Source organism: Rhinolophus sinicus, linkage group LG12 (assembly GCF_036562045.2).
Source record: "Rhinolophus sinicus isolate RSC01 linkage group LG12, ASM3656204v1, whole genome shotgun sequence".
Taxonomy (NCBI): Eukaryota; Metazoa; Chordata; class Mammalia; order Chiroptera; family Rhinolophidae; genus Rhinolophus; species Rhinolophus sinicus.
In genome coordinates, this window is record NC_133761.1 from 9130316 (window position 1) to 9707031 (window position 576716).

Sequence of the window (576716 nt, forward strand, 5' to 3'; positions counted from 1 at the left end):
TGCTGCTGTGGAGATGGGACCGCCCTCAGTTTGGGCATTTCTGAAGTTAGGCAACTCAAAAGTCCTGAGTATAGGGAGAAAAAGGTCTTTTCTGAAGTGGGAGGTTCTTCCTGCTGTCGCTCCCCCGGGGAACAAGGCATGTCTCTTAGAAATTAAGCTTTAAAAAGAGAGATCCTTTCCTGGGTCTTTTGTCCGCTAGAGAGCTCCTCAAAAGTATAAGAAACCTGCAACCATTGAGAGTGAAGTCGTCAAGGAAGGACGATGGCAGGGTGTCCTCAAAGCTGAATTCTGGGTCATTTTCTTTGTGCCCTGAGAAAGCTGCAAAATCCTTTCTACTTCTGATCTGCTCCAGGGAGCTGACAGTCAATGGTAGTAATAACTACCATCTATGGGGCCAGACGCTTCGTGACCATTTTCTCCAACCTGACCCTCTAGGGAGCGTCCTGCATTGCAGGCAGGAAGAGCTACCATTCCTGAGCGTTATGCTAAGCCACACGCACTCCTCAGGCCTCTGCTGAGATTCTCATTTAATCCTCACAACAACCTTTAGAAGTAACAGTATCGCCTCCGCTGTACCTTTGAGGAAACGGATGATGAGGGGCAAGTAGCTTTGCCAAGGTCACACAGCTTGGTGGTGGTGGGGATGGGATTCAGATTCAGGTAGTCGAGCCTGAGAAGCTCTAACTATTAAGCTCTCCTGCCCAATGTCAGACACACAAGAAGGTGTGTCCATATTCAGGTCCAAGTGTTAAAATCAGGAAGCAGAATAACACTGGAGGCCAGCCTGTTGGTGGCAGAAAGATGAAAACGAAAGTCACCTGCCCGGAAGGGAAAGTCTCATCTCCCAGGGACAGATGGATGCAGGTGCCATGGCTTTGCCCTTCGCCACCCTGCCGCCCCCAAGACTCTCCATCCAGTGTTAATGAGGTGACCTGCTCTCCATTTTATTAAGAGAGGCTGCGTGCTTTAGTAACATGAGAAGAAGCCTCGCGTTCCTGTGAGATGGATGTTCGCTGACCCAGAAATAGTGCGAGGTGCTCCCAAGCGCCATGGCAACTGCATCAAGAGGCTGTAAATGATGGACCACGGCAGACATGTGAACAGGTGCTTCAGAACAGAGAGGGCTCTTGACTCTGTTGGGAAGAGAAGGCCGTGCCAAGCAAAGCCCACGGACACCGACATCTGTGTCACAGGCTGGCAGGCATCACGCCCACCATGCTTTCAGGCGCTCAGTCTCCTGAGACTTGATGCCAGTGAGCTACAGGTGGGATGTGCCTGGCCTTACTGTTGGGAAAGCTAAGACATCCAAGGCAGGAATCTCGAAGGGGACCGTCTGAGAGCACAGACAGACATGCCATGTAGACACCCTCAGCCATTTCTCTCTCCCTGTCTATCAGAGCAGTGACAATAGGCCACATGGCTGAAGGGACGCCAAGGAGCCTCAACCCCGGACTGAGGCTGCCTTCAAACCCAACACAACAGTGTTTCCCCCTCAGTTTCCGTGTTGCCTCTTCTAAAAGCTCCTTCAGCGGGATACAAACATGCAAACATACACACACATCTGCTACTCATGCACTCACACACACACGCACGGGCTCTCCTGAAGCAAATATTATTTTAAAATATTTGAGGGCAGTGACCTGCGGGTCTATTGAACTTGAATTACTGGAGCAGCAATTTTCCTTTCAAGCCAAGATCAGATCTGAGTCAATACTGAAGGGCCTGGGTGCTGTGTCACTGAGGAAGAATTCCACGTGGACTGTGTCAAATTGAGCCCAGCACGCAACTGATGCACCATCATGCTTGCTAAGAGCGTGTAGCCGCCTGCCTCCAGCCGCTCGGATGCCCATCTAGAACGGTGTCAGGAGCTAAAGGCAGAAAAAGAGGCAGTGCCATTCGGCTACATTGGCCCATCAGTAGGACTTCCTCCAATAAGAGAAAAGGAAGCAGGGAAGCTGCGGCTGAGCTGCCTGGGGCTCTTAGGGGTCTTGCACCCAGGACTCCCTTACGCAGGATAAACAGAGCTGAAGTTGCCTAACTTCCCAGCCTGATCTAATTAGTAAACACCTTCAAAGGGATCAGGCTGACTTTGGAGACAAAGTCGGCCACATGCGGCAAAGGTGGGCAAATAAATATTTAAAGGGCACATCTGTGTAGGTGGAGCGGGGAGGGAAACACAGATTAGAAGCAGATATGAGTTAACTTTGGGAGCTCTGTTGTGTAACTGGCCTTGTTCTTGCCCCTCCACCGGCCACATGTGCCCCTCCTCCAGCGTCCTGTGGGACCTGGCTCACTAGATACTCAGTAACCCAGTCTCCAGAAAGAACTATTCCAAGACATGGACTCCGCCTGACTGGAGTCCTGCCCATTCGCTGGCACGGTGGTTTGGGCTGTCAGAAGTGAACGAGATCTTTTTCAGGGTCTAGAACAGAACCGCACTGTCCGGCAAACCCTTATTACCACGCAAGTGATGGCAAAAGCGGTTGCTGTTGTTTTAATTCAGTGAGGATATCCTAATGGACCGATGCTCGAAAGATGGCATTTCAGGCGACACTAGCAGTTGTCAGCAGGACGCCTGCAGAAGACTGGCCCTTTCTACAGTATTTCCTGGCTCTCATGCTTTACAGTGACTTGAGGCCACTTTTCACATAGCTCCCCACCACACTGCGCTGGAACAGCCACTGACAAGACCTTCCGGGTCACACAAAGGCTTTGAAAAAGCCTAAGTACCTGGTGCACAGATGAGCTATAACCAGCTCCACCGCCACTATTAACCCTCTGGGAGGACCAGGGACAGAAGCATCGTCACCACTGGATTTACACCTAGGAGCCACACTTGCAACTGAAGTTCCGTTCTCTGGAGTGGATCAGATGGGTAGCAAGATAAGCCTCTTATTGCACGTGATTGCACATGTCCGAGGCGAGATGGGGGGTCGAGGGGGTACCATTCATGGGTGCAACTGCTACCTGCCAGGCATGACGTTGGGTGCTGTCCACAGACTAGCTCCCTCAATCCTCACAGCAAATCTGCAAACTTAGGTATTACTGTCCTCATTTCAGAGAGGAAGCTGAGGCTTAACTGTATCCGGTAGGGCCACATACATCCTAATCTGTTTCATTTTGTGTTTGCTGTTTATCGGTTTGGTTTGGGTTTTTCTGATGGACCATATATACGATCCTTCATCCAGCAAAAACTGTAAAACACCTGAAGGCAAGAACCTTGTCTGTCTTCTGCTGTATTCACAAAGCACAGCTCGGTACTGGACCCATATTCATTCATTCATTCACTCAAAACATACATATCAGACATTAGGGGCACAGCAGTAAGACCAAACAGGCACTTGTTAACAAGAAGCTTACATTTTAGCTGAGAGACAATCAATCAAAAGAAGCATGCCAATAAAAGAGGGAGGGGGGGAAATGGGAGAGGGAGGGAGGGGGGAAGGGAAGAAGACAATTATTAAGAAGCCATGAATATAATGCAGAAAACTGGAATTGGAAGATGTGACAGAGAGGCAGAATAGCTCCAACGACTAGGCACTCAGGACAGGATTCTCAAGGAGGTGAGGTTTAAGCTGAGATCTGAATGACAAGGGGGAAGCCATAGAATATCAAGGAGAAGCAATTGCAGCCAAGGAGATTGCAAGAGCCCAGAAGTGGGAATGAGCTTTAAGGGTTCAAAGAACTGAGAAAAGGCCATTGCGGCTTAAACAGGTCAGTGAATGAGAAAGAGTTACACAAGTAGATGTCACCAGGTGAGTAGGAGCCAAGGGACAGGTTTTGTAAGCCAGAGTCAGACTCATTCATCAAATATTTGTCGAATGAATAAATGCACAGGGCTTGGAGCACTCTGGGAAGTAAGTACCAACTGACCTTCAGGAGTTTATAGCTGCGTCAGAACAACGAAAGAAATCCACACCCATTCATTCAAGAGATATTTACTGAGGGCCTAGAGCAGACCAGGTAGGCCAGGTACGAGGGCAGAAAGAAGGGGTGCCAGGGTGAATGAGCCCCGCTCCCTACCTTCAACCACTCACAGTTTCAAGAAGAGACAAGACCACAGTATGGAGCAGCGAGTTGTTTGATTTGAGGAAACGCTATGTGTGAGCACACGGAAAACATCTACTGCAGCCTGAAAAAAGAGTCAAGGAAAAAGTTAAGACAGCATGGGAATTAAGATAAAAAGTCAAGGAGAAAATGAAGACAGCCAAGATGAAGAGTTCAGAGATGAGCTGGTCCCTAGAGGCTGGAAATGTCAGGGAAACTATCCACACAGAAAACTGGACTTGAGCTGGAGCTTCAGGGATGAATAGAACTTGGAGGTAAGCGGGAGGGGCTCCAGGCTGAAAAACAGATGTGCACAGGTTTGAACCAACAGTCAACACCTAACGGAGGCACTGAAAGCTCTTTGCAGCGTCTCTGCCTTCCAGCCAACACCGCCTCTGCACACATGCTTACCCTTCCACGCTCGTCCTCTCTCTGTGCTGAGACACAACTGAAATTATCTGCTAACCATTCCCCAACTGCCTCGCATCTTAGTCACTCTGAAATGCAAGTCAGACCCCCATTCTAAATAAGACCACCACATGCAGTTTCCTGATGGTCGACTATCCCACAGATAAGGAACTCCTCATGTCCACCTGAGTTTCACTTTGGGACAGTTCTTTTCCTTGGCAGAGATCCCTCCTTAAACGCATCGTCTGCTGCCTTGATGAAGCTGTTCTTGATCCTATTTTAATTTCAGAACTATTTTGGTCACACATGGCTGGGGAGAAATCAGTGTCAAAACCCCAGGAGCATATAACAATAAGCATTAATTTCCCTCTCTTGAATACAGGGCTGGCTGGAAAGGCTCTGTTGCATGCCGCAGGGCGGGGTGGGGCAGGGAGAACTGCTCCAGGGGTCTCTCATCCTCCTCCGGGACCAGTGGGCCACCTGGGACGTGCTGTTATTATGGCGATGGCACGAATTCAGGAGAACGAGTCTGCTGCGGGCACTCCGTAACTTCTGCCTACGTTTCGTGGGCCAAATCGTCACATGCATACGTCCAAGCTCCACGTCAAAGAGAGTATTCAAGAAGAATGTATGCTCTGCCCACCATATGGCCATGGCACGAATAGATGCAATCGGATAAAAACTGCAGTCAAGTATTCAATCCACCACAGAAGTTACAAAGAATTCATCTCACTTCTCAGAAGGTAGAGCTCGGGTTCCTACATAACGTCCTTACTCCCCTTAACTTCTTACCCACCAGGTTTTCAGAACCTTCGCCTCACCCTGACCTGAACATTCTAGTTTGTTCACATTTCTAGCTACTTTGGGCAATCAGATGTGGTCATGGCACTGTCTCCCAGCGTGGACTTGCCAGGGTAGCACAGGGGGTATATCTGTTACAATATGATGCCTAGTAAAACACTTCAAAAGGCAGCTCATGATTCTGTGGAGCAGACATGCACTTCTTCTGGTGTGGGTTGGGTGAGGCTGAACGGATCTGGGTCCGCTCCTGTCTGCAATCAGCTGGCAGACCGGCTAGAGGCTGCTTAGCCTAGGATGGCCTCTCTCCACACTGTCTAGCCAGGACGTATTCACATGTCTGCATCAGGGGTCCACGAGTTTAAGAATGAAGGCTGCCTACTTGAGGAATCGGTTCAAAATGGCACAACATCCCTTCGGCCACATTCTATTGGCCAAAGCAAATCACGGGGCCAACCCAAAATCAAGAAGCAGGGAAACAGACTCTACTTACTGTGTTTCTCCAAAAAGAAGACCGGGTCTTATATTAATTTTTGCTCCAAAAGATGCATTAGGGCTTATGTTCAGGGGATGTCATCCTGAAAAATCATGCTAGAGCTTATTTTCCGGTTAGGTCTTATTTTCGAGAAAACACGGTAATATGGGAAAAGCTGCAAAGTACTTTGCCCATTTTTGCATCTCCCCTTATAGGGGTCTCTCTACCATATGTCCATGGAAGCATAGAACGTAGCCAGGCTCACCTTGGGTCCTGGCCTGTGCTACACTGTTGATTTAGACGTCAATTAACAACCTCAGACTTTGAGCCATGAACTGCTGTCAAGTAAAGTTACGTTACATTTGTATTTATGCTGTTGATCTGAACCAAAGTATAATCCTTTGTGTTCCATTTCCTCTTCATTGTTTCGGCCAGCTTGGATCCTTCCAGATCATTTCTTGTTATAATCTTTTGTGAACCCTTTTAAAGAAGTTGCCAAATTCTGAACATGCTCATGTGCTTCCTCACCATATCTGGTGTGAGCGACCAGTTGTTGTCAAGTTGGTTCTAACAACAGTTCAAGGAGAGAGACGGTCACATTTTCTAATATTGCTGTATGTTCTATGGCAGCCCCCACAGTGCTGGGTGTACAGCTGGTCCCCGGTTGTCGCATGAAGTCACCCCAAAACGAATCAATATTCAATGCAACACAATTAAAATAAGGTAAGTCAGTGTGTCCTCCATTCTTCTTTCAGTAAAATTCTTTTTTTTTTTTTAAAGATGAAATATTACATGAAAACCAGATAAACACGGGACTACTTTAGCTGGAAGATGGAACATTCCTGAAGCTTTTCCTATTCAATGCCAATCCGAATCTCCCCTCAGGTATCTGAGGCCTCCTTGGAGGCCATGGGATAAAATCCGAAAACCTCTGAATGAAGCCAACATCTTTCAAATGTTGATAAATGTGATCCTCGATAATCAAGGCATTTCACACGGTGACCCAGAGTGCGTGCACACACATAGACGACTAAAATAACTGTTTCTCAACACTACTTCCCCCTAAGTGCAAAGCACTCTATGCTTTCCATTCGTTTCATTTTTGAAATGTTGGTCATGAACTACAAAATTAATTTTACAACCCTCTAAACTGGTCACGCCCCACAGTTAGAAAGCAATGGATTAGATGACCTCTTGAATAAGTCTTTCAATGTGGAAACTATTGGCCCATGGTTTAGTAGCTTCCACACTCTTAATTTCCATTGCTTATTCTCAGGAATGAGGAGAGGCTGGTGATGAGTATCACCAACAAGAATGGAATTTAAGTTTCTAGATAAGCCGTAACGATGCTCCCCAGAGGAATGGAGACCACGCGACCTCGTGGACACTAACACAATCAGTAGATAGGACTTATGAGACGAGTTTTCCAGAGTCAGATTTCCTAAACTAAAATCCCAGTTGTGCCAATTATAGCCTGAGTTACCTGGGCTTACGAATACGTCTATAACTCAATAATTACCTCCTCTGGTATTTAGGTCTAATGTTGGTACCTACCCTGCAGGATTGTTAATAACATTAAATAAGATGGTATATAATGGACTTAGCACAGCCAGGAACACAGTGTCAGAGTTCCTAAAAATAATCAGGCAGTAGACGGCTTATTTTTTTCCAAAAGAGTGGGTTCAATGACAAGGGATGGATGGCTCTCTCTCCTTCCCCCCAACCCCATTTTAATTGAGGAGTCTGAATTTCAATTCTTTCCTGCTCCTTAGCCACTCTGGTCCTAAGAGTGGTCATGGGTGACTCACACACTCTGAGCTCTAGATCCTCAGCTGTGAAATGGGAATGACAAAGCCTGATGGAGTCAGAGCTGCTATCAGGATAATTGAAGTCATGCCTGGAAAACACCCCGCACAGTGCCTGCTGCATAGCAAGTGCTCAGTAAGAGACAGATGGGGAGAGGGAGAGGGGGAGGAAGAGGGGCAGGGGAGGGAGGGAGGGGAGACAGAGGGGAGGGGGAGGAAAAGGAAGAGGGAAGGAGAGACAGACAGGGGAGAAGGAGAGGGGAGGGAGAGGGGGAGGGGAGAGAGGGGAAGAGGGAGAGAGGGAGAGGGGGAGAGGGAGAGGGGGAAAGATAATATCTAGAAAAATAATCAAAGTGCTTTGATAGCAATTGTTCATATTTTGAAAACGAATGAAGAACATTCAAGTTCTGTAAGAAACAGCCAAGCACAGCCAAATCCCACTGGTTTATCTTAGTTGTGATTTAGAGCCCTACCAAGACGTTCCAGCCACATGAAATCACAAAACGCATCACTCTTTGATGTGTGTATGTGCACATGTGTTTGTATCGCATCGGCTTGGCTCCGCAAACACAACTGTTTCTGGGTGCCATGAAATGTGCTAGGGTTACTTGATAATCGAGGCACGTCTCTGTCATCCAGGAACCTATAATTACTCAATATCCCAGCCTCAGCCCGCTTTTTATTGAGCACTTGCTACGTAGCAGGTGTTTTTACACTGAGCCAGGAGCTTCACAGACACTGCTCTGCCTGAACCTCAGAGCAACGCGATCACACAGATTTTGTTACCCCCATTTCCCAGCTGAGAATCCTGAGCCACGTAAGCATTAAGAGGAGAACAACAATGTGAACCCAGGTCTGACTATTAAAGCCTAAATCCTCTGCGACTTCCCAACCCTCCTCCCAGGGATTAATAGAAGTAGAGAAAGAGCAACAGACAGAACATAAACTGTGACCGGCATGGCACCCCTACGTGTATATTTTAACCCTAAGGGCAGGGTTAAGAATAGGGTAGGGTTTAGAAGTGAAGACCATGGGCTTTAGACTTTGCCAGACCTGCCAGGCCTCCAATTCTTGCTCAACCACTTAATAATTCTAAAGTTCAAAGGAGAGAACCAGATGGATATAAAACACAAAGTTTTGTAAATGCGCACACACACACACCACACACACACATCATACACACGCACACGCGCACGCGCGCGCACACACACACCCCACACGCGCACACACACACACCACATACACACGCGCACACACACACACACACACACACACTCCACCATTGTTTCAGGGCTTACAGGTACTTTCGAGAACATCCAATTCAATCTCCTGACTTTGCAGTTGAGAAAGCCAACACAGGGTGGTGGGGACACCAAAGGTTTCCTGCCTGAGGTCCCCCGGGAAGGTGACAGTCACCATTAGAACTGGGGCGTCAGACCTCCCAGGCCAGTGCTCTTTCCAGAGCCCCACGCCAGCCCACTTCTCTCTACAAATGTGCCTGAGTTTTGAAATAGCTGGTTACTCCTCAAATCAAAGGAAATGTCTGGCCCCGATAAAGCAGATTTTTGCAGAAGACAGTCCATCTCATTCTGAGATTTTCCTCCATCTGCTCATTACAGAGGCCACAAGAAGGGCAGGGGAATGCTCTCATGACGTGACTGCTGGGTCTCCACACCCAAGAATGCAGGAAGGTTTAAATAAATCAGGCTGCAGGCAGGAATTCAGACAGGCTCCCCCACAGATTCTGTGCTTTTTTTTCCCTAGTGGATGCCATCAGCTGTCCTGTTGCTAAGAGACCAGAATGGGTGGGAAAGGCCAATAGGCGTATTTTTCAAACTTATCTGCAAACCGAGTTGTGCCTGTGCACCCTCCAGGGGTTCAGTTTTCTTAAGAACAGGATATTACAACTGGGCCGATGGAGAGAGTGAGAGTACATTTTTTCGAGAAATGGACCGGGCTTTTCCTGGACATTCAGTGTCATCCAGCAGAGTCCTCGGCGCTGCCAGTTACCGGTCTGATGCAATGTTTGGGAAAGAGCCCCCGAGTACACATGACTCAACAAAATATTCTGATTTGCATTCCTATCTCTTGGGAAGTTGCACTTATCAGCCCCAAGTCCCATGGAGTCGGTGAGAGTACTGGGCTGCATTTGTCATCGGAGAATTAAAAACAAATTAAAAAAACAAGCAGGGGTTGTGGGGAGGTGAGTATTTGAATCACTCTGGGACTTTCCTTTTCGGTTGCATTCCAATCAGACAGATCTAAACCTGGCAGGGTCATTCCATTGCTCAACGTCAAAAACATTCGCCTGGAATGCCGGACATGTGAACTTGGACACCCCCTGCAGCTTCTCTGTGTGGCCAGCCTGCCGCATCTACTATGAACACACCCATCATGAGAGCAGAGGCAGAGCCCGAGGCTGGCGTTAGTGGGGTGGTGAGACATTTCACATCGAGGCCGGCCGGGGCACCAAAGGTGAGCGCTGAACAGCACTCTTCCCCCCAAGGTCTTTGTACCCTCTGATGAGCTGAGCAGAGATGGAAAATGAACCTTGGGAACAAACTGATGGATTCTTTTGCCCTTAGAAGAAAGAATGTGAATTAACTTCCTCCTTCTCTGGGTTTGTATTTGGCAATTTGAGGCAGGAAAAAAAAGGAGAAAAAAAAAACTGCTACAATCCCTTATTCCAAAGAACTCTAAGAGTGATGTAGATGGACATCTAATTCCCTCTTCTGGCCCCTGCCCAGAGACCCTTCCCACCTTCTTTTGCATAGTCAAGGTAGCAATCCTTGCCACACTAGTATAAATGAGAACATAACTCAGCGTACCCAAAAAGCCCATTTAGACCTTGCAGTATGTTCCAGAACTTGGTGCCCTAGCCAGCAAAGAACTAATGGTGGGCAGACCATTTGGGGTAACCATATACAAATCATGCCACCCCTGTCCACCTCTAGAACCAGTATAGAGAAAGGAAGGCAGCACAGAAGATATACCATCTACAGCAGAGGAAAAAGGAATCAAGTGCAGGATGCCAGGTGCAAGAATTGGGATTAGAGGTTCTAGAAGATAAAAACACCCAACCTACATCAGATGCCTCCTGGAAACAGCAGATAGTAAGAACTTAATGGCTTTGTCTTACATCATTTTCACAACAGCCAGTGAGGTCCCTACAACCCTTTTCAGATTTACCCATCTGTGGGACACACTAGTTGCAACAGCCTTACAAGTCCTTGCTCCACGAAAGGTACAACTTACTGCTGAAAGAGTTATGATTCTTCATTCAGGCCAGCTATCACCGATGATGCAATCTTTCACACAGGACAGCAATGAGCTGAAATAATCCCAAATGACTGCTGCCCTTCCTCGTTCACTGCCCACTTGGCTTTTCAGGTCTGTGTACCAAAAAGAGAGACGCAAGTGAAAGGGCTGTTCAAAGAAGATTCTAGAATGAGGTTAAGGGTGTCTTTTTGGAAGACCAAAGTGGGCAAGAGCTCATACAACCAAGGTGAGTGAGACCAAAGCAGGGTGTTCAGAACTGAGCTTATTGCCCCTTTAACCCCTGGAGCTGGGGAGGAGGAGGTAGATGTAAGAGGGGTGAAGAGAGAGGACAGCAAAAACACTGCCTGCAGGGCACAGCCCATTATTGTTGTGATGACGAGCTGGCTGTGTGACTCGGGCCTTTTATTTATGAAGGCATCAGAATGTCGTATCCTGGACACCAGCCATGCTCTTTCCCCTTCACAGTCTGACAGCCTTGTGTAACCTCACGGAAGTCATTCTCCCTTGTGGGCCAACAGGGCTGAGCAAAGTGAGGGCGTTCAAAGACGTGGTTATGGCTTGTACAGCGTCATTCGTAAGTTACCTGGCACAAGACAGGGTTGGATCCTACTGGCATACTGTCCATAGATAAAACAATGACTTGCACTGATATCTAGATTTGTATTTTGAGAAAAGTAGGAAAAGTGTGTGTCACATTCTCCCTCGCATGGGCTAGAACGTAAAGAACCATGTCGTCCGCACAGGAGAGGCCCCCTCCATAGAAAGATGCTTTGTCATAGCTTGAGGATGGTGGTGCTCACGGCCGAGTTACACTTTGATACTGTTTACCAGCCCTTTAGGAGAATTGCCCAAAGAAAACTGTCAGCATTATATTCCTAGCACCCAGCACAGTGCAAAGCATGTAGTAGTTGTTGAATAAATCTCTGTTGAGTAAATCAGTACCTCAGTGGAACTCAACTTTGACAGAGGGAGAGATTTCTCTACTGAGTATTTGGGATTTTGTCCATACAGGACAACTTGAGCCAGTCAACCGGCCCTGGCCGTGACTTTCATCCCCTCCTCCTATATTTGTGATGTTGACCAATGCAGCTTCCCTTCCATCAAACGCCCTTGCCCACACCTGCCTGGCAAACTCCTATTCCTCGCTTGAAACCCTTCTCAAATACCTACTCCGGTCAAAGCCTGTCTCTGATGCATCGCTAAGGACAAGTGGCCACTTCCTCTTTTGTGTCCACACCAATACATGGCCCACAGCTCAATGCCCGGCAAATAGTATCACCTGAATATATTGTGATTAATGAGCAAATATAAAATAAAAATCCACATAGCTTTTGTCGTTACCCCCAAAATTCCAAGAGCATTTGAACTGACCCCAGTAACATTCTACAAAACTAAGGAGCCAAAACAAATATTGATGCCAATATCACCCCTTAAATATTAACAATTTTAATGTGCAAGGCCCACCATCATCTTGGAAGAACTTCCACCCACTCTCCAAAAATAAAGCGGAAGCAACTGCCTTCCTCCTTTGGAGACAGCATATGTTTTAAAATAAGTTGGTCATCTTCACAAGTACCTTTGACTCATGCAATTTGTCATCCAGACACATATTTCCGCCTGGGCCAGTCCCATTTCCTCTTGGAAGGGGAAGGATCATTCTAGCCCACAGGACCGAGATTTCAGGAGGCAGATCTGGTGCTGGGTAATACCCTACAAAGCAGAAGCTCACAGACTCACGTTAGAAGCTTCAGCGTCGCAGAAAAGCTAGAATGTCAACAGGCTTCCCAACCACGTCCCAGCTCAGTAGATCTAGACTCATTCACAGCACCCAGGGCAGAAAAGCTGTGCAGAAACCATTAAGATAGCAGAACCCACTCTTCTCCTCTGTTTAGCGAGTGTTTTATTTTCCTCGTGAAAGTTATGCGGACATTCAAGTAAAAGAGCGTATGTAGCATTGGTGAAAAAGTTTGTATGTCTGATGACACATGTTTCAAATCCCTAGTAAAATGTCTAGAAAGGCACCCAGGGAACGTTTCACTGGTTATCCCTGGAGAAGTAATGAGACAGGAGAGCTATTAAAAGGAATTTTTACTATTTTCTCTAGATGCTCCTGGATAGTTTGATTTTGTTCACCACAAACACATACCATTACGGAATTTAAAAATAATAATAAATTTGTCAAAATGAGGATACAACATGGGTTGGGGCCACTGTGACCTCTGTGGCAGCACCAAGCACCGTCACTGTGTGATTTCCCCCTCCAGCCCCCAGGTACACAGTCTCTTGTCCGTCAGTGTATTCACAGAATCACTCAGGAGGGAAGGGAGGGCACCCGGGAAGAGACGTTGTAACTACAACTGGTCCCAGCACTGGGTTGCGCCTTTCATTTGCATGACCTCATTTCTATCCTCCTAAAACCTCCACGAAATAAGTACTACTAGCTGCGTTCTGAGGACGACAAAAATGAAGTCCACAGAATTTAGTAAAGCACTCAGGGCCACACAGGGGGTGAGTGACAAAGCAAAAATTTAAACTCAAATGTGCCAGACATCCACGCTCCAGCTCCTGAAGCTGTGTGTGGTACTCAGTCCCAATGACCTCTTTCCTTCAGCCAAGGATGAGGAAAGGAACACCCTCCACCACGTAGGACAAGGGTCCTCAGTCTCTCTGAGCCTCAGTTTCCTCATCTGTAGAATGGAGACCATGATGGAGAACATGCAAGTCAACTGCTTAGCAGAGGGCCTGGCACTCAGCAAGCTCTCCACAAAACCAAAGCCGGGCTCATCATTTTCCCGACAATACTAAGAGGAGGCACTGGCCAGCGACATCCTCACGGGTGCAGTCCTGGTATCACCACTTCCCCATTCTTACATCAGGAGAAGTCTGCTCTTTCCAGATGGGCTGAAAAGGAAAATGCAAAACCTCATGCATTTACTACCCCTGGGGCTCCGTGGTGTGAAGTAGGTGTGAGCAGCCACTTCTCTTAATTAATAATACACCAAATTACCAGGCTTATTCTCGGACTTCCTCATAGGCGATGGTACGATTTGAATGCTCAGGTTTCTTGTCCACCTGTCTGCTCCATAATAAGTTTACTCAAGTTCAAAAAAAGAGAGAAAGATAAAGATAAAGCTCAATGAGGGGATAGAAGAGAGAAGATACAACCAGTATGAAAATGTCTGGGGGTTTTAGTCAAAGTGGGTCCAGAATGAGTCAGCAGGGAGATGTGGGTGACAGGAGGATAGATTCGGACTTTGCAACACTGAAAAGTCTGAAGTGCCAAGAATGGGGAAGGTAACCCCACCACACACACTTTATGGAGGACAAGGGCCAGCTCCTCAGTCTCTCTGAGCCTCAGTTTCCACATCTGTAGAATGGAGACCATGATGGAGAACATGCAAGTCAACTGCTTAGCAGAGGGCCTGGCACACAGCAAGCTCTCCACAAAACCAAAGCCAGGCTCATCATTTTCTCAACAATACTAAGAGGAGGCACTATTGATCTATTTATTTTACAAATTATGAAACTAAAGTGACAAAGCCCTCAGATGGCAGAAAATAGACCTAACACCAGGTCTGCCTGATTCTGGAGTCCATTTTCATAACCACTAAGCTATACTTCCTCCCCCAATAGAAAATTTAGAACAAAATGAAAATCCCCATCATCTCATGACCCAGAGATAAACACTTTTACCTTTTTAATACTTTCAGATTTTCTTCTATACACAAATGAATACTAGGGTTCAAAATTGGAGCCATACATTACCTTCTATTTTACAACCTGCTTTTGTATTTGCCAATCCACCATGACTATCTTTTCAGGTCAATAAACATTTATTCCTCTAAGTCATTCTTCATGGCTACGTAGTATCTGTTCATATGGACTGTGGACATACTGTAATCTATTCAACCAGTCCCCTCATGGAATAGTTCAATGGTACCTTCAGTTTTTCACAAGTATAGTCAATGCTGCAGGACCCATCCTTGTTGCTAAGTCTTTCGTCTTAGCTCTTTCCTGCTAAGAAAGTGCAGAACTACTGAGACTGGCTCTAGGCTAGCGACTGGGTGGATAATGAGACTTTAAGCTTCATGCCCTGAGAAAAATGTGGGGGAACTGACAGGAATAATCCTATCTAGAGAAGTGAGACTCCAGAGGCAGCACGGGGATGCACCAGCTGCCTTCAGTGGCTGGTGAGGTGCCTGGGGCACAGTGGCCGGACTTTCTCCAACGGTCCTGAGCAAGCAGGACCACAGGGCAGCAGACTCGTGCTGAACGTGCACAAGCACTTTCCCACAGACTAAACTGTCAAAGGATGTATTAATTAACCTGCCTCGAGAAATGGTCAGTTCTCCACGATATAAGAAGCTCAGGTGTATGCTGACCTCCTCCATTCTTCAGGGAGGTTATAGTAGAAAGCAATTAGTCCTAATTTTAGGATTGATTGCCTGAATTTTTTTAATTAAATTTACTGAAGGTGACATTGGTTAGTACAATTATACAGGTTTCAAGTGTACAATTCTATAATACATCACCTATATATTGCATTGTGTGTTCACCACCCAGAGTCAGTTCTCCTTCTATCACCATATATTTGAACCCCTTTTCCCTCATCTACCACCCCCCCCTTACCCTCTGGTAACCACTAAACTGTTATCTGTGTCTATGAGTTTTCATTTGTCTTGTTCCTTTGTTGCTTTCAGTTTTACATCCCATATATGAGTAAAGTCATACATTTCTCGACTTTTTTCTGTCTGACTTATTTCGCTTAGCACGATAATCTCAAGATCCATCCATGTTGCCACAAATGGCAGTGTTTCATCCTTCCTTATGACTGAGTAATATTGCGCGGGATATATGTACCCATCTTCTTTACCCAATCACCTATCAAAGGACACCCTGATTGTTTCCATGTCTTGGCCACCGTGAATAATGCTGCAATGAACATAGGGGTAACATGTATCATTGTGGATATTTTCATATTTTGGGGATAGATACCCAGAAGAGGGATTTCTGAGTCATATGGTAGTTCTATTTTTAATTTTTTGAGGAGCCTCCATACTTTTTTCCATAGTGGCTGCACCAGTTTACATTCCCACCAGGAGTGTATAAGGGTTCCTTTCCTCCACAACCTCTCCAACACTTGTTATTACTTGTCATGTTGAAACAGCCATTCTAACAGGTGTGAGGTGGTATCTCATTGTGGTTTTGATTTGCATTTCCCTAATAGCTAGTGAAGTTGAACATTTTTTCATATATTGGTTTGCCGTTTGTATGGCTTCTTGGGAGAAGTGTCTGTTCAGGTCCTCTGCCCATTTTTGAACTGGATTGTTTGGTTTTTTTGTTGTTGTTGAGTTGTATGAGTTCTTTATCTACTTTGAATGTTAGCTGCCTATCGGAGGTGTTGTTTGCAAATACCTTCTCCCATTCGGTTAGGATTGCCTGAATTTTTAAAATCTAAACTCTCATCTCTGACTTGCAATTAAAGTTGGGGACCTCCTAAAAACCAGGCATTTGACAAACACCACCTTATTTAATTCACAGGACACTCTAATAAGTAAGGAACTGGGGTGATAAACTAACTTACCTAAACACAGCTAGTTAAGTCCTAGGAATTCAAGCCTTGATTTTTCTGATACGAAAATTCTTTCAGTCAGGTAGAGTAACTAAAAGCATGGATTTTAGGGGAAAACAGGCTTGGGCTCAAGAATATTCCTTCACTTACTGGCTGAGTGGCCTTGGGCAAATGATTCAACCTTTTTGACCCATGGGTCTCTCATCTATTACAGGAAATAATAATCGCACTCATTTATGAGTGTGCTTGTGAAGACTGAAGGAGTTGGCAAGCAAAATGCTCAGCACAGTGCCCAGCACCGATTTATTGAGTGCCTAAACTCCATAAATGCTGGGCAACTGCTGAAAGAAAGGTCTAGAAGGAAAATATGAAGGTTTGCAGATTTGGTTGGTAATGTATTCATTCTTCTCTAACCTGAGTCCATCTGTGTTTATCCATGAAGAACTTTTGAGTACCCCAGCTCCCAGAGATGAAGTCTAGAATACTGACTGGTGGGGGTACCTGGCCGAATGGGACTTCCAGCTTCCTGGAGGAGGCAGCCCCTAACACGTGAAGAGGGTGGTTTCCCCTACTATAGGGGAAAAGGAAGACGTTATGGGGGCACACTGTAGGGGACCCCACTGTGTCAAGGGGCGTGAGGGTAAGCTTCATACACAGGTGATATCTGAGCCTTGCAGAAAGAGGAGGTGGTCTCCCAGAGCAAGGTCCTGGGCAAGGGGTCATGAGAAGGCTGGAAGCCTCAGCAGGAGCCCATGTATGTCCCATTAGACTTTACTTGGAGAGCGATGGGGACCCACAGTTCAGGGCTTAAGCCAAGAAGTAACATGAAGAGACTGGCACCCAGAGAGCTCCTTTGCATACATGAATGCATTAAGAGGAGCAAGCCTGGAGGCAGAAGCTTTGGGAGAGAATGGTAGCTGCAGGGAGAGTAACAATGGGACACAGAAAGTGGGAGAAGACCCTGAGGAGCTATGTCTGCCACGTGCCCACCTTGGAAATCAACCGCACGGCACCTGGATGAACAGGGTGACCTTTCAGGATTCTGTGCAGAGCTTAACACGGTAGCTTCCATAGGACATGAAAACACCAAACCAAGAAAGATTTTGGTGTCAGACTCCTTTATCGGACTCTGGTTCCACCTGCTTATATCAGAGCAACTCAGAAGACTCGCCCCATGGACAGAGCAGATTTTTCCAATTTCTGGCCCAGAAAGTACAGCCTCAGCCTCACGTCAGCACCAGGGAGGGAGAGGGAAGGAGAGCTGGGAGAATCAGGAAAACCAGTTCTTAATACTAATAGCTGGCCTCTGTGTAATACCAGCTTCTGGTTTACAGAGCACTTTCACAGACATTATCTCATTTGACTCTCACAGTAAATGGGGAGTTGGAAGGAGGAGGGATACGGGGCAATTAGTATTAGCCCCACTCTTCCAAATACTAACGCTTGTGGCTCAGAGAGTTTAAGTGATTTGCTCAAGATTACAAACCAGTGAGCAGTGGAGCTGGGGATGCCAGTTTTATGACTCTTACCTCAGTGACTCGGCTCCTTCCTTTAGAGTGGTTTTTGGGGCATGAGAGTGGTTCTTTCTGCCTATGGAGAAGGATGACTGCCGTGTTTCCCCCAAAATAAGACCTAGCTGGACAATCAACTCTAATGCGTCTTTTGGAGCAAAAATTAATATGACCTGGTATTATATTATATTATATTATATTATATTATATTATATTATATTATATTATACAAGACCTGGTCTTATAGTAAAATAAGACTGGGTCTTATATTAATTTTTGCTCTAAAAGACACATTAGAGTTGATTGTCCGGCTAGGTCTTATTTTCAGGGAAACACGGTAACGTGTGTGTGCCATTGACTCCAAACAACAGAGGAGGGTCCCTGAGCGGATGGGGCATAAGGCAGGACAATTCTGAATGCTGTGGGCAGTGGACAGTGATAAAAAAAAAAAGAAGAACATACGCTCAGCGTGCATGCCCAAGCTGCGGGTGGGCTGGATGTACAAGAGGCAGGACAATGCTAGGCTTGTCTGTGCCCAACGGGACAGTGTTAGGATGAGAAAGAGTGAGAAGGGACTCCACACAAGAGTTGGGACGGCTGGATGGATGAGTCCTTCAGCAGAGTCTGAAAGCCCAACTAGGTATCAGGAAGCAAAAGCGAATTCCACAAACAGAGCCTCCAACCCTGAGTAGGTGCATTCAGGTAAAGGGTCCTTGCTCTGTTGCCTGTTCCTGTCACCGAAGAGTTGACGCGAAGACTTGAGACTGTTTTGGGACGACTCAGTGAAATCCACAAAGCAGAAACCAGCTCACGTGGCCCTGCCAGCCCTGGGGGCTGGCAGCTGACCAGGAAGCTGTGAAAGGTTCCTGTTTTGGGAGCAGTTGAGCTGCGTCCCTCCCACCCCAGAGAAACACAGAAAGGAATTTTTCGAGGATGATCCACAACAGCCAACCAGGAAGGAAGGAGGAAATGGTTTCCCAGGATTCTGCTAGAGACGCACTTGAAAGTGGCCCTGTCATCTACATCCTGAGGTGGGGGAATCAGGACACGTGAACCTCACACCACAGGCATCCTTGGCACTTCCTGCATACCCACTGTACCCCAAAATTCCATGCAAAGCCCTTTATGCTTAAACCCATTCAATGCCTACAATAACCCTGCATTATGTTGAGGAAACTGAAACTCAGAGTGAATAAGCAATCTGCTCAAAGTCACATCTCAGTGAACTGCAGAAGTCGGATTTGTTGGGAGGTCTGGAAGCTCAGAACCCATGTTCTTTCCACTCTCCACAAAGCCTTGTGAGTTTGTGTGCTTGAAATAGCATGGCAGGGAGAGGAAAGGCAGAGGGCATGCGGCTGGGTGGAAAGTGTGTCTTAAGCTACCACGCTGACTCATTCCCCTTAATAAGCATCTAATGACAGCTGAAGTGTCTGCCTGGGGGGAGTGGGGCTTATAGAACTGCAAAGGGGGATCCACACTGGTAGTGAGTGAGGCGTGAATCAGCATGGTGACTTCCAGGTTAAAGGGGCCCAGATGAAGAGGAACAGTCCGTGATTTCTGACAAGTCTGGGACCCAGACGGACTGAGTCTTGGTTCCTGCTTTCATTTCCAGCCTTATTTCAAACTGCTCTCTAAGATGCAACCTACTGTAGCCAAGCCTTCTTTCAGGTCACCGATATTGTAAGGACCTCCACTGGCCTTGGGTCTTTGCTCCTGAAGTGGTCTCCACTGAAAATGGTCTTGCTGTCTTCTCTGCCCTTCTGACTCTGACTCGTAATTCAAAACCAAACCCAAGTCCCTCTCTTTCCACAAGATCTGTCTGACCTACCATGCTTCCCCGAAAATAAGACCTAGCTGGACAATCAGCTCTAATGCATCTTTTGGAGCAAAAATTAATATAAGACCTGGTATTATATTATATTACATTATACTTTATATTATATTATATGATATATTATTATAGTATATGAGACCTGGCCTTATTTTACTATAAGTAAGACCAGGTCTCATATCATATCATATCATATCATACCATATCATAACTTTTGCTCCAAATTTTGCTCCAAAAGATGCATTAGAGGTGATTGTCCAGCTAAGTCTTATTTTCAGGGAAACACAGTAGTCTGTTCACTCATGGATGCATTGACTCATTCACTTAGACAACATTTGTTAAGAATCTGCAAGTCCTGGGCACTGGGAGACACAGGGTAGCCCCCGTTGCCTAGTAGGAAAGGGAAATGCACTGCAATCGAGTGTAATACGAATAACATACGAGCTTGGAGGATGCTCCCATGTTACAGAAATGCTCAACTTTTCTTGGCTATGGAGGGGTCAGGACAGTTTCCAGAAGGAGGCAGCATCCTAGACGTGTTCTGAATAATGGGTGAGATAAATGAAAAGCACGTACTAGGAGTCAAGAGACCTGGGTTCCAGCCTACACTCTGCCGCTGTCTGTGCTGACCTGGAGCAAGTCATCTCACCTCTTTGGACCTCAGGAGGGGGTCAGACTGGCTCGGGAGCCAACGTCTCTCTCGCCAGAGCTCTGATTTCCATAGTGAAGAACTGCCTACTGATTGTTCATCTTGCATCTCCAAACATCTGTTGCCTTGCATGTAAAATGGAGACACTAATAACCAAACCTTGGCACTCTAGAAGATGCAACAGGAGAATGTCTGGGAAAGGGCTTTGGAAATGCCAATATGCTGAGCTCTGTGGAGCCACTGCATGGCTGGAGGTCAGTTCTCCACTGGACGTGGGCCAAGGAGGCACAGGACCTGGGTTCTAGCTTGGAGGAGCCCTGTCACTGGCCTTGCATTCTGTCTTGAGAAAGTTTCCAGGCCCCAGCACCGGGAGGAGGAACTCCGAGCCTGGCAGACAGACCCACTAGAGGAGGGGAAGCTGGGTGTGTAGCAGAACAATGCGGGTAGAGCTCACATCTATGATAGGATGCAGCCATCCCACACCTAGGTATTTTCACAAGAGGCATAGAAGCATATGTCCACCAAAGATTTCTACTAGAATATTCATAGCAGCTCGGTCTAACATAACCAAAAACTGCAAACAACGCAGACCTCCAACAACAGGTAAATGGATGTACACACCATGACACCATGGAAGACCACACAGCAATAAAAAGGAATGAATGATAAGTACAGGCTACAACATGGATGAATCTCAAAATAATTACGCTGGTGGAAAGAGTATCTAATGATGGACTCCACTGGTATGAAAGCCTAGGTGGTGAAAATTTCTGTTCAGCAGCAGAAAGCAGATCACTGACCGTCTGAGGGACAGGCTGGAGTGGGAGCCCACAGGGAGGGGCTGGAGGAAATCTTCTGGAATGACTGCCACGTTCATGATCTCGACTGTGGTAATGTTTACACGGAGGCCTACATACATCAAACTGCACGCTTTAAATGTATGCAGCCTATTGTATGTCTATTATAGATGGGTAAAGCTGCTTTGTTTCGTTTTTTTTTTTTTTTCCAGGAAAGAAAAGCCTGGCATCGGGGACATAGGTATGTAGATGTCAACAATAATGAAAGCGTCTCAGTTTTGCATGACCTGAGCTCTGAAAGGACACATTTGCCCTACGACTATAATCTCAGGAAAAGCCACATTTATGCATCTGCTGGGACTCCCCCCGAGAGGACTGGTGTAGAAGAAAAGAATACTGAACAAGAAAGAAAGAAAAACACCTGGCCCTCCTTTCACACGCTGTGTGTTCACATGAAAATGCCCCACAAGTGGAGGGGCTGGGAGCCACGCTCTAATTTTGGGAGGCAGTGGGACAGACCATAAGTGTCTGTGAGCCAGACACATCCAGTGGGTTTTGCTACCATGACACAGAAGAGCGTGCATAGCCTGTGTGTGGAGTGATGAAGGGCCAGACCCTGAATCCCCTCCCGCGTGACCGCATCCAGATCAAACACCAGCATCACCGGGACCCCAGGAGCTGCCTCCCTCTCCCTGCCCATCCCCGGATCCACCAAACAGACCTCAGCTTGACGTCTCCTTCCTCCCCTCAGGAGCTGTGTGACTTCCAGCTCGTTGTCTCCTCTGTAAAGTGAAGCTAACAATGTCAATTGAACAGGTTTTACTTCTTAAAGGAGAAAATGAAGTAACATGTCTAAATCACTTCACACAAGGCCTGACATGTCAGAGGAGTTTCCTGCATGGGAGTTCCCTTCCCAAGAAGAAGCTTGGAAGGGCCAGACCTCAAGGGGCAGGGGAGACAGAGTGGGGGCCGCATCTGCGGCCTGCCCGAGAGAGTCACTTAGCCTTCCCCTTCCTGGGCCTCTGTCTCCTGGTGGGTACAATGAAGGCCCTGCACACGCCGGACTCAGCACTAGCCCCCCGCCCCCACCCCAGGGCACCTTGCCCAGGTACAAAGATGAATCAGCTGTGGCCTCTGCTCAGAATCCAAAGCCCCTCGGTTCTGGTCAGCGGGGAGTGGGAACCCAGCTTCCATGCAATCACGTAGATACGTGTGATTGCACAGATGGGGAAACTGGGGCCACCTTCACTGGGCTGTGCACCCCCATCAACTTCCCAAGTAAGAATCACTGCAAGTCAGGCCCCAGAAATGCGTGTGTGTTGCTAATGCAAAAGGTGTGTAGAGGACATGTGGACACCACTAGGGAAGGAGTTGGGATGAAAGTCGTGCTGAGCCCAGGACGTACATTGCAAGTTAATCAGTACTTATTAAAACAAATCTCTAAGAGCGATCTGCTTCCTTTTCATTCACCTCTTCCCCTGTGATGTGCCAAACGCACACTCTCGTTAATTGAGAATGTCTAGTGAGGTGAGCTCCAATCGAGCAACTCGTTTCTTCTTTCAAATAAGGGTCTGAGTTCTCAGTCCCTGCTGAACATGGGCTCTCGGGCAGGATTTGCCTGGTTTAGAGCAGCCCCTGACCATGAAGCCACAAGCCAGTCCCACAGCCCCTCTGAACAAACAGCCTCCCAGCACCAAGAACAAACTATTTTGTCAACCAGCAGTCTTCTAGTACTGGTGAGTCCCTGCGCCTCCTGTCACAGTGGTAACGGTAAGTGACACACATCACTGAGAACGTCTGTAACAGCCTTCCCCAAGAAGGGACCTCTGCATCCAATTTCCAGCCCTGATTTGTACACAATAAAGAAGAATAAGAAGAGGAATAGCAATAGCCAGCATTTCCAGGCACTGACCATATGCCCACACGCCACTGGGCTTTTGCATGTTATTTTATTGAATCCCTGGTACGGACTGAATTATTGGTCCCAATGTTTTTGTCCTTCTTTTGCTTTTCTTCATGCCCTTTGTCATGTGACTTTATAGTGCTCCCTCGAGGGAGAGTATATTTTCCCACCACTTTCACCTGAGACGAACCTAGATGACGTCAGCCAACCCGCAGATATCTGAGCAAGAAAATGTGGTTGTGATTTGGAGTCCCTAAATAGTGAGATGGTTTGTTACACAGCAACCACTGACCAATTCAGTCCCCAAGAATGGAGGTTGGCAAACTGAGGCCCAGGCCTGCACCTGTTTTTGTAATTAAGTGCTACTGAAACCCACTTGTTTCTGAATGGTCTATGGCTGCTTTCTCAAACTTTAGCTTGCTTCAGAATCACCGGGGGGGCTTATTAAAACACAGATTCCTGGGTCCCAGCCCCAGGGTTCAGATGGTGCACATCGGATGGGGTTCAAAAATTGCATTTCTAACAAACTACCAGGTAAATGCCAAGGCTGCTGCTCCAGGTACCACACTCTGAGAACCACGACCGGAGAACAGTGGTTCTCAACTCTGGCTGTACCTTAGCATCGCCTGGTGAAATTGAAAAAAAAAAACTTTTCCCAAAAGCACCTCAAGGATTCTGATTTCATTGGCCTAGTACCCCTCCCGGGTTCAGATCCTTTGTCAGTTTGGGTTATTGTAACAGACACATCACAGACTGGGGGACTTAAAAGCAATAGAAATGTAGTTTTCATAATTCTGGGGGCTGGGAATCATGGCTCCAGCAGATTCAGTGTCTGGTGAGGATGCACTTCTCAGAGGGCATATTTTTGCTATAAACTCACATGGTGGAAGGACAGCTTTTTGAGGGCACTAGTCCCACTCATGAGGGCTCCACCCTCATGACGTCATTACCTCCTAAAGGCCCCACCATGTCATACCATCACATTGGGGGTTAGGTTTCCACGTGTGAATGTGTGGGGGACACAAACATTCAGTCCATAGCAATCATAATTGTTCAAAGCTCTTGGGTAGTTCTAGTTTATAGCCTGGATGCAGAATACTGCTCAAGAACAACCCTTTTCATCACAGACCATTTCAGCATTTATTGAGCAGCTACTATGAACAAGGAACTGTCCTGTAAACAGCTGTGAAGACACAGTAATGAACTTGAAAGACCTCCTAGTTTGGGGAGAAGACACACAAGTAAATAACCAAAAGTAAGCCGAGCACATGCTAGAGGCAAGCAGCGGATGAGGCAGAAATCCTGGAAAGGAGCCGTATGTCAAAGCAGGAAGACCAAATGTAGTAGGACGTAATCTGGGGGAGGTGACAACTGAAGCAAATTCTAAACAGGGAAATTTAATACACATTTAACCAACGAGGAATCTGGGCTCGAGGTTTTAAGCAACCTGGATGGCAGGACAGTTCCAGGATCCAGACCCAGAGCCGAGGGACTTGGAACACTTCCCTCCCACCCAGCTGCCATTTCCTAAAACTTCTGACGCTAAGCATGAGGGATCGGTGGGGGATTCTGGGCCAGCCTACAATCTCATCTCAAATGCAAATTGAATGATATCTGAAAAACAGCCCCATAAAACCCTCACTGCTAAAAGGATGCTGGATATAGCAGAATCTTGGCGGTTTGATTCACAAGCACATCAGTACCTGCAGGTGTCCCAGGGCCATCCATACAATGGCGGTCATCAAAATAGTCAAGCTATGTCAGAGTTCCCACTTATCTGAGTATCCTGTTGTACATCACAGAGAGAGAGCAGACCACCAGGCACCATTTGCCTGTCTTCAGAAGTGCACACCACCACCTAACACAGCATCCCTGACTCCTATCAGACCTGAATCCTATCAAGTGCCTAGGTACCATTTACAGGACATACAGTAAGCCACAGGGATGCAACCTGAAAACTCCAAACAACTCAGTTTCTTCAGTAAATAAATTGTGAGGAAAAGGGAGTGTCAGGGGCTGAAATGTGCCTCCCAAAATTTTCTATTAAAATAATAACCCCCGTTCCTTCAGAATATGACCACATTTGGAGAGAGGGTCTATAAAAGGGTAATAAAGTTAAAATGAGATCCTTGATGTGGGCCCAACTCCAATACGACTGGTGTCCTTATAAGAAGAGTTTAGGACACAGCTGTACAGAGGGAAGACGATGTGGAGACACAGGGAGAAGACGACCATCTACAAGCCCAGGAGAGAGGCCTCAGAAGAAACCAACCCTGCCAACACCTTGATCTGGGACTTCCAGCCTCCAGAATTGTGAGAAAATAAATTTCTGGTGTTTACACTCCCCAGTATGTGGTACTTTGCTATGGCAGCTCTAGCAAACTAATGTGGGACGAGGGAAACCCAAGGTTAAAAGAAACCTAAGCAACATTATCAGCCAACTACAATGGATGGATCTCATTTAAATAATGATTAAAAAAGAAAGAAAGAAAACCACACACACGTATTTGTTGAGCACATAGTAGGTTCTCAATGAATCCCTAAATACATTCATTCATATTTATCCTTTATCTCCAGAGCTGGTGCTATTGGCATTTTTCAAAACACGTTTTATAGAACTGAAATCAGCCTCCAATGATTTCCACCAACTGGTCCTTCGTCTCAATGTCTAGCATCAGCCAGACAACATCTTACCTGTCTTCCATATTGAACCCTTTGCATGAGGGGAGCTGTGCTGTCCCATATATGTCCTCTCTTTCCTGCCCTAAACACCTGTCCCCACAACACGGCCTCCGCATCCTTCCTCGTCGTGCTCAAAATGGTGACTTCTCTGACCACCCTTGCTACTCACAGCTCTCCCCAGGCTCTGCATTCTTTCTCCCTTCACCTTGCGTCACTCCGTTTCTCTAACAGCACATGTGACACATTTACATGCATCTTCCCCAACGGCCTGTGTCCATCCACTGAACTGTGGGGTCTCTGAGAGGAAGGGGTGCTTCACTCTCTGCTGCATCCCCAGCACGTAAGACAGAGCCTGTCGCACGGCTCCTCAATCGATAGTTTCTGAATGGATGGATGGATGAATGAATGAATGAATGAATGACAGCTCTTATTAAAGTGGCACATTCTGGTTCCTGTGACAATTACCTTTCCTTATTTCACCGCTTCTGTTTCAAAGGACACAGCATGGAGCCTAGAAGCAGAGTGAGCTGTCAGCTGGCCAGCCAGGCTCTTTGACACCCCCTCCCCCAAGACCGCCCAGGCTGCAGTTGGACAGCCTGCAGCTCCTTTGCGGCCATCTGCGGACCACCAGGCCCAAGGCAGCTGGGCCAGGAGACAGCAGGAGTCCTTGGGGACACATGCTTCAGGCGGACTTGCACCACCAGGGCACATGTGACTTTCTCCTGGCCAGATTGCTTCTTTGCATCTGCCTGTGTGTACTTTGGCTCGCAAAGCCCCTGTTTACAAATCTGGGTCTAGGAAGGACAGGGATTCCAACAACACTTGATTCACAGAAGCCGGCCAGTGCCTCTGGTTCTCGTTTTTTCCACAGAAGAAGGCAGTGCGAAGAAACAGGAAGTCATCGATTAGGCTCTGTAGCCACAAACACCCAGGGCATATCCAGCTGTTGTCTTCATTTACCATCCTTGTGAATCACGAAACCTCTATGAGCCTCAATGTCTCCATTTTTTTTAAAGGAAGATAATACAAAGTCATTATCAGAATGAGCACCAATAGATAGAGCGAGTTGCACGGGGAAGTCCCTCAAAAATCTGATATTATTAATTACATTTTCAAGTTATGCCCCAGTATTTCCCATTTCAGGAGAATTAGGGAGTTGTCAACCTAGGATGTTACCCATATCTCCATCACTTCTAGCTGGGTGAACCTGACCAAACTATTTTTCTTCTGTGTGGCTCGGTTTGCTCATCTGCCAAATGGGGATGGCAACAGGAGTTGTGCCGCAAACACTAGTGATTGATTATTTTAACCCTCTCCATACCCCCTTCCCCACTGCCACCTCCCAGATGGAAGCTGGGAAGCCAAATCTCAGACTTCCCAGCCCTCTGTGCAGTTGTGGGGGGCGAGGGGTGACTCATTCTGGCCCAAGAGATACAAGCAGAGCTCTGCCGGTAAGTGCTGACAGAGCCTGAGGATTAAATTGTAATACTTTGTGAAATGCTTAGGGAAAGGCCTAGCAAATTGTACATAAATGCTTGTGGAATAAAGGTAGACTGTGCATGAGTCAGAATTCAGTAACAGGGAGGAGATGAGCAATGGGGTGGTGGGAGAGGGCTTCAGGGTGGGGGATGGCACAGGGAGAGGTTAGGATCTGGGGAGGTGGGTGGTGAGGGTGGAGGCAGGAGGCGGGCTTTGGCCAGAGAGAGAAGAAATGTGTTCAGGCAGCCCTGAGAGCTGGGCCTGGACACCTGCGCCCCAGGCGGCTTCAAGACCATCTCAGAAGAAGCCCATCCATGGTGGGAAGCCAACTAAAAGGCCAGAACCAGGGACCCACCATCATCATCAGACTCATGAATCGGTCCCCACATCACCTGGTTTATAGAGCATTCCAGTCGTCATAAGTGTGAACAGTGTCTTTCATCTCAGACCTCCTTGCAGCCTGCAGGCCAGACAGGGCAAAGCGTGCGGGAAGCCCCAGGACACAGGGCTGCAAACAGCAAGGTCCCCTGGGGTGCCTGGTGGTGCAAGAGTAACCACAGCCCTGCTCAGGGGAAAGAGCGAACAGCCACGCCTGAAACCCCCTCGTGCACCGTGTCCCCAGCTGGAGAGCTGCAATGCGGTATCCAGGCCCTCCAAGGGCATAGAGGTCATGGGCAGCAAGTGGTGAGAGGAAAACTCCCGGTGAAGGGACCTGCTCTGGCCAGACACTCCTCACCTCCTGAGTCTGGGGGGTTGCTTCCCACCCGCCCACGGGGCAGAACTACTGATACGGGGGAGAAGTCAGGGAACATACCGGAATATCCCCCCTATACAAAGTGGCTCTTAGGTACCCCACGGAAATGACCAGTTGTGTGCGGAGAGTGTGTCTGTAGACTGCCTCTGAGCAAGGGTGGTGCTCGCCCAGCACGGAGATTTCTCGAATATGTAAAAGGTTGCATTATGCTGGGCACTCGGGAGCCCTTTTGCAAACATGTTTTAAATGCCTTCAGTGTCCAGTTTCTTACGGGCTTCACTTGGAACACAACTACGGGAGTGTGCTTTCCAAAATGCAAATCGGAGCGTGTCCCTTTCCTGCTCAGAACCTTTGAGGATGAAACTGAAACTTGGCCGGGCACAGGGGCCCACTGTGCCACCTTGTTCCCATTTCCCTTTGTGTCCTGAACATTCCTAAATGAATTTATGTTCCCCAGACACACAGTGACACTCATCTCAGCTGGCCTCTGTACATAATTTCATCCATTCAATGATTTATGTGCTCATTCGTTGAGCAAACATTTATTAAGCACGTACTCCTGCCTCTGTGTCAGCTGCTAAGATACAATGGTCAACAGGAGCAACCTCACGTTCTCCAAGATCATAGCATGGAATGCGGAGTTCCCATACCTGGCAGCAGGCAGACTCACCCAGGGGGCTACTTAAAAGACCAGAGGTTTGGACTTTATTCCAGTAACCCAGGATGGGAAGAAAGGGAAAGAAATTAGCAAGCAAAACCACTACAAAAGGAAGGGGAGCTGAACTCAAATTTCTCCTGTTTAACCTTCCTGGCAATCAATAGGATGGATGGGAAAAAGCTGGGCTTTGGAGCCAAAACAGCTGGTTCAGAACTCAAGCATCCATGTACTCTGGCTTGCTGGGGTCTTCCACATTTACATCTGTTGGCTGGCGAAATACCCACGAGTCCCCCTTTTCACTCTCAAAAGCACCCGGGTCTGGCTGATAAATTACACGGCCACCTTACTCTAAATTCAGCTTTACCTTTTCCTACCAGGGGGAACTTGGGGATATGGCCGAAACTCCTGGAGCCTCGGTTTTATGGCCTGTATCACAGAGGGCACAGTACCTGTGTTCGAAGGTGGAAGGAGTCAAGGGGATCTCGCTGCCAAGGGCCTCAGAGAGTTGGTGCCTAATTCACAGAAGCTGTTCAAACAGTAGTCTTTGCCTTGTAGGAAGTACCCGTCATTTGCTCTGTATTGTTCCCTGACAAATGAAACGGTACCTTACTGATAAGAACACATTCGGATGAAAACACAGCATATGTGTTTGCGGAGAGGATGCACCTCAGTCAGCAAGACAGCACGTCGGTGGCCGCTGGCCAGATGGCAACCTCTCCTGAGGAGGTTTACAACATTTAAACATCAGCTCCACCTTCCAGAAAGCAGGGCTTTGCTACCCTCCTCGCTGGTAGAAGTTTCTCATAAAGTTGGGGCAAATGCCTCCAGTGGGCCCAGATGGAGGGAGCAGTACAGGACGCTGATGCCCAGGGCCGGGCAGAGGACAGAGACTGACACATTATCTGTCGGGGTGACCAAACACTAAGCCACAGTCATGACTCACCACCTGGTGAGAAGGGCAGTGATTCTCTCAGTGATTCACGAGTGCCCACTGGGAAGCCCCCTTTTTAGGTCCTTTTTCTGAGCACTGCAAATAGCATCTGAGGCCAGAGAGGACCTGGAAGAGAGGGAGGCAGGCAGATCTGCCAACTGGATGGACGGTGGCCTGACTAAGCAGCTGTGAGACACAGGCAGAGAGAGGAGGCCATGCCCCCCTCCACGAAGTGGAAACTTACAGACAGCCAGATAAAGAATTTTAATAAAAGCCTCACCTAATGGTGAACATTCTTAATATTTCAGAGATTCATAAGGATTAAGGATCTCACCAAGGTCAAAAGAAACGCCAGAGCTTTACAGAAATCAGAAATCTCTTTGGCTGAGGTTGCATGAATTAATAGCCACGTGAACGTACGTTTCAAGATCTGCGAGGTAGCCATCCAAAGATAAAGGGGATCAAACTAGAGAAGGTATCTGTGGAGTCTAGAACCAAAGGAACACCAAGATGGGTGTTACCCAGCCCTGTTTTAGAAAGTCCCACTCTGAGGCTGGCAGAGGTCCCCGTCTCTGAAATGATTCTGAGTTCTCCGGTACGGTCATTTACCGAAAGAGTCGTAGGCAAAATGATTCCAGTAGACACACAGAAATAAAAGTATCTTAATAGTTATGTGTTCATTCCTACCCCTGTACATGAAACCTGTAATATCGCATGTATTTGTCTTTGACGCAATTCACTAACATTATGCAAACGCCTTTCTTCCGTCAGACGTGCCACGCCTCAGAGCCCATGCGAGTCTCTCTGCCAGCCTTCATCTGCCCAGCTCCTCTCTCCAACCTGCTGCCTAGTTCTTTCAGGCACCTTCCAGGATCTTGTCCATCTCTTGGTTCCCTTGTTCGTCCCAGGTCCCTACCCTCCAGAACATAAGCTCCACGAGAGCAGGGACTCATCTGTCTCATTCTTGCCCTGTCCCCAGCATCTTGCCCATTGCTCAGCACACAGTAGATGCTTAATAAAATACTGGTTGACCGAAGACCTGTTAAAATGAAATATGGCCTTAATAACAACATTCTTGCATAGGAGAGAAAGTGTGAGTTGTGGCTAGAACATGGTGACTTCTGTGTCCCCTGGATGGGGCCACGGAGGCTGTAATATGTGGTGATAATGGTACCACTCTCCCCTCCGACTGAGCCACAGACCTGGGAGTTAGGCAGGGATGAACTAATTGCCTCATGATGGTAAATACGGATAAGAGCACATGGCTGAGAACTGCGTCCAGAATAGGCTTCCTGTTCCTTCCTCCCTGATGAGCTCAGCCACCCAGTCGCAGCTATAAAACTTCAGGTCTTCCTTCCCCCTCCCTACTTCCCTCTCCTCCCTGCCTCTGCTCGGCCACTGTTGCTCTGACTCAGAGCAAGGCCTACCCTAGTGGGCTGATCTTATGGCCAAGAGAACACATGTGATGCTGAAGACACAGAAGCAAGAAATAGCCTGGCAGTACCAGCCAGGGGCTCCTCCCAGCCTCACCCTTCTTTCACAGAGAGGAACAAGCTGGAGTAGAAGCCTCCACCCCGGTTCTCCTGAGGCTGCAGAAGCTCCTGTGTGGAAGGGGCTCGTGCAGGAACGGCTGGAACAGTGAATGGTTCTCCCTAAGAGAACGTCCCCAAGTCATGGTCACGCACGTGAAAAGGGAAGGCAAGAACCGCTGTGAACAACCTGAGCTTCTGGAGGTCACAGGTTACGTCTTTCGCTGTTACTTGGACACCACTGGCCCCACCAGCTCTCTCTGTGCCTGTCTAACAGCCGTGGTCAGTACGTGTGTGCGTAACGATGCATGCTGAAAGAATGGAAGACTATATAGATGAGTATACGCATAGTGATTGAGTAAATCATACATTATACATCAGCGTCTTATGAATCAGGTTATTATGAGTCTAATCTTAAACCTCGATCATCTTAGCATATATTTATTTATTTAAAAATTGATCTTACAAATACCTAAGGTTGAGAACCAGAACTTGGGCAGCAGTGACTGCCCCCCGCCCCGCAACTCGGGCCTCATTCACACATCTTGTAAGTAGGCAACAAACCCCAGTATATCAGCAATAGCTGTGATCTTATCATCCTCAGGAATCACATATAATTTCTTATCTTATGAGGTCTGACAATTAAGTTTGTGAACTTGTTGCAAAGATGTTGCTAACCTTTTTTTGATATCAGAGGGATTATTCATTATGAATTTGTACCAAATGGACAAACAGTTAACCAAGTTTACTAGTTGGAAGTGCTGAAAAGGCTGTGTGAAAAAGTTAGATGATCTGAACTTTTCACCAACAATTCATGGCTCTTGCATCAAGACAATGCACCAACTCACATGGCACCATCTGTGAGGGAGTTTTTAGCCAGTAAACAAATAACTGTATTGGAACAGCCTCCCTACTCACCTGATCTGGCCCCCAATGACTTCTTTCTTTACCCGAAGATAAAGGAACTATTGAAAGGAAGACATTTTGATGACATTCAGGACATCAAGGGTAATACGATGACAGCTCTGATGGCCATTCCAGAAAAAGTTCCAAAATTGCTCCGAAGGGTGGACTAGGCGCTCATGTTGGTGCGTAGCCTCCCAAGGGGAGTGCTTCGAAGGTGATCATAGTGATATTCAACAATGAGGTATGCAGCACTTTTTCTAGGATGAGTTCACTAACTTAACTGTCAGCCTGGTATGTTATGCATAGTTGCATGTGTACTGCATAACTTGTACAGTATTTACATATACGTACATATACAGTGATAAATAACTGGATTCAGTACAATGGTTTCCTTTGAAATCCCATGTATTTTTATTTTATATATTTCAGGAGGGGTCACGGGCTTCACCAGTCTGCCAAGGTGCTACATGCCACCCAGAGGTTAAGAGTTCCTGCCTCAGACTCTGTATTGGAGAAGACATGGGTTCTGAAAGGGGCATTAGAGAGTAGCGTCCATCTGAAGCCACATCCTCCTGACCTTGGAGGTAGTGAAGGAAGGGAATGAAGAGAGCCAGGGAGTGGGGTCTTGTTCCGCTGATAAGGTGTCACCAGTTGGAGCAGCAAAAGGCACCGAAGGCAGAAGAGAGCATGGAGAACCCACATGATAACTTTGAGCACAAAGTCGCAAGGGTGACAGAGCAAAGGGCAGACAGAGAAGCCAGGAATGGAGCCCAGAATGTCAGACCTTGGGAGAGGAAAGAAAGCCGTCCTGGCTGTGCAATGCAGGGGTCCCCAAGGAAATAAATCAAATACCTGCTAAGGGGCAGTGCTGGGCCTGGGAAGCAGATATGAGTTAGGCTCAGTCTGTGTCGAGTGGTTCATGGTCTAAAGAGGGAGCCAGGTAAAGACAGGCATTGACGTTAGAAAGCCCTAATTCAAATATCAACTTCTCTTCCCACCAGTTTGGTGGCTCTCCAAGTCCTGCTTTTACATTCATGTCGCTGGTCTATGGAACATAAAATAAGTTGACATATTCGAAAAACCCCACACAAAGCTTGACATGTCACAGGAACTTCTACCTTGCTTCCTACTCTCCTACAGCTTCTGGGCTTGTGGCCTCAAAGCCCCGAGGGATTATGTGGAATCTAACCCGTGTGAGAGCTGGGACAGACTTCTGAAGACGGAACCCTCTCCAAACAGGCTTTCTTTCTCACTACCAGACAATATTAAGCCCCATGACATGTCCCTGGAGCTCTCGGAGGCAGGGACCATGTGTAAGCAGAGGACAGCTGCTGCCTCAAAGTAGGGGCTGGTCGGCACATGTTTGATAAATGATTAAGATGCCCAATGAGAAATCCTAGAAAACCCTCCAAAATTGAGTCCCACGGTGTTCTCCAAGGTCACCTTGACCAGGTTCTTGGAGGACTTGCACGAGTGGAAGAGAATGGGTGATGACGAAGAAAGAAGATACGGGCGGATGCACAGCAGCCTTAGAACAGTGGTCAGCTCTGGGGAAGGAGTGTGACGTGATGGGGAGGGCCACAGCGGGACTGTCAATGGCCTCTGCCAAGTTTCACTTAAAAAAACAAATCTATCAGAAGTCATTGTGGCAAATATCAATGTGTGTTCAGTTGGAGTGGTAGGCACAAAGGTGGTTGTTCTATTCCCCACGCGTCTTGCTGTGTCAGAAACATTTCATGGTAAGAGGAAGGAGAGGCATTTCAGATGGGAGGAATGGTGTGGGTGAGGGCAGAGAGGTGGGGAGATTTGTGACAAGGACAGAACAGGGAAGCCCTAAGGTGGAGGGCTTCTTCCTCAGACACTACAGACATATAGGATGTCCCCACTAAAGGGGCAGAGAGCAAGTTGGGAGCTGTCCTTGGTCCTGAACCAAAACCACACCCTTGGACACGGCTGTTTCTGGTCACTGTAGAACCCTGGGGCGGGGGGGGGGGAGGTCTCTGCCCAATTCCCCCAGTGCTCACATATTTCTTTGGAATTCTGTAACTTAATATTTTTGAGTTCACTTTTACCCAGCTGATGCAAAAAAAGAAGGCTAAGAACAGAACCTGGGTATTTCTCAGCCGAACGATAGTATTTACTATTTATCAAGTTCCTATGTGCACCAGGCGCTGTAATAGTAGTTTTCATACATTGCCTCATATTGTTATAATAATCCCCATTTTATAGATGAAGAAATAGATACAGGACGATGCAGGTTACAGAGCTCATAAAAGGGCAAAGTGGAGGTTAAAGCAGGTCACAGAAGTACACAGCCCAGGAATTAACTGATCACTCCCTAAAACGTGCAGATAAGGCCTTCACTCAGCGGGAAGTACCTCTGTGACGTCAGTGTCTCCATCCTTTCTAGATTCTTTCCATCAACAAAAGCAGGATTGTGGATTCAAAACAAACGAACAATTTAGGTGGAAGCACCCCTTCATTTACCAAGTGCTGGCAGCTGTCCCTGTTTGTTAGCGATGAGAACGGTGACAGCGAGGACAGTCGCGCTTCTGCAGACATCAACAACAGGAACCGGATTCTACTTCCATCTCTCATGGAGGTAAGGCAAGGGAAGAAAAGGTGGAACAGCCCAAGATGCAGTGGGACAGACCTGGATATGCAGACCCCCATTTCACATGTCTCAGCAACATGACTGGGGGAGTCATTTCTTAGCATCCCTGTCAGTTTTCTCAGCTGAGACGTGGTTATGTCATTCATGCTGTTTCCCAGAGTAGTGACCAGAGATGATGCATGACAAGGTCGCCCCGGATAACGGTGACTCTGACAATGACGGTGACAGCGCTTACTGCCTGCCTGCCTGCTGCCTCGTGCCCGGTCCTCTGTTAGGCACCTTATGTACATCAGCTCCCATCCCCAGAAGGGCCCTAGGAACTTCCTATTTTTATTTCCATTCCAAAGATGAGAAAAATGAGGCTCTGTGACCCCTTAATAACTGTCAGCTAAATCAGATCCAGTGGGACTCATCCCCAGTCAGATGGCCTTTGAGAGGCTGGATGACAGGGCTGGTAGACAGGAGGTGGACCCACTCTTTAGTTTTTCCAGAGTCTAGGAAGGTATTCCCATGAGCAGTTCCCACTGAGCTGGAGCCTGGGGAGAGAACACCTCCTAAGCCAACACGTATTAACCGAAATGCCGAATTCCAAATATAGTGAATCGAATCGGTTCCCCTGATGCTCCGAAGGAAGCTGCAGTCACTGGCTCTCCCCATGTGCCCTTCCCTCAGTCTCTGGATTTAAGGAAAGGCTGCTCTCCAGGCAGGGGTAATGCAGGGCTGAGGAGCTGGGCTCCCTCTTCCCTGCTTAGCCAGCAGAGGAAGGGATGGGAGCGAATTGTGCCAAAGGTCACAGTGTTCCAAGTCAGCGTGTTCCAGCCTGGAAGTCAGAGGGCTACCAGTGTCCAGGCAAGAAGAAAAATGCTGCAGGCTGCTCCCCCTGCCAGGCCTCCAACGTGCTCCAGCTGGGCTCGGCCTCCATGGCAGCTACACACTGCAGCGAGGGCCACGCTCACTGAGGCCCCCTTTCCAGCCCCAGCAGCGCCCTAAGGAACACACGACTGCAGAGCTGGCCAAGCCATGAAGCACACAACAGCCTCACAGGTGTGCACATGCCTCTCGGGGAGAATAGCATTTCTACATTGTCCAGCCTGCTCTTCCTTCTCCCATTTGACTTATAACTTCTCTTTAACGTGTTCCATCCTGGACTCCCCAAAAAGGTTTACTGTGCACCCACTAGATACCTAAAACATCCTTCTTCCTGTCCTTGTAGAATTGATAGAGGGAAGGAGACATTAAACAATACGTGAAGGGATTAATATAGAATGAACAGTTGTGATGGGGGCTAAGAAGGAAAGCGAGCAAGGTGCTATGGGGGAGAAGAACCATAGTGCAACCTGCCAATGGGAAGTCCAGGAAGGGCTCTTCAAGCAGGGGGCGCTGAAGTTGAAAACTGAAGACAGCAGGAGGCAGCCTTGTGAGGCCATCCTGAGGGGGCAGAGTTGGTCTAGGTCACAGCACGTGCAAAGGTCCTGAGGCAGGAGAAAAAGTGGAATGTTGGAGAAGGTGATGTACTATAGCATCATGGGTCAATGTGAACCCAAGAGTAAGCTGAAGAACATACCTACATTCTCTATACCTGTTTTCTCACACCTGCTCGGGTAAGGATTCAAAGAGGCTGTGCCTTTGAGATGATGAGTCTGGGCAGATTAGAAGATGAAGAACCAGAAGGAAAAGCCTCCAGTTGGGAGGTATTTCAGCAGATGACCACGGCCTCCCAACAGGAGGGATAGAACAATCACTCACACGCACAGCTCTCTAACTTAAAGGGGCATCTTTCTCTCTGTGTCCTCAGCTGGTCCTTCTCAGCGCTCTTCACACGAGTCCTGAGGCAAGTTTGTCTCCAGGCAGGAGGAAAAGTTAGAGAAGGAGAGGAGTCCAAGTCTCCGCCTCTTATCTCCTCCCTGCCACTGGCTGAACTGGTCACACGAGGGGGTCTTGACACAGAACGGTCACCACCCACATGCTCAGTGCTTCCTCGTGTCCCTGAGTCCAGCCACCCAGAGCAGGCCAGCCAGCTCAGGATGGGTCACGACCGCCTGCAAAATGAGGATACTGGTGGTGTCTCCTGCCTGAAGTGGCTTTCTGAAACAAGTGAAAATGTGTATGCAAAGTGACCAACACAGTGCCTGGCACGTGGTGAGGGCATCAAGAGTGTGAGATGTGAACACTGGTGATAATTGGTAGTTAACACGTTCCTGACGATAGCAGATAACCACCCCGACTGTCTCTTCTTCCCTTGCCCGCTGCCAGGGCCGCCCCTGACAGTGCCCAAGGGCATCGGCTAGCTCAGTGCCCATTTTCAGCTTTTGCTGATGCCACTTCGGCACATTCCCTCACCAAAGAATACCACGTACCCAAGGACTTAGTCTATTTTTCTTTTTGAAGAAAGAAAACAAATGCAAGTGCCAAAGCACAGACCTCCTCAAAACAAGACAGGGCCCCAGACAACACCATGGCCCTGGCTTTGAGGAATTGGGAGGAGGGGTAACCTCTTGGCGGAAGATTATAATGGCACATCTCATCCCCCAGTTGTGAGTCAAGGTCTTTCGTCCCCTGGCTTAGCACAAAGGGTGAAGTGCTTCCCTTTTGAGATGCTCCTGCTTCAAACACCACCAGCCTCTGTCCCTGCTCCCCTGGCTGCCTCACCCTCCTTCTGTTACAGGAGCCATTCCCCGTGAACTCTTTGATCTCTGAGTACATGATCCAGGCCACAAGGTGGCCACCATCTGTGCAGCTTTCTGATAACCTCTCATTTCCCCCAAGCCAAGCCAAGCCCACCTTGGTTAGTTCACATTTGTAGTCAACGAGCTTCTTGAGTGTTCATTACATGCCCAGTATACACGTAATGCTAGACATTCCGCACCAGACCTGCTGAGGGAGATACAGTCTGTTTTCTGTGTGGACTCCAGACTATAAATAGATTTCAATATAGTGTGTTAAATGCAGTGAGAAAAGACAAAAGAGAGAACCGTGGACCCAGCAGAACAGAAGCGGGGGCTTAGCCCTACGCACAGTTTCAGCCTTCAAGCTGGAGTAGGGGATACCTGATCTACTCAAGAAACAAAATGTCTAGTTTTCATCTCGTCCATCTTACCCATGGTTCTATAAGTGAATGTTTCATCCTCTAACTCCCAGACTCTAAGCTCCACAAAGGCAGCAACCAGGCCTGCGATTACACGGTGCCTGGCACACAGTAGGCACACAATCAACATTCATCACGTTGCATAAAACATCTTTTGATGACCTAATATTGTGATGACCCCATGGGAGAGGACAGTGATACAGCTTAAGACAGAGATGCAAGAAGAAGCAATTAACAGTAGAAGTTGGCAAATGCAAATACTAAATGAACAATGCAGATTATTTGGTAGAATGGCAAGTCCTGTTCAATGAAATTCAATCCAACAAATATTGTCTTCTATGTGAAAGGGACATTCTATGAACAAGAGAAGATGCAATAATACATCAGAAAAAGGAAGCCCTGTGTTCAATATATTAACCTAGAGGACGGAACACAATGCACAAAATAAAGACCGACAAATTAGAGGCTATAAACGTCCAAGGGGTGGGGCATCAGAAGAGATTTTAGAAGGTGTTTAGCATGCAACTGGAGTAAAGCACTTCTTCCGCGTGGGGTCAGATGAAGTGGAGGGAAGGGATCACTCCAGGAGAGAGAACATCAGAAGGCATGGGAAGGAAGATGGGACATGGTGGTGTTTGTTCGGAAAGTCATCTAAAGTCGGGCTCGGGAGCAGAAAGAGCCTGGCCTCCAGCACTCGGTGACCCAACTGCTCTTCCAGGAACGTCCTGCAGCCACCCCATGGGAGCCTCACGACCCCACACCTCGATGGCTGTGCAGAGGCTCTGAGCCCCGTCTCGTTCAGCAGGGAAGTGGCACAAAGCTGTGTCTTAGGAACATGTAAGGCACCTGTGCAGTGGACATAGGCTGCTTCTGTCTGCCTAATACCCCTGCTTCCTTAGGGGAACTTCCCCTCTTCTGTTCCCAATGGTCCCAGTAGACTCCAATCAGCGTAGCCCACCCCAATCCAAGAGTGGATACAAGGAGCCCCACTACAAAAACCAACCCCCCTGCAGTAATGACTGGCCGGGGTAGGCATGTGACTCAAGGGGAAATCATTCAGAATTTATCCAGCATTGATACACAGACACTGGGAAAGAGAGAACCCTTTGCAGCTAATGTTGCTAAACTGTGAGGAAATGGATTGGAAACATTTGTGGCCATTTTCTGTGGCCTGAAGCCAACACACAGGGGAAACCAAGCTGAACGATGGAGAGAGGCTTGGTAACATGCTTTAACAGATGGCTGAGTTTTTCAACTTGGATGGCTGAAAGAATGATGGACCTCCCAGGAGAAATGCAATAATAAGGAAAACGAGCTGATTTTCAGAGAGAGATGGTATCACCCCAAATCACCAAATCTTAGAGTCAAAAGACATCATGAAGGGATTTGGTCCAACCACTCACCTGATGTTGAACTGTGTTTCCCGTTTTCCCCATAGTAAGTTTCATTCTACTGGTGGTTTCAGTCAGTCAACGAAGATTGATTAAGCATTTGATAAATTTGGTGAATAAGGCATTAAGGACCCTCTTTTGGGGGAGCTTCTCAGGTAGTTGTGAGAAAAGAAAACAAATGCATATATATCTATATCTATATCTATATCTATATCTATATCTATATACAGTCAGGTTTTAAATGCTGGCTATTATGAAAAAATGAAACAGGGTCTCATGATGACTTCGGGGTATGCTGTGTTAGATTAGGGGGCCAGGAAAGGGCTATTAAAAGAGGTCACGTAAGCAGAGATGTGAATGGTAAGAGAAAGTAAGTTACGCAGCCATCTAGTCAAAAAGAGAAAGGGCAGAAGTCGGCGAGGTCGGGCAGTGCCTGATAAGGCCACAGACATCCAAAAGTAGACGTGTGTAGAGGTGGGAGAGTGAGGCCGAGATGGCGGGGAGGATGTGGCAGTCACTGAACAGACCACCTATGGCTTTGCGATCCATGGTAACCACGATGGAACAGCACTAGAGAGTTTTAGGTGGGGGAGTCCCGTGCAACGAACACCTAGCAGAGCATCTGACCCAGATTCCATAAAGTGAAGTGGAAGTTGACTTGAAAGCAGAGAACGCCGGATACGTGGATAGGAAAGTAAAAAGGAGCTCCAGCCAGAGGAGCCACACAGAGCCCGAGCAGCCATGGAAATGCACCCGCGATGTTCGGAAGAGAGTGAGCAGAGAAACACAGGTGGTCGCGGCGGAATTGCAGGTAATTCCCCAGTGGGCCAGGAACCTGAAAAGGCAGGGTGGATTCCTCCTTTGGTGCGTTTGGATGTCAGGCGAGGGGAACGACCCTCCTCTGGTGGGCGCTGGGCAGCCACTAAACGTTTTTTCAGAAGGGAGGGGGACTTCACTCTCTGCCTCAGCAGGTCATAATTGCATCCTCGCGGAGAAGAGGGATGAAGTAGGAACAAGCATGAGCTGCATTTCAGACAGTCCTGGTTGAAACCTGGGCTCCAACCCAGGCTCTGCTCCTACCGCATAATTTTGGGCAACCATGCCAAACGGGGGAGACCAAGGAAGAAAATGAGAAATGATCGGGAGGGTCCTCACTCCCACAAAGTGTCCTAGAGCAGGGCTTGGCAAACTATTGTATCTAATTTCACTGGAACACAGACACACTGTCCACTGACACACTGTCTTGCACACAGTGGCAAGGCTGAGTAAATGCAACGCAGACCACGCGACTGGCAAAGTCGAAACTAATTACTACCTATCTGGTTCTCTACAGGACAAGTTTGCTGCCCCCTCTTCTAGAGTCTTCTGGAATAAAACCTGATGTCACAGGATGGCGAATCAGCAGGAGGAGAGAAAAAATACAAACAGCTTAACCCACACATAACTTCAGAAGGAGGGAAAGCTAATGGGATTGGCAATTTTCCCTAGGCTTAGGGGAAAAAAATCATTTTCTCCTGACAAACAGCCAATGGATAGTTTTACTGTGAGATAAACAGGCCTGAGACAGAAATGCAGATGAGAGAAATGGGTAAACTGAAGAGACGAAAAAAGCCATGGAGACAGGTGAAGAAACAGGTGAAGAGAAATAAAGACAGAAACAGGCAGGAGGAAGGAATTAAGACAAACAACATTTGATGGGAGATTTAAATTTATATATAAAATATATTTGTATATGTGTGTGTATACACACGTGTATATGTGTATGTGATATCTATCTATCCATCCATCCATCCATCTATTCATCCACCCATCCATCTATCCATCCGTCCGTCAGTCCGTCCATCCATCCATCCGTCCGTCCATGCTGGTAGTCCTCTCTGGGTTTTTGACAGTGTTGGGAGAAATTGTCTGCAACACAAAGAAAACGTCTTCGGTGGAAATGCCAGAATGTCATTTCTTCCTTCCAAACTGTCGGCGCTAGATAATCAGGATGTATTGACCCAAGGGGTAACCATGTTGACAGAGATGGAGACAAGGTTAATTACAAGGTCTCAACAGCACAGGTTGCTAAACGTACAGGTAAATAAGAACATGTTTCTTGAACGCTTTTATCAGAAATTTCCGCTACAGGTTTATGAGACTTCCTTCCCAGGCTGTCTGTTTCTGAGCTTATAAAAATGCTTTTAGGGGCTGTCTTACTGATTGCAAATATCACAAATGGAAGTAATGAGTTTTTGAAGCCCTGTCCCCACCCAACCCCCCCCCAAAAAAAAAAAAAAAAAACCCCACAAAGTTATTTCAGGATTTTAGAACCAGGAAGAGGGGCCTATTATCCTGGGGAAGAAAACTCCAGCCGGCCTCAGGAAAAGTCACAACCTCTTTTCAGAGGGCACACCCTCACCCCAGACCACAATCTGATGACTCAACAGCATTAAGCCTTCATAGAGCTAGAAGAGAGGGAGAAAGGGAAAGATGGAGAAATGAGCCGGTCCTTCTGTTCCATGCACTGCTTTGCTCTGGAATGATGCACAGTGCCCGATACGACGGAGGCAAACCAGGATGTGAACCCCAGACCTGACGCGGGGCAGCTGGCTGATCGTGGACAGGAAGTTGCCGACACCCTCGTGGCCTACCTTGCACTTGGGGAACTGTAAATAGTTTTCGATGGTTGGAGCAGGCACCACTTTGGGGGGGGGGGGACATCGCAGGAGACAGTGGGGATGATGAAGAAAATACGTGATAGCATTAACAATAACTATCATTTACTGAGTGTGCCATTTGTGCTCCAAACTCCTTTAAATGCCTTCAAGTATAAACTCAGTTTGTTCTCATGACAACCTTCAGAAGTGAGTTATGACTTATCGTCAGCTGCAGTAGACAACTGCGACTCAGAAAGGTGAAGGTGTAAAGCCACGATTTGAATTCAGCAAGCCCAATTGCAGGGTCTACACTCTGACCCACTAGGCGCTGTTGCCTCACAATGGGTCTGGAAGGATAGCAGGAGCCAGAGCACTGTATTAATTCCCTACGGCCGTGGTAACAAATGACCACAAGCTGGGTGTCTTAAAACAACAAAAGTCTACTCTATCCCAGTCTGGAGGCCAGAAGTCTGAAATCAAGGGGTGGGCAGGGCCATGTTCCCTTTGAAGGCTCTGGCAGAGGAGTCTTCTTTGCCTCTTCCAAACGCTGGTGGCTCCAGACAATCCTTCACTTCCTTGGCTTGGAGGTGCATGACTCCAAACTCTGCTTCCATCTTCACATCACCTTCTATTCTGTGTCTCTGTGTGTCCTCACCTCTTCTCATAAGGACACCAGCCACTCCAGTCGGACACCAGCCAACTCAATCCTCAACTAATTACATGTGTGAAGACCCTATTTCAACATAAAGGCACATTCTGAGGTTCCAGGTGGACAGGGATTTTAAGGGGACACTATTCGATTCAGTATAATCACGAAGCCCATGAATTCTAACTTTATCTTATAGGGGCTGAAGAGATGATTCATTACAGTATGTTTCAGTCAGGGCACCTTGGGTTGTAAGTGAAAGAAATTCAGCTGAAACTGCTTTATGAACTCAGGTAACTAAAAAGTTCAGGTATCAATAATCTCAGGTATATGTGCTTCCCGGTGCCCAAATTAATGCCTTATCTCAGCATCTCTCAAGTCTAATTTCTCGTGTAGGTTTCCCTGAAGCAGATTCTTCTCAAGAGATGTCAAGAGGTGGCCTCCACAGCTCCAGGAATAGAATTAAAAGGACAAATGACCAGATCCACACTGCTTTTATTTTTATCTGCACTTATTGGTAGTGGGAAATTCATAAGGATTGTATCAGATCTTCTCATCAATCCCAAATGAATAAGAACTTTTTCCCCTAAATGTCTAACAAGAAAAATCTCAGAAATGAATCTCAGTGGACCAACTTGGAGCGCATCACATCCTTTAATCACGATAGCTGGAGGGGGAGGTGCTCTAATGAGCCTGGATACACGCCCAGCCCACTGGACCGTCATTCACGTGGATGAATCAGGGATGGTTCCCCGAAGAGAAATTGGAAATGTCAGACCAGAGAGAGGCTGGGTACAGGGCAGGCAAACACAATATGTACCAATCATAGATTCAAAAGAGGTGATGGGACTGAATAAACTTGGGTTTTCAAAAGAAAGCATCGGGTGCTCTCCATTACATTCAGTCTTCCATCTCTAAATCAGTGTTTTACAAAGCAAATGGGATCTGGACTTCTGTAGTGCAACGGTCAGAAGCACTTTACTCAGCATTGAATTATTCCCTGTTCCCTCAGGTTCATCCACATGTAAGACTGACTTCTCCTTGCAGGCAAGGAGTACGATGACTGCCATATTGTCTGTCTCCTCCAGCTCTACTGCACAGAGCCCCAACCTCAAGAGCTTATATTTTACTTGAGGGCATAGCCTCTATGACTTACATAGGGGACTAAGAGGAATGACATGAGACCAAAGTCCAAAGAATGGACTCAGCTTAGCAAGATGTCTGAAACAGACGAACACTTCACCCCACCTTGCACGTCTTAAATGTATTATTTTCCCAGAGTCACATCTAATTAGGAGCGATGGAACAGGAATGGAGTGGTCATATGAATCCTCCTGCCGATGACCATTATCTAACTGAATTAAAAAAAGAAACAAAAAACTATTTAAAGACCCTGGAAAGCATCCAAAAGCGGAAGCCAGAAGAGAGTTTAATCTTGAAAAAAAAAAAAAAACGACAAAAAAACACACACAACTATTAGGGAGAAGAATTGGGAATGTGTGGCTTCCTGACCTGAGGGTGTTCCACAACCCCCATGGCTCAGGTGGAAACCCAGTGCCTTTCTGGCCCAAGGTACCAGAGATCAAGGTACACTGGTAGGCAAGCAGGTGACAATTTAAAGAGGAATCCTGACAATGAGGAAACCACAGAAGTAGTGAGATACAAATGCTGAGTATAAATTCTTCCCAAATCCCTTGCTGACAGCTCAATTACGCATGCACAGGAGAGGTACAGAGACGCAGCAGAAAGCATGCAGGGAGCAGAAGAAGGAAGTTTGCTCTTTCAAGACACAGCTACAATGGGTACGGTCTGGGAACTTTGTTTTGTTGTGTTTTGTTCTGTTTTAACTGAGTTTATTCTCACTTTGGAACAGCTTGGGTAGCAGAAACCAAAGTCCTATGGCTTGAAATATCAGGAAACAGAACACGAAGTTGGCAGACGAACTAGAAATTAGGGGGAAAACCAGAGAAGAAAAGAAAACTACTGAAAGTGTGAGTCCCATCACTGCCCAAATTCTTGGCAAATAAACAAGTTATGCAGGCACCTGGGGAGCCCCCATGGAACCAGGCTGAAAGAAGCAGCAGTGGATTTACAATAGCCAGGACTTGGAAACAACTGAAATGCCCATCAGTAGATGACTGGATTAAGAAACTATGGCACATTTATACAATGGAGTATTACTCGGCCATAAAGAAGAATTAAATTTATCATTTGCAACGATATGGATGGACCTAGAGAACATTATGCTAAGTGAAATAAGTCAGTCAGAGAAAAACAAATATCATATGATCTCACTATATGTGGAATCTAAAGAATTGAATGAGCAAAGTAAACAGAAATAGTCTCAGAAATATAGAGGAAAAACTGATGGTTGCTAGAAGGAAGGGGGGTGGGGATGAGGGAGAAGGGGACGGGATTAGACAGCATAAATCAGTAACCACAATATTGCCAAGGGGATATGAAAGACAGTTCGGGAAATATAATCAATAATGTTGTAAAGATTTTGTAGGGTGTCAGATGAACACATGTCTTATAAGGGAGACCACTTCATGGACGGTGTAGGGGCCTGACCACTGCACTGTACACCTGAAGCTGAAGCTGAATAATACTGTATGTCAACTATAATTTAATATATATAGTAATGGGATATGGAGTATAGAATAGGGAAAAGCGTCAATGGAATTGTAATACATATATATATATATAATGTCAGAGGGGCAATAGATTGGGGGAGGGGGGTTATCACTTTGAGAGGGGTGAAATGTCTAACTATTGCATTGTTTTGTACACTGGAAACTAATACTACAAAAAAAAAAAAAAATGAAAGAAAGGAAAAAGAAGCAGTAGTGGTAAGCCATAAAAAGAGAACAAAAATATCAGGTACTACATACCTTTGAATCCAGGCAGGTTAACTGATTACTACAAAAGAATAAAATCCAACAATCCTCAGAAGAACACAATATAAGATTACTATAATGTATTTATCTACAATGTCCAGTTTTCAACCAAAAATTACTACACAAGCAAGGAAAGAAAAAAGAGGAACACATACTCAGAAAAAAAGTCAAGGCAATGGAAAATGACATTGCATGGCAAAGGGTATTGTCATTATCAGACAAAAGTTTCAAAATACAGTATCAAAGATTGATCAAATAAGTAACGAAGGAAATAATCAGCAAATATGTAACAGAAAGACAGATCAATAGAAACTATCCAATTCAAACAACAAAGATTAAAAATATTGAGGAAAACAAATAGAAGCTCAGAGATCTGTGAGACAATATTAAGCAAGATCCAATATTTGTGTAATTAGAATCCAAGAAGTACAGAGACAGAAGGGGGCAGAAAAGTTATTTGAATAAATAATGGTCCCAAATTTCCCCAATGGGCGTAAAACATTAATTTAAAGATCTCAAAAGCTTAACAAACACTTAGCAAAATAAGCACAAAGAAAAATACTCCTGAATACATCGTAATAGAACTTCTGAAAGCCAGAGACAAAGTTAAAATCATGGAAGTAGCCAGAGAAAACAACACACTCCATGTAGGAGACTAACAATAAAATTAAAAGCTGATATCGCATCAGAAACTATGGATGCCAGAGACACTGGAATATATTCAAAGTGCAACTAAAAGAAAAAAAAAACTATCAATCAAGAATCGTGTATCCTATTATTGTCCTTCAAAAATGAAGGTGGACTAAAGACATTTCTGGATAAACCTGAAGTAATTTAATATTAATTCAAAGATGTGTATTATAATCTCTAGAAAAATCACTACAAAAATTCAGACATATAGGTAGAAAAAATGAAGGAATTAAAACACTACAGAATGCTTGATAAACAAATATGGTGGCAGGAAAGGAAGAAAACAACAGCAACAACAAAAAACAGGTAAGACAAATAACTAAGAGCAAAATGGCTGACCCAAATACAACCTCACCAATAATTACATTAACTATAAATGTACAAAACCCTTTGTCAAACTAAATAAAAATCCAAGAGCCAACTATATGTCACCTATAAAAGACATACTTCAAAATAAAGACTCAAACAGATTAAAGGTAAAAGAATAAAAGATACCATACAAATAATCAGCATAAGAGGGCTAGAGTGTCTATATTAATAACACAGCACATTTCTAGAGATATTGAAAGACACTGTATAATAATAAAGAGGTCAATAATGAGGGGGAGAGAGAGAGAAAACAATAATAAATGTATATGCCCCTAATATGAGAATGTCAAAGTATGTGAAGCAAAAAATGACAGAGCTAAAGGGAGCAATGGGCAAATCAATACTCAGAACTGACATTAACACATCTCTCTCAGTAACGGATCGATATGAAAGATCTGAACAACAGTACCAGCCATCTTAACCTAATTGACCTTTACAGAAGACTACACTCAACAGTATCCGAGGTCATGTTCTTTTCAAGTTTACATGGAACATACACCAAACTAAATGGGAAGCTGGCCCATACAACAAATGTAAACCAGATTCAAGAGTATAAAAATATATGTGAAATTTCAAACTATCTAGAATAACCAAAGCAATTTGTCAAATGAATCAACTTGAAGAATTTACATTGCCTGATTTCAAGCTTACTATAAAGCTACGAAAGGACACTGGGATTGGCATCAATCAAATAGACAGACCAATGGAACAGAACAGAGAGTCCAGAAATAAACCCATACATACAGTCAACTGATTTTTGACAAAGATGCCAAGGCAATTCAATGGGAAAGGAAAGACATACGACAAACGACGCTGAAACAATTGGATATATTTATAGAAACATGTGAACATTGATTCTTAGCTCAGGCAGACACAAAAACTAAATCAAAATGGACCGTAAACCTAAATGTAAGACCCAAGTTATGAAATTTCTACTAGACAAAATCAGAGAAGAATCTTGGTGACTATGAAGTAGGGAAAAAAAAAATTAGGACACAAAAACACAAACCATCAAAAAAAAAAAAAAAAGATTACTGATAACTTTGAAAAAAATGCAAATTGGTGAGGAATGATAAAATGGGGAGACTGCAGGTGCAGAGACAGGAAATATATAGGTAATCTCTGTATCTTCCGCTCAATTTTGCTGAGAACCTAAAACTGCTCTAAAAAATAAAGTCTATTTAAAAAAAAGGAACAGACTACCGCGACAACATATGGATACATCTCAGAATCATTTTGCCAAATGAAAGAAGTCAGACACAAGGGAGGGCATATTGTATGATTCCATTTATATAAAATTCTAGAAAATGTAAAAGTGATCTATGGAGACGGACAGCTGATCAGTTGTTACCTGGGGCTGTGGGGCAGGGCGGGGGGAGCAACAGACAGACCATAAGAGGACACTGGGACGCTGGGAGGCGGGGCAGTGATGGAAATGTTCATTATCTTGAGGTGGCCGTGGCTTCTAGGTGTACATTTCTGTCAAAACTCATTGACTTGTACAACTTCAACAGGCACAATTTACTCTTCATAAATAACACGTCAAATAGTTTATTTTTTTTTAAATTTACTGGCAGAGGGTTCTGGTGTAGACCACGCCTTGTTGGTGTCCCTTTACTGCCACGGATTCTCTACTTTCTGAAACAGGGCCTGTGTCCCATGTGTGACGTCCAGAAGCTGAAGCTGAGCCTTCCTTTGCTTTCACATTGACTTCACACATTGTCTACCCTCTTCCTTTCTCAGTTTCAGTTGAATGGGTGGATGCATCGGTACAGACCTGATTTCTATCATTTTCCTTATTCTTATCTTCTTTTCCCCTTTCAGGCCTTTATGACAGTGTTTTCTGGAAGAAATATGGTGAAGGACAACTCTTTTCTTGTTGGTTTTGAGGAGAAGATTCCTGTAGCTGATGTACACAGCTCACTAATGGTGGGAGGGTAAGGAGGGGAGGGAGTCGGCCTTCTCCACATAAACTCAGATCTCTATTGGGATGCAATTAGCCTCAGGAATATTTGACCCAATGGCTCACAGCTGAAGGATGGCTTTGTAGGTAGTGGCCACAGTTTTCGGGGGTGGGGGAACAATGTGGATTTGGGAGTCAAAAAGACCTAACTTTGAAAGCTTAGGTCAGCCTTTTGCCTGCTATGTAACACCAGTTGAGTTAGTTCAAGTCTCTAATCCTCTGTTTCCTCATCTGTCATATGGGGGTTATAATATGCAGGATATCTTGCCATCCTGTCCTGAAGTAGCATATGTGAAGCATATATATTTTACTAACTTTTTTACTAATATATTTCATCTCTCCCATCAGAACATAAATCCCAGAAACGTGGTGACTTTACAACTGAGACCAATGGCCAAAGTATGATAGGTATTCACTAAATATTGGTTGGAAACAGACATGCGTAACTAAATAAATGAATGAACTGCCAGCAGAGAGCCTGGCATCGTGTAGGGGCTCTATGAATGCTATTTCTCTGCCCTGTTTTCCTCTCCTCCCACATTCAAGCATACGCATTTGCCAGTTACTGTGAGAGTAAGTTTGCAGCTCTGGACCCATTCTCATCCCAGTCAAAATAATATGATTATTCAGCTGAGATAGGAAATGACCAATAGCCACAACTAATGACACAGTCCCTGGCCAGGGAGACAAAAGAACAGCTTCTGTGCAGAGTAAGCAGAGAGAAGCCACAGGAATGTGAGACGGGAACATTTTTTAATGATTATTTTAAATGAAATATACAGCTTGCCTTCCAGTTAGTCTTTGATAACTCTGACACAGACCTTACACCCGCCACTGCGATTTAGTCAGCCTGAATTCTCCCGGCTTCCACGCCCATTTCTTAGGAGAAAGAGAAAGCTCATACTCAACAAACAGGAGGATTCGAGCTCCTCATCTTCAGGGGTCACAGATCTCTTCCGGGACTTGATGAATGGTATGAGTCCTCTGCCCAGAAAACAAATACACATACACACAACGTTCTGCACACACCTATAGGGGTTGGAAGGATCCCATCAATTAGATCCATGGACCATGTGTTCTGAGCAAAGTGCTCCATTTCACAGGTGAACATACCAGGGTGCAGAGACAAAACAGCATCTAGCCCAAGGTCACAAAGTAAGATTACGTATAAGAAACAGCGGCAAACTGACCTCATATCTGCTAATATCAAGTTCAATGTTATCTTCACTGCTTAATTGTTTTGATTTTTTTCATAAGCAGCCGAACTATGTGTAGTCATGTCTGACGAGTAAGGTGTGTGACTCAGCTAGTGACTGTCTATCGTGGTGGGAAAAAAGTAGGAGTAGAAAATAAGGACATTAGGGCTGGTGCCTAAGACGAATGAGCATTTAATTCTTGACCCTCCTCTTAGCTGTGTGATGTGAAAGCATTGCCCAACATTATGTAACAGGTCACTGTTTCCTTTGACTGGAAACCGGAAATTAAGAGCACCTCCCTCCCAGGGCTGTTTCCAAGTTTAAATAAGATAACGCTTGTGACGCATCAGTTGTATCAGTCATGTAGTAATAATACATTTTATCATTGTCAAGCAGTCTCCAAAATGGAAATACAATATATTTTGGGTAATGACAATATCATTGGGATAAACGGCCCAATTAGCAGTGACAACTACCCAGTTCCCAGGTCCCTGATAATGTCTCTCCAGAATTTAGGAGACAGGCCAACCTGTGACAGCACGTCTCATAATACTCAATGGAAAGTGAATGCTTCCAGCAGGATAGGCTACCTTATTCTCCTATAACAAATAATTCTCCAAATTTCCAAGGCTTACAACAACGAAGATTTCTTTTTTGTTCACACAAAATTTCCCATCATCGATTCCATCTTGCCTCCAGTCCAGGACCCGGCTACCGAGCAGACCATCTAGAACACTGCCTGGCATCAGGTCAGAGGATATGACAAACCACACGCTGTCTTCTGCCTGGTAGTGAGATGCAGCTCTTCTACTCACATGCCATTGGTCAGAGCAAGCCACAGTGTCAATCCTAGGGAAATACAGTCCTACCCGCGAGAGATGCAGTGAGCGAGTGTAAGCAGTAATGCAATCTACCTTGGTAGATGGGAGCTGCTCTTTACAGGATGGACGGTCCTAAGTAATGGAATGGACGGTCCTAAGTAATGGAATGGGACTACGGAGCTGAAATACTCGAGTCTAATCAAGAGGACCAATTGAGAAGAGTCCTCAGCTGACATAGACCAAAAGCCAAGACCAAATCAAAATGATCCCCACTTGGCAAATCTGAAAGAGTTTAGTGGAAAAACCACGGTCTGGATGAGGGCAGGAAAAGAGGGCGAGGGGAGAAACAGAAAACATGAATGTCACCCATCACTGCTTAGAAGGAAAAGAATTCTGATCATTTGGCAAGAGCATCCTGGTGTACTTGGCAAGCATGTTTTTGCCATGGGGACAATCTGTAAAATGGGGTCATGATAATATATACTTCTTAAGAGTGCACATGGGAACCAATAAATACACTAATGATTAGGCTGTGCTTAGCCCAGGCCCTGGTCCATATTAGGTGATTAAATGCTACCTTATATAGCTATAAATATAGGTACAGATACAGAGACAGACACAGATATAGACAGATGTCTCACCCTGTCCATGGTCCAGAGCCTGCAAGGCTGTGAACCTCAGACCCCAAGTGGACCTGGCGCTGTCCTCCGATGTGATGTTGCATGGCCTAGAGCTCTCACATGTGTATCCTCACGTGTGTATTGTGCCTTAACTAACGTTTGCAAAGTACATTCACATCCATTGTTTCCCATTTAATCCCTGCAGGTCCGTAAAGTACACAATCCCACAGCTGGTCAGTAGCAGAGCCAAATTCCCACGCTTACTTCACCTGAAACTTTTAGGCTCCAATGAAATCCTGCCTGAAGCAGCGTTCTGGCACCTTCTTTGATCTCTCCCTCTCTTTCTTACCCTCTCTGCAATAGTTACTTCAAAGGGGCGATATCTGAAAACTAATGATACTCAGCTACTCTACTTTCCATTCAGGATGTGTGTCTCCCTCTCAACTCTCCAGCATGTCTGATCCAGGACAGGACTGGCTTTGGACGGTTTTTGTCCCTGTCCTGGACTCCATATGCCCTCGTACAGAAAGCTGAGCCTACTTCTCATTGTAACAAGGTTGCACTAATTAGCTGCCTTTGATTTTGCATATGGAGAGAGAATGCAAATGAATGCAAAGCAGTATGCAAATTAACAACATCCCGGCTCTCCAAAAGAACAAGCCTGAAACACTGATGTCATGACAATGTATATTAATAGTCCATCTCACTAAGCCATGTTAGTTTTTCAAAAGGGGCAGGCATCCAGGGTTTTCTTTGCTCTGGAATAATAGTGACTTTATATTGAATTCCATGTTTATAATCCTTGACAAGAAGTGTACTGGCCACAGCGCTATGTTCTCTATTAAAGATTCTTGTCAGCAATGGGGTTTGTTGAAAAGAGGCACTGGCTTGGAAGTTGAGCCATATAGAATGTGGCTCAAGGTCCTGCTCTTTGCCTGGACAAGCAACTTAACCTAGTCTCAGTCTGCCCAGCTGTAAAATGGGGTTAACCAACCTACTACCTACGGAACTCTTCATGAAGACTACATGAAATAATGTTCAAAGTCACCTGACACACAATAGGTGCTCAGTAATTGTTCATTCCGTTCTCCACATTCCTTCCTTCCTGCTTTGGGAGACTAAATTGGCAAACAGAAGCGATAAAGGGGACTCATCTCCTAATCCCTGTTTGCCTGGCCTGGCTTGTCATTCCATGTAATGCATCTTTCTAATACAAAACTCTGCCACAGCTCAGTCATTTTGAATAAAGAACTAAGAGTCTCCCAAAAATGAGTAGACGACTCTGTCCTGCTCCCCAAAATACCACCCACTGAAAAACAGGAGCTATTTTTACAAAGCCTCTTCTATCATCCACCCTTCCCCAACCTGGTGAACTCCCCCACTTTCCAGCTTCAGTCCAAGCATCACTGTATCCTGGAATCCTTTCATGGGGCCCCTGAGAGATGAGGGGCTCTCCTTTGAGCTTCCAGACAGCCTGCGGCCCCCTCCACAGCTGCACTGTTACTGCAGCTTGGCTCTCTTCCTCCCTAAATAGACTGGACGTTTCTGGTGGACAGGGGCTATTTCTGAATCATCTTTGTGTCCTAAGCCCACACACAGCACGGGCCGTGGCACAGGGAGGGGTGAGAGGGAGGGAGGGCGGGAGGGAGGGAAGATGTATCATCACATATTTATTTACCAGGAGCCAAGCACACACATACTCGTAACTCGTACACAGGTACCCACAACAAAACTCTGATTAAAATCTGACTTAAATTCTGGAAATCCATGAACACCTGAACTGGGGTCCCTGGCACCAAGCCCCTTCTCAGAGCAGAACGTGCACTCAGGCAGAGACCTCGCTCCCAGGTGGGTAGCGTCAGGCACCAAGGGGTTTCTGTGTGAGGAACCACGTATCCCAGGCCGGCCTCACCCTCTCAGAGGTGAACATATGAACATTCTGATCATGATAAGGACTCACAGTCTATAACTGGAGCTTTCAGCCGGATGCAAAATAAATAAATAGGTGGCTCTTGTTCAAACTGCCTGCGCGCACCCATGGAGAGGGAGAGCGACTGCGCGTGCGCAGTCACATGCACACGAAAGCACGCTCACGTGTGCACACAGACCCCCCCTTCACACTATAGAAATACACACTTAGAGGCAGACACTTGAAACTACTCACGGGCAGCTCCGAGATCAGCTTCATCTTCCTCTTCCAAACACCCAGCGCTGCGCTTGACGAATACTGGTCTTTCTGAAACTCCACAGATGGACATTATAAAGGCAGGCCCACGATGCGCTACCTGTGACACCTGCCCAAGCCCACGGCAGGGCCTCGGCGCTCTTCGGGGCTCTTAGGGCGCCACTCCGAGGAGCCTCCCATCCGCCGTCAGGGTCAGGGGCTTGTTCATAACTAAAGTTCAGGGCGAAAAGGCCTAAGTGTCAGCTGAGTGACCCCGGGGACTTACGCGGAGGAATCTGTCTGCACCTGATCGCTCCCCAGCATTTTCTTACTATCACTGTTGGTCACGCAGATACGTGAATACGCACAGACGTGGCCTCGCAGACACGTGGCTTCGGAACCGGAGCCGGGACCAGGCCACAGCTGCCAGGTTGTCCACTGCCCAGGTTTGCGCCACTACTCTGAGCCCTTTGCAAAGCAAGCTCTTAGAAGACAGAGCAAGTTCAAAGCTGCAGGGTAAAGCTTCTCAGCCCCCAGAGGGGCATGAGGGAAGGGCAAGGATTGTCCCTCCTGATATGTGTAATCAAAGGCTATCAGTTTTGCCCCGCTGCTGGTGGAAAGCGCCATGGGAGGAGAAGAGGGCAGAAGAAACTGAGTCAACGAAGGAGAAAGAGAAAGGAAAGGGAGAGATAGAAAGAAAGGAGGGAAGGGAGGGTGCGCAAGTGGGCAATCTAGCGTAGAGGAAGGCTGGGTTGTCCGTGGAAACAAAAGTGCCTGTTCGTCTTAAGATGCCACTAAAAAGGAAAATTGTAATTCACTTTCCACCCGGGAGGCAGGGATGATTGCCCTGGCTTTGACAGCGGAATTCGAAAAACACTCCTGTCAGTCTTCCGAGGTCCTGTGGCTCCCACCTGTGCCAGATGCTGTGGGGTCTATTAAAAAAAGGCAGGCCTCACACACCCTATTTTATCTGAAACATTCCTTTTAGCCAAATAATATTCAGGGATCATTTAATCTCATTCTCCATCCTCAATATCAGAGAAAAGAAGGGAGTGAAGGAGAGAGGGAGGGAGGGACTACTACACAGAGATTTGGGCAAAACTGACAACAGCCCCGTGATACCAGGTCTTGCATCCAGGCAAAGGTGCTAGAGGTGGACTTAAGTCTGCAACTCAGGAGCCCTTGTGCCAAGCAAGGGAGCCTGGGAAAGCTACTCCAACTCTGACCCTCCTATCTGGGAAAGAGAGGTAATTTATCCCATGCTTTCATGGGGTGGTTGCAAAGGCTTCACTTATATATGACTTCTGTGAAAGCAGTTGGCAGAGGATCAGGTGCCCAGCAAGCCTGTAGAACTCTGTTCTTTCCTCCCCCACTTCTGGTGCCATTGTGACATAATAATTACCTCAAAACTTACTGGCTTAAAACAACAAGCGTTTATTATCTCACAGTTTCTGTGGGTCAGGAATTTGGGAGAGGCTTCTCTGGGTGCCTTCACACCTGGGCCTCTCCATAAAGCTGCTTGAGTGTCCTCGAAACATGGCACCTGGCTTCCCCAGAGCGAGCGATCCAAGAGAAGGCAAGGAACAAACCATTAAGTTATTTATGCCCTGTCCTGGGCGGTCACATATCGTCACTTCCTCCATATTCTATTTGTTACAAGTAAGTCCAGCCCACACTCAAGGGGGAAAAAAAATGTTTCCACTTTTTGAAGTGGCAAAGATCAAAAAAGTTGTGGACATATTTGAAAACCACCACAGTGGCTCCAAGTAATGGTTTTGGAAAGCTGTGGACCACTGTGGCAGGGCTCCATGCCCACCTGCTCCTACCTGCCTAACTCAAGAGACCACCAGGATATGGCTAGAACCTGCCAGGGCCTTGACGAATAGGAATATTTACTTAAGCAATATTTGTCATGAGCCAACATCAATGTTTATCCCTTTAAAACTTTATAATAACATCCTTTGCATTTGTAAAAACATTTCATTTTTTTAATGGTCCTTATAATTCATTTGATTGCCCCTGAAACCGTGTGAGGGAGATCCAAGGGGTATTATTATCCCCTTTTAACAGATGAGGAAACTGAGGCACGTGAAACCTGGAATGTCTGCAGTAATAACAGCTCGTATTTATTTAACATCTCATATGTACAGAACTGCATTAATTTATTGAAGCTCTGGCAGGAAAGGTCCAGAGGCAGCTGCTGCTCAAGATGCATTCTTTTGGCTTGCAACACAATGTCATGAAATGATTTTTTAATTCGAAAACTTTTATGCAGGGCGCATGCACACCACATCTCCACAGTCGCTCTGCCCCACGTCGTCCCCAGGCCCACTTACCTGACCTGTGAAGGCACTTGTATTCAGGGCCCTGGATTGTATGTAACAAGTTACCAGATCTTCAAACGCTCCTGTGAGATGAGCTCTAGCTGATGGGAAATTGAGGCCCAAAGAGGCTAAATGTCTTGCCATAGGTCACACAGCCGCTAAGCGGCAGCAGCGGGAATCCAATGCAGGCTTGATTCCAAACCCCACGCTATCTGCATGGAGCGTGGAGAAGAGGCCCCAGAATGGTGCCATCCTGACCCCTCCCCCGGGGTTCTGAGCCCCACCCCTGTCACAGAGCATCTCCTGAAATCCCCAGGGCACAGGCACCTAGTTGCCTGTCACCCCCTGCACTCCTGCAGTGGCCACATTCCAAGAGGAAAACAGTCACACAATTCTGAAAATCAGTCTCCTGGGTATCTCGTCCAAACACCCAACGGTTAACGTTTATTGAGCACTTACTGTGTGCCACGCCTGGAGCTAAGCTGATTCGCTGCATTTCCTCATTTGGTCCTTACAACACACAGCAGGCAGGGCACCCTTATTATTTCCGTTTTTCTGATAAGGGAGCTGGTGCTACTTGTGGGTGAGTAGTTGGAGCTGGTCTCAGCTGGGAAGTCTTTCTGCTCAAAGTGGTGTTGGCTGTACATTTGTAGCCAACTGGTGGTCAGCTCAGGGCTGGCTGGGCCTGGCTGGCCTCACTCACGTGGCTGGTGGTTGGTTCTGGCTGGTGGTTGGCTCTTTCCTTCCAGTAAGCTTCTTTACATTTCAGAAGCATTCCAAAAGAGTGAAGGCAGAAACGGGAAGGCCTCCGCAACTCACTCCAAATCATTTCTGCCACAATCTGTTCATCAACACAAATCACAAAGCCAGCCCAGGAGAAAAGGGATGGAAAAATAGATTCAACCTCTGGATGGAAGGGGTAGCCAAGGGGGATGACACAACGGGATGGCACGGTTTTGTGGCCATGAAACCATCTACCACACCTGCCACCACTGTAAATAGTTTCTTCTCTTCAGAATTCCAAGTGTGCCTTCTGTTTCTCACAGGGAACCTCACTGGCACAATACATGATGCTATTTATGACATCATACTACACCTAGCCTTCCTCAGACTGCTTTTTATGCTTACCGCTATGTTTCTGATTCGTCTATAATTACCACATGTAGCTCCACTTCATTTCTTTTCACTTCTACATAACACTCTTTGTATAAGTTTAGTTTGTCCAGTCTCCTGTGGAGGGACATTTAGCCTAGCACTTTATGCTATTATTATACAAATACTATATTTCTCTTTTGCACATGAGAGTTCTCTAGGGAGTATAATTAGGAGAAAAGTTGCTGTAGTGTAATCCTGCCAAATTATTCTCTAAAGTCAATATGGTCTTTAATAGAACAAATAGAATTTGAGAGCTGAGCAGAGTTGAAAAACTGGGTTCACCTTACACTGTGCAATTAGCTGTGTTTGGAAAACCCGTAGTGCTGTCTGGATGGAATGAACCACCCACCCGAGAGAAGAATCCTGTCAATGGTGTTCCCAGGAGATGGTCAAACAATCCTTGCTTGAACTCTTGAAAATACACAGGGGAAGCTTGTCTTAACTGTGATTCCCTCTGCAGAGCAAGCATCATTTTAGAAAAATAATCCTTTCCCCTTGTAGTGCAGCTGAAGCCCAGGGTGTGTGGCCAAAGGAAGGAAGAAGAGATGATGAAAGTGGTCGCGTGGGCTGAGGTAGATCACAGAGGGACCACTCTGCCCTGGCAAGGAGCAGGCACGTCATCCTGAAGGTGGTGAGGGGGCACCGAAGGAAAGTGGGCAGGAAAGAAGCAGGGTCAGATTTGGTTTTTAATAGGTCATTCTATCTACAGTGTCCAAAATGGAGGCAGAGGGACCAAAGAGGAAACAGTAATCCCAAACAGGGGTGATACTGCCCAAATGAAGAGATCTTAAGGATGGAGAAAGGAATTTGCTCCAGAGGTTGAGGCTGGAATCTGGCATAAAACTGCCATATGACCATTGATGGATGAATGGATAAAGAAGATGTGGTACATATACACAATGGAATACTCCTCAACCATAATAAAAGGTGGAATATGGCCATTTGTGACGACATGGATGGATCTTGAGGGTATTATGCTAAGTGAAATAGGTCAGATGGAAAAAGACAAATACCGCATGATTTCACTCATATGCGGAACCTAGAACAAAAAAGTAACAAATGAGCTAATAAAACAAAACAAAAACTCATAGACACAGACAACAGAATGGTGGCTACCAGAGGGGAAGGGAGTGGGGGAGGGCAAATTGGGTATAGGGGTCAAAATATATGGTAACAGAAGGAAACTAGACTTTTGGTGGTGAGCACGCAATAAAGTACACAGATACTGAATTATAATTATGTACACCTGAAATTTAATGTTATTAACCAATGTTACCTCAATAAGTTTAATAATAAAAAAGTGCCGGATGGTACTTACTTACCCTGCTAACCTTGACCATTTGTTCTTTGATCTGAAAAACAAGGATAATAATAGCACCCATTTCATAGGGTTGGTATGCAGATAAAATGAGATCTTAAAGACCTCGGTGTCTGACTCAGTGTGTGTCCTCAATAAATGTTAGCTGTTCTTATTGTTAAAGAACTACTCAGAAGACTTAGTGACTACAGTAAAGTAGACTAAATTGCTGTAACTGAGAGATCCCAAAATGCACTATGGTTAACACACAACAGAATTTTATTTCTTATTCCCATGACAGTCCAAGGTGAGTGTCTCTGAATAGCACACAGCTCTCCCTACATGGTGACTTAGGGCCCCACGTGGCTACATTGTCACCTGAAACTTCCTTGCTCTCTTTATCCAGCCTGAGGAAGGGAATGAGGCATATCCATTTCTTAAAAGGCACTGGCACAACACTCCTGTTCACACTCTGTTGGTGAGAACTGGCCACATGGCCACACCTAGCTGCACAGGAAGCTAGAAAAAGCACCCAATGGCTGAAAAGCCACTTACCTTTCTCTCAGGCTTTCTCAACCTGTATTAATGTTGGGATTGCAGGCTGGATAAGTCTTTGTTGTGCGGTCTGTCCTGTGGTACATGGTATGTTTGGTAGCACCTTAGGATTCTACCTACTAGATGCTAGCTACACACACACACACACATCTTGACAACCAAAAATGTCTCCAGATATTGCCAAATAGCTTCTGGCGGGGGGGGGGGGGGGATTGTCCCTGGTTGAGAACCACTGCTCTACAAAGGAAAGGGGATTATGGGGGCAGCTGACCACCTATGTAGGAGAGAGGAAATTCAGGTTAATAGCTAAGCTCCATTCCTAGTCTCCACGAGAATGGGAGCTCCCTGAAGGCAAGGGTCTTGTTTTTTTCTTGTGTTTTTTTTCACTGCAGAACTTCCACCCCTCCCAGCTACCCTGTGCCTAGAGCAGCAGCTGACACTAGAAGGCATTCTAGGTGTCATTCAAGCATACTTTGAGTGCTTTCCATGAAGCAAGCACTGTGCTTATAAAGGCTGACCTGACCTCTCTCCTCGTGTCAGGAAATAGTAGTAGTAATAATAATAATAATAATAAAAATAATAATAATAAACAGGCCAGATCCACTGGAAGAAGGAAATCCCATGGTACCTTTCCCCCCACCTCTGGGGGTGCTGAGAACCTAGTATCTAAAGGAGAGACGTTCTTGCTCAGGCTGCTGCCCCACTGCTGATGAGTCCAGCTTCCAGAAGGCCTCCAGAAGCCTGAGCGCTGCAGAGCCCCCTGCCATGCCTGACTCAAGCCACTGCATCCTCTGAAGAAAGACCTGATTATGCCGGAGGCAGCCACCTGCAATTTCTCCTCCACTATGTCAAGCGCCGTGGGGTTCTAATTCTCCCCTTTGCTTCACAGCCTCCCGTCCTTTCTTTTAAGTACCACCCTCCTCCTGGCTCTGACATCTCTGTCACCATCACGGGCCAGGAGATGCAGTCACATTATGGTTGCTATGGATTAATCTAACAGCTATATTGATTTCTTGGTTACATCTATCCCAAAAGAGCCACAGAGAATCGGCCCCAAAGGGTCTGGAAAGATAAAAGAAGAGAAACATAAGTGGACATTCTTTTTCCTTCCAGGAAATAATAACTACAAACAAATTAGTGCTCGAGCCCATGTTCAGAAGCATCTAGTACAGAAGACCATGAAATACAAGCACCGTGGTCTAGGCCTGTAACGTGCGATGCAGAGGAAACCAAATGCCAAAATGGCCTGTAAAAGAACCTGGAAGTAGAAACAACGCAGAGCCATGGAAGGTCAGACAGATTATATATGCAACGAAAAGACTTACCAGCTATGTGAAATTAAAATCTCGGAGCCACAATTTCCTCACCTGTAACATGGAACTAACAATATCTACCTTGCAAGATTATTGTGAAGAATGCATGAGACAACAGGTGTGAAACTACCAAGTAAAGTCTCTGCCACATATTAAAATCTCAATTCATATGAGTTTTGCTTCACAAGGGGAAAGGAAAGTGGACACCCAGAAAATGTGCATGGTGTGAGGCATGACGATTGATAAGAAATCAAAATGGGGATAACATCAAAACAACCGCCTATAAACAGTATTAGAAACAAAAGAAACAAATGTCTATAAAATCATATGCTGTCCCTCCATGACAGAAACAGGCAGTAGCCCATGTGTCCCTCTAACGAGGCCACATGGGAGGGAAGCCAGACTGGGCCCCTCCAAACCCCAATATCTGTACCACCTTCTGCAGGAAGCTCATCACCAGCACAAAGCGTTCTATCCTGCCCCCGGGGAAAGCAAACCTCCCATCCTGCCACCCCCGAGAGGCCACCAAGCGGAGTCATTGCAGAAGGTGAGATAGAAAGGGGGCATGTTAAGTTCTAGAGCCACCTTGCAAAGCAACACCAAACCTCAGCTGCTGAAGAAATCAAACTCACAAAAGAAGGGCCTGAAGGAGTGTTTGGGCCAAATGTTCCCATACACACCATTCGACTAGTGGGGCAATCATTTTGACCCCAAATCTTCATCTGTAAGATGCTAGACCATGAGAAAGAACCCCCTTCCCCTTCTTCCTTCTTTCCTTCCTTCCTTCCTTCCTTCCTTCCTCCCTCCCTTCCTCCCTCCCTCCCTCCCTTCCTTCCTTCCTCCGTTCCTTTCTCCCTACCTTCCTCCTTCCCTCCCTCTCTTCCTCCTTTCCTCTCTCTGTCTCCCTCCCTCCTTGATTTCCAGGCACTGACAATCATTTTGACCCCCAGGATTCCAGGAAACCCTGAGACATAGTCTGAAGTGGGTCAGCAAACATGGCAGTTGAGAAATTCTTGATAATTCTAGGCGTGGTCCAAGGAACACAGGTGTAAATGTCATCCTCTTGCACTTTTCAGAGGAGAGTCCCACCGGTCATTTTAAACTTCGTCAAGCAGGACAAGGGAAACTCTTCTGGGTCAAAAGAAGGCAAAACCCAGATACGCTCATTAAAACTGGCCCCTCCCCCAATCAGAACCTTTAGGTGATATGAATCCATAGTGATTTGGTTTCGTGCAAGAGAAACAGAGTGCTGGGTGAATACCTACAATGCACTAGGCAGTGGGGCCAGATTCAGAGATAAGCAACATTCACGTATTAATTCAACAAAATTTATTAAGCTCGTACTAGGTGCCAGCTATGAAATTAGGAACTGGATTCAGAGCAGTCAACTCAGTGGGGAAAAGGGCATTTTTTCTGCTCTCAAGTTCACAGAGATACAGAAAAATAAACAGACCTTCAAAACGGGTGGTAAATCCAATGGGAATAGCCACAGAGGGGACTGAGACGGGTCTACAGGACGGGTCTACAGGACGAGTCGTTGGGAGTTCAGCAAAAACTCTCTTAAATGAATGACTGACTAGGTATGAATGAATGAACTGGTGAGAGATAGGGACCTCGGAGCAGAAGGAACATCAAGTATAAAAGCAAAGGCACATGCAAGACCATCAAAAGTGTCAACAAATAAGTAACTTGGTGTGGCTGCTGCATACAAAGGTAGGAAGGTAATAACCAGAGCAACGATAACAGAAAGATGGTTGCCATTTCTTGAGTGTCTTTCCATGTGCTTACCACTGTTGCAAGAGCTTTTGGTGCATTATTTCATCGAATATGCACATTATTAGTCCCACTGTACAGATGGGCAAATTGAGGTAAAGAGAAGCTAAAAATTTGCCCAAAGTAACCCAGCCCATAGGTGGCAGAGCTGGGATTCAAACCAATGCTAGAGTCTTTACTCTTCATCTCTGGGTCTCGGGGAGGGCTCGGCATTTCACAGGACGACTTCTGGACTCAGTCTTGCAGGTAATGAAGAGGCCAGCAAAGGCCTCTTAAACCTCTCACATTCTACAAGGAGAGGCAGGCATGGGCAGAGGCCTTCAGCGTCTACGCAGGCCACGGCACGTGTCCTGTGAGCCACAGGTATAGACAAAGAGGCACGTCTATGCCTCTGCTCCCAAGTGAGGGCCAGTTGAACGATGACCGATTGACGATGGCTTCATGGCACTGGTATCATTCAAGTTGAGTCTGGAGGAAAGAGAGGGAATTCAGGCAGATGTCACAGTATAGCAAGGCCTGACATTTGGAAACTGCAGGTGTATGACGCAGCTGCATTTGAAGCTGCGTTTGGAGCAGCCTGGAGCAGTGGGGCAGGAGTGGCTGGAACAGCAGGTTTTGCACTTGGAGCTCCTCTGTGGCCTTGAGTCCAGGGTTCGGCATTGAAGGAGAAGTAACTAGAGGGCTCCTCAAACATTGGAGAGGGCGGCCCTGCATTGCTAAAGATGGTGGAAGTAAAACTCGTGCAAGAAACCCCTGCATATACACTGGGAGCTTTTAAAGTGCTTGGCAGCTGACAAGCTGTGCACCTGGGCCTCTAAGTGGGTGAAGGCTGCTGGCAAAAATAAAGGGGGCTGATGGATCTAAGAAATGTCTCTTTCCTCTACTCTTTTTTCAGTTTTTAAGGGGGGAAAAAAAAAAGTCCCATGACACTGGTTGATGTAAGAAAGCCCACTTAAAGCACCTGAACCAGAGAAAAGGCCAGAGATGAAGTGGGAAAGCACCTGAGATTAAGTGCTAGCCTGTCCCTGACCAGCTGTGTGCTCACCATACCATCGCCTCCTTCTGGGGAAGACTACATTTCCCATGCTCCCTTGCAGTTAATTTGAGGCCATGTGACTGTGATTTGACCAATAGAGTGTGAGCAAGGGAAAGCCACTTCCAGGGCTACTGTGTGGCCTTCACCTTTTGAGCCTCAGTTATCCCCTCTGTCAAATAAGGGTGAACACCTCTCCTTGGTGGGTTCATGTGAGGGTGAAATGATACTACGTCACGGGATGTGTGTACACACAGTCTAGCTCAGTAGCCCACATACACGGTCAATGTACAATCCAGAGCCAGATGCCATGGGAGAGCCAGAGAAATGGAAGGTGGGACTGCTGCCTTCTGTGGGAGGTTGCCGCTGAGACGGCCCCAGTGATCCTGCCCCCCAGTATCCAAGCCCTTGCACAATCCTCTCCAGTGTGTGGGATGGACTGAATGACTCACGTCTAATGAACAGAATATGCTAGAGCCATTCTCTCTTTAAGCTTCCAGGGAGACTCTTTTGCCTCTCGCAGCTTCTGGTGGCTCCAGACATTCCTTGATTTGTGGCTGCGTCAGTCCAGCCTCTGCCTCTGTCTTCACACGGCCTTCTCCTCTTCTCTCTGTCTTCTCCACCCCTGTCTCTCGTAAGGACACTTGTCATTGGATTTAAGGCCACCCAGGTAATCCAGGATGATCTCATCTCAAGATCCTTAACTTAATTACATCTGGGAAAAAAAAAAAAAAAGTTTTTTTTTCCAAATGAGCTCACATTCACAGGTTCAGGGGTGTGGACATATTTTGGGGGGGCGGAGGTGGGGGAGGGCACCATTCAACCCATGACACTACCAAGAGACAGGCACAGGTCTTGTTCAGCATTAAATTCCCCTGACCATGGCACCTAAAGTAGTGACTGAGACTAAGCAGGAATCTGACACAAGTCTGTTGAACCCAAAGGCAGCAGAGCATAGGATTTAAGTGACTGGCTTTAGAATTAGCTAACCCTCTATTTATTCCTCAACCACTTACAAATGATGTGACGTTAGGCAAATTGCTTAAATTCTCTGAACTTGCGCTTCCTCCTGTGGGCATTTTAATGGCACCCATCTCGTGGGGTTATTACAAGCATTTAGCTAGTAAATGCAAAGCACTAATAGGGACGCAGAGTGCAGACAGCGCCTGGCATATAGGGAGTGGTCAGTGAGGGCTTGCTCTTCTGACGAGCATGTTGACAAATGGAGTTGCTGTGGTTCCACCCTCACAAAACCTCCCAGCCTTTTGCCCGGTCTGCCATGGGGGTCCCTTCCTGCTCAGAGTCCCTGAGTGCCCAGAAGCTCTTCTTTGAGACTGCTGTGGACAAATATCCCAGCCGTGCCCTCCCATTGCAGGCCCCTTTCCTTTCCCACTGCCTGGCTCGCCTCCTTCAACGATGCCTCCCAGAGCAAGGCTGGCAGTGAGCTCGCCTGGGCCCCTCATTGTTATTCCTGGCAGGAGGTTATCCTGTCAGCATCCTTGGAGGCCCATAAAAATACCTGCAGTTTGTCTTTCATCAGAGCAGCTCGAAGCCCCGTGGCATCCTCTAAGAAGACGGTGAGCTCCCAACTGTGTTCTGGGAGCGGCTACTTCCCAGGATGGTCTGGTATGTGTGAGGCAGAGGGAGCGAGTGTGAACTGAAATAACCCAGCCCGGGCACTGGCTTGAGAACCACGCCCCTCCAAGCCGCCAAAGAGAAACAAGTCTTCGTGTGTGGAGAGAGTCTCCTTGGGATTTTCTAGATGTCAGTGCTCTGAGTCACACACAAGTGGGTCTGCATTTCCACTTTGCTACTGAGTAGCTGTGTGACTTTGGGCATTTCACTTAACCTCTCTGTGCTTCAGTTTCTGCCTCTCTAAAACAAAGCAGATGTATTATACTAAGAGCCACTTTGCCAGGTTCCTGGGAGGACTGAAAGGGACAGTGTGGGCACAGGCTAAAAGAAAATATCGGCAGCACATGTAACTGACAAAGGACTTGTATCTAGAGTATGTTAAACACTCCTGCAACTCAGTCATAAGACAAACACATCCCCTCCCCAGTGCAGAAAAGACTTAAACTTAAGACACTTCACAAAAGAAGACACGGACAGTAAGTCTAAGAAAAGGTGATCAATGTTATTAGTCATGGGGGAAATGCAAATTGTAACAATGAGACACCCTTTCACCTCTACCAGAATGGCCAAAATGAACAAGACTGCTAATGCCAAGTGTTGGTGAGGTTGTGGAGCCATTGAAACTCTCATACACTCATGGTGGGAGTGCAAAACTGACATAACCACTTGGAAAAAAACAGGGTGGCTTTATCAAGTTAAAAATACACTTAGCATATGACCCAACAATTCCACTCCTAGGTATTTCCCCAAGATATATGTCTATAAAAAGGCTTGTACGTGAAAGCTCAGAGCAGACTTATTCGTAGTCACCAAAAGTTCAAAACAACCCAAACGGCCATCGGTAGATAAAAGAATAAACAGAGTTCGGTATATCTAGACAACGGAATATTGGACAGCAATACAAAGGAACACCTACTGGTATACCTGGATGCATACCGTAAACACTACGCAGAGTGAAAGAAACCAGACATAAAACAGCAAAACTTCCATTCTTAAGTTCTAGAACGAACAAACAATTCTGTGATGACAGAAACGAGAGCAGGAGCCACCTCCATGTGAGGGTGGGGTAAGAGAACGCATGGAAAGAAGCCCAGGGAATTCTCTGGGGTGGTACACGTGTCCTATGTCCCTGTCTTAGGGTGATGGGTACGTAAGGGCACACATTTGTCAAAAGTCACCAAACTCTATACTGGACACCTTTGCATTTTGCTGTATGGGAATTACATCGGCACAGAAAACACTGAAAAGGGATCGTGTACATAGAGCACTCAGCACGTGGGCCAAGCTCCTAGGCAGAAGGCAGACAACGTCCACTGCTATTAGGAAATGGGAAAAACAAGTCAAAGCATGGAAATAATCCAACTGCAGGTTGGGAGTTTAAAGGGATCCTTGAGACTCTGAACCTAATTTGTCAGGTCCCTCTCTGAGATGGGGAAAACCCACCAAAAGGAAGCCTCAGCTGAGTCTTTTGTGCTCTGGCCCCAACCTTTTCTACTCTTTCCTGTAAACAGCAAAACAAAAAAGGTGTGTTTAGCTGGATGGAGATGCTATTCCTAGGAGAGGGTAACTTTGGGGAGCTATTGTTCAGAACAGGCTTACTAAATAATAAGGATGCACGGATATCTCCAGGGGTCCACAGTGTAAGCTGCTACATCCGGGGGTTTTAAAGATACCCAAGGCAGCTGTGGACATGAAACTGGCCTGGCTGCTTCGGCTGAGGGTTCCTGAAGACAGGCCAGTTCCCAAGATAAGGAAATTAGCTGAGGCCCAACTGACCCCCAAATTCCCATCTAATCCCAGGCTATCTTTCCCCTTACTGGCCTCCCCTAGAAGGCTCTTCCTGCATCCCTCCCTCATTCTAGAATGTTCCATCTGCATGATAGGCTGTGGTCTGCATAGAAGCAAGGAGACATTGCTCCCAGCAGAGCACACTGGCTGTTCCACTCTATCTGGGGCCTCTCACTGGACACAGACCTGCAGTGGCCCCAGGGTCGGCCCAGAGTTGCCTCTCGCTCTGCTCTCAAGGAGCCTCATCCATTACACGTGAGACACACAAGACGAGAGCTCCCACCCCGTGGCTCTGAGGTTCTGCCCTTCGTGGCTGTCATCCTCCCCATCCTCCTGCTGTGGCCTGAGTCTTCTCCCACAAGTCCTGAGGGCATCAGCAAAGAGTGGCCGAGACCAGCATGCAGGGCCTCCCTGGTGGCCCCCTGCCTGGCCTGTGCTGTCCACCTTCCAGACCTCCACGGGCGGCTCCAGCCTTGTCAGCACAGAGGTGCGCCCATTTGCATGAAGTAATTGCCCACAGTGTTTTTTAAATAAAACACTCTGCATCTGAGGGGAGGAGGAGGAGGAGGAGGGGGAGGAGGAGGAAAGATTTCCCTATCATCCATTACCAGAGAGGGCCGCTAGTTGGGAAGCAGCGGCTTAGGGAAGCCATCTTTCTGGGAGGTGGCAAAAGTGCCACCTTTCTGGCCTTCATCAAAGACTTGTTCAAAGAAGAAGAAAAGCTTTGGACATTATTCCACAATCTCTGTCTTGATTTGACGTGGGGTTTTATGCTTGCTATTTAATGCCGTGCTCCCTCAGGCTGGGGAGGTTTGCAGGTGAGTGCGGCCCCTCACCTGCTTGTGCCCAGGTGCCCACTAGAAGCAGAGGGCAAAGGCGAGGTGTGGCAAGGGCAGGCGGGGGGTGGGGGAGGAGTGAGGGGCAGCCAGGAGCTCATCCGGGGAGGTGAGAAGGTCTCAGGAGGCAGGACTTGACTTACAAAGCACAAAATCAAAGATAAAATTATTATGAATTTCAAGATGGCTATGGCAGACTATTAAACTCCAAGCATAGAATCCCCCCTCATTTCTGCCAGTCAGTATAGCTGAAGGTTAAGACCCCCCTGCGAGCCAACATGGGTTCAAGTTACTGAGCTTCCCCATTTATAAAATGAGGATAGTAACAGTACCCCGTCCGTTAGGCTGATTTGAGAATTAGACAAACTAATAATAATTGCTAACTCTTACGTAGCACTTATTAGATGCCCCACACTATTTTATGTGCTTTAGAAACATGAACTCATTTAACCCTCATAAGAAGCCAATAAATAGGTTGGTATTGTTCCCACTTTACAAAAGAAGAAGCTGAGGCACAGAGAAGTAAAGCAACTTGCCCGAACCCACACAGCAGGTAAGCAGGTAGGCGGCATAGCCAGTGTTTGAACACCTTCTCCTAGCTCTGGAGTCTGCACTTGTGGGCCAAGACTACACTTTCTAACGAGGACAATGGTTACTGTTTCATCTCATCATCCTCACAAGCCAATGAGGTAGGTTTTATACTCATCTGAGATTGTTTCACAGAGGAGAACATGGAAAACTCCACGAGGGTAAGAAACTTGGGCGATGGGCTAAGCATTTGGTTTGAATAACTGTACTTTGAGGGTTTCCAAGGGAAGCACCAGGGATGCCAGCAGGACTGACTCCGGGAGGGGAGGGAATGTGGGCTCAGGACAGGAGGCGAGATGGTGAATGTGTGGCCTCTGACAGAGGGGCCTGCAAAAATGCCTTCCACATTGCCCATGGGCTCACGACAGAATCGGAAAGCCTTGAGTCTGAGGGGTTGGAAAAGTGATAGTTGCACCCCCAGGATGCTAAGACCCTAGATTATCAGGGCAGGATGGCAGCATAGAGCTCGTCAAATCTGAGTCCTAATTTTATGGTTGGGGAAACTGAGGCTAGAGGAAAGAAGTGGCTAGCCTAATGCCCTAGAGTCAGAAAGCACAGTCCCAAGAGCAGATAGCCACCCCCCACACCCCCAGCCCACACCCCCACCGCACAGCCAGAGTGTCTGTGAGTGTCTTGAGCAGATACCAAGGGCCCCAGGCCCATGAATCCAATAGTCGATAGTTCTCCCAACAGGCTGCTGGAAAACCACTGGCATGGCTGTCCTACGCACAACTGAATCGTTATAAAATAAAGCCCCTTGCTGCTAATAAGGCCATTTCTAGTGAGGGTTGCTTTTTACCGGTTGTAACATTTAGAGAGAAAATAACACTACCTTTGAAGTCAGGCAGACTAGATTTGAAAAGGGTTCTACCACTTACTTCTTGGCTGTGTGACTTTAGGCAAATGACTTAACCTCTCTGAGTTTCAGTTTCCTCATCAGTCAAATAGCTCTGACGTGAGCTCACTCCATAGTGAACACAGATTTCTGGGACAGATGAAATGAACAGGAAGGCACAGAGTGTAAAACTGTCTAGTGTGAAAAAGCTGGTGCATAGTAGGTGCTCAATAAAGGTCATTCTGAATCCATCAGAGGCCAAACCCACATACTGTGGGATAGAAGACTCTCAGGGGAGATGTCAGTTCTAAATCACCTAAAAGCACCTACCAGACCTCTCCAACTAAAATCCAAGGAGGGCAAATAAGAGCAGAATTTGGAGAGGTCTGAAATAAGGCCACCATTCATCATGACACAGGAGACAAGACTGGGAGAGCCTGGTAACAGGAGGCAGGGGCAGGCGTTGAGGAGGAGGGTACTTGTGAGAGAACTTACATTTTTGGAGGGTTTTTTGTTTTGTTTTGTTTTGTTTTTTATTTAAGGTCTCGTTAACTATTTGATAAAACTCATTTCTGGTTCATGTTCTCAGCAGAAAAACACATTCAGGTTGAACAGTAAGAACGGACCACACTTGGAAAGTCCTCACAGGTCCTCATGTCTCTCTGGCATTCACTGCAACTGAGGGTGACATGGGTTGAGCGCGTGATTTGAATAATTGCACTTTGAGGATTTCCAGGGGAAGCACCCAGGGCAACCTTCTGACTGGGGATCTTATGACACAGACATTCAAATAAAGAAAATCTGCAAGTCCGGAAGATGCTCGCTGGACTGCCATGTATTCGCCTAGGAAGAGTTTATTGCTCATCCATCATGGATGCTCGGCTGGAGACGGAGGACGCATCACCAACAACATGGGCTCGGCAGAGGACTTGCCCTCTCCCGGGGGAAGCTTGCCAAAGAGAACTTTCCCCGTGAAAAGCCCTAGGTAGAGAAATTGTCAACGAGCACAGTGTGTAACTAGGGACCCGCTGATGACAGGCAGTCCAGGGAGCCCTTCAAGGAAGTGGCACTTAGGGTGAGACTTGAAGGATGAAAGGGGAGTGTGTGAGATTCCTGGGGCTGCTATAATAAAGGACCACAAACGGGGTGGCTTAAAACAACAGAAAAGTATTCTCTCGCAGTTCGCGAGGCCACAAGCCTGGCATGAAGGTATCGGCAGGGTCGTGCTCTCTCCGAAACCTGTAGGGTTGCCTCCTCTAGCCTCTGCTTTACCTACAACCTTGGCCATGCCTTGGCTTGTAGAAGCATCACTCCAATCTCTGCCTCCACGTTCACGTGCCTTCTGTCCTGTGTGTCTGTGTCTTTCTTATGAGGACACCAATCATTGGGTTAGAGGCCACCCTAATCCAGCATGACCTCATCGGAACCAGATTACATCTATGAAGGCCCTATTTCCAAATAAGGTCACATTCACAGGTACCACGGGTTAGGACGTGAACATGTCTTTTGCGGGGGGACCCAATTCTATGTACTATAGGGAGCAAAGCACAGGTGGGTGAACAACTGGCAAAGCCCTCAGCTGGAGATGGAGCTGGAGGGGCAGGACGTGGTGCCTTTGGGAACACAAAGAAGCCAGAGTGCTTAGAGGTGGGGGGAGGGCACAGGAGGGGAAAGTGGCCTTGGCGAAGTGGAAAGTGGGCCTGAGCCAGATCAAACTGACCCAAGAAACAGGGAGGAGCTACCGGGGAATTCGCCAGCTTTGCACTGTCTGAGAAACGCCCTCTGTTTCCCAGCTCATGCTGGAGTGGGCCTCACACAGGGTGACATATGGGCAGGGAGTTGTGCTCATGGGCGTCTTCATAGCCTGAGGCACCGTATCTGTGACTGGCCCGCCTTCCTGGACAACCAGGCGTGAGGCAGAGATTTTCTGGCAATGATGTGCTCTCTCTGCTCTGGAAAGCCAGAGGCTGAAAATGCCTCGTTCACTGCAGAGTGGCTGCCTGAGTGCATCCTGACAGGCATCTGGGAAAACCAGACAGTGTCCTCCTTTGAAAAAAATATGGCTGCTTGGCTGTGTATATAAAACATACTTGGGTCTTTGAGAGACATATAACACACACACACACACACACACACACACACACACACACACTATATATATCTTGATGTAGATGCCATATATACCTATACATGCTTGAAGGTTTCAAGCATATATAAATACATACAACACATATATTTTATAAAATACACATCTATTTCAAAGACCAAAAGTGTTACACTTGAAATAAAGGCTTATTTCCTGTGTAGGCTGACTGTGATAGAAGGTCATTCGTTCCTTCACTCCACAAATATTTACGGAGTGCCCCTCATATCACAGGTTCTGTTCCAGCCTAAGACAAAAATCCCTGCCCTCTTGGAGGTGACTTTCTAGTGGGATAAGGGGAACTAATGGATCAACTCTAAAACTGTAAGAGCATTAAAAGGTGCCAAGAACAACGGAAGAAAATAAAGGTAGGGGAGAGCCGCACCAGTGTCACAGCATGTGTGGGAGTTTGAATGTCAAGTGCAGTGGCCAGGGCAGGTCTCCCTGAGATGCTAATGTCTGAGCAGAGGCTTGGGGGACGGGAGGGAGTGACCAGTGAGGATAGCGAGTGTCCAGCAGGTGCAAACTCCTGAGAGTCTCAGAGCCGCCTGGAGCGTTTGAGAGGTGACAGGGCCGGATGGCAGGGTGGGACGCACGAGGCGGAAAGTTCTCAGACACGACTGGGGCGGCAGGGCTGCACCCTATGGGCCTTGTAGACCATCACGAGGCCTGTGGCTTTTCGTCTGAATAGGATGGGACGCCTTCGGGGGTTTTGAAGCAGAGAGCTTATGTGTTCTGGCTTCCATTTCAAATGGGCACCCTGGCGGTTGTTCTGAGAATGGAGTGTATAAGGCCAAGGGCAGATGCGGGAGACCTGTCACAAGCTGTTGCAACGATGCAGGTAAGAAGTGATGGTGGCTTGGACGGAGGGAGTGATGGTGGGGTGGTGAGAGGAGGTGACACTCGATATGTGTTGCTCATAGCTGAATATAACGGGTGAGTGAGGGGAGTCCAAGGCGGACTTACTCCAAGGTTGTAGCCCGAGTGACTGAAAAGACGGGGTTGCCATTGACAAAGATGGAGAAGACTGCAAATGGGAAGATTTGGGGGAGGGCAGGGGGCGCGGGGATCAGAAGTTTGTGGTAAAACGGTTAGACACCCAAATGGACAGGAGATGGAGGCAGCTGAATGTACCAGTCTGGAGGGCGGGGGGAGGGAACCTTTGGGGGTGTTGGTGTAAAGAGGACGTGGGCACCCCTAAGACCAAAGGAGATATCCAAGGCTTTGTGTCCAAATAAAAAAGAGAAGAGATCTAAGAATTGAGGCTGCAAGGCAAACGTTGCGACTCTCCAAAATTTAGGGTCAGGGAGAAGAGGAGAAACAGACAAAGTGGGGTGGCCAGGAGCGTGGGGTCCTGGAAGCCAAATGAGGGACATGTTTCAAGGAGGATTTAGTAACTGTATCAAAGGCAGTTCAAGGTCAAGTCACAAAAGACTTGGAACAACCATTGGAGGAGGCACTTACATTTTAGAAGTGAAGACCAGAGGTCTCCGGACATGCATGGATTTTTTTGTTCTTACCTCTTACACCAGGGACAATCATTGGTTGGTTATCTTAAGTATGAATATAATCTTAGTTCTGGTCTGTCCTTCCTACTAGAAACCCATTCACTGCTATATAGGCTCAACTGTGTTCTCTCAAATTCATATGCCGAAGCCCTAACCATCCCAGTACCTCAGAATGTGACTATATTTGGAGATAAAGTCTCTAAAGAGGTGATTAAATGAAAATGAGGTCGTTAGGCTGGGGCCCTACTCCACTAGAAGACAGACACTGGGGATTCAAGCACACATGGACAAAGCCATGAGAGGACATAGTGAGAAAGCAGCCATCTGCAAGCCAAGGAGAGCGGCCTCAAGAGAAACCTGCCGACACCTATCTTGGACTTCCAGGCTCCAGAACTGTGAGAAAGTAAATGTATTTTTAAGCCACCCAATCTGTGGCATTTTGTAATGGCAGCCCTAGCAAATTAATCCAACTAAAAAATAAAAATATATATATTTTTTGTCTTTGCATCTCTGGTACCTTGCACGAATCATGGCTCCCAAAAGCAAATGCAACGGGGCTTGTGCTTCAGAGATACAGTAACATAGGTAGCTGTATTCCTTAAGACTAGATTTGGCCAGACAAGACAGAAATACATTTTTCTCATTTACCTGAAGTCTAGAGAGAGACAGTTCAGGACTCATGGAACAGCCTAGTTTTTGAGTTCCTTCTTTAGTCTTGTTGGTCTATGTTCTACCTCATGGTTCAAGATAGCTGCTTAAGCACCAACCATCACTTCTACATCCTAGCTAGCAGGAACAAGGAAGGGGAACTGTTCTCTCCTTCCCTCTCCTTAAGAACTCTTCAAAGAACACAATTGTGCTTGTATTGCATTCATAAGAAACTAGCCACATGGCCACACCCAGCTGCAAGGAAGGTTGAGAAATTCAGTCTTTATTCTGGGCAACCATTCACTGATTGAAAAATCAGGGGTTTTATTACTAAAGATGAAACAAAAATGTAACCCTTCTTGGTACTCTTCCATGGGTTCTCCCAATACAGTGTCTGGCAGAACAGTCCAGCCAACCTTTCCCAGGAGCCCCTCAGCGTAATGTCCCAGAGATCCAGCTGGAAACCACTGGTCTAGACAGCAAAGTGGAGTTGACTCTGCAGATAGGACATGCCACCTCCAGAGGGTCTCATGAGGAGCCCATGGCAGGAAGGAGGGAATGGTAGAATAAAATGGTCTTCACAGTCTTCCTGAGGGGATGCTGGACCCCAAAGAACTGTGTAAAGGAGGGAAAACATTGAGAGCAAGTGTCTCTTGGATCAGAGATGAGGTGTGATGGGACCTGTCCTAGAATCAATGGGCCACTTGCCTGGATGCAGATACGATCAGGGAGGTGGGGAGAACCCGTCTCTAGCTCTGGACGCCTTTCTTAAAGGATCTGCCTGCCTTCCTAGGGGGCTGACCCTTAGAAGGCAGTGACTGCTGTAGCTCTCCAGGCCAATGGGGGGTCGCTGTGACAGCTCTGGGGGGCATCAGCTATGGAGGGACTGGAAGGCACATCTCCTCCAGCTGGGACATGAGAATGGAGTGAAGGCACTCCTGGGACAGCTGGCAGTGGTGCCTCACAAAAGCTGCAGAGCCCAATTCTAGGCGGTGAGATTAAACACACAGGTGACTATGAGAAGCCTGCAAGGGAACAGGCTGGGGGGGATGCACAAAGAGCTCTGGCCTCAGGAAGCTGACTTGTAGCATGTCCTCAGCCTACCACTTGCTACCTGGGTGACTTTGGGCAAGCCACCTCCCCTTGCTGTGTCTTAATCTCCTCTAACAATGCAAGTGACAAGACTGAATCTAACCACACCTGAGCTCCCGACCAGCTCTGGGTAATTCTGGGTTACAGCGGCTGCAGAGTGGGAAGGAAGGCATCCTTTGGGGGAAGGGACCCACCTGTGAGCCCTTCCCGGACTCCCCCGATATCCATGTTATTTCCTTTTTTGATCTCTGCCACATTTTGCCAGGGCCCTTGGCCTTGCAGCTCCTTCAAGCCTCCAAAATAAATCTTGTCTTCTTATATTCCCAAGTCCCAAAGGCTTCAACTATCGCCTCCCACCCAAAGATGAATCTCCACACGCAGCCAGAGTGGCCTTAAAATGCTAAACACCCACCAAATATCTGTTCGCGACAGTCCATGGCTCTTAGCGTAAAAGCAGCTCCCTATGGGAACCCACAAACACGTCACCTGGCTCCTGCAGAACTGAATCCGTAGCCTCCCTGTGGGCAGCTTGCTCCACCCTCACTACCTGTGGTCACACCCACCTTCTTAAGTTTCTCCACTAAGCCCAAGTGTTTCCCATCTCAGGCCCCGTGTCTGTTCATCTTCCCCGCTGTCCCTGCAGCTGCTCCTCCAGGTGGTGGCAGGACAGTCACCTCTGCAGAGAAGACTTGGCTGGACCCCCATCTCCAGCGTGTTCCCCTTTATTCTCTCTCTCAGCCCTTTGTTTACTCTTGGTGGACTTAAATACCATTTAGTTATATATTTATTCTTCATCTGTTGATTTAATCTGGTCTGGATCCCCCACCAGAGGCCCAGTCCAGGGGACCGGGGACCTGGTCTGTTACTATGTATATTACTCCATCCAGTTTAAGGCAGAGGAAGCTCTCACATGGTATTTACATACATTTACATGTGCCTAAGTATTTAAAATATTTAGCAGAACATTTGTTAGAGGAAGGAAAGAAGGGAGGAATGGAGAAAGGGAAAATAAGAGGGGGGAAAGGAAAAAAGGAAGGAAGGAAGGAAGGAGAGGGAGGGAGGGAGGGAGGGAGGGAGGGAGGGAGGGAGGGAGGGAGGGAGGGAGGGAAGGAGGAAGGGAGGAAGGAAGGGAGGAAGGGAATGGAAATTTAAGGAATCTGCAGGCTGAGGTCTGCCAACCCCAAATCCCATTCCCTTACCATGCCCCCACACTGCCATCACCTTGAACCCACCTATCCTGGGACTGGCACCATGCTGGGGAATACGGACGCTTAAGGGACGTATGACAAAATTAAGGAAGCAAAACTAGCACCACATAACACGACAGGGAATATGAACAACCAAAAGAAGCCATTCGCAAAGTTTGTTGTAGGAGAATATTGAATTATAGAAAAGGACGCTTAGGACATAGTTTTAACTGAAAGAACAACTTAAGAAACAGCATGTAAACTATAATCTACTTCCTAAATATCGATAGATGACAGATGGTAGATGATAGATAGATAGAGATAGATTTATATGATATAAATAAATATGTAAAAGATATATATGCATAGAAAATACAGTGGAAGACATACATCAAAATGTGAACTGGTTATATTTGAATGGGGTATTTACAAGGGTTACTTTGGTTATTTTTGTTGATTTAAATTTTCTATGGTGATTATAAGTCACTTTGGGAACAAGCAAAAAGTAATCAACATTCTATTTAAGCACACATGTAATTCCATAAATAGCTGCAAGATCAGCGTGATTCCCATAGAAAGTGTAGACCAACGGTCAGGGATGGCTTCTGGGAGGAGAGGGAGGCGTGAACAGAGGCGGTTCATGCAGCAAGGGAGGGCACTTCCCATTGTTAAGTGGCCCACAGCGACCCTGGGGAAGGTCCCTGATCCCTCACTTGTGCTCTGCCCCTTCAGGCCTCAGAGGAGAGATGTAACCTGTTGGCTGGGCCCCTGAGTGGCCTCTCCTGGCGGACCTGGGCCTAGAGCTCTCCCACACACCCTCAGTTCCCAAGTGCCCTTGAAAGCATCCTTCCCGGGAAGCCCCAGGAGGAGCTCACAACTCTGCATCACTGGGGAAGCAGGAGCGAGCAGGAATGTGCGTGAGACGGCCTGATGAGCTGGGTGACCTTGGGCAAGTCACTTCATCTCAGAGCTTGAGTGCCCTCAGCTGTAAAACGGGGTAAAGGCTCCCTCACGGAGCTGTTGTAAAGGCAAAGAGGGATATACGTTTTGTGAAATTAATGGGAAAAGGGTAGAAACGCTTGCTTTCTAGACAGCAACTGCTGGCGAATGTTGGCAAGTAACTGCCCCACAGAAATTCACCAGGAGGTGTAGCCGCACACTCTTGCTGGATGACCGCCAGGTAGGTACAACACATCCCTGCCCAAGTGGCCTTTGATCTCTGGGGAGTGGGAGGTCTGAGCAGATGGCAATAGAGAGGTCATCCTTAAGGTGCACGGGCAGGAAGTCAGGTGATGCCAGCTTGCTCGTCACAAAGAGTTGGCTGGGGAAGGGGAGCCTGCAGAAGGCAGTTTCACCCTGAGCACCTACTATGTGCCAGGAACCGTATTATCGCTACTAGAAGAGCTCACCGGGTAGTTTTCATCATCACCCTTTGAAAAGGGGGGAACAGGAGGTGCAGAGTGCTGAGTAACCAGCCCAAGATCACACAGCTAGAAAATGGCCTCTTTGTCTTCAGGCCACATGCAGTGATTTGCAGCCCCGGGCAGAGGACCCACCACCGAAAGGGCAGTTTCTGTCAAAGCCCTGATGGTGCGGTGGGAGGGGACAGGGTGATTTGAGAAGCTCTCTGTTCCCCTTGGCAGCTGTCTTTCCACTGTCACCCGCCACCTGCTCCCAGGTGCCGGGCCCGTTGATGACAGAGGCGCCATCCGACCCACTCAGCCTTGAAGGGCAGCGTTTCCCCTAGTTTCCAAGCCTCTGGCACAGTCCTTTGCGATGCTCTAAACCCAGGGCCCAGGCCCCTGCTCCCAGGATGGGAGGGTCTCAGCCTCAGCCCTGAGGCTACAGAGAGGCCGGGGCAGATCAGGAGTAGACTACACCCCACCCCCAACCCCACTCCTGCCATGTATCAGGAATCCAAATCCTTATTGGAGGGATGGGATGGGCTGGGGAAGAGAGAGGAGGGGGTCACAGGGATGCCCCGGGAAGGGACCCCAATGGTCCAAAGACGGTAACAACTGCCGGGCTGGCACAAAGAGTAGTGTCCAGTCTCAGGGGAGCAGGAGGGAGCAGGAATCCAGGAGCCACCAAAGCCCTGTCAGCACCCCGCAGGACAGAAATCATTCTGGGGGTGCTGGCCTTTGGAGAAGCCGGGGTGCAGAACAGCTGGTCACTGGCTACGGTCACAAGAGGGTAGAAACTGATGGGGGCAGGGGAGGGGGCAATATTTTCTGAAGCTCATCCCCATGATGAGGGCTCCAGGATGGCAGAGAGCGTGGGTGGGTCCTAAAGCTGGAGCACGACCATTGCCACAGACAAAATGGCACCGGGTTACAAGGCATCGAGTCTGTGGCCAGCGTGCCTGGCTCTGCCACTCCTTAGATTCTCAGGCAAGTGAATGACCCTCTGTCAGCCTCAGTTTCCCCATCTCTACATGGGATGATGAGCATACCTGCCCCATCATTGAAAAGAGAAATGCATCTGTGTGCACACAGTTGGAACCACTGGCTGTGATTCTGGAGGACTGTCTGGACCAGGAGTCAGCGAACCTTTTCTGGAAAGGCCAGAGAGTTAATATTTTAGGCTTTGCTGGCCAAATGGTCTCTGTTGCATATTCTTTTTTTTTCAACCCTTTGGAAATGTAAAAACTGTTCTTAGCTCAAAGTCCTTACGAAAATAGTCCACCCAGCAAATCCGGCCAATGGACCACAGCTCAACACTCCCTGGAGATCTAGACGTGGGTGGGCCTGAGGCGTGTTGGCTGGCTTCTTGCATCTCTCAGGGCCAGGCTAGGGACCACTGTGGGATGAGCCCTGGGTACGGGGGCGGTGGGGGGGTGGGCAGTAGACTCAGTGATGAGAAGACAGGACAGGCCATAACAGGGGCCTGGGGAGGGTCAGGCAGGGATGCCCTGTGCTCTGGCCCTCAGTCTGGAGCTCACCTGCTGCCCTCATGGGCATCACAGTCTAAGAGGCACACGAGGCTGAGCCTCTCAGGGCTGTAGGCAGTGTGTCATTCACAAGGGATGCCCATTCCTCCTACCAACAAACGTTTGCGAAGCGCTTGCTCCATTCCAGGGGCTGTTCTAAGCCATAAACAAAACAGAAGGGACCAGGCTCTCTACCTGGACGTCCTGGCTGGCAGCTTGCACCTTTGCCAGCCCCGCGATGAGCTCCTGTCTCGGTCACAAGGATGCACTCACCGTGGTGAACTCAGCCTTTAGTGGTTCCTGGGTAGTCCTCTCACTGGGGCTTAGGAACCAGGGAGCCTGTTGTTTGGTCCTTCTGGAGGGAAGAAAAGAAAAGGATCTGCTGACTGTGAAGTGGTCACGGGAAAGCAGCCCAGCCTGCGCTGCTCAGCTGGCACAGTGGACCTCAGAGTACTTGAGAAATGCTGGTCACTCCAGGAAGATCCCATTCACCACCACCACCACCCCCGACACACATACACACAACCAAGGTCCCGAGCGGCCCAACTGTGGGAACTGACTACCAAAGGGAGTGTCAACACAGAAAGAGATCTTTGAATATCTCTGCCCCAAACAGAAATATTATAAAAATAGCTGAGTAGGTACTATGTTCCGGGCATCTGATACGTTATGTTATTTGGTCTTTGTTGCCATTTGACAGATTGAAAAACTGAGGCTCACTGAGGTTCTGAGGTCATTCGGTTCCTAACAATGGAAGAGTGAATCAGAAAACGATGTACTCGTCCTTGGTTCCCCAGACACAGTGACGCCCTCCTGCTCCTCGTCAGTGTCCTACCCACTGATACCAGATGGTAAGTTGTGTCTAACGGGGCACGCTTTTTTATCGTGACTCATCTCCTGTGAGATGCCCTGGGCCTCGACGTGTCGCAGGATACATGGCCAATCCCTTGTGAAGATACAAGGCGACAACTGCCAGGTGGCTTGAGTTTCTTTTTACAAAGAAATGAAAGTAACACCACCTTACATACGAGAGCAAAAACACAGAAAAGTCCGCTCTGACCATGCCAGAATACTATGATGGAATTAGAGCGGCAGAGGGAAAACGAAATATTTTAGAGAAGGCATCAGAAAACGGACCTCAAGCTAGCTCCTTTTCAACGTGTAACTGCCCACACACCTGCCATCAGGGGAAAATGAAATCCGTGGTTACCTCTGGACAAGGCCATTTTGACAGTCAGAGCAAGCGCCACAACGATTCATGGTAAAAAGTCAAAGACTATATATATTATAGGCTATGTTTCTCTCACAAGGACTCAACTCCACCACTGTAGCGGGAAAGCAGCCCTGGACAATAAGTAAAGGAATAGCTGTGTTCCAATAAAACTTTATTTATAAAATCAGGCGGTGGGCCAGTCTTGGCATACAGGCCATAGGTGGCTGATTCCTGGTTTAGATCAGACATTGCAACACAACTATTGAATGCGAATCGATTGGGTGGCAGGCACGCCACATCTTTTATCATCTTTCAATAATAGGTGTTTGCTGTGTGCATACCCCAGGCCAAGCACCATCTAGGCAATCCTGGCTTCAGTGCAGAAAAAGACAACCTCCAGCCCCCACAGGTGAGATGGCGGAGGGTAGATGCCACCCCAGGCCAAAAGCTCAGGTACAGGCTGAGCAGAGAAGAAGAGAGATCTGTCCAATTCTTGACACCCCCCACCCCAGGCTCCCCAAGTCCCTCTTATATCTTGATTCTCACAAACTCGCTAGGGCAGCGATCGGCAACCCTACTTGACAATGGGACAACTGAGACCAGAGGCCTCAAAGCCTCAATTGAGGATACTCCCTGTTTTCCTGTGACTGCTAATAATGACAGCATTGATTAATAATGACTAGCATTGAGGGCTTACGATGTGTTTCTGTGGGTTATCGAACCATTTAATCCTCACAATCTGATGCAGTTATTATATAGTATATTATGGATACATATGGATATGTAATATTACGTGTTATACCAACAAGGACCCTTAAGCAGAGGGGTTGTCTGGACCAACCACACTGAGTTCACGGCCAGGGTTAGGCCCAAACTGTTCGACATGCCATCCTGCCCTCTGTCACCTTCACACTGTATCTCTCTAGCATCTGAGAAGCATCACTGGGGACAGAGTGTTAGTAGGACACAGAAAGACATGAAGGATAAACAAGTGTCTTGGAACCACTGCTGCCCCCATTATCTGCCCAGATGAGAAAACAAAGGGCATGCTGGGGGAGGGAGTGGGTGAATGAGCGTGCTGGGTGACGTGGGGAATGGACGATAATTCTGAATAAAGGTCAGGCTTTTCCAGAGCGAGAAAGCAGGCTGAAGCAGCACAGCGGCACAGACTTAGCAGGCCTTCAAGGTGAGTGCAGAACTTGGCCCAGCGTGCAGGGTTGTACAATAATCTCAGCCCTCCCGGGTCACTCCAGAACACCAGGGCAACCTTTGTTCCAGAAAAACAAACTCATGAATGCCTAGCAGTCAGAGGAGTACACAGAGGAGTGCTCGCACACCAGGGACCCCCTAACATCCCTCCTGGAAGAAGCCTGGTGACCAACACTTAAGGGGCACTTCCATGTCAGACACACGTGCTCCTCGCGTTTCTGGACCACACTGTCTCGAGGAGATAAAATCATCCCATTTTAGAGATGAGGAACCTAAGGGTGAGGAACTTACCTCAGATCACGGTGCTTGCTATTTGGGAGTGGAGCTGGGATTTGAACCTGGGCAACTTGATTTCAGAAGCTGCACCCAGGGCCTCTAAGCTGTAGGGTGGCGGCTGGGCATGTGGCAATGGAAACAAAGATCTTGGAGCCTGGGATTTCGTGAAATCAGATCTTAGCTCTACCACTTCTAGCTGGAGCTGGGAGGCCTGGGATTAACTATGCCGAGTGTCCGTTGTCTCACTTAGAATGGGGATCCCCAGGTCTTAGGATGGTCATGCGGACAAGCAATATAAACAAAGTGGCTGCATTACTGGTGTCTGACAAGGCCCACAACCCCTGCCACCTGAGAGAATATAACATAGGTCCTCCCTGAACCTCAGGCTTCTCTTCAGCTCTCACAGTCACTCCACCCTCCTGGGCTGCACGCTCTGTTTGGTGAACTCCCAACTAGGGTTCCCAAACCTAACAAAGGCTACGGAAGACCCACCCAGGATCACCAAACCCCAGGTCTCTCTCTCATCAAGTCAGTCTTTAACTCTCCCCACCTACCCCAACCTCCCCACCACCTCACCGACCTTGCCAGTTCATTATCCTCCCTCCATCCAGCAAAAAACAAGGGAAATTAAAAAGTTTAAAAAAATTCAGCCAAGTCAATGTGGCTGTTTTGTAGAAGTTTGGACACACAGCCTGGTGAGAACAGAAACAGAAGCCATGAGTTCACCAAAGGCAGGCGAAGACCGTCTTTTACTGCCTACACCTATTTGAAAGTAAAACCTCCCATCAAGCCCTCCTTGGAGGTAACCGAAATTCCATAAATACAGAAAAAATAAACCTCAGAAAAGACTCTTTTCCTTGTCTGTGAAGTATCTCTCCACTACTCCATAAACTTCCAGGTCCCCCTCTCGGGGGAGGAAGGCAGGCAGTGCATAGAGCTGCATTTTCAACCTAATTGGCTGCCTTTGTAATCCTGAGTGTGTTATTATATCCGTTTTAGAAGCACTATTCTGAAAAGGCCTCCATAGCTTCCCCAGTTTGTCAAGAGTCCATGGCACCAAAAAAAAAAAAAAAAAAGTTCCAAAGCTCTCTGGTCCTGGCGTGCCAGGCTCTAGAAACTCACAAGTCCCTTGCCTTTCATGAAATTCTTTCCTAAAGGTTCCTAATAGGTTTACAGCCAGCGCCCTGTTGTCTCCACCTTTCAGCTTCCCGGTGGAGGTCCTGTCTTATCTGCACATCTGTGTACTGGAGACAGAGAAAGGAAGAAACGAAGCAAGAGCGACTCTATTCTGATACATACAGACGTTTCCAATCACCACCCTAACCCTGCTAGGTGTACTTGCCTGTTTCATTATCTGTACTCTCTCGGGGCCTGCAGATTCTGACAGGGCAGGGAAAATGTTGAATTCTCATATTCCAGCATGTAGAACAGCAACTCGGATGAGGCAGTCTCTGATAAATGTTTGCTGAATGCCCGAGGAAAAGGGAGAGGCCAGCTCAGAAGAGAGTTTTACTGCGCACAGCTACTTTCCTCATTTCCGAGGGTAAATTTGCCCTCTCTTGAGCAAATCCCTGGACGTTTTTCTCTTGGCCTCAGAGGCCTGTTTAGAGTTCTTGACCTTTTCTTTTTATTTGGGCTACAGAGAGGACAAGTTGGCATCGTGTCTGCCTCTGGGGGTATGGCCTTCTCACCACATGGATGTTTCCCCTTTCCCCTCCTCTGGGAGCCCTGCAGAGTGAATTCGGTTCTATGCCAGGCAGAGTACGAGGCCTTTCACAATTGCTCTCTACGGAACACACTAACCCAAACCTGCAGAGTACACATTCTTGTCAAGGGCACGTGCAGAATTCCACAAGACAGACCATATGCTGAGCCAGAAGAGAAGTCTCAATACATTTCAAAGGATTGAAATCACATAGAACACGTTCTCCGAGGACAATGGAAATAAATTCAAAGTTGGCAAGAGTAGATGCTTAGAAAATCCCTCAAATATTTGAAGAATCTTGCTCAGTGCTTGACACAGAGTAAGCCCTCGATAATTTTAGCTCCTTCTTCCAACCCCTGACCCAATATCTTTCTCCATCACAGTTAGGATTCCTCTGCTGTGGCTGAAAGTGAAGGCCAACTTCCAGCCAAGCTTATGGCTTCAGTCCCGAAGGTGGCACTCGCTGCCCAGTCTGCACCGTGAGCTGGGACAATGAGTTAACCTTGGAGTCTCCCCCGAGCCCCTCACCTCTCACCAGATCCACACCTGGACAGGAAGAGCTCCACCATGAGGTCAAAATGGGGCCCTGCCCACTCTCCACCCTGAGGAGCCCCAACCTTCTCGAGGGGGCTGCCCAGGTGTGGGGAGAGAGTTCACCTTGGTGGTGGACATTGCTCTATTTACTCAGAATGATCTCTGGCAAGTAGAATCCAATTTTTTTTTGTTTAAAGAGTTTTACTGACACCCCCATTGTAGATGAAAAAGAGTCTCTGTAATAAATCTGACCAGTCCAGTGACTGAAAGCAATCTCACAGGGTGATCTGATCATAAATTCCTAACTGGGCAGGTCCTGGTGAGTAGTCCTGCCCCAGGCTTATAACTTCTTTAGTACAAAGTTTATCTTTGCCTTAAGCAAGCCCTGTTTATTGGTTTTGTGCATCTAGGTTAATAGATCTTTGAAATACCTTTTTTTCAGACCCCTCGGAAGTGTATCCACCCTCCAGGCGCACATAATCTTAACTATCCTGTAATGCAATCCTCAGCTTGCTTTCTCCCATCTTTATATCTCTTCCTTAGTTTCCCCTCCTTAATTCCAAATGTATCATTCCCTGGAGCATTTGAGATCTTACTTCTAGACACTGTCGTCAGTTTGGCTCCAACAAACTCTTATAAAAATTCCCTACAGGTTTGGACATTTCTTAAAAGTCAATACCTTGAGGGAAAAATGAAGGCCGCCATCAGCAATGCCTGCTCTCCTTTGCCTGCCATTTTAGAGACTAGCAAGCGCGTCAACCAGAAAGAAACGCAACCAGCCAAGTCATCCAAGGGAAATGGCGTCTGTGACCCTGACATCCTTTGGATTGGGGAATGAAGTGGGATCAGATTTTACCTATGAGTTTGCTTGAGCTTTCCAAGGCCGATAATCTGATCCATTTTTTTGGCTCACTGTATAAACGGGCAATCGTGGGGCTGGCAATTCACCACCCATAAGAGCCAGAGAGGAACCTGTTATTGGTAGAAACGTGCATGGTGTAAACAAGAATGTTTTCCTGAGAGCAAACTGGTGCCAGCATCATCTCCCTACAAATTAGGGTAAAGACCCCTTAGACAAGAATGAGTGGGAAATTAAGACTTTAATTAAAGGATGCCTGAAGCGGTTGGTACATGACCAAACCTCCTCAGAACTCACAGTCCGTGGAAGGTTTCCACTGGGATCCCATCAAGAGCGGGGAGTTTGAAAGGTAAGATTAGAGCCCAGTTTCGTCTCATTGCAGTGTGGGCATATGGCTTCCCCTCAGTTTCACCTGTAAATTGGGGGTGATGATAAAAGAACCTACCTCAGAGGGCAGTTGTGAGGACTAAGTGGCATGAAGCATGAAGACACTTAGCAAGGACCTCTCACATCATAACAAACAACATGGAACCTTTACCACATGACCTGAGCAAACACAATGAACATTCGTGACCACCCCGGGAAGTAGACAGTAAGGTTATTTCCATTTCGTAGGTAAGAAAAGTAAAGTCCAGGAAAGCTAAGGAACTTGCCCAAGGGCACATGCTGGAAGTCACAGAGGTGGGATTCAAACTCAGTGTCACAGGCCTGACTGACAGCAGTGAGCCCCGGCACCAGTGGAGGGCCAGCCCAACTCCCCCCAGGACCATGCACTGGGGCTGAAGGCAGCCAGGCAGGGAACACCCTGCAGGAACAGGGTGAAGGTGTCCCATTCGAGCTGGGCCTTGAAGAATGTTTGGGGTTTTACCCTGGAAGAGGAGGAGGCCAGAAGAGCCTTATTGGTGGGAAAACTCAGATGAGAAAATGTTAGGGGGCATTAGCAAGGCTAGAAGGACAGCTGTGCCGAGAGCCCAGGGTTTGCTGCCGTGTCCTGTGAACTCATTTCCATGTCTTTGCCCAGGCTCTGATCAGCATAGCACTGTGGCTAAGACGACAGGCTCTGTGTTTGGTGGACTAAGTTGATGAATAAAGCTGTGTGACTTTGAGCAAGAGACTTAACCTCTCTGGTCCTGAAGGAGGCTCACTTTTCAAATGAGGGACAACATCCTAACACTCTGGGTGGCTACACTGACTAAATGGGGTCCTCCATGTAACAGCTTAGCCTCAAACCTGCTGGCATTCTGATGCTTCTTTATGTTTCTGCTCCACTAGATGTTTCTGCTCTCTGATGTTTCTGATCCACTAGATGTGGCCCAGGTCTCCTCCGTCAACCTTCTGCTTACTGCCCAGACCCCTTCTGCTCACGGCTGACATCTCTCAAGGAATCACTAATTAATGCCCCCAAAATAAAAAGACTCAAAAACCATAGAGAAACGGGGCTTGGTCTATTACCAGCACTAGAGACGAATTTCCACTAATTTGGTTATCACTTGGGGTTTCCCATGGCCTAGTAGTCAAATGTCAGCTGGGCTGTGGTCATTGGAAAGTGCAAATTGTCTAAACATCCAAGATGGCAGCTCGCATGGCTGTCGGCCAACTTGGGTGCTGGCTGTGAGCTCAGCTGAGACCACAGACCACAACACCTACAGGTGACTTCTTCAGCATGGCCACCTCAGTGCTTCCCCACAATGAGTGTCCCAAGGAAGCCCAGTGGGGGCTCCATGACCTTTTGTGACTCTACTGCTTGAAGCCGTCACAAGACTTAAGGAAAGGACATCGACCCTGTCTTTCAATGAGAATGTCAAGGAATGGGGTCACTTTGTTTTTAAATCATCACAGATGCGAACCCTGGTCTGGCTGATACAAAGACACTGCATCTGGGATTCCTTGTCTGGCGCTCAGGAGCAAAAGGGAGAAAAAAGAACTAAGTGCTGATTTTCAAACAAATGCAAGAGAAATCATCCAGTCACCTATGCCTTCTCTTTCAAAGTATTCACTTTGGGACGTTAAACCCTGGTCTGGTGCTCCTGCTCTTCAGAACGTATCTGGAGCTTTCCAGAAAGTGGATTTGGGGGTCTCTTGGTCAGGGTCACCAGAGACATCAGGCTCAGAACATACCTTCTAAGGTATGTCAGACATATCTTATTTCTAACCAGAAAAGACTTCATCCAGTGGAATATTTACCGAGTACACCAACTGCAGAAAGTTGTGGGTTCTGTGGCTACCCAAATGAAAAACACGATGCCTCTTTCCTCACAGGCCTTCTCTTCTGATGGAGGAGGCAAAAAGTCACCCAATCTGTAAGGATATCAGCAAGTCAGAAAGACTATCGATAATGACAGAAAATGAGCAGTGGAGGAATCTGTGTCAGAGGGGGTGGTCAGAGGACATCTGAGCAGAGATCTCAGTGAACTGAGGAAATGAGGCAGGCAGGTATGCAGGGGAAAGAGTGTTCCACACAAGGGTGACATTCCATGCTAAGGCCCTGAGGCCAGCGGGGGCTGATATGTTTGGCCTACAGCAAGGAGGCCAGAGTGGAAAGTAGGGTGAGCAGGCAGGGCCTTGGAGGGCATGATAAGGACTTTGGATTTCATTCTAAGTGAGATAGGATTGCACTGGAGGGATTTTATCAACGGAGTTCAAAGATTTGGCTTCGTTTCAAAGCATCCCCCTGCCTGCTGACAGAAAAGGAAGGGGAAGGTAGAAACTGGAAGGACAGTTAGGAGGTCTCCCGCAGTAACCCAGGCAGAAAGTGGGGGTGGCTTGGTCTGGAATGTTATTGGTGAAGAGGTGAGAAGGAGATGGGCACACATTTTGAAAGAAGGTCCCACAGAATTTGCTAACAGACACATCTATCAGTTAATCCTTTAACCTTAAAGCAAGATATATTTCCCAAAAATGCTTCGTTGTTGCCCAAATTCAAATCTAATCTCTGTGAAGGGTGGCAACCTGGGTATTAGACAGTAAAAGAGACCTGGGTCAAACCAGGTCCCACACACACTGGTCAGGGGCCTTATCTCTCCTGGCATAAAAGGGCCTGGAACACAGGCAGTGCCACTTCCTTCCCACCCCTATCTCCCCTTGCCCCCCACCACACACACATACTCCCCCTCACCACCTCTGAAAAAGAAAGATGTGAGGAGATTCAAAAGAATAAGCCACTGGCTGGAAAGACCTTTTCAAAAAGAGTTCAAAAACATCTAGAACCTTCTAAAAGGGCTGTGGGGAAGACCCACACCCATTTGCATGGGCCAGTTGGGTATTTTGGTCATTCACTACCTGACACGACTTGCTAGTCACAGCCCCTCCTTCTTTATAAGTCACTGTTCTCTAAGGAGCCTATCCTGTCAAAAAGAAACCACCCCAGTTACTGCTTTGAGACAGATTTTAGGGGGAGTTTCACGCTCCATGAGTCTCAGTAGTGAAAGGGTCAAGGTTCTATTAAATACCACAAGTGGCTCAGTGATCAGATCAAGATGCAAACCCAAGCCTACAATAGTGACTACTTTTCTTTCCTTTTTTTTTTTTTTTTTTTTTTTGACAAACGCATATATACATAGTCACTTACTGTGTGTCAGGCAATATTCTCATCATTTTATAAAATAGTTAGTTATTTAACACTGGTAACAATCGTATGAGGTACATACTACGACCAGCCTTCCCTCCATATTCAATGCACATTTATCAAGCACCCTCCTGATGAGGGCAGTGAGTGACAGAGAAGCAAAGCGAAGCCCAGGTCCTACAGCTAGTCAGTGACAGAGGCGAGATTAGAACTCACAAAGTCTGGCTCTGGAATTTGGGCTCTGAACACCATAGGAAGCTGCCCCACCGTGTGCTTCGGTGGAAATCTGTACATCTACGAGAAATGCTGCCAGCTGCAAATAAAACACAACTCAATTTAGAGTGGTATAAACAAGTAGGAATTGTTTCAATACACAAAGTGTCTGGAGGTAGTCCTCTGGCTTAGGCTGGTAGAAGAGCTTAACAATGCTATTTAGTATCAAACACACAGACTTTTCCTGTCTTTTTGGCTCCACCAATGTAGTCTGTCATTCATCACCTCATGTGTGCAAGATGGCTGCTGCCGTTCCAGTTATCATGGCCAAGATCCAGGGAGGAAGAAAATAGAAGAATGAGCTTCCCCTATGGGAGGCATTGTTTTGTTTTTATTTGGAAAGAGACTCCCTTTCTAGTATGCTTCCCCTAACAAAACTAGAAAACATATCTGCCATTACCGTATCTGGTTTAAACCAATCTTGATTCGCCTCATGAGGCTGGCTGGGCCTGTCTTCCCTGCGATCTGGGGCTTCCTCCGTACCACGGACACCCATCAAGGTTCTACAAAGTGGGGAGGCAATGGCTGTGGAGGCCAACAGACAGTATTTGCCACGCATAGGGATTCCTGTCCCCATTTTACAGATGGTTGCAGCTAGAAGTCGCAAGGTCAAGAGAACAAGGCTGGCAAAATGGTAGCCCCAGAATACTAACCCAGGTCCATGAGACTCTAAATCTCATGACTCTAAATGGATGGACATACTCTGGCTCTACCACTAATAGCTGTGGAGCCCCGGGCAAATTACGCAACCTCCGTAAGCCTCAATCTTCTTATCTCTCAACGGCAGCCAGGAATGGTGCCTATCCTGAGAGTAGTCGTAAGGGGGAAATGAAATAATATAGTGAACCCCTGAACAACACAGCTTTGAACAGCGCGGGTCCACTTACACGTGGGGTTTTTCCCATAAATACGTTCAGTACTGTAAATGGCTTTTCCTTACGACTTTCTTGATAACCTGTTCCTTTCTGTAGCATGCTTTATTGTGACAATACAGCATACAATACATAGAACACACAACACACGTGTTAATCGACTGTTTATGCTATTGGCAAGGCTTCTGGTCAACAGTAGGCTAAGGGTAAAGTTTTGGGGGAGTCAAAATTATGTGTGGATTTCTGACTGTGTGGGGTGTCAGCACCCCTAACCTCAGCATTATTCAAGGGTCAACTGTATAGGCAAAGAGCCGGACAATACTAAGCAATCAATAGTATCTCGGCTGTTCTTCCTGTTTCTGTTGCCACTCTAATTATTACTGTTCCTATTGTTGTTATAAGACGTTGGAGCCACAGTGAGTTTGTACCCAGACGAAAACACCACTGTGGGCGTCTCTGGGTGCCGAGGTATTTGTACTGAACATAGCAGGCAGCCTTGACCATGAGGGGAGGGCGTTCTTTATAACACCAAGTACGCATTCAAAGAGTCCTAAGGCTTGACTTGCTTCAAGTTAGTGACCCAAGCCTTAATCACTCAAAATATGGGTCCACCCATCGACAAAGAACAAGCGTTAGCTTTCTGCCTTGCTTCTGCCGTTCAGTAAATGCTATTTGGCCAGAAGCAATTCCTTTGTCTTTTTTTTTGGACCTCCCTGTTCTTATCTGCAGTGAGGTGGTTTTAGTCGATGTGTAATGAACATTCATTGATCGCCTATTATATGTACTGGGCCGGGGAGGCCCTGGAGGTACAGCAATTAATGGTAGAGGCAGATGTTGCTCTCAGGAAGCTTAGAGGTTTAGAGATCTTCAAAGCTCCTTTCAGCAATAAAATTGGACGCCTCTAACCAGAAGGTGAAGTTAATAACTTCCAACCCGGGGGTTATTTGAGGACTGACCGTGTTAGCGGTACTATAACTAAAATCACTGAATAAATGTAAAACACAGAAAGCTTTCGCAGTGTCTTACAAAGCAAAAGGAGTCTTACCATGTGACCCAACAAGCCTGCTCCCCAGTGTCTGCCCCAAAACAGCTGAAAACTTATGGCCACTCCGAAACCTAAACACAACGGACTATAGCAGCTTTCCTCATAATTGCCAAAACTTGGAAGCAACCAAGATGGATGGCCTTTGGTAGATGAATGGATTAATAAACTGTGATACATCCGGACAATGGAAATTATTCAGCACTAAAAAGAAATGAGCTATCAAGCCATGAAAAGCAGGGAGGAAGCTTAAATGCATATTACTATGGGAAAGAAGCCAATCTGAAAAGACTACATATTGTATAATTCCAACTATATGACATTCTGGAAAAAGCAAAACTATGGAAACAGTAAGAGATCCGTGGTTGCCATGGGTTTGGCAGGAAAGAGGGAGGGAGAGAGAGGCAGAGCATGGGATTTTTAGCGCAGTGAAACTATTAACTATTCTGTGTGATACTGTAATGGTGACACATGACTTAAGCATTTGTCAAAAACCCACAGAACTACACAACACAAAGACTGAACCTAAATGTAAATGATAGACTTTAATTAATCATAATGTATCAATATTAGTGCTTACATTGTAAGAATTGTACCACACTAACGCAAGATGTTAATATGGGGACTGGTGTTGGGGGGTAGGGGGGCGGTTTGTATATGGGGCAGCTGTCCTTCCTACTTAGTTTTTTATAAACCTGAAGTTTCTCTGAAACGGAAAGTCTGTTAATTTAAATATGTAGTTTAACAACATTCATATCTTTGATTTCATGATTCCACTTCTGAGAGTCTCTTGCGATGTATAGGACATTCTAGAAGGAAAACTTCACTTACAGAAGGGAAAAAAGTAAGCAACCTATAGTTCCTCGCCAACTGCCACATGGATGAAAGCAAATTAAAAAGTGGTAGTTGAAAAGGCTCTGAAACAATGTGGATGATGCTTGCAGAAAAACACAAATGGGGGGGGGGGAATGGAACACTCCTTGAGAGAACACCTATGTTAAAAAAAAAAAAAAAAGTTTGTGTTAAAACAACACAAATGGCTGTGCTAATGGATAATGGTAATTGCTATTATGCTACCAAGGGTCATAAGATTATGGATAGCTTTTTCACTCTCTTTTTCCAATTTCTTATAATATTTTATTGTATACACTTATACATTTGTTTTATACATTGTATATATAACAGTCTGTGCATCCTAGCCAGAGCTCTCTCAGCAAAGCCAGAGAGCTTGTAACAGTAGCACCAATAATACTACCTCCACCTCCCACCATTTCTGAGGAGCCTACTTATTACCTGGAAGCCACCATTCTTACCACTTCGCTAAATTGTAACTCATTGGGGTAACTCACTGAAAATCACAAAGCTACAAGGCACAGGGTCCTGTATATGCAGCCAAAGCAACTACCCCCTGAAGCTCTGGCTTAGTCAAAAGATATTACAGACAGGGCAGTAGAGTCACCCTGGGGGCACTGGGCATACAAAGATAAACAGGAAATGGAAATTCAGAGACCAAAAGAGGTGTGAATCTACACGCTCTCTCACCCAGCCAGCAAGCCTTTAATGCACTGCTCACTAGAGGCCAGGCACTGGCGATGCACACACATGGATGAAAGGAAACCTCTGACCTTTCAGAACTCCCAATCTGGTGTCCCCAGAACCAAGGCTGGAACAACAACCATAAATTGAAACTCTTCCAGCCACCCTAGGCGTGTGGTCACCCCAACCCCCCCTTCCCCCCCTCCCCCCAGTGCAGCTCCTGGAGGGCAGGAACCATCCCCACAAACCATGAGATAGTATCTCCCACAGCCTCCCACAGCCCCCCACAGCCATGCCAGTACACTGAAGGGGTCAGAAAATTTGTTTCTGACTCTGCCTCCCACCGCACCCCCATGACACCAAGCATTTCTGATCAAGTATTTGTGAGTCATAGGTCAGGCTGACTCATTTCTTTCAAGTTTCCAGGTTGTGAATTAAAACAGTATTGATCCTTCGGAGGAGGATGAACTAGCAGGAGAGGCCATGGGACCTACTCTGCATTTATCTGCACTGATGCACACCAGATTTGCAAGTATTTTATGGAAACGAGGTGGAGGGAGGCAGATAGCTGCTCAAAAATGTGCAGTGATAGTAAATGGAAATGATCCATCATTCCTTGTATGTTTGTTTTTTTAACTACTTTAAGATAGGTACCATGCTAACGACGTACGTTCTCTCCATTCACTGCGCTGTCTTCATGTTTTATCTTGGTTAATGTGAAAAGTATTTATGGTAGGCTCTGGAAGCTCAGTTGCAGAGCTTATAAAATTATGTTTTTCCATATAAATAAAAGGGAAAGGGGAAGGAAGGTGACTTGGGTTGAGGACCGACTGCCAAGTCTCATTTCATCTCATAAAGACTCAGCAGGGAGGAGGCGGAGGCTGGGAGAGGTGAAGTCACCTGCCCCAGGAGACCTGGAAGTGGTAACTCACAGAGGAAAAGAACCACAGACTGTCCTCATGTCTGTACAGCCCAGGGGGTGTTCAGAAACAGAAGCTTACAGAAGGGGCACAAAACCACTCTGGGAGCAGACAAGCCAAACCCCCAGAGACCTTGTGGGGCTACAGCTCCCACGCACCTTTCACACCTTCACCTCAACCTTTCAGCTCCAGAACGACTGCTGTCTACAGACCCACCTGTAATGCCCAGACCAGGGACCAGAGCTCTCGCCCTGCATGGGAAAGCCTCAGGGGGACCCCCAAGAAAACCCACCAGTGGCCTGTGAATCAGACCCTGTGACCCTCGTGGTCCAGTACCTCAAAGCGGGAATGCAGGACCAGTATTCTCAGGGCTCAGAGGGGAAAACTCTACCTATGAATCATGGCAGCCAGAACCTTCTCTGGGCCTCCCTGGGAACCCACTGGAGGGTTTATTGTGTGTCACCAGGGGCCAGGGCAACAGCACACTTCTTAATGTGAAACAAGACAATCTCATGAGGTTTGGTGGTCTCTTAGGATGCCTCATCAATTCACGAGATGATCTGTCTGCAGGTGACACGGCTGAGAAATGCCAGAAGAAGCTCACAAGTGAATGTGGCTTTTAACTTTCTTTCTTTTTTTTTTTTTTGTGGTGAACACTTGGATAATCTGGACTCGTATTAATCCATGGAAACCCACACAAAGTTAGTGACTTGTCTCAGAACACACAACTGGCACTAGACAAACCTGGAATTATGTAGATCTCAGGGTTCCATTCTTGCTTCCCTCAACCCCATACTGCCTTGCTTAGAACGAAAAGACCACACAAAGCAACGGAAAAAGTATATACATTTTAACTGAAAAATAAAAGAATGAGAACCGAGTAAGAGCCAAGGGCAAAACAGGTTCTAGCCAGTGTGACACGGACTCAGCTAAGAGCTCTGGGCCAAAACTCTATTTAAAAATGTTTAAATGTATTTTCATTAAAATGTAATAAAGTATATTTAATTAATTAAAATTAAATGAAATTTAAAATGTATTGGTAAATTGCCCCTTTCCTGTCCTGACACATGGTGGAGAGTAAGTTAATCCATTCTGTGTGTCAATCCCGGTGGTACCATGTAAGCCCTGTGATTCAGCCCACAAGCTGAAAGAGGCTCACTGAGCCCATTGTACAGATGAGTAAAATAAGGTCCAAGGAGGGGAAATGACCAAGGAAACCCAGCCAGCTATAGGCATAGCCGACACTGGCTCCAAGGTCACTGACCATCCAGAGCTGTGGAATTCCCTGTGAATAGTGCACTATCTTCTACTGACAAAGGGAACTTGGGCCCCACTGGCAACCCTTAGCTTGTCACATGATTCTGTCTGCTGGTTTTGGCATAATCTCCAAGGCAGTTGGATAAAACTGATGAAATGTGTTGTAATTACCAAAAGATAGCAGCGAGTATGGTTAGTTGTCAACATGGACATGAGAAGGGCTCCGGGACTACAGTGAGCACAAAGGCAGATCAAGAATTTACTTGGTCCAAATGAAAGGTTTATCCACACAATGTACTATGTACAACATAGCTGTTACAAAGTATAAGGCCGCTGACATGGAAAGCATGCACTCCTTTATTGCTCAGTGGGAAAATGCAAGTTGCAGAATAATCTGTTTATCAAAGGTCTACGAAAACAGTTTCCGCTCTCTCTCCCTGTCACTCTGTACATAGACGCGTTAGAAAGGTCTGCAAGGATGTGCTCCAAAGTGGCGATAACCTAAGCAGAGATGAGGGTGGTGATCAAAAAGAAACATTAGCAGTATTTGGAAAGTTCCTTTATCCCCCTCAGAAGTGAAAACATTAATTTGTCATTTATGTAATAAATGATAAATTTTCGAAAGAAGAGAATAATTGAAACAGGATTTTAGTCATTCATCTATCGAGTCATTCAACTAATTGAGCACCTACTATGTGCCAGGCATGAAAGAAGATGACAAGATGAAATATACAGCCCCTGCCCACAGGGAACTTCCCTTCTAATTGGTGAGGGGGAAGGTTTGCCTGCTTGGTTTGTGTACAGAGGTAGGTCACGTGTTCTGGTGAAAGAAGGAAACAGCACATAGTGGGAAAATAAAGTGGTTTCCATGTTTCGTGGGAGATCCAGAGACCGAAACGGAGTCCTCAGTAAATGCAGCCAAGGCCTGGCCATCTTAAAGCAAAATGACCATGACAACAGTTTGCAAATGAACAAATCCTTGGTAGCTGTAAAGGAATTGCAATGATCCGACTTCGGTTAGAGTTCACAAAGGAATATACCAGTACACGGAGGGTTCGCAGTTCCCTCAAATGTAACCCCCACAAACAGAGGGAGGTGGTTTCGCTGTTTTTCAAAGGCACCGACTCTGGCTGTTCTCATCAGTACATATGGTTTACTTTGCCAGGCGAGAAATGGCCTCCGCCAAAATTGCTGTTTTGATTTGTATTTCTAAAAATAACTCCTGAGAAGCCTGCAGAGTAAGAGAGAGATGGTCGCTCAGAGCTCCAGGGAGGAAAAGAGAGCGCATTGGATTTGAATTACCCAAGAGCTTGAAATTGAGTGCAAATATCTCCTTGTAGCAACTGCTATATAATTAACCATCCTAATGGAATCCTTTCAAAACCAAGGCAGTTCCACAAGAAAGTTTAATTGAAAATAAAATCTCCAGACCAAGTATTCTGTCAAAACCACATTAAGTGAAGATAGTTCAGCAGTGACCAAATCACTGGGAAAATGTATTATGTGTTATGGGAGAAGGAGGTGGGAAGGGAGGGCGGCGTTCTCCTATACGGGGGAAACTGGCCAAGCTCTAGGCTCCTTTTTCCAGTTTCATGCATCTTCTAGTCACCGGGCAAAAGGATTCAATGCTCTCTGGGTCAATGTTACTGCTGGGCCTATCTCCTCTGACAAATGCTTCCAGTCTGCTGAAAAGAAGAAGCTGGGATTCGAATCTCAAGAGAGCACGGGGAGAGGGAACAGAAAATGACACTAGCCGTCCAACCTGTTCATTATGAGTGCACAGACATGTCCCCTTCCTGACACAGGCCCGTGGAGGACAGCAGAGCGCAAAAGCACCTTCACCTCTTGGACTTCCCTCTGTCACTTAATAGCTGGGTGACCGCTGCTGAGTTTTTTAACATCTCTGAGCAGCAGTTTTTTCACCTTAAGAAAAAAAGAAAGATGCTATTCTAATACCTCACTGGATGGTCAGGAAGATGAGGGATGCGAAGGACGTTCACCTGCTAAGCGGTGACAGAGGTAGAATATGTGCCGTCCAGCACTCCAGGTGGTGTCTGGCCCTTCGTGTGGTGTGAGCAGGGCAGGGAAGGGGGCGCTGCTTCCTTGCTACTCTGAGTGGGTCAATGTGGGTGCCGGGACCTCAGCGTCCCCTAGGTAGTCACCATTCATGCATTCTCAGGGCCACAGATTAACTGCCCAAGAATCCACATTTAACAAGGGCTCCTGGACACCTGTGTGGGGCTCAGCTTAAGGAACAAAGGCCTCGGCCATCTCTCAGGTGTGTGATTCTGCACCAGGTGACCTGAGTCAACAGAAAGGGACCTAAAAGCTGCCCTTGGGGGACAGGCGGGTTTCCTTACAATGTGAATGTTTCTGGAGACCCCAAGCCCTGGACTGCCCTCCTGTCTTCCTGCTTCCTGCTTGCAGAGGTGGAGCTCAAGGCAGAGTTCAGGGCCTCCTGAAACGGAGGGCTTCTTCACCGACGGGGCTGGAACCCTCTGGGTTCCACAGCCATGTCATGACAGGTGTCCCTGTGTCATCACACGTGCCTGGGAAGAAGACCCGTGCACAGAGAGGGCAATGATTAACAGCTAGCAAAAAGCAAAGGGGGATGGAAGCCTAGTGACTCAGAAGAAATGGAAAAGTACAACAGATCACCTCTCCTCCCTGGTGAAGGCCCAAAGCACGGTGCTTGGATGCTATAACACACAACCACCTCGTACAATACAAAAGGAGACAGTATCCCCACACGGATTTTCTTGGATATACACAGACCATCTCTCGAATGATACACAAGGCATTTCGGACATTGGCTGCCTCTCGGAAGGGAGACCTGCTGTCTGGGGAACTAGAAATTGAGGGAGACATTTCACTTTCGCTGCCTATCTTTCTGGACCTGTTGCATTTTCAACACTGTGAATGTATTCCTGGAAGGGAGGGAGGCAGGGAAGGGAGAAGAAAAGAAGTAAATAGAGAGGGAGGGAGATTTTAATTTAAATTAAAAACAATAAAAATAAAAGAGTAGCTTGTTATGTGGGTTAGGTTTAAAAGTCCTCTCATGAAATTCAGGGCCTGAAGCCATCTCTTTGGCTTAAACCACTTAGCCTACGGTCCTTAGTTCACACTGAGCGCTTGGTCCCGCACACGCAACACACCTGTCTGAAAATGCTCAAGTGGCAGAATTCTGTGAGGGCATGCCCTGTGTGGTCGAGAGCCCCCGAACCGACAGACAATACAGATAGCCCGATCTCTAGAAATCCCAGGGGCTCCTGACTCCGCTCCATTTAACTTAGTGAGGCAAAGAAAAAAGTCTCTTGCAGAAGGTTCTGAAGCCCTGGTTTCCAGGGCCTGCCAGTGACTCAAATGGATTTAGGGGACACACCATTTAAACATTGTGTGAATGTGTGTTAAGTGGGAATTGAGCTAAGAAACAAAATATAAGGTAACATGTAAAACACTAATTGTGCAATACGCAGCAACCTGTTCCATTTATGAAGGACTTTCTACATCTTTCCTGCGAGGAAATACAACAGAAACCCCATTTTAAAGACAAGGAGGCTGAGGTCCAGCGAGGTGTCGTGGTGGAATCAGGAATGAAAGGCTGTATCTTTGCTGTTCCAGGGCCCGCCCTGCCTGTCATGTCCCAGAGCCCCCAGCCGCCTTCCAGAAATGAGCCACACATCTACCCGGGGATGGAAGCCGTATGCTGTGTCTTTATGGTTGGTGGTTGAACCCTATTTCTTTACACAAAGTATCACTGGGTTTTCAGCTGAAAATGTCTTCTACTGACAAGGTTAGTCATGCCAGCTGCTCCCTCAGGCCATGGAGCCACTCCTGACATTGTACAGTCGGATGGGTAAGAAGCCAGCTTTTGCGTCAGAAACTCTCGGGGTCTAGTTCTGTCCCTGCTACTTATAAGCTGTTGGACGTTTGCTAAGTCTGAGCCTCTGGTTTCTTCTTTTTTAAAAATGGCAACAACAACAACAGCTAGTAGCTGTCACATGTGAACTATGTGTGTACTCTAAGTTAGTGTTACTCTAAGCACTTACGTTTGTTAACTCATCGAGTATTCGTCACAGGCTAATATTATACTCCATGCAGAAATGAGACAGCTACGGCACAGAAAGGTGCAGTAACTTGCCCAATGCCACACAGCCAAATAAATGCCAGAACTGGGATTCTATGGGCGGTCTGACTGGTGCTTGTGCTTTAACCAGAGCACAGCAATGTGCTCACAGGGCTGTCAGGACAGTCATACGATGAGATCATAGGAATGAAATGCTTCCTGGGTTGCCTAGCACAGAGTAAGTGCTCACTAAATCATGATTACTAGGGATCATTGAGAATTCATTTCTTTGGTTAGGCAGAAACACCAGGCTTACTATAGTGTGCATGTAGCTGAGGGCAAGCTGCTACCTGCAGTGGTACTCTTCCCTGACAGGTGTTTTGCCTCACCTGTCCTCAGCGGGCAGTCTGCCTGAGCATCACGGCACAGGCAGCAGGTTGGACACTCAGCCCCTTGAATCTCTGTCTCGACCTCTCCCATGGGGAGCCGCACGGAAACCTAAGCTGGGGCAGCTGACGTGGAAACCGGTCTGACGTCCGCCTGACAAGAACAGCAGATTCCAAAATGAGTTGAGCAGACCTAACCCCCAACGTGATGGTCATGCGCTGGCTGACTCACCACTTCAGAAAGTCTCTGCAAAGAATCTCAAATTTGGCGGGAAAGGTCCCTTGAATGGAAGAGGAAGCATTCACTCAAAAAACTGGGAAAATAAGAAGAGATCTGGCCTAGCAGACTCTACGGGCAGCTGAGTCACTGATAGGCCCCGGCTTTCTTTAACCGCATCCTTCTTGCCATTCCCAGTTCTGTTCAGGGACTGGGCAGGGAGGCACATGTGCCCGGCGGGTACGTAGCAGCCATAATGATCCAGTTATCTCTGTCAGGGGCTGGCTTGGGGAGGACACTTGGCCCCATCTGGCCAGTGAGACATAAGGGAAGTCTACTGGGGGTTTCTGGGGAAATTTCCTTCCCTAATAGAAGACAGTGAGCTGTGGTAAGTAGGACAGACCTTTTCTCCTGCCTGGCATTCTTCCTGTGTAAAATGCTATTATGATACATTGATGGGTAAGGCAGAAAAGAACACCAGAGGCCTGACATGCTTGAGCTATCAAAAGCATCCTTCCTGACACATCGATAACACCAGGTGCTGGGGGAGAGGGAGAGAAATAGGAACCCCTGAGCACCACCAGAGGAAGTGCAAACTGATACAGTCATTCTGGAAAACAATCTGGCAGTACTTCTGAAATTAAATATGAGTGTGTGCAATGACTCATCCATCCAAGCCCAGGGTCTGTCCCAGGGTACAGGTGTGAGGTGTTCATCACAGAACTTGGTTGGGCTTTCCTCGTGTCCATCTGCAGGGGACGAGAGAAGTAAACAAGGCAGGACCCAGGGCACGGGAAGGGCAGATGTGGGCCCTTCTAGGAGGTAGGCGTAGGTAGAACAACCTCTGGGACTGGCTCTGAAAGAGGTAGTACAGTTGGCCCTCTGTATCCACAGGCACTGCCTCTGTGATTCAACCAACCATGTGTGGAAAACGTTCCCCAAAAAGTTACATTGTTGCTGACGTGTACTAGGTAGTTAGGCCTATGAGGGTCACCTTGCTCAGAACTTATACAGATGTTTTTTTCTTGTCCTTATTCCTGAAATAATACAGTACAATGACTATTTACACAGCATTTATGTTCTAGGATTATAAGTAACCTAGACATGATTAAAGTACACAGGAGGATGTGCGTAAGTTATGTGTAAATTCTAGGTGATACGCAAACACGACCCGGTTTTATGTAACGGACTTGAGCACCCACGGATGGTGGTATCCGTGCGTGTCCTGGAACCAATTGCCTGTGGATAACAAGGAAGGGCTGTAGAGAGTAAAAAAAGAAAAACCAGATAGAGATCTGTAGCATAATCCCGTCTACCTACATGAACAACAAATACCCAACAAGGAAAACACAGGAGTAAGTGCACACAGGGGGCTTACAGCAAACACTGGGGCAAATGCCTATGAGACGCAGAGAGAATGGACACAAAGCAGGACAGAAAAGGAAGAAACAGAGGGGTCTTCCGGGGACCAATGATAATGTGCCTTGCATGGAAGAAGCTTTCGTAATAGAATTCAAAAGAAAAACCTCAACCACATTCAGAGTAAGAAACCCAGAAATAAATCTCCGCGTGGTTCTCAATGGCTGTGGGCCCTTCAGCAAATAATTGGGCAGAGCCTCAGTTTCCCCATGGTGAAAAGCCAATGTGAAGAGCGGCCCCACAGAGTTGTCCTTTGAGCATCCGAGGAAATGTGTGCAGAGAGCCTGAGTTGGAGGCCGGCGGAGGCTTTCTGGATGGCAGCTAAGGACTCAGCTCTCTGGACCGTAAAATGGGATTACATGACAAGGGTCCCACACATCTGGGACCATTATGACGAGTTTTAAATGAGACATGACACAGGAAGGACAGAAAGCAGGGTTGTGGTGTGTGTTTTTTAAACTGGATAAGGCAGGTTACCAAACAGAGATGAGAACACAGAAAAGAAAAGGCAACTGCCATACTCCTATTGCCTCAAGTAGGCAAACATCTTAACTTTCCAACAAAGAGCTCCTCTCTCTCTCTCTCTCTCTCTCTCTCTCTCTCTCTCTCTCTCTCTCTCTCTCTCTCTCTCTTTTCCTAATCCCAGGAAGGACTCAATGCTGTCTGCGATTGTCACATCACAGTGTGTCACTGCTCTCTGTAAGGGGGCTCCCTCTTCTCCATCATGATTCCTGGGATGTCTGGCACAGATTCAGAGACACAGAAAAACCATGCATCCCTGGGTGACATTTTGTTTCAGATTTTGCCCCTAAATGCACCCGGCTTCAAAATACCCCTTCCTGAATACCACCACCTTCTCTTCTCTTGGAACGAGTCTTTGAAACACATTCCTCCAAGAAAGACACAAGGTCAAAATGACACCTCGATAACTCCTAACAAAGAGTTTTTCCAAAAGACCAATTTATGCTGTCACTAGCAATGGAGGTGTGTGCCAGAACTCCAAAACCTATTATTCTAATCTTTGGTGACTTGCTGCTGACCTTTGATTCCCAGGAAGGGGTGGACTTTTCCCCCCGAGTTCACTGACGTTCTCTTTTCCTCTCATGACATCTGTCTATGAGCGCTCACATCTTTGAAAAGAGGTTTTCTGCATCTAAAGGGATCTCTTTTACATTAGCAGCCCCCGGGTGTGGAGTGCACAGTAGGACAGTGGGAAGGTTGAGGGGGTAAGTGGAGACTGGCAGCCAAAGGCTTCCCAGGAAAGAAGGAAACAACAGGGATGAAAAGGGAGAATGTTTGTATAAAAAAAAATTGCAGTTAAAAAAAATCCCATCTCCATCGAGAACACATCTCTATAAAATGTATGCACACACAGGAGGAATGTGCAGGTGTAAAACTAGACGTGTAGTTGGGTGAATTATGGCTCTGGGATTCTGGGTATTCTTTATAATTTGTTTTTCCATCTCCCTGGTGCCTCCTGCTCACACCTGCCTCCATCTCTCCAGCCCCCAGGCCCTTATGCAGACTGGGATCTCCACTGCCCCTTTGTCAGTCTAATTCCCACTCTTCCTTCCATGCCCAGATTAAACATCAGGTCCCCTGGGAAGCATGCCTCCCAGAGCAGATTCTCTTCCTGGCTCATTCTGCCCGGACTTCCTCTGCGTCTCTTATCCCAGAGTTTATAACATCAGTGGCTGGAGCTGGGCTGCTTCAAAAGAGACCTTTTGATTGGAAGTATAATGACCAGGCAGTGGACATACTCGTAACCACCGCGACCATGCTAGCCATGGAAGAAAAGTCAGGCGGGAGAAGAAGGATGGACGGGACAGGAAGCGAGGGAGATATCCTTAGGCGACTTTGCTCCCTTGCCCTGCACCAACCAATCGAACCAATTCTTTAAAAATGTATTTCTCAAGTGCCTGTTATCACTAAGACACCGCAGCAAGGAATTGCAACACCGACGCCATTCTTTGAGCTAGAACCTAGGTAGGGAGTCAAGATTTCAACATGAGGAATGTTAGATAACCGTGGAGGAATGAAGTGAGAGATAACAAAACGAGGCAGCCCAAGATTGATGAGTGGGGGCACTGAATGGCCTGGCTGCTGGACAGCAGGTCACAGTGGGCGGAAAAGGGAAGTCCTCTGAAAGCCTGATTTGAAAATGGCCACAGAGGTGGGTGGCGGGCAGGTGGGCAGCAACCAGGACAGGGGCCCCTGACTGAAGCCTGCAGCAGGGAAAAGGGATTGTGTGTTCAGTGCCCAGCAAGGAGCCCCTCGACGCCAGAACAGAGAGAAAACATCCAGGAGTCCTGGAAGGGGCCGGGAGTGTTAGGGCCAGAATTTTGAGGACCTTGAAAGCAGGCAGAGGAGTCTGTGCTGGGAAAGAGAGGGGTGAAGACCCTGTAAAGCAGTGCAACCAATGAAAGAAATTGAGGGGGAGATCCGTCTGGGGGTAGCCCTCAGAATAGACTAGAAAAAGAACCCAGTTAGGAAGACCTCCAAAAAGTCATAGCAGGGAGGGAGGCAGGAGACCCAGAGCTTCCATGTCCCACCTGCGAGCACGGCAGGCATCACCAATCCGTCAGAGACCAGATGGTACCTGAAAATGTCTGGCCACTCGGGGCTCCAGACAGACCCTACCAATCAATTCAAGGTGATCTTTCAAACCTCTTTGCCTTGCAGGTTGTCAGTCAGGAGCAGCAATATGATGCGACACAAACATGTATTCTCAAATTTCAGTGGCTTAAAACAGCAAAAGGCAATTGCTCATCACAGTCAACCAGAGACTGTACTTGGGGCTAGCACCATCCAGACCAGGCTGACAGGGGCACTGCCAGGCACAGGTGTGTGTGTGTGTGTGTGTGTGTGTGTGTGTGTGTGTACGCACATATGAGTGTGTCAGGAATGGCACATCACTTCTGCTCATTACTTATTGGCCTGACCTGGTCAATGGCAAGAAAGTACAATTGTAATCTCCAGAAGGCAGAGAGTCAGAAAAAAAATGAGAGGCCTAAGGACATCACCTTTCAGGGTATACGGAAGTTAACATTCATTCATTCATTCAACCAGCAACACTGTATTCTAAAATGTCTTAAAACATTTACTGAGGGTTAAACGCCCTGAAATACCACCATTTCTTTCGGCCCTTTAACCACTCTCCAAGGCAGGTATATTTATTCCCATTTTACCAATGAGAAATTTGGGACTCAGAGAGGTTGAGGCATCCAGAGAGTAAAGAATGGGCCTGACTCTGCAGCCCACACTCTCCTGCCAACATCACAATCACTTCCTTCCAGTCCCCAGGAGAGGAAGGCAACAATTCTGGAAGCCTTAAGGCACCTGGCTCCCTCCTCCTTAGCCCGGTGACCCTGAGCAAGCTCCTCATTTTCCTGGGCCTCAGTTTGCTCATCTGTGAACTGGCATGATACTAACAGTACCGCCAACCTCATCGCAAGGCTGTGACAACTAAGGGAGGGAATGCAGGTAATGGAAGTGCATGGAAAACGCAGGGAGAGCCGTCTCCACCACACATCAGTAGCCGAGAAACACCAGCTAGGATACGAACATGATCCCCTGAGTACAAGGACGTCGACACTCCGACAGGCCACAGGTCTCTATCCCAAAGGCTACTTACTTTGCAATAAGTCTCCCGCCTCCCAGGTGAGGTGGGCTGCTGACAACGCTGCTGATGTGGGCGCAGGGACAGAGGCCATTTAGCCCTGGAGGAAGTGCCACCCTCTCCCCAGGCACGCCCTGCATCCAGTCACCCCCTTCTCAGGATCTTTAACTTTCTTCCTAGTACTTGGCACTGTCTGCAATGTCCCACTTGTGCATGGATCACTCATCGTCCTTACAGCCTGCCTCCCCCACTAGAACCGAAGCTCTGTACGTGCCTTGCTCAGAGTGCCGGGCACATAGGAGGGTGCTCAGCAGATATCTGGTGAAGGACGGATGAACAAATGTGAGTTCCCCGGGGGCAGGGGCTTCCGCAGGTGTATTCACTGCTGTCCCCCACTGCACAGTAGTGGTCCCCCACACACAGCACGTAGTAGGTGCTCAGTGGGTGCTGAGAAGCCTGCCAGGCCAGCTTTTCATGCCTCAGCTTCAAGTGATTCAACTCTAATTCCTCTGCAGGGGGTTAAGCTGAAGCCTGGCCTTGTCACATGCAATACCTGTTGGTTAGTGGCTTCCACCCTGCCACCCCCGACTACCTTCCTACCCTCCCTTCGGGGTTCCAGTCTGGGTGTCAAACTGGCCTGAGGATACAGGGACCAAAGGGGAGAGAAGCCAAAGTGAAAGAGACGGTTGGGGGGCGGGGAGGGGATGTAACAAGCCCTTTGCACACTTGTGCACACACAGGGTAGGTGCTGACCTAGTCCGCACTCTAATGTAACTTGTTATGTGCCCTTGAGCAACTGATTCTCGTCCTAGGCCATGGTTTCCCTGATGGTAAAACCTGGGCATTGGAGGAGGACATTTCTAAGGGCCCTTCCAGACTGAAAATGCTAAAAGCAAGAAATCGTCTAGGACTTTATTTCCCAGAGCTGGGTCCAGAGGGTTAGAGCTTTTTCCGGGCTTTCGTAGGCGTGGCATACAGCATGTCAAATATATTAAAACTGTACAGCTCCCACATTAAAAATAATTCCCATTTGACTGCAAAAGCTGAGCTGCACCTGACAAAGTACTACAAAGTTATGTAAATATGTATCACTACTTCAAGTTTTCAGCTTTGTTTTCATCTTTTGAAACTAATACTTGTATCTATTCTCAACCTTGTTTGTGGGCACATGAAATCCTGACAGGTCCCAGACACTCTGCTTCTAGCGCCTTCCTGGTCAAATGGACCTGTCTGAGAGGTTGGGGGAAATGCCATTTTCCAGACCCCCCCAGAGCCACTGAGTTAGAAATTGGGGGTTGGGGGCCCTCAGGAATCTGCCTTGTAGCAAGCTTCCCAGCTGACCATTTGCAAACTGAAGTTTGAACACCACTGCCATGAAAAGAAGCTGACTGTGGGCTAAGGAAGACGATTCTGGAGGAAGAAAGCAGGAGAAGGGGAGGCAAACACAGAGCTCACAGCGCACAGCTGTTTTGCATGCCTGCAAATTTCTTCTGCCCACGTGTACCCGGCATGTTCCACTAGGGTAAACATACTTTGCAAAACCCTGACTCACCCTCTGCTTAGGCCCTCCCCCAGCCCTGGCGGGGAGGGGGGGGGGGCGCGATACTCACACTCGGCCTGGGACTGGACCTGGACGGGACATTCAACTATCCTGATTGGCAGGACGAGAACGTTTCCAACATACTGGGCACACTGCTTGCAGACCGAAGCCACCGCTGCCCGAGACCTTACTGCAGGGAAGACTATAAAGAGTGCTGTCAACCAAATGTTGGCTGCAATTCATTCTACCTTTGGTTTGTCATACATAAGTATGAGTTCCAGCAGCAAGCAGTCTTAACTCACCCACGGGAGGGAGGTTTTCTTTCATGCTGAGCCACGACCACTAAAGTGTTGCATGTGTGCTTGTGTGTCCACACGCACAGACAGACACACATGCCAAACATTATGTGCCGGTGTATTTAAGCTTCTGCAATGTCAGGGATGCAGGCCAGCCATCAGAAGTCATCTAGACTGAGTACTGAGTGCTACCAGGTACCAGAAAGATGTTGGGCTAAAAGCAGGTTGGAAAAGAAGGTATTGACCGGAAGGGCCAAGTAAAGTGTGCTGGAGTTTTCCCGTGTGTGTTTCACATCAGTTCATCGGGGACAGTGTTATCAGTTCCATTCTTCCGATGAGGAAACCAAGAGACAGAAAACATCTGTGACTTCCCCAGGAGCAAACCCTGACCTAGCTCACTCCAAAGCTCATGTTTTTAATGCTTTGTTAAAAGTACTGCCTTAAAGTTGGTAAGCTGTAAGCAGGGCTGAGGGGAGGGGTATGTCTGCTCTAGAGAGGGGGGAGCCTAAGGAAACATCTCTCCATTCAGTGAAAGAACCAAAATAATTTCCTAACAATGTAATTCACAAGCAATAAATGGTAATTGAAAAAAACAAATTGCAGATCAGCAATAAGAAAACACACACACACACACACACACGTAATCAGATCCTCCCAAAAATAATGGTGGTGTTTGTTTGTATTTCTAGGCTTTTTTTCTAGCCAAATGTTTTTCCTAGCCTACAAATAAAATGATGCAATTTTTTCAAAAATTTTATACTATTGGGTTTAACATGGGTAATTAGTGATGCTTGCCCAATCCTCATCTTCTGTGAATTTATGTCAATCCATGAATTACTTTGCAGATTCTCGGGGGTCTGGCGGGGGGGGGGGGGGGGAGGTAAAACCTTTCACTTCTATTTTTGTTTCCTGTTGTTGTCTGCTCATCACCCACTAATGCATTTAGGAAAGATTAAGGAGTGTTCTACCTGAGTGCTGTGCTGTGGTGAATGATGCAGCCTTAAAAAAAAATGTTTTAAAGACTCAGGTTAGTTTCCTACTCCCCATAGATAAAAATGGAGACTAGGTTTGGCTGCAAATGAGAAAATGATTTTATTTATTTTTTTTTTTATGTGTCTTAATGCCAAAGAGAAATGCAGCTCTACTATGCTGAAGGGTCTGGGACCAGACCTTCCACAGCCCCGTTCCCCCACTGCAGGGAACAACTTTCAAGGCATCCCCTAGTTGGGAGAGTGAAAAATAACCCCTTTGTCTCCCCCTTGGTGTTAACGAGGCTCCCTATTGAGACGTAGTTAATCACATCCATTAAAAGTCTTTTACACTTGGCCTTGCCTGCCAGGCACAGGCCCTCTGTCCAGGGGAAAGGTGGGTAAGGTAAGTCAGGTCATGAGATAATTTATATATTGTTTTCTCCCCCTCCCCTATGGTTTTTGTTTGCTTGTTTGTTTTTAATTTAGGCATAATTAATACACAGTGAAAGATCCAGATCTTAAATGAACAGTTTGATGAGTCTGGACAAATGCATATACTCAAAACCACTAAACCACCAAGACATACAAAAAACTTTCCCTCACCCAGAAGTGCCCTGGACCTTTCCCACCTGGTCTTTGCCCTCCTCCCAGAGGCAATCACTCTACTGACTTCTAGCACCATTGATTAATTTCGCATGCTCTGAAAATTCGTATAAATGGAATCATGTTATGTTTAAAGAGGAGTATGAATGAATAGCAAGAACAGGCAGTTTCCAGTGGGAATGAAAATCAGTGGAGGCGCCTTGGGAAATGGCCTGGCAGTTCCTCAAAAGGTTACACACAGAGTTACCGCACGACACAGTGATTCCACTCCTAGGTATATATACTCAAGAAAAATAAAAATATACATCCACCGAAAATCTTGTACATAAACCTTCATAGCAGCATTATTTATAATAACCCCAAAATGGAAACAGCCCGCTGTCCATCAACTGATGAATGAACAGATAAAATGCGGCATTATATTCATAGAAGGGAACATTAGAGACCGCAGACAACGTGGCTGAACTGGGAAAACATGCTACATGAGAGAAGCCAGTCCTGAAAGACCACATTTTGTATGATTCCATTATAGGAAATGTCCAAAATAAGCAGCTCCATAGCAACAGAAAGTGGATGACAGGTTGCTTACGACTAAGGGTGGACGGAGAATGGGGAGGCGATCGTGAAAGGGTACAGACTTTCTTTCCGAGGTGGTAAAAATGCTCTAAGATTGGTAAATTGTATGGTACGTGCATTCTATCTCAACAAAGCTGTTGAAAGAAACCAAGCTTTCAGAATCAACAAAAGCTAAACCAGTTGAGAGGCATGGGAAAAACAGTTTCCTTCGGTGGAATTTTAACTGAAAAAGAGCATTTGGCATTGTGGCCCAAATCCCCCAGGCCACCTGAGGAGCATAATTGGTGTCCAGGAAGATAGCCTTCCCATGACAAGATCCTGGGGTTTGCTCTTTTTCCCAGGGGTCCCTGTCTTGTCCCCAGATTCTAATCTCATAAGAGTCCAGGAGCTCCTCACCAGATCCTTTCATTCATTTCGCAAACATTTACAAAGTTCCAACTTAGTGCGTCACCGTATCTAGTCTTGTCATCGCATCTCCCTGCTCCAGGTGCCTGCATGTTTATGGACCTGAAAGCCTCCGTTTCTGTGTTTGGTCCTGTGTTTCAAAGATGATAGATACTAGGAGACCGGCGGGGTGGAAAAAGCCCATTATGAGAAAGGCCAAGAATGCTGAGGTCCCTGGACTGGTTCTAAATCCCGATTCTATCACTCATGGATGCATGATTTCACCTCTTTCTGCCTCATGTCCCTCACCTACTAAGACCCAGAACGCATGCTACGATGGACTCAGTAAGAGCCCCAGCTCTGGGAACCAAACCCTCTCTCCACCACTCACCAGCCATGTGTGACTTCACACAATTTCTTAACCTCTCTGTCCCCTGCTTCCCCATGTATACAATGGGGACAGTGACAACAACAGCCTGCACTATTCAGCATTAGACAAGCTCATACGTGTAACCCAAGGGTTAGTAAACTCTTCCTGTGAAGGACCAGACAGTCAAGATTTGGGCCATTGTTGGGTCACGCCATCTCTGTCCCAGTTGCTCATTTCTGCCATTCATAGTATTTGGACACAAAAGCCCCCATAGACTATGTGTAAAACAAAGGGTCTGCTGCCTTCCAATAAAACTTTATTTATGACACTGAAATTCCATTCCACGTAATTTTCCTGTATCACAAAATATGATTCTTCTTGTTTTGTTTGTTTTCCCCTCAACTACTTAGAAATGTAAACACCATTCTTAGCTTGCGGGTTGTACAAAAACAGGTGGTAGGTGGGCTCTGGCCCGTGACCCGCAACTTGCCAACCCCTGATGTCAAACACTCCTTACCAGGCACAGAGGAAACACTTGCCAGCCACTAAGCACAGCCCAGGTGACAATGGCTGAGCATCAACATTGATAAGCTGTAAGGTGTTGCACCCTTTGCGTGTCATATCACATTTAAACCTCACCATCACTGTGTGAGGAGGGTAACATGATAACGCAAACAAGAAAGCAAAGAGAGCCAAGGGGCAGAGCCATACTAGGTCCTGGTGTTTCTGACGTGAGTCCTTGCTTCTGACCATTATAAACTACCGTGCTGGCTGCCAGGGCACCACAGGGAACCAGACCCACCCAGGCTCAGCTCCAAACATTACAAATCGTGATTTAATTAATTAGAGATGTGTGTCATAGACACCAAGGGCTGGAAGGGGAACAAGCAGGGCATGCATGACACAGTTTACAGTGAAGGAGGTCCTCTGAAGAAGGGACACGTAGGCAGACTGTGAACCGCCACATGTCTGGTGCTGTGCCACGTGCCCAAGAGAAGAAGCTGGAAAGGGCACCTTCATCCCAGTTCCTTGCCGTGAAGGGCTCAGGAGATGGTGGTAGGAGGAAACACTGGTCCAAACTCCTCAAGGAGAACGGGGCAACCTGAACAGCCTAAACAGTCCTTGCTTCAGCCACTGTATTGATGGGACTATGTCCTAATAAAATGGGGAAATAGAGTCGCGAAGATTTACCTATGAGAATATTCACTGAGGCATTGTTCATAATAGCACAAAAGTTGCAGTCATACTTAAGAAAAATGAGGGGAGTTCTGCCATTTATGTCTGAACAGTGGCGAAGCTCGGGGTCCAAGCAATCCCATGGTGATGGAGCAGCAGAGCACATGTCGATATGGAAGATATTTATCATGCACTTAGTGAAATAGCTATTTACAAGCTCATGGGTATACGGGCAAACGATTACAAGTATATGTGTGGATGAGCATGGGTCCGTTCATTTAATTAGTCACCTCTGAGTGATCACAGAAGTGTTTTCAGCTCCTTCCTTTTGTCTGTCTGGACTTGGGGATTTTTCTAGAAGTGATAATTAGTGCTTTGTAATAGAAATGAAGCATGCCTGGTGCCCAGACAGAAGTGCCATACTCCCACAGTGGTTTGACTGGTAACATGGAATCGTTACTTGTTAAGTTATCCAATGCCTCCTTAGGAAGATTCCGTCACAAACCAGACACTGGAGAACGGAGGCAGGGGAGGCAGAGAGAGCTCCCGTTCCGTGCGGAAGCTGGTCAGGTACCCACATCCGTGCATTCAATGGTCAGCTGCCCCACAGTGCGGGCAGAGGGGACTGTCGGCTCATGAAGAAGCGACCCATCTTTTTCCATGATTTCCAAGCCTTCATTACAGTTCCCACACACTCAGCTAATGCTCTGAGGACTCCTGGTAGCTGTGATGACTTAAAGCTGTGAAGACTTAAAGCTAGGCGGCTGACTTCACCCCGAAAGCCTTTGTTTTCCCTCATCTGCAAAGCAGGGGTCCTCTCCAGACAGCTCTGAGGCTCAGCTAAGTGTGGAAAGTGCTGCACTGTGGCACAGCCCCGCACACACAACTGGGGTGATTGAACGCTAAGATCCGAATCCCTTTCTACAAGGGCTGGCAACCTGGAATTTGAATCATGACGGGTGCCAAAGTGCGGGGAGGAAAACATGTTTACAACTGAAAGACTGGACAGAGGAAAGCAGTGAGCGGCCTGACCCCAAGCCAAACTCACACCTCCTGGACCTTCCAGTTCGGCCAGCACTAGGGCAGCTCCCGACTTTCCGGAACATGTTTGTAACCCCAAGGACAGTCTGTACATTTTGAATGGGGAAAAAAATTCCTCTGCAAGATTCTATTCACCTACATTAAAGGGAAATATTTAGGTCCTACGACCTTAAAAAGAAATCTAACTTATGCCACCTCTGGTATATTGGAAAGAGAAAGGGCTTTTCCAGCTAGGTGGGCAAGGGTTTGAATGCTGGCTCCATGCCCTTTTGTAAATTATTTCTTATCTCCTGGCATCAGGATAAATTAGTATTTAAATATATCTTTACTATATATTACAATAAACTATATCTTTCCTGTAGGATAATAATTAAAACTACACACACACACACACACACACACTGCATAGCTGCTCAATAAATGACAGCTGTGTTTTTCTTAGTGGGAAGACTCGGGGAACTAACAAAGCAAAGGGTTTGCATAGCCCAGAAGCTGTACCTTGAGTGAAATCAGCTCATAATGAAGGGAGGGAGGCCCAGGGTGGTCTGGCCACCCAGAGCCAAACCTGACCTCAGCTCAGCCTGGAAAAGGTAAGACGAGGACAGTGTCTTTCTCCGTGATGTGAGAACACTAAATTAGACTGAAAACCCAAACATGAAACTGGCCCTGTGCTGTGTGCCCCTTTGAGCCCCTGGCTGTGCGTGAGTAGAATGCAGTAGGTTTTTCTGGGAGGGGAAAGGAAAACATCGTCATCAGAGGGTGAAGACGGCACCACTGCAGGCAGCACTGGGCAGCCAGGAGACCAGCCGCCAGCAGAAGCAGCATTGTGAGGGTTTCCATCAAAATAACCCCCGAGTAACTGGTGAAATATTCACACTCTAAGTCCCCCTCTCAGTTTCAACAGGCCAGGTGTGGGGCCCAGAAATAATCTGTATTTTACCAGGACCCACTGAAAACATCCCAAGGACAGGCTTGGGAACCCTCCTGCGGAGGAGAAGGCAAAAGCATTGACCACAGGTTCAACTTTAAAATTCTCTGGAAAACAGTGGGACCAGGCCCAGGGCAAGGCAGGTTGGGACTTCCCAGCAAGCTACAAACATATGTATAAACAGGAATATCCTTATGAGTTATGCACTAAATTTATATATACACACACACACACACACACACACACACACGTGTGTATATACATATACACACAAGCGTTTATATATACACATACATGTATACACACAAATACTCATATTTATGTATATGTATATACCTATGCATACACGCCTACCCCCATATACTCGTACATATGTGTACACGTGTATACGTACACATGCATATATACACATTGCAGGCATGCATATGCACCCACACATACAGCTCAGTGAATCCTCACACACGCCCTACTTTACTCCTAATGTCCTCCCCATTTTCCAGATGAAGAGCCTGAGGCAGGAAGAGAAGAGGAAACTTGCCTAAAGGCCACGCAGCTAGTTAGTGACAGAGGCAAGACAGACTGGCTCCAGAATGCCTATCTGTACTCATTGCATTATAATAGATAACACTGGAGGTTAAAGAGAGTAGAGATTGAGAGTCATAAACATGCAAAGTGGCTTGAGCCCTGGGGTGGACAGTCAGTGATGTTTGCCAAGAATTCCTCCCATTTCTGTACGAGCAGGCGTCTTCTCCCATTGAGAGTGGAGCAGATTTCTGCCATTGAATCTAGGCTGGCCGTTGACCAGTAGAATGTGACAGGAGAGATGCGTGCCCGTTCTGCGCCTAGTTCTTGGGAGGCCGGGCAGCGTTCATTTTATCCACCTGGAATCCAGGCTCCTGTAAAGGTTTGGCTGAACGACTGATGACGAGACCTCATGGAAAGACAGAGGCCCCGGCCACTGCAGTTACCCTCACTGAGTCACCAGACATGTGAGTGAAGCCAGCTTGGCCAGGCGGCCTCGGCAGAGCTCTGCATGAATGGCCACAAGTGTCTCCAGAAGAGTCCCAGTGAGAACAGGCACCCCCAGGCAGGACCCAGCCACCCTACGAGACTCTGAGAAAGGGAACTGTCCTTGTTGGAGGCCACTCAGTGTTGGGGTGGTTTGCAGTGCAGCCAATAAATAGATCCCTGACGCATAAGCCTACGTGGCTTGCAGACAACAATAAACTGTACAATAACCAACATTAATTGTGGAGCATTGTGCAGGGTGGTATATGAAGCACTTTTATATTTATTGTCCTGTGTAGTCTTCATGGCCACCCACGTAGCAGGTTTTCATATTATTTCCATTCTACTGACAGAGAAAATGAGGCCCAGTGAAGGAAGTAAATAACTAAGGCAGTGGCAGTTCTGGGATTCAGATCTCGATCTGTCCCATTCTAAAGTCTACATGCATTAATCAGGTTTCTCCAGAGAAACAGAACCAACAGGACCGTGGCCTAGCCAAGCTGACACCTATCAGTAACCATCACACTGCACTTCCCCCACTCTGTGCCACTTAGTCCTGCAAAGCTGCCTGGACACAATATTCTCAGCCCACAGTCATGATGTACCATCATGCGTGGATCACACAAGTAGCAAAATAAATGAGACCTGCAGTCAGAGGCTGTCACATTAAACCTTGGGGGGCCTAGAGCATGTGGCAAGAGGCCACCTGCCAACTGAAGCCACTCAGGAAGAAACCCAGAACACAAAGTCAACCGGCACGGCTGAAATGGACCATCACTGCTTCTGTCAACAGGTGACAGGAAAGAAGATGGAGGCCTGGAACGTCTACTGGAAAAGGAGGGGAAAAACCACAGTTGGACCGGGACCTGGCTTCAGCCCCAAATGGCGTGTGACCTTGGACCACACTTCACCTCTCTGAGCCTCAGTTTCCCATGTAAGCCTGGTGATTTCCAAAACACTGTCAAGTTCTTTCCATGCTTCTCTTGAGCTTCATCTTAAGCACATACAGGTAATAGCATTTACTTTTCACAAGGGGGTAAGTCCAGCAAATTCCACTTGGCCACTATAAAGAAACCAGGGGACAGAGTGCATCCCTCACTTTGTGGCAACAGAGAAAGTCACTGATAGAGCCTCCAAACCTGGGAACCCCCAAACCCGGGCTCTTCTCCTGCTGGTAGTACTGTTCCCACACTGAATTTTAACTCCCACCACTTTGAAAGCATCGTACAGCCACCCAGCAGCTCCCCAGTTAACGCAGAACTCAGACTGGCAAGAGGTTATCGCCCTCCCTGGATTTTGTTTCCTAGCCCCCATCAAAGCCAGCTGCTTCCTTCAAATTGGTTTCAATCAGGCCAGGAAGTTGTTTTTTCCCCCTGCAATCCATTGTACGTGGGGAGATCAGAGGGACCCGTCAAATGCAAGGACGGAACCAGCTGGGCACGTGGAGATACAGGCTGGCTGCCCCAGCCTGGCCTTGCCCCCACCTTCCAGTCAGCCCTCTGTCCGAGGGGTTCTACCGACTGACAGTGAGGACGACAGGAGACGCGTTATGATAATTAATCAGGAGTGTTATCACCATCCTAAAGGACCTCTGTCTGCTCCAAAGCCAGCTGGGAAACAATCTCACCTCCTTCCTGTCTCGTCAACCACTGCCTCCAGTCCATCTCCGACCAAGGGATGGGATATGTTCAGGAAAATAAAGCCCTTTTGAGGAGCCCCTGTGGACCTCAGAGGGTCCCACCTCTCACTATCGCACAGATGAGAGAGCTAAGGCTGATGGATGGTGATACTGGTGTATACACAGCCATACATCGGAGATACTGCAAGTTGGGGTCCAGACCACCTCAATAAAGCGAGTATCGTAATAAAGCGATTCGTATCTTTTTGCGGGTGGATGGCTTTGCCTTCAATGTGTAAAAAAAAAAAAAGAAGAAGAAAAAAACCACAACATCTGGGCAGCTGGATAGCTCAGTTGGTTAGGGTGTGGGCTCTAAGCAGAGGGATTGTCAGTTTGATTCCCACATGGGCCAGTGAGCTGCGCCCTCCACAACTAGATTGAAGACAATGAGCTGCCACTGAGCTTCAGGAGGGGCGGCCGGATGGCTCAGTTGGTTAGAGTGTGAGCTCTCAACAACAAGGTTGCTGGTTCAATTCCCGCATGGGATGGTGGGCTGCGGCCTCTGCAACTAAAGATTGAAAACAGCAACTGGACTTGGAGCTGGGCTGCGCCCTCCACAACTAGATTGAAGGACAGCGACTTGGAGCTGATGGGCCCTGGAGAAACACACTGCTCCCCAATATTCCCCAATAAAATTTAAAAACACACAACAGAAACACAACGTCCGTGAAGCGCGGTGAAGAGAAGGTACCCTCAGCACGCAAAGGAGGAGAAGAGGGGAGATCAACACACAGAAGTCAAAGAAAGACGGTGACAGGTTCAAACGACAGGGACGAAACCTGCTTACCAGGACCCACGCTCCGCAGGAGGGGTTCAGAGCGACCAGGATGGAATCACAGGATGGGGTCACACTGAGGTGGTCCTTAAGTGCCACGCTAAGAGGTCAGATTCCTCAAGTGGAGAGGGACATGGTTAGTGCTGTACTTTCAGAATCTGGCCCTGGCCATTAGGAGGAGAGGTGAGGGACAGGGAAAGTCAGCACAGCTGGCATGGAGCTCATGATTGGAGAGGTGTGGGAGAGATGGAAAGAAACAGGAAGTGGGGCCAACAGGAAGGAAGCTGAGGCAGGACCCGCTGGCTGGATGGGGTCCAGGGAGAGAGAAAAACCACTTCTCCTTCCCTTTCTAATGATAGTAAGATTAGTACTTGAGGGCAGGGCTGGGCAGGGCAGGACTTCCCAAAAATCAGGAAAGGAAGAGGCCTGAGCACGTGTCCGGAACAGAGGTTGCAGGACCCAAATCATCTGGTCACTTCGACCTCCTCTGCCCACACTATAGCTTCATCTGCAGTGAGCTGTGACCTCAGACAGGCCCTAATGGACAGTGCCCCTCCCTCCAGTCTCTCAGGGTAAAAGGAGGCACAGGGATCAATGAAACCCAAAGGCAAATGGAGACAGACAGCAAGAAAAGTGGTGTCACCCCCATACCATGGGTGAAGAAACTGAGGTGCAGAGAGGTTAAACCACTTCCCATCACATAGCAAATGCATGCCAAAATCAGGGTTCAAATGCAGGCCCCTCTGTGTAGGCCTTGCCTGTGTCAATCAGGGACCCAGCAGGGAGGAGGCAGAAGAATAAATGCCCTGACTTCACTCCCTGCCTGCCTTCCCATCTTGCCGGTGCCTCCTAAACAGAAGCCGGGGGCACAGAGGCATCTACACAGGTCGGCCTCGTGGGCTCAGAGCAAGGTGGAAAAGGACAGGGGGTATCTGGAGGGCGACAGGGAGGTTACTTGGCACCTCACCACTCCCACAGCCAAGAATTTGGTGGGTACCTGGCCTCGGCCGCCTCCCCCCTACAGAGCCACAGGGCAGATGCCCCAGGACTTGGGTCTGCAACAGGCCCACCTGACTCTGTACATGTGCAAGGCCCCATCTGTGCAAGCTCTGCCGTCACCCCAAGTGGGTCCAGCCTCATCTTGCTCCGGCCTTCCTTCCTCATTCACCCTCCTGGGCCCTGCCCTGCCTCTATCATATGCAAACATCTCAAAATGGCCTACTTCCGACGAGGCAGGCTACTGGGAATAGCTGTCTTGAGAGATGAGAGCCAGCTGATGCCCACTGCAGCCCAGGCTGCCCATCCAGGGGCCCAGGCCCACCCCCTCACCCTCCCTGCCAGCCCTGCACATGGAGGCCTGGCTGCCGCTAAAAGAAAGGACTGCTATCTCTGATTCCGCAGGGCCTCTGATAAGAAATGTCATCCCTTGCTGGGTAATATTACCCGGCTGATAAGAATCTCTATCACGCTCCAACATATGGCTGGTTACAGAACACAGAGCAGGGAGGAGCGGGGTAATTTATTTGCTTAAGCTGAGAGCCCTGGGCGGCCGAGAGAAATGCACTGAATAAAGGAGTGAGAGCCAAATTACAACCTATCTGACTTGGAGTTGGGATTTTTCTCCCGGGAAGGATGAGGCACCTGAGAACAATAGGGGAGCCCCCCTCACCTTCTCCCTACGCAACAAGCACTGTCACCTTCGTCTGTCCTCGAAGGGCACTTCCACTTACGTGATCACATTTAATCCTCAGGACAACCTCAACAGAAGCATTGTGGGCCTCCTTTTACAGGTCAGGAAATTGAGATTCAGCAAGGTTAAGTAACACGGCCAAGGTCACACAGGCGGCCACGCCAGAGCTCGGCCTCAAACCCCATCCGGTCTGACTCCGGTGTGCTGTCAGACGGAAGTCTGATCCCAGCTGCCGGGTGGCTTGGCTCCTACAACTAAATCAATTAAGGCAGAGCTGCCTGACTTAACTAACAATGTCAGCTACGTATGGTATTATCATTTCAAAGGTCCATTACAAGCCTCTCCTTTGCTCCTTGTGTCTCTGTAACCTGGGGACTAATGAGGAAAGCCTTGCAGAGCATAGACACTCAAGGGAGGAAAGGGGACATCGGGGACAGAGCCCAGGAGAAGGAGCTTTGGGGTTTCCATTCCAGGCTCCCGTGTTTGAGTAGCAGGTAGAAGGAAATTACGGAAAGAAAATTCCCCCGTCTGTTCGCTGATTCACGCATTCACAGATACTGATGGCAAAAGGCTACTATGTGCCTGGCCCTGGATTTCACCTCGGCGATGTCACTGCCAAGGGACAGACCAGGTCCAGCCCTCAAGGAGCGGTCTGTCTCCTGGATTTCCAGGGCAGTAAAGAGGCAGGAATAACAGAATGTGAAGTGTAGATGCAGGAAGTACCGGCAGCTGATTTGGGATCGGTGGCTGTGTGTTAAGTATAGCTGTTAGCTGTTAACACACTCTCTATACACTGTTCTATGCTTTTTTTAAAAAAAAAATCAACATTATTAAGGTTGACATTGCTTTTTGATAGTTCATATAGCATCAAGATTGTTCCATATAGCTTCATAAAGCCACAAATTCTCTTAAACAGCTGTAGAGTATTCCATTTTGTGGATGTATCACAATGTAATCAACCAGTCCCCAACTGAGGGGCACTGAAATTGTGCCTCATCAGGACGAGCCCAGAGGATTTTTTTAGGACAGTGAAACTATTCCACACGATACAGCAGTGAGTGGAGGATGCATGTCATTACATATTTGTCATAGAATCTACACCACCAAGAGTGAACCCCATGTCAGGTATGAACTCTGGGGATAATGATGTGTCCATGTAAGTTTGTCATTTGGAACAAATGGACCACTCTGGTGTGGGAGGTTAATAGTGAGGGAAGTTGTGCATGTGTGGGGACAGGGGGAATTTGGGAACGTCCTGTACTTTCTGCTCAATTTTTCTGTAAATCTAAAACGGCTCTAAAAAAATAGTCTACGTAATAAAAATAATCCATTATGACACCAGTGTGAACTTAGCTCTGCAGTCTTGGTTCTAGTCTGTTATCTATTGACTATTTTTTTTGTTCCCTGAGTTTGGGTCAACCTTTCCTGTTTTTTACATATCCAGTAATCTGATGATACACTAGGCACTCTATGTCATAAATAAGTAAATAGATGGATAGATAGTGTGTCATCGTTTGCCATGTCAAGCAACGTTGAGATGTAGGTCCCATTCACTCCATCGGCACCTATGCATGTATTTCTGTAGAATAAATTATAAGAATTCACCCAGCATCTTTTAATTCTAAGAATTCACCAGGCACAAACTTGACTTTTCTGTGCCCTTCGCTGTAGTTGTCGCAAAGTCTCAATACTGCATCTTGGCAGTCTAATGGCTCCCATCTGTGTGACCACCCTCTTCACACCCTATCTGGTTGGGCTCTCCTAAAAGGGCCTTACTACGCCTTGGTGAGCAACTGCTGCCATTTCCTCAGCAGCACATGAGGAAACAAATATATTTCCCTTCTGCTCTCTTCGAAACCATCCCTCCTGCCCCTGCCTCCTCTGGCCCATGGAGGCTAAGTTCAGGAATCAAGCCAGGCCCTATACAAGGCAGCAACTTCACCCAGGCCATTTCCAGAACTGGTTGGCTTTCTTCTTTGCCTTGTGATGGTCAGGAATGCAGAGCGCCCAAGGCTGGACACGGGCAAATTACCACAGGGCTCAGCATTCCTCTAAAATCACAGCCCGGGATTATAGGAAATCTAACATCTAAGAAAACACGATAAATGTCAATTATGCAATTTGGAGCCCAAGGTACCCTGAAGGAAAGCATTCATTACAAACAGAAAATTCTGATTGTCGGAAGATAATGTGTCTCCATGGCAGAAGTAAAGTGGAATCTAAGGGAAAGGGGGTCACCCTCCATTGCCAGAGGCTGGCCATCCACCGGTCACCACGGTGGGTGCTGAGGGGAGGCGAAAAAGCATGAGTAAGGCAGAGCCCTGGTCCTTGGGGAACTCACGAACCACTGGAGGACACTGAGAAAAAGGTCCATGTCATCATAGATGGAGGGACCAAGAGCTTTGAGAAAGAGGAGGAAGGCATCACTGAATCTTCCTGCATACGTTAGAGATGAAGACATCTGAGGCAGGTATTGGAGAGTAGCAGCTCTCCAGGCAGACAAACGGGAGGGCACTTCCAGATAGGAGTGACAGCATATGTGACAGGGAGTGTGAAAGAACGGCAGCCACGGGCCAGGCTGTGACGGGTGTCCCTCTTAGTGTCTGCCTTTCTCTCACAGATGTCCCAGCGAGTCACAGGGGCTCTTGAGCAGCACAGTGGCAGATGAGATTGACGCTTCTGCCTCACCATGAAGGATCCACTGGCGAGAGCAAATCCCCAGCCATGGGGGAACCAGTATACCATGCTTCCCACATCACCCTGCAAAGCAGCAGACATTGTGGCTATAATGGTGGCCTCCACGGCCCACTCTCTATCTTCAAATCCCAGCTTTGCCCCTACCAGCTTGAACAACGTACTTATCTACCCCATGTACCCCATGTCTTTCCATCTACGAAACGGGGATGATATCAGCAGAGGCCTCTTAGTGCTAAGTGTGTGGATTGTAAACCAGATGAGGTAATATACACACAAGGTGCTTAGGACAGTACCCAACATACAACAGGGACACACACACGACAGCTCTGGGGACTGCTCCCCCCTCCCTTGTCGCCCGGCTTCCTCTTTCAGCACCGTCCGTTCTTCTGGAATGTGGGCTGCCATGAAGCTGAGCAGGACCAAGCAAGTCAAGGGTTGCTTTAGGAAGGCTGGACTACGTTCTGAAAGAGAGTCTGGGGATCGCTACCTACTGGTTAGCTTCCTCACATCCGCGGAAGGGGATGGTGGAAGAGTGATTCTCAACTTTGCTGCACAATGGAATGACCTAGGGCGTGTTATAACCCCAACGCCCAGGCCCTCTCCTCACTAATGAAGTCAGAATCTTTAGGAGTCTGGTCCCAACAGCAAGATTTTTAAATTCCTCAGGTGATTTCAAGGCCGAGCCCAGTGGGAGAACAACTGATGGAAGAGTCAAATGCAAGAGGAAAGAGAGACATGGCAGAAGGGACAGTGTCACCACCCAGAGCTGTGTCCACTCCAGCAGCCACCTGGATTCTCCAGGCCACCGTTTCTTACCCATGGGGCAGGAATGACAGAGGTAACCTGGAAGTGCCGTGGATCATGCCGAGTGAGGCTCACCCCTCACACCTCTTCTGGAAATAGGGAAAGAGTATAGATCACCAACAAACACAACTACATAGGGAGCTGCGGTGGGAAAAGTGGTACTTAGGTGCAGAGCTGGTGACGTGCTAGGCTCTCTCACCCACCAGCTCTGGGACTAGCAGTCCCGTCCCTTGTGAGCCTCAGTTTCTTCAACAGCAGACTAGGGGTAGGACTGACTGACCAATCAGACAAGGTGAGGGTGAGGCCCCAGCAGGGCGACGTAGGTCACGGGATGAAGAGTGAGGCTAATGTACAGTGTTTTTATGTAATAAGTTCTAGGTCCTCACTGGAACATGGAAAAGGTCTAGGGAGAGAAATGCCCCCACAAACGACTGCCGTAATGGAGGGAAAGGCAAAGAAAAGCAGCAGCGCTGGCCCCATGAAAGCCTTCTTCACAGGCAGGTCCAAGTGGGGGTCGATGATAGGACAGGAGGGCAGGGTGTGGCCCAGGCTGCCCCATGGAGACGTTACGATAGGAAATGTTATCTGGGAACAATGGAATAACCGTACCGTTGTCCTGGCCTGAATCTGACCACAGGGGATAAGACTCCAGGAAACACGTCCCCCAACAACTGGCCAGAGTGGCCCTGAGAAACCACTGGCCCATATGTTTGTTCAGGCATCCATTCAGTCACATGCCCTCAACCACGTGCCAAGAGTTGCATTACAAGGTGGGGGTGCCAAGATGAATAAGGCTCAGGCTGCATCCTCAGAAGGGACAGAGCAGTACATGCTAACATATAATAATAATAATAATAATTATTATTATTATTATTATTATTATAAATAGATACCACTCATTGATGGCAGCTAAGCACCAGGCAGCACACTTCATATTTTATATTTAACATCTCAAATCCTCAGCGTCCCCCTCCAACTAAGGGCACATGCTCCTTTCTACAGAATATGGAAACTAAGGCCCAGAGAGGCTGATTGCTGGACACAGATCACACAGCACCTAAGAGGCTAGGCTTGCATTTGAATCCCAGGCAGCATTGCTCCTACATGTGGGCTCCCTCCCAACAGCTCACTGCTATAACCCAAAGTCACAATAGAAGGACACAAAGCATCCTGCCCCAGAGACCTCTTATAGGCACAGTCCCCTCATTTAGAGAAAACGGTTTAAAAACCACAATGAGCAAACAAATAAAATTAGGCACAGCGCCCAGCCTGTACTTATTGACCAATAACTGCTGATGGATCAGAACCCAAATATAGCATCTGAGGTAGGGGCAGGGTGTCAGGCATCTGTGTGACCTCGCAGGCCTGGGTTTGAATCTCAGCCTCGGTGTTTACAACTCCCAGAAGTTCCAGTTCCTCATCTAAAAAGTGGGAACAGTAACGCAAATCAAAGGACAGATGGGGTGACGAGGTCCAGATAACAGAGGCACTCTCTGCCCTCATGATCCCTGCACGTCCCTTCTCAGGGCTTGAGAAAAATGCAACACAGCCAATGAAAGGACGAGCAGGAGAGAAAAGGGCATGTTCTAGAAGCTCCGCAGAGTGTGGAAACAGGCATCACACAAGGAACTCAAAGTCTTCTAGAGAACCCTGGTGCCCTCCTGGCCCGGGGGCCCTGTGGGGAGGGACATGACTCATTTTAATCCGGGCACAACCACTGCCCACAGGCCTGGGCGTCTTCCCTTTGAGAGTCTTTCACTGATGAAAGAGTAGTGCTCAGAAAAGCTGGGGTACAACCAAACGGGGGTGTCCTGGGATGGGGGACCGTTGTTGCAAGCAGTATTATCATTATTACTTTCACTTAACATTTGCTGAGCCCTTCCTGTATTGCAGGCACTGTACTTACTGTGGCTTTGTTGTTTTGTTTCTGTTTTGCCAGCAGGGAGGCGTTCACGGTTTAAATTAGAAAACAGGCTCTGGGTCGAGATGGACCCCCTGCCATCCTGTGCTTCTTCTCTAGCTTCCCATGGGATTGGAGCCCTGGAGGCAAGGCCTCAGGAGTCCGCCTGTCCACTGGGCGTCTGTAGGGACAGCATGCTTGATAAATGGATGGCTGCAAGGGAAGGAGGAAAGGAAGGTGGGAGGGAGGGAGGTAAGGAGGTAGATGTGGCGTGTAGGATGAGTGAAAAAAGAAATTCTATGACATCGGGGGGACTAGAAACAAAAGGGGGAAATGGAAAAGAGCGAAATGCCTGTTAATATGGAATAGTTGAAAAAACCATGGAATACTAGGCAGCAGTTTAAAAAAATAATGGATATGTACACACCCACGCACAAAAGCTCTGTTCAGACATGCTGATGAGTGGAAAATGAGTATGTTGAAATCCCATATCATTCCCTCCAGCTCTGAACGCCAGAGTCCACGGAGCCAGGGACAGGGATGATGGCTGCACCTGGGGGCAAATTGCAAGGAGCTGTGCTGACCCAGCCCGCTGCCTCAGGCTGACATTTCTGCTCAGGAGAAAAGGAAGCCAGGCCCTACCTCTAGGTCTTTGGGCAACAGCAAACTTGTGACCCACTTTCCAGTTTGGTTTTGTTCCCCCAGTTCCTTGAAATTACTTGTACTGATTTCGAGACAGAAATAAACCAAATGAGCTTCCCTTACCTCCTGGCCCCAAGCCTGTGATAACTCATGAGGAACCAAACAGTCACACTGAGTTGCTAATTGAAGACCTATGGGCTCTATCGGTGACAGGTGCCACCCATAGGATGTTGTAAATGTTCCTGAGTTTATTGCCCACCTGTAAAATTTAGGAAATTTCATTGTATTATAAAGTCCAAAAATTAATTGAGCAGCACTGGTCCCACATAGCACAATAGCTTCCTGGATGCTGAGGGAGGGTTGGCCCTTTATTCAAGACAGGCCCCCTCCCAATGGCCACAGTCGCACCCTTCAGAAACCACCTAGCCCGAAGTTATGGCAGATGAAGACACTGCAGCTCAGAGAAGCGAGGACACTTGTCCAAGGTCACACAGCAAGCCAAGGGCAGGGTGGGAACCGGAACTCGGTGTTCCTCACACAAAGACCTATGTGTGTCCCTTCCACCTGTGAGGCTGTCCCCCATCCTGCTTAGAACCAATCACAGCCTTAGGAAGTAGGTGATCCATTTGACAGCTGGCTAGAACAAGGCTCCTTGGTCGCGCTGAGTCAGGAGTAAAATCCACCTCAGGCAGAAGTCACGCCTCATCCGACAGAGTGGCTCAAACACATGGCACCACAATTAGCTCCGGTCCAGTCATCGGGCCGACGCTTGCTCAGTGTTATTTTTGCTTCATGGTTTCCACATGCACACAAACAATACTTCCCTAAAAATCAATTTTCACCAGCAACCTACCTGCATAGTTCTTGGAAAATACGGGTTAAACCTTCTGCCTCACCAAGAAAACAAGGAACAAAGGACGAAGGCAATTCATCACCACGGTCTTGCACTTTCCATTATTCACACCAAATGTTTGTCAACTCACTAAGTTCAATGACCCTGTCCCTTGGGGCTGCAGAACTATTTTTACCAGCAAGGCCCAGCCAAGAGGCTCCACCCATTTTAATAAACAGGATTATTGGGTATCAAGAGACGCTAAACGATTTCAAGAGGCTGGAGGTTATGGGGGCTGAAAATGGTCTGGAAGGAAGATGCTGGAATAATCAATTTCTGACACAGCAGAAGGAATGGCTGCATGACATTCTGCTGCCCAGAACAGTAAAGGGGTCGGCACACAGGAAGTGCAAGACATCAGTCACATACATAGGTATCTCCTTTGGGATCATTTCCCAAACTTCCAGAACAAATAAGGAGACAGATGGCTCTGGTTTTCAGAGGAGGCAACATCCCACAGCGAGGGTGTCTGCCACATAGTAAGCACTCAATAAATAGTACGCACGCTCACATGGTGTGGGAATCTCCTGACTGGTGTCGGGGAGCTCTGGGGACTGCTGCGCTCTGCCCACACTTGCCTTCCTGGTCATCACACCCAAGCTCAAGACATAAATACCATGACTTGCAAATATGTCCCCAAATATTTACCCCTTAACTTCATGTACTAGTCAGGGCTCATCGGAGAAACAGAAAAAGAGACAATAAGATATCTATATGCTTATGTCTATATCTATCTTTATGGAGAGAGAGAGAGAGAAATTGGCTCACACAGTTGTGGAGGCTGGCAAGTCCAAGCCCTGCAGGGTAGGCCAGCAGGATGGAGACCCAGGGAAGAGCTGATGGTGCAGCTCGAGTCTGAAGGCAGTCTGCGGGCCTTCCTTAGGGACCCGCTTCCTCAGGGACCTCAGTCTTGTTCTCTTCAGGCCTTCAACTGATCGGACAAGGCCCACCCATATTATGGACGGTAATCTGCTTCACTCAGAGTCTGCTGATATAAATGTGAATCTCATCCAAACAAATACCTTCACAGTGACATCGAAACTGGTGTTTGACCAAACATCTGGATGCCGTGGCCTCGCCAAAAATGACACATGAAAGTAACCTTCCCACTCCAGATTCATATATCCAGCTGTTTCCTGAATCTCTCTCCTTGGCTGTCTGAGGAACATCTGAAACATCACAATTCCACCCCTACCCCGAAACAAACACCCCCCTCCACTCCCCTTGCTGATCACCCCTGTGAATGACTGAAAACTGCATTGTCTGCCTGCTCCAGGTAAAGGCTTGGGACAGCAAATTCTACCTTCACGATATATTCATGTCTGATCACTTCTCACCATCTCCTCCTCTGTGCTCTGCCAGGCCACCGTCACCTCTTCCCTGGATTCCTGCCATACCTGGATTAGCGCAATAGCTTCCTAACTGGTCTATCTGCTTCCATCTTTGCCACTTTCATTCCATTTCCAGCTAGAACAATCCAGCTAAAACACAAATCTGATCGGCTCAGAAGCCTGCAATGTCCCCATCTCAACAGAGAAAGAGCCAACGTCCCCACCCTGATCCTCTTTGAGCCATTTCATGCCTGCATCCTTGCTGCTCTTGGTGGCCAGGCCACCTTTCCCCTGGGGGGGGGGGGTGTCAGGCCATCTCCCACTGCCCAGACGGGGCATTTCCTGCAGCCCAGCCAGCACCCACCAGGGCCTCACCAGCCACACAAGGACCATGAAGATATTAGGGCATTCACCTGAGGGTGGGGGTGAGGGGGCACCGAAGGGTATTAACTAAAGGAAGGAGGGCACAGGCTGGGATTTGTGTCTTTGAAAAAAATCCCTAAGACAGCTGGTTGGATTGTTCTCCAGACTGTATTTTAAAAGGAGAATTAGTTGGCCGCCAGGTGAGGAGAGGGGGAGGAGAGAGGAAACGGGAAAGGAGGCCAGGGGAGAACGTGTGCAGGTACACGACCAGCTCCTGGAGCTCGCTGCCAAGCGGCTACCATTTCACACACCCAGGGCACAAAGACAGAAAGGAGACACAGTGTTTGACTGTGGCCTGGAGGAAGAAAGCCTCCAGTGGCCAAGAGGAGGGGCGGACACCCAATGCCAAGGTGAGCTGCTTCCTGCTCCCCGCCCACCTGTGTCCCTTCTCCTCCCCGAGAGGACCTGCGCACAAAGGCTCAAATTCACTGCAGGGGCCCTTGGGTGTGCTGAGGCCTTGGCTGAAGACTTTTGGGGAGGGAGAGAGGAACTGCCATCTTTCCTCCCTCAGAACATTGTCACAGGGAGCTTCATCAACCAGGCCAGATTCAAGTTCAAGGTCCCAGCAAGAACCCCTCTCCCCGGACCTGTGAGATGGGCCCTCATCACTTCTCAGAAACGCCTCTCCATTAGCAGGGCAAAGCCTGCTACTTGTTCTTCCAAGCCATAAAGCAGTTGCGCCCCAATGAAGGGGGACTGGGCCCTGTCAACTAACACATGGAATTATGCTGAAGGGAGCCAAGCGAGGGCTGAGCTGGAGGGGCACCTGGCATTCCCAGGGTCCTGTAATTCCAGAGACCACCCCACCCACCCAGCGCGCTAAGGGCCACACCTCTCTCAGCACTCACCACCACCGGAAATGAGATACTTTCTTTCTTAGCCTCCTGCTGTCAACTGCGTGCTCCACTTGGCTATGTCCCCGGTACTGCAGTGGCCGTGCCCAGGGAAGCACAAGGCATGTGGCAAGTGCTAAATAAATACACACTGAATAATAACCCTGCTCAGGGCTGAACGGGGAGACGACGGATGGAGACTGCTGGAGAGATCTGGAACTCCGAGGAACCTTCCGAGGACACGTGATCCAAACGCTTGACTTCCGACAGCAAAACGGAAATTTATACCAGTGATTCCAACTGGATCTCAGGTCTCCTCACAGGGCGTCTTCAGGCTATTTTTCAATCCGTCTAAAAGTCTATCAGAAACGGTACCTTCCTGTACAATAAGGCCACAGACAGCCCCTAACATATGAAGCTTTTTTGTTTGACACAGGCCAGAATGATGTCAACTCTGCCTGGTGACCCAGATCAGAAACCCCAACTGGCGGATACTTTTAAGTAAGAAAGCAGGGCACTGAACACTTAACAAATGAAGTTTGTTCAGTTGAAAAACTCCGTCTCAAGGAGGGACAACCAATAAAAGCGATTTCTGGAGTTGAATATCGGGAATTGCTCGTCTCAACCGGTGGTTCTTAATGGACGGTGATTTTCCATCTGCCTCCCAGGGGACATGAGGCCATGTCTGGAGGCACTTTGAGCTTCCTGACTGGGGAGGGGTCGCGACAGGCATCTGGGGTGCAGAAGCCAGGGATGCTGCTGAGAAACCTACAGGATGGCCCCCCACAACTGAGAGCTATCCAGAGAGAAGGGGCTCAATATTGATTTAGCTGTAAAGTCTCATGTTAACACCTGGCAGTCCCCACGATAAGACATAAACCCCTTTCTGTGATCTGGGCCTGCCTTGCTCTCTGCATGTGCTACCTTCCTTCTGCTCCCCGACAGCGCCACACGTCTTCCCTCTCAAGGCTTCTGCTGGAAGGAGGAGCCTGTCTTCCTTGCCCCTTGCTGCTCAGGAGGTTCTGCAAAATGCCATCTCTGGCGAGAAGCTCAGCCGAGTGGTCTCTTTCTCAACATTCCAGTTTGTGATCCGAAGTGGTAATGATTGAAGCTGTTTGTTCCCATATGCCAGCTTCTTCACTGCAGTGGACTTTGAAATCCCTGAGGGCCAGGGTTACAGCGGCCTTCTTGTATTCCGGAGTCCGGCACAGGCCTGGGCTCAGAGCAGGCGCCCAGGAAGTTTGGTTTTGCTTGCCTGAATGAATGCGCGTCAGGGCTGATGTAGAATCAAAATGGGTAATGAACAGGACGGGCCCAGTCCAGGACCCACCGGAAAAATAAGTCATTCGTCTGTACCCGCCAAGCAGAGGCCCTCGGGCAAATCACGCTGCTGGTCAGGAGAAGCTGGAGGGATTATTTTTACATTGGGCTGTATGGGTTGAAATGTGTCCCCCAAAAAGATGTGTTGAAATCGTAACCCCAAGTAGTTGTGAATGGGATCTTATTTGAAATAGGGTCTTTGCAGATGTCATCAGGTTACGGTGAGGTCATACTGGGTTAGGCAGGCCCTAATCCAGGGACGCGTGTCCTGTAAGGAGAGAGAGGTGCAGACACTCAGACACACACTGAGGAAGGCCATGTGAGGACAGAGGCAGAGGCTGGAGTGATGCGGACACAAGCCAAGGACCCCGAGGACAACTGGTGACACCAGAATTAGGAAGAGGCAAGGACACATCCTGCCCTGGAGGCTTCAGAGGGAGCACAGCCTGCCCACACCTTGATCTTTGCACTGGGGGCCTCCAGAACTGAGAGAGAATGAATTTCTGTCATGTGGGCCACACCGTTTGTGGTACTTTATTATTGCAGCCCAGAGAAGCACACAGGCTCTAACAACAGGATCTTTCAGAAGAAAGGTGAGGGGAGGTCAGCCAAGATCCCTCCACTAAAAGCTCTTCTTATAAAGAAATGAGGCTGCCTCTCATCCCCTGGCTGGACCACCTGTGTCCTCCTTCACGACCCTAAGGACCAGATATCCACGGACTCTGGTGCCACTTAAAAATCGAGAGTGTGGGTGGGGCTGGCAACTGCTGAGGGTGGTGAATATACACCCTGTGTGTGGGAAGCGTTCACGAAATACCACTGGATGACTGATGGACCAATCAGGGAGTAAGACGGGTGAGCACAGAGGAAGTACTCTGAGTTAATTAGCCATCACTGTTAATTAGCCATTTACCATCAGCAAGGACTTTCAGATGTCACCTAGGAAAACCCTGACTTCGCTGTGTGTCTCCGTGGACCTGCTCATTCACTCTCCGGCCAGAGGGAATCGGAGGGCTGCAGGGTTCCTCTGAGTACCAGGGGTCAGGTGTCAAGTTGGAGCAGGAGGGGAGCAGCAGCTCTGGAACATTTCGCAGTGTGTGCTCCCATCCACGCTCCATTCATAATTTCACTGAGTGACAGAAATGCAGAGGGGCAGGTCCCATGATCACATTGTCAAATTCAAGGACCGAAGCTCTGAGAAGTTCAGAGATTGCTCAGGGTCCCGCGACGCGTCAAGGAGAGGCATGGCTTCACTACCAAGTGTCCCCGCTCCAGGGTCCAGGTGCCTGTGCTCCTGGATTGCACCAGACAAGCAGGACGCACGATGGCAGCTGCCTCCAGGATGGCAGTGGCAGACACATGTGCTGTGACAAGTGCGTGACCACCACACAGAGGAAATAAAGCAGGAACAACAAAGCTCACCCATATTCCCATCACACTAGCATGAAAGCTTGTCACTCCCAGCGCCGCCTTCCAGAAGTCGTCTGTGAGCACATGCGTCTTCATACTGTGCTCAGGCGAGAGGACGTGCTTTGCTTGCATCACTATGTGTTTTCAAGGACCTAAAAAATGCTCATCTGGCATTTAATCACCCAACCTTATTTTGCGCCTACTGTAGGCCAGGCCCCGTGCTGGGCAGTCAACACAAAACAGCAAAGCGAACACTGCCTCCCCCCACCCCAAACAAGTAGGGGAAACGGACATTAACTAAATAATCAGGCAATTACATTATTAGAAACTATGGGAAGCTGTGTAAAGGGAAAAAAATCATAGTTTAAAAACAGCTGGTGAAGTGCACTTCAAAATGATCATTTTAAGCGTCTCGCAATATTGCTCCAGGTAGAGAAGCACATTTATTTAATCATTGTCTAGTTCAGTTTGGTTTCAACTTTGTATTATCATAGCTAAAGTTACCCGGGTATATTTGGAGGTGAAGTGTTACGATGTCTATAATTAATTTGAAAATATTTTGGAAAAGACAAGATGAGGTAAATAAAGCAAATGTTTATCTGTTAAAACCGGGCAATGGGTATATGGGAGTTCATTATACAAGTCTCTCTGCTTTGCCAGGTGTTTGAAATTTTCCATACTCAAACGTAAGAAAAAACAAAACAAAACATGATTTAATGGACATTTTCACACGCAAAAAAATTTTTTTCCCCTTCCTTTAATTATCCCCTTAGGATAAAACTGAAAAATGAGGTAATGGAATGAAAACACACACACACACTCGCGAGGCTGTGTTTGCACCGATGCTAACACACCCATTGCATCGGGGCTCCAAGCCTCCTTGGTCACTACAGAAGAGCAGTATCAACACTCATCAGTGATACTGCGTCTTAGTTTCCTGTTGCTGCCATAACAAACTACAGTGCGCGTCACGTCTAAGAACAACAGACTTACTCTCTTACAGAGCTGAAGGTCAGAAAAAAAAGTCTAAGGTGCTAAAATCAAGGTGGGGGCAGGACTGGTTCCTTTTGGAGGCTCCAAGGGAAAATATACCCCTTGCCTCTTCCACTTCAAGAGGCTGCGGGCACCCTTGGCTCCTGGCTACGTCACTTCAGTCCTTGCTTCTGTGGTCACATGGCCTTCTCCTCGTGTGTGGTCAAAGCTCCCCCTCTGCCTCCCTCTTATAAAGACTCTGGTGATGAGGTTGGGTTGACCTGGAGAATCCAGGATAGTCTCCCCTTCTCACGATCCTTAATCATTTCTGCAATGGAAGGTGACAATGACAGATTCCAGGGATTAGGATGGGGGGCTATTATCAAGCCATCCACACAGGTTGTCTTGTCTGTCTCCTGCACCACGTGTCACTCATCATCCAGTCCCCAGCACTTAGCATCGTGCCCGCCATGCTAAGCGAGTGTCCAGTAAACGCAGAAGGACGGAAAGCAGGGAAGGGGTCCAGGGTGGGAACAGAACCCTAAAGGGTCCTCCATCATCCCTGAGCCCCCAAGTGTGAGGGCGGAGGAAGCTCAACAGCCGTTGGAACACTGCTCCTGGGAACACTTAGAAATCGCAAGGTGCCGGCACCTCATTGGCTGAAGGATGCAAGTCCCGTGCAATGTGTTTGCTCTCCTGCCCCTGGGTGTTCCCACAGCGACTGCTGTCTAAACAGCAGGCCAGCAAGCAGCAGGTGGCTCCTGTCCTGCTGATTTCCTGGGACTCCAGGCAGGGCTGGAGCAGCAGGCAGGTGTCCTGCTGTGTCTGACAAAGGTACTTTCCTGCAAGAGAGTAAACAAAGCCAGGGAAGCCTCCAAATAACTGTGTCCCTACCGCTGCCCCCCAGCTCCCCACAAGAGACAGTAAGAACGGTGCCTTTTCAGAGAAAAGATCATCTCAATAACAGCAAGTGCTGGGGCAGCCGGAAGGCTCAGTTGGTTAGAGCGCGAGCTCTCAACAGCAAGTTGCCGGTTCAATTCCCGCATGGCAGGGTGGGCTGCATCCCCTGCAACTAACGATTGAAAATAGCGACTGGACTTGGAGCTGAGCTGCGCCCTCCACAACTAGATTGAGGGACAGCAACGTGGAGCTGATGGGCCCTGGAGAAACACACTGTTCCCCAACATTCCCCAATAAAATTTTTAAAATTATATATATTAAAATAATAATAATAATAATAATAATAATAATAGCAAGTGCTCACACCAGGGCTTTGCAAACATCACCTCTACTCTTTCCAACAAAGGCAAAGTAAACATTTCTATGTTCGGTTTACAGGTGAGGAAACTGAGGAAGGAAGCAGTAGTAACTTGCTCAAAGTCACCAGCGGGGAAAAGGCAGAGCAAGGACACAAACCTGAGCTTATCAAACGCTAAGGCTGGACTCTTTCCACTTGGACACAAATTTGCCAAGCGTGAGGGTAAAATTGTGTGCCAGAGCCACAGGCTTTGTCTGGAGATGGTGTTGGGTGCTACAGGCAGGCATTCCAGCTTCCAAGCCAGACACGAGCAATCTGAAATGCAAGCGCTCTGCTGAACCGAGGGTATCTGCACTTACAGATGTGTGTATCCACGCCACACACACAGGTCTACTCCTGTGTGGTAAGCACTGGGGACACGGAGATGAATAAAGGAGCTGCCGTCCCTGCCCTCCGCAGCACGGTTGGGCTCTCACAGACCTGAGTGGTCCTGAGCGGACAGGCAGCAACTCCAGCTGGGGAGCGAGAGGGACGAAGAAAGTTTAATGGAAAAGGGTCTCTGTAGCCAGGTACAGAAGGGTGAACAGGAGTCCTCCAGGAGGAAAAGAAAACTAGTTCTTACAAGGAAGGGCATGCTCTTTATAAACCTTTGGTTCACTGGGAAGACAAATCAATAGCTGCGTTGACGTCGGGCACAGAATAAACCTGCAGAGAAGACGAGGAAAAAGAGGAGGAAGAAGAGAAGAACCTCTTGTTTCTATCACCCTCATTCAAGGCTCTGCATTCTGCTTTTACTAGGCCAAAGGTCAGGGCCAAAAGAGGTGCAGGTGACCCTTCCTTTAAGCTCACAGCTCAGCAGGGGTGCGGAAGCAGCTGGCCAAGCAGATGGAGGCCCAGCCTTCCAAATCTGGCCACGGCCATGAAGCAGTCCCCCTCAGACGTGTCTTCCGGGCCTGGGAAAGCACAAGAAAGTGTGGAGAGGGGCCCAAGGCAAGTGAGCGGAGATCAGTGCTCCTTAGGGAACAGCCTCCGAGATAGAGGTCAAAGTCTGAACTTGGCATTTCTGCTTCTTGGGGCTCTGCCATGGGTGAGGAGGCGCAAGAGACAGCTCCAACCACACAACAAGGATTTGCTACTTACTTGGAGGCCATTTTCAAAATGAGAGCCCTGACGTAGATTTTATCCTCAAGGCTGGGAAGTTGTCTTCACTGGCAAGCCCTGTGAGCGGCGGCTAATTGATGGAGGAAGGGCTTCATTTCTCCATGACACTGACATTTCGGAAGCTCCTTTTCTGAAGGCTCCCAGGTTTACAAGAGGGGTCCTCCCACTATGTGCAAGGCTCTGGGATGATGGCCCAGAGGAAGCTTGTAGGAAACCAATGGTTCTGCCTGCCCCTTGGAAGAAGAGGTGATTGATTGCCTTTCTGTCCTATTGTTTCTTCCCCTCAAGCCTCCAGCCCCTAAGAAACCCTATGTGGGAGAACTGGCTGTAAGCGTCCTCCGTCGGACGAGGTGCGGGTTTGGACTTTTTCCCACACACACATGCACACAGAAATAGGCAGGTGACATTCCGAAGCTGGCTGGGCCACTTCTCTGCTGGGCAACCTTGGGGATGTACCCTGGCCCCACGGAGCCTCAGGAAGCATTGTCCTGACTCCTTAAGTGAAGTGCCCACATTCAGTCAATGCTCACTGCCTGTTCATCTCCTTCCTCTTTGTCACATTGTGATTATTTTTAGGTAAGGATGACAGCAGAGCTCAGGGAACGCTGAGGGACACCCGAGATGACATCATCTGTGACCACTTGCAAAAGGGTCCCAATTCTTCACCCCTGGCTGCATCCTCGCCCTCTGCCATGTACCTTTCGCTGTGCCCTCCCTCTCTGACACTGGGATCGGCCAGGTCACCTGCTTTGACGAACGGGGTGCTAGCAAATGAGAGGCAAGGAGAAGCCTAACAGTCCTTGCTTGGTGGGTGTGGTCTGGCCCCTGCCCTCTGCCCTCTGCCCTCTGCCCTCGCCATGAGAAGGACATTCCTTGGCTAGTCCGCTGGTCCCAGGAGATGAAAGACATACAGAGCAGAGCCCAGAAACCCCAGCAACCCCAGATCAACTAGACCAGCCAACGGCAGCCAAGCCCCAGACATGGGGGGTGGCGGGGGGGGGGGCGGGGGTAGAGTCCAGCCAAAATCAGCAGGGCTCCTTGGCCAATCACCCCACATGCGCAAACAATAAACAATTATTACTGAAAGCCACTGAGATGCTGTTGTATGTTACTCAGCATCACAAGGGCAATAAAGCTGTGATACAATCTGTACGTTGACAGTAATAACAATATGAATATCCAAACAAGCTTCATAATAACAATATGCAGCTCCTAGGGCCACTGCAGAGATCGACTGAGATAAAGAAGTGTCCACACTCAAAGAATGGGAGCTATGACCCACCAACCTCACTGGACGGTCTGAGGTCACCAGTGGATTGACCGCAGAGCCCAGTCGACTGTCCTGTGGAAAGGGGACCACATCCAAGGAGGCAGCAGGGGTGGGGGTGACTTCACAACTCTCCCCCTGCCATAGCCCCAGATCTCCCTCCTTGCTGGGCCCCAAGCATGTGTGAAGCAGAGGCTGCAGCAGCCCTGTGCCCACCTTTGCAATCAGAGTATTGAGCCACAGGCCTGGCCGTGTGGGCCAGGACAGCCCCCACCCCCATCTGTTCCTCCCAGCTCCAGACGCGTGGCTGCACGGGTCTTCAGCCCCCTCTTAGCTTCTGCGGATCTCAAAACCATTCTTTTCCCCCGCGTGCTGAGGATCAAGTATGAAAACGGGTTTGAAATGCCAGCAACGAGCAGGTCGCTATACAAAATGAAGGCACCTCCCTCCTCCTCCATCCCCGTCCCCACCACTGCCATGGTCATCACGGATGTCACCACTGTCACCATCAGTAGGGACACGTAATACGGAAGAGTAGGGGGAAGAAATGTGCAGCAAGACGGTCATCCACACACGCTCCACAACCAGAGTGCCGGGTGGGAATCTCCGAGTGGCTTCTTATGAGCTGTATCACCTAGGAAAAGTTACTTTACATCTCTGAGCTTCAGGGTTTTTTTAATCTATAAAGCGGAGACAATAGTACTACCTACCTCAGAGTGTCATTCTGAAGATTAAATGAGTTAATACATACAAAGCAATTAAAACAGCATTTGCACAGAATAAAGGCTCAGGATGTATTAGCGGACGCTGTAACGACTGCTGTGTTGTTACTATTATTAGACAGCCACACAGTAGGGACTTTAAGTATCTCAATTCATCTAATCCCCACAAGGGCTCTAAGAACCCTTTCATATATGAGAAAGCTGTGGCTTGGGGAGGTGAAGGGACTTGGCTGCTTTGAGGCCAATGCTGAGCCCACGACACCAAGAACCATGCAACGTGCAGGCCGTCACGAGGCCCAGAATACTCCCCGAAGCCTTCCCACTCCCGTCCCCACAACCAGGAAACAGGGCGATAAGCTCCCTGGCAGTTCCTGGGTCGTTTTCCTTTTATTTGTGCAGCCTTTGTGTTCCACAATACACTCGGCTGGGCAGGCAGCCCCTGTGGGCATCAGCAGCCCCGCTGGCAGCAGAGACAAAGGAGCAAGAGTGCCAAGGGGCCCTCCCACACCAGCTACCAGCCACCCGCCACGCAGCCCGGGAGATTGACAAAAGGGAGGTACCTGGCCTCGTTACTTAACCCTCAGCCATGAGGTTTGCTGCAGAGCAGCCCAAGTGTGCCAACCCCAGGTATGCCAGGCAGGGGCCCCCCTCCACATTGCTCCTGGACTGACGATGGCAGGCAGATGGCTGGCAACTCAGTGGGTCCAGGGAACTTAACCTCTGCCTGTAATGAAGGAGTTCAGGAAAGCTTTGTGGGGAGGGCACGGCCTCGAATCCAGACCCCTGCTTCTAGGATTCAGTATTCATTTACCAACCACCTGCCGTGGCCAGGCCTTGGCCTTGGGCCGGGGGGCTCACAGTTCATCTGACACGTTTCTGACCTGAGGAGTACACAAGCTAGTGAGGGTGGCCACGCAGAAAGACACACTGAGTGCTACAATGAGGTCTGAGCAAGAAGAAATGGGATTGATGAACAAATGAGCTTCGTTCATTCACTCAGTAACTATTAGCAGAGTGCCCACCACATGGCAGGTGCCAGGGAGACGATGCTCAGTGACGCAGACACAATTCCTGTTCTCAAAGAATTTAGATTCTTGTGAAATCGGCCTCAGGGAACCACAGAGACCTTCACGGAGAAGCATCCGGGTGTCAGCTGTGCCCAAGCGGCTGGGTACTCTTGGGGGACCTATGCTGCTTCTCAGTGGGTTAACGTCCTGGTCTGTGAAATGGGTATGGCACGTTTATATTACCATGGACCCTGTGGCCTTTAAATGTCGGAAAGTGTCCGAACAGGGAAAAAAGTTCACCTTAGGCTAAATAGCAGTAGCTGATAACAAATACTTTACTTTTTCAAATACATGTATATGCAAGAATATGTGTGTTTGTGTATGTGTGAATGAATTATTTTATATACACATAATAGCTTATAAACAGGCTATTCCGGTGTATGTGTGTCCTAGCCTGCTTGGGCTGCTATAACAACATACCACAGACTGAGTGGCTTAAGCAGAGTTTCTTTCTCACAGTTCTACAGGCTGGGAAGTCCAAGATGAAGGTGCTGGCTAGGTGGGTTCCTGGTCACTGTCTACTATCTGGCTTGTGGACAGCCACCGTCCTGTGTTGTCACATGGCCTTTCCGCTTTGCTCTCAAGGAGGGAGAGAGAGAGAGAGAGAGAGAGAGAGAGAGAGAGAGAGAGAGAAGCTTTCTCTTCTTACAAGGCCACTACTTCCATTATCAGGGCCCCAACCCCATGATGTCACCTAACCATAATCACCCCCCTAAACGTCCCACCTCCGAATACCATCACATTGGGGGTTGGGCTTCCACCTATGAATTTGGGGGATGGGGGACAAACACTCAGCCCATCACTGTGTGTGCACACCTGGCTATATGTATCTGGGTTGTAGGATTACAAGTGGTTTTCAGTTTTTCCTTTCGCCTACCTGAATCTCCTAAATTGTGCAGTGACCCTGTATTTCTTTTAAAATTACAAAATAAGAACCAAAGACCCCTCAGTGTCACACGGAGTTTTAACAGGAGTAACAGCAGTCGGAGGCGCGCCGGGATGGGGGATGGCGCTGAGCTGGGCTCACACACACCCGTTTGCCCGTCCTGGTGCTCCCGTGCTCTCGGCAACTCCAGGGGTAACCGCCATGCACTGACAAGGAGCTCCCGCAAGTGTTTATCCTACGCTTACAGTGTGCTACCCCGCAGCGTTTCATCCCTCCTCACCAGGTGCCGTGTACTAGGTGGTCTGTTCTCCCCGCTCACATACAGAAGGGGAAAGATACCGAGGCACGAAGCCGGTAAGTCCCACAGCCAGAGATGGCAGACGGAGGTGCTCAGCACATATCTGGAGCCACCCCCTCCTGCCTCTCCTTGGAGAGCTCAGAACCCAGCCAGGCCTTTCCTGCTAAAATTCTCTGCGGGGACCAGAGGCTGTGCGCTATCCTGAGGGCTACAGCACACGGGAGGCCTGAGAAAGGACTCCGGGTTGTGGGAACAGCCCAGCCGCCAGCCCCTGAAGAATGCCCATGCCAGCTGGGGCCAACATTTAGGCACTTCTGTCCCTGTGTGCATGGGCCCCGGAACAGCCAGACCCAGGGAGCCAGCAAGGCGGGCAGTGGCTGCCAAGGCTCTGGCACCAGGCCCCGTGTGCTGGGCCAGCTCCGTTGGCTGCCTGTCAAGGCTTCAAAGGGGTGTGCGAAGCAAGCTGGGGGACCGGGCTGCACTGGGCTGCCAGAAACTGAGATGGGAGAACAAAGGGAGGCCATGGTGGGCTGGTTTGGCGGGAGCCCATGGCGGCAAGGGGGAGGCGACCGAGGGAGGGCTGCGGTGAGCAGCGCAAGGTGCAGGCAGCTCGAGGCAGCCAGCAGGAGGCCCAGGTGTGGCCCCTGTACAGTGAGGAACCTGAGGCCCAGGGAAGACTGTACCTTGGCAGGTGGCGGTGGCCTGCGCAGGGCAACTTCTTGTATCTGTCAGGAATCCAGAGAAGTCAGCTAGGCGTCTGTGCATTTCAGACAACTCATTCCTGCATTTCTCTACTCATCCAAGGTGGACCATCACCCACTAGGAGCCAGACACTTGAGGGCACAGTGAGCAGAACAACAAGGCCAGCTTGCCTATGGGCAGCTCCTCAGGCCCAGTACGTGGGACCCCAGGGTCTCTCCAGGACGAAGACAGGCAGAGCACCCTCGTCACATGGCACAGGAGTTAGGGGCCCTCATGTGAGGCCTACCCACAAAATGCCTGCTCTCCCTTCCTGATTCAATCACTGACTTTGACCTTGGCCATGTAGCTGACCCCTGAGCCTCAGGGCCTGGGGCACAGCATGTGTTCAGTAAGTGTCACTGGCAGGTAAGTGCACCAGCACATCGGCAGGTGGGTTAAGCCCACGATGTAGGACTCCTTTCCCCAGCAAAATGTTCTTTTAACTGCATCTTGACAGGTCCCAGGGAAATCACCGCCATGTGGGATGACAGCCTGGCCTATTGTAAGTGCTGGACCACAGGGACCCATTGTAATTGCTGCAGGAGGACACAAGCAGGGACCAGGGGGGCAGGCACTTAACTTGGGTGACAACGCAGCTTGCCCTTGGTCACACACAGGAAGGCTGGGAACCCAGATCCACCACCTCAGAGCCCCAACTTCCACGCAGCTCCAAAGACAGTCACATCTGTCCTGACTCTGAGGTCCTCCTGTGCTTCCTGGAGATGACAGCCACATGTAAATGGAACCCAGGGTGGGCAGTGGGAGCTATATAGGGGCTTGTGATCAAGGGCCACAAGGGCCACAGCAGGTGACACATGGAGAGCTGGAGGTGATCAAGAAAGCAAAGGGAGGGGCCAGGAGGTGGCAGGAGGGGACCCTCAGAGCTCGGGCCTAGTGCCAGGGGTCCCCGATTCCACTCCAAGCTCTGCCATCCCTTCCGTGGGGTGGGGCTAGTCACATCCCCCTTAAGTGACTTCTCAGTTGGTGCGGGTACGGGAGCAGAAAACCCACCAGGTCACGCCTTCCCCACCACAGATCTGTGACTGTGGACAGGAGGGGGCTGGGAGGCTGGAAGCACAAGGCTGACGTCTGAGCTTTTCCCTCCAAAGGACCAGCAGAGCATCTGCTGCTCTGGGTTCCACCCCTCCCCCGCCAGGAGGTGTGCCAGCCTCCTCACCCTGCCAGCCTGCCCTGGCACACCTGGTCTCAACAGGAGGCAATGTGGCATAAGGAGAGTAAGGACGAGGCACTGGAGGCAGAGAGACCTCCATCCACCTTCTGCCCTCCGTTTGATATGGAACTCGGGGAAAGCCATTTCACCTCTGGGAGCCCCAACTTCCTCAGTGTAATCTGGGGGCAAGGAAGACCTGCCTCAGAAGATTAAATGAGACACCACACATGGCTGATCCTAAACCAAAAGCAGCTCAGGGAATGTTAATTCCTTTCTTGCCACTCTGACTTTATTCGAGCACAAATCCCGGATAGAAACCCATGTATTCCTTAATGTCTGCTACTACGAGAGTGAACTAGAGAGAAGTCTGGATTTTCAGATAGAAGACCTGGCTTCCAGTCTCTGCTCTGACGCTCATTCTACCTGTCCGGCATTGGGCGAGTCACTCGGGCTCTTCTTGGCCTCAGTTATCTCACCTGTAAAATGGGTCTATTAATAGTGCTCTGTTCACAGGATGTGGGAGACTCGAGGTGAGCGAGTGTACGTGAAAGTGTTTTGCAAACCATAAAGCTCTCACACGTCGGTTACTCCAGCACTCTGTCTCATCAAGGCAGAAATCCTCTGGTTTCTGCCATTCTTACATGCCCTCGGAACCGTCTCTCACATGGTTGTAACAGGAAAGGAGCTGTACTGAAACGTTGGATGAATTTAAATTGTTCCTCATGTCTCATCAAAGGCAGTTGTGTGTCTCCAGACGGTCTCGCCAGAACTCCAGCAAATACTTGCTGCTATGGAAAAAGGGGGTTGGGTATGGTGCAAGGCAGGACATTTGGGGGTGCCTGGGGTGCCACCAGAGGGGGCCTCTCTCTCTTCAGGGCTGAAGGTGCCTGGCGTGGAGCTCCTGGGCACCCTGGCATTGACCGTTCCATGCACACTAGCTGGGCCTCCTGCCTTCTCCTGGGGTTACCTAAGGTGCCATTACCTGCTTCTCAGGTAGTTGAGGGAAGTACAGAAAGGGCAAGAGACAGCTCCTCAGAGAAGCTGCCAGCCTAGCAGCTGGCCCCCGAGGCCCAGAACGCCCAGGGCCTGACAGAAAGCATCCTGTTTCCTCTCCCGACCCACTGAGCAAACACACGAGGACGGCAGGTGCCCGGGGCGGCGGGCCAAGCAGCGCTTCTGCCGGCCACTCCCTCCGCCTCCTGCCCAGCCAGCGCTAGCCTGAGCCGAGGCCCAGTAACCTCCCTGGCACTGGCCCTGCTCTCACTGTGTGAGCTGGCAGGCGGGAGGATGGGCAAGTTGGTGCCCGAAGGGGGGTTTCCCTCCGCAGCTCCTTGTTGGGGTGGACGTGGCCCACAGCAGAGGCTGGTATTCTATTTTGAGAAATTTAAGGAGCTCATGTGGAGACCAGGAAACTGACAACGTTTCACAGGAAACTTACCAGGGCATTTCAGTGATGCCCACTGACCCGTGAGATCTCAACCTGACACACAAGGGCCCTGGAAGGGGTGTCAGGTAACCTGGTCACAAGGTATAACCTTGGGCAAGCCACATCCCTTCTGGTGGAATTTCAACAACGAACCGGCTTTGCCTGGCTGCCTGCTCAAGTCCCTGCAGAGTGTGATGGCGTTTAAAAGAAGCTGGATTTGCTGTCAGGCAGCCCTGGACATAACAGCTGTGCCCCTGCCCTGGTAGCTGTGTGCCCCTGGTAATTCATCCGATGCCGCTGAGTTTCTTCATCTTTATGATGGAAAGGGCCGTTTCTCCCTGTAAAGTCTTACAGTGGGAATCCAATGCGAATGGCCCAAAAGGGCCTATTGAAGAGCATGTGCCCCCAAATATGGGGGCTGCTGTTTCTGTAGCTCACCCATGGTCATGGGTATCTGTGTGAAATCGTTTCCCCCTGAGGGATATACCAGGCTTCCTTGGGGCTTCATCCCCAAGGTATTCAGTGGGTCAACAGACTTACTGTTCAGCTTCTTACATAAAACTTAGCTTCTCCACTCCCCCCCCACACCCCCACACACATACACACACACACACACTCACTCTTTGTCCCTCCTCATTCACTATTCACTGCCTCACTCACGCTATGCATGTCCACCAAGCAGCACCTCTGCTCCGATAGAAAACCCAGGCAATAGGGAACGGCAGAGATCCAGCCAAGTTCTGAACAGAGGAACCAGGCGGCAATATGCTGAACCATTCACAGAGGGATTACCTAATTGATCCAATCATTTAACAAGGATCTGATATATATCAGGCAAGTCATGGGAGTACGAGGCAACCACTGCCCTTGTAGAATCCAAGTCCTCACGTAGTTGTCGATATTCCCATTGTATCTATCCCCCCGCCCCCCAAATGCTGCATAACAACAAAACCTCAACAGCATAAGAACTAAGTATCTGTGCATCTGGGGGTCAGGCAGACGGCTCAGATGACCTTGGCTGGGTTCCCTCAGGGGATGGGAGGTGGTTGATTGGCAGCTGGTCTAGGCTGGTCTCAACAAGGAGCATTAGAGCACCTTGGTTGTGTGGTTACGTTCTACGTGTTTCTCATCCATGTCCTGGAACCAGAAGGCTAGGTCGGAAAGGTCCTTCTCTTGGTGATGGCATAGCTCCCACAGTACAAACGGAATTGCTTTTGCAAAGCTCTGCTTGCAATGTGCCCATTAGCACCCCACTGGCCAGAGCATGTCACATCATCTTGTCCAGCGTCAGAGACACGGGGAACACGGGAAGAGTTGGGACCATTCAGGTAATCATCTCACCACAGCATTTTGTGGAGGGAAAAGAGAGGGTACATATAATTCTGTAACTTACATAAAGTTACCAAGCTAAATGTCCCAGGCAGGATTTGCACTCAGGCTGATTGGGCTGTGCCAAGCCCAGTGTCGCTGCCCTTACACAAAGGAGAGAGATGGCAAAAACTTGCAACACTGACAAAGTGAACCTGGGCCAGAGTTGGGCGCTGCCAGGGACGATTTCGGTGCATCTTGGGTATGGACAGTCTTAGTGCAGGGAAAGACCCACCTCGGCCAGGACGCTGCAGGCTGAGAACTGACACAGGTGCTGGTCATCAAATGTGTTCCTTTACCCAATACAGAGCGAGAACAAACAGCAATGAATTCAGTAGCTGGAATCAACCAGCAGCCCTACCTGGGAGAGTGGGTCTGAATTAAGCAGTTCCACAGAAAGGAATAAATACCACCTCCCCTGCGTTTCCAAGCTCCATAAATCCAGGATAAAAGTCAAGCAAAGACCCCATATTCATTGGTCCACCCCCTCCCCCTCCTCTTTCCCACCGCCAAAAATTCTTGTTTCACTGGGGATAAGAAGAGCGTGCAGTAAACCATCTCTGTACAGGGTCTGCAGCCCTGCTGTCTGTTGGGCTGAGACTAGAAAGAAGAAAACCAAACAGGGATCCCAGCTGATACCCACGTCTGATTCAGTGGCCCTGGGCTGGGGCTCAGGAGTCAATATTTTTAAGAAACGCCCACCAGGCAACTCAAGTGTACGCGGATCCTTCAGAACCCTTTCTCCCGGAGATGAATGAAGGACAGCAGCTGTCAAATCACTCCAAGCCCTACAGAGACATACGTATGTGCCTAAATCCGTATAGCACTTTCCTTACATCCCAGTGGGGAAACAAACACACATAAAAGGCACATGCACACGCAGGCACGCACACACACACACTCACACATATGTACACAGGGGGCGGCTCTGTAAGAACAGTAGCTAAGAAGTACTCCACACTTCCTGCGGCAAGCATTATTTTTAAACCTGTGCACACATTTTTGCATCTCAGCCTCACAATCATTTTAAGAGGCAGGGGACATTTTTATTGCCATTTTTCAGATGAGGAAAATCAGGCACAGAGAAGTTGAAGGTCTAAAGTTCCAGAGCTAGTAAGCCGTGGCGTCCAGATGCATCAGCAGACATTCTGACCCCAGAGCCCAGGTTCTCCCCCGGAAGGGGCTACCTGCCACCGGAAGGGGCTACCTGCCACGGGAAAGCCTCTCCTGCAGGGTCCTTCTAAAGAGAGGAGCTGTGGCCCCAGCTCCTTGGAGCAAAACTGCTGAGATCATTAACACCTTCTCTGAAGCCTTTCAGTGGGAAATGGTTTAGTCACATTACCTTGCATTTTCTCTGCCCACGTCCTCAAGCGCTTTCACCATCCAAGGTGGAGGGGCAGGGAGTGGGGAGAAAAGGGGGTGCATGAGGAAGGCAGCTTCCTCTGGGCCAACTGTGTGTACCAGAAGAGGACTATGCCTTCCTCGCACAGCCATGCTGGGGCTACGCCCACCCCTTTTGCAGATAAAAAAAAAATTGAAGGAGGCTCAGAGAGGTTAAGCAACTTGCCCAGGGCCACACAGACAGTCCAAAGCCCAGCCCTGTATGTGAACTTGAGGCTCTTCTAATCTAGAGCCCAAGCTCTGGCCTCTTCTAAAATGTGACTCATGCGCCTGTGTCAAGGCCCTTGGGGATTCGAAGAAAATGTCAACACTCGGGCTGAAAACTGGTGATCATCTTTAGTGCAGGGAAAGGAACTCCCTGTGTAGTTATTAAAAGTAACGAAAAGGGGTAGGGAGAGGACTGGGAATAGGAAATATGCAGCTTCCCAGCAGAGGGGGCCTTTTGGAGCCAAGGAGATGCTATGTTCTCAAAGGTGCATTCCTGGGTAGGGTAGGTCTGCCTATAGCCAATCATGCCAAGGCCACCATGGAGGCCCCTGGGCTGGGGCCTGGCTTTGGCTCTGCCGAATGCTCACTTGCTGTGGACGTGGCTTCTGAGGATGGGGACGGGCCTCCAGCCAGCAGCCAGCAGGACAGACTCTTTGGCAAGCGTCCCTAGGATGGAATATGGAAATATTTCTTTTCCCCTTCCTACCCCATGTTTCCCCAGCTTGGGAAAAAAATAGAATACAAAAAAAAAAAAATTGAAAAGGACCTCCCTACCCCCACAGAGGATAAGAAATCACAAATGGAAAATCCACAGGCCAAAAATGAAATTCTAAGAAAATATCATTTCCGATTCAGGCCTGTGTCAGTGTCTCAAGTGGACTCAACTATCCGTCTGGTGTGGGAACAGCAGCATTCAGACTGGGGTGGGGTGGGGCCCAGTCAGGGGTCCTGCCTGTGGTGGATGGGATGCAACCTGGGCATGAGGAGTCCTGGGGCTCCCCGTCCTCTGTATCCAGTGGGCTTCAGTGAGAACGGTCCTTTGGACGTGGCCATAGGATGCAACTAGGACACAAAATCATCCTTGTCACGTCCACCACCCTTCACATCCCTGCTACTGTTCAGTGTGACAATGGAGGGGGACACCTTTAAGACTGTAAAGCCCGTGCACATGTGAAGTGTGAAAAACAGTAGCAAACAAGTAACAGCAATCATGTGAATGATGCTCACCCAGGGACAAAAGGCTGTGCTCCCACGGATAAATGAAACAAAATGGTAGCTGTGGAGGGAGGTGGCACAGGCCCTAGAGCCAAACTACATGGGTGGGGAATGGGCTCCTTGGCTAACTAGCTGTGTGACCTTGGGTAAATCACTTAACCTCTCTGTGCCCATGTCCTCATCCATGAAAGGTAGATACTAACCGCCCTAACTTCAGAGCACTGTTGTAAGAATTAAATGATCTAATCCATGGTGATCAATATGTGTTCGCTGTTATTGTAAAATTGGTGACAGTAATAGTATAAACAGTAAAATATGACATACCAGTGTTTGGGCCATCTTGGAACTCAGTATAAGCAGCTCCTACTAACAGAAATGCTGTTGCAGGAAGAGTGTGCTAAAAACACTTCTGAGCTATTTCAAGATCTTAGAGGCATCCATTTCAAAATAGTATTCAGTGCAAAATGAATGCACTGAATACTCATTGAAGAGGTATTTTAATGAGCAACTACAGGCGCTATGCCTAATATGGTCAATAGGTCCCCGATATTCCACTGCCTCTCTCCTTCACTCTGACACCCATGCCAAGATTGTGAGCACGGGTGATGGGTGTCATTATGCACAAGGCTCAGGGGGAAAGAGAGGGGAAAGGCCCTCCTGAAACATTTACAGTCTGATGGGGACTTGTGCGTCATACATCTAAATGCCGGTACCTCTGGGGTCTCCATGAAGGCGCAGGGACTAACTAGATGGCTCACGAGCAGGGCCCTCCAGGACTGGGAGAACTGCGAGATGCAGGGTTGGGAAAGCTGGGGAGTGGAAGGGAACAAGAGTAGAAGGCAAATGCCCAAAGGGAGTCCTGGGAAATCCGGCAGCATAGCTGTGCTGCGGTCCCAACTAAGGACTGTGAGTTCTTGGCTGAGGGGTCCACACTGGGTTCAGTGGGAACAGGAAAACCGCGGGATGCCTGTAGCGGGGGAGTGAGTGACGCCGGCGGAGGTGCCTCAGGAAGGTGCATCTGGGAGCAGGGTGGAGGACAGTGGGCAGAGGGCGGACCTGGAGCAGGGGACACCTCTTAGGAAGTGACCCCAGCAATACGGGGGGGGGACATCAGGAACTGAACCCCACATTATAATGATAATGCCCACGGAATGAAGACAACAGACGGCGGGAAAGATGAACTATTTGAAGACGGTGGAAATTACCTCACTCAGGACAGCCAGGAAAAATTGGATTGGGACATATCGAATGAGACATACTAGGCACTTGAGGGACCCCTGGGGAGGAGCAAATGTACGGCTGTGCCCCTGATCCATCGTTTCACTTTCTGTGATTTCAGTTACCCGCGGCCAACCGTGGTCCAGAAATACGAATGGAAACTTCCAGAAATAAACAATTCGTAAATTTTAAATTGTGCACCCTTCTGAGTAGCGTGATAAAATCTTACATGGTCCCGCTCGGTCCTGCCCAGGATGTGAACCGTCCCTTTGTCCAGCGTCTCTACCTGTAGATGCTCCCAGCTCACGAGTCACCTAACAGCCATCTTGGTGATGAGATGGCCTATCGTGGTTTTGCAGGGCTTGTCATCCTGATTTTCCTTGCTAATGGCCCCAGAGTGCAACAACAGTGACGCTGACCATTCGGACATGCCAAAGAGAAACTGTAAAGTGCTTCCTTTAAGGGAAAAGGGGAACATTCTCAACTTAATAAGACACTTAATCATCTCATGTCGTTCCAAGGAAAAGGAGGGTTATAGGTACAATACAGTAAGATATTTTGAGAGAGAGCACATTCACATAACTTTGATTAGTATATTGTTGCAATTATATGTTATTACTGTTGTTAATCTCATCCTGCGTCTAGTTTATCAATTAAACTTTATTACAGGTGTGTATGCATAGGGAAAAACATAGTAAATATAGAGTTTGGTACTATCTGCAGTTTCAGGCATCCACTGGGGGTCTTGGAACGTGTCCCCCATGGATGAGGGGAATGACTGTATTCTGAAGTCAGAAGAGAGGGGCCCAGATCCTGTGTTCCCAACACTATGGCTCTTACCAGTTTTCTACAGCTGCCGTAAGCAATCACCACAAACTAGGGGTTTAAAATAAGCCACACACATTGATTATCTCATCGTTCTGTAAGCCAGAAGCAAGAGGGGGCTCAGTTGGGTTCCCCACCCAGGTTACGCAGGCTGAATGCAAGGTGTCAGCTAGCTGGGCTCTACCCAGGAGGCTGTGGGAAGGCCCCTCTTCCAACCTCATTCATTCATTCATGCGTTGGCTACATTTCTTTCCCCTGTATTCTAGCATAGAGGCCCGTTTCTTTGCTGGCAGTCAGCTGGGGGCCACTCTTAGCAACTAGAGTTCTCCCACCAGTCCTTGCACACAGGTCCCTACATTTCAGAGACAGCAGCGGCACCCCAAATCCTTGTCAAACCTGGAATCTCTCTGACGCTTCTTGTGGGGGCATCTCTTTGATCCCAGAGAGAGCTCTCTGCATAAACCTTAATCATATCTGCAAAGTCCCTGTGCCATATAAAGTAACATATTCACAGGCATGACCCCAGAATTAGGGTGTGGGCATTTTGGGGGTCCATTCTGCCTCCAGAGCTCCCCTGCTTCTCCACAGGGAACTGGTAGCCAGCACACAATCCGTAATAAGGACTGGCGAACACAATCATGGGTAGCAGCCCTGGGTTCTAAGGAACCGTGAAGGGACTAGAACTCACCCAGCCTCAGAGAGAGGGCACAGGGGAGAGGGAAATATCAGGAAAGGTTTCCCAACAGGAAAATGAGATTCTCTAATGGAATCTGAAGATGAGCAGGAGTGAAGGGAAGTGTCACCACCAGAGTTGCTTAGTCTACAGATTATTAGAATAACACGTTTCGAAGAGGCCAGAAGCTGGAATCAACTCCAAGGAAACACACCAGGTCTGAGATGAGGACAGTGTTGCAGCCCCCAGCCACCCCACATGCTGAGAGCTGCTGTCACCCTCCCCTCTCCTGGCAGGGTGACTCTGCCCTTCCAAGAACCTTCCAGAAGCATCACAGTGCACCTTCATGGAAACTCCACCACACAAGGGAAAGGAGCTAAGTGAAGCTGCACGTGCTGGTCTGGGGAGGGGTCTGTGACACAGGAAATGTAAATGACACGCTGACCAAGGAGCGGAACAGGTTTCCAATTTACCAAACAAGAAAGGAAAGTGATCCCCTGTGAGCATGCACAGGTTTACAACTGTTAAATATTCAAGAATTTTGCAAAGTGGTTTTTATACCTTTGGTAGGCTGAAATTGGCTGTGGCCTACAATTCGGGGATTTTTTTGTGTGTGTGCATGGTTTTTTTTTTTCCCCCCTTCCTGAGCGGTTGAACTGTACAACCCTGACTTTGCATAAATTTCCAGGTAGCAGGGATTATCTCATAAGAAGTGGGATGGGTTTCATGGTGGTGTTGGTTCGTTCCCTTCCTTATATTATTAATGTTTTAAATTGTTGCAACTACAGTGATTTTTCATTTTTTTTTCATTATTGTCCAGATATAAAAAAAAAATTTTTTTGAACATAAACCCCAGGCCCCTGGCACCCCCATTTTCAAGGCTGGCTGCCCTGGAGGCTGCAGCGCCCCAAGCACCTTGCCCACCTCCTGCTGGTCCAAGCACAGCGGGCTCTGCCATTCGCAGGCAGACAAGAACCACCGCCAGATGACACTGGGCTGCTCATCACTGACCGTACTGCTGGGAACCGGGCAGCCCAGGCCAGCCGGACGGCTGAGGTCCTCCCAAGGTCCTCCCAGGAGGCTGGGCATGCCTCCTTTGGGAAGAGATTTTCATCAGCTGCAGTCTGAGACGCGGACCTCATGCCTCACCTGCTACAATCATTATGAATCCTACACAGATTGTCAAGGAACAGGAGAGCTTCTCCAGGGCCCGCCAGCTCTGCTCCCCGGCCAGTCCTTCCCCTCAGCTGTCAGGTCCAGAGTTTTAAGCGGGTGGTGGTGGGGGGAGGAGTCCCAGAACTGCAGACAAGCAACACCAACCATCCGATGTGACGCTTCCTCACTGGTAATGCTCTGGGTAATACACTCATCGTAACTCACACAGCACAGCGCTGAGAAGATGGTCTCCCCGCCCTGTAGGCTGGATGGAGTTCTTGCCAGAGACCAGCTGACGCTCTTCCCCCAAGCAGTCACTCCCCGATTACCCTGCTTTCACTGCATGGACACCTGGAGAAGAGATTTTTTCCACCTGGAACATTTCAGTACCTCTAACCCTTCCCCACGCATTTCTCCAGGGGGTCAGCTTGGAGCCACACTGCCAGGGGCTTCCAGAAGCGTAATGATGGAGACAGAGGCACAGACGGACAGCTGCCCATCTCCTCAGTAGAGCCTCCACTGACCCCAAGCCCACACAGAGCAGCTGATCACAATATGGCAGCTAATCTGTACACGCTGTTATCGGAACTTCTATAGCACTTTTGTCTTTCTCATCTCATCACGCCATGTTAACCATGTGTCTCCTGTCCTGTCCCATAAGGCAGCCCTTTTTATCCACCATTGTGATCTTTAAATGGCTGAGCAATGAATTCTCTGCACACGCCACCGTTCTTGCAGCCACTCCCGTATTCTGATGTTGAGGCTACTTGTGACTTCCCACTGTTCGAAATACCACTACCGCCGACACCTTTGTGCGTAAGCACAACAGGCCTACCTATATTTGATTGTGACAAACTCCCAGAATACCTGCCGCTCGGTCTCATGTGCGTCATCCCTGACATGTGGACATGGAACACCCGAGAGCAAGCTCCTGACAGGTGACAGCTGAGGATGGCTGTCAACATGAAGGAGGGAGTTGGCGTCCAGGTCTATAACTCAGACTGAAAAATCAAGGAGGAGGCAGCGAACACAGTTCCTACTGTGTCATGAAGTAGAAAGCAGGGATGTCAGGGTCTCATGAGCTTACCCATCAGCTCTCCTACCATCCCCACTACCCTGGGCACACGGAGAGGGTCCTTTTGACGTGGCCCAAGAGTTAGCCACACGTGAAGTTTGGCACAGCAGCATTCTGGGAGCTCCATCTATGGTCAAGAGGCCTTAAGTCAGGACGGAGGCACCGGGTTTGAGTTTGCAAGGACTCTCCTTAAGTCTTTCGACCTTTCTGAGTCTCTGCTTTTCCGTCTGCAGGCGCATGGGTGATGACCAGATGATGTCTGAGGTTCCCTTGCTGCTATTCTACGAGGCTCTGGAACCCAGGCAAACATAAGGGAGCTGCCGACCAAGAAAAGGCAGGTGTCTGGTTTCACCAGGACCAGTACATCAGACCCTTAGTACTCCAGAACCCCCACAGCACTGAAACACCACCACTGTCTGGCTAAGAGAACAGCTGGTGTCAGCCTGGGCGGCTTGATGAATTGTAAGAGTCCTGATAGCAGGACACGGTGTGACTCATCTTCGTCTCCCTATAACACTAGCTGTGTGGTGAGTGTGTACGTGAACTCACGTTGTATCTTTTGTTAACAGCAAAACAAGGAAGAAAAGAAAAAAAGTGAACACAATTTAAAAGACACCGGCAAAGAATGAGTTAACATAAATCATGATCCAGCAACAGAAGACAACAGATCACATGACGATGGAGATCTATCCTTAGTAACACAGCAAAATGTCCACCACATATTCTGCAGGGGAACATTAATTACAGGACTACACAAAGGCACCTGTGCGGCCATGCGTGCCTATGAGGCATATTTATGTGCTGTCTGTGGAAATCCCTGGGTCTTGGAGTTTTAGGTGAATTTTTAAACTTTATCCTTTGTCCCTTCCTGACTTATTTAGCTTTTTTCATAATTAGTAGGCATCCCTAACTAGCAGTGTCTAAGGCAGGAGTTGGCAACCTATGGCCTTCAGGCCAAATCTGCTTTTGTTTGGCCCCAAGCTGAGATGTTTCAAGGCTTGGGGGGAAAAGCATCAGAAGAAGAATAGCATTTTGTGACACATAAAAATTATCTGAAATTCAAATTTCATTTTGCAAAAATCAAGGCTTTTTGGAGCACAGCCATGCCCGTTTTTTTACATGTTGCCCACGGCACAATGGCAGAGTGTAGCTGTCACAGAGACTGTGGCCCAAAAGCCTAAATGTTTTGCTTTCTGGCCTTCTCTACAGAAAGTCTACCGACCCTGGTCTCAGGCACCACCTGCTCTGGAAGCCTTTGCATGAACCCTTGCCATAAACACAGCTCAATCAGTCTCACCCTGGTTGCAACGGACAGTCGAGCCTCGTCATTTGCGAGTTCTGTATTTGTGAATTCGCCTACTTGCTAAAATTTATCTGTGACCCCCACATTCACAGATATTCTCAGAGCAGCAAAAAAATTGAGCCACCCGATATACACGTCCCCAAAACTTTGCAGTCCCCCTTCTAGAGCCCAGTTACCCCTGGGGAGTGGTCACCCAGGCGGGGATTACATTTCTCAACCCTTTGCTTCTAGGCAGGAATATGCCCAGTCCTCCACGACAGAATGCACACAAAATGACTATACATCCCTTACAGGACAAGGCGTTTAAGAGTGGGTTTGCCTTCTCTACCCTTCCTTTCTCCCTCTGCCAACTGGATGGATTTCAAGGTCCTTCAAAGATGGCGGACCAATTACATGGAAGAGACCTGAGTCTTCAGATGAGTGAAGAACCACCACACACAGACCAGGACCATCCTCCTTGGTCTACTACCGTGTTTCCCCGAAAATAAGACCTAGCTGGACCATCGGCTCTGATGCGTCTTTTGGAGCAAAAATTGATATAAGACCTGGTCTTATTTTACTATAAGACCAGGTATGATATGATATATGATGATATGATACTGGGTCTTATATTAATTCTTGCTCCAAAAGACGCATTAGAGCTGATTGTCCAGCTAGGTCTTACTTTCAAGAAAACAGGGTATGGGAGTTAAGAAACAAGCATCTTCTGTGCTGAGCTACTAAATGTGGAGGTTTGGTTATGACAGCATTGAGAGTTACTCGAACGAAACAGTCCCACCCTTTTGTTGCTGACAGTGGCTGAGGAAACTGAGGCACAAAGTGGTCGCGTAAAGTTGACGAGACGGCACTGCTAGGAAGAAGCTGATTCCCTCATCTGTGATTTTTTGCTGGAGTGCCCGGCTGCTGCCATGCTAAGAGCCTAGTAAGTGCTCTGACAGTCCAGATGGAGAAGGGTGCAGGGGAAAACACTCTGAAAAGTACAAAGCACTCTAGAAATAACCAAGTCACACTTGTCATCAGCTTTCCTGTTCACTGTCCCTTTTCTTAGCCGGGTTCAGTCCATCCAGAATTTCATTTTCCATAGAGACAGAAAGCAAATGCAGCAGCAGCTTTCATCACTAACCACTTTTGAAGCCTTCTCATTACTTTGAAATGTGCTAAAAATGCCCATCATCTCCACCTCCTGGGTCCCCCCCCCCCCAGTCTGCTTTCTGTTCACTTCATTCTGAGCACCGCCCACGGCCAGACATGGCCAGGCTGCTTCACAGAAGCCAAAGAAGTTATCAGAAATGAGTCCTGGGTTTGACAGGGAGGCCAGATGTGTAGACAGGGGCATTGCAAGGCCCTCACTTCCCTGCTCATAATTAGTCAGCTTCTGGCACTCATGAGAATTCGAGGATGTCACAAAATAGTGACCTTCTGGGGCAGCTCCAGTGAGGAAGGGCTGCTTCAGTAACCATCACAGGACTCTCGAATGTAAGCATTGATTGACAACTTCAGAATGCTAGCTATCCTGTTTAGAGATGAGGACAAATTCCCAGAGAAAAGATACTTAGTCTGTCCGGCTACTCTCCGTGCATTCAAAGCACACCTACTGTGTGTCACCTTGCTTAATGAGAGCCACAGATGTGTTTATTTCAGGTCCGCACATTTTCAAGGTCCCACTACCCCTTGGGTTCCCATTCTTCACAGGACCAACAGCTATCACAGTGCTCCTGACGGTCCAAACCTATATGCGCGTATATGGCTCTTTCCCAGACGACAGCAAGGACTTCTGTAAAGATCATTTCATCCATATGATCCATTTAACACAGATTGTCAGGAGGTGCTGCTTGAACTGAACTAGAGCCAATGGAAGGGAGGGAAGGAAGAAGGAAAGAAGGGAGGGAGAGAGGGAGGGAGCGACGGAGGGAGGGAGGGGGGAGAGAGGGAGAGAGGGAGGGAAGGGGAGAGAAGGGAAGGGGGGGGAGCTGGGAATACACAAATGAACAAAACACATTTCCTAAGCCCCAGGCGATGATTGTAGATTAATACTGAGGGTGGCTAGGTAAGTGATTACAGGAAGTACAAGGACATCAGATGTGTAAAACAAAGAATGAATGCAGGAGAAGCAATTCGCTGTGGCAGGTGCAGTATCCTCACAATCTCCAAGCACGAATTAGTTACACGTTCTCCTGCATCCTGCCCTGCCTCATCATAGCATCCACTGCACGTTACTGTCACCTCTGCTTGGTCATCTGTGCCCTTCAAAGATGAAATTCGCCAAGGAGCAGACACTGCCTGTCTCTTGTCCATTCCCCTGCCCTCAGTGCTCCGTGAACACCTGTGGAGTGGACATACCAGGTTAGAGACACAAAGCCACATCCTAAGGCCATGCTGGAGATACAGACAGGGGGTGATATGCTCACACACAGGACGGAGAGGCTAACTCTGCCACGAAGGAACAGGAACAACAGTACACATACACACATAATGCAGCTACTGCAATGACAGCAATACCCCCTCCTCATGGGATCCTAGCTAGTCACCTGGTGTGGTCCCCAAAGTGAATTCTCACGACAGCCTCCTGAGGAAATTGGCATTATCAGTCCCAGTTTCCAGAAGAGGAGACGGAAGCAGAGGGACCCTAGAGGTGAAGGTCACATCGGGTCACAGACCTAGTTCCCACGGAAGCTGTGGAGCCACTTTACATGGTGTCCCGTCACAGCAGGACCTCAAATCAGGAGACGGGGAGGGAAGGAGAAATGCAATCACTCCTGCCAATCAAAAGGCAACCAGCACAGCGCTGGGAGACCCTGGGAACGACGCGGACCTGGCCTTCACACCTCTCATCACAATGCCCATGAACCTGCATGCACATATCTGCCCCCCCAACACCAGTGATCCCCAAACGTCTGAAGAGGTTTGGAAAATACGGATGCCCAGATCCCTCCCTTGACCAACAAAATCATAGTCTAGGTGGGGAGGCTGGTGGGGCAGGGATTGGACATGGTTTTTGTTTTTGTGTCTTTTTTATTTATTTATTGGGGTAACATTAGTTAATAAAATAGATACTGGTATTTTTTGCAAGCTCCCAGGAGACTCTGGTGTGTGGCCAAGGCTGAAAACTCCTGAGGTGACCTGTTTCAAGCCCCAGCAGCTTCCCAGAAGCACAGAGGAGGCCTCTGGCAGGAGGAACCGCCAAGGGACGGCAGGAAACCAGGTGCGAGGACGAGAATGATGTGACCGTGTGGGTGTCCTGCATGTGTAACCTGAGACGGGATCTCTGTCACCTCTGCCTGTGTCCAAGAACCACCTGTACACCCACCAGTGCTGAGGTGACGAGCTCACACGTCCTTGGAGAGGATGCCCACCGTCTGCAGACTCCACATGCTGCCCAGCAGGAACTGGGGACCTTGCCACAGTCACTGCCCTTTCTGAGCATCAGTTTCCTCATCTGCAAAATAAGAACCATCACACCTGGTTCGAAGGCCTATTGGGAGGATTCAAGGAGGTACGGACGCTGAGGACTTTACTAAGATACAAAACCCACGAAAGCAGAAAAATACCATTTTAAGAGAAAGTGTTCTGATTGCCCACGTGGAGGGAGCTGGGTAGAGTGGTGGGCACAGCAGAGATCTGGGTTCAAGCCTGGCTTGGCGTTTACTATTGAATCAAGAAAGCGCTCTGCGTACATGCTCTCCTTCCGTCACCCCAGCTGAGCAGTGGCCCCTTTATTCACTCCCTCATCAGCAAATTTGTCCTGGGCATCAACTCTGAGGTTGTTATATGACTCAAATGAAATAATGCATATGGAAATGCTTTTAAAATTGTAATACGTTTTACAAATGAGAGGCTATGAATCCTGTGTGCCCTGATTAATCATGGGCTCACAGACTCTCAGGGTCCGCAGGGACCTTACAGGGTCACATCAGAGTGCGATGCTTGGATCCCTTCCACCCTATCCCCTGTCAATTGCTATGTGGTGTCTATGTGGGTATCTCCAGCGATCGGACTCTGACCTCTGTCAGAGATGACTCATTCCATCCAGAAGGTTCCATTTCCTTTTATTTGGTTGTTATCTGTCTGCCTGTGATTTCCACTTCTCCATATGGGGTCTGATCTTTGGGGCCATATAAGACCCGTCTGGCCTGGTGTCTTCCTCCCAGCGTTTCATTGTTTGTCAACCTTCATGCAAGGCCACCTCCACTGCCCAACCCCGCTTCAATGTTCTCTGTGTGAAGCTAAGACAGCCCCAGGGCCGCCATAACGAAACACCACAGATGAGTGTTTAAACAACAGACATTTATTTCCTCACGGTTCTGGAAACTGGAGTCAAAGACCAAAGCGTTTCTGAGGTCTCTCTCTTTGGGTTGCACACGGCCACCTTCTCACTATGTTCTCATTTTGGGGGAGAGAGAACTCAGGCTGTCCGGTATCTCTTCTTATCCAGGGCACTAATTCCACATGGAGGGCCCCACTCTTGTGACCTCATCTAAACCTAATGATCTCCCAAAAGTCCTAGCTCCAAATACCATCACACTGGGGGGTTAAGGCTTCAACATATGAATTGCGAGGGGGGCACAATTCACTCCATAACACCCTCCTGCCCAAGTTCTCTTACCAAGCAGAAGCAAATCTCATTCAGACATTGACTGAGTACCCACAATGCCTACAAAGCATTAGTTGCATGTGCTGAGAAAACCGATATGAATTACAGGCCCTCAAGACACTTGTAATCTGTCTAAAGCAGGTCACTCTCTGCAAGGAAGAGGTCTCTGCACCAGAAGAAAGAATGAGCCACAAGCCAGGGATAGGAAGTTCACAAACGGAGTCAAAGATGTCACAGCAAAAAGACAACACAACCCTGCCCTTTGGTTAGTTTTGGTTGTAGAGGTGGTGACTCCTGGGCTGAAATCAGGAAATTCTCATCCATTCACTACTGACGGAGCACCTTCTGGATACCAGGCCCTGTGCTCCGAGCTACAGAGGGAGCCATGAGCAGTGCAGAGAAGCTGTTCGCTCTTACAGAACTTGAATTTGTTTTCTGCTGTGGGAGTGAGATCCTTCAAGGTGGAATGGGTCATGCTGGGCTGTTCTGCACCCTTCACTCCAAGCCCCGGGCCTGGCCCCAAGTAGATGCTCAATGACGATACCTCATACAATGACAAGTAAAAACCAAGACCCCTCCAAAGTCGGCCTTCATCATCAGATGTAATTAATTAGTACTTGCTGAAGGGTGGTCACGTGTCTCATGGAGGCCAGAGGCCCACCAGCTGACTTTTAAGGGAAGCCCAGGGTCCCTGAGAGCTGAGCCATCAATGCCACTATGACACCGTCTCTGTGTAGACAGAAGGCAGCCTGGACTGGACTGGCCTTTTGATGATGACTCCCCACCGAAATTCCAGGTCTCCCCCACAGGTTAAATCTTGTAAAAATTAAGTCTGGTGAAGAAGTCGGCTGCTGCGCTACTGTCCACTGTGCGACACGTCTTGGGAGAGGTCTAATGACTGTCACCCTGGCGTTAAGGGAATGTGGGATGGAGTATGAAGATGTTTTTCTGTTTCTCAGGTAAAAAAAAAAAAAAAAAAGCAACAGCTGTGAGGTCACCAGAACGGTTGCATTCAGTAACACTGGGCCACCTCAGGCTACTGCGTGGAAGTAGAAACATGGGACAGGACACCGTTTAAAGGACAAAGCAGCAGGGTGACTTCCCTGTGAGCAGAAACAGCAAAGAACCTTCCACCGGAGCAATGGAGAGCAGTTTATAGGACACAGGTTCGGCCGAACGACAACTTGTATTTCTGGGTTCCCTTCAATCTAACTCAACACTTAACAAGGCACTTTGGCTCTTAAGCCTTGGAATCACTTCATATCTTTCTTATCAGCTGACTTTCCTGAAACCAAGTTCTACTGAGCTATGATTCTTACTCCCATCTATTTCCTAGGCCAGAATCTTACTGACAAGAAATTTAGAAAGACTGGCTGCCAAAATACCCAGCACAATACTTCTATATGCTTAAACTAAAATATTTTCTACTAATACTTATCCTAACATTATTCTAATATATTAAAACATTTTAGAGGAGACAACCAAGATGGCGCAGTCGGTAAATGCTGTGTTTACCTTTTCTCACAACCACATCGAAATGACAACTAATCTACATAACAACCATTACTGAGAATCGCCTAAAATCAAGCGGATATGAAGACTTTGAACTAAGGACGTGCAGAAGAAGCCACCTCCAAACTGGAAGGTGGGTCAGAGACGGGGCACGGGCTGGTCCTGTGCACCTGTGTGTGACCATTAAAGATCGGGAGGGCTATTTCGGCTGTGGGGGCGCTCCCATACCCCAAAGGAGCGAGAGATACCAGCCCCACCTCAGCCCAAGTTTCCCGTGCTGGGGAGAGAAGTCGCCATAATTTTCGGTTGTCAAAACAGCGGAGATTGTGACAAGACAGTGCAGCTGCTCTCACAGGCGCTCCCCTTAAAGGGACTGCATGGACTTACCCACCAACGGAATCACGTGCTCTGAGCTCCAGCGCTGGGGCAGCAGCTGGAGAGGCGGCAGGAACAAATGGTGGGGAATTGAGTTGTCTGGCTTGGGACACGGGCTGGAGAGGCGGCTTTTTTCTGGACAGGGGAACTGGTAGAGGCCATTGTTTCTTTGTTGAGCTCTCCCTCTTCCCATCGCCCGAACACAGGTGGCCGCCATTTCTGAGTCTCCACTGTTCGTTTGACCTGCCCTGGCAATTTGAGACCTGGCCCCACCCAACTTTTGGGCACACCCAGGCTGCTTTCAGGGGCTTTTTCATGCAGACCACCTGCCGTGGCTCCAGCTGCACTTTCCTAGGGTCTCTCAAAGGTTCGCGGAACCCACATAAGCAGCATCTGGCTTGAGCGTGTCCGGTGCCTCTGGCTGAGCAGCCCTAAGCCGGCACTAGCAGCAGCCGGCCTTGGTTCACGGCTTGGCCTCTCAAGGTGCTTCCAAGCACAGCACCGGCGGCATCCATCTGCGGATTTCTTTTTGGCTCCCGCTAGGTGCCCCTGGGTGGGGCATGGGCTGTGGGTGAAGTAGACCTACAGCGGATCCGCTCCAAGGTGGTCCTGGGGCTGGAGCCTCCAGTGGCCAGCTTCAAAATGAGCTGGAGCATCACCCAGCTGCCTCCATGTACCACACACCCAAGGAGCAGATTGGGCAGGCACCAGAGTCCTGCTGAGGCAGATCCTGCTCTATAGGATCAGCCCCTGCACAATTCATCTACTGTAGTCAAGGCCAGTCCTCACAACCAGTGAGCCCAAGGGTCAGTCCCTCACACTGATGTGCAATTATCAACCAAGGCTCAACTACAAGAGGAGGATACACACATCCCACACAAGGGACACACCTGGAGTGCATGGCTCAGGTGACCAGGAAGACTGCACCACTGGGACCCACAGCACACCTACTACATAAGGCCACTCAACTAAGACCAGAAGACATAGCAGCCCTACCTAATACATAGACACAAACACAGGGAGGCAGCCAAAATGGGGAGCCAAAGAAACATGTCCCAAATAAAAGAACAGAACAAAGTTCCAGAAAAAGAACTAAATGCAATGGTGACAAGCAATCTATCAGATGCAGAGTTCTAAACACTGGTTATAAGAATGCTCAATGAGCTCATAAAAATGGAGATGGAAACCATGAAAAAGAACCAGTCGGAAATAAAGGATACAATGATGGAAATGAAGAATATATTACAGGGAATCAACAGTAGATTAGATGAAGCGGAGGATCCAACCAGCGATGTAGAAGATAAAGGAGCACAAAACACCCAATCAGAAGAGCAAAAAGAAAAAAGAATCCAAAAAAGTAAGGAGAGTTTAAGGGGCCTCCAGGACAATATCAAGCGTACCAACATTTGCATAATAGGGGCACCAGGAGAAGAAGAGAGACAGCAAGGAACTGAAAACCTATTTGAAGAAATAATGACAGAAAACTCCCCTAACTTGGTGAAGGAAATGGACATACAAGCTCAGAAAGCACAGAGTCCCAAACAAGATGAATCCAAAGAGGCCCACACCAAGATACATCATAAGTAAAATGCCACAGTTTAAATACAAAGACAGAATCTTAAAAACAGCAAGAGAAAAGCAGTCAGTTACCTACTTTTCTTACGGGAGCCCCCATAAGACTGTCAGCTGATTTCTCAACAGAAACTTTGCAGGCCAGAAGGAAGTGGCAGGAAATATTCCAAGTGATGAAAAGCAACGACATACAACCAAGATTGCTCTACCCAGTGAGGCTGTCATTTAGAATTGAAGGACAGATAAGGAGCTTCCCAGACAAGAAAGAGCTGAAGGAGTTTATCACCACCAAACCAGTATTACAAGGACTCTTAGACAGACTTCTTTAAGATGGGAGGGGGGTTAAGGACAGGTCAAAGGGGAAGGGGTTAAGAAGAACAAATTGCGTATTAAACAGTAGTCATGGGGATGTAGGTTATAGCATAAGGAATATAGTCAATAATATTGTAATAAGTACCATGTTTCCCCGAAAATAAGACCCAGCCGGACAATCAGCTCTAATGTGTCTTTTGGAACAAAAATTAATATAAGACCTGGTCTTATTTTACTATAATGTAAGACCGGGTCTTTATAATGTAATAACCAGGTCTTATATTAATTTTTGCTCCAAAAGACACATTGCAGCTGATTGTCTGACTAGGTCTTATTTTCGGGGGGAAACGGTAGCTATGGTGCCAGATAGGTACTAGATCTATCAGAGTGAGTGGGGCTGCGGGCAGGGTGGAAAAGGTGAAAGCATTAAGAAATACAAATTGGTAGTTAATACAGTATGGGGGATATAATCAACAATGTTGTAAAGATCATGTAAGGTGCCAGATGGGCACTGGACTTAACAGGGGGATCACGCCATAGACTGTGTAGATGCCTGACCAATGTGCTATACACCTAAATCTGAAGTAGAATAATATTGAATGTCAACTATAACTAAATATATAGGTATGTATAGTCACAGGATGTGGAGTACAACATAGGGACAATAGTCAACGATATTGTAACAGCTATATAAGATTTGAGAGGCTTCATAGCTTGGGGGCGGGGGGTTATCACTTCATAAGAGGTTTAAATGTCTAACTATTACGTTGCTTTGTACACCTGAAACTCATATAAAAAATTATATTCAAACAAAACGGAATAAAACAAAACATGTAATACTAAAATAGTGCATGTTTTTAGCTCTCGCAGAAGTGGGATGTCACAATGTAGTTTTCCCCTTTGGTCACGTCAAACACTGAAAGCAGGGCCTATACAGTCATTTGCCAGTATATCTTGTTTACATTGCTCATTACTCACGTTCACATAAGAATACATCAGTATTGGCACAGCCATTGTTTATGCCAGATTTGCCAAGTGTTAGATTTTTTAATGTATTTCTCAAAATCTCATGTTGTGCTGTTTTATGTATTTACACATACATACAGTTGACCCTTGAACGACATGAATTTGAATTACATGGGCCCACTTACACGTGCGTTTTTCCCCCCACTAAATATACTTTTGGCCCTCCATACCCCCAGGTTTGGCACCCTCAGACTCAACCAACTGCACACCCCAAACAGTATTCTAATCGGAGGGTGGGAGTCCGTGGATGTGGGGGGCATCGCTCTGTGCCATTTTATACAAGGGAGTTGAGCATCTGCAGGTCTTCATATCCATGGAGGGGGTGGGGGTCCTAGAACCAACCCTCTGTGGATACCTATGGACAACTACAGTTAAGTTTTGGGGGAGTCAAAAGTTCTATGTGGATTTTCAACTGCGTGGGGAGTCAAGACTCCTAACTCCCAGGCTGTCCAAGGGTTCACTGCATATAGATCTATTTTGGAAAAAAAAAAAATCACAAAGCTCTAGTTAAAGGGTCTTTGAATAATATCTGTATGTCCTCAGTGTCTTCAGACAAACTAACCTTACAATTCAATTAATGTTTGCCCTTTGGGTGCAATCTGACAGGGGGGCCTGAAAGAAACAATGGAAGGGAAAGGGGGCTATTTAATGTTTCTAGGATAATGGTACCTGTGTCTTACCCAGCACATACAGAATAGGCCCTTTAATGGAACAAATATTTTAAAAGACAGAGAGATACTTTGTTATGTATTGTTTTTTTGACTCGAGCTAAAACAATTTTTAATCACAGAAACTTCTGAAAATTTTATCATCCTTTTTCTCTCCTTATTGGAAGATGACTATTATTTTTGTAAAAAAAATTGAACTTTTTCCTTCTTTTCCATACCTTTGGTTGAAGAAAAAAAATGTGTTTCTGCCAATGAAGTCAGCAGACATCTAGTATTTTATATGCGTTGGAGCTGTGTACCTTCACATTGGCAAACTTCGTTATCAGCTTGGGTACGTCACTGATAAGATGGTGATGTGTATGAATAGTAATTCAACGATATATTTAAATGTCTGGGACATGTGGGTATCATTCTGTGGGACAAAAGATTTGTCAGTGTTCACCAGCCTTCGAAAACCTAGTGCAAATGCTTAACTAGCTAAGCAAATACTGAAACGGACCGACCTTGGCTTCAGTTCCTAGGCAGGCCTGGCTGTGGATTTCAGGCCCCCACCTCACAGTGAGCCCCGAAACCTCACCAGGTGATTGCAAGGGACGAGGACATAATACCGTACCTGAGAGTGCTTAGTATTTTGCATACAGCAAAGGCACCTCTACATTCTATTTTTACTGTTCTCACCACCATGAGTATCATTACTGAGGGCGTGCTCCATGGGGACACCATGTCAGAATAAGGCAAGGGAACTTGGAAGGCAAAAATTGGGTCTATATATATAAAATTGTAGTTGACATTCAGAGGGATACAAACGATAAATATCTAACTATTACATTGTTTGGTGCACCTGAAACTAATAAAAAAAAAATTCATCGCAAAAAAAATAAAAAATAAAAAAATTGGGTGTAGCATTGAGGAGCAGTGAAAGGTGATGGGGCAGCCCAGTGAGCAGAAGGAAGCAGAAACTGTTCTAAGAATACACCCCTCAAGAAATAAGAAACAGGAGGGAGGAGGGGACAGTTCCTTCAGGAGCTAAGTCAGTGAACACACCAGAGCCTAAGGGGGCACACCTTTTGGTGTCAGTTTCCTCTTGATAAATGAGAAGAATGTTACCAGTAATGGGGACGTTGAAGTAGCAGAGGTTTGTAAGCTCAAGGCACCCAGTAACATCCTTCAAGAGACGTTATTATACTTTCTTGCTTCGCCCTTCTTGGATAAGGGAGCATCTGCTCTGAAATGGGAAAACAAACCTACACACAAAAATAAACCCACCTACATGAAACTTTCTATCAACCTACAAAAGCCTCGTTATCATTAAAAATTCCTGGGAGGGCCTGATGACGGCTCACTAAGTAACTGGGTGTAGTACCACTTCATGAATCATTGCTCCTTCGAGGAGCAAAAATGGTGACTGTCAGGTGGCAAACTTCTAGTTTGTGCTCCTCTAGGGAGACCAAATGGCTGCATGCTTAGAAATAAAGTTCTCCCTGAAGTTTTCCAGGGTGAACAATTGCCAGCTTCCCTGGTCGGATAAAGGTAAAATGAGTCAGCCGGTATCACTGTCAACCAGCATGGACTGAGGGCTCCCTCTGTGTCTACACCTAACAGACTTTAAAGATCGGACGTGGGAAAGCAGATAGGAGAGTTAAAAAATAAATAAATAATTTTTTTTTTTAAATGGATGAGTTTTTTTAAAAAACAGAATTTTTGTATTGCACTACCTATGCCAAAAATTATAACAGACACTGAGTTGGAAGGAAGGCATCAAAACTAAATACCCATGTACAGGAGCAAAGCCACATACACAAACCATATGCTTCTTATTTTGCCATTATAATATTAAAGCATGCTCTTAAAAAAAGAGAAAAGCACAAAGTAAAAGCTCTCGCTTTCTCACAGCTTCCAATCACATTTCCCAGAAATGTCTGTTAACAGAAGTACCCTTCTCAGAATTTCTCCTGTGTGTAGATAAATATGCATATTGTTCTGTCATAGTTTTACACAAGTGAGCTAATTCTACACAAAAAGTGCTACAACTATTCTTCACTTGACTATGCACACCTTTCTATATTTATTTATATATATGTATATACTCATATATACGAGTATATACATTTATCTCGTTTGTATTTAAACTGTTGTACTTTTACTTTTGAAATAATTTTCCACTCACAAAAAAAGTGAAAACATAACCATGAATTCCCATGGCCTTGTGATCTCTCAATATTGGTATCTTATATAACCCCAGTACACTTATCAAATTGGATCAGGAAATTGACATTAATATGATACACAGGAATGCCTATATTACTTATCATAAAACATACAAACTCTAAGCCATTTCATTAAAAAAAGAAATAAAAGAAACAGACGTGGAAGTTGTAATATTTTCTTCTACACCCTGTTGTGGGTTGAACTGTGTGCCCCCTGAAAAAGAAAGTCTGTTGAGGCGCTAACCCCAGTACCTGTGAAAAGTGACCTTATTTGGAACTAGAGTGTTGGCAGAAGTCATCAAGTTAAGATGAAGTCATATGGGATTAGGGTGGACCTCATCCTTATAAGAAAAGGGAAATGTGGACAGAGACACACAGGAGAGGCCCCGTGAGGATGGGAGAAGAGCCTGGAGTGACGGGATTCCAAGCGAAGATGGCCAAGGTTCCAGCCACCGCCACAAGCTGAGGGAGAGGAGAGGAAGGATTCTTCCCCACAATTTTCAGAGGGAAGGCCGTCCTGCCGACACCTTGATTTCAGGCTTCTGGCTTCCAGAACTGGGAGAGAACAAACTTCTGTTGTTTCAGCCACGTAGTCTGTGGTCCTTTGTGACAGCAGCCTGGCAAAGTCCTCCACGCCCCAGTAACTCTGCCTGTGGAAGACTGAGTAAGAAAGGGGAACGCGTGACTCAAGATCAGGGAGATCGAAGGCACGGACAAAGGCCTGTTGGGATACAGTGGGGCACCCTGGTAATCGGGATCGACGAGAATTCCCAAGCAATATCTAAATGTGTGACCAATCACGTTGCACCCAGAGAAACATACAGTTTCGGCCCTGGAGGGACGAAAGGATTGTGGACGTGCCTGGTCAGGAAGGTGAGTTCAGACGATGATATCGTGGTGGGGCGCAAAGGGTACAATCCTGGCAGCTAGTTGCTTTTGTCTAGTAGACACACTCTTCAGTGAGCAGCTGTGGGTGAGTCTGAACGGCGGCAGGGAGCATGCTGAGGGCAGTCTTGTAACAATGCACCAGCCCAGAGGAAACCCCCAAAGAAGCACCCAGACCACATTTTCTCCCCTGACAGCCTCACTTCCCCCTGTCAGCATGGCCTGGGTTTATTTGGACAACCCTGTTTCCACCCCACATGGGCACACACCCCTACAGACGCAGAGGAGCCCGACCCACCCTGGGGACCAGTGTTCATCGTGGAAAACCCGAAGCATCACCTCCATGAACAGCAGACTGTGGCGAGCCCCTCGGGCGCACCAGTGATTGTGGGCGGACAGTGAGTGTAAGATGCAGGGCTTCCCGGCAGGGGCTGCCGGTGGGCGGCGAGATGGTGGCGGCACTCTGGGCCTCAAAGCGACAAGCCTGGCAAAGCCACTTCAAGCTCCGTTGAGCAAAGGAGACAAGGCTAGGAAATACAGAAATACACCTCGCGTGTTAATCAGACTTCACAGGAAGAGGAAACAGACCGGTGTTTTAACAGGCAGAAGTTCAGATAAAGAATGAACCATTTACTGAAAAGACAAAAGGGGGACCCCCGAGGTATCTGAGAAGTAGTGGGCTGCACAGAGCAAGCACACACCATTAGGGATGGGGTGAGGGGTAGGATCATCAGAACTAAGAAGCCTGGGGGTCCCTGCAGACCCCCAGCTGGGAGTGTCAGCTCTGGAAGCAGCCAATGAAGCTGGTTCCCAGAGTGTGGGACAAAAAAAAAAAAAACAACAATCCTGCAAACTGGAAGCAACTGTTGCTTTTGGGGCCATGGGCTGCTGCCAGGGTAAGAAGTGTTGCTACAGTGACAATGTCAGGAACAGAAGGCAAATAGGAAGGGGCTAGCCCCCCCCCCCCCCCAGTCTCCCTGGAACAATCAGATCTGGCCACATCAGGCCAGCTTTCCTTCAGGGCCACAGTCAGCGGCCACAAAATGGCCACTGCCCCTTTATCCTGGGCAGGCACAGGGACAATCGTCAAATTCACAAACAACTTTTCAGGCACAGACCCTGGGCCATCAGACAGGACACTGGCTAGAGGTCCCGGCTCCTCACCAGCTCTGTGTCCTTTCCAGTTCCCCACCGATTCCTGGGGCCTGCCCACCAGGCACGCATTACTTACTGCCGAGCCCCTGCAGACAACTGAGTTTGAGACCCCTGGGCGAAAGGGAAACCAGGTACAAGATCCTGCATTGTGTGTGAACTGCTTCCATCATATTCTGTACGCGTCAGGTTCCAAGAAGGCAGGGGCATGTGCTTTGGCCACTCTATCATTTCCCCCACAAACTCTGAAACTGAATGGATGAATCCCTTCCTTGTTTTGGGGTGGGGCTTGCAAGGCACTGCCTAGGTGACAGTGGTGCTTCCCTCAACGTGCTTCCCTCCGTGTGGGAGCAACAGACAAGCAGAGATTTTGAAAAGAATAAAAAAATAAAACATAACTAGGTGGGTGCATTACTAATGGGGTAAGCCCAGGGAGCTCTAGAAGTCTGTGTGGGGAGAGGGCATGTATGGGGGAGGCAGGAGAGGGGAGGGGTGGCAGGGAAGGCTTCCTACAGGAATACAGGAAGGCCAACAGACCAGGAAGGGCACGCAAGGCCCATGAGGGGGGCAGCATCCCAGTCCGTGAGCATTCTGGGAAGCACATATTTCTGAGTGTCTGTGCAATTGTATCCGATTCATCTTGACTTCTGCTCGTGAGACTACACTGCCCACAGGGGAAAGTCCAGAGTTCTCAGTCCACTGCTCTCGGCCCATGTGGACTTTAAGACCTCGCCATCCATCACCTCCTCTTGCCAACCGATGCACGTGAAAAAAACAAGTCCGTTAAGGGGGGAGGGGGTGGGAGATGAGGGTAAAGGGGATCAAATATATGGTGATGAAAGGAGAACTGACTCTGGGTGGTGAACACACAATGGGATTTATAGATGATGGAATACAGAATTGTACACCTGAAATCTATGTAACTTTACTAATAATTGTCACCCCAATAAACTTTAATTAAAAAAAAAAAAAAAAGCATGTGGAGTGTGGTAAGGGATCCGTGTTAGGACATCACCCTGAATTCCTGGTGCATTTAAGGTGGATATAGATGGATACCTATGGAAATATTTATACACAAGTGTATATACACAGGTCAGTATATACACACATATTTCAGTGCTCTGTTGGCTGAGAAGGCCTAGAAAACATGACACTCCAATAGCAGTGAGCACGTCCCGCCCCAATATCTTGGTTTCTAATACCATTCTCCAATAAAAGAAACCAGGGCTCCTTGGAGAAACGGGCCAATTCCAAGTCTGGGGCAGGAAATACGCAAGATGAGCCTGAAGCAACTTAGTGTCAGAAAATAAGAAAATGTTAAAAAACAAAACAAAAACAAAAAAACCCACAATGATGGGAGTATGTCAAAAAGACACAGGAGCCAACTGAAAGAGCTCTCAGTGGCCAAGGCTGGAAAAATCTGAGCAATGAAGTCATTCTGGATTATAATCCAAAGTATCAGGTGAGTGCAAAAGTAACTGTGGTTTAAAAGCTTAGAAAAAAAAAAAAAAAAAAAAAACTGCAAAAACCGCAACTACTTTTGCACCAACCTAACGTAATAAATATCCATGAGTTCATCCTGATGTAAGTAAATAAATGGGGGAGAAGAGAGAAATCTCGCATGGATAAGAATTCCAAATAGTGGGTTAGATACTCCACTCAAGGGGAACATAAGGCCCCACTCCTTAAGCGTGGCCGTACGTGGTGACATCCGTCCGAGCACGAGGAAGAGGGTGGGGGCAGGGAGAGTATCTATACAGTGGAGAAACCTGACAAACAGTCCGACAGCCCAGCGACCGAGGTTTCCATTCACAGTGATTGGTCACCCTGCGAGGACAGAGCCGTACGACGATGTGATGAAAATGGCATTTGGCCTTCGTGTCCCTTCTCCCTAAACCCATTACCCACCCTACTGATGAGAAAAACACCAGACACATCCTAATAGAGGGGCCTTCCTCAGAAGACTAGCTCAGTACGCCTCACAACTGCCCAAGTCATCCAAAGCCAGGAAAGTCTGAGAACCTGTCACAGCCAAGAGGAACCTAAGGAAACGGGATGCCTAACTGTTATGTAGTATTGTATTGTATTGGATGCGATCCCGGCACAGAACAAGGACAGATAAAAACTAACGAAATCTGAAATAATAATGTATCAATATTGGGCATTAATGATAACAAAAGTGCCACACTGATGTCAGATGGTAATAGTCGGGACCACTGACGTCAGGTACAGGGGACCCTTCTGAACTATGTTCACCATTTTTCAGTAAAATCTAAAACTGTCCCAAAAGTAGTTTGTGTAGGAGAGTGTGTGTAGGACAGTGGACATGTCAGGGGTACAGGTACAAAATGATGACCTCTGGAATACTTTCTCTGATTTCTGCTCCTTCTGATGACTGTCTTACGCTGTTCCCATTAAATGCTGAAACATTCTAGCAGCCTGAACAAAAAAAAAAACTGGGGTGAATGTGAAATGTGTAAGCTGGGAGGGACCAGGGCAGCCTTCCAGCCCCCTGCTTTCAGTGATGGCTGGGGGAAAGTCAGGTTCCAAACTCCGAAGCAAATGGACAATGAATGCACCAGCTCAGCTCCCATTAGCGTCTCAGGTGTGTGTCTTTCAGGATTCACAGACAGGAATGTCATTTGGTCCTCAGAACAGCTTGCTCTGCAGAGGAGGAATGTGAGGTTCAGAAGCAGCAAGAGCCTTCCTCGAGTACAGGCCTGGCAAGTGGCAAAGCAGAGACCTGGGCTCAAATCTCCTTCCGGGCTCCCTGTGCAGTGCCCTCTCCCCGCCAGTCAGTCACTTCCCTGATTCCCTCCCACACCAGCAAGGTCAGGGCAGCTATGGATGACACAAGCTCAGGGAAGATGGCCCTTCGATTGGGTTTTCTTTTTCATTTTTTTTTTCTCATTTCTATTTCTATGAAACTTTTCCTTAACCCACTATTTTTAAAGGTCCCCTAAGTGATTTCCCATGGGCATGAAACCAGGGTGCCTCAGTAGAAAAATGCCCATATGAGTCCTTGAGGCCAAACGTTGCATGATCCTGGGTCAGGTCAATTTTCTGGTTTTAAGGTTTCATCTTTGGAGGGAAACAAAAAACATCCTCAGGATGCCTTGCATGCCACCAATGGGTGTTTTCTTCCTAAAGGCACCGAGTGCAACCAGCTCTGGGAGAGCGACAAAACTGGAGAGAATATGGGTTAGAGCAGGAGAATATGAATTCCAGCAGACCCGTGGGACAGCGCCCGGGCAGTGGACGGCTTCTGAAAGCCACCACACCCCAGAGGAGCTCCCGCTGGGTGCCATGTGGGGCTCTGTTATGTATTTCACTACACTGGCGAGAACCTGAAGCGCGAGTTGGGACGTCACCTGGATGACAAGAGGTGGCGTCTCTGGATGACGATAAGAGGCCTAAGAGACACACACCAGGATGGAGTTACCTGGGATGGGGCAGCACTGACTTCAAGTTAGCAAATGGCTCTCTCGTTAGTAAAAGCTTCTAAATGGTAGGCTCACGTTCAACGACAACCACAAAACAGAACTGGAAATCATATTGTACTAGGATGAGCTTCACATACAGTCCAGAGGAACATTCCTTCATTTGCCATCTTGGACACGTTAGTTAATCTCTATCCCCTCATATGCCCTGAAGAGTATATATAGAAAGTGCTGGGAACACTATGAATAATACATTTGAGCTCGTGTGATTTTTATTATTATTATGGGTCCTATTAGTGATAGTGTTTTCATGCTCATACTAGTACCCCCACCACCACCACCACCGTCCTTATAAGCCTTATACCTTTGCAGTGTTGCCTGACAGGAGCTGCTAGAATTGCCAGGCTTAGCTGTTTCTGGGGCGAATGAAGAGAATGCACAAACTCCGGAAGAAATGAACAAAGGGATGAACGGATTCCTGTAATATGGGGGGCTGGGTGCATCTTAAAGGGAGGCAGCCCGGTGGGTCCCAAGGAACTGTCAGGAGTCCAGAGCTGTCTCTACTTCACAGAAGCCTGAGGTTGTGACCACAGGCGTGTACACTAAGTACCAGTTGTGTCTGAGCGAGGAAAAGTGAAAACCATCAACGGGGCCCCGCTTCGGGAGACCCTGAAAAGTCAGGGTACAGACGGAACAGGACCCGAGTGGCTCCTGTGGTTACTCAATCCGGGCTCCTAGCTTTCAAGATGGGGCTATGAAGGATCAAAGGCATCAGCTGGGCTCCACACTCACAGAGTGGCTTTGGGGCCAAAGCAATCCAACTGCCCTGCGGCCCATGGCCCGAGACACGCAGCCTCCGTGTGTTTGTGTGCTCAGCCTGCCTGTGCAAAATGCCAGCGGCTGCCTGGCTTACACAACAGACATTTGTTTTCTCACAGCTCTGGAGGCTACAAGTCCGGGATCAGGGCTCCATTCGATTCAGGTTCTGGGGGACGCTCCCCTCCTGGCTGGCAGACGCCTCCTTCTTGTTGTGTCCTCACATGGTGGACAGAGGGACAGGGATTGCTCAGGGGCCTCTTCTTGTCAGGACACCAGTGCTGTCCGATCAGGGCCCCACCGTTATGACCTCATTTAAGCTTCATTAGTCCCTTTCTTCACATACAGCCACACTAGGGTCTAGGGCTTCAGTACACGAATGGGGGGGCAGTAGCACAGTTATTTAGCGCCTAACGCTGCAAATACAGTTGTTTGAATTCACTGTGTCTCTCCCTGTGTACTGTGTATCTGCTCTGTTGTCTCCCACAGCTGGCACCGGACCTGGCTCCTAGTGAGAAAGTCAAGGAGGCAGGGAGGGAGGGAGGAAGCTGCTCCCTCGTGTTGGTGGCCAGAGAAGATGCAGGGGAGGGGACTGGGTGACAGGCCACTGCCTCAGGCGACAGCACAGCCGCTTACCATCCGATCTCCTCCCCCAGGAGGCACTGGAGAGAGAAAGATCCTCATTTTCAGAAGAAATAGAGCTGGGAGAGGGGGAAAGGAAGATGGCCACGAAAAAGAGACGAGGAGAGGGGAAGGAGAGCCCGATGGAGCAGTGAGCAGCAGCAAGGAAAGAGTCCAAATACACCTGCAGATCAGGGTGGGGGGTGGGGTGCAGGCTTGAGTGACGGGATTCAGAAGACGCCTGTTCAAAGGAGCAGACAGTTCTCATCAATGCAGTTTCTCCGAGTGTCCAGTTCATCCATCTGTGAAGTATGGGCGTCTTAAGTCAGCTCATGCTGCTGTAACAGGATATCATAGACTGGGGGTCTTAAAAACCAGGAATGTATTTCTCACAGTTTCTGGAGTCTGGAAGTCCAAGATCAAGGTGCCAGCAGATTCAGTTCCTGGTCTGCAGAAAGCTGTCTTTGACGGTGTCCCCACATTGTGGAGAGCAGAGAGAGAAGCTACTCTCTTGTGTCTCCTCTTATAAGGGCATTAATCCCATCACAGGGGCTTCACCTTCATGACCTTGACCTAATGACCTCCCAGAGGCCCCACCCACTAACACCTGCACATTGGGGATAAGGGTTTCAACAGATGAACTTGGGGGGGATACACATAGGCAGTGCATAGCAACATGGAACCATAAAGCCAGTTTGTCTCAGGATTTCCTTCAAAGCAAGCATGGTAGCTTTTCTCTGATTTATTCCAGGCACCCCACATAGTGGCACACTGTAGGTTCTCAGTAAATAGTCGTGGAGTTTAAAAACAGGAGAAAAGAGGAGAAAGAACTTTATAAACCGCGTAAAGTCCTAAGCAGACATCCGTGCTTACTTTCTGTCCCAAGCAGACTAAGGTACACTTGACGGAAAAGCACTGTCTGCATCCTTTCTGACCTTGTGGCTCAAACTCCGGGCCCTAAAATTCAGTCAATCTGAGAAAGCATGTCCTGTGCACATGTCGTGATGCCAAAAGCTGGAGCGAGAGAGAAAACGAGACGCAGGGCCTTCTCACAATCCAGGGAGAAGAGCTGGTATTCAAGAAAGTCGGATGCTACTTCTAGAGACAGAATGAAACCCACCAGGGAAATAATAGGAACTGAAGGTTCCAAAGCTTGGCCTTTACTCTAAACCCATCCATTGTAGGCACCAACGCTGAGGAAGCTGGGCATCCGATTATGCGACAGATCTTATCAGGGGGAAAAAATAAAATAAATAAGGCACATTTTCCCCCAGCCTTACAAAGCCCTCGTCTGCATTTGCTCTTAGGTTTTGACATGAATTGAACTAAAAATAAACTCCAGGTCAAATGCAATGAGCCAAAAACCTCAATATGAAAGAAACCACAAGAAACAGTAATAGTAAAGTGGGCCAAAACCAGAGGTGTTTTGCAAATGTTTCTGTTTCAAGTGTAGAGTTCCGAGTGGGCCAGAGTTCTTTCAATACAGTGGACACCGAACACAGGAAGCCACTTTTGCACACACGCCTACAGCTGAAGACGAGCGCTGGCTCGTGTCCGCAGACAGGCAGGCAGGAGGCGTCAGGGACGCCCTCTCACCAAGGACCAGAGGGGTCAGCTGGGGAGTATCGGGCAGGGCCAGGAGAGGGGTCCGAGAGAGCAAGATGGAGGTCAAAAGGAAGAAGCCAATCCCGTGTGCACATCCAAGGAGGGGCCTGGGTGACAGAGTAACACTGAGGTGGTCGGGAGCTAGACAGGTAAGCAGGGGGAAGAGAGCAAATAAGGTCTCCCATTCACTGACCATCTCCTCAGGCCTGACTCTGTGATCCTCAGGACCCCCCTCTCCCCCTCCCCCCAAGTGGGGACCGGTCACTTTGGCAGCTGAGAAAAGAGACGCCTGTAAAGTGGTAAAGAACTTGCCCAGGGTCACAGGTGGTGGGAGGTGGGGCTGGGGTGGAACCCAGGTTACTGGGACCTCTGTTCTATGGCAGCCTCGTCCATGGGAAAGGTGCAGGTGCCCTTCTGTTGGCATGCAGCCCAGCTAAGCTGCTTTCTAGACAGGGATGCAGGCAGACAGGCTCCCAGTAGGAGAGCAGTGAGTCTCGGATAAGGAGAACCACAGGCACAGCCAAATGCTTGGGCCTCTGTCAGAACCCCCATCACAGACCAGCCTTGCCCCAGACGTGTTCAGGACTGAGGGCCTCTGAATCCCAGCACCCACCCCTGCTCTGCCTGCTCCCAGCAGCTGAATTCTAGGGAAATTCCTCTCCCGTCACCCCCACACAGACCTGCCAAGCCTCTCCTCCGTTCACAGGCAACAACTGCTCTCTTTTGCAGCCTTGGCAGCAAGCGAAGGTGCTTCCAGCTTTCAGATCCTCTGTCCCAGTGACCGGAGTGCCATCTGCCCTTTCCCCCAATGGGAACAGTGTGCTCCAGCCCCCCAGAAACTACAGGGCATGGTGATCACAGAAAAGGCTGCTTGCTGCAGGTCCGCGTCCACTCCTGTTCCCAAAGCCGACTGCCCGGGTCAGGAGCGTGGGCGTCCACAACAAAACTCTAGGACTGGCTGAGTGCTTGAGGGCCAAAAACAGCACTTGCACAGGAAGTCCTGTCAGCTGTCCTCACTGCGGATGAGTTCTGACACCAGAGGTGGGAAGTTAGATCATGAAATGCAAATGCATAGGAAACGGGAGTGCACAGGGTACAGGGTTCCACAGGACAAAAAGGCTTCTTCACTGCAAATCCGCTCTCTCGGCTCCTTCCGAGGGGTCTTACTCGGCTTTCAAGAGTCTGCTAAGGCAGCACCTTCTCTAGGAAGGCTCCCCAAGCACAAGGGCCCCTCCCCAGGCCCCCCACACTCCTCCTGAATCTGGAGTGTCCTACGTGTGCATCAGTCCCCCCACCTTGACTGAAGGGCAAGGCCACATGCTCTCCACTCTGTGTCCCGAGACGTCTGAACGTGGGACATTAGAAACACAAATGCATTTTGAAAACTGTCCTGCACGGGAGAAAAGATGACACAAATAGCCCACCAGCACAATCCTTTTGCTGCTCTTAGTTCTGACTTCCCTGGCCATCCTCACACCAGTCCACACTCTCTCCCACCTTTCCATCCCCACATGGTTGTCAAATGTGTGGGAGTATTTGTTCTCCTCTTTTCATCAAGTTATTTATTCTATTCAACACCTCCTTTAAAAAAAAAATTGCAACTTGACCTCATTTATTGCTATAAGGCTTTAAAAACGTTCTTCATTTGGTTCTTTCTCTGTCTCTCTATTTTCCCCTCCACTCCCTCCTTTTCAGTTATCCATTCATTTGTTCTTTCAACATCCACATTGGGAATCCGGAGCCTGGGGCGCCGGGACATGTGAGACTGTCCTTGCTGGAACAAGCTCGCAAGCCACTGGGGGGGACAGACAGGGGACGGGGAAGAAACCACAATGTGCAATGGAGGCAGGCCGGACGTTGCTGGCTGCAGTCCAGGGGAGAGACTAATGAGCTCTGCGCAGGGCGAGGGTCTGTGCACGCCCTGCAAGGTCATTCACAAGCCTTTACTCAGGAAGATTTGCTGGCAGGTGAAAGGCAGAGAGAAGTGCTGAGTAAGCACTTCAAAAGAGCCCACCGCATGGAAGGACCTCTAAATGGTATAATTAATGAATACTAAAAAAAAGAATAGAAAAGAAAAAACCTTTGGAAGCATTTGCCCCTCTGTGCCAGATGGCATGCTAAGCTGTTTACCTCCGCTGTCTTATTCAATACCCAGGACATCCACCTGAGACAGGTGCTAATACCATCCCTACTTTACAAACGGAGGCTTGGAGACACTGAGTGATTTGCCCAAAGGGAGGCAAGTAGCAAAACCAGGACAAACTGGGTCTGCCTGGAGCCCTCAGTTTTAACCTCTCACCCATTGCGCCAGGTAGCCTCAGACCTGGGGTGGCTGGAGCATGCAATTCAAGGAGGGAGGGAGGGAGGAAAAGATTGCATTCTAGATGCCCCCAACGGCGTTTTGATCTGATCATGTGACGCCCACTGCGCCTCCTCGTCCTCTTCCTGATGTTGTCTCCACATGTCTTAGCAGGACGGCTTGAGCATTCCACCTTCTGCCACGTGGGAAGGAGTGGGGCATCCACATAGGACATGGTGGGCTCCTTCCTTGGCTGGGGACCGAAGAAGAGCGCCCAAGGCACAAGGTCCAGGCGACCAAATGCGGACAGCCAGGCCCTGTGTCTCAAAGTGAGGGGACAGACAGCCAACTTTGGAGCAAGCAGAACAGCAAGCCAGGCAGCAGGGTCCAGAACAACAACCTAAGCTGGGTTGCAAGAGATCACCAATTGCAAAAGCCGTTTTTCGTCCCAAAGGCTCAAAAGGAGAAAATCCCTTACCTTAATTCTCCAAATCTCAAGATATTACAGCTTTCCTTCAGGGAAGGGCACTTCTCAAGTCCCTCTGGAGTGCTGAATGGGTACTTTTCTTTAATTATTTTTTCCAGATAAAAAGCACCTACAGCCCAGGTATAACAGGATTCTGGAAATATACAAGAAAAGGACAAAATGATTAGTATCGATGCCCACATGAATAGATTCAGTAATGAGATATTTCATTCATTTAAAAAGTAAGAAGGATCTACTACCGTATTTCCCCAAAAATAAGACCTAGTTGGACCATCAGCTCTAATGCATCTTTTGCAGCAAAAATTAATATAAGACCCGGTCTTACTTTCATATAATATAAAACCTGGTCTTATTTTAATATAAGACCGGGTATAATATAATATAATATAATACCGGGTCTTATATTAATTTTTGCTCCAAGTACTGTGATAATTAAATACATTAAGCCATTTAATCCTATGAGATCAGTTTTGATAGCTCCATATTTCCGAAGAGACCAGACCAGAACCAAGGGTCAGGCCTTAACCCATCAATCGCATTCCTCTTCCCCACTAAAACTTGCATTCATCTGATTCCAGGAGTTGTGGCTAGAGGGGAGTGATAACAAGCCTAATCATTTCCTCCTGAGAATGGCCTGTACCTATGCCCATCGCATTCCATAGCCGCTGGGGATTATGCAAGCCAGGGAAACTGCATCAGATTAATTTGGTCTTCACTTTTATCTGAGCCCCACACTGTCGTCTGGTAACATTATCAGTGCACATCCTGCATTACTCAGGGAACAAAAAAATGTAGCCTCACCAGGGATTCTTATCCTAACTGATCATCGAGACAGCTATGTGAGGGACCCAAAAGGGATGAAACAGTGTGGGGAATGGGGCAAGGGGACCGCCCTTGGTCTCACCAGCTCTGGGAGGTCCTTCTAAGATACCCCAAAGCAGGTCTGCCTTCCTCTCCTTCAAGGGATGGTGTGGCACCCCCAGAAAGCCATCCTATGACATGTACAATAGGGTGATCCTGTCCCCTCCAACCCTCCCTCCTGTCCCCCACAAAAGGCCCCAGCATCTTGGATGCCAGCTCATCAAGAAGATGGAACTCAGCAAACAAAGACTCAGAAGAAAGAAAACTGATGAGTTCTGAAGGGGAATTTGCCCTCCATCTGGGAACGGCTAGAGAAATATCCTTGCCCCAAGGACAGAGGCCGGGTGGCTTGAATTCCCCACCATCAATTCCCTCTCTCCTCCAGGAAAGATCTGGCCATAATTCACTTCTCTGGTCCTCTGGGTATCACATCCCTCCCTTGGATGTGTAAGTGTCACAGTGAGCGCTGTAACAGCTCTGCAAGCCTGAGAGAGTTTCCTGTCTGCTTCCTTCACGCTGATTCCAGGGGATGCTCAGTGCCAGTTCCCAGCAGGACAGGGTGAATTCCCCCTCACTCGGAGAAGGCCCTTTGACTGGCAACGCGCTCAGAAAGATGCTCTCCTCAGCACATCCACACGCCCCTGGGGGCAGCCTCCCCTGCTTCTCGGGCATCGTGACCCAGAAAGCACGTTTTCCTTATTGTGGAAATGCACTGGCTCCATGACCCCAACAGGGCAGCAGCCCAGCTTGCCGGTGGATTGCGGGTTCTGTCAGGCTGCCTGGGCTGCCATCCCAGTTCTACTCGAGAAGCCTTTTTCGGAGTCTGAGCAAATGACTACTCTCTGAGCAGGCTCATCTTAAAGGTTTGTTCTTCACGGAAATCAAGACTCTTTGCAGAGCTACGCGTGTGGCCTGCCTGGCACATTACGAGCTGTGAGAAGGGTCAGCGATGATGCATCCACGTAAGCAAATGCTTGGGCCTTAACTTCTCAGTGTCCTCCCAATAAGGAGGGCAAAGGCCTCCCATCCCTCTTCCTCTCACCACAAGACTTAGTGTGGGGCTCAGCACATGGGGCGAAGGGAATAAGTGAGAATGGAGCTAAAGCCCGGGCTTCAGTCAAAGGGGCTCAGCTCCAGGCCTGGCGTGACCCCCACGTTTCAGGGTCCTCGTCTGTGAGACGGAGTAGACGATAACCCTTACCCATTTCCCAGGCGTGCCGCCAGGATTAAACGAGTTACTGCATGCAAGAGGTACTCCATACACTACAGGGTCCTAGAGAGACAAAAGGCATCCTAGCAACAGTGCCATTTGCAAGCGCCCTCCTTACAGGACCCTTTGCTGAGGCATAGCCTCCCGGGACCACTGAGCACCCACGATGACCCCAGGAGATCAGGCCACACTATGACCAGCATCCCCATTTCACAGACGTGGAAACTAAAGCTCAGAGAGGCCAAAGAGGCTGCCTGACACCAAACAAGAAACTCATGGCGGAATCGCTGTCTCGCTTGCAAGCTCTTTCCCATCCTCCTGTAGGAGGGGAGGCAACAACCCAGAGAAGCAGCTCCCTCCAAAAAAGAAACTCTTTCCAAGGCAGCCAAACTGATTAATGTTTTTAATTAATGTTTTAAACCATGGAGCAATGTTCCGTGGAAATTAAGGAACTGAAATGTCTAAGTTTCTCCCAGGAGTCAGCCCAGCCAGAGGCTTGCTGCCAGAGCTGGGGGGAGGGGTTCCTGGGCTGGCCGGGGTGGTCAGAGTGGAAAGGTCACAGTCCCCCCTCAATGCAGCAAGCATGGCAGGCAATATGGTCACACGCCACCCATGGAACAAGCCAGGAGTAAAGGAGACTGGCCCAGCGTAGGGTGACAGCACTGGCTCGGCCACTCACCCTCAGGATCCAGCCAGCCTAGCGGAAGAGGGAGCGAGCAGGTGTTGAGGGGACCCTACATGCAACATGTGCCGGGGGCCTGGGCCTAAGGTGACGTGGCTGTGGCTCCCAGGTCCTCCTGCCAACACTCTGTCCCAAGGACGGGACAGTCCCCTGCTCTGCGCTGGACAGAGACACCCCGTACCTGCACCTGAACCAGGGGTCACAGGCTCTCTCAGGATGCGGACAGTATTTCCCTGATGTCACTCGGGATGGCAGGAGACCCCTGGTGGGGACCAACACTGTGCTCTGGTGACTGACAGCCTGAGTGCCCGTGATATGCAGAGCCGGGATCTCCAAGGTCCCTAGAAGGCGAGAGGCAGATCGGGGCCCAGACACCAGCCCATTGGCCACTGTGTTCTGGAATCTTCCTTGCTCTGCCCGCAGAATTACAAGTGTGTCACACACAGTCTCAGAGTGTCTGCTCCTCGCCACAACCTGAAAGGCAGGGCCCTAATAACTTTCTCCATCGAGAAGGGGAGGCACATGGATCGAATAATGAATCACCAGCTGCGCTGTGAACAAGCCTGCCTCATTCTCAGGGCAGCGGCCTCGAACGCCCCCTGGGTGCTGCCTGGGCAGTGGGGCCAACTGGGCATGCTGACGGCAGCCAGGACCAGCCACCCCATCGGCAGGGGCCTGGGGCTGCTCAGCACAAGAGAGGGAGCCAGCCATATAGTGAATGACTTCATGGCGACTCCCGACCTGGAAATCATCAAAGCACCACTGCAAACAGACCATGAAGCTGGACCGAGGCACCTCCAGGAGCAGAGAACAGGCCAGCTCCCCCCGTCCCCAACCCAGGAAGCCAGTGAGAGTGGCCCCGGCCTTGGGATGTCTTCACTCCCCCTAGAGCCCCCAGATAAGGAGATAAACACAGGTAGTCCTGGGCCTCTCCTGGAGGGTCAGCAAAGCTGGTGAAAGCCTCCAGCCTGGCTCATATGTCTGCCTGGGACTCTGAGCTCCAGCGGGCCTGAAGGCAGAGGAAGCACGTGCAAATCCAGGGCACTGCCGGGGCAGAGTGAGTCCCGACCAGTTAACAGCTGTGCATCCTGGGCAGCCCACTTAACCTCTCTGTAAATAGAGCAGTTACCTGTATATCAGGGCTGGTGAGAGCAGCTACCTTCCAGGACTGGGGTGGGGACGCATTGCAGTGTACGCAGAAAGCTTAGTACAAAATTGGGCACAGAGTATGTGCTTGCTTAATACTTTGTTATTCTCAGGGTCTGACAGATGTCATTATTCCGAGGGCCTGGCAGGCGGAGTAGATGATCCTGGATTTGAATCTCAGCTCTGCCATTTCCTGGGAATGTGACCAGGGACCCATCACGGGACCTCCCTATGCCTTAGTTTGCTCATTTACAAAACGTGGGTGTGACCGCTAGCCACACCGGACCACCAAGGAGTATAGGACACAGGACACGAAGTACAACGAGTAGGACAGTATGGCTTTCAAGAAGGAAGAACCCAGCCCAAACGGGGGGACATTCTACAAAGCAACTGGCCTGGACTCTTCGAAAATGTCAAGGTCAAGAATAGCCAAGGAACCACTCCAGGAGAAGGAGATATGGCCACTACATGCACTGGTGATCAGGAAAATCCAACAGGACATTATTGGGACAACTGACGAAACTGCGTGTGGCCTGTGGATTAGATAACACAATTGGAGCAATGCGCAGTTTCCTGAGTTTGCTCATCACACAGTGGTTACGCAGAAGAATGTCCTTGTTCTTAGGAAACACGCTAAATCTTCAGGAATAGAAGGGCATGTCTGCAGCTTACTCTCAAATGGCTCAGAAAAAAGGTGCACACACGTGCACGCGTGCGTGGGTACGTGTGTGCGCAGGGGGGCAGGGCGGAGAGTGAGTGAACGCTTGGTGAATCTGAGTATGCAGTAGTTCCTGGTGTCACCTTTGTAATAATGTTTTCTGCCACTTTGGAATCGTACCCGCATCCAAGATGACCCAGAGCTGAGCAGGACGGGAGTAACGGGCCTAAAGGGCTGAGCCTCAACCACCAAGCAAGCTTTCGTCACAAAAGTCATGTCTACTTACGTACAAATGTTATAGTGTATTGCGTAGAAAACGACAAAGGATAAAACTGAGATTTAATTTGAACCACCACCCTTCCCGCCGGGAACAAGAAAGACAAACAGATGGCCCCATCTATTCCCACGGCCAGGGCCAGGCCTGGGGGGGCCCCCTCCTCGCCACCACGCCGCAGTAGGAGAGGCTCCCTGGAGGAGGGCACGGACAGTGTGAACTGAATGCAGGCAGCTGAGGCGGGCTGTCCTGTGTCCCAGGCAGTGTGACGAGGGCATCTAGAGTCACGTGATCCTCCCAAGAACCCTTAAGGCAAATGCTATGGTTATTCCCATTTCACATTACAGGAAACTGAGGCTGGAGGGTGGCTCTTCCCTGGCTTTTCACCTAGAACACGGACGATCTGGGATCTGAGGCCAGGGATTTCCACAGGCACAAGGGAGGCAGGCGCTTTGGGCCCACGGAGCAGCCCCAGCACCAAGACCAGCCCGCCCCCTGAAGCCACAGCCCCCAGCCCAGCAATGGTGAGGTCGCAGTGCAGACAGAAGCTGCAAGGTGCTGAGACACCAGCTGCCTGTCCTGTGTGGCCCCACCACTGCCACCCAGCATCCAGCACTGCACACAGACACAGCTCAATACTTGTTTGTAGATGCACTGACAGACACACATCTTTTCCCTGGAGTTCAAGCATGCACAGATGATCTCGGGGAGACCCAACAAATGGGGGGCTTCAGTGTCATCGGGGAGGAGAAACAAGGGTCCGGGGTCAGGGACGGGTAGGCGTCTCCAATAACCCCTTTTATCCCTTCTGGGTTTTGTCTTGTGAATGACTTACCTATTCAAAAATGTGTGTGTGTGTGTGTGTGTGTGTGTGTGTGTGTGTGTTAACACAAAGGAGAAAAGAAGAAATTGGCCCAGTTACTGGGTGAGCCTAACGGAGTATGAAGCCATGAGCCATTCACGTTGCACATTGCAGAGGGCCTGGTACCCAGCTGTCACTCACTACACATCCTCCTAGTTTCCAAGGTGGAGGGACTAGAATGATGAAAGACCCAGAAGCAGTAGCATCACCCATTATACTGAAGGGTGTTCGAGTTGCCCTCCAAGGGACCAGCGGGTAGGTCCCTGAAATCCAGAGAGGCTGTTACCGCAATGTGGGAAAGCCTACATTGTACCTCGTTTTACGGCGCTTCTCACATATCGAGTTTTCTCAACTTGGAGGTAAGACTTTCCACCCACACAAAAAATTAAGACTCACTGAAGGCTCAGAGGATGGCTAGCATTTTTTAGCAATAAAATATTTTTAATTAAGGAATGCCCATTGTTTTGTTTTGTTTTGTTTTTGACATAATGCTATTGCACAGTTAATAGACTACAGTATAGTATAAACGTAACTTTTACATACCCTGGGAAACCAAAAAGTTTGTGTGACTCGCTGTATGGTGATACTCGCCTTGTTGTGGAGATCGGGAACCGAACCTGCAATGTCTCCAAGATGTCCTACAGTCCTAACACAGTTCTCCAGCTCCAGCATGTGCCAGTTGCTGAGCAGTGCTTTCGTGCCAATGATAACTCAGGAGGTAGGTGGGGACTCTTACCATCCCCATTTCACAGCTCAAGAAACAAAAGCACGACATGGTGAGAAAAGTACCCAAGTTCTCCACAGAGGAAAAGCTGGTGGGAAGGGCAGAAGTCCAGCTCCAGAAACGGGGATCCTGAACCCTACAAGTCCCCCCAGGAGGGAGCGTGAGACCCCACCACTGTCCCATGAAGAAAGGGTTTGGAGTCAGAGATTCCCGGGTTCCTGGCCTCGCTCCCCCTCAAAGCTGCAGGCTGTGTGGAGTGGGCTGAAAGAGTTGACACGTGTGAAAATGCTTGGTAAACTGTCAAGTGCTGTACAAATCCTCCCATCAAAACAGGGTGTGGTGGCTTCTGGAGAGTCCATCTTACGTGGTGACTTTCCCTTGAAGCATGGACGCATTTCACTTCTACCTCAAACTTTCCTTTTCGCACCAACACTTAAATTCAACTTTCCCTCATAAACATCCTCCCACCTCAAGGGTGTTAAATTATTAAATCAACCCCAAAAACCTCCTTTCCTGCCAGCAGCTTAAGTTTTATATTCATAACATCAAAGCCATTGCTTTCGGTAAAAGCCTCTTAGATCCCTGGGTTGACGTGTGCACATAAAAACAACCCCCCCATGCCAGTTGGGGCAACATCTTCTTGGTGCCCCCCTTGGGGAGGCAACTGGGCTGGGTAGGCAGGGGACGGTGACCTGTAGGGGCAAACGCTTTGCAGAGTCAAACCCTTGCCCCTTGCTCCAGATTCAGGTCTGCTGAGTGACCTTGCAAATCCCTTCCCCAGTTGGAGCCACTTGCAAAGGAGGGGGTTGGACTGGGCAAGCTGTAGGTCTCTTTCATATCTAAAAATCATCTGATTCCATCTCCTCTCTGCTCAGAGTGTCTACTTCCTGAACTGTCATGACAGTTCATTTACATGCTGAAATAAAAAGACCATGTGGTTGTTTAGACCTTAAGCTGCAGTTTTTCGTGACTCAGAGAACGCGTATATTTCCACTCAGCATAAAGGAGTGGAGCCTCCATCCTCCAAGGACTCAAATGATGGGAAGTCACTGGGCCAGTGGGACCCCTGGGGAAGTTCCAGACTCCTGGGAGGTCAAACATCAGTGAACATAAGTCAAGCAGGGAATTTCCCATGGCAGCCAGGTGCACCGAGAAGTGGGCTGGATGGAGATTCCCCTCCCAGAGAAACACGTCCCTTACCCAGTCACGCTCCATCTCAGTAAGTCATCTTCTCGGGAGCCAAGGAAGCAAGGGGTCCAACACTGGCCCAGGGGACACAGTCCAGGAAGTCACACCCCTAGAATGAAGATTAGCTCTTACAGGAAGCCAGTGCTGAGCCGCCACCCACCTTAAACCCCCAAGATTATAGAAGCTCAAAAAATCATTGGCTAAAATAAGAAATATTTGCTGACTGAATTAATCACGCCACTTCTGTAAAGCTTAAGTAATGCATGCCCCCAAATATAGGATGACTGTTATATGCTAGGTACTGGGGATAAAATGGTCAACACAGCAGACATTCATCCACCCAGCCATCACCCAGAGCAGCGGCTGAAGGCGCTGACAAATGATGACCTTCAAGGCAAATACAATACCTTCCTCAAGACCACATACCCTTCCAGGAGAGCCCACATACAATGATGGATCCACCAAGATCTCAATGCTGGACATCTCTGAAGGGCCATTCCATCACCGGGGGTCCCATGGGACCAGCGGAGGCTTTGCTGGGACATTGTCACAGCTCGACTTCTCCCTCTGCCCAGGCTTGATTTCTTCCCCCTCAGTCTCACAGCTCTTGATCCCAAAGGCATCCCATAATAAATATCCTGCCTGTGATGGGATGGCCCTTCAGAGTTGTCCAGCGGCTTCCCAGGGAACTCAACCTGTATCAGGAAGTTTCTTATCATTACCGCTCAGGCCCCGTGCCACCAGGATGAAAGCGCTAGGACCAGGACAGTAAACAGACCACTTCTAGATGGGAACCGCTTACTCGGAGCACCCTATGGAGAAGGGGCTGAAGCCTGAATTCAAGGCCATGACCAATGAATGAGAGCTGTGAAGCAGCAAACACCTGTCGTTGTTTTCATAGACCGCTGAGTCCCAGAGCCTTGAGGGAGAGACTCATTTTCCTCATCTGTGTTCCCCCAGCACACAGTACAGGGAAGGAGTTTGGTAAGACATCTGTTGAATGATTAGATGGATGGATGGATGGATGGATGGATGGATGGATGGATGGATGGATGGACAAACACGTGCTTGGGCAAAGACATCACACCTAAAGCAGCTAGGCAATAAATGAAAGGTCATCATGTGGTACAGGTTACATTATGTGACTCTGGTAAACTGTTCATCACGGTTCTCAAGAAACACTGACGATGGGGATGATGGGGAAACCTACCATAGAGCACTTCCTAGAGAAGGTGACCTGTCATCAGCAGCTGGAAAGAAGTGAGAGAATGGAGGAGGGCAACAGGAAAGAGGATAAACAAGACATGAGCATCACTAAACTGAGACCTGCCTCTGCTCATCAGAGAGGAGTCAATAACAACACCCTGGTCAGGGGGTTGCGGTGACAGCGACGGGAGCGGGATAAGCCGTCCATAACCACAGCATCCGTCACCGTGACGGTGGGCATGCCCATTACTAGCGGAGGCAGCTGACAGAAGGTCCTGAACGTAGTACTGCAGTTTGGGGACTTGATCCTACAGGGATAGGAAGCCATCATGGTCATGGAACAGAAGTGCGAGGGGACAGCTGGTCACCGAAGCTTCAGAACTGATGCAAGCGTTCTTCAATTAGCCATCCCTTGGGTTGTCGACAGTTGCTTTGAACCCCTAGTCTGCTGAGCTCCTGAGCAGAGGGGACTTGGGGCACTGCCCAGAGCCTCCATTCTGAGAAGGCAGCCTCAGGTGTAGAGTCAACATTGGAGAACCCCGAACCCCGGCTTCAGTCCCCCTAAGACAGGTACGAACCCTGGGAGCCATCCTCCTGCAGCCCCACCCACCAAGCGTCCTCATTTCCGAGGGGGAAGCCCAGGAGTGCTGAGGGAAACGGGGACCAATGTGCAAACAAGAGTCAGTGATGAGGACCATGGGAAAGGGAGAGAGCTTACTTGGCACAATCGTGAAACAAGGGATGTCACAGAGGCTATTTGTTAAGTCGCACCGTGTCTTCTAAAAAAACACAGATGCCTTTGGCCTATGCCTCTTCATCCCTGAGCTGGCAGCATCTAAAAGGCTGGGACCACCAGAGGAGGTAGACAGGTTGACAACTCAAAGCACCAACCGGCAGGGATGCCCAGTGTCGGGCTGAAGGCGCAAGTCGCAAGGAGGCAGAGATGTTCAGAGTCTGAGCTGCAGGCCCTGCTGCCAAACAACCTGGGCTGGATCCGAGGCTCCACCACTTCCTTCCTGCGTGACCTGGGCTAGGCAGAACCCCTCCCCGAGCCTCGGCCTTATCTGGAACAAACCTATCAGAATGCCTGTAGGAACCGAGCACCATCTACGTAAAGCACCACACAGCTCATGTTTGGTAAGCAGATGCCGCTGCTATTTAATCACAGGTCCCTGGCCTATATAAGAACCTCCAAAGCTACCCTTTCCAACTCCAAGAAGCTCAAGAGTCTCCTGTGAGGCCCCATCTTGATGGAGCTGGGGTGGGGGCAGCAAGGGGATCATAACCTCCTTTTCACCCAAACAGCTCTCCTTGCACACGTATCTGTATAAGGCGTGCACATGGATTTCAGTTAAGGCCAAGGGGGTTGAGGGCTTGGAGAAAGCATGATAGTGCCACACGTTCATCCTCTTCTTTTATTAAAGAAAGGAACAAAGCCTCCAAAACCCTAGGGGCTCACACAGCAGGTCAACGGCAGGGAAGGTGCAGCTGGAGACCCTGACTCTCACACACACGCCATCAACTGCAAGGCTGGGGTTGCTGGGGACCCACTCCGAGGTTCAATGTGCAAGAGTATGAGTCTTTCACCCTGTGGGCAAGGAGGCGGTGACCCCAGGGCCTTGGCACCTCCATGGGAAGCCCATGCCCTCAAAGCCTGGTTCAAGAAGCAAAAGCAATGTCAAGTGGAGACTGCACTCCAGGCAGACAGACCGTGACCCCTCCACTTCCCTAGCAAGGACAGTCTCCCCCAGACCACTTCCCTGAGCTGGGCTGGGGTTGGATGAGGGGCCCTTGAGGTATGAAGGGGACTCAGTCCACACACATCAGGATGAGAGAGGCAAGGAACTGAGGAGGAGAAATCAGTCCCTTCCTTGTTATGAAATCACAGCTTCCAGATACTCTGTCAGGTCTTGTCCTAAATCACATATACGTAGGTCTTTGTCACCCCTTAACACAGGCCCAGGCAATCAGTTATGTGACTTCTCCCTGGGCAGGAGGTCAGAAGAAGACCAAGACTTTTCACAAGTGAAAATGCTCGTAAGTGACCAGAGGTCAACTGTCAACCCAAGAATCAGCACAGAAAAAGGAAGGAAACTCTACACAGATCAATTCTACAGAAATCGCTCATAACGGCCACTCACCTCCAGCCTCCTCAGTGCCGGGAACTGCTGGACTTTCCATGTGATCACTAATCCTAAAAGACAGCTATATTGTCCCCAAGTGACAGATGGATAAAATGAGGCTCAGAGAGTCCCCAAGACACAGACAGATTTGAATGCATGCTGTGGGCAGGGTCTGTGTGAACAGCAAGACCTAGGTCATAAAGCCTTCTCCAAGCCTTCTCCAAGGCTTCTCATAAGGACTTCTCCAAGTCCCTCTAGCTTTCCCCAGCACCCTCTGTCTCAGGGCATTAAGTCTCAAAGAGGCTGGTTTTATTCAACAAGAAAGACACAGATTTGCCCAGCAGGGGAGAGGAGTAAGTCACAAAGATGGCACCACCAGAAATTCTATAGTAGGGAGTCCTGCTCCAGATAAGGATGGGAAGAGATGACCTCGGAGGTGTCTTTGAACCCTGAGGCTCCCTAAGTCTAAACTGAAAGTCCAATCCCCATCCAATTATTGCCACTGAGTCGAATTCAGGCATTTCTACAAACCCTAAGATGTAAGCTTCAGTCTTCTTTTGGGACAACAAGGATCTTTAAATCCATCCTAGCTTCTCCCCATTTGCGTCAGCCTTCCTATGGAGGAAGGTTCCAGCTGGAGAGCCAGGCGAGAACAGAGATAAACAGGGTAAGGGGAGCCTCCCGACCCCACAGGATGTGGTGAGGTTAGAGTAGCAAGAGAAAATCAGAGAAAACTATCTAAAAACTCACGCAGCCGCACAAATAAAGACTTAACAGGAACACACGGGGCCTTTCATTTTTTTTTTTTTTTTTAATGTCTAGGAAGCTCAAAAAGAGTTGAAAGAGTTGAGTCTGGAAGCTTTCTGAAGAAAAATCCCTCCTTGTTCATAAAACAAAGTTGGGGGGACAAATGTTAGGTTTGAAGTCACGCAGACTACAAGCGCCAGCTCAGAGTTCGTGCTAACTGGACGTGAGCAAGGAGCAGGGTGTCTCCTGCAGCCTTCAAAGTCATCAGCATTTCACACCAAGGCTCGGTTTTGAAGCTCACTTACATTTAAGTAAAGGCTGAGCTGCAACTGGCTCAACTTGAAGGGGTTTGCATGGAAAGTAATGAATTTGGCTGGAGCCAAAACCAGCATTCCCAAAGAGCGTCAGTAAATGAGCCGATTTGAAAAAAAAAAAAGGCCTCAGTTAAGGATAAAAAAGGATAAATCTCACAAGAGACCAGTTGCATCTATTGAATGATAACCTATTGAATGAGGCTGTGGCCAAACTGGCATACCCACATGTTGATGGTGGCAGCATAAACAACTGTACTGGAAAGTAATTTGGCAATATGGGTCAAGAGCCATGACTGTGCCTTTTGACTCTGTGATACTTCTGCTGAGAATGTGTCCACAGGATTTCCCAAGAAGAGAAGAGTGACAGGTACAGAGCTGATCCTGGCACCTGTAATACTACAGCCAATTACTAGGAAACTTAATTTTCAACAACAGAGAACTGGCTTTAGAATACAATGTATCGACCTGACGAACCATTACATTTAAAAAGGATCCTTCGTAAGGTGTTTTAACAGAATAGAAAAATGCTCAGGTGATAATATCAGATAAAAGATTACAACAGATCTCCTACACCTATGCCTCTGTAAAAATCACAAGTCAATGTGTGAACAGACACGTCAGATATCTGAAAACATTCTGATTGGTTGGGGGGAAGGGTGCTGATTTCATGTCCTCATCCATTTCCACTCTTTCTCTGGAGTTGCAATGCCATGTGTTCAACAAACGATGACAATCTTGAGGATGATACTTTTTTTAATTGGTAAAACATCAATGATGCATGAATAAGAAATGGGCAGGATGCTGAGGCACTAGAAGCAGAACTCGGTCTGAGAAATGGTCAAAAACTCTAGAGGTATTTGAGGATCAAGGCAAAGAAGCGTGGGCTCTAATCAGAGAATGGAAAATGTTGTCACCGTGGGGTCACGTATTAGCGATGTCAGCCTTCCAGGCCCGCAGCATCCGGAAGTGTCTGATTATCTCAGCTGTGCGCCAGTCAGCCTTCCTCCCCACCACGCCCACAGGGCTCAACAGGAAGAGAAAAACAAGAATCTGAGTGTATTTAAATATCCACCGTCCTAACACACACCACTCTGCTGAGAAGCCTAGAGATAATTTAAATACTGCACTTCCTAAACTCTTTTTTCAACAAGGCAACGCGGACCAGTTTCGACATGTGATACTTAGGGTCCATGTGCGACTTTCATTTTCTATAGGGGTGGGGACCCAGGTGGGATTTCCAGTGTGGACAGGAATCCCAACCCACAGCTGTCCCCACGGACAGTCCGGGGAGGGGCAGTCAAGTCAGGGGGTTAGCATTGTGGAGTCACAGGTGACCCGAGTCCAGTCCTGACTCCGCTACCAGCCTCACAGCTTTGGGCATGACACTGAACCCGTGGCCTCGGTGTTTGCATCCATAAAATGGGGGCATTACAGAACCTTCCTCGTAGGGGTGTGGCGAGGATTAAGAGAAATGCACACACTCCGCATGTTGCCTGGCAGCGGTGGGCACTCACTGATGGGTGGCTCTCTCCCATGACTGTCACTCCCTGACGCCTTGTCTGATTGATTTGCCACCCAGGTCCTCATGGCGCAAGGCTGCAGATGCGACAAAGGGAGGGCACACAAGCAAATGACCCAGTGCAGCTCAGCCCTGGGTGACATTCGGATCACCTGCTTGTTTCCTTGCCTTTTGAAACCACCCTCACAGTCTCTGATGGTGGGGGCCTGGCGCCACGATTTTTTAATGCCGATGCCACTGTGCCATGGCTGGGGCATCGCTAACTTGGGCAAGACCAGCCCGTGATTTCTCCTCCAAAGCCCCAAGCGCGAGAGAGTGTGAGGTGGGAGTCTTTCGCGGTTCAAGAGCTCCTCTCAGAACTCCAGCGCTGAGTGACTAGCAAACGGTGAGGGGTTCCCCCACTGCCTGCCCTCCCGCTCAGTCCTGTGGCCTGCCCCCGCCCCCACAGGTCACTGTGAAGTACCTGACCACTGTGACAGTGACACTGCCATCACCAAGCGTGAACACAAGTCCCTGGGGCCGGGCCTGCCCTGCCCTGCCCTCCTTCCTATCCTGTGAGGCTCCCTGTGTGTCCCTGGCACAGTGACAGTACATGGGCACTGACAGGCTTCTGGGCACCTTGTTTTCAGAGGCAAACCCAGCACCTCAGGTGGGCAGGTGTGAAGTGAAGGGACTCACACCAGTGATCCTGAGCGTCTGCAGACCCTGACCCGTGAAATGGGTCCCAGCTCTTCTGCAGGGCTGCTGGGGCTGAAATGCCATGTGCCCAGTGCCTGGCTCCCAAAGGGCTCCCAACCAATGTGGCAGGTGCTGTGCTTGGTGTGAAATGACATTGAAGGGATACCTGGGGTGGGCCAAACATTAACCCTTCACCCCCAGCATGCAGGCTTCCTAAACTTGCTGCATTTATAAACTTATTTATTCCAGGATCTATATAGAATCTGGGAAAACCCTCACACACACCTAGGGACAGGACGGCATTCCCTTGCACATTATCCTCCTAGGGCTGCCATTCCAAATGACCACAAACGGGGTGGCTTCAAACAACGGAAGTGTATTTTCTCACAGTTCTGGAGGTTGGAAACCTAAAATCAAGGTGTCAGCAGGCCCACGCTCTCTCAGAGGCTCTAGGGAAGAATCTCTGACTGCCTTTCTTCTAGCTTCTGGTTTGCTGGCAATCCTTGGGGTTTGCACGGCCTCCACGTGCGTGTGGGAGTTTGGCCTTGAACACACCTTTTGGGGGGGACAGGATTCAACCCTGCGTGTCCGCAGGACCTTCCACACGTTCTGACAGACCTAGAATATCTCCCTCCCCGGTTGCCATTTGGGACACCCTGTGCAATCCACTTGTCCCATCAGCCAGGTCGCCCTCCCTCCCACAACATGTCTCAAGTTCCCCTGTCCTGTGCATGCGTGTTGGCCAGGCACAGCCACAGACAAAGAAGGACAGCACAGAGAAGGGGCAGGCACTGCAAGGTCATAGGATCCCAGGCCTTCTAAGCCCAAAGAGCCCTTACCACAACGCAGCCAAGCACACCCCAGGCGTCGATACCTCTGAGTTGTGGTAAACACACAAGACAGACGTCCCCAGCCCATACATGAGGCCTACACATGTGCTCAAATATTTTTCAATGAACCGTGTGACTTTGGCCAAGTTACAGAACCCCCAGGAATGAGGTCATCTCCTTATCGAGATGGGTGAACCTGAGATGAAAAGGAGTCTTGAAGTACTTGGCATACTTTTCCTTTCCGTCTTTATGGCAGGAGAAGGGCTGATCAGGCAAGCGGTCGCTTCTTTAAAAGATGTCTCAAGAGAGGTTGGGGAAACATGGAGTGAGCCCGCACCCCTTGAAGTGGCCTCGTTCTTGGCAAGGCCGTGAAGCACTGCGGACCCAGCTGCACTGAGCCTTGTGCCCCCGGGGGGTTGGGCAGGGGCAGATACAGACCCCGTGGTTCTGTCTGGAACAGACACCAATGGAGAACATCCCACCTTCTCAGGGCGGCCCCAACCCTGGCCTCCGTCATTGGTCTTCCTGCCAACCCTGTATGACGAGCCTACTTTGTGTACCATGCTGGGGTCTGGGGGGTGGGGTAAGAGGGGAGCAGACAAAGGCCAACCTTCACGGGACTAACCCCAGTATCCTCTCCTCCTCCTACCCCTTCTCCAAGCCCCCCAGGAGTTAAACCCTTCTTCCAGTTCATTCCTGACCTGCCACTAGAGGCCCTGGGTCTGGTTTTCCACTCAAAGAAAGGCCCTGCCCTCCTGCTGACCTCTCCCTTTGTCACAGTGGCTGGACACAATTCCTGTAAAAAGCATGTAACCTACAATCAGCCTGGGTGACGTCCCAGGAGCCACCAGAAACACTCATTACCCTAGGAGCTGTCAGGTGTCCCACCCTCCAATTAGTCCTCCAGAGCTGGCATCAGTGGCCCACTGCGGGCTTTTGCTTCTGAGGTTCAGGAAGCTGGGGTTCAGGGTCCGCTCAGCCAGGCAGCATGCCTGCCGTTGCTCAGGGACCTGCACCGGAGTGTGAAAATCTGAGCATGTCCCAGGGAGAGAAAGGAAGATGACACTCTAATGCCCCAACCAGCAGGCACTCCCTGCTGTGAGCCTAAAAGAGACAAAATCAAACCCAGCAGACAAGTGGTTTCCACGAAAGTCCATTCTACACCCAACTATGACCTGAGGTGACTCTCACATCCCACCTGAGCCAGAGCCCAGAGTCCGGGAAGGGCTGTCCCGCTCTACTTGGAAGCGCTCAGAATCGCCAGCCAGCCTTTAACTGGCACCAAGTTCAGAACCAGGAAACCCTTTAGAGGCACGAATTCAGAAGCCAAAGAAGTCAGGTGGCCCTGGAACTCCAGACCGGGGTTGTCCAATGGGGTAATTACTAGCCACGTGTGGCTCCTTAATTTTTAAAAAATGAAAATGAACTCCCACTAAAATTGCAGGTCCTCAGTGGCCCCATTTCAAGTGCCCGATAGCCACCTGTGGCTAGGGGCCGCTGAATCAGCCAGCGCAGGTTACAGGACACCCCATCCCCCCAGGAAGCTCTAGACTACGCCAAGAGCTTTCTCCGGCTATCTGAAAGTGGAACAAGACCCACTCCCCTTCGGTGCCCCAATTTACGCCCAGCTCCCCGGAGGTGTGGCGGGAAATACCTCCGCAGGACGACAGGAGTCACTGCTCTGAAATGAAGAAGAGAACAGTGGATAAGAGACTCGATACATGAGGCCCAAACGCCACTCTGCCACTTACCAGGTGTGTGACCCCAAGCAATTCATGTCACCTGCTGGTGCCTCCACTTCCTCAGCTATATAATGGTAACGGAAGTACGCTCCCTGCCTCTTTTGGGCAACTTTTAGGACTACTGAGTGACTCCAAAACCTAAGTAAACCCAACAGCCTAAAGGGGTAATGATATTAAAAACAAAACTATTGGTAAAGTTTGCATTCTCCGAGATGCTATTATTATCCTGCTTTTCTCATTATGAAAACACTAGCTATACCGAGCCACCAGAATGTAATGGGCCTCTTAGTAATGAAATTTAATTTAATACAAACCAAGCGAGCTGTCCTCCCGGCACGCCCCCTGCAAAACCCCTAGAACTGGAATTGCAATTAGTCTATTTATTGTGACATTCTCTTTGGCTGGTTTTCCAGCCCTTACCCTGCAGTCACATCAGGGTGATCTTTCCAAAATGCAAATCCAATAACTCCGCTGCCTCCCTCCTCCCCTAAGGAAGCGTTGCCAAGAAGACACAATGGAAGCCTCAAGCTGCAAGACCTGAGGTGACCCTGAGTATCCTGCCCATCACCGGCCGACCCCTGCTCCGTGCCCAGCTCCAGACGCAGCTGACCCTTCCGGGGACCCTTCCATGCATGCACTCTGCTCCTGTGCGTCTGTGGCCCCCTCCTTGCCTCATGTGGCCGAGCAACGCCTTCCACTTTGGGCTTCAAAACCCAGAGCAGGCAGCGCAGTTTGGGAGGTGCTCACAAGTCACACCCATGGGAGCCTAGACCTGCCCTCCTCGGTGACTCTGTGCAAGCTCCCATGGCACTGTCTGTCCCACCAGTGGGCTCCACGAGGCCCCTTGCCTTGCTCAGCACTTGGCACAGAGGAAGCGTCTACCTGGGGCTCTCCAGTAAAAGGAACGGAGCAGAAGTAGACACAATGGAAAGACAACTGCTAGCTCCTGGGTTTGGGGCAGAGGCCTGGACACTCAGCTCGAACAGGGCGAACGGTGTCTTTAATCCAGCTGCCCACTCCACATTCCTGCAAATTGAGGGTCAGGGAAGCAGAGGGAACTTTCAGAACCAGAACCCAAGGCACCCAGACCAAACACCTCACGGTTCTCTGCTTTCAGCTGAACAGACTTCTTGCCAGATCAGCTTCCTCCCCAAATAGATCATTCCCTGATGTGTCCCGATGCCTGAAATTGTGTCTGGCACAGAGTAGGTGCACCGTCTATATTCGTTGAATGAATATTTGTTAAAGGGACCCAGAACTCAGAGGAGGGGTGTATGCAAAGTCAGTCAGAGTATTGCAAATGCTGCTCCAAAAAGGAGGCTACCTTCTGAGTGGAAAACTAAAAATCTATCCAAGGGCACTAATTCCCCCTGGGTTTGTACTTCTGGGAACTTCTCTGCCATAGTTTTTCCTTTGAGAAGGCAGGAAGAGGTAAGAAAGAAAGGAATTGAATGCTTTCCAGTAACAACTGTACTGCAAATAAGAGCATTCATTCACTCACCCAACATTTACCTAGTCTGACGAGGTCCGGACACTGGGAGAGAAACAAGGGACCTGGAGAAGACAAAGGCCATCGCTGCTTGCATGGAACACAGAGCTGAAGGGGCAGCAGGTCAGCCGGCAGTTAACCTGGTTACCTGCCCTCTTCCCTCCTGCCTCTGACCTAGAACACACCTGTCTGCCTCTTCTCCGGGCTAAAGCCTTTCTTCCCCCTACGTCCACACCATGGGTCCCTCTGTGTGCTTATGGCAACCTGTGTCCCCCACACCGCACTCAGACCCTCTGCTGTGATTACTTGATTCTCATCTAAATCTCTCTGCCAAGAGACCAAAAGTTCCCTAAGGGAAAAGAGAGTGTCCTACTTATTTCTGTGCTCCCAGAATGCAGCACAGCAAAAGGCCTATAGCATATGCTCATTTAAACTGTTGGAAGTGTCCTAGGAAGGTGAAACAGTGATAGCCCCATCAAGGTGTAAAACAAACAAACAGGAAACGATTATCTATGCCTCAGTTTTTGCATCTGCAAAGTGGAGACAGACTCCAGAACAAGGGTGGACAGGAAGGAAGGACCTAAGCCCTACAGAGGCCGCCAGTGATAAGTGTCCCCTTTCTCTGTCTTCAGCTTGCTGACTTCCCTATCAGGGTGCACCCATCCAGAAGGCTCATGCGTGACCGGCTCTGCCACCAAGATCCTATCGCCCATTAACTGAACTTCAAAAGTATCCTTATCTGTAGGACCCACCTCAAAGAAGGTTGATTCCTAACTTCTCCTCATAATCCTTTTATTCTGAGCCCGGCAGGCACACCCACCCGCCTTATCTGCACCGTCCCCAAGCTGTTGTCTTTCCAGGAAGGGTGTCTCCTATCTACAGCCCTCCAGGAGGCAATCAGTGGAAGGGAGCCACGGCGGCTTGATCCCAGTTCCTGCTGCAGGCCCGCCGTCCTCTAGCTCTGTGACCTGGGGCCCATCAGCTCATCTCTCAGGGGCTCACTGACCCCCGTCTCCCCTCTGTATAAGGAAGGGTGTGGGCTTAAGTCCCCTCCAGCTTGGAAACTGCAATAATAATAATTAATAATGATAATAATATCATTATTATTACTGTTATATCATTATCGTGATATTATTATTATTATTATTATTATTATTATTATTATTATTATTTCAGGGGCTGGGTTGGACAAGCTGATTTGATATCACCACTGCAGAGGTTAAACCCTTCTAGCAAAAGAGGGGAACTGTCAAGCACAAAGAAATCGGGGAAAGCTTCCAGGAGTCTGTCATCCTGGGTTTACGGCAGCTCCTTCTGAGAGTTGCTCACTGGAGGTGGGGGAGACCAGGGTGGCGGCCGACATACCCCGAGAAGGCAAGCATTAGGGGACAGTTAAGAGAATGCCAATCCCCTGCTCCCAGGAACTGAGTTCAGCCTTGTAAGAATTCTACGGGGGCCTTTTCTGGACGTTGGTCTGGGAAGAGGTGGCCATTTCCCACCTGGCTGGTTCTCAGACTCCTTGAACTGCATAGGCTGAGCGGCTTACCCGAGAACGTCTGTAACAGCCGAAAGCGGTGCCTGACATAGAACAGACGCCGCTTCCTGCCTCCCTCCCTTCCTTCAGGAGTTCGCAATGAGCACAGCTCCTTCGAGTGCAGGTACACATGTGCCTTTTAACTTCTCTAGCTCAGCATGTGCCCACACTTGGAAGATAGTACTTGATTAATAAACGCTCAGGAAACGCACAAATAAGATAAAAACATACACAGGAAGCCATATGAGGACTGACGCAAAATACACTCAAAGGGCTGAGCACTCGGGAGACGTACCCTCCTTCCCACCTGCCTTTTCCCACTTACAGCCTCAGGGGTGCCCACCTACCCCACTCCACTGAATATTTAACCTTGAGAGGAAGTGCGGGACCCAGATCACGAGTATGACAAGCTGCATGAACAGGGACGACCTCCTGAGCCCTGAATGTTCCGTTTCAATACTGCTTCCCTCGTGGGGCAGCTTCAGGACTCCGTGAGATAATACACTCGATGTGCTTAGAACTCGGCCTGCACGGTGGTACCCAAGCCTGTCGCTACACGACATTGCAGTGCAATGGCTCATGTGCAGTCACCGTTCCGGAGTCACTGAGCCGTGGACGGCACTCGTCCCCGATTCTACATCACAGAGGTCAAGACACACTTCAACTTGAGACTTGGAACCCTAAATCCCGGGGTCAAACCCCGGCTCGCCCTCACGTGGCCTCGGGCACATAACTTTCCCTCTCGGGGCCTCATCTGGAAAAGAGATCTTTAATAATCGGCTCTGTCTTCCGCAGAAGGAGGCTCAAATAAAAGAGAAAACATAAAGCTTGCCAAGTTGGGTACCGTAGGTGCTACATATTTATATTCATTTAAATGAATGACTTCCCACCTCTCCCACGCTCAGATCAACCGGCCAGCCAGGCACTCTGTAGGTCCCTCTTTGACTCCTCACCTGTGCCCCCCACCTCACCTCCAGTCTATCCACCCCCGACACCCCCCCATTAGATGCACTCAGCTTTGATCACCCAGCTGGGCTTCTGGAATCAGGGAATTAGAAACCGTGCACCCAAGATCACATGGCTGCCACCACCCCGGGGCCTTGCCCAATAGAACCAGGAGCAGCCGGGGCACCTGGGAACTACCCCTGGCACCCCACTGTCCCCATTCTATGTGCCACTTTGGGGATCACCGCAGCATCAGCTGCACAACACACGTTGCCCCCCTTGGAACAAGACAAGTGCTGGCTTAACTGCGTAAGGGAGATGGGCAAGCAAGCCAGACTGCCTGGGTTCCTTCCAGTCCTGGGCTGCCATGCAAAGCCTGTGCCACCTCCGACAAACGTGTCAACCTCTCTGGGCCTCCATTTCCTTAGCTATAAGAGGAGAGGCGAAACAGCACCTGCCTCTGAGGGCTTTGGTGAAAATTAGTTCATTTCTGGACAGTGCCAGCGGCAGCTTTATTGCAGTATCAGTGAGCTACACTCGCATGGAGATAAGGATGAGAGATCTGAGGAGGCCAGCTACAAAAATGGTGGTACAAGTGGAAGAGAAAGCGTGTCCAGGCTTAGCATTCCCTGGGTACCCTCATTCCCCAGGTGCTGGGCTCTGCACGTGGAGCTGTGGGTTGTCTCTGCAGAGAAGCAGCTGAGACACCAGAAGAGCAGAGGGAAGGGAAGGAATGCAGAGCAGACAAGGCAGTCACAAGACTTCGGCCACAGGCACCCCTGCAAACATCACCGCATGACATGAGGTTGGAGGAAAAGTAACTGTGGTTTAAAAGGTTAAAAAAAAAAAAAAAAATTGCAGAAACCGCAATTACTTTTGCGCCAACCTAATAAAATGATGACAGCTTGTTGTCATCCCTGCTTCACAGAGCAGGCTCAGAGAGGCTGCACACCTTGAGCAAAGCACACGGAATGTCGGGGTTTCGCACCACGTGACTTCAAGGCACTGTCTCCTATGACGGCAGGAGAAGCCTGAGAAGAAATGAGCTGTGTGACCCTCAGCAAGTCACTGCTCCTGGACCTCAGTACTTTCATCTATAAAATGGAGACAGTGTCCCCCTGGCCTGAGGAAAACACATGTAAAACCATCCCTGAAACCTGTCACTACATGCTTTCCCGGTGGTTGGAAGCAGAGTGTTACTCCCGAACTGTGCAACCTTGGGCAAGTTGCTTGACATCTCTGAACATCTGCAAAGCAGGGATGATAATCACAGTTAAGGTAGAGGTCGACGGTGGCTGAAAAAGCGCTTAGAAAAGCATTAAATCACCGTGCAAGCTAGACTGGTCATACTGGTTAACGTCTATAGAGAGGAATGAAAACTAATGCTGTCGGTGATGATGACAATTACAGGCCTAGCAGGACAGCGAGGCCTATGAAATGACTCTTCTTTTAAAACGCCAACTGAATACACAAGAACAAGCTTCTACCAAAAGGTGGGTTCTAGCTCAAGTTCAAAGCAGACCCTGTGTTCATCTTGTGCAGAGAAACGTGGAACTTAGTAAAAAAAAAAAAAAAAAAAAAAATTAAACTGAAGGGCTGTGTCTTCCCTTTGCCAGGAAAGATGGAAAAGAGCAGCAGTGCTTTCCCCTGCCGTAACTCCCTGCCTGTCCCTACAGGCTGAAAAGACAGACCAGGCTCTGTCCAGAGCAAACACGGTGGCCTGCTGCTCCCACCTTGCCAGCCAAGAGACGGCCTTTGATGGCGCTGAATGGAGGTGGGGCGGCCCACGCTTGGCCACAGCCATGGCTCCAGCCTTGCCAGCCTGGCTCAGTGCTGTCCTTCCTGGGGGACGAGCACCGGACCTCATGCTGGAGCAGCTGAGTCCGGGGCCAAAGCCAGAGCTCTCCGCACTGGCACATGGGGTCCAGACATCCTATCATATTCCACTGGAACGTCCCGGAATGGCTGACTTGCTTGGAGCTCCTTGAGGACACTGTCCAGCGCAATCTCTATCAAGACATGGCACAGTGCAATGGGTGCATTCACAGCTCTGGAGCCCAACTACCCAGGCTCAAACCTGGGCCCTGCACCACCTCACTGGGTATCTTGGGCAAATTACTGAGTCTCTTGGAGCTTAGATTTTCTTCTGCAAAATAGAAATGCTGACAGTACAGACTCTCGAGCACAATTCTAAAACCTAGAAGTTCTCAAGCTCAGCATTGTTTGGTCATTGTGAACCATGACCTGAACTAGCATGAGGCTATTTATTGATTTCATTTACCCCACTTAGTATGAAATTAATGTATTTCCCTGTAGGACCCTTAGGGCTTGGTTCGCGGCACTGCTGTCCCACACACATGGCGTATGAGCCTGCGAAGGCTGCCATGCCACACATACTATCGCCTGAGCGGCTGTAACAATGGAAATTTACGTTCTCATAGTTGTGGGGGCTGAAGGTCCCAGATCAAGGAGCCAGGAGGTTTGGTTTCTCCGGAGGCCTCTCTCCTTAGCTGACAGGTAGATGGCTGTCTTCTCGCTGTGTCCTCCCTCACACGCTCTTAACTCTGTGGACACACATCCCTGCTGACTCTCAGTGTCGAGATTCCCTCATAAAGACACGTCAGGTTGGACGGGGGCCACCCGAATGGCCTCATTTTAACTTAATCACCTCGTAAACGGCCCCACCTCCAACTACTGTCACCTTCTGAGGTCCTGGGGTTTAGGGCTTCCACGTACGAGTGGCAGGGGAACAGTGCCGCTTATAATACATGATATGACGCGTGCACTGTGTCACCTTTCTAAAATGTCAAAACACCATGAGTTCAGAAATACAGAAACTCACCCCAAATGTTGGGAGTGAGGGATGGAGGACCTGGGGAACTGTCTCCATTGTGCTGAGAACAGAATGCGCCAACACATGAAGCAGTGGCCAGGGCCACCATGTGACCCTTCCCCCTGGGAGGGGCGCTGTGGGCCCCGAGGACACAATACATGTAGAAGCAGGTGCAGGCTGAGTGGAAGTCACAGCAGATGCACAATCACTAGATCCTAGTTCACTGAAAAACATCTCCACTGGTTACAAAACAGGCATTACCAGCCCCCTGGCCCCTCTAAGAATGATTCTGAAAGAATATTCTGAGCCCCATAAGGCAAGCTAAGGGCTTGACCTTCAAAGGCAAGTCTTCTCCTAGGTCCTTGCCAAGGAATGACATAAGTTGTCATTCTTGCATGTTTGTGGTCTATTTTCTAGAAACTAACGCAGAGTTATTCAAGATTATTAAGATTAGAAGTTTGGTGCGTGTTTTCTCCAGTCTTACAGTCACCCTCGCCCCCTCCAGCCAAGCTCTGCCTTTATGAGGCATCTTCTGTAGCTGAAACTCCACAAGGGAGGAGAAAAGGGGTGCCAGGCAGCTTCTGGTCCACATATGTAGTCAATAAGTAAAAGAAGAACCAGTCGTCTGGGAAATCCACATAGAAATGGCATCACAACAGGTGTTTTTTTTAAAAATGGGGGAAGAGAAATGTTTCATCCTCTGAAGTCAGATCGGAGTTTCAGCCCCAGTTCTACGACGTTGACCTCTAGCTTCCTTATCTATAAAATGGGAGCAAGTCACCTGCTCAACGTATTATCATGGTGAGCTTAGAAGAGGTGTGGGCAGTCTGTTCCTGCCAGGCCAAACACTAGGTGTTTCTGGAAAAGGGGTTGGAGCACACTAAATGCTAAAACAATGTTAGCTATTATTAACTATTGTTCCAGTATTTCCACAGCCACCCTCTGATAAAGGTGTACCAAAGAGCCTAAATTGTGTGGGTGGGGACAGCAGAGTTGAAGCTGGGTCAGGTTCTCAGGGCTAGCCATAGCCTGGTGTCTTCAACCCCAAGGCCCACCTGTGCATCCCTGTCAGGACAAGAGTCAAGCAAAGGCATTTCTGTACAAAGAGGCTGGTGAGGCAGAGATGACCCAGCCCAGCCTTCACAGCAAAAAGGAGTTGACACACCATCACCATCATCTCAGGACCAAATTCTAGGTGGCCTTTCTCCTCCTGCGGTTAAAGAAGGAGAGAGCAGCTTCTGCTCACTGGAGAAAATGATCTGGAAAATGCAGGCATGATCACAGAGAGAAGCATGACCAAACACAACCTGGGAGCAGATCCTGCTTGCCACTCTAAGTCACGCGACCATGCTGACCCCCCCAATCTGAGCCTCAGATGCTTTACCTGAAAATGGGGATATACGTGCATCTTGCTTCACAGGATGACTGTCAGGTTTAAAGGAGCCAACAGATCACAAAGGCTTAGCACCAAATAAGCACCTCCAAATATGCCAGTTCCTTCTAGGAGAGCAGGGTAACAAAGAATTGCGAGGCCTTCAAGATGCAAAGGAAGCTTCACATAAAAAGCATAAAGCAACAAGGGGGCTGGAAAGAGGGAATGGGCTTTGCAGCCTGGGAACATTTTTGCTGAGTAAGCAATAGAGACAGCACGCGTTAATACAGCCTCAGAGTTCAGGGAGCTCAAAGGGCTTTAACAGACATGATCTCACTGGGATTTTTTTTATTAGCTTCTAGGGCAGGTTAACAGGTTCACTCCATCTTTGCTGAGACAGTGAAACTGCGGGCTCCCACAGCCTCGCCTGTCACCCCGAGGTGGGGGCAGCCTTCCTGAGCCTGCCTGGGCGGCAAAGACCCAAGATCTGTTTTTTGATCTACGATCTGTCACAAGCCAGGCATCGTGAAAGGAAATTAATTTTTTTTTTTTTAAATAAATTTCCTAGAGCAACATTCAAGGAATTCTGTATTTGTTTTTCTAAGGAGCAGAGCGGGGAGGTTGGGGGTCAGAATCCTGGGTGTTTCCCAGTCTGTGAAAGGGGCAAATAGCTCTCCCTTGAGGGCTGTTCCAAGCAGCATCGCAGTGGAGGTTACGGGCTCCCAGCACGGTCTGGGCAGCTGATTACCCAGGGTGGGTGTTGGTGCTATGACTGCCTCCCTCTGTTTCACACCTTCCCATTTCTCCTTCTAAGAGTCTTCATTCAGCTTGTCTCAAGACCGTCCTGTGATCTGATGCCCCTGAGATGTGAGTCTCACCCTGCGACACTGTCTTCCTTGTGGTTATTCCAAGACCCACTTTAACTCCACTCAGTGGCCTTACCTGGGCTTCTTACCTGCAGCCCTGCCCCCGAGGCCCCTGCTGGGACCCAGATATAAGGACTAACAGAACCCTGGACGTGCCTGTGCAGACAGTCCTTTGCTTTGGGATTACTGAGCTCGAGCATTGTGGCGGGGCAGAAAGAGCAGGGGTCGGCTCCCAGGCAAATACTTCCCCTCTCAGCAGACGCCTCACTTCCCCCTTCAGTCAAATGGGGGCTTATAGACCCATGTGGTTGCTCAATAGCTTGAGATCACGTCTGTGAAATGTTTCATAAACTGAAAGTGCTGAGCAGGCGATAACCATCCTCGCCGCCACCCGTCCACTCCTTGGGGGGTGGGAGGGTTCCCCTCTTGGTCACTGTGGAGGGCAGGTCAGGAGGAGAGACTAGACACCAGGGGACCCACTGACAGACAGGGCCCAGTCCCAAGGCTGCAGCCTGCACCTTGGTTGTGTGCAACTGGGACAGGGAAAAGAGGCCCAGGCCCTCCTGGGTGAAGACCAGTCCTGCCCAGGTCAACCTTTAGTTCTGAGGACCATCGCCCCACCCCCAAAGTGACCCCCAGCCATCTCCTCCCGCCTCTGGCAGCTCTTCTCCCAAGAGTCCCTTAAGCAAATTCGCCATCTGTGCCTGGTGACCACACCCCCTGTCCCTGGTGCCCCTCTGAGAGAGCAGGGAGGTTGGTCCACCCCAAGGAGGCAGCATACGGCAGTGCAGGTGGTCCAGGCTCTGGATGGGGCACCGGTACAGCCTGCTCAGGAGATTCTGCTCACGGCTTTGCACACGCGCGATCCAGGGGACCCAGAAAAGCCCGGCTCTCCGTTTCCCCATCTGTGAAACAGGCGTAATAAGAACAGCACGTAACTGGGAGGTAACTGGGTACCTGGCCCACAGTAACAGCAGGTCAAGGTGAGCTACTTCCTGACATTAGTGTTCACCCAGCTGAGCTGGCGTCCCCATCAGTAGGTAGGAAATTAAAAGGAGAATCTGCCCTCGAAGTTTATTAAGAGGATTAACTGAGATGATGCCTGTAAAGTGCACGGTATCTGACACATAGTAAGTGCTCAATAAATGAGAGCTGGGATGATTCAAGTAGGAGGGAAAGTCCACATCCTGTGGCACGAAGCTTTTCCAAGGACCCCGGCTGTCAGAGGAGGGGCTTGGCCTCAGCCTGAAACAAGGAGAGTGGCTCTGGCCAGTGACTAACCCCGGCAGCCTGCAGTATTCAGCTGCTCGGCCAGGGCGCGGCTGGGCCAAGGCCTCGGCTGGCCCACAGTCAGGGTGATGCATTTTTACCGTAAGGCCTGCGTAACTCCAGAGCCAGCATTGGCCGCCCTGTCCCTGGGGCCTGACACTCACCGGTCAGCAATGAGAGATGCTTCATAAAAGAGGTAGACACTCCCGAGCCCTTGAAACTGCAAATGGTGACAAAGATGGGGACAGAGTGGGGAAGGAAAGGACAGGTTCCCGGACTCGAGTCATTTTATAAAAGCTACCTACCCTCTGTTTGTTTAACCATCTGAGGTGCTAAGATAGCACAGCAGGTCTGGGTGCCAGGCTGAGTTCAGGGACAGGAGCCAAAGTCAATTAAGACCAGGGATGAAGAGGGAGAATAAACAGTGAGAGGAGGCTGATCGGAGGGACAGTGAAAGGGAGGCTGGGACCCAAACAACGGATGGAAAAGAGAGGCAGACAGACAGATAAATACAGGCACACAGGCAGCTCCTGAGGTCCCCATATCCTGAACTCAACGCAGAAACAGACTCTGGTCACAAGCGGTGTACCTTCGACATGTCCCCTGGGCACCTCTGCGGGGTCCTTCACATACACTGTGTCATTTTAACAAGAGCGGGGACAATATAGTGATCAGGTATATGAGCTCCAGAGACCAAATACAAGGGTCTAAATGCTAGGCCGGCCCCCTACTTGCTAAGAAAACACAGCAGACAGAGCAGTTAGAAAGAACAGACTCTAGGATTCCAGGACGAAAGAACTTCTACAGGGCTTGTTCACAATTACATTTTTGCCCAGACTGTTTCCATCAGCCTTTGGGGAACAGAGTTATTTCTTTGCTCCGACCAACTTCGTGCACCATCATCTGCCCAACTCTTTCCCAATAAGGGAATAAGAGTGCAGACATTAAAAGCCAGACATTCGTGGTTTTGAATCCATTCAACCCAGCTGTGTGACATTGTGTGAACCACCTAACCTCTCTGAGCCTCCATTCCCTCATGTATAAATTGAGGAGGAGACCCACCCACTGAGTTGTTATAAGGTGAGAAAAGATTGGCTACCTGCCATGTGACAGGCCTCCAAGAACAGATCACCCTTTGTCATAAGCAAGAGGCACATCATGAAAAAGTGGCCACGGCTTCAACTTTGCAAAGCCACTGTGAAAACAAATAGTCTACTTCTTCATAAATACATATTACATAAATGAATAGAATCATTACCAGGGCTTGCTGCTAGGAAAAAACTGAGGAAAAAAACAATTCAAGAACAAGGTGAAAATGTCAGAGGGAGAGAATCAGGCCCTTGGGTCAAATACAGGCTGACTGGTGCTAGTAGGAAATAGCTAGGACTTGCTTTTCTGGGATTCTCCCAATTCCAGCAACATGGCATCAGCCAGAGACACTTTCAGATACAAGAAAGGCGCTATTCCCAAACTTGGACCCCTGTGCACTGGCTCTGTGGACAGACTGCCATTCCATATTCAGTTTTCTTGTAAAATGTAATAATATTCCCTGCTTTATTTGTACAAAGCACTTAACTAGAGGGCCTAGAACACAGTGAGTGCTCAATACATGTGAGCTGTTTTGTTTTGTTTTTTAATTCCTATTTAATCTCATTGCCACCATCCCTCCAGTGGTCTCTTGCTTCTTCTTCAGAATCAGCACTTTCTCAGAGATAAACGGCAGTTTTCCCAAAGCAATAAAGATTACCACAGCTTCCTTTCTATTGTGAGTGACAAGGTTACCCGGAAACATCCGGGAGACTTGAAGATGCTTTCTTAGCATTAAGTCTGACATCCCACAAATCCTTAACCCTTTGCTGTGTGCACTCACTAGATGGCAGGCCCCACAGGGACAGAAAGCACATCTGTTTTGCTTGCCATTATATCCCCAGTACTTAGGAGAGTATCTAACTTATATCAGGGACTGGATAGAATTGATGGAATAATGGCTGCATAATAATGGCTCGATGAGTCTGGGTGAATACCCATGAGCAAAAAGGCCAACCACCGTTAAACGCACATCAAGCTTCCAAGTTCTAGAACCGGCGGGCCTGTGCCCAAGCCGACCTAGAAGAGTCTGCAAGGGTTCTGCAGCAGCATCCCAGCCAGCTCTGTCTCCACACAACGCTTTGCTCATCTCGAAACTCCTAAATGTGCATTCACTTGTGTTAGTAACTCTCCTTTCCAATCAACTGTGAGCTTGGGAGCTTCAGGCCTTTAGGACAGAGAAGCAAACGAGGCCCGAAATGCAAGGGTCTCTCTCTGGGCCTCGGGGCTCACAAAGGGCAGCCAGGGTCTGAGAAGCCCCCCGGGAACCTGGGCCTTTTGCTCCTACATCCTGTGCTGAAAAAAAATGCTCACCAACTGTTGGCGAGTTGAAGGGGCACAAAAATGAACGAATGGAACCAACGGTGTGATCGTTTCCAAAAAAATTCAGAACTCTCGACGGCGAAGTGGTAGGAAAAAAGTGCATATTGGCAGGTCCAAAGCTGACACTCCTTGGTGGCAAAAGTGAACTGGGAAGGAGAACCATTTCAGAGAACAACGGATGGAGGGACGAGCCCTGCCTACCTTCCTGGGGGCCGGGTCAGGTGGGAAAGATGTGAGGATTCCAGCGGCCCTTGGGGTCCTTCCTCACCAGCAGATGTGTGCCTGTGGACGGGGAGCCCAGCCTCCCAACTGTGAAGGAAACTACCAGAAACGGCATTTTACCCATCAGATTGGCAAAACGGCGAGAATCAGGCAAAGCGAATGTGGGAGACATGGGAGGGAAAACGAGGCTCTTGGGCGCTGCGGGTGGGAGTGTCAAGTGGCCCTGCTGTTCTGGAAAGTGACGCGGAACATCTGTAAAACACACAGTGTCCATCAGCCTCCCAGGCAGTAATGTCACCTCAGGGTATAAACCCTAAAGGGGCACGTACTTGTGCCCACGGGGGGCGAGGGTGCCCTTGAAGCACTGTTTGTAATATGGGGGGAAAGGAAGGAAAAATGGAGGAAGGAAAAGAGGGAGGGAGGGAAAGGAGGGAGGGAGAGAGGGAGGGAGGGAGGGAGGGAGGGAGGGAGGGAGGGAGGGAGGGCACCCAGCACAGTATCTAGGAAAAGAGGAAGGATATCCAGTCCTTGAAAAATGCTCCACGACTGTTCACTGTTCGTTGTCTTCTGACCTGACCACCCCTCCTTGTGTTCGCTCGGCCACTCCAGGTTCATTTTTATGTTTTATCGGCCTTTTGCTCTGCCCTCCAGGGGAAAATGGAATTCACATATGAAAACACAATACCAGACGCCCCGGAAAGCTTCTCGATGTCCTCGATGCCCAGGAGAGGTTCCTGTTACAATGGGAGCTGGACCTCAGCCACGAGTCCAGGGAGGGAAAAGCCGATTTTGTCCCACTTAACCCAATTTGCGGGGCCCAGAAGGCGGCTAATGAGCAGCCTGCGCCCTTGGAGTCATCGATACCACTTTCCAAATCAAGTTACCAAATTGGTCTTAAAACCGCTTCAAAGGGGCCAGGCCGACTGTCACCAATAAGGCATCCTGCCAGCCATCTGGCCGCGATTCCTGCTGCCGGCATCTCCTCCCTCAGCACTGGCAGCAGAGGACAAGCGGGCTGCCTTTGTCTCCATTTAGTGTCCCTCCTTCCCCAAGTGTCATATCCCCCCAGAATGGAAGTCAGATCACCATAACACACAGGGAAGTGCGGTGGCAGAGCGATCCAAATGACAGAGGACCGTGCAGAGCCCCACCCCTGGGGACCTGACGGCTCCCTCCCCTCTACTGCCATTTTTGCTGAGGTGAGCCAGGAAATGACAGGAACAGGTAAGAACCATGCCTTAGGTGGGGCTCCAGCAGCTCCAGGGACCTGGGACGCCAAAGGAGAAAGAAGAAATTCCCTCACTCAACTGCACCCCAATCCCAGGAAAGTTTCCCAAATAAGCTAGTGAGGGGCAGAGTCCAACGTCCAACAGAGAAATGGACAACAGAGCCTCGACGGTCACCTCCAGACACAAACGATGGTGAGCAGTTTCTAGCCATGTTTCCATCAGAGCCTCACAGCACCCTGTGAGGTCAGTGCTCTTATCCCCATTTCACAGAAGAACAAGCTGAGGTCATGAAACCTGAGCATGGTCACAGGGCTAGCAAGAGGTCAAAGCAGAGCTCGAACCCGGGGCCTCTTCAAAGCCCAGTGTGTGCTCAGCCCCTACGTCTCCCTGGTTTTATCGCCAAGATCTTGACGACGACGTACACTCATGTCTCTACAATTAAACACAAAAACGGTCCAAGGCACCTTGCATAAGAGCCAAATTCGCTTTCCTTACGACCCTTTTCATTACCAATCCCAAATACGCACCTACCTTTTATTGAGAGCCCGTGGAATAGGAGGCCCCTGACCATTTTACGTTTAATCGCACAAAAGGCCAGCAGGGTGGGCACGGGATTACTTTTTCTCTTTTACGGATGAGGCCAACGTGTCTCTAAAATACTGAGTAGTATTGTGCTCAAGGTCACACAGCCAGGACACAAAAGAACGTTCATCCTCTGCATTCGGCATGAAATGCACTTTTAATGCTTAATCCAGTGTCCTCTTCCCCAAGCCAAGATACCTGTCAACGCTTCTGGGTTCAGACTCTGGGGAAGAGACTACGTCAAGTCGACCAGCTGGGGAGATGTGATAGATCTCCAAACCAACGGATCTCAGCAAAGTGTGACTTTGCCCCCCAACCCAGGGAACAGTTAGTGATATCTGGAAATATTTGGGGGTTGTCACAACTGGGGGCTAGGTGGGGGGACGTGCTACTGGCATCCAGGGAGTGGGCAGAGACCAGGGACGTTGTTCAACACCGTGCATTACACAGGAATTATCTGGTCCAAAGTATCAGCAGTGCTGAGGCTGAACAACCCCGCTCTGGACCCTTCACTCGTCTTTTCAGCTTTTTCATGATCTTGATTTCATATGAGAACTTCTCTAATACTCAGTAGAATAAAATAGTACACGAACACTTAACAGGGACCTTCTTGTGGCTAACGTACCCACTGAAGCCTCCCAAAGAGGTGGCCAGAAATGAGACCTGGGCTCAGATTCAATGCAGGGAAATGATGCTAAGATCGCTTGAGAAGAAATTTGCTCACTCCCTACATGGTACTGAGAGCTTACTGGGTGTCAGACCCCACGCTGCATCTGGGGGTGGTGCCAACGGAAGTCACACTTTCTGTGAAATGAAAGACTCACGTGCCTTCTCCCCAGGGAAATGCACAGCATGTCACAGAGCCACTGGATGGGTTGGGAAGGCCATTAGTCTTTTATTCCAGGGACATGTCTGGGCCCTGAGGCTCAAAGCCCCACACTAGTTCTTTCACTTCCTTCAGAACCACAGGAGACAGGCTCCAGACAGAATAAAATGAGAGCTGGGAAGACAGGTCACTGAGCTGGCAGAGGAGGCCCCAATCAAGCCTCGTTTCCAAGAATAAGGTAAGATGTCAGCTTACAGAATCTCACTATTGGACTCAGCAGCTTTGTCCTGGTCTCCTTCAGGGCCACCCAGAACAGCGGCTACCTACACAGCGGCCACAGTGGGAGAACCAATGTCCGGCCTCAAAGTAGCATTTAATCCCAACAGCCTACCTGCAGGGAAAGACAGATACCTGAAGCAATCGGCCACAAAAGCACCTCCTGGTAAGACAGGTCAGAATTTGAACCCAGGTTTGCTCCAAACTTGTCACCAGGTCACAATCACTAATTCTGTCACTAATACAAGGTATAACCTCAAGCAAGCCCTGTATGTTCCCTGAGCCTCAGTTATACTACCTGTAGAATGGGTAACCACATCCACCATGGGAGCTGTTATTGAATCTTAGAGGAGAAGGTGAGTGACATCAGCTTCAATGCACACAGGTGTAAAGTAGACACTTTCCCTCTGAGTCATCACACACAGGAGAGGAAGTATTAAGGAGAGGTGCTTATGGGTAGTGACAACAGACCTGCCTCTGAATCCTTTCCTTTGGTCACAGGCTGACGGACTTGGGCTGAGAAGTCAGCTTGATCACTTTGGGCAGATTGTGCAAAAGCGCAGCGATCCCTCCCCCATCCATAAACAGAGATGACACCTCACACGTGGCAGAAGCTGACAGGTGGAAGTGTCCAGCTTACGGACACCTGTGTAAGTCTACCAAGAACCACACTCAGGGAGATACAGAGTTGGGGACATAGAACCGCACTCCAAGGGCAGCCAAAAGCGGGTGTGGAGACCTGGGACTTGGGCTGCCCCGTGGGAAGGGAGTCATGATGTCACTGGCCCCCCCAAAACATGGGCACAACGTTCCAGAGCTGGGCTGGCACTGGACCAGGACCCCGGCAATGGAAGGGGCACTTCCGGGCCAGCCAGGGCCTGGGGCAGCAGCTATGAACTGAGTGTGGCGGGAAGAAGGACGGCAGAAGATAAAGAGGAAACACACATGCTCCAAAAGCAGGAGACCACAATTTGTAAACACATGACAACCAAGAGGTTTATGAGAAGGTCCACTGAAACACTGGCATACCAAAATAACAACAATAGTAACTTTTAAAAACGAATACCCAATGTGGCTAAATAAAGCACAATGTTTCCACCACTAGAGTAACGACAGTGACCACTCACTGAGGACTCACTACTGACTGGACACGATTAGGTGGACCTTTGATAGGTCAACAGTTGAATGCTGGCAATTTCATAGCTTCCACCTAATATTTTAAGCACCTTACGTGTATCAATTAACCTAATCCTCACAGCAACCTGTAAGGTATGGTGGGCAGATTTATCCCTTCCTCCGAAGAGAGAGACAGAGAGAGAGAGAGAGAGAGAGCGTGAGCCCACATCTTAATTCCCAGAACCTGTTACTAGGTTGCTCTCCCATGACAAAGGGAACTCTGCAGATGTGATTCATGATACAGTTAAGGAACTTGAGGTGAGGATTAGTCTAAATTCTCAGGATGAGTCTAATTTAATCACACTGGTCCCTAAAATCAAAGACGCTTTCCTGGCTGGGATCAGAAAGAAGGACGGAAGAAGAGATTCGAAGTATACCAAGGACTAGACGTGCCATTGCCGTATGTGATTGCGGTGGGAGGAAGCTGCCAGCCAAGGAGTGTGGGTGGCCTCTAGAAACAGGGTACAGCTCTCAGGTGACAGCCAGCAAGAAAACAGGGACCTTGGTCCTGCAACTGCAAGGAACTGACTTCTGCCAACAAGTGGCAGGAGCAAGGAAACAGACCCTTCCCTAGCGTCTCTAGAAAGGAACGCAGCCTGCAGACACCTTGAATTTAGCCCAGGGAGACCCGTGTCGGACCCCAGACCTATACAACTGCACGATAAAATGGTGTTGTGCAAGCACGCAGTTTGTGGTAACTTGTTATGGCAGCCATAGAAGATGAATACACTGGATAAAAAGCATTCATAGCCACACTTAGGGGATAGATGAGAAGGTGAATCACAAAGCCCCAGGCCACAGCGCCCGCAAAGGCCAGAGCCAGGAGCTGAGGGCAGCAGGTGGGCTCCAGGCACCTGTGGTCCAGCCACTCTGCTCTACAGGCGAAGAACGATGCTAAATCACGTTCCCAGGTGGCAATGCAGAGGCGGCATCGGGACCTACCCTACCTGGAGCTCGATTTTATTTTTCTTTGTTAAATACAGGTATTACTTTAAATAATTGAAATTGATTTAAAAGAGAATAAAAAATATGAAACAGTACAATTACTTGTCTCAGGACAATCAGGGGAAAGTTCTGTCCTGCCTGGGCCTGGATGACGATAATAAAAATATGAACCCTGAGAGACTGAAATGCTTTCACAACAGTTGATAAGGAGCTGCTTTCCCCAACAGGACAACTCTTATCCCATTATCTGAGCCTGTCTCCTGGGGCCACATACCCCCACCTTCAAGCCGGGCACAGCCAGGGGGCTCCTGGGCCCTGGCGCCATACAGCCCAATTACTCAGGTCTAACTATTTTGAATACCACCCCCAGGGAGACTGAAACTGAGGGAGAGGTGAAAACCACTGGTTCCAGCAGGTAGATAACCTTGGATCTCCCTAAAAAGAAAAAAAAAGAAAAAAGCTCTCCTTCCTTGTGGCCGCTGAGATCTGGGGAGTATCGGGGAAATGCACAGATCCTGAGTTGGCCTTGAGCCTGTCCCTACCATTGTTTATTAGCACGTGGCCTTGAGTAAGCCATGTAACGTCTCCAAATCTCAGGGTCCTCACCGCAAAGTGCAAACCCCAAGAGGGCCACCTGCCATGCAGCTCAAAGGAGAGAACTCATGACTTCAGCCCCCACTTCACCAGAGCCATCACGATGGCTGGTGTGTGCCAAGGACACTCAAGGACCCAGGCACCTCAGAACAAGGCTCCCTGAGTGCGGTCAGCCGGGACACGGGGTGCTCTGGGGACCAGTGGCCAGCGTGGCAGAGCACTGCATTCCCAGGGCCCCCACCTGGCTCAGCCTGATGCCTCTAAACATGGTCATTCTCCAGCCAACTCACCCCATGGGCTACCCCCTGTCCACCTCTGACCTTTCTTTAGCCTTCCCTGCCCGTGAAGCACGGGTGCCTTTCCTTTCCCAAGCCAGGGTGCAGAGCCACAGAGCTGGTGGGGAGGGGACCAGCCCAACCCCTGTAATGGGGAACTCGGAATACATGTTGGTTAAATGAGAAGGAAGGTGACGGAAGAATCACCGAGTAGCTGATACAAACCCAGCTCTTTCCTCTTCAATAACCATGATGCCTCGGCAGAGACAAAAATGAAGCAAGAAGATCGCCTAGCACAACGCCCACAGCCAATCTACCCCCACTGACAGAGCAATGAAACACCAGGAAAGAGAAGGGGCTACGGGTTTCTATGCTATCACACAGCCCCCAGTCACTGCATCCCACCCAGCCTCAGTTGCCTCACCTGTCAAGTGGGCATGATGCCCAGCCTGTCTCCCGCATGCATCGTGGGCAGACTGCTCAAGGGAAATACGTGATAGAAACAGTCCCTGTGAGCCGGGAGGCAGATTTTGCTACATGATGACAGTACCTGCACCATCCAACAACTGTCACATGGAGACCCCAGGACGAAATGACAAAAGTACGACAAACTCAAGATATTGCACATTTATAAAAACAGCCTGGAATTTGCATTCCTGTCCAGGGAAGCTTAAACCTTTCCCAGTTTTGCAGCCTTGGGAACAAATGGCCTTGTTTTTCAAAGGTGTTTTTTTTGTTTTGTTTTTTAAACACTCTAAGAAAAAATACATCAGAACCCCAAAGGAATCATATTCAACCTGTGTAATCTTTTTTTTTTTAATTTTATTTTATTAAATTTATTGGGGTGACAATTGTTAGTAAAATTACATAGATTTCAGGTGCACAATTCTGTGTTACATCATCTATAAATCCCATTGTGTGTTCATCACCCAGAGTCAGTTCTCCTTCCATCACCATATATTCGATCCCCCTTACCCTCATCTACCACCCCCTCCCCCCTTACCCTCTGGTAACCACTAAACTATTGTCTGTGTCTATGAGTTTCTGTTTCTCATTTGTTTGTCTTGTTCTTTTGTTGTTTTTGGTTTATATACCACATATCAGTGAAATCACATGGTTCTCTGCTTTTTCTGTCTGACTTGTTTCGCTCAGCATTACACTCTCAAGATCCATCCGGTAACCTGTGTAATCTTGTAGTGCTGGGAGCTTTCATACACACACACACACACACACACACACACACACACACACACACATATTTGGCGCTACAGGATATAGCCACGGAGTAAGGCCTTTAGTTCACATCATAAACGCCTCCAAAGGGGCATCTCTGCTACATCTTCAATAGCTGCCCTTGAGTGTGTGATGGCTCAGCCATTTGAAATGAGTGAGCCTCATCTTTGGCCAAGAAGAAACACGATGAGTTTCCGGCGTCTCCATCCTAGGACAGGACCTCACCAGGGGCCTAAAGCCATGCACAGTCACAGACTTTTCCTGGAAAGCGCTGAGATTTTTAACTTCAGTCACATATGGTCACTGTCATCCCTTCTCAGCCCCAGATGATAAACAAAGGATGGCACCATTTCTGGAGTGATGGAAGTGGGCCAGATAGAACACTGGATCACACCGCCACCTGCCCCTGTGCAGACATAACCGTTGCCCGAAACGGGTCTGCTCCTTGAAAACCCTCCAGGGAGGTGTCACGTGAGGAGGTATCAAAGTCAGGGATTTCCAGTGGCTTCAGCCTGGCGAGAAAGAGGCTGGTCTTGAAAGACCAGGAGGAGAGCCAGGAGAGGAAGAACCTCAGTCTCCAAACGGGCTTGGAACTGTACAGAGCATGTGAAAGGTCATGGTTTGGAGTGACAGAACTGCCTGGGTTCAAATGCCAGCTTTGTGCTTTCTCAGTGAATGGCATTAAAAAAAAGTCTTCTCTCTGAGTTTCCAGTTTGCATCGCAGACAACAATGACCTTGTCCAACGCTCAGCAAGATCACATGGGCTAACGGCTAAGCACCTGCGGATGTGAGCTCCAGACTTGTCAGCTCCCTGGTCCCTGCTGTCACAGTGCTTCCAGTTCCCCTGTAGAGGCCAAGTGGGTGCCCATAATCAAGTGACTTCACCAGACAATGAAAGATGACCCCAGGCCAAGGAGGCAGCCTGCTGTCCCATGGGGGTCAGTGACTCAGTCAGGACTTATTACATGGGGGAGAGACAACAGTGGTCCTTTTCCTAATCTGCAAGTTATCTTCTGTGCAAAACCCTCCCAGGGCATGCATCTGAATACACAGGGAGTGACACGTCTGCTGGTCCCTCTTTTCTAGAGAATCCAACCCAAGGTCAGCAGGGTGTCTGAGAGGAACGGGCTATTGTGTGGGGCAGGCAGCCTGCAGAAGCAGAGCTGAGCCCGGCCACAAAGAAGGAAGGTTGCATCCCCAGGCAGGGCTGTGGAGCAAAGACCTGGCCCGTCTCCGTTCAGGGTTGAGGTTGCACTCCCAGGTGACACGAGCCACCCCCTCACACGGAAGGAAGAGAAAAGCAGCCTTGCACCACAGGCTGCAGCAGCTCAGCTGTGCTCACTGCATTCTGTGGCCTCTGAGGATGGATCACTCTCGGGGGAGGGAGAGTGCCGCCAGGGCCAGGGCATGGGGCCTGGCCGGCACCAAAGGCCGGAAAGAGATGCCGACCCGACCACCAGCCAGGTAGGAGCAGTGCATTGCCGGGCAGCCGTAGGAAGTGAGAGGCCACACCCAGTGCCGTCTTCCTTGTTTCTGAGAAAGACCATCAAAGCTACGTGAAGGCGCCTGAAGGGGTGGGGAGCTCCCCATCGAGGAGGACGAGTCCTGGGCACGTCAGGGCTTCAGTCCTGCTGAGAGAAAGCACTGTCTGCCCAGCGTCCATCTCCAGACCACGGCTCCCTCGGATCTCACCACCTTCACCCAGCCGTCTGGCCACCCGACAAGATGCTCCTTTCCTGGGCCCGCCATGTCCACAGACACCTCAGGGTCACTCAGCTCCCGATGAGTCACCCCAGCTCTTGTCAAACCCCCACCGAAGCAGGATGACTGTAACAGCCAAGGCTGTCAGAGCACGTCCTGACTGCAGGCTGCCCACTGTCCCGTACACCCGACGGACCACCGGACTTTCACCATGTTCACCATGACCCTTAGGGCCACATACTATCATCCTCCCATTGGATGGGTCCCAAAACTGAAGTTCAGGAAGTTTAAGCAACATCCACCAGGAGCCCGCGCGGTGCCACTGGGCCACGCACGCCTTGCCTCCCTCTGGCCTGCGCACCAGACCCCTGGGTGTCAGTGCGACTCAGACATTGACCGGCTGTGTGAGCTGGGCCAGGGCGCTCCATCCCTCTGAAGCACGACTTCCTCGTCTGCAGCCGAGGGTCCTAACCACACCTGCTCTGCACTGTAGCTGGCCCGGTGCTGATGGATGGAAGTGCCCACCCCAGGGACCCACACAGGGTAGTTACTAAAAACAGTAACGGCTCGGTTCAATGGGTGCGTAGGGAAGATGAGACACACACACATACACACAGGCACACACACGGACAGGCTGACTGACCTGGTCTCTCTTAAAAGGCAACACGTTAACCTTCAGAAACACAAAGCAGCCAGAAACACCTTAAGTCACCCACTGCTGGGAGGAGCCAGCCAGCGCATGGATTATGCTGTTTTCTTCCTTCCAGAGGAGAGAGAGGCCTAAGAAGAACAGAGAGCTTAGGAAGACCTGGATGGACACTAGAGCCTCTACATGCATCAATGCGAACCAAACAAAACTGCCCAACGCTGTTTTCACCCAACCCCCTCCGGCCCCGGGGTGACAGTGGAGAATGCGTGAGCAACCGTCTTTCATTATCAATTCCACCCCAGCTCCAGGTTCTCCAGTAAATCGCTGACAAGGAAACGTCAAGAATGCAGCCGCTTCAGCACCAGGGCCTCAAAGAACAAAGTCTCGGTCCTGTTGGGAAGCTGGGAAGGGAGCTCGTAAACAAACAGAGCAAAGTGAGGCTGGGCTGGACAGAGGAGGCAGTCTGGAGTCCTCCAGAGCCCAGAGCTCCCTGGGGACGAGGCACCAAGTGAAGACTCCCAGGGGCCGTGTCTCTCAGGGGGCACCACCCTGCATCAAAGTGCTGGCTTTAAAGAGCAAGACGGGGCTTGTCCTGTTTACAGCCCTTTGCAAAGCCAGGTACCTGGGGCAAAGGAGGTGTTCAATCAGTTTTTGTTAAAGGATGGCAAGAGCAGGATCCTGCCCCCCAAAAAACATCCAGGCAGTTACTGCCACTCAGTGAAATGCCCAGTGAGAGACTGCAGCTTCCCTGGCCCTTGGCAAATACGAAAGACACCGACTGGAGGAGATGTGATCCACTGAAAGAGGTGCAATGCTGTTCCCAGTAGCCAAGTCTGAGTCTGGTGAGCGAAATGGTGACAGTCTCCAGAACACCCACGGCTGACCGAGCGCGTGCCCTGGCCAGGCCCCTCGCTAAGGGCTTCCCACACCCCCCTCAGATGATCCTCTTACCTTAGGAGACACATAATCATCCACATGTCTCAGGTGCAGAGCCCAGGACCTACAGAAACTAAGCAAATGTGGCAGGATTCACACTCAGCTCTGCCTGCCTCCCAAATCCAGGATCTTAGGCTGCAGTGGAAGCACGGCCAAGCCCAGAGAAAGCAGCAAGCAAATGAAAACAGAAGCCCTAGTCTTGGGGTGACCACACGCCGAGCAAAGTCTGTAGGGTCTGCTCCCCCCACCCCCGCCCCAAGCCCAGGAAGACTTCTCTGGGCCCCACCTGGCATGACGGCACCAACCCCTCTCATGTCTGTGTCCCTGCGTCCAGCCCACCCCACACACACGAGGTGTCCGCTCCGCCAGAGCAATCCTCCAGGAGACTGTACTCGTGGGGCTGGCGTCTCTCTGTGGGAACGTGGGGACGTGGCTGCGTTCTCTCTAAGACCAGGACTGAGTAGTGCCCAGCACACAAGAGACACTTCATAAACACTAGTGACGCTGAGTTACACCATGGACCGAGTCCCATCTGTAAAATGGGAATAATAATATTAACCTCCAGAGGCACTGGAAGAATAAGTCACCTGTGAAAAGAACTGCTCACTAGGGTCCGGAGAGTTATAAACACATCACTGAGTCCTGACAACATCTCTGGTTGGTATTATAAACAGCGAGAGAAAAATTAATGTGCACAGAACTTAGCACAATGCTCCATGTGCACTGGGGGTATACATACATACACATGTGTGCGTGTGTGTACGTGGGTGTGTGCGGTGTGTCTGCATGTATGTGTGAATGTATGCACGTATCGAGACAGAAATGTGCGCAGGGAGTTGTTTCTAATGGTCAGTGAAGGAAGGGACTTGGGCGCAGGTAGCCAAGCTGTAGCTGGAGATTCACCAGGTAAAGTATTCGCAGACAGCTTTCTGCATAGACTGCGCTTGAGCCCCCATGATGGTCAGTGACGAGTCCGTATGACTGATGTGTCCGTAGCAGGCTGGGGTCACCCACTTCTGTGGGGAGTCTGATGCAGCAGGTGCTGGGAGAGGAAGCAGCAGGGCCGATTTCCCTCGGCACTCACCTTAACGTCTTACGGACAGGATGGAAAGAAAACAAGCGACCCAAGTTTCTGTGTGTCCTACGTTGTTGTCCCTGCTTCCTTGGGAGAGATAATCCCTCTTGAACTTACCCTTCCTCGTCCATCTGCCAGGAGATGGCCAGAGAGGAATGAGGACGTACATCGTGTAAGAAAGGGGGAGGGATAAGAACATGGCCTGAGCTGCCTACCTGAGCCCCACCTGCACCCGGGGGTCTCCTTATGCCTGTGGCTAGACCTGTACTTGGCGGGAAAGCTGGAATTTCGACAGGTGGGCTGTGCGGATGAGCCCCTCCCAGCAATGAAGCAGGCCTCGCTCCTAACATCTCCCATCAACAGCCCTGAACGGGCCACAGCCGAAGGCCAGGCTCTCCATGCTGGCGTTCCCGGGAACGTGGAGAACATTCAACAGGAAGCTCAGGGAAGTGGCGGGAGGAGGAAACAGCACCACAGCCCTGCCAAGTTTTCCAGAGGAAATGAGTAACCCGTTGTTAGGCAGTTACACATCGCCCAGCGAGGAAGTGGCATTGTCTGGGGACCTGCCGAAGGCCTTACATAACAGGCACCCCCCTGGCATTCTGGCCCTGGCCGTATTTGGGGATTGGCAAAAACATCTGACAAGCACCTCTACCCTGTGTAAACACTTGCTTTATTAGGGTGGTGCACAGAGGTCTGGGCCCGAGCCCTGCTTGGCTCGGTGCTAAGATTGAAAGCCACTCAGGCTCACACGCTCTCCTCAGCTCATATCCACTGAGGGGGCCGCTCAGTGGGGAAGCCCGAGCACAGGAGCCAGCCCACTGGCCCCCATCGCTACCGCTTCCCAGCTGTGTGATCTGGTCAAGCTGGTCAACTGCTCTGTGTGCCTCAGCTGCCTGATCTACAAAAGGGGGAAATAGCTGCACCTGAATCCCAGGGTTGCTGTGAATGAGAGTGAACTGGCATCCGGCACACACAGCACTCAGAACAATGCTTTGCACCAAATAAGCTCTCAGTGATGCTCCAAGCAGGACGCCGCCCCCACCTCTCCGGGCAGGAAACAAAACAACGAGTAAAAGAAGGGTCCTGGGGCCTGCACCAGGGTGCAGCGTGTGGCCAGGGTCTAGTGGCTACACAAAGCACAAGTGGGGTGGTCACTTCCCCCTGGCCCCTTAGGAACAAAATGGACACGGACCTCCCTGGAAGCAGCCAGCAGGGAGGAGGGAGGCACAGAAACAAGAAATGCTAGGTTCTTGCTGGAGAGGTACAAAGACATTAGCAGAGTTTAACACAATCTTAACATTCATTCCAGTTCGAATGACACACGCCATGGCCCACGATACCAAGAACAAGGCAGAGGGAAGAAGCCGAAAGGGAGTCTGTACTCCACGGAGTCTGGAAACCCATCCGTGGCTCGGCACGTATGTGGCACATGTCACCAGGGAATGGAGAAACCCGCAATGCCCCGAAACTGGTATCTTCAAGTGCCTAGGACCCTTACCATCATCTTGGGAGATACGGTCACACACACACACACCCTTCATGTTGAAGATGAGGAAACTGAGGCACAGGCAGCTTAAGTTCCCCGGTGAAAGTACGTGTAAAGGGTCAAAATTCAAACCCACGTCCACCTTCCCCCCACTAAAGGGATTTCCCCCCCTTCGTTGGTTGGTTAGTTGAATTTTTATTACTATTAATATTATTTTGTTTCGAGTTCCTTTTTTATTGCGATCTAATTGACAGGTAACATTATATCAGTTTCAGGGGTACAACATAATAATCCGACATATGTATATACTGCAAAATGATCAAAATAAGTCTAGTTAACATCCACCATCACACATAGTTACAAATTGTTAAAATTTGTAACTATGTCATCATTCTTTTTTCTTTTTTTTTTTTTCATTATAGTTTATTGGGGTGACAATGGTTGGTAAAGTTACATAGGTTACAGGTGTACAATTCTGTATTACATCATCTATAAATCCCATTGTGTGTTCACCACCCAGAGTCAGTTCTCCTTCCATCCCCATGTAGTTGATCCCTTTTACCCTCATTTTTAGAAATAATCACAAACTTACAGAAACGTTGAGAGTACAATGCAAACCCTTCTCTCTGTATGATGTGGGAAAACGCAGCTGGCTGATGCCCCATAGCCCCCAAACACTTGAGTGTGTTATTTCCTAAAGCCAGAAATTCTCCCTAGAACCACATTTCACCAGCAAAATGAGGACGCTGCCACTGACATATAGCTAACACCTAATTCTCATACCCCAGTCCCGTGTCGCCAACGGTACATAATCTTCACTCTCCTTCAGTGTGGCACCATCCCGCAGTCATTCCTGAGAGCGCATGACCTTAACACTTCTGAGGATCACAGGGCAACTATTTTGAAGCGTGTTCCGTAACGTGGGTTTGTCGGATATTTTCTCATGATTAGATTCATGTTACGCAATTTCATTAACATTTTTTGGCGGGGGGGGTACACAATTGCAAAGCAAGAGTTGGCAGGAAGGTTTCCTGGACAAAAGTAAGTCAATTGTGATGACAGCCTTCACCTAATTTTTCTTCATCAGGCGAGGGGAGATGGGGAGGGGGGGGTCTGGTTTATGGCTCAGGGAGGGACCGAACCATCAGCAGTCTGGTGGGGGGACTACGGTTCTACACAGGCCAGTAGATGCTGGCATCATTCACTCATGCCAGCTTTGCTTACAAATAATGTTATTTTCTTTTTTTTTTAAAGAAAGGAAAAAGGAAAAACCTCAGACTTCGGCTTTAAAAGACCTTTCATGCAGTGCCAGGCCTCTCCCTTTCCCACCCCCTGCCTCTGTCGCAAAGTACAATACATATGTTTATCTTGCTGCTAAGAAGGGGGATATTAAAATACTTGAGGATTTTCCCCTCCTAACCCTGGCATGCTGGCTCCCACCGGCGGCACAGCCACATATGACGGAGTGCAAAAGCAGCAATTATGGCTTTTGCAAACACAGGGATCTTTCCTGAGGTTGGAAGTCACATCACTTGAAAGGCCGACTTTCTTCAAATTTCCAGGAACTGAGTGGCCCAGAGCCCGTCTATTTAAAGGTCAACCCAGCCCCACTGTATTTGGAGGCCTGCCTCGGACACAAGCTTATTCTCGGCCCCTGTCCACAGCCACCACAGCAGGCCAGGCTGTGAGCGGCACTGTGTCCCTTCAAAGGGAGGACAGGGAGCCCCAGACACAGAGGCAGGGCCAGAGACAGATGGAAGATTGGAAGCGACCTGTCACCTCCCCCATGTCTACTGCCCACTTCCGGGGGCAGCAGTGGGTGCCCGTGGTTAACAGAGTGACCCCCTCTGGGCTGATCCTTAGAAGAAGTGATCACGGTTCAGAATCAAGCCTAGGTTCCAATTTCCAGGGACGTGATGGTCCTTTATGACCCCCTTTTAACTCCGCTCTCTGGGCTGGAGCTCTGGAGAAGCAGATGGAGCACGGGTGGCAGGAGATGGCCCCTGTATTATTCCCTCTTATAAGGCGACCAGAGGGGGGGCAGCCCATGTCTCCCACCGATCACATACAAAACCTTCTGAATATATATATAACCCTTAGCTTGACGTTAACTCACACAGTTCTGCATTTATTTAAACTCACGTTCTTATTCCGTATTTGCTGGCCAATTCATAAGTGCCAGGTATCCAGAAACCACAGCTGACAGGGCACCTATAATGTGCCTGCAACCCTATGGATGGGCAGTCGCATAGCTTCCTAGCCCAACGTCACCCAGTTAGTGGCGAATGAGGCCAGAAACCCAACGCTCACCTGTCTGACTCCAGATACACTCTCCTATTTCGTCATACCCTCCACACATACCCCATATTCATGAAGTCAGCGATGTAGTAAAGGAGATAAACCCTACAGATCCTATACTATCCAGCAAGTAGTGTTATGCTAGGAAGTATGGATTGTGCCTGCCAGGCACCCAAGAGGGCTTCCAGGAGGAGGTGGCATGTGAATGTTGCCTTCAGTGGGGCTCAGAGAGAAAAGGAAGAGCGACCCAGGATGAAATTACAATGCGAACCAAAGCAAGGAGACCCCAAAAGGGTCTACACGGATGATCGTGGCTGGCTGCCAAGGATGAGTCCCGAGTGAGTGAGGGAATCCACGGGTCCTTTGGGACGTATTCCCAGCCTCTGTGTACTGAGCACCGATTAGATGGCTGTCACTGCAGTACATCAGCCACTCAAGTGACCCTGATGCTCGAAACAATGCCGAGAAACAGAGATCGATTACCAGTCCAGTTTTAAAATAAGTCACCACCAATGGTTACCTGGTTACTGAGTGGCAGGGTTTGGACTTGACCCCACGTCCACCTGCTACCAATAATGGTGAGCCTCCCGTGTGCCTTTCCAAGTCTGTTGTCTTTCTGTTGAGGGTTTTGTGGACACAGGAAAGGATGTTCCTGGGGAATGAAGGCAGAGAGGAAAGAAAGGAAATAGAGAGAGACGGAGGGGAGGAAGCAGGGGAACCATGCCAGGGCTGAGATTCAATGCAGACTTTTCCGAGTGTCTGATTAGCCTGAAAAGACTCTGAAACCAAAACCAACAAAACAAAACACCCAGCAGGCCCAGCCAGGAAGCCCGAGCCGAGAATATCCAAGACTAACCGTCAACAGAGGGGACCCAGGAAAGGGTCGTTGTTACACTCTAGTGTCTTCGGCCGGTCTCCCTATCCACAGATCCTGAGATGAGAATTCCTGTTTGTGTGATTACGGGGGTGTCTTTTCAGAAGGGCGTGAGGGGCACAGGACGAGCAAGGACATGACCTCAGCTGGACACCGGCCTTAACCCTATCCCACGGGAGCCCTGGCGTGTGACTGGCACCAGAGTGGACCCCACTTGGAAGTTAGGGGGCTGGCCTTTTGTAGCCCTGAGTCAGCAGGGTCTGGGGGTGGGGGGGGGGCGAGGGGTACGGGTGAGCAACTTCCTGGATGAGGCAGCAAATCTCCAGGGGGCGAGGGGGTGCACCATAAACTTTAGCAGCTGGTGGTGAGTGTGCTGGTCTGGTAATGGGGATCTTGGGCCGGGCATGGACAGCAGCCACCACGATGAGTCATCATTAGATGACTGGGAGGTGACCAGGAATGATAACAGCCCCCATTTTCTAACATTTCCTGCGAAGTCGGGCTGCCTAAGCCAGAGACAGGGCCAGGCCTGAGTCAGCCTCTCAAATGAAATGAGTGCTGGAAACATCTGGGGCTATGAGGTACCCAGAGGATGGGGAAAGCACCGCCCTGGGGACAAGGGAGCCGGACAGAGACTCACGTCTGGCGGGAGGTGAAATAAACAGGACAATTCGGAGAGGCACCGCTCTCCCCTGCCCCTCCTCCCAAAGAGAATCAACATGTGAAACCAAAGGAAAGCGGCCGAACACACACACCTGTTCTCCCATGAAGGATTCTAGCAGGATGGCCTATGATAAATGTGTAGGTCTGTTCAAGAGATTTTTTACAATCAGGTATTTTCAACAAATTACCACATGGGCCTACTACAGTGCCTGACATACAATTCGTGCTAAATGACAGCTGAGTGGCTTGTCAGCGTACACATTTTAACCTCCACCACATGCTTTAAGTTAAGCGTGGAGGCTTGTCCCAGAATGGTGGGGACTGTCATCTGTGAGTGGATTTTGCCTTCATCACATGATACTGGATCAGACACAGCTTGACTTGTCCATTAAAGAGTTTTGCTGTCTCCACATGTCCATCAACAGGTGAATGAAGAAACAAAACAGGATCTGTCCATACGATGGAATATCATGCAGCCACAAAAAGGAATGGAATATTGGTACATGCTACTGTGTTGCCTCAAAAATAAGACCTAGCTGGACACAATCAGCTCTAATGCATCTTTTGGAGCAAAAATTAATGTAAGACCTGGTCTGATTTTAGTATAAGACCAGGTCTTATATAATATGATATAATGTAATATAAAAAATATATTGTGTTTTGGCCCAGTCTTATTTTACTGTAATATAAGACCGTGCTGGTATAATATAACATAACATAACATAACATAACATAATATAATAGTGGGTCTTATATTAATTTTTGCCCCAAAAGACGCATTAGATCTGATCGTCCAACTAGGTCTTATTTTCGGGGAAACAAGGTACCAGTTTCATGGATGAAACCTGGAAACCTCATGCTACGTGAAATAAGCCAGGTACAAAAGACCACATGAGTAGCATGAGTCCACTTGTGGGAAATGTCCAGAACGGACAGATCCACAGACACAAAGTAGATCAGTGGATTCCTAGGGCTGAGGGAATCAAAGCGAATATGGGGTGACAGCTAATGGATACAGGACTTCTTTTCGGGGTGACAAAACTGTCCTAAAATGGATTACAGTGATGGTTTTTGTGCACGGTAACTGGGTGGCAGGCAAGATATGTGTATTATATCTCAATAAAGCTGTTAATTTTTTTAAAAAAAAGAAAGGGCGAGTTTTGCTGTCCTATGAAGGAACAACAGTTACAACCCATGATGGAGTCCAGCCACAGCCCAGAAATGGTCGTTGGTGGTTTCTCCAATACAGTGTGATCAGTCGGAACAACTCCATGAACACACAGACCTGTATCCCCAAACACGCCCCCAAAAGAGAGACGACACCACCAATGGGGAGCCCAAAGGTCTTCAGAAGGGCGGCGGGCCCCCCACCTCCCAACACGCCTTGCAATCTGCCGCCAGGACGAGGGGCCACGCAGCGGACAGCCAGAAACTCTTATTTTGTCTCCTGCCCCGAGCCATTCCTAAACAGTGGGAGTTAAATATTTATAAAGCAGTCAGTGTTTGTTTAATGTTCAATCTGTACTTGCGAAGCCTGACGTGGGGAAATGCTGAAGTGACAGCTGATTATACAACCCAGGGAAGCACCTCCAAGGCTGCCTGACAGTTACCAGGACTCTGGCCTCACCTTCCCCCCTTTTGTTTCCAGCCCGGCTGCTTCCTCCTCCTCATCGGGCCCTCAGGTTAGGAGGGGCCTCCACTGTTTAGTCTCCTGGTCCCCACACCCGCAAAGTAAGACAAAATAGCCCTTTTCACCAAAAGCAGCAAGTCTCATCACTCTTAATGTGCCGTGAGCGGTTCCTCAGAAAGCGGGGCGCTATGGGGAGAGGTCTTCTTTCAGAGACCCAAGCACACAGAAAGGGGAGGGCCTCCCATTTGGGGCGGCAAGAGGCACACAAGCAGACCAGGAACGCCTTCTGAGGCCGCCCCCAAAGTGTCCCCTCGCGCTTGTCCCAGCGTATCAGTTTCAGGCCCCAACCTGAGCACTGACCACTAAGGCTGAGTCTTGGGACGGAAGCCTCACATCCTGATTTCAACTTGCTCTGCCTCAGTTCCCCCTGTAAAACACGACTGAGAAGCCCACCTGCTTCCCAGAGTTGCCTGTGAATAAATAAGATGGCTCTTAGGGCATCTAACACCACGGAGCTATTATACTGACACTACGCAAGCGGCCACCACCTGCTTCCCAGTCCTAAGCTCCAGTCTCATTCAGCTGTGACCACGGGCAATTCCGGTCACTAATCCCAGCCCTTCTCGGTGGCTTAATCAGCAAATGAGAATAAACGAGACAAAGTAAGGAAGTGCTCTTTGCGAAGTATAGAACGCTGCCCAACACACACGTCAGCGGCTATCAGTGCTTCTAGGAAACTGCGTGGTGGGGAGGTGGCTTCTAATGCGTCTCCTGGGATCCCGCATGGCTCCTTTTGGGGCTGGGACGAAGGCTGGAAGAGGGGCTAAGGATTAGGGATCATATTGCTTGCCGCAGAGGGGAGTGCCAGAATCTCTACACGGCCCTCCCCATTCATTCCAGGAACTCCCACCCATTCTGTTTTCACCAGGTAAGTCCAGAAGGAAAGGCAGAGGGCCAACGAGAAGTAAGGATGAGAGGCCCTGCCCCAGCTGGACTGTGTGGGCAGCATGAAGCCAGGGGGACACAGGTAAACAGATATGGCTTCCGTTCTCAGGGGTTCTCCTTGCAGGGTGAGCCAAACCCATAAAGGAATCGCTGATGATTCAGTGACAGAGGGAAGAGGGACCAGCAGGAACTTACCCAGAAAAAAGCCACTCAAAACCACTTAGAATCAGGTCCAGATATTTCCAGTAAGCCAGCCATGTGTGCCATGGCGGGGGATGGGGAAGGTTAGTCTTTACCTTGAAAACACGAACTGCCACCCCTCCTGGGGAAGGAGGGCTTTATCTTGAAAAAAGAAACAATGAATTATAAAATACAAAAGATTTCATATTCGCAAATTAATAATGTATCATGTATACATGACAAATGCATACTCTGTAAATAATTATAAATATAAAACAAGGTTTGTCTGTCTTATATTTAAATTTGAGGTTGTCATTTTAAACAAGGCTCCAGGTGTTAGCTCCCACAAAGAATGACTCTAAAAAGCCCAGGCTTTTCTCTGCACACATTGTCTCACAAAATAGAAACTTCCTTCACACCTCATCATTCAAAGGATCGTTTTCTGCAAAAGACCATTCAGGGCTTCATTAATTCTCTCAAGGCCTCTCTTAAATTTTTGTTGCTTTTTACATCCCTTTCTTTTGATTTGCTGGGAGGGTCATCATTGTTCTCCCGCTTCTCTGCTGTTAATTGGCCTGATTCCCCCAGAGCCCCCAGGCCCCCACCCCCACGGAAATCCTCAGGGTCCCTCCCTGCTTCTCTCTCCCGGCTGGAGGATATGGCTGCTAAGTGCCTACGTTTACCTTCCTATTCCCTTTACAGGTGCTTTCCTCCCACGGGAACTTGAGGCCCCACGAGGGCAGGGATTTGTGTCTACTTTGCTCTCCAATCCCTGTTGTCACCCTGAGCGTGTCAACGCTCCATCAAGGCCGGGCACACAGGACACACAGGGTAAGAGCTCGTGATCCAAGCAGCCTGCCCATAGCACCTTCGCCTGTGTGAGGAAGCCCTGCAGTCTGGACAAGACTTGCAGTTCCTGGTATTTCATCTGCCTTGGAGAGAACAAGCTGGTGACCCAACTCCCCCACGGTCATGCCCCTGACAAAGCGGGCAACCAGAAACAGGAGACACTTACATATTTTATTACAGCCACACATTTATTAGCCAATCGAAAGGCAGGATCTCTCTATGGCTCACAGACTAGAGATGCAAACTGTCTACTTTGCAAAATACACACTCACCATTCAACATCTACAGTTTCTGATTTCCATTTCTTTCAAGTTCACTTGACTTTTGAACAACACAGGGGTTAGGGGTGCCTAACACCTCCACACCCCCTTGCCCCACGCAGTCGAAACTCCATGTATAGCTTTTGACTCCCCAAAAACTTAGCTGTCCCTGGTATCGATGGAGGATTGGTTCCAGGACCCCCTCAGATACCAAAATCCTGGGATGCTCAACTCCCCTATATTAAGTGACACACATCAATGCATAATCAGTTATTTACTGAAAAAAATCCACATATAAACGGACCCGCGCAGTTCAAACTTGGGTTGTTCATGGGTCAACTATAGTGTGAAATGAGTGGTCTGCAAGCATCTGGCATAGATCCCATATAGTTTTACAGTTTTCTTCCCTGTCTTTTTACAGCTGTTTTGCCCCTAAGTGATTTTGGTGACAACATTTTAGCAAATCAGAGTTATCTATCCTATATGCTCTTTCCAAAGCACTAAACTTAGTTTTCATGCAACAACTCTCTTTTTATAACTCAATTTCCATCAGTCTACGTAATATTTAATTATCAACACAACTGATGTTTGGCCAGCACACAAATTAGTGGGTAGTAAAAGCCTTCCAGACACACCAATATCTATAGCTAACATTTAACGGGTGTTCACCACGTGCCAGGAAACATTGTCCTAAGCCTTTGCATGCATTATATTATCTCCTTTAATGCTCGTAATCACCCTGGAAGGTAGGTGTTAGTTATTAGTCTGATTTTACAGATGAAGCGTACAGGCACAGAGAGGTTATTTAACTTGCCCAAGGTCACACAGCTAGTCAGGGCAGAACAAAGCTTTGAATCCAGAAAACTGGCCTTATGAGTAACCCACCAGCCCTGAGGAAGCCTGCTCAGTTTGCTGCACAAACAGAATGGGCAGCGTCAGTTAATCCAGCAAAGGAGCCAAATGGAGGTCAGTTAAAGAGTTTCTGCAGTTCTTGCTCTAGACTGACAGATGTTTACAACCGCTGGCAATCAGTAAATGACAGATGATCATCGGATGTGGGTGGGCTGGACGCTCGCAATGAGTTTATTAGAGCGTATTTTCACATTACGACGACTTTTGCAATCTGTCTGCAGGAACGCAGACATGGAGGACTTAGCTTCTGCGTGGCTACAGCATGACCTGCTAGTGTGGGGAGGGCAAGCGATGAGGCTGGGTTTCTAGTTCGGGCAGATGTGTCGGGTCAAGAGGTTTGCATTCAGCCCTGGCCATAGATGCTTCTTTACATCCAGGGACTGGCAAGAAAGTGCTACGGGCAGTACTTTCCTGCTACTCGTGGCAGATGGCACGAGACTGAGGACTCCCTGAACTGCTGGCACTCATGGCACTCAGTGCAGGACAGGGAGAGAAACCTGCAAACGGGATGGTGGACTGACAGGTGAAGGCCTTGGGGCTTCCCTTCCACTTTCTGACCTTCCTAGAGACCCCCCAGCACGCCCACACTGCTGGGCCTGAAAAGGCTGACCCACACCTGAAACAGGTGAGACCCAGAGAGGGTGAAGGTCCGAACAGAGACCAGACACTCTTCCAGGGGGACCTGCGTCCCTTCCACTACCGTGTGCCACCGTCTCCGACAGTGCCTGTGTGGTGACTGCTCAGGGGAGGGGGCAGACCCCCCTCAGACAATTTCATAAAAGGACAGAGACATGCTCTGTCTCCAAAGGGCCCTCCTGAAACCCAGACAAACTGATGGTGTCATCAAATAAATAACTTCCCAGACAAGAGGTTTAGGAAGTGGAAACAGCTTTGCTACCTGAATCCCTTCCATGATGTAGAAGTCGCTGCCTCCCTGTTTCGTGACATAATCAGCACAAAGAAGAATGTTTAGCTCCTCAGCCTGCTACAAAGGCACAGTGCTAGAAAGTGCATCCCTGAGGTGCAGTGACAGGTGGCTTTACAAAAGAAACGCACACACAGACGCCACCTTAGGCTTCAAGGTTCCCTGTGTAAAAGGGGAAGGCTGGCCACGTTCCTGTCTTCCAGATGTTACTTCATTCCAGTTCATCCTTAAATAGTGCTCAGGATCTGGGGAACCCAACCCCCCTGCCCGCCTCAGTTAGGTAAGTGGTTAGCCCAATGGAGGAGAAGATTCAGAAGGGACTCGGCATCCGCTTCATCAATTTGAAAGCTGTCATCATCTGTGCAAGGGCATTGTTTCATCGGAGGGCCCCTCTGAGGATCAGAGATGGAAGAAAGCACCTACAATTGTCGGAACTTTCAACACCATCTTTTGGTGGTAGTGAGTGCTCCATCAGTGGAGGTATTCAAGGGTTAACTGGACAGACAGGTGGCCAGGATGCTACAAATGGGGAATGAACTCATCTCGTGGGTGGTTAGACAAGACCCAAACAGGGATTCCGTGACTGAATCAAGTCTGATGTAATTGCCTAATCTGTTACTAATGCACATGGGAAAGCTGGTCAACCTAGAGTGTTTCAGAGACTGAAATTATGTAACCTAACTCTGTATACACACACACACACACACAGAGCACAGCTAGACGAGTCATATGGCTGGCATAAGCAGTCTCCTTTCTTCATCAAACCATCTGCCTGTCATTTACGGAGGACCTACCATGTGGCAGATACTGTGTGGGGAACATGGATAAATAATGCAAGTCCCCAGTGCCAGTGCCCTAGTGCCTATCGCACAACAGGTCAAGTTCATCCATCAGGTTAGAAGCCAGTGAACATTCCTGAGGGCCTACTGGGCTCCAGACAGTGCATCAGACAAGTTGTGAAGACCACAAGAGTTAGCAGTGACACTGTGACACTCCCCGGGAAAAAATGAGGACACAAATCAGAGCGGATAAATGTTCACTCAGTAAATGGAGAAGCTGGCATTCAAATTCAGCCAGCCCTGCCCAACTCCGAAGGGCACCTCTTTCCATGACACCGGGGTGCAGTAATACACAATCTGATACCAAAGGACACCCCTCCGCCAGGAGTCAGAAGTGGCCCGCTGCCTCCACTCCTCTATCCACCGCCTTCCAGGGTCATTCTGCCATTTCCTTTAGATTTTACCATCGGCCCAGTTCAATTCCGGTGGCACTGCCCGCCCCGGATGCAGGCCAAAGACGGGCCAGGCTTTTGATAGCAGAGATGAAAGGCTGTGCTGCAGTGCACATGAGGTCTGAACAAATGTCAACTGCTTTCATCAGGAAAACCCAAAATTACCCACTCTTACACACAGTCTTTCATCTCCTTCAGGGCAAGCAGAGGCTACTTATTAGAAAAGCTGCCTTGTCCACAATCTCCCTTGCGGGGGATGGGGTTGGGGGGCAAATGCCAACGTCACCCTCAGAATCATGGCACGGCCTCACTCTGAGGGGCGGCTGGGCCATCGGAAACACAGGCTCCACTGCCCTTCGCCGCAGGATGCTGACTAACTGGGCAGAGAGGAGGTCTGTCCAGGCCAGCCTCCACCACTGCATAGAGAGGGCGCTGCCAACAGACGGCCATCCCCAGAGCTGGCTGCAGTGGCCAGCCAAGCCACCACTGTGTGCCTCCCACACACTCAGCCTGCAGCACACACAGGAAGCAGAGGTTTGGGACCGCAAGCGTCAAGGGGCAGGAGGCCTGACAGACCCCGCTATTTCTTCCTGCTTTCATTCTCTCTCTCTCTTCTCCAGCATTGCTGGCAATTGAGAACTCCACATCAGATTCCTGAGGCTAAACGGGGGCGCTGAGGTCACTGACACTGTACCCCTACATCAAGACAAGCCTGTCCTGAAGTTGTCACAGCAAGTAGGCCATCGTCCTCATTAAAGGGGTCAGAGGAGAGGTGGCTGGGCACCCTCGCTGCTACCAGCATTCCTCACATTTGGTTTTCCATTTTTAGGCCACAATCTATGTCCTACTCAGGACTGTGAGCGCTTAAGACCAGGGACCCTGTTTTAATCTCTGTGTCTTCAGGACTTACCATGATGCCTGGTCCAGCGGGGCTGCTCAGTAAATGTGGGTAAGTGGACAGAGGGATGGAAGTACAGGCAGGGAAGGGGGAAGGGAAACAGAAGATAGATGGTTGCAAGTAGGGGCCACCAAACACACCCACTGTAGACTCCCAGAATCATGGAAATTTGGGGTCAAAAGGGACGTAAGAGTCTTCTAAATCTCTCACCCGCATTCCTTATTTTGCAGATGGGAAAACTAAGACTGATTGGAGCTGCCGTGTTAAGGTCACATGACTGAAGGTGAGAGACTCCATAGTAATACCTAGGGCTTTTGGCAGCCTCAGTCGGAAAGAATAAATAAATGGCCATCCATCCTGCTGTCAGAAGCAAAACGTCACCCACCCTCCCTGACCTGTGCATGGAGAGGCACTGCTTCAGGTAAGTGCTCCTAAAAATGTGACGGAGTCAAGGTGAGGAGGGGGACAGGGAAGAAAGCATGCAGGTCTCCCGCCCTTCTCAGGCACGCGTCAGGCAGGAGCTCAACAGCTTCTCACCAGAAGCACCAGTCTCCCTGCTTCTACTCTGGATCACACGCCTCTTCGGCGTGACAGGGATATAGAGCGGAGTGGTCTGTCCTTCCTTGATCCCACTTTCCTGAGATAATTCTTGCTATGAAAGAGAAAGCATCACAAATCCAGAGACCGAGTGAAATCGCCCCTTTCCGGCTCGTTTTTGGAGAATACAAACAAATCCATCCACAACTATTTTCGGATGGTCTGCTGTGTGACAGGCCCAGGCTGACCACATACAAAGAACAATTAGAAGTCTAAACCCTGGGACAGGCCCACAATCCCAGCATTGACTGCCCACTGCTCATTCATTCTCTTGTTCATGCAATAAATCACTGCTGGGCACCAGCCCCCACGCCCCTGCGCTGGATTTTGGAATTTGGGTCTGTTCTCTGCTGAATAGGCAAGAAACTTGAACTTGATTCAAAGAGCGATGACCCTTTGAATCACTCGTGTCCATTGGGTGCTTTCCCATCCTCAAAGCACTTTCCTGACACAAATATATTCGGTTCTCCCAGGGATCCCTGGGAAGACATCAAGTGGGTGTTTCCATGCTCTCCCACTGGACACGTACGGAAACTGAGGCACTGAGCGTTTGAGAGATTCACCCATGATCACACAGTAGAACGGTGACTCAAACGCTAGTCTTCTGCTTCCTTTCTGCTACAAAGTTTTGTTTGTGTCCCTGTGAGGGATGTGAGGAGTCTGAGTTGGAAAAGATCCCTGGAGGCAGGTGGCCAGAGTGTACTGGACCGCAGAGGACTCGGATACGTAGGAAGCAAAGGGCAGGAGTCTCACGAAAGAACACAGAGCTGAGCCCCTTGGTACCAGGGCAATGCATCCATGGGGCTCAGTACAATTCCGGACTTGAGAATCTAAGGCAAAGCAAAAGGAGGGGTACAGAAAAGTGACCAGGTCAGCATCAGGCAAACCCCTGTTCCTCTTCTGTCTGTGCCACTATAAACAGTGTGCCTAGGAGGGCTCCATTCTCTCATCTGTAAAATGGGAATAACAGGACCCATTCCATCACCATAGATTTCAGTGGGGTCAAGTGTCGGACACCGTGCCTGGCATGAAGCAAGTTTCCCCCGTTTCCTCTTTTTACCTACGGGGACCTTCAGTGCCACCACGCTTGTTTTAGTTGAGGTGAAATTCACATAAAATAAAATTAGCCATTTTAAGGGGTACAATTCAGTGGTCTTTAGTACATTTGTCACCTTGACCTAGTCCCAAAACATTTTTATCACCCTAAAATAAAACCTCATACCCAGGAGGCTGTTACTCCCCATCACCACCCACCCCCAGCATTCTGTCTCTATACATTTATCTATTCTGGAGATTTCGTAAAAAATGGAGTCATACAATATGTACCTTTCATGCCTGGCCTCTTTCTTCTAGCACAATGTTTCTGAGGTACATGTGTCATGTAGCATGTAGCAGGATTTCATTCTTGTTCATGGCTGAATAATATACCTTTGTATCCACGTAAGTGGGTGTATAGATAATGAAATATACATGCATTTCATTATATGTCCACATATGTATTCCATAACGTATATTCCATAATATATACATATATATTCCATAATATACGGGGGTGCCAAAAACTATACACGCATGACTTGTATTTATCTTTTGTTAATGGTATATATTGAATATTATAATTTTAATACAGTTTTTTCCTTTCTTAGAATGTTTTTTTCCTTTTTAATTGGGGAATATTGGGGAACAGTGTGTTTCTCCAGGGCCCATCAGCTCCAAGTCATTGTCCTTCAATCTAGTTGTGGAGGGTGCAGCTCAGCTCCAATCTCTAGTTTCAGGGGGCAGGGTTGTTTATTTTGCGGAAAGTATGTCATCGTAATAGCTTGCTACATGGGTGCTTCAATCTTTAGTTTCAGGGGGCGCAGCCCACCATCCCACGTGGGAATTGAAGCAGAAACCTGGTAGAGAGCTCACGCTCTAACCAACTGAGCCATCCAGCCGCCCAGAATGTGTAAACATTTTTTAGCACCCTCTGTACATACCTAGGAATGGAAGTGCTGGGCCATATAGTAATTCTATTCTTAACTTTCTGAGGAACCACCAAACTGTTTTCCACAGCAGCTGCATAATTCTACGTTCCCACCAGCAATATGCAAGGGTTCCAATTTCTCCACATTGCCACTAATATTTGTTCTGTTTTCTCTCTCTTTTTTTTATTTTTTATTCTAGCCATCTTAGTGGGTATGAAGGGATATCTCATGGTTTTGATGTGTGTTTCTATCTTGTCACGTACTTGCTGGCCATTTGTATATCTTCTCTTAAAAAGGTATACAGCGGTACCTCGGTTTTCGAACGTAATCCGTTCCGGAAGATCGTTCGAGTTCTGAAATGTTCAAAAACCAAGGCACGATTTCCCCATAGAAAGTAATGTGAAATGGATTAACCAGTTCCAGACCTTCAAAATCAACCCCTAAATCTGCAAATTTAGCATGAATTTTCCTATCTAACGATTCCATAGGTCCATAAAATTTACAGTGTCCGTCAACCGAGATGTTCGTCAACGGAGACATTCAAAAACCGAGGTACCACTGTACTTAAGTCTGCCCATTTTTAAATGAGGTTGCCTTTCTGTTGTTGAGTGCTCTGTTGTTTTGAGCAAGAGGGCGGCAAACCCCTGTGCTGCCTCTAGACTATTGATCTGGTGCTTGACGGGTACCATAGTCAGACAGGGGCCAGGGTGAGGACACGGGGCTGCAGGATCCCGCACATGGGCCCAGAGCAGACGGACAACCCTGTGTGCAACTCCAACCAAGCCCTCACTCGGAGAGGCCACTGGAGGCTCTAGAGAAGGTCTGGGAGGAGTGAGACCTGATTACAGCAGCCTGCACAGTGGGGCCTGTCAGGAAGGTTAGAGGAGAGCACGAGGAGGCTGACCTAACACCCTGACTCAGGCTTGGAGTGGCCCAGTAGGTGACTGGGAGGAATCCCTGGCCAGCTGGTTTCCATTTCCACAGCAGATAGAGGAGGAAATGTGCACAGCAGGGCACAGGGTCAGGCTGAGCAAAAGGAAGTGCTTCCAGACTGGGGAGCTTTCTGAGGCCCCAAACCTGGCAAATCTGCCAACACCTGGCATGGAACACAGGCCACCCCTGGGGCAGACGGGACCCTCCCAAGCAGCAGTGCCCCCACGGGGTCTCAGGCCGCATCCCCCACAGAAGCACCTTTGCCAAAGAAGTGGAAGTGGCTGCAGTCACACATGGCCTGGCATTAACCTAGATTCCGTAGCGGAGTGCCACAACCCAGCTGAGTGCCCACCTGCATGAGCTCGGCAGCCTCTGCCTGGGTTCAAATACCCCCTCGGCCACTTACCGGCTGAGGGACCTTTGGCTGATTTCTGAACGCCTCCGAGCCTCAATGTCCTCATCTGTCAAATGGGAGTGGTGATAATAGTCACCTGTCATATGGGGTAGTTGTGAATATTACATGCAACCACTGAGCAGATACCTGTGAAGTACCCATGTAGCGAGCTATTACGATGATATACTTTCTGCAAAATAAACAACCCTGCCCCCTCACAGTGTCCACGTCTGTAGTGTAGGTTTCTGCACAGTGAGCGCAGCGGCAAACTTCAGGTTCACAGAATTTCAAAGCAGGGGGATCTGCGGACACTGACGGTTCTCTCGAGGAAGGAAAGAGACAGCCCAAAGGCTTGCCTAACTAGGGGCACTCAAATCCAGGTCTCCTCCGAAAGCCAGTTACACCCCTGCCCCTCCCCCACCCACCAACATCCCTGGCACCAAGCCGCACCCATTCTTTATCCACGATGAAAACAGCACCGCCCGAAAAGCTGCGGTGAGGTTCAGTTAAAACAGTTGATGGGAAGGAAAGCTCCTCTTTCTGTCTTTGCCTAAGATAAGAGGGCGTCGGAGGCGTGAAAGGAGCCAAGGGGTCACCCTCAGCACTGAACCCCTGGTCATAACAGAGAAGCCCAACTTCCCTGAGCTGGCCCAGCTGACTCTCAGATACAGCTGGTGTGAAGCATGCCTTTGGGCAAGTTCCTTAACCTCTCTGTGCCTCAGCTTCCTTCCCTGTAAAAATGGGGAAATACACAGGGGTCGTCGTGGGTGATAAGAACTAAGAAGCCCCATACAGCACCTGCCACGCAGGGGCCTGTTCCTGGTGGCTATTGTCTCCTCAGGGGACACCTGTACTTCATGGCAGCTGAGGGACCATTCTCGGTAACTTATGGCTCCAGGGCTGGGCCGTGCGGAACCTTTGCAAGTCGTGCAGGTTAAGTGCTGGGCATGGGAGCAGCGCTACTTGGCTTGCTGGGCAGGAGAAACGGCGCTCAGGAACCCTCCAGCTGCAGACTTCCCGGGGACAGCTCCCAACATAGCCACACCTGGACCCACTCAACTGACAGAGGCCTGCCGACGGACGTCCAACACAAAGGGACATGGCTGTCAGCGAGGGGAGCAGTTAGCAAGGGGAGCTGGGTAGAGGCGGAAACAAAAAGGGGCCGTCACCCAGTTCTGGAAGCCCTGGCTGTCCAGCCTCCTCTGTACCCCTGGGTGGTTCAGAGCAGGTAGAAAAGGAGATGGGTGTCCAGGGTACAGCCAGCCTCGGACTCTCTGAGCACAGGGCCTGGGACTGACGAATGGTGGGAGGACGAAGTGAAGCTCAAACCCCGTCCCTTGCCCAAAGCCTCCTCCCCTGTGCTGTCTGTCAGAGCTTCTGCAAGCAAGCATGACCCACCTCCCTCCGTCTCCCTTTCTCTCCCTCTCATCCCCTTTCACCACTGGTGATGCTGGCCTGCTTCTCCTTCGTGTGACAGGGGCCCTACTGCTCCACTTGTCCAGACACGGGTGGCTCTTCCACCTACATTCCAAGGAGTTTCTCATCGGCCTCTAAGCCAGCCCGGAAACCAGCAGTCCTGGGAGCTCCAGCTCAAGGATCCAGACAATGGCAGCTTTAACCAGAGGCTCCCTCATGGGTCAGGAACTGAGTTTGGAGCCCTGAAGAACGGATGGATGCAAATGTGTGGCAAGGCCCCATGCTCCACACAACCCACCATGCTGAAAGCATGGAGCCCTGGCCACCCAAAACCACTGTGTGTGGAAGGCTGAGATGTGCTTGTTTGTGTTCCACGGAGTCGGACCACATTATCGCCTCGACACAGAATCCAGAAACAGAAAGAAAAAAGGCAAATTCCAAAACGATGAGGCAGCCACAAAATTAAGAATGGCATGATGGATGTGTAGCCACAGTATAAGTAAAATGGAATTTCCTCCTTAGTCACGGGGAGGCACAGGAACTCAACTCAAGCAGAGGGAGGCCATGGGAGCCGCATGAATCCGCCCCTGGTTCACTGCTGGGAGAGAAACTTCACCACAAAGATGCTGAGTGTACATTCCCGTCCTGTCTTCCTTTCCTCGGCGACCACCCCTCTGTCTCCCACCCTCCAGAAGTCCTTGGCTTGGGAAATCCAAAATCCACAATCGCTAGGTTGATATCTCAGAAAACAGCAGCTTTTAAAAGGGTGAGGACTTTGTGGAACAATATGAAGGTTCCACATTATCTTTGTGTAGTCCAGGCTTCCGGACCCAAATCTGGACATCTGAGTCACCATGGAATAATCCGGGAATCTGTCCACAGTACAAGATGAGCAGACTCGCTTGTAGTAGGTTCTTCCTTCCCCCCAGCCCTGCCTGCCCCAGCCCCGCCCCAGTGGCCACCAGACCAACATGCACCCAGCAAGCCAATAGAGCTGGGATATGACTTCCTGTCATCCCCCAGAGTTCCGGCCAGAGGATTATTATGACTTCCGGAGACACTGCAGGAGACCGGGGACTATAAACATAGCAGGCGAGTGTCAGCTCCATCAGGCTCAAAGATCCAGCTTCCCACAGGACCCCCTCTGTCCATCTGGGACCAGAGAGCTGGCATTCAACGCAATGCATTTGGACATTTCTGGGGTAAGGAGATGGCAGCCGGGGAAACAGGTTCAGGAGTCTCAGGGACGCCTGGAATCTCAGCCTCGACCTCCCTAGCTGGATGTCTGACCCTGTCTGAGCCTCTGTGTTCACACCTATAAGGTGAGAGTCAGACAGCACTTACCTCTTGGGGTTGCTGGGACGATTATTACATTTTGGCAAGTGGCTGGCATTCGATGAAGGAGAATAAATACACAAGCACCGTGCCATCCATGCCTACACATCAATGCCCTCTCCCATACGGTGCCTAAGACCGTAACATCTGACGGAACGCATGGGAACAAGACTCCAACATGATGCCACAGAAGAATCAGGGAAGCAATGGCTTCTCCAGGCAGCAAAGCAAGAGTCCCCTCCACCCCCATCCCCCGGACACCGGCCGCTCTCATCCCAACACCTGGGAGCACAGGACGTCACAGGTATTTTTCTGGAAGCTATCTGTCACCCCTCTTCACACCAAAGGGTCTGCTCAGCCCGTGGCTGCATGTCCCCCAAATTTCCCTTTCACCAGTATCTTTGTTGCTATCTAAATGTTTATCGTCCTCAGAAAGATGAGACATGCCAGTGCTGTCTGAAATCAAAGGGCAATACCAACGAGAAACCTCAAAGCCATTTGGAGGCGTTTATTTTGGTGCTAACTAGGGAGCAAAGGAAACCCCAGGAATGGCTTAATTAACCTTGCAAGCAGCCGCTGGGCATGTGTTTTCTTGCCTTGCTCTCGAGGGTTTTGCAGGAATGAATGAGCTAACGCAGGTGGTCAGGAGGTCCATCTATGAAGGCAGGGAGGGACAGGTGGGACAGGTGCTCCCCTGTGGAGGAAGAAGGGCCCAGCGCCTCCTGAGAGCTGCACCAAAGTGGCTGTGTGACCGTTGGCAAGTTCCTGACCCTCTCTGAACCCCTGGAAGGTCACTTACAAAGGGTGGTCAGAATGACCGGGCTTCATCGAACACTTGGTGTGTGATGGGTGCTGTACTACACACTTCAGGATAGTGTCTCATTTGAACCTCCAAACCTTCTTAGTTTGCTGCGGCTGCTGTAACAAAATACCACAGACAGTAGCTTCAAGGACAGACATTTATTTCTCATGGCTCTGGGATGCCAGCCGGCCCTGTTCTTGGTAAGGCCCTGCTCCTTGGCTCTCTTCCCACTGTGTGCTCACAGGGCCTTCCCTTGGTGTGCATGCATAAAAAGGGGGGGGGGAATCTGTCTTCCTCTTTATAAGGCCACTACTCCCATCATGGGGGCTCATTCTCAAGACCTCATCTAAACTAATCACCTCCCAAAGGTCCCACCTCCAAATACCATTGCATTGGGGGTTAGGGCTTCAACATATGACTTTGGGGAAGATACACACATTCAACTGCAAGAGGACTACTGTGACCCATTTTACAGATAGAGAAACTGAGGTCAAGAGAAGTTAAATAGCTTGCCCAAGGCCATACATGTAACAAACGGCAGAGTCAGGATTAGACCCAGGCCCCTGGAAGGCACTGCACTGTGTTGCATATGAAGTGACAGCAAAGACTACGGTATCAGGTAAACCCACAGTGGGAACTTAACTTGACCTTAATTTCGTCACTTGATTTGTTACAGAATGCGGACCTCAACAACCTCACAGGGCTGCTACTGCGATGAAATATGATGAAGCCATGACAAACACCAAAAGAGAGCACATATGTACTCAACAAACCCAAAGAGCCCAGATTTCCCAGCATTGACCTGCACTTAGTAGGTGTTTGACAAACATTCAGTAAATGGAGAGACAACCAATGAATGTCAAAAACCTTGCAGGGTGCTGTAAGGCTCAAGTGATGCTGCAAATAAGAATGCCATCCCTCCAAGAACTCAAGACACGCACCTCCTGGAGGAATTCTCTTCTCCAGGTGAGGCTTCTTCTGGGTATCACCCCCAGGGCTCCACGCTGGTGGTCTACACCCCTGAAACCAATCCATCCCCCAGCAGAAACAGCACGCCAATGAGCAGGTAGGCAGCGTAAGTGCCCATCTTACAGAACGGAAGGGAGAGACGGTAGAGGCTCACTCTCAGGACACAGCCCCCAGGGAAGCATGGCACGTTCACGCCCCAGACAGAAGCTAGTCCAGTGAGATGCTAAACGCCATCTGTGCACTTGCGCATGTGGTCTAGGAAAGCGCGAGAGCAAGAGTCACTGCTCCTCAGGGAAGCCAAGCACCTGCCAGCACCCAAAGGACTCCAGCCGGCCAGGGCTCTGCAACCACCTGAAACGCAGCCTGGCCCCACTCTGCTTGGGGTGGGGAAGTGGGTGCCAGGTCCCAAACTCAGGCTGCCCCAAGGCCCGCCTCATGGACTGGGGACCTGTGCAGGTGCCCAGGGACTCAGGACTGGGCTTGATTTAATGCTCTGCTGTCGCCATTGGAAATTCTTAATCCTGTTTGAACAAGGGAGCCTGCATCCCATTTTACACTAGCCCCAAGTATTAGACAGCTGGCCCTGCCTACCATGCAGCTGACAGGGCCAGACACCTCCCTTCACCAGCCTCCATCTTCTTGATGTAAAATGGGGGCAGAAGGCCTGTCTCTGAGCTGTCAGAGCTGGCTCGGGACACACGTGCTGGACACTTGACAAGCATGAGCTGCTTTCCCCCTAACCACTGAGGGCCTCAGCTTGCTGCCTGGAAAATGGGATTATTGTCTCAGGCACTGGGTATTCCACGGGAGTTTCGAGGGTCCGATAAGCCAGAAGTGGACATTACCTCTGAATGAGGGGTGCTGACATCACCATCATCATCCTGACACAGTGAGCTGGCCACAGAAGGAGGGCCGCATCATTTTGGGGTCCCAGTGTTGCTTTGGGGTGGGGGGGGGTTACTGTCAAACACAGCATTTGGACCAAGGCCCACCCTCTCTCCTGGCACCACCTGCAAACACAGCTAACCCACCAGAGGAAAGAAGTCCTCAAACCCCCACCATGTGCCTCAAGGGAACGTCCTGCCAATGTTCCCTCCTCTTCCTTTCCCCACTGCATACTGGGACAAGCTGTCGACTCCTGAGGACACAACACAGGGCATCAAGCATGGAGTCTCCGATGGCCTACGGCCTCAGACCTGCCCTGCATGCAGCTGGAGCCAAACAAACACCATGACTCCTGCAGTGCTTCAGGGGCTGTCAAATTACTTGACCCTCAGTGGTAGAATCTAAGTCACAGGCAGGCTGACAACCACCCCATCTGCCCAGGAGGCAGGACTTCCTGGGCTGAAACCACGACCCGGCGGTACTCAGTAATGTTCTTCTCACAGAGGTTACCAGGGGTTGCTCCTCAGCAGAGGGCAACGGGACTTTTTTCAACCTTCCACACATTTCTGCACATTCTAAGTTTTGTCTAAAGACCTCGTATTAGGTTTATCATCAGGGAAAAAAACATTTAAGAAGAAAAACAGACTATTTTCATAGTAGGCACGCAATGATTTTTCCCATTACCACGCCCCAATTTTCCACTTCTAATCGCATTTTGAAATAGGAAAAAAACAACTCTTCCATTTGTGCTTAGTCCTCTCTCATTCTCTTGCTTCTCTCAGCTTTTCCACAGCACTGAGCTTCCTTCCAGCAATTTCCTCTCCAGACCGTCCAAAAACAGCCCTGCTGCCGCCCAGCCTCCTGCTTGAAGGCTCCAGAGCTGAAGGCTTTGCTGGAACCCACCCCCCAGCCCGGCTGAAATGGCTCCTTCAGTGGTGACAGTGCCTCTCCGATCGGGTGCTGCTTCCGAGAGGGCCACCACTCCTTCTGCACCCCGACTCTGGTCTTGCCCTTGGTGTCTGCCTCATCTCCTCCCAGAATTCACCTCATTCAAGCATGTAAGGAGCTGCTACCGGTGCCTGGTGCTAGTATAGCTGCCCCATCCTAGGGATACAGGGCCGAGCATCACACACCCCGGCCGTCAACGTCACAGGCTCACAGGGAGGCATCAGCAAGGTGGCAACCTCTGGCAAGGCCACAGTGTACATGCCCTGTGCATCACACCCCTGGGGACACCCACACATGCGCCTGGAGACGTGGGCCAAGAAGCTTATCCCAGCACTGTTTTCAGCAGCCCAAACACTAGAAACAACCCAAAAACCACCACGAGAGGCGTGAAGAACAAACACAGCCGTAGCATCATCACCCAAACATAATACAGAGCGAAAAGAGCAAACTGCGCCCACACACACCTACATTCTCACCTCCGTAAAAATTTTAAAGCACATGAAACGGTGCTATAAGTGGCCTCCAAATAGATCTGCAATAGAAGTGTAAGGGCATGACCTCTCATGGCCCAAGGTCAGGAGAACAGTACTTCTACAAAAAGAAGAAAATGGAATGGGAGAAGAAGGCTTGTGAACTTCACTTTATCTCTATGTTTTAAAAATGCCTTCAGAAGTAATGATGTAAAACTAATATGCCATGTCCTTGAATACTTGTTAAGCCCGGGGGTGGGAAAATGGCTTTGAACCCTTTGTGGCTTCTTGTTTTGTTTCCGATGTCGGCAATTCACGTTATGCAAAGAAAGGACCCCAAAACTCAACCGCAGATTCTGAAGACAAGGAAGTGAATGAAGGACAGCCAAAAGCGTGGGAACCGGGAGTGCCCACAGACTGCCCAGCGCTCCACCCCTGTAAAGGGAGGCAGAGCTGCCTGGTCTGGGACAGCTCAGCAGTCCCCTGCTGCCTGGCCTTAACCTTAAGGAACGTGCAGGACCCCACCACCTCTGCCTCCTCCACGCTCCCTCCGGGAGGAATCAGCCTCAGCCATGAGATCAGGTCGGGCTCTGTGAAGCCTGACTCTGAAATGCAACACAAGCCCACACAGCGCTGTCCAGCTCTCAGGAACTTTCCCAGAGGTGACTCACCAGGTCCTCTCAACAAGCACGTGAGGGGCACAAGGCGAGGACCGCCACCTCATTGAAACATGAGCTGGAGCCTCAGAGAGCTCCCAAGAATCGCTGGAACTAACTCAACGGCTGGAAAACAACAGAGTCACAGAAGCAATCTGACTCGCAAATCTGACTTAGATTCAGGGTTTACTATGTGTCAAGTTTAGAGGCAGGGACTAACAGGCCAGGTTTCACTTCTCAGGTCACCTAATTTTCACAATAACCCGCTTCTTAGAAGAGGAAACAAAGACCCAGAGATGTCAAGCACCCTAAATATGGTCACACAGCCAGGAAGCCCGGGAACTTACATGGTCCCAAATTTCCTAACACGAATCAGCTACCTCTCTGGAGCATTTCTCCATTAGGAAAATTCTTTTTATGAAGCACAGGAGCACCCTCGTGTTCCCTGAACACGCAACAAGGAATTGCCAGGACCCTGGGTGAGCTGAAAGCTGGGAGCTGGTCCGGGCTAATGTTTGTTTGTTTATGTCATCGCCTCCGCTAAACTGGTACAGATCCTGTGAGTGACTCACAGACCTCACCACCAGCAGCTGCACTTTGCTTGAAGCCAGATAAGCCTCCCTGGGGGCGGGGGCGGGGGGGGTCAGGGCAGTTCCTGGTAATTGGTGGAGCTGAGCCCCTCTCCCTAGGACTCCCACCCCATATGATGGGTGGCATAGATGGTGGTAGATAGATAGATAGATAGATAGATAGATAGATAGATAGATAGATAGATAGGTGGGAAAGACCCCCACCCCCAGCAACCGCCCTGTAAAATGACTTTGACAGGATAAAAAAAGGGGACAAAGCCTGCCCACCCCCATCATGGGAAATAATCCACTCGCCCATGAGGAGATGAGAGAGCAACCAGGGTAGATGAGAACGAACACACACACACACACACACACACACACACACACACACACACACACACAAAGGCTCTGGTCTCCAAGCATTTTCCTTGAATGTCTATGAGCCCAAAACAGAACATATCTTGAAATTGTGTCAGTGCCCAAAAGCAGTTTTCTTTACTAGACCCCACTAGTCCTAAGTGAATAGCTTGGATCCTAAGGTCAGAATAAAGAAAAACAGGTTTACGCGCGCGCGTGTGTGTGTGTGTGTGTGTGTGTGTGTGTGTGCTCAAGGCAACAAGGTCTTCTTTCAAACTTCTCATAGAGCCCCTTACCCTGCCCCTGCTTTGGACAGCTGAGAATCACCCCCCAACTTGTTCAAATATACCCTTTTCTCCCCCAAACAGCCTGCCTTGCCCGCCTGAGTTGTGCCCAATGCCTGGCTAACTAGGCACCGTAGGGAATAGCCTCAAACTCACCCACCCGGGCCCAGGCTTCCAGGGGCCAAAGCCACGTCCTGGACCACTACCTAAAGTTCTACTTACGTGCAGTTGCTATAAACCTTCAATTGCCTCCAAACTCACTCAGGGAAAACGGGCGGGGTGGGGAAGGCGGAGGGCGTGATGGAGAAGGGGTGGGTGGGAGGTCAAGCAGAGACCCTCCTAGAATCTACTCCCTCCATTAACTCCGGAATGCCACAGGCCAGTGTTTTCTCAAGCCTTCTGACACTCAACATTCACCCAGGAGGAAGGCGCTGCAACCCTCACGTCACACGGTCTGGCTGGCAAAGCCAGGACACGGCTTCCTGGGATGAGGCAGGGATGAGACCAGCAACCACCAGGAGCCACGGGCCCCCAGGGAGAGTAACTAACACTTAGAGAGCAAATACTAGCTGGCCACACTGAGGTAAGAACCAGGGATTCAGCAGTGTTATCATTCCGACTTTGTCGATAAAAAAAGTGCAGCTCAGAGAGGTTTGGGAACTAGAGCAAAGTCACACAGCTATGAAACAGCAAAGCTTCAAAACTTGGTTGTGTTTTGCTCCCACAGGGGAACCTGGGCTGCTCGAGTCTCCACAGGGTGACTGAGAGAGAGAGAGAGAGAGAGAGAGAGAGAGAGAGAGAGAGAGAGAAGCATTGTGACTCATTCTCCAGGCTGAGTCTGGAGACCAGGGGTTCTCCATGAATAGCTATGGGGTTGCTAACTGGTTGGTGTTTAGGAATGCTTGGAATGTGCCTGCTTAACTGTCCAACCTGGCAAGGTGGGTGTGCCCCCCACTTTCATACATGAAGAAATTGAGGTTCAGAGAGCTCCAGAAAGCTGCCAAGCGTATCTGAGAGAGTGGCGAGGCTGGTGTGCACACTGCCCTCTGTCAGCCTTCACCCTCCCTACTCCTGCTCAGCAGTGGTCCACAGAGTGTGACGAGGTTTTCTTCTGAAGCCCACACTCCTGCAATAATTGCATCCCAGAACGTGACAGTGCGCCTATAAGAAGTGTCTCAAGTGTCGCAGCTTAGAAGAGAAACTAGACGGTTTCCCTACCAACGAGCGTTCAAAGATCCGGAGAAGAAAGGTCATCTTCCCAAGGTCACACAGCCCCTGGGAGAGGGAGCCGAAAAGTTGCATCTCTGAGCTCCAGGTAGTGCAGCCCAGTGGCTTTGGAATCAGAAAGAAATGTGTTCAAATCCTGCCTGTGTGCCCTGAGGAGACCAGCTTTGCCTCTCTGTGCTCCAGTTATATCAACACTAAGAAAGACCATAAGCATATGGCCCACCCCATAGGTCTGTTCTGGGCTTGGTGTCTGCCATATGCCCTGCACGGAGACTGACTTAACATGGTCATTATTCTCCATCCGTGTCCACAGGGTCACCCCCAAAGACACGGGGCAGGTGCTCAGAGCAGCCAGAAAGGAAGGGAAGTGGGAGCCCCACATCTCGCCATGACTGTTCCGTGTCTTCTGGTGCCCAAGCCCACCCTCACCTTCCTGGGAGGAGCAGGAGATAAGCAGGACCACCACAATGGGCTTGTTCTAGGGAGTCACCGATAAAAGGAGGAAAGCCAGGGCTGTGGGCGATATGATAAGTGAGTGTGCAGCTGCCGCAGGGTGGGCGGGTGGGGTGGTAGGGGGGTGGGAGGACATGGCAGGAAGAGGTGCCAGAGGCCTGTGAAGGCAGAAGTGAAAGCGGCAGTGCTGTGCCTCGGGCCCCCCCACTCACGTTTATACAGGAGACCCACAGGGCTCCCTCCAGGACTGTTCTGCCCAGCCCTCCACAGCCCCTCCCGGGATGACTGGGCTCCCTGCCCTGCTGGGCCATGGGAGGCCGAGCACAGCCCATCAAGCTGGGCTGCAAATCCACACTGGCCTGAGGGCATGGGCTCCCTGAAGATTCTGAGCCTCGGAGACAGGACTGTGATCCCAACCCCAATACATCCCAGGACCCAGCACAGTGCCCACTGCCTCCACACTGTGGGGGTCTGAGTTCTTAGGGAAAGTCTGTCTCTCCTAGAGGACAGAGAGGGCACCCTGTTCTAAGGACCCCAAGAGCAGTGCTCAACAGTAGGCAATGCTCAACACACACACACACACCCTACTCGGCTTCCTGCTCTGCCTTCTCTTAGATGAATAACCTTGAGAAAGTTGTATGACCTCTCAAAGCCTCAAAGTTTTCAACTGTAAAATGGGCACACCACAGCCCACCTGGTGGGACTGCTAGGCTCATTAAGTTATACAGATGTCAAAATGAAAGTGTTCCCCTTTTGTCTGTCCTCTTCAGGGAAACAAAGGAAACCACTAAGACTCGCTATCTGATCTAATCAACTATGATGCAATACATAAAATGCCTACTGTGTGCTTAGCCAGTGAGAAAGATAAACATGGTTCCTGATCTCAGAGATCACTTTCTAGTGTAGGAGAAAGACAAGAAATCAAGTCCCTTGCATAAAGGAAGAGAACATCCCCATGCACCTGGGAGCTGTGAACTAGAACAGTGTGGAAAAACCAACCGCAGGGCCGTTACTTCCATTAGGTGGTCAGGGGAAGGTTCTCAGACAGGTGCCACCAGGCATAAGTGGAACTGGGAATCCAATCAAAAGTGAACCCCAGAGCCCGCCCCAAGTGCGGTCTTGGCAGCCAAGTGCCACGTGGCCCCAGGTGACCTGAGCACTCAGGCCCTGGCAGTTTGAGCTGCCCTCCTGCAGTGGGCAGCCCCACACTAAGGCAACCTCACACCAACCTCACAGCTGCCAAGTCCTGGGGTGGAGGGGGGACAGTTCTCCTGCTCGTCAACTGAAGAAGCGCCACAGGCCTTTGTTGCCAAATCCAAGTCCAGCTGCTCCCTCCCCTCACGCTGGTACAAGCTCCTTTCCCTCACCTGCTGGTCACCTGCCACTCAGCTTTCCCATGGGCTCCAGAGACTGTGACCTTTGATCAACTGCCCATGCCAACTGGCAGTGCCCAGTTTAAAGTCCAGCACGGCCTGCCTGGCTCTGCTCCGAAAGCCGTTAAAAGCCCAAGTGACACCCAGGCTCCCCAGGAGCTTCCCCCCAACCAGCAGGGACCCCTCCCACGTGCTAAGTGCCTGCTGTGTGCCAAGCACAAGGCTGGCTGTCAGCACTGAGTCGCTGTGTGGTGACCCTTGACACCAATCTTGTGAAGAACATTACTTCACCCTGACAGAACCGAGAAGGGCAAGGAACCGGCAGTCACTTGCCCAGTGTCACACAGTGAGTACAGGTTAGAGATTCAAGCCCGGGTCCCTCAGGCCCCACAGGCACCCGGCTGACATCCAGCTCTAAGCACAGAGCCAAGAAATCGCCCCCCCCCCCGCACCCGCTCCACCCGCCCCGCCCCCACCACCACCTAGTGCTCCATTTACTCCCAGTGTCATAATTCATTAATGATCAGGTCTTAATTCACCCTCTCTGGAGCAGGAGCCACTATGTGCCAGGCATTATGTTGGATCTTCAAGACACACAGCCATGCAGAAGTGGTCCTGACCTTCAAGACATCTACAGTGTGACAGATAGAGACAGACACGAGAGAAAGGAGCATCAGTAGAAGGTGACAGGTACGATGACACGGTCAGCGAAGGAAAGAGGGGTGCCTTCCAGGAAGCACCTTTCCATTTCCCTCTATTTCCCCCAAGCACCAAGCTAGACACACAGAACGAGCTCATTAAACGCCAGCTCCTTTTGAGAGCCTGCCATGCCAAGTGACCTCGCTGCCACCAACCAGGCCAGAGTCACCGAAAGCCTGACGGAACATGCAGAAGATATGTGCACATGAGATGTGACACAGGACTTACGTTTCACAGGGAGCTGGACAGGGAGCTAGAGATATCCAACCAAACATTCCCATCCGAGATGAGGACAGAGAGCTCAGCCCTCGCAGGAAACGGTGGTCCTCTGTCCCCAGCAGCATCCAAGCTGCAGGAATCCACAAGGCACTCGGCCAGGGCCTTCCTTAAAATCACCTTAGCATCCAGAAATGGGCCGGGTATGTGCAATTCCAGGATAATGCTTCCACCAGCATTATTCCCCAGGCGGCTGAATATCACTGTAAATCCACACGGCTCAGAACAATCCTTGAAAGAAGCTCCAAGCAGCTGACAGGTGCGGCCATCATGAGAGACATCTTTCTGATTCCTTTCTGGTTAAAAGATCAGGCCTGGGGACGGAAAGAAGAAAAATCAGTCTTGTTACAATCAGGGTAGTCAGTTATTCTTTCTTTATACTTGTCCCTAATATACTTACAGGGGACTCTAAAAATAATGCCCTGTAGCTCTGGTGCCCAAACCGGGGTGAGACGGGAAACCAGGGGACCTTCAGGGGACTGCTGCTACCCATAGATACCAAAGACCTAGCAGAGGGGAAAACCTTCTGTGTAGCGCTGCTCAGAACTACCCAGGGAGGGCAGAGGGGGCTGAGGTACATCCATTATAAAGATGAGGACAGAAGGTTCCAGAAAGTTCAGGTGGCTGGCTTAGGGAGTTTATAGCACAGGCAGGCCTGGCACACAGCCCTGGACTCCTCTGCAAGGCTCAGAGGTCCCAGCAGTGAGCTGAGGGGGTTTTGGGTCAGCTGGGAGGAAGTAGTTCTTTGTCTTGTTTTGTTTTTTAAAGACAGCCATAAAGCCTTGGCATGACTCCAGGCCTTGTCATGAAGCGAGCAGTTCTTCAAGCAGGCCTGGGCCTGGGCCCTGTTTTCTTGATTCATTCAGCAATGACAGCACCTGCTAGGAGGCCGGCACTGTTCTAGCTCTGTGGCAATCCCTTTGTGTCCCCAACCCAGTGCACTGAAATTATTACGCAGATAAACTGAAGCACAAACAGGACCCACTTGTGACAATGCTGAGGGCTAGACGCCCCACAGTCCCCAGCCACCCACTGATAACAAAAACTGCTCTTTAAGGAGCACCCAGAGCGCTCCCTGCTAAACGTTCTGGCCACCACCTGATACAAACCCCTAACCACAACCACATTGGGGCTCCTGCTCCGTTTCCAGAGGAGGAAACGGGGACACAGACAGACAACTCCCTCGCTCCAAACTAGTAAAAAGGGAGCCCGAATGTGAGGCCAGCCTGTCTCCCAAGTCTGCACCCCGACCCACCACTCCACGGTGACGACTGAGGGATGTCTGTCCCCAACTGCCGTACCTGCTGGAACTTCTGATTGGGCATTTCATATGCATAAGAGTCCTCACTTAGGCCTCACAACAACCTGACGTGTTATAGACGATTCTGATTCCGATTTCAGAGATGAGATACCTGAAGCTCAGACACGGTCAGCGGCTTGCCCAAGATCACCCAGCTAGAAAACCAGAGAACAGGAATCAGCCCGTCTGGCTCCAAAGCCCATGACCTTGGTCATCACACCCACCGTCATCAACAGCAACTTGCTGCAATAACAAATTTTCAAACACTCAGTGGTATAAAACAACACAAGCGTAAGATCTTACAGTCCTGGAGGTCAGAAGGTTTTATTGAGCTAAAACCAAGGTGTCAACTGGGTTGTTCCTTCTGGAGGCTCTAAGAAGAATCTGTTTCTGTGCGGTTTCCAGCTTCTAGAGGCTGCCTCGGCTAACAGCTCCCCTCCCCCACCCTCAAACACAACAATGCAGCCTCTCTCTGACACTGGTCCCATCATCACATCTCTTCCAATGGACTCTTCCGCTCCCCTCTTCCACTTTTAAGGATCCATGTGAACGACTACCTTGGGCCCACCCAGATAACCCAAGGTAATCTCTCCATCTCAAGGTCATGAACTTTAACTACCATTTAAACCCACCTGACATAGCTTTTAGGCCCAAGAGAAAAATGGGTTCAAAAGGAAGCTTAAGGGTCTAAATATCAGCCCCTACAAGATAAGTAGACTAGTGGTTAAAATATTGAAGTTTGAAGTCAAACTACCAAATTGACTAGCTATGTTCCTCAGGGAAACTATTTTTAACCCTTATCTTCCTCGTCTATACAACGGGGGCAAATCACATCTACTTACTTCACGGAACTGCTGTGAGGTTCCATGAAATAATGAACATAAAGCACTGAGCAGGTGGCCGGGCACATGTTAAGAACCTAAGTCGCCATCATTTCCTGTGCCAAGTGGAAGAGAACTCCCGCACGCCCGGGGCAGTCTGTCCAGGACTCTCACCCTCGCCCTCTTCCGTCCTCAGCTCCTGCAGCAAACATCAAGAGGTGCCAGCCCAGGAGCAGCACCCCAGCAGAGTGTCAGGAGCGGGGCAGTAGTTTATGGTACCAGCCCCAGTCAACAGCAGTGGAGAGAATGGGGGACAGCCAGTTAAATATTTAGTGAGGCCCCTGGGCAAGTTGTAGCCAAGTTTGTTTTGTCTGGGTCGGGTACATTAAAGCTCTGTCACCTGGGGAAGAATTATTACATGCTCGGTTGAGAATTACTGCAGCAAATCGGTGGTCCCTAACCAAGGAAGGGCAGGGCTGAGGCTCAGGAGAGGAGGCCGCCCGCCATGGGGTCCCCCTGAAAGAATGCACGATGCGGGGCACTGCACTCCAGGATGTCTAGTCCTCTCGTGTCACCAAACAGGAACACTTTGCTCTCAGGGAGCATTTCCCTCTTCTCTGCTATGTGATTCCTTCCAGGTCATCTGCTCTTTCTGTAACAGGTCGGCCAAGACAGAAGAAACAGACAGTACCAAAGACGGGCTTTGGTGTGGAACTGGATTCAGCATAGGAGCTGGTGGACAGACATGCTGAAGAAAGACAAGCCACCACTTTGGGACACCATTCTGCGCTGTCCACTGATGCTGAACATACGTGCACCCTGTGAACCAGCACTTCCAGGCACAAACTCACAGAAACGCGCACATATGTTCACCAAAAGAGCTGTCTTAGGAGGTTCACAGCAGCTCCATTCATGACAGCCACACACCGGAAACTACTCAAACGCCCACCAGCAGTACAGTGGATTTTAAAAACACACACACCGTGGAGTATTATCAAGCAAGGAGAAAGACCTACAACTGTACACAACATATGCAAGCGTGTCACAAACGTAATTGTGAGTGAGAGAAGCCAGACACGAGGGAGTGCATTCTGATGTGACTGGCATTAAACACATACAGAGGTCAAACTAATCTATGCTGCTAGATGTCAGGACACGGTTTTCCTGAGCAAGTGAGTGGGGAAGGGACATTTGGTGACTACAAGGGGCCGGGGGGACTCCTGAAATGCTGGTGATGTTCTGTTCATCCAGGTGGCAGCTACGCACTGATATTCACCTGGGGACATGTGTGCTTGTCTCAATGCAGATCACCTCAATAATATGCTGGTTAACATTTTTTTATTTCTCCTGTGAAAATATGTTGCCGGGACATTGCAGGCTTCAGAACACCCCTCCAGGTTTGGGGATCAGCACCTTGTAGGTCTCCCTAATCTTCCGTATCTCCGTGCCCCACTGCCTCACCGCTGACCTTGTCCCTCAGAAAGCGCTGAGGGGGGATACGTGACAAACAAACACGCACAGGCCTGGTGACATGGAATTAGATGTGGAGTTGCCCCACAAGAAAATATGGCCCCCAGCCCCTTTCGCTTAGCTGAGTCGCACGCTCTCTCTTCTCTGCCTCCTGGGCTGTCAGACCCAAATATGTCATTTCCTTCTTGACACTCCCTACCAGGTGTGTCCACCAGCTGACTCCCCCTCCTGTAGTAGACATTTTGAAGAAAAAAGAAAAACAGGGTGCCTCTATTTCCTACCCAACATCAAGGTAGCCTCACTGTACCCCAACATCCCCTAAATGCTCTGGTAACTGGCAGACTTAAGGAATCCTGGGTTGGCACAGACTGGTGACTAGGTTATGAGGTACAGAGATGGAAAGCCAGGGCAGGAAGTCCCTGGCACCAATGCTGTGACAGAAACATATATATAGTTTGTAGCGGAAACCACAGAGCGTGTCACCTACGGTGCGTGGGGCTGTGTTGTCCCCTCTCTCTGCTTCTAGGTCTCCTCGACTGTGTGTTTCCTGTCTTTCCCTCTCTGGCAGCGGCATCAGTCATGTTGTTAATTTTAGGATGAGCAAGAGTCAGCAGGTGTTGATTTTCATACCTCTGAAGCCGAGCCAAGGGCAGCTACCTTGGCTGGACGGATGGTGAAGCAGTTCTCTGAGGGGCGCATGGAGTCAGCAAAGCTCTCACACCCTTCGCTTGCCCCACTTTCTCTTTCTCTCAGGTCTGTGAGGTAAGATGTTTTTCATCACTGATGCCACAACGGAGGTGTCTATTTTATCTTTTTATGACAACGGGAGAGGCAGCAATGTCTCTGGCCGGGCTCCCATTATTCCTGTGTGATACCCCAAGCGCTGGGGCCCGCCTCACCTGGGGAGATAAATCAAGGAGATTTGTTCCCAGGGAAAGCGGCCGCTGTCCTCCTGCTGACAGGCCCTATTTTTGCTTCATTTCAGTTTCTCCCCAAGGGGTGCTGGGAGGACAGGGATCAGAGCTTTGCAATTCCCGTGCCTTCCAGTACACTCTCCCCCTTGCACTCACCGGATTCTCTTTCAGGGGATGGGGAATGAGGTGGGAGCTTGGGAGGCCAAATAAACCAGGGTGTGAATCCCAATAATGCCACCAGCCACTGGCCACAGGCACAGCCCTGAGCTCTTGGAAAGTGGTTCCTCATCTGTGTGATGAAAGCAAGGAATCAAATCCGTGTCCCCTGGGGCTCATCGTGGAGGAGAGGCTGTATGGAAAGTGCTCGGCACATATCCCTGCCCCAGGCGGGCTCCCAGCTCACACAGTGTCAGATCAACGTCCATGACAGCCCTGACCAGCCAGCACTGTTGCGATTCCCACCATGACGCTTGGGAGATGCAAGCCGAGCCCAATCCCACTCACTAACGTTACTGTGCCAGAGACAGGAGGTGACGAGGTGACAAGCGAGCCCTCCCACGGCCAGGCACCTTCATCCACATTATGTCACAGAGCCGTGCTTACAGCTGTCACACTGGTGAGGCACACGGATGAGAGCTGTTCTTTAAAAATACTGACATTCGGGTTCTGCCAGGCTCCCAAGCCCGCACAGGCCTTGAGAACTCAACAGATGCTCAGTGAGTGTGGGCTGGGGCCGTGAATGATTAATCACAGCTACACAGGGTGCTCACCATGTCAGGTGCGGCGCTGGGAGCTGAAAATCACGTCGGTGCATAAAGACAGGATCCCTGCCTTCAGGGAGCTTCCGGCTGCACGGAGAGACCCAGAGGCGCAAACATGCAGACGGTGCGTGTCCCTGATCGGTGACAGGTAGGCATTGGTGACGCCCCTGGTTACCACAGCAGGGCAGTGGGTGCTGGCGTGGCCGAGGAGAGGCTGGACCACACTGGATGCGAGAGGCCCCAGCAAATCAGAGTATGAGAAATCTTGAAAATAATCGGGTTCCATTTCCTAACCAATAGCTGAGACATGAGGCCACGAGAGGTAAAGTGACTCACCACAGTCGCCCAGCCGAGACCTGCAGGATGCAGAATGAGAAGGTGGGCTGGGCACACAACGTCTGGGAGAGGACGTGACCCTTTTAGCCTGGTAGGTGCAGCGGCGCTGTCCGCAGAAGGTGGCATGACCAGAGACCTGGCAGAGCAGGTAAGAACCACATCTCCTGCATGCTCGCTCCAAGAGCGTTGGTGATAGTAAGTCATGGAACCTCAACAAGGTGAAGTATCAACTCCTTTCAAATGAGAACCTTGGGGCACAGCAGGCTGGTGCCTAAATCCTGCAGGCAGTTGGAGACGGAGCTCGGAGATGAGCCGGGCACTCAGCCTCCAGAGCCTGTTTGCTCGGCCACTGGGCTGTCCTGCCTTTAGAAGAATTATATAGTGGGAAAGACTGGGGGCAGGGTGACAGGATAAAGAAGGTTCTGGAAGCCAAAGATGGAGAGGGCAGAGGCTCGGTTGCTGGAAAAGGCGATGAACAGAGACTTCCGATGCATCAACGGTATCTCCCATCACACTCTGACCAGAATGGCCCCACCTCAGTGGCCTGTCAGTGGGCCCCAAGTCTCGCTCTTTTCCCTGCAGTAAGTCCATCGTGTTGCCCAAGACATGCTTCTCCAGATGGCTTCTGGTCAGAAGGGGAAGAGCGTACAGCTCTGGCTGGGAGCCATGACGTCATTCCCACCAGACTCAGGGCTGTTGTGATCGGAGCCCCCGGGGAGGTGCGTCTCCCCATAACTGACCCCTGACTGCTTCTCCCCACCTGCAGGCGACAAGAGAAACGCTCCTGCGGAAACCTGGGAGCAGTGTCCAGGTAGAATGTGTGCATTCTCACGAACGGTCCTGCAGACCCACCAGGACTGAGGCCCCACCCGTTACAGGAACACAGCTGTCCTCATAACATGTCCCTGCGGGACCTCCCAAGAGCTTTCCTGTTCATTAACTAGACCTGACCTGCGAGGAATAGCAATAGCCATTTTAAGAGAGAGAAGAGGCAGACAGACAAACAGACCTGGGTCGCGGCAGGGAAGGGAGGAAAGAGAAGGACACAAGGAGGGGATTCCAGGCCAAGTGTCCGCCAGCACTTTACAAATAGACCAGGGTGGGAATTTCAGCTCCAACACTTGGTAAAGAGCTGTGAAACCTTGAGCCTCACTCTTTGAGAATCTATACCCAAATCTGCAAAATGGGTCCTGCCTTGCACAGTTAGGGGGACGATAAAGAGAAAACCTACATAAGCCCTTTCATATCCTCCATGAAGGAAACCCTTCCATGTCATCAGCTCACCTCCACTCTCCTTTACAGCCTAATGGTGATTAAGATACTGAAACGAATCGTGAACGAGGTCCTTCTACAAACGACAAACCTTAAAAGTTTGGGTTTCGTTTTGCTCTCTTTTTAAGTTCCTTCTGTTTGTCTTTGCCCACAAAATCCTTTAGGGAAAGGTCAGCAGAAACCCAAGTCTCAATCAAATCCCCATGACGAGGAGGGCACCGTGCCATGGAACTGAGCCATCGCGCAAGGAGTCAAGGACAGTTGTTACAGGACAGGAAGACCTCACACTTGAAGACTCAACAGAGAAGGTCTAGGGCCCATGTGTTCTCCAGAAAAGTAACTCTGAAGGAGACTCAAGCTCTCACACAGTGGTGGGGGCCGGCCTGAAAAGCTTTGAATCGCCTTAAAGAAACAGGCCCTGAGACATCATCCATGTGAGGACCAAGACAGCAAAGCTGCCGTGGATGGGCTCCAGGACCTTGGGGAGCTCCCTACAGACCTGGAGTGGTTTTCATGGATGGATCACATGGCCCGAGAGGCATGCAAGTTGGAAAGAAAGAAAAAAAAAAAAAAATGCTCAGAGTAGGGGTAGGGGGTGATGCCCAAAGAATGGAGAAAAACGAGAAATAGCACTTACCACCTATCAGAGAAGAGGCCCCTTTTAATTCCCCCCATTTAACCCTGGTTAATGCTCACAACCCCGGAGACAGGTCTCTTTCTTTATCCCAGAGCTACAGAACCGGCAGCCTGGGAAGGGTAGGCACCTTGCCCGAGGTTACACAGGTAGCAGAGGTGCACCTGAACCCAGGCCCGTCAGACTGCAAGTCTTCGCTGGGTCCATCATCACATCAAACCCCGGCCTCACTTTGGGATCTGAGCACCCTGAGCTCCTGCTGTCTCAAGGGCTGGAGAGTTGGCTTCCACCTGGCAAGCCTGCTACACCTGCCCTTTCCCACATCCCACAGTCCCACAACCGCCATAATCACCACCTTTGTTCCAAGTCCTCTGTAAAACCTGGATTAGCTGGGCTTCCGGGGAGGTCACGCTCCTGACTGCGGAATGCATTTCTGACTTTCACGGAAACAAGTCTTGGCTTCGGGTCGCACAGGCACATTTCACTAAGTAAACTCTGGCAACATCTGCTTTGCCCACAGGACCCAGGGTCAATCCAAAGTGGAGGGAGTGGGGCAAGAGGAAAAGGTGAGAGGACGAAATGCAACCAGCTGGGAGCAGGCACAGTCAGCCATGCTGGGCTGTCCCCCAAGGGCCCCACGGAAGGCAAGGAGCTGAAAACTTCCAGCAAGTGACGTGGAAAAGCCTAACGGCTTACACTGTCCTCTCCTCTCCCCCTTCCCCCGCACTCAGAAGGCAAACCCTGCTTACATCCCAGCCCACCAGCATACGAGGGTCAGGGATGGAAAGAAGGCATGTGCAACACGAACACTATCTAGGGAAAGAAAAGAGAAGAAAGGAGGCAAGGGAAGAATGAAAAACTAAGCAGCAGAAATATTAACTCGTTAAAAACATGTCAGAACAGCAGTCCAGAAAAGAACGCTGATTTGGGGAACGTAAGTCTCCAGAGCTCTGTGGGAACTAACTCTCTCTCTCTCTCTCTCTCTCTCTCTCTCTCTCTCTCTCTCTCTCTCTCAGCCATTCAGGGGTGTGTATGTGTGTGTGTGTGAATCACTCCACAGTTAGCAAGTGCCTTCATGCTACTAGACCCACATTAGGTTACCTGTGCCAGTGGACCTCACACCTCAGTGCACCATAGAATCACCTGGGGGCTTGTTACAATCCAGACCCCAGAGGTCCACCCACAGCAATTCTGGTCAGAAGGTCTGGCGGGGGGTGGGGGATCCACTCACAGGTCCTGGGTGACAATGGTGCAGGGACGCCCAGAACTCACTGAAAAAACCCTGCTTCAGGGGCTGACTGCTTTCTGTCTACCTCTGAGATGAAGTGATGTGAGTGGTTGTAGCTGGGAGGGGTGTGAGGGGCCCACACCCACCCTTACTGAGCACGCTTCTGTGCCAGCCCCATGCCTGGCTCCCCGCTCTCAGGGTCTCGCTTTGTCCACACCCACTCTCACAAGCAGTCACTAGATGCTTTTTACACGTGAACAGAGAAGGCTCGCCAGCGTGGCTTGTCCAAGGTCATCTAATTAGGAAGTAGCAGGACTTGGAATTTCCCTTTGTCTCCAAGGGGGAAATAAAAGGAAAGGAATACACTCTCAATTCTGAAAACACGAAGTGCTTCAGAGGAGAGAAAGGAAATGGACCAGAACAAAGAAAAGGAAAACAAATGATTGAGCACTTACTACCTGCCACACCTCTCTTTTATTCCTTCAGATAAAGTCCAGGGAGCATGCAGTCTCGAGGGACACCCCCTGGTTCCCACAGACATAACACAGGGAGGAGAAACAGATCCCAGATGGCGAAAGACGGGATGATCCACAGTCACACGGTAAACGGATGAAAGAGTTGAGACTAAAACCCAGCACTCAGATTTCTCCCCCAGTCACCATACAAAACTCAGTCGAGCTCACCACACACCTCATCATTTCCTACTTTCTCTACAACACACCCACAGGCACCCAAAGGGGCATGACCAACGAAACCCGCGTGGCGACAGCACACAGCACCGCGGCATAAGCCATGAGGAAGATGAAAACCATCCTTTGGGGGTGAACAGGGTCACACGACACATCTAATCCCATCACTTCTCTGGGCCAAACCCGCAGGATTATAGTCAACTGCTCATGAACGGGCCAAAGGTAAAGCTCACAGCTAACACTTAGGCCTCCTAGGTCACAGGTACCGTACATCTCGGTCTCTCAAAGCCCCTACCAGGCAGGTACCAAGCCCATCCCCATTCCTCCAGCTGAAGAGGATGTTTCCATAGACATTTCCAGAGCACCTATCGACTGAGGACCGCAGGATGAAAGTGTCAGTGTCACAGCAGACTTCATCTTTCCTTCAATCAGCAAATATATACTGAGCGCCTGCACCTGAAGGGCAGCTCATGCTCTCATCCATCTACCTTCTCCCTGGGGAGGGAGGTGGGCTCTGTTGGCAGCTGTCTTAGGAATCCTTCCTCGCAGCTTCCTTGCTTCTGCAGGTTCCCTGCAGTGCTCTGCTGTCCTTGCCCTGTAGCTGCATCACTCCAATCTCCACCTCTGCTGTCATGTGGCCTCTTCTCTGTGTCTCTACAGAGTGTTCATTCTTCCCTCTGTGTGTCTGTCTCTGTGTTCTCTCCTCTAAGGACACCAGTCATTGGACTTGGAACCCACCCTACTCCAGTATGACCTCACCTTAACTAATTACATCTGCAAAGAACTTACGTCCATATAATGTCACATTCTGAGGTTCCAGCAGACTTAAATGGGAAGGGGGAGGAGAAAGGATGTTATTCAACTCAGTACGGTTGTCTATTGTGATCTTCTACTAGCCAACAAAATCTGACAAACATTCTCAAACTTTGGGGTTATGGAGTAGCAGGGAACGGTACAAATAACCAGGTCCTCAAGCTCTCAGGCACTGCCGTTTGGGTGGAGGGGGATCCTAACGGAAAATAAACAATGGTTGTTGTCTAACGTTTTCTCTGTTCTTCTGACTTTCAATGTTAGTGCAACCCTACAAAGCTCCATACTGAGTAATGAGACTTAAATAATTAACACTTGAAAGCATTAGCATCATTCTGTTATTTAATAATCAGGAATAATCATGCTGGCTGCATGATTTACTAACGTGTCACACGCACTCGCAAGCTTGTTGCGTCATTCGCTGGATGCCATCTTGAGCCTGGCCCCCAGGCCTCTGGTCACCACCATCTCTGCCATCGGCACTGTCTCAGACCACTGCAAGCAACCCCCACATACAAAGTACACGCTGAGGACACAGCAGTGCCGACGGGGGATGGGTGTGTCTGGGGGAATTTTAACTCCTTCAAGTTTAGCACACATTTCACAAGTAAAGAGGTGGCATTACAAAAGATAACCATGTGAAGAGGAAGGAGGACCAGCATGCAAAAGTACAGAGGGTGCCAAAAAAATGTGTACACATTTTGTTTTTAAAGATTTTTTTATTGGGGGAGGGGAACAGGGCTTTATTGGGGAACAGTGTGTACTTCCAGGATTTTTTTTTTTTTCCAAGTCAAGTTGTTGTCCTTTCAATCCTAGTTGTGGAGGGTGCCGTTCAGCTTCAAGTTGTTGTTCTTTCAGTCTTAGTTGTGGAGGGCGCAGCTCAGCTCCAGGTCCAGTTGCTGTTGCTAGTTGCAGGGGGCGGAGCCCACCATCCCTTGCAGGAGTCAAACCGGCAACCTTGTGGTTGACAGCCCACTGGCCCATGTGGGAATCGAACCGGCAGCCTTCGGAGTTAGGAGCACAGAGCTCCAACCGCCTGAGCCACCGGGCCGGCCCCTGTGTACACATTTTAAGAATGGAAAAAACTGTATGAAAATTGTACTAGTCGATATATACTGCTAACATAAGATGAATGCAAGTCCCATTTGACTTCTGCAATTACAAGAGGTGCTCAAAGTGGTTACCATCAGCGTCCAGACACTTCTGATGATGGCGAACTACTGCTTGAGCAACACTGACCAACTTGTATGCATTGTTTTTGGCACACCCCTTGGTATACATGCAGGACCATTAAAAAGATGGCACTGATTCAAATGATGGGAAACTACTTAAATAAACGACGATACATCCACACAATGAAATGCTATCTAGTCATGTAACTAAGCCCCATATTCTGGAAATACTCAGAGCATTTACTTCTGGGTAATGGGACTAATATTTCTAATTGTCCACTTTTCAGAGTGGAGAAGGCCACAGACACTAAGGCCACACTGCCTGCTCTTTACCAGATAGCGGCTCTGTCACCGCCACATGTCACCTAACCTCTGTGTCTTAGTACCACCTCCTCCCAGGACTGCTATGGAACGAAATTAAATGAGTTAATATTTGCAAAGGACTTACCACAGCTGCCTAGTTCATAAGAAGTGCTATATAATTCCTTGTTAAACAAAATAAGTATTTACTTTACAAGAAAAAAAATATTTAAAAAGTCAAGGAAAAAACTATTGGTAGACTGGGACAGAAAGGACCACAGAAGCCCAAATACTGCTACCAGGGCTAAGTTGTAGCCTGGTCTGGTATTTTTCCTTTATAATGGTTTCTGGTAGACATTGCACCCTCAGAGAAGGCACAGTTTCCAGTCACGAGAAAGCAGTACACAGTCTTTTATTGGGGGGTGAAGGGTGGGTGACCAAGGACCTCTGGCACATTGACATCAAAAGAGATGCTCCACAAGGGGTGACAATTCAGAAGGTCCTGGTTTCAGGTCTTAGGACTCCCCAGCCAGTCTCCTTCTCTACAACCCACCCCTGCCCCCAACTCACACATGCCCCAGGCGCCTACACACTCACACACACACACACACACACACACACACACACACAAACTGCATAAACAGTAAGACTGCACAGCCTCACGGGCTGGCCGCAAAGTTCGTTTTTCTCCTAGAGCCCAGGCCAGGCCAGAGGGCATTGCCCTCCCCACAGGGCACCCTCCAGGAGCACCTGAAAGCCTGGCATTAGGAGCGCTGCTCCTTGTTCTTCCAGCCAGGTGGCTGTGTGCTGGCCAAGCCCAGGGTACTGCAGAGGAATGGGAATGGCAAGATCAGAGATAATGCCCCCCCACAAAATTCCTCCCCTTCCACCCCTCTAGCTGGGGAGGAGTGAGTGGGGGTGTTCCCCAAGGAGGAGCTGATGGGTTGGGTTTACACATTAAGAAGCTGCCAGGCTGCAGAGTCTAGGGCCCCCTCCTCCTCCTCCTCCAGCAAATGAGCCCCTCCCCTTTATCCTCCCTGACAACGTGACCTTGGCTGAGGCCACAAACAAGCCCAGGCAGCATCCCCAGCCATTCCTGGCATGCTGGGTGGCTAAGCCGGCAAAGGCCACAGGCAGCCCTGGAGCAGCACTGAGGAGGGCAGCTAAGGGCAGCTGAGCCAGGCTCTGGGCAATCCACTGGGTGGAGCCTGGCCCTTCGGGCGAGCAGCCCACACTCGTTCAGGTACCTGCCAGGCCAAGCTGATGACAACAGGGGCGCTGTCCTGGCTGGGGTTTAATGAGGCTTTAATGTCATTCGACACAGTGAATCCAAGCCTTACACACACACACACACATATACACACATGCGTACAGTGTTAGTGACAAACCCCTCACAGATACAACGGGCCCTCTCCTAACATGGCCCCAGGCCTCTAAAAGATGGACCTCAGGGCTCCACAATGGTATATGAATCTAGGCGAGTGTGCAGAATACAACAATACCAGTCTGCCCCATGAATGCCTGTGTTCACTAGCAACTAACTCAGCTCCCACGAGAGCTAAGGTCTCAGCAGCAGCTTCTGACACCTCTTCACGCCCCCTCCCCCCAACCCCAGGGAATGGTGGGCTCCGCTCTCCCTGTCCCCACCACCCCAGGCTTGCCCAGCCTGACCTGGCGTCCTCCTTTAGGCAGGGGCCTCCTTCATTCCCCTGCTCACCCCTAGGCTCCCAGCAGGTGCTGAATGAGGTGGGAGTGGGAAGGGACAGTGAGGGAAAGCCAGGAAGGCCCAGTGCGTGTATTCCAAAGGGAACAGACGGGGCCAGGGTCACCTCCATCCAGCCCCCACTGCTGCCTGATATCCCTTTCCTGTGGGTCAGGGCAGGAAAGAGGACGGGGTAGGGGTAGGGGTGGTGGCCACATGCCCTGCACAGACACCTCAGGAGGACCCTGTCAGCGGGAGGTGCGATATGTGTCCAGGAAAGATCGAGAAGGGGCTGGAGCACGGCCAGCATGCCGGACACGCTCCTCACTAATGGCTAAGGTGTACTTGCAGAGTGCTCCCGAGATGCTTAAAGACATACCGAACTCCAACAGACCAGCAATTAAAACTGAAAAGAGCAGGGCGGGAATGGGAGGGGTTCCACCACCCGAGGCACCCTGACACCTGCCTTCCCAGGCTGCCAGAGCCAAAGGCTGGGCTGTCAGAGGGAGAGGTGCTGAGCATTTGGCATGTACACGGGAGCTTTTATCACATGATCTCAGCACATCTGGTTACTCAAGTCACCCCTGCCAGGTCACGAGGTAGGCCCCGGCGGCCCCAGTCACCTGTACGGGGTTGCCTACCCGTACCACACCCAAGAGGACACTTCACTGTGACGGTCTCCAGCTCCCACGCCCCACGGTGCATGCCACACAGTGTGGCCATCAAATGCGTTATCCATCACCACCTGCTTCCTAGGACTCTAGGAACAAATTACCGCAGGCTCAGTGCCTTCAACGCACATCAGTTTACTATATTACCGTTCTGGAGAGAAAAAGTCCCAAAGACCCTCACTGAGGGTCAGCAGAGCTCCATGCTTTTCTGGAAGGTCTGAGGGGATCCCCAATTCCTCGCCTATCCAATCTCTTGAGGCTGCGCCCAAACTTTGGCTCGTGGCCCCTTCCTCCATCTTCAAAGTCGGCAACGTCTCTTCTCACGTTGCACTGCTCTGACCTCCTCTTCTGCCTCCTTCTTCCACTTTTCAGGCCCTTGTGATAAGACTGGAGCCCTCAGAAAACCCAGGACAATCTCCGTGTTCCAAGCTCAGCTTTCAATCCACCTACAACCTTAATACAACTTTGGCCATATACCATGTTGTTCCACCGATGAGGATGGGAACACTTTTGGGGACACTGTTTTTCTGCAGGCCACATCCATATTTACGCCAAACCCCAGGCTGCTCACTCAATACCCACAAAACCCCCAGAAAAGCAGGCCCCCAGATTAGCACCTACCACCTCTGCCCCCTGAAAACGCCTGGGTGGCCCTGATCTCAGCAGCTCCTGGATGGTTCCAACCTCCTCTGCGTTCCAGGGATCTGCCCCCAGCTTGTGGTGCAGTGACCCTCCTTCGTGCCCACCTCACAGATGAGTAAACAGTGGCCAGAGCCTCCCTGGGCCACACAGCTCCAAGCGGTGGGCCTGGGGCTGGCACATGGGTCCCCACCTCAGCACGCTCTCCACGACCCCATAGGAACCCAAGGCCTCGGACCAGTTCTGGACGTGTGTGTTTCACCTCCTGCCGGGGTCCCGTCCAGCACAGGGGCGGCCTCTGGTGGGTGGGAAGACCTCCAGCTTGACTTCTTATTGACTCCCTGGAGAATTTCCTAACGTTAGAAATGTTCTGTCAAATTCAATATGGGTCAACTATGACAATGGATAGTGGGGAGCACGAAAGGAAACCAATATGCACTGAGCACTTGCTAAGTGCCAGGAAGCGTCCCACACTCACTGAATTTGCCCACAAACCCTGGCAGGGGGCCTAATGAGTTCACTTTACTGACAGAAGGCTGGGTCTCTGAGCAATCAGCAGCATGGCCACGCTCACACGGCAGAGGATTGGCAGTGCCCCTTTTGGAGCTGGCTGGCTTTCTCCCCTCCACCACGAGGCCTCCCCCATCCCTGCTTACCCAGGAACCAAGCATTCCAACCCTACAGGGAAGTTATCTAACCAGCTGATCCCCGTGTAGACTTTCTCTTCCTCCCCACCCCCAGCGCAAACCCACACCCCACCTGCGGCTTCTCCTGCCAGCACGATGGGCCCTGGAGTGGTGGAACCAGAGTTCTCAGTGGGTTTCATGCCTCGGCTTGTGACGAAGGAAGCTTCTTTCCCCTTTCAGGGCAAGCCTGGGGAAGCTACGCCGGGTGCAGAGTGTAGCCAAGCAGAGGACGCAGCCGGCTGTCACTGGGTACTCACCTGGAAGCCATTGCCAACCTTTCCCCTAGATCTCTCTCTGTCCTTGTGGAGCCAAAATAGCCCGGAATGACGGATGCCAGTGGGGCATGGGAGCAAGGCCCTGCCACGCCAGACAACCTTTGCTCCGCTCACCCAGACACCAAAGCAAAACCCTGACCACAGGTACACAGGGTCTTATGGGATGCGGGGCAAAGGTGGGATCCTACACCTGGCCAAGTCCTGGATTGGCCGTGTCCAAGCCGCATGGCCTTGGGCAAGTCACTCTACCACTCTGGTCATTCATTTCCAAAACTGCACTAGGGGCTCGGGTAACACATAGGAAGAGACATGGTCCCTGCCCTCAAGAAGATGTGATTCCCTCAGAAAAGCAGGCATTAAACAAATGTTCACATGAACACCCACTAAATTAGAAATTGCTGCTGATGCTGTAAAGGACCCAACCCCAACCCCACCTCATAGTTAATCTGGGGGTTCCAGGTAAAGGTCTTTGATGAACTGCCATTTATCCTGACACCTGAATGCAGGACTTGCTATTTGCTTATGAAAAAAAGAAAGGAGGAGAAAAATAAGCTCCTAGGCAAATACCACTTAAGTGGGGACATTTAAAATGGACAACAACTGCCAAGATGAATGAGCCAAGTCCAGCATTTACTTGCAAAGCAGGATTTTGCTACCACAGTCAGAATGCAGATTTGCCAAGTCCCCCATAGAAATGGAGGTGCCCAGGCCTGGAAGAGCATGCCTAACAAAGAGCCCCATGTGGCTCCCCATTCCCTCCCACCTGCAAAATTCACAGGTTAATCAACACAGATCTTACTAATCAGTGGGGAAAAAAATCTGCTAACACCCCAAAGGGAATGGACCGGGTGACAAAATACAAACAGGCAACACACATGAAAAGCTGGTCAATCACACCAGACATCAGAGAAAAGCAACGAGAACATCCTTTTGTCTTGGGGCCCGAGCTTCTCACATTAGCTCCATTCCAGCTGTAGGGTCTGTTGCAGTAGTTACGATGCTCAAATTGTAGGAGCCCTTCTCAGCAACGCCCTCCTAGCACTGCCTGCCGAGTGGGCACTGGGGAAACATCCCTCCAAAGACATCTGACAGAATGCATCGAGGCTCTGTGAAGCGCCTCCTATCTTTCTGGGGGGCCCTGCCAAGAAAACCACCAGGGGTGCATGAAGAGGTTTGTGTGTTACAAACGGCAAAGGCAGGAGGAACCGTGATGGCCAGCAGGGCTGACTTAGATAATGAAACACTCTGGCAAGCACAAAGCATGCAGGCCTAGGTGAGGCTCCTTGAACCACCTTCCTCACCTCTCTCCCAAGCCCACATAGACAGGGCTCACCTCCACTGGAAAGGAGAAACTAGCTACGGGGTACCTTTCCTCTGCAGGTGCACGATGACAGCTGGCACAGCCACTCGAAACCAGTATTAAAAACCCTGAGTGACACCAAGAAATGGTCATATAGTGTGAAGTAAACAAAGTCAAGACATGAAACCATATGGCAGCCGGAAGCAAGAGGTGAAGAGTAGCTATTGCCGAGGGTCAAGGTTATAGGTGACCTGTCTCTCCTGCTTTGTTTTGCTTTTATTTTTTCTGCTTTTATGTTATTTTATTTTCTGCCTGTATTTTTCCAACATTTCTACAAATTCAGCATGCTCAGGGTAAAAAAATAAAAGAAAAAGAAAAAAGAAAAACAAAACAGTTTGTCTGCCTGTTAAGTTCCACTCAATTCTGTGATTGGGGCCTGAGTGATGGTAGAACTGAAGGGGCCAACTCAGAACTATTCTGCCAGGGTACGACCCTCCTCACACCACAGGGGCACGTGTTTCTCACAGCAGCGGCTTCCTAACCGGCCCAAGACTAGAATTGTGGCCCAAACGTGGGGGCGAAGGAACTCACTTCTGGAAACGGCAGTAAAGGAAGCAAATTAACAGCTACCAAGCATGCGCTGTGTGCTGGGCCCAGGGATGGAAAGGCAACAAAGATTTAACAAGCTTTCGAAGTGGGGCCTCTGGCCTGAGTCCATTGATCTCCTACAGTTCTACTAATTCAGGGTCTTGGGATCTCCATATTCACCTTGAGCTCCTCCCTCTGGGCCCCAGGGGCCTCAAGAATCAATTCGTCCTCCAAGATGGAAGGAGGCTGGGTGGAAGGATGGATGATCACACAGAAGAGTTGCTGGGTGGAAAAGTGGTTGAACGGGAGGATGGTTGGACGGGAGGCTGGCTGCACTGGAGTGAAACACAGGGGATAGTTGGGAGAAAAAAATATGGCAGGATGGGAGGAAGCGTAGAAGAGAAGCACAGATGGAGGAACAGACAGAAGCACAGGAGAAAGGAGACAGTGTGGTGAACTCATGAGGAAGAGTTGAGGTAAGAGTTTCCCAAACAATACAACAGCAGCAGACAGAGGAGAAGAAAGGCCGGGGACATCCCCCAAGTTCACATCTTGACTGTGGGGCACCGACAGCCATTTTGAACATGTGTCAATGAGAAGGGTCCTCTGCAGGGAGGGTCTCTGCCTAGAGGAGGTCACACAGCAGGAGGGACAGAAACAGCCACAAGGCAAAGTGATCAACAGGAGACTGAGTCTCAGGGGCGAGCACATCTTATCTACAAAGACGACCTGCCAGGGGGCAACCCACCAGCCTGGAGTCTCCCCATGGCTCTCCCCAGCCCTAAGTTCCCAGAAATCCTTTCCTCCATTGCTCCAGTCTGGGATTCCCAGACCTCTGGAGGTGCCTTTGGGGAGCAGCCATCCCCAGCCCCACACCGCACCCCAGCGCCCACACCTGGGAACCAATTCTGCCAGGAAGAGGCCTTCTTCCTGCAGCACCTACTTCCACTGCCAGAACCTGCTCGTCCTCTCCTCGCCTGGCAACCAGGTGCCTTCACAGAGCCGCCTGGCATTTCCAGTAAGTCGCCCTGCCCAGATTCGCACACACCGCTCCCCGCAGTCCCTGAGGCACCACCACTTCTCCTCACTGCTGGCAGCTGTGGGCCCGTCACGGGGCCCTGCACGAAAGGATTATGTCACCAATCAGCTTGTAGAGCGGCATTATTTTTGGGGCTCACCACACCCAGATAATACAAGCTTCAGGAGGAGGGAGATGACACATTTAAGGAGGGAAGAGAAAGCCATCTCCCCTCAGGACTTGTGACTCAGCCTCTCTACTTGTAGGAACAAAGAAACAGATGATGGCTGAGGACCTGCCCTGTACCAAGCACTTTGCGCACGAGAGCCTCATTCAAGAACCTTTGGCCTAGATGGTACTGCATCCATTTCATAGATAAGGAAACTGAGGCCAGGGCAGGTTACATAACTCGCAGGCCTCAGATCAACCCCAGGTGACTCTACCGCCCAGATCTGACTTTGCACTGACGCCTCCAAGGCCAGCACTACCTCATGTCTCCTCAGTCTAGAGAGAAAGCACAGAGGTGCTGAACAGGATCGGATGGGGCGTCAGAGCTGCGTGAACAGTCCCCAGGCTAGCAGTGGGCATGTCTGCCCCAACCTCACAGCTCCTTATGTACTATGGCCGGCACTGTGTTGGCCACTTAGTGAGAAGTAGTCCAGGGTAGTAAAGAGGAAGCAAGCTCCAAAGACAGAGCTCCCATTCTGCGTCTGCCGCTGTGTGGCCAGAAGCAAGCTACTGAACCTACATACAGGTCCTCAGTGAAGAGCCTGTACCCTCACGCCTGGCACGACGGCCATCCAGGAACTGCTGGTTCTCATTCTGTCCTCCACTTCCTAATAAGATAAGAACCCACACTTCGTCTTTGGGTTCTGACGATGTGAGACTACAGTTAAGGAGTTGGACAGCCACGCCGTCCACGGCAACTGTCCCCCAGGAGACCACTCACTGTCAACAGGCAGAATCACATGGAGAGGAAGAAAAATACTTGGGTTGTTTGCCTCATTGAAAAGGGCCATGAGCAAGGAACCTTCAGGTGTGGTACCTAGAGAAAAAGGAAGAGACAAGAGCACCACTGCTCTGCGTTCGATTTCACTCAGGACGCTCTCGTGGGCCAGCCACACAGTTCTAGAAACCGGCATCTCAGTCATTCTTGTACAGAAAAGTGCCCTGAAAGTTCAGTCAAAACCAGAAACCCCTCCCTCGGCATCTGGCCTTTTTGGAATATTCCATATGCCTCTATTCAACAAGCGTCCACTTCAGTCTCTCTCCCTCTCCCTCCCTTGCCTGCTGTAACCTCAGCAGCCATCTCGTTGGTGCTAAGCTTGAGTCTTCTGGGGTGATTCACACTCCAGATAATAACTGAACTCAGAACCCCGGGCCCTTCTAGGCTGGCAGCCCTCAGAAGATCCCGAACATTACACTCCATTACCTTAGTTGCTTCAACTAAAACCCGCGTTTCCTTTTCTCAACCCAGTGCTTAGCTTCCTCAGAGCCCACCCTACCAACCAATCTGTTTGGAAGATTTATTTGAAGCTGTTTCCAGCTCACCAAAGTTTTTAATCAGAGAAAGATCACATGATTTAATATTCATTCATTCACACATTCGACAACTATTTATGGAACGCCTGCTGTGTGTCAAGCAATACACAGGGTGGAGAAGGGAATGAATACAGGAAGGGAAAACAAGCAGCAAACTTTCAAGTCAGAAAAAGTAGGCCTCCACCCGTGGAGTGTCCCTAACTCCCTGACAGTCCCTAGGGGAAATGACGACCTCCTCTCACAGACAATGTCATTAAGAGTGTACAACAGGTCGTGTGCGTCTCAGCATCCATTACCTGATACAATGGAGACACAGGACAGGCCCTCTCTGATTATCATCTTAGACTAAACAGAACTCTACAGTCTCAGTCAATGCATCTACCAAATGGGATAACACAAAGATGGAAGGTTTGAATGAAACTAAACACGTGGCAGTACCCAACACTTCTTAGCCTTAGGTGGACTTCTGGAGGGCTATAAAAATTTCGCAATTAGAAGCACAAGTCCTTTGTCCCCACACTCTGGGCCGACATGCTGGCCTTGCCGCTTACTATCTGCATGGCCTTGGACAAGTGACTGTGTCTCCCGAAGCCTTAGTTTCTTCATCTGGGAAATGGGCACTATCACAGTGCCCCTCCCCATTAGGTTTTTGTTGCAGATTAAATACGTTAATATAAGCATTTCAGCACAGGCCTGGCACATAGAAAGTGCCTGTAAAAGTCTTCTGCAGACTCCAGGCCATGTTCCTGAGTCACTCGGCACGCCAGCTAAGCCCTACGCACATTCTCCATCATAGGCTTCCAAATCCATGGTCTCTATCTAGAGTCAAGGGCAGGCATAAGAAATTCTTTACCTCCAAGAAAGGTGGCTACACTCCCATCTTCCTCGAAACATATAACCCTTGCTTTCCATCTCCACTTTGGACAGAAAGGTAGGCAAAGAGATATTTCACATCTCTCTTTTAAGAAAGAAAAACACCAGGATGAGCAGGAATATAACAGCCTTTATACGGGGCCTCCATGGGAAGGGTGGGGGAGGGTGGGATCCTGGGAACAGGAGGGAGACCATCCCAAGGGGTCAACTGCCCGATTTCCTCACACCTCACCCATCCCCATGCACCCCCCTCTGCCTCCCAGACATAAAACTTTAGGGGTTCTCACTGTCAAGGCCTCCAGCTGCTTCCCCATCCCTGGCTCTGAGGTCCACCGCCCCAGTTTGCCCTCAGGGCCCAGCACACAGGCTCAATCCACAGTGACAGCAGGACTCTTAATGACACTTTTGTTTCCTGTAGGTCTGCTTCCTGCCCTGCTGACAGCTGCCTTCCTTAGGGAAGACTCCAGCAGCCAAGTGGTAAAGGGAGGAGAAACAAAGAAAAGGAAGGAAGCGAGATAGAATGAAACAAACAAATAAACCCGACTTGAAGAGTCTAATATAGCGAACTGAGGTCTGGGGTCAAATTCCAGACGTGCCACTTTCCAGCTCGGTGACTGAGCAAGTGTCTTCTACTAAACCCTTAGTTTCTTCCACCATGAAATGGGTGTAAGGACAGTCAGTGCCAGCTCCCAGGACAGAGATGTTATTTTTGCACCTGCTCCCTCACAGCAAACAGGGGTGGGCTTTCAAGGTCATTTCAAGATGCTCACAAAACACACAAGACACAGGAGGTGCGTGTGCTTCTCCTATGGCCCTGGGAGGACATGAGACCCAGCCTTCTTCCCCTGGGATCCTGCCTGGTTGTTCAAGCCCAAGCTTGCTTAATCTGCCCAGGCTTCTTTCCTGTAACTCAGCTGCTGACTTGAGTGAAACGCTTGGGACTCTGAATCTCAAAGGGACACAGCAGATCCTACAAGGCAGAATTAGGACAGGTCTGTCAAACGATCACAGTACAAGAGATCTCGGGGGTGGCCAGCAGCAGAGAGGGCCAAATGCCAATTTGGGCCCAGGAGGGTCCCACAAAGAACTCACTGTTGACAGGGCCTCGCAGTGACTCAGAGGATGAATGCACTTGGGGCAATGACTCAGCGCCTCAGTGCAGAGGCGGGCAGGCGAGCGCCCCTGAGTTGCCTCCAAAAAACAGGGGGTCCCGTGCCAGGCGGGCAGGGTGAGAGTCAGCCCAGAGGAATGCCTCCCCCCAGCCTGCTGAGGACTCACTGGGCTGGCATCCCGGGGGCACCACGTGATAGACCTGTCGCCGGGCCAGGGTAAACAGGCAGGGAGTACTGCTTCCCGGCCCGGGGCTGAGGTCATGCCTGCCCAGAACGACGGGGATCCTAGCAGGGTGGGCAGCCCACGGGGCAGGAAATGACCAGGATGCGCGTACACTGCTTTCTTGGACTGGACAGAGAGAAGCCAGAAGAGAAATGACGGCTCACAGGACAGAAAAGGGCAGGGCAGGCACACACCCCTGGGGGACAGTGGAAACCTGCAGTGTAAATTATTGTATACGGAGTCCAGAGACTCAATTTGCATCTCGTCCCCACCCTCCTACCCTGGATCCCTCTCTCCTCTCCCTTCCCCTCTGTTTCCTCTCTCTGCCTGTCTGTCTTGAAGTCTCTCTTCTCCCCCTCTTTCTCTCATTCATTTTTAGAGACCTCAGTCACAACCCCTCCCCCAGCATTCAGGACCACATTGCACCCCCAGAAAGTCTCTGCCACAAACAAGGAGCCCCCTCAGACTCACCTTACGTCCTTTAATCCTCACAGCAACTTTGCTGGGGGCCAGGTACCGCATGTCCACTTTACATGTTTCCTCATTTAAAACCCCAACCCTTTGAGACAGAAACTGTTATGATTCCCTGTTTCCCAAATGAGAATGCTGAGGCCCAGAGAGGTTAATATCACACTGAAAGTCACACAGCTGAATTCAAAACCAGGCAGGCTATCACGAGGGTCCATTCACTAACCACTGAACATCACTGACTACTTGTCCCAAAGCTCCCAAGCAGGGGAATGATATGCTGAGAATTTAGATGATTCATCGAAGGGCCCCATGCTTATTCACTCCTGAGTGTCTCTCCCACAGGCTGCTGGGCACAGCACCTTGCAAGGGGATGCAGTTAGTGCGATGTGGTTCCACGATGCCTCCCAGCTCTGCACAGAAGCTGCAGAAATGCTCTTTTGCAGATGCAGTCACTGAGGCTTCAGTTTGGAAGTAAACACCATTCACACAGCAATTATCACCATGACTCAGGCCCAAGAATTCTAAAACCAGAAATCAAGGCTGCTTCCCCAGTGCCTCTGAGCCTGGGTACGGGCGACCCCAAGTCCCAAATGGTCAGTCAGCAGGCAATGAGGCTCCAGGCCGTCCTTCTGCAGCTCTGGCTAAGCTCCAGCGGTGGCATTGGTGGATGGAGACGTGCCCTGGGTGAAGGGTTTCGCTAACTTCCCATGTAGGACGGCGACAATACAGACTCAGTCACAACCTGGGACATCCGAGTCTGAGTCACTTGATGGGACCCACCAATGAAGCCAGTCCACAAATGCTCAGGGGACAAAGAACCCACGAAGACGGCCTGTCCTGACCTCACTCTTGCACGCAGAAACCGTGTGCCAGAACACCTAGTAAGTAACCTGATTCAGAATGAATGGAGTCTCCTCTCTGCAGCTCCTGACCCTGGTCCAAAATCACCCGACCAAAAGGCTGAGAGGAAATGCCTCCTGCCGCTGACCAATACACCTTCATCCCAGGACTGTCCTTTCACGGGAGGCAGAAGAGGTCATCTCCAGAGAATAGCTCTGCTCCGGACGAGACCACCACGGCCTGACTGCCAATCCCATGTCAGGGCCTGAGCTAGGCGTTCTCACACATTATCTCACCTAATTCTGACCAGAGGCCTGCCAGGTACACACTACTATGTCCAGCAGACAAAGGACCGTGAGGGGGTCCCCAGGGGTTAAGTCACTAGGTCACACAGCTGTGGACTGAGTTCGGATTAGGAACTCTGCATTATCCAGCACTGTGGCCCTCCCGCTTCCCACACAACCAACCACAGCGCACCCAAAGAAAGGGGAAAACCACCACAGAATGGTGCCCCTCCCTTCCCCCCCGCAAGAGTGTCAACGAGACCAACACTTACAGAGCAGGCAACCACGACAAATCAGTCCGTGGATTACTCACAACACTATTCACCTGTGACCCCAATAAAGGTTTTAATAGTTAAAATTTAGGTGAGATGTCTCTCCTCGTGTTGGCAATTGTTTTGGATTCCTCCTGTCTTCTTGTTTTACTATAAAATTTTCTGTAACCGCCATTTTATTATTATTATTTTTTTAATTCAAGAAAAAGGGCCTGTGACACACCAGTGAGTCGACACAAGAGACCAAAGGATAGAATTCAGGTTGTCAATCTTCCATTGCTCAATCCACGTGTAGACATTAATCGTGTGCTCTGACAGCTGCCAGGAGCTCCACAAGGGTCAGGCAAACCGACTCTTCGTAACACCTACAAAGCCAGCTCTGCCCTGGTCCACACCAGGGCTGTGTGTGACGAGACAAATCACAGCGCTCGGTCAGCGATACCAACGCCCGTTGTCTCCGTCCCTAGTTATCTTTCTTAGGGACCCTGAACCGGGAGCAGAGGCATCGTCACCCAAACACCTGCCCCCAACAGGCACATGTGGCCTGAAGTCAAGCTTCAAGTCAAGCTTCAAATGGTGTATCCGACAGTAAAAATCTTTTACAAAATTTTTCCTTTGCAATGCCCAAGTGCCACTCCCCGATCACCTGTTTTGTAAACCGGATGTCTGGCCATCAGGTCCTCTTCCAGGGAGGCACCCCTTGGCCTGACTTCCCTGACAGCCTGCATACAGCCATGCAAGCCCCTGCACACGTGTGTGCACCCACGCACAGGCACATACACAGGCACACAGAGAATCTGTCTCCTCTCTTGTTTGTAAGTGTCCCTGTTTCCTCCTCCGTCCCCCTTTACGTCTCCTGGCCTGTGCAGCCTGGAGCCTCAGAGCTTCTTCTTAGGGAAGGCTGAGCCCTGGAAGTTTCTGGAGGAATCTACCTTTATCTGATTGCAAACCAGTCTTTCTACCTCCTGGGAACACCCTGTTCTGAGAGCTGGCCAGGCTGCAAGTTCCACCTTATCCTAAACCCGCTCAGAGGATCCAAGCCTAGGAGGATCCCTGGAGCCTTTCCATCCATGGTTTACTCCGTAAACTGCTCTGACCTTATTACAAAGACGCTGAAAAGGTCAAAATCTTCTGAGGTCTAAGAAAAAGAACAGAACACAGCGTGGCTGTAGCCTTGGCCTAAAAACTCCAGGCTAAAACCTCCGCAAGGGTCCCCAGGTCCCAGCAGGTAACTGTCACCTGCTGGCCAACTCCCCCTTCCCTTGTGTTTGACCTCTTAAGTGACCCCACACCTCCCGCTGAGCCAGGGCAGCTGTCAGCAGCCTCCCAACCAATCAAGGTTGGCCCAGGAAATGAGACCCATTGCTACCCCCTTCCTGAGGACTCAGCATTTCCCACGGGACCCCTGGGATCTGACCCCCAGATGGGTCTCCAACCCCACTCCTGGCAAAATGACCCATGTCCATACACTGGGCTAGGGCTTCACTCGCATTCTTGTGTCCCAGCAACATCCCAGGAGTCCTTTCCTTGCTCTCCTGGTGCCACCTCCTCTGCCAGGCTGTGCCACATTTGGGTTCCCACCACCACGTACCAGCTGTGGGTACCTGGACCCATTTGTAACCTGTCTGAACATCAGTCCTCTCATCTGTAAGACAGAAATAACTCACAGGCTATTGAGAGATTCAAATGAGGCCATGAATGTCGCTTCCACTGACTTTTAAATCAACTTCAATTTTTTCGGACAGTGTTAGGTTTTACAGAAAAGATTCTGCCAGTGTTCCCATGTACTCTGCACCCAACGTTTCCTACTATTATCATTTGACATTAGTTTGGTACGTTTCTTACAAATAACAAACCCTTACCGATACGTTATTATGAGCTAAAGTCTGCACTTGATTCAGGTTGTCTTAGCCTTCTCGTAATGTCCTCTTTCTGTTCCAGAATCCCACATTACGCTTAGTTGCCAGATCTCCTTAGTCTCTGCTTGGCGGTGGCCGTTTCCCAGACTTACCGTTTCTGGTGACCACGCAAGTTTTGAGGAGTAGTGAGCTCGTCTGTTGTAAATGTCCCTCAATTGAGATTTGAAGGAGCCGTGTTGACTGTACACACCCTTGATGCGAATAAAAATGGTACTTTACCTCTTTGATTCTTCTCCCCAAAACCCATAACCCCAGTCTAATCATGAGATGGTCATGATTTCTTAAAACTTAAATGCATGATACGTTCAATACGGTTCCACATCCAAATGATACCCCAAGAACAGTCAAAACTCATCTGCCTGCCCCTTTCCTCCTCTGCCCAGTCTCCCCCCAAAACACAGGTTACCACCTGTATTGGTTTCTGGTGTCCTTATAGAATTTGGACAAATACAAATTCTTATATCCCGTCTACACACATACACTTTTTACACAAAAGACGGCACGCTACTGTCATGACTGCACCTCGTTTTTCCTCAGTATATCCAGAGACCTGCCCGCGTCGCACACACACCAATTCCTTATTCTTCTCCACATCTGCTACCCTGTACAAGGAGGGGCCGTCATTTCCTGAACTAGTCTTCCACTCACAGACATGTGAGGTGCTGCAAATCTTGTACTACTGTACAAATGCTCCCGTGACTAATAATGTGCAGTGCTCATGTCACATAAATATCTGTAGGTAGGGACAATACCGCCATGTGAGACTGCTGGGTCAAAGGGCATGTCGATCTGTAGTTTGCATACAGAAGGCCAATGTGCCCCCTCAAAGGGCACTGTACCAACTTGCATTCCCTCCAAAACATACACGAGACATTCTGTTTCGCCACAGCTCTGTCAACAATAGAGTACACCACCAACTTGTCCATTGTACGATCTTAATAAGGAAAAGTGACGTTTCTGGTTTTCTTTTCCCCTTTCATGATTGGGTAGATGATGTTATGTTTAAGTGCCCTTCGAGCTTCCTTTTCTGTGAACTGTCTTCATATCCCGAAGAGCTACTCGATGGACACATATGGGCTGCCCTCTTAGCTGTGGGCTCACGTCATGGAAAGGGAGCCAGCGCCCTGAGGGAGCATGCGGGAAGAATGTGCAGGTAAGATCTAGGACTGTTCTAGAAGGGAAACACTCAGCTGTGGCTAGAGTCACAAGGGAAGGTCTCACGTCGAGACGGTGGGACTCGGGCAAGGCCTCCAAGTATATTATCTGTGACTTGGAGAGATGGGCGGAGAGGAAAGGACTTCCCTGGGAAGGAGCCCCACAGAGGCCAAGGTTCCAAGGAGACCTGAGGAAACAGAAGACTATGGGGTCTGTTGAGAGCAACGGTAAGACCAGAGGCATCACGGATGCCAACCAAGGCCTTAAACACCAAGCCACAGAGTTGGGTCTTAAGTACAAGTGGAGAGGAACTTTCCAATCTCATTTTCTTTCTTTACATTCTACATACATTTTGAGACCGATTTTTTTGTTTGTTTGTTTGTTTGTTTTGGGTTTGGTTTTGTTTTCTTTCGCTTTATGGCCATTTAGTTCAATAGTCCTTAAAGCTTCAATCACCTGAAGAGCCCTGACAAAGCACACTTTCCAGCCCTGAGTAGGGCCCGGGGTGTGTGCTTGACACAGGCTCCCAAGTGGGTGATACTCATGGGTATCTCTGGTGAAGGGTCACCTGGCCCCCAATTTCTCTATAAAAATCTAAAACTATTCTAAAGGGCCAAGCCAGCCGTGCGTGGGCCCCCAGGAAAAGGAGGGCTTTTCAGAAGCTCAGGTTGGATGGGAAGGTGAAGAAGCCTGGCAAATGAGGAGCGGGAATTTTCCTCAAGTTTTGTTCTGGAAAGAAAACCCCAGGTGCAAAAGAGATGTCCACTTTGGGAAACTCTCGCACACTCACAAACCCATGCCAGGCCTGGAGGCTGCGGATGGGGAAATGGAACATCCTGTTCTGCAAATATCTCAGGTCTACTCAGAATTCTCCCCAAGACCAGAGATAACCTGGGCAGGTCATCTGTGTACCTGATGTGATTTATGCTCCTGCCGCTTCCGCAGTGCTCCGGGTCATGTCACTTGTATAACCTCCTCCGGCAGATGGCGGATGGCAACGTTGAGTCAGTGATACGTATGATCAAGTCCAAGGGCAGGCACTCTTAAACGTCTAGACTCAAGCAATAGCTTTGTCCCTGCATGCCTCTCCCTGCAGGCATGCACCTGGCCTAGGCTCTCAAATGCTTGAAGACCTCCTCTTCCTCTTCCTCCCTGCCTTGACCCTCTCCCCTACATGCCAGCCAGCCCACCGAAGACATGTTATCTTGAGGCACGCCTGCTCCAAAGCCCTGAGCGTCCCTCTTTTCCCCTAAGACTCAAGACCTCGCTCTTCACTCAGGCTATTCATGCATCAGTAAGTCCAACTGACACGTCTTCTCCAAGCACAGTCCCCAGAAGCCCTCACTCTGACCATCAGCTCCAAGGAAAGGATCCAGCTCAGCACCCACGATGAAGCTTTTGCTTCAGCTCCCCAGTGCCATCCTCCCTCACAACACATGCCCTCCACCACACTCTTGTCAATTCCACTTCCTTCAAGAAACCGTTTCCTACTACTGCATCCAACACCCCACTCCAACAGGGGTGCCTGCTGGGTTCTGGGCAGGGAGAAGCATATAAAACACAGGTTCATCCCCAAGAAGTTCAGTCTAGTGGATGCGCCAGATATTCTGATGCAAGTGGATGAAAAGGGCTCTGACTGCCTGTCCTATGTCTGGAAGCCAGGGAGGACTTCCTGGGGGAGGTGGGAACTAAGTTGTATCTTTAAGAATCAAAGAAGATTACAGGTAACAGGAGGGCCATGTGGCTTACAGAAGTATGGGAGAAGGAGAGCGGCATTCGGAAGGCTGGGTGGGCAAGGGAGAAAGGAAAACAAGCTATATGTGCAGCGGGCGCACCAACGAGCACAGTCTCAGATAACAGTGCCTCTGCTCTCCCCCATTGCTTCACACGTATTATTTCAGACCCCTCATGAGGCTGCAATCAGGACTGCCTTCCCGATGCAGCTTACCCATTCACAGGGGCACCAAATTCAGCCAACTAATGCAAATAGATCCTTTTAATAACATAGACATGCATCAATAATTCAGAGGCCAGGAGGCCCCCCAAAGGACCGTGCAGAATATGAAGAACCCCCTGCCCAGATTTAGCAGCTTCAGAAGACATGGCCTGAGAGGCAGTGCTCTGGAAAGAAAGCACTTCTCTCAAGGAACCTGTGTCGAGTTCCGCGTGAGCACCTCTAGTCTAACCAGAAGATGAGGGATTCCAAAAATCATACAAAAGCAAGCATCACTCACAAATTGTTTGATTTATAAACACCTGGCCCGTTACAAATGCTTCCAACCATATCACCTGTTTTCGTCCTCACAGCAACCCTGAGAAGTGGGCAGGGTCCCTCCCACCTGTCTCATCTGCAAACCAGCAAACTGGGGCCTTGCTGGGGCAGAAGACAAAAGATTCCAGAGAGAGGAATCTTCTGGCCCTCTCACCCTATGATACTTGCTGAAACTGGGCAGACCCCTGGAGGCCACCTTGTCCAACTCCATCTGGTACTCAGTGAAGGACCGAGGGTTCCATGACTTGCTGATGACCGAGCTGGATGGGTCAAAACGCCGGTGTCCTAAGATGGACCAATCAGCTGAGGGATGAACCAGGTCTTTTCTGAAGCAAGGGGGAGGGCTCATGCACACTGGTTTCTGCAGGCCCAGCTGGGACCTTTCTGGAAGGGGGGACAGATGATCTTCGGTGGGCTGGGTCTAGGAGCAGCGCCCGTGCCTCAGAGACACTGCCTGTCCGTGAAGAGCCCCGCAATGCTACAGGAGTGGGGCGTTAACAAACTTAGCAGACAGTCCCATCACAGGGCAAAACAGTTCTTCAGCTGTTGTCTTAAAAACCCATAAAGGATAAAAGGTTATAGGAAAGGCCTAAAATTCCAAGGATGTAAACATAAGCCACTCCCACAAACATTTAAAGGGCAAACAACTTGAAACATACAAAATAAAAAAGAAATAAAGAATCATAAAAAATAAATGAAGAATAAGTAACACAGCTGTAATAACAAATAATTTTAAAATAACACAAAAATGCACTCATGGGTCTTTTGCAAACCAAAACGCAGCATGCATTTCCCTGTCAGGTGACGATCGAGTGTGAAATTATTGCTGTGGAGCAGAGTCTGGGGTGAAGACCCGATTCCACAACCACCCCACGTCAGGCGCAGTATTTAGCCTCTTGCCTTCGATTCTCCTCCTATCAAATGGGGTCAATAGTATCTGCCTCCCCTTCCTCCTGGCCAACAAGAGGTGGCTAAGATCTAGTTCTGAGTTGAAAGGGAATTTACTGAGCACATACTATGAGCCAGGCACCTCGCTTCACTCCCAATAGCTCTTTGATGTATATCGTCCCCATTTTATAAGGGTGTTGACTGAGCTATTAAGCATTTTGCGCCAAACCATCCATTCTCAGAGCAAGCCTTGGGGGATACCAAAGTGAAAAAGAGGATTCCTGCCTGCAAAGCATTTCCAGTCTACTTGGTCACAATGGTAGAACCGGACAGAACCAGAAATAGTCTGAGCCCCAGCCATCCTTCCTCAGTTGCTATCCCACCCGAGATGAAACTGAGTGTACCCTCCTGCCCCTGGGCATCCTGTGAGAACCAGCTCACCAGGAGGGACTCGGCCTGAGAAGACATACCAGGCAACATTTCATGTCCTGGCTGGGCGGGACCAGTCCACTGCCACCGTCTTCAGGGAACCCAACCAGAGAAAGCCTTTGTGTGCCCTGCTCTGCCAGACACAGCTATTAGAGCAGCCAGAGTCGCAGAGGCCAGGGCTGTCCCACCAACATATGGGCAGGGCAGGGAGCACACGACCTTTGCCCCTTTGGAGCCTGTCTGCAAGCATCCCACACTATTTTTAAGACTTTCTGAGATGCAAACAGGATTCAGGGCTCACCAGGGACAGTTTGTAAAAGTTTTCCACTGGAACAAAGATTTCAGTGCTGTAACTCAAAGCGTGACTTTACAATGGGATCTGATTATCAAGAGTTCCAGAATATCCTCTTTTGAGAAGTACTGCTCCTTTCTCTTTCCTGCCATTTAGAGCTGGCAGGCACATGGCACGTAGACTAGGCAACTGCCTCATCCAGGGGTGGTTGCAGGGGAAGGACCTGAATCCTCTCCTGGGGGGTGGCTCTGAGATCCCAGCACTCATCCTAAGAGGTGTCTGTCCATACCCACCACAGAGAGAGCTGTTATCCTGAGGGCAATATCAACATTTAAATACAGCTGCTCCAACCCTCCACTAGCTTCCCACTTCCCTCCAGATAAAGCCCAAAGGCCTGACGTGGTGTGAACCCTTCACGTCTTGGACATCACCGCCTACCCCTCCCGCACCTGTTCACTCCTCTCCTGCCACATAAACCTCCTCACTCTCCGGGTTATTCCCCTGTTGCCTCCCCCCTCCAACTCCAATCCAGGCTCTGCCCTTCTCCACTGTGCTCTGTACCCAGCAAGTAGACAGACACCTATGGGCCCCATCAAAGGCCCCCGATGCACTGGCTGCCCACTGAGCTCAGCCAATGGGAGGCTCCAGCAGGTGAGAGTGCAGAAGGAGGAAGCGTTCAGGTAGAAATCTGGGGATTCTCTCCATGCCACAGGGGCTGGGCCCCTCCACATCACAGCCCTGCCAAGTGGCCCCTCCTCCAACCCCTTCCCAGGGCTGGGCCTGCATGGTGCCCTGTGTTGGTTCCTTAACCCTCCCACTCCTCTGTCCATGGCCCCTTCAGTATCCCCTCCTCAGCTGAGCCACTGGGACCCTGATTCATCCAACAGTCTCAGGACTGACCTGGGTGTTTCCTGTGCTCCATTCCCCCAGCCACTGCCTGGTTCATTCCCCAACTTCACTGATCCCCTGCCCTGTGTAAGCCCTCTCTCTACTTTATTTTTCCCCATAGTACAAATTACTCCCTCACATACTCCCCCTCTAGATTTAAGCTCCATCAGAACGAGAACTTTCTTTCACTTGCTCCTGTGTGCCAAGTGCCTAGAGCAGGGCTCAATACTTGTTGAGTGAATTTGTTAACAGACATTTATAAGACAGAGCTCATTAGCTACGGCCATCAAAGGTGCAATAAGCATTTACTGAGCGCCCACTGCATGCCACGTTCTCCTCCACATGCGGGGACCAAGTGATGGAAAACACAACACACCAACCCCATTTGAAAAACCACCTTCCAATTCTAGCCTGTTCAGGCCAACCCTGCCTTGAGGGTCCGTGTCCTAATCTGGAGCCTGAATGTCACTGTAGATTAACTATCTGTCTGCAAACATTCAGCCTGCCTGCCTGTCAAAACCCTCCTGGCGTCTGTCTCAGGCCATCTGCAACCTGCACTAGCCAGCTGACTGCAGATGTTTGCAAACAAATATGGGTGGCCATTGACTGGAATTGGGAGCTTAGGTTACTCTGTGCCCTGTGCTGGCTTCTAATGATGACCAGAGATGACGGGATGGACACCAAGGACGACTGAAGTCAGGAAGGATGGCTTCACATCCCGCTTAGCCACTCACCAGCCGCATGACCTTGGACAAAGTACTTGACATCTCTGAGGCCTCAGCTGCCTCATCTGTATAATGGGGAGACTCATCAGTAGTTTTTCGGGGCTACCATAAAGATTCCATACTCTGCATGTGAAAGGCTAGGCACAAAGCAAAAATGCACAGAAGAAAAAAAATGGAAGCTATTATTATGTCTCTGAAGAGTAAATGCTGGGGTGAGTTTCCGATGCATTATTTTTAATAGCATGCATATGTGGGGTGGAGCAGGAATCAAGTTCCAAGTGAGAAAAACATTTTGAATATATTTAGTTACTCCTAAGGACCTGTTTCCATACCCTTTGGGGCACATAGTTCGTAAGTTTGAGAAACGTGCTTTTTAAGGAAAAGATGACTTTTCTCTACTGGGAGGTACATTTGTCCCAATTATGGTCCCACTATACAAACATTCGTGGAGCACCTTTCTGCAGGTTTAATTCTCACTCGTGCTATACGTCCATCCACTGTAGGCCCACTGGGGACTCTGCTCAGCACAGTGGCCCTCATCCTGACTGAGCAGCCACCACCTGGAACCCTCCACCTGTCACCAGCTGAGGGAAAATCACGCACACATGCACAACCTCACTACAAGCTTCCACCAGGAAGGGGCGTGCCTCTGCTCACATTTCATTGGCCAGAGCATGTCACGTGGCCTGGCTTGCTCCAAGGGGGAAGGAGGCATCCCCACAGGAAGGGAGGCAGCCTGTGACAGGGATCCCTTCTTATTTCTCTTTTAACCACCTCACCTAGCACAGTGTCTGATAAACTGTTAAAAGACACTCAGGAATGTTCCTTGAATAAATGACCAAACCCTACTTTGCAGTTGATCTTCAGAGCCTGCCTGTTCATGGGACCTGCAAGAAAAGCAAGCCCATCCTTGGTACACACAGTGGGAATGAAGTATTTAAGCTTCCAGTTCGTGGAGCCTTATTACCTGGGCACAAACTTCAGCCCTGCCTTTTATTAATATTACCTGGGCGACTGACCTTGGGCCAACCTCTCTGTGCCTCAGTCTCTTCGTCTGTAAAATCGGGTGATAAGAGTCCTTAGAACATAAGGCTGTTATGAGGTTGAAATGAGGTAATTGATGGAAAGCTTCGCATAGTGCCTGGCAGGTAGTAAACACTGAATAAACAGACGCTAGTACTCCGAGTTAGACCTTCTTTTGGACCCCACATTTTTTTACTAAATGTATTGGGGTGACATTGGTTAATAAGATTATATAAGCTTCAAGTGTACAAGTCTATGATACATCATCTGTATATTGCATTGTGTGTTCACCCCCCAAGTTTAGTTTCCTCTGTCACCATATATTTGATCCCCTTTACCCTCTGACCCCATATGGTCTGAGCTGAGTCACTTGCTTTAATTCTTTCATAGTCCTCCAAATGACAAACCTTCAAACTACACGTTCTTGACACTTTCTGAGCACAGGCCACAGTGTTGGCATCTGTCTACAGCCTCCTAAGACAACTGCTTTGGAAAGGACCACCTCAGTCTCCACTCAGATTGTGATGCTGGAGATAATTAAATATGTGTATATGCATAAATATATGTTTTATAAATTCATCGACAGTCCCCCCTTTCGAAATACATCTCACATCCAGGACCCCACCCCAAACAACGTAAGTCAAGGAAGCAGGACATGGACCCATCCTATCTGGCCGCCCCACGGTTATAAGTGTTGGCGTCGAGTTTGAATCCTGGCAATGAGCAGGTCCCTACACTGGGTCTCCCTCTTCTGTGACATGGGACTACTCAGCCCCGTGCCTCACAGGATCATTATGTAATGGACGACCAGAAGTGAAAGGAGGGGTGGCCAGATGGCTCAGTTGGTTAGAGCACAAGCTCTGAGCAACAGGATTGCCAATTTGATCCCCACATAGGCCAGTGAGCTGCGCAGTACTCAACTAGACTGAAGACAGCTTAAGCTGAGCTGCAGCTGAGCTCCTGCTGGGCGGCCGGATGGCTCAGTTGGTTAGAACGTGAGCTCTTAACAAGATTGCTGGTTCAATTCCCACATGGAATGGTGGGCTGAGACCCCTGCAACTAACACTGAAAATGGCTACTGTAAAAAAAAAAGAAGTAAAAGGAACAACCACTTTGCCTGCACACAGGAGGGGCCAATCGATATTAGTTCTCTTTTGTCTTTAATAAAACTAACTCTTTGACATGGATAATCCAGGAAATTATACAGAAATAATATATACTAAACTTACCCACAGCCTCCTAAAAACAATAAATCAAGGAAATTTTTCAAAAGTCCGTTTTCTGAGATCACTGGCTCATGAAGCCTAGTTAAAAATTTCAGACTTCTCCTTAATTTCTAGTATTCAAAAACATCTATGCTTAAATAAAATGTCAACTGCAGTCACTCCAAAGTTCAAACTATGTGGTTCGTCTTGACTTGACCCCCTACAGTCTACATTCTAGTATTCATTCATTTTCATTCATTCAAGAATATTTATTAACCCCCACTAAGTCTCAGACAACACAGAGAACAAAAAGGACCAGCTCATAGCTTCTACCCTCTACTGGAGGAGCCATACCAAAACCAAGAAACAAAATTAATCATTAATTTTTTTACAGACCGTGATTGGTACCACAGTGGAAATCAACAGCATCCAGTGATTCAGAAGCGTGGGTGTTGGGGAAGGGGCCTATTAGATGGGATGGTCTGAAGAAGTGATTGCAGTTAGGATGAGGAAGAACCAGACTCTCAAGAATCTGGGAGAAGAGTGGTCCAGGAGGAGGGAGCAGCAAGTGCAAAGGTCCTGTGGTATGCAGAACAGGGCATCAGGGAACTAACTGAAGACCAGGGGACTGAGTGGGAGGGCAAGCAGGTGAGGCTGGGATTCAGGCAGGGTCAGGCAGCTCATAAGAGAAAGAAGTTGCAACGGGAAGCCTGGGGAGGGTTTAAGTAGGCGATGTTCCAGTGCTCTGCCAGTTAATGTATGTAGAATGGGGTTGTAAAGGGGCTGCAATGGAAGAACAGGAACCAGTAAGGCAGATGCTACACATTATGGGCAGTGAAAGACGATGGTCGCCTAGACTGGGGGGTGGCACTGGAGGCAGAGTGCAGGGCACTTTGGAGGAGGAATGGACTAGACTATAGCACTCAAAATGAGACCTAAGTCCTTAACTGTGGTGTCCCCCATGAGCCTGTTAGAGATGCAGGCCTCCTGCCTCGCGTTAAACCTCTGGGCGCCTGGCATCTGGGTTTTAACAAGCCTCTGATATTCACTCAAGTTTGAGAAGCAACAGATTCGGTGACTTGTAAGCTTAACTAACACCAAGGTGTGTCCCCTGGACTGTCTTCACATCCGTCTGGAGCCAGATGGATCCAAACCCCTGCGGCCAAGACACTGAGATCCACGAGGTGGTTTGTAGAAAAGAACTTGTCCACGGGGCTGATGTCCCCTTCTCAAGCCAGGCTAGAGAAGGTGGGAGGGGACAGGGACAAGGCCAGACGAACAGAAGGGAACTGGCATTATTTGTCAGCAGGGCAGGAGCAGCGGGCAGGAAGGAGGAGGGGCTCTGACTCCCCTGGAGCCACTGTCACTGCAGCCACGTTCCAGCTTCAGAAGAATGTAGGCCATCCTGAGGCAGGATTGTCCTGAGGCAGAAAGGATCATGGGATGTCTGTTATTGACCAAAACGGACCTGTGGAATCTGACGAGTCCTTCAGCAGCCCTTGTAGAAACAGTCCATTTATTCCCTTGGGCTCAGTGGGGCCCAGGGAATTACATGCAACTAGCAGATGACAAAGCCAGGACTTGTGCACAGAGGCCTAGAAAACAACTCACTGCACAGGCCTTGGGCTCAGACTTGCCTCACAGACTCTACAGCACGCCGTTTCCTCCTCATTTCTCTCAACCTAAGTAACGGTCATCATCCAGGGTGACACGGCAAAGCAGAGACCAGGGCCCAAAGTGGCCAAGAGGACACAGAAGGAATCATAGAATCTGGAATGCACCCTTCTTTCCACTTCCTTGGCCACCACCCCAACCGGACCATCGTCATGCTCGTCGGTAATGACGCAGTATGGTCTCCCCAGCCCCACGCCACCGCCCCTGTCACCGTCCCCTCAGTCAGCTACTTGATCCCATCCTGCCTGCTCTCCACTCAGCTTCTGCCACCTGGCCCTCCTTCTGCTCCTCAGATAACCAGGCTCAGTCACACCCTATTTGAGAAATATCTATCCACACCTCTGATACATGACAATCATAAAAATACGAAATGCTGTCATCTGCTAGGATGTCACCTAAAATAATATGCTAGGTATCCCTACTACATTGAATAATGTCCCCCTAAAATCCATGTGTCCCCAGAATCTCAGAATGGAACCGATTTTGGAAATAGGGTCTTTGAAGAGTAATTTCTTAGGATGAGGTCATAGTGGATCAGGGTGGACCCTGAATCCATGGGCTGGTGTCCTTATAAGAGCCGAGGACGCAGAGACACACAGGGAGAAGGCCGAGTGAAGATGAAGGCGGACATTAGAATGACACACCAGAAGCCAAGATCACCCAGCAACTGCCAAAAACCAGAAGAGGCAAGGAAACGTTCTTCCCTGAGCCTCTGGAGAGAATTTGGCCCTGCCGACATCTTGATTTTGGGCTTCCAGCCTCCAAAACTGTGAGAGAACACACATGTATTATTATAAGCCACCCAGTTTGTGACAGCAGCCCTGGGAGACTAAGACAACATTTATGAATAGTCTCCCCAATCCATGCCCCAATCCTGCAAAGGTAGAATTCTTCTTCTCACTGCCCAGACGGGAAACAGATAACCCTTGCTCCAATTCACACAGCTAGTAAGTGACAGAGCTGAGATCCAAACCTAACTGGACTCCAAACCTAGTTGGACTCAGGCTCTTTACACTGGGCTGGGCAGTCACTGTCTGTATAGAATAGATGCAAAACTTAAAAAAATAAAAATAAAATAAAAAAGGCCTGAGAAGCAACATCTGAAAGTCTTGCTCGCTTGAAAGGCTTCTGGAAGCTCTTCTCTCACAAAGGGTTTCTGGGAAGCTCTGGATACCAGGCAGGAGAGGAATTGGCTACCAATAGCTTCTAAGAACAAACTTAAAGGTGGAAAGGGGCTTAATTCTGCAGTTGTTTTTTTTGTTTGTTTGTTTGTTTGTGTGTGTTTTTTGCTGGGACCACCCCACCTCCTGCATATATTTAAAAGGTTTCATTATATGCAATAGGCAGTCATTATTTTTTTGCTCATCACAGAGTCCTTTGTAGTCCCTGACCTGAATCGCTATTATTATACTTGGCTCCGATGCTAACGAGCTTACCTTCTGAACAGGCATTCTGGGCAAAAGATCCAAAAATCTTTAACTGGTTGAGGCGCAGAACTTGGAACGGCATCTGGCGTGTAATTATTTTTAACAGGAATATAGCCCCATCTTGTCAGCTTTCCATTTCGAGCAGAGACCAATTGGCCACAAGTACATACAGAAAAGGGCGAGTTGGGTAGCACATGCATCATACTTTCGCTAATTCACGGAGCTTAATCGAGATGAATGCAGTCATTCACTCTCTGTGGAGGGACTCCGCTGAATGTCCTTCTCTCCCCACATTGAAAGGGAAACTGGCCTATTTTGGCTCCCAAAACCACCGTGGAGAGGTTTCATGCAAGTTTTCTAAAGCGTCCATGAAAACAGCGCTTGTTTGCTTTATCATTTAAATTTCAAAATAACATTCCTGGCCAAGGAGAAACACAAACAGCACAGGGCTTCTGCGGCCTTGCAGAAGACAGGAGAAGCCACCAGGCTTCACGGCCCCAGAAGAAAAGTAAAAACCCCACGCTCTGCGGCTGCTGTTGTGTCGTCCCCTACTATTGTGGTCATTGTCATTATCAGGAATAAGTTTTACCGACCCCGAAGCTTATAGTCTCTCCCTCAGGAATGTCCCATCCGCTCTGGGCCTCTGTTTCCCTCACTTGTTCAAGAAGGAACTACAGAACTAGTAAGATGCCCTTGGCCTGAGGTCTACTTGAAGAATGAAAAGCAGAGAGCTGGCTCTTCTCTGCTTAGCTGAACCGTCCCCACGTGTGATGGACTGGCCAGAAAGCGCTGGCCCTTCTTACTAAGGGCCTTCTCGCTAAGAAAGTGGGCAAACCAAGCAATGAGAAAATACAACACCCTCCTGCCCACCCCCAGCCATGGACTCAATATGGCTACTTTCATGTTGAATGGAAAAAACAAAAAGTGGGCCTATAAACTCTGTAGTGTTTCCTGAATTGGTCACTGAGTAGGAAAGAACTGTTCGCCATTGAACTAGATGTCTCCAAAGAGCAGAGCTAACAGCCTGGCTCCCCAGCTGTGATAAAGGGGCAGGGAGGGAGGCCGGGAAAATGCGGGAAGGGGCTTGGGGCCAGGATGAAGATCACAGGCTCTCGGGAGGGAGGCAGATAGGGGTTTCGGGCTTCCTGCCCCCGCGGAGGCCGCAGAGCAAGATGCTCCTTTAGGATTCAACTCAAATGACCCCAGAGACACATGGTCTGGGGAGGGGTAGGGAATCCACAGTAAGTGCCAGAAAGAAAGGGGAAAAGAAAATGTTTCAGGGAGCTGCCAGCTCTACACATGGGGCCAGAGGGAGCAGCTCAACCCTGCCGTGTAAGCAGAGCGGCCCTGAAATTCTTGGAAAAGGCCCTGGTTCAAAGGAGGATAGGAAAGAAGCTGCCCAGGCTCTTCCTTTTGCACTGGGAGGCGCCTAGGCCAGGAAGGGGGCTGGACAGGAGGCGGCCAGGGCCTCCAGCCTCAGGCCTGCTCAGTCAGGCCCAGGACTCCCCCAGAGAGGCCACCCCAGCGGGCAGGACGGAGGGGTGGTCAGCTGCCTGGGGTCCAGGCGGTGGGTGTGTAGGACTCAGGCTGGCAGATTCCAGAAAGCAGAAAAGGAGACAGTCTGTGTGAGTGGAAAAAGCCCTCTATGCTGGGGTTCGGGGACATGGGTTCAGATGGACAGATAAAAACCAGACAGAGACTTCTGAATACTCCAAGGGCTTCTGACGAATGCAGTAGGAAGCCAGCAGAACGGCGTTCAACGATCTTTTACTACCTGGTAGATTTTTAAGAACTTGTTTCTTACTGATTTGACAAATACATGCACATGGTAAAATTTTCCAACAGGATGAAAAGAGTCAGCGAGTCCACGCTAAGCTTCCACGCTATCCCCAGAAGGCCCCCAGTCATCCTCCTTGGCAGCAGCCACTATGACCATTTTCTTTATGAACCCTTCCAGATCTAGTCTGTGTGTGTGTGTGTGTGCGCGCGCGCGCGCACCGCACTTCCTTTTACATACAAACAGGAATAGTGAGAAAATTCCAAAACAACTACTCACCATCTGGAACCTGACTTTGTCATCCATCAAATGACAAGCTTGGATGAGGCCCCTTCTGACCTTGAAGAGTCCAAACTATGAGCCTACCTGCCAAAAGCCACTGGTAACCAGCTTGAAAAGCTAACCTGAAGGATGATTTGACTCAGCTCTGGGGAACTGGTAGGTCGGCAGAGTGCACTAGTGCCAACAAGTAACTTTTCCTGAGCCCTCCTCAGGACTGGACACTGGACCAAGCAAGGCACAGGTACCATCTTGTCCAACGTTCACAACCACCGTAGGAGGTCAGGCTTGGTATTATTCCATTTTATAGGAAAAGAAACTGAAGTCCAAGGACAAAGCAACTTGCCCAAGTTCCCAGAGATGGTAAGGGGTAAGGACCCAGAATGCAAATGCACTTCTCTCATGTTGTTTTGCGGGACACGTTTAGCAGGGGAAGAGCTGCAGCCCTATAACTTAGGTATTTATCCCCTAAGTGAGGCTGAGTCACTGCAAGGAACATATGTCCAGCCAAATGTGGTCATGTCAGAATCTAAACTCTTTGGTTTTGCATCCAAAACCCATGCCTTTAATTTCCCTGAAAGCATCCCCAAAATGGAATATGGTAGTGGCCTCCTTAGCAGTCAGATTTACAGGAGCTCATTTCACCCTCCAGCAACCTGAAAGGAGATGGCATGATCTACCCTTAACCAGTGGGAAAGCAGTCTGACAGAAGCTGAGTTACCTTCCCAAGTTCTCTTTAGGAGACACTGGCAGTGATTGGCCGGCCCTCAGGCTCAGGCTAGGACTGTCTCCACCCAGCCAAGGCAAACCTCAGGCTATAAACTTCACTACAGTCCTACAACGCTGCTCCCATTTTCCAAGCAGCAAAGTGTGGTATTTAAGTGAAACCTCACATCATAATGAGAAACAGTGCCACACGCTGAAGAGCTGTCCCCTTCTCCTCAACTAGACCCCCATCTTCTGAAACCCAACTTCACGAGAAAGTAACTCCACACAGGGAGAACATTTGCTATCATCCTGTGGCTGCAATGTGGCAAAACCAAATGGGAAAGCAATGTAACAGCATGCATGAAGAAGCTTAAAAATGTCTAGCACCTTTGAAGGGGTCATTCCACTTCCAGAAATCTATCCCAAGGAAATCTGAAAGATGGAAATAGGTTTATTTGTACATGTGCATACACACATACACACATACATACACATGCACAAAATACCCCACTTATCTCAGCCCTAGTTATGAGGGAAAATACATGAAATGTTCCTCATACTCAAAATTACAGGCGAAATCAGGAAAATGACAAACTATCAGTGCAACGGAATATTACAACATTATGCTGCATTAAAAATGATACTTAAAAGCCTGCTTTTAATACCACGTAGAAATACTCCTATTACACTACGAGAAAAATCCAATAAAATTGTCAACATTAGGCGATCTCAAATTTAAAAGAAATACGCAAAGAAAAAAAAGGAAAGGTAGCAAAATGAGCTAATATTATTGTCTTTCTTATGCTCTTAACATTTCCCAAATTTTCTACAGAGAAAAATATCCTTATAAAAATAAGCATTATTTGAAAAAAAAAGACAACCCTTGTTCGTGGATAAAATAAGCAACAGGTGAAATACGAGATAGAGAAGAATTTACTGAGTTTTCAGATTATGCTCCTAACAAATTACACGATCCTACAAAATCAGGGAGCGAATTTGGAAAGAGTTTAATGGGGGAATCCAGTAAAAAGCAGCTCAAGCCCAGAAGAGCCCTAGAGAGCAGAGAAGGGAAAATCCACGACCCACCTACACCAATGGCAGGTCCACAGAAACCAGAACACTGGGGAGCAAAGGTCTGAGGGTTCCCAAGAGAGTGATCTGAGAAACAGGGGGGAGAAGTGGGGGGGCTTGAGACAGGGGAGAGTTCAAAAAGCAGCTACTCTCAGAATAAAGCCACATAGTTCCAGAGAGGAGGGGGCAATTCGAAATCCCAGAGTGTCCAGAAAGGAAATGCAATCAACATCCACTGGTTGGGTACACAGGGAAGGCTGACTGACAGGCATAATCCCGTAAACTCTGTTTCCCAATGTTCCAATTTTTAGAATGAAGCTGCAGATAAGTAAGCACAGAAGTCTTAATTATGAACGTGGGAGAGAAGATGAATGTCACACGCCTTGCCGATGTGAAAATACAGATGCCAGAGAAAGGGAGGTGGAAAAGGGAACAGCTGGCATGCTGATAACTCAGGCTATGCAAGTATGAGTCAGGACAATGGGGAAGGCCCAGAATCAAGGCCTTAGTCAGTGGAGAGGTAGGCAACCCAGCCTATCATTTAGAGACACAGACCTCCCTCCACCCACCCACCCCGCTTCACGCTGGAAAGAGGAATAAGGGCAGGCAGGAAGGGGGCTGGGAGTCTGGCTCTTCCATATATACCTTTCCCATCAGATTGTAAATATGTGCACGTATTATTCTGATTAAAAACCTAATTCTTTTAAAAAGGCGTTCGACTCTGCATTCAAAAAGGCTATGAGCAGGATCTTCCCACTTTAATGCTCACATCCCTCTCTCTTCCGTATGTTGAAAAGCTCTGCATCCATATGAAGTCAGCTGTCAGCAGGACAACCTGACCCTAACCCAAATTCCCACCAAGCGACAGAAGCACGTCATTCCAAGTGTCTCACTTATGCAGATGAGCTGGGAAGGGATGGCAGATGTGGGTCATCTTATACATGCCACTTTGAATATAAAGACTTTGAACTTGAACAGAAAAAACTAGGTTCCATGGGCTTTTGAAATAGCATTCTTCCTTCTCCTAGTCTTCTAGCCACAACCTCCTCAACCCAGTCATGGCACTCTCTGGCTCAAAATTCTTCCTTGTCTCTCCATGTAGAGAGTCTCCAGGGTGGACTCGGTGCCCAGCTGCCAGCCTCTTTTCAGTTGGGTTCCTTTCTTACCACTGCAGTTTGCTCAGGAAGACAGCACCCATGGTTCCCAGAATGGCCCGGCTCTCATCCATCTGAGCTTGGAGGTACTTTTCCACCTGCCTGCAATGCCCTTCCATCTCCTGTCTGGCCAAAAGGGTGAGCATTTCTGCTTCTAAGATTCAGACCAAGTCCTGCCTCAGAAAGAATGCTCCCTCATTTGTCCAGATGGGTTTACATCCTCTAATAATCACTGCATTTATATTCTGTCTCTTTCCCTTTGTGGTTCCCCACAGACTGGCTCTTTCCGTCTTTGTGTCTCCAGGTCCTAAAAAACAACCACCACTATGATGACAGTTACGACAACCAAGACTCACTGAGTTCTTAAAATGGTTCAGACAGTATTCTAAGCCCTTTGTATACATTATTTCATTTAATCCTTAAGACAACTCTATGAAGTAAGTACCATTACAACATTCGTTTTACAGGCAGAACCACCGAAGCTCAGAGAGGTTAAACAGTTTAACCAACATTACACAATCACATTAGCAGAGCCAGGATTCAAATCCAGGCAGACTGCTCCAGACCTGGTAGGCCTGCCACGTATGGTTGTGCAGGTTGTACACTGCACCACTCTGAAGCCTGCCATTTGTGTCATAGTCTAGCTGGGGTAATGTCCCCCAGAAACATAATGCAAGCCATACTCGTATTATCACTTTAAATTTTCTAGTAGCCACATTAACACATCCTAAAAAGAAACAGGTACAATCAATTTTAATGGTGTATTTTATTTAATCTAATATATCAAAATCTTAGCGTGTCAATAGTAATCAATATAAATAATTATTAAAGATATTTTTCATTCTCTTTTTGTGTGCCGAGACTTAGAATTCCAGTGCACAGGTGACACTTACAACACATTTCAACTCAACTTTCCCACATTTCTAGTGCTCCGTAGCCACATACTGGCTACCAGACTGGACTGCACAGGACCAGCTACAGCTCGAACAAGTCCCAACCTCTCCACATCCCTACACTAAACGGGAGGATGGTGCAGGATTAGTTACCACAGCCAAGATATGGAAGCAATCTAGGTATCCATCAGCAGAGGAACGGACAAAGAAGACGTGGTACATATACGCAGTGGAATATTACTTAGGCATAAAAAACGAATGACATTTTGTCATTTGTGACAACATGGATGGACCCAGAAGATATTATGCTAAGTGAGGTAAGTTAGACAAAGACAAATACTATACGATTTCACTGACATGTGAAATCTAAAAACAACAACAACAAATGAGTAAACAACACAGAAACAGACTCATAGATACAGAGAAGAAACTAACAGTTGCCAAAGGGGAAGGAGTGGGGGGATGAGTGAATTTGGTTTTTGTTTGTTTGTTTTGTTTTGTAATGTTAAAACTTAAAACAAATATATGAGGATGTACTTAATCTCCACGTCTTCTTTCACTGTCAGATACAGTTCCTCAACCTTTCATTGAGCCTAGGAGCTAACACCTGCACAGCCCCTTTCAGGGTGTCCTAGACAATAATGCTTCCCTAGTTCTTAACAAAGTTGAAAGTTTCAGAAACTGAGGCTCAGAGAGGTCATCTGCTCAGCCCAGAGTCACACAGCCCACAAGAACCAGAACTCAGGCCCCCTCCCTACAAACCCAATTCACTTGTCTTCACCTACAGCTCGCGAGATGCTCTGCTCAGGCCACCCTAACAAAAGGGTGCCTCCTTCCGGAGAGGGAAAACAACACTTGCCCTGGGAATCATAGACAAGTCGCTGACATTTAATGAACTGCCTGGACATCAACCGAGATCCTGTCATGCACCCTTCCCCGCTTCCGAGGCAGAGGAACATCTGGAAATTTAAACCCCTCAACAGCGGGGAGACATTCTCATCCTTAAAAAGCATAATGTATTACTCCAACCACAAAACCATACTGTCAATCTAGGGGAAGGAGGGTTCAACTTTGCTGTTTCTCAGCTGGGAAGGAGTGTGTTTGCCCTGGGTCCCATGACCTGCTCGAGTACATGAAATGAGCTAATCCACGCTCATTGGTTAAGTCCCAACTCATACAGTGGTGTCCCGCCTCACCCACCCTCCACCCCATCACCGATCAGGTCTGCAGGAGACGCGATGCCTGGACATGAACCTGTGTTTCTCATCTAAACTGGGATTCATCTGCAAGCCCGCTGAACTGGGGGCTCAGGAAAAAACCCACGGGAGCAACCACACCACAAACATCTCTAAAAAAGGCAGAGTTCCAGACCCCCGACGCTCAGCCCTCTCCTTAGAACCATACTCAATCCAGTGCCATTACAGAAGGCTGAAAGAATGGGGATGACCCTTGCAGCTGCCAGATGGGACCCAATATGCTCTGCGGTGTAAGAACAAAGGGACACCTGAGTTCTAATCCCACCTCTGCCATTTCAGCTGGCCGTGGGGGATTTTTCTCCTACTGCTCTGCGCTCCTGAGGGCTGGCAGGAGCTGACATTAAAGAACTTCTCCCAAGTGCCCCCAGCTCTTCCCCATCGCACAGCTCAGTCAATTATCTGGAGCCCTGAGGTAGAGACCACCTGTAGGCAGGACAGCAAACCACCTAAAACACACAGATCCTAAAGTCAAGCTGCTGGGCTTCAACTCTTGGCTCTGGCCCTGTTCCTTATTAGCTGGCAACTTGGATAGTCATTTACCTCTCTGCCTCAGTTTCTCCATCTGTAAAATGGGGAGATTAATACAGACAACATAAACTGTTTGAAAGGATTAAATACACAGATTAAGTACAGAGGCAGAGCGCCCAGAGCAGAGGCTGGTACACACCGGCTATTTACGTGTGGGCAGACATGAGTTTCCAGATGAGGACGTCATGGTCCATGAATAGCTGTCATTCTGCAGAGACAGGGCTCAAGCATGGAGGCCAGGACTCCAGCACCAGGAATTTGAAAAAAAAATGAAGCAACATGGAGAAAGGGGCTTTGCAAACTGGAAAGCACTGCACCTCCTCATTCATTCAACACATATGGACTGACCACCTGCTGTCCTGGTGGCCCATACTGGTGAGCCTGCTCGGGGCTCACAGGCCATCTGGGCACTACTGAACACGAGGACCCTTGCCATGCGGCTGACTGCAGCGCTGGGGCGTACACACCTGCCCTCGGGGACTCTCTGCCAGGTACAGGAGCGCTGGCTGTTCCCCTCCACTTCACTGCTGGAAAGTGAGGTAAGGCATCCACCTGATCCAGCTGCTGAGAGGATGGACAGGACAATACACGTAGGAGCTGACCTGAGACACCAGCCCAGGATAAACACTAGCTCCTGCACTCCAAAGGATGAGGACTCAGGGCGTCCAGCAAGTGGTCAGGAGATGCACACGGCCACTTCCGGCTTGACGGCCCTGGCCGAGTTTCATACAATGTCTGCCTCATACCAAAAAGCACAAGCAGCAAGAGAGAAAACAGGTGAGTTGGACTTCATCAAAACTCAAGATGCCTGTGCATCAGGGAGACTTTCAAGAGGGTGAAAAGACAACCCACAGAATGGGACAAAAGGGATTAACATCCAGAATATAGAAAGAACTCCTGCAAGTCAACACAACAGAAAAAAACGTTCTCCAGAGAAGATGTATGACTAACCAATAAGCACCTGGAAAGATGCTCAATATCCTCCAGTCATGAATGAAATGTAAATCAAAACCACTATGAGATACCACTTCATGCGTATTAGGATGGCTGTTGTTTAAAAAAGAACAAGACATTTCACACAGTGGGAGGGATATAGATGATAAACGTCTAAGTATTACTTTGTCTTGTGCACCTGAAACTGATAAAAAAAAAGTAAATAATAAAAAAATAATAATAATGTGAAAAAAAATGAAGAAAAAAAAAAGAACAAGACAGACTATACCAAGTGTTGGTGAGGATGTGGAGAAAGAGGAACCTTTGTGCATTGCCAGTGGGAATGTAAAACAATATGGCTTCTGTGGAAAACGGTATGGCCGCCGTCCCCCCCCAAATTAAACAGGGAATTACCCTACGGCTACCACTTTATTATAGTGATTAATAATACTAAATAGCACTGTGCTGCACTGTAACTCCATAAATGCTGTATTATCATCGCAGGGCTTTTTGGCTTTTATTCTGCATCTCTCAAAGGCAAGGACTGGATCTTCCAAACTATAAAATCCATAGTTGTTCTTCTTTATTCCCCAGAGCCTCGCACAATTCCGGGCACATATTAAACTCCTACAGTTCCCAACCAACTAGGCCCTTATTGAGATTTCCCTCCTCAGTGCTCAGAAAGGTAACAAGATGGGAAACGGACAAGAAGGGGTGGGCTTGTTTCTCCTGAGAGATGATTAGTTTGTTTCTTTAAGCAATTTTTGCTGGTGAGCATTCACTGTAAATACAGTGAAACCTGAACTCGTGCGTGTTCCCCTCATGCAATGGGCACTGGCTAACCAACTGGGAGGGCAAAAGTCAGAGAGCTGGCAGGAATCCACAGCTGCTTAGCAGCTCCCCAACACCTTGTGAGCACAGCAGGATACAAAAGGGCTGGCTTCCTCCAAAACAACAACATGTGTTGAGGGGGTGGAGAGGGAAGAGGAAAGGGAAAAGAACATGTAGAAGCTCAGAAATTACTCTCCCAGGCACACACAGCAGGTCCCAAAAGCATGCAAGAGACGGAGGAAGCTTTTCAGAATCACATTGCGTGCAAACAGTTCTAAGCGGGAAAATGTTACTACTGTGTATGCAGGAAGGTCCTTGCAGGTGAGGTATTCCAGTAAGCAAAGACTTAAGCAGGGAGCACCCATCATGATATGCTGGTTGGGGGCTCAGACAAGCATGGCATGTCTGGAGGAGCTTGTGCACTGGGAGACAGCCAACCACACGCAGGGGCTGCAAACTGCTGACCTGGGGTCCACATCTGGTCCACCAGATGTATTTTGTTTGGCTTGTGAGTGTTCTTGAAAAATGTGAATTGAAACATTTGAAAATCAGGAGAGTTACTTTTTTTTAAAATGTATATACAGATACATGGCTTCTCTTTAAAAAGTAGAAGCATTGGCAACACCACTCATTGTATGTACCTTCTGGTATGGGGAAAGAGGGGCGAGGGGGTGAGGAGCTGGATCTAAGAGCAGATGCCCACCCCCCAGAAAGGGGACTGGTTGTGTGTCAGTCTGCACGTGTCCTATTGTACTCTTTTGGGCCCCCTTGGTGCTTCTATACAATCTGCCCATACTCCTAAACAGATGAGTTTCCGGGTCCTGACAAGAACCCAGGTTTGCAACGCAATACAGTGGGGTGTGAGCTGTGATAACGCAGAGGCAGGGTGCTTGCAGGGGAGGGTCACAGTAGGCTTGGGAGGAAAAAGGAATGCTTCCTGGAGGAGGTGACCCCTGAGCTGCGACATAAAACATAAGTAGGAGTTACGGTAGTTAGGAAAGCAAGTGGGGAAAGGGATTGAAACTGGTCCCCTTTCCCTGGCTGGCTACTTCCCTCTCCGTGTGAGACCTGAATGTTAGAAATGAATCTGTAGACACCAGTCCTCTAGAAGAATCCCATCATCCAAAACTTCAACATTATTTCAAGCCCCACGTTCTCCAGCTGCCCCGACCAGACAAGCTTTCTTTCTGATCCAGGCCAGAAGTGTCCACCGGGCTAAAAGCAGTCAGCCTTCAGGGTCGGTGAAGGGCTGGGTCCTTATCCTGGCTCCATCATTCATGTCCACTCAGCAATTCAATCAATACTTACTGAGGGCCGATTATGCAGCAGGTACTTGAATTAATAATGAGAAGCCATTACAAGCTTTTAAATCGTTTCCTTTTCAGGATCTAGTTTGCCGCTTTAAAATATCACTCCTTCCTGCCAGGAGGAGGGCAAGAGTGGGAGCAGGGAGACAGCCAGGACCTTCGTGCCTCAGGGAGGTGGGTACTCCCAGGAGGGGGTTCTGGCGCCTGTGATGTCAGGTCGTACTGCTGCACCAAAGATGAGGTAGTTAGTTGCATAATCACGGTCAAGGGTGTCAGGAATCCTTCAGGTATAAACTGAATGCACAAGACAATTTCCACAGGTTACAATCACTGAAATAGCGATCCCCCTTTACTTGGGCATGTCTCACTTAAAAAAATAAATAAAAACCTCTGTTTTTCCTTTTTAACAGAATGAGCATGTGAGAAATGTCTCTAATTGAGAAAGCATGTACGGAATGTCTAGAGAAATGATAGGGAAGAGATCCCCGCCACTGGCCAGGCTCAAGGCCTGAAGACAGCAGAGGCTCAGGCCAGCCAGGACCTCTGCAGGAGCAAAGGCCAAGGGCAGCCTCCAAGCTCCTCTTCTATTCCCAGAACACAAGTCTGGGACGCTATCTCCTCCCAGGTGTCCCGAGGTGGGGGAGGGATATGCAAGGACAGCTGGAAGCCCAGCCTGCTGCAGGAAGCCATGGGTCCCCACTGGCAGCGTCCTCTGAGTATAAACCAGGCCAGGACTCTCTGGCCTTCAGCTCCTGGGTTTTTCATGGACCAAATGCAGTCGTCTGTTTTGTAAAAAGTGATGCTCCACAGGGCAGGTGAGATCTCGTTCTGAAATCTCTAAGTGGGAAGATTGGTTGAAGTGATCCCAAGGCTGCCACTGGCCCCGGCTGCATGAATCATGACTTAAGTGGGACTATGGAATAAACCCTGTCACAAGAAATGCCGGAAGGGACCTTTATTCCTACAGTTGCTGTTCCACAAAGTCCAGGGGACTTTCCACACACAGCACCTTTTGTTTTTCCTATTTCCTTCTGAAAAATGGGGAAAGTCAAGCATCCTGCAAGAAGGTAACTGGTGCACTCTCAGCTACATTACTAGCATGTTCTTCTGACTCCAGGCCGGCGACACCATGTGTGGATGGATCCCTCTGAGACACGACTCTCATCTCGTCCCTGCCCCTGTTCAAAACCTTCCATAGCTCCCTATTAGCTGCTGATAAAGTCCAAGCGCCTCTGCTGGGTTTGGAGGGCCCCTGGCTACCTCTTCAGTCCCACCTGGAACCCCTCCAACTTTGCCCTCCAAGCAGAAGTCCTTTCTATCTCCAAACAAAATACTATTGAACCTGTCCTCTTCTCTCCTCTCTACTGCCAGAGCCGGGTCCAGGACCCTCTCCTAGATCGCTGCAACACAGCCTTTAAACAGGCCTCCAGTTTCCACTGTCAGCCATCCAATCCATTGTTGAACCAGGAAAAAGGTCAATCAAATCAGGCCCGATCCCTGTAGCAGCTCATAAAGCACTATGGCCCTCCAGTGACCTGGCACCTGCCCACCCTGGCCCCCATCCTGTGTCTCTGACCCCTGGAGCTTCCCTCCACTCCACCCCACCCACAGGAGTCCCTTGATACGGTGAATGCCCCAAAATGTTTTCCTGCCCTGGGTTCTTCACACAGGCTGTTCTGTAGGGCCAGTATCACCTTCCCTCAGACTACTTGTGAAAGACATGTCAAGAACCTAGAACTTAGAACAATGAACGTGTTGTCCTAGGTACTCCAAGTCTGTTTTCCTTTCCATATGTTTTCAAACGTGTGAGATACTATGTATGTATATATCCATCCTCGTATTCTTTTAAAAAGCATTAAAGGTCAAGTAACCTTTGAGCCTCACCACCAGCCCCATTCTCTCCTCCCTGCCCGGATGAGGATAGTGAGTTTGATCTAGAACTTTCCAGTTCATATCCATCTCTAAGTATCCATAAATAACACCTAGCATGAGCTGTGAATTCTCAAGTTTACCTAGGAGGGGGCTGCACATATGTTTCCAATTTCACTGCATACTGTCCACCGGTCCCTCAAACGACCTCACACGCTCACTAGCTGCGTGGGGGATCCGTGCCAAGCCTTGAGTCAGAATTCCTATTTTGGGCACATTTTAAAATATAAAAATGTGCCCCTTGGAAACAACCCAAATGAATGTCCTTCAACTGGAAAAAAAAGTAAAAGGACAGCGGAAGAGACATAGAAGAGACCCCCTCTTCAGCAATCAAAACGACCAAACTACTGATCACACCACCACAGGAAGAATCATGTATGATGCTAAGTGAGAGAAACCAGACTCAAAAAGGCAAAATTGAGGAAGGTCAGAAAACAAATCAGGGGTTGTTGGAAGTGGAGGAGGAGATTGACTATAAAGGGCCCAGAGGGAAGTTTGGAGGTGATAGAAGTGGGTGATGAGGGATGGTGATGTCTGCACAGCGGTGTACATTTATCAAATCACCCAGCATGGCCCCCTCGAAAGAGTGACTTCTGCTGGATAGACCTCAGACCTCAATAAACCTGACTTATTAGCAAGATTCTGAATCTTTTCACATGTACCATGCACTTGGCTTTCTTCTTTTGAGAACTGTTTGCTCATGTCTTTTACCCCCTTTGCTGCGAGGTTGTTCGGACCTTTGGGAACTCTCTCTTCTTAATTAGTATAGCTTTTTTTGTAGTTGTTAGACATGCATTTTCTCTTTAATGTATTGTCATATTTATCCATCTTTTCCTTTTGTTTATTCTTTTCTCCTCCTCCCGTTAACTTCTCCCAAGTCTCACTCAAATGCAAGGTTTCGGTGTTAACCCCCTCACCCCGGGTAAACTATCCACTCACATTATTCTGTTTCATATTCTTTCATAGTGCTTATAATAATGTTATTTTGTGTATGTTTGCTTCTTTGTTTGTCTCCCCCACTAAATAATAAGCTTCTTCAGAACTGGTACCACATCTGTTTTGATCACTACTAAATACCCAAGGCCTAGAATAGTGTTTGTTTGGCATAAAATAAGCATTCTAAAAATATCTGCTGAATAAATGAAAGTACAGAAAAAACCCATACAGGTGCATATGGTATATGTAAACAAGTGTCTAGCATGCAATGTACACTGTACATAAATGTTAATATCAGTGTATCATGAACAACAAACATCACACATCTAACCAGAAAACAGAAAATTTGGCTTTGGTGCAAATCTCATGAGCCACAATATTTACCTAAAACTTTTAAAATATCGAGAGGCTCTGATGCAATAATCCTAGGACTGGGGATTTATCAAATTTTTTTTAACTTGATATATATAAACAGTCTATTATGAGCTAAGAATCCAAATCAAAAGAATGATTAAGTAAGCAATTTAAGAGCCACTGAACTGAATAATAAAATATTATCTACCTAATAAAAATGACAGAATAAAGGATATGTAATAATATTCAGGAATACCTATAACTTAATAACTATGAAGTCAGGATGCAAACATATATATAGCGCAGTTACAATTTTTTTAAAACAATAATAAAGATACAACAGTGATTATATTTAACTCAAGAAATAGGTTACCTTTTATAGACTTCCCCTCCCCCATTTTTAAAGATAAGCTTGTATTTCTTTCATTTGAGAAAAGATAGTTTAAATTTCCTTAGTCACAGTTCTTCTTTCATTTGAGGAAAGATAGTTTCAATTTCCTTAAATTTCCTCCCCAGTTCTGTCCACCAAGGGCCTGGAATCCTCAACTCAGATACCTCCCACTACAAACCCAGCCTCCATATTGCGTTTGCCATCTTTGTGCATATAAATCTGGGAAGGTACCATCCTTGGAAAGTGCCCAGAGTTTGCAAGACCCATTTAAATAAATGGCTTCTGCCCAGTCATTAAGGCTCTTTAGAGTCCCCTACCCTCCAGCCTACCTGGCGGTCCTACCTCTTCCACCTCAGCCACAGTCCCAAGGCTCAGGGCCCTCACCTCTCTGTTCCCTGTCTGCAATGTCCTTGCTGAGACCACAGAACCCTCACCCACTTCACTCCTGGGTGAGGATTCTCAACCACACCACACCTGACTGCCTGTGGCCCCATTTCAACCTGCCCTCCCTCCATCCTAGCAGATACTCTGCATCTCACCCATCGCGGGAGCTTCCTGAAGACTGGATGGTTTCTTATTCACTGCAGAATCCCCTGTGCCTGGCACTCATTCGATTCACTGCAAGCCTCCCAAGTCCCAGGCATTGTTCTAGGGCCGCACGGGCCGATGGAAGGAGAATGTGAGCCATGGACGTACATTTTTCGATTTTCTAGTAACCACGTTAAAAAAAGCAAAAAAAAAACAAAAAACAGGTGAAAGTAAATGGACTAATGTATCATATTTAACCCAATATATCCAGAGTTTCATCTCAACGCGCAATCAACATTAAAGAATTCCTTAATGAAATACTTTACATTATCTTTTGGGGACTAAATCTTTGAAATTCCATGTGTATTCTCCATGCACAGTACGTCTCCATTCAGACTGGCTTTACTACACGTGCTCAGTGGCAGTGCAGCTTTCACTGCTTCTGGGGACACCGCCATGAGTAGTCCAGAAGCCCATTACTTCTGGCCACAGCTACCAAGACCAGCCGACCAGCACCTGCGTTACGTGCATGTTTGTGCCGGATGCCCTAGCTTCTGACTCGGATTTAGTCTGTTCTCAACACAGCAGCCAGACTGAATCAGATCAAATCGGCTTTGTATGGAAAACCCTTCATCGGCTCCCCATTGCACTGAGTACAAGACAAGTCTTTAGAAAGGCCTGAAAACTTCACGGAAAGCACCATTGCTCTCTGGTTTCCCCTTCTGCCTGGGGGCCTTGCTCATACCACTCCAAGCCACTTTTCTCCTTGCTGCTCCTTCTCACAGGCCCGCTCCTGCCCACAGCCTCTCTCCTGGCTCTCCCCTGACACACTGTCCTCTACACTAACTCCTTCACTTCTGTCTCGGCCGCTCCAAGGTCAACTTCTCAGTGGAGCCTGCCTTGACCAGCCAACTTCATACTGTAGCCCACCCAGCCCTGCAGACCCTGACCCCACAGATGCATTACTCCGTTAAGCCCTCTTACTCTCCTTTCCTTGTGTATTGTGTCTACTGTTCTTACCTGCCTATCCCAGCTGTAATGTAGGCCCCATTCACACAGAAATCTCAGAAATCATTTCATGTTCCTTTCTGCATCCCCAACACCAAGAACATTGCTCCACACAGAGTAAGCACACGATAAATATTTGCTGAATTAATGAAAATGAATGAAATGCAGTAGGGCCTCTGCCTTAGAGTTTACAGTTTAGTGAAAGCAGACAGATATATGGAATATCAAGTAAGGATAACCTCTGCTTTAGTTTGCTCCAACTGCCATGTGGGGAGGCTTATACAATATAAATTGTTTCTCAAAGCTCTAGAGGTTGGGAAGCCCACGATCAAGGTGGCAACCGATTCAGTCTCTCGTGAGAGCTCTCTTCCTGGCTTGTCAACAGCCACCTTCTCTCTGTGTCCTCGCAGAGAAGAAAGCTCTCTGGCATCTCTTCTTATAAAGGCACTAATCTTATCATGAGGATTTGACCTTGACGACCTCAGCTCCCCCTATTCACCTCCCAGAGGCCCTGTCTCCAAATACCATCACAATGGGGGGTTAGGATTTCAACATATGAATTTTGGAGGGATACAAACAACAAGCACCACGGAGAAAAAGAAAACTCAGGAAGGGAACTGGGGGAAAGGCAGGTTGCGGTTTATGAGGCAGCCACCAAAGGAAAATATAGCAACTACCCAGTACATAGTACCTCACGCCAGGCCCTGTGCTTGGCACCTTTCTTCTATTAATACAGTGGTGCCAGAGCCAGTCTGCTTTTGCCTGCCGGGCCCCTACCCATTCCTCCTCTCCCTCTGAGGACCTTGCTGCCTCCACTGCATGGCTTGGACTCGAACAGAAGCTTTAAGGAGGCAAAGATTGTTTGTCTCTTTTGCATCTCCAGCATCTAGACCGCCTGGCACCCAGCGATTGCTTAGTAAAGGAATCCATCCATCAATGTGGATGAATCCGTCTGGAACAGAGTAGCAAATATTGGCTGGGGCTCATTTACCAGGAGAAGGGAGTCCTGAAGAATAATAAATAATAACAATTGCTTTTATGTCTTACTCAAGAGCTTACTTCCTCTATGCTAAGTGCTTTGCACCATCCCTGGGAGGGAGAAATGTTCTCCTCCCTGAGCTGTAGCTGAGAAAATGGAGAGAGAGAGAGAGAGAGAGAGAGAGAGAGAGAGAGAGAGAGAGAGAGAGAGATTAAGTAACTTGCAAAAGCAATGCCACCCAAGGGGTGCCCTCAGATTCCTATCCTTTTCTGAGCCCTGCTCCTGCAGCTTTCCTGGCTTCTTACCTCTTTCTTACTTATATTAGCCAGCATTCCTTTCAGATGTTTGCAAAAAGCCCTAGTGAGGCCACTGCCACCTTCGGAGCTAAGTAACCAGAATGTAAACTTTACACATTAAAATGTGTTCAGAAACCACTACTCCCAGCAGCCACAGGAAGTAACAACACCTGATAATTATAACAGTAATAATATTAGCTCCCCCTGAGTGCTTACGACGTGCCCAGGCACTAAATGCTTGCTGTTCTTCCTCTGTTTGCTCCTCACAACCACCTATGAAGCTGACGTCGCATCACTCGCTCACTTCTTAGAGAACACTGAGGCTTAGAGAAGTGAAGTAACTTGCCCCAAAGTAACGGAGATCTGTGCTGCTCCTCAGATGTCCACAGATGCCTTTGGCTGCTTTCTGGTTGCTTTCGCTTTCTTCAGTGTCCCTTCCCTAGGGACAAACCCCTCCAAGTCCCACCACGTCAGGCTATTTCACATCTAAGAAGACAAGGGACCATAGCGTGTTTCCTTGAAAACAAGGCAGTTCTTGACAGCCACCTGACTGAACAAAGTACCAGGGCCCAGTTAGCCCCCAGACCTATGAAGATGACTCCCCCCTCCCCCAGCTTGTCACCGTTCTCAACAAGATCATGGTCAACCAGGGAAAAGAGCCAAGTAAACAAATAATCCTGCATCTCAGGTTACCTACCAGGCACCGGCAAAATACCACCCCATAACCTCCTGCCCCCCTGACAGAGGAAGAGAAAAATAAAAGAAAGGCCACTCAGAATTCTACAATTAAAAAATGACTGAGACCTCTCTGTTTTATGACCCAGCATTGTTTTTGGCTTTAATGGTAGGGTTGAGAGAGGGGGGCCACCACAATCTTTGTATTGTTAGGGTCACCACAGGACCTAACAACACACTCAGGATAGAGGCAGGTACTCAGAATGGTTGGGGGGAGTTTGGGGGCTGCGGGTGTGATCATTTGCAAACAGAGTTCCAGCTCCCATTCGCTGTGAAGGTTCCGAGTAATTAAACGCTGTAGCTAAGCCAGGCAGGACGCCTGGATATAGCATTTTGCAAATACTCATGGATTCTGCACCAAGACTGAGGCTTCGGATCTCTACCCATGGCTTCTGCTCGGGCCCCAGAGACCCCATTTCCCAGACCCCCAGCCCAGAACTTTCCCCACACTGAAGCCCCCACCCCAACCTCCCACGGCTTCTTGGCCCCCCTGGCAGCCCCCTGCTGCACCAAGGCAGGACAGGCCCGCAGCCAGAGCAAGTGGTGTCTTCATGCAAGGTTCTGGATTTTTCTATCTGTGCCTGGGTGAGACAGGGAGAGTGGAGAACACACTCCATCCTCCTGTTCCAGGCCAAGAAGCATCCTTTGCTTGTTCTGAATGTCACTGCCCTCTAACTTTTGGGAAGGGGCCCAGTGAGTTGGATGGACGGTCTTGGTGCAAATCCAGGTGAATCTGTCACTTCCTAGTTGTGTGACTTGGGGGGATATTTTTAACCTCTCTGAGCTGTGGATTCCTCATTTGCAAAATAGCAATAATAACAATCTTACCTTACACAATTTTTTGAGAGATTAAACGAGATACTACATCTAAAGCATTCAGAACTGAGGTTGGCCCACAATAAGGATGCCAGCCTTGCTAGACATTTTACTGTAACTGCCTCGTGCGGGTGTAGGGAGCACAAATTGCAAAGAACAGGCTTGACATAATATACGATTTCCATGCTATTACAAGGAACCATTGTTATTGTTATTGTAATTATTAATTACTAGTACTGTGATTAGTTACTTGAGGCCAGAAAAACAAGAGACAGAGGAGGCACCTATCAAAGAGCCCATTTTAGTACTGTTTTCCTGTAAGGCCTAGAATTTCTCAGGTTTTATATGGAAGGTGTAGACGTGACCATCAATGGGGCTCATCCATGGTCAAAATTATTCTAGGTTATTGCTCTATTCCCATCTTCAGTCAGGGCACCCCTGCAGACACAGGTGTACAAAGGTGGGGGGCTTGATCTCTTAAAGAGACCACAAACCAGCGTCAGGGGGGAAACAAAAACTGGGAGAGTGTCATGTCTACAACTATGAAAGGAAACCCCAAAATAAAAATCCGAGGGTCCAGGAGGGCATCTGACATTTAAAATACACATGGTGAAGTACAGCCATTAACAGGAGAGCAGCTACCTCTCCAAAGGCTAAGGACCTGACCAGGCAACTATCCAAGGTCCTCGCTTCTCCAGGAAAGGGTCCATCTGCAGTTGGACTGACCAAATTCAGGTACACTCACACCAAGAGTAAGGAAGAAAGGTGTCTCATCGACCAGGAGACCCCTTAGTGGAGCTGTCCGAGAACAGTGTCCACCCTGGGCAGACAGAGGACCCCATGCATGGTAAACACAGGCTCCCAAAACCCAGCCAGGCTGCCTGCCTGCCATTCAGAGGAGAAAAGCTAAAAGCACAAGGGATTGACTGGATGTAGATGGTGGGTTTTTAGACCAGCAATCACACAAACCAGTGGGGGTCAGAGAGTCCACAACTGAGACAAAGAACCCCTCTTTCCAGCCCAGAAAAGCTCTAGCCAGGGACAGAAGAGCACATCAGACAGCATGGGGGCGCAGGGGAGGGGAGAGCCAGGACGATCAATGAGAAAAAGAAACTGATTTCTTCCACTTTTCAAAAGAAGCCTGGTTTATGCAAAATTCTGCACTCACATTAGGTAAAGAAACAATAACAGCAGAAAAATCATCCTTAACCAGGCAAAACAACAATGTGACTACACAACAAATTTCCTCTGGGTTCAATGGGTACAGCCTTATGGTGGGAACTGGACCCACCGGACCTTTCCACCCCCAGACTCACACGTGGAATTCCAGCCGGGCCCTCATGCCAAGGCTTTAGACCACGAGGCTGTCCTCACCTCCAAGATGTGTAACTCCTCTCCAACAGTGGAGACCAGGCCACGAGGCTCTGCCCAGCCAGGGACTCTGTGTTTGTCCTTGTGCTGCTTCCAGGAAGGTTTTTCTCCTAATAAATCTTTCAGGAAGTCCCACTCAGGGTTCGGAAGATCCACACGACCCCCTTGGCTGGAGACTTACAAAGACTGGCTGTGACCACAGGACTGTCAAATGAACAAGCCTCGACATGTCACCACCAGTATGCAAATTAGCCCTGCATCGTCCCATAACAAACAGCAAGGCAGATACAACCCCTGTGTCCCCAGAGCCCAGGCCCACCCACCACACACAAACACAGGTTTCCTCCCGGAACAAAACAGCTGCAATAGCGGGGACTAATAGTGTTGGTGAGGTGGATGAGAGGGGCTGCCAGCCTCTCTCTGGAAAACATAAGTCTAGAAAGGAAACCCCAAAACCTCACCCTCTTCTCCCTTAAAACCTTCAGGAGTGATTTGCTCTCTTCTCGTCTCCTCTCTGCTAGAAGGGCCTGAAGTTAGATGCTCCAGTGAATAGAAGAATATTCCACGCCTGCAAACTATCAGGAAAATTCTTGTTGTATCCACACACCAAACACATGCAGCCTCGTGGCTGCCCTTCCTGAAAGTCTACACCAGACCACAAACCCTGGCATAAATAAGAGCTCATTAGCCGAAAGAGAATAACCCTAATTAAATCAACAGCCCATCCAAAAAGAAAGAATTATGGAGATAAGGCTGTGCGGGCACCCAGCAAATCTGGAAAGGCAAAGCAAAAGCAGAGAAAGTTTCAAAAAACAGAGCTGCTGAGTCTTCGGAAATCGTCTTGTGGGGGGGATGGTCGGAGGATGGAGAGAGCATCATACGGCTCACAGACTTCCAGTCTCGCAAAAGGGGCCTCCAAACCACATCTGCGACCCCAAATACATACTGATTACAGATGGTCTATTTTTAGAGATTAGGTAATACACCCTTGATCAAGTGCATAAAATCCAGAATTATCTCCATGCACAGGGCATTTGATGTCACTCTCCTCCCCTCCCCCCTCCCCAAACGCCCAAACTCGCTGCCAGTCTCGAGTCTGGTGATGAGGAAAGTACATGGTTAACACACACAGATCAGAATCCGAAAGCCCCTTCCTCTGTCCAGCCACTCACTGCACACCCCTACCCCCAAGGCCCCGAAGCTTGCGAGTTTCCAGAAACGCAGAGGAAAAAATTCTAACTTACTGGAAGGTGGATCCAAGCCGTGTCACCGGAGCCGCCAACATCCTTCCCGCGTGGAGATCCACTCGGGGGCTGCTCGCGGGTACCTGGGCCCAGCCTCGCTCGCAGCCCCTCGCTGCTCCTCGGAATGCAGGCCGCCCCGAGCCCTCCCGGCCCGAGGGCCCATGTGCTCGGCGTCCGCACGCGCTCTGCCCGCTGGAGCGCTGGGCTGGCGGGCGGCCCGTGACGTCACGGCGGCTCGCGCTCCGGGCCGCGGGGGAGGGGAAGCGCGCGCCGCAGGGCCAGCCGCGTGCGTCCTGGGCCCCGGTGCTCTGGGCTCTACAGGCTCCCCGCCGCCCGGCCCTCTGCCCCTTGCTCCCCTCCGCCTGCTACCCGAGCAGCCCGGGCCACCGAGCGCTGGAGGGCGGCGTGCAGGCGCGGCGGGCCTGGGCCCCCGCGGGCCCAGAGCGCGCAGGGGAGGGCGCGCTCCGAATGGGGATGGGGTCCTAGCGGCACTGGCCCCGGGGCCGAGCGAGCCAGCGCCAACCCCCGGGGGATGCCGGCTCGCGTGTGCTTGGCGCTTTCCGCGGCCCGGCTCTCTGCGCTCCTCCCCACCCCCGGCGTCTGGGAGGCAGGGAGTCTTCCCACTTGCCAGATGGGGAAGGCGAGTTCAGTAACTTATAAGAACCAAGGTGCTCTGAGATGGGAGCACGTCGTCGCGCACAAGACCCCTGACTTAGCTTCATCCCTAGTGATGCAAGCGCCTCTTTGGGAACCATCCAGCACCCGTGGGCCTGGTGAGGAGGGCAAGCACTTTCCCTCCTCCTTCGACATCTCCAGCTGTCCCCAAGGGCTGAGGTGGTCAAACCCTTGCAGAGGGCCGGTGGTCTACACCGCCCCCTCCCCTGGAGAGAATTAAAGTAGCCCCTTGAATCCCCAGTAGTCTCCCCAAAGGAACCAGAGAATGCCGGCCTCCTGCGTGAAATGTGTTTATCTTTCTTTCTTGACATAAGCCCAGGGACAGGACCGATGCAAGGAGCTGCCTCGGTTCATTTCAACATTTTTGGAGCACTTACATGGAGCCAGGCGCCCTGCTAGACGATGGGAAGGAGGGACTAAAAGCCGAGTTAGGCACAGACCATAGAAGGAGATCACAGTCCTGGGAAAAGACGGACACGCCAAGAGGGCAATTTTAATATAATGGAAACGAACGCTGCCCCTCTTCCCAGTGCCCTACGCTCCCTAATATTTCATTCCACCCAGGGATCTTTGGCCCCTTCACCCCTCAACTTCGCCTATTCTAATGGCGATGGCTTCTTCCCAGCGTGAATAGTGCTCCTCTTTGGAAAAAGAAAAAAAAAAAAACTTCGGTTGATGCTCATGTGCCGCCTGCTACACGCATTGATTTATAATCTTGAAACGTGTGTTTTGTGCCTGGCTCCCTCTGAGGGGCTGGACAGGTGTCTGAACTGCAGTTATTGAACTTCTGCGTCTATTTAGGGCGTGGTGGTTGTCCTTTCACTACTCATATGTTCTCTCAGGAACCAACCCTGGTTTCCTTGGGGAAGCCCTTATCCTGCTAGATGCCCCAAGGCCAAGAGAAGCCCAGCTTCTAGTCATAGCAACCTATCCATTTGCTGGGTCCTTGGCCCTAGCTACCGGATGCTTCCTGTTAGTTGTCTGCACTGGGGCTTCTCCTGGCTAAAAGACACCTTGGCCCAGGACTCACTCAACCGCGACTTGGTGTCCACTTGCCCTCTTGCCCTGAGGCACTCATCTTAGATTCACATTTTCCCTTTTAAAACATCCCTCTTTAAAAAGAACATCTGGTGGGGTGTTTTTTTTTTTTTTCAAAAAAAAAAAAATACAAAGACGATATCTTAATATCCCTATCATCCCAAATTGATTACCAATTACATTTTGGTCCATCTGCTTCCAATTGTTTTTAGAATATCATTTGCTACAATATGGGTACATTGTAAAAAATTAAAACTACGCAGGAAAATACGGAAAACAAAACCAAAAATTTTATCAGCCAGAAATAACTTCCATGAATATTAGCTAAATCCCAGCCATGTTATTAGGCATAGATAGACTATATCTATACTATATATAATTTATGTAGCACAGACATATATATTTTTATATATATGTATCATGAATATTAGATAAATACATAAATATTACACAGCTTTTAATATTTCATAAGAATGTATATAGTTACATGTATATGGATAAATGCAGGGTTGAAAGATAGGAAAAATTAATTTATTTTAAAATATTAACACCTTATAGTTGCTACTTTTAAATTTAAGTTATTTGTGTTTAATAGAAGAAAAGGACGCTAAGATGAGGCTGAAGGAATTGTTACATGTTAAATCTTTCTTTACCACATTTTCCTAAATAATTCGGCAAGGGTTCCAAAAAGAGATGATGAGCCAGACGAAGACAGTGAAGTAATGGTGTTAATATTTGTGGATACAGGCAACTCCTTGCTGTGACTTTAGCACATTTCCTCCCATCTTTTACTTCACCTCCTGTATCTGTTCGCCGCGTTATTGTTTTTCAGTTGCCACCCTCCACTGTGCATCTGAAATCCCCACGGTTATTTGGTATTGGGTCTACACTTAAATAATTTCACGCTCACAACCAGTCTTGCCCTTTTCTACATCGGCTTCCTTATCTACAACATCCACCCATTCGTTTATCATGCATGTGCCAGGCACGGACTAGTCCCCGAGTCTCTGTGGGCAATTAGAAACGCAAAGTCCCTGCTCTGGAGAGGATTTCATTCTAGTGAGAAGAGGCAGACAAATAATCCAAGAGACAAGGTGGTTTCAACAGTGATAAACGCTATTGAAAGGCTAAATCTGGGTGAAGAGCTAGAAAGGGCGGGGGCGGGAAGGGAAAGGTTCTGTAGACAATCTGACCAAGAAGCTAGCTAGCTGTGCAGACTGGAGAGAATGTTCCAGGCCAACGGAACGTCAAGGGCAGAGGCCCGGAGGCACATGAAAACAAGATCATCAATCATTTCACAAAGGCTTATTGAGTCAGACAGGCAAACAGTGGCAGTCATCCTTTTCTCTTGGGTCAGGAGTCACGTGTCATCAGCTTGCCATTGTATCCCCAGCACCAGCTCAGTAAATATGTGTAGAACCAATGAGTGAATGAATGAACGGACATCCTGGATCCTGTGATAGCAGAAGGAAAAAGGAAAGGTGCCAGGTGCGGGAGAAGTACAAAGGGAAGCATCTATTTGGCACAGGCTGAGAAAGCTCCCCAGGGAAGGTCTCCACGACTGAGCTGAAAGTTGAAAAATAGCTTGGAGTTTGCCGGTTTGACAGAGAGGAGAATGGGGACATTTGGGCAAAGGGAACGACGTGTATGCTTGTGGAATTTGAAAAACTCTAAGCACTTCGGTGTGGCTAGAATATAAAAACCACTATTGGAAAAGTGGTGAAGGGTAAACAGGACATAGAGGGGTAGACCAGAGTCTGAGAGGCCTGGAATCCCGTGCTGAGTGATTTAGCCTTTTTCCTGAAGGAAGGAGGAAGCCACTGAACACCTGTGAGCAGGTCTGAGGTGGCGTGAGCTGTCCTGCTTTGTAGAAAGACTGCTGCGATAGTCATGCAGATGACAGATTTCAGATTGGGAGGTGGTGGCAGAAATCCTGCTGAGAACCAGTAAGAGTAGGAACCCCAGCAGTTGCCTTCGGAATGGAGAGAAAGCGGTGAGGGCAAAAGAACATTTAGGAAAACAAACCCACCTGGTGAAGAAAGCTAGGGGAGATGGAGGGAGGAATCAAACGTGTGGACCAGGTTTCTAGTTTCAGCAGTTGGGGTTGGTGGTACTGTTCATTCAGATGGGGAACGTGTGGACAAGATGCAAATATGGGGGGGGCATGGGGTACACTTGATCACAGAGTAGTCGAGTTGAACAAACCTTTGGGCCTGCCAAACGAAGTCCAGGAGGCAGGTGGCTCTCAGAGTCTCACGACGATGGGAGGGGTCTCCGCTGAAGATATCAGTTTCACAGTCATCAACATAAAGAACAGTGGCTGATGCAGTGAGCTGTATATCGTGAGCTCACCCCGGAGCTCACACACACGCAGGCAGGGAGTGTATTTAAGTGAGCCGAGGATCCAATTCTGAGGAATGAACATTTATGGTGGGGGGGGGGGGTGAAGAAAGAGGCGGAGGCGGCTTCTACTCAGAATGGTCTCTGAAAACCTCCGACTTGAAATTCAGTCCTCTGCTTTCAGCCTGACCTCAAAGGCCCTAATCGTGGTTAGGACTGGCCCCTCCACTTGCTCAGGCCCCGAGCCCCTGAGTTCCCACTTCCCAACGTCTACCCAGTGGTTGGGTCCTGTGGATTCACCCACCCATCGTCCTCCACGCTCACGGTCATCGCTCTGAAATAGGCTTCCATCCCTCCCTTCTGATTCTGCAACAACCTAACAGGTCCCTCTGACTTCAGATCGCTCCACCCTGATAACCTCCAGTCTGTCCAGGTTTACCTTAAGGAGGTGAAGTTTCCTCTTTTCTCACCCTAGCTACCTAGTATCTAACTGTCCCATCTCATCAGATTTTTTCTTTTCTCCTAGAATGTCCTCCTTTAGGGCTCAGCTGTGCTCTGTCTTCCGTGGCGCAGCCCAGTCTCTCCTCTTCCCGAGAGTTCAGAGAATCATAGGCTGCATCTCCGTCTCCAGGTAGGGGTCATAGCTGTGTCTGCACCAGCCCCACCTGGCAACCCCAGTAGTTACTGATTAAGCTTCACCTTCCTCTTCAGCCTCTGAACAGCCGTGGTGGAGGCGTTATAAAGCTCATTCCTCAGGGCAAACTGAGGCCCAGAGAGCTCACTGGTTTTGACTCTCAGATCAGACAACCAGCAAGGGGCAGAACCAGGACTTGACACCAAGCCCACACACCTGGGTCTTCTATAGCTCACCGACCCCCCAGGTGAAATGAAGCCAGGACTGGTTGTATTTTAAGCAGCAGAGACCAAGAAAGTGGACTCTCAAGGAGTGAACACTTCTAGAACAATTCTAGAACCACACTGATCACCCCAATGTGGGGAACTTGAAAGAGGGTGCCATTTGGTGTCAGAAACAGACCTGGGCATGAATCTAGTAGCTGCCATGTGATCCTGTGTGAGTTACTTAATCAATGTCTCAGATTTTTCCAATTTACTGTTTTAATTGGGGTGACATACATGAGATAAAATTTTACCATTTTAATTATTTTTAACCACACAATTCAGTGGCATTGTCATGGAACCATCACCATCTTCAGAACTCTTTTCCTCTTGAAAAACTGAAACTCGGTACCCATTAAGCACTAACTCCCCATTCTCCCCTCTCCCCATACCGTGGTAACAAACATTGTACTTTCCGTCTCTGATTTTGACAATTGTAAGTATGGCGTATAAGTGGAATCATATGATATTGTTCTTTTCGTGACTGGTTTTATTTCAACTTAGCATAATGTACCCATGGTTCATCTGTGTTGTAGCATGTGTCAGAATTCCCTTCTTTTTTAAGACCAACTAATATTCCATTATGTGTGTGTGTGTGTGTGTGTGTGTGTGTGTGTGTGTATGAGGTCAGACAATTAAGTTCACGAACTCATCATAGAAAAAGCGCTACATACCTCATTGCTGAATATCACTACGGTTACGGCCGAAGTACACCCCTTGGGAAGCTATGCACTGACCCCAACACCTAGTTCACCCTTCAAAGCAATTTTGGAACTCTTTTTCTGGAATGGCCATCAGAGCTGTTGTCCTATTACCCTTGATGTCCTGAATGTCATCAAAATGTCTTGCTTTCAATATTTCCTTTACCTTTGGGTAAAGAAAGAAGTCATTGGGGTCAGATTAGGTGAGTAGGGAGGGTGTTCCAATACAGTTATTTGTTTACTGGCTAAAAACTCCCTTGCAGACGGTGCCATGTGAGCTGGTGCATTGTCGTGATGCAAGAGCCATAAATTGTTGGCAAAAAGCTCAGGTCGTCTAACTTTTTCATGCAGCCTTTTCAGCACTTCCAAATAGTAAACCTGGTTAACTGTCCAGTTTGTACAAAATCATAATGAGTAATCCCTCTGATATCAGAAAAGTTTAGCAACATCATTGCAACAAGTTTGCGAACTTAATTATCAGACCTCGCGTGTGTGTACACACACACACTCACACACACACGTGCGCGCACGCGGTCTGAACTTGTGTCTACTTGTGTACATTTTTTGGCACCCCCAGTGTGTGTGTATATGTATACACACACACACACATACACACACACACACAATGACAGATTTCAGTCATGAGAAACAAGGAAATCCTGCCATTTGCAACAGCATGAATGGACCCTGAAGGCATTATGCTAAGTGAGATAAGTCAGACAGAGAAAGACAAATATTGTATGACATGACGTATATATGGAATCTAGAAACAGAGAGTAGCATGGTGGTTGCCAGGGGCTATGACGTCAGGAAAATGGGGAGACGGTGGTCAAAGGGTATAAACTGAAAGTTAGAAGATGAGTAAGTCCTGAGTATCTAATGCATGCATTGTGGTTATGGTCAACAATATTGGACTCTATACTTGAAAGTTACCAAGAGACAGATCTTAAACATTCTTACCACAAATAAAGAAATGATAATTATGTGCTGTGGTGGTATTAGTCAATGCTAGGGTGGTAATAATACTGCAATAGATAAGGGTATGAAATTAAGACATTGTAGACCTTCAACTTACACAACGTTATGTGTCAGTTATATCTCAATAAAAAAATACAAGTGACTGAAAAAAAAATCTCTCTTCCCTAAATTTCACAGAGGAGTTGTTCATATCACAATCAAATCACTCAAACCCCAGAGGACTCTTTGTATTTTGAGATAATAGCTGATCAGTATAGGTGAAGAGGAAATATGTACTTATTACTTTCCCTCTGGAGAAGCAGTGTACTTATGAGTTGGTTGAAAATACAGGCTTTGGAGTCAGATGAACCTGAGTTTGAATCTATTAGTTGTGTCATCTTGGCAAATCCCTTCAGCTGCTTGTGCCTCTATTTTCTCACGTGTAACATGGTGTCATACTTTTTAGGTCTAATAAGGGTATTTCCATCACAGAATGGTTATGAGAATGAAATGAAACAAATCATATATAACACAGTGCTTGACACTTTATAGGTACCTAAAAAATACGAGTGCTATTCTGTATTACATCATCTATAAATCCCATTGTGTGTTCATCACCCCAATAAATTTAATAAAATTAAAAAAAAAATACGAGTGCTTATTAATTTCAACAAGTGTTGTGACATAGGGCTTGTTGGATATCGTTGTAGTGTTTGGATTTTTTCTGGTTACTAATACACTAATGAGTATTTATTATTAAAAAATGTGTTAGTGCAGAAAAATGTAAAGAACATCAAACATGTCCACTATCCCCTTACCTGAGATACCTGTTATTACCGTTTTGATTTATATTATTTCAGTCTTTCTTAACTATATGCTAAATAAGCATATAAATACAGTTTCATTTCTTCAAAATTAGTGTATCACATACGCTTCTTTGTAACCTGCGTTTCTTTAATTCGTCTTCATATCCTGAACATTTCCCTACAGTATTAAATATGTTTAAATATGCTTTTAAATACTTGCTTAATAATGTACTCTGTGTTTCTCTCTCCCTGAACAGTTAGACTGTTTCCATCGATCATTCTTCATTATGTAGAAAACTGACATGAAAATCCTGGAACATGAATCCTGGTGGGAACCTCTAATGCCTTCTGTGGGTTGTGTCTCCTGAAGTGGACCTGAGGGGTCCCTGAGAATGAGAGTTTTTGAAACTCTGCCTAGTGACAAACTGTTCTTCAGAAAGGTTTTACCTGTGAACTTGCATGCATCTTTGCATTCCCAACCTAGGTGTTCTCTTTTTCATGGGGGAGAAACATTCCAGTTCAATGAAAAAAGAGAGAGAGGAGGAAAGAGAAAAAAATTGCATCACATTTTTATTTTAATTGCATGTTGGGTTATTACCAAGAATTACCAAGAGTGAATACTCACATATGTGTTCATTGGCTCATTGCACTTTTTTTTTGAAATGAATATATTTCACTCAGGCCCATTGTTCATTTTTATGTGGAGGTGTTCTTTTACTGTGTGATATTTGTTCCCAAAATTAAGTTTCTTTCCTTCCTTCCTTATTTCCCTCCATCCGCCCTTCCTTCCTTCCTTCCTCCCTCCCTTCCTTTTTTATTTTGTTTTTCAAAAGCAGCTTGCTTTAAAAAAAAAAAAAAAATCAACAAATATATCACCCACCAGAAATAGCATTGTTAACTCTGGACTATATATCTTTCTGGACACTTATGTACAAACACACACACACACAAACACACACACACACACACACACACACGCATACCTACATTTTCCTTCAGGAACACAGAATCAAACAATATACCTTATTTGTATTCCCCTTTTGTCACTTAATAACACATCACAATCATCTTTCCAGGAGAGTGCATCTATTTCTACATTATTTTTTAATAGTCCGGTAGCATTCCACTTGAAGTTTGTATCATATTTTACTTAACCAGTACCTTATTGCTGGAAATTCATCTCATTAGCAAATTTTCATTGTTAAACACAGTACTGCTACAAACATCCTGTGACTAAATCTTTGCATATGTCCTTGATGATTTCCTTAGTGTAAATTCTCAGCAGTGACTTATGGGATATTAACACTTCATTTGCCATATAAATGGCACATATTTCTCCCTGATCTCTGACTTGGCCTTTTCTTTTTGTTTATAACGGGTTGTGTTATAAATAGGCTTTACTTTCCATAAGCTGATATTTCCCAGTCCTTGACTTCATGATGTATTCCTATTGTTTCTATGTTCATAATGTCATTACTCATCCTGTGATCACACGTACCTTCTGTAGGATCTGTTTTGGTTGATGCTTCAATATCCACTTCACCCAATAGTCAGTCTAAGCCTAGACTGTCATGCTATTTCTCTCCCTAGTGATTGATCAAGAATGCACTGACAACAGCGTGTGAAAGGGAGGCTATTGGAGAACCACCATGAAAACTTACCCCTGAGCATGAGATGAAAGAACATATTGTTTCTCCTCTTAGGTTAAAAAACAAACAAACAAAAAAGACAATATCTTTGCTCTTTAGGACAGTGGTTACCCTTAGGAGTGCTTTCATCTGCAGGTAACAGAAAATGCACTAAAAGTGGTTTAAAAGGGGCGGCTGGATGGCTCAGTTGGTTAGAGCGCGAGCGCTCAACAACAAGGTTGCCGGTTCAATTCCCATGTGGGATGGTGGGCTGCACCCCCTACAACTAAAGATTGAAAACGGCCACTGGACTTGGAGCTGAGCTGCGCCCTCCACAACTAGATTGAGGGACAATGACTTGGAGCTGATGGGCCCTGGAGAAACACACTGTTCCCCAACATTACCCAATAAAGAAAATTTAACAAACAAAAGTGGATTAAACAAATAAGGGCTTCCATTTCCCACAAACCGGTCTTCTGGAGGCAACTTGATATTGGCGCCATGGCTCATGTGTGGTTATCAGGTGGCTGCTGCAGTCTTAGGCACCACATCTGTAGTTAAAGCAGAAAAAAGGGAATGGAGCGGCATCACACCTTATTCACCCCATCCACCTTACTCATCGGATCTGGAACCGTGGGACTCCTGGCTCTTGCCCAAAGTCAAAATGATTCAGGACAGGGAGGCAGCCACGACAGCATCTTTAGACACTCATGAAAGAAGACTTCCAGAACCGCTTCAGAAAGTGGCAAGAATGATGAGCTAAGTGTGTTCAAAGCGTGGGGAAGTATTTTGAGGGGGATTAATGGCAATGTGTCTTTCACTGTAATAAATTTTTTTTATTTAATCATTCATTATATTTTTTTGATCACACCTCTTATATGTATATACTTTGTGTATATATTTTCATTAAAAAAATCAACACGGAATGCAGGATGCGGTGAAGCAAGGTGTGGGCTTTGCGCTGGACAGAACTGAACTGGGATCTGCAATGAACTTGCTCCAGGTATCTGGGTCTTAGTTTCCTCATCTGAGCAATGAAAATAATAACACCTACTTCATGACATGCTTGTGGGGATAAGAGATAAGATAAACACGGAGGCCAGCTTTGTTCACTTTGTGTAATGCAGCTGCCTGGCCTGTGTGCGATACGTTTCTCTTCCTGATAGCACATCTGGGTATTTTCTTGATGGTACTACTTGATATTTCCTAATTTGTAAATTTTGCTTATTGGCTATTCCCATCCCTTCTCACTGGAATGTGAGCTACAAGGAGAGGGTTGGTCTGTCTTGTTCACATCTGTATCCTCAGGTTTTAGGACATAGCAGTTACTCAATGAAATGTGTTATATATTTACAGACGGAGTATAGAATCCAAGATATGGTCCCACACATAGTAGGTGCTTAGTAAATGTTAATTCCCTCCTACTCTTCCTCCAATATCTTGGCAGTAGGCTGTTTCAGAATAAGCCTCACACTCAGCATCAAAAACAGGGTCCTAGTTCCAGCTTTGCTAGTTCAGAGCTGTGTGACTTTAGTACAGTGGCTTCCCCTCTCTGTGCTTCTGTTCTGTTTCCTTACCTGTATAATGAGAGGGTCCAGTGAGATGATCACTTACTTCCAGCTCTCTCAGTCTGCAGTGCTGTGATTCTGACTGAGTTGCAGCCTCTATGCATAAGACCAGACATCGCATCTTACTTTCCTGCCAGAGGAGAGAGGACACCTAATAGATCTGTTTCCGTGGAACCTGGCCCTGATGAGTGACTGCCAATGACCAGGCTGTCATGGCTAAGAGACCACAAAAAATTTCCAGCCCAACCCCCTATTCATGCACGGGTGCTAAGAGGTGAAACTGACCTGCCCAAGTTTACACAGCTAGTTACAGGCCAAACCAGGACTAGAACTAGGTTTCTTAACCCCTAATGTCTCTTTCCTCTATTGTATATGTCTCCAGGATACTTCATTTTTCTGGATATGCCTGTACCTTTGATCTGTCCACTGGGTCTCAACCCAGTGGAATTTGAACATGTAGCTATCATTTCTATGTTTTGGGGGAAATTAGGGGGCACTCCAATATACATAGTTAAGGAAAATGAGATGACGGCCTCATGTAACTCTTATAGCTTGATTCATGATTCAATATGAACCAATCCCTTCTAGGCAGTTGTTGTCACTTCCCACCAAGTTTCCTTGGCTGCTTGTCCAGCCTGGTTCTTGGGGTCCCCATCTTCCTGTCTTTCTTGACCCTTCTACACTTTATCCTCCCCTATATCTAGTGGTTTCTCAGGCCCCAGTGTTCCTGGAGAAGTAGAATTTTTTTTCCTTATACTGTCCTAGGTTTTTGTACTTGGGTCTCAGGTCAAAACAGCACCTACTTGTCTTTCCAAATTTGCTGAACACCAGAAATCAATGCTGTGTGTCATGACACTGAATCTGAGGCCAAAATTACCTGGTTCTAATCTGCTTCTGCCACTCTCCAGACACATGATCAAAAATAAGTTATTGACCACACAGATCCTCAACTGTGTGTGTGTGTGTATTTAAAAGGGAACAATCACATCTATTTCACAGAGTTATACGGTAGGCTGGATGAGGTCTTGTGGTTGTCGGTTATAGCACAGTGTTGGGCACCTATTAAACTCTTAATAAACATTTGTTAAGAATTATCACTACTTAAAGCCTTGGCTCGTACCCATCTGTGCTTGTATCTCTTGGGTTTCGTTTGTAAACTAATGGAACAAACCCAGTAGAGGGAAAGACAAAGATTGTCTTCTTGATTAAACTCTAGCTAGGTTTCTCTGAGCCCTCTTCTAGATTCAACCTCGGTCTGTAAAGGCTTGAACAAGCACTAACACAGTAGTTTCTGACAGCTCAAGGCCACATCCCGAGGATGACCGGAGCCCCGCCTTAATGTGCCTGCCTGAGAAAGCTCAAGGCTGCCTCAAGCACTGAGTGTTCCAGCCAATACCTGAAGATAAGGCCCCCATGTCCCAGCCTCTGTTGGAGGGTAGGACCCTGACTTCAATAACACCAGTGAGCAAACCCCCACAGTAGACCGAACCCCCATCCCGTTTTCCCATTTTTCATTTTCCTGACTCCACTGAGACCCCACCACTCCCCCTCCCTACTCTCCCCTTCTCCCTTTAAAACACCCAGTTACCTGTGCACACATTAGAATGGGAACTCAGTACGTTCCCTTATGGTCAGTAGTTATTGAAGGGACATCTGTTTTTACTGCTTTAATTAATGTCTAGCTGTGTTCATCTTGGTCAGTAAGGGTCCAAAGAGTCATTTGGGGCTCTAGGCTGATAACAGTTCTGCACCTCTTATATGTACCTTCCAAGTTGCCCTAGGGTCACCATTCCAGTCGGCCTAAAAGGGAAAAGAGCGTGAAGGAGCGGGCATGCCGGACCTGGAATTGCTTCCCACCACATCCATCCACATTCCTTTTGCCAGAACCCAGTGACAGACTGTGTGCCCAGCGAAAGAGGACAAGACTTGGTGTACAGCTGGTAGCCTCTGGCACACATTCCAATCAACTCCATCCTGTCCTAGCTAACTCTCTCTCCTGTCTTAATAGATGAAGTGTTTCCTAGCAGACTAAATGTACCCTCACTATCCTCATAGAGTTCACTGTTTTGTTTTTGGTAAACAAGAAGGGGAGAAACCAGTGTTTGGGCATGAATGATGCGTCAGCATACCAGTCAACTTTGGCTGCAGCAACAAACATCCCCCATGTTCCAGTGGTTGGAGTTTACTTTCTTGCTGACGTGCAGTTTATCTGTGGCTGTGCTCAACTTGGTTCCAGGTATCTGCTCATTCCTAGATCTGAGCTAATGGACGAGCCCATGTATGAGACAAGTTATTCTCACCACAGAGAGAGTGTCTCGCAGCAGGGGAGACATAAGCAAACCCAGCGTATGATCATATGATTCATGATTCCCAACTTGGCATTGGAGAAAACAGGTTTCAGAGAGGTTAAAACTTGCCCACGTTCTCCACAGCTGGTAAGTGACAGCCAAAATTCAATCCCGGGCCTCTTTGATTCTCAAGTCCAGGTCCTTTTTCTTGCCCCTCTCTCAATAGAGTCAAATTACAAGAAGACTTGCTCAGTTTCTTTGTGAGCTTGATTTTTTCCCCTAGAAACCAGAGCAAACAAATCTCTGAGAGCCATTATGATCTCACCCTCATTTCTCGTGCCTTCTTCATGTGTGTCTACAGTGCACCATTCCTCCATGAATGCAGCCAGGTGCCATCATATGTTTCAGACAGCCACGTCCTATGGAAAGCCCGGCCAGATACCTGAAGGCAGCCTTTGGTCCTCCCTGTTGGGTTCCCTTGTACCTCACAGAGGTCTCCTGTACAGCAACTAACACGTGCCATGAGGTTTGTGTGTTGCATTTCCTGTCTGTTTCCACGTATAACAAAGCTGGCCCCTAACCAGTTTTTAAAAATCTGTTTAGGGGGTGGTCAAACATCCCTCGGAGCAAATAATGCAGACGACGAGTCCTCTACCTTGGAAAAATAGACCTGTACACATATGCACGAACGTGTGCTCACCATGTCACGGGTCTGTGGATGCTCTAGTAACAATATCAGTCATGGGATGTGGGTTGCACTACTCACAGGGGCCCTACCTTTGTACTTTTGTATCCCTTATACTTGGCATAAAGCTTCGAACCCCAGACAGGTCGTTATTCATGCTTGAATAAATGAATGGGTGAACTAAGGGAGAAACTATAGCAAAGCTTACACAGAGCTTTTTTATGTGTCAGGCACTGTACTGAGTGACTTTTGTGGGTGCCCACAGTGAAGTCTCACAACACCTATGAGGTAAACACTATTATTATTTCCATTTTATAGAAGAGGAAACCAAGGCACCAAAAGCTTCAGTATTCTATTCAAGCTTACTCAGCTGGTTCCTTTTTTTTTTTAAGTAGTGGTGGGTATTCACACCGCAGGCCTATAACTTCTTCTTCTTCTTTTTCTTTTTTAAATTTTTATTGGGGAATATTTGGAAACAGTGTGCATCTCCAGGGCCCATCAGCTCCAAGTCATTGTCCTTCAATCTAGTTGTGGAGGGCGCAGCTCAGCTCCAAGTCCAGTCGCCGTTTTCAATCTTTAGTTGCAGGGGGCGCAGCCCACCATCCCATGCGGGAATCGAACCAGCAACCCTGTTGTTCAGAGCTCGCGCTCTAACCAACTGAACTATCTGGCTGCCCCATCAGCTGGTTCTTGAGTCTATAATTGTAACTAGTAGTTTATAAGGAAAACGAGGCAAATCACTTTAGTTTTTTTGTGTTTTGTTTTGTTTTGCTTTGTTTTTTAACTTCGATTCAGCTGATGTCTTTGGAGGGCCTATTAGATGCTAGGCGTTATGCTAGGTGTTTCCATCTCTAACGAGAGATTGTTATCCCTTTCCTCCAGTCTTCCAGATCATCCAAGTTAGATGAATTATTGCTCCATTGTGAGATCCAGATTTGAGCAATTCTTGGTCCAGAACCAGAAGCACAGTTTCTCTTAAAAGAAAGCATTTCCTTACACATGGCCAAGATTAATGGGATTGGTTTATCACCTGTTGAAATGGATTGACATCAACCCGAAATATCACAGGCTGGTTCAACTGGCCCGTCAGGTCCGAAGTCTGTGATGTCTTCATCAGCTCAGTTTATCTAAGGCAAACAGAACCATGTGCCCATCTGTCCTTGGTCAAACAGAAAGAAACTGATGGCTTTTAAATTGTCCTCAAGAAATTTCCTGACTACTGGGAAAACTACATGTAATGAAGACAGCAATTGTGGTTAAAAGTGCCAGGAAAGAGGACATCGATTCTGCTCATGTTGTGTTCTTGGATTAGACAGAGCTGCTGCCTCTGGATCTCAGTTTCTCATCAGTGAAATGGGATCTCTAGAGAGCTTTAAAGCTCTAACAGCCTGTGTGTCTGTGGGTTTACTTACCACTCAGTCTCAACAAGGTGTCCAAGGCTATAAAGAAAGAGTTGAGAAATTGACCTTTCTTTTTTCCTTCCTTCCTTCCTTCCTTCCTTCCTTCCTTCCTTCCTTCCTTCCTTCCTTCCCTTTTTCCTTTTCTTTTCTCCCTCCTTCCTTCCTTCCTTCTTTCCTTTCTTCCTTCCTTCTTTCCTTCCTCCCTTCCTTTTCTTTGTTCCTTTCTATTTAGATACCAAGTATGTATCGAGCATGGGTCTCAACACCTAGGATGCAGCAGTGAAGAAAACAGGCATCCCTGCCTTCATGAATCTTACACTCTATGGAGGAAGGCAGACAATAAAGAAGGCAGGAAAGTTATGTCCTATGTTAGAAGGTGATAAATACTACAGGGAAAAATAAAGCAGAGCAGAGGGTTGGTATGGGTTGAACTGCATCCCCCCAAATTTCATATGTTCAGGTCCTAATCCCCAACAGCTCACACTGTGACCTTGTTTGGAAAAAGAGTCATTGCAAATGTAATTAATTAAGTTGAGATGAAGGCATACGGGAGTAGGATGGGCCCTCATACAATATGACTGGTGTCCTTATACACAGGGGAAATTTGGTCACACACACACACACACACACACACACACACAGGAAGAAGGTTACATGAACATGAACACAGAGATTGCCATGATGCAGCCACAAACCAAAGCTCACAAGGATTACTGGCGACACCAGAAGCTAAGAAGAGAAAGGCATGCAACACATTCTCCTTCGGCGTCTTCTAGAGAGCATGGCCTACTGACACCCTGCTCTCAGACTTCTGGCCTCTAGAATTGTAGCAACAATAAACGTCTATTGTTTAAGCCACCTGGCTTGTGGTACTTTGTTACAGCAGCCCTAACGAACGAACACAGGGGTATTGGAAATTTAAATAGGGAGATCAAGGAAGACCTCACAGAGAAGGTAACATTACCCAAAGTCTTAAAGGAGATGAGGGAGTCAGTTATGTGAATATCTGGGGAAAGAACCTTTCAGGAAGCAGGAAGAGCAAGTGCAAAGGCCCTGAGGTAGGCCTTTCAGTTTGTTATTTCCCTCCTCATTTTAATTAATTAAAAAATTTTAATACACAGAAAGATAAAAAACAATAATACAGATTTAGCATGTAGATCCATTATCAATATTTTGACATGTTTATTTTTGATCACTGATCCATTTCACAGTAAGTTACAGATATAACTCTTCATTCACCCTTAAATATTTCAACATGAATCTCCCCCAAACAAGGACATTTTATTAACTATAATATTATATCCACACCTAAAATACTAAACAATAACTGCATTGCCACATTTTCCCAATTGTCCCTCAAATATCTCTTATGGCTCTGTGTGTGTGTGTGTGTGTGTGTGTGTGTTAACGACCCAATCAAGGACAAAGTCATGAGTCTCTTTTAATCTGTAAAAGTCATTCCCACCTTCTCTCTTTCATGACTGGCTTTTTGAAGAGGTCAGGCCAATTATTTCATAGAATTTCCAATAGTTTAAATTGGAGGGGACTTTCTATAGCAAAAGCCTTACTAGTTTCCAAAGACTAGTGAAAACACCCTGAATATAATCTTTGTAAATCAACTCAGCGCCTGTCAAATGATGTTTTAGTTGGATAGATTCTCAGGCAACTGGAAGACCTAGTCCAGTGGTTCTCTACTGGTGGCAACTTTGCCCCTCTGGAGGCATTTGCCAATGTCTAGAGGCACTTTTGTCACAGATAATGAGTCAAGTGCTGCTGGTATTTGGTAGGTACAGGCCAGGGATGCTTCTAAACAACCCATGATGCACTTGACAACCTCCCACAACAAAGAACTGTCTGGTTCAAAATGTCAGTTGCGCTGAGGTTGAGAAACCCTGCTGTAATCAGAGACGCTGACATCAACATGCTTATGAACTTGCACAGATGTCATCCTGTCTCTGAGTCTTTTTGATGGTTCTTTCCAACCCCACCCAACCTGGTCAGACAGAGGCAGGTTCTGCTCTACTTCAGGTATCTCTGCCCCGGAGACTGAGTAGCTCAGGAACATTCCCAGCCAAAACCTCCTGTGTGACTGACAGGAGGTCAAGTTTACACCCTGTCTTATCATGACATCCTCTTTCATACACTGTAGACAAACTCTTTTGTGGCCAAGCCATACAGGACAGTTTGGAAAGACCCAACCACGAGACAAACGGTCTGTGGCTAAACAATACTACACAGTGTTGTCTATTGCTAGTACTTTTTATGATTGACTGAAGAAGTAGGTTATGAACTTGTAAAAGAGAAGAACTGGGTGGGAAAGCAAATACCAGGACAGACACACTCTTCACTATTCTTGTGACGTGAAAAAAAGTGATTCAGATAACTGCAAAATAGATCATTTGAAAATCACTCAACCCCGAACACATGTTGAAGGTCTACCCTGAGATTCTGACTCTCCTTGGTTCCATGTCCAGGTGTTAACTAGCCACTATGAACTGAGTACCTACTATTAGCCAGGTAACCTACTGGGCATTTAAACATATCTTATCCATTTAATTTTTTAATCCTTACAACCCTGGGGCACAATTCACTTTCCAAATATAAATTTGGAAACTCAGCAAAATTTCCTATCCCGTCAGCTTTTCTTACAGTGTGACTTTTGGCATTCCTCTCATCAGGAGGTGGAGTTAGTATTCCCTCAGTTTGAATCTGGACGGGCTTGTGACTAAAATGGAAGTGACACGATATGACCTCTGGGGCTAGGTCATAAAAGGCAACCCAGCTGCCACCTGGGGGTCTTGGAACACTCACTCTTAGAACTGAGCCACCATATTGTACAGAAATACAAGAAACCTATGACAAAATCCATGTGGAGGAGAACCAAGAATCCCAGTCCACAAGCCCCAGCTGAGTTCCCAGCAGATAGGCACCAACCTACTTAGCAGTCATGTGAGCGCGCCATCTTGAAAATGGATTCCCCATGCTGTCTCCCCTCACACTGCCTGGAGGAGAGGGGAGCCATCCTTGCCGAGTACTGCCTAACTGCAGACACATAAACCAAATAAATGATTGTCGTTGTTTTAAGGCATTTGCATTTAGGATGGTTTGTAATAGAGAAATATGTAACTGGTTCTGATGCCAATGTACCAGTATAGATTTCTTATTTCACAATCGGGGATGCTGACTTTCAGAATAGCAAAGTCAGAATTCAAACTTGGGTCTATCTGGTTCTAAAACTCGTGGCCTTAACCACCACACGCTATGAGAATGAGATGGAACGTTTGCTATCAAACAGTAGAAACCCCAGTTGGGGAAAGGACATGCACACTTTATACATTAATAGAAATAATTCAGATTGCTTACGGACAGATCATATCCACCTTGGGACATTAGCCTACAGAAAAAAATCCAAGAGGACCTGTCATGTGTAACACCAAAAGTTTTGAAAGACTTTAAATATCCCATAATTAGAAATGGTTGATAAAATATTATGCAGCCAATAAAAAACATAACTATGAATGCCAGGTGACAACTTGTAAAAATGATTGCTAAATCGTATTAAATGACAAAAGCAAACCACAAAATGAAACGTGAACAAAGCTCCTGACAACATAAAGAGCAGAGAGGGAAATCATTTATTTAACTTCTCCTAAGTTCCTGGCACTGTGTGTATTATTCTTTAATTTCAGCTTTCTACAACTCTGTGAGGAAGTATTATTATCCTTGTTTTATAGATCAGGGAACTGAGGCTCAGGAATATTAAGTAACTTGCACAGAATCGAATAGCCAATACATGGCTGGGCCAGGGATCCAACCCAAGGAGCTGAAGATGGGGAATTAAGGGTGGAGAAGCAGCAGATGGAGGCAGGATTGGAGGTAGGCCAGACAAGATGAGAGCAGGTAGAGCATCGGAGATGAGATTTCGTGAGATCAAACAATTATTTTGGCCATTGGTTGATTGTGTTCACTTCTTTTAGCAGAAGCAGACTTGCCTTTCATATTCTGGTTTCCTGTGTTCATTAAAATCAGCAAGCGTCAGCACTGTGCCAAGCCCACGGGGTACAGGGATAAGTACAACACTGGTACTGGCCCTAGTTACTTGGGCCTGGTACAGGCTCCAGTCTTTATTTCTGGGGGACACTCCAGGACATCTATGGGAAGGTGCCCAAGTGGGTGAAGGAGACCAGTGATTGTGAACAGTGTTCTGACACCATTTGCAAAATGGATGGTCTGTCCCTAAAATCTTGACCCACAGACACTTTTTGAGATAATAAGTGTTCATTGTTGTTTTAAACCACCACCTTTGTGGTAGCTTGTTACATGGCAAAAGATAACGAATACAATAATTATTGGGCGCTTTCTAAAAGCAAAAGAGTTTAGAGCTAGTAGGTTGCTTTTTCATTTCTAAATCAGAAAGCGTTTCATTTCTAAATCAAAAGATGTTCAGTGAAATGATCTTGTCTCACAGACCTGCCGTTCCACTCTAGAATCAAATATTCAGGTTCTTGGATAGTCTACCAGGGGTATCCTTTCTATACATAATAATATCACCTATAAAATAAATTGACATCTCAACAAATAGAGATCTACTGTATCATTTTAAATGCCTGTACTTATTGCAACATATGGCCATGTCATAATTACTTAACAAAGTCCATATGGACAGACATTAGAGTGCATCACATTTTTCAGTACTGTAAACAATGTTCAGGGAATATCTCTGTACATATATCATTTTGTGTACTTGTCCTGGTATTTCCTTTGGATACATTTTGATACTTGGAAGTGTTGAGCCAAAGTACTCATTTTAAAATTCTTTTATCAACCGTACGTGACAGACGTTGGATACCACTATCTTCATTTTATAGACCAGGAAACAGAACTGGACAGGTTAAGTGACTTCTCCCAAGTCACACAGCTAGTCAATGGCAGAGTTGGCACTCCAACCCCATTTTGGGACTTAGGGTCTCACCGCTTCCTCTGCTTGGGCAAAAGTCTCAGCGGGAGATGCAGGACGTCCAGGAGAAGAGCCTCAAAGCAGAGCAAATGATGCTCACGTTCTCTCAGGCCAGACCCCTTGGGTCTTTGCTCCCTCCTCTGAACTGCAGGCAAGAAGGGAGCTGCCGTTTCCTCTTCTAACTTGAAAATCACAGAGCAGAAGGGGGCAGAGCTCTTAGAGATTCAAGAATTGGAGCAAAATGTGGAAGCAAGAATTTGCTGGAAATGGTGCGAATGATCAAAATTTCAATATCAAGAAGTACTGTAAGTTGTCTTCTCAAATCGTATAGAGTCCAAATTGTTATTCTTTTGGATTTTCTCTTACTATGGATTATATCAGCCATGATGCCTGCCTGTTGGCCTCTTAACTCTGGTTGAACAGGCAGAAAAAGATGGGACTTTCAGTGTCAGCAAGGTTGGGAGTTGAGTCTAGGCTAATGCCTAAACCATGGGCAATATTAAGAGTGATTTTTTTTTTTTTTATCCTCAAGGAAAAAAAATAAGTCTCCACTGCTCTTTCATCCCGTTTTCACTTTCTGTGAGAAGCAGTGTGGCTTCATGGAAAAAAACATGAGTTTTAGAGTCCTGGGTTAAAATCATGATGCTGTGTTAGAACTGAGGGTAACACCAAAACCCTTGAGTTTTCATTTTTTCATCTTTAAAATGGGTATATTAGTACCCATCTCTCGGTATAGAGTTCATGAAATCATGTACATGAAAGAGCCTCACAGAAGAGCGGTAAGTGCCTAGTAAATGTGACTTTCTTTCCTTTGCCTTTCCATTCCTGAAAGACATCTTATTAACCAGGGTATATTGCCTTCAAAAAGGTAATTTCCAAAGATTCTTGGATTACCAGCTTTTTCTATGCCGAAAAGAGACAAAGCAAATAAAACAATGATTCTTTTCATATTCGGATGTGTTCAAATCTCAGGAGAGGCCACGTGTATGTGTGTGTGTGTGTGTGTGTGTGTGTGTGTGTGTACAAGCACCCACACTCACACCACACACAAAGTTGTCACCAGCCAGAATTTCCCTCACTAACCTGCCCCAGTACCAGTGCCCTTTACACAGATCTGTGCAAATGACCTGGGTCATCACAACGGGAAGTAGAACATAACACCTAAATCCTAATTAAAGTCATCCCCTAAGATAACCTGTAAATTACAGGTTTTCCCAGGGACAGGATCAGAGAGCATTTTACCCGCGGTTCGTGCCCTGGGCTGATAACAAATTGTCTTTTTCGCTAGGCACAGAGACGAGCAGGACTTGACTAGCCTCAGAATCAGCCTCATTTAATAGAAACGCCGTCTACATCCTGCCTTCAGCCAGCAGGCTTTGATCTAGAACTCCATGCACTGCAGCTCCATTCAGGGCCTGCTGAGGGTTTTCACCAGCTTTCCTCCAAACAACGCTGCGTGGCACTTGTACCCAGCTCTCTGGTCCTGCAGTATTTTTTACTATCAACGTCAAATTTGGAAGAACACACTTAGACAGATTCTGTTCTCTTCTGGGAAAACGGCTTCTGCTGTTAGAAAACGTGGTGTGGTTCCTGGAGGTTGGGTTGACCACCTCATGGGACCGACATGTGGACTAAGAGACAAGATCCTCAAACTACCGATGGCCCGTGATAATTATCTCCCAGGGGGCGCTTCTTGGGTGGGCGACCTGTGCGGGCACACAGGCCCCGCGTGCAGAAGTGCCTACATTTGGTTGACTGCTCTGCTATAGATATCTTGAAATTCTTATTAATATTTGAACAAGGGGCTCTGCATTTTCATTTTCCACTGGGCCCTGCAAATTATGTAGCTAGTCCGGTTGACCCCCTCGGCCTTCGCACACACTGTTCCCTGCCTGGAAGGCTTTCCCCACCTCACCTGCCTGTGCAACCCCTAGTTTTTCTCTCCTGTCATTCTTTGTTCCCTTCCTTCCTCCTTCCTTTTCTTTCTTCCAGTTTTCTAGTCCCTGCTTTGGGCTCTACTTTGTGCACCACCAGGATTTCTAGGATGGACAAGACAGAAACAGTCCTTGTTCTCATGGGCTTTATAGCCTGGGAAGGAGGCTGACAAACAAAATCACAAAGAAACAAACAACAAAAATCGATTATAAATTATAGTCATTGCTCTGAAGGAAACATACGGAGTGCTGACAAAAGAATCACAACAGTGGGGGGGGATGAGGCAGGGGGTCATTTTGGGGAGGGTGGTCAGTCATTTCAGGTCAAAGCGTCACTGAAACATCCCCTTCCTCTCTACTCTGAGAAGAGCTGGCCACTCCTCCATTTGAGCCCAGTCAGGGTCTCATTCCTCATTCATTTCTCTGTTACTGTACTGGCCACACTGAGAGACAATTAAATGTGTACGTTCCCAGCTCCCATACTGGAGCTCAGCTCCGAGTTGCATGAGAACTGAGACCATGCCAGCATGTTTGTCTCTCCAAACTCTTGGTGGGTGCTTCATAGCTGAATGAGGTCAGATGCTTTGTTACTCTATGCCAGTGGTTCTCAGAGGAGGTAAGGGGGCCATTTTGCCCTCTCAAGGGACCTTTGGCCATGTCTGGAGGCATTTTTGATTGTTATGACCTGGGGTGGAGTGGGGGGGGGGTTACTGGTATCGACCGGGTAAAAACCAGAGACACTGCAAATTATCCCACAATTCACAAGACAGTCCCCATGACAGAGTTATCCCATCCAAAATGTCAATGATGCACTACACTCTGCATAGCATACCGCATATATATATATGCAGATAACGTTTTTAAAATATTAACTGGTATAACCTATCTCCTGCTTTCCAGCAGGACCACACTAAAGAAGTTTTTCTTCAGGAAACCCCTCAGAGGCAGCCCCACAGCTGACCCCGGGACACGCTACCATGTCTCCCAGCCCTGAATTTCCACCCTCTCTTTCCCATGTGATTCCGAGAGCTCATACATGTCAAGTTTGGGACAGCAAGCAGGGGACAGCTGTGACGGCCCCTTCTCTAGCCCTCTCTCCCCAGCTTCCTTCTGACCTAAGGTTCTCCTGATGCAGCTAAAATCCATTTCCTCAGCAGCAGATATTTCTGAGCTCACCAGGTCACCCAGGAACATGATTGAGCAAGTTCAAGAGTAAATAGCAAACTCAAGGAGTTTTGAGTCAGGGAAGGAAGGAAGTCAAATTTGGTAAGAGCACTTACTAAGGGCCAAGCACTTTCCCCAATATAATCTGTAACACAAAGTTTCAAGGGAGATATTAGTACTGATCAGAGCTGCAATCATCCCAAGGCTGGACTGGGGGAGAATTTCCTTCCGGAGTCACTCATGTGGCTTTTGACAGGCTTCAGGTCCTCCCTGACTGCTGGCTAGAGGCATCCGTTCCTTGTGGTGTGGGCCTCTCCATGACGCAGTCTCAAGGTATGGGAGCTGGCTTCCCCCAGAGTGAGGGTTCGAAGGGAGAATGCAAGCAAGTACCCAAGATGGGGCTGCAGTCTTTTATTGACCTAACCTCAGAAGTGACATCCCCTCACTCTTGCTGTATTGTGTTAGTTATAAGTGAGTCACTAGGTTCAGCCTACACTTGGGAAGAGGAATTACACAGGTTGTAGATACCCAGAGACCCAGGATCATTGGAGGGACCCCTGTGCCTAGAACAGTGGGATATGGTGTCAGATAGACGACTGTCAAATCCCAATTTCATCACCCAGTTATGGGTGACCTTGGACATGCAATTCAACCTTCCTGAGCTTCCTCATTTATAAGAGGGAAGTTGTAAGAGGATGTTCCCCAGTGGGTGGACATCATTTAATATTCCATTGTACATATGAGCACGGTGGGCCTTGCTGGTAGCAAACACTCTCTAAGTTTTCATTTCTTGTTTGTTGTCTTTCTTCTCTCCTTTTCCCTGTTTTGACCCTATGCAGGCCCTTGGATATATTAGAATATGATGACTCTCTTTTTTAATGCAAACAAATTAACAAACTATTGGATAAATGCTGTTGTGTGCACTCTCCATTCTGTGGAGAGTCTCAGGAATGGAGAAGACTTAACATATCATTAAATCCATCTACTGATCTGATGTATGACTGTCAGCCTTCTTTCTTTTCCACACTGGGCTGGTTGACTCACCAAGCAATCAGGATATTCTCTGAAATTGGGTCTTTCCTGCAAAGATAGGACCTTCAGTGCTTTTTTCAGTTGTTTCTTCGTGCCTTTCCTCACTGCTCAACTCTTGGCAGCTTCTGCCTGTATCTTTCCTGTATGCTCTGGGCTTGGCTGCTGTGAACCAAGGCAAGTTTAATTACTATTGACTTCCTTCCTGTCTGCCTGCCTGCTTCCCTGCCATTAGCTTGTGATACTCTTGTTGGCATCTCGTCCTGAGCAGAACCAATATTCTAAATAATGAGCTGGGGCTCATGCCAGCTGGTGAGGTCATTGCACCAACCCCAGAATTTGACAGCCAGGGGACTGGAATTCAGGTACCTGGTGGGGCTTGGGGTGGGGCTGGACGTATAATCTTCTCCTTGGCCATCCCCACTGTCCCTTTCTTTTACATAGCTAATTATTATTTTTCCAGCTTATGTAAAATGCTCTTCTCATGCAACTTCAAGTCAGCCTTTCCAACCAAACTGCCCCCCACAAGTGCATTTTATATGGAAATATTAGAGCCACAGGAGACTGTGGAGACAGGAAGTGGGAAGGCCTGTTACACTTTCCTCATTAGAACATATTTAACAGTTTCTCATTCATTCAGCCACAGTTTTATTGAGCATCGTCTATACGTCAGGCACTAAACAGGGTCTGAAGATACAGTAGAGAACAAGAAGGACATGACCTTTATCTGCAAGGAAGTTGTAGCATGAGAATGGCCACCAGCTCAAAGAACAGATGGTCTCTGGGGTATGAAGAACCAGCCAGATGTCCGTTAGGTCTGATGCCACCAGCTCAACCCTGGACATCCTCCCTTTAGCGGGTGCCAATCCAGCCTCCTCAGCCTCCTTATTCTTTGCACCCACTTAGACTTATTGCCCCCTTTCAGATCTCAAAGGATTTGAAATGATTTCGATTTCGTCAAATCTAAAATCAGTTCCCTCTAACAAGAATGAAGAAGCAGTACTTCAGTTTTACCCCCGGCACAGGATTGCAAATCCGAATACATCCAGTCCCTATTTTCAAGAGGTCACAGTCTGGAAGAGAAAATTACACCTCATTGTGGTCAGTGCAAGGATAGAAATCAGCTCGAGCCCAGAGCTTCCCAAACTGGGGGACAGATACCAGTACAGAAATATGACATGATTTTAAGTGGTGCCTACTTTTTAAAATAGTAATAAATTATATCCGTGTATTTTTAGTGAGCATGAGGAAAAAATATATAACCAACATCTCAATCCTACATTAAATATTCCCATTTCCTTTCATTCCTTCATTCAACAAATACTATGTAGTGATGATTAGTCTGTGCCTGGCACTGTTCTAGCCACTGAGGACCCAGAAATAAACAAACAGCTGAAAATCCCTGCCATCATAGAATTTCCATTAAAGTCAAAGTATTTACATTTTAAATAAGATGATTTCAAGCAGAAAATCCACAGGTATGGCAGCCCTGACACTTAACTCGATGGGTAAGTTCACACCAGTTTCTTAATCTCTTCGTGCCTCAGTTTCCTTATCTGCAAAATAGGGATAATAATAGCATGTTCCTCACTAGTGTTGCTCTGACCCTCATATGAGTTGACAGTGTGAAGTGAAATGCGTGCAGTGCCTGGAACAGAGGAAGCCCATGTATTTGCTGATTTTTGGTGTTTTTTTTAAGCACAGTATAAAAATATTGACAATGAAGCAATGACTCAGTTCTGGGAATCCCAGCCCAAGACACCTTCCCAGAGCACCAGGAGAACTTGTTAAAATGCATATTTCCTAGGCTCCACCCTAGAGACCTTGGCTTAGTAGATTTGGGACAAGACCCAGGTTTTAAACCCCCTCCTCCCTGCTACCCTGAGAGTGAGCCATCAGGAGGCTGCTTTAGGGTTCAGATAAGAACTCCTGCAGGGTGGGGTGTGGTGGGGAAATGCCTTCCTGGGTGTTATGGTGTCTTGAAGGACAAACTCCTCTGCAAATAGTCGGGCTCAGGGGGAGGTGTTCTGCAGAGGGAATAGCAGGTGCAGAGGCAGGAGAGCACAGGTTCACTCGTGAAACTGCAAGAAGCTCACCAGGAACGGGGTGCCCAGTGTGTGAGGTTGTTAGCTGACTCTGATTTGAGGATATGCTGTGGTCTGTTGTCCCCAGCCCATGGAACATGCTGAATCAAGTTCCATGGACACCTGCCAACAGGGAGCTTTTTGACATTGTGAGAAGTTTGCATTTTAGGGCTTAAGTTATTACACCCAGAAGCCCCAAGCAGCTGCTACGCAAAAAACTGATTCCAAGAGAATGTTTTTTAAGGCTCTGCAGGCTGTTGCTTTGTCTACAGGGTTCTCCTTTAACAGCAATCCCAACCCCCAATGATGTCAGAGGAGACTAGGAAATGGGAAGAGTCTGTTTAACTCCTTACAGAAGGTGATAGATCATACTCAATGATCTTATACTGTATTTTCTGTACGTTTCACTGGGAAGCTGTGTGATAGAATAGAGTGTCCCAGGGTTCCTTTCATGCCCCTAGTGTGAAGAGAAAATGCTGTGGGATTTGATGCATAGGTTCAAATTCTGACTCCACCTTGACCTAGCTAGCTATGTGAGGTTGGGCAAACTAACCAGTTGCTCAGTACCTCAGTGTTCCCATCTGTACAATGGGAATCGGGTCAAGAATGAGTGACATAGTATGTGCCAAGTCACTGGCACACTGCCTGGCACAGAGTGAAAGCTCATTAACCGACAACATGCTATTGATTTTTAATCATTAAGAGTAAACTGGCATCCTGAAACTAAAGAAAGGGGAAGTCACAGGCAGCACTTACAATGAGGAAACTTTTCACTTGGTACTTCTGCAGAAAAAATAATCAGAAGGGTGTGTGGCTAAGAAAGGATATTTGACCAAGGGCTAAGAATTTAGTCTGGCTTTTGTGGGGACACTAATGACCTTGCACCCTACAAGCACAGAGTAAAGAAATGCTTGGGTGGATTGAGGGAAATTGAAGTGAAGAGAACAGAGGTACTCAAATGAGAAGGGCGTTCCTCACCTCAAGAATGCGTGGGGGTAGGCACGCATCTTCCCGTGGACAGCCTGTCAGTACAGCCATTGGTGGCTAGGAGGAGGAAGAAAAGAGAACAGAGGCAGGGTCAGAGACCAGCTGGAAGAGAAAACCATGTGAAAGAGGGAAGGACGGGGCTTGGGAGTGGTTTGCTGTGCAAAGGGCTGGGAATAGAGAGAAAACTTGACCTGAGCTCATGGCCCTCGCTTGTGTCTGCCCTTGTGAGTGGGTCCAACTAGGGTTATCGAGGACCTACTGTGTGCACTCCCAGTTTCAGCACGGGGAGCAGCGTGGGTCTTGACCACCAATCTAGCCCTGGACATGCTCACCCATCTACATTGGGCTGAACCGTGTCCCCAGAATTCCTGTGTGCCAGGAACCTCCAAATTGTTTGAACATAGGGTTTTTGCAGATGTCATTAATTAGGATGTGGTCCTGTTGGTTTAGAGTGGGTCCGGCATCTGATGACTGGTGTCCTCATAAAGAGAAAGAGGAGACACAGAGATACATGCAAATAGAGGGAGAAGGTCATGTGAAGACAGAGGCAGAGACAGGAGTGATGCATCTACAGGTCAAAGAATGAACAGGAAGCCAGCATCCACCAGAGCCAAGAAGAGGTGAAGAAGGACCCGCCACTGGATCATTCAGAGGGATCACGGTCCTGCCGACGCATGTGAGAATCAATTACTGTTGTTATACGCCACCCAGTTTGAGGCAATTTGTTACGGCAGCCCTAGGAAAGTAACATGCCATAAGAGAACAACGGAATGCAGGCATGCCTCATTTGCAAGGCACCATATTAACAAAAACTTGTGCATATCAGAATTATGTCCTCACTGCAGGTTCTGGGAAACTGAAGTCTGGTTTCAGTTAATGTGGAATCCTGCAAAGCAAGGATTGCCTGTACACACATACACACACCTGAAAAAGCACACACAGCTTATAATTAAGAGAAAATGAATAAATAGCATTTCAAGGTGAGTAACAGAGACTTTGAGGTTGCAGACTGATTGGGGTTCATTACAATATACGTGAATGCTGATCGAAGGCCCACCACCTATTAGCTATGTGACCTTGACAACACATTCACCACCACCCCCGCACGCCTACCTCTGAGGTCCAGTTTTCTCCTTAATGCAATGGAGCCAATAAAAGTGCATAACCCAAAGAATTGCTGAGGCGATTAAACGGTATATGGAAAACCCTCAGAACAAATCATCACAAAATCATGATTTCTTACATTGGGGTAACCTGGAGGACAGTCGGCAATTTCCCTGTGTGCAGGTCTCCCCCATGCAGCCAGCAGGCAGGCGCCATCTTTCCTGTGTTGAGCCAACCCCTTATGATTATGGCCAACTCTGAATCTGATTGGCCTAGTGAGCTCCACAGCTCCGCCCTGCTGACTCACTGAGACCCTGACCCCCACCCCACAATCAACTTTGTACCACAGGAGGCTTTATCCACAGCTGAACCTTACTAGAGCTCGCAGGTGGCAGCAGGTGAAAGCAGTCCTCAGCGTGTCCTGGCTTTTTGCGGAGCTACCCCAGAGCCGGTACTGGTGACACCTGTCCTCAGTTTGCAGCACGGCTTCTCCCACATGCCTCCAAGTCCAGCACAAGCAGTGACCAACCATGGATCGCTTTGTACCTACTACCAGGTAGTCCCTGACTGGTCACAGGCCGTGGGTGACCTGGGCCTGCACCAAAACCCCTTCCAAGAGGCCCCAGAACTCACATACTTGGAGGTTGGCTTCAGACTGCAGCAGAGCACTGTTTAATTAGCCACACAAGCAGCACACACAAAGGGTGGTCTCAACAGGTAACAGAGCCCACTGGGGCAAATCCCGCTTTGTGGGGTAAGCATCCCAGCATACAAGCCCCTAAGCTGTGGACATGGCCAAACCCCACAGCCAGTCAGCCTGAGGACCAATCCCATCTACTGATATGCCAATAGTAATGAAGGCTCAACTATAACAGGAGGGCACATACAACCAACACAAGGGATACACCTGGAACACCCAGAGCTGGTGATCAGGGAGACTGTGCCAGGGCCACACAGGGCACCTACTACATAAGGTCATCTGGCCAAGACTGGGAGATGTAGTAGATCCAACTAATACATAGAAACAAACAGAGGAACAGTCAAAACGAAGGAACAAAGAAATACGTCCCAAATGAACAAAACAGGAGAAAACTCCAGAGAAGAACTAAACGAGAGGGAAGCAAGCAACTTACCAGAGACAGAGTTCAAAACACTGGTTATAAGGATGCTCCAGGAACTTAGTGATAACTTCAACAAGGAGATAGCAAGCTTAAAAAAGAACATAGACACCATAAAAAAGAACCAGTCAGAAGTGAAGAATACAATAACTGAAATGAAGAATGCACTGGAAGGAATCACCAGCGGACTAGATGAAGCAGAGGATCAAATCAACAGTTTGAAAGATAAGGTAGCAAAACACACCCACTGGAACAACAAAAGGAAAAAACAATTTTAAAAAATGAGGATATTTTAAGATCCTCTGGGACAACATGAAGCGCAAAAACATTTGCATCATAGGGGTACCAGAAGAGAGAGAAAGCAAGGGATTGAGACCCTATTTGAAGAAATAATGACTGAAAGATTTTCTAACCTGGTGAAGGAAATAGACATTCAAGACCAGGAAGCACAGACAGTCCCAAACAAGATGAACCCAAACAGGCCTGCACCCAGACACATTATAATTAGAATGGCAAAGGTTAAAGACAAAGAAAGAATCCTAAAAGCGGGAAGAGAAAGGCAACTAGTAACTTATAAGGGAGCTCCCATAAGATTGTCAGCTGATTTCTCAACAGAAACTTTGCAGACCAGAAGGAATTGGCAGGAAATATTCAAAGTGATGAAAAGAAATTGGCATCTACAACCAAGATTACTCTATTTAGAATTTAAGGACAAAGAGCTTCCCAGAAAAGAAAAAACTAAAGGAGTTCATCACCACCAAACCAACATTACAAGAAATGTTAAAGGGACTTCTTTAAGAAAAAGAAGAAAGAGTGATTAAAAATATGAATAATAAGATGGCAATAACTACATATCTATTAATAATTACTTTCAATGTAAATGGATTAAATGGCTTTGATCAAAAACATAGGGTGGCTGAATGGATAAGAATACAAAACCCTTACATATGCTGCCTACAAGAGACTTACCTCAGATTGAAAGACACACACAGACAGAAAGTAAAGGGATGAAAAAAGATATTTCATACAAATGGAAATGGAAAAAAAAAAAATGCTGGAGTAGCAATACTTATACCAGACAAAATAGACTTTAAAACAAAGGCTATAACAAGAGACAAAGAACCCAGTAATCCCACTTCTGGGTATTTACCTGAAGAAACCCAAAATGTTACTTTGAGGAGACATGTAAATTTATATGTTCATTGCAGCATTATTTACAATGGCCAAGATGTGGAGGCAGCCTGGGTGTCCATTGATGGAAGAATAGATAAAGAGGAGGTGATACATTTATGCAGTAAAATATTGCTCAGTCATGGAAGGGAATGGGTTCTTGCCATCTACAGCAGCATGGATAGACCTGGAGAGTATTGTGCTGAGTGGAGTATGTCAGAGAAAGACAGATGCAATGTGATCTCTCTTATATGTGGAATCTAAAGAACAAAACAAACAAACAAACAAAACAGAAACACACTCATAAATACAAAGAACATTTTGATAGTTCCCAAATGGGAGGGAGATGAGGGGGTGGGTGGAAAATGGGAAGGAATTAAGAAGTACAAATTAGTTGTTACAAAGTAGTCATGGGGATGTAGGGTATAGCAGAAGGAATATAATCAATAATACTGTAATAACTATGGTGTCAGATGGGTAGTAGATTTACTGGGGTGATAGATGGGAGAAGGCTTGCGGGACAGGGTGAAAAAGATGAAGGGTTTAAGAGGCACAAATTGGTAGTTACCAAATATTCATGTGGTTGTGAAGTGAAACATAGAGGACATAGTCAATAACATGGTAATAGCTATGCATAGTGCCAGGTGGGTACTAGACTAGTCAGGGAGATCACTTCTTAAATTCTATAAAGGTCTAACCACTATGCTGTACACCTGAAATTAATACAAAATAATATTGAATGTTAACTGTAATTGAAAATTTAAAAAAAAGGGGGGGGGGAATTGAAGGGGAATAAGCGGTCCAACTTTCCAAGTATAAAACAAATAAGTCATGGGGATGTAACGTACAGCGTGGGGACTACAGTCAATAATATCGTGATAGCGTGGTACAGTGTCAGACAGTTGCTAGACTTATAGTGATCATTTCTTTGGGTGTATAAATGTTGAACAACCACAGTATATACCTGAAACCGATACAATATTGTATGTTAGCTATATTTTTTAATACAAATCTTTTTAAAAATACAAATTTAGATTTAATACAAATCTTTTTTATAAAAAAAAAACAAAAAACGTATGAATTGTTTATTTCTGGAATTTTCCATCCAATATTTTTGGACCACAGTTGACCAGGGGTAACTGAAACCTCGGAAATCAAAACTGCAGGTAAGCAGTGTGTATGTCGGGGGAGAAGAACTGCGGTATGTGTTTGCATTGGTAACAGAGTCACAGGTGATGTTGATGCTGATGGTCCAGGAATCACCCTTTGGGAACTCCTGGTGAAGGTAGTGCAGGAGGAAGGGGTGTTGGGGGAGTGATTAGGCAGCTGTTTCAAGTGATGGGAGTGGTTGTGACCAAGAAGATGTGCCATTTTGCTGGTCCAATGGGCCATTGTCTGCATTTCCTGCTGCACCTCTTGCCACCGTTGACACCTCTGATGGGAGGGCTTTGGTTACACCTTTCTCTCCCAGGCTTCCCTCCTTATCTCTGATGACATCTTTTCCTTTGTGCCTCTTTCAGCATTTCCTGAGCTTCCAGCTGAACTCCATTTTTCCTGGGGGAACGGTTAGGGGGGCTTCATCTCCCTCCTGCTACACAGTCAACACTACGTGTTTTAAAATAATTTAGATTTCAGGTGTACAATTTACTAGCAATTGTCACCTCAATAAATTTAATAAAAAAAAAACAATTTAGAGTCTCATTGCTGATTTTTGTTGTCCTTGTTTTCCAGTAGTCCCTAGGGCTAGGACCTTATCTCTCTCCTTTCTCTTCGCATCTCTTCCCACCCCAGCACAGTGTGGGCACACAGTAGGTGCTCAATAAATATTTATGAACGAATGAGTGATTCCTGCCCGCACCATTTTGCCAGGTCTGTAAATGCAGGCAAATGACTTAATCTCTCAAAGTGTCACTATCTTTGTGTGTACAATGGGATTAGACATAGCATTTACCTCCGAAGAGTTGCTTTGGGATGAAATAAGGTAATGCATATAAAGGGTTGTGCACATAAAACATTAACTACTGTACCTTTTGTTTTTGTTGTTGGTACATGTGTGACTTTGAGAGAGCTATTGAACTTGTCTAAACTTCAATATTGTCACATTCAATAATCACTCTCCCACTGGGCTGTTGTGAGGGTTCGACAGATAGTAGGTGTGTAATAAAGGTTAATTATTTACCCCCCAGCTCTCCTCTTCCCTACCCCTAGAGACCAGACAGTACTGGAGTGTTTTATCCCTTAATGGGCTGACTGGGTGACAATGGGAAGAAAGTGTTGGGGAATGTGGCTGAGCTCCCAGGCATTGTTTAAAAACAAAGAACATTCCTTTTAACCACAGAAGAGCCACATTCCTTTAGCAGTCCTTCCCTTCAACTGTGTCTTCCTAAAGGGCTTAGTGCAGACTAATATTGAAAGAAATAAAATTAAAAACAAAATGCAAAATCAACTCAAGAGTCATTTAGAGTCAGCTGAAACCAGTTTGCAAAGCAAAAGTTCTTGGGTCTTTCTTCTAAATTTGGAATTAGTCTGAACTCTCCCCCTGCACAATCTACAATAGAGAAACATTAGCTTTAGTGGTGGGTGGTAGAGTCTTTTTAGGTTCTTTTTTTTTTATTTTTTGAATGAGCCCCTGTTCTCATTCTATTATCTTGTTTCTACACTCCTCCTCCCTTCAAATAGGCCTGTAAGAGTCTGTAACCTTAAAGGAGGAAATTTTTGTAAAAGCTACCAGTGCATTTATAGTATTGGGGGCCACTCTTCAGCATTTTCCACCCTAAGGGGTTCTTTACTGGGAAAAAGTGCTTTAGGAGCCCTTAGTGTGTACACTAAAAATTTGTTTTTCACTGAGCCAATCATAGGCTATTGCAACCAAGCCACAGAAAACCCCTTAACGCAACTTTTGATCCTCTTTCCCAAACTTGATGCCCCAGTTTGTCTTAAAGACCCGTGGTGAGCTCTACTTATGTATCCCAGCTGTGAGCAACCAAAGTATAAGGCCTGGATTGTGAAAACGTTGTTCATTTAAAAATTGATTGTTTTTATAATGTGGATCTCCTTTGTTGCTTCCAAATGGAAGCATAAAAGAACACTTTCTTCCTCTTTATTCATTCCATCCCTAAACAAAACCACGCCTGGAATCCCCTGGGGGTGGTCCTTAATTCTTACAGTGTCCTAGGTAAAATCCCTCAGTATTCCCTTACCCCTTCCTGTGTATTCTGAATCGCCAGCTCCTTCCATCTCCCATTCTTCATTATTTTTATCTACAAAATAGATTGCACAATGGCATAGCCCCTGGGGACTCTCTGGATTGGCTCTGAGGGCCAATTAGTATCAAAGTCAAGATCAGCCCGACTTTCTGGAATGAAGTTGGCATCTGTGCCATTTTCAAACTGCTCGCTGGCTTCCTAAACCTAAGATGGGGGCTGAGCAGGTTTCTGGAATGGTTCCCTTTCTTTCCCCACAGCCAAGCTCTGAATGCCTAAGGTTATGTCCTGATAATTTGGAATGGGAAGTTTCCTAGCGAGGAACACTCTTTCGTATTCTTTGGGCTTGCCAGGATTTAGTGATTCAAAGCAACACCTTCCCTGTTCCTAAGTGAGTCACTCTGGTGCTGCCCTCCAGCCACAAAGGGGCAAAGAGTGAACCCCTTAAGATCGTCCAGGCTTTACTGTAACACTTTGAACTACTCCACTTCTGTGGATTTTATCTCCTTTTGAATTTAGGCTATAGGGTGTGACAGCTGGGGTGGGACTTAGAACCCAAAATGAAGGATGAAGAAAAAGACATTAAGGGCTTGTTTACATTATTCTAGGGGTCAGAGCCAAAGATGGTAATTATTTATTGATTTATGGGTGGCGGTGCTGGTGGTGGTGGATTAAAATCCCAAAGAGCACAGGGATCTGACACTTTCCTGTGAGGCTGAGACAATGAAATAATGAGAACAGCGATAGTAGCTTCCATTTACCTATGTGGTCAACGTTCAAATTTCTGGTTCCGGCTGTGGGTTTTCAAAGGCTTATAATTAATACTATCTACATTCAAAAATGCCTTTTCATGTTCCAAGGATGAGCATGTGTCATGAGTGTCCATGTGTGAAAGAGGTTGGGAGTTTGTAGTTTCCAAAATAATGACTCACATGACAAAGAATAATTATACTTTATTTTATGATCTGAGCAGTAGCAATTCCAAACTGGCTGCTTTCCCAGCGTAACTGGTGAATCCCACTTAACAAATGGCTAAGGTAGAAAGGAATGAGCTCTGGGCTCCACAAGGTGAACGGAAACATTAAACAATGATCCACAAAATAAAACAAACACAAAAAAAGGGGGAACTGATGTCAGCTGGGGCCTACATGTTGCAACTTAAGGCACAGAACCCACTAGATCCGTGACTCCTGTTCTCGTGAGCGGTGCAGTCATTTATTCCTACTGGCCTCTTTGAGAGGCGGGCTAGCAGTTTAAGAGTGAACGGCCTGGGTTTGAATCCTGGCTCTTCTCCTCTTCAGTATCAGTGGACCTTAGGCAGATGGATGTGGCGGGCGGGGGCGGGGGCGGGGTCGGGGGAGTGTCTTTCTGTTTCTGTCTCTTCCATTTTGGGGAAATCAGCAGTACCCCCTTCATAGGATTGCTGTGAGTTATAAGGAAAATGCTTAGAACGCCTGGTACATAAGTAGTGTGTGGTTACTACTTGTCGGTCCATTAGGCCCCAAACCAAAAGCATACTTGATCTCAGTACTTTAGACACTGTAGGATGAGCTGAGGTGTGATAGTGAAATGTTTAGTTTTTCAACAAAGGCGGGACTTGGATGCTGTCCTTTATTATCTGTGTGCCCAGAGAAGTTACATAACCTCTCTGAACTTCCACATTTCCTTGTGTGTATATGAGGGGTAATGACATGCCTCCCAGAGCTCCGTTGGAGCTAACAGGCCTGGCCCCTGGTAGTAGCAGGCAAGCAGCAAAAGTTGGTTTCTTATTCTCCCATCTATTCTTTCACTGAGCAGAACTCCTGGGTTTGAATGGAACAGGGGAATGGCATGGGTTAACACAACTGAAGGGGGTTTCTTCATCTTCCTCCCAACCCCAAGGATTTACCACCCCTCCCCTTTGTATACTTAACTGTTATCTTTAACCTCTAGCATGCCTTTGCCAACCCTTAACCCACTCACCAGCCACCAGCTTACTACCCTTTCATTCTTTTAACTATCAACTCTGGCCCTTATCATTAATCTCCAGGAAGCATCTTATAACCCTAGAAATGTAAAGACCTTATGGCCCCAGACCCATTTTAACAAAGCCCTTGCCCTCTCCTAAACAACTTTTCCCATCTCAGTAAACTCACTCCCTTAAAGGCCAAATTTTGTTAATCTGTAACTGATGAAAAAGAGAATGAAAAGAGAAGAAACAAAACACAACTTCAGATTTGGTTCAATTATATATCTGTCATTTATTTGTAAAAACAATAAAAAAATCAACTTTAAAAAGTAAAATGTATTTAAATAAAAAAAAATTATGGTTTATAATACATGGTTTTGAATTTTGCATAACTGTTATAAACGTTTTATTAAAGTTATTTACATTTAATGTATTTACAAGACAATTTTAAGATTTTTTAAAAAACAATTCTTAAATACAAATTTGTTAAAGAAAAAAAAAAAGAAAAAGATGGTAAGCATAAAAAAAGTTCTTTTATGCCAAGTTCTTGAGGCAGTTTACATTATGGCTAAACCTTTAAGTCCTAAGACCCAGCCAAGGTTGTGTGAGGTTGCACTTAACATGCATTTGAAAAAAGTTCATACACAATGAGTTGTTACAGTTCTGTCAGAAGGAACCTCTTTCCTTACTTTCTCTTAGTAACAAGTGAGAATTCATGAGAGATTCCAGTTCCTCCCTCCAATAGGTCAACTTTTATGCACAAGAGTTCCGTAGCTGTTCAAGTTTGTGTTTCAACTGTTCTCGTCGCTTCCGCAATAAATCCTTTTCTGAAATGAGCTTCTGCTCCTCTGCTTGGATGGCCAGGATGTATGCAGTGGCTTTTTTAAGGATAACTACCTTGGGGGCCTTTTCATTGTTTTCCAACTCTGGGATCTGGTCACGCAGGGCAAAAAAGCTGCGTTTCAGCTCATTTCTCCTCTGGCGTTCCAAGACGTTGTGTGTCCGCCTCTTGTCATTCTCCTCAGAGTCAGAGGACCTGGGGCTGGTACATTTGCGGTTGTTGCTGATCTGTTTCAGGACTCGGCCACTGTCCAACTTGGCTCTCTTGGTGGGGGGGTAGTCCTTCCTAGTAGAGGGGGGCGCTGCGTAATTATGCTGATGGGTGGACACATGGCATCTCTTAAGGACCAGTGGGCTGTGAGGAGGTTTGCTGTGACTTCCGGTGGAGGATGACCCAGATTCTGACCTTTTCGCAGGGGGTTGCCTCTTTTCCACAGAAACAACATCAATTTCTTCCTCATCCTCTTGTTCTTCCTCTTTAAGAAAGGAAATATCAATCACCGGTTAGCAACATTTCCTTCAAGTACTCAATGAATAGATTAAACTAATGCTATGCAAATATAAGGCATTATGTGAAAAAGGACCCTGGCACAAAGTTATTCCCAGAGAACAAACTGTTCAATCATGCCTGCTCTTCTCCCCATGAAGGCAAGTTTCAGAAAGAGGAGAATGACAGCTAGGTTCATGGCACAGGCAAGAAAATTACAATTTACCAGGATACAACATTGATGCCAATTCTTACCTAAGACTTTAATGAGGCTTTGGACACACCCAAAGCAAAACACATTCCCAAACACCTCCTATTTTTAAGGGATTTCACCAAGGACCCTTCTGGTGTTGCAAAGGGTAGCTGCAAATCTCTTGGTGCAGCTTTAGTAACTCCTTATTGCATTGGAAGTGCGGAAAAGAAAAAAAAAAATCATGCAACTTTGCCAAAAGTCCTAGGGGGTGAGGGAAAGGGAAGAAAAAAAATTTCAATTTTGGAAAGGATTTGCTTTTAAGGGTTCAAAAGAGGCTGAAAAGATCCCAACACCTCAGCCTACGCACTCTCAGCCACTTTCACTAGCTAACAGCCCCAGGGGGGAGGCTGCCCTGCCTGCCCAGAGCCCCTCTTCCTTTTCCTAGATCTGCAGCCCATTAAATACCAACACTTCTCAGAAGGGTAGAGGGAGGAAATTCATTTACTCTCTGAGACCAATCCTCTCTAAATCTCATTCACACTCTCCCTCTCCCCTCCCAGAGCAATTAAAATGCTTAAGAAAGGTAAAAGGGAGTGAGTGGATTGAGTTGCAAGATAAACCAGAAGATTTAAAAACCCAACTCAAATTCCTAGGGGCGGGAGAGAAAGGAAGGGGTTTGGCCACTAAGGGCAGTCTTAGGAGAAGAGATGGGAGGGAACACTACAGTCCAGTGTTCCAGGGATGACGATGCTCCTAGATCCTTCCACATATACCATTTCTTTCCCAAATATAAGAAAAGAAACAGTGCCAACTGAAGCGGCCAGTTTAACTAGCGGCCGATGAGAACAGAAAAGATGGTCAGCCGCCCCCTTTGTGGCAGGACTAGAGGGGCCCAGCTTACCAGAGTCGCTGCTGGTGGTGGGTGGTGTCTCCTCATGGAGCACCAGGGGCTCAGGGCTGGCCCGCGGGGAGGAAGCAGCGGAGGAGAGTAGCGAGTCCCAGGACGGGGAGAAGGCAGTGGAGTCCGGGGAGGCGCAGGTCTTGGGCGAGCTGCTGTCGTTGAGCGGGTAGGGGAAGACCACAGAGGGGTCGATGCATTCGGAGGCAGCTGCACTCAGGTCTTGCAGGTACAGGCTGGACGTGGAGCAGGCGCTGTGCCCGCGGGCGGGGCTCCGACTGCCGCCGTCTTTGCGCGCAGCCTGGTAGGAGGCCAGCTTCTCCGAGACAAGCTTAGCTGCGGCGGAGAAGCCGCTCCACATACAGTCCTGGATGATGATGTTTTTGATGAAGGTCTCGTCGTCTGGGTCGCAGATGAAGCTCTGGTTCACCATGTCTCCTCCTAGCAGCTCGGTCACCATCTCCAACTGGTCGGCCGTGGAAAAGCTGCCGCCGCCGCCATCATCATCGTCCCTGGGGGAGAAGGACGCGAAAGCAACGTAGGAGGGTGAGCAGAGCCCTGAGCGGCGGCTCGGCGACAGGGGCGGGGTGGGCAGCAGCTCGAATTTCTTCCAGATATCTTCGCTCGGCGCCGGCGGCTGCAGCTCGCTCTGCTGCTGCTGGTGGTAGAAGTTCTCCTCCTCGTCGCAGTAGAAATACGGCTGCACCGAGTCGTAATCGAGGTCATAGTTCCTGTTGGCGAAGCTGACGTTGAGGGGCATCGTGGCAGCCTGCTGAAGGGGGCACACAAAGAGGGGGCGAGTCTTGAGTTACGGGGCTTTTGGTTGGTGCCGCAACCAGGCGCAGCGCGAGCCACGATCAACTCCCCTTCCAGTGCTATCCCCAAAAGGGGCCAGTGGCGGGGAGCGGGGGAGGGCACCCGTTCACCCCCTCCGGGGGACCCCCTACTATGTCGGACACACACTAGATGAACCAGCTGCGGAGAGCCAGCGGGGCTTCGGTCCACCGGAGCCCAGAGCGCGAAGCCTGGGAGTCGGCCGGCCCCTTAGCCGCCCTGCAATCGAAATCGGTTTTGGCCTTGGTAAAGACCGGGGCAGGCGGCGGCGGGGAATACGTCTGCCAAACCCGAAGGCTCCAAGTTTTGCGCCACCTGAAGGAGAAGGCGAGAGGCGCTGCGGCGGGAGCGGCTGTGAGCTGCAACCTCTTGCGCCTGGGCCCCTCCGCACCGCGCCCCTTCCCACTTGCGCCCTCACCGCGCTCCTTCCCTTGCTGGCGCCACCGCCCCTCCCAGCCTCCCTCTCCGCCTCCTCCATCCCCACCCCCTGCGCGCCCCCCTCCCTTCCTTTGCCGGCTTTTCTTCTTTTCCTTCACCGGCTGGTGCGACGAGCTCAGCCGCGGACCTTAACACTTCCCCACATAAATAAAAGGGGGTGTTAGAGAATAGCAGGGGCACCTCCCTTCAATATCAAATTCGGCGACGCAACTGCACCAGAGACCCTGCCGCGATTCTGCGCCCCGAGCGGGGCGCCTTCCCCTAACCCGCCGAGGGTAGCAGCTGTTCTGGAAAAGCCCTGGGCACCGCTCCTTGCCGACCCTCCGCATTGAAGGGGCGAAAGGACACGCGGGGCGGCGGGGGAGCCAAAGCTGGATGCGGAGATTTGCCCTCGTTTTCTGACTCAATGAATCCAGGGGAATCGGACACATCCCGGTCCCAGCCTCTCCTCGGTCCCAGCCTCTCCTCGCCGCGGCGTCCCCAACACACCGAATCCTAACACCTCGCTAGAACGAGATCTTTAATTTTACTATTCTTTTGAAAAGCCAAATGACAACTTCTTAACAGGAGTAAAGGGCGATTGGAAACACCGCAGGCGATCAGCACGCAGGACGCGCCGCAGTGTCTCCGGCTGTCAGAAATGCGGTCAGAAAAGCCGAAATTTAAATGCCCTTTAGGAGACGGGGAAAAGTCAGCGGCTGCGGAGCTCTCAAACGCAATATGTAATCCTTACTCCAAGGACCTCTGGATGCAAAGGGCTTTCCGCCCACCGTGAAGCAAAGCCCCACTCCACCTCCCCGCCAGCTTCCCCTCCCCAAAGCAATTAATGCAATAAAACAGGAATGTACAATCGGCCGGGTTCTGCGTCGATATTCATCGGCAAAAATCTCCAAAGGCTGATTTTAAAAGCGTACTCCTGTTTTCCCTCTGCTTTCCATCCGCCCGTTTTGACAAGTCACTCTACCCCATCCAGTTCTGCTTCGTCCCCACCCCACCCCGACCTACCACAACTACTCTGAGAAGTGTCAATAGCGCAGGAATGGGAGAAGAGACACCCCGATTCGGGTATTCGACTCATCGCCGCAATAAAGCGGTAGAAAAAATAAAAGATAAATAGATCCAGGTGCTTACCGGGTTTCCCACTATTCGAAGGAAATCCAGCGTCCAAAACCGGGCGAAGTACGCCTTTCAGAGGAGCGGGTCTTAGGCAGCAGCGGGGAGAAGTGTCTCCCCAAATAGGTAAAACAGCCTCTCCGAGTCCGGAGAGTCGCGTTCTCGAGCGGGTGTTGTAAGTTCCAGGGGAAAGTGCCCGCCAGCTGCAACGGGCAAAGTTTCGTGGATGCGGCAGGGGTTGCGGATCGCTGGCAGGGGTCGACGGGAAGGGTGGGGAGGGGGGTCCGGGCTGGACGCGAAGCCCTCCTTTCACTCCGGGTCTTCCAGCCCTGGGCGCCCGGAGCGCGACTCGGCTCGCCCGCCTAGCTCGGCTCTCTCCGTTCTCCGACTCTGGCGGATCCGCCCGCTCGCTCCCTCTGCCTCTCGCTGGAATTACTACAGCGAGTCAGATAAAGCGGTGAAACCCAGCTATTTATACTGCTTGTATTATTCCCTCCCCCTGTCTTTTTCCCGCCAAGCCTCTTACTAGCCCGGCCCTTCCCGAGGCAGGAGGGAGCAAGGCGGTGGTCAGAACGCGTGAACCGTAGTGGCAGCACCTAGTGCAAGAAGCCCCAGGGTCCTCGGACCCACACACCCCTTCCAATAAAGTGCTGGTGGGCGGGGATTCGCGATAGTGAATTTTTTTTCTTCCCCCTCCCCCTCTGCTTTGGAAACTGGGGAGGGGGTGCTGGTGAGGAGGGAGGGGCGGGGGAGGAGACTCAGGCTTTGAGCCTGGCTCTCCCAGTGCGCCGAGCAATCGGATGTAAATAGAGTCAGAGCGCAGCTTGAATTAAGTGCGCGCCCTACCATTTTCTTTTGCTCCCGCTCAAACCCAGTCCCCTTCTGTGCTGCACCTTTGGCGCAGCACTGTTTGACAGACCGCTTACTTGTCCTGCGTGCTTAAATCATCACAGGAGGGACAGCTGAGCCAACACTGACAATACACCGTGTACCCACGGCCACGCCACGCACGTCCTGGGAAGCCAGGCACCTCCCTAAGGCTGGGGGAAAGGCAGCATTTGGAAAATAAGTCCTATGAAGATAGGAGGAGGGCGCGCACTCTTGAGTGTGTGCGGGGTGGTAGTATTACCTAAGTAATAGGTAGAGGGAGGTAAACGTCTAGAATTACTGCCATCTATACTTGGAGAGCACGTTACGAATAAGCACCCATTGCATTTGTTAGGGGGTGTTACGCTTTAAGTGTGTGTAGCTATCTCGATTGGGCACCTTCCACCCAGAATTAATCGCCCAATTTGCTACCAAGGCAGCAGATTCCCCCTGCCCCACTCCTCGCAGACCTACACCAGGCTCCACGGGAGCCTGACGTGCTCCTGGATGCATTAATTCTAGAAATCTTTCTGCGTGTTCCCGAGCTGGAGTAAAACAGGAGCTGGATTGTGGGTGCGCGCCGCGAAGGACCCTCCCCCGCCCGCTCTCTGCAGGTCTGCATACCCATCGCACTCGGAATTCCAATTCCGGAGCCAGGTTTCAGAAAAATCCTAGTTGCGCTCGGTGGCTCGGGTTTGCACCAGTCCAGAGCTCTCAGGTTTGGGGGAAATCAAAGGCACTAAGGGAGAGACTATTGGGGGGAGGGGCGCAAGCCACTGGACCGGACTCTCCAGAAGCGGGAAGGAGGAGAGCTTGTGGACCCTGCCTGCGAGTCAGCAGAGACCCTGGTGAAGAAAACCGTTAACTCTTTCCTCCACGGACAAACCTGACGTTTAACTTCCTTTCTGGGTCTTTTCCCTTCGCCTGCTTTTTTTTTTTTTTTTGAATTTTTATAAGTTTATTTGAGCCCAAACTGACATTTGCCTGGAATCGAGACCTCAAGTGCTCCCTTCTTTTCCCTTTAGTATTGGAATTGTGATCGTGCGCGCGCACGCGCGCGTACACACACGCACACACACGCAAATACATCGATTGGAATCAAAGGAGAGGAGGCAAGTATTACTTCCGTGACTTTTCTTTGGGGGGGGGGAATATCTTGAGCCAATTGAAAATTAGCAGAATTTCAGGCATTAATTTCCTAGTTCATTGATCCTAAATTTTTGTTCTGAATGCCATAGTGAAAGTGCGTATGTAGAACCCTCCTACATCTATATAAGACTTCATGTACACGTCGACCCAGAATGTTGTCCAACAGGGCGAATGATTTGTTCGCTTCCTGAATTAATCTATAATACCTGGTTCCTGGGGATGTGCGATTTTGCATTATCCCAGAGCGTTAAAAACAAAGGCCATCTTCCAATCCCTGGTCCCTCATCCAAAGGCACGTTAAGTAAACTTTTCCACACCTCCCGTTCCAAGACAAAAAAATTCGGGGTGGGAGGGCGCGTGTATAGATAAATTATTACCCGTGGAGTTTGCAGCTCAGCGTTCAATTGTTAAGAGTAGTAACTTCCTCCAAATCAGGCGCACAGCACAATTCAGCATTAAGGATTGCACATTACTCCAGCCTCTAGGCGTTTGCCGCAAACGCGGGAAGTGACCAATCCCTGGACACGGTTTTGCTGCAAAGCGTCTTTCCCCCGCCCCCTCCCCGGGCGGCACTCGCGTTCGGGTTTGCGAAAGTAAAGTAAGTGTGCCCTCTACTGGCAGCTGAGATCACCGCGTCCCTGCTTCCAACTGACGGCTAGGGTTCTGGTGGGGGGCAGGGGGCATCCGGAGCTCAGGGATTCTCGTGGGCGGAAGGATCCCGCGGCTCCTTAAAAACAGTTTTCAACTACCTCTTCCTGATTTCTTCAGGTCGATTGCAGAGAGGCGGAAGGAAGAGGAATTCCTAGAGGGAAAAGGAGTTCAGAGTTGGCCCTGAAGAAGGGTGGTGAAAATTAACCCATCACTACTTAATGACAATGAACATCATTACCATATGGAAAACTGATGCAATTTATGGGAAACGTGAAATCACAAGTACACGCACGGAAAAAAAGTTCCAGCAAACTCTAAAGCAGCAAAACAAGCTTTAGCCCACAGTCTTAAGAAACCCATAATTTTCTAACTAGCAAATTTTAAAGCAGACACTGGATTTATTGGGGGGAAGGGAGGCACGGTAGAACTTGGCGGGTATTTGGTTTTCCTTATTAGAAAAAAATTATTTTTAATTGAGCTGGTGAACGATAGCTAGCTAGACGTTTTGATAGAGATGGGGGGATGCACTTGAGATTCCACTTGGGAAAAAAACGACCGTTTTAATAAAAATGTTTTTATATTGAAAAGAGTGGCGATAAAGGTCGAAGTAAAAATGAAGGAAATTTATATAGCATGCTTACTGAGTGTGAATACTTCCAGTTTTTTATGATGAGAAGGATGTTTGACGGTGTCTGATCACCTGGATATATCCTCAGGAAATCTGGCTACAGGGGATCCTTCCTGGAAGAGAAGAGACCACTCAGGATGATTTCCCAGGAATCTGGCACTTTTGGCCTTGCTCTGCTGGAGGCTGCATGACTGCTCTCCACAGGGACAAAACACAAAAAGCACAAAACCAACCAAACAATCAAACAACGACCACAAAGGTAGGTCTAACTTGACATCAGAGGGTAGTTTTTAAAAATTGCTAAGGATGGCAGATATGCCCTACCTTAAGGGCTGACTACTACATTATGCCAGCCCAGTGTAGAGCCTGTGAACCCCAGCAGATATGCTGCTTGTGGGTTCAGGACTCAATCTCATTCTCCATCAGGTTGGTGACATTACCTGAGGTGTTACTTTCAAGTAATAGCTTGGAGGTGTTTTTTTTTTGTTTTGTTTTTTTTTTGTCACCAAACAAGGTAGGGGCCATCTCATTTTACAAAGGAGGAAATGGAAAGTCAGATCTCAAGGTTAAGGGACTTCACTTTTTTTTTTTTTTTTTTTAAGTAATTTTTAAGAATCTATACCTAGAATAGACATTTGCTGAATTAAGAAATGGCTGAGGAGGGGCCGGCCCGGTGGCTCAGGCGGTTAGAGCTCCGTGCTCCTAACTCCAAAGGCTGCCGGTTTGATTCCCACATGGGCCAGTGGGCTCTCAACCAGGTTGCCAGTTCAATTCCTCGAGTCCCGCAAAGGATGGTGGGCTCTGCCCCCTGCAACTAAGATTGAACACGGCACCTTGAGCTGAGCTGCCGCTGAGTTCCCGGATGGCTCAGTTGGTTGGAGCCTGTCCTCTCAACCACAAGGTTGCTGGTTCGACTCCCACAAGGGATGGTGGGCTGCACCCCCTGCAACTAGCAACGGCAACTGGACCTGGAGCTGAGCTGCTCCACAACTAAGACTGAAAGAACAACAACTTGAAGCTGAACAGAACCCCCCAGATTGAAAGGACAACAATTTGACCATTGTTCTCCAATAAAGTCCTGTTCCCCTTCCCCAATAAAATCTTTAAAAAAAAAAAAAAAAGAAATGGCTGAGGAGATTAAAACTAGTAATATTTGAGACGACCAATGAACAAGTGATCCATGTTCATTGTGAAAGAAGAATTGTAAATAGAAAGATCAAGGAAAAACAGAGTTTCTAGTCCTGATCACCCAGGGATCGCTGTGGGAGTTTATCTTTTAAAGAAACTTTTTAAAGGGACAAGGTTGGTCTTTCGACTTCCTTTTGGAAGTAAGTCAGTGGAAGGTGTCTATTGACTGAACATTTCTGGTTTACTGGTCTAGGGATACTTTAAGGCTGTATCTCTCCTTTGTTTTTTTTTGTGGCTTTTTTTTTTTTTGGTTCTGTGTTGGGTTTCTAAGAAGAGGCAGGTCTTCAGAAGGGCAGCTCTTTTATCACCTACAGGCCTGGGCTTCCAGGTAAACAGTTTATAAGGCTGTCTCATGGAAGAGAACTGGTGTCACTGCAGGAAGCATTCTATCCTCCAGGGTGGTTCACATTAGAATCATTCATTCTCACAATGACAATTGTGTCACTTTTGTACTTAGGAAAAAAGAAATGCAGAAAGAAAGCAATTTCACCAAACTTTCTCCTTTCTCCCCAGAGACACAATAGGAGAGATTTAGATATGTGTGACTTGTATAGCATAACAACAATTCTCCCCCTGCCCGCCCCCTGCCTCTTCTTTGAGTATCTTTTCCCTCACACCTCAGAAAGTTTCCTACCGCATTGATCTTGGACAGATACCAGCAGTGACTAATATGGAAAGAAACTGGACCCCAGTAATCAAAAAGCTAGCTCCAACTTGGGAGGGACACCGAAAGCCACTCAGGATGTTTGGGTTGTTATTTCAAATCCCCTTCAAGTCCTGTGAGGCCTGTCAAGGAGGGAGGCAGAAGACAAGGGAAGAGAATGATAAACACCCATCTCCCGCAGGAAGATCATTTGGAAAGAAGGGCAATGAGATTAAGAACCAAGCTAGTCAGGGAATATTAAAGGAAGTGAAGTTCGTACAAGCATTTTACGTACAACCATGTGTCTGAAGTGAAGGATCCCAGGGAAGCCCTTCAGCAGACAAGAAAAGAAAACCCCACATCGTTAATGATAACAAAAAAAGGCAACGAAGAAAATCTGGGTGCACTGAAAAAAAGTGCATCTTTTTAGAATGTTGCCTCTCCCCTGGCCTTTGCTTCTGCATGCTGCATACGTTAAAATAGCAGGGAAAAGAAAAATGAATAGATGTTTTTAACATAAAACCCTAGAGCTTACATTTTGTGGGTGGCGTTGAGTGCATGTGTGTGCTTTCTTAGCCCCTGGCTTCCAGACCTCGGATCCTGGCGGAGTGTCCTAGGCTGGACTTAGTAGACCCTAGTCTCCTCCCCAGCTTGGCACCTTCCTGTTCTTCCTTAATCCTTCACTGTGATCCTGCCTTACTTTGTAGCTTCTAGAGAAGACAAATGGTTCACTTGTTTCGTCTCTTCAAAGGCTCGGTTTATTGTTCCCTAAGTGCCAAACCCAAGCCAACCTCAGAAGTTTCCACACTTTTGCTCACTTGGCCTGTCTTTGCAAGGTCCTTTTGGGTGACATCTGTCCCCAGGATGGACCCTAGGTGGGTTAGAGATGGAGATGACTGCAAAGGAGACTCTCTGGGAGAACCTTTTGCTTTGTCATCTTTAACCTTCATTTGGAAGCCAGTGGGAATAGAAGCCTGTTTCTTTTACGGACTGGCAGAATCCCAAACCAAGCCCTCTGACTTCCTGAGCGCAGGTCACCTTTGATGGTCCTCATTTTTAAATTGTCTGTTCTCCCCGTAACTCCTTTTAAAGGGACTTCTTTACAGAAGGAGCTTTCTTGTAGGTACCTAGTGGCCTCTTCTCCAGTTCCCTTAACTGTGCTACTGTCATGGAAACTGATGGCTTTTAGAAATGGTTGCTCTTTGGATTCCCATAAACCAGTGGTTCTCAACTGGAGGCAATTTTGGCCCTGAGAGACAATGGACAATATCTGGAGATGTTTGGGGTTATTTCAAAGGGGTGAGGCTTACTACTGGCATCCAGCGGGTAGAGGCCAGGGATGCTGTGAAATGCCATACAACGCCCAGGACAGCCCCATGACAGAAAGCTGTCGGGCCCAATATGGCAGGTTCAGAATCCCTAGTGTCACTCCACATTCTCTCAGTGTTATTCCCACATTTGCAGCTTGTTCCGCTGTTTCCTTGTGGGCGCTCCTTTCTCCCTTACACATACAGCAAATCCCTAATATTTCCTCATCTCTCACTCCATTTAACCTCCCCCACTGATTAACTTTCCTCTTCATTTAAAATTCTTCAGTGGCTTCTACCTCGTGGGCTTATCATGCCAGCCCTACTGCATCTGGTCTCCACCTTACCTTTCCTATTGCCAACCAACCCCACCCTTCAGAGAAACAGGTCTATTGACAGTCACTCTGAGTGACAGGCGAGTTCCCACCCAGCACCTTTGTTCGGGAGTTCCCCCCAGTCTTATTGCCTCCTCTTGATTTATTGAAGAACCACCTTTCCTTTAAGACCTAGCGAAAGCCCCATTGTCTCTGTGGAGTCTTCCCTATAGCCCTGGCCCAGGACTGTAAGTTTGGTGCTGGAAGCAGTTTTGGAGAGCATCAAGTTAAGCTGTTCTGAAACATGAACATTTGTTCTTGAAGTGGGGTCAAGAGGATGCTGGCTAAAATGGATGAACTGTGACCTTTTCTAGCCATTAGAGAAGGAGCTGTCTTTTCCCTTCTCGGTGAGAATATAAGTGTCACAAGGGCAGGAGTCAAGTCTGGACCATAGCAATTGCTCAGTTAATCCTTTCGGATAGGATGAATGCATGTTCACATTCCACTGGGGAAGAGAAATTAATGGGAAGACTTTCTCAGATACTTTTTGGTTATATCAGAATCTAGTATTTGAGCAGAGGCTGGGAAATCAGCTTGCCTGGGGGCCTATCCTGTCACAACCACTCCACTTGCTAAATCTGCCAAGTCACATGACCTCTCTGAACCTCACTTTTCTCATCTGTAAAATGAGACAACCATAATTATAGCGTCTACCTTATTGAAGACATTGTAAGAATGAAATGAGATAATGCATTTGATACAGAGCTAGGTGGCTGGCCCACACTCCATAAGTGTTAGCATTGATAGTATGGATCCTTGATTTAGCAGAAAATTATGTATTGAGCTCTTTGAAGTTTAATGTATCAGTATTTCATGGTGCTCCACAAGTGTTCCATGATATCTATATCCTTATCACTTCATCAAGCATGAAAAATGTTGATGAACACAGGCTTGTCATTGGGTTGATGAGCAAGTGAGGTCTGGCATCACAGAGAGATTATGTAATGCCTGGTGACTAGCAATCCCTAACCCACCCCTCTCCTGTCTCCAGGACTGACTGACCATTCCAAGTGTATGCTATTTTACAGACCTTTGCATCCAGAAAAAGCAAAATTCTGGAAGCTTTGGAAGGCAAAATTATGCATTGTTCCTACGTAATACAAATCAAGACATTATGTTAGAAGTTCCCTCCTCTGACTGAATTCAAATGCTGTCCAGTGGCTGACCCCCAGGGTGTGGTCCTGGAAGACCCAGAGCCCAAGAGTGTATGTTGGTTCTTGGTTGGACAAAGAATCTGCAGCTGTTTTCTCGTCCTGGTGAGCTGGCCTGGACATTGGGAAATCTTCAAAGCATAGAAGAACACCCAAGTTAAGAAACGCTAACTTCTAACCCTACATTTCCCCGTAACATCATCCTGCAGATCAAGGGTTGTAAACTGAGATGCTTCCAGGGCCCCAGCAGAGAATGTACATGAGGAAGACAACAGGGAACGGTGGGGTGTGTGATAAACGGGAGAACATTTGTCTGTAAAGCTAGCAGGAGCTATCCGTGTCTGCTGATTACTGCCTGCAATATGGGTCTATTGCCATGTGACAGCACTTCCAATTTTTCAGGGAAGGTAGAAAACCAGGTTTTAAAATGTTGGCAACTAAGTTAAAGAGTTATGTGCCTGTGGGGTGGATTCAGTTCTCAAGCTGCTGGTCTGAGACCTCTGCTGTTAGGTCTTAGCCATCCAGCTCAAGGGTGTTCCTCTAGGAGCTTTTCCTGATGACTTTCCCCCTTTCCTTGAGAGTCAACCATTCCCTTACTCTTTTGTGATCGGAAATCTAACAGTTTACCGCTTTTGTGGGTTTCCCTGTCTGACTCCTCGACCGGAAGCTTCTGGCGTCAGGATGGATTGCGTCTTACTCACATTTGTATGTCCCACAAAAGCCTCCAGGTTGCACAACTCCAGAGGTGCCATGCATGGAATGCATGGTCTCTTGAGCCTAGCACAATCCCTGGCACATGGTAGACTCCTGGTAAAAAGGCTAATCGAATGGATGATATTAGAGGGACCTTCCCAGTGGAAGGCATACCCAGCCCAGCCCAGTTTTAATGAAAAGAGAGAGAGAAGCTTTGAGAATTCCTCCTTGCTTCAGTTCCGCTGTCAAGCAGGGTCTTACTTTGCTCCTATGTCCTTAATGACAAGCGAGGCCCTGAGACAATTATAGTGAAGGGGTTGAAGACAGGAGCCGGCCCAGATAAGAGGAAAGGGGCTCACTGATCAAAAAACAAATGCAATAGAATAAAAACCAAACCAAACTTCAGAGTGGTTTAAAACAGCGCCCCTGCAGGTCTCCTTTCTTGCAATTTTATAATCCCACTCAGGAAAATTTTACCAGAAGAGAGGAAGGGAGGGGAGGGAATGGAGGACAGGAACTGGGCCAGGGAGAAGCTCATAGTGTCAGAGTTTTCAAATGGAAAGGGATGACCTGTTATTGTGTCATGAAATCAATTTAACAAGTTGTAATCAACATTTTCACAAAATGGACTATAATAGAAAATCCAAGTATCTTATTGGTTACATGAGTCCTCTCTCTCTCTCTCTTTCTCTCTTTCTCTCCTTTCTCTCTCCTCTCTCTTCTCTCTCTCTGTATGAACTTGATCATGATATGAAATGCATCTCTAACTCCAAGTTACGTATGTTAGCAAACCACTGCATTATCTCATTAAATCTCCTCAGTAGTCCTATGAGGGATAGATTAATATTTTCTTTTACAGATGGGGAAGATTGGGGTGTTGTAACGACTTGTTCAAACTCACACACTGAGTGTAGAGATGGGATTTAGCACCCACATCTGATTCCAGAGCCTGGGCTGAATTTGCTCTAGCACAGGCCTCAGTCACCTCGATGCCAGGTACTTAGTATTTCTCTGCTGCTGCTGCTGACCAGGGCACGTTTCCTCTGGGAAATACAGGAGGAGTGCGACAGAGGATGTGACCTCTCACTGCTACTCTTTTCCTGGTCATAATGCCAATGGGCTGAAGACAACCTGAGCATCACGACAAAGGATACAGATAAATGGACGCGTTTGTCCTCCAAGGAGCTTGCTAGAGCACCCGTTCTCTCTCTCTCTCTCTCCTGGAAAATTTCGTAAGGCAGGTGAACGATATTTGTGCTTGTGAAGTAGACATTTGTGTTGGTGAGGGAGGGCAGAAGAAGAGGCAGTGTTGGTGCACAGAAGAAAGAACGCAGCTTGGCAAGCCCACCAGCCTTGGTAGTCCTATGGTCCCTGTAAACCTGGGTTCAAATTCTGGCACTGACTTTGATTGGATATGGAGCCTTGGAGAGAATCCTTCGCTGAAGCGAGCCTCGATTTCCCCATGTGTAGAAAACGGCAATCACCATCATTGTCCCTTGGGGCTGCCCCAAAGATTCAACGAGACTGCGTGCCTTCAATGCATGTTCGCTTGTCGTAGGATTAGCAGTATTCTTTATCTCACAGCTTCTGGTTTCTTCTTCTTCTTCTTCTTTTTTTTTCTCCCAGATTGGAATGTTATCGCCTACCTCAGGGGCTTATGCAAGGATTTGTGAGAGAATTCAAGGTAAGTTCCAAGCTTCGAGCTTTAGTTGGCACCTAGGTGGGCATCCACATGCGATAGGTCTTGTTATTGGGGATGAAGTGGAAGGTGACTCTGCTTAGCACGTGGACACCCATGCGGTCACTGCACCCAGCCCCCCATCTACAAAATAAAATGGACTCCTCTCTGTGCCCCTCGGTCCAAATGGATTTGGAACATCAGTGCCTTTGGAAACCCTTGCCTGCTCCTGTGGGCCATCATGGATTTCTCACCCCTGCTGCATTTCTACAGGGAGGGAAGTGAGGGGGGATTAAATGTTGGGAACTGGCCAGGGGACTTCACAAAGAATGTTTTAAAACGGTTGATTTGGTAATAGACAGAGGGGAATTCCGCGGATAAATAATAATTTATGCAAAGGGTGCCATCTGCTTCCCTGTTAAAGCATTAGTGCATAATTGCAGACTCAGTTTCATTCCCATTCCTTGCTCTTTACCTTTTAACTTCTTAAATAATTATGTTGACACCCCCAACCCCCACCCCCTGACCCCCGAGCTGACTAGGTGAGAGGAGGGAACTGGGTGCCCAGCTTGGATGCTTGCTGTAGACCTTTTGCCATAAAACTGAAATAATGAATTTTAATGCATTAGAGGATTAAACACTAATAAGAATATATTGAAATCCTGGCCAGTATATCTGAATGTCGAGCTGGAAATTAATAAAAACTGCCTTTGCTGGAGATATACAATTGTCAATTAAATTTGGTCTTTGCACAGTTTCTGTTGTAGGGTTCTCTAATTAGGTTAGGAATGAAAACCTGTAGGACCCAAATCCTTCTTCACACCACCCTGCCCCCAGTTGGGCATGTACGGGAATGTTTGGGGACTCTCTGTTTATGGATGAGTTCTTCTGTCTCTCTTTGCAGCTTGGATACATTCTGGCGGAGGGGGTGAGGGGTAAACCTAGGTTTGGGAAGGAGGGTGAGGTGGGAGCTTGGGGACCGTTTTGGGACTCATACTGCAGTACTGAGAGCAGAGACAGCAAATCGGCCAGAGGACCCAAACTTGTCTGCTTAGATGCTGGCTCAGACACAGGTTTTGACCTTCTCAGCATTTATAACATTTTAAATATAGGAGCCAACACTTAGAAGTCCATAGATTTCACATAAAATTCTGAATTTCCACCTTCCATTGAAAAGCCAGCTTTGGTAATCCTGGGCTTGCATTCCAGTGGATGGAGGCTGAGAAGCCATCCGTGGCTACAGAAGCATCTCGAGCTTTTCAGTTTGCCCCGGTCTCCACCACTGCCTTATACTGGGACCACTCAACTTATTTATGACCCTTTTCTAGCTTCTGCCTGGCCCTCGTAGGCCTTTGAGTTTATAACCCCTGATTTAGAAAATGTCTTGGTCTCTTCACAGAGCTGAGTGTAAGACAAATGTCATCCTCAGAAGGGAGGTATTTATTGAGTAATGATGATACTAGCTAACATTAAGCATGCACTACCGGGGGTGCCAAAAAAATGTATTCACATGTTAAGAGATATTATTTATGTATTACTTTTCGAAGTTGAATTGAGTTACGGTAGCAATGTGTAGTATGATGTTTGCTCAAAAGATGGCGTTAATCAAATGAATGGTAGCATCACCATGTGACCCTCAGGGCAGTCAAAGAAAATGGCGGAAGCACGGTTGTCATTCGAGGAGCGCAAGACCATTTTGAAGTGGTATTTGAAATTTGAGCAACGTTGTGAAAGTACAATGACCATGGAGGCGTGAGTATGCAATAGAACCTCCAACCCGCCTAACAACTGCACGCATTCGTGATAAGTTTGAGACACATGGTGCTCCACGAGATGAGCAACAGGACCTACTTCTGCTGCTGTGGTGTTGGAACCAATTATACGCTCACCACAGAAGTCTACCCAACAATGTTCGCCGTCATCAGAAGTGTCTGGACGCTGATGGTAACCACTATGAGCACCTCTTGTAATTGCAGAAGTCAAACGTGACTTGTATTCCTCTTTTGTTATCAGTATATATTGAGTAGTACAATTTTAATACAGTATTTTTTTTTTTCTTTCTTAAAATGTGTATACATTTTTTTGGTACCCTCTGTATATGGAAATGATGGATCATATGGTAATCCTGTGTTTAACCATTTGAGGAACTTCCAAACTGTTTTCCAAAGTGGCTGCACCATTTTATATTCCTACCACCAGGGTATGAGGGTTCTGATTTCTCCACATCCTCACCAACACCTGTTGTTACGGTTTTTCTCATTCTAGTCATGTTGGTGGTATGAAGTAGTATCTCCTTGTGGTTTTGATTTGCATTTCGCTGATGGCTAATGATCTTGGGCATCTTTGCATCTTTTCCTGTGCTTGATGGCCATCTGCCAGCCCCGTCTTAAGTGACTAAGCACAGTGACTCTTTGCTCTACACATCATTACCACTCTTCCCTCTTACAAGCCAAGCTTTGACTTTTAGTTGCAAGCTTTCTTTTCAGAGGATGAAATTGATCCTTACTATATACAAGGAAATTTTAGTTTCTTGTTCTGGATAGGAGTGTAAATCTCAAAGGAAGACTGTCTGATGTCTAGATATCACTTAATAGCCAGTGACTCACTAACTTCTATTTATTGTGTTTTTTTCCTGACTCAGGACCTTTGCATGTGCTGTTTCTTCTGCCTCAACTAGTCTTTCCCTGGCTAACTTTTGTTTATCTTGTAGATTCTCTGACAGGCTTCCCTGACCCCCCAGTCTAAATCTGGGTTTGCTCACGGCACTGTGGACTTAAACATAATAATAACATTTGTTTGCTAGTGTTTTTATATTTTCTCATCTTTTAAACAAAAGATTTTGTGTTACTACACTTGTATTTTATGCTATATGTGTACATTTGTATTCTGCCTTTTTTCATTTAACATTGTCTTACAAAAACTGTTGGCATAATTGAAAGCATAATGTTAAATGACTACAAAAAATACCACACTATTCTACGAGTGATTATACAATCGCTATTTGACCACTTCCTTTTTTAAAAAAAATGTTTGAATTGTTTTATTGCTTTGCTGTGGTAAATAACACTGATAAGAACATCTTGAATCATAAAAGCTTTTTTCTATATTTAGGAATATTTCCTTAAGGTAGAGTTTCACAAGTGGAATTATTGAGTCACAGGTGTGTAAGGGCCTTGATAAATATATTACTAAAACACTAGCGGAAAGAAGATGTCGCAGTGAGTTAGACTGACCCAAATATACATGACGGTGTCATCACTAGGTTCATGATTACTCTAAAAAAAAGCTTTGCTTTAATCTGCATTTCTTTGATTAGCAGTGGGGACAAATCTAATAATTACACAAACAACGGAAGCACGTCTTAATTGATATGCCAATTAAAGAAATAGATACTCCATAATTGGAACATTTTCTTGAAGGCGCCCAAGAAAGACTGAATGAGAATATTTGTTGGTAAGGATAAGAGAATGGAGTGTCCTGAACTGCCTCAATAAAACTGCTGATAGTGAGATTTGCAGATAAGACAGAAGGACATATGGCTGGACTATTACTCCGTAGCTCATTTTTTGTGCTTTATCAGGATAGAGGCCTGCTCTCCTGTAAATGATGGCGACACCTGGCAGTGCAATAAAAAGATCTAGACAATGCAGGTGGATAGTAAGAGCTGCTGCAGAAGCTCCTGGTGTGTGACAGAACTTAAGACATAGAATGTTGCAACTGGAGGAGACTTAGGGCGCACTGGAAGGTCAAAGAGCTTCAAACATTTTATTTTTGTTTAATTTACTGGTGGAATATGCTATTTCTGTGTGAAATCTCAACATGGAACCGGGGGTGGGGAGTGGAAAGATGGAAACCGGAGGACCATTTTGTCCACTCTCTCATTTACAAAGGGCCTTGAGACGTTGGCCATCGTCTCCAGATGAGGTTGCAATTGCAATCGCAGAGATGCTGACAGGATGGAGGAAGATCTCCATCTGTTGACCTTCCTCCAAGTACTTCCATGTATGTATCATTTAATCCTCACAGCAACCCAATCAGAGGGATTCCATGTTATTTATGTCTTGCAGATGAGGGAACCACAGCATGAGGGGGGTTAAATAATTTGCCTAGGATCAAACAGTTAGGGAATGGTGGAGCAGGGATTCTACCCCAGGCAGAAGAAGAGGGCAGGATAGAGACTTTCAAATGAAAGAGAACAAGCTATGAGTAAAAGGATAGTCCCTGGGAAAATGTGGTTCATTGTGGTAGATTTCCTAATTTTTTTCTTTTTTTTAAATAAAGCTAAATTTTCATTGAAAATGGGATTAATCAATCTTAGGTCCCTGAAAGATATCAATTAAATCAAGCAGCTGAAGTAGGGAGAAGATATGGATGGATGTCATGGAAGGTCAATAGACCCTCACTTAGCCATTCGATGGTCAGGATCTGAAGAAATAAATGGACATTCCTACTAATCACTCTTTCACTTGTGTATTCTCATGTTCATCATTCATGAAGTGGGCAGTGTAGTGGTTAGAGAACAGAGGCCCTCACGTTCAAACTCTGCTGTCCCTTCTCTATGAATCTGAACTATTCTGACTCCCTGAGCCTCAGTCCTCCCATCTTTACAATGGACATAATGGTAGTACCCACCTCATACAGTTCTTGGGAGGAATAAATGACAGCACGCATACAATGTGCTTTTATTGTCTGGCACGTTGTTGAGTGCTCAGTAAGTGTTAACTGTTACTATTTAGTGATTCTTCCTTTCAACAAATGTTTACTTAGCCTCACCTGTACTCCACTGGGTTTGCAGAAATGTGTTGGATGACCCAGGTAAGGGACAAGATAAAATATGAAAGCCAAGGTTTTTTTTCCGCCGGCTCCTCCCCCAAGGTGTTTAGCTAAAGAAAACCCCACTGCTGTGAAATGCGTCGATGGCTAAGAATAAGACAGGATTGTATAATGTATCTCAGCATAAAGATAGATTAGGAGAAAGGGAGTGGACAGAGGTCCACTAGGAAAAGACTCAGAAGCACCTCTGAGAAGTAAGGCCTTGCTGCCATTGTGAATTGTGCTCCTTTTAGCCGCCTACACAACACAAAAGGAAAAAATTAGTGCTTCTCTGCTATTTAAGGTCAAAATGGCGATCTGTGTCATAGGAAGAAACATTTAGACCTTATCTCTGGGGCATTGGCAAAAGCTGAGTTGAACGAGTTAAAAAGAATTTTGGCCATAAAACAAGGCGTCTGAATTAGCAGATCACCCTCTGTGAACAAATCATCTAAATAGTTTAGTATATGTGCTGCCGAAGCGAGCACAGAAATCATCTAAATATTATATCAGAGCTCAAACAAAAGTTCTATGTCTCTAAAGTAACATTTTGAATCAGTTTTCCTGCAATTAAAAAAGGAAGGAAGGAAGGAAGGAAGGAAGGAAGGAAGGAAGGAAGGAAGGAAGGAAATTGTTGAATGGAGGCCAGAGAGCCAATCAAAAATCCCTTAAAACTCCAAATAAGGCATTCTACTAAGTAATATTTAAAAGAAATTGGGATTTGGAACTAAAATCATCTTATAAACAGCTATTATTCATGTAGCATGTGCTATATGCTAAATTCTGCATCCAGAGCTTGATACACCATTTGGTCATTTTATTAGTATTTTGTATTTTAAAAAAATTTAAATAACCTTTTTCTGAAACAATTTTAGGTTCACAGCATAATTGAGAGGAAGGTACAGAGAGTTCCCATACACCCTGACCCCACACATGCACAGCTGTCTCATTATCAACACTTAACCAGAATGGTACATTTTCTACCACGGATGAAACTGCATTGATGTATTGTCATCACCCAAAGTTCACAGTTCACCGTCGGGTCCCCTCTTGGTGGTGCACTTTCTATGAGTTTGGACAAATGTATAATGACACACAGCCATCATTATGTTGTCACCCAGAGTACTTTCATTGCCCTAAAAATTCTCTGTGTTCCACCTCTTTATCACCCATCCCCTCCCTCCGCCCCAACCCCACAACCACGGAGCTTTTTATTGTCTCCATAGTTTTGCCTTTTCCAGAATGTCATAGACTTGGAATCCTACATTATGTAGCCTTTTCAGATTGGCTTCTTTCACTTAGTAATATGCATTTAAGGGGCTTCCAGGTCTTCTCAGGGCTTCATAAATCATTTCTTTTGAGTGCAGAATAATATTCCATTTTCTGGATGTACCACAGTTTATGTCTCCATTCACCAAAAGGACATCTTGGTGGCCTCCAAGTTTTGGCAATTATGAATAAAGCTGCTGTAAACATCATGTGCAGGTTTTTGTGTGGGCAAGTTTTCAACTCCTTTGGGTAAATACCAAGGAGCTCGATTACCACTGTTGCATCTTAATCCTTTCCGCATCTCTGTAGTATGATCATTCTTATTCCCATTCTACAGATGAGAAAACGGGGGTTCAGAGAAGTCATGATTTACCTAAAAACACACAGTTAAGAGTCAGAGTCAGACTAGACAAGACAGGCTCTTTGTTGTCCATGTGAGCCCTCGGCATCAGAAGCCCAGCTTTGCCCAGACACGTGGGATGCACTTGGTCTTTCAGCATCTCTTCTGTCACATAACAATATGCAGTCTCCTGCCTCCCAATGTCCTTATCAAATGCACTCCTGGGCAGAAAAGCACTGGTTTCCTCAGGTTTCCAGTTAGCACCGTGTACAAGCCTCTTTGTCAGTCTGGGCTGCACTGTTTGCATCTGTGCAATGAAAGCACTGGATTGGCTACGTGGAGCGCCTTTCCAGCTCAGAAAGCGTAGGGTTTTGCATCTTCACACCTCTTGCGGTTCCTCAGTGGTGAATTGGAGACACTGACAATCGGGGGAAGGTTGGGAAGCTGTAAAGGCTTCCACTTGAGCTTTGGGGGTGAATAATTTGGTAATTTCAAAACCTCAATCTCTTACTCCCCAACGTTTTGCTTCTGAACAACTGCAGTTCTTGAGGGAGGAGGGTTGGGATACCAGTGCTGGAAATAGTTCCACTGGGGAAGGTGAAGGGTATTTGGAGTTTTCAATTTAGAATCTTAGTGACCAAATGCTACTCAGAGTTTGTCCCTGGGGCACCCACGTGCCCCAATCAAGCACTACACAGGGTTTGGAATTGGGCCTGTTTTAAGTGGGGCCTGGGTGGTGGGGAATAACATAGCAAGGAGTCGGGGCAGTTGCTAGCTTCGGCTTGGGGTCCAACAGCCTGGTTCCAATCCCTGTTATTGCGAGGTCCCACCACTTACTGCCTATATAACTTTCACCCCTTAACTCTGTGACCCCAAACTTTGCATGCCTGGCTGTCCATACAGCAAGAATGGCAACACCTTCTTAACTGGGTGTCTTAAGAGATGTTAAGCCTAAAGTCTGGTGCCTAGTTAACTGTTGTCTAATTCATTCTTTACAGAGTAAGATCCGGCTGAAATGAGGAAGTAGTATATAACAGTCATCTACTGCTGTGTAACAAGCCACCCCCAAAATGTAGTACCTCGGAAAAAGAGTAACTTTACAGTGGAGAAACCTGGCAACCACTGGTCTAGCCGAGTTTCAAGGTTAGCATTACCTAAAGTCACCAAAGAAAGCTGCACAGAATTGCTTGACCTTCCATGGACGCCAAGTCAAAATCAAATGTTTATGTTAAACCACAGAGATTTCACGGTTTATTTATTCCTGCAGTATAGCTTGGCCTATCCTGACTAATACACGCCTGCATTTCTCCCCGTTGACTCTTGAGATGGTTGCTGGCTGAGATGTAATTAAATAAGATTGTCTTTATATATATGTATCTCCCTTCCAATTCCTGGTTTCTAGGCTTTGCCTGGCAATTACTTTGAAGCAACAGATCTGGCTTGGATCCCAGCTCCGGGCAAGCTGCTTTACATCTCTGAGCCTCAGTTACTTCATTGAAAAAAGTTGAAAATAATTAGGCTTATTGCGAGGTCCCCCCACTTACTGCCTATATAACTGTCAGCCAGCTACTCATCTTTCTGAACTTCAAATCCCTCACCTGTAGGAAAAAGATAATAATTTCCCATTTGTCTCAAAGTTGTCCTAAGGATTAAATTAGAAAATATAAAGAATCTCGCCCTGTACCTGGTCCAGTGTAGGCACTAAGTATACTTTAGTATTTTCCTATCTTTCTCACCCATTGAGATCTCCTAATTTTTCCTTTTATTCTCTGCTTTGTTATTTTTCCCCCCTTTTCTCCTTTCCCAATCCACCTTCAGGTATAGAATATTGCTTCTTTTTAAAGAAAACTTGGACTCTCTTGTGATTGGTTTGGTGTCACTGCTAAAGAATACTTTGCAAAATAACTTGGCGCAAAAGTATATGTGTGTGTTCAAATGATTTACACCCTGGCTATGGGAAGGAAACGGCTGCTGGAAGTGGAGGGCAAAGTTGAGTCCACACCTGAAGAACACACTTCAATACCCTGATAAAGCCTGAAGGACCTAGTCATTTGTCTTGAAGAAAACTGAAACAGCCGCATTGATAAACAGACCAACGGAGAACAATGCAAATCTCAGCCACTTATCTACAGCCAGACAAGAACACTCATTGAGTTTGAACACTCGCTTAAGCAGAAACTCCCAGGGCAGGCTTCTTTGAGGAAGAGGACATTTAGAGCAAGGTTGTACCCTATTTATGCTCCTCTGTATACAGAAGTAGGTCATCTACAAAACAAAGAGCTTAAGGTGGGAGTCCTAGGTCTGTGTGCCAGGTGGGGTGGGGGTGGGAAGGCAGAATGACACAAAACAACCCCCCCATCATGACAAATTGGGTTTATGTACAGATTCTTTCTTTTCTTTCCTTTTTCATTACTTCTGCTTGAACTTTGTGGTTTTCCTTCGAGAGATTGGCGCCTGAGAAGGAGGGTAGAAAGAACCAATTGACTATTCTCAAAACAAAACAAAACTCAACAAAAGCCCTTTCTTCCTCAAGGACTATTCCCATGGAAAGTAAAAAGTGAGCCCACTTGGAATTACCTGACTGCAAAACAATGCCACTTTTATTAAAGGGAGTCAGTTTTTCACTCACTCAATTTAAACATGGCTCCACAGAAATTGCTGAAGTCTTCGAAAAGGATATGGTCCTCAGACTAGAGACCTAGGCAGAGAAATTTAAGGCTGAAAGGAATATTTTTTTTTTTGAGTGAATAAAAAATAGGGGTTTAGAAGGCAGCCACTCTTCTCAAATTATGTTCATAGGAAGATACATTGTTCAGATATCCACTGGTGAGCAATGAGACCTTGTCCGACCGCCTTTTCTCCAGTGGTCTGGAAGCGGGTAGTTGGTTCAGTTCTCAGAATATTTTAAACCAGCCAACAATTTTTTAAAGCACACTTAGATTTGTTTTGGGGTTCTGCACCATGTGTATTTAATAAAACACGTTTGTATTGAGATGGGCACACTTGCCAGCTTTCCCTCTTAAAAAATGCACATCACCTTTGGATTCAACAATGAGTAAAGTAATAACATTGTGACTTTGGGGAAAATAATTCTCTGTGCCATCTGCATGACGGGAGGATTTGTTTTTACTCTCATTAAATTTGAGTATAAAGAATCTGTTATAACTTTTTCCTAGGTCTTTCATTTTGTATCTCAGGAATCGCCCCGAACCCAAGAGGGGCACAGAAGGCGTGATCCACAGAGCTGCTGAAAAATACAAGATTTGAGCAGAAACCATGAAATAGGGATAACAAAGACACAAGGTAGGCTTGTCCCCTCCTCTGAGCCTTCATGCCATCTCTGGTTTTCACTCCGACAGGTCTCCTTAGAGAGAAAGCGGTGAGATAGGTCTTGGTGTGGGTTTTGACTTAGGTATGTAAGAAACAGTACAGTGTATACACATACACACACACAATAGTAATATATAATATATATATAATATATACATATATAATATATGATATATAATATATATAATATATATACAATAGATATTATATAGATAATAACCAAAGAAAGAAATAACTAGAATTTGAAGAAACCCAGCTCATCGTTAAAAATATTGAAATGGACTGTAGGTTCTTTGGAGACAAAGACTGAGTCTTGTTCACCATTTTATCTTCAGTACCAAGCATAGGATGGTTCAGTTACTGACTGTTGAAGGAATGGAGATCAGATACTGTCGCCTCTATACCCTAAATGTTGTATTAGACAGATCCACTCAACATAAAGAGGGATGAAGACGGCGGGATAGTTTTTCCTTCTCCGTTGCCTTAGGACGAACACAAAGGATATTTTCATTTAGAAAGAATTTTATCACTCCTCCCTATGGGGAAATAGCCAGGAGTAATAAACAACACAGGTGTTGACACACTTTTGAGACGTTTTGCAGCCATGATCTTTGTACTACAGGCATACCTCGTTTTATTGCACTTTATTTTATTGCACTTAGCAGATACGGCATTTTTTTTTTTTTTCCAGTAAATTGAAGGTAAGACCCTTTCGCTGGCAAAAAGATTATGATTTGCTGAAGGCTCAGATGATGGTTAACATATTTTAGCAATAAAGTATTTTTTAATTTTAAGGTCTGTACATTGTTTTTTTTAGACAATGATACTTGCACACTCGGTAGGCTATAGTATAGTGTAACCATGACTTAAATGCACTGGAAAATCGAAAAGGTGCATGTGACTGGCTTTATTGCGATATTCGCTTTATTGCAGTCACCTGAAACCGAACTTGCCATGTCTCCAAGGGGTACCCATATCCCTTCACTCGGAATATGCCCTCCGACCTTGCTTCTTGCACCTTAGAAGCCAGCTGATCTGTTTACTATATGATTTGCGTAAGAGCTGCAGACTAAATGACACTTGCTTGTCTCCTGCCCCGTACGGTGCCTCACGTAGCACAACAGCACTACTCTGTAATTCTGCCACTTATGCAGCAAAGATGTATGCGCTCCTGGTATCTATGCCAAGCAGAATGTTCGATGGTGGTGGCACAGGGAGAAATGCAACACGGTGTTTAGGCCTCAGGACATTCACAAAGTTAAAGGGAGAAAGGCACATGTAGAAGCGCTGACAACACGAAATGGTTAACTGCCATGAATGTGGGCTTAGAACAGAGCACAGGGTGGCCCAAAGGTGTTGGTAACTGACCTGGGCCTTGGTGATTCGGTCCTTGTCGTGTTGCTTTGGTCGCAGGTTGAAGGATGTTCTAAAAAAGCGTCAATGAAAAGATATGTGGAGAATGTTATTCAATGTGCGGACATTCTGTGTCCTCTTTAGGAGAAGCCCAGGAGCACATGTCTCTCTTGCCTCAGAACCACGATAATTCTGCTTTTCCTGAGAAGTGGTTCATGTTGGCGTTGACTGGGGCAGGATCAGGTGTCCCTTCTCATATCGCTTGCTGGTGCGCTTAGAGCCACAGAGTGGTTCCCCTGTAACACCTGCCAGTAACTGAAGGTGTGCGTAGAGCTGTGGAGATAGTCTCATTCTGTTGAATTTCTTATCCTTTTAAATTTTTTCTCTTTCCTTCGCAGTGCCTTTAATGTCATTTTTGTTCTAATTTGTAAACGTCTTTGGATATTTCTGGTATAAGGCAGGAAAAAAGTGGTATAACGATAGTCCTGCCCCTCACCTTCTCAGGAGACCATTGAGCTGACAACTGATAGAGAGGTGGTAAATCAGCTGGTGTTTCAGGCAGAAGAAACTTTATGAAAAAAACAAAAAGCTGTGAAATACACATGAGTTTTGCTGTCCATCTCAGTGATGTACCGGGATTTATATAACAACATAGTTTCATCCATTTACATTGTCTACTTGTCCTGCCCAAGTGCATTCTGGATATTTCTAATGCATTCTGTTAGGTTGAGCAAGCATGGCTCAAGGGAAGTAATCATAAAAGAGCTTTGTTTGGCCTATCGCCCCTCCTTTTAAGTTTACTGGGTGTGGGGGGGTGCTATTCAAGTTCATGACCCCAGGAGAAAATTCAGGCAGGATGCCCAGGATTTTTCTGGGCCCTCTTCAATTTATCGTCAAACAGCGTCTCAATGGAGGACTGGAACCATGTCACCCAACATCATTCTAAGTTGATTCAAGTTGAGGCCTTTGTCTTCCTCGAGCTCAGGAGGGAAGCCTGCATTTGGGGAAGGGGTAGAGTTGGCGTCTTCTCTCCTTTGCTGGTTCTTCTGTCCCCATCCCACAGCCCAAGGCTCTGACCCTCCAGCCCTGGAGTTCAGGGGAGTGGGAGGGAGGGTTCCACAAGGCTGACAGAGGCAGGGGATTGCACTGCCATGTGGGCCCCTCACATGCTCTCAGCCCAACTTTAAATCCATCTTGTCTTCAGCAATCAGCCAGCCGGAGTGACTTGAAAACAGAAGCGTCTTCGCTTTCTGCCCCACGTGTCTTCACTGTCACTACAGGATGCCTGAGGAATCCCATCCGCCTCTTTGATGTATGCACAGGGTATGATAACCCCATGAGGGTATTGCTTGACCAGTGGGAGTGGCACTTGGAGCACAAATGCTCTCCTTTTTCATGTCTCAGAAGGGTGATCCTGGGGAGTAACCTCCAAAGCTCCTAGAGGGTCCCCGATGAGCAGGAACCCGGGTGCCCACAGAAAAATGAGCACAGCAATACCATCATGGGCCAGCTTTTCCTCCTCCCCTGCTGTACTCTTCTTGGACTCCCATTTCTCTGTCTCCTCGTCATTTCCCAAAACCAACTACCTGCATGCAAGCCCCTGTCTTGAGCAATGCTTTTTGGAGGAACTGAGGCTAAAACAGCAATCTAGCCTTTCGATGCCTTTTCAGGCTTCCCAAAAGTTGCGAGCTGACTCTCCTGCAGTTGCTTTCACGGGTTCTTCAGCGAACCCTATCTTTGAGGATGTCTCTTCCACATTTCCCGGACCAGCCAATTGCATTTTTCCTTCCATGGATGATTATCTTCTTACTCAGCCCCTAGCCAGACCTGATTTCACTGTTTGTGGGGCCCAGTATAAAATGAAAACATCAGGCTTTTGGTTTAAAAAGCATGAAGAATTTCAAGATGCTAATAGCAGAGCATTTAGACCCAAGTGTGGGGCCCTTCTGAGACGGGGGGCCCTGTGTGACTGCATGCAACTGGCTCAGCCTGCAGCCTGTTACACATACCACGCTTCCAGTTTAAGATGACAACAGGGCTCTTTCACAGAGAGCCCCACATCTGGTCCCTGGGAAACCCCCATCCTATGCCTGACACTTGCTGACTCCACTGCTTCAGCCAGCCTTTTCTTCTTTAGATGTCTCAGCAACAGTCACACGCAGCGCACTGCCTGTGGTAGCCAGCCTTCAGGATGGCCCCCTGTGACATTAGCTTCTTAACTTTCATGCCTTCCTGTGCAGAATTAGGGCTGACCTATGGGATCAGTAGAATACTGCGGAAGTGACAGCATGACTTCCGAGGGGAGGTCATAAAAGGTATTGTAGCTTTGGCCTTGGTCCCTTGATTTACTCTCTCTGGGAGAAGCCAGCTGCCATGCTGTCAGGACCCTCAAGAAGCCCTACGTAGGTGACCTAGAGAAGAACTGGCCAAAAGCCAGCACCAACTCAGTCATGAAGTTATGTGACTGAGCCACCTTGCACAGGGTCCTCCAGCCCCAGCCACGGCTTCAAATGAAGCATCCCTGGACGACACTTGACCACACTGTTATTAGAACTGGCCAGCCAGGCTGCTCTAGAAGCCCCCCCCCCCCACACACACACACAGAAACAAGAGGAATCACAAACCATTGTCATTGTTTTGAGCCACTAATCTTTGGGGTGACATGTTATACAGCAAAGGATAACTAATACCATCATAGAAAGAAAGCTCCCCTTTGGCTGGGGGAATAGCTTTCTTCCAAGAAATCTTCAAGCATCCCCTCTCTCAGTCTCCCCACTTCCTGTGGACCAAACATGGTCATCTCTGGGAAAGAGACTATTTATGAGATCATTTTAGGTCCTGACCAAGAGGGCAACCTGGAAGGACCAACTAGCCCTAGGAGAGAAAAACTGTAGTTTTCTGGGTGGCAATGATCCTTTTTAGACACTCAATTTCGTATGAGAAATTAAAAAAACCCCAACATATATATACAGATCTTGACACCTATTTTGATTTTCTTTTGTATCTTGTTCTAAGACTTCATTTTAGACTATGCCTCAACTTCCATTTTCACCTCCAGATGTATTTTCTTTACCCAACGTGAAAATCCATGGGACCAATGTCTTGGTTAGAACATCCCTCTCCTCTGTGCCTTCAGTGATACCATTTCTGTGAATTGGCTTTGGGAAGAATTCTGCATTGCAGAGCTTAACTGATTTAGTGTAACGATATCCCTACCATAGCCAGGTTGGGGAGGCATGGCCTTGGGGAACTGAGAAGTCCAAAATGGTAGGAATATTTATTGTAAAATAGAAATATGGAAAGCTGCCCATGTTCTGGGAAAAAAACTTTTAGCCAAAAAAACTGAAATCCCTGTTCAGATTTGCATGAGTAAAATTCCAAAAAGTCTTTTCTCAAAGAGAGGGAGGGAGGGAGGAAGAGAGACAGAGACAGAGAACCAGTTACGTTTGCAGTTCTGACCTAATTCTGCTAATAAGGAATTTATTACTAAGCACCGCATAATTTGTTTAGCATCTAATCACAGACTTATTTCTACCCAACAAGGCCCTGGAATTTGTTGGAGCATTTGGGGAACTCAAGTTCTAGCTATCATTCTTCCTCTAATAATCTATGTGAGTGTAACTTGTGTGACCTCTCTGTGCCTGACTCTCTTCCTCTGTGTGAGTCTGAGAATATCTGTTGACCAGAGAGAAAACATCGCGAGGTTTTGAAGTGTTGTGAATGCTTTACTTATTTGGGGTTTCATTATTATTTTGTCTTTTATATTTAGAATCATTTTCTGGAAGAGGGGAGAAAAATGGCTTATAGGACATTATAAAAACATTCAAAGTCAAATACAAAACAAAAATGCATGATGACTGTTAAGCAAGTTTCTGTTACTTGAATCATATTTCCCCATTGATTTGCATAAAGGATGATTGGTTTCCATGGGGGGGGGATGGGGGCTTGCAATGAAGTGAAATCACACTCAGAAGTGTAGAAGATCTCTAAGCAGTTATATAAAATACCCAGAATCGGTTAGATATAGGAGTTTAACATGACAGTGAACATATTGGGGTCTTTGAAGAAAGTTCCACATGTAGGGAGCTGCACATTTAGGTTGGGTGCCCTTAGATAACCTGCACAGTCTCCCAACTCTGAAGGAACTGGAATCCTGTTCATTATGGGGAAAAAAGATTTTCCTGGGTAAGGGAGGGATGAGTCAGGGTTTGGTTGGGAGAACAAAAGCAACCCTATAGATCCCAGGGAATCAGGGTTTTACTACAAGGAATTAGGGACATATAGGATTGCTGACTAGCTGGAGGGGAAAGATCAGAGACACTACCACAGCTGATCTTAGCTCCAAAGCCCAAACCCGTCTGTTCTCATGAGCCCTGATTCTCAAGAATGTCTGGGAAGCTACCCTCCAAAGTGAGACTATGGCGGGAAAGTGGGAGGTTCTCAGGAACCCTCTGGGAAGCTGCTTTGAATGTCCAAGGCCCAGAGGCTGCTGCCTCCAAAGCAAACAGCCCCTCCTCCCCGTGCCTTCCAGACCTAGCCCAGGCTTCTAACCGGCTAACTTTCACGGGGAAGTCCTCTCATTGGCCATCTCTCACTGGGCACCACGCCGAGAAGGGCATTCTAGGAAATGCATCCTGCTTCTTTGGTGCAACGCCAAGGAGAACTGAGAAGTGAGGGGATGATGCTCAATTGGCCACAGACAGTCCAGTACAATGGAGGGGGTCCCTAGAGCATTTCCTAGTGGGTACCACTCCCTGTGCCAGCAGTATTCACATCATCTCAGTGAACCCACCAGCAATGGTGGGAAGAAGGCAGTATTCATTTTATAACCTTTCAATTAAAAAACATGGTAAAAACGAGACTCAGAAAGGTACTTGGGTCTATCTAAGGGAAGATCCCACGTTCTTTTGGTATTTTTTTACATCTAGAATTCAACCTTCAGCTGTGTCAGAATCACCTGGAGATATCAACACACGCCCAGAGTGTCTGAGGCAGCATGTCTGGGGTGGGGCCTGAGATTTGCATCGTCAACAAATTCCCCAGGTGACGCTGAGGTTGCTGGGCTGGGGACCACACTTGGAGAATTCTAGAGCAGGCAAGTGACCCTATTCTTTATCTCAACCTACTGGGGCTCAGAGCCAGGCAGATCCTACAAAATAACAAATTTGCTTTAATTATTTTTATTGCTCTTGATTTCGGTCCCTGTCAAATAGCATAAAATGCTTGGTGGTGGTGGTGTGTGTGTGTGTTTAGCCATATAGTCTTAGCAGGTACTCTTACAGCTGAATAAAAATGGATGGGATCCTTCTTTTGAGTGCCACCTTATTTGGAAACCAAGGAGGTACCTGGTCCTATGTATAATTTCCTGATTGAGCCAGAATACCAAATTAAACTTCTGAGTTGATGATTTATTTATTATTTCATTGTGAGCTTCTAAAAATCAGCATTTGATAAGTAAATGGCCCAAATCTTACTTTGGCATTCATAGACGTAGCATTAACCTTGATGAATTATTTGCTTATTCACTGAATATGTAATTTAATTCTATAGAAATTGCATGGCAATTTAGCACACATTAATGAGCAGGTACTGTCTCAAAGCTTAATGAACCTGTCATCTTTTTTAAGGTAGGGGAAATTAAGGAATTAACAATCGACTGAGAAGAAGACTGTTCAGAAATTCAATGGACTTAACCAACCTTTATGAACCCTCTTAGGGTTATAAACTATACAGATTTCAAACAGCCAGGTCAATACCAGGCTGTGAGTGCAATCTCTTTTTGCCGAGAGTCAGAGAGATCTGAGCGTGGAACCGAGTCATGCCTTTAGCTAGCTAGAGGATGCCGGGGAGTTACTTAACCTCTGGGGTCATCACCTGTCAAATAGGGGGTTCTAATACTTATCTTACAGGATCACAGTAAAGATGAAATGGGATAATGAATGGATGTAAAGATTCTCAAGTGTAGTCGATGTCAACAAATTATTAGGGTTATTGTAGTATCACAATGCTACTATTAACCTTAGCAATTTCCCCTCTTTTTCTCCTTTCCTTCCTCATTTTCTTTTCCCCTCTGTCTCCCTTCCCCCCTCTTCTTTCCTTTTCCATTCATTTACTAAATGAACATTTAGTTTCCCCCCTTCTTTCTTCTTTGTCTTTTAAAAGTTCCTTTTACATTTACTGCTTTAGTATAAAGGATAGAACATAAACATCCAAATTGAAGAGATGCATAGGGCAAGGTATGAGGGGAGGTGACCTTGCAGAGTTCTCAAGCTCTCTCTGGGCACATTACTCTCCCAGACCTTGATGTGTTCACCAGCTCAGAAGCTCTTTGCATTTCTTTCAGGAATCTGAGATGACCCACTTTCTGGCTCAGAAGATTTGGCCCTTAGGAATCACTCTGCCCTTCCCATCCACGTTGCTTCTTCTCCCACCTCTATGCACATTGTCCTTTCGTGTCAAACTGCTCCTCAACCTTCAAGACACAGCTCGCGCATCGCCCCCTCTGTGAAGCCTGCCGTGATCACCTCCACCTACATCAGAGCTCAGGGCCACCGTCTCTTGCACTTCCTTCCATCTTGGGGCCTACTTCATTGCGGTGAAATTGTCTGTGTTCATGGCTGTATCCTCCACATGTGGGGACTCCTTGAGGAAATGACTGTGGTTTTCATATTCATGACCTTAGTACTTGGCCCAGGGAAAAGCAGCTGGTACATAATTTTCCTAATTCTGCCTCCAGTGAACAGTCTGGCTACCAATCATGTGATAATTGGCACGAGGGCTGGGACTAGGGTGAGGTAAGCGAGGTACAGAGGACAAACATTTTAAAGAGGTGCTCACTCCCAGGGTACCCCTGTTGGACACTGAGTTACTGAAAACATCAGACACTCCATCTATACTCATTGTACAAGAGAGTTTTTCTTGGCATCGAGCTTTTAAATTTATATATATATATATTACTCACATACTTCTAAGAGCTGGCATTGCATTATCAGCATCTTGGCATGTCCAAGGTAATGCTCCAGTGTTTTGAGTGCCTAATAGGAATGTCCATTCCTTACCCACCCCTGTCCCTAGTATCAAGCCACAAGGTCAATTCATGTGGCTCTTGGCCTGCATGGGTCCAATCTGGTGGTGGGGCAGAGAGGCTGGCCCTGAATATCAGGGGCACTGGTGAGCGAGGGCATAAGCTCTGGTTCTGGGGCAGGGGCAGCTGGGTGATCAAGCTTTTTGCATTCTCTCTGCTATGAGAGTGAGGTGAAGCCCCTCAGCGCTGGCAATGGGGCTCTATCTGATGCTCCACGATCCTCGCCATGTGGCATCTCCTGGAAGCTGTGCCATTCCACTCATATCCCCTTGGGCAGGACCTAGTTTATATCTGCACCTTGCTCTGGGAGCCTGGGAAACTGCGTTGTTATTCTTGGAAGAAGGTGGGGGCAAGTAGTCGCCTGTAGTGGACAGTCTGGGGCATAGATGGTGCCCCAGTTGGGAAGTCTTCACGTACGTGTGTGTGTGCCAGCCACATGTATGCATTACCTTCTCTAGTTTTTCACAACCGCCCTATGAGACAGGCACTATTAGCATCATGCCCACTGTGCAGGTGAGGTAGCTGGAGGGCGGAGCTCAGCATGGATCCTAGGCCCGCCAGCTGTAGGGGCCGCACACCTAACAACTATGCCATACTGCCGGGTCCAGAATGGAGAGATGGTTGAAACTCATGGATTTGCTATTTGTTAACCACATGGCCTTGGGCAAGCTACTTTGCCTAGCAACGTCTCAGTATTCCCATCTGTAAAATGGGGCTGACACACATACTTGACTGAACGGTCTAGTGATCAAACGAAATAACAACATGGGAAGTGCTAGAAGGAAGATGGACTGTGATTTCTTTTAGTGTGACCTTGGGAGTCTGAGCTCCAATTGGGGTGGGGACAGAGTTCCCAGGATGACCTGACCTCCAAATTCCAAAATGAGATTGTATGCATGAAATGCTATTTTTGCCCACATCCCCCATTATTTCAATCTCCTATCCCTGTGGGGTATCACCATCCCCCTGTGGGATTACTTAACCTTTATGTCCTACTCAGCAGGAATAACACGGCAGACGAAGGAAGTAAAAAGAAAAAAAGATGAACATTTGCTACGTGATAAGATCTGCTCTGTCCCTTGGAAGAGCTGGGTCCTGGAGCCGACTCACTAAATCTTTCTCATTCAGTCTTGCCACAGTACCATGGGCGACTTCTCTTAGGAACAGAAGAAAATCCTTTGTCACTTGGCTCAAGCCAGAGACAAGACTCAAGCCAGCCCTTGATAGAGGTGGGTGTCTGCACAGCTTACAAGCGTCACCGAGTCCCAGGCCCATGGCCCCGTATGCAGTGGGGGCCCAAGGACTGATTAGAGCGAGTAAGGGAGAAGCTTTTGGCTTGTGTGGCCAAAAGGTGCCTTTACAGCTGCTGCTGAAGTCATTCTGCATCACGCTGTGTGTGCTAACTGGGTCAACGGGTCAATTGGGCCTTTTTATATGCCAGCCAGGCTGCCTGCATGTACGTTTAGGGTCAGATTTGGGGCAGAAAAAGATTCGGGCAAAAGAAATCCATTTAGAATCTTTCTGTGCTGACGCTGACTACATGAAGGGGCTCTTTATTATTTATAGATCCTGCAATTCTGTTTTGTACGTAACCTTATTTGGGCATATAAATAAGCAGAGGATAAGAGAGGACAACAAAAAAAGCATTGATATTTTTTTTTCTCCTCAAATAAAAGGCAGATGAAGCAATTTTATATTGGAGGTATCCTGGATGGCATATTACTCAGGCAGCAGGAATTAGAATAGATTTAAGCATCTAATCCATACTAATGGGGACATTAAAAACACTGTTTATTAAATTTATCTTTTTGACGTTTTTAATATATTCCATTGCAGCCTCGCCGTCTAAGTGCTGTAGAATAATAGTTAGCATTTATGAAATGCTTCTTATAATTGTGCCAGGCACTGTGCTAAGGGACACACAGGATCTCATTCAGTCCTCAAGTCAAAAATGGGAAACGAGGCTCAATAATTTGCTGGAATGAAGCTCCTTTAGCTAATCAGTAGGCAAGTTGGGGATTGACCCCGAATTGTCCTCTGTGAATTCATGCAGTTGATCATTACATTCTATGAATGATGGATGCCTGCAGCTGTGTGGTGAGAAGTCCTTTTCTGTTCCAGAAGTGACAGGTGAGAGAAGTGAAAGGAATCCTGGGTGGGTGCCCATTGCATGCTGAGCACAGGGTCATGTGTCCAGAACACATGTTCATGGCCAACCCGCCTCGGGCTGTCACCTAGAACTTTATAAACTGAAAGAGAATCCTGAATTTTCCTTAACTTACAACTTAAAATTATATGGCAGTTTTTCTGACATCTAGTCGGGGGGGCGGTGCCCGTAATAAATTAGTTGGTTCATTTATTTATTTACAGCAACAATTGTTTTGTGAGTATCTACTGTGTTCTAGATACTAGATCTTTACTAGCCAGCAAGACGAAGACTTCTACCCTCAAGGAGATTATGTTCTTGAGCTGGGAGACGGATGATAAGCAATAAACATAACAAATAAGTAAATTACGTAGTGAGAAGTGCTAGATGAAAAAATAAAGATGGTTAAAGGGAGTCAGAAATGCTTGTGGGTGGGGGCGATTTAGAGTAAATCTTTCTTTGAAGACGATGTTTGAGCAATACTTGAAGCAGGTGCTGGGATGAATTTTGGGGATATTTAGGGGAAAGCATTCCCAGAAGAGGGAACAGCCAGTCGAAGGATCTGAAAGAGAAGCTGGCCTGGCAGGTTTGCAGAACAGCAGGTCTCAGTGTGGCTGGAGCAGAGTTAGCTAAGGGGAGAAAGTACACAGGAAGTCAGAAAGGTGATGGGGCAGGCTGCGCAGGGCCTTGTCGACCATTGTAAGAACTTCTGCTTTTATTCTGTGAAATAGGGATACATTAGAGGGTTTTGAAAAAGGAGTGACGTTCTGTAATTTTATTGAGCAGTGACTATTTGCCAGCATTGGTACTACCAGGAAAAAAGAGCCAATCCTATAATAAGTCATAGTTTCACTGGGAGACATGCATAAGCCAATAAATTCAATACAGCATGAAAAGTGCTATGACAGAGGTAACAGGCCGACTGAAACTCAGTGTTGCCGCCGGTCTCCACCATGGCCCCCCATCCTTGCCTCCTATCTTATGCCCTTACACAGTCCCCTCTCACAATGGACAGAGCTGACCTATGGAGCAAACAGGATACTGCAGAAACGATGGAGGGTGACTTACAGGGCTAGGTCAGAGCAGACTTAGGGGGCTTCTGCCTTTTTTCTTGGATCACTACGAGAAGCCAGCTGCCATGTTATGAGAACGCTCAAGCAGCTCTAGAGAAAGTTCCATGAGGTGAGGAACTGACACCACCTGTCAGTGGCCAGTCCCATTTGCCTGTCATGTGAGCGAGCCACCTGGGAAGCAGATGTTATTGCTCCAGTCAAGCCTTCAGATGACTGCAATCTCTTGGGAGATGCTGAGCCAGGACCATCCAGGCAGGCCGCTCCCAAATCTCTAACCCACACAAACTGTGAGACAATAGATGCTTATTGTTGTTTCAAGTCACTTAAGCCTTTGAGGACATTAGTTATACAGCAGCAGATAACCAAAACACTCAGCAACCCAGTCTGGGAAGGGTGGCGATTGCAATCAGGAAAGACTTCCTGGAGGAAGTGATCACTGAGTGCATCTCAAAGGATGAGTAGGGGTCCTGAGTAGGAGCCAGTGCAGCAGAGAAAGATAGCTGCAGTGGAAAGAGCTTTCCAGGTGGGAGGAAGAATGTGGGCTGACTCTGGATAGAGCTCAGTTAGGGACAGAAAATTCAAATGCCTACCAGGCCCAGGCAAGTAATGCAAGTGCATGAAGCAGATGGTTGATATGTGTGAGGGGTGTGGCCAGCAAGGAGTGGACCGCTCACGCCCCTCAGCTCCAGCTGATTGCTGCCACGCCAGAATACAGGCCCAAATGTACCAGACCTTCCAATGTGTCAAGAGAAGCCAGAAATTGTATTTTAATATAGAAATCTTTTACTTTTCAAAAGGTGGCCAACCCAAACCCCTCAGTGACCAAATGGCCCCCTTTCCCCATTTGCAGCCTGTTGTTCGAGAACTCCTATGAGTCTGGGGAAACCTAGTGTCCCTCCTGTACTGACCACAAACTTTTGTCTTCTGCCTCTGGGTTAGGCTCGTCTCATGTGACAGATGCAATGATTAATCGCCTCCATGGTTTTCTCCATGGTGACGACTGATGGCTAGCTCCACTGAGCACCCACGAGAGGAAAGGAAGTCAGCATTAATCCATGTGCAGAGCTTCATAGCACCTCAGCAAAGCCACCTGTAACCTAATACTCTTATGGCAAAGCTGTCAAAGCAAAATCACAGAATGGAAGGAAGTTAAGTACCATGGACAGTGAGCCCGGCTTGCATTTCCGAAGTACAATGCTTATAGGAAAATTCCAGGGCTGGCTACTTGGTGTGACTTTTTGTGATTCTGGTATGTGGCCATGGGAGTATCTGTATCTGAGGGAAACAAACCAGTGAGTTGATCCTGACCTTACCATATGTCAGGCGTGAGGCTGTACATACAGTAGCTCATTTCATCCTCACAGCAGCCCTAAGAGAATGGTTCTGTCAGTATGCCCATTTCTCAGACAAGGAAACTGAGTCCCAGGGAAGGTGACTGACTTGTCCAAGGTCTTGTAGCCAGGAAGGTAGATAGGAACATGGGAGATCCAAAAGAGATCTTTGCGCAGCCTCTTGTATCAAAAAAGAGGAAGCAGTGGAGTCTCAGTTTTTATTTGAAACTCAACCATGACAATCTAACTGGAAGGGGGAGTGGGCCAGGGAGCTTGTGAAACAGTGTTTGCAGAGTGAGCACTGTTCCCCCCCACACACACACACTTGTAATTAAGTGTTTTCCCTTGCACTAGCTCCAACCCCAGGTCACCCACTTGGTGACACTACTGACAGTGACCTAGTTATGAAAGGAATTTCAAGGACAAACCCATATGTCAGAGTTAGTCACCTAGTTTGCATTGAGCTTGTGAAGTATAATCAGGTGAGTCAGAATTCTCTTCTTGCTGGATCACATATCTTGATTTGTGACGGGTGATGACACAAAGTAGAAGAAATGCTATGAATTTTGGAGACTGGGAAATGTGGGTTTCAATCCAGATTCAGTTACTAACTTGCTATGTGACCTTGGAAGAATTGTATAACCTGAGCCTTGGTCTCCTCTTCTGTTATGTGGGGACAAGAATATTTAACTTACAGTGTCGCGAGGGTGCTTTGTACAGTGCCTAGTACAGTTGGCACTTAACAAAGCCTTGTTGAATGAATGAATGAATGAGTGAATGAGTGACTGGTTAGGAAGGACCGCAGAGCAGATGGGACCTGGAGTATTCCTGGAGGGTTTAAATATGTGGAGAAGAGGAGGGAGCAAACTGCAGTCAGGGAAATGACACGGCAATGATGTGGTGGCAAGAATGCCAGATTTAGGGGACAGTGAAAGGTGATATGGCTTCTTGTGGAGGAAAAGATGGCCCAGGAGGGGCTGGCACTGAATTCCTCATCCTGATTCAATTTCCTCCAAGACCAACACTACTAGGTGCTGACGCTAATAGCTCCTTTAACAGGCCCTTTCATCTCCCATCTCAAAGTGCTTGGCAAGTGTTAATTAACTTGCCAAAATGCCCAGTGAGGTAAGTATTATTTATACACCTTTTGTAGATGAGGAAACTCAGGAAGAAAGAGACGTGATTTGCCCAGGGCAAAACCTAGATGGGAGTCTTCCCACCCTGGTTCCAGAGCTGCCAAAATGCAGTGTAGGAGAAAGCAGGAAAATAAAACTAGATCCCTTTGCTTTCCCAGCCTCCTACATCCTTGCCTAAACAAGAAACAGAGCTAGGACAAAAAAAGTAAAAATCATCATTAATAATATTTCTTAGTAGTTTTTAAAGGACCTCCAATACATCCCCAAATATTCACCTCCCTTCATACTTTTCTAGGATTTGTGGGCAATATGGTTTGGAAAATTGTTGAGTGTGTCCCCGATATAATTCAGATTTAAAAGATGAGCTTCATATTTCTTACCAGTAAAATAAGAATCTTTCCTCAGTGTGTTGTTGTGAGGAATAAATGAGTATATATTGACCTCAGGGCCAGAACTACTGGAAGCACTTGATAAGAGGTGGTCACAATGATGATTTGGGCAAAGCCAGCAGAATATCCACCCTGATCTTCCAAGTGGCTCCTGGACATTTCCATTTGAGTGTCCTCCCATCACCTTGATTCATTTATTTGACCATTTTTTACTGTCCTACAGGCACTGTGCTAGGTTTTGGGAATGTAGCAATGCATGGGTAGGCAAGGGCTCTGGTCTCTGGTTCCACTCTGTCTTATAGTCCAGTTTAAGAGCCAAGAATTAAAAAAAATAAATCCCATAATGTAATATTAGTGCTGAGGTAAGCACTAGGAACAAGAGAGCAGTGATGCTCTGAGAGGGTTGAAGAGAAGGGGTTCCTCCAAGTCAATGAGGGCACCTTGGCAGAAATGATGCTCCAGCTAGGATGTGAGGGGTGATAGGAAATAGTGGGCGAAGGAGAGAGGGTACCAGAAGAGAGGACGGCATGTGCAGAAACACAGCAGACTAAAGAGAGACAAAAGCATTCATCCAACAACCATTGCCTAGTGCCTTGTTGGAAAGGATGTCAGAAACTGGGAGGAGGGAGAGGCACAGGTGAGAAACGAGCCCTGCAGGAGGATTCAGGTGATGTGAAATCAGTATTCACACCGCAGTCTGGTGTGATAAGGAACATAGAGAAGGAGCCAGAATTGTGCAGAGGCCCTGCTGAGGGGCTCCGCCTGGAGAAATTCAGGCAGGCTTCCCAGAGGTGGCATGGGAGCTAGGATTTCTTTTATTTGTCAGAGAAAATAATTGAGAGTCTACAAGATGCCAAGTAACAGGTCTTTGCCCTGTGGTAAAGGAGGGAGCAGGAGAAGGTCCCTGTCCTAAGGGAGGTCACAGTGGAATCGGGGAGACAAAGGATCAGATGTTTGGGCTGGCCCGGTGGCTCAGGTGGTTGGAGTGCCGTACTCCTAATGCCCAGGTCGCCAGTTCGATTCCCACATGGGCCAATGAGCTGTGCCCTCTATAGCTAAGATTGTGAATAACAGCTCTCCCTGGAGCGGGGCATCTGGAGGTTGGCGTGAGCTGCCATGGGCTGCTGAGTGCTGCTGTGAGCGGCCGACCGACGACAACCAGTGACCGGCTGCCTCAGCCGGGTGAGGCCGGTGGGGGAGCGCAAGGCTCCTAATACCAGCCTGGGCCAGGGATCTATGTCCTACACAACTAGACTGAGAAACAACGGCTTGGGTTGAACCAGAGGGGTGGGGTGGGGGGCTGGGCAGAAGAAAGGGGGAAAAAAAAAGGATCAGATGTTGACAGTGGAAAAAGGAGTGTGATCTAGTTCTCTGAGGCGCAGGCGGGTATAATTGAATAGTGAAGACTTAGTATAACAATATCTGACTAACTAACGATAACTCATCACACCTTAATAACTAATCACAGCTTACATTGGTTTAGCACTTCACAGTTTAGAAGGCATATGCATTCACTCCTTGGATAGCCACACCCACTCAGCAAGGAGGTAGAATGTGGGTATTATCACCCACGTTAAAACAACAACAATGAATTCGCTCAGGAAAGGTACATTAAATGAATGATTTGACTTTTTAACAAGATATAAGGCCTACTGTTGATAACGCATTGGAGGGCTTGGGTTTTGTACCCTCGTATTATGAATTTGCTTCCTGAGTTGTTTTTCCTGAATCTCCGTCCTTCCTGGGGTTTCTGAATGTTCACAGCTACAGATCAGAGTCTGGTGCACACCCCGGCCCCTCCACATGAGCTGCCGTTGGCAGACCTCTCTGCCCAGCTCACCTAGTAGCAGATGGTATTTACGTGTATCCACACTTGCTATCTGAAGAATAACAAAGCTGCAGCTCTTTACAAAAGGGACTCTAAGTTGGGGGACCATCTCCCAGATCATGTAGCTTGGGCCACTTCCGAGAGCGAAAGGGGTATGTGATTCATAATCCCATTAGACAATAAGCGTGTGCTGGGACCGTCCCTGACACACTGGGACCGTGAGTCATCGTCCTCACTAATTGGATTCAGATTCCTCCTTCTGTCCTCACTTTTTCTGATTCACTTACTCATTCAATTATCGGGTAATCATGGGTGAAAGTTCCTGGCTCTGGGCTGCCAGGGATGAAGTAGCCTGGCTCCTTCTCAGGAGAAGCACTTGGTGAACACTGACCAGCTGCTCTGGATACGCAGACAGGAACCCTCTGGTAGCTTTCGTTCGCCATCTTCACATGCGTTAACGAGTAAATCAAAGGCAATGTTCCTGGAGGGCAGAGGACGTTCTACAACATGGGGGCCTGTTCAGGAAACTCCACAACTCCCACCAGGCAGGGCCTTTCAAAGTGGGAGGGAGACCAGTCCATCCCCCAATACAGCAGTGCTCAGCTCATGATTCCCTGTGGGCCCCCCCCCCCACTCAAATGCTTTCCCCCTGTGACCTCCCTTGCTTTCTTGTGTCTTGAAACGCTCAGCACATAGTCATTAATTATTTGTGAGCGCTGCTTTCATGCTAGTCGGACCAGAAGTGGGGAGCTTGTCCCCAGGGCCCCGTTGAGACCCCGGCGTCTCCACATCTTCACAATATTTGCTTGCTGACTAATTGATTTGAGGTCCAAGGTACAGACTGCTTCTGATGAGAACCCTGGAGAAATTAGCTTCCTGGGAGAAGAATGGGGCATGGGAGGGAATGGAGAGGGTCTTTTACGGATCTGGGGCTGATGGGCAGAAGGGACTTATTAGGTGAGGTATCCACCAGGACAGTCTGGCTTAGGAGAAGGAATGAAATGCCACTTCTCTTAGAAGCCCTTCCTAAGTTCCCCGAGCAGGGGTAGCAGCCCATCTGTCGTAGCCAGAGGTAGGCTTGGCCTGACACCCCGCTGAGCAGAGAGATGGAAAAAGGAGTAAGAGTTCCTTCCTGGACTGAACAGAGGCCCCTTTTCCAGATGTCCCAGTGGGAAGGGTCAGGGGCAGCCAGTGGCCAACCCAGCCGGCGTGAGGTGGTATTCCCAAAACACTCACTCGTCAGGCAACCCCGAGCTTGGTATTTCCCCCCCTTTTTCAGTCTGGGACAGATGTCATTTACTAAATGTGCTGCAGGGCTGTACCTGCTGAGTCGCCCTGGCTGGCGCTTGCATGGGGGAGGCTTTTGAAGAAGGCTCTTGACTCTTGCAAGCAGTGGTGAGGGGTGGAGACAAGAAGGGTTGGGCCCCTCCAAGCCAAAGAAGGAGAGGCTTACGCTGCAGTAAGGGTCTGACCCCTGGTGGGTGTTCGGGCGGCATCTGCTGTGACCCTTAACCTGAACTGTACCTGCCGCCCAAATACCAGGTTCAAATCCCATCTCCACTTCCTGTTGGCCCTGCGGCTGAGGACAAATTTCTTTCTCAGTTTCCTAATCTGCAAAATGAGGATGATCGTAGTAACCAGCTCACAGGGTTCTGGTGAGGGGCAAGTGATTTGATGTATATACCACCCTTAGAGAACTTTCTGGCACAAAGTGTTAGCTAAAGGTGAAACAAGTAAACCTCCTTTCACACCAGTTTCCAACATGTTCTATGTTCCTGTATTTCTTTACTCTTACCTTTCCCCAGTTTGCACCTGCCTTAAAAATACCTCTCCTAGGCATAGCCTAATCACACCTCATTCATTCATTCATTCATTCATTCATTCATTCAGCAAACCTCGTTGGGTACCTAGTACTTGCCAGGAATTGGTCAGATCATCCTGTAACAAATCCCTGCCTGCCAGAAGCCTACAGTCCATTGGGATAGATCAAATAATAAGATAAATAATTTAAATCAAATAGAAAGTAATAAATTCCCCAAGACAGAGATAGCAATAAATAGGATTACTTTTAGCAGGAGACAGCTGGGAAGGCTGTCTGGAAGAGGTGTCATCTAAGCTGGAAAAGCTTATATGACTCCCACCCCTATAATTATTATATTGTCATATGGGTCATATAATAATATACAGTAGCTCCCCTTATTCACAGTTTTGCTTTCTACTATTCCAGTTACCTGCAGTGAAATTCAAACATTTGAAACTGTGCACCGTTCTGAGTAGCCTGGTGAAATCTCACACTGTCCTGTACCGTCCCAGCTGGGGCGTGAATCATCCTTTTGTCCAGTGTATTTGCGCTACGCACACTCCCCGCCCACCCCTTAGTCACGTAGCAGCCTCTCAGTTACCAGATTGGCCATCACGGTATCTCACTCAGTGCTTACGTTCAAATCACCCTTATCTTACTTAATAACGGCTTCAAAGAGCGAGAGTCGTTCACACTTTATCATCATAGGTATGTATGGACAAGGATAAACCATAGCATATCTAGGGTTCGGTACTCTCCGTGCTTTCAGGCATCCAGTGGGGGAACTACTGCAATAATAATAGCCCCCGTTTGGGAGCGTTTGCTCTGTGCCCTGTACTATGTGATAATCTCATAGATTATCTCTTTGCCACAAACCCTAAGAGGTAGGCACTATCCTATCCCTGCCTTCACAGATGAAGAAATGGAGGCTTCCAACAGGTAGCTAGGGCGTGCAAGGTTTCGTAGCTAGTACGTGAGGAATCAGGATTTGCTCCTAGGCTGTGTGCTTCTAGAGCCCACGCACCATGAAGCCCCACTGAGAGGGCCCTGGCCTCTTCATGCTGGGATCCTCCCCCTGCGGAGATCCTGGGACTCCTCAGCCCACGGCTGCTGCATCCTGCAGTCTGTCTGGCATGGGTGCTTGTGTATGGACCATGCCCACCTCAGCCATCCTAGCCTGAGCCGGTGCTCAGGAAATATGTGTGAAGTGAAACAATGAGCAATGTTTATGGGGTGCTTACCAGATGCCAGGCCCTCTCCTAGAAGCTTCCCATGTATTAACCACGTATCCCTCACAACACACTATAAGGGATATGATACATAGCTCTACTTTGCAGACCAAGAAATAGAGGTACACAGAGGTTAAGCTACTCGCCTGAGGTCCTATAGCTAGGAAGTCCTGGGCAGGAGGAATCCCTTGTCATCCCAATTCTGTGGCCCTGTAGCTTTGTTTTCTAGGGGTTTTGGTTTTGGTTGTTTGTCTGTTTTTGCCATGCCCCCTTCTGCTAGGGTGAGGGAATTCAGGCTGGGGTGGGACTACCGACAGGTGGCCAAGGCAATCTGGAAACCGCACGGTGGTTAGACCTTGGGGTCGGAGGTGCCCTTTCCTGGATATGAAAAACACTGGGCTACCTGGTCCTTGAAAGGATTTGGGAATTATCTATATTTTGCTGTTGCTGACTCAGGGAATTAGGCTGGCTGACCCTGGGGATTATACAGCTGGTTTTGTCTGCATGTATCTATGGGAACAAGTCCCGTGAAACCTACTAGGAGGCCAGGCTTAGAGAACCCACTGTTCACAGTAGCCGCAGGTTTGCAGAAGACACAAGTGGCACTCTCCCTTGCTCGTCATTCCCTTTCTGTATGTATCTGTCTCTCTCTCACTAGACTGTGGTCTGCTCTGAAGGAAGGGACCAGATCGCATTCATGCTTTAGCCCGTCCGAGCACCTGGCACTCATACGCCAGGTAGGTGTTTGTCACGCAGGGTGTCATGGGAGGTCTCAGCTCCTGCTCCCAAGAACACAGGATATGGTGATGAGGCCAAAAGGGAACACCGACAGAGCCATAGGTAGGGGAGTCATAGCATTACATTCTCGCTGGCGGCTGGGTTGGAGACACAGGAAGCAGGAGCCACAGGATCTGCAACCCGTTCTCTGGGTTGCAACTCTCTTTTCTGCCAACCAACCTCACTTGCCAACTGCAATCTGCCATGCTAACTGCAATCACCACTTGCCAGCCACCAGCCACTGCTAGCGTAGCCACAGCAGTTATATTAGTGATCAGTGGCTCACTGGTTACAGCTGATGGCCATCCGATCACAGTTGATGGCCATCCGATCACAGTTGATGGCCATTTACTACCCAAGTGAGCACCTTTCCACGTGAGGCTGAGAGCCTGAAAACTGCACTCCTGGCTCTGTCCCCGCAGTGTTGCAAACACATTAATAACATAAAAACGCTGCCTGTTCGTGGACATACCTTGTGGTCTGTGGCCTGGGGGCTCTGCTGCCTAGTTGTGTAAGCTTCACTGTTGACTTTGCCTCTCGGAACCTCCATTGCCTCCTGTTGAGAGGATTAAATGAGATAATATGGAGTTTAGTACAGTGCTTGGCACACAGTATCCCACTAGTGTTCACTACTCCTAACATTATTAACACACAGTTAATATCACCAAACTATTTGCCGTATAACCTGGGAGTTCTGGGGTCGAGGAGACCTGGGTTTGAATCCTGTCTCCTCTGCTGGGTCTTGGGTGAGTTACAACACCTGGGTAAGCCTTGATTTCTAGATTTGGAAAGTGTGGACCAAGTTTCTACCTTATAGGGTACTGGAGATACGCAAGTAAAGCCCTTAGTTTAGGAAGGACACATAGTAAGCGCTCAGGGAATGTCAGTGGCCTTGACAATGTTCGTGGCAGTAATGGTTATGCTGTGGGAGTTTGCAGCACGACCCCGATTTCATACATGAGAAACAGGCAGCAAAATAGCTTGTGGCTAGTTTGAGGGCTGTCGTCCTCCGGGAAATCTAGGTTTCCTTACTGTCTTGAGCGGCCTAAAAATAAATTGTGAAAGAAACTGCCTTTGGTCATCCACCTTGCCCGCCCACCCTGAATTCTCTTGGCCCCTTTGAAAAGGGGCTTCTGGTCCTCTTCTAGGTTCCCGTGGCTTTGGATACCCTGATCCTGCAAGGGCCGTGTTCTCAGGATTGTGAAGCATCTCTCTTCTTCATCGTCCAGTGCAACTTCCAAGCTGCCCTGGGCACCATTAGTCAGCCTGTCATTTCAGGACAGGTCTCTCCTGTCCGATGGAGGTTTCTTGCTGACCTTCTCCTTCTGGGAGACGCAAGCCTGAGAGGAAGGGGAGAGGCCAGCAAGCTTCATTTTCATTTGTGTGGTAGCAATGCCTGGTGCAGTAAAAGCCAGGCGAAAGGGACGAAAAATGCCTCCTGCCTCTCTTGGCCAGGCCTTCCCCAAACCAGCCAAGCTGCAGAGCCCAGCCCTGGACCATTTGCCTCGCTAGCCTTGGCACTTTATGAGGGTGACAGCCCTGCGTTGTGGAGCGGCCAGCCCTCCCCGGGTTTGAATGAAAAACCACAAGCCATAATACACATAAAATCCTAATGTGCCTTCAAAATTACCTCATCTTTTATTTAGAGGTTATTCCGCCCTTGTCTTCCTTTATCGCTCGTTATATGACGGTAGTGGATGAGCAGCACCGAAGGGGGCCATCCCGGTGGCTGAGCAGAGGGAGTGTTTATGGCCTAACTTTGGCTCGGCAGCAGAGCCCCAGGAGTCCCTCCAGTTCAGCCTCTCCTCTCTTCCCCGAAGCCAGCTTCTTCCATTTGTTGGCAGCTGCTTCCCCACCGGGGCCTTGTTCATATCTTCCGTCCAAATGTGGATTTTTATTGTATTTCTAAGTGACAGGGAGGTGCCTTTCCGAGAAGCTGTGCGCTTCGAGGGGGCTGCAAATGCCGCCCTGGCGGAAGCAGCGGCGCTGACATTCCCAGAACGAAGGCTTCCGCTCTCAGCGTTTCCAGCGAAGGGCCTCGTTCCCTGAGCTCAGGATCCTTGACATTTAAAGGCCAAGAAGAGCTGTGATTTATTCTTAAGCTCAATTTGGAGAAGGGGGTGGGAGAGTGGAGAGATTGCTTTCTGCAGGCTCACGCAGGAGTTCTCAGGATTGAGCATACATGTGAGGCACCTGGAGGGCTCTGTGACACACCAGGCGCTGAGTCCCCCCCCCCCCCCCCCAGAGGCTCTGGGTCTGTCATCTGTAGCAGGGCCTGAGGTCCTGCATTTCTGGGAATTTCCTGGTGATGCTCACGCTGCGGATCCAGGGGCCAAACTTTGAGAATCACTGGTCTAAAGAAATCCATGAATTAAAGTGAGAGAGAGAGAGAGAGAGAGAGAGAGACTAGACAAAGACCACCGCCCCCATCCCACTCAGTTGCAGTGACTTTACTTTCCTACCTAAAGTGAAGATGGGCTTAGATCCCAGCGAATTGGATTCTAGATTTTACAACTGTGAGGCCCCTGGAACGAAGGGCTAATACGGCTCAAAGGGTTTCCCTCTGCAGAGGTTGCAAAGAGCTGGCTATTATCCAACTTTGGAAATGCCTGGAGCCTGGTCCTGCTGGGAAGCAAACTGTGTTTTCTATCTTTGAAATTAAAACGATCTCCCAGAACATAATGGCCAGCTCTCTGTAAATAGTACAGCATAGTGGTTAGGAGCCCAGAGTCTGGGATCAGACTGATGGGAGTTTGTCTTTGTGACCTTGGGCAAATTAGAAAACCTCTGTGAGCCTCCGTTTCTTCAGCTGTGGGATAGCGTGGGATACAATGAGCACCGACCTCAGAGGGTGTTGTAAGGATTAAATGAAATAATGTGTGTCAAATCCCCCAGCATAATGCCTGGGACATGCTTAGTCTCACCAGAGTATTGCTGCTCTTACTGCAAGCACGTTCTCCTCTTTCCTGAGCATCTTTTAACCCTTCCTTAGATTCGATGAGCATCTATGAAATATTGACTATGGGTCAAGCTTTTTTATACTTATTATTTTATGCAGTCATCGAAATTTGTTGAAAATAGGTGTACCATCCTATTTTACTAACGAGAAAACAGCTACTTAGAAAGGTTAAGAAAATTGTCCTGGTTACTTAGAAGTCACGACGCTTACAAGTGGCATGCCTGAGAGTACACCTAGCCTGACTGGTTCTCTTCCCTCCACAACCCAGGTGGAGCCGGAATTTGCTCTTAGTTCTGTTGATAGAAAGCTGTGTGATGTGAGGCAATAGACTTACCTTCTCTGGTCCTCATCACATAGGAAGCAAAAGGATTAGGTTATTCATCATAAATAAAATGTTCCCCGCAGAGGCTCCAGTAATAACAGCTAAGAGACTGGCAGATGTTTTGCAAGCATTTTCATTGGACCTAATCAGGTTCCACTCATGTCATCATGAATTCAACAATTTGGCAAATATCTATTGAGCATCTACTAGGCATCCAGTACTATTCAAATCACTGGAGATGGTGCAGTGAGTAAAACAGAGGAAAGTCACTTCCCTCCCTGAGTTTATGTTCTACTTGGAGGACGGTGATGGAGGTGGTGGTTATAAACATATAAATATATAAGCAAGTCTTCCAGGAGAAAGCAATCACAGGAGCAAAGATCTGGGGTTGAAGTCATGCTTAGAATGTTCTAGAAACAGCGAGGAAGCCAGAGGAGGAGGGAGAATGGCAGGGGGCACAGCATGTAGGAGCTTGTGGGTCATGGCACAGACTTTGGCCTCTACTCTCAAAGGGGAAGCCATTTGTCTTGGTGTAGTTTCCCCCAGATGAATATCCTGGGACAAAGATTTGAGTGTTTTGTGTGGGAAGTGATTCCAGGAAACGCCAGAGGAGGAATGGAGGAGTGAGACAGGAGAGAAAAAGAAACCAGTAGAAGGGGTATCATCAAACTGGTTACCACTGTGAGCCACTGGAACTCAGTCCTGCTGGGGACAGAGGATGCTCTCCTGTCACTGTGATCTACCAGTTGCCCAACCGTCGGGGGTGGGGAGCCGTGTCCAAGGGCATTGACCATTGGGCACATTCTGCTTGCCTTGTGCTTGGCTGCACAAGTGAACACTGAAGGGACATGGCCAGGGCACTGATTTTTCTATGACACCCTTGGGGAATGATGTGAGCTGATATATGTAGGCACACTGTAACCCCAATTTGATTTTAAAAAAATGACTTGTAAGTACAGAAGAAAGACAAGAAGAAAACAAGGCTTAATGCTGTGTTATTTCCTTCTTTGTGTTGTTGCATGTGTTACGTTTATCATTGTAAAGAAATGTATTTTTTAAAAAACAAAAACAAAATCTCTGTCAAATACGGAGTGAGGGGCTCTGGACCAAAGCTTGAGTTGAGCCGAGTGTGTGGACATCACAGGTAGGCAGTCAGCCATGTAGACTTTACCGAGGGAGAGTCCCACAGCGGTGGCCAAGCGTCCTGGTAAAACATGCATGTTTTCTCCGCTGGTCAGGTCTGTGTTGGCAAAAAGAAGTTGAAGGCAGAAAAGTTTCCAGAGACTCTAAGACAGGTAGATCTAAGTTACAATATTCTCCTACCCAAGCCCACAATGCATACAATTGCCTGAGGACTTTGGGCGAATGTGACCTACTTTTTCTCTGTCTCTATTTCTTTCTCCCCCCCCCCTTCCTTCTGCCTCCTCTGACATACCTCCGTCTTTCTGTCCTTCCCTTCTATCTTTTTTCCCCTTTTTTCTCTCTTCTATCTTTGTTTTTTCTTTGTCTTTCTTTCTCTTCATTCATTCAACAGATATTCACTGGGAGTGTGCCATGTGCCAGGAAATTTGCTAGAGGATAGGAATGCCATAGATTCATTCATTCATTCATTCATTCAGATAATATTGAGTCCCTACGACGTGCCAGGCACTGTACAAGGCATCGAGTATACACTAATGAGCAAAACAGATAAAAATTCTTGCCCTCTGAAGTTTATACTCTGGTGAAGGGAGACTCACAATAAACAAAATAGATAAATAAAACACATAGTATATTCAATGGCAATGAAGTTTATGGAAAAAAGCGAGGTAGAGAAAGAGCATAGAAGATGCCAGTGAAAATAGGCTGTGGGTTTCTATTTTAAGTGGGTTTCTATTTTAAGTGGGTTTCTATTTTAAGTGGGTTTCTATTTTAAGGCCTCACTGAGGAGGTGGCAGCATTTAAACAAAGACGTGAGGAGACGGGTGAGGTAGCCATGGACGTAGCTGAGGGAAGAGAGTGTGTGAGGAGGCAGGGAAAGCTGGTGCAAAGGTCCTGAGGTGGGAATGTGCCCAATACACTTTAACAATAAGCAGGCTGATGATGTAGCTGAAGAAGAGCCAGTGAGGGGGCAAGTGATAAAAGGTAGGTCAGAGAGCTATGGGTGGGCAGGGGGGCTCTGCAGAGTTTGCAGGGCCTCATATACCAAGGTAAGGACGTAGGCTTTCAATATGGGTGAGGTGGGGGCCATGGGAGGCTTTTGAAGAAGGGAGTGACATGATCTGATCTGTAGTTTACCAGCTTCTCTCTGGCTGTGGTGAGCCATGGTGAAGAAGGAGTCAGCCCTCACGGAGCTCAGAGCCTCACAGGAAAGAAAGCCCTTCATATTTTTATGAAATTAAAATACAATGCTGTGACGGCATCTGTCCTGGGGACAGAGCACATAAAGGAGAGCTTTTGGGCCTGGATTGGGGCAAGCTCTGAACAGATGTCAGGAGATACTTCCTAGAGGTGGTGTCTCTTGAGATGAGGCTTGAAAATGAATGGAACCTATTCACCAAGGGACAGAGGGAAGGTATAGAGGCTTGAGAGAACTTGGCATGTGGGGGGAGTCACAAACAGTTTTCAGTAGGGCTGGAACAAAAACTATGAAGTCGTGAGTGGCAAGAGAGAGAATCAGGAGTGGGGAGAGTCAGGAGAAAGAAGAAAGCCAGAACCACATCTGGAAAGTCTTGTGGGCTCCAGGAAGCCCCAGAAAAGAAGCAAAGGGGGTCCTTGAAAGATGCCAAACTGGAGGACCCTGAGCAGCTTATGGCTATGTCTGCAGTGCAGATACAAGGACATCTGTATAGTTCTGGTCTTTCAAGTTGTCGTTGCCCCATTTTCTGCCAGGAAATAGTTTGAGAAGTGTGATTTAGCCAAAGCGTGATGGTATCTTGTTTGCACTCCACCCTCCTGAGCCGTCCTGCAAGGTGACGGAGGGCTCAAGAATGGGCCCTCTCATCAGGTCCTGAGCTGTAGGTGGGCCCCTCCTGCCAGGAATTTCATGATCATGTGACCACACCCAGGACTGGGAAAGGGAAGGTACACTCTGCCCTTCACCTTGATCCCCCAATGTCGGCCCCAGGAGTAGGAAACTGGGGCTTCCAGAGCGCATCTTACTCAAGGGAGTCTTGCTGTACGGATGGCCCATGACAAGCCTATGGCCCCTGGGGATGCAGAGTGTGGGCAACAGGCAGTCGCAAATAGTCAGTGTATCTAACGATGCCGGTGCTGACATTGGCAAGTGCTGTACAAATAGCAATAAAGCAGGGGAAGGGGATACAGGGCGATGGAGGATGCTATTCCTGTTTCAGATAGAAGGCCAGGGAGCCCACAGAGACCTGAGGGAGGGAAGAAGACAGGAGGCAAGGTGTTGAAGGAAACATGTCTGGGCAGAGGGAATTGCAGGTGCTAAGGCGGTCAGGCGGGAACACCTCGGGTAGGTTTCAGAAGCAGGTCAGTGTGGCTGGCAGAGGTGCAGAGAGTAGAGGAAAGATGAAGGCAGGTACCTGCGTGGACCGGAGGCTCCTTCACTCAGGGCCTTCTGGGCCACTGGAAGGCCTTGGGACATGGTGTGGAAGATGTTGAACTGGGAGCAATGTGACTGGATTTATGCCGTAAGGGGTCATATTGGTCTCTGTCTGGGGGACAGTGTAGGGAGCAAGACTGGCAGGGAGACCAGGAGGTGGTTCTGTAGTGTCTAGGGGATCTTGGGTGTTAGCAGGAGGGGTGGCGGGGTTAGCAGGCCAGATTGGAGCCCTATTTTGAAGGTGATCCAAAAGGCTATGAGACGGTGCTTTGCCATCCTGCCCATATTTATTATGCTCACACCATGAGGGTACAGAACAGAGACCTGCATGATTCCTGTCCCCATATTCTCCTAGGGAAAGACACACAGCAAAACAGACCAAAATACGATGAGAACCCAGAGGGCATATCACCAGGAAAAGGCCAGGAATGACCTCACACAGCAGATGGTCGTAGGTCTGGGTCTTGAAGAGGGAGCAGGGATCTGGTAAATGGGCAGACAACATAGGAGGAAGGGTATTCCTGGCAGATGGAACAGCCCAGGCAAAGGCATCACTGCCTGTTCAGTTTCATCTTCCTTTCTGGGGACTATGAGAAGATGGGGCCTGTGTGTGGTTACTGAAGGTATTGCTAGTGCCTGGAAAGACTGTTATTTGATGGATAAAAAACCAGCATCGTATGTTTGAGAAACTGCAAGTTGGCTGGTCATTTGGAGCCTAAATTGTGACGAAGGTGTGGCACGCCGTGTCTACATTCTCTGTATTCAGGGGGGTTTGGGGGGGTCATTGAGGGGTCCGTGAAGTTGTGTTGGCACAAGCCTGGGAAAAGTCAACAGTGCATATCAGAATGGGATGCCACTGAGGAGGTGATGGCGGCCGCTGCTCCCCACTCACTTCTTGGTACCACCTTTGAACTTGGACGCCAATCAGGGGAGACTAAGGGCAGGCAGGGCTGTGTCTGTCTTCCTAACGGGTTCCGACTAGTGCGAACGGGAGCCCTTCAGGGTGAGTGAGAGGTTCCAATGAGCCTTCTAGAGAGTTCACTCTGGAGCGTTGAAGAAGATGGACTGGGTGATGTAAGACTAGTTGAAGGAGAGGGCAGCGGGAAGGCTGGTGCAAACACCCACTACGATCTTCCCTTTGTCAAACCTTCTTTGGGATCCCCCCACCCCCCAATTTTTGTCTCTGCTGGCTCCTCCTGGGCCCTCAGGAGGAGAGGCTCTAGAACACACAAGAAAATTCAGAGGAGTGGAGAAAGGAGAAAGGATGGGATGCAAGTCCCAGGACCCACAGCAGCTGCCAGGCTCCGCCTGCCGCGTACATTCAAGCCCGGCTGTCTTGGCAGAAGGCATAGGAATTGGCCCCAGGCGAGTTCCCCAGGTAAAAGGTGCAACCTGGGCGTGGGCCGGTTTCCGTGTGAAGGCTGTTGCTTTCCCTCAGGCTCACGCTCACTGTTGCTGAGTAATGTGCAGGCTGCAATCTGTCCCTGAAGAACTCTTACAACACGGAGAGTGAGGCTCCCAGGTAAACAGCCAGCGTGTGTGCCCAGAGCGGCGCTTATGTCTGTCTTCTGCGGAACCACCCTCCCCGCTGGCCTTCAGGCCCTGCCTCTCTGTCTTACTGTCTTAGGCTGCCCTGTCCTTTCCTGGGAACCAGGTCAAGGGCCGGGCTGGCAGGTGTCACAGGGCATGAATCAGACCTCTGCAGGAGGAGGCAGGAGATCTGGGCCGAGGCCAAGCAGGAGGGTTAATTGGATGATTTATCTGGTCAATAGTCAATCTATTCAACTCCTCCAAGAGAAGTAGGAGCCTACATGTATGATGGGCCCTGTCTTTGTGGGAGAAGTATAGGTCACTGGAAACCACATTTTGGTCAAGAATGACTCAGTTTTTTTCCACGCCTTTAGTGGGGAATTTCACACAGGTGAGTGACTGACTGTCATTTTGTCTGGTGGCTCAGCAAGGCAGTTTATCCTTTTGGCCTATGAGTTTTCAGGGTGGAAGGATTTTCCAAGGCAAATTTACTTATGCTGAGGTCCAGGTTAGGGCTTTGAAATGCTTCATATTGAAGACCCAACACCCTGTGACCTGGACTCATGTCAATAGACCCTTTAAGGGGCATCGTCAATATGTTCTAGTCAGAGCGATAAATTCTGGGGGATTGACAAGGGCAGACACTCAGTCCTGCCCTTCGGAAGTTAGCTCACGGACTTACACACAAGCACACAGGCAGGAGTGGTGGTGTACATGATACGCTGAAGGCAAAGAGTAAGAAGGAATCTATCCGGTTGGACTAGGCAGAGAATCAAGGAAAGCTTTCCAGAGGAAGCGAAATTATAGATGAGTCTGGAAGGAAAAATACAAATGAATGTTCTGCAACCGTGGTCTGCTTGGTGATCTTGGGTTTGGCCTCTTGTCATACCGGTTTTGAGTATAAATGATTAATTCAGTTGTAACGATTAATAAAGAGAAGAAAGCATTCCGTAGCATTGCAAGTGAATTGATGCCAGGTTTCCTAGTAATTTCCCCGCCTAGACCTGTGTTGATGGGGTCCACAGTGTGAGAAATTGGAAAGGTCTTGCACGAATGATTATCTGGTAAGCAAGAAAGCTGGAAGAATATATTGAACACGGAGTTAGGACGTTGAGCTGCGCAATTCTTCAGATGACTTTTCTCTGTCCAAATTACTACGATTACTCCAGGCGAGGTGGAGTGGGCAGGACGTGTTCCAGGCAGAGTGGTCAAAAGTGAGGCGGTAAGGAGAGAGAATAAATACGTGACCTTCAGCAAAGAGGAGGAGAGCAATAAGGAACAAAGTACGACCGGGTGAAGGCAAATCGTTCAGGACCAAACGTGAGATTGAGGTGGGTTTCTGAGGGCACCTGCTGTAACCTACAGAGACCTTTGTGTCATTCTACGTCATGACTTTTCCCCATGACAGTGGACATCTGCACATCTTTTTGAGGCAGCCATTTTCACTACTGAACATTTCTGGTCACTAGCAAGTTCTGAATATTAACAATTACTTCTATTTCAAAGCATGCAACATATATCAAAGCACTTTCCCCCACATCATTCATCTTAGGCAGCCTGGGAGGACATGTAGGCCAAGAGGTAATGGGATAACCGCTTGCTACGGTGTTTCCCTGAAAATAGGACGTAGTCGGATCGTCAGCTCTAATGCTTCTTGTGGAGCAAAAATTAATATAAGACCCGGTCTTATTTTACTATAAGACTTGGTCTTATATAATATACTATAAGACCGGGTCTTATATTAATTTTTGCTCCAAAAGATGCATTAGAGCTGATTGTTTAGCGAAGCCTTATTTTGGGGGAAACACGGCAGCTAGGTGACCTTAGGAAAGCCACTTAACCTTTCTGAGTCTCAGTTCTCCTATCTGTGAAATGGGGATAATGACATCTTCCTCACCTGGCAGATGTGCGGTCTAAGTAAAATAATCATATGCAAACCCACAGTAGGCCCTGACGCCCTACCTACCACTGTATACCTGTTTGCTATTATATAAAAGCCCCAGAATCTCACTGCCAGTTGTATCAGGTGTTGTTTTTTTTAATGAAAGTTTATTGGGGTGACAATTGTTAGCAAAGTTACATAGATTTCAGGTGTACAATTCTGTATTACATCATCTATACATCACATTGTGTGTTCACCACCCAGAGTCAGTTCTCCTTCCATCACCATATATGGAAGGTTTTTTAATTAGGTTCCCCTCTAGGCTTCCTGGCTACAGCATCGACGGGTGTCTCCCTGTCTGAGTGTGCTGGGCTTTGGCAAACTAATTCTTGCTCGTGCTTGTCAGTTAGGGGGCACTGTCCTTAAGACGAGTCCAAAGCTGAATCTGGAAGGTAAGAAATGTGTCTCTGCAAGATTCCAAGTTCCCTCGAGCAGCCCTGGTGACTTCACCTGTACTGAAGTGTCTTGTGTAAACTCTTCTATCTATCTTGACAACTCATGTTCACCAGCTTTCATTGTCCTTCCTAATTCACTTTTGTATTTTGAATTGGACTTTCCCTTAACGTACTGTTCCTTGGATCCCCCAAATCCATGCTGTTTTTTTCTTCAGTTGCATTTAATCTTTGCTCGCGAAATGGTAACTTGAGCCACTTGTACCCCGATTTTGAAGCCACATCCCTTGTTTGAGCCATTTCACGTTTGACCTCAGACATGACCTATCTCTTCCACCTGACTGCTCCCCCTTCCTTTTCTCCACTTTCAGCATTTATTGGACGTCTAATAAGCGATGGGCACGTACAGAGCATTCAGAGATGACGAAGACACAGTATGGTGGGCGGAGGGAGACCATCAGAATGCACCCTGAAATGTGTTACCTTGGGGAAGCAGAGGTTATGGGACACCAAAGACCTGGGACAGGCTTGGGAGGGGGTGGTGAGCTCAGAATATCCCACAGAAAGGAAAAGAGGCAGGAGGGGAATAAGTCGGAAGTTGTATGAGTTTACGAGGGCTGCTAGAACAACGTTTCACAAAGTGGGAAGCTTAAACCATCAGATAATAATGTTCTTATAGTTCCGGAGGCTACAAATCCAAGGTCAAGGTGTTGCCAGGGCCACGATCTCTCTTAAGGCTCTGGGAGAGAATCTGTTCAATGCCTGTTTCCCAGCTACTAATGTTAGTAGCAATTCTTTACATTTCTTGGCTTGGAGACACGTCACTCTGACACCTGCCTCCACTGTTACATGGCCTTCTCCTGTGTGTCTTGTCTCTATGTTTCTTCTCCTCTTGTTACAAGGACACCAGTCATGTTGGATTAGAGCCACCCTATTCCAGGGGGACCTCATGTTAACTTGATGACATCTGCAAAGACCCTATTTCCAAATAAGCTCACATTCATAGGTCTGGGGGCTTAGGACTCCAACATATCTTTTTAGAGGACACAGTTCAACCCCTAACAGAAGCCTTGCAAAACATCATTATGGTTGAGTATAAGCACTAAATGGTGAGGTATCAAGAATTTAAAATTTTAGAATCTTCTCAATGACTCTTTGGGAATTAACGTACAGGTTACAAGTGACAATCACAGAGACAGTGCTCTGGGACCGACTGCACACTCTGCAGTGAGCTCCTCTCTGTTCCTAGAGAGGCCCCCAGCTGGCATTCAGAAAAGGCCTGGGCACGTTCAGCTTCCTCTCCAATCTCCTCTCCTCCACTCCTTGTAATGACATTGAGAGCAATTAAAGGTGTTTGGTCTCATCTCCTGAAAGGTGCTACTCGTGATGGCCCTCTCCCTGCTGCTGTGTTGATGTTATCTGCGAGAGACTGTCTTGCTGGGATGAGAAAGGCAGACGAGATAAATGGAGCTCATACTGATCAAGCATGTGTAATCAAAAGACATTACTGAAGCTTGATGATGCAGTTTAGTATGTATTTTCCTTGAAATGCCTCTTGAAAGACTGCAGCTTACAAGAATGAGCAAGATGAGATTCACAGACATAGCATTTCGAAAGGGAGTGTAGGTACACCTAAGCCCAGCTGAGAAGTGACAGAAGGGGAAAGTGAACTTAAAAAAAAAAAAAAAAGGAAGAAAGAAAATAAAGAAAGGTCATTGAATGCCTCTGCCCTGTGGCTCTGATGGGTGGCAAACTTTCTTTACAAAGTGTGTGTTTGTGGTTTGAGTGACTAAGAGCCTAGAGACAAGGTTAAACATACATAAGTCCAGTTTAAAAGCAAATAAGATAACATTGGGAGAAATTCATGATACAATGTCCCTTTTTATATCATACTTTTGCCTTTGCAATTCAAAACATACACGGCTTAAAAACCACCCAGCAATCACCCTGTAGTTGACTGAGTGACATCTTTCGTAGCGTCCCAGCATTGGAAATGACTTCAGAGGGAATCAGCTGCATTCCCTTGGCCAGGGGAGAAAACGGAAATGGTCTTTATTTTGAGGTGAGGTAGAAGACGCCCCCTAGCAAAGCCTAGAAATCAGTATCAGGAATGAGAATAATGAACATGCATCTGTTCAGTAAATATGTACTGAGCCCCTGAGTGCCAAGCATCGAATTGTATTAGGTTGGTGCAAAAGTAATTGCAGTTTAAAAGGTTAAAAATAAACGCAAAAACCACAGTTACTTTTGTACCCACGTAATACCAAGTGTCAGAGCTGCATGAGCTCATCCAATCCTTCCAGGAAGTCTATGAGGGAGCTACTAATATCTCTCCCATTTCACAGATGAGGCAACTGAGGCACAGAGCGGTTAATGATACGGCCAAAGCCACACAGTTAGGAAGCAGTGGGGCCAAGGTTAGACCCAAGTGATCTGCTCCAGATTCCAGTTCCTAGCGTGGCACAATATTATAAGGAATAAACAGGCTGCCACATAATAGGTATTGCCACATTTTATGCTCTTAAAATAAAAAAAAAGAGGTGTGAGAAGTGAAAAGAGTAAAGGGATTTGGTGAAAGAAGCACCAGCGTTCTGAAGATGGATCAGATCGTACCTCTGGGATGGTGTGGAGTTTGGCTAGTGCCGACCTGTAAAACCTCAAAGATTCCTGGGCAGCACAAACCAGCTCATTTTAAACAGTATGGTTCCTCCCTTGACGCGGGACAGTAATACAACAACAAAGTTCTAGGTAGGCGTTGCATGTTATAGTCAAGAACAGCATGCAGTAGAATTATGGACTGAATGACTGGATACTTTGAGGGGGAGAATGGCCTCCAGCGTCTATCACAGTGCCTGGCTTTGGTCATCCTTTGGATTGTATTGGCTGAGTTCTTGTATTTCGAACTCAATAAACACACGTATTTATTGAGCACCTACTATGTGCAGCACTAAGCCCTGGGAGCAAATGAAATAAAGCGTCCTCATGAAACTTACCTCTCAGTGGAGAAATTAACTCAGATATTATACATATTTATTGAGTGGTTGCTATGTGCTCGGCATAGGCTCTGGAGTTATGGCAAAGCACAAAGGTTTGGTCTCTAGCCTTTGCAGCTTATAGGCTAGTATCACCATAATGTATACAAGGACTGAACATCCCTCTTCCAGTGAATGGCTTAAATGAGGATGTTTTGGCTACTAAATAACATAAGGGTTGCTATTACCCAGAAGCACTTTGATCTAAGAAAGCTGTATTACTTAATTCGACATAAAAATATTGAGGACATAAGCAATGACTCGTCTGGGTGCAGAAGGGCTGATGTCTTTTACAACCAGAGATGGTTTTCAGTGATGGTGGCACAGACTGTCTTCCCTCAAACCCATTTCCTTTCCATCCTGGGCACAGAGCTAGACTACATTCCCCAGACTCCTTTGCAGTTAGGTGAGGCCATGTGACTGAGTTCTGGCCAATGGAACACAGGCAGATTGAGGAATGTCAGTTCTCGGTCTGGTTCTCACAAAATCTTCCCTGTCTCTGGCTGGTGGCTGAGGGGCCTACAAGGGAGAGTGAGATGCTAGGGAAGGGCAGAGCCTCAGGAGGAGAAAGGGGGCAGTCCATGAACAAGTATGCGGAACAGCTTTAGACTATACACAATGAACGAACTGTGATGTGAGTGAAAAATAAACTTTACTCAATCAACATTATCTATGTTAACATCAATAACGTTAAATGATGTTAATAAACATTAACGTTATTATGTTGAGTGGGTTCGTGTATGCCAAATGCTTAGAACGGTTCCCGGCACAGCCACATTCATATACAAACACTTGCTATGGTTGTAATAAGTCACAATGGTCTATGTCACAGCTTGGCAAAGTTTTTCTAGATGGAACCAGATAGTAAACTCATTAGGCTTTTCATGACACTTAGTTCTGTGTCATGAATGAAGCCGTAGACAACATGGAAATGAATGAGCATGGCTGCCTTCCAATAAACTTTATTTATTAAATGATAGCCCATGGGCTATAGTTTGCCAACCCTTGGTCTAGGGTATGCTGCAGTTAGAATCCCCAAACCTTAGTGGTTTATAAGGATGTACTCTTATTTCTAGTATTATCTGTCAGAATGGGCTAGGTTATGCTGCATTAACAAACAACTCCAAAACAGTAGTGGTTTATAAACACACTTTTTTTGGTTTGTTTGTTTGTTTGTTTTTGGCTCGCACTGCATGGCCACTGCCAGTTGGCCGGGAGCCCCACTCTCTGCCTTCTCACGCTGAGACCCAGGCTAATAAAGCAGCCAAATGCTTCTGGTCTCTGAGGGAGAGGGAGGGAACACTTTTGAAGGTCTTGCAACAACAGCAATTACATGATCTGCCGAGAAGCGCATGCCGTGGTCCACTTACAACTCATTGGCAAAACCTAGGCACATGGGCCCACCCAATCACTAGGGGCCCAGAAAGTACAGTCCTGCCATGTGCCCAGAAAGCAGGGAGCTGGAAATTTTCGCAACACATCACTAATGATTTCCACACTGCTTACCACTAAGCCTCCAAGTCAACATGTTACAGCTCTGGCCACACGGAGAGAGAGATGTTGTCTCAGTATAATTCCAAATGTTTCAGGAAGAGAATCTGATCGGCTCAGCTAGAGCCAGAGGCCCATTGCTGGTCCAATTCACTGAGGCAGGACAGCGTATCATATTGTACAAATATGGTTGGTGAGAGCCCATTGTTTGGGTAGGGGATGGTTGAGAAAGTTAAAGGAGTTATTTTAAGTTGGGCAAGGTACTCCAGTATTCATATACTTTGGTGAAGTGGATGACAACAGAAGTTCAGCTTTCTGGGGATACAGTGAGTGGAAAGACAGCCCCATATACAAATGACAGTAAGCAAGAGCTGGCTTGGGGACGCTGAGGCACAAGTGCTGGTTCTGTGGCTGACCAGGTGTGTGACGCGGGGTAAGGCATCTCAAAAACTGCTGGTGCCTCTGTTCCCTTACTTGTGAAACATACACCTTAATAAAATGGCAGACAATAAAAAAGTACAGTGTTGTGAGATGAATGAGACATGCTAAGATGTTCTGGAGACCACATGAGACAATGGATGTGAAAATGCTTTGCAAATCATACTGTGGTCTTGGTTACGTTGCTTACAATTTGTGAGCCCTAGTCTCCTCCTCTCTCACATGGGGATTAGAAGATCTGCTTCTTACAGCAGTGAGGATTTGAGGAGATGAAAGCTGAGCACTATAGCATTAGGTCTGGCAGGGCACCCAATTCATGGTGCTTCTTATTACTATGGGTTTGTACTGGTGGGATTGGGATTCATGGGTCTCCTTGGCTTCCAAGTTTGGGTAGGCTGATCTGATTGGCTGAGTGTATTTATTTTCTCTTCTTTCTTGCTGCCATGGCTTATGGAGCGGTGGCGTGACCAAGGCTGACCCTCCAAGCAGGCATCTATACATTGCCACATTAGAGGGATAGTGCCCCAAATTGCCTCCCCCCAGGGTATGTCTGGCATTCTCATCCTCTAGATCATGTGCCCATGAAGGCACGGTTTCCAGAGGAAGCTTATGAAAGAAAACATGTAACCCATCACTAGGTAGGAGCAGATGAGATACCCGAACACCTGGTTTGCGGTAGGTACTTGGAATGGACCTTGGGAAGATGTGGCTGCACATTGTGGAAACTGGAATTACCTGAGGAGGTGGAAAGTACTGATGCTCGAGCTATGCCTGCAGAAATTCTGATTTAATTACTCTGCAGTGTGGCCTAGTCTTAGAGATGTTTTAAAGCTCCCCAGATGATTCTCACGTGTAGCCAAAGCAGAGAGCCACTTGTTCAGAGCACAGAGTATCGTTAGAGGGCAGATCTGTTTGGGGGAACTGTGATGTGACCCAGGGATACAGGGACGGGGCAGGTCAGGGGCCAGGGTCTCTGGAAGAGGTTTCGAAAGAGGAAACATGAGAGGAAAGAAGGTAGGGAAGGAAATTTTACCTAGGCCTCATTGAAGCACAACAACCATTGTGAAATTTGGCATCAAGAAGTGGTGACCAGGGAAAAGCTGAGGTCTATTTGCACAGCACCTCTGTGGTGGTTAATTGTATGTGTCCACTTGGCTGGGTTACAGCACCCAGATATTTAGTCAGGCATTAGTCTAGACGTTTCTGTGAAGATTTATTTTTTAAGATGAGATTATCATTTACATCCACAGACTTTGAGTAAAGCAGGTTACCCTCCATAATGTGGGTGGGCCTCATCCAATCAGTGGAAGGCCTTAAGAGAAAAAGATCGAACTCAGAGGAAGAAGGAACTCTGCCAGCAGACTGCCTTTGGACTTGAACTGAAAGTCTTCCCTGGGTCTCCAGCCTGTAGATTTTAGACTTTAGATATCTATATATATCAATATCTTTATCTATATCTCTATATCTCTACATCTCTATATCTATCTATCTATCTATCTATCTATCTATCTATCTATCTATCTATCTAATTTGTTCTGTTTTTCTGGAGGACCCTGACTGATACAACCCCAAGGAGGTGTTATCATTAGTTTGCTCCATTTTACAGATGAGGAAACTGAGGGCTTTAATAACATATCAAACTCCCTGGAAGTGGAGGAAGACAGGCTATAAGGCCAGGCTACCAATGTACCAGTTCTGATTCTTCTTAGGAGGGGTCTGTGTGGTGTACAGTCATGAAAAGCTAGATTTGGCGGGGGGGGGGGGGCAAAAATCAGTTCCCCTTCCAGGGCCCCAGCTTCTTCATCTCCCAAATGTGGGATACACTCAGGTGAACTCTGTCAGCCCTTCTTAACTTGTATTAACTAATAGCCAACACTAGAAGCTGATGTTTGTCCACTGGTAATTTCAGCAGTGCCTGTGGGCAACAAAAGTAACCCACAGGTAGGCCCTGCCCTCGATGCCCCTCTGCTCGGTCTCATGTCCCCTCCTCTATACGGGCCAACACTTCTGCTCACCTAGACCTCTGGTTTCTCAGCTCACACTCAGATTTTCCCAATGGAGCTGCTACTATCTGACATATTAGCAATATCAGAGGCTCAGAATGATTGCTTCCAGCCAAACATTTAGTTGGCTTTCAATGCATTCTTGTCTTGTCACACTGGTTCCTGGCACTGTTTTTCAGCTTCTGTGTGGGTAGGAGGGTGGGTGGGTGGGGTGGGGGGACTCATGAGCCCATGTGTGTATGTGCTCCTTTCTAAATAAGTCACCAAAATTTTTTAATCATACACATCTCTGAGTAGACCAGCTCAGCCCAAATGCTTTGGATTTTACTCAAGACTATCGCATATTTGGTCTGTTCTCAGCATATTTCTCAGCCTACATTCTACCTGCCTGAACTCTGGTCAAAGGCCAGTTCTGGCAATTGAGTGGGGAGCACGTCTGCTCTGAGAAGGGTACCTGAGGTTGAGATGTTCCTCCATACCCCTGTTCGTTTTCTTACTGCTCTTTTTTCTTCTCTCACAGAACACTTTTTTAGTATATCAGGCATCTTTTCTTTTCAAATCTGCTTTATTAAGGTGTAATTGGCACATACTAAATTGATCTATTTATAGTATGCAATGTGTTAAGTTTTTACATATGTACCTATCCATGAAACCATTGCCACGATCAAGGTAATGAAAATACCCATCACCCCCAAGAGCATCCAGTGCCCCCTTGAAATCTCTCCTTACCCCCTTCTCCACTAGTTATTAGTTTACATTTTTTAGAATTTTACATAAATGAAGTCATACAGTGTGTGTTTCGGTGTATGTGTGTGTGTGTGTGTGTGTGTGTGTGCGTACTCTTTTTTTGGAGGTGGGGGTTGGCTTCTTTTACTCGGCGTAAGTATTTTGAGATTCATCCATGTTGATGTAGATTTATTAATTTTCATTTCTGAGTAGTAGTCCCTTGTATGAATAGGCCACCATTTGTTCATCCATGCACTATGGACGGACACATCGTTGCTTTTACTTTGGGGATATTATGAATGAACCTTCCGTAATCATTGACGGGAAAGTCTTTGTATGGACATATGTCTTCATTTTTCTTAGGCAAATATCTAGAAGAAGACTTCTGGATCACATAGTAGGTATACATTTAACTTTTAAGAAAAGCTTCCAAATTGTTTTGCAAAGTGATTGTATCGTGTTACATTCCCCCTGGCCGTGCACAAAAGGTTAGTTTCTCCACATCCTTCTCTACAGTTGATATGGTCTAACTCATTTGTAGCTTTTCTAATAGATGTGTAGTGGCAGCTTCTCGTTTTAATTTGCATTTCCTAATGATCAGCGACGATGAGCATATTTTCATGTGCTTATTTGCCATCCATATATTTTCTTCAATAAAGTGTCTGTACAAATCTTTTTTCATTTTATTTTGTTTTTTTTTAGTTTTCTTATTGTTGAGTTTTGAGAGTCCTTTATATATTGTGAGTATAAATCCTTTATTAGATATGGATTTGCCAAGATTTTCTTCCAGTCTGCCCCCGTGTCTTTTAAAGCAGAGCAGAATTAGGAGTCATACATTTCTGCTTCTTTGCATGACTGGTCATTTTTTTATTGATATTTGATAGCATGCCAGACATTGCGACTGTTGTTGTGTGCTGGATATTTCTGTGTTATTATACATGTTCCTGAGCTTGGTTGTGGGATGCAGTTAGGTTACTTGGAAATAACAGATCCTTGCAGGTCTTGCGTTGAAGATTTGTTCGGTGGGACGAGAGCTGTGTTTAGTGTACGGATGATGTTCCCCCGTCTAAAGTAATACCCTTCTGAGTAGTCTACACAACCTCCCATGTGTTCTGGAACCTTCTAGTCTGGCTGGTGCTGACAGGTGCTTTCTCTGGCTCTGTGACAGTGCTGTGTGGTGTTCCCTCTAGTCTTTGCAGGTGGCTCTTTCCTGAACTTGGATAGTCACCCCGCACACGAGCCGAATTGTACTTTGCTGAATACTCGAAGGGAATTTGTGCAGGTCTTTGGAGTTCTCTCTCTGTGCAGCTCTCTCCTTCCCAGAACTCAGTCCTGCAACGTCTCATCACCTTATTCTCTCTGGATTCTCAGCTCCGGCTCCTCAACTCTGGAAGTTGGCCAAGCTTCACCCAGCTTGCCCCTCCCTGTGCTATGACCTGGAAGGTTCTCAAGGTAATAAGCAAGGGCAATCACAGGATTCACCTTGTTTACTTCCCACGTCCCAGGGATCATCGTCCTTCTTTGCCTGATATCCAGTGTCTTGAAAACTGCTGTTTTGTCATTTTTTTTCTCTTTTTTTTGTAACTTAAGGTAGGAAGGTAAGTCTGGTCCCTAGTATTCTCTATTGGCCAGAAATGGGAGTTTACTGGTTTTCTTTGCATAGAAATAATAATGAGTTATGGAGACTCTTGCTTTTCAAATTTTGGTCCCTAGCTTAGCATCAATGGCATGATCTTGTTAGAAATGAAAGCTTATTAGAAATGCAGAATCTCAGGCCTCACCCCCTACCTACTGAACTAGAGCCTACATTTTATCGAGATCCAGGTAATTTGCATGCAGGGTAGAAGGCAGAGGGCAGAGAGCAGGGGTCAGGGCCAAAGTCAGGAAAAGCAGTTCTAACACCACTGAAAGGGAGAGAAGAGAGCTGATGGTGATGGTATGGCTAAGAGACTAAGCATTTACACGGCAGACACCGCGCTAAAGGACATGTGCTCACTCATGTACTATTTAGAACAACTTTATGAAGTAAAGGCTACTGTTATCATCATTTTCCAGATGGGGAAACTGAGGCACAGAGACGCTAAGTAACAATTGCCCCTATCATAATAGAACAAGCCCCGAAGAGATGTGCCCTCTTGTTCCAAATCTTAACAGTTTTCAGCTAGTGGATGGCAGCACTGGAGTTTGCACCTACATATCCTGGATGGAAAGCTGACCCTCTTCATCTCTCCACCATAGAGATTTGTTTTCTCACCACAGCACACTGGATCATAGAGCCTCCCGGAAGAGAGAAATCTTTGCAATCATACAGGCCAGCTCCCTCCTGCTCCATGCGCCCCTCCAGATGCTCAAATCCCATCTGTGCCATTGGCCTCCCTTGTTGCCCAAGCGTCCTGGGACACCTTTTGGCATCATTAGCATTATGAGAAATTTTTTTTTTTTTGTCAAGCGCTGATGAACGTGACCCACTGCTTCTGGTGCTTTCTCTGAGTCTCTGCTTGCCCTGCCTCCCCTAATAGCACCTGAGGGTACAAGCTGTGGTTACGGGGACAAACCGGGGTAAAGTCCAGCAGGGATTTCAAGGAGTGTTCTTTGCACGTGAAGCTTCACGAGGTGGCCTGGCCCGTGCTAATTGGCTGCATTTGAACTATAACAACATTCAAACCCAGCAAGGCAATTAAAGCTGAAAATGATCACCTGGGATTAGAAAGATTCAAAGGGTAATTGCTACATAACAAGCTACATTGCTCCAAGTACTAGCAGGAAGGATGGAAGGAACTGGAATTAATTATATTGGAGTACTTGTTTATTTTTACAGTGTCTTTTAAAATCATTTGGATTTGGCCTAGTTGTGCTTTTCCCCAATACTCTCGGCTTTGGGTAACTGCCGGGGCTTTCTCTGCCAAGTGCAATTACTGCTGTTCTTGGAAACGAGGGAGGCACCAAAACACACTCACCGTTTATCAGTGGGATCAACCCTTTTTATTGCTTTTGTAATAATGACACCTAAATCTGTATAGTGCTTGTAACGTTTTCAAAATGGTTTTGCACATGTTATCTCAGTTTGTCTTCACAACCACCCAATGAGATAGTTAAAAGCTTGTGTTCCCATGTAGAGATGATAAGACTAAGGCAGAGAGAAGTGAGCCATACAACGGATTCATAGGAGAGCGCAGGCTGGAGTCCAGAACGCCTGCTTCTCCCCTGGGGTGTTTGTTCTATTGGACTGAAAAAAGCAGCTTATTGGCTAGGTAGTCCAGGCCGACCATTGCCATCATGAAGGGAAAAACTCATTGCTAGGGTTGAAATGGAAGTTGAAACTCAGTAATGAATTAGCGATTTAAACTGGAAAAAGTGGAAGAGACCATTGATCAGAGAGGACAGGTGCTTTTGGAAATGAGTTTGCTATAATAACACCTAAAGAATGGTTTGGAGTCAGTAGCCTTTGGTTTATTATGTTCTGCCTCTTCCCCTTCTGGTTCTGTATCGTGTCACGTGACTGTTCCTCCAGCCATCTTAGTTCCCCTTCTGGACAATGGGCCTAACAATGACCTTCCCTGGTGTTATGGTTAAGGTCAAATGAAGCATTACGTGTTCTAGAGCCTGGCACATGTGAAATACTTTTGTCACTGGCATGTTTCTGTCTGGGGTCCCTCTATTAATTGACTGTGACATAATAACCGAAACACTGGCCACCGTTGCAGTTCGTTTCTCAAAAGATTTCACTCCTTACATTTTAAGGAGTGCTTTAATGTATGTTTTCCAATTCCAGTGTCGGCTCCCTACCTTGACGGTGGCCCTCAGACCCCGGGAGTCTGTTTGAATTCCCTGGACCTGGCAGGCATCAGAGAAACCAGAGCGTCAGTTTGAACTCTGGCAGCCTGGCTCCCGCTCCCAGACTGGCCCCAGAGGATGTCTTCTCTGTCAGACAGTTTGTCCCTAATCTGAGCTGAAACTGGGGAGGGTGGCTCCGAGCTGAAGAACTCAGACCTGGCATCAGCTGCCTGGGTTCAGAGCCACCTGTGAAGAGATGCTGAGGTGGTTTCCAGATGTTTTACTATTATAAATAAAGCTCCTCACACATAGTTGTCACCAGCAGATAGGCGAGCACACCTACAGGTTGACTAAGTGCTGCCAAATGGTTCTCAGGCTTGTTGCAAAAATTCACACTCTCATCAGAATCTATAAAAATTCTGTTTCTTCATGACTCATGCACTCTTGGTATTGGTCTGACTTTTGTATTTTTGCAAGTCTTACGATGTGAAATGACAGACCATTATTGCTTGAATTTGTGTTTCCCAGACCACTTGTAAGGGTGAACATCTTTATATGTGTTCATTGGCCAATTGTGTTTCCACTGACTTTTCCTATTCTTTGCTCATTTTTTATTGGGTTGTGTATTGTTTTCCTATGGATTGCCTAGGAGATTTTTAATGTATTCCGGATATATATGCATATACGTGTGTGTGTATATAGACCATATATATATATATATATATACACACACACACACACACACACACACACACACACACACACACACACATATATATATATACATCTATATATGATCACATATTTTGGATTACATATATTCTATTGATTATATGCATTGCAAAGATTTTTTTCCAGTCCATGAATTATCTTTTGATGTAGCTTATGATATCTTTGAAAGAGAGAGAGAAAGAGAAAGGGAGAGGGAGAGAAAACTCTGGTGTCTCTTCTTCCTCTTCAAAGGACACCAATCCCATCAGGGGTGTCCCACCCTCATGACCTCATCTAAACCTAATCACCTCTCAAAGGCCCCACCTCCAAATACCATCATGTTGGGGCTTAGGGCTTCAATGTATGAATTTTTGGAGTGACACAAACATGCAGTTCAAACAAATGTACGGGAAGTTTCCATGTCCCCAACACCCAGTTTCCCCCAATGGTAACATTGTACATCTACATATAGTTCAATATCAAAATTAGGAAGGTGGCATTGGTTTCATCTGAAGAATTTATTCAGAGTTCACCAGTTTTACTTGCCCCCCCCCCTGTGCAGTTCTATGCAATTTTATCACAGATTCGATTCACCACCATCACAGTCAAGACAAAGAACGGCTCAGTCATCCCCACAAGGCTCCCTCATGCTATCAATTTCTCGCCTGTGATTTTTGTTTTGAAGCATCTTAAAGGCACTGTTGGCGAAGCCCATTTTCTGTTTCTCTGGAGGAGTTCAAAAGAGTGCATTTAAATCCACAAAGGTTTAATGTGTGTACAATAGACAAAACAGAATGAACACTTGGGTTTCAGGCATAGCTCTTCAGCAGCTGGGCAACCTTGAGTCCCCTCTCTGAGCCCTGTGGATAAAAGGTGGTGACAGTACTTACAGAAAGGCACACACGGCACTGTTAAGCGTGCCCAGTGAGTGGCACTTACTACGATCCAGGTTTTCTCCTTTGGCACCAACCACAGTACCCTGATTTTCTTCCACATGAATAGAAGCCACAGCTGCCCTGGTCCCCTCTTGCCATCCCAGCTGATGGTGCTTCTTATTTGGAAGGCTCTTCATTTTATTTTTGTCTTCCTTCTCCACTTTGCTCTCCAGCAGAAATGATAACTATGGTGGAGGCCTCCTAAGCGCATTAGCTCACATCTCCCTCCATTTCTTGTTCCACACGTTCCCATTCCAAAGGGAAGCTGCTGGCCTTTGCTGTCTGGCTGGGCCAACCCTCCCTGTGCCAGTGCCAACGTGCGGGGTGCCCTTTGAAGAGGCACACCACCGTGTGATGGCTCGGCACCTAAGCAGGGAGGACTGAGCTGGGAGGACTCCAGAACATCCTTCCTGGGGGAGCAGCTATTCTGGAAAACAAACGCTCCATGAATCTCATTAGCATCATCTCAGGAATTAATGGCTTGATTGATGTTCCATGTTTCCTGGCAGCTTTCTATAAATGATAATGTATTAAAACGAGATGGAGGAAAGAAAACATGACACGACATATATTATTTAGGTGTTTGCGGAGAGGCTGACATACAAACACACACGATTTATCAACAGTCATTTTTTGCACGGTGTTCTGAGCCCCAAGCCTTCAAGATGTGAAATTAATTTCATAGCAGGTGATTCTAGACTATTTCACACGGGCCATCTGTCGCTTCTTCATCTACCTTTCTGCTGTTACAATAATTAATCATTTCAGGAACTGGCTTGGCCCCAGAAAGTCCATCCTGGCTTAGAGCTCTACAAGACTGAATAGCATTGGAGTATATATTTTGAAGCAGGATGTTTCTATGAAGTAGGTCTGTTCACATATTTTCTTACTCTTCTCTGCCCATACTAGTGGCTCAAAAACTGGGGGGTTGCTTCAGAGCATGTTAGACGGTTGTTGCTGAAACTGTTCATATTCTTCCTTTGCAGTTGAAGAAACCAAGTTCAGAGAGGTTACTTGAATTATCCAGGGTCACACAGCTCAACTGAGAGAGCTGGGACCAGAAACCCAGGCCTTTCAACTTTACATGCTTTGGTCCTCCTGGTTCTTGGTCTGAAGTGGTTCTTCCACAGAAAGAAAAGAATCACACCAGAAATAAGAAGAAGATAGTCTTAGGCACCCTAAGGGTAGCTCAGTGTGGGACACATTCAAATGAAATGCTACAAGTCAATGATCGAATCATTCCAGAAATCAAAATTATACCCCGCTGTAAGATAGAATTAATGTTAGAGGAAATAAGAGTCTTTGTAGAAATATGAGCGACTAGTCTACCATGTTTATGTAACAGTGGGACAGATAAAACACCACGACATTTCCTTGACTGAGATGTATTCACCTGCTGACATTTCTTGATTTATTTGACTAATGACAGAAATATTTATGAATTGACAGCTTGTGCTGGGCATGGGGCTAGGTGCTGCCAACGTCATGGTAAAGTGTTTGCACTCATGCAACTGATACTTTAGTGGAGGGATGAAAATGGAGAATTAGGCAAACAAATACAAATTAGGATCAATGCTCCAAAAGAAACAAAGGACAGAGACAGAGGACTGGTGGCATTTTCCCCAGTGTGTGCGGGGTTCCTTTAGATGGGATGGTCACAGAGGCCCCTTGGAAGAACTGCCTTTGAAACTGGACCCTGAAGGATGGGAGCTGAGCATGTGACAAATACGAAGGGGGAGAGTCCCAGGCAGTGGGCACTGATTCAATGGCCCTGGACTGGGACAGAAAATCAGCATGACAAAAATGGAACCAGGGATGGGAGACAGGTAAGGAAAGGGTTAGGAGAGATGGGCGGAGGCAGACTGTTTGAAGCTTTCCTTATGGGTCATGGTGAAGAGTCTGGGTTGACTCCAGAGAATCCACTGAGGGATTCTAACAGGGGAACGATGGAGTCTAATATACATTTATTATTCCCGTTTTACAGATGAGGAAACAGGCGCAGAGAAACAGTGTAACTTATTGACGGCCACCCAGCGGTAAGTAGGGTGGCTGGACTTCTAACCCAGCTCTCTTTGACGCCAAAGTCCAGACTCTATGCCAGAGGTTGGCAAACTATGTCCTATGGGCCACGTGTAGCTACCCTACAGTGGTTTGTTGTAAATACAGCTTCACGGGAACACAGCCACATTCATGCATCGAAGTATTATTGTCAATGGCCGCTTTCCACTGCAACAGCAGAACTGAGTAGTTGTGACAGATACTGTATGGCCCGTAGAGACTGATATACTCACTTTAGAGAGAATGTTTGCTGGCCCTTGCACTAGCATGGAAGAGTCATGTCTACCTCGCTCCTGGTATTTCCCCAAAGTCACCTCGTGACGGATACTAACCAGGTTCCAATACCATCTGCTGAATGAATGGAGAATGGGAGGTGAGTGAATGGAACCCAGAAATCAAAGGGCCGGAGCCGGGTGGACAGGATCAGCATGAGATAAGAAACACTGGTGGGTAAGCACAAGCTCTCTTTTGATGCGGGAGGTGGACCAGGTTGGCTGGAGGGAAGAGCAGGATGTCAGGTTGGAGAGACCCCCTCGGGCTCGATTGAGAAAAGCCTTGAATGCCACCATCATTAAGTGCCGAGACCTTTAAGTAGCTGACTTAGCAGTCACCGAGGCCCTGGGAGAGACCTGCTTTTCCAAGATGGAGATCGTAATTGGTTATTGATGTCCTATTTGTATGCTAATGCTGTTCAATAAAATAGCGAAACCATAATTAACGCTCCCGCTTCCTATTAAAAAAAGCCCACGGAAAGGTCAATGGATTTCATATAATAAATTATTAAATAATGGGAAACCCAGGAAGTTAAGTTTCCGAGCTTTCCTCTTTTCGGGTTTTATTAACTATCATTTATTAAAAGCACCGACAATGTTTACATTTGGCTTTTGCTATTTTCCTGCTCCAGAAATTTTGGGGGTTGGAGTGAAAAAATATACGGTTTGCCAGACTTCGTCTGTTTGGAAATCAAGACAGCGTTACTTCTGTGATGAGTTCTCATCTTTCTGTCAATGTCAAGTCAAATAGTACAGCAGCAACGGGCAGACCTTAAGCTCTGTGGAAACCAGAATGACTAATGCTACGATGTCAATAACACGATTTGGTGAGAACCAAAACAGTCTAGGATGCTTTGTGGACACAATTCTTACTCCTGTCCTGCAAATTCTGTCAGAGGGAAGAGCAAACTCATAAGTCATAAGAATGACAAAGGGCCGCCAATGAGCTTGGGCTCTGGGGTCAGACTCTCTGGGCTTGAATTCCAGCTTCACCTCTTAGTACTGGTGGATCTTGGACTTAGCTCTTCTGTGCCTTATTTCACTCGATGCATAAATAGGGACATGAATGACACTTACTGTGTGGAGTTGTGATGACTAAGAAAACGCATGTAAAATGCCACATACAGTGTCTGGTGAACAGTAAGTGTTCAGTGAGTGCTAGGCATTATTATAACTCGATAAGGTTCAAAATGCTCAAGGTCAGTGACCCACGATAAGGCCAAATGGACTGGTAAATGTGTCAGCTTCAAAATTTCTCTTCAGACATCAATCAAGTCATCGGTAGTTTCCTTAGCCCTGTATTGTGTGTGTTGGGCAGGCGCTGAAAGAATATAAGCTGAGATCATCCTGGCTGTCAAAGGATGAACCATTCTGGGTGAGGTATCAATAATTAGAGGTGTTTCCCCAAGAAGAGAATGAGGGCATGAGGTTTGGATTTTAGTCCTGGCTCTACTAGTGACAGGGCTTCAGCAAATTTCTGACCTTCATTTCCTCATTTTATATTTGAGCTTGAGACATTAAAAGCATTTGCCACACATAAGGACTCACTCCCTAAGAATGCATAGGACATATGTAGAATCATTGTTCAACAATCAAATGATGGGTGATCAACTTCCAAAAACTACATTTAAGTGACGAAAGTCATTTAGACATGTTAAATTCACACATAATCCCTGCCTCTTCACATCTCAACTCTCCTTATGAATTTTTCTCCCTGTCTTCTTTTTGTCTGTCATGTTTTCAAGTGCGGTTTTAACTGTAATTCCGATCAAATTAAATAGATAATGATTTTTTTAGGGCCACAGAATCAGGTATTAAATATAACCTCAGTTCACAACACACCCTCATCATTGTTTCCTGCGCATAGGATTTTTGTATCCTTTTGTATTTTTAAATTCAGCACTACCTGAGCATTTGAGGTTGCTGCTTAGTTTAATAAATATTAGCATCATCGATATTGTTGAATGTATGAGTTGTCTGGCTTATGTTCTGTCCAGTGCTTTACGTTCTGACTTATTTCCAACTATTATTAACTGAAGTCCATCGTTTACATTAGGGCTCACTTTTTGTGCTGTATATTCTACGGTCTTGATCAGGGGATAACGTATGACATGAATATGCCATTACAGTATCTACAAAATAGTTTCACTGCCTTAAAAACCCTTCGTGCTCCACCTAAATATCCCTTTCGCCCTCCCCTCGAGCCACTGGCAACCACTGACCTTTTACTGTCTCCAGAGTTTTGCCTTTTCCAGAACGTCATAGAGCTGGAATCATAAACCCTGTTTCCCCAAAAATAAGATCTAGCCAATCAGCTCTAATGCATCTTTTGGAGCAAAAATTAATATAAGACCCAGTATTATATTATATTATATTATATTATATTGTATTGTATTGTATTGTATTGTATTGTATTGTATTGTATTGTATTGTATTGTATTATATTATATTATACTATTATATTATATAAGACCCAGTCTTTTATTAATTTTTGCTCCAAAAGATGCATTAGAGCTGATGGTCCAGCTAGGTCTTATTTTCAGGGAAACATGGCATTATGCAGCCTTTTCAGACTGACTTCTTTCACTTAGTGACATGCATTTAAGTTTCCTCCCTGTCTTTTCATGGCTTGCTAGCTTTTTCATTTTATTTTATTATGGAATTATATCCCATTGTACGGATGTACCACAGTCTACTTATCCATTCACTGATGGAAGGACATCTTGGTTGTTCCCAGGTTTTGTCAATTACGAATAAAGCTGTGACAGATATTTGTGTGCATATTTTTGTGGATTAAGTTTTCAACTCATTTGGGTAAATCACAAAGAGAACAATTGCTGGGTTGTATGTTAGAATTTTTGCTTTATGTTTTTTTAACTTAGAAAAGTCTAGATAGACTTTTATTTTTGAAAGTTCTCTACAAACTTATGTAAGAACAACTGTACCTAAAACATTCAATTGGGGCAGGAGGATGGGTGTCTAGGGGCGAATGTACCAATTCCTATTTCTTTGAAACTGGAAATAAGGCAAGCTTCCTGGCATATACGTTACATAAGGACTTTCCAGAGCTAAATATTTCAGTACACACTGTTTTGAACTGGGTCACATCAGGAAGCTTTGCTCATTCTGCCATCCTACAAGTTACAAAACTTTCTCTGCAGATAAGGGGTACCATTTATTACCATGTACAAAACAATAATAAAAAATTATAAAGAATAAAATTTCAAATACTTTCCAGAGAAGTTCAAGGAGTGTGACACACATCTCATGTTTTCCTGATTATTTTTAGAGACAAATCAGTCTGATGAGCACTAACCTTTTAATCACTTGGCTGTAACAATTATTGATGTTTTGCTTTATCTACCATGTTCCCCCCAAAATAAGACTGGGTCTTATACCATATTTTCCCGAAAATAAGTCCGGGTCTTATATTAATTTTGGCTCCAAAAGACACATTAAGGCATATTTTCAGGGGATGTCTTATTTTTTCATGTACAACAATCTACATTTATTCAAATACACTCATGTCATCTTCTTCTGGGACATCGTCATAACGTACTAAATGCATCCATCTATCTGGCAATATTAACTGGGGCTTATTTTCAGGGTAGGTCTTATTTTTGGGAAAACACGGTATTCCTATATTTTTGTAAAGTAAATTCTATACATCATATTTACATTATTTGTAGTGGCTGCATAATATGACGTATTACATTGGGTGAAATTTGCTCCTCAAATTTTTCCATTGTCGGATAAGAAATAACTCCACAGTGGATCTCTCTGAGTCTAAAATTTGTTGATGTTTGATGAAGGCGAGTATATGAAGCCTTTATCTTCCTGATACAAGATCTGATACAAATGAGGGAGTGGTGCTGGGGCACACGGATGAAGAACAAGATATCAGCCATATAGATTCCCTAATATATTTTTTCTCTGAACTGAGTTTCACCTCTTCTTGCTCAATGTAGAATACAACAAGCATCCTGGAAGGCAGCATGGAGGAAGGGAGTCCAACATATGTATGAAGGCCCTTGTTGAACCCCCCTCTCCCAAATGCCCCCATCAGCTGAGTCCCTCTCTCCCACTTGGGGCAGCGTGTGAGAGAGGAGGATTCTGACCCTTCTATGGTGTGGAATGTCCCCTTCTACAAAGAACCCAGAGGACTGGGAGATAAATGGTCTCCTTTACAAAGATTTTGGATTAATCCCCAGGTGGAGGGTTCCTGAATCCAAGAGTGAATACAATTTTATGGCATGGTGGCAATTTGCTTTCCCAATGAGTTGTACCTCTGTGTACTCCTATCAACCGTAAATGAAGCTGCCCACATTTTGAATTGGCCAAATTGCATAACTACCTGGGCAAGTGTATTTAGCATAATTGTACTGCAATAATAAGACCACTGAGCACAAATTGTTGACTGTTCCCTAGTAGAACTTGCCAAAACCCTATGAAACAAATTGGGTATTAACATCCTTATATAGAGAGCAGGGGCTGTCTGAGCTGAAACAGGCACCAGTGAGAAAGCATGAAATTACTGACTTTGTTTAAATCTAACTGCAATTTATCTGTAAGGATAGCACTGGAAGGTGACATTTGTCTTAGTGAGTTTCCCATTCGTTTCCAGACCTGGAGTTCATCAGTCATGCAGCTCAAGTTCACGATACATGCAGATGAATATTTATTATAGAAGATGGAGTGTCCTTCTGGCAACACAATACACTTCATTCACTTGAAAAGGGGATTCAAACAGATCCAAGATAGACTGCTCATGTGACTGGAGAGGGCTTTCACTGCCCTTCAGGAGAAATCATGCAGAATCTGCCATTTCGGTGAAGGGAGGATCCACTTGGTTAGTGTCCCTATGTAAACTGATTTTAAAACATTATGACCAGTTAAATTTAGTTGAATAGATTTTGTTTGGAAAATAGTTGCTATATCAAAAATAATTCATTAATGTTGTTGAAAAACAATCAGTTGTATATCTGAATCCAGCCGATAGTTTAGAAGCATATTGGTTGCTTGAACATAACCCATTGTTTGAATCTTTTTAAGTTCATGTGTGAAGATACAGATTTGGCCTGATTCACAGAGTTTCTATGTATTTGAAAAGGATCTTAAAATACAGCATGCATTAATCTGACATTGGAGGTTAAGTGCTTCTTTCTTAGGAAATGCAAGATCAAAGACAACGAAATGACAGGAAAAAATACACTCAGAGCATCGTTTTTCCTTTTTAATTTAGAAGCCACTCCTCTTCCCAGGAGAGCCAAGCAGAAAAATCACTAGGAAAATAGCTTCTTTGTGCCCATTAAGTTACCTTTTGTTTTCGTTTGATGACTGATGGGAATTTTGTTCATTAAAATTGTATGGATGCCATCTCCTTTCCTCCCACTGTTTATTTACACATAAAAAATAAATGATTTCACGGAGTCAAACATCATGCTTACTAGGGCTGCTGAAAACCTTCGTGCTAAGAGTCACCCCTGTTTGCTGAACCATTGGGAATTTCTTAAAATATGTAACAGTGTATTCAAGCGAGTGTATTTGTGGAAGTGTGACAGGACTGGGTACCTGAGAAAAACCAGTATTACAACTAATCTTCCTTGTCTTGTTTTCAAAAAGAAGAATCACCCTACCTTCCCAGTCTCTGCACACACACCTTTCTCTTTAGGTGGTAAACGGAAGTTATAGGAAACAGAGTACTGAGCGTGGGAAGGCTGAAACCAAAAGTACTATCATTGAGGAAAATTAAACTCAACTTGACCTCCAAGGCTGATGGACGAATGATGATTAGAAAAAGGATATGGATATCTAAATTGCATTCTATCTCTATTACAGTCTAACGACATCACTAAAATTGCCGTTTGATAATTCGTCAATGTGAAAATGTGTTCACTTATCTCTGGTGATAAAAACAAGCATCGATTCAGCTCCTCAATGTGGGTCTTGCCAAATTATCACGGGCAGATGGTCAGACCACTGAATTAGGGTTGGATCCAAATCACCTGTCTTTCTTCCCTCTCTTCATCGCTCCTCTCCTCTTCCTAGCTCCTCGACAAAGATTTACTGTGCTCCTGCTATGAGTTTAACAGGGTCTGGTTTCTGGCTGTACTGCGTGCTCACTGGTGGTCCTGGCCAAGCCACTTGAAATTTTGGAGCCTTGGTTTCTCCTCCATGAAAGGGGAATGAAGTCTGCCCTGCTTGACTCACAGAGTTGTTGAGACGCACAAAAAAAATCAAAGCATTTTGTCGGCAGCAATGTGCTGTAGAAACACGGAGATCCAGGTCCACTTGCTATAGTATTTATTTATGTATTCACTTAGCACACGCTATATATTATACTAGGCACGGAGCTAGGTTCAAGGGATGTGAAGATTAATAAAACATACTCCCTGTGCTCCACACCTTTTCTGGCCAGTGGGGGAGACAGATGTATAAATAGTGTAGACAAGAGGAGGTGGTGTTGGGAAGAAGACCCCATACAGACAAAGGAGCATGTGACAAGGTACACAGGAGCAGGGATGGTAAGCGGCAACTAAGGGCTCAGCTTTTGTCTTGGGAGCATTGCGGTGTTTGTTGGTCTAGACTCCATCCCTCTTACCCTTCCTAGAACCTGAGCTTCTGTGTTCCTTATGACCTTGGCCAGCCCACGTGAGGCACACCTAAACGATCTTGATGGATGCAGGTGCTGCTGTGGTTTTGTCCTGTAGCTGCTGATGAGGGACCGAGGTGAAATCAAAGGAGACTGACGAATAGTGTGGGCTTGAGAATGACTTGGGAGGAGGCCTGTTCTCTTCCACTTGCCCCTTTTGATGGTGATTTGGTGCACCTCTGGTGGACTGGGTGACCCGATGGGGTCTTATCAGATCATGGACTTGCATGGTGCCCGGGAAAGAGGCATCTACAATAACTTCTCAGATTTCACAGCTGGAACTCCCCTGGGCCCCAGGATACAAACTTTGTAGTATAACAAGCAGGAGCAGAGTCAAATGGCGTGTATTGTATTGTAACAACGATACTCATTACCTGTATGATCTAGAGCAAGTTACTTAAACTCTTTAAGCCTTGATTTCCTGATTGGAAAATGAGAGTGATAATAACAGTGGAAATCTCATGGGCTCAGCACCTAATAAGCACTTAGCAAAATGCTTCTGTCGTAGGGATTACTTGCGTTCTGGATTTTGCAAAAATTAGTGGGGAAGAGAAAGAAAAATGACCCCATCTTCTCCATGGGTACCACTTGCGTTTTTCAAAGGGAGAATTTTTTTTTTCAGTCAAGAAGGAGATAGTCCAGCTGTTAAACCAGCTGATGCAAATGAAAATTTCCTGTAGGTGCTACTGTGCAATCTTCCCAGCAGGTATTTCCAGGCTGCACTTCCCAGCTTGGGTGGTCTACAGGCCCTCTTTCCAGCTGGGCGGCTGAGCTGTGGTGCAGTAACAAATAACCCCCAAATCTTAGTGGTTTATCACAACGAAGGTTTACTCTTTACTTGTGCTACCTGTCCATTGGGGGTTGGCAGGGGATGTTCAGATCGTCACTCAGGGACCCAGCTGATAGAAGCTCCATGAATTTGATTTCACAAATTTCCAGGGAGGAAAAAGGAATGTGGTAAATCTTGCATTGCTCGCAAAGCTTTCCCTTGAAGCGACACAAATTACTCTCAGTCACATTTCACTGGACAGAAATGAGAAGGGCACTCCCACATGTATCCGGAAGGAGTGGAGAACTAGAAATATTAGGTGAATAGCACTGACGATTCCTGGCCTCAGCAGCCATTTCCCCTTTGTCCTCGCCAGTGGAGCCCTGAGTTTGTTAGGGTGGTAGTATGCCGAGCTGTAGGGGACAAGTCACTATTGCTCTAATGTAATCATGGCAATTCCATTTCTCTTTGCCAGGGGTTGGTCTAGACTAGAAGTGAGCATGTGACCCAGGCCTGACCACTGCCCTGCTTGTGCGGTTCTGGGAAATCTCTCTCCCTTGTAAGAGGAGCAAATGACATAAGGAAAGTTTCTTTTGCTGCCCACCTCCTTTTCCTGCTTGGGACATTGTCATGTAAGAATGTGATATTTGGAGGTATGGCAACCATTCTGTACCCATGAGGGAGACGCCAAGGCAATGGCAAAGATGCTGATCCAGTGTGGTGACATTACTGGGCTGCTAAACCAAACCTGGCAGGCCTTATCTCCGGACTTCCCATTGTGTGAGATAATTAAACTTTTACATTATTTAAGCCCCTCAATATCAAGATTCTGTGTCTACAGCCAAGGCAGCTAAATCTGATTCTAACTAGGCTATGAGGCTGTGCCAGTGTTTCCTAAACTTGCCTGTTTATAAAACCACCTGAGGCATTTATTAAAAAGAGATTCCCAGGCCCCTCCCTAGGAGATTCCTAGTAAGTAGGTTTAGGGTGGGGCCCAGGAACCTGCATTTTGAACAAGTGCCCTAAGGTGATTTTTATATTTAAACATGATTGAAACACACTGAGCCAGATAATATCTAAAGTCCCCCATCTTTTTAAAGCAGAAGGCTGATTGCATGTTTATAGGACTGGATACATGCCTGTCTGGTTTATTTTTAAAGGCCAATAGCAGCAGTGTGGAACATGTTATAGAGGAGCCAGGAAGTGGGTGTGAATGAAAAAGGGGCTATAGAATAAATCTGGCAAGTTCAGTGACTGAAAGTAACCTCACAGGGTGATCTGATCATAAATTCTTAAGTGGACAGGGCATGGTGGGTAGACAGCCCCAGGCCTACAAAAGGTTTACCTCTGCCTTAAGCAAGTACTGTCCATTGTTCTTGTCTAGGTTAACACACCTTTGAAATGCCAAAAGCAATCATCTTTTCCAGACCCCTCAGAGGCATAACCACCCTCAAGGCAGCACATAATCTTGTTAACTATCCTGTATTCCAATCATAGATTTCCCTACCTTGCTTTCTCCCACCTTCATGTAAACTTCCTCAAGTTCTCTCCTTAATTCCAAATGTATAGAAAAAACTGCAACACTGTCATTTGCTGGCGCATTTGAGATGTTGCTTCCAGGTATGATGTCAGTTTGGTTTACATCAACTCTTATAAAGATTCTCCACAAGTTTGGGTATTCTTACATGAACATGGGGGTGGAGAGAAGAGTGGCTGGTGCTCAGCTGAGAGGAGGTGAGGCCTGGAACTCTAGTCAGAAAAGCCAGGGAATTGAAGGGAAATCTCATATGTCAGTTGGACTTAGTGACTAACTAGGTTTGGGAAAGAAGGGAAGAATCTGGGATAATTCCCAGGTCTCTGGGTTGGGTGACTTGGCAGAGTGATGCTCTTAACGGAGACAACAAATGCAAGTGAAGGGGTAGGTTTGGGGAAGAAGATTAAGAGGCTGGTTTTCGCAACTTTATAGCCAGTGTCTTGAAGCCGTGTCTGGTAGGTTGCTTGCCTCCATTTCATTTAGTCATTTTTCTGGAGTTTGGTCCTGTTCTTTCATTTCTGACATGTTTCTTTGTCTCGTCATTTTGGCTGCCTCCCCCTGTTTGTTTCTACATATTAGGTAGAGCTGCTAAGTCTCCCAGTCTTGGCAGAATTTCCTTATGTAGTAGGTGTCCTGTGGGGCCCTGGCAGTGTCTCCCTGGTCACCTGAGCTGTGTCCTCCGGGGTTGTTCCTTGTGTAAGTTGTTTGTGCCCTCCTTTTATAGTGACCCTTGATTGCTCTTGGCACCTTAGTGGGTGGGATTGGCACTCAGACTGACTGGCTGTGAAGACTGGCCCTGACTACAGCTGATGAGCTATATTGTGCAAGGGATGACACCCCAGACAGGTATTTGTTTTATCAGGGCTCTGGTGTCTGCTGGGTCCAACCTTTGGGTTTGTCATTTGTTGAACTGATTGGGTGGTGCTCTGGTGTGGTCTGAAGCTAGACACTAGGAGTGTTGGTTCTGGGGGCTCTTGGAGGGGCTCTGGTGTAGGCCCAGGTTAGCTGCTGCCTGTGCTCAGCCTAGGGCAACCTGGTAGGAGCTACAAAGTGACATGTACTTGGTAGCTGCCTGTGCTGGGCTTGGAGGCACCAGGGAGATGCTATACTGTGAACTGAGGCTGGCTGTCACTAGTGACCAGCTTGGGCCCACTTAGCAAGAGGTACAGGGCATTCTGAAGCCAGTTGGTGTTTGGGGTTTGAGAGATTTTAGGAAAGTCCACAGCACAAGCTGAGTCCATCAGCTTGTGTGGAACAGCCATGGAAAGAGGTTTGAGCAAGCAGCGCTTGTGACACAGATGGGGGCAGGGTCTCAGGGAATCACTAGAGTAGGGTTAGTGATGTTAGTCAGGTTGATGGAGACTCAGATTTGGTGCTTGCCTGTGCCTGCAGGCTGGGTGAGAGGAGAGCTCAACAAAGGAACAATGGCACCTGCCAGAAGTTCAGTCCCAGAGAGAGCAGCCCCTCCAGCCCTTGCCGTGATGCCAGAGAATTCAGTTTCTCTCTGTATGTTCCTGCTACTTTTTGAGCTGCTGTCTTTTTAGGGCAAGTGTTTGTGAGTGAATGAGTCTGTACTCAGGCCATTTCAGAGGATGCCTCCATTTCACCTGGACAGAGTCCCTGCTGATTTTCACAGCCAGATGTTGTGGGGACTCTTCTTCTTGGCTCTGGACTGGCGATCTTGGTGTGGGCTAGGACCCCTCACTTCTCAGAGGGGACCTCTGCAGCTGAGATATCCCTCCTGATTTTTAAGCACCACACAAAGGTGTGGGAGCAGTCCATTTTGTGTCTCTGCCCCTCCTACAAGTCTCAATGTGGCTTTTGCTTTATATCCTTAGTTACAGGGATTCTATTCAGCTTGTATTCAGGGTTTCAAGCTTGTATTCAGCTGGTTTTCAAGGGTGGTTATTCTATAATTTAGTTGTAATTTTGATGTGGTCATGGGAGGAGGTGAGCACAGTGTTTATCTACTCCACCATCTCGACCAGAAGTCCAAGAGGCTGGCTTGGGACAGCCTTAGTTTGAGGTACCAATCGGCTGAGCTGACCAACTTAATTCTGCGGCTGCAGCCACCCTTTCCCTGTGCAGGGCCTCAGTGATGGTGATGGTGACAGTTCTCAGAGGAGGTGAAAACTCTGGGCAATAAGCATGTCATACATCCAAACATCCTGGTACTGGCCAGGCCACTTGACCTAATCTTTCTTTATTGTCTAAAATTTTTCCACTTCCATGTGTGGTCAGCTTGTCTCCCCAACATAAAGACAGATGAAGGAATTAAGGCAATAAATGGATCTGTTCATTCATCCAATCATTCCTTTATAGTGTCTAATACGTACTAAGAGCTGAGGATAAATTGATAAAAAAGATAGACTTGGTTCAAGAGCTTTGATGGAGAAATAAAAAAAAAAAAAAAGAAAGAAAAGAAAAGAAAAAACAAATGAAATTCTGAACTATGAGAAGTTCTATGAAAGAACGAAACTTTGCTCAGGAAGCAGATGGCATAGTGGGATGAGCACAAGTTTTCACGTCATCACATTGTATCCCTTAAACTTACGTGTGTTATGTGTCAATACTATCTCATTAAAGCTGGAACAAAACAGAACAAAAGAGAAACAATTCCGACTTCCTGCAGTTCTATTTAAAGAATTACTCCAGGTGATGGATTAATTCAGAGGATGATATATCAGTACCTGCCGGATGGTGGTAATGAGAGTTGTGAGGATGGCTGAATGATGACGAGGAAACAATACGTTAACATCTTGACTTTTACTAATGGGGAAACCAAAGTTCAAATATGTTCTATAACTTGCTCAATGTCCCACAGTTCGGATTTGAGCCAGATTGGCTAATGCCAGACTCTATATTCATAACCAGCAGGCTCTGCAGCAGCTGTGGGGCTGGAGTAAGGCCGCAGGCCATTCAGCTCCTCAGGCAGATGCTCTCTCGAGAAGCCAGAGAAGCTGCTCTAGGACCCTAGCTCTCTCTGACAGAATAGTGGGAGAGTCCTAGGGCCCCCTGAGCCTCATCTTACACTAGCCCCAGCCCCAGCGATTGAATGGGTAATTACTGCAGATGGTAAGGCAACCTATCCACTGCTAATGACCTTGACTTGGTAAGGGCACAAGTTCACGTTGCCAAAACCAGTCCCCCTTATCAAAGAGGAAGGAGGTGCACAGAGCCTGGGCCCCTTCGAGTCAGAACTTGTGGGAACAGCGTTGCTTTCCCTCCTTGAGAAAGTGAGAAGAGCCTGTTATCCCAGTAACTCAGGCTGGTACTAAAGAGCCTGGAGCCTTCCACACTTATCTTCCTCCTGAAAGCCTTCACTTACTCATTTTTGACTCCTGGGTGAATTTTCTTCCCCTTCTGAAGCCAGATTTAGAAACCAGGAGGGCAGGTATATTTACTTGTCCTGGACGTGTCATTTGCATATGTCACTAGAGTTAACTTGTCTATGATTAAGCAGCTTCTAAAGGAACAACTTGTAGAATCTGTCACTTGTTATCTTTTTCTTTGTTTTCCTTCCTTTACTGTGGGCCCGGTGGCCGTTCTAGGCTGAGAGATGCAGATTTGCTGAGGGAAGGTCAAAGGTCAGAATGGTGTGAGGAGGGGTGAGAAACAAGGGCACTTGCAAGTTTAGTTTGCAGACCACTGATTTAGATGCAAGGAACACTCTGCCATGTTTATAGTTGCCATTCACTGAGGATTTCACAATATCAGGCAGTGTGCTTAGAACTTAAGAGTTAGCTCATTAAATGTTTGTCACAACTCTGGAAGGTCGACACTATTGTTCCCATTTTGCAGATGAAGGGACTGAGGATTAGAGTTTCTCTAATATCCCCAAGACCACTCAGCTAATAACTGGCGGGGCTGAACTTGAATTCAGGTTGATCTGGCTTCAGAGCCTATCCTTACAACCCTCCACAATGCTGTTCTTCTTGTCCCCATGTCACTGTGTTGTCTACAATTATTCATTCCCTGCCCCTTCCACGTAAGAGGACTGCATATGCCACGTGACTGGCATTGTCTCCTGTAGGACTGGCTCCCTGCCTCCTTAATTGACTTTGGGTTTGGCCATGCGACTTGCTTTGGCCAGTAGATAGCTGTGACACATGCGATGTCCGAGCAGATGTCTTTATGGATCATTCTGAGTTTCCTTCAGTTCTCTTGCTGTTTTCCTCTGCTGTGGGAGTGGCACCCACACAGTGGCTGTTCTTTCAGCCTGGAGCTTAGCATGAGAAGACACATGGAGCAGAGTGTCTCAGTCCCTTCAGGGACAGAAATACCACAGACGGGGTGGCTCATAAACAACAGGAATTTATTCTCACAGTTCTGGAGGCAGGAAGTCCAAGATCAAGGTGCAGGGAGACTTGATGCCTGTGGAGAACGCGCTTCCTGGTTCACAGGTGGCCGTCTTCTCACTGTGTCCTACCATGGTGCAAGGGATGAAGGATCTTTCTGGAGCCTCTGTTACAAGAGCACTAATCCTATTCATGAGGCCTTCACCCTCATGACCTAATTACCTCCCAAAAGCCCACCTCCAAATACTATCACATTGGTCATTAGGTGTGAATTCAACATATGAATTCTAGGGGGACACAAATATTCAGTCCATAGCACAAAACCACAATTGCTAACCCGCAGCCATCAACTTGCAACATGAACTAGCGTATTGTTCTAAGCTGCTGAGATGTTGGTGCTTTTGTCACTGAACCTAAATCTGACTAATATGCCCAAGGACACTCTGAAGCACATGGGTCATACAGATAATAACGACGAGGTGGATTATAACAATCATGTAAGTCATGATCCCCTGAGGGACACTAGATTGGATTCTCATCTGTGTCACCTTGGGTGGATTGACATCCTGGACCACCTTGGACAGGTTGATAATACCTATGGGGTATCAGCTGAAGTAATTCGTTATAAAAACATGTAGTAAACCATATAGTTTCATAGTAATATTTATTACCCCAGTAAGCGTTGTTCTTGGTGGTATGGAATTTCATTCCATTCATTTATAAAGTCCGTGAAGGCATGTTTTCCTCAAAAGTAGGTGTGTGTGTCACACAGCTGATGCTCAATAACTAATGAATAAATGACATTAGGAGGGGTTATGCTCTGAGAAAATAAAACGTTGGCTTGCTGCGGGAAACTAGCTTGCTTATCGTAGGACTTCTCAGAGCCCTCAGTGCATTAAAGGGACTTGTGAATCTCCAGGGGAAGAGAGGGCTAGTAGGCAGCACTTCACAAAATTAGTTGACCTTGGAACCCTTTTCTTCCCACGGACATCTCATAGGATGAGACACTCTGTTTCCCACCTTATCCTGTGGAGTAGATCTCAGAAAGCATCACTGTCTGTAAGACTAGAATTGGCATTGGACCTGTCATTGGGTGCTTGCATTTCTGATCCTTTCTGTGCTGGCAGGAATATCACATTGCTAATTTGTATTTCAGTTTCTCAAGCTGTACAAGGGGAATGTTTTCCCTGCCTGCCTCATATTTGAGACTGAGCAATAGACTGAGCTGCTGGAGGGCAGGGTCTATGGCTTATTTTTTTGTGTCCCCACACCTGGTTCTTGAGCTGTCACATGACGGACGACATCCACAGCACAATCCAGAGTGAGTGGTTGGACCTGGAGTGAGTTTGGCCTGCAGAGTGAAAAACCAGCTGGAGTGTTTACGTAGGTCTACCACGAGCAAGTGTTCTATGTGGGCAGTGAGCCTGTGGTTAGGAGAACAGTGATTCTGTCGGGTAAAAAAGTCACAGGGGTATAGCTGATACTTGCTGGTGTGCTGGCTTCCTCTGTTCCCAAGCCTTCTTCTCTGCTACTAGAGCCCTGAGTTTGGTCCCCCTGCTCTGAAGCTGTGTCTTTCAGAGGGAGAGAAAGGATTAGTATCTGCCATCAACATGAGCTCACTGTCCTCACCAGGGATGGGTTTAGGTATAGACACGTAACACTCTTCTGGCCCATAAGGTATGAGGGCACATCTGCTTGGGTGACCAAGAAAGGGCTTTTTCATCTTAAAAAGAGACATCAGAGAGGGAGTGTTCTCCATTCTCCACATTTCCCTTTGCTGACATTGCCGTATCCACGTGTGATGCCTGAAACGGTGGCTGTCCTCTTGTCATCGTAAGTAGAGGTATCAATAACGAGGAGGGCAGAACAGGCTATGGAAAGTGCCGGCTCCTTGAGGTTTTGAATGAAGCAGTCCTAGGGTCTCTGGGCCCCAAGTCTTCTTATTGTGTGAGGTAATGAATGTCTTCATTGTTCCAACCAGCTAGTTGCATTGGCTATCGCTTGTGGTTGGAAGCTTCCCAACAGATGCAAAATGATGCAAAAGTGAATAATATGTGGAAACTATTCATCCTCCAAGATCTCACAGCCTCGTTGCCAAGGTAGCGAGGACAGAACACCAGCGTGGTGTGATGCGTGCCTGAACACAGGTGTAAACCAGGTGCCTCAGGATGGCACAGGGGAGTGAGCTGGGTCTGCAGTGCAGGGCCGAGAAGGCTTCAGAGAGGAGACTTTGGGTGGAGTTTTGAACCAGATGGGCCTTGCAATCCAGGCAGAGGAAATGGTGTGTTCAAAGGCAGGGAGAGCCAAGAGAGCATTGTTTGATTAGGGTTTGTTTGGTTTGGCATGACTGGGTTATTAAAGGGGGCAGTTGAGATGGTGAGAACGAAGCAGGAGGAAGTGGCCAGATCCTCAAGGAGCTTGTGAAGGACACAGGAAGAGGTACTGTAGCTGGGGCACGGGCACGTAAAGACTTGGGAGCTGGGAACCTGACTTTCGGGCACGCGTTCCGTCAGCGGGATGTACTGAGTGCCTATTGCACGGCAGGCCCTGAGCTGGCAGCTGGGGTTGCAATGGCGTACACTGGACTGTAAGTTCCCGGGGCCCTCATGCCATCACGGTCACTACTGAGTCTCCCGTGGCTCGACTGGAACTTGGCACCCAGGAGACACACAGAGTTGTTGACCAAATAAACAAAAAAACCCAGCACACTTACCTGTGGGGACTTTAAGTAGTGTGAGAAAATAGGAATTGAACAAAAAAATGAACTGGATCACTTAACAGTTTTGATGAGTATGATTACGTGAACAGATCTGGAGGCTCTGGAACAAACTCTATAGGGACCCAGGAAAGCCAGGAAGGGCCATCCTGAGAAAGCATTCTGGGCCTCAGTTTCCTTATTTGTAAACTGAGAATAATAATTCTTTTTTTCCCCCAGGTGTTGTGGAGAGCTTGGAGATAATTCATGTAAAGTGGCTGGCACGTTGTACACTCTATGTTTTAGCACAGTTCAGATAAGTCCTCAGGAAAAGTCACTTATGTGGTCCACACTGCGTCTTGGAATTCTCTTGCATATTCACTTGCCTAGACCCAAATCTACAGTCACGGCTTTCAAGTGACACAGTTGGTTCCTTGCAACTCATTTCCTGACAATGCTGATAATACTACATTTCATCATGAAAACAAAACAAAACACACAAAAAAACACCTTTTGTAGATTTGATTGATATCAGAATCATTCCCTCCTTAGCCCCTGGCGAAAAATGAACCAGCCACTAGATATTTATGTCACACACAGTCAAGAAGTGGATTAATGGATTAGAAACTACCATTTGAAAAGGATAAAGAAAACTCAGTTTCAGAGGAGCACATGCAGACATGGGTGGGGAAGGGCCTGTAGCTTCTGTTGGATTTTTTTCCATCAAAGTGACTGGTTGGTTTTTATCATGCCCAGAATTCTGCAGGCTCCCCTAGAGGCCAAACTGGGGTGGGGTGGGGGGGAGACTGCAGAGTGGTGAGGCCATCTTACACGCAGAACTTTTGGTAAATCATCTCTTCTAGACTCAGCCCAAGGCTTCTCTGTGTTCTGAATCCCAATCCATAAGGCCCTTCACTGGAGCGAGGCTCCTAGGAATACCTGGAGTGCGCCTTAGTGGGTCAGTATTCAGAAAACACTGGCTCAGAGGCTCCTGTGCTAAGTCCTTACGACCCTGATGGCTGATGGCTGATTGAGTTGAAAGAGGGAGACGACTAACAGGTTTTTAGTGTCATGTATCACTGAGCTGGATGCTTTATATGCCATGTACTTTGTAATCTGAATAGCAACCCTTTCATGCAGATATAGTCCCCATGTACAGATGAGAACACTGAGGCTCAGACAGGGTAATCAAATTACTCAAGGTGATAAATCTACAAAGTAACAAAGCTGGGATTATAACTTGCCTTTTCTGTTTCTTTCTTTTTTGCTCTAGAAATCAGAGTCATCGAAGAGAAGAATTATGGGCATTTTACCCACAATTTAATTTGAAAACACGTCTAAATTATGTAGACTTGTGTTGTGCTGTTTCCATGAACTCACTAGACTGTACGCTCTGTGTGAGTAGATGGCATTGTCTGTGTTTATGCTGCTTTGGCTCTATTCCCGATATCCCGCACTCTGCCTAGGACATAGGAGCCGCTCAATCAAGTGTGTTCAGTGATGAGTGAATGGACTTCTTAGCTTCTGATTTCAAGAGGTCACTTATTCCTCAAAAGCTATCCAGAAAGGAGGCCTGTAGAAATACGGGGACCTGGGACACTGAGAATTATGGGGACCTGGGACGACACCTGGAGCAAATCCTGACCCTTTGCACAACTCTTCCCGTGACTTATTTGGAGCCTTCATTTCACAGAAAGCACAGAGTGGAAAGTGACAGAAGTTCCAGACATCTGGGCCATAAGTAATCACGCAGATTTTTATGGCAAGTATTTGGCCGAGCATGTAATAAGCTTCTCCAGTAAATCGATCAGTTGATCTTTTAGTGAAGATACTGAGTCATAGAGGGAAGGGTGGATTAAGGAGACATCCGCAGGGTTGAACAGGAGGGAACTGCCAGGCCATGGGCTTGTCTGACCCGTCTGGCGGGTGAGTGGCAGCCAGAGTGCTGGCTCACTGAAGTCTTGCATCGGGTCTCCTTGGCCCAGGGGCTCGGGGATTGGAGACGCTGAGAAATGAAAGGGCCCACACCATCCAAACAAACACCTATCATCGCTCACTCAGCTGCTTGACCATCAATAAGGGGAGTGCCATAGGAGCTGACAAGGGGCCTTTTATAATCTGAACGAACTTAATTGCTATTATTAGTAACAGCAGCAGCTGTCAGCTACTCAGTACCTAGAATGTGAGCACAGGAATAGCATCTATATCATTGAGTGACTGAAAATTGAAAGCATGTAAATTGCTTAGTACAGCCAGATCTGCTATAACACGACATATGTGCTCCCCCAAATCACTGCGCTATGCAAAATCACACATTAGAAACCACAGGGCTTGTGGAAAAAAATGGGGTTGGGGAAAACCACTCAAAAACGTGAACGATGTGAAAGATAAAGACCTAATGAAATGGTAGCACAGTTTTGCATGTTAAATGGTTAAGAACTGCATAAATACTATAATAAATATGGCACTTTATCTTATCTTAAGAGTTACCTAAAGTCTACTGGTGTAAGCAGTTGTCCAAAGAGCTATAGCTTGTGGATTAATTCAAGAGGTCACTTATTCCAAAAAAGCTATCCAGAAGGGAGGCCTGTAGAAATAGAGACACTGAGAATTACAAGACCCTGGGTGGGTACCTGGACCAAATCCTGGTCCATTGCACAAATCTTCCCATGACTTATTTGGGGGCCTTCATTTCACAGAAAACACAGGGTGGAAAGTGATTACACAAGACAGAAAGTGTTTACATAAGACGTGCATGGGTGTGGCTCAGCTCACATACCTGTGTTTCCAACGGAGGTTGCTGGTAGGTGTTTGAAGTGTGTTGTGTGTACTCTCAAGTTGCTTGGTTCGGCTGGGTGCATCTAGTGTTTCCTGCAGATGAAATCTCACATAAGCAAACACGGAATTCACATTATGCTCAAATTATTCCCTAATATATCAATTGTGCTGGAACAAATTCCTGTTTTCAAAATAATCATTACAGCAGAACTGATTATACAGGGTTCACGGCAAATGCACAGCAAATGATAGTTGTAATTGTTATGTAGTGTATCTTTCATCCATGTGTTAAACCCAGTAAAGTGAGTATAATTAATCCCATTTTACAGATGAGTAAAACTGAGACTTGTCTCTCCCTTTTTTGTTGTTGTCATGAATTGTTGTTGGAGAAACCAGGTTGCTTGTTGTCTGTTGAGTTTCTTCAACTGTGAATTATTTTTATTGCATCTCAGTGGTGTCATTTCATACGTTACTCCGTCTCCCATTTTTCCTATAAATTGCAAATAGAATGATCAGATTTGGTTCTGATTTTTTTAATATATTTTTTTATTGTGGTAAAATATATATGCATAAAATGTACCATTTTAATACTTTTAAATGTATAGTTCAGTGGCTTTAAGTATATTCTCAATGTTGTGCAGTCATCACCACTATCCATTTCTAGGACTTGGCCATCAGCCCCAGCAGATGTGGAAACTGGTAGGTGACTCATGGGCCAATTGGGAAGTGCAGATGGGATCTAGTTACCCTCCACTGGATTTTTGAAAAATGTTTTGAAATAGTTATTAAAATGTAAAAGTCGGGAGAAATCCCTGGATTTTTCCAGTTCTTTTGAATACATTGGAATCTTTAGCTAATCTAGGTTTCATTGGAGGAAACAGGGGGAGTTGAATCACAGTTGCTTCTTAGATAAGGTCTGTTTCGGTTGCAAAATTTGTAACAGTTGAGTTACAAATTATACCCAACTGAGTGGCATAAAGCGACCATTTCGTTATGCTCACAGATTTTGTGGGTCAAGAATTTGAACAGGACACAGAGGGATGGCCTGTCTTTGCTGCACGATGTCTGGAGCCTGAGCTGGGAAGACCTTCGAGGTAACCGCAACAGCGGGGGGAGGGGGGCTGGCAGAGCTCTGGCTCGGGGTCCATTTCCAACATGGCTTCCTGGCTCATGTATTTGGCTCTCGGGCTGGGATGATTTAAAGGTGGGGTTCCGCTGGGAGATTATTGACCCAACATATCCAGGCCATCTCTCCATGTGGCTTGGCTTCCAATCTCACAGCGTGACAGCTGGATTCTGAGAGGGAGTGTTCTGGGAGGGAAAATTCCTTTCATGGCCTCGCCTCTGAAGTCATGCACATTACTTTTGCTACATTGATGGAAGGAGTCAAAGGATTTGAAAGCTTTTTTCCCTCCAAATCTCCAAAGAGCGTGTGCTATTTTTCCCTTTCAGCCTGCTCCTCAGATGCAGATGGTGGAGTGAAACTCCTTAGTTCATTGCACACTGTCATCCTAACACCCATGGTCCCTGCAACGCCTTCTCATTTATGTTTGCATCCATTTATCTATTATTTTCCCTTATAATGCCTACCCTCCACTCCCCATAGGCAATTTTCTAACGTATTTGGCATTTATCTTTCTGTCTGTAGGTGTTCTGGTATGATATTTGGTGCTCTGTATGTGCAAAGTTTAATTTACATAAACTGTGTTATTTCAGAAATCTTATTCTGTTTGGACTCAGCCTGGGTTTTAAGATCCATCGCGTTGTTGTTGTTGTTATGTGTGTGTGTGTGTGTGATAGGTTCTCATTGCTGCTGGTACTTGGTCCTCTGGGGTAAATGTCCACTGTGTGGTCCTATTCCCTGCTCTAATGATGACCACATGGGTACTTCCCTTCTCTGTCACCTGCTGTGATAATCAAAGGAACCACGTTGCCCTGGTGGACCTGTGGGAGGAATTCTTTGGGGAAACACATCCGGTAGTAGGGGGGCGGGCTCATACCATTGGTTGCACACGCATCTGATTGCAGAGCAGCTGTGGCATGTCACTCCCACCAGTGGGGTGTGGATGTTCCAAAACCCCAAGTCGCACCAACTCTGGTGTGACCCAGCTTTACTGACATCTCATTTCATTTTCATTGTTTTCTGATTACTAATGAGTTTGAACACCTCTTCATTTGCCTAATGGCCTGTTGCATGTCCTCTTGAGTAAATTCTCTTTCATACTCTGCCCGGCTTTCTATTGTGATTGCTATCTTTTTCTTGATGTTTCTACACACATTGATGCTACTTGCCGTTCCCCTGGGGTCAGGGGAGTTTGTGTCCCCTGGCAGAGGAGTTCTGTGGGAGGGAAGCACAGGGGGCAGCTGGGACCCCCTGTGTGAGTCGTGGAAGACCGGGTTGTTAAGGCAGGCTTTCTAGAAAAGGTGTGTTAGTTCCCCGTGGCAGAGGTAACACATTAGGACAAACTTGGCGGCTTACAACAACAAAAATTTATTCCCTCACAGTGTGGCTGCCAGAAGTTGGAAATCAGGTGCACTGAGCTGAAATTGAGATGTCATCAGCTGAAATTGAGGTGAGCTCCTTTCAGAGGCTCTGGGGAAAGATCCTTCCTTGCGTCTTCCAGCTTCTGGTAGCTGCCTGCATCTTTCTTTCTCTCTCTCTCTCTCTCTCTCTCTCTCTCTCTCTCTCTCTCCCCCCCCTTCTTCCTTCCTTTTTTTTTTTTTGACTTGTGGATACATCACTCCCATTTCTCTGCCTCTCTGGTCACATGGCCTCCTCCTTTCTGGGGGTCTCTTCTTCTGCCTGTTTCTATGAGGACACTTATGATGGCTTTAGGGCTCCCAAAGGTAATCCAGGATAATCTCCTCATCTCCGGATCCTTCCTTTCATCACATCTACAAAGGTAACCTCTACAAGGTAACAATCACAGGTTCCAGGGATTGGGAACGCGTATCATTGGGGGGGCCCCCCTTCAGTCCACTTACAGAAGGCGATGCTTAATTTGAACCAGGAAAACAAATAAAAGTAGGGAGAAAGACATTCCAACAAAGGTGACAGAGGCATAAGGAAACATGATGTAATTGGGGAGAACTGCAAGAAGTTTGGGACAGCTGGTGTCTTGGGCTTGAGGAGGAAAGAAGAGATGTTGAGGCTGGACACAGGGGACGGATGAAAGGTCGGAGGGTCTCAGCAGATGACCTGAGCATAGAGACAGCAGGCCCTTACGAAGGCTAGCTGGCTTAGGAAAGTTCACGTTTCTTCTGATGGCTTTTATATTTCCTGTATCACCAGAAAAACGTCCATCCCCAAAACATGCATCCTCTCAGTGCTGTGAGAGCAAAAGCCACCTAATGCCTCCTTGAGACAAATCTAAGACTATGTAGCGATACGGTTGAGGGCTTGAAGGGCTTATCATCTCCATCTTTAAGGCTTGAGCAGAACTTTATTTTTTAAGATTGACCTTTTGGGAATTTTAAAGTTCCATTAACTATTTAGCCATGATCAAATAAACAAAACTGTTCTTTTTTTTTTTTTTTTAAAGCATCTATTACATGCCATGCACGGTCCTAGGCGATAAGGACATAAGAGTGAATGAGACAAAGCCCCAGTATTCATGGTTATGTCAAGGGTGATCAGAGAAAATGAAGCAGTGTAACGGGAATAAGAAATTGGAGGACAATGGGATTGCGATCTATATAGGTGGCTGGGAAGGAGTCGAGTGTAGTGGCTCCGAAGCCAGACTTAACCTTCACCAGCCAGCTCTATGACCTTGGGCAAGCACCTTAAACCATTTCGGTTTTATTTTCCTTCCTCTGCAAAACAGAATGTGGTTGACTCAAAATATGGCTGCAAGCTCTTTGAGAGATGTGTCTCTTCCCTTTGAATTTGGATGGAATTGGGTGAACTGAACTTGGATGAATTGGGTGTGACCGCTTTGACCAACAAAGTACAACAGAAGTGACACTGCGACTTCTGAGGTGGGGGTCATAAAGACCATGCGGCCTCTGCCCTCCCCCACCCGTGCCTTTAATTCATCCCAGCCCAGGAGCCAGACATGTATGTGAATAAGCCTGCAGATGACTCCAGCTCAGCCTTGCCAGGTGCCCCAGCCATTGGAGTCTTCCCCACTGAGGCCTCAGATATCGGGGAGCGGAGGTGAGCCAACCCACACTGTGCCCTGTGTGTCCTGACTCACAGATTCTGTTTGCATCATGAAATAGCTGTTATCCCTACCTTTGGGGTTGTTGGTTACACAGCAGCAAGGCTGTTGTGGGGCTTCAATAAGTGTATGGATTTAAATTTAAATGAAGTTCTTAAATTTAGTGACTCCAACCTTTGTCCAATTTAGGAGTGGAGACCGCGGAGGAAATGTTTCTTTTGAAAAAAGTGATTTGATAAGATTGCCAGAATTTTGATCTTGAGAGTTTCCTGTCCTACATATTTGCTCCATTAAAAAAAAAAAAAAAATGGACCCCTGCATTCATCTTCTAGAATATTGTAGATAATTGGTGTTGAGCCCACCTCAGTGTGGGAAGCTTTCAACATGGCCTCCTTGGTCTTTGTAACCATAGGAGGTCCAGCGTGTCATATCCAGGGAAGTGTCTCATTAATACAGATCCCTCGATAATTACATAGCCAGCATGGATCAATCAATAGGTCATTGCTAGCCCTCAGAAATTAATATTTCTTCTCTACAACTACTGTCTTTGGAAAATAGGATTAAAACAAATGGACATGTGTCCTTGACTTTGGACGCCCACCAGCAGCCACCTCATTTGTCTATAAACCTTTATAGAGAAATTCTCAAAAGGATCGTCTAGACTTCTTGTCACCATTTCCGCTACTCCTACTCCCTCTCAACGTATTCCAGGCAGGCCTTGGTCTACACAACGCCAGGAAAACCAGCTTCTATCAAGACCACCAGTGGCCTCTGTGATGCTAAATCCAGTCATTGATTCGGGATCTTGGGCCTCAGCCTCACCCTCTACCCTCGGGGGTCTCAGTTGGCCACCTGTATATCAACTGACACAGTGGGTCATCCTGTCATTGTGGAATCATTTCTTCACTCAGTGGCAAGGTTCTCCTGCACCTCTCTGCCTTCTCTCAGTCTTGCTCAGTAAGCCCTTCTCGCCTTCTAAATCTTTCATTGCTGGAGGGCCCCAGCAGGATTCCATCCTTGTCTTTCTTTGCTTCCCTGTCTGCAAACAGTTGCATATTTTTAAATGTAATTCTGTATAGTAGTGACTCCCAAACAGTTACCGAAAACCTGAATCCGTCCTATGGACTCTAGACTCTTATACTAAACTCCTTGACTAATAAGCATCTCAAACATAACATGATCAACACAGAACTCCCCAAGTCTGCTCTTGGTAAACGACCCTCCCCTTCTTACAAGTGTACAACCTAGAAATCCAGAGTCATCCTGACTTCTCTCCTCTCTGTATCAGATCCATTAAAAAATTCTGCTGGATCTACCTTCAAAATACACGAAGAATCTGACCACTTCTCACCACCTCCATTGTTACCACTCTGTTCTAAGCCCCTCTCCTCTCACCTCATGTATTGCAGTGGCCACCTAACTCTTCCCTCTGCTTCCATCTATGTCCCTTTGTGGTCCATTCTCTGAGTGAGATTTGAAAAATATACATTCGATTATTGAACTCATCAGCCCAGACTCCTCCAGTAGTTTCTCATCTCACTCAGGGTAAAATCCAAAATTCTTACAGGGTTTGCAAGGTTGACGTATGCCCCTGACTCCCAGCTGCCACCTCTGATCTTATCGCACTTGGTTCTTTCCCCCTCTCACTCGGCTCCGACACTTGGTCCCCTTGCTGTTCCTCAGGGCCTGGCATTGACTGTTCCCTCTCGCTGGAATGCTTGCCCCTTGGATGACTGTGTGGGTGGCTTACTCTAACTTCATTCAATCCCAGTTCAAATGTCAATCTGTCAGGGAAGCTTCCCATGAACACCCACCTGAAAGAACTTTCTCTCTGTCATGCTCCATCTCCTTTTCCTGCATGCACACAAATTACGTAAGTATGTATCTACGTATGTATGTGTGAGCAGTCTTAGTTTCACAGCAAAATCGAAAGGGAGGTACAGAGATATCCCATCCACGCACAGCCTCCCCCATTACCAACACAGGGGTACATTTGTTGCAACTGATGAACCTACATGGACACGTCATTATCACCCAAAGTCCAGAGTTTACATTAGGGTTCACTCTTGGAGTTGTTCATTCTATAGGTATGGACAAATCTATAATGACATATATTGACTATTATGGTATCACCTAGAGTAACGTCACTGCTCTAAAAATCGTCGGTGCTCCCCCTACTTACCCCTTCCCTCAGCGACAATCACTGATCTTTTTACTGTGTCCATAGTTCTGCCTTTTCCAGAATGTCATATAGTTGGAATCACACAATATGTAGCCTTTTCAGATTGGCTTCTTTCACTTAGTCATATGCATTTAAGCTTCCTCCATTCTTTTCATGACTTTACTTTTTTTCACAGAGGTTAACACAACATGATGTAAATATTTATTACCCATCACCAGCCACCATATTATAAAGACCCCTGAGGCAGAGACTACTTTATTTTTAAACAGCTATGTCCTCTGCAGCTAGAACAATGACTCTGCTTGCAAAAGGAATCTGTCCAACTAGTAAATAAGTCAACAGCGAAGATTCCTCTTTGCAGTAGTTCAATTTTGCAGAGTGTTCTTTTAGAAAATATATATGAAGAGACCAGTAAGCTGCAAAGAGCTTTGCAAATTCTAGTAGTTACTGTTGCTGCCTATTGGGAAGACCCCATGTCACCATGTCAAAGGATGATGTGGTCTCAGACTTGAAAGCAATATGAGAGGTCCCCTAGTGGAACTGTCTGTGGTGGCTCTGCAGATCCATTTTCCCATTTCCTTAGAGATTTTCAGCAAATATTTTGGCCCCAACACCACTTGTTTTTAATCAAGAAAACAGAATTCATAATTGCTTTTCGCATGGGGCTCAAGCAGACTTGCTCTTTGAGGTCTGGCACCCCTTCTCATTTGTTTCCTAGGGTCTGTTAATGCGAGACATGCAATGACCCCATGCAATGACCCTTTGTTAAAGACACATGTGGATGTGAGGCTCACGGACAGCAAGCTCTGCAGAAAGAGAGATGTGGGACCAAATTCCGTATCTGCCTCTCACTAGCTCTGTGACTTGGAAAAAGACACTTAAGTTCAATTCCTTGTGCTCAAATCAGGCTAACTTGCTTCCTGTCTCATGGATTTTGTATAAAGATTAAATGAAATAATGCCTATAAAGCATTTGACACAGTCCCTGATCTGTAGGCTTCTCTCAAAGATGGATTTTAAATTATTATTGTGACCATATGTCACCCACCTACTGTGCGATAAGCCCCGTACCAGGTGTTTCATTTGCATTGTCACCATTAAACTTCCCATTAACCTTACCAGATAAGAGTGATAGTATTTATTTTATAATGAATGCTAAGAGCCAGAGAGATGAAATAACTTGCCTCTTGTCCACAGTTAACCATAGTGGCAGAGCTAAGTGTCCTCCTGGATCCACCTGTTTCTGATGCCCATACTTTTTCAACTCTTCTCCTCAGTGTGTAATCTACAGTCTTTTTGCTTCAAATATTTCTGAGCCTTTCTTTCCAACTTAGCTTCTGATCTTTTCCTAAACACACTCTCTACTCCAGCCAAGTTTATGTTTTAGTGTTTCAGGAACATGCTTTATACATTTCTCCAACATCCGTTAGTTTCATTTATTCAACCAATGACTCTTTAAAACTGGGCTACGGAGATGAAAAGACCGGGACTTAGCTCCTGAGGAAGTTACAGAACAGTAAAGACTTACAGAAAAGGACGTTATCATGGAACTTTGGGCTGAGATCCTAAGGCAACAGATTACCACACACCAAAGTGCGCAATGAGACAGACCACCCAGGGAGATCTGTGAAAGGTAGGTGGTCAGGAGCCAGTTGGCTACTGCTTAAGGCCCTCACCCTCATCGGGATAAAGTGTTGGGAGAAGAGATAATTTGGTGGGAAGAAGACTTCTTGGCAGAGGAAGCTTGTGTGCTGGGCTCTATGATACTCTGAAGGGGTAGGGATGGGGTACTTGTCCCTGAAGTATATGGAGAGGGGATTTGGCAGGACCACTCAGAGAGCATAGAATGTATCTCTGGAAATTGAAAGTTACTGTAGACCCAAGTCTGACACCCATCTGATACATCTGAGGGGTGAGAGATGGGCTGGCCAGCTGTTGACGGATGATGCAAATGAAATGAAAGATGGTTGTACCAGGCAGTCTGTCCTCTGGGAGTTTGTCAGGGCTATGGATGCATAACTATTTCCATGGACCTGATATGGATACATGTGCAAGAGAGCTGGTGTGGGACTGTAACTGACTCTGTTTGAGAAGATTGCCTATAGCTGGGTCCAAATCTTGGCTGGAGTTATGGCCACATTCCCAGGAGATGAGGAAGGAGTAAACCATTAGCTGGAACTGAAGCATGCATCCCCCACATAAAGGGAGCTGTGGGTCAGAGATCCCCACCAATGGGAGAGGCGTATCCAAAGGCCTCACAAAAGCACCCCTTAAGAAAACAAGTCAGCTTTGAATACCTTCCACGCTTGGAGAGTGTAAAGCCAGCCAACAGCGATACCGGACAAGCAAGAGCAACATAATATTATTTTTCTAGCTACCATTTGTTGATAAGCTATTATGTCTGAATCTACGGGACCTGCATGGCCATCTAAGGTGCCTCACACACACATGGCCATTTCTCAAAAGCACATGGATAGAAACATGTCCACATAAAAAATCTACGTGCAGATGTTTATAGGAGCTTTACTCATGATGACCAAAACTGGAAGCAACCAAGATGTCCCTCAGTAGGTGAGTGGATAATAAACTGTGATATCCAGACAACGGAATGTTACTCAGCACTAAAAAAGAAATGCACTGTCAAGCGATGAAGAGACATGCAGGAAACTTAAATGCCTATGACGAAGTGAAAGAAGCCAATCTGAAAAGGCTACAGATTATGTGATTCCAACTCTGTGATGTTCTGGAAAAAGCAAAACTATGGAGATCAGTAAACAGATCAGTGATTGCAGGTGTGGAGAGGGGAGGGAGAGATGAATAGGCAGAGCACAGAGGATTTTTAGGGCAGTGAGACCATTCTGTATGTTACTATAATGATGGATCCATGTCACTCTACGTCTGTGCAAACCCACAGAATGGACAACACCAAGGGGGAACCCTCATGTAAACGGTGGACTTTGTAGGGTCATCATGGTAACAAATGTACCACTCTGGTGGTGGGGACATTGGTAATGGGGGAGGCTGGGCATGTGCGGAGACAGGGAGTCGGTGGGAAATCGCTGTACCTTCTTCTAAATTTTGCTTTGAACCTTAAACTTCGGCAGAAAATAAAGTCTATTGAAAGAAAGAAGAAAACCGCGTGGATACTGGTGACAAAAACACAAATTCATTTACACTTCATAAGACTTAATTTTTTTTTCTTACCATGTGCCAATAAACTGACAATAACACAAATAAGAGGGAAATTATGAAAAACTATGTTGAAAAGGGATTCTCATACTTGGAAATGCGGCCAATCAGAATCAGAGGGTCTTGGAGCTCTCTCCCAGCCCCCCAATCCTGAGGTGTTACAAAGGCCGAGAAGGCAGCTGTCTGTAACTACGGAGACTGTCAGGTGACCTGACTAGGGTCCCAGTCTGTTTAGCTTCACCTATGCACTGCACCTCGTTTTCCTATAGGGGGAAAGAGCCAGCCTTTACGAGCAACTGCAGTGGGCCAGGCACATACCATCTCCACTCCTTTGCTGGTGCCGTGCACTCTACTTAAAACCCTCTTTTATCTTCTTGATTTGTCAAACCATGCATGCCCTGTGCTGTCCTGGGTCCAGCTCAGGTGCCTCTTCTTCTTGAGGCCTTGTACCCTCTGCAGCCCACCTGCCTGATTCCCTGTCTGTGCCCCAGCTCTCGCTGCCAGCAGCACTTGCCCTGGAACGAGACAGCTCACTGTCCCCGAGGGAACCTGAGGCCCTCTTCCTTTTGCAGAAAGGCCCACTGAGGTGACTTGCCCAAACGTGCCCCATTAGCAGGGCCAGAGCCAAGACAGAAAAAGGGCTCTGGGCATCGTGCACTTGTGTCCTCTTCCACACGAGTGTGTCAGCTTTCGTGGAACAGGAAATACATGGGTCTCACTTTTCCAGTATCCTCCTTAGAATCAGAGTAGTGCAGATACTTGACGATTAAAACGTAGCAGAAAAAACATGCCATGGAATCTTGCCCTTTACATTAGAAGAAGGATCTTTTCTTTCCTTTTCCTTTCCCCTCCATTCTCCTGAACCTTGGCACTGCTGAGTTTTGGGCTGATAAGTCTTTGTTGTGGGTGCTGTCCCATGCATGGTAGGATGTTTAGGAGAATTTCTGGGCATCTACCCACCAGATGCCAGTAGCACCCACCCCCCAAGTTCCAACAAGGAGAAACGTCTCCAGACTTTGCCAAATGTCCGCTGGGGAGCAAGATCATCGCTGGTTGGGAACGCTTATTCTAAACTCAAATTGCATACCTGCTATGTGCCTCTTCTTTCCATTCTTTAAACTTGCCTGGGTCCCTACTTTGCTCAACAGCACTCTAATTGCTGAAAAATGGCTGGTCTCCTCTCCCAAATTACCGACTGCCCCTCTCCCCCCGACACACATACATGCATCCTTTCTGTCTCTCCTGTTATAAGAAACATGGGTTTGGGGATGGCTGCTTACGGGAAACCATAAACTCATTCTGCCCTGTGTCACCTTGGCTGTGAAGATAACACAATCAGGTTGCATAGGCAGGGTTTCAGGGACTTCAAAGCTGAGCCGGAGGGAGTGGAGGCAGGGACAGGAGCTGGGGAGCTGAGGCCTTATCTGTGTCTTGAATGTTCTCACCCTTATCAACACAGAAGGAGGGGACCCTGAAGGAGAGCAAGGGGGAGTGAAAGGCCAGGTTGCTTTCTTTTTCCCACCTGTCTTTCGACTAATGTAAGGAAGGACTAAGGGATCGAAAGTGAAGTAGAAAGAATGCAGATGGAGAGTGGGATTCTGGGGATGGCTGAGTGTGGAGGGGGCCACCTTTTCTGACCTGACACGGACCTATGCTGACCTGGAATGGACACCAGGGTTCTAGAACCAGGGAGCCTGAGAGTCAGAAGGTCTCAGCGTTAGCTTCACCCAGATGATGGCTGGGCCTCAACCCCTGGGGACTCTCATGGTGTAGGTGTGGACTGGGGTCTGCTGCTTTGAGACCTTCTGCCGCTGGCAGTGACAGCTTGGACGGGAATGGAAAAGTGAGACTCTCCACAGGCTGAATTGGCTAGAGTTGAGGGCAAACCGTTTGTAGGACTAAAAGGAATCACAGATGATCATAATAATGGCAAACCCTTACATGTCACTCACCGTGTGCCCGGCATTGTTCAATGTATTTTGTAGAAATATTAAATAATTTCATCCTCCCCAAATCCTATAAGAGAGGTACTACTAAAATACCCATTTTACAGGTGAGAAAGTCAGGCACAGAGATGTTTAGTGACTTGCAGGGCACAGAGCAAATCAGGAGAACTGGGATCTGAGCCCAGATAGCCCACTCATAACACTTGTGCTTTTAAACACCATGCTGTCTACCATTGACTAAGAGAATTGGGGCCGCTAAGTGGACAGTAAGACCACGAACTTCGGGATGGCCTGAAAAGGGGCAGGTTTGAGGGAAAAACAACAGGTTCAGCCTTGGAGATGATAGGTCTGCCACGTGTGTGGGGGCACATGGGAATTTTCCCTGGAAGGTAGGGTAACAGTTCAGTTCTAATCTCCGTATAGAGGTTTGGAAAGCTGGCTTCATGGAGTTGGTGCAGTGGATAGGGCGCTGTGTGCGGTGAGAAGACAAGAGAGCAAGTGTCCCTGAGAGGGCACCAACTGTTAAAGGCAGGTGGAGGAAGAACCAGGAAAAGAGAATGAAAAAAACCCATCAGCGCAGCGAGTGGTGTTCTGGAAATTCAGGGTGAGTGAGTCAGAAAGGAGGGCAAGGTCAAAAGGGACAAAAGCTGTAAAGAAGTCTGCTAAGATAAGAAATGAAAAGAGGTATTGTTCTTCCATGCTGGCGTGAGTTTGTAACTTACTTCCCCAACCCGAAGGATGGGAAACTTCTTGAGGTCAAGAGCTGCATCCAATGCTTCTGTTCCGTCTTCTTTGGGTCCCCACGGCGTCTAGGTTTAGGCATGCACAGGTATCTACCAAATACCTGTGGGTGGACGGCTGCTCAGGTTCGTGTTGGTGTTTATCTTTACTAAGACAGTTACATTATTTCTACGTCGTCTGCCCCTTTTCAGGAGGAGCTCTGCCATTCTGCGTCTCACACAACATTGGTTAGCTCATAAGCACTGGACTTGGCATTGCGAATGCAAATGATTGGCAGATGTAGCAACTTGGTTCTCTCTTCCTCAATAATAGGGATACACATAAAGGCTACTGTGTGTTGAGGACCTACTGTGTGCCTGATTCTGTACTGGACACTTGACATTTGTAGCTCACATCCTCACAACCTAGCAAGATGGGTACTTGTATCTTCTTTTTCCAGATAAAGTGACTGGGTTGAGAGCGTGTTGGCTTGCCCAGGGCCACACCAGCAAGCAGAGTGACGCCAAGATAAGGACCCAGGTCCATCTGACTCCAAGCCCTGGGATTCAGCATGCCCCTAACTAAGCTCCTTCCCATGCCATTAGCCGCCACTTCCTTATTCCAAGTGTCACCATCATGTAGGTAGATTTTACCAGAGTTTCTTATGTGTTCTCCACTTTTCTATCAAACCTTCTTCCCCAGAATCCATCCTCTAAACTACAGCTGCAGTAATTTCCCTAAATGCAACCCTGATCACATTTGAAGTTTTTCAGCAGCCCCCTTTTTAGAAAATAAGGGATGTGACACCTCATGATAGAATCCCAAACCCCTCCACACACCCTACTAGGCGTTTCTCATCTGCTCCCATCACTTCTCCTGGCCCTTCTTGGCTATTGGCTCCCACTCATCCCTCCCTCCAGGCAAACCAACCTCCCGTGCTTCCCTGAAGATCCCTCCTCTCATTTTGCATATTCTGTTCCCCCGGGTTGCAGTGCCCTTTTCCCCTTTGGCCCTGCAGTGATTCACACTAGTTCTTTACGGCTCTCACGAGCGTTCCCAGAGCTTCCAAGACCTTGCTAAATAACTCTCGTTTATTTTCCTCTCTTGATCACCTCAACGCCCTGGGTATAGGTGGGTCACTTGGTATGCTGGTTGCCATTTTTCTTCTGTTCCTCTCAATTGGCTCTGAGGTCTTGGGGGCCAGTGATCACATATGCTCTCAGCTCAGAGCAGGCGCTGAACCCCTGCTTGTTAAAGGAGTGACTGGATTGCGAGGCACGGACTACACAGAGGTCGGAAAGTGGGACAGGGAAGGCAGACATCTGAAGGGCAGGCCGTGGATTGGCCGGAGTGTAGGCGTCACCGTGGGGAGTGGGTATAATGCTTCTCCCATTTTTACTTCTTCCCGCCACTCCTCAAGGCACGAGGGATCTCCTGCCCCTGTTTCCAGACAGTGATAATCCTTCCAGACCGGCCTGAGTGAGCCAAAGCCTTGCCTTGAGTCTCATCTTTGGAGTCCAGTGTTCTTTTGGCAAGACGAGCAGGAAACACTTGCACGGTGAGGTTCCCCTCTTCTGGAATGTGTGCAGCGACAGCACTGAGAGCCAGATGGAAAATGCCTCTGAAGTCCTAAGCCCGTCTGGAAAGACAGGGCGATGATAGTGAAGTCCGTCCCTCTGTTTTAAAAATAGTTGGCAGTACAAGTAATCCAGGCTCGTGCATCTGACGTGTTGTAAAAATTAGCAAGACGCGGGGGTTGAAAGGAAAGTTGCCGAGATGAAGAGTAAGGACGCTATCTTCTCCTCCATTATCTCTCCCTTCCCATCTTCAAACTGAGGGAAGCATTTCTGTTATAGGAATGTTTAACGGTGGGATTTTCAGACAGTTAAACAAAAAGGGAGAAGCTTTTGGGGGCAATCAGGTCCTTCAAGTCCCACCTCAGAGGCTGGCTTTTCCTGCTTGTAGCAGCAGGCCTGTGGAAGTGTATGACACGATACCACGAACATCTGATGGAGTTACAGTTGGGGACATCCTTCCCCAGACATGGCCTGAGTTGATCCTTACAAGAGCCTGGTGAAGACAGGATTATGACCCCCTCTCCCCATTCTACAGAAAGGACACCGAGCCTCAGAGACGTTCGCTGATTTGTCTAAGATCTCGCGATCTTCATTCATTGTCTCCGTGGTTTTTAAGCACTGACATTGCGCCAGACAGCATTTTAGTGCTGGCCATGCCACGCTCCATAAGACAGGGGAGGTTCCTGTCCTCACAGTTATATTCTAGTTGGGGAAATAGACGTAAACAAGTGACTAAGCAGATAAGTAGGGTCATGTGTTGTAAAGGAAACAAAGCAGTGGACCTGGATAGAAAGTGCTGGTAGACGGATGGTGGTGATGGTGGGATGTGTGTGCTATTTGGAAAGGATGATGGGGGGCTGGCTGGCGGCAGACATAAAGGTAGAATTTGAAGGAAGGCAACTTCCATGCTCTTTTCATCACACCCACACTGCAGTGGGCTCCTGTAGGGACGTCATTCCCCCACACCTCTCCTTTTTTTTTCCCCCTGTAAGAAGCTACCAGAACTTGATTGAAATTGATAATAGCCAGAAGCATATTTCTCAGACCTCTAACAGAACACTTGGACCCTTACCAGTGACAGCTCGGAGATGGAGAAATCCAAGGGCGGGCCCCACCCTGGCAGTGAGTCGGCAGCTGTTCTGGAAAATAAAAACACAGGCCGTTTGCAGATTCAGGAAGCTGAAGTGTTTTATGGGCACAGTCATCAAAGGCAAACAGGGTTGTGTTTCTTGACAACCTCTCCCGGAAGTCATTCACCTGGACAATACACAGCTTCGAGGAAACGTAACAGTCTCTAAACATTTGGAGGACTAACGTGGGGCCAGAGGACCAACTACAGGGAATGAGGTGGTAGGCGAAGGGGAAAAGCAGGCGTCAGCTTGGTGCTAGGAACCTTATTTTCACAATCTCAATGAGCCAACAGTGGAATGAGATGGCGAGAGGTCCTTCCCACCATCACTAGAAGTGTGTAAGTCGGGGCTCAAGGAGCCCCTTCTACGAGTACAGTGATGATTTGCTGACAGATTCATTCATTGAACTGCTATTCATGAAGCATCTTCTGTGTGCTCAGCTAGGAATGCAGTGGAAAAAGGCATGCAAGGTCCTTGCTTTCATGAGTTGGCGGAGACAGTCAAGAAAGAAGTGAACAAATAGATACAACCATAGTTGTAGCAGGGATGGGTGTCAGAAACACAGAAATAGGAGAAGATGTACAAGAATGACTACGTGTGTTTGTGTGTGCACTGTGTGCACAGGTGTGTGTTTAGTGGATTGCATTTTATATTGTGTGCTCAGAGAAGGTGTCTCTGAAGAGATAACCCTTGAGGAAGCCCTGAGTGACCAGAAAAAGGAGCAGCCAGGACAAAAGCCCAGACCGGTGTGCTCAGGAATGGAGCGAGGCCGCTGTTGTTGGTGCCAGTGAACAGAGGGATGGCACAGTAGGAGGTGAGGGCAGGCAGGGGCCAGATCATGTAAGACGTTGTAGACCACGGCAAGGCAGTTGGGTATTTTATAAAACGAGCAATGGGGCATGGGGCCTAGCACGGAAGTGTTTTTTGGGTGAGAGGTTGGACTGGATGAGTAGTTTTAACCCTGGAGGCACATCATAAAATCACCTGGAGATCCAGAGTTGGGATGCTATGGTCTCACTGAGCTCTGAGATTCTTTTCATGGTGAAGATTTAAGGTACCGATGTGAGTTTCCCTATGGAATTACACATTTTTGTCAGGACATATGGGAACGTCATGGTCTGTAGGAATTTTGCTAACACATTATCTACAAACCAGTTTATAAGTGTGAGTAGGTTCTAAATAAATTAAATTTAATCCAACGATAATTTGGAGGATTGTGTTCTGTGTGCCAGGCACCAAGCATCACAGGGGGTATAAAGCACTGTGTCTGGCCATAGCAGGTGCACCGTAAATAGTTATCGAATAAACAAGTGGATGAAGGTGCCAGATGTTCCACTGGGCATGGAGAGAAAAGATGGGTAAATAACAGTGAAGATGATTTTGCTTTTACCCTCTTTCTGGAAAAGGACCACCATAGGATTAGTTGCAAATTGCTATGAGAAAAATGAAAAGATGGAAAGTACACAGCAAAGGGCTTTTGGTGTGGGCAACAGGATTCCATGGGGCGTTTGTGGGGAAGGGAAAATGCAGAGACACAGCACTGGGACCATTGCGTTGTAATTTTTTTCCTTCCCAGCTTGGTGGGTTCCGGCTTCCCGTTTCTCAGAGGCGTCTGCCTCCCATTTTGTAGGGATGACAGAGAAAACACTGGATGGTCTGGAGGAGCAGGGACTCAGGGGATCTCAAGGTCAGGCAGGCTGGAACCAGAGTCTCCTGGTTATCTGCTTCGGTAGGAAAACAGAGGATTTTGCCAAGGAGCTCACCGCCCAGAAACTCTGCAGCTACCAGCTTTTGCAGCCTGTCACAGGGCCAGATCTCTGTGTGCTGCAGCCTGTGTGAACCCAGTCAGATGACCACAGAATGGCTCCACGCCATAACCAAATCAGCCCCACCGTTTCCCCCACCCTGTTTTAATCATCTGGGAGTGGATTTCTGGAATTGCCCCTAATCTAGGGAACACATGTTAAAGAATGAATGTAAGCTAAAAAATTAACCCTGTTCCAGAGCCAAGGAGCCACTTGTAAAAGGTATTGTTTTGAATGTTTTGCAAATTCCAGGAGGAAGGGAAGAAAGACTTGTGATTGCCTCTATTATGAGCCAGACACTCCACTGGATGGTAATATCCATTCCTTATGTACGCTAGTTCTGAGATAAGGATTAATATTTCCATTTGAACAGAAGAAGCCAGAGCTTCAGAGAGGTTAAGGGATATAGCCAAGAACACACAGCTTAGTAAGTGACAAGATGTGATCCCAAGCCCATCACCCAAAACCAGGCTTTTCTCATTATATCTCTTTCTGGTCCAGGACTGTCCAGTGAGCACAGCACTTTTCTTCACAGAGGATTGAACCCCATGGGTGACCTTGGGAATGTCAAGTGGTCAGGGGTGAGGCCGTGCCATTGTTGAGGACGCACACCCCAGAGTCGAATGCCTGCATTCTACGCTCAAGAAATTCTGGTTGAATTGGTTTGGGGATGCAGTCTGGGCCTTTGCTTTTTTTAAGCTCCCTAGTTAAGAACTGGAGGCATGCAGGACCCTCAGTGCAACCAGGAGGAAAGCAGAAGCCCCAACGGAAGGAATAGGGCAGAGGAAGCTGTGGGGCCACAGAGCTGTGGGGCCTCAGCTCTACAAGGGCATCTGGACAGTGCAGCGTGGGGTCCGGGGGATGAAACAGGAGCAGGATCCCAGGTCTAATACCAGCATAATGGGTGGGAACCAGACGTGGGAGGCTTCATGTGGTTGAAGACAGAGGAGGAGAGCTGAGAAAGCCCAGTAAGAATCCAGTAAGAATAGGGGTCGAGGGAATGGGGGCCCCAGGAGAACTCCAGCCTCCTAAGGAAGGAGCCCCGGGGAGTTGAAGATGTCAACTGGATGCTGTCCTACTGTCCTAGAGAGACTGAGATGGTCTTGGTAATAATGATGACGACGATGATGACCATGAAATATCTGACACTTACTAAGTGCCAAAAAAGCACTTTACCTGGATTAACTCCGAGAATGGTTGGAATGGTGGCTCCCAAAAGATACATTTTTGTTGTAATTTCCAGAACCTGTGAAGGTGACCTTATTTGGAGAAAGCCTTTGCAGACGTAATTAAGGTAAGGATCTCGAGATGAGATCATCCTGGATTACCCAGCTGGGCCCTGAATCCAATGACAAATGTGCTTATAAGAGAAAGACAGAAGATTTGAGACAGAGACGGAAAAGAAGAGGCCAGGTGAAGAGATTAGAGTGACGCAGCCAGAGGGAAGGCAGGCCTGGAGCCAGCAGACATGAGAAGTAAGGACAGATTCTCCCCTACTGTTCCTGGAGGGAAAACGGACGGCCCTGCCCACACGGTGATTTCAGACTTCTGGTCTCCGCACGGTCAGGGAATAAAGATCTGTGCTTCAAGCCTGTGTTGTGGTAGCCCTGGAAATGAACTTAATCTTTAATCCTCACAACTCTGAGGTTGGCACTATTATTCTTTCCATTTCATTGGGGAGGAAACTGAGACTCAGGTTTCGACCGTTTTGCACCGAGATTGCAATTCGGGAGCACATGATGCAGCCCCAGGGAATCTGGCTGTTGCTTAGGCGCCCATGACAGTCCCTGAGCTCCCCAGGATGGGCTCCTTGCTCCCTACTCTTCTCCTAGATGCCTGCCAGCCACAGTCGCTGGTGGTCTTACTGCTTCCTGCTCAGCTGAGCCTCTGGGTCTTTGTCTATTTCTCTGCTGGGAACACCCTCTCTGTCCTGTTCACCCAGTGACATCCCTCCCAGCTCCACCTCTCCTTCTGGAGGAAGTCCTCTCTGACCCTCCTTCTTGCCCCCAAAGTAGCGAAGACTTCTTGCTCCATCATCTGGCTCCATCATCTCTCTGGGGGATCTCGGTAAATCACCTTTAAAACTTGCATCATTTCTACCATCATGACTTATTTACAGGCCCATGCCTGTTGGTAGACTACGCGCTTCAAGACGGTAGAGCCTGGGTCTCATTACTCTTTGCCTCCTCTGTGCCAAAGTTTGCAATCAATCCTTGAGGAATGAATGAGCGAAAGAATAAACAGGTGAAGGACCAGCCAAGAAACTTCAAAGGTTACCCTGCTGGTTATGCAAAGCCCCTTCCTATGGTGAGGAGGCTCCTGCTGGCACCTGCCTGGGCCTGTTTGGTACCGTGAACATACTCAGCCCTCTTCACCCCCTGGAAACATGCCTGTGATGACTTTTGCCTGTCCCTCTAAATCATTTCTGTGAACGAGACAGCTCAGGCTCTCCCCGGCTTGGTGAAAACACGGGTGGGAGGCAGACCACTCGGGGGTGCCTTAGTCCTCGGAGGATGACTACTGTGATCCACGAAAGAGAGATGGTACCAGCTAACTTTTCATCTACAGCCAACATTGAGTGGGCGCTATGATGCTAGGGGCTGCGGCTGCACAGAAATAAGAAACCCACGTTGCCTTTCAGGAGCGCCTGTTTCTTGGCGAGAGCTCACAGGATTGTTGTGAGATGAGTGTCACACATGAAAATAATAATAACAACCCCTTCCTGAGTGCTGGTGGTCAGCTAGGCGGTGCTCAGTGACAAACACCTTCCTAAATTATCTCAGTGGAGGCCCACAGTAGCCCCATGAGGGAGGCAGCATCAATAGTCCCATTTTGCAGATGAGGAAAGTGAGACCCAGAGAGAGGTGGGTAACTTGACTAAGGGGTTGGAACCTAGGTCTGGCATGCACTCCTGAGCCTAGCTTGCTCACCACCCATGATGGATGACTCCCCCCTGGGCTGTGGGGAACGCCACTGCTGTGACTGTTGTAATTTTGGGTTCAACCAGGTCAGATATCAACTCCCTTGCCAGATTCTGTGGATTGAGGTGATTTACAAGATCTGACCCCTCGGTTCTTAGCAACATTTTTATCTTTAAAGTCCTAAACCTTCTCTCTCTGGATTGTTTCCTTCTCTGTTTTTCTTTGTCCTGCAGGAGAACAGCTGAGCTTAATTGCCTAAGATGGTTCTGCAGCCCCTCTCTTTCAGTATCTACATTTAGAGAGGCAGCTCCCCCACCCCCGCCCCTGCCCCGTTTATAAGGAAATGGAAATAATTGTTCCTGGCGGTGAACCAAAAGTAGCAGAAGGAAGGGGTTGCGGGGAGCAGCAAAGAAGAAACAAGTTCACAGAGAGAAGGCTGGACTGTTGCACTTGCTGTCTGGGAGCTGCAAATATTTAGGTAAAAGGGACAGGGAGTACGAGTCTTATTTGTATCCAGTCACGTCCCTGTTGCTGTGGAACAGACCTGCAGCCAGGGACCTAGGGAGAGGCTTCCAGGAGGCTGGAGGGCTGCTAAAAATAAGGCAGGCCATCAGAGGACTGGAACCCACTTTGTATCTAGCACACAAATACTTCCTCAAACTTCTCACAAATGGGGCAGGAAGGGGCTTTGGCCTTGAGCAGGGACTGGTGGGGGAGCACAGGGGGTGCTGATGGGGGAGTGTCCAGCCGGAGAAAGTAACTCGCTGAGGCTCTGGCTTGGGTGGAGTGGGTGCACTTTAAGAAAGACAGAAGGTGGGGGCTTTTTGTCCCAACAAAGGGGCTCCTGAAGCCAGTCTTCTGGGAGGAGGCTTCTGGGGGCAGGATGGAATGAGGGGGTTTGGATGCAGGAAAGGAGGAGGGGCTAACCTTAGTCCGGTACCTACTACGATCAGGTATCCTACTACTGCCCAGTCCTGAAATCAAACCCTCATTCTGAGCCTGAGAGGTGGGCGCCACCCTCCCCCCATGACAGTTGCCGACCCTGAGGCTTGAGAGGCTTTTTCTGACTTGCGCTGGATCACACAGCCAAGTGGCAGATGGGACTTGAAACTCTGGAGGTCTGATACTACAGGGAATGCCGATATTTGTGTAAATACACACAAGGAGCGCGGAGCCCAGACGAGAGTCCCTCGATGGAATCGTAAACGCACGACCCCTCTGCTGGGAGTGCTTTTCTCCCCTCGTCCTCCTGAGAGCATCTGCTCATCCTTGAATTCAAGTCAAGCATCACTTCCACCTTGCAGCACTTGAGTCCATCCCCAGGGAGATTCCGCTGTGAGCTTTCCTGTGCCTATTTCAGACACCGCCCTTACCACATCTCTGTAATCACCAGTGCCATCTGTCTTCTGCCAGGCTCTCCAGAGCAGGGCAGAGTGGAAATTTCTGCATCCCTAATACCTGCCACAGAGTAACAATCACGGATATTGGCTAACAGTCATTGAGTGCATACCACATACTAGGTAATTTGAGTGCGGCATCTCATTCTTTGGTGGGGTGGTGTCATGCAGGGTGTCATGCGGAGTCTCTGCTCCCGCTCCCCACATAAGAACGCAGGACATGGTGAGGCCAAAAGGGAACACCTATGGAGCCATAGATAGGGGAGTCATACCCCTATAGTCTCGCTGGTGGCTGGGTTGGAGACACAGGAAGCAGGAGCCACACGATCTGCAACCTGCCGTCCACTTCTCTGCCAACCAACCAACCAACCAACCAACCAACCAACCAACCAACCAACCAACCAACCAACCCCTTGCTAACTGCAATCCGTGCTTGCCAGCCACCATCTTCTTGCTAGCCCCCATTTGCTGCTAGCGTAGCCACAGCAGTATATTAGTGGCCAATGGCTCACTGGTTACAGCTGATGGCCATCCAATCGCAGTTGATGGCCATTTACTACCTGAGCCAGCACCTTTCACGTGATTCTGAGAGCCTGGAAACTGCACTCCTGGCTGTGTCCCCACAGGTGGGGTGCCTAAATGATTTATTTGCTTTTTTCTTGAACTACAATGGATTTATTAGAACATGTTACTATCTTGGCTCTTTGGGGTCTATTTTCCCAGGCACATGGTGGTCTCTTTCAATATGTGGTTTAAATATTTTTTTAAATGGAAGTTTTCGTGAATTATAACTTTTTCTGATCATTTTCTATCCAAAAGACTTTTTAACCACTCTATGGGCAGTATAATTGATATCCCCCAAAGCTGCACGTATATTATGTGTATAATTTGATGAATTTGGACATATGCATATACCTGTGATACTATCACCACAATCAAGTAGCATCTCATTTAATCATCACAGAACTCCACAAGGTAGGTACTATTTCGTATGTTCATTATGGGGAGGCAGAGAAACCCAGAAACCATACTGGCTTAATAAAAGAGGTAATTTGTGGCTCGCATAAAGTCCACAAGGAATCCCTGATCGGGAGGTGGGGAGTCGCTGCAGTGGATGCCACTGGCCCCCACTCCGTGCCCATCCCCCACCTGCTGTGTGGGCTGCGAATGGCTCACGGTGGCCCCGTTTCCCAGAAAATTGGCCTCTGTGGAATGGTGCGGGGAAGGGACAAGAGGCTTTCTTGTCTGGGAGTTTACACCTCCTACTTCCTGGGTGCTGGTGGTAGTCTTCAGTTGATGACAGATACAAAGGCTCACACACACACACACACACACACACACACAGACACGACCCAGCTCAAGGTGGGACCAGCTTTGTGGTGAAATTCATGCTTGAGAGGCCCCTTGGGATCAGGCCGAGGCTAGTTCCCTGCTGAAACCACACCCCTGCCCTAGCCTGCTTTCCCCACTCCCTTTCCCCTGAGACCCCCTTCCTCAGAAACCCATTCCCTTTAATCTCTGTGTCAGGCTCTGCTCTGAGGGAACCTGGCCCAAGGCGGGAGCTGTCTGCTCCATGCAGCCAATCAAGGATTCCAGCTAATGGGGGCTCTCTGCTCCCTACAGCTTCCAGAGTCATCCTGGGGCTCAACATCCTGCCATCAACAGGGAAGGAGAGATAGAGAGAGGGGGATGGTGAAGGACCGCGGGTGAGTCAGGCCTGGAAGTGGTACCCATCGCTTATTCCCACATTCCATTGGCCAATACTTCATCATGGCCACACCTAATTGCAGGGGAGCCTGGGAGGCCGTGCAACATCGTCTAGGAGGAGTGGAAAGTGAGTCTGTGACCAGCTAGGCCAGTCTCTGCAATAATGCCTCACTTTAAAGGTGAGAGGTTTCATGTAACTCAGCCCCGGTCACAAAGGCAAGACTGAAAACACAGGCTGATGCCAGAACCCGTGCCCTTGACCGCACCTCTACATAACCACGTGTAGTTAAAGTACGTGGGATGTTGTCCATGACTGAAGATGCTGAGGCTCCTATGTGTGGCGGGTCCCTTGTCCCCACGGCTGTACAGGCAGGGCTTTACGTTACCAGTGTGTGGAATCCGGTGGAATCCACTCTGGCGGTTCTGATAAATCCCTCGGTGGATTATAAGGAAAAGCATAACAAAGTGCCCTTCCTCTACTTCTTTCCAGGGACTACTTGTTCTGAACAGAAGTTTTCAAAATTTCAAAGCTGAAGGCACAAGACGCCTGCAAAGACGGCAGTGGGAGCAAAGAGGTAAAATAAACCGGGTGCCATTTACTGCTCCTTCACGGCTTTATCATTCCTACTGGGACCGTCAAGGCTCTCTCTCCCCTCAGGTTAGCATCTGGATGGCTCTCGCCTGTCCTGCCAAAGTGAGCGAGAAAGCAGAAGGGTTTCCAGAAAGGAGTGGGCCTGAGATTGCCTGGGTTTACATTCCAGCTCTGTCACTTCATGTCCTAAGCAGGTAGCTTAGGACAGGTTGTGTCCTGGTCTAGTTTTCAGTCTTTACAGTGGGGATTATAATACCTGCCTCAGGGGACTTGGGGTGACGATGATGAAGCATCTGTGTCACCAAACACAGTGTCTCTGCTTATGAGGCTTGTATATGTTTGCCATTATTATTGTGATGCTTTAATAAGATCCTTTGCAGCCCAGGGCTTATCCGTAGGCAGGACCCTCTCCAGACATTGCAGCCTCACTCCCCTACAGCTCTCAGGCTCACTGTCACGTCCTCAGGGGAACCTTCCCTAACCCCCAGCCCAGGACTGGCTCCTCTAACCTTTGGCAAGGCTGGGATTAGGACAAGATGAATGAAGCAACTCTCTCTGGGGGCAAAATATAATTGGGTGTCACCCCGTCCAATCCCTCAGTAATCAAGGTAAGTGATATTCTAATGCAATACTTAAAAATATCAAAGTTAATACAAGAAAAATGCATGGTGAACAAAATAGCAAATTTTAATTCAAGCCCATGCTGAGCCACAGCTGAGCCTAAGGCCAGCAGGGAACTGGGCACTCCTGGCTTTATGGGAAGCAAACTCTCCATCATATTTTCACTGTCTATTTCTTTGCTTATCTTGCTTTCATTGGAGAGGATTGCCATGTTTGTCAATTTTTCATGACCAAATGGCAGTCTTAAAAGATTTTTAAATTAACTTACGATGAAGTAAAATGATAATCAGTTCTGTTTTGGATGAAATAAAATATTGAAACATAATATAATGTTGTGAGCTTCAGTACACCTACTTTTAAATTTTCAAATGTTATTCAATGACTTTAATGTTCCGGGGAAAAATAACTATTATAATATGCAAAAACATTCCTAGATGGGTATACATTTTCCCTTTGCCTTGGGCTCTGACATGGCTTGGCATGACACCGATCTCTGTTTCAATTTTGGATAGTTTCTTCAGCATGGATGTTTTTACGTTAATTTTGATTTAAAAATTTTGACAATAGTTTAGTGGTTACCAGAGGGTAAGGGGGGTGGGGGGTGGGAGATGAGGGTAAGGGGGATCAAATATATGGTGATGGAAGGAGAACTGACTCTGGGTGGTGAACACACAATAGGATTTATAGATGATGTAATACAGAATTGTGCACCTGAAATTATGTAATTTTACTAACAATTGTCACCCCAATAAATTAAAAAAAAAAAAAATTTTGCCTTCAAGTTTCTTTTCCTTTTTGCTGTTTTCTTTTCTTTTATTCTTTTTCTTCTTCTTTTTTTTTTTTTTTTCCGCACCTCCTTCCATTTTGCATCCCAGGAAAGTGCCTCACGTGCCTCACCCTAATCCTGATCCTGTTCAATGGTGCTAATCACAGCTCCAGTGCGGTAACTGTGACGTTGCTTGTTTGATTCGCCTGCACGTAGGTTTCCGGAGGACAAGAATAAGACCCGCTTTGCTCTTCACTGTGTTCTCTGTGCTGTCACTAGGCCTGTGCCCCTCAGGAATGCAAAAACATTTGCTGAATAAATGAATGGAGAGATTTCTAAAAGGGGCTACTCTGGATCTAGTCTGTAGTGTCCGTTGATTCCTTCACATGGTTTAATTAAGTAAGCATAGTAAATGCTTCCGGTGGCCAAGTGCCTACTGTGTAGCTGTAGAGATGGTAAAGGTGAGGCCTCCATCTCGGCGAGCTTGGCTGATGGTAAAGACTGATCTACAAGTGGTTTGCTTCCATAGAAGTACTGAGGAACAGAGGTTATGGTGGGGGAGCTGTGAGAGCACAGAACGGGGGTACAAGCTCACGTTGGATGTTCAGGGAATGGTTGACTTAGGGCTGATGTCTGAGGAGGAGTAGGGGATAGGCGGGTAGACAAGCAGGGAAACAGAGTTTTGGACAGAGAGCTAGCATGTGCAAAGGCCCAGGGGCAGGGAATAGCATGCTACATATGTGTGGGAACTCCTAGCAGTTTGGTACTCTTAGAGCATAGGACAAAGCATGGAGATCAGCTAGGACAGTCTTGTAGAAACGAGCTGGGCAGATCCCCGAATCTGCAATGCCAGCATCATCCATGTTTCTCTGGGGTGGTGACCAGGGTAACTCCTTTTCCAAAGGGGACAAACAGGATAGCACAATTTGTTCTGGTGAATGCAGGCTTACTTGTTTTCTGAGATGGTTAGACACAGGGCCAGATATTGGGGAGTGGCAGGGGGTCGTTTATTGTGTAGAATAGGAAAGGCTGAAGCTGAAACTCAGCAGAAGCCTGGTTACAGTGCTAAACACGGAGGCACCACTCCCTCAACCCAAAATTCCACTGCAGCCAGTTCAGCATGTGTCCCCTCATCTCTTTGATATGTATCCAGGGTTGTCACCTGCCACAAGGCTGTCACTCACACCAAGCAGGGGTTTAATAGCATCGAGTTCCCTCTTGAAGCAATCTCAGCCAGGCCCTGACACCCGATAGAGCACAGTTATGGCCTGAGGCAGCGTGTCTGTTAGAACCCTCTGGTCCAAAGTCACAGTTGAAACGGTGGACACCACTCCTTTGCCAAACAATTGTCAGTCCCTGGCTATGGGCTTGGAATGCTTATCACAAGGCCCAGTGGGGCTTCCTGCCATAACTTTGTACAAGGTGTGGGCTTATCTTTCGGGAAACTTTGGAGTTGTGAGCAAGTCACAAACCCTTCCCTGCGGCCCATTTCATCCTGAGGTGAGTGTCGTCGCTCACAGGGAGATGAAAAGTGCCCTGCCCGGGTTATTAAGGTTTACATTATCAGCTCCTGGAGACAGTATCAAAAAGACATTCGTGGTGGCATTTGACCTCTAGGAAGAATCTGGGCCCTGTGATGGCAATTATGGCACATTTTTCTGCATCTGCTGAGCGTAAACTCCCCAGGGCAGTAGCTTCCCACCCATAATGTGGTAGCAGCCGTCAGAGCTAGAGAGAACACATCCTGAAGACATCCCACCAGGATGTAAGGCTTGGGTGTATGAGGAAGGCTAAGAGGAATCCAGTTCCATCATTCCCCAGCTTAACTGTCCTCCAAGAGTGGATGCATCTGGCTTCTGTTCTTTCTCGCTGCAAGTCTTTGGGTTGTCACTCAGTCCCTGCAAGCTCGTCTCCTCAGGAGTAAAATGGGAATTGTTTTGCCTGTCACTCAGGATCAGCGGTGATAGTACACTCAGAGAGCCCAACATTCCACAGACGCTCCCTCTGGGTTTGGGGACATCTGCACAAGGTTTTCTGCTCTGTGCTCCCATCTCTGATCCTCTGGTCAAAACTGGAGAAGGAAGTGCAGCCAGCACAGAGGATGTTAGTGGCATTCGGATGCTAACTGCAAACGTCGGGCTCCAAAGTTGGGTCCGGTTCATGACATAACTGTCCTTGTCAAACAGATCATACTTCTAGGTATGGGATCTACTTCACGCATATTATTCCACTGGTCCAATGCTAAATTATTTTGTCTTCTGGAACTTTGGGGAACTAAGGGCAGGTATACTCAGTCTCATTTTGGCTTCTGACTCATATAAACTGTCTCCAGCCTTGCCCAAGGCTTCCTAGGGCACCGGCAGCTGCCAGCCAGAGCTCTAGACTGCGAGTGAACTGTCTTCTGGCTTTGTGTCTTGGTGACAGGCACCCAACTCCCATCTCTGGGTGTTGACGACGTGGTGGTTTCTACATATAGTTACTGGATGATCTAGGGCCAATTCTCTCACATCCTCAGTTTCCTCTTCTGAAAATGAAACTATGTTCAATGTCTCGTTTCTACTTCTACTAAGGTCTTCTCTCCTATTTGTATACCTTGCCTTAGTCAGCCTTTGTTCACCCATTAAAGATGAGCTATGTCGCAGGCCTGTGTGTACATTGATCATCCAGTTTTCTCTCCACCCCAACCCATTCACCCAAGAGCCCGCTGCTTTGTTCCCGTCACCATGATGACTTGTCAGAATTAGGACATTTTTGTTGACAGGCAGATCTGGGCTCAAATCTTAGCTTCTCTTACAAACTATGTGACACTGGAATAATGCATTTATTTCATCTTTCTGGACCTCAGGTTTTCCATTTGTAAAATGGGAAAGCAGCCAGAGAGAAAACAAAAGCAAATGAACTTGGCCATGTTCCAATAACCCTTTACTGATGGAGACTGAAATTCATATTTCATATAATTTTTACATGTTGCAAAATATTATGGTTTCCAACCACTTAAACATGAAAAACACTCTTAGATTGTGTCTCGGCTGTCTTAGATGGTGGGCCAGATTTGGCCTGTGGGCCGTGGTTTGCTGACCCTGTTCTAGTCTTTTCTCCCTTCCTGGGGCTCTGTCCCTGGGGCTGCAGAGGCTAAGCCTATCTTTTGAGAAACCCTTGTCTTCCAAGCTTCATGAGTGGTTACTGAGAGGTTGGACTTTGGAGTTCGATAGCCATGGCTCCAGTCTTGGCTTTGCCACCTGCCAGCTGACTGACCTTGAACAAGTTGCTTCACATCTCTGAGCCTCGGTTTCCTCTCTATAAACTGGGAATAATAAGAATGGAATCTGCTGCCTAGATTGAAGAGAAAGGGACGTGGACCCGTATGTCTCAATGGGAGAAGCATCAGAGACTATGTGGCCATCTTTCTTCCACCACAAGAGTGGACCTGAAGAGGTGACAAGGGCATCCAGCCCCCGAGCTCCGAGCTAGTTGCTGGAGCCAAAACCCTGAATAAAATGACACAGCACTCTTCTTCGTGGGATTTACCACCTGCTAGAATATGTAAATAGGCAATCACAATACCAAGGGTGAAATTCCAGATAGCGTGAAGGCAAAAGTGGACTGGGCTTCCAAATTTTTTGTTGTTGTTTTTTTCCAAAAGGAAGTTTCAGTGAGGGGACTCCATCTCTTAAATTTCCTTGAAGAGCTGAGAGGAACAACTGCTGGGGGCTGCCTGGGTCAGCTGGGGGCTGACACGGGCACAGGTGGTTTCTCCTGGGGCGTGAGCTAAGGTGGGGCTGTTTGCTGCAGGGGTGCGGGCTCAGGATGTGTGAATGGAGGTGTGTTTGTATGTCTCCCGGTGGGTAATTTGTGGGTGTGTGGCTGTGAGATGACAGGTGAAAGGCGGCTCTGATGTAATAAGAGACATGTTTGCATCTGGGCCTTGAAACACAGAACTTTAGGGCTGCAAGGGTCTTGGAGATGGTCAGGTCTGGAACCTCGTCCTCTTCTCTTTAAGTTTAGGACCTGCTCCTCCAATAAACTAGTTGGTCTCCTGACTCCTCACCCTAACATTCTGCAGAGCCCAGGCCAACCAGATGCTGGGTGAGCTTGGCAATTGAGTTCAGACAATGCTCGCTGGCCCCGCCTGGTTTTGGGTTGTCAGAGGAAGGCAGGGTGAGGTCTGGAAAGGCAGAAGTGAATGTTTATGGTAAATAGACAAAGAACTAGGCACAGGGCCTGGCACCGTTCAGTAAGGGTTGACGGAATTGGAACCTACATTGTTGAGCAATTATTTTATGTGCTTACTGGCCATGTTTCTGTCTTCTTTTGTGAGATGTCTGTGATAATAACTTGCTCACTTTTTAGTAAATTGGCTATATTTGTATTCTTCCAACATTTTTCAACCTATATGAAAATTCTTATGTTTCTATTTCCATAAATAAAAACCCCAAATTAAAGTTGCATAAGCTAGGGGAATGATTTCGGGGGACATGCTGTTGTGTTCCGAGATACCCTCAATGTGCTTAAGGTATGAATTGGTTTGTAAAAATCCTGGAGGAATTCCAGAAGCTAGAAAGGACCTTTGCCCAGAATCAAGTTCATTACGTCAGAGAGTCATGCAGGTTTTTGACCTGGGGCTTTGGGTCACAGTTCGGAACATCCAAATACGAGGCATGATGCTTACTGATGGCCTGCCCTCTTCAGGCACTCCCTGGGATGTGGCACATACAGGACCTTCTCAGCCAACATCGGTTTCTCTGTCCGGTGTGGTCCTCATTGAGTCCCACAGGGTGGGAATCTATCTCTCAGACAAGGTGGTTCCAAGCACAAAACCCTTGGTACGTGTCGGGCAGATGTTGGTTTGTGTTTCCATCCAGGAGATGCCACCCCTGGGTTTGCCCTTAACATAGCCAAGTTCCAGAGGTTATTAAGCTGCTTTGAGGATGCCTTATTAAAACAAAAAAGACTTTCAATACACGAGCAATGCAAAATCATTGCTGAAAAATGAACACAAAACATCTGGCAGTTTCTGTCTCAGTCTATATATTATCCCTGGATGGTCTCCTTTTCCCATTGTTGTGGGGACAACTCTCAAATCCACATCTCCAATAAGAAATTTCCTCTCAAGCTCTGTGTCCAAAATTGAACCTGCCCATAAGACACGTCCAGTCATTTCCTCGATGCGTCAAACTTTTCTTTAACGTCTTGTGGATTCTTTTCATGGCAGTACTGGGTCTTCAGTCAGACCTTAGCCTCTGGAGTCAAACAGATCTGGCTCAAATCATGACTTGGCCACTTAATAGATGTATGTTGTTGAGAAGGTTATTTGACTTCTCTGAGCCCCAGCTTTTCTTCTAGCAAATGGTGATGATGTCCTTACTTCATAAAAATATAAGGACGCAGCAGTTGTTCAGAATGTAAATATTATTCTGAATAGGAGTTTAAAAATAATGTTACCTTTTCTGGTTATGATACACACTCATTTTAGAACATGTGGAAAATTCTGAGATGTATTTTGTCACTCAAGGCTAAGTACTGCTAACAGGCAAATGTATTTCTATTTGTCTTACATTTCTGTAGTGTGTGTGTGTGTGTGTGTGTGTGTGTGTGTGTGTGTGTGTGTGTGTGGAGGACACAGGTGCTTTCAGTGTCTCTACCATTTCTCCAGCCTCTCAAGGTAGCAAGTTAGGTGTCATTCTTTACTTCTATCTCATAACCTGATCCAAGAAGTCACTTAAGTTCTGCTAAACGGTAGCCCCTGATTTCTCTCAGATGCAATATCCCTTCCTTTGCACTGTCTCTCTCCTAATTTACTTAAATTTTCAGCCTTCAGACTCATTCCCCACTTTGCATTCTAAATGCCACATGGACAGTTTCCTCCAACCACAAAGCTGAAATGTGCTGGATACACCCCTATGGCTATCCTTTGCTTCTGGCATCAAGTCCAGCCCCTTCCTTCCCAGCCTCCTCACTCATGTCTCACCTGTACCCCCTCCAGCCACATTTCCTGGAAGTGTCTGTCCTGGTTGTGTCTGTGCCCCTGTGCCTTCTGGCTTATACATATGCCCTGTGTGATTGGTCTGGAAAACTCCTACTCATCTATCGCATCTTAGCCAAATGCCAGGTCCTTTAGGGAGCTTTCCCTTTCCCTGTACCCCATCACCCAGCCTTTGCTGCTTCTTTCTCTGTGGACCCCAACCCTCAGCACTTTGCTCCCACCCTGGCTGTAGCCTTGACCTTGCCGTGTGAGAATACATCAGGTTGTTTGCTCTCTGTGAATTCCTTACAAGAATTACATCTTTAGTACCTGGTGCAGTGCTTGGCATAGAGGCGCCGCTTAGTAAATATTTGTTGAATCGATGGATTGAGAGATGGTGTGGTGTTTCAAAGAGAGCAGGGGATTCTATTGAAGAACACTGGAATTTGTGATTTGGTTCCTCCATTGTTTTATCTGCATGGCTTTGGGCAAATGACATCTCTGAGCCTTGTGGGATTTTGTCGTTGTTTACATAGAGTTGTTGAGATACTCCAATGAGATAATGGAAAGGAAAGTGCTTTGGAAAATAAAAATAAAACCCTATGCAAGCATTCTTTATATGGTTATTATTAATCAAAAAATAAGACCAGGTGAGTTTCAGTCTGGTCTTGCTTGGTGACCAAGGTCTGGACATGGACCTTGGTCTGTGCATGGGTCTTGGTTGAGGATGGGAAGTCCGTATCTAATGCCAGGAGCTGGCTCCCTTCAGGGAAGCCCTCCTCCCAGTTCCTTTTGGGTCAGGTGAGGACGTTTGTGGCCCCTCCCACCTCTGTATGTGTGTTGTGAGGTCCAGATGAGATAATGCATGTTCAACATCTGTTGTGCGTAATGTGTCTGGAAAAAGTACTAGCACCACACAGATTCACGGAGCTTCTTCTGGGGAGCCTGGCACCTTCCTGGGAGGCCCGTGTACTTGGCCCTTGCCTGAGATTTCCTGTCCCAATCCTGCTGTGAGTCTCATTTGATTGATGCCATGTCTTTTGGCTGCAAATGAAGCTGCAGGCTTGTCCCTGCTTTTGATTTCATCCCCGTGCTGGGGTAGCTTGAGACCAAGCCTTACCTCCCTGAGGAGGCCTGCTGGTGAATTAACATTTACCAGGTATCCAGGAGGGGGAAAGGCCTCCTTTCCTGCTCACTGTTGTTCTCTGGAATTCTGTTTCAGGGCAGCTCTCCCTAACCTCCCAGACAAGGTGAGTCCCCTGCCACTCTGACCTTGTCACGTGCTCATTCACTTTGTCATTTCATCACAGTTACTGTGACATCGATGTTTGTGTTTGTTATCCGTCTCTCTCCTGCACCATATCAGGTTCTCTCTCTCTCTCTCTCTCTCTCTCTCTCTCTCTCTCTCTCTCTCTCTTTCACACACACACACACACACACACACACACACACACACACACACACACACACACCTCTATTACTGAGATAGTGCATGCAAAGCAATTAGCACAGGAAAAGCCCTAGTCTGGTTACTGTGCTGCTGCCTCTCTAGCCTGCTGAGCTTCTGACCCACGCCTCCCCCGTCACCTGTGGACCACTCACAGCCTAGCAGACCCATCCTTGTCTTCTTCCAAGGAGATGGAATGGAACTATGGAGGCATGTGGGGGGTGTTGTTATGGCCCTTTCCCAGAGGAAGAACTGGTGGTTCAGAGTCGAGAAGAAACGTGTCCATTGTACACAATCCTGTGCTTGCCTTGCAGGTGGGTGGGGAGGTGGGCAGACAAAATGACAAGCAAGATGGGACGAAGCCCTTGCGCTTAAGGATCCTGCAGTCTGACTCTGTGAGAAGCAATGCGCTGTGGAGAGGACCGGCACCAACCCTGGGGTGGGACAGACGTCGCTTGAACTTTGAACCTTGGCTCTGCCACTCACCATCCTTGGGACCTCGGGGACTTACCTAGCCATCTATACCTCAATGCCCACATACCTAAAAATGGGAGAAAAGTAGCACAATGTGTCTGGGCGGGTCTGGCAGGGACTGCCATGGGCTAACTGTTTGAACAATGCCAGCTGCCCTCGTCCTAAGGCCCTGCCCCTTCCTAAGGAGCAGTGTGTTGCCTTCCTCTCTCGCACCCCAGTGGAGGCGCAGGGAAGATTTGTCCAGTGCCCTCCCAAGCCTCCCTCCCGTCCTCACCACTCAGTGGGTGCTCTGCTCTTCCCTGACATTTCATGTGTATCAGTGAGTACAGCAGGGCGAAATCACTGTACGTGAGGCTGACAGAGAGGAGTTTCTCGGCAGTGGCCTCTGCATGCAGGTGCCTCGATAGAACTGGGAAATGGCTCCTGGGATGCAATGGTCCTCCCTGGGGTTATCTAGGCCTCTGCCACCTGGTACCCCTGGGAGCTGTCCCTTACTGCCTACCCAGCCACCTGTTGCTCAGAACCCACACTAAAGCTTCTGTCGGGGTCCCAGCATGGAGATGAGAAGGCACCGTTTTTGGCATTTGATGAGTAATTACTTTGGAAAGGCTGGGACCGGGGGACTCAAGGCGTGCAGAGAAGAGAAGCCCGCCACGATTACATATTCATTGAAGAGTCACACCATTAGTGTCAAAAAGTGACAGTGACGCCCCATAAAATAAAACAAATGCAGAGGCTCCAGGAGGCACCAAGGGAATCTTGCTTCCATCCCATCCCTGGTCCCCATCTCTTTCATCAGCTGAATATATTTCTCCCTGAGCTAAAACATTCTTGCTGTCTGAAGCAACTTTTCCAAAGGCTAACTCCTGACTTTTAAAATTATATCCAAGTGACAAGTGCATGCTCTTTGTGTCCCAACAAGCTGAGTTTACAGTATGGAGAGATTGGCTGAAGTAAAGGGGGCGCTGGGGTTTCCTACGAGCAGAGGGTCCCAGGCTGGACGAGTCATGCAGTGTAGTTTCCACTGTCACTGCCCCAGGCCCAGACATCCCCCTTGCTGAGGTCACCGGTGATTTCCTACATGACATGGCATCCCTTTGCCCTCTCCCAAGTTCTGAGTATTTGACTGTGTCCCACCAGATTGGAGATTCTCTCTCTAAGGCTTCTGGGGCAGTACTTCTGGCTGGCTCTTCTCCTAGCTCTCGCAAAGGAGATACACAGACGGCAGATATCACTGCCTCAGTCTGACTCTGCACCAGCCGTATGGATCCAGAGCCTGAGGGGTTCCTCGCGTGAGGCCTGAGATTTTTGAGCTATTTTCACTGTTGGCCTGGTGAACCCACTTGCATCTTGTCAACAGGGCTGGCCCACTTTGCATGTAGCACTTGCATCATTAGATAATAAGTCAGCCTCCCATGCTCCTTTGGTGCGATCTCCTGTATATGACAGAAAGTGTTTCTGCTTACCTCCTTCGAGCAGGAAGGTGGGCTTGGCTGACCAAAGAGCAGGTTCTTCACGGGGAAAGCTGATGCCGGGTTCTTAGCGAAGTAGCGTTACGTGGGACAAAGCTGGAATGAGACAGTGACGAGAAAGTGAGACGTGGCCCTCTCCCCAACACGCTGACTGGAAGGCTTAGGCAGAGCTGGGAGGGACTTTCCTTTTCCATGTCCCCTGAATGGGGTGAGATCAAAAGAGGTGCCAGCACACCTGCTTTCCTATGCTTGAACCACATAGTGTGGTGACAGGCGGCATCCAAGGCAGGAGAATTTGGACCAAGGGCTTCTGCTCCTGGGCCTTTGCCTTGGGCCTGAGGACACACTGCCTCAGACGCTTTGGTTCATTTTTCCAACTGACATCCACAAAAGACATGTTGGTCTTTTCAGCGCTTCATTCATCAGATAAAAACAGTAATATAGGGGTGACCGGATGGCTCAGTGGGTTAGAGCGCGGTGCTCTTAACAACAGGTTGCTGGTTTGATTCCCCACATGGGCCACTGTGAGCTGCACCCTCCACAACTAGAGTGAAACAACTACTTGACTTGGAGCTGATGGGTCCTGGAAAAACATGCTTAACTCAATTTTTAAAAACGTTAAAAAAAAAACCCCAAACAGTAATATTGTTGACACGAGTTTACTGCTCACTGTTTGTCAGACACTATGCCAATCATTTAACATATGTCATCACTTAACATATGTCCTCATGGCAACGCTAAGAGATACGTACTCTTATGAGTCCTGCCTTATAGAAGAGGAAACTAAGGTTCAGAAAGGTAACTTCCCGAGGGTGACAGAATTATAAGATGATGGAGCTGGGATCCAGACCTCAAACTTGGCTGCGAAACCCATGATATCAACCATAAACCATAATTGCTTTTATTTATTTATTTTTTTAAGTTCTCAGGGAAAGGATGAGCCAAAATTGGAGGCACAAGTCTAACCCACAAACCTCATAGCAAGAGTAAGTGCTTGTAGCTTCATTTTGCAAATGGTAAAACTGAACATTTTCTGGGCAGACTCTGATGCCTGGTGGTGATGGTGGTGTTTCATTTAAGAAATTCCCACTTGACCGCTGAACACTATTTACACAGAAGAGGCATACACATACCAGGAGGTAACAATCATGAGCGTGCGATTGCTTGTTTTCTTCCTTCTTCTGCTTATCTTTCTCCCAAGTGCTCAATACAAGGGAGATGTAATGTAAAATTACTTTATAAGAATGTAGTTTTTCAATGCAAATACTGTATGCTAAAGACTTACAGCTTAAGGGTCAAAACACCATCAACCTGAAACTTGTTGCCCCGCTCTGTAATTACTCTGGTTTCATGTCTGAGCTCTTGCTGACAAATCAAGGAAAGAGCAAGCGCTCCAGGTATGCTGGTTCCTGACACTATTTCAGGCTGAGATCCAGGATGGATTTCATTGGCTTCAGAATTCTTAAAGGACCCACCGAGCGTTTTGGACAGTTCACATACCACACCATCCTTCAGCGTAGAATTCTATCAACTCAAGATAACTTGGCGCTTTCCATCTTTTCAGAAGCTCGATCAGTCAGTTAGTCCCATCTCTAAATAACACATGATATTAGAGCTTTATAATTATGACTTAATAAAGAATCATTGGATACATCTCAAAGCCTGGCATGTAGGGGAGAAAACAATCAAAAGAGTTATAGAGATGGGGAAATCTCATTGGCCACACTAACCTGAAAATGTGAGGTCTCAGCTTATGTAAAGTTTGTATTTTTAATAACTCCTTTCCCTCATTTCTAACCTCTTTACACCTTCGTCTGTCTTCCTTAGACTGTACTAACGTTTTCTATTTCTTCCCCTGCTAAATGTCGAGATAAGAAGAAAACCTCACCATTTCCATGCATCTGTGGAAGAAGTACCTTTTTGAGTTAGTGTTACCCTAATATCACCCTGTCTTTGTGGAAGATATTGGAACAGAGCTACCTGCTGAGATAGCCCACTGAAAAGGATGATAGTAACAATAGTTACCACCAACATTGTTGAAAGTATGTTACATCTACAAACTTGAATTAAATCTTATAATGGCTCCAGGAGATAGGGATTATTATTTACTTATTCAAAGTTATGTGGCCAGTAAGCGGCAAAACTGGGATTTGGACCCCAGCAACCAATACCCCGCTTCACCTTTTCTGAGGTTGGACCGTTGTACATACAAGTCCACCAATGAGCCGGCCTATGTTCAGTTACCCAATCTGTCCCTATTTTTTTTGGCCATGTAGTATATGTTGTCAAGCATACAGTGTAAAAGGTTTTCAGATTAGAGTCCTTCGCTGGTCTCTCTCTGACAGCCTGGTGTCAACACTTACTCGTTCCAGAAATAGCTCTTGGAAAGTTCTGGTAGCAATTGCAAAAAATATGCTTTCCCTCCGTCCTCCATTGGCTGGTTTCCAAATGTTTGGTTATGGGTTTGGGAGTGTAAACAGTGTGAACCTGAGGGCTAAGACACAATTTAGAGTCACAAACGAAGGCTACTCCGTGGCAGCTGGAGCAAAGTTATGCTGTTCGTATCCCTCTGGATTTTCCGTCTCCTGAGAGGCTGCAGGTATTTATACATCTCTCCCCCAAATCTCAGGCAAATTGCCCATACAAAAGTCTGCGGTGTTATTCAAAGTAGAAGCTGAAATCCTTATGTAAGGGTGCCTCGTAAAGAAAAATCTCTGAGCTTTGAAGTCAGGCAGACGCAATCTCTTTCCAGAACTGCGTTCTTGATACCTGTGTTAACTTAGGGCAAATATGTAGCCCTCAGTACTTTCCTCATCTGTCAAATAGGAAAAGATTAGCTTTCTGACAGGGTCATTTAAAGCTTATGTCAGATATCGTATATTAAGCACCCAGCTGAAAGCCTGGTGTATAGTAAGCGATAAATTCTCCTGCCCCTCCCTTTAGTGATTCCACATCTCTATTTTTTGTACACTCAGATCAATAGCCTTTCTCTACTATTTGGATACTTGTCCAACTGGCTCACGGGAATTAGGGTCTAGATGCACACGCTTTGCATTCATCTACCTCTACAGGCATTTCTTATGCACCTAGGAGTATAGTAACTTCTGTCTGGGAGGTGGTGGTGAATGACTATAAAATGGGAGACACTGTCATCTTGCACAGTTTATTCTGTGATCTAGGCATGCATAAGGAAAACAGGAAAGAGTTATATAAAAAAAGAAACTTAGCAGGAACTGGACATTGTGGGAATGATACGAATTGTGTAAATAAGTGACTGCTGTGCTTTCCATACTTGGAGAACTCTCTCTCCATGATAGAGAATCGTGTCTAATTAAACACGAGTCATAGTTTGACGAGTCTTGTATGTAGACTCCATGCCTACCTTGCTAAATAGACCAGTGCTGTCCAACAGAAATACAATGAGGGACGCACATGTAATTTTAGATTCTCTAGTAACCTCATATAACAGTAAAAAGAAAAGATAAAATCAAGTTGCATAATATAGTTAACGCAATATATTAAAACTGTTATCGGTTCAACTGGCAATCAATGCAAAAATTATCAGTGAGATATTTCACACACTTTTTTTCATGCAAAGTCCTCAAAATTCGGTGTGGATTTTTGGGCACATCTCAACTTTGACTAGTCACATTTCAAGTGCTCATAACCTCCCGCGGCAGTGGCTCCCATGTTGGATAGTGGAGAGCGAGGTGGTGAATTCCCTGAGGGAAGGGATCTGTCTTTGTATTGTTCTTCCTCTCTCCCATCTACTCATCTTGGTGCCCAGGGCATGCCTTCGGACTACTTGGCATTCAATACTTTTGTTGCAAGGATTTCAGTTGCTTTTCATACTCCTGCACAAGCCAGCTTCCATCTATCTGTTTGTCTTGCCACTGCTTAATTGAGTGATACTCTCTTCATTTCTTGAAGGTTCCCCATATGCCCTGTCTCATTACCCTGAACCACGAGTTGGTACCTTCGCATTGCTAAAATTGGTAAGAACTATGTTCACGATGCACCAGGTAATTATTCAACTGAACGCAGGTGTGGCTTCAGGGTCTCTTGGCAGATTGCTTTTGGTCCTGGACACCCCGCTTAAAGAGCAGACACTGAGGGGTTGGAACCAACTAAAAGGAGAACAGCAGAGAGTGAGAAGAAGTTGCAGGGGTTGGACTTATGTGAGGAGTCTGAGAAAGACGAGGCTGGTGAGTCTCCTGAGAAGAGGTGCCAGGTCAGGTGTTGAGGCTGCAGCAGACACATGACAGGATGTGCTGAGGACGGGACCAATTGTTCTCATTAGCCAAGAAGCAGGGACTTGATCTCTGGCAGCACAGTTAAGATTATGAAGAGGACAAAAATCCAGTTGTTATGTGGTCGAGATGAGAGAAGGCGCTGCGGTCTCCAACACACCTCTGTCCAAAATCTACTCTGTCCAATTTCAAACTCTGCAACCTTGAGCAAATGACTTTAATGGTTCTGCACCTTGGTTTTTCCATCTTTAAAATGGGAACAGAGTTTCAATCTTAGAGATCATCTTGAATATTATATGATATAAAATATATAGAGTCCCTCGGGTACAGATGCAAAAATATGACGTTCTCTTTTAGCTCCTTGGAATTCCACGGGGGTGTGGACACTGTGGGACTCTTGGAACCTAATGACAGAACCCAATCCTGTCGTTGGGCAGTTGGTAGAACTTGTGTGGAGGAGAAGTTTTCTGAATGTCCTTGCTTGTCTCAGAAAATAGCCACAGCATTTGAACATCAGACTACATTTCATTTGTTAAGTGCTCTAAGAACAGGTAAGGAAGTTGAAAAACAGGAGAGACCAATTCTGGCTGGGAAGGCACAGGGAAGAAGAAAGTAAACGTACCCTATTTGGTGCCAATTCTATGCCAGGCACTTTCTCATGTGCTATCTATTTAATTCTGGATGGTAGCGAGCGTTCATTCCTCCTGCGTAATCTTTTTAACAGCTGAGAAAACAGACCCAGAGAGGACGTATAACCTGGCCAAAGTCATACAGTCAAAATACAGTGATCAAGATCCAAATTCAGGTCTGACCCCGATGCCCAAACTCTAGCACACTGATGCCTTTTCAATTAGTGTTAACAGACACTGGTCAAGTGTCTGTCTGCAGTGCACGAGAATGGAACAAGAAAACTAGAGGGATTTCATCCATTTTAGGAAGGGAATCTTCTTATTGTCTATGCCCTCCTCCTAACTCTTTGGCTGGCTTTGTAATTCTCATGAAATCAGACTGTCTGGTTTCAATGCTTCCCAAATGTCTGAGGAGAATACCACTAATGATACGAGGTTGCGAGAAAGTTATTCTCTTTTTAATTCTTTTTCTATCCTTCTGGAGAGATTCTCAGTTTGGCGTTACACCTTAAGACCTCGCCAACATTCGTCCCAGTCTTTCTAAACGAAGGGAGAGAAGAGGGCTGAGGAACAGAGTTTTGGGTGAGCGATGTTATCTACCTGGAATTGAATAACAGTGTTACACTTCCATAATATTTTCTATTTAGGGTAACAGATGCTGATTTTCCATTTATGGTAATGCTATGGTGTGGTAACGATACAAGTTCCTTGTACAGTAAGTTAAGATAAAAGTGACGCAATTAACTATGCTAAGTCAATGATTGTGTGTGAAGTACACAGACCTGACACATTTGTGTACTCTCGACATGTCTGAAGTTTGGAGAACACTGACCCAGGCGCCTATTGTCCTTTTATGGCTGAGATCTGAGTGCCAGTGAGAAGTTTCTTGTTTGCCTCCAAATATTGCTCAGGTTCACAGTGGAGTATAACGTGGACGGCCTCTTCAGAGCTTTTGTTTCTGCTGAATTACACTGATCTCTGGGGTCCTTTCATAGTTACCAAGTTTCTTTGGGGAGATCCCCTTTCTTTTGTTCTTTGATCTCACGAACCCTAATGGAGGGCGTTGTGCTCTGGGTGCGGGGGCCAGTGGTGGGCATGAATAATGGTAGGGGCCGTGGGAAAGACTGCCACTCACTCAGCTCCATCAGCATCCTTTCTTGCCTGAGTGACTGGTTCAGTTGCCCCCCAGAATGGGTTGGGGGACAGGTCTTTTGAACCAATATGCCACTGACTCCTGCAGAGGATGGCATGGGACTGAACCCCTTGGATATCAACTTTACTCAGGGTCGCCGACACTTAATGTCTGGTTTTAGTTTACTGAGGGCTTTAGCTTAATTGTCAGTGACTTCCAGAATACAAAAACAACATTTGTCCTGTAAATGGACGTTTAATTATGAATATTCTTCGGTCAATTTTCAGATTCTTTTCAGTATTTAAGCTAGGCTAACTAGAAAATTTAATTATATCTTTCTAGTCTGGGACCAGCAGTTGCAATAATACCTGCTACTACCACAGCCTGACGTAGGATGGCGTGGTACATTTTACTTTAAAGGGCAAGAGAGTAAATATTGCAGGCTTTGCAAACCATATGGTCTGTATCACACTATTCACCTAGAATATGGTAGTGTGGAATCAGCCATAGACAATATATACACGATAAAGCATGGGAGTTCCAATAAGACTTTATGAAAACAGGTGATTGGCTGGAATTGGCCCACGGGCCATAGTTTGCCAACCGTGATCTAGAGTATTTATTTTTCTACCTTTTCCTCTATGCCACATGCACACATACACACCCTCAGTGACTTTGTTTAGGAAGCAAGATTGCCTAGTGGTTAAGGTGGGCTTGGATCGGGACACGACCCTTTCTCCGTGTGTTCTACCCCATGTGCTGTGAATCACAAAATGGGTAAAAAACATTCCAGCTAGGACTCTTGTAAGAATCAAACGAGATCCAAATGTCACATGCCTGGCGTGTGGTAAGCGCTCAGCTACTATTGGACTCCCAACTCCAGTCTCCATCGTACTCCTCCAGCATAAAGTTAAACCAGAATGACAGCCTCTCCTTCCCTTACTCCCATCCTCCCAGTTCTTGCAGAACAGCCCCGTCCACCCCCACACGAGCCGGGGTCGTGCAGATGCTATCTCTTCAGGTGCCCTGTGTGGCTGTTCTTGGCTTTCTGGCCTGCTGGGCCCCTCTGAGTCTTGGGTGTGGAAAAAAAATCAAGCAGCCTCTTCCAGGAATTCAATGGAAAAGAATTTCTAGGCAGACTGCCTAAAAACTACACTGTGTTCTTAGAAAGCAGCTGTTGTATCAGTTAAGAGTTGACTATGTGAGGCCACGGCAGGAGCTGTTCTTGAGGACTGACTCTGAGCCTTCGGGCTCTGACCCCCGTGGGTGATACCACTGCCACCATTTCCATGGCCAAAGACCAACACCGCCACCAAAGCTCTCTGGAAGGGTTGTGTGCGTTCCAGAGACATCACAGCTCTCCTGACAGAGCGTCTGCCTACTCCCAACCCAAGACTGAAAACAATGGAAGAGGGACAGAAGCTCAGTAGGTGACTTGGGCTTCCTTCCCCAGCTCTATCTTAAAAGGACCCATGTGAGACACACCAAGTTCCAGTCCCGCCGTGCTCTGTTGGTACACGAACTCCGCCATGCTTGCTATCTTGGAGTCATTGCAAGTTAGAGCTGACACAGCCTGTGACAAGTCCTTAGTCGAACTCCTTTGATTTTTACCATAGGAGGCTGAGGCCCAGGGAGGGCATGACACTTGCCTGAAACCATGCAGCTGTCATGCTAACAGTCCGGTCTCCTAAATTTCCCAGTGTGAATTTTTGTTTGACAGTTTTCTAAGGATTTAAATACTGAATAAGCTAGAAAGAACACTTTTCCTCTCTTACTTTATAACCCGAGTTCTAAGCCAGTCCCCACCTCCATATATACGTATGTGTAAGTATTTATATGTGTATATATAAATACATATATGTATATGTACATACATATATAATTTATTATTTATCCATTTGATAAATACTGAGTGCCTTCTATGCTTAAAGTGCTATAATTAGGACCTTGTAGTGTATGTGGGCATAATTGTGTATGTGGGTGCACGTGCCTATGTGTGTGTGTGTTGGGAAGGGTTTGGTACAATAGTAAGCAATTCAGTTTGGCCCTCATGAATTTCAAGTCTCATGGTTTCTGTGGGTCAGAAATCGGGAAAGGGCTCAGCTGGATAGATCTCATTTGTAGTCTCCCACTGGATTGAAGGGGCAGATGTAGGCTGGAGCTTTATTTTCCTGAAGGTTTAACTGGGGCTGGAGGATCCATTTCCAACATGGCACTCTTGCAGGGCTGGCAATTGGTACTGGCTGTTGGCCGGGGTCTTGGTGCCTCTCCAGGGGATGCTTGGTGCCCTCCTGGCATGGTGGTTGGCTTTCCCCAGAGTGAGCAATTCATGAACCCAAGGCAGAAGCTGCAATGCCTTTTATGACCTAACTTTGGGAGTCGTACACTCCACTTCTGCCATATTTCATTGGGCCAGCCATGAATTAATGTGGGAGGTGGCTACACAAGGGTGTGAATGCCAGTATGTGAGGATTGTTGGGGGGCATATTGTAGAATGGCCTCCAAGGAATCCAAGCAGGAAACGTGGGTAATTAAAATTCTGTGGGAAGTATAGAGCTTAAAGGAGCAAAAACTAAGTATAATAACCTTCTCTTGGGTTGGGGGAGGGTGACAATAGTGGTTCTGTTAAAGACTTTTTGGAAGAAAACATAGTGTTTTAGCAGAGGCATGTTGGTTGAGCAAGAATTGGACAGGCTTGGGAGTGAGCGTGTGGGAAGAGTGTTCCAGGAAGAGGGAAGAACATTCTTTAAGCTGCAGCTTGAATGACCTTTCCTCCAAAACTCTAGTCCCAGGAGATATAGGACAAAAAAAGAGTCCTGTGCATAAATAAGTTGGGAAAATGCAGCGTGCTTTAGTTCTTGTGGAAGATTTACAATTCTCACTGACACACTGAAGGCTTGAGAAATTTTGCCCTAATGATACTTCTGAACAGTTTAACTCTAAACTTATTTGAACATGGGACATTTTAATGGGCTGTGGAGCATGTTTTGAGAAAAGTTGCATTAGATATCCAGGCCAGTGTTTTCAGTGGTTGCTATCTACTTCTCAGTAATTTAGAGGGCCGGGGGAGAAATCATGTTTGTTTCCTTCAGTTTTCTTACTTGAAGAGGAGGGAGCGGATCGTTCATTCATTTATTCACTGTACTAGTGAATACTCTTTTGACCGCAAGAGGTGAAATATGAGTCAGGTAGGTGGAAGCCCAAATGGGCAATTATTAGCCTACATAATGAAGAGATCAAGGGTAGACGTTCAGACCCAACTGGATCCAGATATTCAAACCAGATGATCAGGAATCTGTGTCGAACTTATTCTCACCCAGTTTTTCTCCAGTTGATGGCTAAGAATTCCACCGGCAACTTCAATTTACCATATGCCAGCTGAGTAACCATGGGTAAGAAGAATGGCTGATTGTTCCAGCATAAGGCAAATGGTGGACATTCATTGGCCTGGTGTAGGTCGTGGGCAAGGAGTACACAGTGTCACACATTGGCCTGATCTGGGGCAGGTGCCACCTTTTGGAGCCAAGAGGTTGGGAGCAGTGCAACCCAACACAATGTGGATTTAGCGATAGGAAGGGAGGAGTCGTTCTTCAAATGGTGGAAAGGAATTCTTGGAAGAAAAGAGCCAGGTAAATAAAAGGGGAAGGTATCCATTCTCACACCCACGTGTTAATTGATCACTTATTAGGTGTTAATTGATCACTTTCTTGGCTACACACAGAGATTAATGTTAATCCCTCCCTTCAAAGTCTGGCCATTAGCTGATGACTTCATTTCTACACCCAGCTTTGCAATTCAAGAGTTCCAACCCATGCCTCAGAGAAGCTACAAATGATCACCTGATTCTGACATAAACAAAACAAGGAAACATTTCTCTGGTGGTGCCAGGGTCTCTGACAATTATAATAAAGTGTTCTAACACTGTGCCCAAGGCAGAAAGAAGGGTGTAACTCATTCGAGACCAGTGGATCTCAACTCTTACCAGGTCAGTATTCTCAGTATCCAGAAGCATCCGGAGAGATGAAAAAGCACAAATGCCAGGGTTCTACGGTCATAGATTTTAATTTCATTGGCTTGGGGTGGGGTCACTGGGCTCGGGTCTTTTAAAAAGTCCCCCAGGCTGTTGTTATGTGCAGCGGAGATGGAGCACCATTGCTCTGAAGACCATCAGCTGCTCGAGGGCAGAGGCTGTGCGTTGCTCACTGTGGACACCTTGGCACCTAGCACAATGCCTGGCATATAGCCAGTGCTCAAGAATTATTTGTTGAATGCTAAATGAGAGATTTCTACAAGCAAGAATCAGTGATACACCTTGGTTTCCCCCCGCCTCCTACACCCTGAACAATCAAGGGGCACGTTTTCTTTGAAGGGAATAATGCACCTTCGAAATCCAGTGTGTAGGAATCTCGTGAATTCTCACAGCACCGTGGTGGGGAAGGTTTTTCCCTTTTCTACACGTAACGAACAGGGCACTCAATCACAGAGCAATGATTGACCTCAAGGCCTCAGAGAGGAATAATGACAGGCTTGTGGGGTCTCTGTTACAATTATAAGTAAGCTGGTGGAAAGAAATTAAGGCTGCAATGTGAAAACATGAAAGGTTAATATGGCCTAGATGTTTCGGACTTGAGTTTGATTTCTGGGACAGCTGACCAGTACCGCCGCTGATTGAGAACTCTTATTTCTGTTGATGCTGCCTGAGGCTCCTCTCTGTCTCTGTCAGCTGCCCTCACGCCAGCTGTTCCTCAGAAGTACCCAGTGAGATGTAGGTTATTCTAGCTCTTTCTGTATTGACAGAGGCCACTGTATGAACAGTTCTAGGTTCCTGAACTTGTGGGCTTAGAATCAGGTTTTTGTTGCATTATTCCTGAGAGGATGGCTGTGGGTCTGAGGACCAGCAGCCTCAGCAAAAGGTGCTGGTCCCCAAACTGGGTGAAGGGATACACTTGTAAGCTCCCCTCCGCTGTACTGCTTAGGTTTTTGAAGATTAATGATCTGCCCCTCCCAAGGCACTTGTTCTCATGGACTCTGGAGCCAGGCTACCTGGTTTGTGCCTCAGCCCCATTCCAACCTATGTGACCTTGGAGAGCTCATTTTACCTCTACGATCCTCAGTTTTCTCATCTGTCAAATGGGAACAAAATAGTGCCTACCTTATGGGGTTGCTATGAGGAGTAAATGGATATTTCTACACACACAAACACACATAAATGACTATTCTAAGAGATACGTATCTTGGGATATAAGATATAGTAATAAGATCTGTATGTATATTGTAGAATAGTGCTGAGCAAATTGTGCATGTCTGGATAGTCCTAACTATTCCTTATTGTTGATTCGTGCACATGACCACCCACCACGCATGCCCACATGCCCTTGATGGAGCTTGAACTTTTTCTCTTCTCCGTGCCTTATCTTAGAAACGGCCCCCTTGGCTAACTCAGCACACATCTGCTGCTCTTCTGATCCTGGCTGCAAGGCCATTGAATCTCTGTGAATGGAGGCCTCTGGAGCTGTGCGCTGTACACTGATGGGGCCATTTGTGGGCTGATGTTTCCTGCTTTTCCCCAGAGAAAACCGTTCTTAGGTCTTATGACTGGATTGGAACTTGACTGCATTTGTCATGCCCCTGAGGGATGTGGCTTCTAACCAGGCTGTCACTCCTGCTGCTGGTCTGTGCTTATCAGCCCCCTTTCAGTTAACTGTCTCCCCTTTGTGTCTACTTCCCCTTCACTCCCAAAGCTTTACCAAGAGCAGAACTTTGAAGAATTGCTTTTAAGTGCCTGTCTTCACGGTCAGACCACAAGTTCCCTGAGGGCAGGGGGCACGCTTCCCTTTTCTGCTTTGGATTTCCTGTGCTAAGCTCAGTGCTTGGCACATGAAAGCTCTAAATTCATATTTAGTAACTTTCTGATGAGGGCTATGCTCAATCGTGACTATGCATCACGTACTGATAACACAGTCAGAAGGAGCAGAGAACAAGAAGAGTAGTTAAAATTAGAGGCATTCAAAGTCATGTAATTATGTCGCTAAAAGTTTGTGCAATCATTTAAATTGGGTGGCATGGCTCCTTCCTGAGGTAGGGCTCTACAGAAAGCGGTAATGATGCTGAAAACTTGTTCCTACTCACCCGAGGACTCTTAGTATCTATTTAATAATGGAAATAGTTCCCAACGCTTTACCAAGTCTTGAGGACTTTCCTCTCTGATCAGATTCACGGGGTCTTATGTCATCTAGTGTTCCCTGATTCTTTTAGAGCTACCCTCTAAAAGTTAATAAGTTTGAAGATGCCTCCCTCACAGGGTTAGGGAAGACTGATGAAGTTCTGTGTTTACGAAACATAGCAGAATCCCTGATACATAAAAGGCACTTGATGAAGACTCCATTTCTTTACAGTGATGAACATGTCTCCCATGAAGCATCCTTCTTCCATGTTTCATTTACTTATCTATTCATTCTTTTGGGTTGCATTATCCAAGTTCCACTACTGCCTGTGTAAATGTGGGCAAGTTACTTGAGCTTTCTGTGTTGCAATGTCCATTATCTTTGAAACAGAAACAATAATGGCAGCTCCTCTGAGTGTTGCCATGAGGATTTGATGAGCTAACAGGTGCCTGACACATCATAAGCACTTCGTAAGTGTTATTAATATGATTATACTGTATTATTTGTTAGGTACTAATATTGGATGTTTCAGAGTATACGCATGGGCTAAAATGATGGATTTGAGAATAGAATTAAATGAATATGCAAGAGTGAGAAGTGCCACTTTTTGAGCACCTCCCACATGCTCAGATTCTTTGCTTGAAGGTTAACAGAGTACTATCCTTGGATAATTTCACATACATTCAAGAGGGTGAAAAATGAGGTTGATCTATGTTGGATGGGGCCAGACCGATGAAGATATATCATATGTTAGTGGGTTGGACCTGGAGTGTAAAGTTAAGGTTGACCATAGGTGGGGATCAGTACCACGGAGAGCTCCAGAAGGGGTGAGGGGCTCCATGAACTGATACAGAAAAAAGTCAGTTTTTGTATATTGGCCTGGTGGGAACTGGAGGCATTCTTCCCTTCAGCACTGACTTCTATGTTTTGGATGGAGATTCCTTGAAGGAGACAACCTTATAAAGTCTGCTTTTCATTCGCTCTGGAGATGCTGTAGAACACTACCCAGGCATTGCATAGAACCTATTATTAACATTTCCCAGGAGACATTTCCTTTGTAGATGTATTCAAGGACAACTTCTTTGTCTCATTGATGGTGGAAGGTGGAGGCTCTGACTGTGTTTTCTTTTAATGTTCTGGCCCCAAGGGATCTCAGAACACCAATCCCAGCTCAACTATGGGGAACAGGTAGGACTTCGTGACTGGATGGTTTGCTCTCTCTCTCCCTCCCAGATCTATTGATTCCTTCATATCCTGTAACCCCTTCCTATACTAATTTACATTTAATTTAGTCCTGGTTTTAAAATTTATATTTAGCAATTTTATTTTGGGTATTTCCTATTAGCATTCACAAATCTTTCATGGAGGAAGTTGGGCTCTAAAAACAAGTAGGTAAGCAAAACTGTGTCCCCTCTTACAAGAGGGGACAGTGAGGAAAAGAAGTGAGGCAAAGGGCCCAGGGAGAGGAGAGTATGAACGGATACACAGCAGCCTGTGCCCCCATCATATGAAGAAAATTGTGTCTGGGATTATCCATGACACCTTTCCAGATTTCTTGACCCTCCTCTATGAATGAGCGCAAAGTTCTCATTCATATAACATGCACTTATGATTTGTATCGAATTTGACCATGAGTTTGATTACTCTGCTTAGACCTTTGGACTCTGCTTTTGTCTTTCCATTGACTCGCTGCTACTGACCCATTTCCAGCTCCTGGTTTTCATGCTCATAGTCTACACTCAGCACATGTAGATCTGATTCCCACAGGTGTGATCCTACCTCCTCTGATCATCACCCACACCTGCAAATACCTTCCTGTCCAAGACTCTAAGGTTGGGTTCCATTCCTGGCCATACCACTCCTCTCTACATGTTCAAATCCATTCCTCCATGGCAGCTTGACACCTGCTTTAAAAAGGAAACCAGGAGAGGAGGGCTATTTAACTCAGGGGAATGCACCTGGGACTTGGGAGTCTTTAATATGCCTTCCAACTCTAAATTTCTGTATTAGAAGAGTGAAAAAGAGATAATACAGGCAGCCTCAGTGTATTGTCATAGCACGCACTCAATAAAAATTCATTTAAAAATGCTGTAATAGTTTACAGTTTTAGAACATTTACACTTTCTTCTTTGTCTCTCCTTCCTTCCTCTCTCCCTTCTTTCCTTTGTTCCTTCCTTCCACATGTGTAGTAGACACCTACAGTCCCATATCATGGATGAAGAAGACTGAGTCCTATAGATATTAACTAATTTACTCTACAGAAGTAGGAAGTGATGAAACCTCAACACATGAACACAGATATTCTATTTCCAAAGTTCATTCTCTTAACATTTTATACATAGAAACATTTGAAGAGAAGGAGGGAGAGAGATATTTGGGGAGGGGAAAGCAACTCACTTCATGGCTTCCCTAAAATGTAAGAGAATCTTTAAAATATTGTATAGTTTCCCAAGAATGGATATCACAGAGATACCATATTTAAAAGCAGGGAAAAGTCTGCATAGCCTCAGGTTAAGAAGGCTTGCTTTCAGAAAAAGAAAAAAAAAATCTTGCTCTTCTTTAATTAGGCTGTTACAAAAAAAAAAAAAAAACACGGATAAGCGTATATATTATTACACTTTTACCTATATTGGCAATTAAGATTGTAATCTGGATGACTACTAGAGCTTGTAATGAGATTATATCCCCCTGTTAAAACCATGATCCAGTGGTGTAATAGAGAATGTTTCAGTTCTGCTCAGCATACTATTGGTTTCAGGGAGAGACACTAAAAGGCGTTAAAAGGCATCTTCGGTGAGAAAGACGCACTCCAGAACGTCTGGTGCTTGCAAGGCCCAAAGTATTTAGAATTAAAACCTTGTATTTGGTGTATTGTATTGTATTTTTTTTTTCCAATTCAGTTGTCCCAGATTTGGAAATTTTTACTGTCTGTGTTTTCTTTTTCTTTTTTTGTTAGTATATTTTTGAAAGGGAGTACTCTAGTTTTTAAAAATAATCTCCAGAACCAGTAGACAAATGTGCTCTTCTTTGAAGCATTGAAAGGTACTTGGTACACTCTCTAACAACTGTTACAATGAAAGGAATCTTTGGTACTTTTATTGTGCAGGTTTATTTTAATCTTTATAGCATGTCAAATATTCTTTCTGATTTTTTTAAACCTTAAAATGTCCAATTGTTATCAAAACACATCGGTTTCAAAGCTTCATTGACATTGCTCTTTTGTGTGGGAGCCATTTGTCATTTTATGCTTGAATTTCCTAACAATGCACACGATATGGAGTCTTTGGGGAGCGGGAATGACCATAAATGTATCTTAAACTGGCTGGCTGAAAAAAAAAACACAGTATTTTTTTCTAGGTCTCATTAGTGGTGAAATCTTGGGGTGCAACCCATCTGGGGGATACTTATATACACATACAAAGGCTCTCTTAAATACGTCTTTCAGTTTTTCTCTCTTTCCCTCTCTTCTCTGTCTTCCTCTCTCTCTCTGTCAACCCCTCTCCTTCTCTGGATCTCTCCCTCTCTCTTTTCCTCTGTCTCCATCTCTCTCTCTGACTCTGTCTCTCCTTCTCCCTCTTTCTTTTCCTCTTGCTCAGTCTTTCTTTCTTCCTCCCTCCCTGGCTCCCTCCCTGCCCCTCTCTTTCCTTCTTGTCTCTATTTCTCCTCTCCTCTCTCTCTTTCCCTCTTTTTCTCTGTCTCCCTCTCTCCCCCTCCCTCTCTCTTTCCCTCTCTCTCTTCCTTCTTGTTTTATGATGGAGGTTCTCAACTGTGTGTGTGTGTGTGTGTGTGTGTGTGTGTGTGTGTGTGTGTGTGTGTGTTGGAAGCAGGGGAACAATTTTATCCCACAGAGGACATTTGGAAATGTTTGGGGACAGTTTTGGTTGTCACAATATGTGTGTGGGGGGATATATAGGCATCTAGTGGGAAGAGACCAGGGATGCTCTAAACATCCTACAGTGTACAAGACAGCCCACAACAAAGAATTTTCTTGTCCTAAACATCCATAGTGCCGAAGATAAGAATCCTGTTTAACAGCTAAAAAACCATTACCACCACCACACCACCCCACACTAACCAGGAGAAATGAAAACAAATGCTTCAAGTAACATGCTTATCAGTGGTAAGAGCAGAGCTCTCAACTTTTCCATTTCTAATTTCCGTTGTCTTACTAATGATGTTGCATCATGGGAGTTCCTGCTTTAAGGGCTAAAACGATTATGTATCTTTTGATTTGGTCCCTCCCATCCTTCTCTTCACACAAGTTCACATACATGCAGAGTTTACATGTGACTTGTTCCTTCTTTCCCAAACTTGACACTATTCACTCTGGAAGGCTGGTTTCTCAATAAACTTTAGTCTTCAGTCCCTTTAGTTGGGATGAGCCAGCATTCACTAAAGATACTCAGCGAGTCACAGAAGATAATTTTATCTATTTTGTTCCCAGGTTGTGCACAAGACCTTATATCCTCATTTGGCCAACAATGCCCTGTAAAGTTCATTGAACAAATATTCTTATTCCCTGGAAGAGAATAAGGGATCGGGGCCTGGGAGTTTGATAAGTTTGGGGAATAAAAAGATGTGTAAAACTTCATGTTTTTTCCATCAAGGAGCTCACAGTTCAGTGACGGAAACATATAAGCATACACATTTCAGTACAGTTACAGATTTCTATGATATATATATATATCTATATACTGACTATGATATATATATATATATATATACTGACTCTTATGATAATTCAGCGAAAGGACACCTAACCCAGATGGGGGTATTTGGAAGGATTCTTGTAAGAAGTGATATTTTAACTGGCAAATGAAGAAGGGGCAAGGGAAGGTTTGGGGGAGAGAAAACCATCGGATCAGAGACGTGGAAGAATGGGGTGCAGAGGACAATTGGCACTGCTCAGCCTCTGAAAGAATTGAACAAAAGCTTGGTTCAAAGCCAGGCCATTTCCGTGATCATCGTGTCCCCGGGGAATTTGGATCCTTCTGTATATGCAGTTCTAAGGCAGCATACTCCCATTACTTCCTAGAGGGTTCAAGAGTCTCAGGAAAACTTTATGTTTTCTTTTTGTCCATCAGAGCCAGCAGTTATGGAACCCCTTTTCCTTTGCTTATCTAGTCCACAGTCATGATTTCACTGGGCTGTCATAATATCCCTTGGAGCTGTATCATGGGTTAGAGACAGCTAGGTATCCCCCAATTTCTACTCCCCAATTCTTAGGCAGTGGTAAACCCCCTGACCCCTCATCCTTGACACATCACTGCGGTGCACAGATTAACACCACAATTTTCAGCCTCTCGTGGTCATATGACTAAGTTCTGGCCAATGGGATGTAAGCTGAAATATGGCCTGGAAGCTTCCAGAAATTTTCCTTTATAATAGAGATCTGCTGTAGATGTTCTGCCTCCTTTTCTTTATGCATTTATTTCTGGTGGCTTGAATGTGAATACAAAGGCAGGTGCTGGAGCAGCCTTCTTCGACTGTGAGGCAATCTTTGGAATCCAAGCCCCTTGCATGGAGAAAAACCAAGACAGAAGGAACCTAGGCTCTGAAATCTACATGGAGCAGCGCTACCAGAGTCCTCGACGGTCTCTCTCCGGATCTTTTACAAGTGAGAGGAATAAACTTCTACCTTGTTTAGACCCCTGTTATTTTTGAGTCTCTGTTACAGTCAGTTGAACCGACGATCATCTCCATCCTACTGATGAGGAAAATGAGGCACAGAAAAATTAAAGTATCTGTCCACAGTGTCCACAATCGTAAACGTTTGGAACATAGGTATTCTGATTGTAAGACCCAGGCTCTTGTCACTATTCTAGATTGTTTCACAGGCTGTAATCCCCCTCTCCTCTCATTCTGCTCTAATTAAATGACGATTGCCTGGGGCCGGCCCTCAATACACTCTGACCCAGCAGTCCTGTAAGGTTGATGTGATTTAACTCTAATTTTCAGGAAATGGCTCTTGAGTTTCTTTTCTTCAGAAATCAAGGAACTGAAAGACTGGTCGGGCAATAGGATAAAGAACGTTCACTAGTAACCATGATAGTAAATTTCACTGTCTTCATTTTGCAGTACGAGCTATTGTTTATCCAATCATCTTTTAATTAATTAGCAATTAAGGTTAAGGATGTGAAGATGCCCATTAATAAAGCTTGGCAAGTTACTCTCAGGGTCTGAGGAAAGATGAATTTCAGTGATCTCTCTCTCTCTCTCTCTTTCTCTCTTTTTTAAGTCAAAATCAGTTACCGTTCCTATTCTAATTCATTGCTCACTTTTGCCAGTGAAACTTAATATGGCAAATAACCTGAACAAAGAGCATGAGACCCATGTCCCGATCCCAGCTCTGTCATTAACTTCCATTGTGACCTTGAAAAATATGCTAATCTTAATTGGCGGTTAAGATGACATCCAAAATAGCTAGGTAGTCAAATGAGATACATTATTTTTTCCTGTCTTAGGAAAAAATCATACACATATAGGAAAGCAAAGACTGAAGAACACTTTGTTCTCTCCAATGTCTTCATCTTGGAGGAATCCAAAACAAAACACACAAACAAGCAAAAAACACAAAGAAACAAAACCCAAGTGAGTGCCAAATATTTTAGCTGGCTGGTCACCCCAATTGTCCTCCATTGTAGTTAATGTGCATAGACATAAGTCTGTTTTCCAATTTATTTAAATAAGCTCTAAAATGCATTTGCCACAGGCTAATGAAAGCAATTCTCCATAACAAATGAGATTAAAGTGTGTTCCCTGGGATGTCACAGGTGTCCTTATGCAAAGTGTGTTGACACAGATCCTTCCTCTCTACCTTAGATCAGCAATATGGACCCTAATCCAATTAGACCGGGCTAGTCATGATCCAATTCTGCTCTAAACACGCTAGGGTCTTTGCCCTCCCCTTTCCTTATCTTCCAGCCCCAAAAGCAAGCCTTTCCTAGTGTAGGAGTATGTGGTTTTTCTCCAAATGGAAAAGCTTTCCCTCTTGCCCAATCAATCTGACCCTTACTCTGAGGATCTCTGGTCTCATCTCTGCAAAAACATTTATTCTGTTTGTCAAAACCTTTTGAGAATCTAGTAGGTACTGGATAAATAGTTACACATGGAATAAACGAAGCGGAGGTGGCTGTGTAATTCTAAACTTTTGCTCCCAGTTTTGGCTCTGGGCATGGTCAGAGCATGCTGAGGGATCACTAAACAGGTATCTCCGTGCTAGCATAGATTCACAACACCATCAAGGCTCACTGGATGGAGGTGTGATCAATCCAGTTGCTTATCTACTGAACAATGGACAGAAATGCTCTGTAAAATTTAGAGGTTGGAGTTTATTAAAATTTGGGGTACTACTGCCCTCCATGTCTTGGCTTAATGTCTGTCTGTTTGAGATTCCCAGGTGCATATCCTAATATTTGTGATTCCTAAATAGAGAATGTACACACTTATTAGAATGGTGAAAATGCAACGCAGTGATGCAAATCCTGGTGAGGATGTGGAGCGACAGGAACGCTCTTTCATGGCTGGTGGGAATGCAACATGGTACAGGCGTGTGGGAAGACAGTTTGGCAGTTCGTTACAAAACTAAACGTACTCTTGCAATATGATCCAGTAATTGTGCTTCTTGGGATTTCCCCAAAGGTGTTTAAAACTTATGTCCACACAAAACCTGCCCGTGTATGTTTATAGCAGCTTTATTCATAATCGCTGAAACTTGGATACATGGACTGTGGAACCTCCAGACAATGGAATATTATTCAGTGCTATAAACAAATGAGCTACCAAGCCAAAAAAAGGCATGGGGGAACCTTAAATGCAAATTGCTAAGTGAAAGAAGCCAATCTGAAAATGCTACAAACCGTATGCTTCCAACTACGTATATGATATTCTGGAAAAGGCAAAACTATGAAGACAGTACAAAGACCAATAATTGCCAGGGGTTGGGAGCAGGCAACCACAGCACAGAGGAGTTTTAGAGCCATGAAACTATTCTGCATGACACCATAATGATAGATACACGTCATTGCACATTTTCCAAACCCACAGAGTGAACAACGCCATAGAGTGAACCCTAATGGAAACTATGGACTTTGGGTGACCAGGATGTGTCCGTGTAGGCTCAGCAATTGTAACAAATGGTCCCCTCTGGTGTGGGCAGTGGGTAATGAGGAAGGATATAGTATGTAGGGCAGGGGGTTTATGGGAACCCTGTACTTTCTGCTCAATTTTGTATGGAAACTAAAACTACACAAAAGTCTATTTTTTTTTTTAAAGGAATTCATTCTTTTTTTTTTTTTTTGGTACCTGTAACGTTCCAGATATTGTGGTGGGTACTTCGCATACACTATCTCATTGATTCTTTCAACAGCCTTAAGCAGCAGATTAAAAAACTCAGGTTCAGAATGTGTAAGCAACGTGTCCAAGGTCGTAGAAAAAACAGGCAACAGAAAACAGCCGTCAGTCTCTGCAGTCCGTGTTTGTCTCCATTCATTCATGGTACCCCTCAAACATACGAAGCTGAAAGCATATCCCCCCCAGGCTGCACTCTGTTCCCTGCCAGGGAGTTTGCTTCACGCCAGGAGCAAGGTGGGCCAATCATTGCCCAAGATGACTCATGAACAGTAGCCGGAAACTAGTCCCTGAGAAGTCTTATAAAAATCAGTCTGGCTTTTTGCTTTCCTCATCGGTGTACTCGGCATAATTATAACAGCCCTTTGTCTGTGGAAACTGACATCAAAGTCCTGACAAAGAGTATCTCTGGTGGGAACTATGATTACCTCCGTTTTATGGCTGGAGAAACTGAGGAATGGATTTGTTAAGTGGCTTGCCCAAGGTCAGCTGCTGAGTCAGGGACTCGAGTCTCCATCTGTTGGACTCCCAAGCTCCATACAAGCCACACTCACTGGACTAATGGTGCTATTCCCTGTGTAAATGTTAAAGGGTTACATGCAGCCAAATGGCAGCAGCTGTATCACTGTGAGGTCCATAGGAAAGAGGGCTCTGTCTCTTTGGGAAATAAGTCACCAGCCCTGGTGTTTTGCTTAAGCTTCTGGAGTAGAGACCTTGGGAATGAATTCACACCAGCTCAGGAAATCCTCAGCCACATAATCAGTGGCCATTTTTATCCTCCAGAGAGGTTCAGCTTGCTGGGTCATTCAGGAGCCCTCGGCCACCTTACCTCTAACACACGTTGCTTATGAAATACACTGAGTTGCACGCCACCATGTAGGGAGGAAGAGGCCGACGGGAAGATACTCCAATGTGTTGGAAGATGAGCTGCCTTCACAGTCTGTATTCACTACCCGGAATTGTGTTTGAGAGCGGGCAGGATGACTTGCCCTGCGTGGAATTTGCATATCTGAACATTAAGGCATACATATGTTGAGTGGTGTAATGCATTCATTAATGTAGAATTCTAGAGTTTTGGTCCCAGGACAGGTTATAGGACAGAAGCTTGTCTTTAAGGCTCAAAGCTCAACGCACTCCATTTCCTGGGATTCTGTTCCCAGCTGGGGAGGGAGACAGCCAGGAGAATGGATCTCACTGCAAAGAGAAACCAGCTTCATGTATTCCTGGGCCAAGGGGCAAGAACAGGGCTGTCACAGTCAAGCCGTGAGGTCTGGAGACTTAAGTAGCCCCTTTGGGTAGGGGTTGGGAATGGCTGGTCTGAATCCACCGAGATACGAGATTCCAAGTGGCAATCAACTCTTGTGGTTACCTACTAGTGAAGTGGAAGTCTTTCATTCTCTCTGCCCGCAAAATTCTGCTCATCCCTGAAATGTCCCCTCCTCTTTGAAGCCTTTGCTTCAAGGCAGAATTAAATACTCCCTAGCCCATGTCCCTCTCAGTAGTTTGTTCTCGCCAATATTGTTGTACCAATCAGTCCTTTTTTGCGTGTATATGACATTTCTGTCTCTATCATAAGACTGGGTGCTCCTTACGTGACACACCCTATTTGGACCAGAGTACACACAATCAATAAACCCATGTGGCATTGACTTGGCTGAATAAGAACCACGTGGGACTTCTTTAGTGCCGTCAACCTAAATATGAACCTGATCTTGCTTTGGAAGGGGGTAGGTCACCAAAATCTTAGTCCTCACTCCTTGGATATCTGTTGGTTTTCCAAAGGGGGAAGGAACCCATGCTAACATTTTGTTTTGAGATTTCAGAATTTAAGTGTACATAATTGCCCGTTTAAATTGATCGAAGTTTTTTTACTACTGGATCACTTTTTTCTTACAACAAACCGTTTGACATGTACACAGACACACAGATCAGTGGGGCAGGCACTAAATGATTCGGCACAGAGGGGTTTAGGTCAATAGTGGGCCCAAAGTAACACAGTTGCTCACTTACGGTGTTTAGCCCAGCACTCACTTCTAAATCCCCTGCCTAGTGCTATGGCCCACACGTGAAACTGTTGGAAATTATTCACCTACACTTAATAAATGTAGAATTAAATGAGTTTACCCAGCGTGGAACAATATGGCATAGACCTAACTTTAGGGAGTATGTAAGCAATCCTGTACACTGGTGATGCTTCCCTTAGAGAGCCTTGTATGTATGGAAAGTGTCTTTCATTAGTCTCTCCAAAGCCCATTGACTTAACTGCTTTCTCCCAATCTCATGTCTCCCCTTTAATAGTCCTGATGCTATGATGGTACACATCACGGAAATACAGAGCGACAGAGAGAAGTAGATAGTACACCAGTTCATAGGGGGTGCATTATACGATAGAACGGTCCTTTCTCTATTTTCTTGGAAGCTCTTCTCTTCACCTGACTCATCTCTTCCGTGCTGTTCCACTTTAAGGCCATCTTTCTTAAGGTGGAGTGTTTGGATGGCTTGTGCAGAATGACAGTTGGTAACAGGCTTATTCCTCTAAAGTAGCATTTTCCCTTTAGAACAAACATTTTGCCTCGTGGAGTCATTATCAACAAGTAAAGTGCAATTCACAGAACCTAGGGCCACAGTGATTAGAGCTGAAGCAGAACTGAGTGAAGAAGACATTAGGGAATTTAGTCTAAAATTATGGCCCTTGAGGGGCTTTGCTTATCTGTGTCTGTGGGACTTTGGCTCCCTCCCCATTGCTTCCTCACCAGCCACCCCCTACCCCACGTCCCTCTGTCCTCTGCTCCATTTTTATTTGCCCAAATTGCAGGCAAATATAATAGCCTCTATTTTTCTTTTATTGATTACTTAATGACATAATTAATTACATGCATTTGTGTACCCACCATCTAGCTTACAGAACATGTCACCACTTCCTGGAGGGCTACTGCTGACCCTCTCTTATTGTGTGTCTCTTCTGACCCTCGTGTTCACCATTCCATTGCTTTTCTTTATAACTCTGTCACCTACATATAATTCCATATATATATATATGCAATGTAATTCATATTATATTGTGTAGTGCTATTGTAAATATAGCTCTTTAGAATTATATTTTCGATCTCAATTTTACTGGAAAAATCAATTTATTCTGTTTTTGTTTTGGTCTTTCAGACTCTTTTTGCTTATAAATTTTGACCAAACATTTAACTTTTCCACAATAAGGAACGATTTAATTTTAGTATGTCATGTAAGGGATGAGTTTCCATCTTTTGGAGGATGAATAATAAGATGCGTTTTCTTGGCTAAGCCACTGAATTATGTCCCCACAAAATTAATATGTTGGAGATATATGTGATTGCATTGGGCATTGGGCCTTTCAGGAGGTAATGGTTACACGAGGTCAAAAGGGGGAGTTCCAATTCTGATAGGATTGGTGGCCTTAGAAGGAGATCTCTGTTTCTCTGTCTCCATCTTTCTTTCTGTCTCTGTCTCTCTGTCTCTCTCTCTCTCTGTCTCTGCACATGTACCAAGAAAAGGCCACGTGAACGCACAGCAAAAAGGTGGCCGTCTGCAAGCCAGGAAGAGGGTTCTCACCAGAACCAGACCATGTTGGCACCCTGATATCAGACTTCCAGCCTCCTGAATTGTAAGTAATACATGTCCATTGTGGAAGCCCCCTAGTCTATGGTATTTTGATATGGCACTGCAGCTAGAGCCAATGTATTTGGATTTATTTTCACAATTTGATTATGTGCTCTAATTGTCCTGTCTTTTATATTTCTTTTCATTTTTTTTTTTCTTTCTTGAGGTCATCGCGATTGGTTCAGTTATTTTTCGTTTGTTTGTTTTTCTCTTTTCTTTATTTTCTCCACTCATTTGGCAGCTATATGCTCTACAGCTATAGTTTTAGTGGTTACCCTTACCCAGCGCTCTTAACACATAGGTGAACAAAATCCAAATTTAGTATTTTCACTATACCCTAGAACAACACAGGTCACGTAGAACACCATAACTCTGATTATTTCCCATCCACTCCCTTGCTATTTTTGCCCTGTATCTTAACTCTCCTGTGCACCTCTGCTCCAAACAAGTGGTCTGTTTTCTTCTTCCTCCTTTGCATTCTCCTCCTCTGCTTCTTTTTCTCCTTCTTTTCTTTTGCTCTTGTATAAATAATAGTGCGATGAACATTCCTGCAGAGAAACCTTCGCCTATGGCTCTGGTGTGTCTGATAGTTCTGATAAGTGGCTTTCCAGAAAGGTTAGTACCTGTACATTGTCACCCACTGTGCATGAATTCCTTGATCTCACCCGACCCAGGCCATCATAGACTGCTACCGGTTTCAAAATCACTTCCAATTTGATAGAGAACAGGGCTTTAGTCTGTATTTCAGCTTATAAAGCTGTGGGTTTGTTGAAATTGTTTTATTCATATGCTTATAGATAATTTCAAATTCCTCTTCTCTGAGTTATGCTTTCAATCCTTGGGCAACTTTACTTTTGCCGTCTTATCAGTGTATATAGATTGCATATATATGTTACAACTTGTTTTATGCAGGTTTACATTCTTAAAATATGCCTATATCCTGTATTAAAGGAGAGTTAACTAAATGATTTATTTATCTAACCATTCAACAGAATTTCCTGAGCACTTACCACATGCCCATCCAGGATCTGTGGAAAATCTCGAATAGTAATAGGATAAGTATCTCCTCAAACATTCCTTTCAGTATATTAAGATTTTCATGTTGCAGGGTTTTGATGTTTTAAAATGTGTCATACTTGACTAAATTATGAACTTGGTGATTCATCTCAGGTGGAGGCATAATTTGAGTAATAGAATACCGAGGGTGCCCAAAAAATGTATACGCATTTTAAGAAAGGAAAAAGACTGTATTAAAATTGTAATACTCAATATATACCAATAACAAAAAATGAATACAAACCACGTGTATACATTCTTTTGGCACCCCCGGAATGTGGGGCATGCACTAAATACTGTGCTTGGCATTTAGAATATATTCCTTAATCTACCTTTGTAACATTGCAGGAACATAAGAATTCTTATCCTCATGTTAGAGATGAGAAAAATGGGGCTTCCAAAGGCTTGGCAGGTGATGTAAGGTCACACAGGAAATGGGGCTTGTGCTCTAATTCTGGCCCCATGTCTCTACCTGTCAGACCCAGGCTTTCCTAGTAGATGAGGCTGTCTCTGGGTGGCAGTGGGTCCTTCTCGGACTCCTGTGCGTGTCAAACTGCAACCTGGTCCTGTTCCCTCTTCCGTGACACTCTGAGGTTCCAGGAACAAAGATAGAACATTGTCCCCTTTGGTCAAGTGGTACCATTAGCAGAGGGGCCAATCAGAAAGAGACAGTCTTGGCACTCTCTCCTGTGGGCACCCTTCCCATGGCAATTCTTTCTGTATTAATCACTTCCTAAGCCCTTTTTTCTTATGGTGAAGACGATACCACTGAGGATTTGGGAAGTGAGAGAACAACAAAAACCCCGACCCACTGTGAGCCCAGATCAGGAAATTATCTTTCTCTTTCCATCCTCTCCCGAATAACTTGATTATCTGCTCTCCTGCTGGATAGATATTGGCTGCACACATCATGCCTGGAGAGCATCCAGGCCTGCGGAATGTGAAACATGACACAGATGGAAGCACGGTTTCTCTTGTAGGCAGGTGTCCCAGGGTCGGGGTCACTTTAGGGAGATTATGCCACGGTCTTTCATGTGCTGTCATTCTTGTCTCTGGTCCAGTTGGTTTTTTTTTTAATGGCTGCAAGGACAATGCGAGTGGGATTCTTGGTTTGCTTGGGATGAAGAGGCGGCTGGGAGTTCTTCCACGGGCCATTGGTATCCTGCCATCCCCTCATTCATGCAGGGGAGGAAAAGCTTGCAAATTCAACTAATAACCTGATCAACTGAGCCGTTATGTCCCAACCTTATGGTGTCCAGTCCTTTCTAGACGCCAAACCCTTCAATGGCTGGCTCCTCACTTCCTCTGGATCAAATCCAAGCCCCTCAGCATAGCATATAAAAACCTTTGCTATCCTCCCTTACTCATCTGCCTCACTTCTGTTCGCATCTTCAGCCGACTCGTATGTGCTGCTCATGTTAAACCACGTTGGGCCTTTGCACGTACACTTTATCTCCTTTCGCAGCATGGGGAACTTTTTCTCCTTGTGAGAGACCCCTCCTTGTGACCCTTTCTTGGCAGCCCCACTTCCTCCCAGGCAGAGTTGGGTTCTCCCTCCTTTGTATGGTACGTGAGCTCATGAGAGTGTGTTGGCATCATTGTTAGCGGGTCGCCCTTCCTTGTAGATGCTGGGTCTTAATCTCTCTCATTTCTGAATCCCCTTTCACACAATCACACAATAGATAACTCAATACATTATTGTGTTGAGCGAATGAATGAATACTCCCTGATATTTGGAAAGCTTTTTATTCATTGGACAAATTGCTTTTCATCTTTTTATCTAACTTTGACTTCGTAACAAGCCTATGGGTGGGATTCTTCCCAATATTTTGGATAGGAGAACATGAAAGGCCAGAGAGGCAAGGGGACCAGCACAGAAAGTTCCTAAGCCTTCACTGAGGTCAGAACAGACCTCTGCTGATTGTATAGGAAATGACTGTTCCGATTGTACAAGTAGCACATTGGTTGCAACGGTTGAGCTCTTTGATTGGCTTTGAATTATGCTTATGGAGAGACGAGTTTTGTGCTTTAGGTCATTTGGATGGGTCCCTGTGGCCTGCAGGAAAAAATTTCAAGTCCACAGGCAGGTATTCCAGATCCTGGCTTCAATCAAGATTTTCAGTTTTATCTTTAGCCACTCTTGTGGCCATAGTACCAACCAGAGGTTGTCACACTTGGTGAACCTTTCTGTAAGATGCTAGATAGTTAATGTTTTAGGCTTTGCGGGCCAGATGGTTTTTGCTGCAGTAACTCTGCTGCTACAGTGTGAAAGCAGCCATAAACATTACTTAATTGAGTGGGTGTGGCTGTGTTCTGACAAAATTTTATTTATAGAAACATTCAGTGCGCTGGATTTGGCTTGAGGGCTATAGTTTGCTGACCCTTGATATGAACCATTTGTGAAAACACCATCTATAATTTCCCTTTTCCTTTTTCGTCGGTTTCCTTTCCTTCTCTAGGTTTTTCACTTCCGTATCCTTTCCTTCCTACCTTCTTTCCATCTTCTTTTTAATGTGTGCTTACACGGTGTCCCACCCTGTCAGTTGCCCTTAACTCACCACATCTGCCCTGCCGCTGGTTCTTGGCAACTTACCAAGGGGAACCCCAGAAAGGACTCTCATTGCTCCTGGTCTGAGTTTCGCACCCAACTCAGTCTTCACACGGTACTCCACCTTGTCTTTGATTCTCCTTCTGACCTCCTGGCTCGTTTTCCTATTTCCAGTTTTGCCTCAATCACAGTTCAAATGGATGGCTCACCCCACCTTCACAGTGGTGATCCTGACTCCCCCTTTTAGTCGAGTAGGATCAGCCCTCTCTGGCCGTGCTGTGTCAGGCCACCGTGGGTGAATCTCCTCCTGGTTTAATTGGGCTCTGGGACCCTCTACCTGGGTGCCGTCTTTTCCATAATCTTCCAGGTAGCGTGTCTGCCTGATGGTAATGGGTGTTGCCAGCTGGAATTGGACATTCTGTGCCTGTCCCTGTGCCAAATGCCAAGACGATGGAACGACTAGAGTGAAAGCCTGTGTTCTGGAGAAGCCCAGTCTAGCAGGGAAGAGACACACCGCATTCTAATGCCATATGAGAGGACACTATCTTTGGGGAGCCAGACTTGGGAATGATGACGGCGAGCGGAGAGAGTACGATCACAGACAGCTTTCATTTTTGAATTTCACTTTCTTGCAGATAACAAACAAACAAACAAACAAACAAAAAACAAACCTGCTATAGCCCTCTATGGTCTCCTGTGTCAATTCCAACTTCCACTGCCTCTCCTTGAATGTTCTCTGAAATGTCTCACTGGTTCACTAACCCATTGAATTAGACTTCTCAGTCAGCCCCAGTATAGACTTCTGCCTCAGGCACCCAGCGTTCTCAGCCTTCCCTGCACACAGCAGCGTGCCAATTCCTACCTACATGAGTAATGGTCAACAACATCACTCACCAACTGTGTCACCTTGGAGGGTTACTTTATCACCCTGAATCTCAGTTTTCTCGTCTATAAAATGCTTACCCTGCCACTTGTTTATTTAAAAATTTTAAGTATTTACTGAAACACCATATCTAAAATACTTTGCCTGGTTCCTGAAACTGAAGACCTCAATAAATATCCATTTTTTCCTGTTCACATCTCCTTCCTTCCTTCCTTCCTTCCTTCCTTCCTTCCTTCCTTCCTTCCTTCCCTTCTAGATCCTAATTGTACTTGAAGATCAGCTTAAGTTTTTCTTCCCTCATGCAGATTTCTACAATTATTTTAGCCAATGCTGACTTTTGTCCTATCCCTTAGAAGCCACTAAACAGAAGTTTAGAGAATACTACATTTAATTCTTGACTGCATTTTATTGTGTGGGCTATTGTATGGCTTTAGACTCAGACAGACTTGGTTTCGAGGCCTTGCTCTGTCAGGGTGCCGCAGTGTTAAGTTATTTAAATTTCTCTGAGCCTCTATTTCCTCGTTGTTAAGTTAGATTAATAACTTCTCTACTACTTCATGTAAAGAGTTGTTCTCTGTCACGTCAACTCTTCCAAAACTCTTTATCTGCTGTGATTACTGTTTGTTTATCTGTTGTCTTTCTTTTCCCACCATAAGGTAATAATTGTTAAGTGACCAGAAACTCTGCCCAGTGTGTTCACGGCTCTATCCCCAGTGGCTAGAAGATGTCATGGGGCAATATTTTATTTATAGTTGGTGAATTAAAGATAGTAAGTTGCTTACAGGTGGGTTCAGATTAACTGAGGTGTGAGTTAGATGGCTGCCTGGTGCGTGGTTGTCAGTAGGCTTGTAGTAAATGTGAATTTCTGTAATAGAACATTTGCTACCTATTTGTACCACTATCGCTGACACCACTACGACTACTATTAATAAGGCAAACATAACACTCTCCACTGCAAGGTAATAACACTGGTGGGAAAGAAAAGAAATCCATCTACAGTGGACCCAACCTCCTTGGAGCTGATGAACTGTGAGAGTGAGCTGTCTGGGTCTTTGGGTGAATACAAATGTTAACAAACAAATGTAAACACCAACCAATGGTAGGAGTCAACAGCACCCAGAAGCATCAGGGGAGTCAGAGAGACTATGATTTCATTCAGTGGGTTCCTTGCCTTTTTGTTTTTCCTTCTTCATCATTCTGGGACCAAACAACCGTTTGGATATAAATCTGAATTCACTGCTCAGTCATTCATGGACTGAAAGACCTTCCTTGTGTCCTATCAGCCGAGACCATCTGGTTTTTCTCTTGACTTAATGCTCTGTAGCAAAGGACCAGTATGGCTGAAAGTACACAGTGAAAATTCTTGCATGTTCTTATTGATTCACTGTTGACACAACTAACGAACTATTTCCCCCTAACTTTCTATCATTGCATCTTGACTTTAGTTATGTGAGGTAGACAAAGTACTCCCACTTTTTAGCTGCTTGCGGATGTTCCAGGATCCCACGGGAAGATAGCAGTGGGTCCAGGAGACTTCAGGCTTCAGTTCTAGGTTTCTTACACTTCCTCACAGTTCCCTTCCTACAAGATTTTGGTCTGAGATTTACCATCTTTAACAAACACTTGTTGAGTGTCTGCTGCGTGGCAGGTGTGTGGACAACATTTGACATCATGCCTGCCAACTTGACGTTCTAGACCAGTCAAGGAGACAGATGACAAGAGCACACATTATCTTAACAGAATGTGACATGTGTTATGACAGTAATACATACAAATTGCTATGGTTGCAAAGTCAATAGAGTGGCTTCCAAATGGCTAAGTGGCTAAGAGATAACTTGGAGAAATTGTCATAGATGAACTGACATTAACAATTGAGTATGGAAGATGGATGTGACTTTGTCATGTGGAGAAGGTAGGAAAGGCATACCCAAAATTAGTAACTGGAATCATGAGTAAGCCTAGGGACATGGTGAGTGATATGTTGAGAGGGTCACATTGGCGAAATATTGGGTGCATACAGATAACCCACATGTCACACTAGGGGTGTGGACTTCACCCCTTGGGGTGAAGGCAGATTGGACTTCATTCTGTTTCCCATTTCCACGGGTAGCCTCGCCAAAAGAGAAATCCTCCTGCCAAACCTGTCCTGTGACTGCTGCTGTCCATATTACGGAAAAGCTAGGTTCACTTGAGCCATAACAGGTCTCTCTTCCTCCATGACGTGGAGCTCCTGTATTCCACTGACATCCTTGGAAAGCCTGCTGCTGACATAGGCAGAACACTGTGTACATATATGTGTCACGCATCCAGATATCTTCTGTTGTTCAGGAGCTTAGTGTCCCACCTGCCTGTGCGTCAAGATGATGAATGGCAGGGCCCTGGGGACCACGGCACAGCACCCCAGGTAGGAGCCAGAATTCCTCAGAGCCAGCCACGAAGGGCTACTATATTCTTGGTCAACTATTCTGTGTCTAATTCATTTAATGAACTTGATGGAACGGGCAGCCCTCGCGATTCCACTTCCTTTACCTGTTGGGACGGTTTTGTTTTCACTTCAAAGATACCCTCCACCTGAGATGGAGCAATCTTCAGGGAGAGCTTGGAGCCCGTGGCTTTGTTTCCCTCATCCCTGGCTGGATCATTCTCCAGTCCATAGAAATTTCATTCTCTTTGTGTGGAAAGGTCTCCCCCACCCCCACCCACTGCTGTTTGCTTTGGAGCATGTCACGGAGGCTTTTGTGCTTATCTCAGTGTAAGTCTGTCAAAGGGCAGTATTTTATTTTTAATGACAATATGGTAGAGTTGAAAGAGCCCTAGATTAGAAATCAGGGAAAGGAAGGAAAAAAAAGAAAAAAGGGAGAAGAAAAATCTAAACCTTATTTCAGTCCTACTGTTCCCCTCGCGAGCTGTGTGTCCCAGGGCAAGCACGACCCCTTACTGGTCCTCAGTGAAAGGGAGTTAGTCATGATGAAACTGGATTCACAGGATTTTGAAGAATATTAAAGGATATGACATAGTGAGAATGACTTCTGAGTTGTAAAGCATTTTTTCAGAGTTTATCAACCTTCATTCTTATTTGAATTTTTTACTGGAAATAGGTATAAATTGCAATGTTCTTTTTTTCTCCAGGAAGTGGATTTCAACTACCCCAGTGCCCATGGTATATTCTTTTTCTAAGCTGATGAAAAGATAAAACTACACATTTTTTGAACTGACACAGACTTCTTTTGTTATTTCTATATTTATGCATTTCATGCATAGGATGAGGTGCTGGCAGGTGTCCGGTGTGTCTTTATTTTCCTTTTGCTTGGTGCTGCACTGAGCCTAAAGCAGACATTTCCTATCGCTGAGTTAAACTGAATTTCCATTTCTTTCCCTACTTGAATAAAGAGTATATAGCTCTGAGAAAACTCATTAATTGGGGTCATGTTTATTCTGCTATTATCAACGAACATAATGCATTTGTTTAAACTCAGGGTTCAGTAGTTTATGTTGGACATTAATGCATCTCAGTGAGATATGGTTGTTTACAGCACTTTGCAAGAATATGTGGATTTTCCATTCTAGGAGAAACACAGGATGATAATCAAGGAAAAGGAAATTTGTCCAGAGCCATGGGTGCCGGCATGGACTGGTACTTCTCATCCTTACTCATGGACTCCCCCACATGTTCTAACCTCGCTTACAGTGAGCATGGCCATGTGACTGAGTTCTGACCAATGGAAGGTGGATGGCCCCAGAAATAGTCTGCACCATGACCAGGCCTGGCTTTGAAACCGCTTGTGTCATTCTTCTTACTGTGTCTTTTTAGTAATTGGTTGATTGAAGGGGATTCCGTGAAAGACTCCAAGGAGACTCTTCTTCTGTAAAGAGCCAGATAGTAAATATTTCAGGCATATGGTCTTGGTTGCAATGACTCAATGCTCTCATTGTAGTGTGCAATCAGCCATAGATAATACATAAACAAATGAGCAATGGCTGTATTCAAATAAAACTGTATTACAAAATAAGCAGTGGCTGGATTTGGCACACAGGCTGCAGTTGGCCGACCTCTGACCTATATCGGATGGTGGCATCACAGATCCAGGGATCTGGGATTCCTGAGTCATCACATGGAAGTCTGGTGGCCAGACACCCGATTGGACTATGGTATGAGTGACAAATAACCTTCACTATAAGCTGCTGAGATATTTGGATTGTTTGTTAAAACAACTGTTGTTGATTATCGTGACTAATACTGGATGGTCCTAGAATTCTGGTTTTTTCCTTTTTTTTTTACTTCCTCGGTTAATCAATCACCATTCCTGCCAATGTTGTCTTCAAAATATTCTCCCTATCTTCTACATCCCTTCTCTTCCTGTTCAAGTGCAGACCCCTGTCGTGTATCATCAGTGTGACTGTAGTGCCTCCAGACTGCTGTGTGGCCTCTCGCCAGCTCATGTTCAATGCCACGGAGAGAGGAACAGTTGGAGAGATGCCCCAGACACAGAAGTCCCAGACCAGCGCTTTCTCTGAGTCTCAGCTCAGTTGTCTCGGCATTTGAAATATCCCCTGCTTGAGACACGATGTCAGACTGATTGAAACCCAGCTTTGGGGCCAAAGAACTTGATTTAAGTAGCAACCCTGCCACATCCACCTGTAACTTGGCTTTGTTCCCGTTTTTCATCTGTTCATTGAAAGTAAGGATTCCTTCCTCACGCACTGAGATAGTGTAAACAAGGGAGTGACATGCTCTCCTTCCTCTTTCTGCAAGCTCAGTCTGGCCCCCAGGGGAGGAGACAAGGCTGGAAGGAAGCAGTGCAGGGGAGAGGTGAGGATGCTGGTACCGGAGACCTGGATGGGGAGAATGGAGGTGGAGAGAAGCAGGACTAGCTCTTAGAGGCTCGAGGGCCAGCGCTCATTGGAAAGAAGCATTGCCATAAGACAGCGTAGAGCTTTCCGTCAGGGCAAGGTGGCAAAAGGGACCCTACAAAGAAGTCATGCTCCTTGCCTGCACATTGTCGCTCCTATGGATGCCCAATCAGCCCTACGAACAGCTGTTTTCTGTTGCAAAGGTTCGGATGGTAAAGTGCTGGCATTAATTCATGGTACTAGCCAACCAGAGACAGAATCATAAACCAGAACAGGCCACGCTGATGGGATGGAAACAGCAGTGTCCAGACCATTATTTCCTAGATGAGCCCTGCCCGTGTAGTGACAGGCCCTGTACATTCCATCACTCTGTAAAATCTCTGCAACTTACTATGAAATACCCACCCTGAGTATATCTGCCTTTCTCCATCTCCCTTCTCTGTCTTCCTCACTCAGCCCCATCTGCTTATTCTCTTTGGCCCCATGAGAGATTTGCTGGGGATTTCAGAAACATGTTCATTTATAGGTTGCAACAAACTGAGCAGACGAGCGATGGAGACACAGGAACTGCACAAGGAGGTCCTCAGTCTGTGCGTCCCTTTAGATTCTGGCTTCCCTTGACAGAGTCATGGCTGTGGATTCCTCCCGGTGTGTATCTGCAGGTCTCATCTGTCTTGTGATATTCCTGACAATCCCCTCCCTCCTGGCATGGGTCTCTGGAATGACGAAGTATCTAGGGCTTTCAGCAAGTGTGCTGTGCAGCTTGGGGGTTGAAGGGGATGAACACGTGCTCATAACGTGGCTGGGAAGTAGGTCCTGGGCTACGTGTCTGCTCTACTGGCATGAGTCGATCCCCACACCCAGCTCGCTCAGACCCTGAGTTATCTCCTCGTTATTCCACGACCTGAGTTATTAAGCTGGGCTCTGGGTGCAGTTTTATTTTTCATTTATTTTCTGGTTATCAGTTAGCAATTGTTCATTGTAGAAAATTTCAATCACTCAGAAAAGAACGGAATGGGGCAGAAAAACGTCTTCCCGTTATCCTATTATCCAGAAGCAAACCACTCTGTGTTTTTCATATTTCCTTCTGGGCTTAAGATTTTTCCCTATGCACCTCTCTTTATTTTTTTAAATAGAGATGAGTTTATAGTGTATGTGCAACACTCTGTTCCATAATGCGTGCAATTCTGGGTGATGGAGAGGAGGAAGAGAAAGGTCCTGTGGTTGACCAGATGTCCCGTCCAATCAGTCATCGCTGGTTCCAGCAGAGTAAGGAGTTGTTGCTGAAAAGGCTGCTGTAGCCATATGTGTTCTCAGTGAGACGAATGGACCGACGATGCCTTGCTTTGGACGGGCTGAGCCCATGGCCACACTGAGACTTCTGCTGTGTACTTAGGGATATATTTTAAATGAGAAACTCAGGGATGTGTCATCAGGTTCATAGCTGTGGGGATTATATGTCTCTGTGGTTATGGAGGGACATCGGTGTGGGTGTCCCTCCCACCGATGTCGATGGAGGGACATCGACAAGGGTGATCCAGGACAAAATCTGCCCTTTTCTTCCCAGGCCAAAATTACCATCAGGACAGTGCTGGGCGCAGTGCTGTCAGCTGGGGAGAGCCCCGAGGATGTCTGTTTGGTGACGATTCTCACCACAGTGCTATCCCAAGAAGCTGGTGGCCCTGCCTGGGATTGGCCTTTGCCATCCTGGCCATGAAGCCAGGGGGAGGAAGAGCCCTTGAGGCACTTCCCTGGGTGAAAGCACAGTTCTTGTGTGCTATTGCTACCGTGCTCCTGGCTATCCTGGGCTTCCGGTCATGGGGTCTATTTCAATTCACTTCTGGAAAATCCACACGACTCTCGTGCATGTAGTGTTAGGATGTACTTTTTAATTTTCACGGTAATAAACACTACGAATCCTATAATTCATTCTTTTCCCCGTTCGCATGTGGTAACTGGACCCTTGGCTTCTGACAGTCAGTCCAACATACTTTCCATCTCCAGCCTCCTGATGCTATTTAGTTTTCAGAAGCTCTTCGGTACCAGGAAAGTGTTCGGGGTAGAGTGGGTCCTTGGGAACTGATGAAAGGCCAGTCTGCAATGAGTTGCCCAGGAGACGAGGGGCTTGCGTTTAGTGTAACCCTTATGTACTGTCTGTTTGTCTCTCTGCCAGAGCCAGGGAATTAGAGACGCAACACTCATGGCCTTTCCCCTGGGGGGCTCATGGATGAGCACGGAAATAGAAACAAATAGGGAGAGAGAGTGTGCTCTGCTGGACCTGCAGAAAGGCTGTGGGAACAGCCAGGAAAAGTCCTTTACCCCAGCTTTGGAACCAAAGGAGGCTTCCTGGAGGAGGAGATGCCTTCACTGTATCATCCATCATGACATGTATTCATTCAAGAAATATTTATCGAGCCCTTCCTATGCCAGGCTCAGGGGACACAAGGCCAAATGAATCAGACAAGTTCTCTGCCTTCACGGAGTTTCTATTAGCATCTTGAGGAAGCACAGAAGGAAACTTAAGGAAGAAAGACGTGAGGGGATGGGGCAGAAGGGATGGCCTTTAGCTAGAGAGAGCAGTGAGGACAAAATATACATGTACAGGGGACTACAATGAGTTTCAATCGATACTATGATTGACAGGCCAGGGTATCTAAACCTAGAAGAGATTTCTGTGACATGCAGACCAGTAAAGGCAGGCTCTTCAGCCACACTCGATCAGACTAGAGACTTTACTTTCTAACTCCCTGTAGTTAGCCCTGTGTTCAAGACAGTGTTGAGCACCTAGTGGGTAGTCAATAAAGTTTTGTTGAACCATTACGTGAACCGATGTTTGGCAGAGCTGAACACGGTCTGTAAGTAGATAATGCTAGTTCCATCTCCCAGAGAGCAAAGCCAAACACATTTTTGAATAATTAATGAATCTCAGGAATGAACACTGAGTTAGACCTGCTCTCCACCACCTGGCTGACACCCTCCATTCACATCTGAAATGCTAAATGCCGGCATAGGTTTGCAGAGTTCCGAGGTGGTGTTTATGGCTAGAGCAGCATAATGGGGCTGTGAGTAACTTTCTAAGAGGTCCCTATGGTTCAGAATATTCAGAGAATGGAAAAAAACATGGGTGTGGATATCATTCATTCGTTCAACAAGCATATTCGGAGACCAGTTGTGCAGGTGCTGTCGTAGTAGATCCTGACCCTGGGGGGGCCCCTTCCTTGGGAAGCTTCCCTGGACCTCTCACCCGTTCCAGCAGAGCACACCTCTCCGTCTGTGGGCTGCTTCTGCACTTTAGGTCTGCTTTTGTCTTTTGTAATGATATTGTTCCTTCTGGATCCACTGGACTGTATGTAAGCTTCTCCAGAGCAGGTTCTCCATCTTACTCAACTTTGATTCTTCGGTGGCTGGGTAAAAACTCTGCAACCTCCAACGGAAGACTCAGCCTGGCAGGGAGGACAGGTACTGAAAGCAGTAGTGTATCAGGACCTTCCAGGGGCTTGTAGACTATCAGGGCATTATGAGAATAAGGGCAGATAATGGCTGGGTTTGCCGGGTAACGAGTGCGGCGAACGCATCACCGAGACAGCATTCCAGTTGGGAGGTGGAGACGATTTTGGTGGGAAGAAGAGATCCTATGAAATGAAACGGAGTTTTTGAAGGTGTCCTGGGCGTTTTTTGTACCCCTGATGGGTTCACTCCCCCTGTTATCCTGTGGTTCTAGGACATATGCTTGCAGGATTGTGCTGGACAGCAGACCTGGTGTTGACATTGTTTCTTACTCCTCGTTATTTCTGACAGCCCATTTTACAGGTGGGGACCCTGGGGCTGGAGAAGGGGAAATACACAATGGGGGGCAGAACTGGCTGCAAATTGTTGGTTTTTGTGCTCCTGCCCTCAAATATAGCTGCCTCTTAATGCCTGTGTTCTCTTGCCAGATGTAGTCTTGGAGTTTCCTGCAGGAGGAGAGAGGATTTCCTTTTGGATGATGTTCAAATGGGTCAGACACGTTGCTTCCTTATCTATTACTGTTGTTGAGAACAAGCCAGCTGGGCCCCCTTGGATTTCCAAGACACATTTGAACAGCAAGACAATACCTAGTCTCTCCTAATAATGAAGATCTCTCTCTCTCTCTCTCTCTCTCTCTCCTTTCTCAAATTTACATTAAAATTAGACAAGTCTAGACTGAGTGAGAGCAGGGCCTTAATACATGGTCAAGGAGATGGGAAGTGAGGAGGTTCAGGATGGCTGTAATTGGGGAAATTGTGTCTTCCGGCCAGCTGCTTATCAGGGTCACGTTTGCTCTCTATCCAAATGCATGTCGTATCTCTCTCTCTCTCTCTCTCTCTCTCTCTCTCTCTCTCTCTCTCTCTCTCTCTCTCACACACACACACACACACACACACACACACACATACACACACATCTTACTGCCTCTGGGTTTGGTCCGGGGTTGTTCTTGGAAAGTGAATTAATATGCAAATGAAAGTGCAAATCGAATTATGCAAATAGATATGAAAATAGGAAATAATTTAGCTGAGCATTCCCCACCCCCCACCCTTTGCAGAGGTGTTGTTTGTTGTATGAGTAGAGTTCTTTGATTCTTATCAAACTCCAAACAAGAATCTTATTTTCAAATCTTTCCTTATAGCATCCTGCCCAGTCCTCTCCTCTAGGGGCAGGGCCATGCGAGAAAGCCTCCGTTAGCTGGGTACTTGCTATTTGTCAGGCTCTGTTCTGGGCACTTGGCAATTGTTACCTAATCCAATGCTTATCACAACAGTATGAGGACTATATCATTATCACTGCTGTACAGATGAGAACACAAAAGATCAGAGAAGTTCATGGCCAGTTCCAAGGTCACTCGGCCATTAAGAGGTAGACCTGGAATTTGTACGTGACTTTGATTTTAGGCTAAATTGACATGATCAAGACCTCATTTCTCTTTCTATTTTTCGGTTCTGCTCCCACAGTTTGTGGGCTTTTCTCCCCTCCCCTACTATATACTTTTAAGACCTCTGTGAGCTTTAGAAGCTTTCCCTGTCTTTGTCCACCTCCCGGAGGAAAGAGAGAAATACGCCCAGGGATGAGGAAGGTAACTTCTGTTTCCCAGAAGCTCTAACAAACATCGCATTGAGTCTGGCTCAGGTGCTCACTGGCTACAGCTTATGACTGAAGATGAGAAAGGTGACAGTTCCAACTGGAAATTAGGATCCTGTTAGGATAAGGAAGGGAGGTGTGCCTAGTGTCTAGGCAACCATGATGGCTGCTCTAGAGTGTTTGCCAGACACCCATGGTGGGAATACATTGGGAAATAAATTTAAAAAGTAGAGGTTGACAGAGTATTTAGCTTGCTACAGTGACACCATAGAAATCCACAATGGCTTATTTAAATTAATGTGAATCAATTAACCCCTTTCTACTAATGCATTAGGTTTTGCATGTAACAAAATGTGTTCAGAGTGCTTACTTTATTTGAGTCTCACAGTATCACTTCGATATAGGTTTTATTACCTCCATGTCACATGATAAAGACAATAGGCTTAAGAGGAAAAGTCAGAAAGCAGGGTGGTAGAAACTCAAATCGAGGTCTTTAGGCGCCTTCTTCCCTGGTCTTCTCACTAAAACACTGACTCCCATGTTTAAAAACTAGAGCTGTTGCCCAATCAGTCCAGAGCCCTTATGACTGGCTGATAATATAATAATCTGGTTTAAAAGCAGCGTGCCCCTCCTCTTTGCGAGAACGTTTGGGGCGTGTTGGGAGTCAGAGACGTGGGTTCGGATGAGTACGGACTCTGGATTCAGGACACTCTGGGTTTTGGCTCCAACACGTGTTGGCTGTGCTTTGGGGCAAGTTACTTGGCCACTCAGAACTGGGTGTCCTTCTCTTGTAAAGTGGAAGTACTCAGACCCACCTCACATATTTTTGGGGAATGAATAAGCAGCGTATTGAGAATAAAGAACTCAGTCCAATGTCTGAAACACTGTAGAAATGCGGTGCAGTGTGGCCACGTGGAGCGACTGTCTCAGTTTGCTTGGGGCAGACAGAGGAGGCTGCTGGAATGGGGGACGGTCAGTGTGAAAAGATGGAAAATCTCAGACAAACTGGAACTAGTCGGGCACCTGGGTGATATCAGTCACGGTAATTGTGAGAAGGAGACGGCTGGGGAAAAGAAATGCTCCTGCTCTTTGGGTAAAGGATCTGGTTTAAACGACGAAGAAATGATAAACCGGGGCACTCCAGGCTTCCCCATCTCAATGGTGACTGCTGGACGCTGAGCAGAATGGCCCTCAGGCTGGAATTTGACACATTCGATGAACAGAGTCCCCCTGGAGGGGGTTTGGCTAACTGGGAGGACCTTTGCAGGTGTGAAGTTTTCCTGACCTAGGAGCAGAACTCTGGATGGTAGTCAGGCTGCTGACCTGGATGAGTCCCTTCCCCTCTTTGGGTCCCTGTTTCCTTTTTGTAGAAAAGTGGCAAACCTAGGTAGCAATAAGAAGATACGCTGCTTTAGTCCTTTACAGTTCCCAGATACCTTTTGATGTCACCATCTCATGTGATCTTCACTACAGTTTGGTGAGGAAGGTATCACCATTACCCTTTAGACCTGCTGTCCCCAATTTACAGATGTGGAAACTTAGGCTCCAAGGAGGCAGCATCTTGCCCAAAGCCACACAGCCCGGAAGGGACCCTGAGAGAACTCAAGCCGAGAACTCCTGACTCCAGAGCCCACCTCTTTTTTCATGGCACTTCCTCGCTGAGTACAAAGGTCCCTTTCTGCTTCACAATCTGATGACACTGAAACTCAAATGCTCTACTTTTAGTTTAAGGGATGAGGAACCACAAGGTCAAAGACTTGAACTAAAATGTACAGACTAAATGCCTTTTTTTGGGGGGGAGGTAATCTCCATCTCCTGTCTGTTTTTTGTTTTTGTTTTGTTTTGTTTTTTCAGGCACAGGAGAAAATTGGCAAGAGTTCCTTTCCCCATCAGAAGAAAAAAACCAAAGATTTCTCTAGCCTCTGCGGAATAAGAACGCAAAGTGCTTTAATGGTCAGCGGCTGCTCTGAGCAGAAGTGAGCAGAATGCAAACTGATTGGCTAAGCGCACCCTGGACTTTGGCACATTTTTAGTTTAGCAGAAACCTAATTACTCATGTATGCATGGTACACTTTCTCTTCTCCAGCACGTGCATGTGTGTGTGTGTGTGCGCGCGCGCACACACACACACACACACACACACACACACTAATTATCCAAAGAATCCTCTGGAAAGGATAGTTAATTGGTTCTAGAAATGTCCCCATCAACAAATGCAGTGCCACGCTTGCCCAAGGTTCTGAGAAGTCAGCAGGAAGTCTTGCCCATGAATTCTCAGTTGCAAAGTAAACCTTTATTTCGGTACAACACGTTTTATAGCGCCATAAAAAGGAGGAAAGTCAACAGCTCTATCTAGTATTGACGGAACCAAGACAATACTAATTTGATATTGTTTGAAGGGCAAGAGAACATGAATATGTACCCTTAACAAAGGACTTGAAAAATCTTAGAAGTATGACATCTACTTTTGCCCAAGAAAATACTACAGATTGAACTATATACACATCATGCCTGATTACTTCCGCCCTGAGTGCGTAAACCCTGGGGATCCAGACGAGAAATTTTTGTGAGGCAATTTTGAGGTGTCTTGTTTCTCCAATTCTTCTCAACTACCACACCGTGGAGATTTATTAATTGAACACATATTTATTTGTACAAGGTTGTATTCCAGACCCTACTGGTTTGGGCTGAACAGGAAAAGGAGACCAGGCTTAGCAATGTTTTTGTAAACAGGATTCCAAGCTTGACATGTAGCAGCCCCCTAGATACACTCGTATCTCCAATACTTCTGCTTCCCATCGCTCCTACCATGGCCCCAACTCTACACATCATCACTGATTTCCGGGTCAGCTTCCTGCCTTCAGACCTGCCTTCCATTCTCCCTGCACAGGTAGAGCAATCTTTCCAAAAGGAACATGGGATCATGACCCTCCTTCTGGCTTGAGACTGTCCCCGGTTCCTCACTCACTTAGAATAAAGCACAAGCTCCTACACCAGCCTGGACACTTTGGCTGGCATCCTGCTTACCTCTCCCGCCGCGTGTTTTCCCTCTCACTTCTCCTTTCCCACTACTGCCCCACTGACCTATCTTTAGTTCCCCAAACATACTGTTTCCGCTCTTGCTTCCAGGACCTTGCATGTACGTTGCTAAGGAACTATTCCAGCTGTGTCTCTGCCTGGATGACTTTGTGATTGCAGTTATGGATATGTGGTGAGGAACATGGCACGTGACACTCTTTGCTTAGCAACCTACTTTGAGCCCACCTTCTTTTCCTCCTTCCAAAAAGTAGTTCTCCGTTCATATAACTAGGGGAGATGGCTGATTTCAGGCATAGATAAGTCCAGGGCCTGTGTTAGGATGACTGTATCATTTAGTACTTTTGAGGGTGAAAAGGAAAAGAACAACTCCATCAATTATGACATTAGACTAACAGGTAAAAACTGAGATAGTCCCAATGATTAGGAAAGTCATCAGAATCCTCTCCTCTCCTCTCCTCTCCTCTCCTCTCCTCTCCTCTCCTTTCCTCTCCTCTCCTCTCCTCTCCTCTCTTCTCCTACCCTCCCCCTCCCCTTCCTTCCCCCTTTTTTCCCTCCCCATCCCCTCCCCGCCTCTCTTTTTCTCTCTCTCCTGGTGACTCTCTTTGACTACATTCTCAGTTCCACTGTTCCCACAAGGTGGCAACAAGCTCCTCAAACAGCTCCTTGATTGCCGTGGCCACAGCGAGAGGTGCTCTGATCACATGTGTCACATGTCCGGCCCTGGCATCACCCCACCCGAATGACAAGACCTGTGAGGGGTTGGGGTGGTTCCTCATACTGGAAGGTAGGTGCTAGCACGCCATCAGAAGGAAAGGGTGCTGAGCAGTCAAACAATAAATGTGCACACACCTTTTCTAGCTGGGATCAAGGACCTGTGGTGAGGAGTACAAAAAGGGATAGTCACATTACAAAAGAAATGTTGCACGTTTTGATGACTTCTATAAAATGGGAGAGTCTTTTGTTCCAAATAAAATGTTGCAATGTTGCATCAAAAAGCCAGCAACTGTTAACAATAGGGAAAACTTGGTGTGGGGTATGTGGGAACTCCTTACTATCTTTGTGATTTTTCTGTAAAACTGCCATAAAATAAAAACATTATTAAAACAACTAGTAACCAATATGAAAATATTTCGTATCAAATACATATCCCACAGCTGAGAGAAATAAGATGACGTTAGTTAGGCACCTTACAGGGAAAGGAAGAGAGAGAGAGAGACCCCACCTCTGATGTTGGCAATAACATAGAACAAACATCTTGGAGAGGGTAGAGGGAATTGGAAGAACTTTTAAAATTCAGTCCAGTTTACTGGAGTTTAAGAAATGCCTCTTTCTTATTCTGTACTTGTCAGAGAAGGCAAAGTGGATACCCAGGACTTATTCTGTACTTGAGTTGTGTTTGAGCATGAATCTGTTTATGTCAGGTACACTGTTTTTTGTAACAGCATCACTTAATTATTACTTTTAATTACATTTATTGGGGTGACAATGGTTAGTGAAGTTATATAGGTTTTAAGTGCACAATTCTGTAATACATCATCTGTATATCACATTGTGTGCTCACCACCCAGAGTCAGCTCTCCTTCCATCACCATATATTTGATCCCCTTTACCCTCATCTACCACCCCCACCCCCTTACCCTCTGGTAACCACTAAACTGTTGCTGTGTCTATGAGTTTTTGTTTTTCTTTGTTTGTCTTGTTCCTTTGTTGCTTTCAGTTTTATATCCCACATATCAGTGAAATCATATGGTTCTCGACTTTTTCTGTCTGACTTATTTCGCTCAGCATGATAATCTCAAGATCCATCCATGTTGTCACAAATGGCAGTGTTTCATCTTTTCTTATGGTCAAGTAGTATTCCATTGTGTATACATACCACATCTTTATCTAATCATCTATTGAAGGACACTTTGGTGGTTTCCATGTCTTGGCCACCATAAATAATGCTGTAATGGACATCAGAGTACATGTATCTTTATGGATAAATGTTTTCAGATTTTTTTGGTAGACAGCCAGGAGAGTGACTGCTGGGTCATATGATAATTCTATTCTTAATTTTTTGGAGGAAACTCCATACTGTTTTCTATAGCAGCTGCACCAATTTACATTCCCATCAACAGTGTATGAGGGTTCCTTTTTCTCCACACCGTCTCCGACACTTGTTATTATTTGTCTTGATGATAGCCATTCTGACAGGTGTGATGTGATATCTCATAGGGGTTTGATTTGCATTTCCCTAATAGCTAATGAAGTTGAGCATCTTTTCGTGTATCTGTTGGCCGTTTGTATGTCTTCTTGGGAGAACTGTCCAGGTCCTCTGCCTATTTTTTAATTGGGTTGTTTGTTTTGTTGTTGAGTTTACGAGTTCCTTATGTATTTTGGATATTAGCCCCTTATCGGAGGCATTGTTTGCAAATATCTTCTCCCATTCGGTCGATTGCCTCTTTATTTTATTGATGGTTTCTTTTGCTGTGCAGAGCTTTTTAGTTTGATATAGTCCCATTCATTTATTTCAGCTTTTACTTCTCTTGCGTTTGATGTCAAATTCATAAAATCCTCTTTGAACCCAAGGTCCATAAGTTTAGTACCTATGCTTTCTTCTCTGCGGTTCATTGTTTCAGGTCTTATGCTTAGGTCTTTGATCCATTTTGAGTTAATTTTGGTACATGTTGACAGATAGCAGTCCAGTTTCATTCTTTTGCAGGTGGCTTTCCAATTCTCCCAGCACCATTTATTGAAGAGGCTTTCTTTTCTCCATTGTATGTTTTTGGTTCCTATGTTGAAAATTATCTGCTCATATTTATGTGGGCTTATTTCTGGATTTTCAATTCTATTCCATTGGTCTATGTGTCTGTTTTTCTGCCAATACCATGCTGTTTTGATTATTGTCGCTTTACAGTACAAGCTGAAGTCAGGGAGTGTGATACCTCCAGCATTGTTTTTTCTTAGTATTGCTTTGGCTAGTCGGCGTCTTTTGACATCACTTAATTATTACATAAACTGATAAGGTATGAGAGAAAAAAGAGAGTTGATATGTCTATGGTATTTATTCCAAATGCTCTGGAAGGACTTGAGAAAGATAACTTGCTAATAACACTGACATTGAATTAGGTGTGATGGAGACAACTACAAATGACTGGGAAGTAATCCATAGGCACCTCCATGGAATCTGTACTCAGATTTCTTTCCAAGTGTGTAAAGTAATCAGTCCTGTCCAGGGAAAGGTTAGGACTTGTATACAATGCATAATCGGTACATCACACAAGAAACATAATTCGGTCTCTGATCACTGGACCCGTAAAGGGAAAACCCTATTCTTCAATTAAAAGATGCATCAATCTTTTGATGAACATTTGAACATTTACCAACATTTACCAACCAAATGAACATTTACATATATTCAACTAAAATCAAACATGTAAAAGATGTTTACTCATTTTAACATATTTTTCAAAGAACTAAACATTTGGATCTATTCATATTGAATAAAAGGGTACTACTGTGTGAGTGAATTCCAACACATGAGAAAAACTTAGTGAGTTCTTTGTAGCTTGCCAAAGCTCTTCTAGATATGTGCATTTGCTCTGACTGCAATTAACCTAAGGATCAGTGTGTTCTTTTGACAGCATGAAGAAGAAATTTGGAGAGATATAGAAATTGTTGGTTTGTAAGCAATACATTTCCAGGTTTTTTTTTTAATTAAAGTTTATTGGGGTGACAATTGTTAGTAAAATTACACAGATTTCAGGTGTACAATTCTGGAAAACATTATCTATATCTCACACGTGTGTTCACCACCCAGAGTCAGTTCTCTTTCCGTCACCATATATTAGACCCCGTTTACCCTCTTCTAGGGCCCCCCTCCCCATTACCCTCTGGTAACCCCTAAACTATTGTCTATGTCTATGAGTTTTTGTCCCTTTATTTGTTCTTTGTCCCTTGTTCTTTGTTGTTTTCAGATTTATATACCACATATCAGTGAAATCATATGGTTCTCTACATTTTCTGTCTGACTTATTTCGCTTAGCATTATAATCTCAAGATCCATCCATGTTGTCACAAATGTTCCTATTTCATCTTTCTTACCGCCAAACAGTATTCCATTGTGTATATATACCACAACTTCCTTATCCATTCATCTATCGAAGGACATTTTGGTTGTTTCTATGTCTTGGCCACCATAAATAAGGCTACAATGAACATTGGAGCACACGTGTCTTTATGACCACTTTTTTATTCTTTCCCTATCCTTAGGTTTTTGGAAAGTATATATTGTTTCCCCCAAATGAATCAGTTGAAATGAGAAAACTAGATTATTTGAACTGATGTGTATGTCATAGACATACAGAACTTCACAAAAATCTTATTGCTTATATTTTTAGGAACTTCCTGCCATAGGCTTGGTTCTGGATTTTTGAGTCTCTATATACAAAATTTGTTTTATGTATTATTTACTCTGTAGATCACCCATTATGGATTCCTCTCGTGCTACTGATCCCTCACCCCCCTAATAATTTGCTAACTTTCTCACCCTCTCTCTCTTGCCCCCAATGAGAGGTCCTTAAGTAATATACACAGATACTTCTTTGAAGATAGGTGTGGATTTGCTGCTGTTGAAATAATAGCACCTTAGCAGAACTATTTCCTATGTGTATACTGTTGGTTTGGTTTACTTGTGTTTGCACATACATTATTTCATTTGAGCAGCATAACAAACCTCTTTACTTCCCTTTATAGCTGAGAAAACTGAAATTCAAAGACTGGAAGTAATTTGTTTAAAATTCCTTAATTTGTAATCCGACCCGCTATTTGGATCAGGAACTTCTGATTTCAAGTCCAAAGCTTCTTCCTGAAACATCAACACACACGTAAAGTTTTCCTGGTTTATTTGTTCCTTCTGGATTACTCCCATCACACAAGTCTTTGATTGCCTTTTATGAATTCATTTAACAAAGAGTTTATTGAGCATTAATTGTATGTTAGGCAATTGGTTAAAAATAGACGTACATGATTCAAAAGCTGATACTCCATTCTGGGGGTGCTTGGGGACTGAGGTTCACCTTTGCAACTCCCCATCTGTGCTTTTTCCCATGCAACCCACCTAGCACGAGAAGCTCAGAGAAGCATAAATATCCACGTTAGCATGCTGCCATTGGTTAATTGCTCCATTATCAGTAAGCAGTGTGGTGGTGTGAACATGTGCTCTTGATAATTGCCACCATTTCCTACGGAGTGAGGTGTATTTATTTACCACATTATTATTGCAAGAAATGTGTGTGATTCTGGAAACTATGTAATTAACTTGTACCTCACTGTGTTATTTTAGCTTGAACTGCATCTGGCGACTTCTATGGCGCTATTAGGAACAATGCAGAACACACCCTGTCGCTCCGTCTGTTGGAATGCTTATATGTTGAGCATATTTGTAGTTGATTATTTCTGTGCCAAGTGTTGGTATCAATTTCAATTTATTGTGGGCTCGTGCCAGAGAATACGTGCCTCACTCGAGAACATCACTGCTTTCTCTACTCACTCTGCACACGTGCTTTCCGCTGATCAGTTTACTCTCATTTAAATATCTGCTGGGTCTGTTCAAATATCTGCTGGGTCTGCTCAACATAAATATCTGAAAGGTCTGTTCAGACTGATCCTCTATATACTTCATGAACGGTGAGGATTACCATGCAGTTTTATAAAGGTGTTGCATCCTGATTTTCTTGTGCGCCAGCAGAGTCTTAGTAAAAAACCTTTGGAAACGAAATGGATAGGCATTTCCCCCTATATTTTTCCTGGATAAATATAGCTAAAAACTCTGGACCTCAGATATAAAGCAAATGTCAGAGGGCTCTGAAAGGTGGCGAATAGAAGACAGATTAGCTAGGGACCTCAGGACTCAGTGAATGACACTCCTCTGGATCTTCTTTTTGCCTCATATATTCCAGACTGGGTGCTGGAGAAGCTGGCAGCCTGCCTGGACATGTCAGTTCATTCAGATGAAAAAAGCCCCACGGAGAGGTTGCTCTCTCTAGCCAGAGGACCATGAAAGGACAGCCTAGCAAGAAAGAAAACTTTTACACATTGTTCACCAGATACCAACCTTTTAGCCAAAGCTGCACCAAGCTATAAGGAAGCCCCCACAAACCATATAGCCTGTACCACCTCACGACCAGCCAGGGTCATTATCAGCAGAGGCCTGGAGGGACCCTGAACTACCACCCCTCCCAGCAGTCAAGAGGAGTCCCTTCCCCTTCCTGAGTGTCAACAGGGCAACCTGGGACACCTGGACTTCAAACTCCAACTGACAGTAGGTGGTATCTCTCTTCTCCCTCTGGCTTCTATCAGAGGAAGTATGTTAAAACAGAAGATTTAAATAAGACCCAGAGTCCTTGAACCCCAAATGTCTGGGATTCAGTAGAAAAAATATTACCCATCATTCAAAGAATCAGGAAAATCTTGAATGAGGAAAGACAATTATGAGACACCATCACCTAGATGACAAAAGGTTAAGATTATTTGGCAAGGATTTTAAAGCAGCCGTTATAAAAATGCTTCAATGAGCAATTAGGAACATGGTTGAAAAAAATTAAGAAATTGCAAGTCTCAGCAAAGAAATCAAAGATGTAAAGAATAATTAAACGGAAATGTTAGAACAGAAAAATAGAACATCTGAAATAAAAATCTCAACAGTAAAATGGAGGGATAGAAGAAAAATCAGTGAAACGTTAAAATGAAACAATAGAAATGATTCAATCTGAACCACAGAAAGAACATAGAATTTAAAGAGAATGAACACAGTCTCAGGGACCTGTGGGACTAACATAAAAGATATGACAGTCATGGCATCAGAGTCCCAGAAGGTGAGGAGAAAGAGGGTAGAACTAAGAAAGTATCTGAAGAAATAATGGCACAATTTCCCAAATTTGACCAAAGAAATATACAGATCCAAGATGCTTAATGATTCTTGAACAGCATAAACTCAAAGAAATCTACATAACATCATAAAACTTCTAAAAACTAAACATAGAAAATAATCTTGAAGTCAGTCAGAGAGATGACATTTACTTATGGGAGAAAAAGCAACATGAATGACACCAAATTTCATATCAGAAACTATCTCTATGGCCAGAAGGAAGTGGTGCAATGTTTTCTACATGTGGAAAGACAAGAACTGTTCATCCAGAATTCTATATCCAGAGAAAATATCCTTGTAGGATGAAGGGGAAATAAAGCTATTCTAAGGTCACCAGCAAAGGAAATTCTCTAAAGGAATTCCTCTAAACAGAAAGCAAAAGACCAAAAAACGAACAAAAAATTCTTGCAATATCAGGAAAGAGGAAAGAAAGACTAATGGAAAGTGTCAAAATATGTATAAATGCAGCAGATTTTTCTTCTCCTCCTGAGATTTCTAAATTGTGTTTGATCGTTGAAGCAAAAATTATAACACTGTCTGATGTGGTTATCAAAATATGTCAAAGCAGGAAATATTTAAAACTATTTCATTATTGATGGGAGAGGGCAAACGGGAAGTAAAGGTGGGGGTGTGTGACTAGGAAGGGGAAATATAAGGGAGATCTTTGTGGTAATGGAATAGATCTATATCTTGATTGCAATGGTGCTTACGGGAATCTACGCAAGTGATAAAATGGCATAGAACTGCACACACATTGCACTTTTGTCTATTTGCTGGTTTTGCTCTAGTTTGATGTGGTTTGATGTAGTTACATAAAGTTTAACCATTGGGAAAATCTGGATGAAGATTTCAGACCTCTCTGCACTCTCTGTCAAATCTCTCATTCAGATAATTAGTAATTATAGATTGTAAATCTGTATTTCAAGATAAAAACAATTTAAAGAATGAAATGGACCGTGAATGGGTAAATACCTTTTTGTGCATTTGTACAATGGAATACTACTCAGCACCAACTTGGATGGATGTGAATTGCATTATGCTAAGTGAAAGAAGGCATACACAAAAGTTTATATACTCTGTCATTGCATTTATATAATGATCTGGAAGGAGCAAAACTATAAGGAAAGAATCCTATCCGTGGATTCCTAGGGAGGGGATTGCCTACTCGAGGGAAATGTGGAGAAATGGCAGTGTTGTGTATTATACAACGTACACGTTTCTCACAACTTAGGAAACCATATGTGAATTCTACCTCCATAAACTCAGTTTAATAAAAACAAAAAGGAAACATGATAATATATGTAACCATGCCCATAATAATTGAATATTGATGTCATTTTGCGTTTTTCACTATCCAAAACAGTGTGCTTGTAAATACCTGTGAGCAAATGTTTGTTTCTGTGGGACTTTGTATTATGTCCGTAGACTGCATTCCCAGAAAGTTGAATTGCAAAGGTGGAAAGAGAGTAGAGGGATAAATGTTATGAACGTTTTTACAGCCTTTGAGAAATAATTGCAAAATGACTTCTCAGAAATATACTTTCTTTTAACCAGTTTATAATGTGGGCAATCAGAGTTTGCTGGTGTCGCTTGCTTCCATTTGGTTCAGCTGTCTCTTCCCGAGAATTGATGGGTTTGTATTTACTTGACACTTTATAATTACGGCGTATAAGATCAGTTGAACCCACACCATTTACAGTTCATGAAACATCCCCTTAAACACTCACACACGTATGACAAGCTAAAAATACTATTCATTTATACATAGAGTGTGTGATTCTGATAATTACCTCTAATTTTCTCCACCAGAATATTGGTGACATCTGTAGACAGGAGAATTAGGGAGATGTCTCTCTCCTGGCTCTAGAGTGGGCTCCTTCCTTTGATCTTTATTTAGTCTTTGTCCCCTGCTTTGCTGTTATTCTCACACCATCTTCTTGTCCCCTCAATTACGTATAACTCTCTATTCTACATTTTAATGATCCCTTGGTTTTGGTTTGGGTTGATGTATACTAGATTAGTTCTCACTCTGGCATAAATATGATTCCATCTGTCACTAACAGCTCAAAATACACCACTTAGGATCCAATATCTTCATCTATTTTTTTTCTATAGTTGCAGGGATATCTTTTCTTATTTGTCCTCCTTGGGTATGTGCAACACTCTACCCCAAGGAGATGTGGCTTTCCCTAATACTTTTATAGCAAAAGATATCTGCTGCAGAGGTTGCATTTTGAAGTGCTTTGTCTCAGCACTGCAGTGATGTGCCATGTGTTAAAGCCTCCCCTGGCTTTAGGCTGAATGTGGACTACTTCCAGGTAGGCATTACCCTGAAAAAAAAATCCCCTACTTAATGAGAAGTCTTCTGACACCTTTTTACTTCCTTCCCTACCCTAATACTTGGGTACATTTTCACTTCATCTCATTTAATTTTCAGTTCACTCTCCAGAGGAGCTGCGAACAACCCCCTTTTGCATGTGCATAATATAATGACAAAGTCCTCCTCTAAACAAGTGTGACCCAGCTCTGAGGTGAGTTGGCCAGGTGGGCTTCACCTGTGCTCAGGTGCTGCTGTACACCTGAGAGCTCAGCTTTATGCAAGAGGTCTCTGCTGCTGTGTGCTCTGGCCTTGCGCCATGCTGGATTGAAACCTAGTTCTCTTGAATATCATGCCTTCCTTTCTCCACTGTAGCATCTATGACATGCCAGTTCCATTCTAGGCTTTTGGGAACGCTTCAGTGAACAAAACAGACGTCTGCTCCTATGATGTTTACATTCCAGTGAGGGGAGACAGAGACAGACCATAAATCATACACATAAATTAGTAAATGATACTGCATGTAAGAGGTGAGTGTTAGGGAAAAAATGAAAGCAGAGGAGCAGAAGGGGCCATCAGGAATGTTAGGACTTGTGGTGACTGCAATTTTAAATGGGCAGGTGATGCTAAACCTCATTGAGAAAGTGACGTGAGAGCGAAATTGTGATGTCTGTGTGAAGAGCGTTCTGGGCACAGGGGCCAGCCGGTGCAGGGGACCCAAAGTGGAAGGTGAGTTGTTTGTGGCTGAGTGATGACAGGCAGAGTAGAAGGAGCTGAAAGAGGTTAACAAGAGGCCAAATCCTGAAGGTTCTGTAGGCCACCGTGGGACGTAAATCTCATGCCATTCCTCTATGTCATAGCCAGTGAGTCAATTTTCATGAGCAGCTTTATGCAAGACACTTTGTAAGAAAACCATCATTTAACAAGTCAGTGTGAATTCTGCTGGCCAAATCTTGCTGCAGAAATATTCTAGAAACATTTCATCTTGTTTCTAGCAAGACTTGGCATCATTTTCAAACTGTTCAATCAACCCAGTAAATATGAATTAAACATTTATAGTTGTATTAAATATTCGAAAGATAGGAGCCAAAACAGTCTATCAAGTAATTGTACATATTTGTGCATTTATGAAATGCATATTCATGAGAGCTATGTAAATATATATTTAGTCATTTCCTCTTCCATGTGAAGAGCCACGGCTGAACTACAGATGGTAACTTTCTTGCATGTAATTATGAGAATGACACAGTAAAACATTTTGGAATTGTTCTTAGGAAAAGAACATTGTCTGGCCATTCCATGCGTTCAAGACTCTTAGAACTGCGGAGAAGAAAGTTCTAGAATATGCCTGTCCTAGTGGCAGGCATTTGAGAAAGAAATGACAGTTGCCCTGCAGATAAGTACCCTCATGCCCCAGTCTTGTTCTTCACGGAAGTGGCTCTCACACTATTTTCCACTACGAGCCACAAAAGGGAAGGTGTTGACGTGTGGGACACATTTGGGTTCTGTGCAGGTCTGATGGTCCAGCCATAGCTCAACCCATTCTCTTCTACTCAAAAAAAAAAAAAAAAAAAAAAAAAAAAAAGCATATTAGAATGCTAGGGAGTGAGAATCAAGATATTTGGGGGATAATATTTAATTCATTCTAATTTATTCAAAAACATGGCCAACCTCAGTATGGTATCTATTAAGAGTAATGATTGGCTCCTTATCACAACTGCTCATGACAACTCTTATGGTCCTTCTGCCACATCTGTGGACTTTCTGGATAAAGAGATTATTGAGAGTATACAGGTACTAATTTTGTCTTTGTGTAGAGATCCAATGTGAAAGTGTTTCTGGGAATCAGAGTTTTCTAAAGGGATCTCTATTTCCTAGGGTCCTGACTCTTATACTAGCACTTGCCAACTCATTCACTCAACAAAGATTCTGTGAGATCCAATGTGTACGGGACATGGGCACTTTCTCTCAGAAACTAAGTCTCTTCTGTACCTTCCACTGCTCCTCAAGTATTTTGAGGAAGTTAAGTAAAGGGAAGATATGATTGACAGATATAGATAGATAGGTGGATGGATGGATGGATGGATGGATGGATGGATGGATGGATGGATGGATGGATAGATAGACAGATATTATGAAATATAGCTGGGTCTCCATATTGCCATATCTCTGAACTTTGACTTGCTGACCCCACTGTTCTGAATTCTTCATAGAAATAGGCCGAAATGATACCCTAGTGTATAGACTGGTGATCACTAGTTATCACTAGGTGGGGGTTCAGCCCAGTTAGCTGGACTGATATTTGGGTAAGCCTTGAGAACTCACGATGACTCTAGAAGTAGACTGAGCATGGGTCACTATGTCTTGGAGTCTCTCTTTTGGAGACAAAGAGATTTTGATCCTGTAATAAGTTAGCAGTAAGAAACGACCACTGGATTGGGTGAGCCATGTGGTTATTCAGCTTGAGGCAGGCTTCCTGGACCTTTCCATTGATCTCAGAGTAAAAGCCAAAGTCCTCACTATGACTTACAAAGGCCCTTTGTGATCTGTCCCCCCAGATCTATGACTTCACCTCTCACTCGTCTTTACTCATTTGTCTCCACCCCACTGGCCTCCTTGAACTGCCTCAGGTCCTTTGCATCTGCTGTTCCCTCTGCCCAGCATGCTGTCTTTGTCCTTTGTGGGGCTACTTCCCTTCCTTCCTTCAGGTCTTTATTAAAAAATGACCTTCTCAATGGGGTCTTCCATGACCATCCTATTCAAGGTTTCAACGGCCTTCCCAACATTTCACTTCTTGTCTCGATCTGTTCTTCTAAGCACTTACTGCTCTCAAACACACTGTATTTGTTTATGTCCTTTAGGGTCTAGCTTCCCACTGCAATGTACATTCCACAGGGGCAGTTTTTTCATTGCTGTATTCATAGATCTTGAACAGTGTCAGCCTATGGTAGGATTCAATATTTACTGAAGGAATCAATGACTGCATGCTTAAAAGCAAGAAGACGTCATGGGGAAGTAGCAGAAAGAAGCACTGCACAGACAAGCAAGGGATCATGTGTTGAGAGAGAGAGAGAGAGAGAGAGAGAGAGAGAGAGAGAGAGAGAGAGAGAAATGAGATGCCGACAGATTTATTTTGAAACCTTTTCAGTTCCCATTTTCAATCTCTAATGAACCTGGATTTTGTTTCTTGTCCATGGTCTATTCCTGTAAAAATTCCCTATTCTTAATTTACCTTAAGTGGGCTTGTCTTTACTGCAACCCAAAAATCTCTAAGCAAAAGGAACAGAGTCAAACGAGGAAACTCTAATTGTTTTCTCAGCACACAGGGTGCCTTGGAGGATGGGGTTCCCACGAAGTGAATAGTTCTGTGGGTTCTCTTCCCTGTTTCCTTTCCCAGAGAAGTAGGTCACAGACAACTGGTGTTTCCCCATGTGGCCCAGGGGGAGCAGGCGCAGAAATCCCCACCTCCTCTCTTTGCTTTTTGAGCACAGCTGAACGCCTCCTAGTGATTTCATCGGCTTGGAGGTCTGCTGACTCGTCCACTCTCGTAGAAGGTGGGGGGCTGGGGGCCGATACACGCTATGACTACTGACTTGAAACACGCTTTGATGAATTAGTGCAACCCAGCCAGCCATTTACTCTAAATTTTACCCTTGATTCTTCTCCTAGCAAACAATTAAGGAGCAGCAGTGGCTTCCTGCAGGGGACACCAATCCCTTCTGTCCTCTGCAGACACAGCTTGGCGTTCTGCCAAATGATGAATGGCGTGGACCAGGAACTGTAGTTTCCCTCATGTTCCAAGCATCCAAATAAGTAAACATATACGTGCACAAAATAAAACAAATACCTCCACATCACAAATGAGGACACCAGTTTAGGTGACCCGCAAGTCCTATAACTTGACAAAGGGAACTGGGAAATGCGTTCTCAAATTTAACAATGTCATGAACTGAAGAGCAGCGAGAGGCCACATGAATAACGGGGCCCAGTGACAAGGTATCACATTCGCCTCCTCCTCTGGGTGAGTAGCCCAGTCCCACCTCAAAAGCTCCTGAGTAAGAGGAAAATGTCTCCTTAACAGTATTAAGGGACAATTTATTATGTGTATCCTTCCAAGGAAGCACAATGTCAGTGCAGGCCCATTGTATTTGCATTATTTCCAGACAACAGTGGCAGTAGAAAGGGACACTGATTTATTTCAGAGCAAGCACAGGTGAATTTAATGTCTATTGGGAGACAGCTGGGAAGACTTAACCCACTCTGGGCTCTCGAGTACTTGACTTCGGGACTGCAGGTTTTTGGAGTGGTCTGACCGGCTTCTTTGGGAAAATTCAGCTTCCCTGAGCCTGTGCTTCTCAGTCACTTGGTCACAAAATCTCTTGCAGTGGGGAAGGGATGGAAAAAATTCTGTGTAAAAATGGAAAATCTGGGTTTATGCCCTGGCCCAGCTAATTGCTGTCTCAGTGACCCGGGCAAATAATTTAGTCCTTTTAAAACTCAATTATTCCTTTTGTAAATGGGTTTAAGGATACTGCCCTGAAGGGAGGTCCTGAGGATCCAGTAAGCACATACAAGGTCTGACAACCAAGTTCGCAAACTCACCCTAGAAAAAGTGCTACATACCTTATTGCTGAATATCACTGTGGTCACCTTCGAAGTACTCCCCTTGGGAAGCTATGCACTGACGCCAGTGCCTAATCCACCCTTCAAAGCAATTTTGGAACTCTTTTTCTGGAATGGCCATCAGAGCTGTCATCATATTACCATTGATGTCCTGAATGTCATCAAAATGTCTTTTTTTCAATATTTCCTTTATCTTCAGGCCAAGAAAGAAATCATTGGGAGCCAGATCAGGTGAGTAGGGAGGCTGTTATTTGTTTACTGGCTAAAAACTCCCTCACAGACAGTGCCATGTGAGCTGGTGCATTGTCATGATACAAGACCCATGAATTGTTGGCGACAAGTTCAGGTCATCTAACTATTTCATGCAGCCTTTTCAGCGCTTCCAAATAGTAAACTTGGTTAGCTGTTTGTTCAGTTGGTACAAATTCATAATGAATAATCCCTCTGATACCAAAAAGGTGAGCAACATCGTTGCAACAAGTTCGCAAACTTCCTTGTCTGACCTCATTCTTCAGTGCTTTGTGAATGTGTAAGTGCCATTGTTTTAGGGCGGCAGCAATTTGGGATTCTTAGCAGAGAGCTTTATCTCCGAGAGTCATCCAAAAGGGTGTAATCACAGTTATCCGTGGCACGCTGGCATTAGAGAATTCTAGAAATGCGAAAGATCATGGTAGGAAGTGTCCTGGCGTCAGCTCTTCTGGGGCTCTTGTTTGGCACATAGAGAAACCAGGCATAGGGAAGAAAGTCGCCTGAGTATCGTGGGGGATCTGAATGACCTTTTCTGTCTGTTCCTTCTTGGTATGCTTCAGAACGCTCTGTACCCAGCAAGTGCTCAATCAATGGTGGCAGTGACAGAATTCATCTACTGTCAAACCCAACCAGTGTTGCTGCTGGCAGTGGCAGCTCGGAATCTTTTCTCTTTGATCAACACTCCAAGCATTGCTTATTTAAATATCCAACCTTGAAGGGAATGTGTTTACTGGTCACCTAAGTCGTTTTGAAAAGGAACAGGGCCCATGTGAGCCAGGAACGTCCTAGTAAAAGCCTCAGTTTCAAATTCTGGCGGCAATTCCTTGAAGTCTTGACGTGCATTTCATGCTTATCAAACCATCTTTCAATAACAATTTTCACCCATACAGGAAAAATGTAAAAACGTTGCCCAACACATTACCCTCTTTAATTTTCCAAGTGATCTGACAAAGTACACAGTATTATTTCCATTTCCTAGAATAAGAAGTTGAGGCTCTAAGAGCCTGAGCAACTTCCTATTGACCTACAGTCATGGCAGGACTGGAATTTGAACCCAGAACTCTTGGTTTTAAGTGCATTGTAGTAATACCAGCGCATAATATACCAAATAGACAGCCTTTGCTTCTGTTTCTCCTTCCCTCCTTTTTGTCTCTCCCTTCTTCCCTCCCTCCTTTGTTTCCCACAAACTCTTAGTAGCACGGTGCCAGGTGCCAACCAGGTACCGAAACAAGTGAGACATGAATAGAGAAAGCTCTGTTTTTGGAGTTGGCGAGAAGGGGATTTACAGGTAGAAAGGTAACTCCAAATGCAGGCGATCTTAAGCACAAACTCTGACTGCGTAGACTGAGAAAGGTCATTGACAAGCACCTGGCTGCCTGGAAGGTGGGAGAGAGAAACCCTTGTCCAGGGAGCTGCCGCTGCCCTAGTCCTGGAAGAAAGTTTGCTGGGATCCCAGGTCGCCCCTTTCACAAAGTCTAGGCTGTCAGTTTATGCCGTCACTTTTCCCGCTGTCTTTGGTGTGATGAATGAAAGATGGGTGTGACACATCCAAATGGAATCCGCAAATTGCTGATCCTTTAAAACCTACTTTTGTAAATCCCAATAAAACAAGTCTTGACACCTGATCCTCAGTTCAGGGAATTCATTCAAGCAGGAGCCCTGAAGGAGGGAAGCTGCTCCCTAAGAACTTTTCTCCTTCCAGAAAGCTTACCTGACACTGAAACTTGTCTCCCCACGCGTCCCCTTTTTCCTGCCTTGCTTGGATTTGCAGTCAATTAGTCAGTAATTCCCTCCTGATTTCCCTCCTTTCTCTGCCTTCACTTTGCCTAAACAGCGGAATTGCTTATGTTTGCCAAATGAATGATTCCACTCCAGAGTGTCAAAATCTGGACAAAATATCTCATAGGCACTCGGTAAGTATTTGTTCAATGAATAAATGAACAGATGAATGAATGAATGAATGAATGGACAATTGGCAGGTTCAAATACTGGCTCTATCACCAGATGCCTGATTTTAAGAAAGGTGTTTAATCTGTTCACCCTTGTTTTCTTGTCTTTTTGAATGGTTTGAGGCAATTGAAAATGACTTTGGATAGAAAGGGGTGGGACAAATAGCAAATCATTCAAAATTCCATGCATAAAAATAAAACAAATATATCCTGCCTGTTCACTGCCTTTGTGGAATCTCTCCTATCCAGTGAATGTCTTCCTGTGTTGGAGGAAGCAGAATGAAGAAAAGTCAATACAAAGAACTTTGCAAAGTCTTTGGCCTTTACTTGCGTTTCTTTCCCACTCAGATTCTCTTTTTGTGCCCCCGTGTTCTGCTCTGAAAAACACAGACAGAAATTCCCCAAAGTTTTTTTTTCTGTCAAGGCTTCCCTCTCACCCATAGCACCTTTTATATCTCTCCCCAATGACACTTCCTCAACTGTAGTGCCCTGTACCATTTCCTTTTGTAGTCCCATCAGCTAAAATAGGATGGCACGCACCTGAATACATGAGTGTTTGCTGAATAAACTGAATTATCCGTGGTGGATAATGTGTGTTCTAGCATCCTGTGGTACCTGCCTTTGCAAAGAACATTCATGGAGACTAGGAGAAGAGAGAATTTCAGGTGAGGACACTCTCTTCTGTGCACTCCTCACATCACTGCCCACTCTTTGTGCTTAAAAAGAAGAGCTTGCTTTAGATGAAACTACATGTGGTGTCATGTGCTGGCTCATCAATTCCAGTTGGCAGAAACAGCTGAGCTGGCCACCTAAGAATCTCTAGAAATTCTGATTCACTAGTTTTGGGGTGGGACCTTGGAATGAAAAAAAATATAATCTATCTATCTATCATCTATCTATCTATCTATCTATCTATCTATCTATCTATCATCTATCTATCTATCTATCTATCTATCTATCTATCTATCTATCTATCATCTATTTATCTATCACCTATCTATGTGTTTGCCTATCCATCCATCCATCCATCCATCCATCCATCCATCCACCCACCCACCCACCTACCCACCTTCCCAGATCACCCAACAGTTTAGGCAACACTGTTGGGAGAGGGGCACTAGGACTACAGTTTGGATACTTGGGTTGGAATGATGGAGGCTCCACCATTGATTAGTAACTGGGCTGGGAACTTATATTCTTTAAGACTCAGGGAACTTTTCTGTAAAATGACAACCATCTACCTCCCAGGACTACCCAGGAATAAAATTAAACAACATTTGTAAATAAGAGAGACACATAGTAGGTTCTCAGTAAATGTCAGTTGAACTTGGATATGCATGACAATAGAAAGTGCAGGAAGACCGAGTTTTCTGAGCTAGTTCAATAACCAGAAAGGAAAAATAAATGATTTGGATATAGTAGCATGTGATGATTCATTGGCTGTGTTTTAACTTGCTTGGGCTATGGCCCTGTAGAGAGTTCCTAGCCAGTGGATCTGTTTCCTAGGGGCATGAGGAAATCCTTTGGCAGCTGTCAATCAAAGCAAGAAGGTAATAGGATAACTGCCAGAGAAGTCAAGGGGAGAGAGATCCATAAAGCACATTTTGCTTGGGGAATGCGAGGAAGACCACACCACTCGTAGGTGCTGCCAAAGGCACGTCCAGGTTGTGGGGTGGAGAAGAAGGATGGATGGCACACAGGCTGGGCTGGCTGCAGAGAAACAATTAGTCAGACACCTGGGTCTGGAGAACAGATGTCCCCTGTCTGTGTCTTCACATGGAGCTGCAAGCCTAGCTATAGTCATGGGTTTTGTAAGAAGCAACTATTCTGCAAGGTTATGGCAAAATTGACATGATTCTATCAGCCCAAAACATTTACTGTGTGCTTATAATGTGCAACTCTGAAAGGAACTCAGAGCTTCTTAGCCTGGGCTGGCTGTCCCCTCTTTTGTTTCCTTTGTCCCTGTAGTGATTTTGAACATGGCTCGTCCCTCATTGGATAGAAATCACTTGAGGTTGTCTTCTCCACTTTATTGTTTTTATTTCTCCGTTCTTAGCACATAATAGAGACTGAAGACATTCAATCAAACTAGCTTGATGGAACTGAACTGTAATTATGGGCAGGCACATTTAAATTAGTCTTATGCATCCCCTTGGTGTGCTAGGAGTTCTTTTATGTTCTAGAATTAACATGGACAGAATCTCAGCTGTTCCTGAAACATTGGTGAGAAAAAAGGCAAGGAACGTAAGCGTTGAATCATAAGAAAATATACAGTAATCTTAAAATGAACCCTGATATGTTTTAGAGGAAGATGCCCAATTTGCATGTGTTTTGAGATAAAACCCAGGAAGTCCAAGTCCTCCTCCTTCTCCTGTGATTGCCCTGAATTGTGGGACATGCAGTGTTTCCTGCATCATGTTGACAATCCCGTGTGGCCAGCTACGCGAAGGCAAGGACTGTGCATTTTGTCCGTGATGAAAACCTCGCATCAAGCAAAAAGCCTGGCACATAGGAAGCGCTCAAGAAAGAGCTGTAGAATAAATGAAAGAGCGTTTTCTGAATTATTCTTCATGTGCTTCTCTTCTCTTTGAAAAGAGAAGGGAAGGAAATCCTTTGGGTCTTGGTGCCTGGGCCCTGATAAGTTCTTGCTATGTGTTTGTCCGCTGCTCCATTGTATATCCACTGGGCTTAGAACAGCACCCTGCAAAGATCAGACACTGCATTTTCATAAATGGTGCTGGCTTTGAGGTCATGGAGAGCTATGATCAAATCCCATCTCTGCTGTTTATTGCCTTGAGTACCTTCGTACTTAATCTTCCTTAGCCTCAGTTTCTCTGTCCTTGAATGAGAACAATAATTCCTATTTCACAGAATGGATGCTAAGTATCAATGATAGATTTGATGTAAGACATTTGACCCATAACAAGCCTTCAACAGATGCTACTCCTTTTTCCCTGTTGCTCCTGGCTCATTTCTGGACAGTTGTTTATGTGGCTTAGAAGGGGATTTGTAAGGGCTACGTTTTGGTGCTAGTTCTAAGCTTTGGCTCTGTTCTGCAGAATGAGATTCTTACTTTGCCCGGTTCTGAGAAAATCCCTTACTGCCTCTGAGGTTTAATTTTTCTATCAGCAAAATGGGAACGGTACTTGTGAATATTGTCTGTTGGTGTTCAAGGAGGAAGAATGAGATAATGTCTTGGAAGGAGCCTTGAGCTTCGGAGATGAAAGGTGCTGTATAAATTCAAAGCCCAGAAGTTCTATGCTATTACTCTTCAGTGGTTTGTTGGATTCCTGTAGAGCAGGAGGCCGCCTGACCTGCAGACACAGTCGTCAGCTCTGTCTCCTTCCTAAAAGCCCTTTGAAATGATGTGAAGGCACCAATGGGTAGTGTTCCTTTGTTTTCTTGCTCTTCCCGCCCCTCCTCTACTTCATGTGTTGGCTCTGAGGTTGAAAGGAATTACTTCTGGGGTGGGAGAAAAAGTGAAGCAATCACAGGGAAATTGACCGTGGGGTCAATAGATCTGCGTTCAAGTCCTGACTCTGACTCTCCCTTGCATTGGGCACAGCAATGACTGTCTCTGGGTCTGAGCTGAAAACAAGGAGTTGGATTAGATAATCCCCACGTTCCTAACCAGTCTTCAGAATGAGAACCAGATGCCTGTCAGAGACCATGTGGGTTGTGGAAGTTAAAGTGTATGAGTAAATGGTGGCAGAGCATATACAGGAGAGAATTGTTTTACTAGGGAAGAGGTTGGTGGTGAAGATAGGAGGAATGGGGCATGGGAGGGGCCACAAGCCATCAGATTAGGCTGGACCTTGAAATCCAAGCAGAGATGTTGAGACTTGGTGCCACACATAGGTTTTCCTTCCTCTGGGAGGCAATATGGAGACTCAAAAAGAGCCACACCATGCCTTTGAGCCTGGCTGACTTGGGTTTAAATTATGGGCTTATGAGTTATGTCTTTGGGCATATGATTTCACCTCCAGAATCTCGATTTTTATTTTCTCTGAGGGTAGTGGATCATTATTTGTGGATGCCATTTTTGTGAACTTGCCTACTTGCTAAAATTTACTTGTAACCCCCAAATCAAAACTGGCTGTGCTTTCATGGTCATTTGTGGATATGCATAGAGCAGTGAAAAATTTGAGTCACCCAGCTGAGGTTGAATGAGGAGACCCTCTGCCTTCTTGTTTTAAGTCTCACATTGCCAACAAGTATCCTTTTTCACAGTCTACAATGATGTTTTCATATTTTTGAGCATTTTGCCGCTGATTTTGTGGTATAAAATAACCCCCAACCACGGTGCTGAGGTGCTGTCTGATGCTCTTAGGCAAGCTTCATTTGGCTCAAGTTATACTAGTATTGTCTGTGAATTCAATGTGAATGAATCAACAACGTATATTAAATGAGGTGTCTTTAAACAGAAACTCACATTAAAAAAAACCTTCTCTATTGCTTGGTTGATGAAAATGTTTAGACCCAAAGCTCAAAGGAACTTAACCCTGTAGTTTCCCTAGGAACAATGGTTCAGTGTGTGTTAATATGGTGTTCCTGGCAACTTTATAGAATATAACTACTGTGAATAATGAGGATTGACTGTATTTGGAATATACTTCCTTCATCAGTCAGCCTGTGATAGGTTATGCTGCAGTAACAACAACTCCCAAATTTTAATGGCTTACAACCTAGAAGTTGTATTTCTTATTCATGTTATAGGTCAATTGCAGGTCAACTATAGCTTTGCCTCAAGTGCCTTTTCACTCTGAGGTCAAGGTTGATTTTAGGCTCTATCCAGTTTCCTGTCACAGATAGAGCTGGATCAGGCAATTATTTTATGGCTTCTGCTCAGACAAGTATACAAAATTATGGCCATTCACATTCTATTGGTGAAAGCAAGCCATGTGACCAATCCATTATCAATGAGACAGGGAGTTATACTTTTTTTCAAGGAAGCAATGCAGGCATATGTCTATGGGTGGGCATGGATAATCTGCTTATATCTAGAAAGGAAAGGAAGAATAAATACTTGGGAAAAACTACAAATGCAATTTACCATGGTTCCCTTTTCCTGGCTCTCTTAACTTCCTACTGTTGCCTTATAATTAGACAAAAGAGATGATGAGCAGTTGTCGACAGTTTATTTGCAGTAATTCTTTAGAGGGAAAAAGTTTTTATACATTGAGCTAATGGCTAAAACCATTACGTAAAGCTTGTATGTATGCACATGTGTGTTTCTGTGGGTGTGTGTTTGGGAAGAACATCAACAGCATCAGTAAAAAGCATTTTATCAGACAAATAAACTTTAAATAAGCTCTTTGAAGGGGACTTCCAGGCTTTTGGTCCAAAGCCCTGTACTACAGATGAAGAAATGGAGGCCTAGGAAAGTGAAGTGAATGTATCAAATACATATTTATTTGGTTACCTGGTGCCAGTGCTGGGACAAGAAACTAGATTTCAGTTGACAAGCCCTTACCAATCTCCCACTATGTGCAAAGCATTGTAGTTGCTGCTGGTGTGCTAGATAGAATGGTGATTGTCTCGATTCTTTGACTGAAAGGGTGATGTTTTCATTCACCTTTACAGTGGTGAGGAGATGGTTGGGAAGATGAAGTTAGAAAAGAGTAGAGATGAATCATGATACAGCAAAAAGTTAATGGGCTTTGAGTTCAGACAGACTGTACTGAGATACTGCTTTGGGATCTTGGGCAAATCCTATATCCTCCTAGACCTAGAGCCCCAGGTTCCTCGCCTATAAAACTGTTAATATACCTCATAGAGTTACCACTGGAGATCAGAGATAAGGTGAGGAAAGTATCTGGCCCATATGAGGCATCAAATAAGAAGGGGTTGTCATTGCTTGGGTTATGATGGTGATTTTAGACCCTACTCTTTCGGCAACTAGATGGTTGCTGTGAGACTAACTGTCCAACCTGACAACCTTTGTGATTTTCCCAGTTGTGCGTGGACAGTAACCAGAATTCTACTTCCATTCTGTCTCCTAGCAAAAGGTGAGCTGGTGAGCAGAGGAGACTGATATGTCAAGATGAAAGTGGTGTGGCTTCCATGGTTTGGCTCCCTTTTTTCCTGGGGTAGGGCAGATCCTCAGCAAGCCGGGTGTTATAAGCCTCTTTGAACTAACCTTCAAGGTAGCTCAAAGGCAGTTTGGCTTTAAAATCTTTATGGTGGTTTTCTTTTTCCGCTCACTCTTTCATTATCTTTCCCTCCCTTCTTTTTAATTTGATATGGAAGGTTACATAAATGGCTTACGATTCCTATTTCTTCTGCTTACAAAATAGGGACATGCACACGTAGGTTGTATTTACAGGCAGGGAACATTCCTGGCCGCATGGAGAGGTTGGCTGCTTTATAGGGCTGAGAACAAGATTTCTTCCTTTGCTGTTGATGAAGTTATTATATGAAATCTCTGAAGTGTTCTTTTTTTTTTTTTTAAATTTTGTTTTTCCCCCCACGCAACGCACAAAGGGGTGTTTTACTAAGTTAGCAGTCAAGGTGCTTCTCACCCTAAAATACAACAATTGGTGTGAGCCAGTGAAAGAAATCTAAGTGAAGGCAAACACATCCCTTTCAGATCACAGATTGACCGTGAACATTTTTCTGTTCACTATTATCAAACAGTGAAAATGGACAACAGAACCGTTTTAGTGGGTTAAGGGGAAAAAAAAGACAACTCATTAAAGTCTATGAGCGAGTTTTGTGGGTCTCTAAGAGGCTACAGAGTTACACTTGGAGGCTGTATGGACAGGAACCACTTCCAAAGTGTATCATGAGAATGTGCCAGCAGAGACCCCATCACTGCCGGGAGCACAGACACCGCAGCTCACATCCGGACTCAGGATGCCAGAAATCTCACTTCTGCTACTCCCGAAAGCCAGGCCTTTCTAGCCAAAAAATGGTTTCCACCCAGCGTCTGCTTTCTCATCTTGCTTACTTCTCAATGAGGCTCTTATAGGGACTCTTACAGGGTGGGGCTGAGGTGACGCATTACACGGGAGCTTGGGAAGGATGTGGGAAATTTCTCAAACATGGGAAACTCTAAATTTCTACCATAGCTTTTTTTTTTTTTTTTTTTTTTAAACACTGGATAACATTGAAAATAAAACAAAAACAACAAAAACAAAAAACCTTGGAAAGTATGAGTGCTGCTGGCATCTGGCTTCTAGACCTAGACTATAGAGTCCAGGGCTTCTCAACCTCAGCACTCTTGAAATCTGGGACCAGATAATTCTTGGTGGTGAGGAGGTGTCCTGTGCATTGTCAAAAGTTGAGCAATATCCCTGGCTTCTACTGACTAGATTCCAGCAACACTGCCCCCCCCCCACCTGCTTGTGATACCAATAATATCCCCAGACATTATTAAATGTCCCCAGGGGACAAAATTGCCGGTGGTTGAGAACCACTGCTTTAGGCCGGGAGGCATTTGGTGCACTGTGTGTATATGAGTATGCATATGTGTGTGCACATCCTTAGGCTAAAAAATATTTGGGGGAAAGTTGATTAAACCAGATAAGAAGGCTGTAGGGAGTGGGACCGGGGAAGGGGACATTCTCATAAATCTTCCTCTTGAATATAAACATCACACGTATAAGGATTTGTTCCCAGCTCAGTTCCAGTGCTTAGTGCACAGTGATGCTCAATAAATAGTTGTTGAATGAATGAAAAACGAAAGGAAATCCAAGATTTCTTTTTCTTTTTTTTTTTTTTTAGGACAGGCTCCATTTAGATATTGTGTCCTTTCATTAAACTAAGATTTTGCTTCCAAAAGTGGAGGTCTGTCCTTAAGGCTTGAGCGCAGCAGCAGTGAGATGTAAGAAGCCCAGGTGTCAAAACATCCTGCATGTTATACACTCAGGACTCACAAGTTTAACAATGGGCACAGCCTCATTCTTCCTGTTTCCTTGCAAAATATGCGTATCATACATCCTGATTCATCCTTTAGCTGAATGTGCACCCTTAGTTGCAACCTGATGCAACCTTAGTCAAGGAGGATGCTTGGCAGCCCTAGTACAGTCCAGAGCCCCAAGTTCCCTTTAAAGGTTCATGTTCAAGCTGCATTGAAATTCCCTGAATATCTTTGGGTCTCTCTGTTAGTTGATTGCATATTCATTGAGAAAAACGCTAAGGATTTAGCCATGAGCAAGACAGACCAAGTCCCAGTCCTCATGGCACCTGCATTCAGGTGGTAGAGAGAGATAGTACGCAAGTAAATACGTAAGTAGGACGCTTTCAGACAGCTATGAGAAAATGCACTAGACTCAATGTACAGGAGCTAGGGAATAACGATGAATGGGCACTGAGGAAGAAAGCCTGGCTAGGGAAGGTCTGTCTGAGGAATTTTCCCAAATGCAATGACCTCAGAGATGCAGCATCCACCTCTGCCTCTTTCTCCTCTGAATCCTGCGAGTACAAAGACAGTATGTGTGTGTGAAGGGTGAGGAGGGCAGAGAAGCCGCAGCTGATGCGTTCCTGCGTCAGGAGGGGGCATTCCAAGGCGTGCACATGTCGTCCTACTGAGAGTCTTCAGGAACTTGCCTCAGTTAGTACCGTTTTGAGCTGTGGCTCTTACCATTTTTCAATCCCAGATCCCTTGAGAAACTGAAGTTAGGGAACACCCCCCCCCCCCCGAAAAATGCATCTTAAATATAAAATGTGCACGCAATTTTGGATATCCAAGAGCCTGCTGAAGCCTCAGCAGAGGTTTCCTTTGTTCCAATGTGAAGAAATTCTGGGGTCATAATAATAGTAATATAGCCATTTAATGGAGCATAGCATGTGCCAGGTGAGGTGCTAACTACTGTGCAGGTACTATCCCAGTGGAGCCCCACAATGACCCTACCTGTGAGTTTGGTACCATCACCAGCCCCACTGAACAGATGAGGAAACAGAGGCGTAGAGGAGGTGAAACATGTTTCCAAAGTCACACAAGGATTCAGTGTCTACCTGACTTATCCTCGTCAGTTGACTTTATAATCTAGCACACAATGGTTTTGTTGTTGTCGTGTTGAAGACGAGACCCACCAAAAGGCATAGATAGCTCTTGATGCACTATTTCAGGAAACTGTGATAGTCAGTCCCCAGTATGAAAGGTGTCTTCTACCACTGGGTTTGCTTCCGCACCTATCCTGGGGGTGGGTGCCTTCTGAGTACCCAGGGCACTCATGGCCTTGATTGGCAGGCCATGCCTGGGGACAGTGCCATGTACATTATCTCACATGCGTTACCCAGAACCACGTGCAGCAATGGAAGGGGATGAGGACGATGCCGTCCTGCTTGATAGTAAATGATTTTATTGATGCAGGTTGTACATTGTGTTTACAACTTCACGTGATGATTTAAAAGTTAGAGAGGGACCATCTCACAGTGGCTAAAACACGCTAGAGCAGGGAGCAGCAAATTCTTCCCTGTAAAGAGCCAAGTCTAACATACATATTTCAGGTTTTGAGAGCCAAGAGGCAATGCTGAGATGTTTCTGTAAAGATTGATATAACTATGTAATATATATTCATTTAAAAATGTAAAAACATTTTTAAAAGGTGAATACATTTCTATGTTAAAGATGTTATTCACATTCAGTAAAATACGCATTGCATATCACTCTCTGTTTCACTGTTTTAAATTTTAAACACAGATGAAAACTGCAGGTAGTTATACAGAATGCCAGAACTGAAGTAACTCAAGTTCAGTTTCTTTGCCTTTACAGTCACTAAATTATATAAACGTCTAACCACGATGCTGTACACCTGTAACTAATATAAGATAATATTGAATGTCAACTATAAATGAAAAGTTAAATAATTAATTAAAAAAACATAAAAAATCATAAAAAAAAAGAGAATAAGTTCATGAGAGTTCAGTCATCCCAGCCTCTGGGCACAATTTCCGTCTCCAACTCCTGTGGTATCGCATATTCTTGCACTTAAACAATAGAGTTTAAAACCATTTTTAACTCATAGGTTATACAAACTCCGGAAGCCTGGACTTGGCTCACGGATCACTGTATATTATAGTTGGTTGACTCTGCTTTAGGTTATCGGAGCTCAAATCTACCTTGACATTGACTGGATGGAAAACCTTTGCTGGGTTATTACTGGGCCTCTCTGTGCCTGAATTTCCTCACATGTACAATGACGGTAATCATGGCACCTACTTCACAGAATTGCCGGAAGGATTAAAAGAGTTAATACATGTAAAAAGCTTAGATGAGTTCCTGGTACCTCATAAAGATGCTATCAGTGTGCTTGTTATGATTCCTTGGTTGGATAAAGGGGACATCTGAAGACACTTGGCAAGTCTTGCTAGAACAGGAAGTGTGAGAATCAACGTAACATGACACTGAATGACTTTTTAAAAAAAGTCTGTAGATTCAGAAAATGACACAGTGACACAGTTAGGTCACGACAGGCTTCCCTCATCTTTTATCAATCTATGTACAAAAGGAAAAATAAATCCAGGGATAAATGAGGAGCTTGGTGGGTAAGTTCTTCCAAGAGCAAAGGATCTTTTCAGTTAGTTCTCCCCAGTTCCCTCACCCTCCAATGCTTTGAGAGTCCTGGGGTAGGGGCAGGAGACATGTGGGGGCAGTCACTGTAAGTGGGATGGCAGGGGGCACAAATCTTATCTAGCACCATTACTTCTCAGAGTTTGGCTAGTTTCTTTAAGTATGCAAAGTCATTTCTCCATTATTGTGCAAGCAGCTGGGTGAAATGGGCCTAATTAACTCTGTATTACTAATGGGGAAGCAGAGAAACGAAAAAAAAGATGAAGTCACTTGATTAAGGTCATGCAGCCAGTAAGTGGCAGAACTGAGATTCTGGTCCAGGCTTGCCTAACTCAAAAGCACGGAAGTCTATGTTTTTTCCAGGGTGTCACGCTGCCTCCCTGGGCAGCAGCCACAGGAGTATGCTCTGGGAAGGCACTTATCTCTGGGGGTCTGACCTCCCAACTCCAACCACAGCCCTTTAACAAACTAGTCAAATCCTTCTGCCGCCTTGTACGACACAGAGGCCCTTGGGACTTCCTCCCTGTGTAGCATGAGAGGAATGAGTAGGAGAAAAAGCACAGCAGCCTGAGAACACCTAGCATCTTTGGGGAGGTATGTGGCTCGGGCAAGGACTGAACAATGGCAGCAAATTGGCATAGCCAAGCTCAGAGGCTGGCGTCGTCAGACGTCTCTCCGCTTTCACTAGTCTAGGGTCTCCTTGGAGCCGGGCCTGGACACTCGGAAAGTACAGACTGTCTAGTAAACACTGTGCTCAAGTTACTGACTCTCTGTCAATACAACAATAATACAAAATTCTGTGCACAGGCCTCTTGGTTATAAGTAAACTAGATTGCGATAGCTATTTCTATTGCAAATTGCTGTTCTATTGATGCAACTGTTTTTTTTCTTTTTTTAATGCCTGCTATAAAACTGCCTATGGCGAAATGTCCTCATGTGAACAAGACCAAAGTCATGATGGGAGGGGTTCAACGGCTGTCCCTCCCCCCTTCTCCACCCCATATACTCAGAGGGCCCTCTCTGTGTGCCTTCTTTGCCTTTCTCACAGTCAAACATCCTTCCAGCTGCATTTACAGGGATGGGCAACCGTACACTTGTGGAAAGTTTTTCCCTAATAATATATTTTTTCTGACTCAATAAATAATGGTATTCATTATAAGAAGCTTGGGGAAAAAATCAGAAAATATAATGAACAAAATATAAATGAACTGTAATCCCATTGCAGTGAAATAACCATTGTTAGGGTTTTCACGACTACCCTTTATCATGATCTCCAATTCTTCCTTTATGTACCTTCTATTACCCAGGGTTCCATGTGGTCCAGTCTCCACCTGTATTATACTTAAAGAATCACCAGACCACTAGCCACAGATAATTAATTAGCAAGGGAAATACAGGATTCGCCTCTGGTTTTCAAATAATGTTAAGTTGGATTCAATTCCTAACTCACAGGGAAACTTCCTGGACACTTCATGTCTATTATTCTTCTACTTTTCCACACGCAAAATTTCTATAAGAACATGCAGGTCTGATCGACCTCCCCACTGCACCCCGAATCATCCACAGCCTCCTTATATTTCTCCCACACCCTTCTCTCCCTCTCTTTGCAGATTATTTTTTATACAGTCTGATGTAGTTTCTCTGGTCTCCTTTTTCATTTGCTCTCTTCTGAGCTCATTACCTGGAATCTCCACAACAGAGGAGAACCAGAACCACACCCAGCAAGAAAGAAATGTATCTCAAGTTTCCTACCTTTCTAGTCTAGTCTTTCTCTACCCATGTCCACTCACAAAAATGCCAGAAATCATGGCTGGCAAGAATGAGATTCTCCATGGAGGGGAACGGAGGGGGAGAGAGGATAGAAGATCGGAAGTAGTGGGGGGTGAGAAGAGAGAAAACATAGACAAAATTCACTTTAGAAAGTGTAAGCACATAAAAATAAGGCTCTGTTTATACTCTCTACTTTGAGTGAATCCCGTTTACCAAGGTGTCAGGAGCATTTCCTTTCAATCTTTGAGAATATGATTTTTATTGAACATATAGTATCCCATTGTATAAGTGCACCATCATTTACTTAAACCATCCTATTTGCTGGCCATTTTGATGAGATTTAGTTTTTGTTAATATGAACACTGCATGATAAATATCCTTCACTGTGTTTTGTGTATTTTCTCATAGGCATGCATCTCAAAAATGGCGGAAGATTTTGCTCTGTTGACCCATTTTGATAGTCTACACCTTCTGCTAGATGTGTTACAGATTTAAATGATCAGCTGCTGTATAACAGATGTATGATCTCATTTATAATTTGCATTCAAGAATAAACACAAATCCCCCAAGTTATTTTCTTTGGTGGTGCCCTTAAAAATAGATCATCTTTTAGTCTCTGTTTTCTAAGAGAATATAGCAATTTAGTTCATTCTGCTGTTTCATGCTACAGACTAAATGGGAGAAGGAAGGAAGAAAAAAAGAGTCTTACAAAGGTGCAAGTAAGTTTTTACAATTTAGCAATCTACTCTGAGCCTAGAACTTTCTCCCTAATTTGTAAAACCACATGAATTTCGGGAGAGGCTGATCTGTTTTTGAGTCATTGGCACTTAAAGAATGTAAATGTGGTGTTGTAAGAGATCAGTAAGCTTTACAATCTTTTAAATACTCTTTGCTCAAAAGAGATGTGTTGAAACTGGTTGGTGGGTTCTGGAGGAGGAAAAGAGAGAGGGGAAGGCAGAAGGAAGAGGATGTGGGTTTCTGCCACCTTTAAATTCAGCTGAAATCTGCAGGAAACTCAAGTAGGGAAATTAAAGTAATGAGTTGATCTTTGAAAGAAACCAACAACCCACCGATCCTTCAAAATTTAAATGTCTCAAGCAGACAGATGGGATGAATATTGAGAACAAATGCTGGCTTCTTGGCCAAGAACTTTAAAAAAAAAATCACGTTTTAGAGTTTCTTCATTCCTTCCATCTCTATCAACTCCTTGTCATTTATCATTCATTCATTCAGCACATATTTATTGAGGGCGTACGAGGTTCCAGGCTCTGTTTTAGGAGCTAGGATTCAGCTGTGGACGTATCAGAGAAGGTCCCTCTTCTCATGGAGTTTTCATTCTGATGGAGGAGACAGACGCACCAGTAAGTAAATACAATCTATGCAGCTAGTAAGAAGTGGATGGATATAATGAAAGTGGGTAATAGGTTAAGTATGGGGTTGGTCAGGGAAGGGGTTCTGAGAAGGAAATGGTCATCTGAGCTGAGAGGCTGAATGATGGAGAAATGGAAGATCTGGATGAAAAGAGAATTCCCAGCTGAGGGAGCAACAGGAGCAAATGCTGTGACGAGTCTTAGTTCTTAGCTCACGTCACCCTGTAACTTCATGGCTTCAGGCAATAAGCATTCATTATCTCACCGTTTCTGTGGGGCAGGAATCTGGGCCTGGCTTCCCTGGATGCTCTAGCTCAGGGCCTCTTACCCAGTTACGTTAAGGTGTCGGCCACGGCTGCATTCATGTTAGGGTTGGACTGGGACTTGATCGGCTTCCAAGACCATAGTGTTGGCACAATCCAATTTCTCCTGGGTTGTTGGCCTGAGGGCCTGAGGTTCTCGCTGGCTGTTGGCTGGAGGCCGCCCTCAGTTCCTAGCCACATGGACCTCTCCACCGGGCAGCTCACAACCTGGCAGCTTGCTTCTCCAGAGTGAGCAGGTGAGACGATGAAAGAGAGCTAGCAAGAATGAAGTTCCAGTCTTCTGTAACTTCTCTTGAAAGCAGCAACCCATCGTCTTTGCCTTGTTCTGTTCTTTAGAAGGAAGTCACTAGGTCCAGCCTGTATGCAGGAGTTGTGGATTAAACACGGGCAAGAATATGAGGAGGTAGGACTCACTGGGGCCAATTTGGAAGCCTGAGTGCTCCAGATGGGAGGAAGCCTGGCATATTAAAGGCACAGACAGAAGACCAAAGAGGCCTGAGCTTAGTGCCTGATGGGGTCAGTTGTGCAAGACAGCATCAGTGAGGGAGGCAGGGGCCAAATCATGTAGGGCTTGATAGACTAAGGTAAGGTATAACAGGAAGTCATTGGTGGGTATTGTGTAAAGAAGTAATGTATCTGTTCAAGTTCTAAGTAGATCATTCAGGATGTCACATACATAGAGTGGAGGAGGGCCAGAGTGACAGTGGAAAGCCAGTTAGAGGCTCCTATTGAGAGATGGTGATGGCTCATACTGAGGTGGTGGCCTAGGTATGGAAAGAGGACAGAATGAGACACATTTTGGAGGTAGAGTTGGCAAAATTTGCTGGTGGCTTAGATGTGGGTAATAAGGGAAATAGGAATCAAACATGACTCCTGGGGTTTTTGGTTATTATTACAAAAAAGATTGCTTTCCATTGTATCCGGTGTCTTCCAAGGAACTTGAGGCACACAGGGCTGAGAGGACCCTTAGAAATCATTTAGTTTGATTCTCTCATCTTCCAGATGAGGAAGCGGCGAGCCATGTCACCTTTCTAGGCCTCAGCTTTCTCTTTTGTAACGTGGGAAGGCTGGGCTGGATTTTCTTCGAGCATTAAGGGATGCACTTTGTGCAAAATCGAAGCCAAGTCTACAGTGACTTCCAGTTCATGTGTTTGTCCATATTCCATCTTTTAGCCTTGATGGCGAAGAAAGGTGGGAGTGGAGAGAAGGTAGCATGTGCAAAGACGCACCAGTAGTGTGCATATTTTGTGGGTCAGTGGTGCTTTTGGCAGCCAAGGGCCTCTGCAAACCATTGTGGTGCCGAGATTCTGTAGCTCATTCCAGGGACTGAAAACATCCTGGCCATGTGCTTTCTGAGGATGCTTAGACGTGGGGAGAAGATCAGCACAGTGTTTAACTCGATGGACTGATTCAAGACTATTAATAATATCTAACTGCTATGCAGTACACAGCCTGTGCCAGGCAGAGTGCCTGGAGAAAATGTGCATTAATTTTTCAAGTCATCCACACCAGCTAGAGCTGCCCCTCCCACTGTCTCCCTGTTCTCAGTGGAACACAACCCTTTTCTTCCAGTGACTCAGGCCAGAAAACTTGTAGTCCCATCCTTGACTTTCTCTTTCCACTCCTCGTACAATCCATCAGCAAATCCTGTTGGCTCGATTTCAAAATAAATCCTGATTCCCCTCATTTTCTCCTATTGCCATCACTATCACTCCAGTCCAAGACACCATCCTTTCTTCTTGGATAACCAGAGAAGCCTCCTCTTTGGTTGTCCTGTTTCTACTTCCCACCCCTTCAGTCTAGTCCCAACACAGCAGCTAGAGTAATCCTGATTAACTAAAGTCAGATTATGGCACTTCTCTGTGAATAGCCCCAGTGGGTCCCCATTATTCTTAGAGAAAAATATCCAAGTCTTGGTAATGACCCCATAAAGCATTACGTAATTCCCCGCCCCCCCCCCTCTGTCCCTCCAGTTACATCTCTGACCTTCTCCCTACTTAGTTCTCCCTTGCTCACTCTAGTGCACCCAGATGGTCTTCCTGTTCCTGGGGCATCGAAGCACCCCCCCCCATCCTCTTGCCTTGGGGGCCTTTGCACTTGCTGTTCCCTCTACCTAGAAAGCTCTTCTTTCAGATGTCTGCAAGGCTGGCTTTGAGCTCTTCACTAAATGTCATTTTCTTAGTGACATCTTCTCTATTTTTTCTTGAACTGAACCCGTTCCCCCAATGCCCTCACTCTCTCTTCGTGTTTTATTCTTCTTAGCACTTATTACCTTCAAACATACTATATTTTTTCTGTCTCCCCTGTCCCACTAGAACATAACCCCGTGAGGGCAGGGATCTTTGTTTTGTTCATTACTCTATTCCCAGGCTTTAGAATATAGTAGCTGCTGAACAAATACTTAATATAATGAATGAATAAGCTTTCTTATGGGGCAGGTACATTAAGTCCTCACTTATTGGTGTCGCTAGGTTTAGCGACTTTAAGTGAAATAACGTATAACAAAACCAACTTTACCATAGGCTAATTGATATAAACAAGAGCTAAGCTCCTATGGTATCTCATCAGTGTTATAATGAAATGAGGTTATTCGAGAATCTGCTGTACTCTCTTCCTCCAATGATGAGATGTGAAAACTGAGATGCAGAGAAAATATGCATCTTGCCTGAAGTCACAAGGTTGGAAAGTGATGGAGTTAGGACTTGAGTCCAAGTCTGTTTGATCCCAGAGCAGCCCTAGAGCAGTGTGTCCTGGGCCACCTGACACGGTGCCTGGAATGCACGCCTAAAGTTCTTTATCTACAAAGGCCGGTGGTGGTGGTGGTGGTGGTGGTGGTGGTGGTGGTGGTGGTGGTGAAATATTCATCCCGTGTGTTTGCTGGGAGAATCAAATGGGAAGGTGAGTGTGAAGGTGTTTGTATAGTATCAGATGGTTTCCTTGCTTGGAAAATGTTACTGTTCCTATTTATGAATATTATGTGGACTAGATGGGGACCTTGAGCTTGGAATGCTCCCAATCAGAAAGCAGCCCTGCATCATAGAAAAAGAATCAGACAGACCTGGGTAGAAAAAAATAAGAAAACTTGGCTCTTGCCAGTTTCGATCTTGGTAGCTTGGGCTGGTTATTCAGCCCATATCCTTAACTCTAAGTGGAAGCCTCTACCCCACCCCAGAGGCCAGTTGTGAGGCTTCACCTGGGCTGCTGTGTGGGAGGCCAGCAGTAGGGCTTCTGTCTGTTATTACAATCCACACCGCCCTGGCCCGAGGCACATCTGGAAGTAATTTGCTGTTTCTCCTGGGTCTTCACTGGGAATCTCGTGCTATATCTTAAGGAGCAACCAGGCTGGTGGCCCCTGGGCCGAATGTTCTGCACCCATATCCTTATTCCCGGGGCCCAATAGTAAAGACCAGGGTGATGTCTTTTCTCGTCTCTTCTTCCTGAGTGAGTTTTCTGATTTGTAATCCTTTCTGCATCATCTCTTTCTGGGGGGTACACTCTATTTTTTTTATAGAATATCAGCTCATCCTGCAATAGATTCTCCCTGCCCCCAGAGAACCTTTGAAATTTTGATTCTTCTGCAATTCTCTATCTATCCTCTTAGTGAGAAAATTCCCGATTCGAGCTTCATCAATAAAGGTTTTTTTAAAGCCTAAATAAAATGCAATATGATAAAGAATTTGCAGCAATAATAAAAACAATGGCTGGCAAATTCTTGAGTGTAAGGCAGAATTGTTTCTCCTGAAAATGGAAATGGCATTTTCCTGAACATCAGAAGAGATGAAAAGCTCACGGCACTGAGTGAAGCAGAAAGCCAGTAATGGGATTTGGGTCATTGCCATTCAGGCAGGGCCCTGGGAATAGGACATTGGTGCAAAGCAGGTGGCCCTGGGCCAACTCGCCTGGCTGCTCCTGAAAATTCATGAGGTCCCATCCAAGGCGGAGGGGACACTTGAGATTACTTCTGAGTGTGCCTCGAGATGGCGCGGGCAGAAACAGACCAGGAGACAAATCCTCTCCACGGGACCCAGAGTGCTAGATATGCTCAGCTTAGCCAGGGCTGCTGGCTCCAGTCTCTGCTTCGTCAGGCAGTGCCCTTGCCAGCCCTTTCAGAGGCTGACTGAATGGGGATCAGAAGTGAGGGAGGGGGAAGATACCTAGGACTGACCTGTGGGTGTACATGCCAGTATTTCTTCATTTTGCCAATTTCTAAAGCCTCATAGTATTTACTGTGGCAAGAAATTTTTATCTTGGCCTCACGCGTGGATTGCTGCTGCAGCTTCTGCTGCTGCCTCTTCCTCCTCCTTCTCCTTATCTTTTGATTCCACAAAGCCTTAGGCTACAATTATAACATGTTAAATTGGAAGGGGCCCCAAAGATTATCTTGTGCAATCGTTCACTTTGCACCGGAGAAACAGACCCAGTGGGGGAAGTGACTTGGATATCAGAAATTTTGTCTGAACCTGGCTCTGACAATGGGCTCAGCCAGGAGGGAATTTTATTCTCGTGGAAAGCACTGGGAACCCCCAAGAGGGTCAGTAAATGTTATTCCTTAGAGAGGATATTTATCAAGGTACAGTGGGTATCTGAAGATGGGGGTGGGAAAGCTCAAGATTGGATCCAGACAGAGCTGGAATGAGTCAAGGAGTAAGAACAATGACAAAGGAAAACAAAAGACTCCTATTTTCATCCCAAATCTAACAAAGTCCCATAATCTCACCTGCCACCACACTGAACTTTGTCACCATTTTTTTTTCCTTGACCACTGCAGTAACCTGCTTCACTGAACTCCTTAAACCCCCCTGTGAAATTCTGAAGCTAATTTTCTACACAGCAACCCAGTTGGTCCATCTAAAATACAAATCACATCATGTCAGTCCCTGCTTAAAACACAACTGCTGACCTCTCTGGACACCTAGAATAAAACCCCAAGGCCACTGTATTAGTTTCCTAGGGTTACAGTAACCAAGTACCACAAATTGGATGGCTTAAAACAGTAACAGTTTATTCCCAATTCTAGAGACTGGAAGTGTGACATCAGAGTCCCAGCGTGGCCCTGAAGGCTCCAGCAGGGGGTCCTTCCGGACCTCTTCCCAGCTTTTGGTGGTTTCTGGCAGTGTTTAGCATTTCTTGGCCTGTAGACGCATCGCTCCAGTCTCGCATTGGCCTTTACATGGCCTTCTTCCCTATGCGTCAGTGTCTGTGTCCTAATTTCCCTCTTCTTAGAAGAACACCAGTCCTATTGGGTTTAGGATTTACCCTAATCCAGTATGACATCATCTTAACTTGATTATATCTGCAAAGATCCTACTTTTAGTTAAGATCAATTTCACAGGTGTGGACATAATTTTTTTTTGGGGGGCACTATTCAACCCACTACAATCACCAAGGTCCCACATGGTATGGCTTCTGCTACCCCTTAGACCTCATTGTCTAATCACTGTCCCTTGTTTTCCCCTTGTTCCAGCTACACTGACCTTCTTATGTGGCTCCTTGACTATACCAAACATGTGCCTACCTCAGGGCCTTTGCACTAGCTGTTTTCTCTGCCAGAGATGCCCCCCCCCCATAATTGCACGGCTCGCTCTCTCACTCCATTCAGGGTACTGCTGAAATCGTTATTTGTGCTTCCACCATTCTCTATTTCCATACCTTGCTTTATAATTCTCCACAGAGCCCATTTACATATACATCAATTAGACATTTATTTGTGTCTTAGTTTCACCTGTCTCCCCAAGTAGAACGTGAGCTCTGATATGACAGAGAGTTGATCTTGTCCCATGCCGGAATCCATTGCTCACTAACATGGCTGACGCTTTTTAGAAACTCAATAGACATTTGATGAAGGTCTGAATGGCTACATGAGTCTCCCAGGTTTAAAGGCCCAGGGTTAGGGTGTACATGTCAAGGAAAAGGTGTCCAGCACACCAGATCCATCCTGCACAGCCCAGCAGTCCCATGGCCCTAAGTGCAGCTCTGCGTCATCTACGTGGCTCCTCCATTACCCACCGGTTTGCGGACGGCAGACCAAGAGGCCTAGACCAGTGGAGTTGGAAAACAGGACACCTGGTGAGCTGAAGGGTCAGGGCAACAGTGGGGTACAAGCCAGTGGGCCTGAAATCAGTGGTCAGAAATGTCACAGGGTGGAGCAAATTAGGGTTTCTAAAGTCACTCGAGAACAGCTACGGGTACTTCCTCAGCAAGCGGAGGAATGGACCGAGGTTGATCACCAGGAATATTAACAATAACGAGTAACCGTAGCAAGCATTTCTATGTTGCCTTACAGTCTTACAAGCCATAAAGCCTTTCAATATCCAACGCACATCTGGGCCACATATACCCTCACCCAGTTCAACAGTTACAATGTGCAATGCCTTTGGTAGGTATTACAGCATAAAGATGGACCTTGCCTTCAAAACCCGCAACCAAAGGAGAGAGAGAGGCACGGTAAGAAATCATTTGCTTCCAAAAGAGGTAATTGCAATGTGAGAAGTATGCCCAGTGCACTATGGGTTCACAGAAGAAGAGAGCCCAACTTAGCGCTGGGGAGATGAAAGGATCAGGACAGGCTTTCTGGAGCAGGCAACCACTGAAATGAAAGAAAGGGAGATTCTAGACCTGCACTGTCCAATAGGGTAGCCTGTAGTCACATGTGGCTGTTTATAAATTTAAATTCATTACAAGGAGGACAATTTAAAAGTCAGTTCCTCAGTCACGTTAGCCACTTTTCAAATGTTCAATAGCCATTTGAGCAGCACAGCTATAGAACAGCTCCATCCTTGCAGAAAGTTCTGTTGAATGGTGCTGCTGTTGACTGTAGCTTTTCCAAAGTCACAGCCCGGTTAGGAAACTCTCTGTGGCAGTGAACAGAACAGTCTAACTCAAATTGGTGAAATCCTAATCAGAATTCATGTGTGCATGGAACAGAATAGTCCAAAGGTAGCTGATCCCTCAGGAAAGATTTGATGAAGATCCTGGCTTCCTTCATAGGGTCCCCTCCCCTTTGCCCTTCCGTATATGACAACGTCATTCTCCTGCTGGCTTTTTTCATGATAATCAAATGGCAGCACCATTTCTAGGGGTTTCATTTGTATTCCACCCCCTCCGAAAAGAGGAATCCTTTTCTCTCTCCGTGACTCAAAAGGCTTTGGCTCCTCTCTGCCCCATGTGTGTACCCTGGAGCTGGAGTTAAGCACTGCGGCCAGGGGCACACCGTCTGCTGACGGGCTCAGGCCTGAGCTAAGCGCCTACTCCCGGAGGCCAGAGGTGGAATTATGCTGATGGGCTTAATGCAGTGAGGATGGGGTCTGTTCCTGGAGCTGGATGTGACGTGCACTCCTCAATCCTCTGGCTGTTACCCCGTGTACAGGTGCAAATGATGGTAGGGTGGCAACCACAGGCTCCCTGCAGCCACTCAGGTAAGTGGGTGATGCCTGGATGTGAGGTTTCTTAGCAGGGTCAGGCTAGAGAGAGGCAAGTGAGGCTGCTAAGCTGCCAAATTTAAGGAAGTACTCATTCCCCAGGTCATCACAAGTCCATTATCATCACGTAAAAGTAAGAGCCTCCTTAAGGGTTGTGCCCCAGGGACAGCTTTTGCTTCACCCTAGTCCCTATGCTGTTTCTTAGGAAATCCATTTGTCAGACAAGGTGGATTCTATCCTTCTCTTTGAATTCAAAGATGAGTTTTCTCTGACCTAACATAGCAATGACTTTTCTGGTTCAAAAATGCACACAGTTATGTAAAAAAAAAAGAAAAGCACTGCTGTTTGCACCAGGCCAATCCATCTTCCCAACGGTGGTTCTGATGACTTGGATGATATTACGACACAATAGAAAAACATATTACCCATTACAAATGGCACTGCATTATAAACTATAAATAATTGATAGGCAATGATATAGAATAATAACTTTCCCTCAGAGCTATTTGTCTGAGGTCTTAACAATTTCACTCTGTTGAGTCATAGACTAACCCCGAAGTGGCAGGTATAATTGTACCATTGTGACTGAGCAGAAGGGGAGAAAGAAGGCTGGTGGGGACTCAGGGGCTACGTGTTGTGGGGGGAGTTGAGTAGGGCTACCAGATTTAAAAAATGAAAATATAGAACAAAAATTATTACATGGGACATCCTTATACTAAAGAAATCACTTGGTGTTTTTTTCTGAAATTCATATTTAACTGGGTGTGGATGTGGAAACTAATATTTGATGCTATTAGTCTCCTATTGCTGCCATAACAAATCACCCTAAAAGTGGTAGCTTAAAACAACCCACATTTATCGTCTTGATAGTTCTTGGGGGTCTGATGTTTGAAGTCAGTTATACCGGGCTAAAATCAAGGGGTCCACAGAACTGCATTCCTTCTGGAGGATCTAAAGAGAATCTCTTTCCTTGTGGTGCCAGCTTCTACAGGCAGCTTCTGCATGCCTCAGCTCCTGGCCGATATCCCCACGGACTCTGCTTCTACCTTCACATCTTCTCTGACACTGAGTCTCCAGCCTCCTTCTTATAAGAACGCTTGTATTATAATAGGCCCATCTGGACAATCAAGTTACACTTCTGCCAAGATTCTTAACTTAATCGCATGTGCAAAATCTCTTTTGCCATCTCAGGGAACATATTCACAGGTTTTGGGAACTGGGACAGTGGCATCTTTGGAGGGGGCCTTATTCTACCTACCGCACCTCGCCCAGCCTAGGTTGAAATGTCTAGTTCCTGAAATGTGGCCTCAGGATGCATACTCTTCACAAATAGCCCTGAGTGGCACTTGCTCTGCTGCTCTGCTCCTAATCACTCCATCTTTTGGAGGCAGCATTGCTGCCTGAAGTGTGAAGTCAATGGGGCAAGCTTGGTTTCTAGACTTAGAGCCAATCTGGGTGGGAATTCTGACTCTTTCTGCATAACCTGGGTGGATTGCCTCTCTCTTTGGTTACCTGGAGACCCTTGAAAGGACAAACAGAATCAGCAGGCCCTGGACAGCTTATCAAGTTGGAACAGTGTTGGGATTCCTTGGAATTTACTTGCTTCCCTTGGCAAACTATCTAGACATTGCACAATCTGGAGATTCATACTTTTCAAAGGTGTGGTACTATTTGTTATATGACAATCACATACCCTGGAGGGCTGACCTGCTTCCTAATTGTTCCAAGGAAGTCAGTGATCTGCCCTTATTTCTACATCTGTTCTTGACTTTCTTTTCAGGGGCATCATATGGATTTTTAAAAAAATCTATCCTTTTCTTGGGTAGGTTTTCTGAATCCCTTGCTCTCCAAGGGCATCTGGACAGGGTGGCTACTGTCTGGCTGCCAATTCATTCATTTATTCCTTAAGATTCACTTAATGCCCACTCTGTGTTATGCACTAAGGAGACAGCAGAAGATGAAGTGTCTCCTTGAAAAAACTCATAGTCTATCGGATTTATGAAATGATTGTAATTCCATGCAATTCGACTCAATTCAATTAAAATAAACTCACATTATTTTTATCCAGTCGAATCCAGTTCAATTTGACAGATGTTTACAGAGTCCCCACTACGTGCAAGACGACATGTGGACACGGCATCTCTTCATTAGCGCTTCTACATTCATCCCTCATGGTCACCGCTTTGGTGACTAGGCAGTCCACATGAAAACCTTTCCCAAATAGGCAAACGACTACAGTGTGGAACAATACCTCGTGATTCACGCCTTGATAGCATAAATCTTATTTCTCACACCACCACAGTCTTAGAAGAGTCAAGGGTATCTGAGACAAACACATTTTTGTTTTTTCACTTCAAATCTCGTATCATTCATGGATTTATTCACGTAACATGCCTTATATAAGTATTGCCTAGAAACCGAGAGGACAAAGATAACTAAACAAGGTTCGTTCCGTGGGGTACCTGTCATCCAGCGGCAAGAGAGTGAAATCTGTCCACAGATAGTCATTATCATATTGATAATGTTAACGATCCCTGTCTTTCACTGACTATCTCCCATGTTCCAGACGACACAAACGTCACACATTATGTACATTATCTTACTTTTCCTTTATGAATAGTTGTAAGAGGTAGGTATCGTTTCCTCTTTTTTGTAGATAAGGAAACAAAGCCGAAAGAGCCCAACATCACACATCTGAGAAGTGGTAAAGCAGAGATCCTAACACAGGCTGGTGTGACTCCAAAACTCATGATCTTCTTTTCCAGCAGCTGGATTTATAAATGAAATTAAGACCACAAGTAGGGGATGCTTTTCTTAAGGTCAACCACCATTCTTTCCTTCGGTCCTAAAATAATAGTGTACGTATTCGCACAGTGATTTGGCAGAAGAAGTTAGAAAATGAATTCAACAAATAGTTAGAGACATAGTTATATATATGGACATATAAATATAGTTACCTTATATCAGGTGTTACACTGGATACTGGAGATAAAATGGTGCATGAGACATAGCCTCTTGTGTCAAGGAGTTCATAGCCTTCCCAGGGGTGTAGATAAGTGAACTAACAATCTTGATCATGTGATCATGTGTTAAGTGTTATGTTGAGGGGGTTGGGGACTATGAGAACTAGCTTGTTGGCATCAGATAAAACCGGGCCTAGAGTGGCCAGGAGTCTTCCCTTGGGAAGTAACCATGAAGAGATGAGCTAGAGGATGACAGAGTTAGCCAAGTAAGTGGGAATGGGTGCAGGGGCATCTATCAGTCACCCGAGACTGGGCTATGCTGCGTGACGACAACTCCCAGATCTTAGAAGATTTAAGGTTTATTAAAAGTAGACTAAGGTTTCCTTCTTTCTCATGCTATTTCCATCATTGGTCAGTTGAGGATTTCACTATGTTTCTTTACTCCAGAACTCAGGCTGATGGAGCCTTACCATCTGGAAAGTGGCAAGAACAGGAGAGAGCGTGAAATAGAAATAAACGCTGGCTCTCACAGCATCTGCCTGAAGGGACAGACATTGCTTTCACTTATATTTTATTGACCAAATCAGACTCCATGGTCACAGCTGCATGGTCAGGTGGAAAAGGAGATGTAATGGTACCATATGCCCGGAAGGAAGAGAATCCAAAAAGTGGTCAAGAGCCCTAATGCTCACCCCCGGGATAGAAAGGGGAGAGCGGGGGGGGGGAGGCCATTCCAGACCAGAGACTTGCATGTGGAAAGACTTGAGGCCTAGAAGACATCACCCTTGAAACTGCAGCGTCTCTGAAAGGTTGAAGCCTAAATACATTTCACATCTTAATTATTCTTAGCAACCTGATATACAGCTTACCATCTCCAGCTCACCAATACCTAGCACTATGTTTGTCACAAAGTCTTTGAAACAGAATTGAGCATCTAAGTCAGAATGAATGATGTCTGAATCCAGGTCCAGCCTTTTGCAGGGAGGCCCTCTTTCCTATCCCCGTACTTCCCTAAAGTCAGAGCAAAAGACATTTACCTTTTTGGCCAGACAAGATGGTAAAATATAATTATTATTTGTTTAAAACTCATTACCTGCAAGCCTTTTGCATGGAACCAATTAAGAACGCTCTTAAAGAAAAATAAAATATTATACTTGGTGTAACGCAGTTTTTCTGGGCCCTCCTAATGTGTTAGAAATCCCCACAGGTCTTTGACAATTTTTTCATCTCTCCCTTTTAAAAGCATGGCTGCTGCCAGGAAATTTGGCTGCTGGTGGTAACTTCTGGTTGTGGTTTTCCCCCAAATAAAATTATGGACACATTGAAGGTGGGGTTGAGTCAGGGAGTGGGAATTAGGGCAGAGAGTGTGGGCACTTATGTCAGCTCAGGTGTCAAATTTTACATGTCTGGGTTTTGTTTCCACCAGGCCCCACTCTGCAATCACTGCTCTGTTATATACGCTTACTGGAAGGGCTGGCTCTGTTTCCAAGAACTCTCTCTACATTGGGGACATCAGAATCTAAAAGTAGACAGCGGGAGGGCCAGTTTTAGATGGAGCCAGCAAAGGGGCTATGATTTGAAAGGGCAGTGTGAAGAAACAACTCTCTCTCAGATTCAGCAGCCTAGGGATGGAGACCCAGAGAAAAGGGTGGGCGTTTGTTTGGTCAACCACTGGTGCATTCTGGGATCTCTCTGGGCTTTCCTTTTTCTGGAGCCCATTGAACTCCATGACCTTTAGGGATGAAAGTTCCCTTCTGCAAATAACATGCTTTGAGTCTAAGAAAATCCTTGCAGATATACCAGTGTCACCATTCATACACTGGAGACTCCTTCATGGATTAAAAACTTGCTTTCAGAGAGAATAGCATGTATTACAAGCCTTTAGCAGCAGAGCGTAACCCGCAGCACAATCCTCCTTAGCGGAGTTCAGTGGAAATATATTTAAGGGGGTTCAGCCTGTTACCTCACGGCGCTTCAGAGGAAAGCAGGCCCCTGAAATAGCCACAGGTACCCAGTGCTGGTCCTGAGATTGGTCTGGGTTGGATGCAAAAATCCAGACCCCTGGGGCCCACACCACACCCATGCAATCAGAGGGGCAGCTTGGAAATCTCTGTCTGACAAGCTACTCAGGTGATTTTGACGTGGACCAGCATAGCTGAGTCCAGACTGCTGAGTGGCATTTCCCACTAAGAGACACAGACTGGGGCTGTGGGAGAGGCTTGGCCATAGAGGCCCCAACTCTGGTGGCAATTGCTGATTCTACCCCTTAGGACTGGTGCCAATAATCAACTCACCGAACTCCGTTTCTTCGTGTGTAACACGAAGCTCAGAGTTCTCAGGGTCATCGCAAGGAGCATGGGTGTTAACACATGTAAAAGCTGAAGCATAAAACCTCGCCCCTGAATGCAAGTTTTCTTTCCCCACCAAATCTTTGTGAACGCACGTTCTCAAGTATGAAGAATTATGCAGAAAAGAAAGTGGTTGACTTTGAATAGTTGTAGACACGCAATGCATACTTTTGGGGTTGAATCTTTCCTTTCTTGTGCCATATCTGAAAGCCTCATGCTTCTAATGCTTCTTGGTGATGTTGATACTGAGGTATTTCCACTGATCTCTGAAACTAGCTAATCGAAACGTGGTTGTCTGTAAATAAAGATTGTTTCTAGAACATCCAGGTCCTCAATGTCGCCTTCTTGAGTCAGAAATCAACATACTGTGTTTCCCCGAAAATAAGTCCTAGCTGGACAGTCAGCTCTAATGAGTCTTTTGAAGCAAAAATTAATATAAGATCCGGTATTATATTGTATTATATTATATTATATTATATTATATTATATTATATTATATTATATTATATTAAACACAGGGTCTTATGTTATAGTAAAATAAGACTGGGTATTATATTATATTATATTATATTATATTATATTATATTATATTATATTATATTATATTATATTATATTATATAAGACCTGGTCTTACATTATACTGAAATAAGACCTGGTCTTATATTAATTTTTTCTCCAAAAGACACATTAGAGCTGATTGTCCGGCGAGGTCTGAATTTTGGGGAAACAGGGTAGTGGTAGATTTCCTCCCAAAATATGCCTAAAAGAAAAGAGAAACCTCAGTAAGCCCCTTTGGGCTATGCCTAGTGCAGGGAGAGTCCCCACTGTGTGCTCACCATCACTTAATGGGCGTCTTTTTCAGACTAAAGAGGCTGATCTGATAAGCTCTGGTGGGTGATATAACAATTCCAGCTAGGCAGAGCTCTGGACTTCATAAAATACACGGGGAATGTCATAAGGTTACTCAGGCTGGAGAAATAACTCCATTAGTTGTAAATGGCAATTTCTGCTGCCATGATTCCTCCCACAGAAACTATGCTTGTTGTAAGGAGCTCAATTATTTTCTGGTTCCTGCAAAAATGACTTCTCATAGCAATAAAATAAAATAAAATGGTTTCCAATCATGACTTACTTCCCCTGTGACTTGGCTCCAGAAAAAGAATCACACCAACTCAGACCACGCCAACCGAACATTTCAGTCTGTTTCTTTTTCCCACTGGCAATTAATAAACAGACTTTCTGGTAAGCCTCTCAGCCTCATGGGCACATTGGTTAGCCTGAGTCAGGCTGACCTCTGCGTACTAACAAGATGACTTTCTTTCCAAACATCCTCCCCTGGATGATGTAAAGGTGTGCAGCTCACAGTCTCTCAAATGATCTCGGCTCCGAGCCATTTGCTCTGTGCTATGTCTTGCTGGGGATATAATAAAAGCAGAACAAGGCATTCTCCCTGCCTTCAAGGAGTTTTCAGTCTTGGTAGAAAATAAGCACTAATATATAAGATTAATTTCAGAATTGTACAAGTCAAGACATGATCAGATGCTGAATGGAGTGCATCCAAATGGGGTTGGAGAGGTCAACGGGAGCCCAGGAAGGGGGTTCTTGTAGAAGGGTGGTGGTCAGAGGGAGAAGTCATTACTGTCTGGAGATGTTTCCCTTGGATTGGGCCATTCAGATAGAGAGGTAGGGAGGAGACAGGATGCCCTGTCATGCTGGGAAAGGGCTCTACCAGAGATGCAAGAATGGGTCTGAGGAGAGGTACAAGGCAGGAGGTCCTCTCCTTTCCCAGGGATACGTGGGTAGGTAACATGCCTGCAAAATAACGGGTGTTCTCAAATTGGAGGATGACCTAGAATCTTTCCATGATGACCAGATCCTCAAAAACACCTCTCCTTTGCTCCACTCCAGCATAACCTTCCCTAATAAGCCAGGGAGCCGTGTTCCCCGATGATATCCACAGATAGGCTCTGTACTTTTCCATTCATAATTAAAGAAATATTTGAGTAATTATTTGTTTAATGGCTGTCTCCCTCACCAGACAGCAAGGTTCATTAAATGAAAAATAATTAGTGTGGTGCCTGCCTCCTGGTGAGGACTCCATAAATGTTGTCTGTTTTTGCAAATTGAGCTTCATGAGAGCAAAGCCTGTTTTGTCTAGTCACCAGTGTCGTAGCGTGATGCCTGGCACAAGAGAGAGCCTTCAAAACAGATTTACGGAATGAAGGAACGCTTGATTTCTCTGCCCAAACAACATCCTCTGTAGTCTTCCCAATCTCAGTAGATGATACTGCTATTTTAGGAGTTTCTCAGGTCAAAAACCCTCGACTTCTTTCTTCCCTGACGGCACCTGTTCCAACAGCAATGCCCACCATCCCTGACTTGAGCATTTTCCACTCATCCATGCCCTCTCAAGACTCGCTTTACTACCGCTCCAGTGCAGGCGACCATGACGTCCCAGCTGAATTGTAGCTGTAACCTCCTAACTCAGTCTTTTGCTTTTGCGCTTGGCCTTCTAGTCTCTTGCCCACAGAGTAGTCAGGGCGGTGCCTTAACACATCTCAGAGAAGGACACACCTCTATCCACACATCTCCCGTGGCTCCCCATCTTCCTAAGACGAAAACTCGAATTCCTGAATCTGCCCTACAAATCCCTGTGAGCTGCCCTCAGCTACCTCCCTGACCTCTCACGGCCCCTCTTGCTTTCTCTGCTGTGGCCTCTTGACCTCCTTACTGTCCTTCACAGGCCAGTGCCCCCCTCCCTTCAGCCTTGGCATGTGCTAGTGCCTATGTCTGGAAGGCTCCCCCCCACACACACACATCTATATGGTTCCTTTCCTTCAGGTCTCCATTCAAAGGCCACCTCCTCAGAAAGACTTCTCTTGACCACTCACTCTAACTTAGCATCTTGGCCCCTCCAGCATGTGTTATTCCATGACCCAGCTTTGGTTTTCTTCTCTACTCATATTGGCACCTGCTGTCGGATATGCTTGTTTATTGTCTGTCTTCATTGTAGAACACAGATGAGGCTTTATCAGTTTTGTTCAATGTTTATATATCCAGCACCTACATTAAGTCCAGGCAGTTAGTAAGCAGGAGACACTTGTTGTACATATATATGAAGGCATGAATGAACAAACAAATGAGTGAACATACATGTGTATAGACAGGCAGACACACACACACACACACACACACACACTCACTTCACACGCATTTCTATGTAAGTGCTTTTTAAAAATTATTTACTGTGTCCCAGGAACCACTACAGGGATAAGCCCATCACGTCCATGATTTTTTTTAATCCTCACAACAACCCCATATCTTAGGTATTGTTACTTCCATTGTCCAGAGAAGAACCAGAAGCTGAATAACGTGGCCAATATCCCGGAGCTGGAAAGTGGAGAGTCTAACTCAGTCTGAGTGACTCCAGAGCCATTGACTGACTGCTCCAAAATGTTATGTCCGGATGGGAACACTGAAAACATACACTGCTGCTTTGAGGTCCCTGGAGGGAGGTTTCAGAGACTGATGTTGAAATAACATGCTTGTATGTCAGTCATGGAGAGTTAGGCTGGAGCAGTATTTACTGTTGACAAGTCAAAACGGCTCACCCTGGGTGACTAAACGGAACACCTACCTTCAAATTTTCACTTTAGGAGGAAAAGGGAAGCAGAGAAGAAGAGAGAGAGGAAAAAAGTGAAAGGTCCCTCTGGCAGGAAGCCAGACTCTCCTGTCAGGACATTTCTGACTCGCCCGTTGTGGGAGTTATTACTCACATGGGGGAAGATGAGTCTCACAGCACAGACTCTTGGAATAATCCCAGCAGGGGATCTGGGGGAGGAGGGGACAGAGTCAGCAATGGGTGGACTCAAAGTTGGCTTCGAGAACTTGGTTTTTAATCACAGCTGTCCTGGGATGCTGCTAGACAAATGGATAATTTCCTAGGAATCAACTACATTGACGCATTGAATTGGCCATTCTTCATTTAGGGGTTGAAATTTTCTATCTATCCTCGTGTTCTCAGAAATAAAAGGGGTTTGGATTGTGGTTCTGGGGATGGCAAGATTCTGAGGCCTGGGCGATGCTGAATTGGAGATCTGCTTGGGGTAGAATTTCAGTGTCCATGGTTGGTAGACTAGTAAATGGCCCTAGCAAATGGCAGCATTCCATGTCCTAGTGAATCGAAGAGTTCCATTATTATAGGCCACTGGGGATGCAGACATGGAGGGTGAAATCTGACAGACTGTTATATGTGGAGGCATGGCAGGTGTCCCTGAAATCTGACTGGTCAGTTGCTTTCCTCTTCTAACTGGCTTTAGGAAGTGTTCTTGGGTCAGAGAACAAGAGATTTGCAAACTCTTGGACGTTGACTTTGCAAGTAGAGTGGTTTAGGATTCCCAAGGTAGGTAATGTGTCCCTTGAACAAACTTACACAGTTCAGGCCGGCTGACATTTTTGACTAGCTACCAAAAACCATCTGAAAATTGTTTTCCCCTTACCTACCCCTAGTCACATAGGTTGAAAGAGCCAGAGCTGAGGTCATGCTGTCTCAGCCTCCTTTGCAGCAGAACAGCCATGTGACTCAGTTCTGTCCCAGGAAATGTAACGGGAAGTCTTCTGGGTATCCAGGACAGATTTCTCTCCCTTTGCTCCTTTGTAAAAGGAGAGATGCATGATCTCTCTCTCTCTCTCTCTCTCTCTCTCTCTCTCTCTCTCTCTCTCTCTCTCATTTCCCCCTGACCCCCTTGCCTTGGTCACCTTCCTGCTTCTTGCCTTTAAATGTGGTTGTGTGAAATTGTGACACCTAAAGGTAGAGCAGCCAATTTGATACCACGACGAAAGATTGAGAGAAGGTGAGTGTCATCAATCTAATGGTTTGAAGTCACAAAGTTACTGAGACAGCCTGAAACCCCCACCTCTAGACCTCTGACTAAACACGTAATATCTTTTCTTTAAGTTTAAATCATTGGTCTTCTGTCTCTGACTTTCAACATGCTCCTCTTGAGAAGCATCCTCATCTTCCATGTGAGGTTTATTCAAAACAGCTTTGACTGTGCAAGTTTCTGCTGGGATCCGATACCGTTAAGGGTTAGAAGTTCTCCAGATTGTGAAAAGAGTGTCTGGGAATCAAATCTCCAGAAGCCCAAGTTGGGAAAGCACTATGCGTTTCCCTTCCCTCCCAGACACAAGTTCATACAAAGCTAGGGAGCATTGCAAAGAGTCACCTGCCAGTCCAATAAAGTCTGCTAGACTGTGAACTATCTGTGGGCAGGGAATGTGCTCTAAGCATCTCGGTATCCACAGTCCCTGGAGCATTTATATGCCTGCAGTAAATATTTGCTAAGAGGCACTGGCCTGGGTGCTGGATGTTCTGAGTTCTAGTCCTAGTTTTGTCATTAACTTACTCTTGGGCCAGGCACGTGACCCTTCTCAGCTTGCCTTAGCACCTCCAGGGTAAAAAGAGAGCTTCTTTGGATTCCATCATCTCTGTAATTCTATGACTACAACTAATGAGGAGTGCAGGAGGGATTAAAAGACTCAGCTCTAGAAGGAGATGGTCATCTATTCTCGACAGGTCAACACACTTTATTTTCCAAACCATGCCAAATAGGTAGATTAGAAATCTCATAAAGCACATGATGAACAAATGCATTATAAGGTGCAAAATGGAGACCTAAGGGTCTATGGGTCTTCTTGAGAGTGTAACTTGCTCAAGAACAGTATAGGATAAAGACAAATTCATCAAATGAGGAATCTGAGGCATGATTCATGAACTTGCTCAGGGCCCACAACTGGCGAGAGGAAGAGCCAAGGTTCAGCTGCAGGCGGTTTGATCTCAGTGCCCCCACACTGTGCTGCAATTAATATTGCATGGGATGGTTTATTCCCATTTTCTTTGCTTCGGAAATTGCGGAAAATTACTCCTTTTATTATTTGTTTTGGCCAAATTCGTGTGTGTGGAGCTGCATGTGTACACCTGTGTGTGGTGAATACGGTGGGTATGTGCTGTGTATACATATGTGTGTGTGTGGTTGTTGCATTGGGTGGAGTACTTATTCTTTGTATAAGCAGCAAATGAAAAGAGTCCCCATAGCCCTTTTAAAGTATTCATAATGCAAACAAACTTGTTTTCAGCTTTTTCGTAAGTTCCAGTTTCTATGGCAGTAAGCATGGTGGAGTTACCCAAATATCTGGTGTAGAATGCATGTGCCATTAGAGGTCAGTTTGAGAAAGGCAGGAATGATTCCCCCGCTTCCCACATAAGAATGCAGGACATGGTGAGGCCAAAAAGGAACACCCACGGAGCCATAGATAGGGGAGTCAGTAGGAATTGAACTTAGTTGCTGGCACCTGGAGGATATTTTGGAAGGGAAAGTTTTGTTTAAGAATACTTTAGAAGATTTGTGAGTCATTGAGGAGAGCTATGGACTGTCTCCTGAGAAGAAAAGTGCACGTACATCTCCACAATTTATATGCTATTTCACGAGGTGCACAGACTTCTTTTGGGAAGGGGTCTCCAGGCAAAGGCACAGGTAGGCATATATACTTTGTGGCCAACAGTAAATGAAGACTTTCTTGAATTGGAGTTAAGGATAAACATTGGCTCGTGTCCTCAGAATGTTAGCAAGTACTGCACACAGAGGACATTCTTGATAAATTTCTGTTGGTTGGGTGGGTGGTGACTATTTAGGCCTGGGAGAAGAAGGTTCCAGACTGTAGGACCACATATATAAAGTGGTTAAGTGTGTGGGCACTAGGATCGAACCACCTGCAGTGGAATTTTGGCTCTTCTATTTGCTAGTTGTGTGACCCCAAGCAAATTAATTAGTCATGGGTCAGTTTACTCAATTGTGAAATGGAGTATCTCTTAGGGTTGTCTGAGAAGTTATTGAGTTAATACATGAATTGTGCTTAGATGAGGGCCTGGCACATAGATAAACACCCAGTCAATGCTACTTATTAGTATTTGGGAGAGTTTTGAAAATTGTGCTTGATTTGATGTCCAGCCTTTCATAATTCAACAGCCATTGGGATTTGTCCCTCACTTGTTGCCACCGACTCTAACATAAAGTGTCAACAGATATTAAATGACGACAGGGGTGCAGAAGTGATGGCGAGTCTAGGGGTGTGAATCTTTATTCCTGAGATTCCAAGATGCTTGATTAATATCTGAATTAATACCTAACCAAGCAATAGGTCATGGAACACCATAGATTTCTCACTCCATGCTAAGCCTTGTCTGGGAGAATGCAAGGATTTAATAAAGAATAACACTTCACGCTTTCTAGACCATGAGATGACAGGCGTGCAATAGGGAACATAAGTCAAGGAAACCAAAGTCAAAGGCAAGATGAGTGGTAGAAGCAATGAATGACAAGGACGTTTCCCGACAAGGACCATCTGGACCACTTACAAACTGAGTTTGTGATGCTGCAACTCTGACCCTGGCACTTCTTTCTTAAACTCTTCAATGCCTCTCCCTCTTTAGGCTCGTAGGAGAGATGCTAAGCTCTAGAGGACCGTATGAAAGCCAACCGTGATTGGGACCTGCTGATGTGTCTAACCCCATTTCTGTCCACCTTCCACTTCTGCCTTTCCAGTTTGCCCTGGTGAAATGCATGGGTTTTGTTTTCAGGCTTGGCCAGCCCTCTGCTTTTGCTCATTGGGTTTGCTCTGCCTGATTGCCCGCCCCAGCTTTGGCTTTTACTTACCTTTTCAAGTCTTAGTGAGGTGTCAGCTCCTCGAAAAGCCCTTCTGAGTCTGCAGTCTGGGTTCAGTTCCTTGTCTCTCCCTTTATTCCCAGAATGCCTTGTGGACCTTCTCTCTCAGTACAATGATCTGTTTGTACAACCATTTCTCCTTGCACGCTGGGACTCTCTGAGGATGGGGCCCATGTTTTCTCTTAACAGGCACTCATCAAATGCCTGTTGACTAGACCTGGTACCAGAGCCACTGTCATGCAGGGTGTCATGCAGGGTTTCAGCTCCTGCTCCCCACATAAGAATGCAGGATATGGTGAGGCCAAAAAGGAACACCCACGGAGCCACAGATAGGGGAGTCATACCACTATATTCTCGCTGGCGGCCGGGCGAGACATACCAAGTAGGAGCTACACGATCCGCAATCTGCCGTCTGCTTCTCTGCCTGCCAACCAGCCAACCAACCAGCACAGTCACGGCAGTTACACCAGCAGCCAATTGGCCAACCAGCTACAGCCAACAGCCAACCACCACCTGGGCCATCACCTCCCCACACAAGGCCGAGAGCCTGGAAACTGCTCCCCGGGACTCTGTCCCCACAGCCACCCTTTGAAAGTAGTGGATTTCCCACAGGTAATGCAGAGCAGTGATTGCAATTGCCTCTGTTTTGGCTACAGCCAACCCTCCTGCTAGTTGCCAAAGCTTCCAACCCGGGAGTCATCCCAGATTCCTCACTTTCCTTTACAGTCCATGACATATCCATCAGCAGATCCCAACAGCCCCATATTGAAATGTCTTCAGTCTGACCACGTTCACCACCTCAAAATCTAACTCTGGTCCAAGCCAACACTTCTTACCTCCCACTTGGTCTCTCTGCTTCTACCGTTCCTTCCCCACCCCCAGCTTAGAATGCTCACAATCGATAGAATGATGTTATAACAAAGTAAAACAAAGGAAAACCCTCCAAAACAGACCACAGCTCTCCTCTGCTCACTTCCTTCCTCTCAGTTTTCTTTTGCTCTCAGAACATGATTCAGACTTTCTCTGCCCTGACCGATAGGCCAAACTGGCCATGGAAACACCCCTGGCCACCTTATGTCCAGAGTCTCCATTGCAGTGCCACAGCGTCATGCTATTCCTTGAGTTGCCCCAAACCATCCCAATTTCAAAGCCATTGCACTGCTTGAGATTCATGCCTGGAATACTGGTCCCTCAATACTCACCTGGCCCCTCTCCTTCTCATCATTTGGGTCCTTTTCTGACCACCTATCTAAAGTAGCCCGCCCCTCTCCCATCTCAGGACAATTTCCAACATACCACCAGAATTTGATTTCTTTTACACTATTGATCAGTAATTATCTTGTTTCTTTGTTGGATAACCCGCGCACTGCCTGTCCTTGAGGACAGGCATTGGGACTTTGTCACTGCTACGGCCACAATATCTCACATGCAGTGTATGATAAGATCAATAGAATCATAAGTACGATAATCTAATAGCGCTTGAAATTCCCTTTTCCATCACATTTCTTTTCTTCTAGGCAAACCATGATAATAAGCCAGAGGGTCACGGAGATACTCAGCAACCTGAGAGCTTGTGATTTTTCACTTACTGAGGCAGGATTCAAATACATTAAGTCTTGAAATAATGTCTGCCTCAGCCTATTTTTTACATGAGTCCCCCCGGGTTACTCGTTTAGGGGAAAATTACCTTTGTGAGGCATGTTCTTTCTCCAAATTCCTGGATCACTGGAAATGCCTACAAGGTGGGAAAAAAAGCAAAGTCAACAGGTCAATATCTATTGAGCAGTGAATCTGCAGATTTACATAGCGATGCAAAAAGCTCCACTGTCTGTGGTCTCAGAGGGTGTGTCTTAACACTATCAACTCACACGCAGTAGAGAGAAATCCACCGAGGTACGAGTGGGGAGAGGGTTCTGTGGTCTGGGTAGGGTGGGGTTTCAGGACACGAGGGTGGTTCTACATTCAGTGGACAAGGCAAACAAGCTACGTAATCAAAACTACCCTTGAAGTTTCTAGAAGGGACCACAAAAGATAGAATGCATATTTTTGTTCACGTACTCCTGTTACAATAACATGTATGATCAAATAGATATATAATATATAGGAGCTGAGGGTTAGAAAAATGTGTATCTTTAGATGGTAGAATCACAGTATCAGATGCAGGGAGACACTTATGCCAAATGCTCACTGAGGTAACCAAGGCAGACACAGTTCACATTTCCTGTCTTATGTTCTTTCCAGAGCACATACTTGATGATGGAATCACAGGCTGCAGCTAATGCCATTGTTCACGTTGTTCTCTCTTTATCTGTTTTGCCCCCTGGATTCACACAGTTGAATCTTGGTACTTGATGCAGATATGAAATACATGGTGTATGCCATGAACTAGAGGCCTTGGGTTTTGAATGGGAAAACTCTGGATTTGAGCCTATGCTTTCTCGCCCACTCCCTGAAGCTGACCCTCTCCAGCGCTGCCCCAGACTTTCCCCTTCATCCTCCTGGACATGCCTTCTCGAGGCCTTTCACAATTGGACAGCCATGTGACTGAGCTTCGGCCAATAGAATACGAATGGTAGAGACATCCTCCACTTCCGGGCCTGGCACACAAACTTCCATGTTTGAGCCCATATACTCTTTCTCTCTTCTGGTTTGATGTCCATGATTGGAGGTACCTTGGAAATCATATGTTGAATAGGGTGGAGCCTGGAGGTCGAAGGAGCCAGGTTCCCTGAATCACCACCTGGAGGAGAGCCATCTGCCACTCAGGAGCCCCATGTTGGACTTGGGTGAGTGAGAAATAAATGTGTCTTGATTCAAGTTACTGAGATTCAGGGGTTTGTTGCATGTTATAGCAAGTAGCATTGCTTTAACTAATACCCTATTTGTGAGACTTTGTGCCTGCGCTTAACCCTTCTGTGTCTTGGATTCAGCATCAGGCAGGGTCACTCCCAAAGTTAACAACCTATATGCTTGAAAGAGGCCATTGAGGCAGTTGCATGACAAGACTATTTACAAAGATGCAGGCAGAGCTAAGGGACACTCACAGGGGATGGGGAAGCATCTCACAGTTAGTGACAGCAGAGAGCCATTATCACTCTGCACCTGGGATTAAGGGCAAGGAGAGGAAGCATTTACCAGAGTCTGGAGAGATGTTATAGCTGTAAGAAAGAGCTGCCTGGAGGGAGCTGTAACTTTCAATGGAAGATTGCAGCCAATCTAAGTTCTGGCAGGAAAGGATTTGGAGCAATAAAAAGCCAGATGTCATCCTCCGACCTTCCAATCTCCCTGCTGATGGCTCCTATCGACTAAACCCAATGGAAGCCAGAAGGCAAGGAGCTCACTGATGCAGCCCATAAATGTCAGTTTCCTAGGGTGTGCCCCAGGTGTAGAAGAGTGGAGAAAAGGTCTGGAGGGGCCAATGAAGAATTTCAAGCAGTTTCCTTTTCTACAAATCGGGAATCCTATCCCCTTATAGAGGCTGTCCTGGAGTTAAGGGGTATATATAATAAGCTCTGAATAAAATACAGCTCTTATTTCTCTTGGCCATCTGCTGATGAACCATTGCCCACCGTTTTTTTTTTTTTTGTTTTTTTTTTAAATTTTCTTCCACTGATTTTTATCATTGTAGTTGTTTGGTTTGTTTTAATCTCCCAGAAATGTTGTCATGCCCCTTAATGCCAGGAGATTTCCAGCATCAATTTAACTCTGGTGTTTCCTGGAGATTGGCACCTGCACTTCTTCATAATTTATTTTTGGTCAGAGGAGGGGCTTGAGAAAATATCCAGTTTCAGGATCCTTGGAAGAGTCTTTCTTCTCAGTTTCAGCCACTCATTGTTTTTTTCAGGGTCATGTTGCCAGGTACGTTCCTGTTCCCCACTCTGTGTCTAAAGCCCTTGGCCTGGGTTTCATCACGTCATGTTTCACGTCTGCTTGAGGGTGTGTTAGATAGACGGACATTCTCATGAATGGGAGAGGAATGAACCTTTCCGAGTAAATGATAGGAGATTAGCATTTTTGTGGGGCAGGCTTGGTGTAGTGAAGGGCATCCAGTAATCCTGGGTTCTAATCCCTCCTCTGCCTCTTACTTGTAATATGACCTTGACAAATCCCTTCCCTTTCTCTGAGCCTTACTTTCCTCTTTTGCAAAATGGGGTTCATTGCACCTGTCTCGCTGGTTAGATGTGGAGAGATAATGAAATGTGCATGCAAAGAAGTCCAGACACTTTGCTTGGCACATAGCAAGGACTTTGCAATTCTTGTAGAAAAAAATCAAAATCTTTATGGTCCAGTGCGAATCCTCAGCTTCATACTGGAGCTAAATATTAGGTTGGTGCAAAAGGAATGACGGTTTTTGCAATTATTTTTAACCCTTTAAACAGCAATTACTTTTGCACCAACCTAATAAAATGGTTCTGACAAAGGGCTCTGGGCCCACAAATATTCAGAGTCCTCCCAGGCTAAACGTGTACTCTTTATTCTAGTTGATATCTTTTTGTTTCCCTAGGGCAAATGGAGCCCACAGATGTCAAGCCTATCCCTGAGATTGCGCAGTGGTAAAACGGGAGATGAAACAAATCAAATTAAAAATGTTACCAAATCATATGAAAATCATATTAACATATACTTTTGGCTGAATATCATTTTCTATTTGTAAATTCTTCCATGTGTGACACACGACATCAGCCTTTTCCTGAGTGTTTCTGGAATAACGTGTCCTTTGGTAAATCCAGGATCCAGAATCACTTAGGTTAGAACAGAACAGACCTGAGTCCAAACTCCAACCTTACCTCTCACTTCGGGAAGGTTACTCAACACATCTTTTGTACGTCTAAAATGGGCATGATGATGCCACTTATCTCAGGTTAGTTTGAAGATTAGAACACTAACGGAAATAAAGCCCAAAGCAGTGCACAAGGAAGAATGCTCAATAGTGGTAGAATTACTATCGAAAAGAGACAATTATCGTATCATTTTAGATGCGGAAAAGGGCTTATGTCTTTACTTTCTGTCTGAGTAAACTGAGCCTCAATAAGGGGAAACATGACTCAATAAAGACCACCCCATTGGTTTAGAGAACTTGGGTTTCCTGACGTCCACTGTGATTTCCTGGCCACAGCACCACATTTCATATAAAAGTGCCACCAGTGGACAAACAGCAGAAAGCCAAGCCATCAGGAGATGGACGACAGTCTTCTAACTGAGACACCATCTGCAGGGCTCTGCAAATTTGAGTAAGTACCCCGATTGCTACCAGTGTCCTACTTACTACCCCCCACGGGGTTTCCCAATAGGCTGAGGACATTATTGCCATTGGACTCATTAATGGTCTACATTTTTGGTGATGGAGTTTCAGAGCAAATTCAGAAAGAAGTGTTTTTCACCCTCCCTTCCATGTTCTTCCAGGAAGCAGGTCTGGAGTACATCCTTGAATCAAGGATTGTGGCCGCACCCATTATTATTGGGTAAACTTAAGTTTCTAATATTCATTATGAATAACGACTCGTCTCAAATCTTATTAGTGCATTGGAAGATAAATATTATGTTCTTTAAAAAAAAAGTATGTGGATTATAGACAATGGTTATTGTTCAATTTTTTTTTTTTGTAGAATATGCCAGGAAATGGAAAGAGACTGTGACTATGCTTTAGAGGTCAGAGATAAACAGAGTGTCTTAAAGAAAAACTGCCATCACCAGCCCCATGACCAAGTCAGGCACTAGAAGAAGGTAAAAGGGAGGAAAACTCAGATATTTATTGAGTATTTACTATGTGCCACATACTTTTAAAATATCACTATTTGATTATGTTTATTTTCCTCTGAAAATTCTGTGAGGGTATGGTGCCGTGTGCCTTACCCTCACTGGAAATTAACAGAGTGCCTAAAGCATCATCAAATGTTTATTGAATGAATAAATGTGCTAGCAGTTCTCCATAAATGATTTCCTTACATCATTATAATCACCTTGCAAATCAGAAATTATTATCCCCTCTTTGTAAATGGGAACACCAAAGATTTAGCGACGTAAAGTCATGTGCCCATTGCATTCAAGGCAGATCTGGAATTCCGACCCAGGGGCCACGATTCCTGAGTCCATTCTGTGTCCTTCATCCCATGCAACCAGATTCTTTATGGCGCACTTGTCTACTAGGGTTTTATGCTATGGAATGGTGGGTGTTTCTTTCCAATTACGATTTCCTGCAGACAGAGGGAAAATGGCTCTACCATCGACAGCCACAAGGCAGAGGGTTGAGAGGAAAGGAACTGCCTGGCTTGATTCTTTACTGCTGGTGGCCAGTGTGGAAAGAGTGAGGGGAAAGACCCCCACCTGAGGATTGAGGGGTGCGGGTTCCACCTCCTCCCGGACCTACTGTCTTGACTTCTGGTCGGGTGTATTAGCTATATCTATCATATATAATAGATCATACCACAACTTAGTGGCTTAAGGAAAACAGACATCTATTATCTCCCAGTTCTTGTAAATCAGGAATTATGACATAGCCGTAACTGGCTGATTCTGGCTCGAGGTTTCTCAGGAGGTTGCCATCAAGATGTCCACTGTGGTCATCTGAAAACTTGAGAGGGGCTGGGAATGCACTTTCAAAAATGGCTCACTCACCTGGCTGTGGGAGATGGATTCCGTTGCTTGCTCGCTGTTGGCAGGAGGCCTCTTTCTCACGATGCGTTCCTCTCCATAAGGCTGCTTGAGTGTCCTCCCAATATGTCAGCTGGCTTCCCTCAGAATGATTGATCTACGAAAGAGAGAAACCACAGTGTTTTCTTATTACTGAGTCTCAGAAGTCACACATTTTTGCCATATTCTATATATTACCCAGCCTACGCTCAAGGGGAGGGGAATCAGGCTTTACCATTTGAAGGGAGGAGTATCATAGAATTGGTGGACATGTTTTAAAAGCAACACTGAGTTAGGGAGGCCATGTTTTGTACCTGCCACTCAAATATTATATTTCCATTCCTCACAGATACTGTCAAAAGATAAGGGGCTTGGGAATCAGACAGACCAGTATTTGAACACTGGGTAAATGTTCAATATCTCTACGCCTAATTTTTCAACCATAACATGAAGATTATATCAAACGAACATCACAAGTTTGCTGGGTGGATTACAGGTGATAGAGATAAAGCTGTTAGTGCAATGTCTGGCACAAAGTAAGTGTTCAAGCAATGGGCCCATTTCTGTTCCATTACATGGCAACACTGCCTCCCCCAAATCCTCAAATATGTCTGAGTCAGGATACTCTCTCTCTCTGTCTCTCTGTCTCTCTGTCTCTCTCTTGCTCACACACACACACACACACACACACACACACACACACACACTCACTGATTCCTGAGTCCATTCTGTCTCCACCATGCCATCCTTCCAGCTTCTGCACGAAAGTCATCTTTATTTCCGTACTATGGAATATAATTACTTGTCACAAAAATTAGATTCCAGAATTAGGTCACTACTTGGAAAGGGAATTTAAGAGTTCTCCAGCCTTGCTCAAATTCTAATACTTATTTGCAGTCCTTGAGTGTTTCCAATATGACAGACATGGGATTAAATCTAAATTCTTCTGCTTGTCATCTTGACAACCTTGAGCTCTCTTTTCTCATGGTAATGAGCTCCTTCTCAAGTGTGTTGTGAGGTTTAGGTCAGATAATGTGTGGAATTTTATCAATAAACAGTAGCTATTTTTCTCACCATATTTATGGTTAGCTTTAGTTCCTTTAAGGTCTGAAATATTTTAAATACCATCTGGAAAAAGTATGTGTATATTGCAGGGGTGGGGGTATGGGGTGTGTACTACCTTTTCTTAAGAACCACAAAATGTACTTGGCCATTTGCATAAATTATTTTATTTATTCCTCACAAAATAAAGGGAGGTCCGTATTGTTATTCCCATTTAGAAGATAAAGAGGTACAAGGTTAATAGTTTGGTTTAAGCCTCACAGCTGGTAAGTATGGGTACCTAGACTTGACCCTCACAAGTAGTTTGAGGCAATGCTGTGCTTTATTGACTACGTTTGGATGATGGCGGTGTGGGCTCCCAGGGTGACAGGTTGAGTTTTGTGACCTGGACGACGGCTCGTTTGACTCCACAGTACAACTGAGAATTAATAGTCCATTGCATCAAGCTTCATGTTTAGTTTGTTGAGGGCAATAATCATTTCTGGGGATACCACAGGCCAGGTACTGGGCTAGATCCTGGGGTACAGAGAGGTAAGGGGGTTCTATGAGAACACTGAGGTAGAGGAGAGGCATAAAGCCCATTTTGTCTGCAGATAATGACAGAGAGCCAGCCCCGGGGAACCAGCTGATGGATGGAAAGCCAGCTGGTGTTATTTAGGTGCCCACTGGTAGGAAACACTGAAGACTGGCAGCCCAGGTGCGTAGACATTGATGGATTCCTGATGAAACTGTGTTGGATGATTATAGAGTCAATCTACTTGAAATCAAGATACAACAGAGGAACAATTTCCTTGGCTCTCCCATGTCATTTATCACCATTGTTTGTCTTTGTTGTAGGTATTAACATTAATTATTTATCATAATGCACATTTTTCCTTCCTAGCCCCCTTTCCTGACATGTCGAATCTCTTGCTATTAAATTGAGGGGCAGGTGGAAACATTAGTTGTTCTTACATCACGGTTCCTTTTGAACTAAGAGCTCTTTCAGTGGGAGCAGGCAAATTGGAAAAAGCCATTCCAAGTTGGATAAAGACTTTTCCTTGCTCGGTACAGTTTTTTTCAGTTGTCATTTTAGTGGCTATCCCTCTGGGGTTGTGCCTCAACTAGAACAATGGCAGCATGATGTAGAGCTGCAGGCAGGGATGTTAAAATCTAAAGCAGGTAGAAATAGCAACACGTGGGATGGCCGCAACAGCTAATTGTGTCCCAAGATCTGGTCTCCTTTTCTGCCTCAGTAACATAACCTCATGTTTTATGGGGTAGCAGGCCACCCAGCTAAAAGATTATATTTATTATAATATAATGGCCCTAAGTTATGGCCAATGAGAATTAGCAGGAGTGTAATGTGCAATTTTGGGGGAGGCTAATGAAAGGAAACTGAATTAGCTAGAAGTTCTCTTCCCACCCTACCCTATTGCCCGTTTCCTTCTTCTAGCCTACAACATGGATGTGAGGGAGGCACGCCAGGAGCCATCTGTGAGATGACACTGGGGTGGAAGCTGAAAGCTATATGGCCAGCAGAATAAAGGAGCTGGGATCCCTGATGACCATTGTGCCACCATATTGAGCTCAGACTTCCTACCTTGGGAAGATATTTAAATACTAAGTCATGTAAATCACTGGGTTTATGTTTTCTGTTACATGTAGCTGATCTCAAGCCTAACAGACAAATGTGGGAGTGACTAGGTGAGAGGGAGAATTGGAGATGGTGAGAAAGAAAGAAGCATCAAAACCCCCCAGGTTCTTGGCTTGGGTGACCGTGTGGGTGGAGGTCCCATTCACTGACAAAGGAGACACAAGAGAAAAAAACAAGGTTGTAGGAAGAGGGGATATGTTTGGTTTTGGACATGTTGAGTCAGAAGGCAGAGGAGTCTCACAGGTGTTAGCTGCTAGGAAGTGATATTAAGGAAGGAGGTACCCACTTGGCCATAACTAGCATGTATGTTATATTGAAAGCAACTGGAGTGGATCCAAATGCCCAGGGAGACCTACATGGTGTTGAGAATTAACATAGAGAAGCTGAATGAGCTTCCTGTGGGACAACTGAGGGTGGCATATATATATATATATATATATATATATATATATATATATATATATATATATATATATGCAAATATACAATTATGATTCTGGCAGGATGCGGTAAATGTACCACCAAGGATCCATTTTATTACTCTTCCCCCCAGGTAGTCCTATTTTGATAAGGTGCCAAATAAACAGAAATTTTAAAGCAATTAGTTTCTCTTTCTAATGAATCTAAGGCAGATACTGCTGCCAAGAGAGGTTCTAATGGGTGTGCGATAACTAGTGTTGCCACAGTAAGTTGATATAATTTCAGCCATATCAAAGCATTGTGATGTCTGAATGTATGTGTCCTGATCACAGGCAAATAAGTGACTTCCGGTAGGGTTGCAAAATATTGAAACAGACAAATGGCTTTCCTGTAACAACTTCAAGGAATCAAGTAGTGGACAGGGCATGGATGTAGAAATCAGTCACAACTGGGTGTATTAGCTCTAACAGTGTCTACCTATGCTATCGTAACGTCTCGGCTATGTTTCCTCACAGGGATGCTTGAGACGTATGAGATGACATAGTTAAAGCACTGAAACAGTACTTGGCATATAGGAGACCCGTAATTCTCCTCATTTAGTTATCAGGAAACTGAATCCCCTGGAATCTGGGACTCATTATGGATACTTCCGTCTGAAGGCTCCCTCTCATGGAGTTTACTTGACCATAGCAAGAGAACTTTAATAAAAAATTTTCAAAAGAATAAAATGTGGCAGAACTGGTACATCTCATAACTTCACAATCCTGTATTTACATTGTATTTATGCAAAGAGCTGCTCCTGAACTTGAGCAGTCTGCAGCCTCTGTAATCCTGTTTGGGATCTACCTCTTAAAAAGGCATCACAATAATAATGCCTGTTATCTTTTGAAATAAGAAGAGCCCTAGTCACTACTGTGTTTTGTCTTTTGTTGTCCTTGGCTGAGGTTGGACTTCCTAAGGCCTGTTTCAGTCTCACTCTCCCTACTCTCTGTCACACAGAGAGTGTTCTTCCCTTTCTCATCTTTGCCTTCTCTCCTTTGGACATCCTCCTCCTGATGTGGCTTCCCGGTGAACCTCTATTCATTCTTAAAGACTCAGCGCAAGTGATAGCTCTTGTGGCTGCCTTCCCCACTAGCTCCAGGTGGTACCAAGGGTTCCCTTCCCTTTGCATTGCCCTTGGGGTAAAGCCCAAACTGCTCAGCCTGTCCGAGGAGGCCCAGTACTACCTCTTCGGCCTCCAGCTGCATCTCTAGCTGCTTCCCTCTCATGATAGACCCAGAATCAACACATTCTATTCATGTTGGTGTAGACTTTGGGCTTAAATTGAGCCAGGAAGAGAATGTCTTGTCATGAATTGGGGCTTATTCCCGGTGGGGGTAGGTGTGATCCTGCCCTTGAGTATATGTTACGAACACACTTTCTTTGCCCTATCATAAGCTCCATATTTTAAAACCTCTGGACTCATGGTACCAACTAGTCACATGTGGCGACTTCAATTTAAATTTAGTAACTTAAATTTCAATAATGGTAAGAGGGAGTCAACAATATAAATTTCCAGTTATAAAAACATTAAATAAAATTAAACATTGAGTTCCTTGGTGCACTTGCCACATTTCAAGTGCTCAATAGTCACGTGGGACAAGTGGCTACTCTACCACATGGGACAGCCCAGAGAGACATTTCCTTCATTGCACAAAGTCCTATTGGACAGTGCTATTGTGGACTTTTTAAATGTTTGGGAGAAAAAGTACCTTAGAGTCTTGTTACTGAAAATATTGTCCCAAGACCGGCTATATCATTTGGTTGGCTGCTCCTTAAAAATGCAAACTCCTCAGACGTCCTAAGTCAGAACTATGGAGTCAGAATCTGCATTATAATGAGATTCCAAATGACCTGCCTGAAGACATAAGGTTTCAATGGCTGCCCTCAGATCCCTGATTTCAGCCACTCACTTTGGATATTCCCAAGGTTTTCCATTGCACACTGGAAGCTTGGGGAGCCTGAAAAATTGTGGCTATCTGGGTCTCCCCGCACCCCCGGGGTTTCCGATGTAATTGTACTGGAGTGTAGTCTTGGTACTGGGAGTTAGTTTTAAAAGCTCCACAGCCCAGATGGAGAACAACTGCTTTAGAAACAAGGCAGGAAGGCTCAGAGAAGGAGAGTGATGCACATAGATCTCTAGTTACATGCTCACTTATCTTCCTGACTCCAAGTCCACAGCTTATTCTGCAATAGCATCCACCTTCATCCTCATCACACAGAATTCTAGAGGAGCACACGGGACTGAGCAAGATTTTGTTGTTGTTGTTTCCTCCCCCCCCCCTTTTTTCTCCTTTTGAAATAATCCCCTTGATATCCCCAAGTGAAGGTAACACAGGGACTGCATTACAAATGCTTTTGAATATCAAATTGTTGGTGGATGGATTTGCCATCTGCAGAGGGCAGAATCCCTGTCTGGTGCACGGGCTTGCAACTCTCCTGGTAGAGATCAATATTCTATTATGGAAGCAGCTGGCTGGCAGACACCACGGGGCCTCACCTCTTGCCTAAAGGCACACTGGCTCTGCGAAGAGCTCGGGTCAGATTCGTGAGGGCTGGGGCTGAGGGAGCCACTAATGAGCCCACCAGAGCCCCACACCTCCACCGCGGCAGGTCCACACGCAGAGGCATCAGCTATTGGCCTGCACATTGAGAGGCTGCAGGCCAGGTAGGCAGGCTGGCCACTTAACAGTAAGTCGCATCCTCCACTACAGTCAGCCTCAAACTCACCTACAAGAGACTTCTGGGAGGAAAAAAGAGTTCACAGACACTACCCATTTCCTCTGCCTACCTTTCTCCCTTCCTCTCCCTTCCTCTCCCTTCCTCTCCCTCTCTCTCTCCCTCTCCCTCTCTCTCAGTGAAATGGAATAGAGGGCAAACTAGCAGCAAAAGTCATAACGATGATAACCTATATTTATTGAGCACACTCAGTGGGCCGGGACATCGGCTAAGTCCTTTCATTTATTCCTCATTGAATTCTCACAAGAACACAGTACATTGGGGCTTGCGTTTACAGATGAGAAAATTCAGAAGCAGAGAGGTTATGTGACTTTTTCAAAGTCATGCATCAGGAAGTGGAAGAGCTGGGCTTGAACCTGGATGTGTCACTCAGCAATGCCCATGCTCTTCACGGCCATGTACTCTGGCCTCCCAAGATATGTGTGTGTGGCTCTCAAGGTTTCCATGTGGAGGAAACAATTGCTGGGAGGTCCGCATTGTAAGCGCACACACATTTCACCGTAACATGCCCTATTAGATTTTTTAAAATTTAGGTATAATTTATAAACATACATTGCATCAATCTTAAAGATACCATTTAATGGATTTTTGTTTGCATATGTATACATCTGTATAACCACACCTCAGTTCAAGATATAGAGCCTTTCCAGCATTCTGGAAGTTTCTTCAATACTTCTTCAATACCACTCTTCATAGGAAGAAGTATTGAAGAAACTTCCAGAATAGCTAATATTATGATTTCTATCAACATAGAGTGGTTTGCCTGGTCTTGAACGTCATATAAATTGAATCATGCAATTTGTACTCTTTGAGTCTGGTTTATTTTGCTCAGTTTATTTTATTTTTTATTAGTTTCAGGTGTGCAAAACAACATAGTGACTAGACACTTACACACCTTACGAAATGATAACCCCACTTGACAACGTGCATAGTTATTACAAAATTATTGACTATATTCCCTATGCTATACTTTATATCCTGTGACTGTTTTTTTAAAAATTATCGTTGACATTCAATATTATATTACATTAGCTTCAGGTGTACAGCGTAATGTTTAGACATTTATATAATTTATGAAGTGATTCCCCCGATAACTCTAGTCCCCATCTAACACGATACACAGTTTTTACAATATTATTGACTATATTCCCCACACTGCACTTTACATCCCCATGACTGTTTTGTAACTACCAGTTTGTACTTCTTATTTCTTGATTTATTTTTGAGATTCACCCATGTTGTAGCATACATCACCAGCTTGTTCAGTTTTATTGTATAGTATTTCACTGCATGGCTATATCACAATTTGTGTATCCTGTTGAGCATTTGGGTTGGTTCCCCATTAGACTGTAAATTCCCACAGGGCAGTATAGACTTTTATCTGATATTGTGTTTACTCCAACTCTTCACCCATTGCTAGCACAGTATCTCATATAAGCGCGGGCTTAAAAAATGTTCGTTGATGGAAGGACTTGCTGAGTGAGAGTCTAGAGTCTCAGTAAAGAATCTCAAACCAAAGCTCATGAGCGTCCTACAATAGCTCCTTAGAAAGACTTTCAGTCTGTCCGGGCTGCTATCATACAATACCGCAGAGCAGGTAGCGTATAAACAGCAGAAATGTACTTCTCACAGTTCTGGAGGTGGGAAGTCCAAGGTCAAGGTGTAGGCAGATTCAGTCTACTGACGGCCCACTTCCTAGACAGCAGGTTCATAGATGGCTGTCTTCTCACTGTGAACTCACACGGTAGAAGGGGCAAGGGAGTTCTCTGGGGTCTCTTTTGTGGGAGCATGGATCCCATTCATGAGGTCTCTATCTTCAGGATCTAATCACCTCCCAAAGGCCCCACCCCCTAACACCATCATATTACGGGTAGGTTTTCGACATATGCATTTTGAGGGGAGAAAAACATGGAGTCTGTAGCAGAGACCATCCTTTTGCAAGCCTGTTTCTCTCAAAGCAAGCTAGGAGATGGACCTCAATCAGTGGCGTTCATGGCAGGACATTCCAGGGACTCCTTTTGATTGAGCTTTGTGAACTTGGATGAGCAGAGAGATTTCTCTGTTTGCTTATCTGGACAATGAGGAAAATATAAACAGCTCTGTTCCAAACCACAGATGTTGGTAGAGTAGCGGCTGTTAAAGCAAATTGCTTCCTAAACACAGTGGACCTTTGCCGTTCATCAGTCTGATAAACCGAATCTTCAAATCTGCCATCAAAGCCGCTTTCTCAAAGCACTTTCTCTGACGTGCTCAGTAAATGTGCTGTGACAGCAGCAGCGTGGGGACTGCTGCCTAGTAGATGCTGTGCTTGGAGCACCCCAACGCACACGAGCTAGCACGTGGAAGTCTGTGGGGCTCTTCAGGAAGCAACTGAGCTCTGGCTTCCATTCACCTGCCTGGATACCATCTCCACCCACCTTCGCCCTAAGTTATCTCCCAGGACACTGAGCTGTGTGGACTAAATGAGTAGGTCCCCAAGTCTCTGGTGTGTAGAGGCTCAGACGGGGTGAACACTAGCAAAAGGATGGAGGGAGGTGGGAGAGTGGGGTTGGCATGATTTCCTTCTGGCTCTATCCCTTACCAAAGCCCTCAACCCGACTCCATCCAGCTCTCTTTGACTCGGTTCCAATAAACATTTCATGCCCTTGCCCCTTCCGACCTTGGGTGTTAAGTCTCTAACTAACCCGGCGTATTGCAATATCCTGTAGGGTTTCTTGATACCCCACTCACCTCTTTATGAAAGTGTCTTTTTAAAGCTCTCTTCAGATTACCCTAATTTGAGTCTGCCCCTCTGTTGCCTGCTGGGACCTTGACTGATACATCAACCTGTGTTCCCTAAACATATCCTGTGATGACTTCCCTCCTTTTATTTTTCTTTTCTTATTGCCTAAGAGAAGGCTGTTGAATTAGTGGGGGATTCTGGGAAATACATGCTCATTTCTATCCATCAACTCTAGTGCTTCCGAATCCAGTTTTCACAGCATTCGTGAAAACATAGGACAATTGTTCTATTATACTAAAAAGTAGCATCGAAGCAGATCATGGACGTGCTGTGAGCCATTGTTTGGAGAAGGCCCCCTTGGGTCACGGATGGAGTCCCACAAAGTATCTGTCCCAGATGGGTTGGGATTTAAATCTTGGCTTCAGGAGTGTAACTTGGGTGCGCCAGTATGAGTCCAGGTCTTCTGCAGTGGGGTGCTACCATTTCAACAGCTTAAGGTGTCAAAGCTCATCTGTGCTGAATCATAAAAGTGAGTGCCAAGGGATGGCACGGTCAACCCATTCCTTTTATGTAATGACCAAATCACCTTCACTACTTAATTCAGTTTTTTTTCTTGGGGGTGGTGTGATAATATAAATGATAAAACTAGTTGTCTTACAAAGGAAATCTTACCAATCAAATGTTATTTTGATAAAACTCTGGGCACAGATGGATGAGTGTATCCTGGCCTCTTCGGCAAAGAGGGCTTTTAAAATAGTTAATTGTGTTAATAGCAGCCGTCTTTGACTTCCCTTTCTCCTCTATTTCCACTTGTAGAATCAGCCCCGAAGCCATGTGATTTTTACCTTCAAAGTGTATTTTATTCAGTCTCCTTTCTCTCTCTATTGCCTGTGGCTTAGGTCGGGAGCCTATCACCGCTCATCCTGATCAGTGCAAAAGCCTTTTACTGTATCTCTTAGCAACTAGGTAGTGTCTCCCTCCTTTGATCCATCCTCCCTAAGGTCGCCGAGTATCCTTCTAAATCATAGAACCAATCGTGATGCATATCTTTGCAAACACTGGTGTTCTAGAGCTTATAACAACCTATATCCATCAACATGACCTTGAAAGCCTCTTGCCCTGGAATGCTGCTGTCCTAGAAACAATTCCAACAGTCCGCAGTCAACAAAAAGGTGGGTATGTAAATCTTTAGTCTGTGACAGCCTTAATTTAGGATAGTAGACAGAACATAACCAGCATAGTGAGGTAAGACAAGTTCACACAGATACACCCAGCTAGCAACTGTCCTGTTTGTGGGGCCACACAGGAGGTAATGCTGACCCACCGGCCTAAAATCACTAATAAAATGTTCTCAGAGTGGTTTGCCCTTAAAGCAGATGTAACTCAAGCCTGGGTCTACATAGCGGAACACAGATCCAAACAGATATTTGATAGTGCGAGGATATTACCATACAATATCCTTAGTTTGTGGAAAGAATTATTCTCCCATTTAATTGATGGGAAAACTGATGTGAAGAGAGGGTAAATAACCTGTGACTTTGTAGTCCCTCGACTTCTAAGTACCTCCAACAAACTGAGATTTTCACAAGATGGAGACAAAAGGGATGAGGGAGGCAGAGAGTAGTACAGTAATACCTCAGTTTTCGAACGTCTCCGTTGATGAACATTTTGGTTTACAAACGCTGTAAACCCGGAAGTAAATGCTTCAGTTTTCGAACACACCTTGAAGTCGAACATGTCACACAGCTTCCGCTGAGTGCAAGATCCTGAGGCCTAGCTGTCGGCTGTTTTCCAACGTTTGAGAACTCGAACAGTCTTCCAGAACGGATTACGTTCGAAAACCGAGGTACCACTGTATCTGTGTTTCTGTTCCCTGCTTCCCTTAGATCTGTGGCTTGACTTCCATTTCTCTGGCTAGTGGCTATTTGCAGGTCAGTTTTCTAAAGTGAGGAGTGCAGGTGTCATGCAAGGTCTCAGCTCCCACTCCCCACACAAAAATGCAGGACATGGTGAGGCCAAAAAGGAACACCCACGGAGCCATAGGTAGGGGAGTCATACCACTATAGTCTCGCTGGTGGCTGAGTTGGAGACACAGGAAGCAGGAGCCACACGATCCGCAGTCTGTCGTCCGCTTCTCTGCCAACCAACCAACCAACCAACCAACCCAGCGCAGCCAAGGCAGTTATATTAGTGGCTAATGGCTAACCGGTAACAGCTGATGGCCAAATACCCACAGCTGACGGCCATCTCCTACCCGAGCCAGCACCTTTCCACGTGAGGCTGCGAGCCTGGAAACTGCTCTCTGGGACTCTGTCCCCATAGCGGGCCAAGGTGAAGGACTGTTTAGCCATATGTATGCTGGCTTGCCAGACATAGGAGGGGCGAACTCTACTCAGAGGCTCACCTTTCAACTTTGTGCACAAGCACAGGTGTTTGTGGAATGTAGAAGGGAAATTCTTGGTTGAGATACCCATGCTAGCTTGAATGATCCAGTTCATAATTGACATTGGAAGTCATCTGAAGTTCAGCAAGTTCAGATAAGGCTGGTTTCGGGAGGTGGAGAAATCTAAGATAAAACGTGTTTCTCCCAGGCAAAGAAAGAATGGCATTTTCTTTACAACTTCCTGCAATTGCATGGCTCCTCCCCTCACTATGCATTGAATGCCTGATGTATATGAGCCTGAGTCTGGGGCACAGAGATGAAAATGGCCATTCATGTCTGAGGAGCTCAGTAGCTGTCCAGTGAGAAAGGCACAAGTTATTACCACAGTGTGTTGGGCACTAAAACTGGCGGCCATAGACGATTCTCTGGTGTACAGGGGAAGCAGGGAGGAGGGGAAATGAGTAGTATTTCTGGAGTAGCAAATGCTGTGCTCCTTGCAATCCTCTTTAGTCTTCACAGCACTGCCAGAGGGACACTATGATTTTCCCGATTCCCAGAGAGTCACACAGCTAGGAATAAGAGCTCGTATTAAAGTTGAATTTGCCGGGTTAAGAAGCCTTAGCTCTTTTTGCCCAGCCTTGCCAGGGGGTGTGGGACTGTCCCCGTTCCCTTATATACCGTGTGCTGAAGGCTATGATGGGATTTGCCAGCTTGGGATGGGTGATGGACATTGCAGGCAGAGCAGGTCCGGGCTGTGAGAAGTCAAAGAAGCCAGGCAGCATGGAATCTTTGGACAATGACCATTTGCTTTCTGTGGCCAGATAGCAGAGTCCATTGGAGGGGGGTATAAAGGTGGGGCTGTCAGTGAAGCTGAGACCAGGGTGGAGGCAGAGATATACAGAAGGGTGGTGAGTGCCCTGTCGGAGACATTTCTGTGGCTTTTACCAGCCAGCCCTCAGAAGAAAACCCACCCAGAGCCAGCTGAAATCAGCCGGCGCCGTAATGAGCCAAAAGCTTCTAGAGTGAGAATGCCTCTCTTGTTGGCTGCAGTTCACAGCCAGAGAACAAGTCAGGAATGAGGAACCAGGAAGCCACGGGGAGATTTTGCTACCTGGACCGTTTCCTGGAATACTACAGTCAAATAAGGCAAACACTCATAACTTTTCCAGATTTGTGTGTGTGTGTGTGTGTGTGTGTGTGTGTGTGTGTGTGTAGTTTTAAAGGAAGCCTATGCAAGCACATCAGATTCAAGACTCCTGCAAGAAGTGCCTTCAGTTCGGTGAGTCCATCCTCGCTGACAGCCACTGCCTCCTCTTTCGGAGGCGGCCGCAGGTAGCACACCTGTCCAGCAGGAATGCTCTGTCAAGATGTGTTAGTGTCATCTGGGCTGATGTTGCCCACAGCTCCCTTCCCAGATTAGAAAGAGGGAAGCTGAACACCTCCAGGATATCTTGGGAATGACATTCTGAAAGCCACAGCTGTCCCAGCTGAGCCTGGAGCCTGGCAAGCACTCGGAGCACACATTATTTATGTCAGCAATCTCTGTCAGTGCCACATCTGGGGACAAAGGATCAAACCTCGATACATTTAATTAAGGCTCATCACGTAGGTGAAATTGAGATGCTAGGCTAGGCGATTTGTAGTAGTTAGAAAATGGCCTTCTAAGTCCCATCTAATGCACTGGCTTCGTGGCGTCTCCCCGAGAACGCTTTCACCAGATATACCCCAAGAGGGATGACACCTTTTAGAGGTTCACATACACATTGGTGATGGATGTTTTCCTCAGGGGCGATTATGACTCTTTAGTTTAATAGCTCCCCTATTCATACCATATTAAGGGCTTAATAAGAACTGAAAAGGTGCTGCTAGCTTTCACAGCTGACACAAACTCAAGGGCTCTCTAGCAAACACAATATCCCTGGGAAAATAGATGGCATAAAACCATAAACAAAACACAGCTCACCAATGCATTGATAAAAGCCAAACTGGTATTACAGCCTGCTGGGAAAGGAGGCCCATTCCTGGTACTGACACTTGTATGTTTTGAAGGTAGGTCAGAAACCGGGAGAGAGAGAATGCCTTCTTGTTGGGACTTGCTGGTAGAACCTATGTAGGGCATGCCAAACCCTTCCCTCATTAACTATTTGATTCTTCGTACAGGCTCAAACATATTACCTGGGCAGTTGCGAAATGAGAACAGTTGTGGGACAAAGAACACATTGTTAAATTGCAGAGTTGCACAGTTATTGCCTGAAGCACCAGGTTAAAGGAAACTCAACTGGCACTGTCAGTATACACAGCCCAGTCTTAGGCCCTAATCCTGAGAAACTTGCTGGGTTCCTGCCCTTTGATTCAGAGAAAGCAGCTTTCCAGCTGGGGCAGACTCCCTCCCCCACAGAAAATAAAATAAAGTCAATAGCACATAAAAATTCTTTGTACTCTTTTCAGTGCCTTTCATCTGCTGAGCTCAAAGGACGATGAGGGTATTAACTCTGGCTACACCCCTTAGTTGTAGGTGGAGAGTTTGCTTGTCCCTCCGTTTTATGGATGGGGACCTGAGATATGGAGAGGTTAAGCAATTTGACCAGGGTCACTCAATTGGCCAGGGGTGGAGCAGGGAAGAGAAAAAAGGTTTTCTTAGTCTAGTGCCCCCTGCAGGCTATATTGAAAGATGCAGTTTGATGACTTTGGAGGAACACGGAAATGGGATCACACATTAAGATCAGGAAAATAAATTTGAAATCATTTTGCCACTATCTTCATTTCCCAGATGAGAAGATGAGGCTTAGGAAGTTGATGTGATTTTCCAAGGTCAAATACGTAGTTAATTACAGAGCATAGAATCTTGGCTCTTCTAGTCCAAGATGGTTTCCACTTCACTGTGCTACAGTCTCTCTGTCTACATCAGCTTTGCAAACTTTAGAGTAACTACAAGTTTAATTGGTGATCAAGAACTATTTGATGATGATTTGATAGTCTCATAGTAGCTTTCCCCTTCTCTATGCTTTTGTATTTATTTTTTAGCATTCAGTTCAAGAACCAGAGCATCTGGGAAACTCTACCTGATCACCTCTAAACAGCTCTAATCCCTACCATTTGAATCACACATTTGCCACGAGATCAGTCATTATTTCCTACTCTGAGTTATCCCTGTCCCTCCCCTTGACTCTCCATCCTCCACAGGCTATGTTCCCAAAACCCTTTGCATCTAATTCTGCTACAGCATGTGAAACACTTGGTCATAATCCATGATCTGCACTGTCTCTCTTTCCCACCAGACCTTTCATATGCATTGAATCATATAACCTTACAGCAATTCTGAGTTGCAGATTTAAATCCCTTTTTAACAAAAGAAGAAAGAGAGAGAGGTGAAATAATTCTGCCAGGGTTTCACAGCTGGGGAGTCATTTACATATACTGCAACTCTGTTCCCTTTCTACTTCACCGTCCTGTCTCTTTTGAGGGCACCGACCCTGTTTTTTATATCCCTCCTCCACAGGGACTAGTATGACAATAATCACTGATGACATTATGATTGCTCTGAAAGGAAATGGATCAAAACACAGCGACTACTGATGATGATTTTGTTGTGTCTGCCTCGTACGTCCACACATGTGGGTGAATGTGTGTTCCATACATCTAGTCAAATATATCTGTAAATCCCTGCTTTTATGCAAACAATGGACAGTGTGTTGGATAGTCATTATGTGGGAACATGGAGATAGAAGTGTCTTCGTTTCTTAGGAAGACTTTTCCAAATATCTCTTCTCCTACAAAATTATAATATGGCCTCCAAAGTCTTCTTTAGTTGAGAATCACTGGAAAGAGGTGTATTAGTTCATATAACTAACAGCTGTAACAAATAGATTCCATGCATATAAAGGCTCAGACTTATTAGAAGTTTACTTAGTGTTCAACATAAGAGATGTGAAGATGGGTGAACATCTTATCAGGGTGGCTCTACTCCATGTAGCTATTTAGAGACAGTCTCTCAGAACTCTGCCATCCTTAATACTTGCTTCCAAAGTTGCCATGATAATCTCCATCCCAGAAAGGGGAAAAAGAGCTCAGAGAAGCAAGAGCTGGAGAATGCTACGGACTAGACCTGGAAGTCATGTATCACTAGCCTGTAAGTCACATGACCATACCTTACGTGCAAGGGAGACTGGGAAATGCAATTCAGCT

At 46.9% G+C, this 576716-nt stretch overlaps 1 protein-coding gene and 3 long non-coding RNA genes across 19 annotated transcripts; 1 reads left to right on the forward strand and 3 right to left on the reverse strand.

Moving 5' to 3' along the window:
• Window positions 1-61067: 61067 nt before the first annotated feature.
• Window positions 61068-303735, reverse strand: LOC109443383 (uncharacterized). 13 transcript variants are annotated; one of them, XR_012490619.1, is made up of 8 exons: window positions 303155-303722; window positions 247952-248220; window positions 245032-245185; window positions 243683-244044; window positions 172754-172895; window positions 78022-78103; window positions 63012-63274; window positions 61068-61994 (listed from the first exon to the last, which is right to left on the reverse strand). It is a non-coding gene; the product is annotated as an uncharacterized LOC109443383 (long non-coding RNA). The 13 variants fall into 13 exon arrangements; XR_012490627.1 differs by lacking the exons at window positions 245032-245185; window positions 247952-248220 and adding an exon at window positions 125290-126862 and having other exon boundaries at window positions 303155-303735; XR_012490623.1 differs by lacking the exon at window positions 245032-245185 and having other exon boundaries at window positions 303155-303718.
• LOC141567792 (uncharacterized) lies at window positions 167402-171190 on the reverse strand. The gene is made up of 2 exons (XR_012490632.1): window positions 170657-171190; window positions 167402-168673 (listed from the first exon to the last, which is right to left on the reverse strand). It is a non-coding gene; the product is annotated as an uncharacterized LOC141567792 (long non-coding RNA).
• A 35373-nt stretch (window positions 303736-339108) lies between the features above and the next one.
• On the reverse strand, window positions 339109-344231 carry MYC (MYC proto-oncogene, bHLH transcription factor). 3 transcript variants are annotated; one of them, XM_074316358.1, is made up of 3 exons: window positions 343657-344231; window positions 341257-342022; window positions 339109-340151 (listed from the first exon to the last, which is right to left on the reverse strand). In XM_074316358.1, exons 2-3 carry the CDS (start codon window positions 342011-342013, stop codon window positions 339589-339591), a joined length of 1320 nt encoding a protein of 439 aa, XP_074172459.1. In that variant the 5' UTR covers window positions 342014-342022; window positions 343657-344231; the 3' UTR covers window positions 339109-339588. The 3 variants fall into 3 exon arrangements, with proteins under 3 accessions (XP_074172459.1, XP_019579248.2, XP_074172458.1); XM_019723689.2 differs by having other exon boundaries at window positions 341257-342025; window positions 343657-344212; XM_074316357.1 differs by lacking the exon at window positions 343657-344231 and adding an exon at window positions 342217-343260 and having other exon boundaries at window positions 341257-342025.
• Window positions 344232-344370: 139 nt separating this feature from the next.
• LOC141567817 (uncharacterized) lies at window positions 344371-373958 on the forward strand. Of its 2 annotated transcripts, none has more exons than XR_012490659.1 (6): window positions 344371-347192; window positions 353916-353973; window positions 361387-361531; window positions 362207-362610; window positions 363565-363691; window positions 371415-373958. It is a non-coding gene; the product is annotated as an uncharacterized LOC141567817 (long non-coding RNA). The 2 variants fall into 2 exon arrangements; XR_012490660.1 differs by lacking the exon at window positions 371415-373958 and adding an exon at window positions 370000-370168.
• Window positions 373959-576716: the final 202758 nt, after the last annotated feature.

Excerpts from the sequence above, each read along its gene's own strand:
- MYC (XM_074316358.1), bottom strand. The coding sequence starts at position 342,013 with ATGCCCCTCAACGTCAGCTTCGCCAACAGGAACTATGACCTCGATTAC. Across the intron at positions 340,152-341,256 it reads CACCACCAGCAGCGACTCTG|AGGAAGAACAAGAGGATGAG; the intron begins GTAAGCTGGGCC and ends CCTTTCTTAAAG.